At 42.8% G+C, this 477,948-nt stretch overlaps 4 protein-coding genes and 1 long non-coding RNA gene across 15 annotated transcripts; 2 read left to right on the top strand and 3 right to left on the bottom strand.

The window, feature by feature from the left end:
• Positions 1-44,571: 44,571 nt before the first annotated feature.
• NFYC (nuclear transcription factor Y subunit gamma) lies at positions 44,572-100,849 on the bottom strand. Of its 2 annotated transcripts, none has more exons than XM_034413357.3 (10): positions 100,649-100,849; positions 72,587-72,696; positions 65,230-65,301; positions 62,249-62,362; positions 59,210-59,305; positions 51,716-51,889; positions 50,132-50,290; positions 48,154-48,261; positions 46,318-46,377; positions 44,572-45,474 (listed from the first exon to the last, which is right to left on the bottom strand). In XM_034413357.3, exons 2-10 carry the CDS (start codon positions 72,686-72,688, stop codon positions 45,355-45,357), a joined length of 1,005 nt encoding a protein of 334 aa, XP_034269248.1. In that variant the 5' UTR covers positions 72,689-72,696; positions 100,649-100,849; the 3' UTR covers positions 44,572-45,354. The 2 variants fall into 2 exon arrangements, with proteins under 2 accessions (XP_034269248.1, XP_034269249.1); XM_034413358.3 differs by lacking the exon at positions 100,649-100,849 and adding an exon at positions 88,907-89,194.
• A 27,522-nt stretch (positions 100,850-128,371) lies between these two features.
• On the top strand, positions 128,372-226,707 carry RIMS3 (regulating synaptic membrane exocytosis 3). Of its 5 annotated transcripts, none has more exons than XM_060691417.2 (8): positions 154,923-155,138; positions 160,384-160,532; positions 171,811-172,075; positions 212,016-212,157; positions 212,450-212,562; positions 214,243-214,344; positions 216,363-216,502; positions 218,180-226,707. In XM_060691417.2, the coding sequence occupies exons 2-8, from the start codon at positions 160,398-160,400 to the stop codon at positions 218,390-218,392; spliced, it is 1,110 nt and encodes a 369-aa protein (XP_060547400.1). In that variant the 5' UTR covers positions 154,923-155,138; positions 160,384-160,397; the 3' UTR covers positions 218,393-226,707. The 5 variants fall into 5 exon arrangements, with proteins under 5 accessions (XP_034269251.1, XP_060547400.1, XP_060547401.1 ...); XM_060691418.2 differs by having other exon boundaries at positions 216,363-216,528; XM_034413360.3 differs by lacking the exons at positions 154,923-155,138; positions 160,384-160,532 and adding an exon at positions 128,372-128,468.
• A 3,933-nt stretch (positions 226,708-230,640) lies between these two features.
• On the bottom strand, positions 230,641-283,948 carry SMAP2 (small ArfGAP2). Of its 2 annotated transcripts, XM_087876802.1 has the most exons (11): positions 282,904-283,942; positions 282,596-282,710; positions 247,989-248,122; positions 246,716-246,801; positions 245,609-245,687; positions 244,703-244,783; positions 243,853-243,931; positions 240,982-241,076; positions 239,597-239,762; positions 235,181-235,491; positions 230,641-231,874 (listed from the first exon to the last, which is right to left on the bottom strand). In XM_087876802.1, exons 2-11 carry the CDS (start codon positions 282,696-282,698, stop codon positions 231,749-231,751), a joined length of 1,260 nt encoding a protein of 419 aa, XP_087732928.1. In that variant the 5' UTR covers positions 282,699-282,710; positions 282,904-283,942; the 3' UTR covers positions 230,641-231,748. The 2 variants fall into 2 exon arrangements, with proteins under 2 accessions (XP_087732928.1, XP_087732929.1); XM_087876803.1 differs by lacking the exon at positions 244,703-244,783 and having other exon boundaries at positions 282,596-283,948.
• Positions 283,949-290,499: 6,551 nt separating this feature from the next.
• On the top strand, positions 290,500-368,728 carry COL9A2 (collagen type IX alpha 2 chain). Of its 5 annotated transcripts, none has more exons than XM_034413367.2 (33): positions 294,040-294,316; positions 294,435-294,529; positions 300,103-300,177; positions 304,253-304,288; positions 308,111-308,173; positions 308,896-308,949; positions 311,638-311,673; positions 312,883-312,906; positions 320,002-320,055; positions 322,173-322,226; positions 322,821-322,868; positions 324,710-324,766; positions 328,211-328,264; positions 328,928-328,981; positions 329,647-329,700; positions 332,411-332,464; positions 333,497-333,550; positions 335,975-336,028; positions 336,150-336,203; positions 341,488-341,541; positions 343,457-343,501; positions 343,620-343,673; positions 347,702-347,755; positions 348,769-348,822; positions 351,516-351,587; positions 354,493-354,528; positions 356,398-356,442; positions 357,527-357,559; positions 358,377-358,523; positions 361,486-361,540; positions 362,878-363,066; positions 365,072-365,149; positions 367,297-368,728. In XM_034413367.2, the coding sequence occupies exons 2-33, from the start codon at positions 294,467-294,469 to the stop codon at positions 367,494-367,496; spliced, it is 2,058 nt and encodes a 685-aa protein (XP_034269258.1). In that variant the 5' UTR covers positions 294,040-294,316; positions 294,435-294,466; the 3' UTR covers positions 367,497-368,728. The 5 variants fall into 5 exon arrangements, with proteins under 5 accessions (XP_087732924.1, XP_034269258.1, XP_087732927.1 ...); XM_087876799.1 differs by having other exon boundaries at positions 294,206-294,316; positions 294,409-294,529; XM_087876800.1 differs by having other exon boundaries at positions 294,245-294,316; positions 294,419-294,529.
• Positions 368,729-403,915: 35,187 nt separating this feature from the next.
• Positions 403,916-410,216, bottom strand: LOC132711780 (uncharacterized). The gene is made up of 2 exons (XR_009622518.2): positions 409,515-410,216; positions 403,916-405,373 (listed from the first exon to the last, which is right to left on the bottom strand). It is a non-coding gene; the product is annotated as an uncharacterized LOC132711780 (long non-coding RNA).
• Between the last annotated feature and the right edge of the window lie 67,732 nt (positions 410,217-477,948).

Raw genomic sequence — 477,948 nt, 5'->3', positions numbered from 1 at the left:
TCTGATGCAGAGCCCTCCCCAGACTCCAGGACTGGCCCATGTTCCTCCCCAGCCTCCTCACTGTCCGACTCTGGAGGCTGCTGGTGGACCATAACACTTGGTAAAATGAGGACCCAGATTGTTTGGGGGCAATATGCTAACTCTGTAAATCACTTTACAGAGCGATTTACAGAGGGGGCTGTAAAAGCACTATGAAGCGGTATATAAGTCTAAGTATTATTGCTATTGCTGTGGATGGTTTTTGGGTGTAAAGCAAAATGTTTTCAAAGAAAAAAAAATTAAGAAGTCCAGTTGACTTTTGGAAAAAGCACTTTTGAGACAACCATGACCTGGATGACTGAGAATCTCCACAGACTTTTAACCAAACTCAGAATTAACAGTGAAGATAAGGAAGTGATGGAGAGCATCTGCCTCTTAGGATCAACTGTCAAGTGTAAGAGAAGAAGCAGTCAAGAAATATGTCACAGTTCAGCAATTGATTACACAGTTGCAAAGGAAAAGATATTCAAATGTTGGACATTTTTGTATTTATTTATTTATTTATTTAGTCATGTTTGTGTGGTGTATATTGGAGATGGTGACTCTTTGAGAAGTATGCAAAGAAATTTCATTTTAATGTATGCCAATTAGTGTAATTAGTGTATATTCAAAGTGACAATAAAGTTATTATTCTATTCTATTCTATTCTATTCTATTCTATTCTATTCTATTCTATTTTCTATTCTATTCTATTCTATTCTATTCTATTCTATTCTATTCATTGTGAATTAGATGCCACCTTGGGAGAGAGCCTTTTGAGTTCCATATGGAGACAGGAAGATACACACGAACTTAGCAGAAAACCTACCACTTTTCTCATTGGCTGTCAACAGGTGTATTGATATTAAAAGACAAAGTCATTTTTTTCCAGATCATTCAGTTTTACAGCATTGTATGTGCAAATCAGAGGCCCGATGGCTCAGCGGTTAAAAATGCTGAGCTTGTCAGCTAGAAAGCTGACTGCCTGGGTTTGAGACCTGAGCACTATATGACAGAGTGAGCTCCCGTTCCTTGCTCCAGCTCCTTTCCACCTGTTAGTCCGAAAGCATGCAAATGCCAGTAGATAAATAGGTTCCACTTCAGTGGTAATATTACAGCATGTCATGCGCCTCGGTGTATTGTCATTCTGGCCACATGACCACGGAAATGTCTTCAGACAACACAGCTAAGAAACTGAGATAAGCCCCACCCCCTAGAATCAGACACACCTGGATGGGGGAAACCTTTCCCTTTACCAGGCACAAATCAAATGGTTGCGAAAAGCAGAGGTTTGGGGTGATTTGCAAAGTTGGCAACTCTGCCCACATTGTGGTTTTGTGAAAGCTTTGCCAACGCTTTGAAGTACGACTGAGTGCTCAGTTTAATGGATCCTCTTAATAGAATCCTAACTACAAGATGATTAATTGGGAGGGGCCTTCTTTAATTGGACAGGAAAACAAATGGAAAATGGAATTGGTGGTGAATAGAGATGGCATCCAGTCTTGCTCTTCACATAGGAGTGGGAAAATAGTATTTGTCCCTTACTTCAAAATGATCCTCCACCAACCTTCAGTCACCCTGCTGGCAGGATGAGGAAGAGAGAAAGGGGTACCCTGCCTACTATTATCCCCACAAGGGCCCTGTGGGGTGAGATGAGTTCCCAATGGTGGGTTGCCCCCGGTTCGCACCGGTTCTATAGAACTGGTAGTAAAACTATCGGGAGGCTCCACCCACCAACCCTGACGTCATCAGAATGCTTCTGTGCATGCACAGAAGAGCGCACGCACACGTGCGCAGCCCCGTTGCGAACGGGTAGTAAAGGTAAGTAGAACCCACCCCTGATTCTTCCCCTGCCATGTCCCCCAAGCCACACCCACAGAACCAGTAGTAAACAAAATTGGATTCCACCACTGGTTTAAGGTCTCCAGCCAATGTCTTACTGATCTTCATTGAAAGTGTCCAATAAAAGGAAGGCCTCCATCAACACAGACAGGGCAAGCCATTGCAATCTAAACTGAGAGCAAACCCCACTCCTTACTAGCACTGATGATGTTACCTACTGTGGATAATGAAATGTCTGTACGAAAGCAACCAAACTCTGACAGCACCAAGAACCCCAATCTGTCCCTAACTTGGCTCTTCCAATGGTGCCCCCATCATCGCTATAACTGTGTCCATTCACCTTCCTGAGAGCTTCATTCTCTTCTTGTCCTCCCTTCCACCTTTCCCAGCATTAGAGCCTTCAGCAGAGAACTACTGGTAGGCCTTCACATAAAGCATCATATAAAATTATTTACCATGCTCCGTGCATTTCTTACTTTATTTCCCATGCTTTTTTTTTCCCCTCTAGGCAGACTGCAATGTTCTAAAAATGCAATTGAAAAATTTAAAAGAACTGCACCTTAAAAGAGCAGCTAAAATACACCAGGTATGGAGGCCAATAAATTGGCAGGAGGGGAAAAATGTACTTTAAAAAGCTCCATTGCAATGTACGTGTTAATTGCCCTTAAATGCCGCGATGTGCTCCAAGTGATGCGTCAGAAGAAGCATTTCCAAAAATTACAATAAACAGTAATAGAGGTTGGCTTTATGAACCCTCCCCAGTGGGCTTCTGCTCCTTTCATTTTGCCTCTCTTTCCAGAGTGCTGGAAACAGGAGATGTGTGTTCCTGTCACCTTTTCCCCCAAGGAGCCGATATAAAGATCCGGCAATTTAAGAATCAGCCTCTTGAGAGATACAGTGAGCTGTGCACAGAATGAACTGGGTTAGTTAGTTCATTAGATGCCAACCTCGTCTCGTGTGAGCTGCTGAACCCTTCCTGGCTGAGGGACCCTTTTCCAAAAACTGAGAATTTAAAACATAAATGGAAGGCAACTTCATCTAGACTCACACAATCATTTGGCTCCAGGCTAGGTTCCTCTCCTCGCCACATCTTGTGGCAGTGTGTTCCAGAAGGTAATTTTTTTAGATACTGTGGGAAATTGTAATTTAGTCATTCCTTGGAGCTGCTATTAATGTACAGAATTAGATAATTGAGAGACAAAAAAAAATCCTTCTCTGTTCAAGATCTGAGGCAATAGGCACGAAAATTACATATTGAAAGTATTCCCAAATCCCTCCCCCACAAGGACCCTGACTGAATGTCCAATCCCTAGCCCCCCAAGGCATCATGTGAGGTGCATTTTCAGATGGTCCCATCCCTCTGGTATGCCAGAACGGTTGACCTTGGCGGACTGTCAGCAACCCCGTTCAGCTGCGCCGAAGACGATGAGAAACTTCCCTGCTTTCATTCCCTTTTACGAGACATCTCCACCAGCTCACTTCCCCCTCCCAAATACCTATACATCCCCCCTCCCCCATTATTATGGCAGACAATAGCAAGCATAGAGGCTTGTAAGGATTGCCTCTCCTTCCAATTTAAGAAAGTAAGAACTCTTGAAACGTGGTTGTTCAAAAGGAACCTTTTATTAACCAGAAGTGATAGCCACCCAGTTAAAGCAAGATCTGAATACCCTTAGGCAAGACAAGTAGGATTAAAGCAGTAGAGACTCCTCCCTTTAAGTCAGAATGCAGATTTTAGCCAATACACAAATATGAAGATGCTTTCTTTCCCAGTTTCCTTGAGAACCCGAACAACCATGCATTCACACTGTTATCCTTTAAAGTGAAACAACCCACATGGCTGTCATAAACATTCCTCCACATAAAGAGGATCTCAGGGCTCTTTGGTGCCAGGATATAGGTTGTAAAATATCTGTTGACACAGGCAATGCTAGTAAATCGAATCCAAGTCTCCCCCTTCCTCCAATTGAATGGCAGTATCACTTTTAGGGATCTGACAGGCTGATAGTGCGCCATCCCTGCATGTGTGCGGCATCACAAAACATGGCAATTCGCTCTCTCGCGCCATCCACACGTGTGCAATGTCAAACAATATGGCAATTTGCTCATGCATGCCGTCTACACATGCATGCAGCATCAAAAACACAGCGATATAGGATGGGATTGCGCCCACCCGCAGGTCGCCACTACCGATTCGCCTGAACTGGTCTGAACCAGCTGAATACCACCTCTGATGCATACATCTATCCTCAATTGTGGTCATAAGTCAAGGACTATCTGTAATGATATATATTAACAGCTCTAGGCCCTAGAACAACTAAATAGACTAAACGTGAGGTGAAAAGATACAATCTCAAACCATGCAATATTATTATAAATCACTCCCCCACAAATTTTAGTCTTTGTGAGCTTGTCTCATCCTTCTACATCAGGGGCATCTAACTGGCGGCCTGCGGGCCAGATGCATCATGCGCTGGCCACGCCCACCCCAGCTCCGTGAAGGGGAAAAACATCACGAAATGTCATGTAATGGCAATGTGATGCTGCAAGTTTGACACCTGTTCAAAGAAGAGCAGCTAAGATGATCAAAGGCCTGGAGACTAAACCATATGAAGAATGGCTGCAGGTTTGGGGTTTGGCTAGTCTAGGGAAAAGAAGAATTAGGGGTGACATGATAGCAGTGTTCCAGTATTTCAGGGGCTGCCACAAAGAAGAGGGGGTCAAATTATTCTCCAAAGCACCCGAGGGGAGGACAAAAAACAATGGTTGGAAATTACTGTGTAATCAAAGAGAGAAGCAACCTAGAATTAAAGAGAAACTTCCTAACAGTAAGGATAGTTAACCAGTGGAACAGCTTGCCACCAGAAGTTGTGGACGCTCCATCACTGGAGACTTTTAAGAAGAGATTAGACAGTCACTTATCTGAAATTGTATAAGTTCTCCTGTTTGAGCAGGGGGCTGGACTAGAAGACCTCCAAGGTGTGTTCTGTTCTGCTCTGCTCTGTTCTATTTTCTGTTTTATTTCTATTTCTATTTCTATTATTTCTAATCCTCTCCTATCCTATTCCTTATTCTATTCTATTCCTTAATCCTTATTCCTTATTCCATTCCATTCCTTAAGGAATAGAATGGAATGGAATAAGGAATAAGGAATAGAATAGAATAAGGAATAGGATAGGATGGGATGCGATGGGATGGAATGGAATGGAATGGAATAAGGAATAAGGAATAAGGAATGAGGAATAAGGAATAAGGAATAAGGAATAAGGAATAGAACGGAACGGAATGGAATAAGGAATAGAATAGAATAAGGAATAGAATAGAATAAGGAATAGAATAGAATTCTATTCTATTCTATTCTATTCTATTCTATTCCCTCCTATATTTATTCTATTCTATTCTATTCTATTCTATTCTATTCTATTCTATTCTATTCTATTCTATCCTATCCTATCCTATCCTATCCTATTCTATGTCTGTCTCTATTCTCTCCTGTGCTACAATTCTTTTCACCTTCACTGTTGAAAACTACATATGGATTTCAAAAATGTATAGTAGCCGTATGATGGCAACCATTTTATTTCCAGCCATTTATAAGAATTGTGCACATGAAATTTGCACAGTTGTCTGGAAGTGGGCTGATGTTTTTACATCCAAAGATCTTGCTAGCTAAGAACTACAAGTTCCCACCCAAATAAATAAAGCTGTTTTACTGCTGTTGCAAGGCCCAAAGGCTGTGTCCTCACAACACCATTAATATTCAACTATTTTGCTGGTCTGTGACCGTAATAAAGATGGATTGATTAAATATTCAACAACCGTATGACGGCCATACATTTGGGCATGGGGCATAAGTCCAGAGGTGAAATCCAGCAGGTTCTGACAGGTTCTGGAGAACTGGCAGCAGAAATTTTGAGTAGTTCGGAGAACTGGCAAATACCACCTCTGGCTGGCCCCAGAGTGGGGTGGGAATGGAGATTTTGCAATATCCTTCCCCCTGAAGTGGGGAGGGAATGGGGATTTTGCAGTATCCTCCTGCCACGCCCACCAAGCCACCCCACGCCCACACAAACGGTAGTCTCTACCTCAGATAAACATTGCTTTTGTGTATCATCTAACTGGGGTAGGTTACCTTTATTTAAAGAGGCCTTTTCTATTTTGTATTCCGTACATTCTCTGGTTTGCTATATAGTTCTGAATAAAATTTTAAACAATCAACAATTTATATATTTCATCCCTTTCACTTCTATTGGCCTCTTTCCAAGTCGCTGTCATCTTTTTTTCATCTAAGATAGAACTCGTCGCATTTTGCAGAGGTTGTAAAAGTTCATCCTTAAAGCATTTATAATAAAAAGCTGATAATCCATCTGGTCCAGGCACCTTTGCTAGTTTAATCTTTTTTTTTTTAATATAGCTTCAGAAACTTCCCTCATGGTGATAGGCCCATTCATAATCTGTCCCTCTGTAATCGTCTGTAAATTTTGTTTCTTTGGATATTCATCAATTCTCTCTAAAGAGATGTCATTGCTTTATACAAATTGGAATAATATTGATAAAATGCTTTTGGTATGGCCAGATTGTCCATTAGTACACTATCTGCCCATTGTAATTCCAATATCATTTTCTTTTCTTTTTGTAATTTATGTCAACCATTGCCCTGGTTTGTTCGCTAATGCAAAGTTTTTTTTTTTTGCGCTTCATAGTTCATTTTTATTTCCCTTTCTCTTGTTGTTAACACACTAGGTAACTGTCATTGTAAAATTTTAATTTGCTGAGAAATACTTATTTACACATTTCTTTAATTCCTCTTTTTGCTTTTTTAAAGTCACCATTAGGTTGTACAAAACAAACTGTGATAAAAAGCTTTACTTTTGCATCCCAAGCCATTCTTAAACCAGTGTCTTTATTTAAATCATTTTCAAAGTAATTATGTTCTTTTCTTTTTACAATCCTCCACAGTTTCTTATTTTTCTAACAATATTTCATTTAGACTCCATCTAAAAGAATTGGATTTCATTTTATAAATCAAAACTCACAGGGTTATGATCTGGAAAAGTCTTTGGTAATATCTCTAGAGAAATCCTACTAGCCAAATTCTTTGAAATTTGTATCGTATCTATTCTTGAGAAGGATCTATGATTTTCAGAAAAGCAGATGTACTCTCTTGAATTGCCCTTTTTCTCTTTCCTTATGTCTATGAGCCCTAAATAGCACTTTGTAGTTACAGTCAAAATTATACTACCCTTATCTTTTGTTTTGTAAAATTCACCAAAGTCTGCACTCTTTAATAATAACAATAAACATTCTTACAAAGTTCCAGCTTGTTTGTCTATTCACCCCAAATTTTTTCCCCAAAAAAACCTCTGTCTCCTTTATCTATTTTAAACTTTCTTACACTCTCTTTGTTAAGTTTTTTGCCAAATTTTTTTCAAAATCCTTCTTTTCTTTTTAATCTATAAAGTTTCATTCTCTTATCCTACCACTCAAAAAATCTTTCTTTACTTGCAAATTAATCACATCCAAAACAATTTAAGAAAGTGAGGTTTCCATGAAACTTATGTTCATATAGGCAGCATCAAGACTGTAAGCTTGCTTGAAACCATTCAAAATCTCCATTTCTGCTGTCTACATATTTGGACCAGCAGTACAGAGTGCAGGTGGATAATCTCACAATCTTTCCTTTATCCAGAGAATCTGCGCCCGGCCAACCAGAATTCACCATCTGATTGCCAATCTCTACGGTCCCCGCTCCTTCAGGGATGTCTAGTTTGCCAATGATCTCCACCTGGAAGCCCCTCAAAGAGGGTTGTTTGGACAACTTTGCAAAATGCCAAGAATTGGGTATTTTTGCACAAAATTTCAAGGGCAAGGAGTTCCATACTATGGGGTTCAGAACTGATTTAGCAGTAATTTCTGCAATTGCCCCATCATCAAGCAGTCATCAAGCTCTGTTATTCTGGACCTGTTGCAGCTTCTGGATAATCCCCAAAGACTGCCCCATGTAGTGTTTGTTATTGTAATCCTTTTTTATTTTATTTGTAATCCTATTGTTATTGTAAGAGCCTTGGTGGTGCAGCGGACGAAGTGCTGTTATGTAGCACTTAGCTGCCAGCTGCCTGCAATTAGTGCGAGTTCAAATCTCACCAGGCTCAAGGTTGACTCAGCCTTCCATTCTTCCAAGATAGGTAAATTGAGAACCCGGACTGTGGGGGCAATAAGCTGACTTTGTAGAAACACCACTTGGGGGGGGGGACAAAAGCCCTAATAAGCAGGTATATACAAAAGAATGTAGGCTATTGCTATAAGTGCATTGTAAGCTGCCCTGAGACTTCGGAGGAGGGCGGCATATAAATTGAACTAATAAATAAATAAATAAATCCAGTTGAATGATGATCAGAGAAGAAATGATCATTGCCAATGAAACCTGGTGCAGGTAGGGTCTTCAATGCCATCTGAAACTGGGCAAGTGCCCTGTGACTAGTCTTGGTCTCTACCTGCTACTAATAGAGCAAGTCCAAGAGGATTTCCAGATCTCCTTCAAGTCCTACTCCAATCAGATCACTGCCAGACTGACGTTCTTAGATCTTTATTAGTAAAAAGCAGCTTGGTGGAATTTCCTATTGGATCTCTTTCCCTACACCAGGGGTCTGCAACCTTAAACACTCAAAGAGCCATTTGGACCCGTTTCCCACAGAAAAGAAAACACCGGGAGCCACAAAACCTGGGTGGGCGTGGCCAACTCAATGTCACTCACTTCCACCAGTCATATGACACCCCCCCTAGCCACGCCTACCTAGCCGGTCATTAGGGCAAAGAACCAGTTGTTAAAAAACACCAGGAACCACAAAACCCTTTTCACATATCTCTCCCTCCCCTCCCTCCCTCCCTCCCTCCCTCCCCCTCTCTTTCCCTCTCTCTCTGTATCTCTCTATGTCACTCTCTCTCCCCCTTTCTCTGTATCTCTCTGTCTCTGCCCTGACTGCTTCTCCATCCCCTGCCGTCACCCTTACCTTGTCAGGCCAGGCGAGTGATTGGGAGGGGAGGGCAAGGGACGGGGCCAGCCAGTGGTGGGATCACCTGACAGGGAGGCACAGCAGAGGACCCAAAAAGCCGCATATGGCTCCGGAGCCGCAGGTTGCTGACCCCTGCCCTACACTGTTCAGGGTTACCATAACATCTCTGGTTCATCCTGGATGGCAACAGCTGAGTGTCATCTCTACCAATGGCATTTCACTCCAAATAATGGATGATTTCAAAGATTTCATCTAGATGTTAAGACATGAATTGGAATATTGCTCAAACCCAGTTGGTTTGATTAATTTTAGGGGTCATGTTATCCCGCACGCCCAGATTGTTCATTTTATTGTGCAAACACAAAATCAAGATGCCTTGATTTTGAAACTCAAGTTAAGTCTGCTTGCTTGTATGCGGCCCCTAAATCATAATCAACTCTGGAGGCAGGATTTACAGTACACAGTAGACTACACTGGTTTGTATATTGCCTAAATATCATTTTGGCACCCTCTCGATGTATTGAAAATGCCCTGGGAATTGTTAGAGCTGCAATCCTAGCACACTGGGGGAGGGAGCACTACATTCCAACTAAATTAAGACAATAAATTGCAATTACATTGTGGTTTCTTGTCTTCCCGTTTTGGAGAGCTCTCCAGCTGGGCTTTTGGCATGCCAAATAACTTGACCATTTGCAGACTAATCTGACATTGGTTATCAGTTTAATGCAGCTCTCCCTGAGACTGAGAGAGAACTAGTTGGTTGGGCTGATGCAGGATTAAGGTGGCCGCATCCACATGAGATGCGATGGCTAAACAAATCAACCATGCGGATAATCCTCGGCAGTAGCTCTTCATGACAGTCATTCATTGAGCCACTATTTGAAGTTTACAACATACTGAAAAAAGTGATTTGCAACCAGTTCTCACATTTATGACGGTCGCAGCATCCCCATGGTCATGTGATCAAAATTTGGGTGCTTGGCAATTGGTGTGTATTTATAACAGTTGCAGAGTCCCAGGAGGTTCTCCATTTGCAACCTTTCCAGCTGTTTGTTTTTTTTTGACAAAGTCAATGGAGGAAGCAGGGTTCACTTAATGGCCACATGATTCATTTAACAACTCCAGTGATTCACTTTACAACTGTGGCAAAAAAGTCACAAATTTGGGCATGACACACTGAACAATCACATTTTTTAGCAACTGAAATTTGTCATCTAGCTATCATCTATCATCTATCTGTCAATCTTTTATCTATGTATCTATGCATCTTTGCATCTATGCATCTATCTATCTATCTATCTATCTATATTATATATCTGTCATCTATCTATATCTATCTATTATTTATCTATCATCTATCATCTATCTATCTATCTATTATCTATCTATCATCTATCTATTATCTATCTATTTATTTATTTATTTAATTTTTTATACCGCCCTTCTCCCGAAGGACTCAGGGCGGTGAACAGTCAAAATAACATATATATAAAAATGTGAAATAGAAGCAATTTAAAATAATTAAGCCAATTTGGCTCATCAGTTAAGTTAAGAATATCTATCTATCTATCATCTATCTATCTATCATCTATCTATCTATCTATCTATCTATCTATCTATCTATCTATCATCTATCTATCATCTATCTATCTATCTATCTATCTATCTATCTATCTATCTATCATCTATCTATCATCTATCTATTATCTATCTATCTATTATCTATCTATTATCTATCTATCTATTATCTATCTATCATCTATCTATCTATCTACCTATCATCTTTCTTATTGGCCACCCATCTTACCACAGGATAACTCTGTTCCCAACTGTGGTCATAAATTGAAGACTACCTATTTTTCGGTTTGATGCAATGTCCTGGTTCACACATTATGTTAAGGCAATGCCGGAGTTCATCTATGTATAACCAGGTGGGTCATATACCTAGTTTCTATATTTGCACAACACGATAGCCTTTAGTTTATTTGTGGCTTGCTATTTGGTGGCTGCAGCCCCTCTGGTTAATTTAGAATAAGGGTGTTGCAGAAGCACAGGAAGTAACCAACCCAGATTATTTCAGTAAACCGGGGTTGGTTGGTTGGATGGACGCAGCCAGGGGCTGAGTTCCCAGATCACATTGAACTATTCAGCATCCATGCACATCCCAGGTTTGCCCGACTGTGTTGCATAACCTCAGCCATTAAGTTGCCTTGGCACTGACAAATCCTGATTTGCTCTCTTCTGCTTCCATGAAAGAACCACTTTACTCAATGTGGACTGAACCCAAGGTAGGTGGGGCAGAAGAGGGGGAGTGAATCATCTCTGAGAATGGCTTAAGCTTCCTCCAACACACTCAAGGGAGTAGCTTTCTCCAAACCACAAGGAAAGAGCGTGAGAATTAAAGGCCCATGCGCTAGTGAATTATTCAGCAGGTGGTGGAGGACTCTGGCAGGGCACCCAGCCTACGAAGCACCATTGCACTCATTGTCAGAAACACCAGCCATAAAAGTGTCACTAAGTAATAGATCTACCACTTATTTTGACCTCCCTGCAAGCTACAGAGCTGGGGGCAAACATGGACAAGATCCAATCTCTCAGGAGTTGTGGGGGGGAATGCAGAATTCCAAGACACAATTTGCTTAACTGTTCCTGGGATGTCTGCAGGGTCTGGTCAAAAGAAGGCAAGGAAGCGGCCTTGACGGTACAATCAAAGCTCTACCTGTTTTCGTGTGCATCAGATCATACAACCATGGTTAAAATCTTTATGGCTTTGTCCATACACTGGATTTCACTGTCATTTCTGGGTCTTAGTCGATTTCAGTTGTCAGAGAATCCTGAATTTCCAGTTCATCTCCCATGCCAAGAAAGGTTAGCTTCATTTCAAGGGCTGCCTTCCTTTCCTGGATCCTTATAGATAGTTTGGAGCAGTGCTTCTCAACCTTCACAATTTTAAGATAGGTGACTTCAACTCCCCAGCCAGCCATGAGAATTCTGGTAGCTGAAGTTCATACATCTTAAAAGTAGCCAAGGTTAGAACATAAAACATAGAATCATAGAGCTGGAAGGAACCTCGGAGGTCTTCTAACCCAATCCCTTGCTCAAGGAAGGAGACCTAGTCTAGTCTTGAAACCTCTAGCAATGGAGAACCCACAACTCTGGGAGGCAAGCTGTTTCATTGATTGTTTTCACGGTCAGGAAATTTCTCCATAATTCTAGCTGAATCACTAACCAGTTTCCAACCATTATTTTTTGTGCTGCCCTTGGATACTTTGGAGAATAAATTGATCCCCTCAACTCTATGACACCTCTCAAGTCCAGACTATCATGCCTCTCTCAATTCTTCTTTTTCATAAGCTAGACATACCTATTTCCCTCAACTGTTCTTCCTATGATTTAGCTTCCAGCACCTTTGTTGCTCTTCTCGGCAGACTTTCTAGGATCTCAGTATCTTTTCAGTATCATGGTGATCAAAACTGAATGCAATATTTCAACTAGAAAGAGTGCAGAGAAGAGCAACAAAGATTATTAGGGGACTCAAGGATAAAACATATGAAGAACGGTTGCAGGAACTGGGTATGTCTAGTTTAATGAAAAGAAGAACTAGGGGAGACATGATAGCAATGTTTCAATATCTCAGGGGTTGCCACAAAGAAGAGGGAGTCAAACTATTCTCCAAAGCACCTGAGGGTAGAACAAGAAGCTATGGGTGGAAACTAATCAAGGAGAGAAGCAACTTAGAACTAAGGAGAAAATTCCTGACAGTTGGAACAATTAATAAGTGGAACTACTTGCCTGCAGAAGCTGTGAATGCTCCAACACTGGAAATTTTTAAGAAGAGGTTGGATAACCACTTGTCTGAAGTGGTGTAGGGTTTCCTGCCTAAGCAGGGGATTGGACTAGAAGACCTCCAAGGTCCCTTCCAACTCTGTTATTCTATTCTAAATGTGGCCTCACTAGAGCACTACAGATCTGCACTATCCCTTCTCGTGATCTTGATGCTATCCCTCTGTTGATGCAGCCTAGAACTGCACTGGCTTTTTTGGCAGCTGCGGCACATTGCTGACTCATACTTAAACAGTGATCCACCAGGACACCTAGATCCCTCTCACAGGCACTATTCTTAAGTCAGGTCTATCCTACAGCTGTGCATTTGGTTTTTCCTGCTCAAATGCAGAACCTTGCTTTTCTCATCACTGAACTGCATTTAGGGCCCAATGGTCAAATCTGTCAAGATCCTTTTGTATCTTAAATCTGTTTTCCAAAGTGTTAGCTTTGTTATGTTGAGAAGCACTGTTTTGGAGCATCAGAGTGGATGATCCCTTCAGCTGCATGTTGCCCCCCAATCTCATTTCATATGCCCACCAGACTGTGGCATCTAAACTGGCAGCAGCATCCCAGATCGCCCAGTGCAAAATAATCAAAATGTAACTTTTTTTGCTCTATCACTACCCCCAAACACCACAGGAAACAGACAAGAGAGTAAACCTCCTAACAGCATCTCCTTATCAAAAAAAATTCCCCCTACCTCCTTCAGAGGCCTGGTGTTTTTTAAAGCGCAATCCTAGCCAGATCTACCAAACTAACAGTTGGGATCTTGAAGCAATGAATGGGACCCAAGCTGAATGTGGGTGGGTAGACCTTTTCTTTCCTGGTTCCTTTTTCCTCAACTTTTTCTTTCTTTTTTTAAAAATAATTTTTATTGTAGTTTTTCTTTTCTAAAACTCTAATACATAGTCAAACAGACAGTGTCATTATTATATACTTTGGATTAACAGTTCATATAAAATCTACATTACATACATATATATATACATCCTCAACTTCCTTATGAATATTACCTATTTTTGTTGCTGTTGTCTATCCACCTATACCATTTTTCCCAAAATGCATGATATTCCGAATCATCTGTTTCTTTTAATTCTAAGATTAGTTCATTCATTTAGGCACATTCAAATATTTTTTGGATAAGCAATCCCTCTGGTGGTAAGTTATGTTCTTTCCAATATTGCGCGAACGCAATTCTTGCTGCTGTTAGTATATGTAGGATCAGATATCTGATTTTCCCCAACTTTTTCATCTCTCTCAAACTATAGTCTGCAGAGAAAGAACTGGAAGTTCTACCAGATGCCCAAGCAAATTTATTTGGTTTTGATAGCACGTTGAGTCCCACATTTAACCTTCAGGTTACCTACAGCCTGGGGGTTTCAAATTACCCTCCTCAGTCTACTCTCTGGGATCAGCAACTGAATCCAACCAGGTCTGCTGATGTCTACTGACCGACGTATCCTTGTTGTCAGCGAAAAGAATGAAATAAATAATGGGGATGGGGGAGGAACTAGGAGTTCTTCTGATGTACTTGCCAGCAGACGGTGTAAGAGAGAAGACTTGGCGCCTCTATTTCTGGGATTGGCCTTGTGCACTGCAACTTGCTGATGAGGGGGTCTCTTAGTGGAAACGGCGTAACCTGACTACTGAAAATAGGAAGTCTCCCAGATCGGATTCTGCAAGCAGTGACTTTTTTTGATAGCAAAGAGGATGGGAGTTGCAAAAAAAAAACCAAAAAAACAACCCCACATGCATTGACTAGATAGGCTGGTTTGGGGGGTTGTTTTCTTCTGGCATCCAGGGCGGTGGGCTGGGGAGAGACTATCAAAGGTCCAAAGCAGGGGTGAAATCCCAAAATTTTCCCTACCGGTTCTGTGGGCGTGGCTTGGTGGGCGTGGCAGGGGAAGGATATTGCAAAATCTCCATTCCCTCCTCACTCTTGGATTGGTATTTGCTGGTTCTCCGAACTACTCAAAATTTCCGCTACCAGTTCTCCAGAACCTGTTAGAACCTGCTGGATTTCACCCCTGGTCTCATCCATATGCTCTCCAGAAAGGCTGAAATGGAGATTGGAGCATGGAGATTGTGCCTGTGAGAGTGCAGATTCACTGGCGTTTTCTTGGGGCCAGACCGAGAAACCCCTTGGGCTAAAATCATTCCAAGCAGAGATTATTTATTTATTATTTTATTTATCGGTTCGATTTATATGCTGCCCTTCTCCGGAGACTCAGGGCGGCTTACAATGCGTTAAGCAATAGCCTTCATACTTTTGTATATACCTGCTTAGTAGGGCTTTTGGCCCCCCCATAAGTGGTGTTCTTTTTTTATACAAAGTCAGCTTATTGCCCCCACAATCCGGGTCCTCATTTTACCTACCTCGGAAGGATGGAAGGCTGGGTCAACCTTGAGCCTGGTGAGAATTGAACTCGCAGTAATTGCAGGCAGCTGGCAGCTAAGTGCTACTTAACGTTAGTCCGCTGCTCCACCAAGGCTCCTAAGGGCAACAGAACAAGTGAGATTTGGTCTGGGAAGATCTGGGAAGATCTGGTTATGCAGAGTGAACAGAGAGCTCTGCTTCTCCAATTGCCTGGTGGCCGAAGGCAGATTCATTTAGAAGTCACTGTAGACAATCCTCTCTTTAGGAGAGGGGTCTCCAACCTTGCAACTTTAAGACCATGCTGGCTGGGGAATTCTGGGAGTTGTAGTCCACAGGTCTTAAAGTTGCCAAGGTTGGTAATACTGTTTTAGAAGACCAGAAGCAGTGAAGGCATGTCTTTGGTGACAGATACTCCCCCCCACACACACACCCAAAAAAGTCACTGCCCCCTCATGAGCTGTGACAGCTGTTCTCTCTTGCCTCTTCCTTTTTGGCGGCTCTTTTGACCCTAGAAACCTCCTTGGATCAATTTCATAACCAAGAACGTCTTTGGTTCCTTTTTGCCTTGGTCCAAAGCCAAGGAGTCTGAATCAATATGGCAGCAACCAATCCATCAGATCTGACATGGGTTTTGGGAAACCAGCCTGCATGCTGTTTTTCTCCCCGGCAGTTGCTGTCACCATGATCTTGGTTAGCCGGGTGAAGCTCAGAGCTCTCCTCCTCCCGAGCCTTTAGAAAGGTTTTCCAAAGGTGGAACTCTTGATATTCTTTCAGCTTAGTTGTTTGCTTGCAGATGTTTTATTACGCAACTAAGTAACATAATCAGTAATGTTACCTGGTTGGGTAATGAAACATCTGCAAGCAGAATAAGAGAGTTTGAAGGAATCTTGGAGGAGACTAGAAGGAGTCTTCTAGTCCAACCCCCTGCTGTTGTGGCTTGCCAGTGGCCTCCGCGAATCGTGGCTGATCCTGATGAAGAGAAGGCTGGTGTGGTGTCGCGCCAGCAGCCTGCACAGCCAGCGCTCGCGTAGGACAGCAAGGAGGCCGAAGAGGATGTGGTGCCAGAGGCAGAGACTCAGCCAGGGCCTTCAGAACCTCCAGAGGCTCCTTCAAGTGGAGAGAGCGAAGTGGAGGAGCCTCTCCTCAATGCTCGAGCATGCAGGGCTGCCAAAAGGCAGGAGTGGCTATTCAGGAGAAGGAGGTCTACTCGAGAGTAGGGCTTGAGGATAATTGGCCACTCCCTTAGCCTATTTAAATCGCACGCAGCTAGTGCTTTCTTGCTGGAAACAACTCGTATTTATTATCAGAGTATTTTGGTGTTCCATATCTTGTTTTCTGGGCTGGTTGCCAACTTTTGCTGGTCTTGTTTATTCTTGCTACTTAATAAATTTGATAAGGACCATTGGTGTGTGTCAATATCCTTGGAAATCCGGAGCTGGGGCAGAACACCTGCTCAAGCAGGAGACCCTATACCAGTGATGGCTAATCTTTTTGCCATCGCGTGCCAAAAGAAGGGGAAGGGCAGGGGGTTGCATGTGCACATGCCCACACCCATAATTCAATGTGCCCCACCCCCATTTCCCGACTTCCGGTGAGACCGGAAGGCCGTTTTTCACCCTCCCCAAGCTTCAGAGACTGTCTTGGAGCCTAGGGAGGGCAAAAACAGCCTTCCCCCCCCACCCCGGAGGCCCTCCAGAGGCTGGAAAAGGCCCATTTCCTGACTTCCAGTGAGAACGGAAGGTGTTTTTTTACCCTCCCCAGGCTCCAGAGGCTTTCTAGGAGCCTGGGGAGGGCAAAAATGGCCTTCCCCCCTCCCCTCCCCCAGAGGCCGGAAATGGCCCATTTCCCAACTTCCAATGGTCCCAGAAGCCCGAAAATCAGTTGACCGGCACACGCATGCATGCTGGAGCTGAGCTAGGGCAACGCTCGCATGCCCACAGATATGGCTCCATGCGCCAACTGTGATACGTGTGCCATAGGTTCGCCATCACAGCCTTATACCCATTTCAGACAAATGGCTGTTCAATCTCTTCTTAAAAACCTCCAGTGATGGAGCACCTACAACTTCAAACAATCAGTGTCAGCAACAAGCAATCAATCAAGCTCAGAGAGCCACCAGGAACTCCACAGCTCAACCTTGAGCTACAGATATTCTCTTCTATTGGAGATTTTCCAAGATCTATGCTAATCAGAACAAGGAGTTCTGAGAGCTTGGAGCCCATAATCCTTCGGGGAATCAGGCTACAGTTCCTGGCAGGCACCTCAAGAGAAAATTGGAGTCTTCCTATAAGACTCAGGACACAAATCCAAATGGCCAATGAAGGATCGCCTTCTTCCACTGGAAACAAAGCAGATTCCGGTTCCTGGCACTGGAAAGACCTTGTAGCCCTACCGTCTTTGTGGTGCAACGAGAATGTAGTAGATTTCAGACAGATCTGAAATCTGCCTTGGAATTTTTTCAAAAAGGTTCTTCTCCTTCCAAAGTGGCTTGAGGTGTTGTCAGGATGCTCAAGAATCAGGACTGTTCATTTCTTTGAGGGCTGCTTTGCACCAACAACGGACTGGAGTGAAGCATCTCCTCCAAGCTGCTTTGGAAAACAACAACCTGGTCTACTTGTTCCTAAGAGCAAAGCAGCTACGTGGCTTGGCTGAATTTCACCTGCTTTCAGCCAGCTATTTGCAAGAGCCTTTCGGTCAAGGACGATGCTGAACTCATTGAGAAAATTCCAAGCAACCTTACAGTGACCTACTGATGATGGCTTTCACATTTCCATTGAATGGTGTTTCTGAGCTTCCTTTAGAGGTGAGAGAAAACAATGACCGTTGGGATGGCTTCGTTGTTTATGACTTATCTGTCAATATGTTTGAGGTTTCCCTGACTACAGAACCCCTATTTCTCAGTTTGCAGAGCCATGAAAGAGCATTTTTGCCCTCTGGTTAACAGAAGGAAAAGTGATGGTTTCAACTTTCAGCAGAGTCAAGAGCAACTAGTACTTCATGTCTTCTCTTGGGATTTGATTGGAAATCAGGAAGCCAGAGAAATGCTAAATCATTAGAGAGAACGCTATGTGATGAAAGTGTGTCTTCCTTCCTTCAGTTACAGAGTTGGAAGGGACCTTGGAGGTCATCTAGTCCAACCCCCTGATTACACAGGAGACCTGTACTAGGGATTCGAACCACTGAACTGCTGACCTTTCCAATCGACAAGCTCAGTGTCTTAGCCACTGAGCCGCCTTCCTTCTTTCCTTCCTTCCTTCCTTCCTTCCTTCCTTCCTTCCTTCCTTCCTTCCTTCCCTCCTTCCTTCCTTTTCCTTTCCTTTTCCTTTCCTTTCCTTTTTATGCACACTGAGAGTGTATGCACCAAGACAAATTCCTTGTATGTCCAATCACACTTCGTCAATAAAAAATTCTATTCTATTCTGTTCCGTTCCGTTCTGTTCCTTCTTTCCTTTCCTTTCCTTTCCTTTCCTTTCCTTTCCTTTCCTTTCCTTTCCTTTCCTTTCCTTTCCTTTCCTTTCCTTTCCTTTCCTTTCCTTTCCTTTTTATGTACTCTGAGACCATATGCAACAAGACAAATTCCTTGTGTGTCCAATCACATTTGGCCAATGAAAAATTCTATTCTATTCTATTCTATTCTATTCTATTCTATTCTATTCTATTCTATTCTATTCTATTCTATTCTATTCTATTCTATTCCATTCCATTCCATTCCATTCCATTCCATTCCATTCCTTTCCTTTCCTTTCCTTATCTCTCTCTCTCTCTCTCTCTCTCTCTCTCTCTCTCTCTCTCTCTCTCTCTCTCTCTCTCTCTCTCTCTCTCTCTCTCTCTCTCTCTCTCTCTCTCTCTCTCTCTCTCTCTCTCTCATACACACACACAAATCTTATTGGCTACATCTTCACTAAATAAGTATAAGTATGCCTAACTCCACCCATGGGAATATCTCTTGAATTTTTCTCCTCCCTTGAAATAAATGTTGAAATTTAGTTCTCTTTTCAGCAAACTGAATGTGACAAAAATGCAAGAGAAAATCTTTGCTCAGCATGCAGAAAATTGGATTTCAGTTTCTCAGGCTAATGCCAGGAATGACAACATCTGAATTTAAACCTGAAAGATTGGACTCTCCAACCAGAGTCTGGCTGAAGAGGTTGGACAGCAATTACAAGTTTTGCTAAGTTGGCTAGACAATGGGGCTCCTGAGATTTCTACTTGGACTGGCCATCCAAGAGTTCAGACAGCCACCATTAATTGCAAGAATTCCAAATACTTGCAAATCCATGGATGAGAGTCTACTTCAAATCTACAAACCGTTAAAAATTTGTAACTGCCCTTCTATCTTGGCATCCTCCAGGTGTGTAAGCCTGTAATTCTTCCTGGTAATTCAAGAGATTGTAGCTCAACACATCTGGAAGAGTCATTCATTCATTCATTCATTCATTCGCTCGCTCACTCACTCACTCACTCACTCACTTATTCAATTTCTATAGCCACCAAAGTCAACCAATTGACTCTGGGTGGTTTACAATTCTAAAGTTCTAAAACAATTCAAACAATTTAAAATAACATTAAAACAATAAAAACATCCACAAAATGAATAAGTACAAAGACAAGCCATGGTGATTAATCAACTAACAGTAAACCCACATAACAGGCCCCTTCACACATTCCTAGCCCCAGGCCCAGGTACATAGCCAAGTTTTTAAAGCTTTGCAAAAACCCAATAGGGTTAAGCCCATTCTAACCTCTAAGGGGAGAATAGTCCACAAGGCAAGGGCTACAGCAGAAAAAGCCCTTCTTCTAGTTGGCACTGTTTGACTGACGGGATCTGCAATATGCCCGATCTGTTGAATCTGATTGGATGGGTAGAAACTCTTGGGAAAAGATGGTCCCCTCAGGTAACCTGGACTAATATTACATCCCTGAGCAACTCTCCCCAACCTGGTGCCATCTAGAACAGTGGCCACCAACTGGTGGTCCATGGACCACTGTTGGTCCGCGAGAAAATTTTGGTGGTCCTCAGAAAAATTATTTGCATTTTTTATATTGCACTAAATCAGGGGTCCTCAAACTTCGGACAGATACGTGCAATGAACATTTGTGTTGCTGCAGAGAGTCTCCCCCTTCGGTGTCTTTTTGTGTGGGTTGGAGGGGGGCAGAAATTCCAACAGGGTCTGCTTCAGCCTCCTGGTGTGGGGCTTTGGGCGAAGGCTGGAGGGAATTGCTGCTGGTGGCGAAGAGACGGAGGGCCTTGTTCCAGTGGGACTGCATCATGGCCTGGAACTGGCTGACCATCTCAGCTCACTGAGCCTCCAGGTGCCGGTACCTGGCCTTGCACTCCTGCAGGTCTTCCCTCTGCTTGGAAAGCCTATGTTCCTAGTCTCAGTGACTCAGTGTGGTGCTTCTGCTGAGCCTCCTTCTCGGTCAGATCCAATTTGAACTGAGCCAGCTGTTTTGCCAACTGTTTCTTGTGGTGGCTGCTTAGCTCCAACAATTGCTTCTTGTTGAGGCCCCAAGGAGCCCGGGTGGGGAGGCGAGGAGTGCCTGGGAGGGGAGGGGCGAGTAGAGGCTGGCGAGGTGCCCCTTGATGTGAGTGACATCGAGCTGGCCACACCCACCCAGTCACATGACCACCTAGCCACGTCCACCCAGCTGGTCATTAGGCAGATCATATTAGTGGTCCATGGGATTTAAAATTATGAATTTAGTGGTTCCTGAGGTCTGAAAGGTTGGTGACCCCTGGACTAGACTGCAGGATAGCACATTGTGGTGCAATTCTTAACCAAGAGCAAGTAGAGAAGGGGAGCAGTAGGGGAAAAAAAGACTTGTTACTCCTTACTCAATTAAGCTGACTTTCTCTCCCCCGCTCTTCTCCTCTATCTTGGTGGACCCTGACCAGTGGTGGGTTGCCCCCGGTTCAGACCGGTTCACAGGAACCAGTAGTAAAACCGGCAGGAGGCTCCATCCACTGACCCAGACGTCATCATAGGTGATCTGCGCATCACGCGTGAGTGTGATGCGAACTGGTAGTAAAGGTAAGTAGAACCCACCTCTGACCCTGACATATTATGCATTTACACACAGCTCTACTTAGCTTTGATGTGGAAATACTGCATAGTGATATCCGTTCAGTGGCTTACCATCTCTAACAGCTGCCCCCTTGTAACAATTCATTCCATAAATTAATTTTGCATTGATAACCCAAGGAATGGGTTCCATTTGGTAACAGAGCCAAAGAGAACGGTTAAAGCAGTGATGGCGAACCTTGTCGGCACCGAGTGCCCAAACTGGAATGCGCATGCATGTGAGTGCGCCGGAGTGCCGGAAAGCTGAGCATCAGCTGGCCAGTGCACATGCCTGGTTTTTGGCCATTTTTGACCATTTTGAGGGCTGTTTTCAGGCTGGTTTTTGGGCCATTTTTGGCCTGAAAAACTACCTGAAAAGAGCCTGGAAAATGGCCTGAAAATGGCCTGGTTTTTGGCTGGTTTTTTTGGTCATTTTCCGGTGTTCCAGCGCCCACGAAGAGCAGCTGAGAAGAGCAGAAGAGCAGCTGGTGATAGCGCGTGTGCCCACAGAGCGGTCTCAGTGTGCCACCTCTGGCACGCGTGCCATAGGTTTGCCATCACAGGGTTAAAGGAACCAAGCATGTCTAGCCTAACAAAGAGAAGGATTAGAAGTGACATAATTGCTGTCTCCCAGTACTTGAGGGGCTGTCACAGAGATGAGTGGATTGGCTTACTCTCCTGAGTAAGCACTTGAGGGCAGGACCAGAAGCAATGGGTAGAAGCTTGTTAAAGAGGAATTGAACCTGGAAGTATGGAGAAATTTCTTGACAGTGAGAACAATTAATGAACAGCCCTTGGCTATGGCGCGGGAAGTCCACCATTTGAGTGATAGCATCACCTCCTGTGGTGGCCAGACTCTTGTCAGGGAAGTGCTTTGTCGTGTCTGTTGATACGATAGGAGGAACCACTGCAGAGCCCTGCTGTGGAGCCGAGCCCAAGGGGTGATGCTGATGCAAGACAACCATCTTTCCCAGGAGTTGAGAGAGGAGGCAGAGGGTAACAGACTCCTCTGTCCTAACAGGCCTTGCCAGATCCTTCAGACTGGCTTGACATTCCTGGGAAAGATAAACCTTGCACTCCAGCGTATCGATGACTGATCCCAAATGGGGCAGTCGAGTAGTTGGAATGAGATGGCTTTTGGCTCAATTGATGGAGAAGCCATGGTCTTGTAAGACCTGAATTGTGTTTTTTTTTTTTTTATTTGATTTATATGCCGCCCTTCTCCGAAGACTCAGGGCGGCTTACAATGTGCTCAGCAATAGCCTTCATCCTTTTGTATATTTATACAAAGTCAGCTTATTGCCCCCACAAACTGGGTCCTCATTTCACCTACCTTAGAAAGGATGGAAGGCTGAGTCAACCTTGAGCCTTGGCGAGATTCGAACCCTGCAGTAATTGCAGGCAGCTGGTCTTAATAACCAGCTTAATAACAGGGTGCCTTAAACCCCTGTACTACCAAGGCTCTTTGGTCCTTCTTTGGTATTCAGGTCCTTCCTCACCAGGGGTTCTCAGCCAGACTGAATAAGAATATCTTATTAATTTTCTATTCTATTCTATTCTATTCTATTCTATTCTATTCTATTCTATTCTATTCTATTCTATTCTATTCTATTCTATTCTATTCTATTCTAACAGAACAACTTTCCTCTCAAAGTTGTGGCTGCTCCACAGGGGTGGGTTCTAAAATTTTTTAGTACCAGTTCTGTGGGTGTGGCTTGTTCTGTGGGTGTGGCTTGTTTTGTGGGTGTGGTTTGTTTTGTGGGCGTGGCTTGATGGTCATGTGACAATTATTTAGGATTTAGCAGAGGTACTGGTCTACCAGGCTGTACCAATCTACCCATTTATTTTTACAGGCACTGATCTACTCATGTATTTTTGCAGGCACCGGTCTACCCATTTGTTTTCTTTTAACACTGATCAGCTGTAGGGCGGCCCTTTGAAGCCCCACGGCAAGAGTTTAAACAGTTTTTTTTCCCTCTAGCCATCAGCTGGGACTCAGGAGGCAGCAATAGATTGGGGGTGGGGCCAAATAAAAGGTAAGAATAATGCGGGGGGTGGGGGTGGGGGTGGATGATGGGAGGCGGGGGGGGCAGAACCGGTTCGGTGATGTCATATCGTCACTGCTACCAGCTCGGTGGAACCGGGCCGAACCGGGAGGAACCCACCACTGGTGCTCCATCACTGGGGGTTTTCAAGAAAAGATTAGACAGCCTTTTATCTAGGATTCCGTATAGTCTCCTGCCTTGAGCAGGATGTTGGAGTAGAAGGCCTCCAAGCTCGCTTTCAGCCCTTTGATGCTATGATTCACACCAGAACAAACTCACCAAATGACCAGGGATCACTTAATCCAGATGTGAGGACCATCTTTGCTTATAAACACTGCATAGAGGTGCCCAGAGAAACACAACCTTCCTCACCACAGCTCTCAAACACACAGAATCAGTCTGAGGGTGAGACGGGTGGCCTCTAAATAAGATAAATACATCTTAAATGTGAGGACCACAGCTTCCATCGGCTTGAGCGTCACACCAGGCCTTGCACAATATGTCACGGCCGTGTACTAAAAGCCAGTGGTGAAGAGCCAAGGTAGTCCTGGTTTTCTGAGGGGCAGTTAAAAGTGAGAGACGAGGGCCATAAAAAGCAAGGCTTAAGGTAAACATTTTTTCCCTTCTTGGCAAAAAAACTAGGCTGAATGTTTTGGGTACTGCCCATTCTGACATGATGGTAGAGAGTCACCCTCTGTTTCCTCTGCCTTAAACCATCCCTTAGTCAACAGCCGAACTTGCTGATGAGGGGATCTCTTAGTGGAAACGGCGTAACCTGACTACTGAAAATAGGAAGTCTCCCAGATCGGATTCTGCAAGCGGTTACTTTTTTTGATAGCAAAGAGGATGGGAGTTGCAAAAAAAACCCCCACATGCATTGACTAGACAGGCTGGTTTGGGGGGCTTGTTTCAGTGGTGAAATGTAAAATTTGTTACTACTGGTTCGGTGGGTGTGGCTTGGGGGGTTAATGTGACTGGGTGGGCGTGGCCAACTTTTTTTTTTTTTTACTTTTAAAAGCATTTTTTCTACAACCTTAAGAGGCTGCAGAAAAAAATGCTTTTAAAAGCCTCTGATGATCAGGCAACTCAGCTGGGATCGCCAGAGGCTTTTAAAGGCATTTTTTTTTTCTACAACCTCTTCAGCTGAAGAGGTTGCAGAAAAAAATGTTTTTAAAAGAAAAAAAGAAAAAGGCTCTGATGATCATGCGGCTCAGCTGGGCATGAGGGGAAGCAGGGATTTTTGCTACCGGTTCTCCAAACCACTTGCTGCCATCGCTACCGGATCGGGCGATCCGGTCCAAACTGGGAGCATTTCACTCCTGGATTGTTTATTTCTGGTATCCAGGGTGGTGGGATGGGGAGAGCCTATCAATGGTCCAAAGGTCTCATCCACATGCTCTCCAGAAAGGCTGAAATGGAGATTGGAGCATGGAGCTTGTGCCTGTGAGGGTGCAGATTCACTGGCATTTTCACGCCAGTTGCCAACCCTTGTGCTAAAATCATTTCAAGAAGAGATTATTTAAGGGCAACAACAGAAGTGAGATTTGATCTGGGAAGATCTGGGAAGATCTGGTTATGCAGAGCGAACAGAGAGCTCTGCTTCTCCAATTGTCTGGTGGCCGAAGGCAGATTCATTCAGAAGTCACTGTAGACAATCCTCTCTTTAGGAGAGGGGTCTCCAACCTTGCAACTTTAAGACCTTAAACCATCCCTTAGTCAACAGCCCAACCAAAAAATCCCTAAGACTACCCACACCCACATAGAAGACAGGCAAGACATCAGAATATAAACTGACAGCGAACAGCACTCCTTACTAGCACTGATGATGTTACTTAGGGTAATGAAACATCTGCAGGAAAACAAGCAAGCTCAGAGAGCACCAAGGACCCCGCATTTCAACCCTGAGTTACAAATCTTCTCCTTTATTAAACCATCCCTACTGGGGAACGGTGTAGGATAATTCCTACCTAAGAGAAAACACCAGGAAGTGCCTGAATTGCCAACCTCCATACAGTGGGCAAGGCTCTTGATTTGATGGCTGTCTTGATATATGAACAAGGCCTAGGTGAGCACAACAGGATTCCTGAGGGTCTTCTGAATTCTAAGGGGGCTTCCAGTCTCCATCCCTTATCTGGAGCCCAAATGCAGCTCCACAGGGAAGGCAGATCAAAAATCACACACTAAAAATGAAGATTCACCTTGGGCAGCTCTTTTAATGACCTCAGCAATAAAGTAGTAAGCAGGGGTTGTAGGACTAAAAAATTTTTAATTCACCTAGGGACATAGGGCATTGAGAGAATTATCCCCTGGCATTTCTCTTGACAGATTCCTGGCACAGGATCTTCAAGAATCCACTTTGAGCTTTCTATTAAGCAGTCTTTCCCAAGTTTATATTTATATTTTTTTCTCACCAGCAAATTCAGTTAATGGAATAATGATGCAACACATCTGTAGGACATTGATGTGAAATAAGCTGGTCTTGTAGGTACTATAGGGAGGGTTGTCTGCAAGCTGTACTAAAAGTCAAGACAGTGGCCGCCATGATGAAAGCTCTGCCTAATTTTATGTGCAAAGTGCATAAATTAAGACGGAGTTTCAATCATACCTTCATAGACATCGTCTTGACTTACTTGATCCTATTCTACAGACACCTGTAGTGTACAATAAAGAAAAATGTAGACTCCTTGAGTTTTCAGTTGCATAAAAAGAAGTCCAAAATCTAGTTGGAGAGGACTATGGGCCCCCAAAACTGACCTTTAATATTTAGACTTGGTGAGAATATGGAAATTGAGATGGATGAGTTTCCATTTGTTCTGTCTTTGTGCAGAGAAGTAGCCTTAAATTCAAGTTTTTGGTACTCTCTGAGCTTTCTTGCAGATATTTCACTTGTTGTGGTCCGCCATTATTCCATTGATCATCATAGGATTTAGGGGATGATGCTCATCTCTGTTTCTTTAAGCCATTGAGCCAGTGCTGTCTGAAGATATTTCCATAGTCATGTGGTCACCATCACATCACAGCATAAAGTGTTCAGGGAAACACAGAACACTGTTACCTTCCCACTGAAGTGGTACCTATTTATTTAATTGCATTTACATGCTTTCAAACTGCTAGATTGGCAGGAGCTGTGGCAAGTGATGGGAGTTTACTCCATCACATGGTAGTAGGACTCAAACCACCAGAGTATAGACTTTCTCTGGCATGCTTTAAGCCACTGAGCCTCTCTGAGCTACAAATATTCTCCTTTAAATTCAGGTTCCTCTTCTTTTTAAATCATTATTTAATAATTCACCTTTACTCCAATCAATTGGATGGGCATTCACCACTTGCCTTTTCTGGAGAACATACAATAACAGGGCCCCACCCCAGAGTATTTGGTGCTACTAATTCACAAAATTTGCTCAAGGTTGCCCTTGATTTCTGAATCTGCCCTCTGACCTGGTTACTTAAGCCACAGAGAAAGAAAGCAATGCCAAGAAAAACAGGGTCGATATAATAATATTTGCATTTGTTAACATCATATGTACCTAAATGCATGCTGAAAGCAAAAACATTAAGCCTTAATGACCAACTTCTGAATGATTAAGATGTTTCATCTCTCAGTGTTTTTAAGCTAAAGAATACTTTTAGTTTTTTATTTCTCTTCCCTCTCCAGTCTGCTCTTATATATCTCTGCCCTTGGATGCAAATGGCCTCTAGCATATTAATTGCTCCAGAAAGCAAAGTTCTGGGAGGAGAATCTTGCTTCAGGTTGATGAGCCACTCAAGTTCTCCCAAATTTATCTTAATTTACAAACAAAGAAATGGTTTCTCGAGGATCCTGATACCCGGCTTGGGCCTGCCTTAATTTCATTAGCTGGGAGGTTCTGCATTGATTCTCCAAGATCTGCCCTTGGAAACTTTATCCTAATTCAGAGCACTGAATGTTATTGAAGAGACCTTCGTGAATGCCTAGAGAATATGTTATGAAGCAGGAAAGAGAGGAAATCAGCCTTACATCCATGTGGCTTTCAGTCAGACGGGTGATCAGCAAACTCACATTTGTGAGGAAGGCTGCTGTATTGACGATAAGTCAACTTTTGCAGAGCAATGTCCATTTGTAGGAAACTGAAAACATCAACTTTGTAAGTACCAATGGAAAACAATGACCTCTCAGGGACTTGCCTATTCACAAAAAAACCCCACATCCATTCTTCAGAAGACAAACTGCTGAAGTTGCTCCCCATCCACACCTGAATCCAGAAGATGCTTTTGATCAACTTGCTACCGCCATTTTTCTTTGGTGTTGCTAGTCCAGAATGCTAGTCTACCTGGTTGTTTGAACCTTCGTCCTTTGAACTGATGGTACTTTAAAACAATAAGCGAACATAATGGCAAGAAAAACAGAGCTGATATTTTAATATTGGCATGTGTTTTCATCTTAAATGCACGTTTGCCAACATGCCTTTAACCAAAGCATCTATGGGTGATTCCAAAATCACCCAAAGCTGAAAGCCATGACTGTGACTGTGATCTTGACTATTCAAGCATCCCTTTATTCTCCCATGAATGCTCCTGATTACTCCATCCACTCTTTCTGCATTCAGTAACTGCCTATAGGCCCCTGATGGATCCTGAGATGTTCTTCCCAATATGCTGATACTTAACATTGCAACTGTTCTTTGCAGAAATCCACCTTCCTATTTCTTGATGGGACTACTCAGAACAACAGTCCTGGCCATTAGGAGTATGTTAGCTGTGCACAAGATGCACTGACCTCCAAAATAACCAATCACACTTTAGCTTAGCTTGTTGTGCAAATCCTGACTAAAAAGTTGAGAAATGGTACCAGGGGCCCTCCAGAAAATAGCACTGGGGTAGACATGGTTCTGTTAGCAGAATGTATCTTGAAAGCCCAGCTATTGCTTTCTCCTAAAATAAAATCAAGTAGCTGGAGTAGATAGGAGCTCCATCTTAAAGCACAAGACACCTTCAGACAATTTAGCTTAGCTACCAAATTAATGTATCTTCCATATTTGTCCAATATGTCAGATCATTAGAAGAAAATATTTGTAGCTCAGGGTTAAACTGTGGGGTCCTTGGTGCTGTCTGAGCTTGGTTGTTTTCTTGAAGATGTATCATTAACCAACTAGGTAATATCTTCAAGGACACTGATAATGTTACCTAGCTGGGTAAGGAACCATCTGCAAGAAAACAACCAAGCTCAGAGAGAGCATCGATAAGCCCACTTATCAAATCATCAAAAATCCTAAAACCTGATTCAACCCAACTTGTTATTGTGCCTTCAGGACTCTTGTAAACTTCTTGAACAAGTCCATGACAAGATTTTCAGAAGTGGCTTGATGTTGTATTCTTCCTAATGTTTTAGTTGGGAGAGAAGTATTGACCCAAAGCAGGGGTGAAATCCAGCAGGTTCTGACAGGTTCTGGAGAACCGGTAGTGAAAATTTTGAGCAGTTCAGAGAACCGGCAAATACCACCTCTGGCTGGCCCCAGAGTGGGATGGGAATGGAGATTTTGCAGTATCCTTACCCTGGCATGCCCATCAAGCCACTCCCACCAAGCCACACCACACCACGCTCACCACACCATGCCCACAGAACCGGTAGTAAAAAAATTTGGATTTCACCACTGACCACTGACCCAAAGTCAGCCAATCGGCTTCTGACTAAGCTGTAGGAGAACAACAGGTAGAGCTGGGGGATGGAGGGGGATGGAGTTAAGCTTGTCATCAGTTTAGAATCATTGCATTGCCACATATACTTCAAGTCCAACCTCTCCTGAATTCCATTGACCCTTATCTGGTGCCAATTTAATGTTGAACTTTAGTTGACTAGATTCTTGTGTGCTGTAACTTACAAATGGTCCCAATTCTTTGCACTTGACAAAGGCAGGACAAGTCTTCTTGCTTGTAGTTTAATCGTTTAATCATTAAAGGCAACACTCTAAAGCACAGAAAAGCAAACCAGAACTAAAATAGCCCCATTCCACATGTTTTGCAAATGCTCTGCTAGGTCATGCACTGACCTGGTTAACTATATTGTACAAACACAACCTCTACTTTATTGATTTACTAGATTATATTCTCTCTTCAGGAGCTCTCTATATAATCCTTTTCTAAAAACAGCATCATGAGATCAGAGTGGATTAGAACCATGGTCTCCTAGACCTCATTCAACTCCTTAGCCAGTAGGTCACACTGCCCCCCACCCTTAGTAGAACTTCTAACTCTCCTGCAGGGGGTAATATCCAAAATTTTTCCCTACCGGTTCTGTGGGCGTGGCTTGGTGGGTGTGGCAGGGGAAGGATATTGCAAAATATCCATTCCCACCTCATTCCAAAGGAAGGATACTGCAAAGTCTCCATTCCCTCCCCACTCTGGGGCCAGCCAGAGGTGGTATTTGCCGGTTCTCCGAACTGCTCAAAATTTCCGCTACCGGTTCTCCAGAACCTGTTAGAACCTGCTGGATTTCACCCCTGCTCTCCTGCCCCCTTGTGAGTTGTGGTGGATCAAAACAGGCCTTAGCAAATCAACCTGGTGTCTCAATTACAATAGATATTGGTGAGGTTAAATGAATGTTAGTGGGACCTTTATCAAGCTAGATTTACAGAACCTTGGAAAGCTCCAAAGTGCCATTTTATCCCAGGGTTTGTGGCATGACTGATTCCTTTATTCTTCTGCAAAGGGGTTTCATAGATCAGGAATTATTGGCCTTCTTGTGTCATGGGCTCTTTTGAAAACCTAGCCAAAGGCAATGAATCCTTCTCAGGAAAATGTACTTGTACATATGAAATAAAATACAGATGGACTGTATTACAAAGGAAACTTGTGTTATTTGAACATTTTAGTAACATGTGTAATATATGTGCTTTATTATTCCATTCAATCAACAGCAAAAAAATTGTCCTTGAAAAGACTGGTAAATTAAAATGATTATTTCCCCTCCTCCAAGTCCACAGACCATCTAAAATCTATCTACAGATAGGTTAGTGGGTTTCAAATTTTTTTACTATCGGTTCTGTGGGTGTGGCTTGGTGGCCGTGGCTTGGTGGCCATGGCAGGGAAGGATACTGTAAAATCTCCATTCCCACCCCAATCCAGGGGAAGGTTATTACAAAATCCCCATTTTCTCCCAATCAGCTGGGACTCGGGAGGCAGTGAATAGATGGGGGCAGGGCCAGTCAGAGGTGGCATTTACCGGTTCTCCGAACTACTCAAAATTTCTGCTACCGGTTCTCCAGAACTGGTCAGAACCTGCTGAAACCCATCTCTGGTTAGCACCCCAAATTAAATAGTTAGTTTCCATTGCTAGTTCCTCCACCTGCGTCAGAATCCGATCTAGCCACACAATTACATGCAGTATGTTCACCTCAATTTTTAGGCTGGGAATATCACTCAAATGTTAAGTGCCAACACTTAGCCCAGAATTTAACTTTAATAAGAAACCCCTTGTTAACCAAACTTCCTGTATTCTGAGCTCCTGCAGCCACTGAGAATTTGGTCAATTCAAGAAGCCTGAAGGCTCACCCCCAAGGAAGAGGTACAGGAGTCCGTGGTGTTCAAATATGAAATAAGCATATCTTGAATTCTCCAGAACTTGAAAGGTGCACTTATTCATATTCAATCATGGATATTTAGTTCTAGTCGAGCATCTGTTATCCTCTCCCTTTTTTTTCCTTCCAGAGGAGACAGTCAATGCACTATCCACTGTCTCAAAGAGCCTCCCAGGAACCAGTCAGAAAGCCCCAATCTAGTGAAAGGCAACAAAATCCCAGGGACACCTCTAAAAACAAACCCCCTAAACTCATGAGTGCCTTTTGGTTAACAACAAGCTAGGATTCAAGTACTGCATGCTCCATTCTTAAGGATTTATAAGATTCCTACCTAGGTCCCAGTTGCACATAATCCCAATCATCTGAAGACAGTTGGTCTTCAGAAGTAGGGCTCTACAACTGAGCAGCCCTTTATTCATGAAGAGGTCCATTCCTCCTTGGGACCTTATCTGCTGAGCTTGGAATTTCATTCATCGTGAATAGATTAAACAAGTCATATGCAACATGATGTTACTGACAGGTGATGTCATTTGTTCTCCAGGGATTCACATGCATTCACCTGTCCTCTTAAGATGGATATGTTTCCATTTTGGACTTGTTTCTCTCCACATTTCCCTTAGGTTTCCCTTCGCCTAGGAATTGGAAGCAGAATAGAAGCTTCAGAATGTCTAAGACAAGGGTGTCCAACTTTGACAACTTTAAGTCCTGTGGACTTCCAACTCCCAGAATTCCTCAGCCACACATGCTGACTGAGGGACTCTGGAAGTTGAAGTCCACAAGTCTTAAAGTTACCAAGGTTGGACCTAGGACCTCTCTAGCTCCAAATCTAAATACCTAAAAGTGGCCATCCTTCAGGACCATTTCAGTCCAAGAATTGGATTCCTTCTGTGATGAGGATTTCTCCAGAGGTATCTCAAACTATACAGTGAACAGGCTGGCTTTGTGGATATTGGTTGGGTAAGTCTAGCTTATGAATAGAAAATAGGGTCTTCGGTGAGGTACAGAAATCAGAGGCAAAGTCTGTAAGGGACTATGAGAGGAGGATATGGAAGATAAGACTTCTCCCTCTCATCCCTCATGCCTCCATGTTCAGCAACAAAGCAAGGAGAAGTTCCAAGGGCAAAAATGTTGAGTTTGTGAAGAGGCAGCTTGCCAACCTAATACCCAAATGGGAAAAGATGTGACCTTGATCCACCAAGCTAAATTCCACAGGGAGGTGGGGGAGATCAGTGCGCGATTCCTTTGGAAACAGGTCATTTAGTTAACAGAGTGGCAACGTCATCATGCAAAGAGTGCCCTCTGCTGAAAGAAAGGAGGAAGATCTCGGGATTCACCCAAAAGTGGGTGACCAAGAAGCCAGCTTTTCACCAGCTAGCTAATTCAATGGGCTTCTGGTAGAGAATCATATTCTAATAATTTTCTCATGATCTGAGAAGACAACATGTTTTAAAGGGGGCAATTAGGGACTTCACAATGGAAGACATGGCCAACTCTCTTTTTGGGCCTCTTCCTGGCCATGACTGCTGAAAATTTCCAGTCCAGCTTCTTATCACTTTGAGACATGATCTCTAATATTATGGTTTCACCACTGTTAAAGACAAAATTCAAAGTTTCTTCCCAAACCCAAGGGAAGAAATTTCACATTGCATCTTGCTCTCACCCAAAATGTTATGTACAGTTCATAGAATTATAGAATCAGAGAATTGGAAGAGGTTTTAAAGATCATCGAATCAAACTTCTGCTCAATCGATTAGACCATCTCAAAGAGATGAGTGTCCAGTCTCCATTTGAGGACCTCTAGATATAGAAATGTCATCGCTTTGCGTAACAGTCTATTCCACTGGCTGATAGCTTATAGAGTCAGGAAATTTCTCCAAATGTTTAGCCTGCATCTTTTTCATGAAACTGTAATGGATTGGTTCTAGTTCTCCCCTATGAGACAGCAGAGAACAAACCAACTTCTATTTGGCAACTCTTCAAATATTTGAAGATTGCTGTCATATCTCTCAAGCTAGACATACAGGTGAAACTCAAAAAATTAGAATATCATGCAAAAGTTCATTTATTTCAGTAATGCAATTTAATTTTTCATAAACTAATATATGAGATAGACTCATTACATGAGCGAGATAGTTCAAGCCTTGATTTGTCATAATTTTGATGATTATGGCTTACAGCTCATGAAAACCCCAAATTCACAATCTCAGAAAATTAGAATATTACATGAAATCAATAAAACAAGGATTGTACGTAGAACAATATCGGACCTCTGAAAAGTATAAGCATGCATATGTACTCAGTACTTAGTCTGGGCCCCTTTTGCATCAATTACTGCCTCAATGCATCATGGCATGGATGCTATCAGCCTGTGGCACTGCTGAGGTGTTATGGAAGACCAGGATGCTTCAATAGCGGCCTTCAGATCTTCTGCATTGTTCGGTCTCATGTCTCTCATCTTTCTCTTGGCAATGCCCCATAGATTCTCTATGGGGTTCAGGTCAGGCGAGTTTGCTGGCCAATCAAGCACAGTAATTCCATGGTCATTGAACCAGGTTTTGGTACTTTTGCCAGTGTGGGCAGGTGCCAAGTCCTGCTGGAAAATGAAGTCAGCATCCCCATAAAGCTTGTCTGCGGAAGGAAGCATGAAGTGATCCAAAATCTCCTGTAGACGGCTGCATTGTCAAGCACAGTGGACCAACACCAGCAGATGACATGGCTCCCCAAATCAACACGGACTGTGGAAACTTCACACTGGACTTCAAGCATCTTGCATTCTTCCTCCAGACTCTGGGTCCTTGGTTTCCAAATGAGATGCAAAAGTTGCTCTCATCAGAAAAGAGGACTTTGGACCACTGAGCAACAGATCAGTTCTTTTTTTCTTTAGTCCAGTAAGACGCTTCTGGTGTTGTTTGTTGTTCAGGAGCGGCTTGACAAGAGGAATACGACATTTGAAGCCTATGTCCAGGATCCGTTTCTGTGTGGTGGCTCTTGATGCACTGACTCCAGCCTCAGTCCACTCCTTGTGAAAGTCCCCAACACTTTTGAATGGCCTTTTCCTGACAATCCTCTCCAGGCTGCGGTCATCCCTGCTGCTTGTGCAACTTTTTCTTCCACACTTTTCCCTTCCACATAACTTTCTATTAATGTGCTTTGATACAGCACTTTGGGAACATCCAACTTCTTTTGCAATTACCTTTTGAGGCTTTCCCTCCTTATGGAGGGTGTCAATGATGGTTTTCTGCACAACTGTCAGGTCAGCAGTCTTTCCCATGATTGTGATTCCTACTGAACCAGACTGAGAGACCATTTAAAGGCTCAGGAACCCTTTGCAGGTGTTATGGCTTACTTGGCTGATTAGAGTGGGACACTTTGAGCCTAGAATATTGAACCTTTTCACAATATTCTAATTTTCTGAGATTGTGAATTTGGGGTTTTCATGAGCTGTAAGCCATAAACATCAAAATTATGACAAATCAAGGCTTGAACTATTTTGCTTTGCATGTAATGAGTCTATCTCATATATTAATTTCACCTTTTAAGTTGCATTACTGAAATAAATGAACTTTTGCATGATATTCTAATTTTTCGAGTTTCACCTGTATCCAGATGCTTTATCTGTTCTTATTGGGTCTTGATTTCTAGACACATCATCATCATCATCATCATCATCATCATCACGGCTATGTCCTCTGAACTTGCTCACCCTCCTTTTTGAATTGTGTTGTCCAGAACTGGACACAGGATTCCCAGTGAGGTCTGACCGGGGCAGAGTAGAAAAGGCATTTATTTCCTGTACTCTATTATCAGTCCTCTCACCCCACTTCAGAGGATAATTAGAACTGCAGAAAAAACAGTTGCTACCAACCTGCCTTCCATTGAGGACCTGTATACTGCACGAGTCAAAAAGAGGGCTGGGAAAATATTTACAGACCCCTCCCCATCCTGGACATAAACTGTTTCAACTCCTACCTTCAAAACGACGCTATAGAGCACTGCACACCAGAACAACTAGACACAAGGACAGTTTTTTCCCAAACACCATCACTCTGCTAAACAAATAATTCCCTCAACACTGTCAAACTATTTACTAAGTCTGCACTACTATTAATTTTCTCATCGTTCCCACCACCCATCTCCTTCCACTTATGACTGTATGGCTGTAACTTTGTTGCTTGCATCCTTACGATTTATATTGATATTGTTTCCTGATTGCTTATTTGTACCCTATGACTATCATTAAGTGTTGTATCTTATGATTCTTGACAAACGTATCTTTTCTTTTATGTACACTGAGAGCGTATGCACCAAAGACGAATTCCTTGTGTGTCCAATCACACTTGGCCAAAAAAATAAAATAAAAATTCTATTCTATTTGTTTTAATTTGTTCCAAGTCCAGTCTTCCTTCTTGCCAGCCGATTCCTGGCCAGTTTTGTACCTGGGTCTCTTACCCAAAGCACAGTCTGGCATTTTCTATTTTAGAAAGAGGAAAGGGGCCATTGAAGATCCAGAGACTTTAGGATCGGTTATCATGGTGTAAGTGTCAAGTTCTATTTATAGTTCTGGTTTCTTGGGGAGGGGGCTGCTCTTTTTAAATGCTAGGCCACGGAGAAGGGAGAATGATGATCACTCTGCCCAGCTTCAGGCCCACCTCAGGAGAAAGCATAATCACTTCATCGCTTGTCTTATTTGCTCCTCCTCTTAATTGTTCTCCTGACTTGGTGGCCATTCCCCTGTTCTGAAAAAAAAAAAAGTGAAAATGAAAGAATGAAGAATGTAGATAGAATCTTTCCTATCTACAAATTGTGTTGATAAGAGAATTAGCAACTGGGTCCCTGTGTAATCTTATTGAGCCCAACTACTCAGAGCTAGAGTGGAGAAAGTAGTCCACAGGAATTCTTGACAGGGAAATGGTCCATAAATGGAATTGTTCATATTCATGTGAAAGTCCACAGGTTGGCCCAGATGAACTCTCAAGTTCATGCAGCATTCTAAGCCAAAAAATATTTAATCCCATTTTGTTTTTTTAAATAAACCACACTTCTCTTGGTTTGCAGTGCAGAGTGCAGCTAAATTCATACATGGTAAGTTCTTCTTCCTCCTCCTCCTCCTCTTCTCCTTCTTCTTCTTCTTCTTCTTCTTCTTCTTCTTCTTCTTCTTCTTCTTCTTCTTCTTCTTCTTCCTCTTCTTCTTCTTCTTCTTCTTCTTCTTCTTCTTCTTCTCTGGGTTTTTACACCACTTTACATGACAAACTACAAGATGTGGATTCAGACAATTAGCAAAGCCAAACCAAACACAATGACTTGGTTGTTATGAGAAAACCTGCCACTTCAACGAGCCCAAAGGTAGGATTCCAGCCAGCAAACCCTTTGTATTAAGTCTACTGGCCAGTCTTGTCTCTGCTCAGAAGCCAAATAGAACCAGATCTGGCCAGGGCTCAGATGGGAGACGACCAGGAAATCTCCCAGCTGTGAAATCAAACCCGCATCCTAGAGGATGGCAGTGGCAACCCCCTTCTGTGACACTGCCAAAAAAAACCTGCCTTGATGCATGCATGAAGTCATCAGAAGTGGTTCTTCACTGGAAAAAAAAAGATGATTATTTCCATGGTGAGATTTCAAAATATTGTTGCTTTAAAAGTAGAAAATCTTCCCTGAAAACTTTGCATTGCTGTTCTCTGCTCCTGGTCTTTTGCTTCTTCCCTTCCAACTTACAATTCCTAGCATCCCTTAGGGAAAGGGAATGGCTGCCAAAGCTATTTAAAGCAGGCTGATATGTTGTCCAGAGCATGTGTTGCATTTCTCCTCTGGAAATGGGAAGGGGAATTGGCAAGTAATGAGGGGAAAAAACAGAGGAGACACAGAATATGGCTGCTGTTGTTGTTGTTTGCTCCAATTATAGGAAATGGATTTGGGTGAAGGAAAAGTAGGAATTTAGAGAAAGTTGATCCAGAGTTTGTTTTACCATGTTTTCCCAAAAATACGACCCTGTCTTATATTTTTTTTGAACCCTGAAATAAGCACTTGGTCTTATTTTCGGGGAGATCTTATTATTTTGGGGTGCGTGGAGCAAGACAGGGCTCCTCTTGCTGTCTTACCTGATTTCCAGCTCTACGTTTAAATATTTTCAGAGAGGGCTTATTTTCGGGGGGAGTGTTCTGCCCCAGCTACGGACCCCAAAGAACGCAGCACACACAAAGTCTGTACAAACCTTAGTTTACTAAATTAAACCAGTTTTTTTTTCAAACAAAGGCTGTTAATTAACTTTCTAAACAGCCTACAAGAATCCAAAGAATAAATAATCTTAATCTTACTATGGTTGGCAGAAAGCCCAGAAGCAATTTGCAGAGAACTAAGATCAAGGCACGAAGGAGAGTGAACGAAGTTGTTCCCTGCAAATTGCTTCAGTCGGCATTCCTCCTTAAATAGGCTAAGGGAGTGGCCAATTAGCCCCAAGCCTTACTCTCGAGGAGACCTCCTCCTGAGGAGCCACTCCTGCCTTTTGGCCGCTCCGCGCGTCTGTGCATTGAGAAGAGGCTCCTCCTCTTCGTCCTCTTCACTTAAGGGACCGTCTGGAGGTTCTGAAGGCCCTGGCTGAATCCCCGCCTCTGGCACCACATCTTCTCCAGCCTCATTGTCTGACTCAAGTGCCAGCTGCACAGGCTGCTGGCGCAGCACCACACCAGCCTCCTCGCTGTCCGAATCAGCCACCAGCCGCACAGGCTGCATATGGGCCACAACAGGGAGGCTTATTTTAGCACATGTGCTCAAAAACCCAGTTGGGATTATTATCATGTCTTGATATCTTATTTTCGGGGAAACAGGGTAGTATCAGCAGTATATCTGGGAGAGTATATCTCAAACCTACACCAATTGAGAAAATATATCCTCTCTCTGGCATTGTGCCACCTAAGAGCAGGAGAGAAATAACAGCAAATGTTGCAAGAACTAAGCAAGAGAAAGATGACATCTCTCAATGGACATGTGCCCCAAGCCCGCCAAATTCAGATCTAGGAACAACTTTATGGCAAGAACAAACATTCTTGTGGGTACCCAAGAACAAAATTGAGTTAAAAGGTGGAGGAAGAAGACCATCAAGCAAGGAATAACAACATTAAAGGAGGATATGGCTGAAGGATCTGACCTTCCTTATACTACCTGGAGGACTCTAAATAAGTTGAGAGCTGGAGTGCCTATGTGTAAAACCAATATGCTCAAGTGGAGGCTCTTAGTGGATTACAGCACGCTATGCAAATGAGAAGAGACACAGAGCCCTGCCCCAACTGCTGATATGTCAGCGACTACCAGAAACATGTATCGATAATGCGGTGGTGAAATCCTCTGATTGCCACCGGTTCACTGCCCACGCATGCACGCCAAAAGTACGCTGCGGAAGCAGGCACAGTGCATGCCAAATGCGCACTTCGCATGGAAAAATAAGACTTTGCTAGGTAAGTAGAACAGAGGGGGGGGGAAACAGCTGTGACGCACGATTTAGCTTCACTAGAAAGCAGGATTTCCTGCTTTCTGAAATACCAGTTCGGACAAACCGGTAGCATTTTACCCCTGCGATAATGACTTACCATATTTTTCGGAGTATAAGACGCACCGGAGTATAAAACACACCTTAGTTTTTGGGGAGGAAAATAAGAAAAAAGCTGATTGGCAGGTGGATTGGCCTCCCGGAATATCCCCAATCAGCTGTTCCCAGAGGTGAATTTTAGCAACAGGTTCCTTGGTTGTGAGCTCTGCACCTTGCTTTTTTTTTTTTTTTTGCTTTTTTTTTTCCTGCCTCTGAAACTTCTGAAACTCCATTTCAGACAAAACTTTTTTTCTTGCCTCTGAAAGGCTCCGAAACAAAGCTTCAGAAAAAAAGCTTCAGAGGCTTCAGAGTTCTTTTCTGAAGCTGTTTGGAGGCTTTTTTTCTGAAGCTCTGCTTGGGGCTTCTTTTCTGAAGCTTTGTTTCTGATGCTTTTTTCAGCCTCTGAAAAAAGCCTTCTCCGTTTGAGAAGCTGGGCGTGGCTACATTCGGAGTATAAGATGCACCCAGATTTTCACCCTCTTTTTTGGGGGGAAAGGTGCATCTTATACTCCAAAAAATAGGGTATTTGGGGCCAAGAACAAAGCCAATGTCAACCCTGAAGCCATTTTGGAGCATCTTCAGGGCTGCCATAGCAAGGCTGACTGGAGCTGTGGGAATGGGAGGGGGGAGTAGAGATAGCTGGGGACTTGTAGCCAAAATAGAAAATTTTCTCCTGGAAACCAAGAGTGTTCTCACCAGGTGCTGGGGAGGCATGGTTTGAAACCAACTGGAGTTGAGACCGTGACCTGGTTGGACCATGTGATGGACACGTGGACTGAGGGAAAGAACTTTGATTTTTAATTTGGGTGGGGAAAACCTCGGGACCTTCAGAGTCGGGTTTTCACCAGATGTGCCAATATGACATGCCTAATAAATTTGGACTTTGAGGAACACCTTGGCCTCGGAGTTTTGATTGCATTGGGCCTGTTTGGAACCCTGATAGCCAAGAAGGTGGCTTCCTTCTGGAAGTTTAAAGGTTGATCTAGACGTGGAAGAAGCATCTGAGAGAGCACCAGGTCTGACTCTTGGAGTGAGGTATCAAGGTCAGGTGGGCTTTGAAAGGCCAGCAGGTGAATTCAGTGGGAGAGGGGAAGGAATCAAGCCCAGGCTCTATGCTTTCACTGAAATCTTCCTTAAAATCAGACTGTTATTTTCTTAATAATACAGGTAGTCCTCAGCTGATGACCACAATTCCAGCTGGAATTTTGGTTGCTAAGTGATGTGGTGATTAAACGAATCATCACATGATTGGACCTGATTTTAGGTCAATTTTACTGTGGTTATTAAATGAATCACATGGTCATTAAGTGAATCTTCCAACTTTTCATGTTGGAAGCCAGATGGAAAGGTTGCGAACACGTGGCCACAAAACACTGCAACTGTTGTCAATGCAAAATGGTTGCCATGTGCCCAAATTGTGATCAGGTGACTAGAGAGGTGGTGTGATGGTCATAACTGGAGGACAGGTAGTAACTTGCTGTTGTTAAAAGAATGGTAGTCATTTGAAGACTGCCTGGGGCGGGGGGGGGAATCCTATCATTGTAATTTTGCTGGCTTGGTCAGGAAAGAGACTTTGGCTCGGTGGTGAAATGTAAAATTTGTTACTACTGGTTCTGTGGGCGTGGCTTGGTGGTGGGGGTAATGTGACTGGGTGGGCATGGCCAACTTTTTTTTTTTTTTTACTTTTAAAAGCATTTTTTCTACAACCTCTTTGGCCGATCGCGGATGATCGCATGGCTCAGCTGGGCATGTGGGGGGGGAGGGATTTTTGCTACCAGTTCTCCGAACCACCCACCATTGCTACCGGATTGGGTGATCCGGTCCGAACCGGGAGCATTTCACCCCTGCTTTTGCTGCTGGTATGCAGTCGATATTATTAGGCTTTTCGTGTTGCGTTCTTATTCTTAGCAATTCTTATTCATTCAGAAGAAGAGACTCTAATGGCATAGATGACGCTACTTTTTTGCAAAATATCTTCTTTTGCTACCATGTAGGCAGTGGCTGTATTCACCCATTGTACTGATGCATAATACAGACTTCTTGAAGAAATGTGAGGGTTCCAAAATCAGTTACAGATTTATTGAATACAATTATTATTTAGTGACTTACATTCACCCAGCATTTTAGTTGTTCTTATTAATTCCTTGTTCTCTCCTTTGTGGACTTCTTGGCACATCTGGTGGGCCACCGTGAGAGACAAGGATTGGCTAAAAACTAAAGGGCTATTCTGATATTCCCAGTTCAACCAAACAATTGTTTTGCCCCTGCCTCTTCTTGATTTTTAACTGATCTAATGTCAGCACAAGCAACCAGACCCTTAAGTGTAGAGTATAAGCTAGCTACTTTATTGCTCAATGCGTATTTCACAGCAATCTTCTCAAATCAGCAGTTTGCCCCTGGGAAAGACTAAATAAGGTTCAATGGCATTCAAAGGGAACTGAGCCTTGCTCTCTTGTGTCTCCATAAGGATTCCAGACTGATTTCCTGCTTGATCCCTCCTCCTGACTGGAACAATCTCTCTCCAACACCCGGCGGTTGAGTGAGGCATTGAGGGATTTGCTATTATCCCTGGGTCTGAATTCAATTTTTTTAAAAAAATTTCAGTGTGGTTTTAGTTGATAACACTCCAGAGAAAAAGTCAATTTAGCCAGAGTTCAAATGACCAGAGCTGCTGTGTTACCATTTTCACTACAGAAGTCAGGTTTATGCTTCTTGATCCAAAACCCACAAATGTCCATATTGCTGTGTTCCTTTCTTGCTTTCTACATTGCTTTTATTCTGCAACCAATCTTCAGGCAATCTTGATAATTTAGTCTACATTCATTAATGAAAAGAACACAGGAGACAAGTTCGAATGTTGCATTAATGTATGATGTGGATGGTTTGCTCTTGCTTCACCATAATTACAGTATGTGAATTTAACCACTGGTTTTTAAGCTACGTTTACAGTTGAGCCAAGGTACAAAACCCAGGACTGAAGTCCATATTCTCATGATAATTGTGACCATTTACTCTGCATCAGTTAACTTTCAACTCAAATTCAGGATTTGGTGTGGTGGCGCAGTGGCTGGAGTGCAGTACTGTTGGCTGACTGCAATTTGGCAGTTCGAATCTCACCAGACTCAAGGTTGACTCAGCCTTCCATCTTTCCGAGGTCAGTAAAATGAGGACCCAGATTGTTTGGGGGCAAGAGGCTGACTCTGTAAACCGCTTAGAGAGGGCTATAAAAGCACTGTGAAGTGGGATTGGTTAAACCTGGTGGTTGTGCCCTTTCCCTGCCACATAATAATAATAATAATAATAATAATAATAATAATAATAATAATAATTTTATTTCTATACCGCCCTTCTCCCGAAGGACTCAGGGCGGTGTACAGCCTATTTAAAAACACAAAAAACACAACAACAATTTAAAATTTAAAATCATTAAATAATTAGGCTCCAATTAAAATCCCAGAAATTTAAAATACCCCAATTTAAAACGTTGAATTATGAATTATTTCTCTGCATTTTGCTGGCTTCAGGCTACCTCTATGAATTTACAGAGTTGGAAGGGATCTTGGAGTATTTCTATTACTCCTATTCCTATTCCCTATTCCTGTGATGGCGAACCTAGGGCACACGTGCCACCTGGTGGGCACGCGAGCTCAGCTCCAGCGCGCACATCTGATTTTTCAGGCCTTCTGGGCCCTCCTGTTTCCTGACTCCGGAGGGCCTCGGGGGGTGGTAGGGAAGGCCGTTTTCACCCTCCCCAGACTCCTAGAAAGGCTCTGGAGGCTGGGGAGAGCAAAAAACAGTGCCATAGTGTGCCAGGAGCGGGGAAGTGTGTGTGGGGTCACATGTGCATGCGTGGGGGCAGGGCGCATAGAATTATGGGTGTGTGCATGCGCGCAACCCCCCTCTACTCCTGGCACGCAATGGCAAAAAGGTTAGCCATCACTGCCCTATTCCATTCCATTCCATTCCATTCTTTTAATTATTCTTAATAATTCTCTCCAGCACAGCTAGGAATATTAATAACGGGCCAGCTCCAACTTTCAGAATTAGCCAACCTAGTTTTTCTTACTTAGAAGTTCCTTTCAAGCCCATCAATTTCTACTTATGGACTTGTCTCATTAACTACAACAGAGTTGGGGGGGGGGGTTTACAACTACCAGAGAACCACTCTGGACCCTCCTACACATGTCTTTTGAACCTATGGGAAAGGCCATCCAGAGAGACTTTTTGCTAACCCTTGCATTTCAAGTACTGGTAAAAAAATAATAATAATAATAACAACAGCAAAATTTTTAAAATCCAATTTCCTGTGATCAGCAAGCAAAAAACATGGTTATTGAAAGAGCTGCTCATCCACCGCTGCTAACTTGTGTAGTGGTCTGACAAAAGTTTGACTGTTATACAAACCAGATGCAGATTAACACAATTTTAGACTTTACTAAGAAACAAACAAACAAACAAAAAAAAAAACAGATCCAGAATAGAGAACCTACTGCCCTCTGGTGGTACTCACAAGATTATTTCTGAAAGAATTTACTCCTCTGGCCCCATCCCGTAGCAAAACACAACTGGAGACCTGTCGGTTGATTCACCCAGGAGAATTGTGCTGAGATTATTTTGAAAACATAATTGTTTTGATTAGGTACAGCAAAGGCTTCTGGCAGACAAAGAGGATGTTAAAACTTTTATGGGGAAATGCTAAAGCAGATCTACCCAATCCAAAAAAAGAATCCAATTAAGTGCTCGTTGGTTTGGAGCTAATTCTCTTGGGTTTACGATGAGAATCACACATTGAGCTTAACCACAATTTATTTACAAGGGACAGTTAGCCGAGTCCACATGCTAAACCTGAACCAAAATCACGATGCGATGCCTGAAGCTAATCACAAAGTGCCTCCTTGTTTTGCCCCTCTTGATTTGTTGGGGTACAGAAAGCGCAAACAGCAGGCCGTATCTACTGATCCTTTGGGTAGCTTTCAAGATTATTCAAGTGCAGCAACTGACTACCAAACACATTTCCCGATACTGTTGAAGTAGCTCCCTCAAGACATACCGAATGCCTGCAAAAAAACCCATGTCAGTGTAGGAAATTCCTCTCCCTTTCTTCCTCTCTTAGGGTCCCCTCAAGTGAAGGCCACAGTAAAAAGTACCCAACCGCATTTAAAGCTACAACTGTCCAACCTCTACTAAAATAAGGAGATGTGCATTCAATGGCACCACTGCATCTCTGGGTTCATAACATCCTCTGCCAAGACACACACACACCCAATTTATTTTTTAAAAAAATAACTTTAATTAAATGGCTGGAGATGAAGTGAAAAACCAGACAGTTGCCATCATTAGTCCTTAAAAGGCATTGAGTTATTCTGAAGGATTCCCCCTTTTTATGCACCCCCCAAAAACGATTTCTATTGTTCTTTCCTAGTAGGGAACTTGTAATGCAAGCAAAGTATCAGCGGTGGTGGCCCAAAGTTAGGTAACAAAGGAATGGGAAATAAAAATGATATTGGAGGTTACCCATTGGCCATTGGATTGATCTAAGCTTCCTTAGGACCAACCTGTTGTGGTCCGCCAATGGCCTGCGGAGCTGGCAGCACAGTCGGACAGTGAGGAGGCTGAGGAGGAACATGGGCCAGTCCTGGAGCCTGGGGAAGGCTCAGACGAGGGCTCTGTGTTGGAGGCAGAGAAAGGGCCATCTGGGAGGTACGTGCTGCCTCCGGAGCCTCCAGAGTCGGACATCAGCGAGGCTGAGGAACAGGGGGAGCCGGTTCCCAGTGCGCGCATGTGCAGAGCTGCCAGCAGGCAAGAACAGCTAAAACAAAAGGGACTTGGGAGTAGGGTTTGGAGATGATTGGCCCCTCCCATAAGACTTAAAAGAGGAGCAGGAAGCAACGATTGTTCATTTGGTTCAGCTTAAAGCCTGAAGCTCTGTTGATTCTGGACTCCGGGTGGCTTTGCCAATTAGATCTTTGGCAGCGTGTCAAGGTGGATGATTATCCTGAAGGACTCTTTACAACAAATTGGGACTCATCTGTGAATGAACAGAATTCACAGCTGTTGCAATAAAAGGTTCTTGGGACTACTCGTGTGTTTTAATGACTCAGGAAGCCTAGGTCAGAACACAACCTAAAATATATCATTCCATAGGATTTGGGCAGGTTCTGAAACATTTTGGCAAGTCTAAACCTGGCAAAGTAGAATCTGTTCTGGATCAGGATCAGTTGATGAGCTGAGGTGAGAAGGACACAGAGTATAGAATATTATAGGAAAAAAAAGGTTTATTGCATTTCATGCATTTTTTAAAAAACATGCATCGACTGAATTTTATACCATTACCCAATACATTGTATTTGCGTGTCCAAATCCCCTTAAGTCATTCCAAAATAGTTTGAGGCCAAATTTAATGCCTTTAGAAAATAGGTTCATAAAGGAAAAGCTGGGTTTTCCCTGTTAATTTTCAAACTTGGGAACTGCAGTTAGCAGCACCTGGATTAAAAAAAAAAAAAAAGAGGAATCCCTCTGCCCATTCTCTCTTACACACACACACAGTATATACACATGTGCACACTAACACACTTTCAGATTTAATGATAATGCGATATGTGCAATCAGGGATGAAACAGGATAAAGATTTTTTTGATTTCAAATGTAATGGACGGGAGAACAGAAAGGACAAAGAAAAGATCCCAGACCACGAAGAAATGAGAAGGCCTTGCACTGCCTGCAGAGCCCTCTATAAAATGGTCAAAGTGGAACTACTGAGGAACACAGAATTCAAAATTTATATATATATATATATATATATATATAAAGAAATACATATATTGCATTGTAGTCAGTTCCTGTGGCATCCTCTCCTCCCAGCCAACGTAAGCAGTTGATGTAACGCTGATCACAACCTTTGACATCTTTCTATCAATGAAGACAACATGGTGGGGAGGGAATGGACTAGTTAAAAGGCTGTTTCTCGACTTGATCAGTGGGAACATCAATCAAGTCGCTATGAATTCCGCCACATCAGGAAAGCTTCCGGCTGGAGCTGATCAGTCTCCCGTGACCTGTGGCGCCTGTCCATCTGTCGTCTGATTGGTGGACTGGATGAACATAGGTTGGGTGATATCTTGACCGGCAGGCATAGTCACTTGTTGGATCTGGTAGAGTTGCTGGGAGGGAAGAAGCAAAGAGAAGCTTGTGAAACTGTTTCTGGTGGCTCCTTTCAAGGCATGGCGTGCACTGTACCCTCTTAGAGAGACAGCAGTTCAATTCATTAATACACTGCTAAGGATATCTACAAACGCCTTCTTCTGTAACAGTCCTCAACTGGGAAAAACTCACAACTTTAATCAGAGGTCCCCTGAACTGCCGGGGAGCATCCGAAGCATGAAACTCCAAGCTAGTTCTCTCCTTTTTTAAAATTAATTTATAATATAAAATACAAAAATACAAAAGAAAATAGTAGGAAAGATAAGAGTGGAAAGGGGAAGGAAAAATTTTTAGGAAAAAGGGGAAAAGAAAGAAAAGGCATTGGAAGTCAACTCCTTCTCTTTCTTTTCCCCTTTTTCCCTACAATTTTCCCTTCCCTTTTCCCTTTGGTGCAGTAGAATAAGATAATGATATCAAACCTCAACTTTTTACTTTTACATAAACCAGCCATTTCTATCACAACAAACCTATCTAATCAGTAAAACCCAAAATCAAAGTTTAATTTTTTTTTCCACCTCAAGCACGGAGTCTAAAAGCATTTTCCAAGAAGAAACAAAAGTAATTGTGTTTTTTTTTTTCTTTAATCGGTCAGTTTAGCGATCTCTACTCCAAGGTAGCTCTCAATGAGCAGAACAAATTAATAGGGTAAATATCATATAATCCACAGAACAATGTCTCTGGCTTCTTCCTGTTGGGTCAACAACCCTCCCAAGAAACTGGCTTCCTTCAGGAGGAACTGACCATGCCAAGCTGCTCCAGCAACCACCCCTTTGCCCAGCAGCCCCAGATGCAAAGGCATATACCTGTCCATCGGTAAACTGGCTGAACTGCTGCTGCCCCTGTTGAACGTCTGTCTGCGCAATCTGGAAAAGACATGCATGGATGACATTTGCAACTCTCTGATCAAGAAGGAATCAGTGTTTAAAATAAATGCAAAAGAGGAACTGCAAAACGTAAGAGACCCCTTGAACCTCTTGACCTGCTCTTTTTCCTGTGAACCCCTTGCAATTTGTGGTTTTCATTATTTATTTCCCAAACAAATTTGCCTACCAATGGAAATAAATATTCCTTCAAAGGAGGTTCAAGACTCTGTCAAAAGTAATATTCTCCACATAAGGTAAAGGTAAAGGTTCCCCTCGCACATACGTGCTAATCGTTCCTGAGTCTAGGGGCGGTGCTCATTTCCGTTTCAAAGCCAAAGAGCCAGTGCTGTCCGAAGACGTCTCTGTGGTCATGTGGCCGGCAGGACTCAACACCAAAAGCGCACGGAACACTGTTACCTTCCCACCAAAGGTGGTCCCTATTTTTCTACTTGCATTTTTTACCTGTTTTCGAACTGCTAGGCTGGCAGAAGCTGGGAAAAGTCACGGGAGCTCACCCCGTTACGCGGCACTAGGGATTCAAACCGCTGAACTGCCGACCATTCGATCGACAAGCTCAGCATCTCAGCCACTGAGCCACCGCGTCCCTTGTATTCCCCAATAGTTAAAAGTGTGTGTGTGTGTGTGTGTGTGTGTGTGTGTGTGTGTGTGTGTGTGACCACTAGTGTTCCTTTTGCTGGTGCAATTGGGCTGTTTAGACAGTCTGTTGAGCAAAAGGCCTATTTGCAGATATAGCTGTGAAATTTTCCAAATAAATGGCCTTCAATAAGCAAGGTCTGAAATTCTATGACTGTAGAAACTGGGCATCCGGGACACAGAGATAATTGAAGGCACACCCTATTGAGAAAAGAGATTGTAGGTATGTGTTAGGAAAGGCAAAGAGGAAAGGGAAGACAGACAGAGAAAAGCAATCCGATTTGATACTAATCAAGGCAGATCCCAGGTTGCAGACAATGAAGTATCCAGATCTGAAAGAGGTGAAGGCTACTCTTAGCCAGGACCTAAACAAAAGTACTGCTTTTAATGAATGCATTTAGCAGTGACTAAAAAAGGTTTTGCAAAGCTGGGGAAATTAGATACGGCGCCTGAACACAAAGAATGGCAACATGAAGGCTGGCAGGTGGCTCAAACAGAAAAGCTGACCGATTAACAAAGGTCTGGGAAGAGGGAAAAAAGAACAGAGCTTCACTAAATTTGCTGAAAGCTGGATAAAGTTTTGAAGTAGGAAAGAGATTTTTGGATTCCAGCCTCCAAACACCAGGCCTTTTAGCATACTACAGTATTATTTCATTTTTAACCTACACGAGGCGTTTATTGAGAACAGTGATGTCCAAGCGGAGGAAGGGTGTCAAAAAAAGTCAAGATGTAGCTGCATCCACCTTCTTTGACACCCCACAATAGATGCCCCTGAAACGGGGTGTTTACCAAACAAAGCATGATTTATATTTTTCACAGCTAAGCAAACATAAAAAAAAAAAACACCTTGTGTCTTGGCAGATTTATGACAATAGCTCTGAGCCATACATTTTGTCCTATTCCATATGCAAAGGAGCAGGGTTAATACAACTTCTCCAAATGGTTGAGGTTTCCTTTTTAAAAAGCGGGGCGAGGGGGCAGTAGTCAGCAGAAATTCAAGATCAGAACTCCTCCCACGACCCCTGGTTTCAGTGGTCGTATCTGGAGAAATCAATTTCTTTCTCAAAGGGTCAGGGGTATTTTAACAGCTCTTCTCAAGAAACCCCGGAGGTCAGCCAATACCTGCTGCGTGTTGGCTGCAAGCGTCTGGATCTGGCCCTGGACCACCTGAGTTCCAGACACAGGCTGGGCTAAGCGGATATACTGCAGCTGGCCGGCATTAAGTTGGACCTAGAAACAGCAGGAGGGAGAAAAGAGGACACAGAATTGGTCACCTGAAAACAGAGCTAGCCTCTCGTTTCCCAGAGATGCTTGGAGAGATTATACAGGAAGATGACATAATAAGACCAAAAGATGAAACCAAAAAACACATGTGCTTGGGGTAGAAAAATTGCTTCTCCCTGCTATCGTAACTTCCTATTCTCTTTTAGAGCAGCTATAAGCCAAAATTTAAATTCATCTTCTGCTCTACGATCACAACTTTTGTTTTTATTTCTATAGTCTTCTGTATATTTTTTCGGTTCATCAAAACCATAAATCACAAGTTCAACCATGTAAAGACTTTTGAGATGAAATTAAGTGGAAACTTGAAAGACGAACCACCTATGGTGCAGATATGCATACTTCTTCAAACCTGAAAGAACCCAACTTGATTCCTAATTTTCTGATTAATGCAAACCCTGCCCCATTGTGACACTTCCCCAGAATTGTGCCACCAAAATATGGTGTCTAATCATTGATTTTCAGCAGCATAATGACATTTAAAAAAAATATGAAACAATGGCATTTTAAAAAGTGAAGATGGACGCATTAAATCTGGCGTATGCTTAAGGCAATGATTTTGATGCCAGGAATCTCAATCTACCCCCTCTGGTGATGTCATGGCGTCACTGCTGGATTTCTCAGGTTCTTCCTTTTGTATTTTAAAAAGTGCAGCATCAAAAAAAAAATGCTCGCTCAGCTGTGTTTTAGAACCACCTAACTACATTTAGAAATAGTTAACCTCCTGCCCGCCCTGCTGTATTTGTACAAAACACAATTATATTGTGCTCAGGACAGCATCTTTTAATCAAGGAACAGGTGAAGGAGATCTTTAGACAATCTGTCATTGATGCTCCAAATCTCCTCGAACAGAAATTACAGCCCTTGGACCTTGTCCCTCCACTGACTTCTCTAACATCTGGGATTTTTTTCCCCCCAAATAACCAGTTTCTAAAGGCAAAGGGCAGCACCCCCTGTTACAAATGCATACTTTCTGCAAGAAAAGCTTCTTTACAGCTGTCTTTCTGAAGGCACTGAAATATGCCTGCAGGGAGAAAAGCTGTTTGCAAGCAGAGGCCCTGGTTAGATTTTAACTAGAATAACTAACTTAAAATGGACAACGCAGACATTAAGGGCTTCGACTTACTGCTCTGGTGCACACCACCATGGAGCTTCTGTCTGGGAAACCACTTGTTAAAAATAAAGAGTGGAAAAGCTGGCAGGGGCAGTTTGGAGAGAGACCTTCAAAACCGGCCTGATTATGAAAATAAGCATGGAATGTTTTGCAAATATCTGTGCGGCCCTAATGATTGTGTGACTTTTAAATGTTAACCTAGAATATAATGTAAAACTGTTTCACAAGATGAGAAGGAAGGAAGGGGAGAAAGAAAGTCAAGAAGCCGAACTGACAAATGTGGAGGGGAGAAGTGGCTTCAGCAAAGGTTTAAGCGAGCTGTTTTTTAGAATGGGCTTTTCTCTCTAGAAAGGAGGTGTCCAACCTTGGCAACTTTAAGATCTGTAGCCTTCAACTCTTCAGAATAGGTAGCTGGGGAATTCTGGGAACTGAAGTCCACAAGTCTTGAAGTTGTCAAGGCTAGACACTCCTGCTTTAGAACGTGGCAGTCAAGATGCAGATCCCACACATGCCGTGGAACCTGAACCCCATCCAGCCAGCAAAAAAGGACTAATGTTGGTCATCCAGAGGTTTCTGCAGGAGAGGATACCAACATAGCCACCATATTTTTGCCGTTCCCTTGGGACACCCCTGCAGTTATCCACAACTCCCTTCTCAAATCAAGCCCAGGGCTTCTGTAACTTTTAGATCAATTTTGACTCTGACCGGTATCTGCTGGATTTCGCCCGTGTTGGTGATGATTTGCTGCATGACCTGCATAGTTGGCCCGGTCCCACTTTGCGCCGGCTGGGTTTGCCCCTGTGGCTGGGCCTGAACGATCTGCACCTGTTGCCCTTCTCCCACCTGCATGGTCACAGGTGTGGTCTGAAAGAAGAGAAGCGCACAAGAGAAGATGGAGGACATCTCAGATACATTGATCAGCTACACTTGTGTCCTGCAACATGACCAGGACCAGACAACCAATCTCAGGACAGCAAGCAAGTGGAAATGCTCCCTCTGTTCAGTGTCACAATCTCTGAGACAGAAAAGACCCAAGATAGCAGAAAGGGCATTTATAAAAATCAGATGCTAATACTTCGAAAGCAAAAGATTGTCCATATTTCATTCTTTTAAAATTCAAATTATATCCTGTCCTTCCTTCAGTGTTTCAAGGTGGCATCCAGGACACTGCTCCAATTTTTCCCCCTGAGAACAACCTTGGCAAGCAATAATAGTGGCCAAACATCATCTACGGAGCTTCCACAGCCAAAGATGGGCTTGAATGAAATGAAAAGGAAGCTCCAGTCTGATCCTGTAAAACAGGAGCAGCCAGGATTGCCCGTTCCAAAATGACTGTCAGCAATAATGAAGAGAGTACTGGTTTCTCCTCACTGGTATACTATAGGTACAGCCTATGGATCTGCTCCAATAACTAAACTACAGGAGACATGGACAACATGTGGCCAGACAGATGTTGCTGCAACTCTAATTCCATGTAGTCCCAGCCCATATGACCGGGGAGGGAGAAGAGGGTCTGCAGCAAATGCCGTCTTCTTTCTTTGCTTCTCACTGAGGAAGGCAGTGAGAATCCTGATCATACTTCCATTCCATCCCCACCCGCATTGGGTAGTTCTTCCATCTGCAAGTCTAAGCAGTTGAGTCTTTAAGACTTGCAGTTTTGCCAACATCATGAGATTGGTACCTTATAATACACTAAGGGCTAGCCTAAAACAAGGCTGGGTATTTTGCAATTCAGCACATTGTAGGAATGCAACCACAGCATACTGGAAGAACCTGGTCTATATATTAAGCCATAATAGGGGTAGGGTAGGGCGTTCTCTGTGGGTGCTCCCACCCTCTGGAATGAATTACCTACTGAGCTCCGGACAGCTCCTGATCTGCGCTCCTTCCGTCTGGACTTGAAGACTTGGCTTTTCAAACAAATAGGCTGAGACTGATTCCGGGCTTTATTATTTACTACTAATTAATTATTTGGATTAAATTATGATTTTATTGTACTTGTTTCTTAACTTGTGTTCGCCGCCCTGCGTCCTTCGGGAGAATGGCGGCATATAAATACATGTAATAAAATAAATAAATAAATAAATAAATAATGCCTTGGGGAATTTTTTGTTTGTTTGAATGCCGCAAGATACCCCCCAATGTAGCATATTGCATTTTGTTAACTTTTAACATGCTGCCTTGATCTCAGCACAGGTCTCCTTTGCAAATCAGAGGGCGCCCGATGCCACTTTCCACCTGCTCTCCAAATCCAGCGTGCAAGAGCCATGAAAAGGCCTGCATACCAACCTGTCCTTGCTGAGGCTGGGCGATGATGATCTGCCCAGGCTGGATTGTGGTGGTGGATGTGGTTGTCTGCTGGCCCGTCTGTTGGCCCTGGACTTGGACAGCTGCTGGCTGCTGGGCCAGAGTGAAGTAGTACTGGACGGGTTCTGCTGGAGTCACAGCCTGGCGGACCTCCTCCTACGCCAATGGAGAAGAAGGTGGTCAGACACGGTAAACTAAGCCTGGAACATGGATTCCAGCAGAAATGGAAACAGGTATGGAAAAAATTAGTATGACTAGTGCTCTTCTCTGGACACTGCCCATCAACCTGTTCCGCTCTGTTCTGCCTGTTTTACTTTCTCCCATCTTGAGAGAATCTTCGGGTCTGATGGCTGAATTTCAATTTCTTCCTTGAAAGACAAGCAGCATCCAAGAATGAACAGGCCTTCTGCTTTTGGGGGAAAAGCTTTCCAGGCCAATGAAAGGAAAGAGGTATTATTAGCAGTGAGGCCAACAAGCTGATGAAGAATGCCATTTGCTTACTTAAGTGAGATTTGAAACTACAGGTAGTACTCTATTTACAACCATTCATTTAGTGACTGTTCCAAATTATAACGTTACTGGGGAAAAAAGGTGACTTCTGGATAGTCCTTGCATTTACAACTATTCCCCACAATCACATGATCAAAATTCGGGCCCTTGGCAACCGGCATTTATTTATGATGGTTGTAGCATCTCAGGGACATGCGATCACCATTTGTGGCCTTCCCAGCCAGTTCCTCATAAGCAAAGTCAATGGAGGAAGTTGATTTGCTTAATGACTATGTGATTCATTTAACAACTGCAGTGATTCACTTAACAGCCGTGACAAAAAAAAAGGCTGCAAGATCAGCTGTGATTCACTTAACAACTGCCTTGCTTTGCAATGGAGTCCCTGTATTTGGGGTTCTTGGGGCAGATTATGAAAGCAAACAATAAAATGTACTCATAGCACAGAAACAGGTAAGAATAAGACCTTAGTACATTGACTACTGCAGCACAACTGGAGCACTTTATATCTTAAGTGAATGCCAGGCATGTGGCTACCCAAACTCTCCCATCAAGACCTCTCCCCACCTACCTTTCCTGGGTCTCTGCTTCCCTCCAAACGATGAGCTGGGAAACAGAGTTGTGAGAGGATAAGCTTGGAGCCATGGGGCAGACACATTCTGAGTCCCACAGATCATAATGAGGAGTTACAATTTCCGAGAGGACCAGTCCATGCCAGGAGGCGTAAACAACCTTCTCCCAGCCACCACAAAGTCACAGCTGAGAGTGTAGGATGTTTACACACACTGTTACATGGCTAGGGTTAAATTGGCGAAACACACATAAGGGCTACTGGCCAGTTAACTTCCACCACCTTCTATGCAAAATGGCTGAGGCAAAAAAAAAAAAAAGGGGGGGGGTACCGAGGATGCTCGCCTCAACTGACTAAATTCAGTCTTAGTGGCTCATTGTTCAAAGGTGATGCTAAGATCTACTTAGAAAAATTAGTCTCATCTTCAAAGGTTTTAAATAGCAAATCCAATCGGCTTCTTGAACTTTTTCCAAAAGACAGGCATAATTTTTTAGCATGTCCCTAAACTCAAGTACAATTTTTAACAATTTTAAAATCATTTGGCACTTGGGATGACTCCTGAGTTTGAATGAATCAGAGCTTCAAAAGCACTACACAACTGTTGTCTGGCCCATTTGCCAGCAACGATGTCAGTGGGCATGGCCAAGAGATGCTGCTGCCAAGAATGAATTCCATCAATAACACATAAGGGCCTCTTGTGCAAAGTCACTGGCCTGCGTCAAAGCAGCTGACCCTGGACCTACAGGGTGGGAGAAAAATCTTTCTGGGAAAGAAAATCCCTGGCTGACTTCAGAAGAGTTGGAAGCCATTGTCCAGACAGAATGGAAGCTGATGAGAGTCGCTCCTCTTCCCTTTTATCTAAAACCAGATTCATGTCCCTACAAGACATGAGCACCGGACAAATTCCTGTTTGGTCAGTGAACTGGAAAAGAGGGAAGCCAACATAATTGGCTTCTTGCATTTTTCAGGGCACCCTTAGACATGGGGGTTAGGGCTCTGTTCACCCTGAAAGAGGCAACTATGATGAGAAAGATCCAGCAGGAAAACCATCAAGACTCTCTTAAGCGAGACTATGCTAGAAGGCTCAAGATTTTAAAGGTCACTGCATGCAAGTATGGATGATTGTGCTTGACAAATCGCTGCATTTAGCACAATATGGAAAAATGTAGCTTAACACCACCTGGAGGACACCAAGCTGCAGGAAGATCCTTTACATAATGACTGGAAGAGGGTTATTTTTTTAAAAAAAAACTACAGGAAGAGATTTCCCCAATCTTGACTGTTCCCTTCAATATATCAAGCAATCCAAGTGTTCTTTATATATTTCATCTCCCCATTTCTTCCTGCAATACTGCAAGATTGTTCTCAACATCTTGAAAACTCACAGATCCACGAGAAACTTTTAATTTTTCTTCCCCAAGATTCCAGTGTGGATACTTGATATGTTTTTGTACAATAAGGACTCAACTGGTATGTGGAAGCTCCTTATTTTAATTTTAAGCAGCTCTATTTTGTTTCCAAACTAAAACTTGACTAGCGGAGTGCCTATTAAGGGAATGACAGGCTGAAAAGAAGCAGCAGCAGAAGCAGTCTAGGGCTGCCAAAATGGGAATCCAAACGCAACTACTTGATTGCAGTATGATTGTCAACCAGAGTTCTGCAATGTATGACTCAGGAACATGGTAAAAACATGATAAGGCAGTGCCATAATGGGCCAACGTATTTGTAGAGCTCAGTGCAATAAAAAGAAAAACAAAAAAAGCAAGACATCCACAAGCATTCAAAGTTGGCTTCATTAAATCTGTTTCTTCAATCTAACCCATTGCAGAGATACAAAACACTTCATTACTCTCTTTATGTAGCTATAATTGTGATTGCTGGATTCTCCAAATGGCTACAAAGGATTATCTCGAAACACAAAATAGTCAGAAAACATTAACTTTAAAATGTTGCTATGGGCCAATTTAAAGTGGTCTGCGGTAGTTTCATAAGTTGTATAAATGTCCACAAAGAAAAAGAAACACTGATACATCCACTAAAGCTTCCTGGAAGATTTAGGAATAAGGATGTGTCTTTCTGTTCCTCTTATTCAAGGTCTCAAGTCAGTCCGTATGCAGACCTAAGGTTAATGGATGTCTACTCCTTTTTTCTTTCCTTTTTTCATTTTATACGTCTGTTATCTTTCTCCCTTTGTTTACTCAGTACGGATACCTTATTCAATACTGCTCCGTAAGGACTCAATATTTGTTGTATCAATAATGATGCATGTTCTTTTAAAAAAAAAAATAAGCCAAGAATGCCATCTATTCAAAGCCACAGAGATTACTTGAATCTGTTCGTGAAATCTGGAGTCCGGTAACCCTTGAAACTGCAGTCATTCCCACACGTGGCCTCAAGGGACAACAGGAGGAGGACAGATATAAAACAGTGCCTTGCTTGTTCTATATTTGTCGTCAAGGCTTCTCTGAAACCAAAGCAAACCTATCTTGGCATTTACCAAGGAGAGAAAGTGGAACAGACGTCAGAGCGCTGCTATCCACCCTGCTGCTGGGAACGTTCCTACAGTGCAAGTGTTGGAAGAAAATTTGCTCCCTCCCCCTTTTGTTGTGGCACACCTGGATTCTTTAGGAACCCTACATGACTGGCAAACTTGCAATGCTTTTGAAGTACAGGTAGTCCTCAACGTACGACCACAACGGAGCACAAAATTTATTGTCGTTAAGTGAGAAATTTGTTAAGCTAGTCCTGCCCCATTTTACGATTTTTTTTTATTGCCACATTCGTTAACTGAATCACTGCAGCTGTTAAAATTAGCGACACGGATGTTAAGTGAATCTGGTCTCCTAATTGACTTTGCTTTTCAGGTTGCAAGAAGACCCCGGGAGACTGCAAGCATCATAAATGTGAATCAGTTGTCAAGCATCCAAATCTAAATCATGTGACCATGGGGATACTGCAACGGTCATTAAGTGTGAAACATGGTCGTAAGTAACTTTTTTTCAGTGCCATTGTAACTTTGAATGGCCACTAAGTGAATTGTTGTAAGTCGAGGACTACCTGTATACTGTGGTCAATGTTCAGAAACGAGGGCTTGCAGTCAGCCCTTTTCATTAACAGGGTGCTTTGGAACATCAGTACGTCTCCCGATTTTTTTTTTGAGAGGAACAGTATAAAATAAAAAACACCATATAGCAAGGGTGGGAACCTTCCATGACCTCCTTCCCCTGCCATCCAAGCTGGGGAGGCTGAGAACAGCAGCTGAATAACATCTGGAAGATTGCAGGTTCTCCACTTCCAAAGTGAGGCCTCTTGAGGGACACTGCAAATGTATTTGTTATGTAGGTATTTCTGCAAAGCCACACATCCCTTCTCTTCTGATCCTCCAGCTGGAAAGGTCTGCCTTGTTCTTAAGGAGAGATTAAGGGGAGATTTAAAACCATGGAGAGCGAACACTATACTAGCTTCAGTGTCCTTTTTACATCCTCCCTACAAAAATTCCAGGCTTGTACTTGCTATACCAGCAGGAATAACATTTGGACAAGGCTTCTCTGTAGTCACTGAATGTCACAAGTGGACGCTGATGTACAGACATGGGACTGTATTTCGCTGGTTGTTCTAAGCTGTTCTCTCTGCAATCCTGAAAAGTCAACTTCCTCAACACAGGGGGCGAAGCTTCTCCATGGAATGTCTTAGATCAGGGATGTCAAACTCGCGGCCCGCAGGCCAGATGAGTCACGTGCTCGCCAAGCCCAGTTTAGCAAAGGGGGGGGGAAATGTCACGATATATCATGTGACGACACCGTGACGATGCACGTTTGACATCCCTGTCTTAGATAAAGGACAGGCCGCAAACTTCAGGCTTAAAAGATCTGCCTGGTTTTCTGTACAAACATCAAGACTCGGAATATAAAGCAGTGGCTGAAGAGCCAGACATGATTAGGATTCCAGAACTGGGTCTTTTCCGAGTACATTTAGAAGTTCAAGAATTTGTTTTCAGTACAACAGTAAAGCTCACAGGTTCCTTCCTCCCCCACCCCACCCCCAATCCTCCCACAACTACAACCCCACTCCTAGTTCCCCAATTTTCCCAGGCATTTTTGTACTTCAGCGACCTAATATAGGAGGAAGAAGCGTGTTTTTTATTTGTTGTTCTTGTGAGTCAGACGTCCTTGCTATCAGGCGAACTCCTCTCTGGAGGTCTTCCAAACATATCACCACTGCCATAAGAAAGCATGTTTTACGAAAGGGACCACATACATTATCTCGAGGTCTCTGGAGGTAGATTACAAGAACGCTAAATGCTATCACCATTATAGTTAAAAGAACATTTGCAGAGGTTTTAACCGCCCAATATTCTTCTGTATTCTAAGTCTGGTTTAGCAGAAAGCAGTGGCTGATTAGATTCCAAGCCTGGAAACTTTTCTAGCCAGGTTGTCAGCCAAGGGCAACTTTTCAATTCGAACCCATTCTGTTTCAGGAGGATTGTGGCAGCCTGCCGCTGTAAACATCCGACTGAAAGCCTCTTTGAGCCTGCACAGCTTCCAGTCAAGGATGTTTACAGGGGCAACAACTGCCCAGATAGATTCACAATGGGACTCTCCCAGGATGATGGATTCCTTGGTGCAAGAAAACCATGGTATTTGTACATGTTGGCTGATTCCATGTCAAATGTGCTGGAAGACGTTCTAAGGCAGGGGTCTCCAACCTTGGCAACTTTAAGCCTGGTGGACTTCAACTCCCAGAATGCCCCAGCCAGCCAGGCTTAAAGTTGCCAAGGTTGGAGACCCCTGTTCTAAGGAGTTCTAAGGAAGATGGTGGCTCCCCATCAGCATAATTCTCAGTTCAAGCAGGCACAGACTAAGTTACCTTTCTAATTCTCTGGCTACCATCTGTCCAGTCAACTGGACAAGGTTTTTTTTTGACCAGGAAATATACAAAAGCTCCAAATGGCCAATTGGAAAATGTGTCCTGTTTCTATGCACAAGGCAGAAACCTGTGACATCGTGCACAGGTTATTACTTATGTAACGGAAACCTGCTGGGTAGGCAATCAACGACCGACCCAGTTGTGAGTCCAAGTCAGGGAGGTCACACACTGCATGGCAAATTTATCCTCAAGCTGCTAAATGCTTTACACAATTCCTAAAACGTTCAATTATCTGAGTCAAAAGCAGCAGTAATACCACGTTACATCGAGATGAGAGCAAAATAAATAAATAAATGGAGGATTCTGGAGAAGAAACTATATTAAATTCAACTGGCAGACTAAACATAATCATGCTTGCTATATACACACATCTAAAAAGAGGACGACTGCCAAAGCTGGAGGAATAAGCTGTTCCATTCCCAAGACCGAATGTAAAGTTTGGCAGGCATTCAGGCCAGCTGAAGTTCAAACTGTATTCAACAAGCTGAAGTCCAACTGAATCCTGCAGATAAATCTGGGCACTGTACAATCCTGACTGACTAATGCTAGTAACGTATTTGGCAGCTCCACAGGTGACTAGCCAAGGGCATGGCTAAAAGTGCCCTCTGGACTACAAACCCACATGGGGAATTAAGACTTTCATATAACAATGAACTCTTCATATACCCAGAAGCCCACTTCACTAGTTTGCTGGAGCTGAACCCTAATCTAGTCTATCGAACTGCACAGCAACAGAGAAAGAATACAAGGCTGCCTTCAAACCTTCAGAGGAGCCCGGTTCAGTGGCTTTCAGAAGGAGGATAACTGAAGAAGAAGCAGGTTTACACCTCTGTGCAGCTGACGGACCCAAAATTTGGAGTTCTTCCTCTGTTTGAACTGCTTCCATTTCAGTTGGCCAGAAAAAAAATTGTCTCTGGCCATCAATGTTAGTTTCACTGTGAGGACCTTCTATTGGTATTTGCGTCTTTTATCTCTGATATGTTGTCTTTTTAGATTGCAAATGTAGGAGAAATCTAAGTTTTACTGGATCTGTGATTTGCTCCAGGGGGCTTTTGTCTGGGGAATAAGATATAAATCCACTTAATGTCCCATAATATGGTACAGAAATAAAATGGAACCCGAGTACTATCAAGACAGGAATTTAGCTTGGTTTACACAAAATATTTACACATCTTGGGAGGAGAAAGAACTTTCCGAGGCATAGAACAGTCCCCACGTTCTTTTCCATGGATAAAATTACATTTTGGTCTGTGCTGATCTGTTTTGCTCAAGTTTTAAGCAAGAAGAAAAGCCTTTTTGTCTCTCATTAATTTCCACTGACCACGATAACATCACAAAGTTACAGTTAATCTGATTTGGGCATGTTACTTCATCATGAAGGGCGAACAAAGAATGTTCCTTCTGGACTGATCAGGTCCAGGTTACAGACATATAAAGAGAACACACATGCACAGATTCTCTTTTGCCCTCACCTGTCGCTTTGGAGGTTTAAGTTCATCCCTTGGAACGATGTCAATGAGAAAGTCGAACTGATCAAACTTCGTGATGGCCATAGCAATATCATTTCTCTGTAACAAAAAAGAAAGCACAAGTAACATCTGGTTTCTGTAACTCTAGCTGAACGAACACTGTTGACACTGGCCTTAATCAGCTTAGCAGGAAAGGTAGAGAGAACAATAGGTGATGAAGATGGTGACATAAAATCTTAACAACCTAAAGATACACTAAAACATTTGACAGGAAAATTTTCCAGCTCTCTGATGTTTTTCATGTATTGCTCTGCAAGATCAATAAATGCAAACACTTTGCATTATGCAAAGTTACTTAATCCCAAAGATATGAAACATTTTCAATTGCATTCAGTACAAGTAGCCTCAACTTGCGACCGGTTGCTTAACCACTGAAGTCACGACAGACCTCCCGAAAGGTATTTCAAGCAGAGTTCTGAAGTTGTGAAGGCTGCTCCCCCATGCTCATGTGACCGCATTTTGGGAAACTGACTTGCATTTACAGCTGTTTAAAGGGCCCCACTGTCCCATGACTGCTTTTTATGATGTTCGTGCTGAAAACTGACATTTACTTGCAGTTTTTGGCAAAATCAGCCATAGAGAAAAATCGGTTTGCTTAACAACTGTAATATTCTCTTAACTATTGCAAAAAAGGTAAACAAAAAACAAAAAACCAGGTGGATCATGTGGATCATGTGGATGTTTTATGACCATCATAACGTACAACTGTAATGGGCAGGGTCCATTACTGTAAGTCGAGGACTACTTGTGTCACGTAGATGTTATTTGTTTGTTTGTAAAACTTATAGGCCGCCTACCTTACCTCAAAGTGACCCTGGGTAATTTAAAACCCCCGTCTCTTTTCCACAGCATGCTGGACCACTATGCTTGATCTAGAACTGGAGGTGTTCTAGGCTCTCCCATGGCAAAGGGGAGATCAACCTGCCCTCATGTCCATGGAGATTCTCGGTCATCCAGGCCACGGTTGTCCCAAAGGTGCTTTTTCAAGAGGCAACTGGGTTTTCTGGAAAAGTCCAGTTGCCTTTTGAAAAAGCACCTTTGGGACAACCTGCCTTCATCCACTAGCCAGAGCAGGAAATAACTGCAGAGAGTTGGCTTTATCCTTTCTAGTCAGAAAGAACAACTATTTCAAAATTAAACAAGCTGACTCCACGCAATGGCCAGAGAAGGCATTTCTGCTCCAATCCTGCCGTCTTCTTCCTGCTGCCTCTGTGTTGTGGCTGGTAGATTGTGAGACTACAGCAGAGACTGTGTTATCTTTTATAATCTGCATGACATTTATTAAGCAGTTAAGGGCTTAGCAATAACACCGCTAATAATTCCAATATGAATGAATGCTGTAAAATGCCCACTAAGAAAAATGGCCATTAAAGTTATTTCTCATCTACTTTTAATTAAAGTTCTGAATGCTTCGTTTTCCCCTGTATGAAACACAGAGCTCGAGGATCTCAGTTTTCATTTTTCCCTTTATACAAGGAATAGGTGATGTTAGGGTGGCCAGCTAATATTTTGCAAGACAGCATGGACTACTTCAAGCACTGGAATTCTTTGCTCTTAACTGTAATTAATTAATCTTCAAGCCTGTTAATACAATTTCTATGCAGTTTTCAAGCATGATAAACTGTGCTGTTAGTCTTCAACAAACAGGTTATTGTGTCACAAAAGGGGGGCTAAGATAGCCCACCCTTGTTCTATTCCAAAATACCAACACTTATAGTTACAAACACCTCTTGGGAAAGGCAAAATATGGAAACAAGAGACATTTGAAATACCCGCTGCCGATGCCCATGGTTATGATACAATATCAATCTTACCCACTTCAAAGGTAGGGGAAAGCAAGGTCTTCCTAAATTTGTGGCATGAAACAGACCAGTATTCTTTAAACTTTTAAGATGTGTGAACTTCAACTCCTAGAATTTCCCAACCAGCATGCTGGGGAATTCTGGGAGTTGAAGTTCACACAGCTTAAAGTTGCCAAGGTTGAAAACCACTGCATTGAACACCACCCATTCTGCAACATGTTTCACAATCTAGCTCAAGAGAAGCAAATTTGAGTATGCTGGTTAAAAGAAAAAAAAGGAGAGGATTGTCAACTTGCTGGCTTGCAAGATTTGCTGAGCTAAAATAGTCCACCAGGACTGCTGGAATGGTGACATATTGGAATGTGGGCTTTTTCCTCTTCTCCTGTAATTGTTTGCTGACTTGCAAAGTGCTAGAAGTTTTTGGGGCAGAGGAGTAAGTAGTAACCAGGTGCCTTCAGTGCTCTGCTATCAGTTAGATAAGACAAAAAAGAGGCACAGGCTAAGTGGTGAACATGTTTGGGAAGCACAAGGGGTCAGGAGAAAAAGTGGGAAGAGAGATATTCAGGAAGTGAGCAAGTGAATCAGCGTATAATGCAGCAAAATTTAAAGTGTATAAAAATCAGAAGGCAGGAGGATGGACAGGTTTTCTAGTAAAAACAAGGGGGGGAGGGAGGGAGGGAGGGAGGGAGGGAGGGAGGGAGGGAGGAAGGAAGGAAGGAAGGAAGGAAGGAAGGAAGGAAGGAAGGAAGGAAGGAAGGAAGGAAGGAAGGAAGGAGGGAAGGAATCCTCCTTCTAGTACAAAAATGACACCTACGCCTCTTCTAGACCAATTTGATGTTTCTTTCAAATATGCCCCTAAATGAATATTGAAGCCAATGCTCAAAAAAGACATAGCTGGTCGCCACTGCTCCATCCTTTCCCCTTGTGGGATGCTGAACATGTGTCTGCAGAGACCTAGAAATAGAAACTGAAAGAAGAGTTAAGCCCCTGTTAGATGCTTCTTACTGTCAACTGGCTTTGCAAGGGAGATGCTATCATCAGGCATTTACATACCAAGACTGACTAATAAAGATCTTGCTTCAATCTATTCTTGCTCTAATCTAGGCTCCCACCCCAAAAGCAGGAACAGGCAAAAAGTAAAGGGGACAGCATAAAGTCAGGATGATAAACAGTCCTTTACCTGCAAAGTCCTGCGTTTGTTGTCTTCTGTGTGTATCCAAGCTCGTAGTGTCAACTCCGTGATGAATATCTGAGCAGCCTTGGCGAACAGAACAGGAGCTTCTGCACTGATCATCTAGAGGAATGAAGGAGCATTTAACCTACTGACTGTATTAAAACAAGACAATTACAGGACCCTGCATTACCGCCATCCCTCCCCCAAAAAAACAAAGCTTTCTTTGAGATGAGTGAAAGCTATTACAACTTACTTATCTTGGAAAATAAAGTATAAACTACTTTATCTTCCAAGGAGATCGGAATGATGCATATGGAAGTTATCCCTGTGGTCCTCACAGCAACCCCAAAAGGTCGGATAGACAGAATTAGAGGTTACTTCGAGGCTACTTGCCGAGTGTTTTGGATTAATTGAAATTTTTACTTTGAAATTCCCCAGGTTTTTCCACCTTGTCAAAGGTTGCCTTCCAGATGTGTTAGGATTGAAACATGCCATTTTCCAGCCAGAGAATTCAAGATTTTGAACCTCAAGGGATACAAATATGAAAGGGTGTCACCTCTGGGGCCTCACCTTGAGCCCAAGAAAGTGACAGAGAAGACAAATGTGCATGTCTTGCTATTTAAGAACAAGCATACAGCATTATGCTATGCCTAAAAAGGAAGGAAGGAAGGAAGGAAGGAAGGAAGGAAGGAAGGAAGGAAGGAAGGAAGGAAGGAAGGAAGGAAGGAAGGAAGGAAGGCAGAGGTTTGTCCTTGACTCCCGGACAAATCTCTGCCCTTACAAACTAGATAATACCTTCAGTGGGATTTTGGCTGAAGTGTCTTCTTCGGTTATATAGGTCCTGGGGGGTTGGTTGGTCTTGTGATTGTCACCTAGTTTGGTAACTAAATGTCCAGGAGCCAAGCAGCAAGCTCGGAGGACAAACCTCTGCCTAAATCTATAACCCGAGCTACAAATATTCTCCACAATTTCCAAATAAGAACAAGCATGGCATATTCCAAGCCTTTGGCAAAGACTAGCCAGCTTTTTCCTCTCTCACACAGGAAATGTCTCTCTTAATTTTGATCACTGCTGGCCTCAGTGAACTTCCTGTTCTTCTCAGGCTACAATCCCGAGTACAGTCCAAATAATGCTGTCATATAAAAGCATCTTGATCCTGGAATTTTAATCAGTGAAATATACTTATGAAGTAATACCACCATTCTGCAGTATAAAGCATGGTGAACCTTGTTTTCAGATGCTTTTCAGAAGAAGCATTTTCTCTAATGAGTAAAGTTCCTTCAAAGGTTGTACTAAACATCTAAGATTTTTTATGTGTTCTCATTAAAAAAAAGTCTGTTGTCCATTATTTTTAAGTGGTCACAGAAGCTTTTATTTTTAATGAAATAATGGACTAAATGTTGATCCCTCAGGTTTTAAGATGGAAGTGAAAATGATTTCATCTGGTATTTTAAGAAACCTGTTTTCAGGAACCTCTTTGAAGAATTCTAGCTTTGCACTGAAGGGTAGACATTAAACATGTGCAGCCTTTGAAATCAACCCTGACTCAATCTGTAATTCCTTAGAAATAGGACAATATTTCACACACGGCTTACTTCCCAGTCAGCTACGTCTATATACAAAGCCTGGCCAATTCTCAAAAAGAAGAGGGCAAACAGCAGCCTTAGCCTGTTGAGGAAGAGAAGCTGCAGTTTCTACTGCAAGTCTGAACAATGGTCCGTGCAACCAGATTCAATGTCTACATAAAAGAGGATAAATTGTTCCAATGAACCATGAGGTCATCTGCAAAGAAAGTTAAGAGGGGCACAGAGACCAAGATTTTTTTTTTAAAAAAAAAAATCACTATCAAATGTGCCTGTCAGGTGAATCTGTTTTTATCAACTGGAACAATTTGAAAAGTGCCCTGCTCCAAACCAATGAGGATTTTCACCTTTGCAAGGTGTCAGTTTCAGTGACCCTATTCGCATTCTGTGAGAACTGCAGTCAGCCTGGAGGAACCTAATCCTGATACTAAGAACGGGAGGGAGAAGAGGAGAGAAAGGGAGAGAGAGCAAGAGAAGGAAGGGAAAGAGGACTAAGTTTGCTGTTACAGGTTAAAGCGTAAGATCAAGTAAAGTATGGCTTTTACAAGGTGTGTTGGACACTAGAAGGTTTTAAAGAAGTTTACACATATTCAGAAATGAATATCAAGGGCAATCTACAATTAGAAACTTGTTTACTATGGAATGTCAGTTGCTGGGAACAGCACCAACCAAAAAATGTCCTTATTGTAGACTTCTTAGGGGATCTCACCAGTACTGGCACTTGTATTATGGCACTGCTGCTCCATCCAGCAATTCCTCAGATGTGGAGGAAAGCTATGATTTAAACAATGCCCATAGTTCTAGTTTTAATAACATATAACAAGAGCATATCCACCTAGCGTGCCACATTGCTTTTCAGCTATATGAGTCGTGGTGGTGCAGTATTTAGAATGCAGTACTGCAGGCTACTTCTGCTGACTGCCGGCTGCCAGCAGTTCAGCAGTTCGACCGGCTCAAGGTTGACTCAGCCTTTCATCCCTCTGAGGTGGGTAAAATGAGGACCCAGATTGTTGGGAGCAATCTGTAAACCGCTTAGAGGGGACTGTAAAACACTGTGAAGCGGTATATAGGGTAAGCCTAAACGCTATTGCTATATTGCAAACACAGAACTTTCCCTTTGGCACATATATGCAGAGAGAGAGAAAATAAGGAGAAAGCAACTCCTCCCTTTCCAGAAAACAAGTGGAAAACCAAACTGGAAAAGTGGGCAAACAACTTTAAAATGGAAATTCACTCTCTTCAAACCAAAATATAATCTTTACTTGGTACCCCACCTATCTCCCTCCCCCCCTCTCCCCAGCTGCCATTGCCCACCCTCATTTGCCACAATGTCTCTCATGGCAGTATCAGCACAGCAGCCTGTGCTGCATCTTAAGTTTCCGTTCAAGCCAGTCTATGTTTTACCTTCACATCTTCATCTAGTTTCATGATCTTCTTAATGCGTGCCAATGGGAGCTCCTGAACTCTGAAGTCTTTCTGCAGAGAGTAACATAAGAGAAACCTGACATTATTCCCCAAAACCTACAATCAGTAAAGGATGAAACAGCTATCCAGCTGTTATGGTACAGGATATTGCACAAACCTTCCCTAGATATTATGAGGAGAACTTGTGCATTACTCTTTTTCGTTAGTGATCCATGGTTACAATTAGGCAAGTGGACCTCAGGACTGTAAAGAACAACAGCATGATTTGCTGCAACACAATCAAACTCTCCAGAGATGCTTGGGTAAATATACAACCAGATAGATTGGTAATGGTTTCCATGGATGCTCAACCCAAAGTCTGTTTTACATTAAAATCTATTAAAATATACAGTGGCTAAACAAACTTCTCTTGACAATTCCTTGTCATTCTTTCCCCAAATTAGATAAACTCCAAAACATTCAAGCCCCTGTACCAGCTCAGGAACCTTCATGTCTAACAGATAAATCTGTGCAATTAAAATTTCAATCTTTCCCTTTCCCCAGAATAAAAATATGTAGCATAACTCAAGGTCTGATACTAGAGAGTCAATCATGCTTGAACAAATAACATTCTGCCCATTTTCCCCCTAAACGTTAGAAGAAGAAGAAACATTCCAAAAGTCTGTGGGTAAATATTGGGTACACAGAAAAAGCAACTGCTTTTTTGCTGATAATTACCAAGGTAATTGGCATATGGCTAACATGTTCCCCCCGACTGTGGCAACTCAAAATGCAGAAACCTCACTTAAGTAGAATAAACAGACCAGTCAAAATACAATAAAGTTCAGTTCCCTCTTTAAACCACTCCCAGAATAACTAAAGTGAGGGTAGGATCAGAAGGGTATTTTACCCGTTTGAACTCAGCTTAGGTGTCTATTCCTTTTGCATACAGTATGTGTATTCTAGGAGGGGATTAAAAGCCAGTCTTCCCATCACCTTGTATTTGTAGCCATTCTTGGCCTTCGCATCTAGCGGTGAAAATATATACAAGAAGAGTGTCAGAAGGAAGAGCTTGGTTCTTATCATTTTTGTTTTTAACAAGGACCATTTCAGTAAAAATTAACAGGTAGGGAAGGTCATATTAGAGTGTTGGACATTTTAAAGAGACATAGAAAACATAAGCTATGAGGTAGGTTTTTTTTAAAAAAACCATTTAGAACCCTGATCCAGCCATAGAAATTAAAAGGGCTGTTTTAATAGTATCAGTTAGAGATATCTGCATTTCCTCATTCTTGAGAGCAACAAGAGTTTATACTTTCCAAAGCTTCCAATTCACTTTGGGGGGGGGGGGCATAAAGACTACAGTCTGCAGGACAAAGTGTGACAGAACCACCTGAGCTGAGCCTTCTCCATGGGCTCTGAAATCTGGGATGGGTGGGGAAGGCAGTTCTTTGCTCCACTAGCAAAAACAAACAAATGAACAAAAAACCCACGAGGCTACAAATAACACCATCTTGTGTCAGCAACTCCATCAAGCACCTGTTGTGAGAATTCTGGTTATTGCTAATCCAGTGTAGCCCATCAATATTTCCCCCAAGTAATCAAATCAAATCTGGTGGTTCCATGTTGTTGGGACATTTAGAACAGGGGCTGGGATTCTTCTGTTAATCATAGTTTCTCCCAAACGGGGAACTTCCCAGGCCCGTGGACCAACTTTTCAGCAACAGCTACGGTGGCAGAATATTTTGGGAGTGGAAGGCCACATGTCTGACAAATGCCTGAGCTGAAAATATTGAATTAGAACAATTACAAGATTTCCCCCTCCCCCTCAAAGATGATGTCTGCGACCTTCAGGATGCTCGTTTCTATGAGGTGACTACAAGGTGAGAGGAAGCAGGGAAAGTGCTACCTAGTCTCAGCCCCATAAAAGAAACCTCAGGAGCTTCTAGGGAAGACAAGTCAGTCTGCAAGAGAACACTAAAACAAGACAAAGTAGAAAACGATTGTTCTAAGAAATACAAGGTGTTCCCTTATTCTCAACGCAGCAGCATCCTGAGAGCACTTGCCAAGAATGCCTGTTTCACTCAGATCAAATATTCAACTAAGTGCACATCTCTTGTATGGATTACACACAGCTCAACAATGAACACTGAGGTCGCTGCAAATGAAAGGAAACCTGAACTTCTGTACTCTTGCTGATCACTTGGCACAGTTACAGCAGAAGACAGGATTATAACACACACACAATCTAAATTCAAGATGTAATTTCAGCAGTAGTTACAAGCAACATAGCAGCAGATAAAGAGCCTCCCCCCCTCTTTTGTGGTAAATATTTTTTTTCCATAACCCTAAGCAGAAAGGTTATGGGCTCAGTATTCAAGATTGTACTTAATTAAAGTATAATGCATTGTTTCATACATAAGAATGCCCAAAAATTTTAAAAAAACTGCCCTTCCCTGGAAGCTTGTAGAGTAAAACTCTTGACCATGCGTAGCTGAAATCTCAAAGCTTCCATGTGGTAAACCTCTGGGAACCAAGCGATCAGAGTAATTAATTCTACTTTTTATGTTCTCTTTTTGTTGTTGTTGTTAGTTGCGAAGTTGTGTCCGACCCATCATGACCCTATGGACAACGTTCCTCCAGGTTTTCCTGTCCTCTACCATCCTCTGGAGTCCATTTAAGATCATTATGTTCTCTTGGGAGTTGGGCGGCATAGAAATGCGACAAAATCAATAAATAACAAATAAATACTGGGCTCCAAGTGCCAAAGAGCCTTGGTAGTACAGGGGTTTAAGGCACCCTGTTATTAAGCTGGTTATTAAGACCAGCTGCCTGCAATTACTGCAGGGTTCGAATCTCGCCAAGGCTCAAGGTTGACTCAGCCTTCCATCCTTTCTAAGGTAGGTGAAATGAGGACCCAGTTTGTGGGGGCAATAAGCTGACTTTGTATAAATATACAAAAGGATGAAGGCTATTGCTGAGCACATTGTAAGCCGCCCTGAGTCTTCGGAGAAGGGCGGCATATAAATCTAATTTTAAAAAAAATGAAAATGCAAAAGCTTTTTTGTTAGCATGCTAGTTTTGTGCCTGGTTCTGAGATTTAATATTTCATTTTTTAAAAAATGAAAGCAGCTTTTTCCTGGGGGGGGGGGTGTTCAATTAAACTGGACTACAGTTAATGATATGGAGATGCAATTCTCTTACAAAGCCTTGTTAAGAGTCCCCACGTTGAAAAGTTCCAATTGTTTATTTTTAGCCTCACGCAAGCATTTTAAATAAAGCTTGACTAAGTCAGTAGTGCTTCGCGGAGGAGGATTTAATAGATATTATTTAGTTCTCTTCCTTGCAATTAGATGCTAGCCTGGCTTTTCTTGTCTTTTTTTCCTCTGAAGAGTTCGATATTCAAGCCGTGGGACGGAAACTGCAGAACTCTACAGAAAGTCCCATCCTACACAAATCTGTCAGCAGCAAAGAAGACAATGACCCAATCAACTTGGAACCGAGGTAGTAGTCCTTGATTTACGACAACAACTGGAACTGGAATCTCAGTTGTTGAATGGAGCGGTCATTAATGAGATGCCCATAATGACTGCTTCATTCAATGACTGCAATCTCAGCTCTCCTAGTTGTGGTTGTTAAACAACCACACAGGTCATTAGGGGAATGGAGCAGGACACTTGGTAACTTGCTGTAAGTGTAAATAGGTTGCCAAGCACCCAGATCATAATCATGTGACCGCAAGTGGGAGGACTTTTAATGGTGGTTGAAAGTAATTTCCAGATTGTAGAACATCCTTTCTGAGCCCAAACTATGGTTCCAGCCATCACAATAATCTAATGGTTGTTAAATGTCTGGCCATAAATTAGGGCTTACCTGTATAAAAGATCCCTTCTAAAATGCTAGCTACAAGGACTTACCTCATTTCCAATCCAGTTTTTAACAGAAGTCTTTAGAAAGGCCATATAGTTAGCTGTCTTTCCCCATCATTGTCCTTTAACATCTAACACTCAAAGCCAAGTGGAAATTTAGTTGTTCCAGTTGTCAGTACAGTCTGCTCCAAACTGGAACTCTAAATATGTGTGGGGACAGCAACTTTACAACTTTATAAAGAACATATAAAATATGTATGAGTACGAACATATACAATACCAGTTTTTTAAAAAATGGAAGAAATGTGTGGTTTAGTAAGTTTAATAAAAATATCTCAGGATGAATTGGGATTACATTTTTCAAAATGTGTTCCATTCTACAATGAATTAATTTCTAGTATTATTGGGCTTTGTAACAAATTGGAACAAGGAACCAATTTGCTTTTGCATTTCCAATATTTCACAGAAAGGACTTGCTTATTTCAGCAACCCTGATTGGAATAATGCGCCAGCAGTAAATATTTTATACTAATTCTAAGCTTAATATTTGAGGTAAATAAATTTTTTTGCACTACATGTATAGTCATAAAGATGGAACAATGAGAATTTAATCTCATTGTTCCATCTTTATGACTATACATGTAACTTTTAGTTAACAACTCATTCAGTAACCATTCAAACTTATGGTGATGCGAAACGAGTGACATTTATGACCAGTCCTCAAAGTTCCATTAGTCACAGTGCCCCTGGGATCACATGATCCTATTTCCAACTATCACGGTGTCCCATGGTCATGTGATTACGATTTGTGACCTTCCCTGCCTGCTTCTCACAATCAATTTCAATGGGGAAATTGGTAAGAAGTCAGAAGTCCTGATCATACAAAGGTCTTCTCATGTGATTCACTTAAGAACAGTAACCGGGGACTGTTGGAACTGTCATTGCTAGATTTCTAATATTCTGCCTTATTTTCATAACTGTTTTGTTGCTGTGCTATTTATTTGGCAGCATGAAATCAATTAAGTGTGGAAGAGCACTGAATAGCAAACACATGAAAGATGTTAATTTTCTCCTGTTAATAATATCTAACAAACTGAAGAAATTGCTCTCTTTTCATAAAAAATTAGGCATTCAGTAAGACAGCAAGAATGGAAAATTCTGGATGTAGTCTTTTCCTAGATTTGTCCTGATCTTTAATAAGTTTAAACATTCAGTATTATACAGTATATTGAAAACTTATTTTTCTGTGTGTATCAATTTAAATATATTTATGCAACCCCTCCAGAAGGAGTTCCCCTTCCACAGAAGTGATGCAACCATAAGGAAATATAATCCATTCTGAAATCCATGTTAGACTGCCAGCATGATAGCATAATCTGAAATTCAGAGCCACTTGGCTTCCTCATTCTTTTGAATCCTGCAAGTTCTTGAATTTAATTCTTGGCCTTTTATTACTCCATATATAATTCATTACTTGTGCAAGTGGTTTCATACCTTGCTCTCATTAGAAACTAGAATCATTTGAAATAGAAAATTTAGTCTTGGTGAAGTATTCATCTTAAATGCTGCAATTCTGCCTAACCAAGGTAAAAGTCTTCTATCTGGGAAATATCTGTTATTTGCTTCCAGTTTAGTAAACAATTTTGCAGTTTTATTTATTAAGAACAATTGTTCTTAAATAAATACTTTAAAAAAAAACCAAATACCATATTTTTCAGCGCATAAGATGCACTCCCCCCCTCCCCCAAGTGGGTGAAAATTTGGGTGTATCTCCGTCCACCCGCCGGCCCCCACTCTTTTGGAGCCTGCAAATGGAGAGCCTCTCAAGCAGAATTTTTTTTCTTATTTTCCTCCCTCAAAAATAAGGTGCATCTTATACTCCGGAGCGTCTTATACACCGAAAAGTACGGTAGATGGTTTTTTTAAAAAATATATTTAAGAACAATTGTTTACTAATCAGGAAGCAAATATCTTCTTATATTAAAATCTGTTAATCAATATATAAATTGCCTTTCATCCTTTGTCAACTTCCGTATCAACATCTGAGTTTCCTCTTTGATTCATTAGCCTGACACCAAATTATAATATTGCATATCAACACAGTTTAGAAAACCTCAGGTTAAGCAAGTGCTAGTACAACATTGTCAGCAAATAATTTCAATTTATACTTGTGAAGGTATTTTGACTCTTAGGATTCTATTTTCCTGACACATTTGGACTGCCAACAATTCCTATGCTAATAAAAATAAAGGACCTCCTGCTTCTCCCACTCATCTACACACCCTCTGAACTGACTTTCCTTTTTCTAGGCTAAGGATGGGTGGGGATGGGGGCATTAACCTGGGTGTCAATGAATGCCAATATCTTCTTGAAAAAGGTCAGAATGCAGCTAAACTAGCCAGCTGGGAGTGGTGTAATGCCAGTCAAACTTCTGAGTGTGGCCAACTAGTTAGCTGGGGTGCCAGTATGATGCCTATGCATGAATCTGTGCTGGTCAGTCTGCTATTCTCAATGCCAATGGCCCCATTATCCTTGTTATATAGAGAGCCAGTCTGGTTTAGTGGTTAAGGCACCAGGCTGAAAACCCAGAGTTCAAGTCCTGCCTTAGCCAGCTGGGTGTCCTTAGGCCAGTCACTCTCTCTCAGATTAACTCAGCTCACAGGATTGTTGTTGTGGAGAAAATAGGAGGTGAAATGTGTGTTTCATTGCCTTGAGTTACTTGCAGAAATAGTAAAGGTGGAATACAAATAGATAAATTTGAGGTAACAAATTTGAGGTAAAAAATTTTATTTTGTGATGCATTGTTTCACCTAGTTAGAGATTACAAACACGAGAGTTTTAATAGTATATCGCTGAAGTCGTTCCTAAAAGATGCAATGACAGGTTTTCAAGACCAAATGGCTCTGTAGTGGAGACCACTTAATGGATTATGTTTAACCAGAGAAAGCCATATATAGAAATGGATGCTTGTCCATGGCTGAAACAGTACACCGCTCAACATGGAACTATGGAACTTCTTCTGACTTGAAGGTAAGAGCAAAGTATTTTTAATATTTCTAAGCATGTGGATGATACCATATTTTAATGACACTGTTTCAGTGAAGAACTAAATGAAAAATGGCAGATGAAGATGCCAGCACTGACAGGAAGATTTTTATGGCGTTCAATTACTTTTTGATTGAAATACATCTACTAGTCCTTCTTAGGAGTATCTAGAGAATATATTTTATATAGAAAGAGGTAGCTGATAAACATTTTGTTGCAAAATCAGAAAAGGGTGATTTTCCCACTCTAGTTGCTCTAGTAACTAGCAACTCAAGGAGGAGATAAGGTTTTTTTAAAAATTTTAGAGTCATTAACATTGTAAAAAGTCTGAACTTTCTCTCCTTCAAAAGCACAACATGAAAAATCACTAAATGCTCATGGACATAACTAGCAAGAGGTCTATAAACAATTTCTCTGTGGGATGGTAACGAAAAAAATCTTACCACTGTTAGGTTTCGAATCTCATCCATGACTCGAGGCCAGAAAGATTGAAGACACTGCTGTGCATCACTGTTTCCTCCTGCAAAACCCCCATCCGTGGACATTATGGTAACTGGAAAGAAAGCAAGTAATATATTAAATGTAAAGATGGTGTGGATAAGGTATATTTTAAAAGATATATAGTATATGGTGAATTGTAAAGTAAAATAAAGATGTTCCATAAAGCTTCAAAGCAAGAACCTAGAGAGGTTCTTCCTCAAATCTCTTTCAACAACATAGATTTTATTCCATCAAACCTTGGAACAAAGCAATTTTGTTGGTCAAGGAGTTTTGTAAGGTCTGATTCTATTCCTATTCCCTATTCTGCTTGGTACACTTCAAGGCATATTTTTTATGTTTTATAGATATACTTCCTGATATTCCTTTTTCTTGCACAAGGCCATGAAGATCCTTCTCTATCAAGCATTTGTATTTACCATGATCTGTCAAGGAACTTCCTATCTTCTCTTCCACAGATTTAATTCAGATACCTTTATTAGTCTTAGACCAGGGGTGAGGAACGATGGCCCCTTTATGATTTGTAGACTTCAACTCCAAGAATTCCTGAGCCAGCATGGCTGGCTGACTCAGGAATTCTGGGAGTTGAAGTCCACAAGTCATAAAGGGGCCATCGTTCCTCATCCTTGGTCTAAGACAAGGACAAACCTATTTCAAATGAAGATGTTATGTTATCCTCACCTAAGCACAGCAGGACTCATTCAAATAGTATGTTTGCCTTAACTTCTAAGTTCACCTGTACTGACTTGTTGTACATGTATGTATGTGTGTGTGTGTGTGTGGTTACATCATCATGCATTTTGAATATTACTGTTTGAATAATGCTCTGACTCATCTGTTTCCAAGATTGTATGGCTCCTCCATAGAATGACAGTAGGCCCAAGCAGCCATGAAATCCTGGAAAAAGGCATGGCTTCTTAAAGGAGCATCCAAAGATGCTGTATTCAATCTCCCAGACAATTTCTGGGAGTCAAATCTAAAGCTCTTTCACAACCCTGCTAGGGAAACACGAGGAAATAGAAGTGAGGATCCTAAATCAGCTTTAAAAAAAAATCTCAATATTTTGCTTTGGTTTGCAGTCTTTATCTTATTACCAATAGACAGGAGAGACAAGTTGTCTTTCAAGGATTAATTTCTGAATAATCTAGAAGAAAACATAAATAATTAACTAAAGACTGTGGTTGGCCCAAAGGTATTCACTCATAAGAGACCACCCTCTGTGTCTTCCTATGATTCTTCTTTTTTCCCTGCTTTTCTTTTTCTTTCAGCTTTTTCTGACATGAATAATTTATTTATTTTTATTTATGTATTCAATTTATATCCCAAATTTCTACTTATAGCAGCAGGTGTTCCATTCTACATTTCTCAATATTTGGTGCAGCTTAAAGCTTAAATCCAATGCAGGGATATGTTGTGGCGATTGAACCTCAAGAGGATATAAATATATCCAGGTTTAGAAGATATTTGTAGCTTCTCTGTAAGGGTCTGGGCTTGACTTTTTCCATTCAGATGGAAAATCAAGATCAAATGGAAATTCATTCTAAATCCAACAAGTTAATTCCTTTGAGAGAATTATAAACATTCTTAGCACAGACTTTTTTAGGGGGGAAGGGAAAGGATAAACATTCATTTTTCTTTAGGAACCATATTAGGAGCAATCAGGGTAGAGGGATCCCCAAATAAAGTCAGTGTTCATTGTGGGAAACCCCTTCTGCCAAATGTAGCAACTTCAGAAGCAAGTATACATACAAAGAACTCCAGGTACACATTGTGTGAACTGTTGAAAGCAGTTTGTAGCAGCATACAAATCTAATAGATAAAGGATATGGACTGATGTTAAACGAGGAAGCATCCTGAAAGCTAAAGCACACATAGCTAACCCTTGAGGAGAAAGGGTCATCAGTTTACACTGATGATGTTATCTAGTTTGGTAATGAAATGTCTGCAAGAAAACCACAAAGTTCGGAGAGCAGCAAGGACACCAAATGTCATACTATTTTGGAGTGGTTTTATTTAATCCTCTCCACAACACAATGAACGCTCTAGCTGGATTCACAAAATATACTGTAACCCAAACTTGTTTAGCAAAACACAATCATGTAGTTGCATATGAAACATTATTTGTTACATTTATTGTTGTTTTTCTTCAGGAGCTTACTGCAATATATATAGTGGTCATTCTTCCCCGTTTCCCCCATAACAACCACCCTGTGAAATGAGTTCAGGTAGGTGAATGAGTGTGAACGACCCTAAATTGCCTAATAAACCTCTTTGGCTAAGACGTGGACTGCAGTCCAGCACTTAAACCAGTAAACTACAATATTTATTTATTTATTGAAGTGGTATAGCTGTCCAACTCACCACCAGTGACTCGGGGTGCAAATAAACAAATGGATAAAAGCCACAGATATATAAACAACAGATTAAAAAAAATATATGAGACCATAGCACATACTCACCTAAGGTGATTGCCTCACATTCATACCACATGTTAAAATAATGGTGGTGCTTCCATACTGAAAACCAAAAACTAGCAAACTATATTTTAGCATATTTTATAATTGCCGAGTAAATTTAATCTGATAAAGATTATATCCTTCCCTTATTAGCTCCAAATTGAACCATGAAAGGATACATATTAACATACAAGGTGAGGAGAACCCAAGAGTTGTTCACTCAATAAACATGTCAGACAGTGATGAAGTCCAATTTTTTTTTACTACTGGTTCTGTGGGCGTGGCTTGGTGGGCGTGGTGTGGCTTGGTGGGCGTGGCAGGGGAAGGATATTGCAAAATCTCCATTCCCACCCCACTCTGGGGCCAGCCAGAGGTGGCATTTGCCAGTTCTCCAAACTGCTCAAAATTTCCACTACCGGTTCTCCAGAACCTGTCAGAACCTGCTGGATTTCACCCCTGATGTCAGCTCATCATCTACCATATTACTGATCTGGATTTGAAAAAGAAACATGACAATATTACTTCCCAAAAATTGCACAATATTGACTTTCTTTTGTAACTGTACGGAAAATATTGTTGGGTTACTTTGTCCTCATGAATGATATTCTAGTTTGGATTAAATTGGGGGGGGGGCAGAGAACCCAACTACCTCAACTAAGTAATATTGGTGAGCAATATTTCCTTAAGAATGAGCTCTTCCAACTGTACCACAACTGCAGAGTCAAAAGACACAGCTGAAAGTGCAAGGAACAAATTTGAAATACATCATATTTGCAAGTAACCCTAGAGTTGTGGGTGTAAAGAGATATCCCAAAGGTGCTTTCTTTGTTTTCCCTTGAAGATGTTTCGCTTCTCATCCAAGATGTTTCATCAGTTCTGGCAGGATGGTGGGTGGGAGCAATGGAAGGATGATGGGGGGGGAAGGGGGATTGGAAGATGATCCTTCCATCCCCCCCGCCCCCCACTATCCTGTCCCAACCAATGAAGCTTCTTAGATGAGAAGCGAAACATCTTCAAGGAAAAACAAAGGAAGTCGAGTTGCCTTTTGAGAAAGCACCTTTGAGACAATCATGGCCTGGATGACAGAGAATCTCCATAGTTGTGTAAACAGATAACACCCTTTCTCTAACAAGCTAGGATGCTGGTTAGGGTTGCTATAAGGCTTATGATTAGAGCAACATGTTTTTAACAACAACTTCACTTTCTTTGGGAATTAGGTCCACATATGGAGTATGGCCTGGAAAAGGTGAAGAAAGCATCAAATTATTTAAAAAGAACATTTACAGAACTATTTAAGAGCAAAACTGAAAGTCTGCAGTCTGGATCAAAGTGATTATTTTCTTTTAAAATAAGATAAAAACAAGGTCCAACCAATGAAATTTAAATCTGCTAAATGTTCTCTTCAAAAATAATACCGAAGATACTTTTAGAAATGACTGTGTTAACTATATCATTCAAAGTTTGCATAGAAGAGTGAGAGAAATAAAAGATTGCTTTATTTAAAAGTTTGAATGCCTACAATCTTTTTATGCAGTGGCGTAATGGGAAATGGTTTAAGGCCAAGAACAATTCTAACATAAGTGGATATGATTCCCACTGACTTATGATCCATTGTGTGTGGTGGATTTTATTTTGGCCTTCTCTCCCGCCAAACACACCCACAGTATAAGTCTATTGTTTGGAACAAAATTGTCCAAAAACAATTACTACATGAATTTTCACTCATGCGGTGTAAAACAGCAAGTTCTTTTTTAAAGTAAAAACTACCTCTAAATCATCCTATGGGGAAATGAATAGCAGTTAAGTTGCTTAACTTAAGAACAATTATCCTCATACATAACTTTTTTAAAAATATATATATATTATCTACAATTAGTTAAATTTTCTAAGTGTCCAGGTTGAAGAAGTTTTGATGAATATTCTTTAATATGCAGAGCATCATAGCTTGCAGAAATAGGAATTCTGTTAAGGATATCTAGAGAACTGGCTAGCATAAGTACACAAAATGTAATCAGATCTTTCAAATGTACATTTAGTTGACAATCGTAACATATGAAACAAACAAAAATAATGTATACAGTATCTATATTTTTTACACTGTAGAAGGCATGAGAAAGAAGCAAACTCACAACAGAAAAAGCATCTGTAGTTTTTTTTTAAAAAAACTGCTAAAATTAATTAGGTCAAGATGCAGTGAAAAGACTTTGTAAATGCTCACAAGGGAGGACAGGTCAGGTTTTTTGGTTAATTGAAGGCACTTTAAAATATCTCCCTAGCTTCAGAATCTGCAGTAATGTGCTAGAGTTTCATAGCAATTGCACATGGATTCATCAGCATAAGCTAAATTGGAAATGATTCTAATGAAGCCAGAGGAAATCCACTAATTTAAAGATTCTTCTTCTGCACTCCACCATTAAATTCACGGAGGGATTTACATTTTTTTCATTAGAGCCTATTTGCAGTATTAACTTTTAGAATGTTTGAGAGCATCAGACTGAAATGAGCACTAATTTATTTCCTATGTCAAGATGTCCAATATGGATTTTATATAGCACGAACCTATCCATCAAATCTGCTTTGACCTGGCAGGAGTTGGTTATATAACTAAACTTCCTATATTAGTTATTAACATAGAATTTTCTCCTCCCAAGCAGCAAAGGAATTGCCTTAAAAGACAAAATTAGGCTACAATTGCTAACAGTAATTTTGTCCTTTGTCAAACCTATTTTGCCCCTTAATCTAGTTAATTCAAATACTATGCTGACATAGAAAGAATGGAAAAAAGAAAATTGTATTACTTAGACCTATACAGCCATCAATTCAGAAAGACTAAAGGTTGCTCCGTATCTCAATTGTCATTGCTTTTCCACAGGTTACATATCACATTAACATTGAAACTTATAAGATGGTGCTAACTATGAGAAAGGTCCTTCCTTCAACAAAATTCAATTTGGGTCTTTTACCCATTTTTTTTTCCTTTTCAATCTTTAAGCCCCGCAGTCCAACAGCCGCTTTTAATTTTGGGGTCTTATTTTCCAATAATTCCAAATAATTTGCCTGGGTTGGTGTCACTCACCCGGCTTCTTGATTTTTGCTCTTTCTTCATCTTCTTCCTCCAGCACAATCCTTGTTCCCGGCTGCCGCAGTTTCAGGGCAGCCAGCATGGCTACCGTCCCGCTGCCGCCGGCGTGAAGGAGAAGCCTCCGGCCCTGAGGAACCCGCCCGTTCCTCTCGGCCACCCAAGGCGTTCCTTCTTGTCCCCCTGTCCCTACAAGACAGGGGAGGTCCGCAGACCTATCGGCGGCAGCTTAGCAGAGGGGATTTGGCAGGGCTCAGCGGAGCTCGCCATTTCCCCATCTGTGTCCCTGCGGCACCAACCGGAAATTCTCTACCTTATATTATTCAGGGGTGAAATCCAGCAGGTTCTGACAAGTTCTGGAGAACCGGTAGTGGAAATTTTGAGCAGTTTGGAGAACCGGCAGCAGAAATTTTGAGTAGTTCGGAGAACCGGCAAATACCTGGACCCAGAGTAGGGTGGGAATGGGGATTTTGCAGTATCTTCCCCTGGAGTGGAGTGGAGTAGGAATGGAGGTTTTGCAGTATCCTTCCCCTGCCACGCCCACCAAGCCATGCCCACCAAGCCACGCCCATAGAACCGGCAGTAAAAAAAATCGGATTTTACTAATGATATTATTTATATAGGTGTGGTAGGGAAGGCATACTTGATTACCAAGTATGCTCCAGTAAGAGTTTCAGAAAGAGTTTGTTTCTGGTTTAGTCATTAGTCTTCTATCCAAGGAGTAGTGCAGCTAAAGGCTACACTTCTTAGTAGCATGCCTTAAAGCAAGTTCTTAAGTCATTAGAATCAGAAAAAAATATACAAGTAGTAGTTGACTTACGACCACAAGCGAGTCCAAATTTCCATTGCTAAACCAGACAGTTGTTAAGTGAGCTTTGCCTCATTTTACAACACGTCTTGCCACAGTTGTTAAGGGAATCACTGCATTTGTTAAGCTAGTAAGAAGGCTCTTAAATGAATCTGGCTTCTCCGTTAACTTTGCTTGTCAGAAGGTCGCGAAAGGTGATCACATGACCCCAGGACACTGCAACTGTCATTAATACATGTTGGCTGCAAAACATCTAAATTTTTGTAACGTGACCACGGGGATGCTGCAACAGTCATGTGAAATACGACTGTGAAATACGACTGTAAGTCACTTTTTTCCAGAGCCATTGTAACTTTGAATGTTCACTAAACAAATGGCTGAAGTCGAGGACAAACTGCACAGCCTTTTGAGCCCTTAAGAGTTTTGAAAGTCTCACTCATGCTCTGATTTTTCATTGATGTGGAATTGCATTGTAACTTCCTTGAATTTAACTACTTGATTCTGAAGCACTGTAATATTTTTCTCTGTACAATGTAAAAGAAATACCATCTACAGAACAAGAGTATCGAAATATGATATTGTTACTAAGAAAACCACTAGGATAAAAAGAGGAAAAAAATATGATAAATCACCCAAATTCATATAGCGTTGCCATAGCTATCTTCAGAGACAAACCTTGCCTAAAATGCTCAGGTGACAGCTCTACAAAATCAGACAATATTTGTAATCATGCAAAAAATCTTCCATTTTGTCTCTGACGCACCTCAAAGTTTAAACAGCAATACTTGATTTAAAATGTCCCCTTTTTCCAGATTTTTATTTCATAATGGCCACGTGTGCCTGAGTGGCTTAAATATCTTCAAATAAATACTACAGTATTTAAAGAACTGCAGATATAATGGGGAATATTTTAAGGTATCTGAATTTGAGAATCTTGTACCATAACATGAAACTTGGGAGCATTTGTTGGGCCTTATCTACAAACTATTGCTAAAATGTGACTCAAAAATAGAACACATTAAAGATTGTACAATTAAATAGATGCAGAATGTAGAAGTTTGATTTTAAATGTAAGAAGAGCATCAGATAGACTGGCACAACATATACAGAAAACTTACTTTCCAGGCTGAAATCCACTGTTCTATAGTTGTGTTGTATTGTGGACCTTCTAAGTAAAAACCATCCGATTATGGAATATTTTCTCAAAACGGAAGCTAGACTACTCCCTAATACCTTCTTTCATCAAAAAATTGAAATTTCTGTTCACTCAGGCATTCATGGAATAACTATAATTACCTGACCTCTGTTGGTTTGGGATGACTTTAATACTCCCCAATTGATCTTGTAAACTGTTTTGGGAGGTATAGAAATAAAGCAAAATAAAATATCTTCCAAAACAATATTGAAACAGAAGGCTATATATTTTCAGCAGAAGTTATTTCCAAAATGTTATTTTATGTCTGCTTTTCTTAGATCAGCTTCTGTCATTAATTCTCCAATTGATAAAAGGAAAAAAAGGAGGGATGAGGAATAATTCAAAATAATGTCTGAACATACATAAATCCCAAGGATTGGTTTTCTTCAAGGTTTATTCCATCATTCTAATGTCATCTTCCCTTTTTAAACCACTATTCATTAAGAAATAGAAATATAGAATTATTAACTGCTGTTAATCAATTACATGGCATGTGATCCTATAAAAGAGGATGTCAACAAACATTGTTGAAGAAACTAACATCAATGCCAGTGCTGCACATCATAACCATAAAAACAATCCATATCAGGGGGTTTTTTTTTCCTTATAAAAAACCTGAGAAAGAGACAAGAATTCTTCATCCAGAGAAGCACTACAATTGGTTACCTGAGGGTTGTTAACAAACTACCAGTAAATTACTATTAGTTTTTTTTTTATCCCATCATTTTTATATATATAAAACTCAAATTGGCAAACATACCTAATACTCATGTCTCCTATTTTCCCCACAGCAACAATCTTGTGAGGTGGGTTGGGTTGAGAGAGAGTGACTGGTTCAAAGTTACCCAGCTGGTTTTCATGTCTAAGGAAATATATTTATCTGCTTGTAAATCTGGTCATACACCTCTTCACTCTAACAAAAGTTTATATCCACACTATGGCACAAGACTGGCTATTGATATAGACATATGGCTTAGTCCTCGTTTACTACCCACAACTGGGATTGCCAATGCTACTAACTGAAACCATGACTATGCTTACTTCACCTTTCCTTTGCTTTACAAACCTACAAAGGATGTGAATCCAAGGAATGGTCATTATTTTTTCATTAGCATCATTCATTGTGAATCGTTTATGAAGCAGTTGCTAAATGAGGAATACCTGTCATTGAAAGATCATCCACAACCTTATCTGTCACTTTACTAATATAATCAGATGCTTTCCTCCACAAAAACTTTGTTTCTGGGCAACAAGAAGATTAAATTATCTCAGTTCTCATGGTTGCAGAGAAGCTGGAGAACCTGCTTGGGAAGAATCTATGTTAGGAACAAGCGCCAGAATAAGCTCTGATAGGCACAACCTATTAATGAAACAGTTCAAGAATGTGGGTACCTGTGAGGTCTACAAATCGACTTTATTCTCAGTACATCTATTCTTAATCTCAAAACCTTAACTACGTTTTAGCTGAAATAATACCCATTGTTGATTTACATTATCTCTGTCAAACCCTACCCACCTATGTTTGTGGTAAAATATATGATGGGTAAGTACCTTCCAGCATTTGACAAGAATTATCATTTTCCCGTTTTCAGCTCAGTATCAGAATTATTAAACAATATTGAATAAATACATCTGTGGCTTGTGAGAAAGTCTCTTTTTTGCCAGCTTATTCTCATTAAGTGTTCACAATCTATGTATTTTAATTAAGGCAGAATGAGCACAATGGATTTATATCATATCACACAAAATTAAACAGAACTTTACACTGCATAACTCGCTGCTGCAAAAAATTTAATATCAGACCACTACATAACACTTTCCCACTACAAAGTTTTTTTCAGGGTACGACTGAACAATAAAGCTGTACACCAGACAGGACCAGCAAGCAACCATGTTCCAGAAGAAAAGTGGTCAGCTGCATGCCAAAGAAGAAATGACCTTTCCTTCATGGCCCACCTCAATCGCCAGCCATTTGGAAAATGCTTCACTTGCTAGTTTTAAAAAGTAATGTATTAAGAGAGGAGTAAGACATATTGGCATTGCTATTTCCATCAATTATTGTGCTTGCCTTTAAACCAAGCAGTTCAAGGGCATATTTAAAAATGGTACTTTAAAAGTTAAACATTTACTTTGACTGGTTTTGTTAAAGCTGTCACTATGTTACATTAGATTTTCCTACTTTACAAGTTTTCCTTGGTGAGCAAGGCACTTTCCAAGTGCAGAATCAGTGCAGAAAAAGAAGTAAATGTTACCACTGTACTTCAGAGCCATTACATGTAGTCCTCGCCTTACGACCACAATTGAGCCCAAAATGTCTGTTGTTAAGTGAGACATTTGTTAACTGAATTTAACAAATTCACTTTGTTACATTTTACAACCTTTCTTGCCACAGTTGTTGAATCACTGCAGTTGATAAGTTAGTAACCCAATTGTTAATTGAATCTGGCTTTGCTTGTCAGAAGGTTGCAAAGGTGATCACATGACCTTGGGACATAGCAACGGTCATAAATATGAACCAGTTGCCAAGCATTTGAATTTTGATATGATCATAGGGATCCTGCAAAGGTTGTAACTGTGAAAAATGGCCATAAGTCACATTTTTAATTGCATTGTAATTTGAATGGTCACTAAACAAACTGTTGTAAGTCAAGGACAAGAAGACAGAGATAGTGTAACACAGATCACACTTTTTCAGAGTCTATTGTGAAGACTCTGACATTTTTTTATCCCACTTTTGTTGTTTTTATAAGTAACACAAGGAAACAAACAATGATCCATTATGAAACATTGCCAGTCTTTTGGGAAACACAGATAGGGGAATGTTCTAATTTTTCCCATAGTCTAAATTATAATTGTGAGGGATCCTGGGAGTGAGAAGGGCATTTTATGTTGTTAGTTGCGAAGTCGTGTCTGACCCATTGCAACCCCCTGGGCAACGTTCCTCCAGGCCTTCCTGTCTTCTACCATCCCCCGGAGACCATTTAAACTCACGCTGACTGCTTCAGTGACTCCATCCAGCCACCTCGTTCTGTCGTCCTTTTCTTCTTTTGCCCTCAATCTTTCCCAGCATTAGGCTCTTCTCCAGTGAGTCCTTCCTTCTCATTAGGTGGCCAAAGTATTTGAGTTTCATCTTCAAGATCTGGCCTTCTAAAGAGCAGGCAGGGTTGATCTCCTCTACGACTTACCGGTTTGATCGCCTTGCAGCCCAAGGGACTCACAGGAGTCTTCTCCAGCACCAGAGTTCAAAGGCCTCCATTCTTTGGCGCTCAGCTTATGGTCCAACTCAGCTTATGGTCTAACTTTCACAGCCATACATTGTAACTGGGAAAACCATAGCCTTGACTATGTGCACTTTTGTTGGCTGGGTGATGTCTCTGCTTTTTAGTATGCTGTCTTGATTTGCCATAGCTTTCCTCCCCAGGAGCAAGCGTCTTTTAATTTCTTGGCTACAGTCCCCATCTGCGGTGATCTTGGAGCCCAGGAAGATAAAATCTATCACTATCTCCATTTCTTCTACACTTTATAAACATAATTTCATAAGATTGTGACTGAAAAGAGGATAAAGACTCTTCATATCTACCTTCCCAAATTGAATGCCATGAAAATGCACTGCCAGGGTATCATAATTCTACATGCAGGTGAGAGAGAATGTTGCAGTGAATTTTGGAACAGGAAGATGTCCAGCACAATATATAAAAAAAACTTTTTTGCCCTTCCTCTTTCTCACACACTTCTGCACAAAATAATTTAGTCGATATACAAAACACAGCAAGCTTGTGAAATAAGATCATGGCTATAAAATGCTATTTTACCTTCATCACATTCTTGAGTTATTAACTAGGCAGTTAATTTATACTATTTCCAAGGGCAAAGTTACCATCCTTAAGCTCTTTCCTTATTTATTTATCGAGCAAATTTATATAGCTGTTTATCTCACCAAAAGTGACTCTAGGTGGCTTACAAATAATGCAGTTGTAATATGATACCGTACCTTTTTTTACTGTATGCCAGTCAAAGAGGAGACAGTTCACAGAACTATTAGGAAGCCACATTTTGTAACACCATCCTTGTTCTCTATCAAGAACCATATAAAGCAACATCATTACTTATTCTTATTCTTTATTCTTTATTGGCCAAGTGTGATTGGACACACAAGGAATTGTCTCCGGTGCATAAGGTCTCATTGTACATACAAACAGCAAAGTGATAGATCAAGTTCATAAATAATGATTTTTAAGTCACATTCAAAAAGCAGATTAGTTTATGAGAGAAGCTACAAAAAAGCACATGAAAAATCTGAACCAACAAGGAGCACTTTTTACCCATTTAAAGGCAAACAATTGTGGGTTCCTCAGAACTTTAAGGAACATCGGAAATAATTCATTTTCTCTGCTTAAAAGTTTGGGTTTTTGCAACAACTGTGGCACTGGACATACTCCAAGCACCACCCTCAACAAATGTGGATTTTCTCAGCTTTTAATATCTTGTTAATCATTATTTGTATTGTTATCTAATAAGCCATATTCTCTAAAGATAGTGGAAAATATGTATTTTATTTTATTAGTATAAACCAATTTAAAAGCCAAGGTTTGTTTCATTCAGGGTTAACTAAGCTACTATAGAAAAGTTGATATGTCTTATGGCATAAATTGTGTTATTCAAACAACTATACCTGGATTCACACATTATACTAAACAATGGCTTAACAGAACATACAGTTCCATACATATATGTGTGGGACAAATCTTTTTTTTAACCACCCCAGGTGTTATATGTTAACAATTTGACTCATAATACCGAAATTAGCAAATATGTTTGGTTAAAATCTTGCTCAAATAAGAGGATAAGAAAAACTCAAAGCACTGGTAGATTTGTCTATGGAGATTCTCAGTCATCCAGGTCATGGTTATCTTTTCAATAGTTCCAAGAAGGCTCCACACCAATTTGCACCACTCATGTGACCCTGATGACACAGATAAACCTTCAGGTGACCTTAATGACCCACTAAAAGAATGCAAATGACCAGCTGTCTGCAAGGAGTATAAATCCTCCCATTCCCCAACATCCAGTCAGAGCTGAAGAAGCTTCTTGGATGAGAAGTGAAATGTCTTCAAAGAAAAACCAGAAAGTCCAGTTGCCTCTTGAAAAAAGCACCTTTGGGACATTGGTAGATTTGTATATTCTGATCCTTATGTTATATATTATATAGTATGCAATAGTCTGCTTTCATTTCCAGATCATAAATATGAGCTAGCCATCTTCAGTGTTCATTTATTTGTAAAATAAATGTCCCATAAAAAGATAAAAAAACATTTAAGATGGAGGGAAAGAATCTGAGATTCTGAAGAACAGTCACTGGTTTTACACAGTACGCTAAACCATGGCTTTACTTATGTTTATTAAAACAAATTACAAGCAGCTGATTTACATAACACTAATCCATTAACCACAATTTTCTAAAAAAAGTGGTAGCTTGAGATCATGTATCAAAATGCCAAGAAAAAAAAAGAGCTTAACATAATTATGTCAAACCAATATCATGGTTGTGTTCACAGATTATACTAAATCATAACCATGGTTAACAAACCACAGCATTTGTTAGCTACTAATTGAGGGAACCAAATGAAAGCAATTCAACAGGCACAACCGTAATATATGAAAACAACCCAAAATTTACATACTGTTTACACAAGCCCTATGCAAATGTATCAACACGCGAGCACGCATGCAAATGTTATTTAGAATGCTGAACAGATTAAAAAAATGAAAGCAAAAATCATGGATCTTTGTTTGGAAAAATGGAAGACATAGTTAGGGCCTCTGTGGTTATCAAAAATTGTTGCTGGAGTGAGAGACAAAAAAATAATTCAGCAAAATTGTATTGCAAGCCAGCTTGTTTGCCATTAGTAATAACACCCATAATAAAATATCTAAAAGTTGCTAATGGAACCAAGCTATTTGACTGAAATGAGGATAGATACTTAGAAATAGCATAAGAGAAAATAAAGTAAAGAACCTGTAGTACAGTGGACTAAAGCATTGTGATTAACACCAGCTGCCTGCAATTACTACAAGTTCAAATCTCACCAGGCTCAAGGTTGACTCAGTCTTCCATCCTTTCTAAGATAGGTAAAATGAGGACCCAGATTGTGGGGGCAATAAGCTGACTTTGTATAAATATACAAAAGTATGAAGGCTATTGCTTAACGCATTGTAAGCAGCCCTGAGTCTCCGGAGAAGGGCGGCATATAAATTAAAGCAAAAAAAAAAAAAAAAAAAGTAAGCAATTTTTAAACTGGAATAAAGGGATGGAAGCAACCAGGCCTTATAAACTGTGGGCACTATCACATATTGCACTAGGGCATGATGGTTTGCACACATTACATTAGCACAATTTATGAAGCCAAGTACTATGGTTGCTAAAGTAGGGATCATACATTAGTGTACATTAAGTATTTTGTCTCTACATAACGTTAATATATTTTCTAATAAATCTGGTGGTTTACCTGCTTACATGAGGAAAAGTATACCTTTTGGGTCACAACGAGATTGTATGAATCCTATCAAAGCTGAAACTACTACTTGCAAAAGAAAAAAAATAAGCTTCTAGGTGTAATCAAACTACATGAGATGTAAAATCCAAGAGGAAACATGTGATACCTAGTGAAATAACAATGACTGCAGTTCCCATTAGTCCAAAGATGCACATGGAAAGCTTCAGCTGGCTGTGCACTACATTTTTTATATTATGAACAACAATGGGTAACTTTGTTTTCCAAAACTTCAATGGCAAATGGGAAACCTAAACATACTGTTAGAGCTCTCACGGTAGTTTATTGAAAGATGCTATTAGAAGTGCAGCATTTGTTTGTAAGATTGCTTCCAACAATAGAGTTATTTCCTGAAAATGCAAAGGAAAAAAGTAGAAGTGAATAGCAGTCTGACACAAAGCAGAACAGATGGAGGAAAGAAGATGGACCTGCTTCCTCCTCCCTTCAGCAAGCCAGGTGAGTGCTAAGGCCACTTCTGAAGGACTATGACGTGTAGATTCCTGATTCTTAACTGAAACCTTTATTTGGTAGTAAATTTGGTGAAATTTATTCCCAGGAGGCATTCCTAAATTGTGATGGTGCTTAATAAGTACAGAAAAGATTTTGCATTATTAAACCATCACACATGACATCTTTTAAGGAAAAAGAACAGATAACCTATCTGAACTTTCAAAATGTTGCTCAAGGCCAGTAAATGAAGGTTATGGATGAGAGAAAGGCATAAATGTGTCATATTTCTGGATTACTGAAGAGTTAAAATACTCCACCCTCTTGAAACCTTTGAGAATAAGGCTAATAGTGGGGCAGAGAAGACATAAGGGAATAAGTAGTTCAAAGCTCTTCATTAAAATGGCTTTAGTTTCAGATGCTCATGTTATTCATAGTGACTTTCTCAGGTACTAGTAACCCACCGTTTCTTCCTTCCAACTGATTCCTTTCACCAGCTCCAAACAGCATAAACAAACTTCGTCCTTCAACAGTTAAAACCCAGAGAAGCTGTGCTTCAAGGTCACTCTTGCTTGCACAGGCAGGCCTTGCTTCAGCAACTTTTACTGCAACGCTATTCCACTCAGATGAAAGGGAAGGGAAAAAATGTAAAGAACTCAGGTGTAACTCTTTACTTAAGACAAACAGGTAAGCCCTTTGCTATAAAAGCATTCCAGAGTACACTTATTCACCTTAATCCATTAAAGGATGAGATATCTCAATATCAGGAACATTCCAGTGACCTTCATCACTGACTTTAAAACAACCCAAAGTATTCTTATACTTATAAAAAGACACAGCAAGTTAGAAGAGAAGCAAGTTTTCAGCTATCCCACACAAACTTTTCTTCAGCTGTTGGTTAGGTTTCCTTTTTACTTAAAGTAGATCTAGATGAAACTAAGGGAACAGAGGAGCTCCTTTCCTTTCTACTTTCCAAACCCAACATAATGTAACAAAGGTCCAAAGACCATACTGGGAAATTAGCTTTATGAATTGATAGGTAACAAATTGTTATGACTCATGCTGCTTAAAACATGTCATTTTAAGAAAGAACCCTTTCAATCCTGCAGCCCCATCAGTCAAGGTACATAATATTGGGATGTGGGTGGAGACAAGGAAGAAAAAGGAATGACAGATGAAACAGATGTCAACATACAAGTACTGTTACAAATAGGTGGCATTTAATTCAGATATGCAAATATATCAGTCCAAATACTTTATATTGACACCTCGACCCCCTCCCAAGCTTGTTGCCAATGTCATCTTTCCTAAAATCAAAAGGGAAGCTGAAGAACACTCTGCTTACATTTTTTTTTGCCTTCCACAAAAGCTTCTGTGCATTTCAAAAAAGACAAATTACTGGAAAGTGGATGGGAGAAGAGTCCCAGCTTTTTTGACCCTGATTTTATGCAAAAACAAAAACCTATGCATCTCTGACCAAAACTGTCTTCGTTTTCACAGCTATTAAAATGGGGGAGAGAGAGAAAGAGAAAGAGAAAGAGAGACAGGCTGGGCTTAAGCCAAGGATAGCAAGGTAAGATAGGTGCTCCCTTAAGCTTGCCAAGCAAGGGGCCATTTTCTGAGACAGTTTCAACTTATCTGCACTTTGGGATTTCAGGACCACTCCGAGGATTGCTACATTAGGAAAGCAAAACAAAAGCAATGCACAAAAAAAACAAAACTAACTTACCGGGGATAGCGTTAATTTTACAGGCAGCTAATCATGCCTCCTCTGACAGAGCTAATTTAGCCATTTCTAGTCCTTCTCCACACACAAAAAGAAGAGGGGAAGAGAGACGTGGAGCAAAGAGGAAACAAAGGCAGCAGGAGATGCAGGCCAAGCTCTCTGGAGTGTCCACTGTGGTGCAAAACTGAGCAGCTGCCCTCCCAAACTATTCGCCATTTTTCTTTGTCTTTCAGCTGACCCCTGCCTCAGTGCAAAACTCCCAGGGACTCCAATGAGACACGGTGCAGCCTCCTTCCACTTTAACGGTGAAAGGCATTCAATCTAGCTTGCTACCCGATACCGAACCTCCCCTCGGCCGGCCCCTCGTTGGCTAAGCGCCTTCCTCGAGGAGTCCCCCGCAAGCGGATTGGCTGCTCCGCTCGTCACTTTAAACCCTCCTTTGTACACTTCCTGCTTTGCAAGTTACCTTGAGAAGGCAGAACAGGGGTCAGACGCGGAGACTTCAAGCCAGGAGCAACTTATGTAAAAGGCGGATCTCCGTGAAGTGGAGGCGCTCCAGGGTCACAATGGAGCAAAGCGGGGCGGGCAGGCGAGCGGGCGGGGAGGGGGGGAGGAGGTGCAAAGGGGAAAAGCAGATGAAATGGAGTCTATTGAATAGACCAGGGGTCTCCAACCTTGGCAACTTTAAGACTTTTGGACTTCAACTCCCAGAATTCCTCAGCCAGCTTTGCTGGCTGAGGAATTCTGGGAGTTGAAGTCCACAAGTCTTAAAGTTGCCAAGGTTGGAGACCCCTGGAATAGACGATCTTTGGCGTGGCTGACCCTGGAGGGGTTTTTTTGGGGGGGAAGGAGATTTTGGGGGGGGGGAGTTTCTTTCTTAAAAAATGATTAAGGTTCCATGTTTTGAAGGGTTTAAGGGGCATTGCGGTGGGATCCGGGGGCTGTTCCTTGAAAAAGGCAGCTTGGCTTTTTATAAGTGCCTTCAGAAATAGTGCTTTAAAATCGTGAGCCAGAAAAAAAACGAGGCAGGAATCCCCAAGGTTTGATTTTTAGAGCCTCGGTTTCGCCATCACCAATAATGGGGAATTCAGGCGGGGGGGAGGGGGGGATGTGTGCAAATGCTCAGTTTCTCTTCTCTTCCCCCCCCCCCTTTTAAAGTGGTCCTTAGGCGCTCCTGGGATCTCCCCCATCCCCATAAGCTCTCATCCTGGCTCAGCAGTTTACCAACCCAGCCGATTTCTTGGATGAGGGCAACTCTCTTTCTCAACCGCATCTGTGTTGTTTAAATGGCAAGCAGGGCAGTTGTGTTTCTGGTGGCGAGGCTGTGTTAAAACGAGGGATGGGTTGGGCTGGCCGTTGGAATGAAAGAAGAGGGGGAAAGGGGCAGGACCAGTGAAGAGAAACGGAAAGGATAAGAGGGAAGGCACAGCAAAGAGGTCTTGGCAACATCCCCAGAGGTGGCCTTAAGGTTTCCTTTCAAAGTTCTTCCCGAACACTCTTGAGTATTGATCGAAACTTAGGCTTTTCCTTTACAAAAAAAGGATTTAAAAAAAAAATGTATTGTGAAATGCAGAATTCCTTGCTTGGGGGCTAACCTCAAACTTGCAAAGTTATTCAAACCATTCAGAAAATAAAATAAATAAATAAACATAATGCATACATTTCATACACAAAATGCCCTGAGATTATACATATTTTAGGTAGAATCCTCAAGGGTGTAATTTAAAACCAAGATGGGGTGAGAGGGGGGAACACATCAAAAAACTCAGGCGATTTATATTAATCTTTGTTTTCAACTGCATTTGCATTTTTTTTAAAAAAGGTATCCTTAATATATCAGTTGGTATAATGTAGCAACTGCATTGGTACAGTCTCTGCATCAAGTTTTCTAACTTTGGAACTCCAGAAGTGTTGAACTACAACTCTTGAGTATCCCAGATCAGCAAGAGGTCAGGGAGGCTGTTCTAAATTTAAATCACTATATCTATTAGATTCCTCTTAAAAATAAAGTTCTAAGTTAGTGAAGAAATGGTACTATGCAACACCTCAAAGTATTTTGTAGTTTAGAAGTCAGCTAAATTATAACTAAACCTAAATAGAAGATTGAAAAGGCAGCTGAAATGTTCATAAAAAGGCAGCAAACAAATGTCATCTTAAATTATGGAAAAGGGCCATAACTAGGAACGGAGAGGCAGTCCAAGATGCACACAAGGAGAGCAAAACTACTTTCCTGCATTTCAGTAGCAAAAGGTTACTAGGAAACAGAGAATCCCAGGCTTCAAGGAAGAAGAACTGTGAATATATAAGAAAGCAGTTCAGAAAAGTGGGTGGTGATGATGAATATCTTATATTTTCATTTCTGTGAATAGTTGGGGGGGGGAATCTAATTCTTTCAGCATTTCTCAAACTTGGCAACTTCAGATGTGTGGACTTCAATTCCCAGAATTCCCCAGCCAGCTCTGGTGGTTGCTGGGGAATTCTAGGAGTTGAAATCCACACATCTGTAAGTTGCCAGGTTTGAAAAATACTGATTTGCTGGAGGGTTTACATCTAGTCCAGGGCTGTCAAACTCGCGGCCTGTAGGCCGGATGCGTCACGCTCTGGCCACACCCATGCCCGGTTTAGCGAAGGGGGGAAAAGCCGTGATACGTCACATGACATCACCGTGACGACAGCCCTGATCTAGTCCAAGCAACACTTCCAAATACGGTAAGTAGCTGAAGAGACTCTCTTGTCATATTATCAGTTGACCACATTTCTATAAGACGTTTTCTAAAACTCAAATCATTTCAAGTCAGGAGAAAGGTCATTTTTCCCCACCTTTGGATCAAAAGTTTATTGTGGAAATAAACAATACAAAGACACAATACAAACAGAACTAAGTGTGTCGCAGACTTGGAAGAGGTCTGGAAAATTCAAGACTTTCTCCAGCACTCCATGGTGACTTCAACATGATTTGGCTCAGTTGTATGTATGTGTGTTTGATAATTATTTAAAGAGAAGTGACAGCATATCAGCTACTGTAAAAAAGGTTGGGGTGCTGTTACATAGCCCTGACAGTAGCTATGAGAGACTTCAATCATCTAGCACTAGAAGATAAGTCACTTACACATGGCTCATGCCAAACTGACCGATGCAGATTGTACAAATACGTTCCTTGTCTTCCTGATGTTACAGCATCCCCACTTTTCCAGGCAAACAGGTCTACCTGATCTGCCATTATCTAGTCCCACTTTTAGACTTAGAATAACTGTATTGTCACTTTGAATGTACACTAATCAACATACATTAAAATGAAATTTCATTACATACAGCTCTCAAGGGCTCTCCACCTCCAATATACACTACATAAACATGACTAAATAAATAAATGCAAAATTATGCATATACCCACATATATATTTTCTGGTCCTTTGCTTGTGCCAGAATCAGCACTTAGCTGCAACCTTTGTTGGTGCTTAATCAAGTTCCGACATATGTTTTCTCTTGAAATTGCTCAAGCTTTTAAAATGAGCTTTGCACCTCCTACTTTTAAAGTCTTCAGATATTAAGTGATCAATTATATTTTATGTAAAGAGCATTTTAAATTCTCCAATAGCAGAGAGAAAAGAAAAAAGTTAAAATGAGTTTGACCTACAACAGCCAAACATTTGGAAAGTAGTAATATTTCAATAAACAGTCCAATTCAGCACTAATTCTCAGTGAACAATGGAATAAGTGAAGATATACTGAACAATTGCCTACATGATATCTATTTTTAAGTGAACTAGATTTTTAAAAACTTGCAAAAATTACTGATGTAAAACACTATCATTAACAGAAAAAAATCCTTTTGAAAATATTACTGTAGCCCATCACAGCTTATTCGGTAGCTTATTCAGATAACCATGGTGCTGACTTCAATACAGGCTTTAAGATAGGTGGAATTCAGCTCACAGAATTTCCCAGAAAGCTGTGGTATGCTAGCTGGAGAATTCTGGGAGTTGAAGTCCACCTATTTTAAAAATTGATGAGTCAGAAACCCTGCTTTAAAATTATGGGCAAAACTCATTATTGCTCTGGACCACAGTATAAAAATAAAGCTCTCCATGTACACAAAGCCTGCTGGATACATAAATGCCTCAAAAAAATGCTGCAGTGTCAGAAGACACTACAGTTTTCTCCATCCCAATAAATTGATCTGTTTTGATGCAAAACAAAAGATGGGTATCAAGCAAGCAATCTGGTCTACAGCCAAGATATAACCTTACCTCTAAAGAAGAGGAATGGAGAACTGGAAGAGATCAGGAGACGTGTTTATGGAAAGAGAGGCAGGAATGAAATGAAGGTGGGGGGACTAAAAGGAAGGAACCTACCTGGAGAAGACATACTCACATAAACATGAAAGCACAGAAGGGTAAAAAAAAAAGGCTTTTGAATTAGAATACAACTCAATGTATGTTTAATTGGAAATAAATCTTGTATAGGTTTAATTGTAATTAGTATACAGCTGTATTAAGAAGAAAGGGCAAAGAGGAAGTTATGTGTCACCACTACTACATGAGCTGAACTCGCTGCCAGGCAGAGTTGATATTTGATCAATGGCCCATTTTTTTTTTATTGTTTTTGCTTAGATTATTTTAGTCTGGGCTGCATGAGTCAATATTATTAGCTGTTTCTGTTTTCACTAGTTTTGTATGCTGCCCAGAGTCCACTGGAGTTGGGCGGCCAGTAAATTTCAATAAACATTTAATAAAAAAATTAAGCATAAGCTCTCATGAGATGCATCTATGTAACTGCCATGTCTTTCCCTCCATTCTTCTCTCTGTCACCTCCCCCAAATGAAATTAAATCCCACATCTGTCAAGCCATTCTATGTACCTGATGAAGTGAAGGTGGGAGCGTATCACTCTCCGAGACAAATGGATCCAGAAGAATTTTGGAACACCTTGAAAGTTCCCAACAAACTGAACTATGTGCATTATCAATTAGAAGCATTATTTTCTTCAGCACAGAATAGAAACTCTTGACTTAGGGTTATGAAATTCTTGAACTGATAACTAGATGACAGAAACCGGGCTGTGCAAATAAGACCACCTCTCCACAGAACCGGACAATTGGGGGCTGCTGCTTTACAGTATGCTAAGACCAAAGGGAGGTAAGAAATCAGAGCATTACCCAATTCTGTTTTAGGATAGCTATTCAAAAGTGGCCTTGGTAGATACATAAATTATATATTTAGAAGTGTTTAAAAGCTAGAATCGAGCTAAAATGTAACTTCTGCAAAGTTAGCTGACACACACTTAAGGTCATATATGAAGCAAATTCAAATTTGTTTCTGAATCCAATTCAAATTGCTTATTTTTTCTGTTAAAGACTTTTATTTTTAGATTCACATCTCACCTTTATTTTGTATAACTCAAGGCAGCTAATTAATACTTGTCTCTTATTTTCCCCACAACAGTACTGGGAAGTAGGTTGGCCTCAGTGCGTGTGACTGGCTCAAAACCTAACTTTTAAAAACTGACTTTCCTGTCTACAGGACAACTAAAACTCATGGTCTCGTAGTTTCTAGACCAGCACTGTAATAACTACACTAAACTGTTTTTCTCGCTTAAGACTTGGCTTTTCCTATGATGTTCAACGGAAATCCATTAAGAAAAGTTGTCTTCTTTCTTGTAAGAAACAGCATCTTTTGGACATTGTATCCTACTAGATATGCAACAAATCCAAAAATAGAAAGCAACTTTCCATTAGGAAGCAGGTTTGGATATTGTTTAAATGACACTTTTCTTCTATATAGGTTTGCTAAATAGTTGTCGTTTAGACAATAATTTAAACAAGCGACAACTGAGACAACAATGGAAGTGAACAGATAATAACACATAATCAAGGTAAACAGTTCAGAACAAGACAACAAAACCAATCAATTTCAACAAACATCATAATTAACTCAGCAGGAAAAGGACAAACTTTGGGGCTTCAGATTTTATAATTTTAATTCCTTGGAGGCGCAATTCTTTAAGGTAGAATTCATGGTTCTACAATAATTGCCAGTTACAATTGGCACTATTTTCTAAAATAATCATTGCTTTTCCGACAGGAAAAAACATGATATAAACTACTTCAATAATCAGAATGTAACCACAGAAACTGGAGCAACTAAACCACAGACGTTTACATATTTTTTCTTTTTTTTGCATTCTATATACCCTTCTTCTAATCCCAATTATAGCCATAGGAAGTAGGAGAAATGGAGGCTGTCAAGAGCCAGTGGTCCGTATGAGTTTTATTTTATTTATTAAATTTATATACCGCCCTATTCCTAAGGGACTCAGGGCGGTGAACAGCGAACTATAAAAATACATGTAATACAAACGTTAATAATAAAAAACCAATTAAAATATACTAAACATTCTGGTCCTAGATAATTCAAGACATCCCAGTTTAAAATAATATCAAAAAGCAATATAAAGGGAAAGTTAGGCCAGGCCGGCCTGCTGAAACAGGAATGTTTTGAGGGCACGGCGGAAAGTGCGCAGATCCGGAATCTTCTGTATCTCTGGGGGGAGCTCGTTCCAGATGGTGGGTGCCCCCACAGAAAAGGCTCTCCCCCTGGGGGCCGCCAGTCGACATTGTTTGGCTGACGGCACCCTGAGAAGCCCCTCTCTATGGGAGCGTACTGGGCGGTGAGAGGCTATTGGTGGCAGAAGGCGGTCTCGTAAGTACCCCGGTCCTAAGCCATGGAGTGCTCTAAAGGTGGTAACTAAGACCTTGAAGCGCACCCGGAAGACCACAGGGAGCCAGTGCAGCTCGCGCAGGAGGGGAGCCACATGGGAGCGCCATGCTGCTCCCATAACTACCCGCGCGGCCGCATTCTGGACCAGCTGGAGCCTCCGGGTGCTCTTCAAGGGGAGCCCCATGTAGAGAGCATTACAGTAGTCCAGGCGTGAAGTGACGAGGGCATGAGTGACCGTTTTTAACGAGTCCCGATCCAAAAAGGGACGCAACTGGCGAATCAGGCGAACCTGATAAAAAGACCTCCCGGCCACAGCTGTCAAGTGTTCTTCTAAAGACAGCCGTGAGTCCAAGAGGACGCCTAAGTTGCGAACTCTCTCCGTGGGGGGCAATGACTCATCCCCAATAGTCAGTGATGGCACCAATTGACTATATCGGGACGTCGGAAACCACAGCCACTCGGTCTTGGATGGGTTGAGCCTGAGTCTGTTCCTCCCCATCCAGATCCGTACAGCCTCCAGGCACTGGGACATCACTTTAAGGGCATCATTGGGGTGGTCCGGGGTGGAGATGTATAGCTGAGTATCATCAGCATACTGATGATACTTCACCCCAAAACCACGGATGATCTCACCCAGCGGCTTCACATAAATGTTGAACAGAAGGGGTGAGAGAACCGACCCCTGTGGCACCCCACATACAAGGGGCCTCGGGGTCGACCTCTGCCCCCCTGTCAACACAGACTGCGACCGATCAGATAGAAAGGAGGAGAACCACCGCAACACGGTGCCTCCCACCCCTAACTCTTCCAACCGGTGCAGCATGATACCATGGTCGATGGTATCAAAAGCTGCTGAGAGGTCTAATAGGACCAGGATAGAGGAGCAACCCCTGTCCCGGGCCCTCCAGAGATCATCTACCAATGCGACCAATGCCGTTTCCGTGCTGTATCCAGGCCTGAAGCCCGACTGGAACGGATCTAGATAAGCCGATTCATCCAAGTACTGAGGAAGCTGTCGCGCTACCACACTCTCAACAACCTTCGCAATGAAGCGAAGGTTGGAGACTGGACGGTAATTAGCCAACACTGCTGGGTCCAGAGAAGGCTTCTTGAGGAGAGGCCTCACCACCGCCTCCTTCAAGGCAGCAGGGAAGACACCCTCTCTCAAGGAAGCATTTATAATCCCCTGGAGCCAGCCTCGTGTAACCTCCCGAGAGGCCAGCACCAGCCAGGAGGGACACGGGTCCAATAAACATGTGGCCGCGCTTAGTCTGCCCAGTATCTTGTCCACGTTTTCCAGAGTCACAGAATCAAACTCTTCCCAGATAATATTCTCAAGACTTGCCTTCATCCTCCCTCCCGAATCTACCCAGTCAGAGTCCAAATTTTCCCGAATCTGAGCGATTTTGTCATACAAATATTGTACAAAGTCCTCGGCTCTACCCTCCAAGGGGTCCTTCCACCTTCCTGGTGGAGCAGGGAGCGGGTCACCCTAAACAGGGCGGCCGGGCGATTATCTGATGACGCAATAAGAGCGGAAAAATAGTTACACTTTGCCGCTTTTATTGCCACCAGGTAGGTCTTAATATGAGACCTTACCAGTGTTCGGTCAGATTCAGAACGGCTGGCCCTCCAACTGCTCTCCAGGCGTCTTTTCCGGCGTTTCATCTCCCTCAGCTCCTCGGTGAACCAGGGAGCCAGGTGAGATCGACGCCGGGTCAGAGGCCGCAAAGGCACGACCCGGTCCAAAGCTCCAGCGGCCGCCCTATCCCAGACAGCCACTAGGTCTTCAGTCGAGCCGTGTGCCAGAGCCTCAGGAAATGGCCCAAGCTCCGTCTGGAACCTATCCGGGTCCATCAGGCGCCTGGGGCGGAACCACCTCATCGGTTCCGCCTCCCTGCGGCGGGGTGTGGCGGTTCGAAGGTCAAAGCGAAGGAGGGAGTGATCTGACCATGACAAGGGCTCGATCGCTATATCCCCTATCTCGAGACCACTCAGCCACTGACCAGAGACAAAAACCAGGTCCAGCGTGTTTCCCCCCGTGTGAGTAGGGCCATGAACTAACTGGGTCAGGTCCATGGCCGTCATGGAAGCCATGAACTCCTGAGCCACCTCAGACGCCTCACCGACGGATGGCAGGTTGAAGTCCCCCATGACCATAAGTCTAGGGGTATCAATCGCCACCGCGGCTATAACGTAGAGTAGTTCAGGCAAGGCCGCTGCCACGTGGCAGGGAGCCAGGTAGATAGATCACCACATGGAACACAACATGCCAAAAATCACAGTTGCCGAAAACCGAAATGTACAATTTATTGACATCGCGGTACCAGGAGACGCCAGAGTCAAAGAAAAAGATCTGGAAAAAATCATGAAATATCACGACCTGGCCATCAAAACTACATGGCTATGGATGAAACATGTAACAGTGATACCCATTGTCATCGGGGCATTGGTACCATGTCCAAGAATTTTATAACATACATCAGCAAATTTCAGCTTCCTGCAATAACACCAGCGGAACTGCAAAAAACTGTGCTACTTGGAACATCGGACATCTTAAGAAGGTACTTGGTGGATACCTAGGACGCTGGCAGCAACCCGTATCAACCATTAGCACCAGCCAATGGTATTTGTGATGCATTTTTGAATGTTCAGTTGACTCAGTTTCATTTTTAATGAATAAAAGAATAAGAATATTAATCCTGTATCAACCATTAGCACCAGTCAATGGTATTTGTGATGCATTTTTGAATGTCCAGTTGACTGAGTTTCATATTTAATGAATAAAGATAATAATAATAATGTACTTGGTTGATACCTAGGACGTTGGCAGCAACCCGTATCAACCATTAGCACCAGTCAATGGTATCTGTGATGCATTTTTGAATGTTCAGTTGACTGAGTTTCATTTTTAATGAATAAAAGAATAAGAATAATCCCATATCAACCATTAGTACCAGTCAATGGTATTTGTGATGCGTTTTTGAATGTTCAATTGACTGAGTTTCATATTTAATGAAGAAGGAGGAAGAGGAGGAGGAGGAAGAGGAAGAAGAAGGTGGTACTTGGTTGATATCTAGGACGCTGGCAGCAACTCGTATCAACCATTAGTACCAGTCAATGGTATTTGTGATGCATTTTTGAATGTTCAGTTGGCTGAGTTTCATATTTAATGAAGAAGGAGGAGGAGGAGGAGGAGGAGGAAGAGGAAGAAGAAGGTGGTACTTGGTTGATACCTAGGACGCTGACAGCAACTTGTATCAACCATTAGCACCAGTCAATGGTATTTGTGATGCATTTTTGAATGTTCAGTTGGCTGAGTTTCATATTTAATGAAGAAGAAGGAGGAGGAGGAGGAGGAGGAGGAAGAGGAAGAGGAAGAAGAAGGTGGTACTTGGTTGATATCTAGGACGCTGACAGCAACTCGTATCAACCATTAGCACCAGTCAATGGTATTTGTGATGCATTTTTGAATGTTCAGTTGGCTGAGTTTCATATTTAATGAAGAAGAAGGAGGAGGAGGAGGAGGAAGAGGAAGAAGAAGGTGGTACTTGGTTGATACCTAGGACGCTGACAGCAACTCGTATCAACCATTAGCACCAGTCAATGGTATTTGTGATGCATTTTTGAATGTTCAGTTGGCTGAGTTTCATATTTAATGAAGGAGGAGGAGGAGGAGGAGGAGGAGGAGGAGGAAGAGGAAGAAGAAGGTGGTACTTGGTTGATATCTAGGACGCTGACAGCAACTCGTATCAACCATTAGCACCAGTCAATGGTATTTGTGATGCATTTTTGAATGTTCAGTTGGCTGAGTTTCATATTTAATGAAGAAGAAGGAGGAGGAGGAGGAGGAAGAGGAAGAGGAAGAAGAAGGTGGTACTTGGTTGATACCTAGGACGCTGACAGCAACTCGTATCAACCATTAGCACCAGTCAATGGTATTTGTGATGCATTTTTGAATGTTCAGTTGACTGAGTTTCATGTTTAATGAAGAAGGAGGAGGAGGAGGAGGAAGAGGAAGAAGAAGGTGGTACTTGGTTGATATCTAGGACGCTGACAGCAACTCGTATCAACCATTAGCACCAGTCAATGGTATTTGTGATGCATTTTTGAATGTTCAGTTGACTGAGTTTCATGTTTAATGAAGGAGGAGGAGGAGGAGGAGGAAGAGGAAGAAGAAGGTGGTACTTGGTTGATACCTAGGACGCTGGCAGCAACTTGTATCAACCATTAGTACCAGTCAATGGTATTTGTGATGCATTTTTGAATGTTCAGTTGGCTGAGTTTCATGTTTAATGAATAAAGATAATAAGAACTTTATTGTTATTATACGTGTATACACCCAAAGACCAGTTCCAACGCACATAACAATCCCCAAACACACCTCCATCCACCCACCTGAAATTCCCCACCCCTAAACCACCCAAACATCCACACAACAGACCAAGTAATTCTATCCAACAGCTCACTGATGGCGGCCCTTTAGTTCAATTTAGGTTACCATGATTAAATGAATCATGGTTCACTGAATGAACCACAGCACTAGGGGCTCATGCAATACCCACACAAGCACAAGATGAACGGCTCGGGGCAGCCTGTGAGACCAGCCAGAATCCTGACTTTTCTCAGCTGTTTAGAACCCAATTCAGGTTCCTTTCACTTAAGCCCCGCCTCCGACTCAGCCCTGCCTGTCTCTCTGCTCTCCTCTATGGAAAGTTATCCATGGTCACAAGCCCCGCCCTTTCCGATGTCCGCCTCGGGGCTTGGGATAGAGGGGCGGGGGGAAAAAAAGGCTCTTTCCGTTGCAGGCTGTTTTCTCCACGGTCCGCCCGCAATCTTTACCCAATGGCCTAGCGACAGCTCCGCCCATTCGTCTACCCCGCCGGCGGCCAATCAGGAAGGGCAGCGGGGGGCCGTTCCAGCCAATCAGAAGGACGGGCAGGGTGAATGGCGGCGAAGGGGGAAGGGAAAGATAAGTCCAACCGCCACTCCACCGAGGAGCTTCCTTCGCCCTACTTTTAACTCACCGTCCAGCTCCGAGTCCGTGGCTCCCGTTGCGCTTCGGCTGCAGCGGCCAATGCCAGTGGTTTAGCCGTAGCTCGGGCGCTTCCCACCGAAACGAGCGGGAGGGGGCGGGGATGTGAGGGAACGGAGCGAGCGCGAAGTGGCGGTGAAACAAGATGGCGGCGGGGCCGAGACTGAGGAGAACGGCAAACCCCGCCCCCTTCCCTCTGTTCGTGACTTTCAGCTGGTGCGCAGGCGCAACGTTCCAACTTCGTTTGCGTCTCCATTCTCTCGGAAGTGTAGGTTACCGCGAGAATTCACCAAAGGGCGAGATCTTTTTTTTTTTTCTTGCACCTGTGCAAGAGGGAGTTGGTTCCCCCCCCACTGAATTGTGGGAAGTGTAGTTTGGGCGGACTCGGATCCGCAGATGCAGTATTGTAGTTCAGAGCATAGCTGGCTGGAGAATTCTGGGAGTTGAAGTCCACAAGTCTTAAAGCTGCCAAGTTTGAAGACCCCTGCTGTAGTTGAATTCTGCCAACTGTGTAGGCAGAATTTTTATTCCATCAGGCGGGCCTGGCCTAATTTTTCCCTTTTTTCCCTTTTTAAAATGCAAATTTTAATTTGTTTTTAATTAGTGGGGTGTTTTAAATCTGTCTTCGGCCAAATTGTTTAATTCAGTTTTATTTTGCTTTTAAATTTTGTATTTATGTGTTTTATCTTGTGGCTGTTCACCGCCCTGAGTCCTACGGGAGTAGGGCAGTATATAAATCAAATAAAACTAAAAACTAAACTAAAACTAAAACTGTGTTGCTGTTGGGTTATCCTATCCAGAGGCTCCCCCAAAAGCCTGGGCTGGGAAGGAACAGCTGCACACCTCTGATCTCCTTCGCTCGCCAATCACACTTGGCCAATAAAAAAATTATACTCTACTCAGCTCAACTCAACTCAGCAAACCAGAAAACATACTGCCATACAATAACTCCAGGAATGGAATTCAGTAGTTTTCGACTTGGAACCAAAATTGGAATCAAAATTGAGGTGGTTTAGTGAAGCATGATCCATTTTATAACCCTTTTTTTTAACCATAGTTGGGGGGGGGTTGCATTTTTTTTAATTTTTATTTCTCATAAACATATTTAAGTGTACAGTCTTTTATCCATCATTAATCATTGATCATTCATCTTATCCTTTAACTTTCATTTTTATTTGTTTGGGGCTGCTCTTTTACCATTTCCTCTTCTTTGTTTTACCACCACCTTTCCTCTTTGTCCCTACTCTTTCTTCTTCTGTCCCTTTCTACTTTCTTCGTTCCTCCTCTCCTCTCCTTCTACTTCCCCTCCCGTTCCCCCACTCCTCTTCTTCCTCCCTTTCTATTCCTCTCTCCTTTTCTTCCTCTCCTTCTCCCTCTCTTCTATCCCTCTCTCTCCTTTCCTCTTTTCTCCCCTCCTTTTCTCTCTCTATTCCTTTCTTCTTTCCCACTCCTTTGTTGTATCCATTTTCAATTTAATCTAGAATGGTATTCGAGCAGCCCCAATTTTCTATTTACATATATCTTCATTTCAAATTCCTTTTGTTTAATAATTACATCTGTTTTATCATTCATGTACACTTTTATGGTAACTCTTTTTCTCTTTCCCCACCCCTTTTCCATTTACCTAGGCATTGCCTTAGTTGTTAAGTGGATCACTGCAGCTGTTAAACAAATAGATGGTCATTAAGTGAATCCAGCTTTCTCCATTGTCTTCCTTGTCAGAAGCTGTGGAAAGCCCCTTCCCCCCCTCCTAGAAGAATGAAATATTTTGGGGAATATTAAAAAGGCAGGATAGAATATTTTCCTCTAAAGGAGAATTGGGTGGGGGGGAACCTTAAGGGAGGCAGAAACCAGTCCCAGTTTCCCTGCCCCAAGGAGAAACTGAGGAGGCCAGCTTATAGAAATGCAGATTTGGTAATCCATTCAGAAAGACTGGGTCAGGCAGAAACTTCAGATAAGCCACACAATAAGCCACATAATCGAGCCAAAGGTAGGCAGCATAAGCTCAAACACCTAGGATTTACATTTTCCCTTTTGCCTATAGAGCCAGCCATGACCCCATAGGAATCCAGAAAAAACCCACCCACTATAAACTCCCATTTTGTCAGCTGTCCCAGAACTGCTTGCTGTGTGTGTATTGGTTCTGTTCACTAATAAACAGAATATTTCTTTCCAGTCAGCCTCCATTTTATTCCTGGTTTGGAACTGGTTCTCGATATTTCTTCCAACAAAGCCAACTGGGAAGGTCGCAAATAGTGTTCCCATGATCCAGGACACTGCAAAATATTAACTCAATACACATAATTGTCTTATAACAGGTGCCTAGTTAACACACTAGGACCCTGATGCCGAACCTATGGCATGTGTGCCCAAAATGGCAACGAAGCCATGTCTCCCAGCACGCGTGACCTTGCTAGTTTGTCTTCCGGGTTTCTGGCGTGCATACATGTGTGACAATCAGCTGTCCTTTGTGCGCACGGCAGTGCCAAAAACGATGTGCGCATGCGCGCTGGCCAGCTATTTGTCGGGTGCGCATGTGTGCCAGAACCTGGAAGTTCGGCTTTTCTGGAACGTGATCCCTTTGCACGCATGGCAGTGTTGAAGACCGGCCTGTGCATGCACACCAGCCAGCTGATCGTTGGGCATGCATGCCCGCTAGAACCCGGAAGTTCGGCTTTTCCAGAGCGCGACCCTGATGAGCGCATACATGTGTGCGCAATGTTTCCGTGCGACCTTTTTGGCACTTGGTGCCGAAAAGGTTCGCTATCACTGCACTAGGACATCATGGCTAATCATACTAACTAACCAAACAGGCTAGGTTTAGAAAATAGAAGCAATTAACCAAAGTGTTTTGTGTGAAGGCATCACTTGGCTAAGAATAATGTTATGACAGCCAAATGAGCAGTGAATAAATTTAATAACTGAATCAATGTTGAATGAACACAGTATGGTTTGTTTGGCTTTGGCTTATTTTATTTACATAAAATTTTATATGCCATCTGTTTCACAAGACTCAAGGCCATTTGCTATGATGCAAACAATTAATAAATAGAAACTGAGATGATTTCCCACATGAAAAATCTATTTGAAGGCAGTAGTAATCCCATTGGCACGCAAACACTTTGCAAAATAAGATGGTTTTTCAGTGTCCTCTTAAAAGCCAGAAAGTTAGGGGCACCATTTACCCCAGAAGCATAAGGGAGGTCCCTAATTTACTTGAGTGGAGAGCCAATAAGTATGTGAATAATATACAGTATTTTTCCAAAAATTGTTATAGATATCTCCAAAAATTGGCACAAGTTGACATCTATAATTCTGTAACCAATTTTTTTTTCTTGCGTACATGGCAGTGACACAGAATTTTGCCACTGCACGCGTGGTAGCCGGGTTTGAGTCCTGGAAGAGAAAGCCTACATAAAAGTCATCTGTCCTCCCTGACAATCTCTCTAGTAAGGGGAGAATATATACTGACCTATAAACTCTATATAACTCACAATACAATAAAACATGTGAGATATCTTCGACTTCTCCTTTACCACATATACATACCCATTCTGCTGTTGGTGTCCTCTTATACCTACCCTGGAGAAATGCTGAGGGGAGAATATTAAATCTAGCTCTGAAGAAAACTATTCTTTGTTTTGGGAAGATCAGATCATTTAGATACCTTGCTGGTTCCCACACAGCCTGCTTGATTCTGTCCCTACTGTGGAGAGGCAACCTATTAAATTCTTCTTGGAACTCCATGTCCTTCATTCTATCAATTACTACTTGCTTTGCTTTGTCAAAGCCGAGGGACATTAAGAATACCGGTGAGAGCCCATAAGAGCCCAGCTTGTGGTCTATTGCCTGTTTCCAGGGGGAAGGGAAGTTGTCAGTCAACACTAGCAGGGACAGTAATGTGATAATGTATTGTAAGAACCACTGAAAAGATTTACCTGGGTTAGAGACTCTCTGGATGAAACATCCTTTGGAAAAAGGGCCACTATGTTTAAGAATCAGAAGCCAGGGCAGGGGTGAAATCCAGCAAGTTCTGACAGATTCTGGAGAACCGGTAGTGGGAATTTTAAGCAGTTCGGAGAACCGGCAGCAGAAATTTTGAGTCGTTCAGAGAACTGGCAAATACCACCTCTGGCTGGCCCCAGAGTGGGGTGGGAATGGAGATTTTGCAGTATCCTTCCCCCAGGAGTGGGGAGGTAATGGGGATTTTGCAGTATCCTTCCCCTGGAGTGGGGTGGGAATGGAGATGTTGCAGTATCCTTCCCCTGCCATGCCCACCAAGCCACACCCACAAAGTAAACAAATTTGGATTTCACCACTGAGCCAGGGTAACAATAAAGGAAAGTTATTGCTCCATATCCTGTTAATGACATTTTCAAGAAGCAATTGGAAGATCAGAAAAAAATATGATTTTTTCTAACAAGGCACCACCTTGGCTCTTTTTCCACAACATGCTTAACTGGGTCAGTGAGGGATCAAATGTGGCTTACACACCAAAAGGGTTAATTGATCCAACTGACTAAATTTGGCAAGATTCAACTCAACCCAGAACAAACCCAGTCATATGTACAAGATTAAAATAACTTCACTCAGCTCACCATTCATGTCCTGGGAACACCTAAACTCAGTTGACCCTGTGATCATACCCCATCTGCCAAGAAAAAGAGCTGATCAACATTTGGAAAAGCAGCGGCACTGACCCTCAATCCGGTCAGATCTCCCTGAGGATTCCCCGGTTGCAAGAGAACTGCCCGCTTTGTGCTTTGTGCAGACTTGGTTTCTGCCAGCACTTACAAAACAGCAAAGACTCCAAATGAAGAGAAACTTTAGTGACGGTAACTTGTGACTCAGCTACCGAAAATCCAAAGATAAACAAAGAGGATTCAAAAAAGAGATTCTAGCTTCCCAAGAATGGCAACTTTTGGCCTTGCGTCTCTGGACCTTCTGCCAGCTGACTCCAGGATCCTCTAGAAAGATTGACCCATTCCAGTGGTGGGTTGCCCCCGGTTCGCACCGGTTCTATAGAACCGGTAATAAAACCGGTAGGAGGCTCCGCCCACCGACCCCAGAAGAGTGCGCGCACGCAGCCCCGCTGCAAACCGGTAGTAAAAGTAAGTAGAACCCACCCCTGATCCATTCCCTAATAACTAACCATGCTCTCAAGGGAATCTATTGGGTGAACCCATGGGGATAACCCGTCACCATCAAGATTGATGAAGTGCTAATGTTCTTTGAGTAACTACATAAACAGACTTTCTCCTGGGTTCATGCTGGCCTTTGAAGTAACTCAGTGGCATACTCAGCTGCTGCTACAATTAGGTCTACCCACTTTGCTCCTAGTCATCTTTCCTTTCCTTCTACATTTCACCCATTATGGACTTCTCAAGAGAACTAAATCTTTGCATACGATCATTTGTGCCTTGAGTTAAAATTCTGGTTCAGTTTGCTTTCTTTGATCCGTTTGCTTAACTAGCTGTCATTCGTGTTCTTCTGGGTCTTCTCCAAAAGTTCAAAAAGCATCAATATCCTTGTTATCCAGCTTCTTCAGAGTTCAACTTTGCTTCCATAGATTGTCAGAGGGGGGGAAAAAAATCAAAGATTCTAAAGTTTATAGAGATTCTCAAGTCATGGTTATCATGATTGTCCCAAAATTGCTTTTTCCAAAAGGCAACTGGACTTTCTTGATTTTTCCTTTGAAAATGTTTCACTTCTCACCCAAGAACTCAGAACTGAAAAAGCTTCCTGGACGAGAAGCAAAATGTTTTCAAAGAAAAAAAAAAACAAGAAAGTCCAGTTGCCTTTTGGAAAAAGTACCTCTGGGACAAAGATTCTAATATTTGGAGGCATCGGTATGTCACGACTTCTGAATATCTTTTCCAGGCCCTTCATTGCTAAATGTTGGATTGTGATGCATTTCTTGAGTGCTGGTTCCTTTGCTGGTGACAGTTGATCTTAAAAGGCAGAATCTGTTTCAATCAAACAACACCAAAATGATTGCCATAAATACCTCTCCCTCTATCCCAACTGGAGAAGCATGTAGCAGCCCCATCTAGTCCAAGTGTCAAGGAGCAGAAGCCAAACCCCAAATCCACGAAAAAGTGGCTATTGTCCACCATCCCCACTAACTGTGTACAGACAGTGAAAACAATTGAGAAGCTGTTTAAAATGTTGAATACACACAAAGAATTGGGGTCAAACCAAAAACTATGCCCTGGCTATCTTCCTGCTGTGGGGGAATGGACAGATGCTATTATGGGATACACATTTGGTTGCAGAAATCCAAAACTGATGGCAGGAGAAGCTCTGCTGACTAAGGAGACAGGAAGAAGGGCATTTTGGGATAGAAGAGGGCCTCGAGAAGAGGATGGAGAAGATGGGGATCACTTAACATCCATGATTCTAGATCTACCTGCTAATTGCCACCCAGGATCCATAGTTTTGGCTGAAGTGGAGAATATGGAAAATGAGGTGAGGTCTGCTGCTGGAATTGATATTCACAGGAGTGTGCTTGCCCCGGATGCTGTTGATGTTGGCATAGGAGAGGCAGAAAAATCACTCAAAACTATCCAAATGTCTAGAACGTTACAATTCAAGAGAAAGGACAATAAACTTCAGTAAAATATTGAAAACCATCACAAAGGAATAAGACTTGTGACATCCTTTTAGAATTAGAGGGCAAGGAAATTTAAAGGTGTGATAGAGGATTCATGTTTGGTGCACGTCCACAATACTTGTGCTCTTCCCGTTGTTGAGGAACACGGACGCACATTTACAACTTTTTCTGTGACTGCTGCCAAAAAAAGTCTATCAAGTCTGACTAGATAAGCTCATCCTCTCTTCCTGTCTTCCCTCTCTACTTTCCCTTTGTGGCAGGTTGAAAATGTTGTGGTCCGCCAGTGGCCTGCAGAGCTGGCAGCAGAGTCGGACAGTGAGGAGGCTGGGGAGGAACATGGACCAGTCCTGGAGTCTGGGGAAGGCTCGGACGAGGGCTCTGCATCAGAGGCAGAGATGGGGCCAGGGCCATCTGGGAGTGATGCGCGGCCTCCAGAGTCGGACATCAGAGAGGCAGAGGAACAGGAGGAACCTGTTCCTAGTGCACGCATGCGCAGAGCTACCAGAAGGCACAAATAGGTTAAAACTAAAGGGACAACTTGGGAGTAAGGCCTGGAGATGATTGGCCCCTCCCACAAGGCTTAAAAGAGGAGCAAAGCACGTGGGCCCTTTGAGGGAAAGCAATGTTATTAATTCTGTTCCCAGTCGGCATCTCTGTTTGATTCTGGACTCCATGTGGCTTTGCCAATTAGGTCTTTGGCAGCGTGTCAAAGGAGATAAAGGTGGGTGACTATCAGCCTTATCCCAAAGGACTCTTTACAACTATTTGGGACTCATCTGTGAATGAACAGAATTCACAGCTGTTGCAATAAAAGAGGTTTCTGGGACTACTTGTGTGTTTTACTAACTCAGGAAGCCTAGGTCGGAACAGAATATCATGGCAAGAGGAAAGTGGTTGGGTCTGTGCCAAAGTCATGTTGTTGGTATTTTTGTGGTAGGCAAGTGATTCAGCACAAGACCACAAGGCTATAGGCAAAAATAAGGTGATGTGTAGAGGTCCTGGGTATAGGTTATAAAAAGAAATAGGAAAATCAAAGAGAGGTGGCACTTTTTTATATATATTCTAGACGTTGCAGATCGTGTTGCTGAAGATGACTTCAGCTGGGAAACATGGAGTGAAGTGGAGCCCACAAATCCAGAGATTCTGGCCCTGAGATGAGGAGGAGGACCAGGAAGAAAGTCTGGGAGTGGGTGGTGAACACTCTATTTGGAGAGACGAGGAAAGGGGACTCTGTTTTGTTTAAGGAGTTTTAGATCCTGGGCAGGAGAACTGTGTAAGCTTTCCTTGACAATCAGAACTCACAGGCTTTCCCTTATCAGCCACTGAGATCAGGAAGCAGAAAGATAGGGAAGGACAAGCAAAAAGCTAGCTAGAGCTAGAGCAGTGATTGCTAACCTTTTTGCCGTCACGTGCCAAAATTGGGGGGAGGGCGAGGGGGTCACACGCGTGTATGCATACACCCATAATTCAATGCCGCCCCACACCCTGTCCTGCCCTTCCCACACATGTGCGTGTGTCCCCCACTTTTGGCACGTGACAGCAAGGTGGGCCTGGGAAGGCTGTTTTTCACCCTCCCCAGGCTCCAAAGGCTTTCTTGGAGCCTAAGGAGGGAGAAAACAGCATCCCCCCCCCAAGGCCCTCAAGAGGTCGGAAACAGCCCATTTCCCAACTTCCGGTGGAACTGGAAGGCCCGAAAATTAGTTGGACGGTGCACGCATGCGTGCTCGAGCTGAGCTAGGGCAATGCTCGTGTGCCCACAGATATGGCTCCATGTGCCACCTATGGCATGCGTGCCATAGGTTCGCCATCACAGAGCTAGAGTATTAAGATGATAAGGGAGAGAGAAAGAGAAAGAAAATGAGAGAATATAATGTACATACTAGCTTTTGTAAATTATATTTTCACTTGTCTATATTAGCTCCTGCTATTATATTTGTATCTCAGTGGTTAGAGTAAACTCTTTCATTTATTCAAGTGCTGTCGATGTGTGTGTGTCTGTATCAGCTCCATCGCTTCTCGGCCATTTGGCTAAGATCAAGTGCAGTATCAGCTTCTAGCATGACCCATCCTCAGGTACACCTCACAGTTCCTCAGTAGGTGTGTTACCACGGATAGGCACCCTGAACTACGTGCAGTTACTTAACATAGCATTCTTAAAGAAGTAAGTGTGTAACGGTGGGTTGCCCCCGGTTCGGACCGGTTCTATAGAACTGGTAGTAAAACCGGCGGAAGGCTCCGCCCACCGACCCTGACATCATCAGGAAGCTTCTGTGCATGCAGCCCCATTTCAAACCAGTAGTAAAGGTAAGTAGAACCCATGGGCTCTATCTTAATGGCATTGGTATTCTGCCCTGTTGAAGGGGGTCTACAGAGCCACAGGAGGGCCCATGCTTACCACCTGCTAGAAACAACTGGACTCCCAGAATTCTGGGAGTTGGAAGTCCACTTATCTTAACGTTGCCAAGATTGACAAATGTTGCAGAAGAGGAGCTCTTGCATTGTGTGATCAGAAGGAGGCACCTGCTATTACAAATGCTCAGGCATGTACATTTCCTATCTCATTAAGCATCCCTGATCTGAATAGCTATTGAATAGAGGTCTTGGTGTATCTCTAGAGCAGAGGTCTTCAAATTTGGCAGCTTTAAGACTTGTGGACTTCAACTCCCAGAATTCTCCAGACAGCATAGCTGAATAGCTGGCTGGAGAATTCTGGGAGTTGAAGTCTACAAGTCTTAAAGCTGCCAAGTTTGAAGACCTCTGCTCTAGAGCCTGCTTGTTGCCATTGCTAGGTCGAGGTGACCTTAGGGCTCTTCTACCCACCTCTTTTTCTTCTTTGCCCTCTCCCCCTCACTCTCCAGCTCAATCACTAATTGAATTCAGCTTCATTTTCTTCCCAGCAGCCTTCTCATTAAAAAAACAACACCCCTAAATGCTAAGAATGGCTATTTTACAGTAGAAAATATCCCTCCTCCTGTTTTCTTTTTTCTTTTTCCTCTCTCTTTGCAAATCAAGGAGTCTGCCTCGCCAAGGGAAGCAGAAGTGAAGTTTTCTGCATTTTGAGCATCTCTGAACAGAGTTGCAAAACTGCTGACCTCCTCCTTTATCAGGAGATGCTCCTTCATCAGCCACATATTGTGGGGGGGCAGTTGCTGAAATCTGGTGGTTTGAAATTTGCTTTTAAAAAAGATGCAAAGTTCAGCAGTTGGGAAACCACCCTGCTGAGCAGGCTTTTTGGCTGCTATCTTCTGCTCTTTGTAATTACTATAGTAAAGAAAAATGCAGTTCTAACGAAGTTGTGGAAAACTTTGGAAATGAATGTCTTGCTGGGAAGCTGCTGGTAGCTTTCCCTCTGCTTGTCTGACTATCAGGGAAAGTTTTTTTTAAAAGTCAAGTTGGTGGTACGCCACCCATTTTTTTCAAATTTATGTTGGAAACATGCACAGCATGAAGGGACATTTTACCACATTTGGTGGACCTGTAGAAAAACTAGAAGGTTGTGGATACAAAGATATGCACTAATTCAGAGGATCTGAAAGATTACCACACAGGTGAAACTGGAGAGTTTTCCTTGGGATTGATGCAGTGGTGAAATCCAAGTTTTCTTACTACCGGTTCTGTGGGCATGGCTTGGTGGGTGTGGTGTGACTTCGTGAGCGTGACAGGGGAAGGATACTGCAAAATCCCCATTCCCTCCCCACTCCAGGGGGAAGGATACTGCAAAATCTCCATTCCCAGCCCACTCCAGGGGGAAGGATATTGCAAAATCTCCATTCCCACTCCACTCCAGGGGAAGGATACTGCAAAATCCCCATTCCCAGCCCACTCCAGGGGGAAGGATATTGCAAAATCTCCATTCCCAGCCCACTCCAGGGGGAAGGATATTGCAAAATCTCCATTCCCACTCCACTCCAGGGGAAGGATATTGCAAAATCCCCATTCCCAGCCCACTCCAGGGGGAAGGATATTGCAAAATCTCCATTCCCATTCCACTCCAGGGGAAGGATACTGCAAAATCCCCATTCCCACCCCACTCCTGGGGGAAGGATATTGCAAAATCTCCATTCCCACCCCACTCCAGGGGGAAGGATATTGCAAAATCTCCATTCCCAGCCCACTGCAGGGGGAAGGATACTGCAAAATCCCCATTCCCTCCCCACTCCTGGGGGAAGGATATTGCAAAATCTCCATTCCCACCCCACTCTGGGGCCAGCCAGAGGTGGTATTTGCCGGTTCTCCGAACTACTCAAAATTTCCACTACCGGTTCTCCAGAACCTGTCAGAACCTGCTGGATTTCACCCCTGGTCCTGGGTCAGTCCCTTCCATCAGCTTTTGCTCATCTCTGCCTTGAAGAGATTCTGCAACGGAAGATGGAATTGGTTTTCAATATCTTCACACTTACTAATGCATTTCTGTTCAAGATGTTCTTTGGCCTCTTCTATTTTAAGGCAAATGGTCTCTGAATTGACAGTAAAGGTTTTTGTATAGGCTGATGTTTTGTTCTTGGAGCTGTAATTGCTTGCTGGTGTAATTCTTCAAGAAAAGTATCAGGAGTTGCTTGCATCTGGTGTTTGTCCATGTGCTTGGAATGGCAGGTGTGTATTTTATGCTATATTTCTCTAACTCTGGAGTTGTAACATTAGGCCTGATGAGAGGCGAACTGTACAATGAAATCTAAGTATAGGTCACATTTAAAATGCAAAGTCTGGTTGTTCGATTGACATAGCACCAAAGGAATACATTATGAACTTTACAAAAGACAAGGTGCCACTTGTTAAAATTCTTTAAAATGTGTAATTATGGTGCAGGGTGAATAGAATGCTAGATGGTTGGGAACAAGGAGAACTCAATTTTTTTCAGTATTAGGAAAGAGAAAAGGTATAACCGGATTATATAACCCAAATGCAAAAGTGGCTTCCTGGGGAATGTTTTGCAAAGTTCAAGTATAGGTCGTTCTCAAATTATGACCGTAATGGAACCTGCTGATGAAGGTCATAAGTTATAACAGTCGTAAAACAGGTCACCCACATGGGCTTGACAGATTTTATGATCTTTTTCATATGAGAATTTTCATATTTCAGATGAGAAGGAAGGACTCACTGGAGAAGAGCCTAATGCTGGGAACGATGGAGGGCAAAAGAAGAAAAGGACGACAGAACGAGGTGGCTGGATGGAGTCACTGAAGCAGTCGGCGTGAGCTTAAATGGTCTCCGGGGGATGGCAGAGGACAGGAAGGCCTGGAGGAAAGTTAACCATGGGGTCGCGATGGGTCGGACACAACTTCGCAACTAACAACAACAACAATGATCTTTTTGGAAGCAGTTGTTAACTGAACGCTGCAGTCATTAAGCACACCAATGGTTCGCCATTTATTTCTTTATTTGTAAAATTGATTGGCCGCCCATCTTACCTCAAGGTTAACTCGCCATGGGCCAATTTAGCTGAAAACCAGAAGTGAATGCTTGTTTTCGGGGAAAAAATGTTGTAAAATTCAGTCATGTGATGCTGAGACACTGTACATTGCTGGGAATGTGGGCTTGTTGCCAAGCAACTGACATGTCACCACATGACTGCAGTGGCCATTAGAACTTCAGAATCAGTAAATGTCTGTGGAGATTCTCAGTCACCCAGGTCATGGTTGTCCCAAAGGTGCTTTTTCAAACCCTCTCACAAGAGCCTTGGTGGCGCAGCAGACTAAAGCACTGTTAAGTAACACCAGCTGCCTGCAATTACTGCAAGTTCGAATCTCACCAGGCTCAAGGTTGACTCAGCCTTCCATCCTTCCGAGGTAGGTAAAATGAGGACCCGGATTGTGGGGACAATAAGCTGACTTTGTATAAAAAAAGAACACCGCTTAGGGGGGGCCGAAAGCCCTACTAAGCAGGTATATACAAAAAGTATGAAGGCTATTGCTTAACGCATTGTAAGCCGCCCTGAGTCTCCGGAGAAGGGCGGCATATAAATCGAACCAATAAATAAATAAATAAATAAATAAATAAATAAATAAATAAATAAATAAATAAATAAATAAATGGGGAGGGATACGACATCATCTATCTTCAGTCTACAACACAGTCCTTTCAACAGTTCCAAGAAAGCTCCACACCCATTTGCACCACTCAGGTGACCCTGAGGACACAGATAAACCTCCAGGTGGCCTCAAAGACTCTCTAAAAGGATGCAAATAACCAGCTGTCTGCAAGGAGTATCAATCCTTCCATTCACCACTATCCAGTCAGAGCTTAAGAAGCTTATTTATTTTATTTTATTATTTGTCAAGCATATATAAGATAACAGGTGAAAGTATAATTTGAACACATGAAAAGAGTAAGAGTAAAAAAGGAATGTTAGGACAGGGATGGAAGGCATGCTGGTGCACTTACGCACGCCCCTTACAGACCTCTTAGGAATGGGGTGAGGCCAACAGTAGACAGTCTAAGGTTTTGGGGGTTTGGGGGTTTGGGGAAGAAACCACAGAGTCAGGTAGTGCATTCCAGGCATTGACCATTCTGTTACTGAAGTCATATTTTCTGCAATTGAGTTTGGAGCGGTTTACCTTGAGTTTGTATCTATTATTTGCTTGTGTATTGTTGTGGTTGAAGCTGAATTGTTCATTGACAGGTAGGACATTGTGGCAGATAATTTTATGAGCTATGCTTAGGTCAGACCGAAGTCGGCGTAGTTCTAAGTTGTCTAAGCCCAAAATTTCAAGTCTGGTGGCAAAAGGTATTTTATTGTGGGTAGAGGAATGGAGGACACTTCTCGTAAAATATCTCTGGACTCTCTCAATTGTATTTATGTCCGATATGCAGTGCAGGTTCCAGACAGATGAGCTGTATTTGAGAATTGGTCTAGCAAATGTTTTGTATGCTTCTTGGAGGAGAAGTGAAACATCTTCAAAGCAAAACCAGGAAATCCAGTTGCTTCTTAAAAAGCACCTTTGGCTTCAGAAGCAGTAAATACCTTTGGGATGTTCATCATAACTTTCAACGGTTCCTAAGTGATCAGTCATAAGTCAAGGATTACCTTATTGGTTGGGAGCTGGTGATTTCATTTTGGAGCCCTGCTGCGTCAGACTAGAGACCATCTGAGTCCAATGTTTTATTTCTTATGTTGGCCAACCAGGAGATTGTGGGGTGCAGTATAAACACAACTATGTCATAATATCCTCATATGACTCAAACTATAATACTAAAAATAATGATCCTATTATTTTCGACATCCCTTGCTCTCCCCCCCCCCGCCCCCGTGCCTCACACAACAAATGCTCATCCTCACAAGCAGGAAGGGCAAATAATTCTGCTTGGCAGCTATTGACCCGCATGAATTTATCTCATCTGCTCAGGTTGTCCAAACTGGTGATCACAGATCTCATCATTTCAATCTGGACTGTGAGAAAATGCTTGTCTGCCTAATATATTAGTTTTAACAGATTAACAGATTAACAGAGTTGGAAGGGACCTTGTACGTAATCTAGTCCAACCCCCCCCCCCCAAAAAAGCAGGAAACCCTACACCATTTCTTTTAAAGTGCTCCATGGCATTGGACCTGGATACCTTCGAGACCGTCTTCTGCCACCAGTAGCCTCCCATCGGCCAGTTCGCTCCCACAGAGAGGGTCTCCTCAGGGTGCCATCGGCCAAATTATGTCGCCTGGCGACACCCAGGGGGAGGGCCTTCTCTGTGGGAGCCCCTGCCCTTTGGAATGAACTGCCCCCGGAAAGTCGTAAAATCTCTGATCTCCGTGTATTTCGCTGTGCCCTCAAAACCTTGTTGTTCCGCCAGGCTGGGCTATCAATGTAAAGATTTTAATTGGTTTTAAAATATGGGATTTTAAATTTGGGGGTTTTAAAATTGAGCCTATCATTTAATAATTTTAAATTTTGTTTGTCTTTGTGCTTTTGTGCTTTGTGCTTGTACACCGCCCTGAGTCCTTCGGGAGAAGGGCGGTATAGAAATAAAATTAATAAATTAATTAATAAATAAATTTCTGAGAGATGGCAGTCCAGTCTTTTCTTGAAAGCCTCCAGTGATGAGGCTCCCACAACTGTTGAAGGCAACTTCTGTTCCATGGGTTGATTGCTCTGTCAGAAAATTTCTCCTTATTTCCAGGTTGAATCTCTCCTTGTTCCTCTCAAATACTGGAACACTTCTCTCATGTCCCCCCTGGTCCTTCTCTTCACTAGACTAGCCATGCCCAGTTCCTGCAACCGTGCATTGTATGTTTTAGCCTCCAGTCTCCTTATCATCTTTGTTGCTCTCCTCTGCACTTTTTCTAGAGTCTCAACATCTTGCTTATAGTGTGGTGACCAAAACTGGATGCAGTACTCTAGATGTGATCTTACTAGGGCTTTATAGAGTGATATTAGGACCTCACTTGATCTTGATTGTATCCCTCTGTTAATGCAATTTAGGATTGCGTTGGCTTTTTTGGCTGCCGCCACACACTGTTGGCTCATATTTAATTGGTTGTCCACTATGGCTGCACATTTCGGTGGGGTGTATGTGTGAAAGCTTCCTATCCTAATGTGATCCCATCTTGTTTGCAAGTTGGGGTTTATGCACAAGGCCTATTTCAAATCTGAACATCCTGTAAGCCAAGTTAAACTGACATCGGGTGTTTAGCCCAATGGTGGGATTCATTTTTTTTAACAACCGGTTCTGTGGGCGTGGCTTAGTTGGGGGTGTGGCTTGGTGGTCATGTGACCAAGTGGGTGTGGCTTGGTGGTCATGTGACTGGGTGGGCATGGCTAGCTGGTCATGTGACCGGTGGGCGTGGCTATCTGCATAGGGACTACAGAGGGCTGAAAAAAGTCATTTCGTACTGGTCCTCGTACTTTTGACCGGTCCTCGCACGTATGACCATCCTCACGTAAAATATGAGGACAGTTGTAAGTTCGAGTACTGGTCAAAAGTGCGAGGACCAGTCAAAAATAACTTTTTCAGCCCTCTGAGTAGTCCATATGCACAAAAGGACTACCCAGAGGGCTGAAAAAAGTGATTTCTGACAGGTCCTCGCACTTTTGACTGGTCCTCACACTTATGACCATCCTCACATTTATGCCCGTGCAGCATTCTTAACAACCATGTCACTCATTTCACAACTGCTTCTCTTCAACATGGTGACAAGATAGGGCAAAAATGTAAAATATGAGGACAGTCGTAAGTTCGAGGACTGGTCAAAAGTGCGAGGACCAGTCAGAAATAATTTTTTCAGCCCTCTGAGTAGTCCATATGCATAAAAGGATACAGCAATAGAGAGGGATGAAGGAAGGGAAGGGAAATTAGAGTAGGAGGGAGGGTAAGAGAGGGAGGAAGAGAAGAGAAGGAGAAAGGAAGAGGAAGTAGGAAGGAGAAGAAGAGGGGGGAAGAGAAAGTAAGAAGGAAAGAAAAGAGAGAGGTGGTAGAAAGATTGCTGTACAATAAAAAAGATGAAAGGGAAGAAAGCCAACCCCAAACAAATATAAAGATATTAAGATAAAGAATGAATTGTTAAACTTTAAAGAATAAAAGAGAACAAATATGAATAAATAACAATAATTAGAAACACACATACAGACATACAATGTATTTTCTTTGAACAGAGTATTTGGCCGGTTCACAAATTTAAACAGTGTTTAGTCACTTCAATTAAATTTACAATTACTATATTTCCTTTTTGCCATATTTATTCCTCATCTATTTTCGTAAAAAACCAATATTACCCTTCATCTTCATCTCTAATCGTAATCAAATTCAATTTTTCCCTTCTATTCTATATTATACCGCTTCCCATTGTCATCTATTTTTATATCCATCCTCACATTGGTTAATTATGTAATATTAGTTGTTTAATATAAATTCAACATTTTAATATAAATCAATTAGTTAGATAACTACCTTTTTTGTATATTAATCAATATGAACATGAATATTCCAATTATTTCCATGCAATCCAATTTCTTACAAATCAATTAATTATACTTACCAATAATAATAAACCAAATAATTTTCCCCATATATTCCTCCAAACCACAACTTAACCATTTCTGCTTTCAACACAATATACAATTAATAGTATGTCAATTATTACAATTCCCTAGTTAAATAGAGCTTTTTTTCTTTTGTGTTTTAAAATCTTGAACTCTCCTCTTTTGCCCTAAATTTCCCATTGTTTGCACCTACCTTTTTTGGTGAGGAAAAAGAAAAGAAATCTGCCTGCCTAATTTTCCAACGTGCAAAGCCAACAGCCTGCTTTACTTTCTGTTTCGTTTTTCAGTATAGCTAGGGGGAAAAAAATCAGCACTCTTTGCAAGCAAGGAGCAGAGCCATGAGCAAAACAGCTGAGAGCAAATCAGCTGAGAGTCGGGAGCCGATCTAAGCAAGGGCTAATTAGCCTATGCTGAAGCTCTGCGGGCCAATAAAATTACAAAAAAACACTGAACCCTTTGTTAAATTGCTGGCTCGCCCGCCCCTTGCCCACCACTATTTATTGGCAATAAATAGTGGTGCGGAGGGGTGGGGCAAGGGGCGGGGCGAGCCAGCAATTTAACAAAGGGTTCGGCCAAACCCCCTAGAACCAGCAGAATCCCACCACTGGTTTAGCCCCATCCTACATAGTCAGTCTCACCCAGAACTGGAGATTTATACAGGTGATCCTCATGTAGAGACTATACTAACAACTCAGTTGTTAAGTGAAACAGTTATTAAGTGAAACCATGTCTGTGATTAGGATCGGCTTTCCTTTGCTTTACAGACTGCAAAGATCATAAATGTGAAGACTGGGTCACAAAGTTACTTTTTCATCACCTCGTACCATTGGTACCTTAGTGCTCAACTGCTTTAAAACTCATCAAATTTGGTACTCAACACATTTTTACACAAAAATTTTGTCCCCCTACCAGGGATGAAATCCAGCAGGTTCTGATAGGTTCTGGAGAACCGGTAGCAGAAATTTTGAGCAGTTCAGAGAACCGGCAAATGCCACCTCTAGCTGGCCCCAGAGTGGGAAGGGAATGGGGGATTTTGCAGTATCCTTCCCCCAGGAGTGGGGAGGGAATGGGGATTTTGCAGTATCCTTCCCCCAGGAGTGGGGTGGGAATGGAGATTTTGCAATATCCTTCCCCTGGAGTGGGGAGGGATGCCCAGTACTCATGGTTTGCTTGGTACTCAACGCACAAGCTAGAACTTGTCACACCTCTGAGAACCAATTAATGATGAGTACCACTGTAAATGCAAATGGTCACTAAACCAGGCAGTTGCTAAATGAGAAACTACTTGTATTTTATTTTCATGATCCCCTCTCTCAAATAGACTGTAAAGGCTGCCAACTCTCTTTGTGCCTCTAGGTGGAGGCAGAGAGCAAACATTGAGGCTGTTGCTGAAAAGAAAAGGGTGATGGTGATGCTCAAATCTGAGGAATCGCTACATCAGGGACCAGCAGCAGGAATCTTTACTCCCTAAACAGAGAAAATTCTGCTCTGCAGTCAAGAAGAACAGTTGGCTAGCAGAAGGCTACAGATGCCATCTGAGTTGGAAGGGACCTTGGAGGTCTTCTAGTCCAACCCCCTGCTCAAGCAGGAGATCTTATACCATTTCAGACAAATGGCTGTTCAAACTTCCACTGTTGGAGCATTTACAGCTTCTGGAGGCAAGTTGTTCCATTGATTAATTGTTCTGTCAGGAAATTTCTTCTGATTTCTAGCTTGGGTCTCTCCTTGATTACTTATCATCCATTGCTTGTTTTTCCGGCTTCCGGTGCTTTGGAGAATACCGTGTTTCCCCCAAAATAAGACCCTGTCTTATATATTTTTGAAGCCCAAAATAAGCGCTTGGCCTTATTTTCAGGGAGGTCTTATTATTTTGGGGCGCGTGGAACAAGATGGGGCTCCTCTTGCCATCTTACCTGATTTCCAGCTCTGCATTTAAATATTTTCAGTGAGGGCTTATTTTTGGGGGGAGGCTTATCTTAGCGCATGCGCTCAAAAGCCCGATTGGGTTTATTATCCGGGGGTGTCTTATTTTCGGGGAAACAGAGTAGGTCAACCCCCTTTTGTTTGTTGCATTCTCTTAGATATTGGAACACTGTTATGTCATTTCCCATTTCTCTCTCCCCCAGCGTTCCCTCTTTAGAACTGGGCCCACCTGGACCAACTGTCAGCCTGTGGGACTCATTGGTGCTATGCTCTATTACTATTCTGAACCCCCCCGACTCTGGAGAGGGCTATTTTCCACCTGAATGGGAGACTGGGGGTACATGGCTGCATCCCGTCGGCTGAGGGGGCTAGACATTGCCTGACCACCGTGAGAGGGTGGCCAGGTGTCAGAGCCCCTGGGTGCTAAACCGGGACGCTTTTTTACATATATGCACTTTACCAGCTTTCTACATATATGCACTTTACCAGCTTTCTACATATATGCACTTTACCAGCTTTCTACATATATGCACTTTACCAGCTTTCTACATATATGCACTTTACCAGCGAGGGGACTTTACCATCAGTCTTTACCACTGGACAAAACGCCGTGAGAGGGCGATTTTTGGACCTGACCCCCGGACGCTGTCTATATGCATCGGTTCATTGCTGCCACCCCACCACAAGATGGGGCTGTCCAGCTGACCTAACCACCATGAGAGGGTGGTTGGATCTATTTCCCCCTTGGAACTGTGGTCGTCCTGGCTTTGGACTATGTCCTCTGTTGTGAGGGGACAGGGGACTTGGTCCTGCAAATATGTCTCTGAGATTTCTCCCATCTTTTTGTCTTCTCCTCAGTCCTTTATATACACCCTCAGGATATGGTCGTGTCACCCATTATGATTAATGTACTCAGCAGCGGAGCTTCTTGGTCTGCGAGACTCCCCCCTCTCGCAGGCTTGGCCCTCCATTCTATCGAGGGCCTACCTCGATGACGGGCTCTGGAGTCCCGAGAGGTGGCATGCCGCAAAGAGGGGGCTGCGGGGTTTTTTAAAATTGTCCTTGTTTAAACTTTTAAGGGGTACTGGGAGGGGGGAGGGGGGTGGGATTGGAATTAGGGTTGTGGGTTTGGGGGATAACCCACTAGGGGGAGAATCGGGCTTGGCCAGGACGTTCGGCGAGGGTGGTGGGGGATCCGGAGGGGGTCGAGCTGGTCCAGACTGCGTTTCTACCATCGGTACTGTGTGTGGGAGAGGTAGATATGGCGGGAGCAGGGGGCCATATCATGTTAAGGGAGCACGCACCCGCTGTCTTCAAGCGGTAGAGTGCTCCGGCCCCCAAGGCTCCACCCGTTCTCCAGGTAGCTCAGACCTCCAGGGCCCGGGCCTTCGCTTGATGTTGTGCAACGCCAGGTCTGTAGTAAATAAAGCCCCCCCTCATTTGTGATCTTGTTTATGAGGGGGTAGCGGACCTGGCGGGTATTACGGAGACCTGGTTGGGCCCAGAGGGAGGGGTCCCTCTGGTAGAAATGTGCCCACCAGGTTTCCACGCATTCCATCAGCCAAGGTCGCAGGGGAGGGGCGGGGGAGTAGCGGTTATTATTAGAGAAGGCCTTAGGCCGAGGGAGACCACTGTACCTCAGACAGCCGGTTGTGAGTCCCTCCTTGTGAAGTGGGGCCATGGGGTTCAGATGGGCTTGCTGATCACGTACCTGGCTCCCTGCCACGTGGTGGCAGCCCTGCCCGAGCTACTCAACGTTATTGCCGCGGTGGCGGTTGATACTCCCAGACTTATGGTCATGGGGGATTTCAACCTGCCATCCGTGGGTGAGGCGTCTGAGGTGGCTCGGGAGTTCATGGCTTCCATGACGGCCATGGACCTGACCCAACTAATTCATGGCCCTACGCACACTGGGGGAAACACACTGGACTTGGTTTTTGTCTCTGGACAGTGGTTGAGTGATCTCAAGATAGGGGATATAGTCATTGAGCCCTTGTCATGGTCAGATCACTCGCTCCTTCGCCTTGACCTTCGAACCGCGGCACCCCGCTGCAGGGAGGCGGAACCGGTAAGATGGTACCGCCCCAGGCGCCTGATGGAACCTGATAGGTTCCAGATGGAACTTGGGCCAATCCCGGAGGTTCTGGCTCACGCCTCATCTGGGGACCTAGTGGCCGCCTGGGATAGGGCGGCTGCTGGAGCCCTGGATCGAGTCGTGCCTTTGCGGCCTCTGACCCGGCGCCAATCTCGCCTGGCTCCTTGGTTCATCGAGGAGCTGAGGGAGATGAAGCGCCGGAAAAGACGCCTAGAGAGCTGTTGGAGGGCTAGTCTTTCTGAATCTGACCGAACACTGGTAAGATCTCATATTAGGAATTACCTAGTGGCGATAAAAGCAGCAAAGTGTTCTCATTTTGCTGCTCTTATTGCGTCATCAGATAATCGCCCGGCCGCCCTGTTTAGGGTGACCCGCTCCTTGCTCCACCAGGAAGCGCGGGAGGACCCCTTGGAGGGAAGAGCCGAGGATTTTGTTCAGTATCTGTATGACAAAATCACTCAGATTCGGGCAGGTCTGGACTCTGACGCGATAGATCCAGAGAGGGTGATGGAGACAGGTCTTGAGACTGTTATCTGGGATGAGTTTGATCCTGTGACCCCAGATGACGTGGACAGGATTCTGGGTAGATTGAACGCGACCACATGTTTGTTGGACCCGTGTCCCTCCTGGTTAGTGCTGGCTTCCCGGGAGGTGACGCGAGGCTGGCTCCAGGGGATTATAAATGCTTCGTTGGGTGAGGGTGTCTTCCCCGCCGCCCTGAAAGAGGCGGTGGTAAGGCCTCTCCTCAAGAAGCCTTCCCTGGACCCGGCAGTATTGGCTAACTATCGTCCAGTCTCCAACCTTTGCTTCGTTGCGAAGGTTGTTGAGGGTGTGGTTGCGCGACAGCTACCCCAGTACCTGGATGAAGCGTCGTATCTAGATCCATTCCAGTCGGGCTTCAGACCTGGGTACAGCACGGAAACGGCATTGGTCGCGTTGGTTGATGATCTCTGGAGGGCTCGGGACAGGGGTTGTTCCTCTGTCCTGGTCCTGTTAGATCTCTCAGCGGCTTTTGATACCATCGACCATGGTATCATGCTGCACCGGCTGGAAGGGTTGGGGGTGGGAGGCACCGTTTTACGGTGGTTCTCCTCCTTTCTCTCTGACCGGTTGCAGTCTGTGTTGACAGGGGGGCAGAGATCGACCCCGAGGCCCCTTATATGTGGGGTGCCACAGGGATCGGTTCTCTCGCCCCTCCTGTTCAACATTTATGTAAAGCCGCTGGGCGAGATCATCCGTGGTTTCGGGGTGAAGTACCATCTGTACGCTGACGACACTCAGTGGTACATCTCCACCCCGGATCACCCCAACGATGCCCTTGAAGTGATGTCCCAGTGCCTGGAGGCCGTACGGATCTGGATGGGGAGAAACGGGCTCAGGCTCAACCCATCCAAGACCGAGTGGCTGTGGTTTCCGACGTCCCGATATAGTCAGCTGGCGCCATCGCTGGCTATTGGGAGCGAATCATTGGCCCCCACGGAAAGGGCTCGTAACTTGGGCGTCCTCCTGGATTCACGGCTGTCTTTAGAAGAGCACTTGACGGCCGTGACCGGGAGGATTTTTCATCAGGTTCGCCTGATTCGCCAGTTGCGTCCCTTTCTGGATCGGGACTCGTTACGCACAGTCACTCATGCCCTCGTCACCTCTCGTCTGGACTATTGTAATGCTCTCTACATGGGGCTCCCCTTGAGGTGCACCCGGAGGCTCCAACTGGCGCAGAGTGCGGCCGCGCGGGTGGTTATGGGAGCAACATGCAGCTCCCATGTAACACCTCTCCTGCGCGAGCTGCACTGGTTCCCGGTGGTCTTCCGGGTGCGCTTCAAGGTTCTGGTTACCACCTTTAAAGCACTCCATGGCTTAGGACCTGGTTATCTACGGGACCGCCTACTACCACCAACAGCCTCCCACCGACCAGTACGCTCCCACAGAGAGGGGCTCCTCCAGGTGCCGTCGGCCAAACAATGTCGGCTGTCGGCCCCTAGGGGGAGAGCCTTCTCTGTGGGGGCACCGACGATCTGGAATGAGCTCCCCCCAGAGATACGGAGGATCCCGGATCTGCGTACCTTCCGCCGCGAGTTGAAGACACTTTTATTTCATCAAGCGGGCCTCGCCTAAATCTTCTCCCTTTTAAATGTAAATTTTAAATTTTTAATGTATTTTAAAATTATGGGTATTTTAAATTATGGGTATTAATTCAGCCAAATTTATGTAATTCATTTTTATTCGATTTTAAATTTTGTATATTTATGTGTTTTATTTCATGGCTGTACACCGCCCTGAGTCCTTCGGGAGTAGGGCGGTATAGAAATTCGATAAATAAAATAAATAAATTTCTAATCCTTTTCATTAAACTAGACATACCCAATTTTTGCAATCATTCTTCGTATGTTTTAGCCTCCAGTACCTGGATTAGCACCAAAGCAGCACTTACTTAGTATCCAGGACCAGACAAAGCTCAGGTTTTTCCAGGTATCAGTGCTGCCAGTCAACCCTGGCTGAAGAGCACCCTAAAAGGAAGCAGAATGCAGTGGGGTCTTCGTTTTGGTTCTATTTTCTGAGCATGCACAGAGTTCTCTGGTGTGTTGCATTCACACCCACCTTGCAAATTAGGAGGAGCTGAGAGGCAGCTCTTACAAATCACCCTGTGAGCTCAATGCGCAAGTGGAAATTTGAACCCCAGTCCTGCTTGCTTCAAATGCGTTTTAAAAGTAAGAATCCCTCAAGCAAGGAAGAGGAGAATTTAAATGGCATTAAAAGCTCTTAGGTAGCATTTTGGAAAGTGGTAATTGCAACCTTTTGTGTTGCTATCCTTCTTAATGCCATTAACACCTCTGCTCAGTGTTAGTGGTATCCCTGTCTTAATCCAGCACTCAAAACACTGCACCACTATTCCGTGTTTTTCAAAATGAATTATTTGACAGATCAGCTTTTAAAAGTGAACCACTATTATTTTTCACCAAATATGACGGCCGATTAATGCTTTGTAAAATGAAACACACAAATCTGATTAGAAAGGGAAAAAAAAAAACCTTTTCTGCACAATTCTGGCAAAGGATACAGACTCGCAACTGAAGACTTAATGACATCCTGTCCAAACCCATCCAGAAGGGTAGAAAAACATCTGGCATGGGGAAATTTGTTTTCAAGGATAGAGGGGAAAAAAACTGATTGATAAATAGGTCCTAAGTGGATCAGAGCTCAAAGAAGAATGGAAGGACAGATTCCCAAAACAACGAGGGTGTATATCATTTTTTTTTTCTTCTGGGTTAAGGAATATACTTTTCAATGGCTTGCTGAGTAGACTCATGCCCAAACATAGTGCCATTGATATCAAGTAAACAGGCCATTTATATTCCAGTTTTGGGAATTTTGTGGAGAGTGGTGCTGCCCACAACTGTCCAGTTCTGTTTCAGAGGCCCTAATCTCTAAAACAAGATTGAGGAACGTGGGTGACCAGGAGCTACATTTAAAATGGGTAGAGATGAATAAAGGCCCATTGGTAAAATAATGTTATTTTTTAGGACCAAGGAAGTACTGTATGCTTTCCCTGTTGCAGCAGCTGCCCTGTGGAAACAGCATCCCCCAAGAGACGTGGCTGGCTCCCACCCTGATAATGCTCAGAACATACCGGCTGTCCTCTCAGCCCTTGAGGCAGAGTGTGGATGACCTCCCTGATGCCAGAGGCTGCTACACAGAGTTTACTTTCTAGGTGCTTACATTGTCATCCTCCTTGCAGTGTTTTTCTTTTAATGCGACCTGCCCAGAGTCCTCTGGAATTAGACAGCCTCTAACTTGGATATAAGTAAATAACTAGGAGGCAACTAACTTGATGAAAGTAGGGAGAGGCATTTTATTAAAGTGGATGGGGATTTCGTTTTCCAGATTTGGGGGGCTGACTTGGAAGGAAGGAAAGGAGTCCCTGTGATTTTACTCCACTGGTCGTTGCTGTGGGTGGTGCTCATCTCTGTTTTAAGGCCATTGAGCCTGCACTGTCCAAAGTCATGGTCATTGGCCAGCAGTTTCCTCTCCACTGAAGTGGTACCTATTTATCTATTCACATTTGCATGCTTTCAAGCTGCTAGATGGGCAGGAGCTAGGCAAAGACAGGTGCTCAACCTGTTGCATGATGCTTGAGTCTCGAAGTGGTTATGTATCATAACCACTGAGCCATCACACCGACTTGGAAACTTGTTTAAATAATAATAATAATAATAATAATAATAATAATAATAATAATAGCCATTGAAACGACGCGATTATGGATGAAACATGTCACAGTGATACCCATTGTCATCCGGGCACTTGGTACTATGTCCAAGAATTTTATAAGATACATCAGCAAATTGCAGCTTCCTGCAATTACACCAATGGAACTGCAAAAAACTGCGCTACTTGGAACATCGTACATCTTAAGAAGGTACTTGGTTGATACCTAGGACGTTGGCAGCAACCCATATCAACCATTAGCACCAGCCAATGGTATTTGTGATGCATTTTTGAATGTTCAGTTGACTGAGTTTCATATTTAATGAATAAAGGTAATAATAATAATAATAATAATAATAATAATAATAACAACAACAACAACAACAACAACAACAACAACAACAACAGCAGCAGCAGCCTTGGGTGCAGTCCCAAGACAACTGGAGCACCACTTGAATACCATTGGCATTGACAAATTTGCCATCAGTCAATTGCAGAAGGCGGCTTTACTTGGAACTGCTTCTATCCTGCGACGATATCTGTAACACCGTCAAACATCCAGATTTGCCTATCCCAGGGCCTTGGTAAGGACTCGATAGGTAGACAAAAATGCCAAACTCAGTCTGAACATCTGGCTGACTATGTGATGATCAATAATATAATAATAATAATAATAATAATAATAATAATAATAATAATAATAATAATAATAATAATAATAGAAGGAGGAGGAGAAGAAGAAAGAAGAAGAAGAAGAAGAAGAAGAAGGAGGAGGAGGAGGAGGAGGAGGAGGAGGAGGAGGAGGAGGAGGAGGAGGAGGAGGAAGAAAGAAGATTTCATTTTTGAAAGCACATCGCTTCTGTAATACCACATCTAAACAGAAAGGCATCCCTAAGGTGCTTTGTTTTTGTTGTGCAATTCGGAGCATCCTAAATGCTTCAGATAAGAGCCAGTTTGGTGTAGTGGTTAAGAGAGTGTTTCACAACCTTGGCACCTTGACGATGGCTGGCTGGGGAATTCTGGGAGTTGAAGTCCACACATCTTCAAGTTGCTAAGGCATCAGGCTAGAAACTGGGAGACTGTGAGTTCTAGTCTAGTCCCACCAAAGCCAGCTGGGTGACCTTGAGCTAGTCACTAGTCTCTCTCGGAGACAATAACAAACCAATTCTCAAAAACTTTTGTCAAGAAGATTTCAGGGAATTGTCCTGGTCATCTCTGAAAAATGGACATTATCTAACAGAAGCGGGGTGGAAATGCTTCAGACAGAGGATGCTTAACACCTCAGTCAAAAGGTTTTCCATGTTTTTCTTCTTAATGGATTTAGGTTTTTTTTTTTCTGCTAAGGAAAATAAAAATTGAAACACAGAGGGTTTCAAGTGGAAGATTGGCACCTTCCGGCACCTTCAGCAAAAAATACTGTGAATCAGCAGGGCAATGGCTTGATAAACATCTCTGGATTCCCAAATCCTGCTAAGTCATGGTCTTTTTAAGCTGGTGGGCGGTTGAACAAGGCACAAGTAGAGGGGCAAAATTTGCACGCCACCCTGAGCCCAAACTAACTTCTTCATGGTCAGTGGGATGAGCGAGGCTTCCTTTCTGACTTTCAAGCTGGGTTCAGACAACCATATCAGGCAGCCCAAGGAGTATTTTCCTCTGATAGGGCGATCTTTTCTTTTATGTACACTGAGAGCATATGCACCAAGACAAATTCCTTCCTATTCCTATTCCTATTCCTATTCTATTCCTATTCTATTCCTATTTCTATTCTAATTCCATTTCTATTCTATTCTATTCTATTCTATTCTATTCTATTCTATTCTATTCTATTCTATTCTATTCCACCCTACCCTACCCTACCCTACCCTACCCTATTCCACCCTATTCCACCCTACCCTACCCTACCCTACCCTACCCTACCCTACCCTACCCTACCCTACCCTACTCTATTCTATTCTATTCTATTCTATTCTATTCTATTCTATTCTATTCTATTCTATTCTATTCTAGTCCCTGTCCCCGTCCCTGTCCCTGTCCCATTCTATCCCTATCCCTATCCCGTTCTATTCTATTCTATTCTATTCTATTCTATTCTATTCTATTCTATTCTATTCTATTCTATTCTATCCCTATCCCATTCTATTCTATCACTATCCCTATCCCGTTCTATTCTATCCCATTCTATTCTATTCTATTCTATTCTATTCTATTCTATTCTATTCTATTCTATTCTATCCCTATCCCATTCTATCCCTATCCCTATCCCTATCCCATTCTATTCCATTCTATTCTATTCTATTCTATTCTATTCTATTCTATTCTATTCTATTCTATTCTATTCTATTCTATTCTATTCTATCCCTATCCCATTCTATTCCATTCTATTCTATTCTATTCTATTCTATTCTATTCTATTCTATTCTATTCTATTCTATTCTGCCCCCTGCAGCTAACCGCTTGCATCTCTGACCCCAGGCAGAACCCTACCTTCCCTACGCCAAGAAGCAAAGAAAAGGGGCGCTGGGTTGGCGTGCCAGGCTGAATCGGGGGTCCCCCCCCCCACTTCCCAGCCCGTCCGCTGCATTTCACCCAGCATCCTAAAAACGCAGCGCGAGGTGTCAAACCTCGGCTTCGCATCTGGTCCGAGGCGCGGCGCAGAGCCTTTCCCCGGGGCCGCTCCGCCAGCCCAGCTCCAGCCCAGCCCAGCCGCGGGAAGGCAGCCCAGGTGCGCGCGGGTACCAGAGCTGCAGCCGCCTCCGCCGCGGCCCCCCGCCCGGCGAAGCCCAGCCCTTCTCCAGCCCGACTTCTCTGGCCGCCGCCCCGGCTGCGGAGGCTGGGCCGCCTGCGGGAGAGGCCAGGGCCGGTCCCCACCCCGCGCGCTTAAAGCTGCCAGCCGAGCGCCTGGCAGCATCTTTCTCCGCGGCTGGCCAGGGCGCCGGGTGGGCGGATGCAGGAGGCCGCGGGGAGCAGCTCGGCGCCGCTGCCGCCGGCGGGAGCCCAGCGGCGGGAGGTGAGTCAGCGGCTCCGGCCGTTCTCGAGGAAGGCAGCCGCTCGGTCCGCAGCCCGGCCGTCTCGGGGCACCAGCTTGGCCGGGCACCGGGAAGAAGGAGCTCTTGGAAACCTTTCCTGATCCCCACCCCTGAAAGAGCTAGAGCCCTTCTCCAGCCCGGCGCCTTCTCGGGACCCCCGAGCCCATCGTCCGCAGCCAAAGCCCGGTTAAGGCTGGCGGAGTTTATCCTCCGTTGTGCTCCGTTCTCCCGTTTCCCCCGCTGGCTCGTGCGATCCGTGTCTCTCGGATTGCATTCGCGCTGGGCGCTGAACTAATCGGGGAGCCGCCAATCATACTTTAGTTCAGCGGGTTGTGCAAATGCTGCACATCTGGTCCATTTAGGGCCCTCTCCCTCGCGCCCACCCTAAACAAAAAAAAATTGCAATCGTTTAGGACCCGATTTAATTCAACCCTTGGCTGAATTAAAACTGGGTGTGCGCTTTGGACAATCGCACCCCGCTCGCTCTTTTTTTTTTTTTTTTTTTGACTGGGCTTTTACCACTTTCGCAGCAGAAAGAAACGAGTGCAATTGCAGCCTCACACGTAGTTAGCGGGACCGTCGTTTATTCTATTAGCCTGAATGGCTGGTTCTGCCTGAAGCGGGCTCTTCCATAAGTGAACGGCTCGCCTTGAATTTGCTTGGAATTTGCTAAAATGAAATAAGGTCGATGGGTTTATGCAAGATTTACCGAGCTCCTTACAAATCTTTTTATTGCCTTCATTTACTAAGTTGGGCTAACATTTACCTGGGTTGGATTTCGGGTGACTGTTGAGTGAACCCCGCTTGCTTGGATAGTTTATGGATCAATGTAATGCACAAGGTGGCTTCATTCAATAACCAAGTTAAAGCTGTTGTGTGAATGTTGTCTATGCACCCTATTTTTTCTGTGCCTGAAAAAGCTAGCATTTTGAGGGTGGGGGGTCCCTGGTGACTGTTGCAAGTATTGAATTGGACACAACTTAAATACAGTCCAATCCTAATTAGCTATTCTGGAGCTCTAAATCCCCTTTATTTTCCAAGATAAGAATAATCAATCATTGTACTTATTATTTACAACATTAAATATGGAATTGCATTTTCCTGTTTTAACAATAAACAACTTAATGTTCAGCGTAAAAGGCAGTGATTTCACAGAGCTAGGTGAGGGAGGATGGCTAAATTCAGTGGTGAGGTTTTAAGTTCATTGGTCAGTCTTAAATAAAGGCCTGGATTCCACCTGTTTCTTGTCCAAAACTCCAGCAATACCTTCCATTTAATTTTCTTGTCTTGACTGTTAAGAATTGTGATAGTTACATTTATGTAGCTCATTATTTTTGCTGGGAGCATGACTCTTAAGCACCGTTGAATGCTAATTGGTCTTAAAAGTAGTTGAAAAGTTTTTTTTTTAATGCCCCAGATTCTGTAAATTCAGTGTAATCTAGTTTTACATGTATCACTACTGTGTAACTGTTTATTTTATTTGACTTATGTCTGGGTACTCAGTCTGAAAAAAACCAAAACAAACATACAATAAAAAACAGAGCATTTTCCTGCTGTCATTACAAAATGCTTGTTCAGATTCTGATCAAGTTCTGAGCCTAGGGAGATATACTCTTTTAAAGAAGAGATCAGCATAATTTAAATAAATAAAACAATAAAGTAGTTGAAAGGGTTCAACCTGCTATTTATTGTAGCTTCTATTAAAGACTAAAGGAGAAGGCTGTTTATTTATTTTAATCCCATCTTTATTATTTTTTAAATAAATAACTCAAGTTGGCAAACATATCTAATCTTCCTTCCTCCTCTTATTTTTTCCACAACAACCCTGTGAGGTGGGTTGGGCTGAGAGAGAGAGAGGGGGGGGACTGGTCCAAAATCACCCAACCAGCTTTCACTGTAAGGCGGGACTAGAATTCACTGTCTCCTAGTAATTGGCCCAAAGTCTCCCAGTCAGCTTTCATGTCTAAGGCAGGATTGGAACTCTCGGTTTTCTGGTTTGCAGCATGGTGGTTTAATCATAAGACCAAACTGGCTGAATCATGGATTCAGTAGTGCTCTCCTACCTGGCACCCTCCAGATGAGCTGGGAAACAGTTATGAATTCCCAGCTCTGGGAACACAGGTGATCCTTGATTTACAACCATAATTGAGCCCAAAATTTCCATTGCTGAACAATTAATGGTTGTTAATTGGTTTTTCCCCCTTATTTTATGATCTTTCTTGCCCCGGTTGTTAAGTGAATTAACATTGCAGTTATCAAATTAGTAACACAGTTGTTAGGTGAATCTGGCTCCCCCATTGACTTTGCTTGTCAGCAGGTCGCAAAAGATGACTCAGGGACACTGTCATAAATATGAGTCAGTTGCCCAGCACCCAAATTTTGATCTGGTGGCCATAGTGATGCTGCAACACTTGTAATTGTGAAAAACGGTCACAAGAAGTCACTTTTTTCGGCACTGTTTTCACTTTGAACAGTCACTACAGAAATGGCTGTAAGCGGAGGACTACCTCTGTGGCATCACATCTGGAGAACTGGGAAACCTCTTTGCAGGATTCGAATCAGCACTGGAGAAAAATCCTTTCTCAAATCATATCTGGATTTGAATCCTCTATTATAGAACTGTCCAACTCACACACAGTGATTCTGGGTGACTTACATGTCTCCAACAGTGGTGAAATCCATTTTTTTTTTACTACTGGTTCTATGGGTGTGGCTTGATGGGCGTGGCAGGGGAAGGATACTGCAAAATCTCCATTCCCACCCCACTCCTGGGGGAAAGATATTGCAAAATCCCCATTCCCTCCCCACTCCTGGGGGAAGGATACTGCAAAATCCCCATTCCCTCCCCACTCCAGGGGAAGGATATTGCAAAATCCCCATTTCCTCCCCACTCCTGGGGGAAGGCTATTGCAAAATCCCCATTTCCTCCCCACTCCTGGGACCAGCCAGAGGTGGTATTTGCCGGTTCTCCGAACTGCTCAAAATTTCCGCTACTGGTTCTCCAGAACCTGTCAGAACCTGCTGGATTTCACCCTTGGTCTCCAACCTTTCTGGCCTGGCAGACTGCCGGCAGCAGCAGTGGGGGCGGGTGGGGGGGGGAGAGAAGGGATGGTTTTGTGCATGCGCATACTTACTCATCACTTCAATGGCCCAGTTCTGAACAGGCTGCAACCCGGCACTGGGCTGTGGCCCAGGGGTTGGGGACCTCTGGCTTACACGATTAGAATTTCACAATATTAAAAAACCCTACGTCCCCTCCACTGCCACCTCTGCGGTGGCAGCAAGCACAATCATACCATTCCCTTGATTGCCTTTCTGTCAACCTGGGGTCCTCAGCAGGCATGAAATCCAGCAGGTTCTGACAGGTTCTGGAGAACCAGTAGTGGAAATTTTGAGTAGTTCAGAGAACCGGCAAATACAACCTCTGGCTGGCCCCAGAGTGGAGTGGGAATGGGGATTTTGCAATATCCTTCACCCAGGAATGGGGAGGGAATGGGGATTTTGCAATATCCTTCACCCAGGAATGGGGAGGGAATGGGGATTTTGCAGTATCCTTCCCCTGCCACGCCCACCAAGCAACACTATGCCCACCAAGCCAAGCCCACAGAATGGGTAGTAAAAAAAAAATGAATTTCACTACTGGTTCTCAGGCTCATTGGCAGAACCATGTATTCAGGGCTTTCTGGAAAAATATCAAGGGAGGGGCCATTCTTATCTCTTGAATGGAAAATGATATTCCAGAGGAAGGGAGCCACCACAGAGAAGGCCGTTCTTCTTGTTCTCACTAGTTAGATGACACCTGTAACCTATCCTGACTTTCCTCTCTGGATTGGCCAGGTAGATGTAACTGGGGAAAGGGGTCTTTCAAACAACTTGGCTACAAGCCATGTAGTCCTTTAAAAGTAATAACCAGCACCTTGAATGGCACTCAAAAGCAAACCCATCATTGCAAATGAAGGCCTGGGCTTCAGAAGGGCAGTGTTCACTCAATGCACTCAACTCGATTCCTGAATTAATCCAATTTTTTTATGGCTTCACCCAATATGTGGAACCAGGCAGGGAGTGGGTTTACACAATGCATCCATCCCCACAACTAAATCGAATCAGAGGTCTTTTTGTGTAGCACATTTGGTGCACAAATGCAACTGCTAAGTTTCCAACTGACTTGGTTAAACATGTTGAGGGAGTGCAACCAGTGTGTTTTGCTGGAAAATGTGTTACCAGACTGAGGCCAGCTGCCTTTATCCAAGGGAGGGTGTGGCATGCAACAGGCCAGGATTGTCGGGGAAAAATGAAAAGTGAGGCTCTTTTGCAAAAGCTTGGCCAGCCAAGGGTTAACATGTTACCTTTAGACACCAGAAGTTCCCTTCCAATTAGCTGTAATAAGGCTGTAGCAGTCCCTTTGGGGATATGTGGCCAGGACTAACTGGTGGCAAGCTGAAACGGTTTGCCCTGTTGCTGGGATCTTAAAATCAAACTGGAAAGAAGGAGGGAAGAAGGAAGGAAAGAAAAGGTTGGAAGAAAGAGCTAAGAATGAACGCTGGAAGGTTTCTGGTGGCAGTGTGGAGAAATGCCTGCCTCGGAGTTTTTACTTGGAGTTGAGGACTTTCTGGAACGCTGACATCTGGGCTCTAACTGGCACCTTTTTTCTCTGGGTTTTCTAACTGGCAGGGCTTTTAAGGCCTGCAAACAGTTGCACAAATGGCAAGAATCCAACAGATTGAGCTGTCGCCTCTCCAGAGCTTGCTGGACTGTTGCACATCTTGCCTAAGAATGTGTCTTTCTAGGTTTAATTTCTCGAAAGAGACGTGCGGGAAACTTTAATCTCTCGGAGTGGTTGGTAGGGAAAGTAAAATGTTCCATATATTTTAGGGCTAGCGGAGAATAAGCACTCTGATATTCACCAGGGCACTGCTGGCTGAGCTTTACATTTCTAGCATGGGCGGTATAGGTCTGAATTTCGGGGTTCAGGATCTTCAGCCATGCAATCCTTTCAAGGGTGTTCCTCTTTAGGTACTTGACTCACTCAGCCAGAGCAGCTGTCACTTTCCTGTGGCGGCTCTAAACCAATGCAGACTCCGTGTTGCCTCTGACATTGAGTCAGAAGTGGGTTTCAGCAGGGTCTGACCAGTTCTGGAGAACCGGTAGCGGAAATTTTGAGTAGTTCAGAGAACCAGTAGTAAAAATTCTGACTGGCCACGCCCCCATCTCTTCTCTGCCTCCCAAGTCCCAGCTGATCGGGAGGAAATGGGGATTTTGCAGTAACCTTCCCCTGGAGTGGGGAGGGAATGGAGATTTTATAGTATCCTTCTCCTGGAGTGGGGAAGGAATGGGGATTTTATAGTATCCTTCTCCTGGGGTGGGGAAGGAATGGGGATTTTGCAGTATCCTCCTGGAGTGGGGAGGGAATGGAGATTTTACAGTATCCTTCCCCTGGAGTGGGGAGGGAATGGGGATTTTGCAGTATCCTTCCCCTGGAGTGGGGTAGGAATGGAGATTTTACAGCATCTTTCCCTTGCCGCATCCACCAAGCCACACCCACAGAACCAGTAGTAAAAAAAATTGGAACCCACCACTGCATTGAGTGAGTATTCAGGAAATTAATTGCAATTCTGATCAATAAATGTTGGGCAGGTTTGGTGAAAGCTGTGTCTTTTGCTAAAACGACAGGGGAGATTCTCTTGCTTTCAGCCTCCCTGCCTATGTTTTGAAATGTAACGAGACCCTTGGAAAACGGATTTTGCCAAAAGGGGTCCTCTTCAACGTGGGCCCTCCAAGGGGTTGGGCTTCGGGACTCCGCCATCTCCCCAGCTCCCCTTAATGCTGGCTGGGAAACGATGGGTGTCGGTCCCGAGGCATGTTGAGCAGGAGGAGAGATTCGCAGTGCTTCTTCCCAAGCTCTGCTAAACAAGCAATTAGCCCAGTGCTGGCTTACATCACCCGATGCCCTGGGAGAGCATCTTGTGAGTCCAGAGTGGCTGATTTCATTAGCACCAGAGCAAGGTTGTAGCATGACATCTCTCAGCTGTGCCGCCGCTGCTGCTTTCTTTTATTTCAAAGCTAACATATCCAGTTCAGCAGATACAAATGATCAGAACTACAGAAAAAAAGCCAGGATCTGGGTCACACAATGTCTGAAATTCTAATTTTACTTAACCGCAATTTGTCCGATGAGCCAGAAAGTACTACTTTCTGTACATTTCACAGACTAACAAACTATCGATTACAAACCAGTCTGGTTGGGTTTATACAATAAGCTAAACCAGAACTAATCAAGTGGAACCCAGTTCAGAAGAAAAAGCCAGAAACAGGAATAAATAATTTGTATTGAAGATCATAAAAGGTAAAGGTTCCTCTTGCACATATGTGCTAGTCGTTCCCAACTCTAGGGGGCGGTGCTCATCTCCGTTTCAAAGCCAAAGAGCCAGTGCTGTCCGAAGACGTCTCTGTGGTCATGTGGCCGGCATGACTCAACACCAAAGGCGCACGAAACGCTGTTCCCTTCCCACCAAGGTGGTCCCTATTTTTCTACTTGCGTTTTTTACGTGCTTTCAAACAGCTAGGTTGGCAGAAGCTGGGACAAGTAACGGGAGCTCACCCCGTTACATGGCACTAGAGATTCGAACCGCTGAACTGCCAATCTTTTGATCGACAAGCTCAGCATCTTAGCCACTGAGCCACCGTGTCCCTTGAAGATAATTAGAAACCTGTAAATAATTTCAGCAATCGCAGCCGCTCAAAAACTAGCACAATCCATAGAAACAGAGTTGAAAACTTGTATTTCATTGTCATTCCTGCCAAATGTATATAATAATAATAATAATAATAATAATAATAATAATAATAATAATAATAATAATAATAATAATACTCACACCCTTTTTGGAATAGCATGTGCCTCTCTGTTTCTGAAGCAGTCAGCTTTGCTCTAGCCTTGTTCATTCTGACGGTGTGAGATCTCTTTTGGGAAAGTCAGGATCTTCCCTAGAATAGTCAACTCTAGGTGGTCACCCATAGAACAGGTCAGGCGTCGGCAACCTTAAACACTCAAAGAGCCACAAGTGCCCTAACTGAAAGCCCCCCGTTCAATTCTGGAGCCAACCAGAAGTTTGGTTCCCCCCACCATAGTGTCTCCTCCTAGCGCGGCGTCCTTTTTCCTCTACCTATCCTAACTGAAAGCCCTATCAATTGTGGAGCTGATGGGCGACAGGGAGCCACAGCAAAGGGATGAAAGAGCCACATGCGGCTCCAGAGCCACAGGTTGCTGACCCCTGGGACAAGTGAACCACTACACAGGATCCTAATTTGCCCAAATCGCTGACATCAGTTGCTTTGGAAGTCTTCAGTAGATGGTTTACCTGAATCCCAGAGCAGATATGAACCTTTTTCTGCATTGTTGAGGCTGATGTTCTTCTCTTGGATTTGATTTTCTGTCACTATTTATTTATTTATTTATTGATTTATTTATTTATTTATTTTTAAAATTTTTATAAACATACAATATAAACATTAAAATACATTTAAAATAAAATTAAATCCCTAATGGGTTTCCCCAATTTAAAACCCCTTACCCATAAAATTCATCAATAAAATTTTTAAGCCACTAGGCCTCCACCTGCTGGGTACAAGCAAGTTCTTGCCCACTGCCCAGTGTCTTAGCTATTTTTTTTTTCCTTTTTTTTACTGAATTTCATGCCTTCTTGCAGGTGAAATCCAGCCTCATGTGGCCTTGTGCTAAGCCAAAATGGTTTGGGCTTCAAGCGTTTCATGAACCTACAGAGAGTCTTCAACGTACGACCACAGTTGAAGGCAGAATTTAACCCATGCAGTGGTTAAGTGTGCCTAATTTTAAGGACATTTTTTGCCATGGTTGGTAAGTGAATCACCTGGTTGTTAAGCAAATTTGGCTTTCCCCATGGACTTTGCTTGTTGGAAGCTGGCTGGGAAGGTTGCAAATGGTGGTCATGTGACCCCAGGATGCTGCCGGCTGCCAAGTGCTCAAATCGCAATCAAGTGACCATGAGGATGCTACAATGATCGTAAGTACAAGGACCAGTCACAAGTTACTTTTTTCAGTGCCACCTTACCTTTGAATGGTTACTAAATGAATGATCGTAAGTTGAGGACTACACGTAACCCATAGTGAATGATAGTATATGCAAAGGCAGCCATTTTTGGCGCCAGACTACTAGCGATATTTGGCAGTAAATCTCCTGTATTCTCCAAAAGAATGGAGGCCTTTGAACTCTGGTGCTGGAGAAGACTCCTGCGAGTCCCTTGGACTTCAAGGCGATCCAACCGGCCAGTCCTAGAGGAGATCAACCCTGATTGCTCTTTAGAAGGCCAGATCCTGAAGAGGAAACTCAAATACTTTGGCCACCTAATGAGAAGGAAGGACTCGCTGGAGAAGAGCCTAATGCTGGGAAAGATTGAAGAAGAAGAAGGGGACGGCAGAGAATGAGGTGGCTGGATGGAGTCACTGAAACAGTCAGTGTGAGCTTAAATGGACTCCAGAGCAGTGGTGAAATTCAATTTTTTTTACTACTGGTTCTGTGGGCGTGGCTTGGTGGGCGTGGTGTGGCTTGATGGGCATGGCAGGGGAAGGCTATTGCAAAATCTCCATTCCAACCCCACTCTGGGGCCAGCCAGAGGTGGTATTTGCCAGTTCTCCGAACTACTCAAAATTTCCGCTACCGGTTCTCCAGAACCTGTTGGATTTCACCCCTGCTCCAGAGGATGGTAGAGGACAGGAAGGCCTGGAGGAACGCTGTCCATGGGGTCGCGATGAGTCGGACACAACTTCACAACTAACAACAATTCTCCATCATTGATCTGGGCTAGTTGCAGTATCACATAACCAAAGGAAATCAGGATGAAAAGCAATTAGTGATACTAATTGCCTCTGGATTGTGGAGGGAGATGTCCCCTTCAGCTATTTCTTTTGAATGCTTTCATATGATCCTGATTACAAGAGTGTTTCCCGGCAGAGCTTTTGTTGCGTTGCCTCATTCAAAACATGTTAGAGGGGGAAACTCAGATGCTTCTCCTCATAGCCTACTGAATTTTCCCACAATCCCTTCCCCCATTTAGCAGAAGAAGATGAAAGAACCCTGTAATACCTGCTGATATGGAAACACCTTTCAACATCTAATCCATTAAACAGGCAGCCATCAATTAAGGCTGGAGAGAGCCATTCATTCCCCTGTACAAAAATACTTTTTTCTGTGCCAGTTCTAATGAATGCAAAGGAAACCTTGCATCCAAACATTTTTTTAAAAAAAAAATTATTATTATTTTTTTCTTTAAAAACAAAACAAAAAAAAGTTTCCATTTTACATCAGTTCCGTATCGGTATATATCCACAGTTTATATTCCTCCCTCCCCCACATATTCACATATTTATTTTTGTGGTTCCCTTATTCCTTATATATTATATATACTACTCCTTACTTATTATACATACTATTATATCTATATGTTACTTTACATACATTGTATATTTGATATCATTTTATAAATGCTTCCTAATTTTCTAGATCATCACTGTTATATATTTTCTTGCTTATTATTCCTGTCCTCTAACCACTTGTACCATTTATTCCATATTAAATAATATTCTGTTTCATCTTTCTTTTTCTTTTATTTCTTTCGTCAATTTATCCATTTCCGCAGAGTTCAACATTTTCCTTATCACCTCTTCGTCTTTTGGTATGATATTATTTTTCCAATTTTGTGCATAGGTTATCCTAGCTGCAGTTATAATATGTAGAATTAGATATTTCTTTATTGTAATTTCTTGTAGGTATGCCCAATAAAAGTAGTTGCAGTTTCCAGTCTATATGTTGTTCAGTTATCTATCTATCTATCTATCTATCTATCTATCTATCTATCTATCTATCTATCTATCTATCTATCTATCTATTTATTATTTAAATTTCTATACCACCCTTCTCCTTTCGGACTCAGGGCGGTGAACAGCCAAAAATAAAACATTTGTACACAAAAGTCAAGCCACTTTTTAATTTTGGTCCAGTACTTTTTTGCTGTCACACCTTTCACAAACATTCTTTCATGAGAGGGAGGTGAGGTTCTTTCAAGGAGATTGCAAAAATTTTCTGGTACTTATTTAGTAACCAAAGTGACCAAAAAGGTTATGAAAATCTTGTTTTACCTGGAAGAATTTGTTTTCCTGTCGTCTTCAGCCTCCTTGGATGTCCACGCTCAAAAGATTGGAGATTTTTTTTTCTTTTAGGAAAAAAAAAAGATTCCCACACATTTTAGAGAGAATTTTGAAAGGCTGTTTGTGGCTAGCTCTAGATAACTGGAACTGAATCAGAATAACGGAATAACTGAGTGGGAAGGGACCCTGGAGGCCTTATAATCCAACTTCCTGCTCAAGCAGGAGACATGGGTGAAATGCTCCCGGATCGGACTGAATGCCCGATCCGGTAGTGATCTTGGCCAGTGGTTCGGCGATCCGGTAGCGAGGGCGGAGCATAGCTCTGCCCACCTGGCCAGGTGTCATTACTTTCTGGTTGTAACCAGGAAGTAATGTGTTTTTTACCTTCTGCCCATGCGCAGAAGGTTTTGCGCATGTGCAGAAGGTCTGTGCATGCCTGTGATGCATGCGCTTCCGAACCAGCAAGGAAGGTAAATAGGTTTCACCCCGAGGAGACCCTATACCAGTAATGGCTAACCTTTTTGCCATCGCGTACCAAAAGCGGGGGAGCATGGGGGGGGGGTTGCACGTGCATGTGCCCACACCCATACTTATATGCGCCCTGTCCCCCACACATGCATGCATGCCCCCCCATGCTTCCCCTGCTTCTGGCATGCGATGGCACAGTGGGCCTGGTAGGCCTGTTTTTTGCTCTCCCCAGGCTCCAGAGCCTCTTTAGGAACCTGGGGAGGGCGAAAACAGCCTTCCCCACTTGCCTGGAGGCCCTCTGGAGGCTGGAAACAGGCTGTTTCCCTACTTCTGGTGGGCCCAGAAGGCCCGAAAATCAGCTGGCTGGCATGTGCATGCCTGCCGGAGTTGAGCTCAAGTGCCCACCGATATGGCTCCATGTGCCACCTGTGGCATGCATGCCATAGGTTTGCCATCATGGCCCTATACAATTCCGGACAAGTGGCTCTCCAGTCTCTTCTTAAAAGTCCCCATTGATGGAGCACCTACAACTTTCGAAGGCGACTTCTCTTCCACTGGTTAATTGTCCTCACTGTTAGCAAATTTCTCCTTTGTTCTAAGTTGGATCTCTCTTTGATTAGTTTCCATCCATTGCTTCTTGTTCTGCTTTCTGGTCCTTTGGAAAATAAGTTGACCCCGTCTTCTTTGTGGTCGCTATTCAAACATTAGAACCCAGTTATCATGTCACCCCTGGTCCTTCTTTTCCCTTGATTAGACATACCCAATTCCTGCAACTGTTCTTCATATGTTTTAGCCCTTAGGCCCCTAATCATCTTTGTTGCTCGTCACAACCCAGTGCACTGTGGTATTAAAATGAGGACCAAACCTATGCCATTGAAAGGTACTCTGCAACAGAAAAAATAAAGGGCACAGTTTTGCCAGGTGTAGGGCCTGCCAGAAGAATTTAATTATATCTTTCAGGGTTTCCACCTAGTAGAGCCATGGAGAATAAGGGAAATTATATGCTGGCAAATGTCCAGGAATGGAAGCTTCTGCAGAAGGTGGACTGGGTAAACTGGAACTTAATTTGAAAGCAGTATTTTCTGTAAAAATGTATTAAAAGAAAATGTCCCCTACCGCTTTGAAGAAGTACACTTAGTGCACTGTGCTTAGCCATGTATTGGTTTCTCTGATTTTGGGTTAGCGTGATATGTGAAACAATGGATATATTCTGAAGCATGATTGATTATATGACTGCTCCACTTTTCTTGACTTATGAAGTCACTGCTTCAGTTCATACAGTCCCTAAGCTGTATTGCGGCTGATTACATTGTGCTCTCCTGTGTGTTGTATGAATCCAGGCAATTAGGATACTAAGTCAAACTAGGAGTAAGCATGCTGCATGAACCAATTTATGTCTCTCTCACACACACAAACACACACACACCTTTCTATTGTTTGTAATACACACCGTCTCCTCTAGGGTTTTGCGCCAATCTCTTTAGAGGTCTCCCAAAGGAAAGATTAAATGCTCATTGGTGAGGTTGCATTGTCCTAATGAAACTTAGGGACGTTTCTTTTTTGAAGATCAGCCAAATGCTTTCAGAAGTAGGCATCTAAACAACAAAAATACTGATTGCAAATCTCTTGCAGGACTTAATCTGGCTTTCTGGGCTGCCCAGTAGGTCCTCGGTTCGATAGCTGAATAATGTTCTGCCCCAGCTCCGGATTCCCGAGGATATTGACACACACCAACAGTCCTTATCAAATTTATTAAGTAGCAAGAATAAACCAAAGTCCGGCAAAGGTTGGCAACCAGCCCAGAAAACAAGATATGATAAGACTTTTCTAAAAATGCTCTGATGATAATTGTTTAAGTTGTTTCTAGCAAGAAACTTACTAACGGCGTGTGACTTAAATAGGCTAAGGGAGTGGCCAATTATCCTCAAACCTTACTCTCGAGGAGACCTCCTCTACCTGAGTAGCCACTCCTGCCTTTTGGCAGCCCTGCGTGCTCGAGCATTGAGGAGAGGCTCCTCCGCTTCGCTCTCCCCACTTGAAGGAGCCTCTGGAGGTTCTGAAGGCCCTGGCTGAGTCTCTGCCTCTGGCACCACATCCTCTTCAGCCTCCTCGCTTTCCGACGCGAGTGCCGGCTGCTGGCGCGATAGCACACCAGCCTCCTTGTCATCGGGATCAGCCACGATCCGTGCAGGCCACTGGCGGGCCACAACAAATAAATGGATGTAAGGGCTTCTGCAGACCGGTGCTTTTCAGATGTGATGGATGCCAGCTGTATTGACCATATTGGGTGGGGATTGTGGAATTGCAGCATGCCTGAAGAACCTCAGGAAAGGGGAATTGATGTAGAGGGGAAGAATTGTTTCTTTATTTTCCCCACTCTCTCTAATACTAGAATTCTGAAATCAATGGGCAGGAGATTCTAAAGTAAAGGTCACACTTTTAACAAAGCTCACTTTTAACAAAGATTCACAACCTGTACGTCACATCTACCCAACCCACTAGAGTGAGGAGGCAAGGAATATTGCGGGTCCTGTCCCCTAAGGAGATACATCTGGCGGGACCCAGAAGAAGGGCCTTCTCTGTGGTGGCATCATTCCTCCGGAAATTAGACTGGCCTCAGTCTAACACACTTTTGGAAGGCCCTGAAGACATGGTTCTGCCAATGGGCCTGGGGAACCCAGAGTGGGATGGAGCCTGTCAAATGGCTGGTATGAATGGGTGTTGTCACCAGGGTGTGAGGGTTATTATTTTATTATTTGTATGTTTTACTATTTTTATTTCTCTTATCTTGTGCTTTTATGCTGCCTTGAGTCTCCATGTGCAAGTAGGCGGCAATATAAATTTTCTAAATGAATAATAAATAAATAAATTGTAAAGCTATAACTGATGGGTTTACACAACATGTCTTGTCCAAACAAATGAAGCCATATTGCAATTTAACCTAATGGCAAATTTACCTAATACGGTTAGATATTGGCTCAGTGGTGAAATCTAAAATTTGTTACTACTGGTTCTGTGGGCGTGGCTTGGTGGTGGTGGGGTAATGTGACTGGGTGGGCGTGGCCAATTTTTTTTTTACTCTTAAAACCATTTTTTCTACAACCTCTTTTTGTAGAAAAATGTAAAAAATTGTAAAAAAAAGTTGTAAAACAATGCTTTCAAAAGGCTCTGACGATCCCAGCTGAGTTGCCTGATCAGCAGAGGTTTTTTTAAAAAGCCTCTGCCAATCAGGCAACTCAGCCTGGATCGGCAGAGGCATTTAAAAGAAAAAAGGTTTTTTTCTTTTAAAAGCCTTTGACGATCCCAGCTGAGCCACGCGATCATCAGAGGCTTTTTTTTTTTTTTTACTTTTAAAAGCATTTTTTGGCCGAAGAGGTTGTAGAAAAAATGCTTTTAAAAGTAAAAAAAAAGCCTCTGATGATCGTGCGGCTCAGCTGGGCATGGGGGGGGGGCAGAGATTTTTGCTACCGGTTCTCCGAACCACCCGCCTCCATCGCTACCGGATCGGGCGATCTGGTCCGAACCAGGAGCATTTCACCCCTGTATTGGCTTGATTTTCCTTACATGCTAAAGTACAAATAACACTAACTCATTTTAGTCTTGTCTAGTATGTTGGGCAAATTTTGCCAATGGAGTCATATTAATTGTGTCAAGGTCAAAGGCCACATTGATGGTCTAATGTGGTGACCAGATTCTGGGAATGAAACTTTCAGAAGGATACTGCCAGGCGGGAAAGATCAGATTCACATGTGAAGGTTCAATTAAACTGATTTATTGCTAATCATGCCTATGCACAAAAATCTTCTCAACTAATGGTTAGCACCTGTTTGGAGTTAGAGAAGGGTCAATGGCATTCAAGGAAGGTTGGATTTAGTTCACTTGTGGCTATGTAGGGATTCTAGGCTGATCCCTCTTTTAACTCCACCCCCACTTTTGCCACTCCTTCTCCTACAGGTACTGGAAATATAGTATAAGGTTCCTTGCCTAAAGAAGCAACAGGCATATTCTGGGATGCCCTATCACTTCTGAAATCTGAGAGCCATAGAGCAGTGCTTCTCAACCTTGACAACTTCAAGATGTGTGGGCTTCAGTTCAGAGGTGGGCTTCAGCAGGTCCGTTCTGGAGAACCGGTAGTGGAAATTTTGAGCAGTTCGGAGAACCGGGAAATACCACTTCTGACTGGTCCCACCCTTATCTATTCTCTGTCTCCTGAGTCCCAGCTGATTGGGAGGAAATGGGGATTTTGCAGTATCCTTCCCCTGCCACACCCACCAAGCCACACCCACAGAACTGGTAGTAAAAAATTTTGAAACCCACCACAGCTTTAGTTCTAGAAATTCTGGGAGCTGGAGGCCACACATATTGAAGTTGGGTTGAGAAATGCTGCCCTAGAAGTACGTTTGCATAATATGCTGTCCTATAAAGGGGTTTGCTTGTTTGTGCCTAAATGTGTCGTGTGAGCTCTCTGGCAGTGGTTTATTCAGCAAATCTTGATTAAGAAAATACGTATGATGAAAACAGTTTGGGTTGAATTAGGAATTCTTAGAGTTGTACCCAACATCCCTGACAGATTCTGTTTTGGTGAAAATTGTTTATTCATGGATGAATCTCATCTTCCGCTAAATAGGGAGAGTGACAGCTTGGGGGAGTAGGTCTTGCCATCCGTGCCAAATAGGAAGTCAAATGTGACCATTTAGATACATACAAGGATGTGCACGCAAGTGGAAAACCGAGAAAATCCAAGTATGCTTTTTTGTGATCAGCCGATAGAACAGGATAGAAACAAAATCATATCCTCCAAGCACACTAAGATATTGATAGGCCTCGTTTTCTATGTCCCTCTCTCTCTCTCTCTCTCTCTCTCTTTTTTAATTTGATTTATATGCCGCCCTTCTCCGGAGACTCAGGGCGGCTTACAATGTGCTAAGCAATAGCCTTCATCCTTTTTGTATATTTATACAAAGTCAGCTTATTGCCCCCACAACTGGGTCCTCAATTTACCTACCTTAGAAAGGATGGAAGGCTGAGTCAACCTTGAGCCTGGCGAGATTCGAACCTGCAATAATTGCAGGCAGCTGGTCTTAATAACAGGGTGCTTTAGACCACTGTACTACCAAGGCCCTTTTCCTCCCCCTGAAAATAAATCCCGCAGAGGCCTGATATGCGATATTCTATATAGAGCTGAACTGACTGCAATGTGGAGTAAAGTCAATAAAAGATCTTATTCTTAGCTATGCATTTTAATGTTTTTTCCCTCTAATGAACTAAGTTAATAATAAAAAAAAAATCACAGCTGTAATTGCACAGATCTGAAAGTCTCCTTGGCTTTGAACCTGGAAAGTTAAGTCAGTAGAGATGGATGAATGTTTCATTGGTCACTGTCACATTTCTCATATATAGCATTTCTATAGGAAATGACCAGGCTGAGCCTGAGGGAAGGTCTATGACAATTTGCCACAGCCAGGGGTGGGTTCTACTTACCTTTACTACTGGTTCGCAGTGTGCGCGCACTCTTCTGCACATGCGCAAATCAACTTTGATGACGTCCAGGTCAGTGGGCGGAGCTTCCCACTGGTTTTACTACCAGTTCTTGCGAACCGGTCCAAACCGGGGGCAACCCACCACTGGCCATGGGCAACCCATCACGGTCAACTTCCTTTAGGACAACTTGCTGCAGGATAAGAGTTACACTAATATCAAAGAATCATTGGAATAGAATCATTGGAATAGAATCATTAAAGAAAGGATGGACAGAATGAAAAGTGAATGGCAAAAATGAAAATAATTAAATAGAATTGTGAAATGGTACCCCCAGCAAGTTGTCCCGTGGTGATTTGGCTATGGCAAGTTGGCTGCAATGAGTTGGCTGTGGCAAGTGGCCCCATTCTGCCTGTGGGAGGAGTCAAATGTGTCATCAGTCATGAGTCCTTTCACGCCCACAAGAGATCTAAGTCCAACCCACCCTGAATTCCTTCTACCTTTATCTACCGTCAATTTCATTTGGCCATTAATAGTTCAAATTTTGGTAGAGAGCTTAAGCTTGCAACAAATCTTTATATCCATTTGAACTGCCTGGATCTCCTGATTTCCCTGTCACTTGACCATTTCTTCCAATATTGCCTGGAGTTGACTTAGAAGCAATAGCACTCAGATTTATATTCACAGTGCTTCACAAATTGCTCTCTAAGCAATTTACAGAGTCAGCATATTTCAGCGAACCGGTAGTAAAGGTAGTAAAGCCGAGGTGGCGCAGTGGTTAGGGTGCAGTACTGCAGCTACTTCAGCTGACTACTAGTTCAGCAGAGCAGCGGATCAAATCTCACCGGCTCAAGGTTGACTCAGCCTTCCATCCTTCCGAGGTGGGTAAAATGAGGACCCAGATTGTTGGGGGCAATATGCTATTTGGTATACTGTCTTTGGTGTAAGCCGCCCAGAGTCCTCAGAGAGTGGGCGGCATAGAAATATGACTAATAAATAAATAAAGGTAAGTAGAACCCACCCCTGCCCACGAGGTACTTCTATCTGGCCCATGGGGCTACCCTGGAAACAGCAAAGGACCAGCCCGCGGTGCCTCTGCCAGCGAAAACGGAGCTTGGACAGCTGCGATGACGTCCTGCAACCCTCTGCCAGCAAAAATGGAGCTCAGGAGGGCCGCATGTGGCCAACCTCTCTTTTTGCTGGCAGAGCACTCAGACCACAGGCGCCCCCGACACAAGTGAAGTCGAGCTGGCCATGCCCACCCGGCCCCCAAAGTTAAACACAACCCTGATGCTGCCCTCAATGAAATTGAGTTTGACAGCCCTGCTCTAACTTATGAGCAGATAACAGATGCCTCAGGTCAGGTCAAACTTGGTTCTGGGAGACATCATCTGTATAATTTTCTAGAGTGTTATAAAATTGGCTAGTCAATGTGGTTTGGGGAGAAGTTTTTGAAAGTCAACTTCTCGAGAGTTTCTATGTGATCCAAGGTCTAACAAGAACCAACTCTTATCTTCCAAGGGAATCAAATTCAGCTCAGCGATGTCACATCCTGAAGCTATAAATAGATATATATAAATTTAAAAGCCTGGAGTTTTCCACCCCCTCTTTACACCTTGTAAAAATGTTTCCCTTTGAGACAGTAGAGAAGAACATCACATGGTTTGATGATCCAACATGGTCAGAACAACATGGCCACACACAAAGGCAGTGTATAGCAGGGGTGAAATCCAGCAGGTTCTGACAGGTTCTGGAGAACTGGCAAATACCACCTCTGGCTGGCCCCAGAGTGGGGTGGGAATGGGGCTTTTACAGTATTCTTCCCCTGGAATGGAGTGGGAATGGGGATTTTGCAGTATCCTTCCCCTGGAATAGGGTGGGAATGGGGATTTTGCAGTATCCTTCCCCTGGAATGGGGTGGGAATGGGGATTTTGCAGTATCCTTCTCCTGGAATGAGGTGGGAATAAAGATTTTGCAGTATCCTTCCCCTGGAATAGGGTGGGAATGGGGATTTTGCAGTATCCTTCCCCTGGAATAGGGTGGGAATGGGGATTTTGCAGTATCTTTCCTCTGGAGTGGAGTGGGAATGGGAATTTTGCAGTATCCTTCCCCTGCCACGCCCACCAAGCCACACCCACCAAGCCATGCCCTCAGAACCAGTAGTAAAAAAATAATTGAATTTCACCACTGGTGAATAGATAATTCACTGGTGTATAGATAATTCAGTTATCTGGAAGTTCCCACCTCTTGAGGATGGTTTAATTGCTCGAGCTGCACTTTGCACTGGGGTTCTGATAGACCCGTCCAATTCCAGCAATAAAACCAGCCAGTTCTACGAATTTGTGCTCAAAGGGAGACAAATCCTTGGGTCAACCTTCTCTTCTGTTGGTCGTTAGCCATCTGATTCATGAAGCACAGGTGCAGGATCGGGGCCAAGCCCCATAGCATGTTCCCTGAATGTCATTTGCACACTAGAGCAACCTGATACTTCCCTCCCTTCCCCTTTTCTCTTCCCCAAATATTATTGCAACAGTCTAAAATGCAGCCTCGTGAAAGTGCCATCATCTGGATGAAGGGAGGAATCACCTGATGTATGGGTGATACCCAAGGAAGCCGCTGCCTGCCTGTTGCCCTCCCTTCTTTCCCCTCCCACGGCCTTGAAATTTGGGGGGCATGCCTCCATTGCTTTCAAAACCTCCCTCATTTGCATGCTTCTCTGTGATTGGGCATCCAATGCTGCAGAATACGAGCGGATGGCAGTACGTTGTGAGAGCCGGTCAATTGCAGCGTCTATTCTGGTTGCCATGTCCAAATTTTCCCACCTTCTTTATGTACCTCCCAGTTGGAGTGTCCAGTCCTCTTTTGACCATGTACACTCTGCAGAAATTGCTCCTGGCTGCTGTTTCCGTTGTTAACTGGATTAGGAAAATTTAATCAGCCATTTCATCAAAGTCTCAGCCTTTTGTGCTCCTGGGATTAAGGAAACTACTGGCACTGGCAGAATTGATAATCCCTGCTCGGACATCATAACTGCTGTTTAAACTGCAGTTCTTCCTATCTCTTTTTTTAACTTTCCTTTCTGGCTTCTTTCAGGTGGGAACAATTTCATTTCTGGAGGAAGAAAGAGCCATGGGAGAAATTATATTGTTTTGTTGATAAAAGTGTGCTGTCTTGGTGGCAAGTGTGGGTGGGGGTGAGTGGTGGGTGGGAGAGACCTTCCCTTCACAAGAAGAAGATGTGATGATTTCATTTATCCTTTGATAAACCTGTGTAGATGCCAATTGCAACACAACCCTTTTGAGCACAGGGTAGCTCGCGGTTACCTTGGGAATATATTTGCCGGAAGGATGGGAAGCCATATTCAACAGATAGTTCCGGTGTGGAATTTAGTGTTTGAAGGTTGAGCTAAATGAAATTTCTGAGCAGTCTTCAAGGGTGGCCCTAATCGTATAACACGTTGCATGAATCTGAATTTTCAAGTTTCCACAGCACAGTCAGAGTTGCCATGTTATATAGAGGGACATTTTCCACAATCTTTGTTTGCAATAGATCTTGATTATCTTTTTTTCCCCTGAGAATACTGAGAATATCAGAAACCCCAAAAGAAACAATCTTTTTGGGCTTCACCCCGTGCTACTACTGGCCCTGGAATAACACAAGTCTTTTCTTTCCCAGTCTACAAAAAATGAGAGAAAAGACAGTTAATGGCGTCATCTCATCCACATTTTTCTTCAACTCAAGTTGTTGCTATGAGGGGGAGCTGCTAAGCTGAAAAGCTCCCATTCCTCTGTTTTGTTGAAAAGATGCTCTGCAACAAGGTCTGCGTGGTGGGATAAGTAAAAATTCTTGCAAATGAGACCACTCCCAGAACTCTGCAGAACTGTAACAGGCACAGAAAAATAAGACTTTTGGCGACAGTCAAGATGCATTACTTCTAGCCCAGAAAGCAGCTCCTGAACACAATCAGTGTTGCAAGATTAGACAGATCCAGAGCTGATTATAAGTTTATTATTTATATACATTTGTACACTGGCCAGGTTCCAAGATTTCAGCCTGTCGAATGTTAAATACCAGTGATTTTATCAATCCAATTAAAAATGGCAGCCCAATACAATGCAGTCAAACAAGAATACTAATCAGTCACTGAATACCTCTGAAACAGATCCATTTCATGGCTCTGCAGAAGACAGATAAGGAATTGAGGCCATGTAAAAGTATCCTTCATCTTGGTGGGCCTGCAGATAGCATAGATGTATTTGCCAGTTATATGTACTCCAAACCGGGGGTGAAATCCAGCAGGTTCTGACAGGTTCTGGAGAACTGGTAGGGACATTTTGAGTAGTTCGGAGAACCGGCAAATACCACCTCTGGCTGGTCCCAGAGTGGGGTGGGAATGGAGATTTTGCATATCCTTCCCCTGGAGTCGGGCGGGAATGGAGATTTTGCAGTATCTTTCCCCTGCCACACCCACCAAGCCACACCCATGTCCACCAAGCCACGCCCACAGAGCCAGTAGTAAAAAAATTTGGATTTTTTTACTACAGCTTGATTAGGCCGTCTTCCCCTGCCTCTACTGCAAACCCGATAGTTAGTGCTGGAGTACAAATCTGCAACCCTTAGCCAAATGTCATACAGTGCTCAATTTAATTTGACAAGATCTCTGCAGGAAATGATGGAGATCTTTATTAAGCCCAGTAGAACCTTCATGGCTGAAGAATTCTAGAAGTTGAAGTCCATTTATCCTAAAGTCGCCAAGGTCGAGAAACACTGGCCAAAGGAATATCCTGGATGACAACCTTTTCACCAGTAGTATCTCCAGTTAGTCTGGATGGAACTTCAGGATTTGGACCTTCATCTGGTCTGGTTTGTCAGAGTCTATAACCAAATAATGAAGATGTACATTCACGACTAGCTCCCAGGAACCAATGGAGAATAACTCTGAGGAGATCATAGAACCAATGACCATATCTGTGTGAGCCAATCCAACAATGGAAAGATGCTGCTGTTTTGAAAGGTCCTTGGTGCTCTCTAGAACTTGATTGTTTTCTTGCAGATTTTACTACATAAACTACCCAAACTACGTAACATCATGCTAGTTTCTTTGGTCCAGTAGAACTGGCTGTTCCTTCATAGTGGCCTGTTCTAAATTGGCTTGTGGAGGATTTGAATCAGCTATCAAGAGATGGAGGACAAAGGTAGTGGTAAATTTTCAAAAGGGGCCAATAAAAAGTCTTGCCTCCAAACTTAATCCAGAACCTGGAGTGTTTAATTACCAGGTCTTGTTTGTCCAATGAAGTTCACATCTAATGTCTCATTGATTTCCATCAGCTGGGCCTGATGGAATCATGGGATGAGTTGTTAGGGACTGCGCTGCAGAGCTAGCTGGAGTGTTCATGGATATTTTCAATCTATCCCTGTCGCAGTGCTCTATCCCTACCTGCCTGAAGACATCTGTTATAGTGACAGTCCCTAAGCAGACAGTAGTGGTATCCCTTAATGATTATAGACTGGAGGCTTTAACATCTGTTGTCATGAAATGTTTTGAGAGGCTGGTGTTGAACTATATTAAGGCTAGTCTTCCATCTACTTTGGACCCATACCAATTTGCATATAGGAGTAATAGATCAACGGACGATGCTATGTCTATCGTTGTCCATACTGTATTGAATCATTTGGGAACAACACGGAACATATGCGAGGCTGTTATTTGTGGATTATAACTCTGCCACTAACACCATTTTACCCAATAGGTTGTTTCTTAAAATGTCCAATTTGGGTATAAATCAGAGGATTTGTTTGTGGATAAAGGATTTTCTGACAGATAGGCCACAGTCAGTAAGGATGGGATCTCACCATTCCTCTATACTAAGCACAGGAGCCCCCCAGGGTTCTGTGCTAAGCCCTTTCCTTTATTTCTTGTATACACATGACTGCACCCCATTGTATAACACCAACGCAATTATTAAATTTGTAGATGACATGACAGTGGTGGAGCTCATTAATAAGAACAATGAGTCTGCTTATAGAAAGGAAGTACAAGGCTGACATTGTGGTATAAAGAAAATAATCTTAGACTTAACATCAAAAAAACTAAAGAACTTATAATTGACTTCAGGAGGAAGAGAGATGTACATTTACCATTGTACATAAATGGTGAGGAGGTGGAGAGGGTTGGTAGTTTTAAATTTCTGCGCATTTATATCTCGGAGGACCTCTCATGGACTATGAATGTTAACATGCTTGTGAAGAAGGCACAGAAGAGGCTGTACTTCCTGAGAATGCTCAGGAAGATAAATCTATCTCAGCATCTACTTCTGTCCTACTATCACAGCACCATTGAGAGTGTCCTGACATACGGCATTCTTGCATGGTATGGGAGCAACTCTGTATTATTATTATTATTATTATTATTATTATTATTATTATTATTATTATTATTTAATCTTTAGTGAGATTCACAGCCTTTGAGGCTGGTTAAAAGCTCAGCAGCTCGAGTCCTAACCAAGGACCTAGGAACTGTTAAGGTATCGTCGGAGGATGTAAGCTGTTCCGAGTAAGGTGGGTTTTTGTAGAGTCAAAATGTTCAAGTCCAGTAAATTTAGAATTTCTAAATAGCGGGGTAGCCCTTTGGGGATTGCTCCAAGGGCTCCAATTACAATCGGGACAACACACGATTTCTTTTTCCACAGTCGCTCAACTTCAATTTGCAAGTCCAGGTACTTTGTGATTTTTTCTTGCTGCTTATCTTCAATCCGTGCATCACCAGGTATTGCAATGTCAATGAACCATACTTTTTTCTTTTCAACTATTGTTATGTCAGGTGTGTTGTGGACCAAGTGCCTGTCAGTCTGAATCCTAAAGTCCCACAAGATCTTGAGTTTCTCATTCTCTAAAACTTTCTCAACCTGATGTTCCCAGTGGTTTTTGCTGTACTCAAATCCAAACTTCTGGCACAATTTCCAGTGAATGATCTTAGCAACACGGTCATGGAGTTGTAGGTAGTCAGTTTGTGAAATTTTGCTGCACCCACTGATCAGGTGGTCGACTGTCTCATCTTTCTCATTGCAGAGGCAGCATTTGCTGTTGGTGGTAACATGTTGAATTTTTGCCTTTATGCAGTTTGTGGCTAGGGCTTGTTCTTGAGCTGCCAAAATAAAGCTTTCTGTTTCTTTTTTCAGTACTCCTGATCTTAACCAGTTCCAAGTTAGTTTCTGGTCAGCTTTGCCTTCAATACTTTTCAAGTATTGGCCATGCAGAGCTTTGTGTTTCCAATTTTCAGCTCGCTGCTCAATTACTTCTTTCTTATATTCTGCTTTTGTTTTAGTTGTCTTTAAAAGGCCTCCTTTATTTACTTCCTTAATCATTGGTTTTTCACTTTTCTGGATGTAATCATTCAAGCTGCGTTTTTCTTCTTCCACAGTCTGCTTTACTAGTAGGAGTCCTCGACCACCCTCTGCTCTTGGTAAATATAATCAGTCAACATCACTTTTAGGGTGCAAGGCATGATTCATTGTCATAAGCTTCCTTGTTTTTCTGTCCAAATTGTCTAACTCCATCTGGGTCCAGTCAATTATTCCTGCAGAGAATCTAATCACAGGTATAGCCCAGGTATTTATGGCTTTTATGATGTTTCCTCCACTCAATTTGGACATTAATATCTTACGAATTCGCCGAATGTACTTGGCTGAAGTTAATTCCTTGACTTTATTATACATTAAGTCAGAGGCTTCTAAAATCCCCAAGTACTTGTAGTCTTCTTCTTCTTCCTCTTCCTCTTCTTCTTCTTCTTCTTCTTCTTCTTCTTCTTCTTCTTCTTCTTCTTCTTCTTCTTCTTCTTCTTCTTCTTCTTCTTCTTCTTCTTCTTCTTCTTAATATTATTATTATTATTATTATTATTATTATTATTATTATTATTATTATTATTATTATTATTATTGGTTTGGGGGGGTTGGTTGTTTTTGAGCTGCTGGCTGGCTGGCTGTTTGCCAAATCAGTTACAAATTTAATGCCTGCATTTACACAACAGAACTATTCACAGAGAGTTTCCTTGTGGCTTAATATGTTGCCTGAAATCAACCTGTTTGGTTAGTTTATTGTGCAAACTGAGAAAAATGGGTCAGATCAGGACATAAGCAGGAGCGAAGGCAATATCTTTCCACTTTACTGAATAAGCTCAAAAGACATTTTGCTAAGCTCTTTTTTGTGTGTGTGTGTTTTGTGTGAACTCAGCTTTGTAAACTACGGTTTAGATCTTAATGTTTTATGTAAGCCAAGAAACTTTAGTGGGTTCAGTAAATCATTGCTAAAAGAACCAAAAGTCTTAGCAATGTGAGAAATCAGCCATTTTGTGCATTGATTAAAACATTGTACTCTTGAGTGCAGATACAATGGATGATCATCGGTATTTTGTTGCAGGTTGTTGATTTCACTCACCCAGAGACAGAATGCAGAGTCTCATGCACCCCCAATGTCCCTGAAAACGTCCCATTGAAGGCTTTAAGCTTAAATTTAAGGAAAGACGAAAGGTGCGATGAAAACTAGCAGCAAACGGTGCCTTCAAAATGGACTTTTAGCAGTTGCTGGGGTCGAATGCCAAGAGCCTAAGAAAAGGGGGTACAGAAGGGACAAGGCACAGGAGAAGAGTGAGATAGCTCTGGTTTTTCATCTCCAGAGAACAAAGTGTGCTTGAGTTGCTGAGAGATTATGTTAGTCCAAAAACTCTGTCTCTGGCATTGAACCTGTCGTTCTTGGTTCATACCCAAGAAATCTGCCCGATGTTGTCATAGTTAAAAGATGCACATTTATGAATCAAAGCAATTTGTCCATTTGGCCCAGGCGTGGCTGACAAGGTGGCATCTCTCCAAGGTTTCAGGAGCCAAGATTTCCCTTCCTTCTAGGAGAGAACAGACTTTCCACAGGCATTTTCTTTACCCCAAATTCTAGGCATAACTCTGCACCAATAGTACTTAGTGCTGTAGATTCCTTGGTACTCTCTTGGTTGTTCCCTTGCTGAGACTTCATTACCCAACTAGGAAACATCACCAGTTACCTTGGTAACTTGAGCACTGATGATATTACCTAGCTGGGTAATGAAACATCCACAAGAAAACAAGTGTTGTGATCCAGGCCTAAGTAGGTAGTAGTTGACGTAAACAGTTCCAAAACAAACAGACTTTATTAGAACAGCCGAGAATTAACTTAACAACAATTTAGGTTAGGGAGCATGAAGGACTCCACAGTTCAAGCTACAAATATTCTCTTCTATTGGTAGTTAATGCTCTGTTTGGAAGCTGACTTGAAATATGCCTCTTCATGTTTGAAACATCTAGCCTGATGTGTGAGTTTCTTGATTCTTCCCCATCTCTGGCTTTTGGTTATCTTGCATGGCCAAGAATTCTGGAGAACTCAAGAAAAGTGCATGCTCTTTTATTTCTCTTTCATTAGTTCTAATCAAAGTTTCCCCTGACTATGTATTTGGGGGGTGGGAGGTGGAGGCTTCCCCTCTTAAGGATCAAGATTCCTATCATTACATTATTATTGCTGTAATTTAATCAAGAAATTGTTTCTAATACCAGAAGCCAGACTAAGCTGATCTTTCAGATATAATGGCGATGTTTACTATTTATTTATTTATTGGTTCGATTTATATGCAGCCCTTCTCCGGAGACTCAGGGCGGCTTACAATGCGTTAAGCAATAGCCTTCATACTTTTGTATATACCTGCTTATTAGAGCTTTCGCCTGTCCCCCCTAAGCGGTGTTCTTTTTTATACAAAGTCAGCTTATTGCCCCCACAATCCGGGTCCTCATTTTACCTACCTCGGAAGGATGGAAGGCTGAGTCAACCTTGAGCCTGGTGAGATTTGAACTTGCAGTAATTGCAAGCAGCTGGTGCTACTTAACAGCACTTCAGTCTGCTGCACTACCAAGGCTCTTATGTTGCATTAGGGTTGGAATTGCCCTCCAAATTAGTTGACCGAACCTCTTGTTATTCCCTCCAGTGGGGAACTAAAGACCAACACATTTGGAGGATACTAGACTGGACAAGATGGCTGTATATTCCTTCCCCCTCAATGCAGAAGAAGGGCCACTAGACACCATGGGACGAAAGCTTTGCTCTCTTGCTCCTGGATGCTGCTTCTCCCGTGCCCACTCTATTCTTCCTGTTTCTCTTATTTTCCGCCACTTCTGTGCCCCCCTCCCCAGCTCTCTGCTGTTGGGTGTGAGAAGAACTGGGTCAGGGAAGTAACCATGGCAATGCTTAAGCAAAGACAGTCTCCCATATCATCCACTCCCCCCACCCCCCGGCCGCTTGCTTTCTCTCCCTGTTCTCCCCCTGCTCTCGCCATCCAGAAGAAACCTTGATTGTTACAGATGGAACTAGATTCATCAGGCTGAAGACCTGAGTCCCAGTCCTGGGTGTAGGAGCAAAGCACTGCCTGCCTGCTTCAGCAGGGGAGGTGTGTCGGTGGCGGAGGGCTGGTGAATGAGTCGATTCCATGCCTCCTCGGCTGCGTGTCTCTTGGTAAGGAGAACCTTCCTTCTCTCGTAGCAGAGGTTGATCTTCTCCAGGGTTGGGGGTGAATGATGGAGGCGGGTGGGGAGAGGCAAAGGACCCATGCCCTGGGTTCTCATCTTTGCCAGAAACCTTCCTGGACTGATAGGATTAGGGAAAAATAAGAGATCTATCATGCAAGAATCAATTAAGTTGTTTCTTGTTGCTAAAGCCTTGCATTCCTGCCAGAGCATTACGTTCTTGTTGCTAGAGCATTGTTGTTTGTGTGCTGCATGTTGCTATTGCAATGAGGAGGGAGGAAAATTTCTGTGCACCCCCCCCCTTTATCTCCCTTTTTTTAGAGAAGAATATCCAAGTGACTCCCATCGATGTAAAGACAGGTTTAATATCATTATCATCATTAACCACTTCTTCATCACTGCAAAGGAAATAATAGCAGCAACCTGTATCAACCATTAGCACCAGTCAATGGTATTTGTGATACATTTTTGAATGTTCAGTTGACTTAAGTTTCATGTTTAGAATAGAATAGAAAGAATTCTTTATTGGCCAAGTGTGATTGGACACACAAGGAATTTGTCTTGGTGCATACGCCCTCGGTGTACATAAAAGAAAAGATACGTTCGTCAAGAATCATAAGGTACAACACTTAATGATAGTCATAGGGTACAAATAAGCAGTCAGGAAACAAAATCAATATAAATTGTTTAATGAATAAAGTAAATAATAATTTGATACCTAGGACGCTGGCAGCAACCCATATTAACCAGTAGCACCAGTCAATGGTATTTGTGATGCATTTTTGAATGTTCAGTTGACTGAGTTTCATGTTTAATTAATAAAGTAAATCATCATCATCATCATCATCATCATCATCATCATCATCATCATCATCATCTGCTGTTCTTTCCAGAGGGAGGTCTGGATAGAACAGATACCTGGATAGCTCTGCAGACAAGGCACTGTAATTTAACACCAGCTGTCTGCAATTAAAGTAAGTTCGAATCTTGCCAGGCTCAAGGTTGACTCAGCCTTCCATCCTTTCTAAGGTAGGTAAATTGAGGACTCAGTTTGTGGGGGGCAATAAGCTGACTTTGTATAAAATATACAAAAGTATGAAGGCTATTGCTTAATGCACTGTAAGCCGCCCTGAGTCTCCAGAGAAGGGCGGCATATAAATCAAATTAAATAAATAAATAAAAATAAATAAATAAATATCATTCACTTGTTTTCTGAATGGTGGTTTAAAGAGGGTTTCCGAAAGAATATCTGGCATTATGATCTTCAACCTTGTTTAGGTGTCCCATAGTCCCAGGAAGGTTACTCAATTGGGGATAATCTCAGGCATTTAGATAGGATGAGATTAGTGAGCTAGCCATTTGTGAACCCGCTTGTGAATCCATTCCTGAAATAAACTCTTAGCTGCTAGCAAGATGATGTCCTCCAGATGTGTTGGATTGCTACTCCCACCATGTCACAGCTTCAGCCATCCTGCCTGGGGCTGATGGGGGTTGTTATCAAGCACATCTAGTGAGGAACAAATAGGAAAAGGCACCACAGAAATGGACAGACGATATTACTTGGAGAAAGAACCAGACGAAGAACTGAGACGGTGCTGAATTTCCCAACTCTTGCCTTCTACCTGGAGCAATGCTTCTCAATCTTGTGAACTTTAACATGTGTGGACTTCAACTCCCAGAATTCCCCAGTCATGGAATATTGGGAATTGAAGTTCATACATCTTCAAGTGGCCAAGGTTGAGAACCACAGCACAGATCTATCACCGATGGATGGATTCTTACTTTGATGCACACACACTGCAAACTAGCTGATGCATATTCCCAATTTCTGACCTACAGTTTGACTGCATTCATCATTTAATATTATTAATTTTCCTCATAATTAAATTTAATTCACAATTAAATAATAATTTTATTCATAATTAAGCAGGCAGGGAAGTCTGGGAGTTGAAGTCCACATATCTTCAACTGGCCAAGGTTGAGAAATACTGCTCTAAAGACACCCTTCTAACGTTACTTTGTTCAAGACGGCTGCACAGTGCAAAAATTCTTTCACATTGGTGTGAGTGATTATCTTTAAGCATTTGAAGCTTATCTTAAGCTCACATCTAAAGTTGTGTGGCATGTCAAGCTCATTTCCCCTTAAAAACATTGAGGGGGTGGAAATCTACTTTTCTTCTGGAATATTGTTCACACATCCCTGTGGTTCTCTTGAAAACAGTATAGAGCAGGGGTATCCAACCTTGGAAACTTTTAAGACTTGTGAACTTCAATGTCCACAATTTCCCAGCCAGCTTGGGGAATTCTTGGTTGGCTGGGCAATTCTGGGAATGGAAATCGACAGGTCTTAAAGTTGCTAAGTTTGGACCAGTGGTGAAATCCAATATTTTTTACTACCAGGTTAGTGGGCGTGGCTTGGCAGGGGTGGCTTGGTGGGCATGGCAGGGAAAGGATACTGCAAAACCTCCACTCCTACCCCACTCCAGGAGAAGGATACTGCAAAATCCCCATTCCCTCCCCATTCCTTGGGGAAGGATATTGCAAAATCTCCATTCCCTCCCCACTCTGTGGCCAGCCAGAGGTGGTATTTGCCACTTCTCCGAACTGCTCAAAATTTTTGCTACCAGTTCTCCAGAACCTATCAGAACCTCCTGGATTTCACCCTGGTTTGGACACTCCTGATGCAGAGGGAAAATATCTTTATTGCTGCTTTCTGGATATATTCTTTAACTTCCCAGTACTGCCTACAACCCAGGGATTTTCTGATAGCCGCCTGTTCAAATTCTAACCAGATCTGTCCCTACTTAAGTTTTCAAGCTCAACCAAAAATTGATGCTAACTCCTCAAAATGATTCATAGCTTAACATTCCTTTGTGTATAAAAGCTGCTAAAAGGTTTGGACTTTTAAAATCCGCTCAAGAGCTTTTTCTCCCTAAGGAACTTCAGACACTATAGCTCTGAGATGGGATCAAGGACTTGCTAACAGAGAATTCTAATTTTTTTTTCTAAACTAAAATATCTACCTGTCTCTGCAATTACAGCAGGCAAAAGCACCGCAAAACCAATTGATGCATATGTGATGGAACAATGTATAAGGCAGTGCTGGCTGGAGAATTCTGGGAGTTGAAGTCCAGACAGTCACCAAGGTTGAGCAACACTGATATAAAGGGGTGACTAGTGGCTAAGACGCTGAGCTTGTCGATCGAAATGTCGGCAGTTCAGCGGTTTGAATCCCTAGTGCCGCGTAACAGGGTGAGCTCCCGTTACTTGTCCCAGCTTCTGCCAACCTAGAAGTTTGAAAGCCCATCAAATATGCAAGTAGAAAAATAGGGACCACCTTTGGTGGGAAGGTAACCGCGTTCCGTGCCCCTTTGGCGTTGAGTCATGCTGGCCACATGATCACAGAGACGTCTTCGGACAGCGCTGGCTCCTCGGCTTTGAAACGGAGATGAGCACCGCCCCCTAGAGTCGGGAACAACTAGCACGTATGTGCGAGGGGAACCTTTACCTTTACCTTTATAGCTAGAGGGTGCATGTAATGTTAAGTTGTTGAGCTTGGATCTAGGAAATTTAGGTTCAAATTCTCACTTGACCATAGAGTTCCATGGGTGATCTTGAGCCAGTCAGTCATTCATTCACTCTGTCCCACTTATGTTATAGGCTTTTGCTGTAGGGAAACCTGGTTATAAACAGAGGAAGTCATCCATGGATTGTTGCCACAGCATGAAAAGATATTTGGACTTTGTTGTTCCGTCACTAAGTCGTGTCTGACTCTTCACGACCCCTTAGATATAGCCCAGACAGGCCCCACTCTGTTCTCCACTGTCTCCTGGAGTCTGCCCAAATTCATGTTCATTGCGTCAGTGACACTATCTAATCATCTCTTCCTCAGCCGTCCCCTTCTCTTCAGTAGGCTTGGAACTAACTTCTTCCATTTTTTATTTATTTATAGACATTTTATATTGCCACGTACTTGCACATAGCAACTCAAGGTGGCTTACAAAGATATAAAAACAGCATATAAAAGAAATAAGATATAATAAAAAAGAAAAATAATGAAATAATAACCCTCCACACACACATCCCCACCAATGGTGGGATTCAAATTTTTTTACTACCGGTTCTGTGGGTGTGGCTTGGTGGGTGTGGCTTGGTGGGCGTGGTGTGGCTTGGTGGGTGTGGCTTGGTGGGCGTGGTGTGGCTTGGTGGGCATGGCTTGGTGGGCGTGGTGTGCCTTGGTGGGCGTGGCTTGGTGGGCATGGTGTGGCTTGGTGGGCATGGCTTGGTGGGCGTGGTGTGGCTTGGTGGGTGTGGCTTGGTGGGCGTGGCAGGGGAAGGATACTGCAAAATCCCCATTTCCTCCCCAATCCAGGGAAAGGATACTGCAAAATCCCCATTTCTTCCCGATCAGCTGGGACTCAGGAGGCAGAGAATAGATGGGGGAGGGGCCAGTCAGAATTTTTACTACTGGTTCTCTGGACTACTCAAAATTTCCGCTACTGGTCAGAACCTGCTGAAACCCACCTCTGCCTCCCACCCTGGCGACAACACACATTCATACTAACCATTTAATGGGCTTCATCCTGCTCTGGGTTCCCCAGGCCCACTGACAGAATCACAGCTTCAGGGCCTTCCAAAAGAGTGTTAGACTGGGGCCAGTCTAATCTTGGGGGGGTGGGGGGGTGGGGAATGATGTTCCAGAGAGAGGGAGCCACCACAGAGAAGGCCCTTCTTCTGATGTATCTCCTTAGGGAATGGGACCTGCAACATTCTTTTCCTCCTTAGTCTAGTGGGTTGTTGTTTTCGTTTAACATGTTACTTGTACTCAATCCTTCTATTTTATAAACCGTTGTTGCAGGGGTGAAATCCAGCAGATTCTGACAGGTTCTGGAGAACCAGTAGCGGAAATTTTGAGTAGTTTGGAGAACCGGCAAATACCACCTCTGGCTGGCCCCAGAGTGGGGTGGAAATGGGGATTTTGCAATATCCTTCCCCCAGGAGTGGAGAGGGAATGGGGATTTTGCATTATCCTTCCCCTGCCACGCCCACCAAGCCAAGCCCACAGAACCGGTACTTAAAAAATTTGGATTTCACTACTGCTTGATATTTTAGCATGGGAAGTTAATCTAGATAGTGATCAATTAATAAACAAACCATTGCTTACCAATAATATTCTAACGAGAAAACAATGATTTCTTCATTTTTTTTTAAAAAAAAACATGCCCTTGTTTCAGTGTTACCTTCTGGCATGGATAAGTGCCAGTGGTGGGTCGCTACCGGTTCACCCCGGATCAGGCGAACCAGTAGTAGTGGCAGTGGAAGGTTCCGCCCACCCGCCCGGACACCATCAAATACGCTCTGCGCGAGCAAACTGGTAGGAAAGGTAAGTGAAACCCACCACTGATAAGTCCCTGTAGTTTTCTTAGCAAGTTTTTTTGGGGGGGAAACGGGGAGTGGTTTGCATTGCCTCCTTCGTAAGGTTGCAAGAAAATGATTGGCCCAAGCTCATCTACCTGGTTTTGGGCTTTTTTTTTTAATAAAAGTTTTTTATTTTTATTTCTTATATATTGTAAAGGTACATTCTCTTATCCATAATTGATCATATATATATACATATTTTTTCCTAATGAAAGCATAAAAATAAGACCTTTTAATTACATTTGGGGTTGCTCTTCTACCCTCTCTTTTCCCTCTTTTCACAACAAACCTTCTTCTCCTTCTTCTTTCTTTCCTCTCCCTCTCTCCTTTCTTCTTCTCCTTTCTTCCTCCTCCTCTCCTCCCTTACTTCCCCTTCCTCTCCCCCACTCCTCCCCTCTTTCCCCCCTTTCTCATCTTCTCTCCTGCTCTTGTCCCCTATCCTTTCTTCCTCTCCTTCCTCTTCCTCTTCCATTCCTCTCTCTCCCTCTCCTCCTCTATCCCTCTATTCCTCTTTCCTTTCTTTCTCCTTTGTTGTGCAATATTTCCCTTATTTGGTATCCGAGCAAGTCCAATTTTCTAATAATATATACTTTCTTTTCAATTTCTTTCCCATTTTACCCAATCTATCATTTCATAATTGTACATTTATATTTATAATCTTCTTTCTCCCACCCATCCATCCCCCTTTTCCATCTACTCTGGTGTCATCCGAGTTTCTATTTCTTTTTTATCTTATCCCTCATTTAACTTTCTATTATTTATATCATTTATCTATCAACTTTTATTCATATTTCTTTTCTATCCATACGTAGAATCTTTCTCATGTCTTGAAAACACCAATTCCTCTTTATCTTTTATTCTTAATGTCAATCTGTTCATTTCCGCACAGTCTAAAATCTTTTTTATTACTTCTGACGGAATTTTCTCCATCTTCCAATTTTGTGCAAATACAATTCTTGCTGCTGTTATTTTATGCATAATTAAGTATACTTCTTTTTTGCTATATCTTTCTGGCAAAATACCCAATAGAAAAATCTCTGGTTTTAATTCTATAGGTTTATGTAACATTTCCTCTAACCATATCTTTATTCTAGACCAATAGTTTTTTGCTTCCATACATGACCACCTTATATGATAATATGATACCGGCAAATGCAAACATTTCCAGCATTTAGCTGATTTATCTTTAAACATTTTTGCTAGTTTTTCTGGTGGCATATGCCATCTATAAAACATTTTATATAATTTTTCTTCATATGCAGTTGCCATAGTCAATTTATAATTCCTTTCCTAATAGTTGTTGCCATTTCTCTAATTCTATTGCCTAACCAAAGTTTTTCGCCCATGTTAACATTGTCTCTTTTACTTCTTCATCTTCTAATCTAATCTGCAGTAGATAATTATGGCTTTGGGCTTAAGATGGGATAAAATCCATGGTCTCTTGCTTTCTAGCCTGGTGCCTTAAATACTACGCCAAACTGGCGATCGTTGAATAAGCTGTGGTTTAGCATGGAGTATGAACCCGATCCTATTATTGTTTTGTACAGAAGATGCCTTCACAATTTAACCACAGCCTTGTCGAGCTTGGCTGGTGACAACTGTGTGGACTACAACTCCCATCACGCCATGCAAGTTGTGGTTGTTGAGAACTGAAATTTAGTAATTGGGTTGTTCAGGCTGAGGAAACCCATTTCACACCTTCCTGTTTGTCTGTGCCTTTAAACCAGCTTTGCTGAATAGCTAAGCAGGCCAAAAGGATGAGATGGATGCCAAAAATCTGCCAATTACGTTTCAATGAAAACCAACATACTTCTTTCAACACAGAGCGGGCGGAAAAGTGAAGGGCCTTATTATTTGTGTTACTGCTTAATTTGTACCACTGTGCTAAGTATTGCTTTGACATTTGCCATTGGTATGGGGAAAGCAATCTCTGCCTTGTGGTTTTCCAGAGAAAAGTAACAGTGCTGGTTAACCCTCGGGAAATGCGGTGAAGTCTTTTGTTTAAAAGGCTGGCAGGAGAGGTCTGTTGGTACAGATTTCCTGGAGAACGGCTGATTTGCCAGCTTAATTGAGGCTGGGGTAGCATTGGCAAGAATGGCATTCCCACATAGGTTTTCCTAATCCTTTTAGGAAAAAGAAAACAAAAATTGTTAGCCAGTGGTGAAATCCACATTTATTTTACTACCGGTTCTGTGGGCGTGGCTTGGTGGACGTGGCAGGGGAAGGATACTGCAAAATCTCCATTCCCTCCCCACTCCAGGGGGAAGGATACTGAAAAATCCCCATTCCTACTACAAAACCCCCATTCCCTCCCCACTCCTGAGGGAAGGATACTGCAAAATCCTCATTCCTACTGCAAAATCCCCATTCCCTCCCCACTCCAGGGGGAAGGATATTGCAAAATCTCCATTCCCTCCCCACTTCTGAGGGAAGGATATTGCAAAATCCCCATTCCCACCCCACTCTAGGACCAGCCAGAGGTGGCATTTGCCGGTTCTCCAAACTACTCAAAATTTCCGCTACCGGTTCTCCAGAACCTGCTGGATTTCACTGCTGTTGTTAGCCCACAATCCAGGGGTGAAATTCAGCAGGTTCTGACAGGTTCTGAATAAAATAAAATAAAATAAAATTTTATTCAAGGCAAAGTTAAAATACAAATACAAAACTCTCCTCCCAAAAATCCAAAAAGAAACAAAAAATAAGAAAAACAAAAAACAATCAAAACATTAAAAAAGAAAAAGGTGTGTCAAAAAAAGGCCAACACACATAGTATACACATATTATCTCCCCTAGTTGAATATTGATTAATACATTATTACACACAGAACAATTAAAACTTGGACAATACGTTTTCTGAATAGTTTTTATCCCAGAGCTATAATTGCATTTAACAATGAACTAAAGGGCCACCATCAGTGAGCTGTTGGACAGCATTACTTGGTCCGTTGTGTGGATGTTTGGTTGTTTTATTGGTGGGGAATTTGTAGTGGTTGGGGAGGGGGTGTTTGGGGATTGTTATGTGTGTTGGACCTGGTCTTTGGGTGTTAAGATGAATTTCTTTGTATGGGTATACTGTGTATACATGTACAATGATAATAAAGTTATTTATTTATTTATTATTACATTAGTTCCCACCCTTGAGAAATAGGCCCTCTCAAAATTTTTAAACTACTAAATATATTTGAAAATTATTAACCTGTCTTCTAGATATTATACAGGTAGTCCTTGACTTACAACAGTTCATTTAGTTGAAACTTGCACTGAAAAAACTGATTTATGATCATTTTTTCACATTTATGACCATTGCAGCATCCCCATGATCAAGTGATTTACATTCAGATGCTTAACAACTGACTCACATTTATGACGGTTGCAGTATCCTGGGGTCACTTTTGTGACCTTCTGACAAGCAAAGTCAATGGGGAAGCCAGATTCACTTAACAACCCGTGCTACTAATTTAAGAACTGCAGTGATTTGCTTAACAAACGGGGCAAGAAAAGTCGTAAAATGGAGTAAACTCACTTAACCAATTTCTCACTCACTAACATAAATATTGGGCTCAATTGTGGTCATAAGTTGAGGACTACCATGTTTCCCCAAAAATAAGACCCTGTCTTATATTTTTTTGAACCCTAAAATAAGTGCTTGGCCTTATTGCCATGTGCTCAAAAGCCCGATTGGGCTTATTATCAGGGGATGCCTTATTTTGGGGGAAAACAGGGTACCTGTATTAGTGACAAAGTAGTTAATAGAAACATTATATTTTGATAAAATTAATAAAATTTGATATAAAAAAACCAGGAATAGTAATAATAATACTAAAACAAAAACGAAACAAAATGATTTTTTCTATTAAAAAAAAAAAGGGGAACAACGAAGAAGTGGATTGTGGAACAAATGCGTTTCTCGCATGATGCACGTAAGAAGTCCCACCTATGAAAAATTGGCTTCCATTTTAGAAATGGAGGGAGCTCTTCAAACCCTTGTGATTCACAATGGGCATCCTGAGACTTCAGCTGGGGGGAACAGCTGTGGTCTGATTTCTGCTGATGGCTCTCAATTGACCCATCTCTAACTTGGACACTTTGGCTTGGCTTGGCGAAATGAATTGATTTCCCCAGCCACTGCTTGGAGATCAAAATAACATCCGTTCCCTAGAAGAAAAACCACAGAAGTTGCAAGGGAAGAGAAGGAATAGTTGCTCCCTGTTTCATTCCGATCAACTGCAGTCTGGTTTTAGTTTGACAAGCTGATGGAAGGTGTGCGGTTTCCTGCTCAGCAGTCAAGAGTGGTGATTCTCTCTCCCTCTCCCTTTTCCTTTTTCCTCTCTTCTTCCTCCATCTCTTTTTTTCTCTCTCTTCCTTTTTCGTATCAGTGGTGTTCCGGGAAACATTTTCCCAAGTGTTGCCAATACCGTCTCCCTCTATTGTTGCAAAGTGGCTGGGAATGAATAATTTAGCTTCCTCAGGAAGAAGGAGGTGTCCATCGCCCTTGAGGACTAAATTATTCATAGCAAGGAAAAAAAAAACCCAAAGCTAGTAAGTAATCCAGCTGGGCATTTCACACCTTTTCTGGCAGTGCCCCAAATCAGATGTCGCTTCTGAAACACCAGGATCCTAGGCTGACCCAAAAGCAGAAATGGTCCAAGGAACGCTCTGATTTTGGAATCTGGAGGTGGGGGAGGAAGGGAGCGAGTCTCCTGAAGGTCTTGTACAACTTGTAGGATCTGCACTCTGCCACGTTACCAGATAGAGAAGGTGAAATCCAGGGAGCAAAGCAAGATGTAGGGATGATTAACATTCCTGTTCTCCACTCAAGTACAAATATTTGAAAAAGTGGCGTGCATTTTGTAATTATGTCTTTGTTTTTATTCTTGGCCTTAAATATATACCTAAATAATTACCACTCGATCATTGAAAAGGGGTACAAAAAAAGTTGTTGCATTAAGTTAAAGGGTAACTGTTGGGAAATGTTCCCAAAGATGGACTTTGTTTTTCCTTGAAGACGTTTTGCTTCTCATCCAAGAACTGAGAAGCGAAACGTCTTCAAGGAAAAACAAAGACAGTCCACTTACCTTTTGGAAAATCACTTTTGGGACAACCATGTCCTAGATGACTTGAGTATCTCCATAGACTTCCAAGAAATATGTATCTTTTTTAAAAAAAATCTCAACAACTGAATGAGGAATTCTGGGAGTTGAAATCCACCCAGCTGAAAGTTGCTGAGATTAAGAAACACTGGTTATAAGGTTTCATGAAAATTTGTTCTGGAAGTTTCATAGAACATCTACAGAATGCCAATTTTGCACTGTAAATAGAAATGTTTGTAACTCTCTCCGTTTTGCCATTTTCCAGTAAACATTTTAATAATATTGAGGCATCTTGGGAGAATGCTTGTAGCATGACGCTGGTGTTGTTTTGAAAAAAAAAAAGCAGCTTTGGCTTTACGATTAAGAAGTGAATAATGCAGGAAATATGATGTTTGAGTTTTCTGCTCTTCAGTTGCCTTTGATCACATACATATCTTGTCAAAAAATGACAGGCTGAGCTGCTTTTGTGATGTTTTCTCAATCAAGGTCTGGGTTTACCTAACATGCAGCTCTTTATTCAGCCAGTCTGCACAAGTTGAACTATGAATCTGGATTTACATAACATGCTAAAGACTAAAATAAAAAATGCAGGTTAACCTCAGCTGGGCTGAGGGTAATGTGAGAATGCAGCTAACAGATGTACAAATGACCTGATTTAAGTGTTCATGTGAATCAATCAGTATATACCAGGGGTGAAATGCTCCTGATTCGGATTGGATCGCCCGATCCGGTAGCGATGGAGGCGGGTGGTTCGGAGAACTGGTAGCAAAAAACTCTGCACCCCCCCCACCATGCCCAGCTGAGCCGCACAATCATCAGAGGCTTTTTTTTTACTTTTAAAAGCATTTTTTTCTACAACTTCTTCGGCTGAAAAAATGCTTTTAAAAGTAAAAAAAAAAGCCTCTGATGATCGCGTGGCTCAACTGGGATCGTCAAAGACTTTTAAAAGAAAAAAACCCTTTTTTTCTTTTAAATGCCTCTGAAGATCCTAGCTGAGTTGCCTGATCAGCAGAGGCTTTTTTTAAAAGCCTCTGCTGATCAGGCAACTCAGCTGGGATCATCAGAGCCTTTTGAAATCATTTTTTTACAACCTCTTCACCAAAGAGGTCGTAGAAAAAATGGTTTTAAAAGTACAAAAAAAAAATTGCCATGCCCACCCAGTCACATTACCCCCCCCCAAGCCACGCCCACAGAACCGGTAGTAACAAGTTTTAGATTTCACCACTGGTATATACATGCATTTCTTGAGTAGATTTTGCCCTTTGTGTGATCTCTAGTTGTGTTGGGGTACAAGACTTAGTATTTAACTGCAAATTGTTGTTCTAAGACATTTAGAGCAGTGTTTCGCAATCTTGGTAACTTGAAGATGTGTGGACTTCAACTTCCAGAATTCCCTTGCCAGCTATGCTGGCTGAAGAATTCTGGGAGTCTGAAGTCCATATATCTTGAAGCTGCCAAGATTGAGAAAGTCTGCACTAGAGAATGGAGGTATTAGTAAAGCATCAGTAATGAAGGAATATATGGACAAGATTGGAGAAGATAAATACTCACATTAAATGCTTTTCAAGGGAGGGTAGATGTTTCTTAGAAAAAAATGTAATCATTGGCCCCAAAATTGTGACAGAAGAATATACAGAAATAGGGGCATTTTTAACTAGCAAAAATCTAGCAAAGCTGCACCAAATGTATTTATGGCAATGTTACTGCTTGTTATCTTGGTAACTGAGTCATCTGGATATGCTAGCTCTGTTGGTTTTCAGTTTAAGGCTGCCTAGCTAATTTGGCATAATATTTGAAGTTCAAAGCTTTTAGCAAAATGAACCAAATTTATTGCTCCTGCTAGCATTCTCTACTCAGAGAATGAGATAGCCAGTACCTAAATTTAATAAATAATTAAAAAAAAACAATAAAACAACGTAAGTCTTTTTCAGCTAAAGCTTCAAGGGTTACCAGCTGTCAGGCCCCAAGTACCGAGAAAGACATGAAGAGTAACTTCTGAGCTTTTCCTTTATTGTTCCTCACCGATACACAAAATCGTGCCAAACTAAAGCAATCCTTGTTATCACCATAGATGTACTCTGCAAATCATTAGGGAGGAGCCTTCTTAACTGAGTTTCTCCTGACCAAATTAATTAAATTTTGCTGTCTCCTGGTCCTCTGGAATGCAGCCCCTCATTCCACCACATCAGTGAGCCTTTGGAAGTACCACCACCATCACAGCTATTTCCCCCACAGAGTACTGTGTTTCCCCGAAAATAAGACCCTGTCTTATATTTTTTTGAACCCCGAAATAAGCGTTTGGCCTTATTTTCGGGGAGGTCTTATTATTTTGGGGTGCATGGAATAGATGGGGTTCCTCTTGCCATCTTACCTGATTTCCAGCTCTGCTTTTAAATATTTTGGGGGAGAGCTTATTTTCGGGGGGAGGCTTATTTTAGTGCATGCACTCAAAAGCCCGATTGGCCTTATTATCAGGGGATGTCTTATTTTCGGGGAAACGGGGGTAGGACTAATGTTTTTTTTTAATATAATCAACTATGATAACAAGAGATTCTAATCTATACAGTGCAGCTAGATGTGGCTGCAGATACCATTATATTGATAAGGAAGGGGTCAACTCCACCTAGATGACACATGAAAATCATTCAGACATTCATGTAAGCCATGGTTTTAATCCTAGAACATACTTTAATTGTCCAAACATGCCTAGAAAATTGATTCAAACTCAATGTAATTCGTTCTAATCTTGATTGTAGGAAATATGACTTCTGCAATAGCGTAGTAAATGTCTGGAGCACTCTACCTGATCCTGTTGTTAGTCTCTCTAATCCCGATACCTTTTACCTTAAACTGTCTACCGTGCACCTTTCATGTTTCTTAAGAGGTCCGTAAAGGGGGCATCCATAAGCGCACCAGCGTGCCTACCGTCCCTGTCCTACTGCCCAAATTTATATGTACTCATTCGATATGTTTATGGCTATGTTTTGCTTATTTATATCCTTTTATTTGTGCCAATTTTTTTTCATGGGTCCATGTCTATGTTTATACTGTTACTTGTTTCCTTGTACTTGTTGACCAATAAATAATAAATAAATAAATAAATAAATAAATAAATAAATAAATAAATACAGAAAAGCAATTTTGAACAGGTGCAGAAAGCTCTTTCACACTAACAGCAGTTCTCTAGGGTTTTGGTGAGTGTTTCCCAGTCCTAGCAAGAGATACTATCTGGTGTCTTTGGTTTGAAAAGACATGGTCATAATTTGGCTGGTTTTAGTCATACTTGAATTTGTCTGAAGTGAGTGTGCTACATGAATGGAGTTTGGTGTCAAATCATGGGCCTCTCTAGCTGATGTTACCTGTAATTCACTGGGTTCATGGAAAGCTGGATTAAGTTATATATTTGGCTACCTTTTTCTCAGCTCTTGAGGTAGGTCAGGTTGGAAAACAACTCCACAAGACTTTCTAGAACTCTCTAGTAAGACTATTTTAAGGTTGAGACCATTTTTCCTCCCATCCTCTTAATGCCAAGAGAATTAATGAGGAGCCAATTTAAGTTTCTAAAATTCTCTTCCTGTCCCAGACTTAACTCAGGTAAGTAACTTCCAGGAAAGGAGTGCATTCCAAAGAAGCTAGAGACAACTCAGCTCAGATATCTTGAGTGAGAGAAAGAGGATGAAGATAGCTCCTCCCTAATAGTTTAGGAGGTTGGTAATTTGCTTTACTTTGGCAAGATTCTGTCTATAAGCGAGGAACAATAAAGAAATCTGCTTGGAAGAATCACAGTGTGTCTTTCTTGGTTTTGTGGAGGCTGATAACAAGCCTTCCGGGATTAGAGGAACTGATTCTGGAGTACATATTATGACTTCCAGGAAGGTATTCTGCCACCCACCCCTGAGAATCTTTGCATTTCAATTACTTCTTCCCGAAGCAGTGCAGAATATTTACTATTTCTACTCTTGCATCCTAGAAAACCTCTTTTGAACATTAAATATGGTTTAGCTCTCCAGCAGGGCAAGGATTGGCTCTCACTGTATCTGGTGGTGATATTGGTCATCCAATAGTACAAATAGAACACTCTGACATGAACTTTAACTTTAGCAGAGAGGGTTGGCATTTATAAACCATAATTATTTTTAATAAAACAAAAAACAAACAAAATAATTCACCAGCAAAGGCAACCAGGATGTATCTTCAGTAATGGGCATTTTGACCTTTTCTAAAATTCAGGCAATCTCATGTTCTATTTTATCCTTTTGGAACAGAACAGAAAGCAACAGACTTCTTCCTGCCAGACAGAGTCAACTTCTGGGGGAAATAATTGTATTATAAACATTGGGTACCATTTTATTGTGGCGTAATACCATTGTGAAAAAGGGACGCGGTGGCTCAGTGGCTAAGACGCTGAGCTTGTCGATCGAAAGGTCGGCAGTTCAGTGGTTCGAATCCCTACTACCCCGTAATGGGGTGACCTCCTGTTACTCGTCCCAGCTTCTGCCAACCTAGCAGTTTGAAAGCACGTAAAAAATGCAAGTAGAGAAATAGGGACCACCTTTGGTGGGAAGGTAACAGTGTTCCGTGCACCTTTGTCATTTAGTCATGCCGGCCACATGGCCACGGAGACGTCTTCGGACAGCGCTGACTCTTCAGCTTTGAAACGGAGATGAGCACCGCCCCCTAGAGTCTGGAATGACTAGCACATATGTGCGAGGGGAACCTTTACCTTTACCTACCATTGTGATGTGGTGGTACAGGTGTCGAACCAGGAATGGATAGACCAAGATGCAGATCCTCCCTCAACCATGGAAAGTCCCTGGAAAACTTGGCATTAGTCACATAATATTGGGTTGTTGTTGTAAGAGTAAAAAGATGGGAAATTTCCTTTGTTTCCTCCCCTCCCAACATATCTACAAAGCTTCCATGAGGAATAGTCTAGTCTTCTGCTAGATAAAGTCACTTGGATCTCACCTAAATTAGGCTCTGACTGGGCAGGTTCTGTTGAGTTGGTCTTTTCCTGTTGCCTGGAAAGAGTCTTACAAAAGTGGACAGAATCTTCACAACTGTTACTCTGTCTACCTGCTTATTAGATCCATGACCCCCCTGGTTGATTAAGGCTTCCCAGGTGATGATGTGTGGTGCATCCATGATGGCAAATTCATGCCCGAGAGATGAGATGATTCTTTCTACAGTACTCCAAAGGTGGTGGTGGACCCCCTTCCTCAAGAAAGCATTGTGGGGTCTAACAGTTCTGGAGAATTTTCAGTCAGTCTCTGTTCCCCCCTTTTTGGGTATGGTTGTCCAGGTATAGTTCCAGGGAGTTAGCTGGACCTGTGTTGATATGGTTTCAGGTCAGAGCAAAATACCGTATTTTTCGGAGTATAAGACACACTTTTTTCCCTCATAAAAGAGGCTGAAAATTTGGGTGCATCTTATACTCCGAATGTAGCTTTTTTGAAGCTTTTTTTCAGCCCTAATGAGACGCTGGCAATTGAAGTGATCTCCGCTTCCCTGCTTTGCCTGCTCCCTCCGACTCTCAGCTGTGAAGCTTTTTTTCAGCCCTAACCCTTCACTCACTAGCCCTAGCGCTAGTGAGTGAAGCGATCTCCGTGGTTTGCCTGCTTTTCTCATTGCTTCTCTCTCCAAAGATCAGTTGTGCTTTCAAAGCTTTTTTTCAGTCCTAATGAGGTGCTAACGAGGCACTAGTGAGTGAAGCAATCTCCTTGCTTTGCTCCAACTCTCAGCTGTTCTTTAGAAGCTTTTTTTCAGCCCTAACTAGATGCTTAGCTGAGTGAAGCGATCTCCCCGTGCTTTGCCTGCTTTTCTCATGGCTGCTTCCTCTCAGCTGTGCTTAGAAGCTTCCTCTCAGCTGTGCCTTTTATCCCCAAGCAGGAGATAAAAACAAGCAAACTAATGTGCTGAAGCTGACCAGGATGCTAGCCAGATGAATACCTGGTAGGCAGATTTTTTTTTTCCTATTTTCCTCCCCAAAAACTAAGCTGCATTTTATACTTCAGTGCATCTTATACTCCAAAAAATACGGTATATAAAGAGTACTGGTCACATTATTTTTCACCCCAAAACAGTTTGCCTGCCTCTGTTGTTAACAGAAGGACCAACTTCTCCTGCTTCATATCTCCTGGTCTTCTCTTGCAGCTTCACCCAGCTTGTCCGCAGCCAGTGAGGTCCCCTCAGGTGGCCATGCTGAATGGAGAGACGAGCAACTCTGCAGCCAGGAATGTGGTTCGCAGCTCCAGCATCAGTGGAGAAATGTACAACATAGAGAAGAGTAATGGTGGCAATTCCGATTCAGCAAGTCTTTCCTCCACTAAGAAGCGGCGATCCAGCCTGGGGGCCAAGATGGTGGCTATTGTGGGGCTATCACAGTGGAGCAGGAGTACTATGCAGCTCAATCATCCTGGTAAGACACTTCATGATATGACCGAGTCTCCTTTGTGCTGCTCTGCAACTGTCACTTGATCTCTCCGCAGGTCTTTAGGTTGGTTGACCCAAGAACTGGAATCACATGTAAACTCCAGCCATTATGATCTTGGCTTGGCTTTGGCTTTGGCTTTGGCACCAAGTTAATCTGGGATGTCAATTCTGGTACCTCTGAAGATACTGCCACATGAAATGTTCAACTATCGCGTGGTTCCTTTAAGCTTTGGCTTAGAATGTTAGAATAGAATAGAATTTTTTATTGGCCAAGTGTGATTGAACACACAAGGAATTTGTCTTGGTGGATATGCTCTCGGAGTACAGAAAAGAAAAGATATATTTGTCAAGAATCATAAGGTACAACACTTAATGATAGTCATAGTGTACAAATAAACAATCAGGAAACAATATCAATATAAATTGTAAGGATACAAGCAACAAAATTACAGTCATAATGTTGTGTGAGCAAAACCATTGGCATTTTATTATGAAAAGCTAGCAAACTGTGCTCTTCTCAGTAAACTAACATCAACCAAATTAGGACAAGAGGCTGCGTAGACTCATCTTGTGTAAGCTTTTTTCAACATTTCCGCTTTCTACTCATTCCAAATACAAGTTGAATGCACCCCAAGTTTAACAGAATTTTTATTTATTCATTTCTATATTGAACTTTTAAACTTAAATTAAAAAGTTTAAAAGTTCAATATAGAAATGAATAAATAAAAATCCTGTACTTTACCCTGTGATATAAAATAAGAAAGAAAGAAAGAAAAAAAAAAGATGAGCAAGAGAATGCTCGATTCACATCAAAAGGCAATCTCAGAAGGACTCAATAAAAGTAATGGGTTTTGAACACATCTCAATTGTTAATTGATAAGGTACTTATAATCTGTCTCATGTACATCCTGTATCTGTATAAACAATCTTTCTTCTCATCGTTTCCTCCCTTCCCCCCCCCCCGCTTTAAATCCTACATCAATTTAGCCACTTTATACATCTGATCAAATGAGCTGCAGCTCAAGATAGCTTTAACCCATTTAATGAAATTATTTAGCTGGAAAAGGGGCTACCAGACTCCCTGTGATTTATTTTTTTCCCCCGTAGACCAACAAAGTTCTCCTCCTACAAAGCAAACCTATAACCCTAAGCCTAACCCTGCATCATTTTAAAGGTGAATTATTTAAGGGAGAAAAGCTATCTTTCTTTGAAGTAACTCCTCTATTAGAAATGGATTCTACAGGTGAAATGCCAACAAGAGTCAGAAGATATTTGGTTATTAAACTCATTAAGTTCTTAATGGTCTCATCTGTTATTGCTTATGCCCAGTGACTGTATTGTTTGGTTTATGACAGTACAATTATTTTTGGTAATTGAGTCTTAATTACACTCGAGAGCAGACATTTAAATCTAGCTCCCAATACTGGCCATTAAAAATAGTGTCCCATTTGAAAGTGGAGCATGTAAGATAGGCTAACGCAGAATCAACTACAAAAGCCACCAGCAGCACATTGGAGGAGAGAAAAAGATGACTTGAATGGAAAGAGAAATATCTTTACATTTCCCAGGAAGATCACTCCAGAAGCAGGAATACCTTGGCTAGATCAGAGGTGGTATTCAGCCGGTTCTGACCGGTTCTGGCGAACCAGTAGCAGAAATTTTGAGTAGTTCAGAGAACCGGCAAATTCAACCTCTGGCTGGCCTCGCCCCCAATCTATTCACTGTCTCCCAAGTCCCAGCTGATCGAGTCCCAGCTGATTGGCTGGGTCTTCTTTTGTTGCCCAGCACAGGAGAACAGAGCTGGAAAGCAGGTTAGTGGGGTGGGGAGAGAATGGAGATTTTTCAGTATCCTTCCCTTGCCACGCCCACCAAGCCACACCCACCAAGCCATGCCCACAGAACCAGTAGTAAAAAATTTTGAATCCCACCACTGGCCTAGATGATGTAGGAGAGGAACAAGCTGAGCTGGAGACAGAGGTGGGTTTCAGCAGGTTCTGACCAGTTCTGGAGAACCGGTAGTGGAAATTTTGAGTAGTTCAGAGAACTGGTAGTAAAAATTCTGACTGGCCCTGCCCCCATCTATTCTCTGCCTCCCAAGTCCCAGCTGATCGGGAGGAAATGGGGATTTTGTAGTATTCTTCCTCTGGAATGGGGTGGGAATGGAGATTTTATAGTATCTTTCCCCTGCCACGCCCACCAAGCAATGCCACACCCACCAAGCCATACCCACAGAACCGGTAGTAAAAATTTTTGAAACCCACCACTGGCTGGAGGGCGGAATAAATGAATCAATAGTTTGGAGTCACTACTCTCCCACAAAAGACCCAAGTCCAGCCTCCCCATCCTGAATCCCATTGACCCTTATCTAGCACCAATTTGGCTTGACTGTTCGTAGATCCGATTCTTGTATATAGGTAATAAACTTTTAGGGCTTTGAGCTCAACTTCTGTTCCTGGTTCCTTGCGCCTGACAGATATTCTGCAAAACAGCAAACTGCTGATTAGAATGCCTGGATGATGTATTTAGCCTGGTTACCAATTTTACCCATTTTCTGAATTTGTGCAAAATCAACCATAAGCTAACCCAATGTCTGGATGCTTATCCAGCCTAACTTAAAAAAAATATTAATCAAGTTTAAAAGTAACCAGTATTCATTTTCTAAGTGTAGTACCATTGAAGACTCACAGTCATCCAGTGTCTGAAGGTGGAATTGTGGCAACTGGACAATTTTTTGTTGGCTTGAGACGTTTTGCTGCTCATTAAAACAGCTTCATCAATCAATGCAAGTCATTAGGCAGAGAGTCCTTGGAATGGACCAACTCTTGCCATGCCAACCTCAGAGGTTTCCTCCCCAAAATGCCTTGCAGAAGAAACTCCTAAGGTTGGTGTGGCAAGAGTTGGTCCATTCCAATGACTGATTTGCTCTGACTGATGAAGCTTCTTGACAACCTTTGCCTGTCATGATTCAACTTTCAGACAATTGCTAGTACCCATTATTTGCATTGGAGGGATGCCAAACCCATCACGCCAAATATAATAATAATAATAATAAAAAATCACACAATTATTGGAAGAAAGGAGGCAGCCAACATATACAAAGCCTTTGATCTTTAGGCTTGGAAATGAGATGAGACATACTGTATGTTAATGCGACATCGAACGATCTTAGAATTTGTTTGTGTTTGACAAAGTAGACTATAACCTATTACTAGATAAAGTAGAAAAATGTGGGTCAGACAGCATCATCACCAGATGGATTTGTAACTGGCTGACCAACTGCACTCAACGTGTAGTCCTGTGGTGGGTTGCTACCGGTTCGCACCGGTTCACAAGAACCGGTAGTAAAAATTTGTAGTAGTTTGGAGAACCGGTAATAACATTGGCTAGCCACCCCCACCCCCCAAACCAGTTCCCGGCCCGGTCGCCGCTCACTTACCCTGCCCACCTCATCAGAGGCTTTGTTTTTTTACTTTTACTTTTAAAAGCATTTTTTCTACAACCTCTTCGGCCAAAAAAATGCTTTTAAAAGTAAAAAAAAAAAGCCTCTGATGATTGCGCGGCTCAGCTGGGATCATCAGAGGCTTTTAAAAGCATTTTTTCTATAACCTCTTCAACCTCTTAAGGTTGTAGAAAAAATGCTTTTAAAAGTAAAAAAAAAAAATTGGTCATGGCCACCCAGTCACATTACCCCCTACCAAGCCACGCCCACAAAATAAGCCATGCCCACAGAACAGGTAGTAAAAAATTTTAGAACCCACCCCTGGTGTAGTCCTCAATGGAACTGCATCTACATGGAGGGAAGTATGCAGTGGAGTACCCCAAGGCTCTGTTTTAGGCCCAGTGCTCTTCAACATCTTCATCAATGACTTGGATGAGGGGATAGATGGGGAACTCATCAAATTTGCAGATGACACCAAGCTGGCAGGAATAGCCAACACTCCAGAAGATAGGCTCAAGATACAGAAGGATCTTGACAGACTTGAACATTGGGCGCTATCTAACAAAATGAAATGAAACTTTTTGCATGTGGAGTCAAATCCAAATCTTAGGAGCCATGGCTTGGTTGCAGAATCCGAAGGACCAACCTATCACATTCTGCTGCTCTACAACTTGTCTGTCCCTTTTTCAACTGTGTTTGCATGCAATGGTTCTCCTTGGGAAAAAAAAATCCATGCTGCTGTTTTCTATCCAGCAGACACTGAATGTGTTTTTGTCCTTGCTGAGTGGTGAACATCAGGATCAACTGACGCTAGTTGGCACCTTGCTTGGCAAGCCGTTGCTTTCTCCCAGGGCATTTGGAAGAGTCGGAAGGTTAATTGACAGCTCATGTTCCCTCTGCCACCTGCACTTCTCTTGCCAGGAGAGCGATCAAATTATGATCATCCAAGGAAGGGAATCCCATTCCTCTTGTAGCCACCAGAATTTGATAGTTAACCTCCAAGAACAATATTTCTATGGCTGCTTTTATGACTTTAACCGGTTGTAACCTGCCCAAAGTTTTTGTGGCTGGGCAGGCAAAAAACACAAATAAAGTGAATCTCAGAGCAGGAATATGGGTTGTGTGAGTACGCAACTATCCTGAATGATTTACTAGGAGAAACAGAAGGCCTCTTATGCATTACATGATATGATTTGAATGAAGAATTCTGCCATGTTGTTTTGGGTTTGCGGCAAGTTTCTATCGCATTCTTGGGGAGTCTTGGCAATTTGGAACTGGAGATCGTATCTTTGATTTGCTTGGGATGGTGGTTAAGCATCAGAGACATCTCATGAAAAAGATGCCTTGTTAGAAGGAATGGGATAAAAACTAAAGTCTTAATATAATGGTGACATTATGCTTTCTATCTGAGTTCTCTCTCTCTGCCAGCCAGGGATGGTGTTTGCTAACCAACTCTGCATTGGCTTTGAGGATGGATAAGAACGTTATGGTAGCAAACAGAAGTTGTAGCTATGAATTCTTGTGTAGGGAGTACAGATAGACCTCTACTTATGACCAGTTGCTTAGTAACCATTTGAAGTTACAGCCTACCTAAAAAAAGGGAACTGACAACCTGGAACTGAGAAGCCTGAGGGGGAGAAGGGGATAGAATAGGAGATGTTTCTGTGGGGCCAGCCTGAGGGAGAGAAGGGGATTGGAGAGGTTCTATGGGGCCAAGCCTGAGGGAGAGAAAGGAAGAGGAGAGGATCTATGGGGCCAAGCCTGAGGGAGAGAAAGGAAGAGGAGAGGATCTATGGGGCTAGCCTGAGGGAGAGAAGGGGAGAGGAGACAATCTATGGGGCCAGCCTGAGGGAGAGAAGGGGAGAGGAGAGGATCTATGGGACCAACCTGAGGGAGAGAAAGGGAGAGGAGAGGATCTATGCGGCAGCCTGAGGGAGAGAAGGGGAGAGGAGAGGATCTATGGGGCCAGCCTGAGGGAGAGAAGGGGAGAGGAAAGGATCTATGGGGCCAGCCTGAAGGAGAGAAGGGGAGAGGAGAGGATCTATGGGGCCAAGCCTGAGGGAGAGAAAGTGAGAGGAGAGGATCTATAGGGCAGCCTGAGGGAGAGAAGGGGAGAGGAGAGGCCGATGATAACTACTTATTAATTTTCAAACTTTAACTGTCAATTTATCAAGCCCCATCACATAGATTCATAGCGGAGCATGGTATCCAGCTAGTTGTGATCATAAATCGAGGACTACCTATACTTAGTATTATTAATCTACAAAAGAAATCTTTATACAGAACTTCTGAAGGGGTTTGGGAAATGCTTTTTTCAAAACTAAAAATGTTTGTCAGCTGTGGAAGCTTGAGGAAAAATTTATGTGCCCAAGGGGTGTGTGTGAAAACCCTCCTCAGTATGAAGAGACAATTATAATCTTGGTGACTCGCCTTGCATTATTTTGTTCTGGTTCTGGTAGGCATTTTATGGCTCAGCTGCTGTTTGAAAAGAAGTTTATTTGGAGGCCTATTAGCCTCGTGCGTTTGAGATGTTTCGAAAAGGTTGTAATTATGTTCAGAAAAGCTAAGAAAAGAAATAGGGAAAAATCATAAATAGAGAGGTGGGAAATAATAAGAATCCATGCTAATTCAGCTAGATAATAATACTGGAGAAGATTTTGGGATATTAACAAACAATTTTTTTAAAAAAAAAAACCTTTGAACCATTGTGACTGCATGGAAGAGAGAACAGAGAAGGCTGCTATTTTTTTCAGATATAGAGATTCTATTAAAAGTTTTAAAGGGAACATAAAATGTAACAAAAACTTACATAGAATAAAGAAAGAAAAAGAGAGAGAAAAGGAAAAAATACAGAGAGAAAAGATAAAAAGAAAGAGAAAAAAGCTTCCAGTTTCCTTTGTGGCAAATATAAGTATGATTGCAAAGGCATCTTACTGTGTGAATACAAAAAAGCTCACTTTTTCTATTAGGTTTTTTTTTTTTTTTCTAATCATCAAAATCACAAGTTTTGTTTCATCTTGAAAGTCTGGAATGGATATAAAGTAAGATTGGCTCCCAAAATTCCTTTATGTTTTCAGGCCGGAAAAGAATTTCTATAAAAAAAAAACCCAAGAGGCATTTTTAGAACAGAAATGATACCGACACAAACTTGGTCTTCTGATTTATTGACTTTCCCTGAAGGAAAACCTTAACATGGTTGTTAAGTTGCACAAATTCCTGTTGAAAATGAATATGGCGGAGGATATAGGAGATGATTAGGCTGAGCTGAAGGAGGGGTCAAGTATGCCATTAGTCTCGAATCTCTTTGTGCCCACAAGACATCTAAGTCCAGCCCACCTTGAATTCCGTTGACTCTTATCTACCGCCAATTCGCTTTGACTGTTAGTAATTCAGATTCTTGTAGAGAGCATTAGCGTGTAATAAACTTGGAGTCATTTGGGCTGCCTTGATTCCTGATTCGTTGCACCTGACAGATGAATTTGTTACAGATTGTAAGATCAAATGGGGTGGGGGGAATTTGGTTATAGCATAACGCTTGATCAATAGGAGCAGGGGTGGGTTCTAAAAATTTTTTATTACCGGTTCTGTGGGCATGGCTTTATGGTCATGTGACAATTATTTAGGATTTAGCAGAGGTACTGGTCTACCAGGCTTTTAACTGCTTGCAGAGCTGTACCGATCTACCCATTTATTTTTTCAGGCACTGATCTACTCACATATTTTTGCAGGCACCAATCTACTCATTTGTTTTCTTTTAACACTGATCAGCTGTAGGAGGGCCCTTTGAAACCCCGTGGCAAGAGTTTAAACAGTTTTTTTCCCTCTAGCCATCAGCTGGGACTCAGGAGGCAGCAATAGATTGGGGGTGGGGCCAAATAAAAGGTAAGAATAACGCGGGGGTGGGGGGGTGGGGGGTAAGGTGGGGCCAGAACCGGTTCGGTGATGTCATATCGTCACTGCTACCGGCTCAGCGGAACTGGGCGGAACCGGGAGGAACCCACCACTGAATAGGAGTATATGTTGGGTAAAGACTGAAATTTATATTGGAATTATAACTTAAAAGAGAATTTTGAAAAAATGATGCACCACTGGCATTTAGCTCCCAATAAATTGTCAGAGTTGTATGAGGATGTGTCAAATGTATGTTGGAAAGAAAAACAGTCTGAAGGGCGTTTTTATCTGGTGGACCAGGGCAGGGGTGAAATTCAGAAGGTTGGACAGGTTCTATAGAACCGATAGCGGAAATTTTGAGCAGTTCAGAGAACTGGCAAATACCACCTTTGGCTGGTCCCTGAGTGGGGTGGGAATGGAGATTTTGCAATATCCTTCCACCAGGAGTGGGGAGGGAATGGAGATTTTGCAGTATCCTACCCCTGCCACGCCCACCAAGCCACGTCCACCAAGCTACACCACGCCCACCAAGCCATTCTCACAGAACCGGTAGTAAAAAAATTTGAATTTCACCACTGTGGTGGACATATGAGAAAGCTAAGACTCATTGGAATCAGATGTGTATTTTAACTCAGAGAATTCTTAACTGGAATGTACAACTGAAGCAGAGGCTTTTCTTTTAGGTTTGATGAACAAACAGCTTGAAAAATATATAACTTTGTTTTTAATCATGACAAGAGCGTAAGCTGTATGACAGCTGGAAAGACTCACACATATCCACAATGCAAGAATGGATGGTGAAAATTAATGGAGTTTGGGTGGAGGTGGTGAAATTGACTCTTTTGATTAAAGAAAAGACTTTATCCAGCTTTGTTTCTTCTTGCAAACTTCTTTGGAATTGAAATAAATGAATTTTTCACCTTGGGTTTTAATAATTAGACTTGTTTACGATGATAGAAATGCTGTTTGTTATAGTTTATTCTAGTTCAAAGGATTGTTGATTTTTAGATTTCTGTCTGTTCTGCAGAAAGTCAGAAGTTATTTTTTTCTATAACTCCCCCCCCCTTTTTTTTGTTTGCATTCCTTGTTTTGGCTTTTTCCCTACTTCTTCCTTTTTTCCCATTTAATTTGTTTTTCTGTGCCTTTTTCTATTTTATTCTTTTTTAAAAAAACAAAACAAAACTGAAAGGGGTTTCTGGACAGCCATAAATGTGGATATTGTCTTTTCTTTATTCAAGAAAGTCAATTTAGCCATCTTGGCAAGTTCCCTCATCTTCACCAACCATTCCTGTATTGTGGGTTGTGTTGAACTTTTCCACTTTTGAACATATTGTAATCTTGTTGCGGTTGTCATATATAAATACAGAATTTTATTTGTCCATTAATCCCAAAAGAAAAATATCTGGTTTTGTTCATCCTCAAAAGGATTATAATTAGGACCTAATCATCCATCTGGTCCAGCCGCCTTTCCTGCTTATTCTTTTTAATAGCTTTTGAAATTTCTCATTATAGTTCATCATTTGTCTTTGTACCTCTGTAATCCTTGGTAGGTTTTGTTTTCTGAGATATTCCTCTCTTTTCCCACCCCCACCCCGCCACTGAAATATCATGCCCTCTGTATAAATTAGACTAATATTGATAAAATATTTTTGTATACCCACATTAGCTGTTAGTTTACTATTTCCCTCTGGTAATTTCAATAAGATTTTCTTTTTGTAATTTATAAGTTGACCATTGAAATGGTTTATTAGCAAATTCAAAACCAATTTGTTTCACATAATTCAATTTAGTTCTCATTTTTCTTTTTTTTTCAACATGGATAGCTGTTGCTGTAAAACCTTAGTTTATTGAGAATACTTGTGTTCCCTGAGAAGCCTTTAATTCTTCTTTTCTTTTACTCTCAGCCAAGAACTATCTGATGTATATTTTTCAGGTCTCTTTTCTGCAGCTAGTGCTTTTTACAACAGACATTTATTATTGTAGGGGGTGCCATAGCAAGTGGCACCCCCTACAATAACTGAAAAAGCTAGAGGAGACTGCTAAAGAAAACATCAGAAAATCCAGGACTTTACACTAGACTAGAGAGAAGAATTGGGGGAAAAAAAAGAGAGAAATGCAGAAGTACAATGGTAAACCAGTTCCATACTATAGAGGAACACTAGAACTGTTAGAGGAATTGTTAAGACATAATAAAAGTGAAATGAAAATTATAATAATACAAATTATATTAAAGTGATAAATATTTTTTAATTTTTATAATTAGAGATGTTAAGTATTGTAGTGCCAATAAGAGACAAGAAACATAGGTCATACATTGAATGACATAAACAAGTAGTTGGCACAGCGTACAGGATGTGGGCTAGAGAGTCTACTAAATCCAAATAGGAAATTGCACAGAAGGTTGTGGAAAATAGGTGGGCTAAGATCAGTGGTGGGATTCAGCCAGTTCGCACCACTTCGGGAGAATCCGAACTTTCTGAGCAGTTTGGTGAACTGGTTGTTGGAAGAAATCATTAGGGCAGAGAACTGGTTGTTAAATTATTTGAATCCCACCACTGGCTAAGATCCTAGACGGACAGGTGGGTACTAGCCAATCAACCAGACATCATAGTAGTAGATAAAGACCAGAAGACAGCAGTGGTAATAGCTGTAGCAGAGCCCATCAAAAGCAATATCAGGAAGAAGATGTATGAGAACCTGGAGAAGGACCAGGGCCTGAAGGAGGAACTGGAGCCGATGTGGAAGGTCAAGGCCAAAGTGGTCCTAGTGGTGGTAGGAGCATTTGAAGCTGTGACTCCTAAGCTATGGTAGGAGGGGGCCCCCACAGATCCCTGGAAGGACATCTGAGCTTTCTGTCCAGAAGAGTGCAGTGCTAGGAACAGCTAAGATACTGTGCAGAAGCCTCAAATTTCCAAGCCTCTAGTAGAGTAGAGATCCCCAACTCCCAATCCGTCGCATGCCAGAAACCAGGCCATGCAAACAAGTGGGATGCAGGCAGTATGTGAAATCATACCCTGTTTGGTCTGTGGAAAAACCTTTCTCCACAGAACCAGTCCCTGGTGCCCAAAAGTAGAGGACCTGAGATCAAGGAAGACACAGAATACCTATAAGGGTAAGAAAGATTTTTTTCCCCCTGAATGATCAAAACATTCTTCTTTTTTTATTTTATCTTGGTTGTATTTACAATAATCAGAGGTTCTGGCTGCTACAACAATTTCCAAGCTCCAGATAAAGGCTGAAGTAAAGATAACTCTCCCCAAAGTTCTTGAATGAGTTTGTAGCAGAAGTGACACTGAAATAGGTGTGTGTGTGTGTGTGTGTGTGTGTGTGTGTTTGGTTTTTTTTTTTTTTTTTGCTTTAATTTATATGCCGCCCTTCTCTGGAGACTCAGGGAGGCTTACAATGCGTTAAGCAATAGCCTTCATACTTTTGTATATTTTATACAAAGTCAGCTTATTGCCCCCACAATCTGGGTCCTCATTTCACCTACCTTTGAAAGGATGGAAGGCTGAGTCAACCTTGAGCCTGGTGAGATTTGAACTTGCAGTAATTGCAAGCAGCAGATGTTAAATACAGTGCTTTTGTCCACTGTACTACAGGCTCTTAAATTGTTGTATTATGCCTGACAAAATCCCAACCATCACCTGCTTAACATAGGATGAGGCAGTTAGGGAATCTTTCTCCCCCCTCCCAATTGGAGTGGAGGTAAAATTAAGGAGAAAATCCACAATGCCTTGAAGAGGCTGGGACGGAGGCCTGTTCATCTGGGTTTTCCAGCATAAAACTATAATGACTATCATTAAGTGTTGTACCTTATGATTCTTGACGAACGTACCTTTTATTTTATGTACACCGAGAGCTTATGCACCGAAGACAAATTCCTTGTGTGTCCAATCACACTTGGCCAATAAAATTCTATTCTGTTCTGTTCTGTTCTGTTCTGTTCTGTTCTGTTCTGTTCTGTTCTATATAAAAGTACAATGAGCTGCAGGGTAGTAGTAGTGAAAACACACATATCACAAATATGGAACATCTTGAGAGGTCTCATTTTGCAGAGTTTCTTTAGGATTTTGTCTTGGTCATGGAGGAATTTAGAGTGTTTTACTTTGCTTAAGTACTTTCAAATCAGTTTTGATTTTCGGACTTCCGGCGGCGATCCCAGCGCGTTAGGGACGAAAGGGGCGATGCTCCGCTCCTGAGTTCCTAACAATCCCGCATCTGGAGCCGAAACAGGCGTTATTGATCTCGTAGTGATCAATAGCTTAAAGGGGAACATCTTAGGACCTCAGAGGAGATCGCAACTTCTCTGAAGGTACAAGATTAAGCCCTTAATCCAGAGTGAGGAAAAACCAGCCTTACGGGACTGGCCAGAGGCGCTGATAACTGTATAAGAGGGAAGCGAAGATTGAAAACTATAAGAGGTCATCAACAGAAGACTATTATCTAGAAAAACCCAAAAAACTACCTGATAATAAGAAGCAGCGCTGGTGGAAGAGAAACCCGAAAAAAGAAAGAGGATAAGCGGCGACGGAAGATAGATCGGAATGGAGCCATTTTGAAAGCAAAGTGACAGCGCAAAAATCTGAACAGCTGAGTGTACAGTGAGAGCGGAAGAACGGAAGAAGGTAATTCCTATGAACACTGCAATGAGAATAGTGAATAATTTAAAAAGATTTTGATATTATTATTGGACTTTATGAGTGTGGACTGGATTGAGCGGAGAGAGTTGGACAAATAAGAACAGAACGTGCAGCACTGGAGCGAGCGGAGAGAGCGTGTGCAGTGTGGAGTGCCGGAGATCGGAGGAGAGGAGAGGAACCTGGACGGATTTCTACAAATTGTATTGGATTTAACTGATGTGGAGTGGCCAGAGTGGATTTATAAATTGATCGTATTGGATTTTACTGATGTGGAGTGGCCAGAGTGGATTGAATTAGATAATTCGAAGAAGAAAAAGTCTGTGGGAGAGTGCGGAGAGTTGGGACAAACCCCGGTAAAATTGATTGGAGTGGATTTATACAAACTATCTTTTAGTGATACTTCTTGCGAAGATTAGGATACAAAACTGATACAAAGTGTGAGGGACTTTGATTATTTGACTACTAGAGACTGAACTGTTTGGATTGAACAATTTAAATATTGACTAATACTTGGTGAACCAGATGATAAGGACTTAAATAGAGGATACAACATTATACTCTGGGGATCGGATGTGGATTCTAACAACAGGAATACAGAGGACTATAGATTAAATTGGATCGTGGAATAATTAAAGTGAATAGGGTGACTCAGACCTTTGGAACCGTATTTGGTTGGAAGAAAGATAAGTTTACATAACACCAAGAAAGATAAAAGATTATAATTAATGGACAATATATATATGCTTGGCTTGATTTAAGTTTATTCTACTATATAATATAAGATACTAGACCCGGAAAATAACCTTTAATAACTTATTAGTTTTTTTCTTAAGTAGTTTGTCTAATTTGTTTATTTGAAATTAATTAAACATTTATAGCATATTATCTTCAATTATATTTAATTAATTTATTCATATACAGTAAATGATTTTAAATAATTAGATAGAACTATAATAATTAAATTGATATTGATACTATTTTAGAACTATTAGAATAAAATACATTTTATTTTGTAAGTAATTGAAGAATAAGGTAACTAATGAATTGTTAGAAGCTTACTTTTTCCCCGTTGTTTCCCCCTTCTCTTGCTTCCCCCCCCGCCTTCCTTTTTGCTGTTTTCCCAATATCGTATTATTAACCAGAAATACTCTGAAAAAACCTTGTAAAAATAATCCTGCATCTAGGTTATAAACATTAGACCTGAGAATTTTATGAAATTGTGGGCAAAAATAATAAGCATAATAGATATGGCAACCTCAAACATACCAACTACTATTAAATCAACCAAGAAAATACCCCCAACCCAAACACTATTGGTGGCTTCCCCGGTCCAGCAGAAGACAGGGGAAACAACAGATAAAGAAAAGACCAACATAGGTATTCAAAACATCCAAGCTGCCCTTGCAATGATTCAGGAGGGAATGAAAAGGATGGAAGATAAGATGACCCTGAATCATGATGAAACCAAAAAGAACCATGAACAAATGCGATTGGATGTAGGGGAAATTAAAGATGAGATTAGAAATAGAGATGAAAAAATAGAGAAAATTCAACAAAATATAACCGAAAACGAACAGAGAATCCATAAAGTTGAGGAAAAGGTGGAAGTCACAGCTACCAGGTTGGAACAGATGGAGAACCAACAAGCAACAAGAAGTCGAGACACAGAAGATGCACTGACATTTCTCGAAATGGAAAAGGCATCTTTCTACTTAAGATTTCAAAATATAGAAGAACAGAGAGAGGAAGACTTGGGTGAAATTATGGTTGGAATTTTGGCAGAGGCGACACATAAGGATAAGGATGAAATAAGAGGTGGTATCGACGAAATTTACAGGGCCTTCACAAACTATGCCAGAAGAAACAAACTCCCTAAAGAAGTACACATCAGATTTACAAAAAAAACAATGAAAGAAGAAATATACCGAAAGATGAGAGAGGAGACAGTCATGTACAAAGGGAGGGAAGTTCTAACGCTAAAACAAGTACCGAGAAGGGCCAGGGATAGGAGAAGAGAATATAACTTCTTAACCCGACAGTTAAATAAACTCAAGATTAAATTTAGATGGCTTATACCAGAAGGAGTACTTATTTCTTGGGAAGGAAGAAAATTTCGAATCGACACCATAGAAAAAGCCCAGGACTTCGCAGACCAACATTTAGGATATGAAGGAGAACAGGAGAGCAGAGGAGGCAGAGAAGATTCAAACCCCAGTGACCAAGAAGAGCAACCAACAAATAAGGAGGACAAGGAACGGAAGAAGGGAAAGCTGGGGAAGGAGGAAATGACGGGGATCACACAAAGAGTCACAAGAAACACATCAAAACTCAAAACAACAGACAAATAAACAACACCAGGAATGGAAGAAGAATTAAAACTCATCTCTATAAATATAAATGGTCTAAATTCACCAAGCAAAAGACATCAGATATTCACTAAACTGCAAAAATTAGGAGCAGATATAATCACCCTACAAGAGGTACACATAAAAAAACAACAGAAAAAATTACTCGAAAATAAAAAATTAGGAGTAATGTACACATCCTTAGGCGACTGTAAAAAAAGGGGAGTGGTAATATATGTTAGAGACCATATAAGAACAAAGCCGATATATGTGGACAAAGAGGGTCGAGTCTTAATAATAGAAGTAAAACTGGAAACAAAAATAATACTGTTAGTAGCCATCTACGCCCCAAATGGAAACCAAATAGACTTTTATAAAAAATTACAAGATAAATTAAAAGAGCTGGATTATGAAAATATCTGCATTGTCGGAGATTTTAATGCAATTGTCAACACACGAGAAGACTACTATAGTAACAGGAAGAACAAAATCAAAAGGAAGACACTGCCACAAACATTCAAGAACTTGGTACAAGAAATGAGTCTACATGATACTTGGCGAGAGTTAAATACTACAACCAAACAGTATACATACTTTTCTGGCCCACATCAATCGTGGTCAAGATTGGATATGGCCTGGATGACACCCCAACTAAGTAGAGAAACACACGACGTAGAAATTATGCCTAACATGTGGGCTGACCACAACCCCATCAAAATAATTTGGAAAGGCTCCCGAAAACAAAAAAGATGGAAAATGGACACAAGCATTATAAAGGAAAAAGAATATCTACAAATGATGGAAAAAGAGATTAAGATATTTTTCCAAATTAACACAAAGGACCAAACGTCGTTACAAAATCTATGGGACACGACGAAAGCATATATTAGGGGCCTAACCATTGCATACGTGGCAAAGAGAAAAAAAGAGAAACAAAGAATCAGGAATGACTTATTGGAAGAAATCAAGATAGAAGAAACTAAATTACAACAGCACCCTAATAATAAGATAGCACAGCAAAAACTTAATTTGGCTAAACACAAATTGAATTTGACTACAAAAGCTGATTTGGCACAAAAAATAAAAATGGCAAAACAGACCAACTTTGAACACGCAAATAAAACTGGACGCTGGTTAGCCCATAAATTAAAAAAGCAAACAGACAAAAGAATTATACACCAACTCCAGGACGAATCAGGAACTTTATTCCATACACACGTAGATAAGAAAAACATAGCCAAAACATTCTTTCAGAATCTCTATCGGCAGGAAGATGTCCCGGAAGACCAAATTCGAAAATATCTTAGTAAAGTGAATATTACACAATTTGAAGAAGAACATAGAGAGACCCTGAACCGTCCCATAACAATGACTGAATTGACTGAAGCTCGTAAAAAACAAAAGAACAATAAAACTCCAGGACCAGATGGAATTCCTACTGAATTTTATAAACACTCCCAACAAGAAATAGACGAAATATTGCTACAAGTCTTCAACGCAGCATTATTGACAGCTGAAATCCCAAAATCATGGACAGAAACCATTATTACGTTAATACACAAAGAAGATTTAGACCGGACCCAAGTTAGGAATTACAGACCCATTTCATTACTCAATGTAGATTACAAACTATTCATGTCAATATTAGCGCAGAGACTTAAAACAATAATTCATAAATACATACATACAGACCAAAACGGCTTCATACCCAGGAGGCAGATTAAAAATAATTTGAGAACGATCATAGATATACTGGAATACTACGATAAGAAAATAGATAAGGAAATAGCTTTAATATCTCTCGACGCCCAGAAGGCCTTTGATAATTTAAATTGGTCCTTTCTTATATCACAACTTGAATTAATGAATTGCGGAGAGAAATTCCTTAAATTGATAAGAAAGATTTACTCCTGTCAAACAGCCAAAATTGCAATAAATGGTGACATGACACAAACTTTTGACATTCAGAAAGGCGTACGACAAGGTTGCCCCATGTCACCTCTATTATTTATAATCGCACTGGAAGTTTTACTAACGGAAATCAGGAAGGAAGAAGACGTAGAAGGCCTTAAGATTCGGGGAGAGGAGTATAAATTACTTGCCTTTGCAGACGATGTGATCTTCATATTGGAAAACCCAATACGATCTGGAACCAGGTTGATGACAATGATAGAGGAATACGGGGAAGTTGCGGGCCTCAAAATAAACAAGCAGAAGACGAAAGTATTGATGAAGAATATGACCCAAACACAACAGTTGAAATTAGAACAAGAATTAGGACTTCAAATAGTAAAGAAAATAAAATATCTAGGTATTTGGCTGACAGCAAAAGCAACTACAATTAAAGAAGATAATTATACCAAATTGTTAAAACAAATCAAAAAAGACTTAGAAATTTGGAGTAGATTACAACTCTCATTGATGGGCAGAATTGCCTCAATAAAAATGAATATATTACCAAGAGTACTATATTTATATCAAGTGATACCAATACACCCCGGAAGAGATTTCTTTAAAAACCTCAACAAAACAACAATGAACTACATATGGCAGGGAAAGAAGGCCAGAATTAAAATCAAAGCCCTACAGGATTTACGGGACAAAGGAGGTCTAGCAACACCAGATTGGGAACTCTACTATAAGGCATCAGGATTGACCTGGATTAAAGAATGGATGGAACTCGACAACAAAAGAACTTTATATTTAGAAGGCTTTGACTTAATAAGAGGATGGCACGCTTTCCTATGGGACGGATCGGATAAAAGACACATGTACTTCCAATGTCATATAATTCGAGCTTCATTATTCAAGATCTGGCAGGATATTAAGAGAACTCACTATACTAAAATACCAAAATGGTGGTCCCCGATGGAAGCATTGATATACCCGAACACTCTTGAAATAGGAAAAATGATGAGGTACCAAGACTTACTGAATCATGAAGGCGAACTCATTTCAAGACAGCAACTCCAAAACTCCGGCATAAATATCGATTGGTGGCCCTATACTCAAATACACTCAAGACACATAGCAGACAAAAAGCAATATGGAATCTCGAATAATTTGAATGAATTAGATAAGATTTTACAAGGCCCAGAACAAAAAATGATAACCAAATTATATAACTACTTACTTAGATATAAATTACTGGAAGAAACAGTAAAAGAAAATATGATAAGATGGGCCAGGGACATAGGGCACAACATCCAACTGGCAAACTGGGAGAAATTGTGGAAACAGAACATCAAAATGACAAGAGCCATACCCTACAAAGAAAACCTCATAAAAATGTTTTACAGATGGCACCTAACACCAGCCAGATTAGCCAAAATATATCCAAACACCTCCCCACGCTGTTGGAAGTGCAAAACAAAAAAGGGGACATACTACCATGCCTGGTGGAAATGCACAAAGGCCCAACAATACTGGAAGGACACAAAGGAAATTATTGAAGAAATAATAAACCAACAAGTAGAAAACACTCCAGAATTTTTTTTATTTGGAATGATAACAACACAACACAACAAAGAGACAAAATACCTCATCATACACATCTTGACAGCAGCACGGTTACTGTTTGCGCAAAATTGGAAATCAGATCAACTCCCAACCAAAGACAAACTAATCTCAAAGATAACAGAATGTGCCGAAATGGATAGACTGACACTAGAACTCCAAGATAAAGAAGAAAGTGAATTCTATCTTGTATGGCACCAGTGGTATCAATGGCTAGAAAAGAAAATCAGTACAAATATAGATGAAAGAAAATAGGGTAGAAAAAATAAAACCGGAAATAAATAAATTAAGAGGAGATGCAAGATTATTTCCAATCTAAAACATCCAAATTGACAAAGTATTACTTATATATTAACTTATAAAGCAATATATATTCTGATGATGATCAAAACATATATGTAAAGTTTGGTGTGGGTAGGTTGGTGGTGGGAACTTGTTTGTCTTTGTAATGTCTTTGTAGTTTTTGTATTGTCTTTATATCTCTGTTTAAAACTCAATAAAAAAAAACAAAAAAAAACAAATCAGTTTTGATTTTCAGCAACCACCTGGGCTGGTCCCTGCAGTTTTCTGGTGACAATATTTTCAGAAGTGGTTTGGTTTTGCTTTCTTCTTAAGGCTGAGAGAGCCCAAAGTCACCCAGCCGGCTTCATGTGTCAGGTGGGACTAGTTCCTGCATTTCTAGCCCAATGCCCCATTCTCAAATTAAGTATTAGTCAAGTATTTCCAATGACACCTCTGAATAGTTGAATCCTATACTATACAGGTAGTCCTCGACTTACATTGGTTCATTTAGTGATGGTCCAAAGTTACAGCAGCACTGAAAAAAAGTTACTCGTGACCATTTTTCACACTTCTGACTGTTGTAGCATCCCCATAGTCCCATGATCAAAATTCGGATGCCTGGCAACTAACTCATATTTATGACGGTTGCAGTGTCCCAGGGTCCTATGATCCCCTTTTTGCAACCTTCTTGCAAGCAAAGTCAATGAGGAGGCCAGTTTCATTTAACAACCATGTTACTAACTTAACAACTGCCGTGATTCAGTTAACAACAGTGGCACGAAAAGTCATAACATGGGGCAAAGCTCACTTAACAAATGTTTCCCTTAGCAACAAAAATTTTGGGCTCGTAAGTCAAGAACTATCTGTACTAAATATGCTTGGGACTCAATGGAACTCTTCTGATCCCTTAATTGTGTCAATTGATCCATTTTAATATTCTCATGACACGTCTCCACTTGAGTCAGTTAAGGATGTCTGGGGAAAGGGCCAGACTCTCTCAGAAACCTTGCCAAACAGGTAATGTTCATACAACACAGTCAACTTGGTGATTGATTGATTGAATGAATGAATGAGTAGATTGAATCAGTCCAATTTCTTGTTCATAATGAGCTGATAATCCAATATTAATAGTTGCCAAGTTTGGCATGCTAAAGTATTCTCAGTGTACAGCAGTCCTTGAGGTTACTCTACCTTAATACAGTATCAGGGTGAAGAATCCAAGGCCTTCGGCCTGGTAAGGCCCCCCAGACACTTCACTGCAGCCTCTATTCATTTTCCCATTATGTGCCTTTTAGCAAACGGCTAAACCTCAGCAGAATGCTTTCCCACCTTCTAATATCTCATTTTAATTTTCAGTTGAAGATGGATTAATTCACGGTTCCCTTATAGCTCTCCAGCTCCAATTTGGTGACTTCAGAGAAACCCCAAATCGCATTGCTAAAACTCAGTAGCCAAATTACCGATTTTCAGCTGCCCAGCTCAGCAATCTGTTTTGGGGAGAGGAGGCGTACAAGGTCCCAAATTAGTGGCAATAATATATTTTGTGGCAATGTCTGTTAGAATTCAGTTGGAAGAACGAGAATGGAGAAGGATTTGGGTTCAAGCAATATCGAAAAGAACTGTTGTAATGAATACAGAAGATCTTAATTAGCAATAGCACTTAGTTTTATATACCATCTCATAGCTCCTTACAGCACTCTCTGGGCAGTTTACAGTGTCAGCATATTGCCCCCAACAATCTGGGTCCTCATTTTACCAACCTGAGAAGGATGGAAGGCTGAGTCAACCTTGAGCCAATCAAGACAAACTCCAGGCTGTGGGCAGAGTTAGCTTGCAAAACTGCATTCCAACCACTGTGTCACCAGGGATCTTGGCAATTAATTTTCCAGCTCTATCCCAATCTTCTTGCCGCTCCATTTTGGAAGTTCAGCACCATGGACAGGGCAATAGACTGCCCAATTGAAAGTTGACTGGGGAGATAAGTAAATAATCTGATTTTTTCAAAAAAAATGCTTAAGATGATGGGAGTTCAAAACTGTTGTCTGGCTCCATCTCAAAGAGATTCCACCTCACCTTCACAGCCCATTTAATAGGCAGATTCAAAATATCTGCAGCTTATAGGCACAGCGGGAACTGAATGATATCATAGATCTTATCCAGAGGTTTTGTAACTGACGTAGTACATGAGAATAAAGATTGAATATACATGATACTAAGCATCCAGGGATTTTACTTCCAAACTGAGCTTTCAAATCTGTCTAAGCTATAGCCATTTTTTTTTCCATGACAGCAGAAGAATTATGCATTAAGAAATCTCCTTTGGCATTTATATATATCCTTGTTGCAGGCAGCACTTTTGCTGTTGAACAGCATAGTCCCATAAAAGGTAAAGGTAAAGATAAAGGTTCCCCTCGCACATATGTGCTAGTCATTCCTGACTCTAGGGAGCGGTGCTCATCTCCGTTTCAAAGCGGAAGAGCCAGCGCTGTCCGAAGATGTCTCCGTGGTCATGTGGCCAGCATGACTAAATGCCAAAGGCGCATGGAACGCTGTTCCCTTCCCACCAAAAGTGGTCCCTATTTTTCTACTTTCCTTTTTTTATGTGCTTTCGAACTGCTAGATTTGCAGAAGATGAGACAAGTCACAGAGCTCACCCCGTTACGCGGCACTAGAGATTCGAACTACTGAACTGCAGACCTTTCGATCGACAAGCTCAGCGTCTTAGTCACTGAGCCACCACATCCCTCCCCATAAACGATAGACGCCTCCAAATTATAGGTTTTGCAGACAGTTGCAAAGAATACCATGGCCTGCAAGAAGAACTAGCCACCAATCCAGGACCAAATGAAGGCTGATTTTCCTGCGAGGCAAAAAAAAAAAAAACCCTGCAAAGAAAGCCTTGTATACTTTAGGGCAAGTGGTTGATTAGAAGACACAATGATACTCGGCAAGGTTGAAGGAAGTAGAAGAAAAGCAAGGCAGGTGAATGGAGAGGATCAAAGAGATGAGGAGGAGAACTTTTGAAAGAACTGTGAGTTATTATCTAAGGAAGTTCAAGATGGTGAGCGTTGATCCTTGCAATCATTGGGTGTCAAGCAGGGGTGAAATCCAGCAGGTTCTGGAGAATCGGTAGTGGAAATTTTGAGTAGTTCAGAGAACCAGAAAACACCACCTCTGGCTGGCCCCAGAGTGGGGTAGGAATGGAAATTTTGCAATATCTGTCCCCTGGAGTGGGGTGGGAATGGAGATTTTGCAATATCCTTCCCCTGGAGTGGGGTGGGAATGGAGATTTTGCAATATCGTTCCCCTGCAGTGGGGTGAAAATGGCGGTTTTGCAGTATCCTTTCCCTGCCATGCCCACCAAGCCACGCCCACAGAACCGGTAGTAAATAATTTGGATTTCACCACTGGTGTCAAGTTCAATTCCATGGCATCGTATCCAAACAGATTGAGTTGGTTTGAATAGAATAGAATAAAATAAAATTTTATTGGCCAAGTGTGATTAGACACACAAGGAATTTGTCTTGGTGCATATGCTCTCAGTGTACATAAAAGAAAAGATACATTCATCAAGAATCATAAGGTACAACACTTAATGATAGTCATAGGGTACAAATAAGTAATCAGGAAACAATATCAATATAAATCGTAAGGATACCAGCAACAAAATTACAGTCATACAGTCATAAGTGGAAGGAGATGGGTGATGGGAACGATGAAAAGATTAATAGTAATGCAGACTTAGTAAATAGTTTGAGAGTGTTGAGGAAATTATTTGTTTAGCAGAGTGATGGTGTTTGGGAAAAAGCTGTCCTTGTGTCTAGTTGTTCTGGTGTGCAGTGCTCTATAGCGTCGTTTTGAGGGTAGGAGTTGAAACAGTTTATGTCTAGGATGTGAAGGGTCTGTAAATATTTTCCCAGCCCTCTTTTTGACTCGTGCAGTATACAGGTCCTCAATGGAAGGCAGGTTGGTAGCCATTGTTTCTTCTGCAGTTCGAATCATCCTCTGAAGTCTGTGTCTCTCTTGTTGGGTTGCAGAGCCAAACCAGACAGTTATGGAGGTGCAGATGACAGACTCAATAATTCCTCTGTAGAACTGGATCAGCAGCTCCCTGGGCAGTTTGAGCTTCCTGAGTTGGCGCAGAAAGAACGTTCTTTGTTGTGCTTTTTTGATGACGTTTTTGATGTTGGGTGTCCATTTTAGATCTTGCGATATGGTAGAACCTAGAAATTTGAAGGTCTCTACTGTTGATAGTGTTGCTGCCTTAGATAGAAATTCTGCTTTTATCTATTTTTAAAAATCTATTGAATAGAATAGAATAGAATAGAAATTTTTATTGGCCATGTGTGATTGGACACACAAGGAATTTGTCTTGGTGCATACGCTCTCAGTGTACATTAAAGAAATATTGTTTTAGAGAGCCAGTTTGATATAGTGGGTAAGGCTCCAGGCTAGAAGCCAAGAGACTCTGAGTTCTAGTCCTGCCTCAGGATTCAAAGTCACTGGGTGACTTTGGGCCAGTCCCTTTCTTTCAGCCCAATCTACCTCACAGGGTTGTTATTGAGGGGAAAATAGGATGAGAAAGGAGTATTAGTTACGTTCACCACCTTGAGTTATTTATAAAAATAATAAAAGGTGGGATTAAACATGAATGAATTTCTCTCCTAGAATGTCTCTCTCCCTGGCTGTAAAAATATTTTTTTAAAAATTATACAATATTGTTTGCTGTATTTCCATTATTTCCCAAACTGTCCCCTTATTTCTGTGAATCGACCCCAATAAATATCTAATTGGTTATTAGAAATTACTCAGTGAGTTATAATTTGCTGTTGTAAACTTCGTTATGTTTATAAAATTTAAAAAATGAACCTTGGGTGCAGACAGAGACGGAGTACAGGAGGAGAAGTTAAATCTGCTTATCAGAATTTTGCTTTGCTTCTGTGTATTTTGATGTAGGTTATATGGGTGCATTGGTCCAGAGATGGCTTCTGAATAATAATAATAATAATAATAATAATAATAATAATAATAATAATAATAATAATAATAATAATAATAATAAAAGTTCTGTGCCTATTTATTTATTTAGTTTTAGGCACTGCACAACTCCCAAACAACTCTGGCCAACTTGTATTATCAGTATTCTTGGCAGGCCTATCATTCCCAAAATAAACATTTCTGCAGGTTACCTATGTAGTATATAAATGAACTAACTAGTCCCTTAGCATTCCCTTAGTTGCAGCATGACTCACAGTGTGAAGGACACTATTGTTCAGTGTACGATCAAGGGAGATGAGTCACCATTCAGAAAGCTGGAGGAGATGCCATGTCAGATTAGTCTACCGGCCTCTCTTGTGGTCTTCCCAGAGACAGAGGTTCGCTTTAGGATCAACAAAACTGTTGTTGCTGTTCCACAGTGCTGTTTGCTTTAGTGCTATAAAAGGTAGTTTGAACCTGATCCATCACCAGCAGGTTCTTCTTCTTCTTCTTGACCTTCTTGACCTTCAAGCCCATTGAAAGTCTTACCTGCTGTGATGTTTTAGCTCAGTGATGGCTAACGTTTTTGCCGTCGCGTGCCAAAAGCAGAGGGAGTGTGGGAGGGTCATGCATGTGTGTGCCCACACCAGGGGTGAAATGTAAAATTTGTTACTACCGGTTCTGTGGGCATGGCTTGGTGGGGGAGGTAATGTGACTGGGTGGGCGTGGCCAACTTTTTTTAAAAAAAAAAATTTTCAAAGCATTTTTTCTAATGCTTTGAAAAGCCTCTGCCGATCAGGCAACTCAGCTGAGATCGTCAGAGAGGCTTTTTAAAAAAATGCCTCTCTGCTGATCAGGCAATTCAGCTGGGATCGTCAGAGACTTTTCAAAGCGTTCTTTTTACCACCTCTTCAGCCAAGAGGTTGCAGAAAAAAATGCTTTGAAAAGCCTCTGATGATCCCAGCTGAGCCACGCGATCATCAGAGGCTTTTTTTTTTTAACTTTTAAAAGCATTTTTTCATCGGAAGAGGTTGCATGTCCAGCATGCATGTGCGCCTCAGCCAGCTGATTTTCGGGCCTTCCAGGCCCACCGGAAGTCGGGAAATGGGCTGTTTCCGGCCTCTGGAGGGTGGGGTGTGTATGAGGAAGGCCGTTTTTGCCCTCCCCAGGCTCCTAGAAAGCCTCTGGAGCCTGGGGAGAGCGAAAAACAGGCCCACCATGCCATCGTGTGCCAAAAGTGGGGGGAGTGCAGGGGGAGCATGCGCACATGCGTGGGAGGGGGGGTGCAGGAGGGGGGGCATTGAATTATGGGTGTGGGCACGCATGCATGGGATATCCCTGTGCTCCCCCCACTTTTGGCACGCGATGGCAAAAAGGTTAGTCATCCCTGTTATAGGATATGATAAAAGAAACTTGAAAGCCCACTGGTGTTTTCTCAAACCCAGTACCCCTCTTATGCCAGACAAAGTCAAGCTGGGGCTATTTTGAGTTTCATCTCATGTTTTCCCAGAACTGAGTTATTGTTTTGTTTTTTTCCTCAATGGTTTATCTATTCTTTCTTCAAGGTTATCACCACATTCCCCTCCCAAAAAATATGGATGGACCATTTAATATGGGATGTTTTGGCCATCTTCTTGAGAATTAGCAGTGAGCTTGCCAAACCTTGGTCTGCCTTACCATGATTTATTGAAATGGCTGTTCAGAAACCATGGTTCGCAAATAAACAGTTTGGTCGGGACTGTCTCACGATGGTTTCATATGAACCTGGATCCTGAGAAGTTGAAACAGAAGGAGGACATTTTGTTGATGTTAAGAGTTATAATAGTTATCATTTTTAGATTAGAAAGCTGTTGAATTGGACAGATTTAAGTCAGCTTTAATCCCTCTATCTTGAGTTGTCAGCTGCCTCTTCTCTAGCTCCCATTCCTAATCTATGTAGGTTTATCTTCAAGTTTCATGATTTCTGTCCCTTTCAATAGATGAGTGTTTCTCAACTTTGGCAACTTTGAGTAGATACCAACATGCTGGCTGGGGAATTCTGGGATTGAAATCCGTTCATTTAAAAGTCCTTGCGATTGAGAAAAACTGCAGTAGGTAGATATTATAGGTCAGGGATCTGCAACCTTAAACACTCAAAGAGCCATTTGGACCCATTTCCCACAGAAAAGAAAAACACCGGGAGACACAAAACCTTTCCCGTGCCTGACTATTTCTTGAACGGCCACAAAACTGGCATTGAATTAAACCTTCTGTTTTCTTCTGAAACTTTTCATTTCTTGGATTTATCCATGGTTGGCCTACCGGGGGTTGAAAAGTTCAATAAATCATGTGCTGGAGGGTGTCGCACATTGGCAGTTGTGACGCATATTTTGAGTGACGGGGAGCCTCAGCAGAGGGGTGAAAGAGCCACATGCGGCTCCAGAGCTGCAGGTTGCTGACCCCTGTTATAGGTACTCCTCAATTTATGACTGGTTGATTAATGATTGTTTGAGGTTATGATGGACAACCCCAAAAGTACTGTACTTGCGACCTGGTTCCAAAGTTCCTCCCTGCAGTCACATGACTGTGTTTTGGCCACTTGGCTTGCATTTACGGACCCTCAGCAGTGTCCTGCAGTGACACTTTATGACACTTTATGGTATTTTTTGTTGAAAACCAGTGTTTTCTGTCAGGTTTTAGCAAAAGCACCGCACCCCATAGAGAAGAATGGGTTGACTTAACAACTGCAGCAGTTGTCTAATTACCATGGGTTCACTTTACAATCATGTTGATTTCTTAATGACCACCACAAAAAAGGTTGTAAAATCTGGGCAGTCATGTAATGATCTTTTTATGACCAATACAACTTCAATGGGCAGGGCTCCATTGTGTTTGTTAATTGAGGACTGTAAGGTACTATAAAGGTGGGAGGATTTTCTTGGGCTGTTTTTTTTATTCCTTTGAAATTACAGCCAGCAAGTGCTTCTGAACCTGCTCTTTTTCTCTTTCTTGGGAAAGTGGGGAAGGTTCACCATCTGCCTGCAAATTGGAGAACAGTGGTCCAAAGCTAAATTCATGTGGTGGAATGTAGCCTGGATTCCCAGGAGGGAGAGGCTGCTATCGAGAGAGCAAAGTGGTAGCAGAGCTTAGAAAGTTTGGTCAGCAGGAAGAAGATTAAAATATCTCCTCCCTAGCGGTTCCCAACTGCAGTTATGCAAACAGTTGCTTTAATCTGGCAAGATTCTGTCTATAGGTGAAGGACAATAAAGGAAACTATTCTTAAGTAACTCCATGTGTCATTCTTGGTCAGGAGTGAAATGTAAAATTTGTTACTACCGTTTCTGTGGGTGTGGCTTGGTGGGGGGTAATGTGACTGGGTGGGCATGGCTTTTTAAAAAAATGCTTTTAAAATTGCTCCCTAAAATTACAGGATAAGGAAGATTCAAAATACTTTAAAATATGGAACAGCTGGTACCAGTGGATAAGTCAGAGAGAGGGAATGCTTAGAGATGAAAGTTAGGAGAAATTAATGCAAATAAACAACTGCACTGTCAGAGAGATATAGAAGGAAATAAGTCACTGTGCGTATATATATATATATGTATATATAACATTAGAAAGTAGTTGATAGATGAAGTTGAGCACTATATATGTATAGTATTTGTACTTGTAATTTGTGTGTTTGATTAAGAAAAACTTGTTCAGTTTTTCTTATAATTGTTTTAAATGTCTTTTTTTTAAATACGAATAAAGTTTGTTTTAAAAAAAAATGCTTTTAAAAGGCTCTGACGATCCCAGCTGAGTTGCCTGATCGTCAGAGGCTTTTGTTTTCTTTTATAAGCACTTTCTTTCTTTCTTTCTTTCTTTCTTTCTTTCTTTCTTTCTTTCTTTCTTTCTTTCTTTCTTTCTTTCTTTCTTTCTTTTTTTTTGCTTTTAAAAGAAAAAGAAAGCCTCTGACGATCAGGCAACTCAGCTGGGATCATCAGAGCCTTTTAAAAGCATTTTTTAACAACCTCTTCGGCTGAAGAGGTTGTAGAAAAAATGCTTTGAAAAGCCTCTGACGATCCCAGCTGAGCCGCGGGATCATCAGAGGCTTTTTAAAAAAACTTTTAAAAGCATTTTTTTGGTCAAAGAAAAAATCCTTTTAAAAGTTAAAAAAAAAAGCCACTGATGATCACATGGCTCAGCTGGGCATGGGGGGAGGGCCCAGGGATTTTTGCTACCGGTTCTCCAAACCACCCACCGTCATCGCTATTGGATCAGGCGATCCGGTCTGAACCGGGAGCATTTCACCCCTGTTCTTGGTTCTTGGGGCCTGACAATCCAGGAGCGAAAGAATAAATAAAAGGGTTTCCTTCCAACAGAATGCCACATTTCGTTTCTCCTCACCCACTTTCTTGATTCTTAGAGTCAGATGAGATTTCATAAATTGAAGGTGTCCACATCTGTCCTTGATGTCTCTCTCTGGGTGGTATCTGGCCTTTCAAATCTGCAGCCCACGCCCTTTCTCTGGGCAGAAGAAGCTCTGCCAGATCTCTTTCCTGTCCCTGGGGACTGACCTGCTGGAGGATGCAGGCACACAAATTAGTATTAGTGATGGGCAGACAAAACGGGAGGCTGGTTTGGCAAAAAGGACGGAAAGAAGAAATGGGTTGGGAGAAGGGGGAGGGCAAGAGGAGGAAGAGTTGCCATGGTGACCTGTGAATGAGACACCATGGCGCATGTGAAGTGTTGATTAGGAAAGAAATTGAGTGCCGAAAGCAGCTAAAATGATATTACCAATTGCTTACTTGCTTTTTGTAAGGCTATACGGCTTGCCTTCTTCCACAGGTGTTCCTCATTGGACGGCCTGTGAGGGTTAGAGTTAGGGTGTCTTTGGAAATCAGCCAAAAACGTTCAACTTCACCTGCTAAATTCTTAACGAAGTAATGCTCAGGAATGAGTCTGTATCAGTGGTGAAATCCAATTTTTTTTACTACTGGTTCTGTGGGCGTGGCTTGGTAGGCATGGCTTGGTGGGCATGGCAGGGCAAGGATACTGCAAAATCTCCATTCCCACCCCACTCCTGGGGCAAGAATATTGCAAAATCTCCATTCCCACCCCATTCCTGGGGCAAGGATATTGTAAAATCTTCATTCCCTCCCCACTCCTGGGGCAAGGATATTGCAAAATCTCCATTCCCACCCCACTCCTGGGGCAAGGATATTGTAAAATCTTCATTCCCTCCCCACTCCTGGGGCAAGGATATTGCAAAATCTCCATTCCCACCTCACTCCTGGGGCAAGGATATTGCAAATCTCCATTCCCACCCTACTCCTGGGGCAAGGATATTGCAAAATCTCCATTCCCTCCCCACTCCTGGGGCAAGGATATTGCAAAATCTCCATTCCCACGCCACTCTGGGACCAGCCAGAGGTGGTATTTGCCAGTTCTCGGAACTACTCAAAATTTCCGCTACCAGTTCTCCAGAACCTGTCAGAACCTGCTGGATTTCACCTCTGGTCTGTATGGTGCAAAAGAAAGGCCATGGGGAATCAACCCAACTGGCCAGATCTCCCAGGAAATTGATTTTTAATTCTAACCCAGGTAGTGCGATGCATGCCAAATATGGAGTATAAAACTCAGAGTAGGTTTGTTAGTGTTAGAAAGGTGACAACTAGTGATGAAATCCAAATTTTTTTACTATCGGTTCTGTGGGCGTGGCTTGGTGGACGTGGTGTAGCTTGGTGGGCATGGCTTGGTGGACATTGCAAGGGAAGGATACTGCAAAATCTCTATTCCCACCCCACTCTGGGGCCAGCCAGAGGTGGTATTTGCTGGTTCAGAGAATTTCTGCTGCCAGTTCTCCAGAACTTGTCAGAACCTGCTGGATTTCACCCCTGATGCCAACAGTGAAGCAATGGATGATTTGATTGGTGGAAAATTTAGAAGATTGTGCCCTTGCAAACCGTAGGACCCACTGCTTGAGAGAATGCATTGCTTGGGAAGGAAGGGTAGCAATGCACAGTTGAGTTCTAGATAATTGATGGTTCTAATTTATCTATTTTTTAAATTGCTGTAATCTTAAAGTGGAAATTTGTATGCGCCTTCAAGTCAGTTTTTGACTCCTGATGGCTGTCTGGACATGTCTCTGCAGTTTTCTGGGCAAGATTCCAGAAGTGGTTTGCCATTGCCTCCTTCCCAGGGTTGAGAAAGAGGGACAAGATCACCCAGCTGGCTTTGTATCCAGGGTGGGATTACAAATCCCATCTCCTGGTTTCTAGCCTGATGTCTTAACCATTACACAAATTGGCTCTCGAAATACATTGTAGGATGAATTAAATATCTTTGGATAGATCATTATTTCTTAAAATATTGGACTTTAATGCAAGTTGAAGTCTCAGAAAGTGGACACACAAAATTGGCTCTCCAAGTTATCCCAGTAGAATCTTAGAAAGAGCAAACTTTTTTAAAAAATGGCAAAATCAGATTTAATTATCCAATTTATATGCTTCCCATTTCACCTAAGCAATTCTGGGCATTTTACAAACAATTATGTGTTTCTATTCCTTGTAGCATTAAAGTTTGAAGGCAGGATGTGGCAGATATGTCAGATATCTGGCTTTTTATTCATTTATGTATTTATTGGTTCGATTTATATGCCGCCCTTTTCCGGAGACTCAGGGGGGCTTACAATGCGTTAAGCAATAGCCTTCATACTTTTGTATATACCTGCTTAGTAGGGCTTTCGGCTCCCCCCAAGCGGTGTTCTTTTTTATACAAAGTCAGTTTATTGCCCCCACAAACCGGGTCCTCATTTTACCTACCTCGAAAGGATGGAAGGCTGAGTTAACCTTGAGCCTGGTGAGATTTGAACTTGCAGTAATTGCAAGCAGCTGGTGTTACTTAACAGTGCTTTAGTCTGCTATGCCACCAAGGCTCTTTCAAGGCTCTTTCTTTTCAACGTTGCATGCCTTTTGCAGCTGTAGATTCATGTTAGCAAATTGGCAAATGTAGACTTCCTTCTACGTTTATGAAGTCTTCTGTGTGCCTATTTAGCGCAATTGTTTGCATGAATTAGTCTCATTCGGAATTTGTTTGATATTGAACCCTGTGATTAATGGAATGATTCTTAGAGCCACCTAGTGAGCATCTGGCAAGATGTAATTTCATTTGGCAATTTTCTCCAGCCTAAAAATTAGCCGTTGTTTCTGCTGCTACAAAGGGTGGATTTGCTGACTTGGAAAAGGCCCCTTAGTTCGAGGCTCCCATTTTATGTAAATTATAACCTCAGGAGATGAATTAATACTTCAAAAATAAGTTCTGAATTGGATATACAGCTCATGTCATGTCATGTCTAGCATTGCACTTGTTCTAGAGGCCAATGGAAGTATGTTGTTGTTAGGGTTTGTTTATTTTTTAAAATGTAGTCTTTTTTGGAACATTGGTTCATCTCAGTGAATTTGGAGCAATGGGATGGCATGGGGACCAGAAATGCCTTTGGAACTGCTCTTTTATCAAATGCTGGTGCAGTGGTGAAATCCAGTTTTTTTTTACTACCGGTTCTGTAAGCGTGGTTTGGTGGGCGTGGCATGGCTTGGTGGGCGTGGCTTGGTGGGCATGGCAGGGGAAGGATACTGTAAAATCTCCATTCCTTCCCCACTCCAGAGGAAGGATACTGTAAAATCTCCATTTCCACCCACTCTAGGGGAAGGATACTGTAAAATCTCCATTCCCTCCCTACTCCAGAGGAAGGATACTGTAAAATCCACATTCTCTCCCCATTCCAGAGGAAGGATACTGTAAAATCCCCATTCCCACCCCACTCCAGAGAAAGGATACTGCAAAATCTCCATTCTCTCCTCACTCCAGGGGAAGGTTACTGCAAAATCCCCATTTCCTCTCAATCAGCTGGGACTTGGGAGGCAGAGAACAGATGGGAGGTGGGCCAGTCAGAATTTTTACTACCGGTTCTCCAAACTACTCAAAATTTCCGCTATCAGTTCTCCAGAGCTGGTCAGAACCTGCTGAAACCCACCTCTGTGCTGGTGGGTTCTTCTCCTAACCCTTGTCCTGCAGAGCAAAGTACATTTTGGGGGGATTGTCAGTCTTGCAAGATAGTCCAGGAGCAAAAGCACACCCAGAAGTACTAATCCTACCTTAATTGTAAGGTTACATCAGTATTTCTGTACCTTGATGACTTGAAGAAGTGTGGACTTCAAGTCCCAGAATTCCACAGCCAGCATGTTTTCTGCACTTCTTCAAGTCCGTAACTCTTCAAGGTGCCAAGGTTGAGATACTGGTTTCATTAACTGGTTTCATTAACAAAATCTTGCAAGTCTGAAAATATCTCTTTTGTTGTGACCTAGGCTCACTTAGTCAGTACAAGACACAATTAGTCTCAAACAAACCTATTTTATTATAACAGCTGAGAACCCCGCCGCAGGGAGGCGGAGCCGGTCAGATGGTTCCGCCCCAGGCGCCTGATGGAACCTGACAGATTCCAGACGGAGCTTGGGCCATTTCCTGAGGTTCTGGCACACGCCTCGACTGGAGACCTGGTGGCCGCCTGGGATAGGGCGGCTGCTGGTGCTCTGGATCGGGTCGTGCCTTCGCGGCCTCTGACCCGGCGCCGATCTCAATTGGCTCCTTGGTTTACCGAGGAGCTGAGGGAGTTGAAGCGCCGGAAAAGACGCCTAGAGAGTAGTTGGAGGGCCAGTCTTCTTGAATCTGACCGGACACTAGTAAGATCCCACATTAGGAATTACTTAGTGGCGATAAAAGCAGCGAAATGTAGTTATTTTGCTGCTCTTATTGCGTCATCAGATAATCGCCCGGCCGCCCTCTTTAGGGTGACCCGCTCCCTGCTCCACCAGGAAGCGCGGGAGGACCCCTTGGAGGGTAGAGCCGAGGATTTTGTTCAGTATCTGTATGACAAAATCACTCAGATTCGGGAAGATTTGGACTCCGACTGGGTAGTCTCAGGGGGAGAGACAGGGGCAGGTCTTGAGAATGTTATCTGGGATGAGTTTGATCCTGTGACCCCTGAGGACGTGGACAGGATTCTGGGTAGACTGAACGCGACCACTTGTTTATTGGACCCGTGTCCTTCCTGGTTAGTACTGGCTTCCCGGGAAGTGACACGAGGCTGGCTCCAGGGGATTATAAACGCTTCGCTGAGTGAGGGTGACTTTCCCGCCGCCTTGAAAGAGGCGGTGGTGAGGCCTCTCCTCAAGAAGCCTTCCCTGGACCCGGCAATGTTGGTAAATTATCGTCCGGTCTCCAATCTTCGCTTTGTTGCGAAGGTTGTTGAGAGTGTGGTCGCGCAACAGCTCCCCCAGCACCTGGATGAAACGACGTATCTGGATCCGTTCCAGTCGGGCTTCAGGCCCGGGTACAGCACGGAAACGGCATTGGTCGCGTTGGTTGATGATCTCTGGAGGGCTCGGGACAGGGGGTGCTCCTCTGTCCTGGTCCTGTTAGATCTCTCAGCGGCTTTTGATACCATCGACCATGGTATGCTGCACCGGTTGGAAGAGTTGGGGGTGGGAGGCACTGTGTTGCGGTGGTTCTCCTCCTTTCTCTCTGACCGGTCGCAGTCTGTGTTGACAGGGGGACAGAGGTCGACCCCGAGGCCCCTCATATGTGAGGTGCCGCAAGGGTCGGTCCTCTCGCCTCTCCTGTTCAACATTTATGTGAAGCCGCTGGGCGAGATCATCCGTGGTTTCGGGGTGGAGTACCATCAGTACGCTGACGACACCCAGCTGTACATCTCCACCCCGGATCACCCCAACGATGCCCTTGAAGTGATGTCCCGGTGCCTGGAGGCCGTACGGATCTGGATGGGGAGGAACAGGCTCAGGCTCAACCCATCCAAGACTGAGTGGCTGTGGTTTCCGACGTCCCGATATAGTCAGTTGACGCCATCACTGACTATTGGGGGCGAATCATTGGCCCCCACGGAGAGGGCTCGCAACTTGGGCGTCCTCCTGGACTCACGGCTGTCTTTAGAAGAGCACTTGACAGCCGTGACCGGGAGGATTTTTCATCAGGTTCGCCTGATTCGCCAGTTGCGTCCCTTTCTGGATCGGGACTCTTTACGCACGGTCACTCATGCCCTTGTCACCTCCCGCCTGGACTATTGCAACGCTCTCTACATGGGGCTCCCCTTGAGGAGCACCCGGAGGCTCCAACTGGCGCAGAGTGCGGCCGCGCGGGTGGTAATGGGAGCGACATGGCGTTCCCATGTAACACCTCTCCTGCGCGAGCTGCACTGGCTCCCGGTGGTCTTCCGGGTGCGCTTCAAGGTTTTGGTTACCACCTTTAAAGCGCTCCATGGCTTAGGACCCGGGTACTTGCGGGACCGCCTACTACCACCAATAGCCTCCCACCGGCCGGTACGCTCCCATAGAGAGGGGCTCCTCCGGGTGCCGTCAGCCAAACAATGCCGACTGGCGGCCCCCAGGGGGAGAGCCTTCTCTGTGGGGGCACCTACTATCTGGAACGAGCTCCCCCCAGAGATACGGAGGATCCCGGATCTGCGCACCTTCCGCCGCGCCTTAAAGACCTTACTATTTCACCAGGCCGGCCTGGCCTAATTTTCCCCCTCTTTTATAAAAGATTTTTAAAATTTTAAATATTTTTTAGTATTTATATATTCAATTTTAAATTGGTTTTAAAAGTTTGGGGTTTTAAATTTGTCGGGGCCAAAATTATTTAATTTGATTTTATTCTATTTTTTAAATTTTGTATTGTATGTGTTTTTATTGTTTGGCTGTGCACCGCCCTGAGTCCTTCGGGAGTAGGGCGGTATAGAAATCTAATAAATAATAATAATAATAATAATTACTTCATTCCCAGTTTAGTCCAAATTAATTGAAAACCAAGTTTTTCAGAATAAATCCTTCGGGCTTATCACAAACCTTTATCTACTTTCGCACCCTGCTAAAGGCCTTTCTTGGCAAAGCCCATGAAGTTCAGAAACAAGAGACGCCGAGTGGAAACAGATTTAGCAACGTTGCTTTCCTACAAAGATTCCAAGAGCCTTTGCTGTTCTTTTAAGCCTTATGGGAGGGGCCAATCATCTCCTGGCCTTACTCCTGAGTCATCCCTTTTGCTTTAGCTGCTCTTGACTTCTGGCAGCTCTGTGCATGCATGCACTAGGAACAGGCTCTTTCTGTTCCTCTGCCTCTCTGCTATCCGCCTCTGGAGGCTCCGGAGTCCACACATCACTCCCAGATAGCCCTGGCCCCATCTCTGCTTCAGACGCAGAACCCTCGTCTGGGCCTTCCCAAGACTCCAGGACTGGCCCATTGTCTTCTCCAGCCTCCTCACTGTCCAATTCCACTGCCAGTTCTGCAGGCTGCTGATGGACCACAACATCCCTCTCCCATCACCTTTACAGTCCAAGAAACTAGCGAGGGTCCCTCCTGAGGCATTTGCTCCACCCTCATTCCTTCTGTGGGCTCAGCTGCCTCTTATCTGATACTTAGCTTCAGCTCTTCCTCCTGTCTCCCAAGGCCATTCTCGTATACCATTAAGGGGATTGACCAACTAGGGTTCCTATCACCTTTGCCAGAGGAAAAGATCACGTCTAATGCTTGATATCTGAACAATAAAACTGAAGCACAGACGGGTCGTTTCCTTTCCTGTCTGATCAGGAGGATATTAGTTCCTGTGCAGCTCTGCAAATTAGACCCAGGAGCAGGAGAAAGCCTCAAACAGAGACAGATTTATTGCTCCGAATGCATTGTTGTGAATTCTGAAGTTGGCTCTTTTTATGGGAAGATCGAAGTTGTCTTTGGCATGTCGGACTACCCACCAGGCATGGCAAGATCAATCTTGGCTTTCCAGAAAATTAAACGTGCCTCAAGGCGCTAAATGCTGATAAATCAGTTGCTTTGGATGGGTCTCCCATATCAAGTAGGAATTAAGCTGTATACAAGCGGTGGCTGGGTGGATGCAAGCAGCAGGGTTCAAATCCTAACCCCTTTCTCCCACTCTTTATTCAGTAGACTTTTAGCTGTTGTTTTCTTGGCCTTGGGAGTCAGAGATACCTGTTTCGTTTTTTATATAATATTCTGTCTGGCTTGAGAATTGTGGCTTTGCCAATGTCAGCCTTTACAGCAGCACATCCTGTATTTTATAAAGCAACCTGACAACAGCAATCAGGAGCAGTCATATTGACCGTATTTTTTGGAGTATAAGACGCACCTTTTTCCCCCCAAAAAGAGGGTGAAAATCTGGGTGTGTCTTATACTCCGAATGTAGCCCCACCCAGCTTCTCAAACGGAGGTTTCAGAGGCTGAAAAAAGCATCAGAAATGAAGCTTCAGAAAAGAAGCCCCCAAACAGAGCTTCAGAGGCTTTTTTTCTGAAGCTCTGTTTCGGAGGCTTTCAGAGGCAGAAAAAAAAGTCTTTTCTGAAGTTCTGAACTTTTCAGAAGTTTCAGAGCAGAAAAAGAAGCAAAAGAAAGCAAGGCACAGAGCTCACAACCAAGGAACCTGTTGCTAAAATTCACCTCTGAGAACAGCTGATTGGGGGTATTCCGGGAGGCCGATCCACGTGCCAATCAGCTTTTTTCTTATTTTCCTCCCCAAAAACTAAGGTGTGTCTTATACTCCCAAAAATACATTATGTCAGAGCTCTGAAGTGGCTCTTTTTTCATTGGATGCATTTTAATTTGCTACTTATGCAAATCCTGGCAAATAGATGGGAAAGAAATGGAGGTAGTGACAGATTTTACTTTCCTGGGCTCCAAGATCACCACAGATGGGGCCCGCAGCCAAGAAATTAAAAGATGCTTGCTCCTTAAGAGGAAAGCTATGGCAAATCTAGACAGCATCCTAAAAAGGAGGGACATCATCCTCCCAACAAAAGTGTGTGTAGTCAAGGTGATGGTTTTCCCAGTTGCAACGTATGGCTGTGAAAGTTGGACCATAAGAAAGGCTGAGCGCCAAAGAATTGAGGCCTTTGAACTCTGGTGCTGGAGAAGACTCCTGCGAGTCCCTTGGACTGCAAGGCGATCAAACTGGTCAGTCTTAGAGGAGATCAACCCTGACTGCACTTTAGAAAGCCAGATCCTGAAGATGAAACTCAAATACTTTGGCCACCTAATGAGAAGGAAGGACTCCCTGGAGAAGAGCCTAATGCTGGGAACGATGAAGGGCAAAAGAAGAAAGGGACGACAGAGAACGAGGTGGCTGGATGGAGTCACTGAAGCAATTGGCATGATCTTAAATGGACTCCAGAGGATGGTAGAAGACAGGAAGGCCTGGAGGAACATTGTCCATGGGGTCGTGATGGGTTGGACACGACTTCGCAACTAACAACAACTTATGCAAACTGAGTAAGTTGTGCTTTACCTTACCTCAACCTGCAACATAGGATGATAATGATGATTGACTCCTATTGCTATTTTTATGGCAAAGTCTGTTCACTTTACAGTGTCATGAAGTTCTTTTTTCAAACATCTCTTATAAACGGATTGTAATATACAACCCACATTACCTGGTTCCTGGATTGATGACTTTCTGGGCTTAAAACGACAACTGGCTCATCTCTTATCTCTCTGTCATCATCACTCCTGATGGAAAGACACCTGTAAGGTCTTTCTCTTGGCTCTTCTCAGATGGTTAGATTTTATGTGGAAGAGATGGTCTCACAGATACCCAGATCCTATTCGTGTCATATAATAAGGCACTAAGGATGCATTTTGAATTGCATCTGGAAGCCAGCTGGCAAACTGTGCCACTCTCTCAGAAGTGAGTTATGAGGCAAAATCAGGATTGAATTATTACCGTGCAGACAGCTGTAGCTTCTGAATGGTCTTCACGATGAGCCCATGCAGAGTGATTTTCAGTAGCCTGGTTGTGAGGTGATAAGCACACGAATAAACATAAATAATGCCTCCTGTTTCAGGAAACACCTCAAACATTCGCCAAAGTCAGACTAAAGCTTTCCTGGCCCAGTGGTGAAATTCATTTTTTTTTACTATTGGTTCTGCGGGCGTGGCTTGGTGGGCGTGGTGTGGCTTAGTGGGCGTGGCTGGGGAAGGATACTGCAAAATCACCATTTCCACCCCACTCCAGGGGAAGGATACTGCAAAATCCCCATTCCCTCCCCACTCCTGGGGGAAGGATATTGCAAAATCCCCATTCCCATCCCACTCTGGGACCAGCCAGAGGTGGTATTTGCCGGTTCTCTGAACTACTCAAAATTTCTGCTATCAGAACCTGCTGGATTTCACCCCTATCCTGGCCATCTACCAAGAGATATACTGTACGTCCAGGAGATTACCAGATTCCAAATCTGGCCTCTATTTGGGGAGTGCATCTTCATGTAGTGACAAATTTGGAATGTTTCTAGAATCGGAGGACTTCAGAATCGACAGCACCTGTTATCTTGCTGTGATTAACACCAAGCCCAAATAGTAACCATTCAGCCAACATTCTAAACTACAAAAAAGCACTAACCCAGGTTAAAACTAATCAAACTTAGTATCTTGTCCAAATACAGCTGTTAGGGTTGTAAGTAACCTGGGCGAGCTTGTAGTGTGAATCACAATGCTGATCCTATGGCTTGCAGAAATACCATAGTCAGAAAGTAGTCATTTGACACTTTGTTCTAGAATGTAAGTCCTCCAATGTATTTGCAACCAGCTGATTGATTGACTAAATCTTGAGAAACTAATTGACTGACTAAATGTTGAGAAACTTTCTGTGCTAGAAAGCGTACAGGCCAGGAGTGTGTTCTACTTACCTTTACTATTGGTTCGCATCATGCCCGCGAGCGCACACTCTTCTGCGCATGCGCAGATCGCCAATGATGACATCCGGGTCATTGGGTAGAGCTTCCCGCCAGTTTTACTACTGGTTCTTGCGAACTGGTCCGAACCAGGGGCAACCCACCACTGGTACAGGCAAAAGCAACAAAGATCTATCATCTTTGTTGCTTTTGTTTGTACTCTTTCTAGCATCTCAATAGATCTGGAGGCTAAATCATATGATGAATGATAGAGGGAACTAGATATGTCTAGCCCAGGGGTCTGCAACCTTAAACACTCAGAGCCATTTGGACCCATTTCCCACAGAAAAGAAAACACCGGGAGTCACAAAACCTGGGTGGGCGTGGCCAACTCGACATCACTCACTTCCACCAGTCACATGACCCCCCCCCCAGCCACACCTACCCAGCCGGTCATTAGGGCAGAGAACCGATTGTTAAAAAACACCAGGAACCACAAAACCCTTTTGACATCTCTCTCTCTCTTTCCCTCCCTCCCTCCCTCTCTCTCCCCCCCTCTCTCTCTATCTCTCTATGTCTCTCTCTCTCTCCCCCTCTCACTGTATCTCTCTGTCTCTGACCTGGCCGCTTCTCCATCCCCCGCCGTTGCCCTTATCTTCTCAGGCTAGGCGAGGAATGACTGGGAGGCGAGGGGTGGGGCCAGCCAGTGGTGGGATCATCCAACGGAGCCACAGCAGAGGGCTCAAAGAGCCCATGCGGCTCCGGAGCCGCAGGTTGCAGACATCTGGGTTAGCCAGCCAGCAGAGCCAAGTTTTAAGGCCAGAAAGGTGAAGGCGGATCTCGCCTCCAGATGCAAGGTGTTCCAGAGGGCGAGGGCCACAGAATGCGGTCTCTCCTAGACCCCATTAGCTGAAATTTCTTGGCCATCGGGGTCTTTAGCAAGCCCTCCTGCCAAAGTGAGTGGGGCGGATCAATCCCATTGATGCACGTATGTATCTTTATTCTATATATCCTGGCTGACTGATACACCTATTGTCTTTATATTTCACTGAAGTGAAACCAAACACTAAATCAAACCATAAATCACAAACAAAAAACAACTTCATACAAATATTTCATCAGTTCAGGAGCAAAAACATTTTTAAAAAAGGTTATATGGAAGCCTGCAGAGACCATCAGCACTGGTCCCTGGGTTCGGGAAGCCCAGGGGTGAGATGTTTCTATGCGTCCTGCTCCCAGGGGCAGCCATTCCCCCAGCTTGCCACTGTTTCTGTCACAGTATTTGCTTTTCTCTCCTTCTGGGTCTAATCTGCTCAGCCTCCCAGAGGTAAAAACATGTAGTAGTAACTACTCATCCTTGCTTCATTGTTTGCTTGCAAACAGAAGACAGAAGACTTCTGGAGTTGCCCCCTACTGGGACACGGGCTTTGCAGATACCCAATAACGCTGTCTGTGCATGCTAATCCTAAAGCAGACGTAACTGCCCAGGGCAACTGTTCAGATTCAATCTCTGATGGCTTTCCAAAGAGAGAAGAAGGAGGGGAGGCAAATCAGTATTTCTGCTTCGCTCAAAAGGGCTTATTTTCATTGGAGAATGCAGAAGACAGGAGGCCTTTGCATCCATCCAAAGGCTAGAGGTAGGCAGGAAAGAAACAAACCAGCATCAGCATGGATCTCCCCAGTGGTGGGATTCAAATAATTTAACAACCGGTTCTCTGCCCTAATGATTTTCTTCCAACAACCAGTTCGCCAAACTGCTCAGAAAGTTAACAACCGGTTCTCCCGAAGTGGAGCAAACTGGATGAATCCCAGTAATATTTTTATTACTGGTTCTGTGGCCGTGGCTTGGTGGGTGTGGCAGGAGAAGGATACTGCAAAATCTCCATTCCTAGCCCACTTCAGGGGAAGGATACTGCAAAATCTCCATTCCCACCCCACTCTGGGGCCAGCCAGAGGTGGTATTTGCAGGTTCTCTGAACTACTCAAAATTTCCGCTACCAGTTCTCCAGAACCTGTCAGAACCTGCTGGATTTCACCCGATTGAAGGACAAGTCGTATCCTTCCCTGGCTGTGAGATGATGCTCCTGGACTGCCTCACCCACTATTTATGTGATTCCTCCCCCCCCCCCCCCAGATGGTGGCTTAAAGAAACTTCGAAGTAACATTCGTCGCAGCACTGAAACTGGGATTGCTGTGGAGATGAGAAACAGGGTCACCCGTCAAGGCAGTCGGGAGTCAACCGATGGAAGTACTAACAGCAACAGCTCCGATGGCACGTAAGTCCTAATTAATGTAATCATTGAATAAAGAGTAGACACTGCACAGAGAATATAAAAACAAGTGTTCCATTTTTTTTAAAAAAGGAAAATGTCCTGCTAATATTAACTGATAGATAAGGCCACCCCAAAACTGAAATGTCTTTCAGTTACTTTGTTGGCCCGTCTCATGTGAAGGCAAGACAAAATGCTCTGGGACCAAATGTAGATGGAGAAGGATCTCTTTTCTGAATGTTCTTTCATGCTATGTCTTCTTTTTCTCACACGCTGTCTTTCTCACCCTTTCCTTCAGATTTATTTTCCCCACAACCAAGCTGGGAGTTGAAAGCCAGTTCAGTGACTTCCTAGATGGTCTTGGACCAGCGCAAATTGTAGGGCGACAAACACTGGCTACTCCACCAATGGGTGAGTAAACCTTTGGGGACCATCTCAGCCCTTTTGAGGTTCAGGGTCACTTGATGGAGGAGGATCTCCTTTGGGATCTTTCTTAATTGACAGCCTCCCTGGGCTAATGTTTTGTGAGGGACTGTGTAGTATGCACATATATATACTGGGCCATAAATTGTGTTTTGCTCCTGTAGTTTAGAAATCATGGTTTATGGCTGAGTGTTTTTTGAACCTGTCTAATTGTGATTTACTTAGTAAAATCTTCTTTAGTGTAAGCATGATTCCTGATGTCAGCTGGCTGGGGAATTCTGGAAGTTGAAGTCCATACATCTTCAGCTGCCAAGTTTGAGAATCCTTTATTGGCCAAGTGTGATTGGACACACAAGGAATTTGTCTTGGTGCATACACTCTCAATGTACATAAAAGAAAAGATACATTCATCAAGAGTCCTAAGGTACAACACTTAATGATAGTCATAGGGTATAAATAAGCAATCAAATCATACTAGGAAACAGTCAATATAAATCTTAAGGATACCAGCAACAAGGTTACAGTCATACAGTCATAAGTGGAAGGAGATGGGTGATAGGAACAATGAGAAGATTAATAGTAGTGCAGACGTAGTTGACAGTGTTGAGGGAATTATTTGTTTAGCAGAGTAATGGCGTTCAGGAAAAAACTGTCCTTGTGTCTAGTTGTTCTAGAGTGCAGTGCTCTATAGCATCGTTTTGAGGGTAGGAGTTGAAACAGTTTACGTCCAGGATGCGAGGGGTCTGTAGATATTTTCCCAGCCCTCTTTTTGACTCGTGCAGTATACAGGTCCTCCATGGAAGGCAGGTTGGTAGCCATTGTTTTTTCCGCAGTTCTAATCATCCTCTGAAGTCTGTATCTGTCTTGTTGGGTTGCAGAGCCAAACCAGACAGTTATAGAGGTGCAGATGACAGACTCAATAATTCCTCTGTAGAACTGGATCAGCAGCTCCCTGAGCAGTTTGAACTTTCTGAATTGGCGCAGAAAGAACATTCTTTGTTGCGCTTTTTTGATGATGTTTTTGATGCTGGGTGTCCATTTTAGCTTATGAGATATGGTAGAACCTAGAAATTTGAAGGTCTCTACTGTTGATACTATGTTGTCTAGTATTGTAAGAGGTGGTAGTATGGGAGAGTTTCTCCTAAAGTCCACCACCATTTCTATGGTTTTGAGTGTGTTCAGTTCCAGATTGTTCTGGTCACATCACGAGGCTAGTAGTTTATTTATTTATTTCTATTCATGGATTAAATTTATAGGTTTTCCTGAAAGGTACGATTCAGCAATATTTGGAGAACCGTAACATCTCCATCAGAATTCCATGATTTCCATAACTTAAAAAGGTCTCCTAATATAGATCTACCACAAAACGTTAAGATGAGCCAAGACACCACAATCACACATGGAAATGGGGCAAGACATTGGTGTGAAGGGCAAAAGACTATTCTTTATTATATCAAAAAAATCCCACTGAATTTTGACAGACCCTTTTCTCAGGGGAATAATATTAATCAAGATGGATGCACCCCAAATGTTTTGGGACTTCTAAAAAAATAAAGGATACTTTTTTCTTTTATGCTGTTTTTTTCTCCCCTTTATTTTGCACAATCACATGTGGACAGCACAAAGCTCTTGAGTTGTGACCATGCTGACTTTACTGCTACTTCTTAGGTGACGTCCATGTTGCGATGATTGACCGGAACGGACAACTAGAAGTGGAAGTGATAGAAGCCCGAGACCTCACGCCCAAACTAACAGCCAAATCTTTTCCTTGTAAGTAATTCCTTCCCAGATAAGACTGAACAGAGATAAGATGAAAAGCTGCCTGGAACAATTCTTGGTATTTACGGAAAGTCGTTCGTCTAGTTTATGTCTTTAAAAAAAAAAAACCACAGATGTACGTTCACTCAGTTGACCTAGAACGGGTCTAAGCAAATGAACATGTTTTGAAGTAAATTCAAACTGTTTAAATACTTGGAAGCTAACCCAGTCAAAAGCAGGTGGCTTGGCTGCTTTTGATGGGGTGCTACCCAGAACAAGTAGTAGATTGAAAATTCCTTCCCTGCCAAAAGAGACTCACTTCTAATCCTTTACACAGAGCAGGCAGGAGAAAGTGGCAGAGTAATTTGAAGATTTGAAGATCGCAAGAGCAATAGCCCTTAGACTTATATACTGCTTCACAGTGCTTTACAGCCCCCTCTAAGCGGTTTACAGAGTCAGCCTATTGTCCCTTCCTTCCTTCCTTCCTTCCTTCCTTCCTTCCTTCCTTCCTTCCTTCCTTCCTTCCTTCCTTCCTTCCTTCCCACTTAGCACTTAGACTTATATACCGCTTCACAGTGCTTCACAGCCCCCTCTAAGCGGTTTACAGAGCCTCCAGTAATCTGGGTCTTCATTTTATCGACCTTGGAAGGCTGGAAGGCTGAGCCAACCTTGAGCCCCTCAGAATCGAATTCTTGGATATAAATGGAGTTCCCATTTTACTTCCCACAGAAGTAACTGAAATCCTTTCCTAATGATTTGCAGGCTTTTCTACAATAAATCAGAAATGTTTGTATCTTTGTGTACCCACTTAACTGCTGTATCCTGTTAACTGGGTTGAAGCCCCATATTGAATCTGGGTTAACTTGGCATTTAATATAATAGGTAACTGCATTACAATGTACTTAATCACATACTTTATTAATAAAATATCTGTGGCCTAGGACTGAGAACTTACTCTTAAATCCAATAAATTTTATTTGAGTTTCTTGGCACATGCAGGTAGTCCTTGAGATATGACCGTAATTGAATCTAGCAATTACAATTATAAATCAGGACAGTCATAAAACGGGTCACCATGTTACCGAGCTCAATTTTATGACCTTTTCTTGCAGTGGTCATTAAACAAGCCTATTGTTTATTACGGGGCATCTTTTTTGCCAGAAACCAGAAGACCAATTTCTGGTGAAATCATTGTAAATTACAGTCACGTGATCAAGGGGTGCTGCAAATGGCCAAGCACCCCAAGTGAGGTCACATGACTGCAAGGGAGGCCCAACATCAGAATTTTGAAACTGGGTCTGTGGTAACTTAGAATGATTGCTAAGGACCGTTATAAATTGAGGCATCCCTGTAGAGGGTTTTGCCAGCCAAAAATGTTATTGCAAGAATGAAAGCATTCCTTGAGGGGTCCTTGATGCTCTCTGAGTTTGGTTGTTTCCTTGTGGACATTTTATTACCCAAACTATATAACATCTTCAGTAACTACCATGTTTCCTGAAAAATAAGACCCTGTCTTATATTTTTTTGAGCCCCAAAATAAGCGCTTGGCCTTATTTTCCAGGAGGTCTTATTATTTTGGGGTGTATGGAGCAAGATGGGGCTCCTCTTGCCATCTTACCTGATTTCCAGCTCTGTGTTTAAATATTTTTGGGGAAGGCGTATTTTCGGGAGGAGGCTTATTTTAGCGCATGCGCTCAAAAGCCCGATTGGGCTTATTATCAGGGGAGGTCTTATTTTTGGGGAAACAGGGTAGCACTTATGACGTTAGCTAGTCAAATAATGAAACATCTGCAAGAAAACAACCAAGCTCAGAGAGCACCAACCTTGTAGCTCCCAGTTGAAATGAGACTCCTCATTTCAACCCTGAGCTACAAATATTCTCCTTTGTTGGAATCTTTGCCATTGCCCGCATAAATGCACAAATATACTTCTACAGATGCATCTGGTAGAACGTTGAAAGCATCCCAGCCTGGGGAGGAATAGCTGTTATTAAGCTCCCTGCTTCTATTTCCCTCTCTCTGCCAATACAGCCACGTACGTTAAAGTGTATCTGCTGGAAAATGGGGCTTGCTTGGCCAAGAAGAAAACAAAGACTGTCAAGAAGAATTTTGATCCACTCTACCAGCAGGCCCTTCTGTTTGATGAGGGCCCTCAGGGTAAAATGCTACAGGTGAATGCTTTCCTCCTCTTTGAAGGGTAAGAGGATCCTCCTTCTGCCCATATGCATTTTAGAGCCATAATTCAGCCACAGGCCTACTGAGATGCCCTCACAGCAGTCCCCTGGTGTCCCCATGGGAGAGAACCTCCTACTAGGTTTTAGACAGGCAACTTATATAGGTCCAGTAGAAATTCTAGTCAGTTTCTCTGTGGCCTTTATGGGAAAGTGATTCTGGTAGCTATTAAGTAGATAATCTGTATGGCTACAGTAGAGATTCCTGTTGGGTTGTCCTCTGAAAAGGGTCTCTGGTGTCCTCATCAGAATTAAGATCCTAGCAGCTTGCAGCTGGGGAACTTGTATAGTTCCCTGAGAGGTTCTGAAGGCCCCAGTAGGGAGGTTGAACGCTATGAAGATACTTGAAATTGAAGAAGAGGGTTATCATGAATTGCCTCAACTATTGACTTTAAAATCTAGTTTTCTGTGAAGTCCCAATTTAGATAAAAATGGAGCTGTTCAGCTTCAGAAAGATGCTGAGTTCAAAGTTCAATTCAGGAGTTAAAAAGTGAACAAATGGCCTTTCAGATATTGCTTAAGGAAATCTTCCAGAAAGTGCTAAACATGGAAAAACACAGGTTCCACAATACTGAAGAAGGAAATAGTAGTTTGATGGAGATTCAGGAAAATATTTCCCTGAAATCTTAATTGAGATCTTGGTGTAAGCAAGATTTTTATTTTGAGCAATGGGATTTCATAGGGTTGGTTGTATGGTGCCCAGAGTCACTTTATGTGAGATGAGTGGCTGTGCAAATTTGATTATTAAATAAATAAAAGAGAAAAGGCAAATTTCCACAAATGATGAGTTGTTAAAGGCATGGGAGTTAAAAATTATTGACTCATTTTTAGTTGAAAGAGCAATTTATGATATACTTCCTTTCCATCTCCTCCTTTTCAGGATCTTTATCACTCAGTTAGGGAAAGTCAAGAATTATAGATCTGATTCTAGATTTCAGAGGAGAGCAAAGGGCAGATTCCCAATAACTCCCACTGTTGGGTAGTTGTAAGATAATATTGAAAGGGTACCAGAACCAGAGTGCTTCTCAATTTACCAATTGAAAGGATCCTTCCGGTTTTGTACGCTGACTAAAAACTGATGCTAAGGGGGAAAATGTTACAACTAACTGTACTTTGTTGAGGTTATGTGGATGCATTGATACAAATCTTTAACTAAATGGAAGAAGCACGTCAGGGTATTTTCAAACCATTGGATATTTTTAAATAGCCCCTAGGACTACCAGTCAAAAGGCATTTTAATATCTCCTAATGTATAAACTGGGATCCACATCAGTTAACCAAGAGCATCTATTTTCCCATCTCCAGGATAGTAAATGATTGACAGAATGCAAAACTCACTTTTTAAAGGCTGCAACGTTTATGCTAATCAGTTTAAAGGAGTATCTTTGAGATGCAAAATAGAGCACTCCTATCTTATCTAAGAATAAGTTCTGGAACCCAAAGAAAGATTAATTTAGACTAGAGTCAACATAAGTAGGACTAGGCTGTTAATGATTTATAATAGTACGAAGAACCAGGATTAATTATGGGGTGTTGGTAAAGGCCTCCTGCTTTCTACCTGATTCTCCTTTCTTGGATTCTCTTGGTAATTCAGCTCGTCCTCCTTTTCCCCTTTAGGTGATTGTCTGGGGAGATTATGGCCGCATGGACCACAAGTGCTTCATGGGGATGGCTCAGATTGTCCTAGATGAGCTGGACCTGTCCAGTGTAGTGACAGGTTGGTATAAGCTCTTTCCCACTTCCTCATTGGCAGACTCCACCATTGGACCCCTTACTCGTCGCCTTTCTCAGTCGTCGCTAGAGAGCTCAATAAGCCCTTCTTGTCCTTAAAGAAGACAACACTCAACAACAGAGAATGCCTTGTACTACCACGGCTTCCGGTAGCATGGTTTGTAAATATTCCATGTCTTTTCCTTCCATCACCCTTCCTTCTCCTCCTCCTCCTCCTCCTCCTCCAAGAAGAGAAAACTGTTCCCGTGACTTTAAAACATGTCTGACCCTCCCTCTCTGGGTGGACAAAGTAGAAGAAATCCAGAAGGTGATGGAGGAGGAATTGAAAGGGAAAGAAAAGAAACACGTATTAAGGGGAAAAAACAACGATGACAACAACTCCCCAATAAAAAAACTGCCAGTTTCAAGACTGTTACATCACCCCAAAGAAAATGGCCTGTGAAAACGAGTAAACCGTTTCTCATGTTTTTGAATCATCTTAGACAGCATCTAAACCGTTTAAACCCACTTCAAGAGAGCATGTTAGGGTTTCTTTCTTTCTCAGTCCTGTTTTCTTTTGGTAACTCTGGAGGAGAAGTTTTGGCTTGTTCTCCTAGTGTTTCTTAAAAAGAACAAAACAAAAGAAGGGGGAAAAAGTGGAATGCGGCACTGCTAACATTTTTTTTTAAGGAATGTAGCATTTTCAGACCTTATGTAGCTTGCCACGTGCTTACGGATTCCTCTGCAATATTTGTACAGTATGGCCACCTTCCCACCTGGCAGGAGCCGTCAGCATTTCACTTCCTGCTTAAATCTTGGGTTTGGAATCCTGGAGAAGGCAATTTTGTTTGCATTGCATATCTGGAGAAGATTAGGAGGATCTGCCAAAGGTGCGGAAGAAGAGAGGTCTCCAAAGGGTGCATTTGACTGTTAAGTTCAAAGAATACTAAGACTCATGTTTTGCTTTGTCATGCTTAGAGAAATTTAATTGTGTCTCCTCCTTCAGACACTCCTGCTTTAGATACTGGATCTTTGATGCTACTTTAGCAAGGCATATGCAAAGGACACTCTTACTGAAATGGGCCCTTTTGTTCAGTTTTGTCCTCATTGTGTCTGGACCGATTTGCAGCCCGAAAGGCAAGATACCAAACCAACCAATGTTCAAACAGAAGATGAAACATAACAAGATGATATGTACTGGGCCAACATGGAAGCCCTTCAAAAGATCATAGGAGAGCACCTGGATTTCTCAAAAGGATGAGTACGGAGTCTCTCCATTTATTAACTGTTTTCAGTTTAATCCAATCTGGCTGCAATTGTAAACCAACTAATTTGTTAAAAAAAAAAAGCGAACATTTGATGGAATTTGCTTCTGTGTAAACCTGCATGGGCTGGATTGTTAGTTGTTTGAATATGTGTTTTATGTAGCAATCTGGTCTCTCTGTGATGACCGGTTCCCGTAGCAAAATTGAGAATTACAGAAGTTTTTCATGAAGGTGCCTACTAAAATTTGTTGCAAATACTCAGGGGAGATACTACTGAAAAATCACAATTTCTTTATTGTTCCTGCTATTTTTTAAAATTTTCCATGGACTATAGGGACAGTAAAAGCTGGCGGATTGAGTGTCGAAGCGGCAGCAGCCTTGAAAGCTACTTGTTAGTTTCTGAATACTAAGCCTTGGAAGTGGCTCTTAAATTGAAATGCTACGGTTGGCAAAGAACTCACTTTAGCGATCCACACTCGATTTTAACCGAAGGCCAAGAAACTGTTTTACTTCTTAGGCATATTACATAAGTAGAATAAGCATGGGTTCTTCTGTAACTACAGCTAGGATGAAACACAAGGGAAGTTCTCGAAAAGAAAATGAAGGGGAAATAAAACTGACAGCATTTAATTTTCTCCCTTACAACCTGGTTTCACTGCATCCTAAATCTGAGTTCGAATAAATGCAGTTCACAAAAGATTTTTTTTTTGTTTGTTTCAAAAAATGCAAAGCAGGACTAACTCAAAGTTTGCCTCTAAGGGCAAAAAATGTGGTCAATCGCTCGGTTGTCTGTTTTACAGAAAACCGAGGTCTGCTTCAAAGTAGAAAAATATGGATTACGAAAACCTTGTGATGGTTTGTCTCGTTGAGTCAGCACAATTTGCCCTCTCAGATACGATTTTGAGCGAATAGCAGGACTGTGCCTCCCTCAAATGATGGCTCTGAGATTTGAGGAGCTATGGTGACAGTTCTTCTAAAGGATACTGCTTAGCACAACAATGATTTAAAATATAAGCAAGGAAGGCAGTAAAGATTTTGTGCAACCGATGACAAGCTTCTCCTGAAGGGGCTCTCCTTTGAAAAACCGGCAGAAAATGAGTCCATGAAGTGCCTGAAGAAAGTACAACCGTCAGTAGAAGCTGGCCCTGGTCCAAGAAGTCCTGCCACAGAAAGAGCAGCTACTGTCAATGAACTGCATGAGTCCACTCTTCTTCCGGTTCCTAAAACCAAGAAGAGTCCTTCAAAGACCAACCACATTCTTGAGACTGAAGTTTTTGCTTATCCAAGGATCCTTGCACATTTCCCTAGATAGTTGGCAACTCTGCCAGTATAGATACCGTCTTCTCTAAAGCATAGAAGCATCATTTGAGCAATCCCCAGTGCTCCAGACAATTGCTCTACAGCCCCCAAGCTTGCCATGAACCCAGATTCTGGGGTCTCTGAACTTTCCTACCTTGACCTTAGACCACTCTGGATATCTGCTTGTATCATCTCTTTGGCTTGATCACCTGGACTTGTTTTGTCTTTTCCAGTGTCTTGATTGCTGACCCTCAAAACGGTCTGTGCTTGTAAGATCTTGAATTGTGTTTCATCTTAGCTAAGCAGCTCCTGGAAAATATTTCATTGCCAGCTTCAAGCTGTGGTCTACACTGAACAGTGCCCCGGCTTGCTTAGCAAGTAACACTAGTTATAGGAATACACCTGGCATCTTTTGGTGGCAGATAAGCAAGAGGATGCCTTATTTATCCATGGAAAGGTCTGTATAATAATGCCCATGGTGTAAAAGAACAAGGATCAGACACTGCCACAACTGGAGACATCTCACCTAGTTTAGAAAAGGCACCATCCGTCTGAAAGACTGGAACAAGATAGCAGGTAAATAGAAATCAAATTAATTCTGTTCCCATATAGTGAAGTTAAGGTACTAGAGATTTCTAAACAGCTTCAGTATTTTTATAATGGTTCAGACAAGAGTGATACGATGTGATCCTAAGAATAGCATGCTTGTTATTGCAGTCAGGCAGATATTGAAAGTACAATTGGACTGGCTAAGACATTTCATCTGCTTTTATAAATTCAGCACTGGAAGAAAAGAGGTATGAGATGTATGTCCCAACATAAGAACTACAAATCTCGATGCAATAGGGAATTAGTCCACTTCCATCTCAATAGAAAGTTTTGGATTTGTCGACCAGCCCATAATCAGTTTGATAAAAGTATTTTATTTTATTTAAAAACAAAAACAACAACAACAAACTATTATCACAGCCAGGAACTTACATTAGAAAGATGATGAGGCTTCAAATAGAGTTCCATGTCTAAAAACCGCTTCCAAAAACTAAAATGCATTTCATGGGAACCAAAAAAAAAAAAAAAAGCAACTAATTCCAGGCCATTAAAGGAGCTTTGGGTTTTTATTTCATAAGCATCCATCCTCTCTTTTGTGCCAGAGCTGATGGTATCTCTCACTCAGAGGATTTGATGAGAGCAAAAGTCCCAGTGAGGAATCAGAAATGCCTTGCAATGTGCTAAGAGTTCTCTGGATCTTGGTTTTTCTATTTGGGCTGTGATCTCCATTTTTTAAAAAAATGAATTCTCTGCACAAAATAAATAAATAAAAAACCCCAATGATAAAATGTAAAACATTTCCTGTTAAAATGTTAGCTTTTTTTTTTTTTCAAAAATAGGGGAAAAAATAATTATACCCCAAGATCATTATATTGGCTTCAAATTGGATATATCCAATTTGGACATTTATATTTCACAATCTGCATTTTGAAGTGGACCACTGACATTGCCCCATTTCCAGATGATGCTGTTTTTTGTCCTCTAATATTGCTTCCTTGTTTCCTGTTTTATCTGACAGGAATCACTGAAATCTTGTTTTATTTACCTGGCATATTTATATCCCATTTTTTGTCCCTCGTGGAATTCAAAATGGCATATGTAAATTTGCCAAGCCCCAACAAACCTTTCATTTTATCAAAGCGGCTGTTTCACATACATTATTGTCAAGAAAGGGCAGGAAAGTTTAGAAAACAGGTCTTGTTTCCATTAAAGGTTTGCCTTGGAGCACAATTTACCAGAATTATTGAATGGATGGAACCTGATCCAAATGAACAAAAATTTTGGTGAATTGTACACTTTGAATTTTAATCCACATTAATTCAGTGCAGAATAAGAGTTAACAATAATAAACTGCCAGCTAAAATGGAGAAATGAGCTAAGCAATATTGGGATCCATATAGAATTTGTTGAAAGATTAAAGAAACAGCTCAGCTTTACAGGAAAAAAAAATGCCTCTGGACTTTTTCCAGTACAAAAAACAATTTGATCCAATTTACAATGGAGATGCACGATAGATTCAATACTGCCATCTGCCGGTTGGAGAGATCCCACGAACATCTTCAGTAAAGACGAGACTGAAAAGGAGCAGCTCATATCCTTAAAGCAGCACCTCCCTCCAGGTAATCCGACTCTGCAGAAATCTTGACTCATGCAACCCGAGGCTTCACATTAAGCAGAGTTAAAGAATGAACTAATCGATCGTTTTTCTGCACAGTCCATGAACTGAAGTATATGAAGATGGGAACGATGGCTAAAATTCTTTTTACCAAACTATTTCTACTGGAATGGTAATTTAAGGGTGCAAGACAAGCTGCCCGAGTGAAGTGCAAATTGTTGGTTGTATACCTCATGATTTTATAACTAATATGTTGTGATTTGTTTTGTCTGTTAGTCTAGTTAGTAGAAGCAGCAAGAGATGGTAAGGGACAGGGATGGTAGGACTCTATTAGCACATCTCTTTTCTTTGTGCCTTCTCCTTCAGCGTGCAAAGGAATTATGCAGGAGAGCTTCTCCAGTATTGGGTATTTATTTTAATAATGCATATCTCACCTTAAAAACCAAAATCCAAAGTTGCTTCGAAAATTCAAAGCAGAAATAAAACAAAATCATAGCAAAAACAGCGTTAGACTCTTAAGGACACAGTATGAAGAGAATATAATAGCAGAACAGCTTATTGACTTCCAGATGTTCAAACAATTAAGTTGGATCGATTTTTATGAGAATCTTTCCCATTCTGTACAATCATGACTGGATGTTGCATTAATCTGGCTGTTCTGATGCCTTCCTACCAAAGTTACATTTCAAAGTGGAAGGGCTACAGAGCTTACACAACTCATGTGATTGCCCTTGCACCAGGATTCAGGAAAAGCATGCATAGTTACAAAAGGTATTTTGAGGACTACTGTTCTCAGGGGACACAATACTGTTGCACTCTTCAAAAATGTGGGATTAAAATGAGAATACAAGATGATTAAAATGCAATAGAGAAAGGGATCCTGGGCTGAGCTTTTGAATGTCCCTCACCTGAAATCAGTTGTTGTTAGTGGAAACTGGGACACCCCCCCCCCACTACAGGATCAGTTGCCTGTTCTGTAGCTTTTAAAGGGTAAAAAAAAAATAGTATATTTTAAATAAAAAAAAACCTTTGGAGATGATGACTGAGAAAAGAGATGTGTGTGGAGATGGTACTGATTTTATGTCACTACCCCGTTTCCCTCAAAATAAGGCATCCCCTGATAATAAGCCCAATCGGGCTTTTGAGTGCATGGCAATAAGGCCAAGCACTTATTTCAGGGTTCAAAATAATATAAGACAGGGTCTTATTTTTGGGGAAACACAGTAGTTAGGCGGAGAGAGTAGGATGTTTGTCTCACTGGACAACCTTGCCTCTGTTTGAGGTTCTTGGGATGTGCTGAGATTCTGTCAATCGTGCTGATTTGGAATTCCAGTCCTAAGACACCAATGGGATAAGATAAATTTGGGGAAGATTAGACTAACCATTCCAGTTACTGCTGGTATGAAGGATCTGTTATTTGTAATTGTGGTAAAGATGTTAAAGCAATGTTCTTCTGATGCCAGAGAACTTCTCACGTGGAGTGTGGGTGCAATAGGCAGCCTTGAGTTGGACGTATCTGGCTCACTGGAGAGCAAACCCCTCTGGATCGTAGCACTTTTGATGTTGGTGGCCTTGTTGGTGTTTTCCTTTTAAAATATAAGGGCTTATATGTTTTCATGTGAACGATGGATAGCTTTCTTCTCCCCACCAATTAGTTCTTCCAATGCCCTCCTTTCCCCGAAAAAGAATATTGAACTTATTGTTCACTGTGACATTGTGAAATTAATCCCCAGGAGACGGTCATTAGAAACTGGAGGCAATGCTACCTCTAAATTTTGTTTGGCCTGGAGCCATTCTGGAACGGAACTCTTAGTAGGAGCTTAAGATGTTATTTGTATTTATTTATTGGGGTCATTTATATCTAGCCCTTCTCCTAAAAACACGGTTGATAAGGCAGCAAGCTTTATCAAAAGCTTTATAGAATAAAATGAAAATATCAATATGCAGTAGAAGTAATTTAAACTTGACCTGGAAGCCTAAATTCATTGTCCTGTTTGAAAAAGGTCTACCTGACAGGAGGAATCGAAGACTTCAGCTATGATTCATTTACATATTGAAAATACATCTTTAGAGCAGCCGTTCAGAACAGAAAGCCTCAAACGATACAGAATACAAATTAGACCATACAGTAGTTTTGAAAATATCAGTTAAGTAACATCAATGAAAGGACAAGCTTGGGGGAAAAAATGGAATCCGTAGAACTCCTTGAAACCATTGTACAAATAGCTTCTAAAAGGATCGTGAAAAAGAAACCATGTATGTAGTATGGCAAGATTTAAGTTTAATACAAGATTTTAAAAAGTTATGGGGGCTTCTCTGGTTTTTGTTAGCAAGACTTAAAATCTGGCTGATCATCCCAAAGATGATCTGGATCAGGGGTCTCCAACCTTGGTAACTTTAAGACTTGTGGACTTCAAGTCCCAGCTTTGCTGGCTGAGGAATTCTGGGAGTTGAAGTCCACAAGTCTTAAAGTTGCCAAGGTTGGAGACCCCTGATCTGGATGATTGAGAATCTCCACAGACAGTCTTGGTGGTCAGTCATATAAAAGGAGATTTCCCCACATAGCAAAGACACTATTCATTATGGCTTCTTGGATTAAAACCAGCATTCTTGAGCTGAGTTTGAGAAAGTGGCAGGCAAGGTAGATGGCCCCATTCTAGATCCTTGAAGTAGCTTTACTTGCTAAGTTATCTTCAAGGCTTTTTCTAGTAATGGGGATGGGTGGGGGCCTAAGCATGTTACCCATCTGACCCAATTTTATTTAGAAGCAACTTGTAACTAAACTAATAATCTCTGTGTTCCTCTCTGTGAACAGAGTAACCAGGGATCTTGTCATGCTGAGGAATATCAACATATTTGTAGATCAAGGTTGAACTGTGGAGTCCTTGGTGAGTTTCTGAATTTAGTTGTTTTCTTGCAGATATTTAATTTATCTAACTAGGTAACATCTTCAGTGTTGTTCACTGAAGATGCTACCTAGTAAGATAATGGAACGTCTACAAGAAAGCAACCAAGTTCAGAGTCCACCAGGGCTCCACAGAAGAATATGGCAACGGGTGAAGTAATCCTAGAAATAAAGGAATCATTGCAAAACAGTAATTGGGTGCGTGGTAAACTTGATCAAAGCATAGCTAAGGTTTCTAAATTAGGGTTTTGTTTAAAGGATTAAATCAAGGTTATCCAAGCCAACCAATTATTTCATTAGACTGCTTTCTTACTTGGCTCCCAGGTTTATAGCATGACCTTGGTCTTAAATAGCAGATTTAAATATGAATGGGGATCAGAAAAAGAATTTCAAAACCTCCAGTCACATTGAGCACAAGGGGATGTCTTGCAATGGGCAGTGGAGAGAAGAGTTACTAATGGACCAACACACACACACACACACACACACACACACACACACAATTTTATACCCATGCTCTGTAATGTTTTCTATGTGATGTGGTCTTTCCTAAATGTAAAACTCTTGTATTTTTCTGTGGATTTATATATGCAGCAGGACTGACAGCTTTGAGGGTGCACGCTCAATTTTGTAAATTATTCTTGACAAGATTTTTTTCCCCTCTTTCCAAAGGAGACGAGATGGATTTTCAAAAAAAAAAAAAGAAAAAGAAAAAAGTTAATGTTACTCCATTTGGCTTGTTAACTGCATGTACAGTATTTGGACAGCAAGTAAAGATAATTAAAGCCAGTTTTGAAAACTGTTTTGATTGTTTTCAGATATGTGTTACTGTCACCGGTTTTTAACCAGTGGTGTTTCATGCACACATAAACAACATATAAGTGTACTATAGCTAAATTTCTGTTGTGTGTGTGTGTGTACTTGAATTTGATATGAGTGTATCTTGTTTGCATCATTCCTCTGAACACAGGGAGGAGAATGATTTATTATCCAGGACACTCAAGTTCCTCCTCTAACCACTAAAAGTATATTTAGCAGCTTGTTGAAGATCTTGTTGAATATCAAGAGATCTTGACTATGGATTTGCCGCAGCTGCAAGACTCAGAAATTTTAATTTAATTTTCAGCGATAGCTGTGTTTCTCACAAAGCTGCATTTGGCACAGGGAGCTGATTACTTTGGGTTACATTGGTGATTTTCAACCTGATCCACGTTAAAATGTGTGGACTTCAACTCTCAGCATTCCCCAGTCGCGCATGCTAGCTGGGGAAGACTGGGAGTTGAAGTCCACACATCTTAAGGTGGATCAGATTGAGAAACCCTGGGTTAGGTGAATAAGACTACTTTTAAAGTAGTCCTGTGGGACTATTGCTGTGGCTGGTATGTATGTGTGTGTATGTATGTATGTATGTATGTATGTATGTATGTATGTATGTATGTGTATGCTCACTTAATTTTCCTGTCCCTGCATGCCACCCACTCCCAGAGACTCTGGTTGCCTAACAGTGTCAACATACCCAAGACTCAAAATACATATTAAAAAATTGTTATAATAAAGAAGGATTAAACACCAACCATAGAAATTCCATGCACCATGAACCTCACCTTCAGTTCACCATTTCTCTCTATTTCAAGAAGGATGAAGCAGACCAAATGTCTCCTCTTGGTAAAGAGTTCCAAAAAGTAGAGGCATCTGCTTCTGAAAGCCTCATCAGTTGGCAATCTCAAAGAGACAGGGGATTGGTCCTAATTTGACCTGGTTGGGCAGATAAATACAAAAGGCAGGGCCTCAAGTAACCAGGCCTAGATGCATAAAAAGATAAAGGTTCCCCTCGCACATATGTGCAAGTCGTTCACGACTCTAGGGGGTGGTGCTAATCTCCGTTTCAAAGCCAAAGAGCCAGCGCTGTCTGAAGACGTCTCCGTGGTCATCTGGCTGGCATGACTAAACACCAAAGGTGCACGGAATGCTGTTCCCTTCCCACCAAAGGTGGTCCCTATTTTTCTACTTGCATTTTTAACGTGCTTTCGAACTGCTAGGTTGGCAGAAGCTGGGACAAGTCATGGGAGCTCACCCCGTTACGCGGCACTAGGGATTTGAACCTCTGAACTGCCAACCTTTCGATCGACAAGCTCAGCGTCTTAGCCACTGAGCCACTGCGTCCCCCTTAAAATTGACAATCAGCACCTTGAATCACCTCTAAAAGCCAACTGGCAACTTGAACAATGGAAGGGGAGAGGGTGTCACCTAAGTATATTGGGAAAAATGATCCTGAGAATATTGCTGTTGCATATATTCTTGGTATGTCCTCTTTGCTGATAAGATCAAAGGGAATGGAGGCAGGTTGGGTTATGTAGGCATGAGGGGAAACCAACTCGCTTAGAAGGAACTGCAAAATGAAATCCAGAAAGCACTGCAAGACCACTTCCTTTTTGCTAAGAAACCTGTATGGCTATGTCAAACATTTAAACTATTTGTGAAACCCCCAGTTCAAAAGGTACTCGTTACTATGGAAGAATATCACATACTTTGATAAGTAGAGCAGACTGGGATGACATGTCCAGCTTAAAGCTGCAGCAAAGTCTGATCGCTAATGGTGCCATTCCTGAGAAGTTCCTTGTTTTGCACTTGGAAGAGGGGTGTGAGAAGCATCAGTGGGGGGCAAAGCTGAAATTGACATGGTGGAAATGAAATGAACCCTGACACTGGGATCTCTTAGTGAATAAATGTACACGGTCACTTTGCCGTTTTTGAAAGAAATGGAGTGGCAATCATACTCAAAAAGGATATTACCCAGTATGTGCTCAACTGTAGCTAAATAAACAGGATTGTGTCTATTAAAAGGAGTGGATATCCAGGAAACATGCACAAGGTTATGCAATGGAAGATGACATAATAGAAGAATTTTCTATAAAATTGCAAAAGAAAGCATATAGTAGTATTGATCAGTATTTGGAACGCAAGCGTTCAAAGGAAAGGATGAACTTGGAATTGCAAAAAATAATAATAATTGTATTGAGTAAATACAATAATGCAGGAGATGGGTAAGTGGTGTTTTCAGGAGAAAAACGGTATTTAGGCATACCGGTCAGATATGAACTGGAAAATATATAATCAGAATGCAAGACTAATGTAAACATGTTTTTTCTAAACTTAGCTTACCTGAAATAAAACCTGGGAAACTATGAGAAGAGATAATGCATCAGGCATATAAATGATGAAGTAGCATTGCAAACCTTTATCATAGGAACAAATTCCTCTTTCTTTTACCATTTCAGTCTTGCAATTTTCAACAAGACAAATGCATGTGTTTAACCTGCCTCTATAATCTTTATAACTCATTCTGGGATTTTCTTATTTTTGTACAATTGTAGAGCGATGGGCGACATGCAAGTTCAATAAATTATTATCAGTTTAACCCAAGAGACACGATGGTCGTGGAAGATCATGCCAGTTTATTACTGAGAGACCTCATGTCTCTTCCTCATATGATGCTGCCCAGAGCTGAATGCCGTTTTTGCATAGCAACACAGGGATTTACTAGCATAGAGTAGTGGAAATAGATCACTTAGTACCAGGGTGGATAAAAATCAATGATTTTTTTAAAAAATCGAAAAAAAACAGATTTTTTTGATTTAAATTGGATTTTTTTGATTTAAATTGGATTTTTTTTAATTTTTATCGAATTTATTTTAATAAAAAACTTTTGGGGTAAAAATCTATCGTAAGATAGTTTTCTATTTAAGATACATAAATAATTTAGTTTATTCAGCATGAAATGGAGCTCAGTTATGTAGCATGAGGCTGTATATTCTGCAACACTGGGACTATCGGTGAGTCAACAGCGGGTCAAAGGAGTAGCAGAGATGACAGCTGCTCTTTAAAAATTATGATTTAAATCGAGTTGATTTAAATCAAGCCTTTTTACTAGTGATTTAAATCACGATTTAAATTGTGATTTAAATCAACTCGATTTAAATCAAATCCACCCTGCTTAGTACCATGTCTTTGAATCAGTGGTGAAATGTAAAATTTGTTAATATCGGTCCTGTGGGTGTGGCTTGGTGGGGGTTAATGTGACTGGGTGGGCGTGGCCAACTTTTTTTTAAAGCATTTTTTACAATTTATTTGGGCGAATAGGTTGTAAAAAAATGCTTTTAAAAGGTAAAAAAAGGCTCTGATGATCACGCGCCACAGTTGTGATCGTCAGAGCCTCTTTTTTAACTTTTTAAAAGCATTTAAAAGTTTTTAAAAGCATTTAAAAGTAAAAAAAATGCCTAAAAAGTAAAAAAAAAGTTCCAATGATCAGCTGAGCGACGCCCCATCATCGGAACTTTTTTTTTTTATTAACTTTTTAAAGCATTTTTAACTATCGATTCCGGAGAACTGGTAGTAAAAAAATGCTAAAAAAGTAAAAAAAAAAAAATTCCGACAATCGCGTGTCGCTCAGCTGATCGTCAGAACTCTTTTTTTAAACATTTTTTACTACCGGTTCGGTGAACCAGTAGCCTTTTTTTACTACCGTTCAGGCGAACCGGACTAAACCGGGAGCATTTCACCCCTGCTTTCAATCCTACAACTCCTAAATTTTATTCAGCAGGCAGAGACTAGATTAGTCCCGTGGCAATAAGTTAAAACCTAATGACATTCACTATGAGCCTTTCAATACATTTGAGGAAAAAAAGGTGGTATCTCCATTTGTTTTAACATGAGCATTTAAAAATGAGGACGAAGATTAAGAGTTTCACTGCAGCATTTTATTAACGAATTTACATATACACAAGATAAAGTAGGTGCCTGGGCTTTTATTTGTGCTACAAAATCTTTCAAAATTGTGGATTGGGCGATCACTGTCTTTGTGAAATGACTTGAGACGGGAGATTGGCCCCATCTCTGAAAGTTTTGTTTTTCTCCCTCCGATAAAAGTCATCATGCGGGCAAGTGGAGCGCTTGTGAGAGTTACACAGGGGGAAAACAAATCCAAACGAAAACTTGCCAGTGCTCTGGACCTTTTATCCGTTAATGCAGTGTTTCCGAACCTTCAAGATATGGGACTTCAACTCCTAGAATCCTCCAGCCAGCACTGGAATTCTGGGAGTCGAGTCACACATTTTAAAGCCGCCAAGATGGAGAAACGCTAGGCTTGACCTTTCAAAGGTTAAAATAGGGAGAAAGGGGGAAAAAAGCATTTAAATATGCCAGGACTAAATGAGCAGCAGCTGCTTTTAAGAGGGCATGTTTCCTCCCAACTTCACTTTCAGAAAAGAAGCATCATTTGTGCTTGAGGGCTGGTGGAGCTCCTCTCCAGGGAGAACGCGTTTCAAGCTCGTGAAGTAGTTTTGGAAAACACCACAGAAATCACAGAATGTGTTGGCGGAATAAAAAACGAAGAGTATTTGGTGGCAAAGTCCTAAAATACAAAGTGCCTTGAGGTGAAGCCACAACTAAAGATGCAAAGGTCATATCAGCCATCGTGACCATTCCTTTTGCAATCCCAGAACAGGCTTTTGAAATGATGGTTACATCTACCAGAACGTCCGTCTGCCATCTTTGGTCCACCTTCCTAAAAGAAAAGAAAACAAAAAATGCTCGCCTATGGAGAAGGTGAGCCAAGGCAGCAAAGACTCCATCGGTGTTTTGAACATGAGGTGGGGAATTGGCAGAGTAGATCTCCGTTCGCAAGAGGAATATCTGTCCGAGACTCATCAGCAAGGGAAGTGAAAACATTAACATCAGGGAGTAACTGATGCTTAATACAGAACCGGGAAAACAAAACCAAGGGAGCCGAAGCTAAAAATGAACGAGAAAATGGTCCACATCCAGGGGTGGGTGGGTGGGTGGTGCTATTTCCACACCTGGGAACTGAGGGCTTGATTGGTTTCTGGGGCACCCCCTCTGCCCATTGACTGTCCATAGCGCATCACTCCGTTGGGGCCACAGAAGTTCATCCCTGCCATTTGCTGCGTCACCTGAAGGAGAAGGCAAGGAGGAGTCAGGTCAGTTCTTACACCTCAAGTTTCCCTGCTGCAGAGGACATTTTCATTAGCTTTCTATACTCAGTGACACCTTTCGTGCCTTCACTGTATTGGGGTTGATCATCCACCTGGTGACCATTCATGGTCCTTTAGAACCTTGAAAGTACCTCAGCTTGTTTTTTTTTTTTTTTTAATCTACATAATGTTGAAAACTACCATGCCAACAAGAGGTGTAAAAGCAGTGCTGAAGAACATGGCTGGCTGTGATTAATGGGAGCTGAAACCAATTGGGTCTAGGATTTTTTGGCTCCTACCCTTGGCCACGCCTGCTTCTCCACCAGGGTTCCACCTCGGGGCATTCACCTCTAGCTTTTCTCCTCGGCTGACCCGCCCCCCTCCCACCCATTCGCCCTGGCCAATGGGCCACAACCTCTCCATCCCACGTGCCCATCTTAGGTATGGACATATGACATCGGTGAAGGCTGGCCATGATGGTCATAAGTCAAGAATTGCCGTCCACTGTTGGAGGATGGATTGAGTAAGATGAGTCGAAACTCACTTTAACAATGCTCTTGCTTAGCAATCAAAATTTTGGGCTCAATTGTTGTCGTAAGTCGAGGATTCCTCTGCATCCTCTGCATGGCAGCCTTGCCTAGTAAACTCCTTCCCCTTTCTGGGAATTTCTCCTCTGTGTTAGAGGCACCAAAATAACCAAGAGGATATAAGGTCTCCTGTTAGAGCAGGGAGTTGGACTCGATGACCTCCAAGGTCCCTTCCAGCCCTGGATTGCTGTGCTGTTTCAAAGCATCCTCTGAAGCTGTGTCTAGTGCCAGGGTTAGTGGTCCTTCCTTCCTCTCCTTTTTCTCTCCCTCCCTCCCTCTATCCATCCGTCCATCCACCCATATCTCATTCACTTTCCCTTTCCTTCCCTTCCCCCCCCCCCTTCCTCTTTCTTTTGTGGTCCTTTCTTCCTCTCCTTTTTCTCTCCCTCCCTCCCTCCCTCCCTCTATCCATCCATCCATCCATCCATATCTCACTCACTTTCCCTTCCCCCCTCCCCCCCTCCCTTCCTTCCTGTCTTTCTTTCTTCTTTTTTTCTCCTTCCTTCCTTCTTCCTTCCTTCCTTCCCTTCTTTTCTTGTCTACCTCTCTCTCTCTTTCTTTCTTTCTCTCTCTCTCCCCCTTCCCTCTGGATGAAGCTGGTGTACTTACTGCCCCCCCCTCTCTTCCCTTCCCGTTTGTTATCAGGGAGGCACGATCAGGTACAGGGGAGCTTCAACCGCCTCCCCTTCCTTCTCCTAACAAGCGCCCGAGACCGTTTGGCTGCAGCACCTTCCCACACCCCCACGATCAATCGCACCGTGGCTTCTGGCTGCCGGCACTGGCAGCTAGCCAATTGGTTGGCGGCTAACTGTCCCGGAGGGTGAAAAGCCCAGGACGAGCCCTGCTTTGACGAATGGGCCATGCCGAAGCGCGTGGGACGGAGGGGCCGTGGCCCATCGGCCAGGTCGAATGGATGGGGGGGGGGCGTGTCAGCCAAGGAGAAAAGCTAGCGGTGAATCCCCCGAGGTGGAACCCTGGCGGATAAGCAGGCATGGCCAAGGATAGGAGTCAAAAAGTCCCATTCCGAACCAATCACATCTACAAGGCATGAGGTGCTAGAAGGACTGAGAATCTGATTACTGTATTTTTCAGAGTATAAAACGCACCGTTTTCCCCCCAAAAAAGAGGGTGAAAATCTGGGTGTGTCTTATACTCCGAATGTAGCCCTGCCCAGCTTCTCAGATGGAGGTTTCAGAGGCTGAAAAAAGCAAACGAATCTTCAGAAAAGAAGCCTCCAAACAGAGCTTCAGAGGCTTTTTTTCTGAAGCTCTGTTTCGGAGCCTTTCAGAGGCAAGAAAAAAAGTTTTGTCTGAAATGGAGTTTCAGAAGTTTCAGAGGCAGAAAAAAAAAAGCAAGGCACAGAGCTCACAACCAAGGAACCTGTTGCTAAAATTCACCTCTGGGAACAGCTGATTGGGGATATTCCGGGAGGCCAATCCACCCACCAATCAGCTTTTTTCTTATTTTCTTCCCCAAAACCTACGGTGCGTCTTATACTCCAAAAAATATGGTATATCTATCACGATTCAAAAATGAAGATAACATCAAGGCTTATGTTGACAGATGTAGAAGTTTTCTTTAAAAAGGGTAAACTTGAAAGAAAGCCAGACATGTGCAGAAGAAACATTCTCCCTTCCCACAAAGAATTGAGGTGGAAAAAGATTTGAAAAAAATACATAATGAATCCTAATTAATCCGAATCATTCACATGTCCATTATAGGAAGCACTGACTTCATATGCTGCTTTGTAATATTCACATACCTTTCGATCGACAAGCTCAGCGTCTTAGCCACTGAGCCATTGCGTCCCTTTTTATTATTATATACAACAGTATTATTATATAATACTGTGTGAGTGACATTGTTTAATGAAATAAATCAGTGTAATGAACTTGAATCACTGTGTATTTAATTCAAATTTTGCTACAATAGGCTCTGTTCTTAATTGTAGGTCATCCTTAAATTGGGCTTCTCTTAACCCAGGAACTTGCTGTACTGTAGAAAACAATGGATTTCCCAGCTGATTAAATAATTCAGGTAGCTTAAGAAGCCATAACAGCAATGCAGGTTTTATGTGCTGTGGTTGCCACTAAAGAAAGTAGCTCTAAGGATGTGGAATTTAGAGGATATCAGAGAAGAGGACTATGGAAATACTGGTGCCTGTAGGCATCATGTTAAAATTAAGCCCATCTGCGTATTATCCTCTACGGGGAGATTTTGGAAATGGAAAAATACTATGTTTTTCTACTTCCATTATTTCAGTTAACTTATGGGCTACATCATGAAAAACTGCTGATACACAGGGAATATGAACATGATAGGAATTCAGAAAAGATTTTATCTTTTCATCAAATGAGTCTCAAAGTGGCTTATAAACATTTTTGGAAAGAGTTTTATGGTTGTTGCTGTTTATTCAGTATCTACCGTATTTATGACCTTCACTCATTGTGACTATCAGTTCAAGCTCTTTGAGAAAAAGGACGAGGTAGAAACTGGTACATTAGGACTAGCAACTTGATACCGCTGTTTTTTCAGTATATCGCTACTCCATATCCTCAAATTCATTGCCCAGCCAGGTGGAATTGGAAGGCTTGAGATTGTCTACCTGTAATCTGTAAATGCACGTTTTCCCTTGCCCCCAAGGTTTGAAAGGGACCTCACTCAGACACACACCTGAGTTCTCACCGTTGGCTCTTACCTGGGCAAGGTTCCATTGTAATTGGTGAGCTGGTTGCACAACGTACACTGGTGGTGGGACAGGTGCCATGCCGGGCATGTACCCAGCTTGCTGCGTTGCCATCATCCCATTGGGGACCCCAATTACTGCAGTCTGTATGCCGCCTACATAACCTGTTGGGATCGCCATATGTGCTGCCATGCCTGCTGCCCCTCCTGGCTGCGCCATCACCCCCACTGGTGGTGCCATCATGCCACTAGGTGGTGCTATGCCTGGGAAATTGGGATAGGCGGCCGGATAGCCCATTTGGGTAGGCGCTAGGAACACAGCTCCTGCAGGGATGTTAAGAAGGGAGAGATGCAAATGAAGGTGTCAACTTCTGCCATACAAGCTCTCTTTAAAATATATATATATATATATATATATATATATATATATATATATATATATATATATATATATATATATATATATATATATATATATATATATATGTTTTTCTTCTAGCCAGGTTTTCCCTACGTAGCCAAGGTTTTTTTTTTTTTTTTGTAGCTCCAGCTCAGTAGAATCACATCTACTCGGTTCTGGGCTTTATGGGTGTGGCCTACTGATGACAGCTAACGAGCTAGAAATGGATCTATTTAGGTCTCCCACCTAGCAGTTAGAGCTTGCTAGGTATTAGAAAGGAAAAAAGCCCAGAACCATATATATATATATATATATATATATATATATATATATATATATATATATATATATATATATAAAAAGCAAGAAAAACACACACACACACAAAACAAAAAATATAAACAACCAAAAACAAATATATCAAAATTTCAATACTAATAACTTTTCTGCACCGGTATCTCTAACCTATTTAACCTCTTTACACAAATTCTGCTTCTAAATATCTCTATCTTAAACTTATATCTTTATTTAAATTATCTTGATTTCTATTTACAATTCGATCTCATAACAAAAACATCCCTTAAGTTTTATGTTTACTCTCCAGCCAGGAATACCACTTATTCCATATTAAATAGTACTCGGTGTCCTCCCTCTCCTTCATTTCCATAGATAATCTGTCCATCTCTGCACATTCGTATATTTTTTTTATTATGATTTGATCAAGGGGAGTGTCTGATTGTTTCCAATTTTGTGCTATCACAATTCTACTTGCCATTAGTATGTGTAATATAATATATTATATACTTTTCTGCATTTTCCCTTCCAGAATACCCAGGAGAAACAATTCTGGCCTTCTTTCTATCTTCTGCCCTGCTATTTCATCTTGCCCCAAAATTTCCTAATCTTAGGACAGGTCCACCACATGTGGTAGAATGTCCCTTATTTGTGTCCACACCTCCATCCATACAAGCTCTCTTAATTGCAGGCAAACTCTGCCTACAGCCAGGCGTTCGAGCCTGACGGGTTCAAGGTTGACTCAGCCTTCCATCTTTCCAAGGTGGGTAAAATGAGGAGCCAGATTGTTGGGGGTAATAAGCTGACTCTGTAAACCACTTAGAGAGGGCTGTAATAAGCACTGTGAAGTGGTATGTAAGTCTTAAGTGCTATTGCTATTATATCAGCCTGTTTCTAACAGACCTCATTGGGTCCGAGAGCAAGAAAGGCAGTCTTCAGTCACTGCCCACCACCACTCCCAGCACTGGGACCACCGAGAGCTATTCCAGAATGCTAGCCACCTTCCCATCTGCGCTTAAGAGCTGAGGATATTTCTGCACTTTCCCTGATCCCTAAAAAGCCAATCTGGGATGTCTTCCTGCCAACTTGACAAGGATGAGAACAATAAGCAAAAATCTGCCCCACTCTGAGTTATTACAGATCTTGCAGTAACAACCTCATCTTATCTCCACTCATGCAAATTGAAAATTAAATATACTATATTTTTCGGAATATAAGAGGCACCTTTCCCCCCCTAAAAGAGGCTGAAAATTTGGGTGCGTCTTATAATCAGAATGTAGCTTTTTCAAAGCTTTTTTTCAGCCCTAACGAGGCGCTAGGAGTGAAGCGATCTCCAACTCTTAGCTGTTCTTTAGCAGCTTTTTTTCAGCCCTTTTCAGCTTTTTTTCAGCACTATCCGAGTGAAGCAATCCCCCCCCCTTTTGCCTGCTTTTCTCATTGCTGCTTCCTCTCAGCTGTGCCTTAGAAGCTGTTTTTTATCCCCAAGCAGGGGATAAAAACAAGCAAACTAATGTGCTGAAGCTGACCAGACTAAGGACGCTAGCCAGATTAATAGGTAGGCAGATTTTTTTCCTCCTATTTCCCTCCCCAAAAACTAATCTGCGTCTTATACTCCTGTGCGTCTTATATTCTGAAAAATACGGTAATACTTGAAAACTCCAGCCACCCCCTCATTTTTTTTAAAAAAACTCTCTGATGTTACACATTTTCCTGGGAGGAAGCCAATCCCTCCTAATCTCAACTCAAGTTTCAGATCCTTATTCACAGAGAAGTGCAAAGGGATCACACCTATTTTACCCTTGAAAGACGAGCCATGGAAGTGGACCTACTGGAGTCCACAATGTTTGCTTGCTTATTTTAAAAGCTTTACTGCAATTCCAGATACGTCCACGGTTAAATCAGTTCAGCTTTTAAGTATGAGATCACAGAAGTCTGGAGTGCTTTTGAACTAGAGTGGGGGTTGGCAACGTGCGGCTCTAGAGCTGCATGTGGCCCTTTGGGCCCTCTCCTGCGGCTCCCTGTCAGATGATCCCACCACTGGGTGGCCCTGCCCCTCCCCCTCCCTCTTCACCTGCCCTGAGAAGAGAAGGGCGACTGTGGTGGAGAGACTCGCTCCATATTCCAGAGCGGGAGCGAAGCGCCCCTCTACATTTCCTCTTTTTCCAGCCCTTGTTGGTGCTGTGCACACCTCGGCCACTGGGGGAGATGTGTGACTTTGCTCTGCGAGAGGGGAAAGATGAGAGAGGGAGAAAGAAAGAGAGGGAGAAAGAGAGAGGGAAGGAGAACGAGAGAGAAGGAGAAGAGAGAGAAGAGAAAGGGAGAGAGGAGAGAGAGGGGGAGAAAGAGATGAGAGAGGGAGGGAGAAAGATGAGAGAGACGAAGGGAGAAAGAAAGAGAGGGAGAAAGGGAGATGAGAAAGAGGGAGAGGGAGAGAGAGAGGGAGAAAGAGAGATGAGAATGAGAATGAGAGGGGAGAAAGAGATGAGACAGAGAGAGGGAGAAAGATGAGAGAGAGGGAGAAAAAGAGAGGGAGGGAGAAAGAAAGAGAGGGGAGAAAGAAAGAGAGAGAGGGAGAAAGAGAGATGAGATAGAGGGAGAGGGAGAAAGAGAGAGAGGGAGAAAGGGAGATGAGAAAGAGGGAAAGAGAGAGGGAGAAAGAAAGATGAGAATGAGAGAGGGGGAGAAAGAGAGAGGGGGGAGAAAGAGATGAGACAGAGAGAGGGAGAAAGATGAGAGAGAGGGAGAAAAAGAGAGGGAGGGAGAAAGAAAGAGAGAGGGGAGAAAGAAAGAGAGAGAGGGAGAAAGAGAGATGAGATAGAGGGAGAGGGAGAAAGAGAGAGAGGGAGAAAGGGAGATGAGAAAGAGGGAAAGAGAGAGGGAGAAAGATGAGAATGAGAGAGGGGGAGAAAGAGAGAGGGGGGAGAAAGAGATGAGACAGAGAGAGGGAGAAAGATGAGAGAGAGGGAGAAAAAGAGAGGGAGGGAGAAAGAAAGAGAGAGGGGAGAAAGAAAGAGAGAGAGGGAGAAAGAGAGATGAGATAGAGGGAGAGGGAGAAAGAGAGAGAGGGAGAAAGGGAGATGAGAAAGAGGGAAAGAGAGAGGGAGAAAGAGAGATGAGAATGAGAATGAGAGAGGGGGAGAGAGAGGGGGGAGAAAGAGATGAGACAGAGAGAGGGAGAAAGATGAGAGAGAGGGAGAAAGAAAGAGAGAGAGGGAGAAAGATGAGAGAGGGGGGAGAGAGAGACCTGTTTAAAAGAAAATATCTGGAGCTACAAAACCTGGGTAGGCGTGGCTGGGGGGGTGTCATGTGACTGGGTTGGAGTGAGTGATGTCGAGTTGGCCACGCCCACCCATGTTTTGTGGCTCCCAGTGTTTTGTTTTCTGTGGGAAACGGGCCCAAGTGACTCTTTAGAGTGTTTAAGATTGCAGACCCCTGAACTAGAGCAAAATTCTTGCATGGCAGCGTCCTACAGTAACCAGGTTATTTTTCTGATGTACTGCTAACATACTGGAAAAATCAAAGAGACTGTTTGTGAAAACTCCATGAACAGATCCACATATGCAAATCAGATCTCTGAATCTTCTATCCTGAAATGGCTACTCACCTACTGCTCCACATAATGCACCTTGATGTTGCCAACGTCTTAACTTATAAAGCAGTGAGCATATTATGAACCCAATCTTGAGCATTAAAAGCCCAACAGGTGTGTCTCCCGTGATAGGTGGGGGCGCATACCTTGTGCGGGGATCTGTGGGCTATGGGAGCCATATAAAGAGAGGATGGAATCCTTGGAGAGCTGCTTCTTCCCCGTCTCTTCAGCCTTGCTGTCAGGCTCAGGGAACAGGTTCAGCTTTTCAGGAACAGATCCAGCACTTCCAGCTGTGGGCATTGAGCCAACAACCTGGTGAGAGAATATACTGTACTTATTTCCAAAGGTGGAGGCCAGAGAACTGACGCAGCATTTTTCTTAAAGGTTCCAGTTCAGGTTTTCCATTTTTCAAAGTACTTGCATAACCTACCGTATTTTTTGGAGTATAAGACGCACCTTTTCCCCCCAAAAAAGAGGATGAAAATCTGGGTGCGTCTTATACTCTGAATGTAGCCCCGCCTAGCCTCGCAAACGGAGATTTCAGAGGCTGAAAGAAGCCTCTGAAAGAAGCTTCAGAAAAAAAGCCTCTGAAAGGCTTTTCTCTAAAATAATATGGCAAGCAACAAAAGAAGAATCAGTAAAGGTTCTAACCAAACTATGCTAACAAATCTGGAGAATGACACAATAAGCAACAGATTGGAAGAGGTTAATCTATATACCAATACCAAAGAAAGGAGACTGAACAGAGTACAGATAGTCCTTCAGAATAAAAGCCTCTGAAAGAAGCTTCAGAAAAAAAGCCTCCAAACAGAGCTTCAGAAAAAAAGCCTTTTTTTCTGAAGCTGTTTCAGAAGTTTCAGAGGCTGGAAAAAAAGCAAGGCACGGAGCTCACAACCAAGGAACCTGTTGCTAAAATTCACCTGTGGGAACAGCTGATTGGGGGTATTCCGGGAGTCCAATCCACCTGCCAATCAGCTTTTTTCTTATTTTCCTCCCCAAAAAACTAAGGTGCGCCTTATACTCTGAAAAATACGGTAATTTACCACCTTAGAAGGATTCCGCAAGATAGGCAGTATCTGTCTCCTGACCCTCAAATGGGAGATAAAGCCAAGTCAATATGAACCAACCCAGTCAGAGACCGATAAGCACAGGCTCAGGGAATCAAAAAGGAAAAATAGTCAAGATTTATCTGGGAAGTCTCTACAGTCTTGGCAAATAATGAATGGTTCACATCTTGCTAAATCAAAAATGAAGTATATCTTCTTCATACTATTTTACATAATTATCTGTTAACTCGGCTGTTGAATCTAATGTGTAATGAAGATCTCGACTGAAAGTTTAAGCATGACTTGCACATTACTGAACATTTCAATTAAAATTTAGAACTCTTTACTTTTTTTTTTTATCATGCCTGTGCTTACATCCAAGTGTAGTTTTAGACCTATTTTCCCCAGAATATTCCTGTGAGATAGGTTGGGATGAGAACGAAGTTCTAGCTCAAGGTCTCCCACCATTAATGTAACTTTCTCACCTTTCTCTCAGTGCCCAGGGATCCAAATAGGTCCAAGTCTTTCTCCAAACAACTGCTGGCCCTTCCATTGGGGAGGGCAGTTGAAACAGGAACATCTGGGAGAAAAGGGGGGAGGTAGTATCAGCTGGCTTCTTGAGATCACCCAAGGGATCGCCTTCCCCAAATTGCTTCCCTCCAATGAGTTGAATTTCCACACCCAGGGTCAAAGGCTAAATTTGATAAGCCCAAAGATGACACTGTGAGGTCCAATTCTTTATCTGCTTATACCTAATAGACGGAATCTTGCCAGATTAAAGCTGTAACCTTCAATCTAACCAAGTAGATAGACCCTGGGAGAATCTAGGCCCGTGATGGTGAACCTATGGCATGCGAGCATTAGCCTAGCTCAGCTCCAGTTTGTTTGCGCACTTGGCCAGCTGATTTTTGGGTCTTCTGGGCCCCCTGGAAGTCAGGAAACGGGCCGTTTCCAGCCTCCAGAGGGCCTCCGGGGGGTGGTGGGGAAGGCTGTTTTTGCCTTCTCCAGGCTCCTAGAAAGCCTCTGGAGCCTGGGGAGGGCGAAAAACAGGCCTACTGGGCCATTGCATGCCAAAAGTGGGGAGACTGCAGGGATGGGTCAAGCGGGCATGCGCGGGGTGCATTTAAGTATGGGTGTGGGCACACACACACATGACCCCCCCCCCACGCTCCCACTTTTGGCACGCGACGGCAAAAAGGTTAGCCACCACTGATCTAGGCTGTGGCTGCTCTGAACCTTTTTCTCTCCCCACCATCCAGTTTAGGAATATACAGTCTGTTGTCTTGGGCCTCTCTCTGGAATGCGCTGCCTTCTTCCTGAGAAGCTGTGGTGTGATTGCCAAGATTCCCTCCCCTAACCCCCCCCCCCAATCTTTTCTCCACTTGCACATTCCATCACAGGATGGATGTCTTGGCCTTCTATGTTGGATGGTCCCCAGATATTGTGGAAATCAACATGTAGCTGCTAGGGTAGATTCAGAGAGCAGAGAAAGATCCAACTTTTCAATTTTCAGTTCTGCCTTTCTCCCCAGCTCCCCCATTAGCGGGCTGTATGCATTCTATTGCTAATAGATCACATTGATTCTCTTCAAGCTGTATAAATTGCTATGCTATTCTCCTGCTTTACATTTCTTTGCTTGTGTTACTGGCATGGAGGACAAGAAGCTGTACCGAGTGGTGTCAAGTATCATTCTCCCCCTGAATTCTTATTCAGCCACAACTCCTGTTTTTGAGATTTCAGCATATCTTACAAGTGTGACTTAGCAGCCATCGCCACCATCACACCTGGCAAGCTGCTTTTGGTTTGGTGGGAAAGACAAGATTCCTGGAAAGCTACACCATTGCTAACATCACATGCCCATGGCTGTGTCCTGACGCTGGGGTGGAATTTGCTCATTTTCGTTTTTAAATGCGGAATTCAGCTCCTAAGCTATAACGGACAGATTATCCCTTGCCCTTGGCCTTTTCATACCAGCTGAGCTGTTACTTGGCCTTCAATGGCAATCATTCTGGTGGCCTATTTCCCCTTTTGAGCTTCAATTTTTCGCCGTATTTCCTTTGCACAGGAAATTCCGATTGGCTCAGCCCTCCAAACGCAACGGTTAATGAGCTGCCTCCCGATGAAAGAGGAACTGAAAAGCTTTCCAGCCTATGTGTAACTTCTGCCACGGGTACGTTATGCAACTTTAGGTTAGGAAATCCGGGACTGCTATTTGCAATGTTTTTTTGTTTTGGGAAATGTTACAGTACTGCATTTTCAGTGGGCCTGGTGGCAAAAAAGACATTATAAAAAGGATTCCGCGTCTGCTTCTGGAAATCTATCTGCCCTGTCATTTTAAGCTGCAACCTTGGATTAACCTGACCCACTAACTGAAGAAACCACTGGGCCGAAACTGTGGCATTCTAGCTTACTGCAAAGCATTCTGGGACGTTGGCAGGAGTACAGGTAGTCCTCACTTAACAACCAGTGACTCTGACCATTCAAAGTTACAACGGACCACCCAAAGGATACTTGCGACCCAATTTCAAAGTTACAATGGCCCCACCCCCTCTTGGTCACATAATTGCGTTTTGGACACTCTGCAGCTAGCTTGCGTTTATGACCACCTGCAGCGTCCATATGACTGTGTTTTTTAAAACTTTTTTGGGGGGGTCAATTTCTGGTGTTTACTTCTGGTTCTGGCAAAAATCTCTCACTGGATAAAACACCACGTTCACTTAATGACCATTGCAAAAAAGGTCGTGAACCTGGGCACCTGTTGTGACCTGTTTAAAGACCACAACAACTTACAACCGTTATTTCCAGGTTTAATTATGGTTGTTAAATTGAGGACTACTTGTAGTTCTGGGCCTCCTTGTCCTTCCAAAACAAAATTAGGCTCAACATTTCCCTGCATCATCTACCATAACTGAAAAAAGATCTTCCTACGCAACAAACCATTATTTGTTATTAATGATCTCCGTGATAAACCTCCATGTTCAAGAAGCACAAATAACTGATTTAGCACAGGGGTGAAATCTAGCAGGTTCTGGAGAACCGGTAGAGGAAATTTTGAGCAGTTTGGAGAACTGGCAGATACCACCTCTGGCTGGCCCCAGGAGTGGGGTGGGAATGGAGATTTCGCAGATTTTCCCCTGCCACGCCCACCAAGCCACGCCCACAGAACCAGTAGTAAAAAAAAAATCGGATTTCACTACTGATTTAACAGGAAATAGTGAAATCACAGCTAGTATTTTGGGCCTTCCACTCTTCACAGCTCTCCTCCCCCAGATGGAAAAAGGCCTGCTTACTATTTATTTCAGCAACAATGCAACAAATATTTAGAAAAGAAAGAAGCGTGCCAGCAGTAGTCTTACCAAGTCCCAGCAGGTCTATGACTGGTTCTGAGGGTCTGGAGAGGCTCTTCATAGTTTGTGGATCCTCTTTCTTCTGAGGCTGAAGGAAGCAGAAACCACCAAAATCCTTTGGTTCATATTCCATGAGAAAAACGAGCAGTTTTCTCATCTTTGTTTCTTCAGAAAATGTTCCAGAGATGCTCGTGGATTTCGAAACTTATTCTAAAGCCCATCCCAATGTTTCAGCCAGCCAACTAAGACAGGTGGGCTTTCTCTCTCGAAGATAAGCATTTCTCAACCTTGGCGATTTGAAGATAGATGGGCTTCATTTCCCAGAATTGCCCTGCCAGGGTATGTGGAACCAGGGAAATCTGGGAGTTGAAGTTCACCCATCTTCAAGCTGCCAAGGTTAAGAAACACCGTCCCAGGTTATTCTGTGGATGTTGGCAACTCACGCAGTTGACAACTGTTAGCACTGAGGGGGCGTAAAGTTTGTAGCATCTGCACAAACCCGCCCTGAAGCTTCCTGACATCTGGGTAAGAATTAGCCTCCTGATGCTCTCATTCACACAATGAATCGCCCAGTCTACTCTCTCTGCAAAAGTCAGCAGGTGGCCAATATGTGAGGTTCCACTGTGTAATTCACAAAATCAAATCTGCTAGATAAGTAGCTACCGAGTGCTGAGTGCCGGTAATAAGATTTATCTGAATTTCTTCCCACCTGCCAAATGAAACGGATGCAGGGGGGCGGGGTGCATCTCATCTCAGGTCAGTCGATAACTCAAGGGTGAATCTCTCACTGAATACCTCTAGCTCCCTTCCTCCCCACAAGACACCAGAAAGAAGCCAGAAATAACCATAGCCACTTTACCATTTTGACTTTCTCAAAGATAACTGGCTCCATTTTTTTCCCAGTGGCTGCTTCCTTCTTCCATTTTTCATCCTTTTCTCTCTATGAACAAAAACACTCAAAACGGTGAGAAGGCAAGCCAAATGAATTCATCAGAATAATTTTCTTTCTAGGTCAAAGGGAAACTTCCCCTGCTAAACTTCATGGCACTCTCAATGCAAAAAACACTTCCTTCCCAACAGTGCTGTTTGCACAATCCTTTTAATTTGGATTGACCCATTTTGGGGGTTCACATAGTACCTTCAACTGGCGTTTCTCAAACTTGGTAATTTTAAAATGCATGGACTTTATCTCCCAGAATTCTGGGAACTGAAGTCCACAGATCTTAAAAGTTGCTATGGTTGAGAAACACTGCCCTAAGGCCTAAATTAACCAAAAGGGCTGGTTTTTCACAATATGCTAAATTCTTCCTCCCACCAGTGATCAAAGTTAAAACCAGCCAAATCTCATGAAAAAGCATTGCCAGGCCTTTCATTAACCTGGTAGAACTGTCTGTCGACTAACTGTCCATCTAAAGAGCTCTTTTTTGACTACTTCAGTCTAATTTGTTTCTTCTCTGTACAGTAAGCAATTCATATCTTTTTTTTCCACATCATCCTTCTTCGAAGAAAGTGAAGATGATATCAGATTCAAAGAAGAGGATGATAAAACAGAGTGTCAGAGAGATATGGTTATTCTTTTTTTTACCTATTATGGGCTCTGCCCCATTCACTATTTCCTATATTCCCCTCCCACACGACCTTGAAATAATGGGATCCTTCACAGAATAAAATTGTTCATCCCACCTTACGAAGAAGCTCCTGCCAGTCAAAATACTGGCTTGGAAGCAAAAGAGCAAAAGCATTTATGCATTTAGAACCAACCAACCCGTAGCATGTTGATGTCGAGACTTCTGTCCATGTACTTCTTCTTTTCATATTTTTCTCTGATAAAGCTCTCCACTGCTCTGGGAGGAAGCTGGATAAGGATGAATAAACCAAGAGCAGATAGTTTTGCTACCAAATTAGATGCTGCAATAATTTTGGAGGCAACCATCAGGCTGTAGTTAAGCTAACTAGAACTGGCCAAGGGGGTGGGGTGGGGGGGAATGTAGTTGTTTCCGCTGTGATAAATATAAAATCTGGACTGCCATTAGACTGCGGCACAAGTTATAGAAAACTCTTAAGCATCTGCTGCCATCTACCGCTTTTTGTGGATTTGCAGCCCAGATAATGGTAAATCTGCAGTTGTGCTCCAATCCAGAGAATATGGTAGTTTTGCTTCTAATATACAAAGCATGACCCACAAATTATAGGATAGGAGATTAGTACTGTCAATATCAATCTGTGGCCATGGGCAGATAAATTGTTCCTGTCAGCATAGATATGCTGATTTTATGAGTTACCTGCCTCCATATAGAGCAGTGGCCAAATTTCACAACATTAAGATGTATGGATTTCAGCTCTCAGAAGTCCCAAACTTGGCAACTTTAAGATGTATGGACTTCAGCTCCCAGAATTCTCCAGCCAGCCACCCTGACTGGGGAATTCTGGGAGCCGAAGCCCACACACATCAAACTTGCCAAGTTTGAAAACGCTGATCTAGAGCCATCTTTTTGTTCCACACAAAACTGTTTTAAAAGTTATCTCCAGCAAATCCCAGTGTTGACTTAACTGTGGGGGGAAAAACCCCATCTTAGATAAAGGCAACAGCAGTTCCCATTCATATTGTTGCCAAAAAACAATATGCAATCTCCAGGAGGGCATAGACCAGTGGGAGAGCACTGCATGCTGCACCTCCTAAGGTTAATCTATGAGGTTTGATTTTCCAGAAGATGCTCACTAACAGGAAAACCTCATCAAAATTCCGGAAAAGGATGTAGACTCTAAAAGGGTTCATGCAGAAACTGATATAGAGGTATCCCCTTCCCACATTCCCTCGAGTGATGCTAAGGCCTCCATCTTCCTATGGGGACAACAGGCAGAGAAAGGATGCTGGTCTGTCTGGGGTCGTCTGAAGTTCTCTGGTAGGTAACCTTCGTAAAGGCGATTTGCTTTCCCGTTTCCCATTTCTTGCATGCACTGGAATACAAAATAGAAAGTCTCTGTAATGTTGTATAATTAATTAGGCTTTGCTTGCATTTGTTTCATTTGTTTGAATTAACTCCAGGAAGTAAGCTTTTTTTTTATTTTTGAACTCTAACAACCAAAGCATCAAAGGGAGGGGGGGGGAAAGGGAGATTAATATTATTGTTTGCCAGAATATTTACAGAATGGTGTTTGGACATCAACCTGCAGGTATCAAGGGTTATGATGACTTGGTAGTTAAATGCATTATCAGTTTCTATCAGATCAGCAGAAAACTGCATTTAGCTCTACTGGAAGGAGCAGTTATGTTCCCTCACCAATCATGGTGATTTTATTTGACAAAATGACAGATCTAATATAGCATTTTGAAGTGATTGTAGCTTACTCTAAATCAGCTTCTCTGAACTTAGAGGAATTGGTGAAGGAAAGGGTCTTTATGAGCCCCATGAATGTGTTTCCTTAGTCATTAGAAATGAGGGAAAATGAGATCAGAAATGGGGATGCCAAATATTTCAGGGTATGTGAGAGGGGTTAGGGAGGAGAATATAAAAACTTTTCCAAAAACTTACATTAAATCCCAGGGTTACTACTGGATATAAGACTACAATGCTATTTTTTTTTAAATATTTTAATGTAATAATGATTAAGGCATAGAAAATGGGAGATCCTGAATTCTAGTCCCATCTTAGATACAAAGCTAGCTGGGTGAGCCTGGGCTAGGCATTTTCTCTCAGCCTCAGGAACAGTCTTTCTCAACCTTTCTCAAGATATGTGGACTTCAACTCCACTGGCTAGGGAATTCTGGGAATTGACGTCCACACTTATTAAAACTGTCAAAGTTCAGAAACACTGATTAGGAAAGACACAACGACAAAACCATGTCTGAAAAATCTTGCAAGAAAACTGCATATACTGTCCGGGCAATCTCCGAACATCGGACACAATTTCTGAAGAACGCTAAATATGTATACAGATTACTCCAGATTGGTTTTATGGGGAACGAGGAGTCTCTGAAGGTAGAAAATGAGCATGTAACGTTAGTTGATAACTAGATTCTCTACAACTTGCATTGTCTGATGGCAGGATGTTTATTTGAGGACAGAAGAGCATTCCACTAATTTTAGAATTGCATCCACACCTCTAACTTTTTTCTTATGTTGCTGACAAAAATCTATACTGACCTGTATCTGTTCTTGTGTCCATTGGTCCAGATTGACAGATTTTACCCGGGAGATATGGACCCCCAGGTTCCGGTGTATTCCAGCACAGCGGATGCAAATGAAGACACCAATGTTCCACGAGGCCCATCTTGGACCTGCAAAAGTACAAGGGAAAGGGTCATGAGAGTGGCTGTGAGCTGCTGGGCATGATCTTTCTTCCAAGAAGCTGATACAGGTAGTCCTCGACACAACGATTCACTTAGCAAGAGGGTGGATAAAAATTGATGATTTAAAAAAAATAAAAATAAGAAAAACGGATTTTTAAAAGTTTAAATTGGATTTTTTTTTATTTTTGTCAAATTTATTTTAATAAAATGCTTTTGGAATAAAAATCTATCTAAAGATAGTTTTCTGTTTAAGACACATTAATAATTCAGCTTATTTAGCATGAAATGGAACTTAGTTATGTAACATGAGGCTGTATATTCTGCAATGTTTACATTTTTGGTAAACTCATTCAATGAATCCAAGCTCTGCAAGCTAAATAGGAACCCTTCATTTTGTTTCCAAATAATAATATTAAGGATTCTAACTGCCAGCAAGAATGAGTCCTTACATCTAAAGAGCACCTGTTATTTCAGATCCATCATGGCAGCGCCTGTTAGCAGGCATCCACTCACCTGCTGCCCGCCACGTCCCTTACCTTGTTGTGTCACTGCCACATCACCAGCTGTCCCATTAAACTGAATGGGACTGTCGGTGAGTCAACAGGGGGTCGAGTGGGTCAGAGTGGGTCAGAGGAGGAGCTGCTGCGGGACAGAGATGACAGTTGCTCTTTAAACATTATGATTTAAATCAAGTTGATTTAAATCAAGCCTTTTTACTAGTCAAATCCACCCTGCTTAGCAACATTAGAGGCTATGATGGACATTTGCAGGGGCACTAATGACTAGGATTTGAAGTTCTCATAGCTGCTTCCACCAGTCATATGATCTCATTTTTGGTGCTTGGCAACTGGCCTGAATTTATGGCTGTTTGCAGCATCTCATGGTTATGTGGCTGTAATTTATGATGTTTTTACCCGAAAACTGGCATTTACTTTTGGTTTCTGGAAAAAAAAAATGCCCATTGTGGACAATGGATTCAATCAACAACCAGTGATTCACTTAATGAGCTGTGGTGGCGCAGTGGTTAGAATGCAGTACTGCAGGCTAACTTCTGCTGGCTGCTGGCTGTCATCAGTTGGACAGTTTGAATCTCACCAGGCTCAGGGTTGACTCAGTCTTCCCTCCTTCCGAGGTCAGTAAAATGAGGATCCAGATTGTTGGTGGAAATATTCTGACTCTGTAAACCGCTTAGAGAGAGCTGTAAAGCACTGTGAAGTGGCATATAGGTCTAAGTGCTATTGCTAATGACCCCTGCAATAAAAGTTGCAAAATCGGGTGTGGTCATATGGTCACCTGCTTAATGACATACGGCTATCATTCTGGGTTCAATTTGGTCTTAAACTGAGGACTACCTGTACTGTATAAGTGGAAGAGGCTGGAGCTTTCTACTATGGTACAAACTGGCTTTTAAATATTCATACCAAGAAACAAGTTCATAATCTTGTTGAAAAAGGACAAAACAATCTACCCAGGATATTGTTCTAAAGCAGGAAGGCGGGTGGGGGGAATCAAGAACAGGAAAGCAGAGGGGGAAAAAAACCCACCTACAGTCCAGTGGTGAAATCTAAAATTTGTTACTACCGGTTCTGTGGGCGTGGCTTGGTGGTGGTGGAGGTAATGTGACTGGGTGGGCGTGGCCAGTTTTATTTTATTTTTACTTTTAAAACCATTTTTTCTACAACCTCTTCAGCGAAGAAAATGCTTTCAAAAGGCTCTGACAATCCCAGCTGAGTTGCCTGATCGGCAGAGATTTTTTTTAAAAGCCTCTGCCGATCAGGCAACTCAGTTTGGATTGTCAGAGGCATTTAAAAGAAAAAAAGGGTTTTATTCTTTTAAAAGCCTTTGACGATCCCAGCTGAGCTTCACGATCATCAGAGGCTTTTTTTTTTTTTTTACTTTTAAAAGCATTTTTTCGGCCAAAGAGGTTGTAGAAAAAATGCTTTTAAAAGTAAAAAAAAAGCCTCTGATGATTGTGCGGCTCAGCTGGGCATGGAGGGTGGGCAGGGATTTTTGCTACCGGTTCTCCGAACCACCCGCCTCCATCGCTACCGGATCGGGCGATCCAGTCCAAACCGGGAGCATTTCACCCCTGCCACAGTCGCTAATTGTCTTTTTCAATATTGGGTCCAAAATCTGCTTATGAATAGATCATCACTACGCATACCAATATTAATTAATCCGTTAATGAAGGCACGACCTTCAGAGCTTCCATTTAGTTTGAACAAGAAGAGGCATCATTCAACAAAGGCAAAATGAGAACTCTTATTGAAATGGCCGACTATTTTAAAAATGTCAAAAGGTGGGCACAGGATGACACCCAGAAGACTATTATCCTTTTCATTCTTAGGTGGAGTTTTCCCAGCTGGGTGAGAGGCTGAACAGAGTGTACCCATTGCAGACTGCAGGCAGATGAATGCTCTTTACTTATGCTCTCGCACACACTCTTGTAAATCTGGTTATTTCGGGGCAGAGAGAAAGGAAAATCGGCTTTGTTATTGGTGTCCTTCCTCGCACGCCAGAAGGAACAGCAGTGCCGATGGAAAGAAATAACTCCATGAAGCCACAAGGTGCCATCCCCTTGGCTTTGAATGCCCTTGGAACAGAACATTCCATTGTTTGGCTTGAATTTGGGCAGGAGCCCCAAGATGCAATGCAGCTCTCGCTGAGGCTTTTCTGGGCTGGCTGGCAAGTCCTTGAAGGCCCAGAATCAGTTCTTCAAGTCCACAGAGAATCACCATACTTGTAGGAGTGGGTGATTAAGATGCAGAGAATCCAGAATGTTCTGTGCCAATCTGGGTTGTAAATGTCATTGAAGTTCTTTGCTATCCTTCAGTTTGGAAAAAACCTACCTGTATTTTCTGGAGTATTAAACGCACCTACCTTTTTTGGTGAGGAAAACAAGAAAAAGAAATCTGCTTCTGCCTCCCAGCAATTTGGCCTCCTTGCAGCAAACAGCAAATAGCCTGCTTTACTTTCATTTTCGTTTTCAGCATAGCTTGCTTAGCACAAGAAAAAAAATCTGCTCCCAGCAATTTACCTCCTTGCAGCAAGCAGCAGAGGCCCGTGCAGCAATAGGCAGTGGCAATCCCTGCAGCCTGAAACAGCTGAGAGTCGGGGATAATCAACTTGTGCTAATTAGGGTGTGCTAAAGCTGAAATGGACTGTTTCTTCTTGCTGCTTGCTGCAAGGAGGTAAATTGCTGGGAGGCAGAGGCCAAAGGGTGGGGGCAAGTGGGTGGGAAGGGCTACATTGGGTGTATAAGATGCACCCAAATTTTCACCCCCTTTTAGGGGGAAAAAAGGTGTATTTTATACTCCGAAAAATATGGTCACTTAAAATTCTGGGATTTGGAGCCCACATACCCACAGAAAGCTCCAAGAAGAGGAAACTAGTTAAGAATATGACTCGTTCAAAGACAAGCCAGATTCAAATCAGAGACAAAAGATCTGACGGGATATTAGACTTCTTGAAAACCGCTACTTCGGTGCACTCTCCAGATGGACTAGAAACACATCTGAAGGTCGAAGGAGTTCAGTTTGGAGAAAGCTGCAATACCCAATGGCACCTAAAGGTGAATTACTGGAAGTGGCAAATTGTGAAATTTCCAGGCCTGACTTTGCTATATGAACGAGACTGGCAGGACCTGAGTAAGGATTACATCATCTATGAAGCACAATGAATGCAAATGTCAGAAGAGAAGACCTGCAGTGTAGGAGTGGTTCAGTCAACACAAGAGTCACTCCTGTGTTCGTAATCTTATCTCACAGGCCACCATTTCGGTTTCTGTCACTTTCAAAGAGCTGCTCTTTAGGGATCATCCGACAATGTCAATCCAAACTGCAGAGCGGCAGAGAGGAAGTGCCAAAAAGGAAAACCTCAAAGCAGATCCCATTCTCGTATCAGATCTCTGGCAGGTCAAAGAAACAAAGAGGAAAAGAGAAACTCAAAATTTTTCAAACACTGAAGTTGTACTTCTAGCTTCAACAGCCAGCCAGGAATCGTAAGGAAGATGGTATATTTCAGATGGACAATTTAAAGATTAGCAACAGAGATGAAACTGATGCGGGGACTCTTGCTAGCTCTTTTAAACTATGATACCAGCTTTTCCCCAAGCTTAAATATCCCCCCCCCCATATTTTAGCAGACTGGATTCATGACCCTTTTCAGTGAGGAATTTCAGGCTGGTTGCCTACATTTTTCTCCCCGCCTCTGATATGCACATATCTTGCAGCGTGAGTAAATCAGCCTCACGCTCCTGCATGCCGTTATGCGCTTATTCTCTAAGTGCCTCTGCCCAGTTCAAGCCCTCTGAGCACTCCACAAGGCCAGAACAAAATTCTTGAGGGACAGTCTTAAATGTGTATAGTATGCTTAAGACAGTCTTAATATGGTCCTACCAACCCATCTTCCATTTACCTTTTGTTTTGTTTTTTTGAGGGGGGTAGAGACAATCCAGCATAGTTCCCCAAAATAAAAAAAATAAAAAAAATCTGCATTGCAGCCACTCACTGCTTTTCTTTTCTACAAATGCCTGCGAGGTGTAGAGGTGACCCAGGGATATTGCTGCAGGGAAGTCAGGTTCTAGAGCAGTGTTTCTCATCCCTGACTGGGCTTAGCTTAAAGGACGTGTTGACCGCGACTCCCAGAATTCCCCAGCCAGCTTTGTTGACTGGGGAATTCTGGGAGTTGAAGTCCTCATCTCCACAAGTCCCCATGGCTCAGAAACACTGTTCAAGAGGCTCATGCTTTGTCGTGTAGCAGCCCTTCTGGCATGTTTTTTGCAGAATTTTATTTTAGTTTGCTGGTGAGTGCCTGGGCTTCCATCTTTGTTTAATTATTTTGTATTGTGTTATTGAAGTGTTTATCGTTTTCAGTATTCATGATATGCTAAATTGTAACCATACACATTAATCATGAGATCTCCAGAACTGTAAAGCCTACAAACTTGAAATTTGCCATGAATGTTCCTCTTGGCTTCTAGGTGCTCCCTAAGAAAGGATTTTTCGAAATGACCATCAGAGCATTAGTATTGCCTATATTATTATTAACACGCTCTGATTCTAAGGAGTTCTACCCGCCCTCCCCACCTGAAAAGAAATCTGTTCCACGCTCTGTTGCTAAGGAGTTCTACTCTCCCTCCACACCGCAAAAGAAATCTGTTCCAAATGCAAAACACAAGCAGAGGAGAGGAGTTTCACTTTCAGTTTTACTTTCACAGCAGCAAGCAGCTTTACTACAGAACAGTTGAGCTAAGCCACTACCAGCCTCCTTCCTGTCTCCTTCTTGCTCACACAGCAAATACTGTTTGAGTTTCCAAACACCCCTCAACTCTCTCACACACTGACATGATGCTAGCCGGATGAATACCAATGGATGCTACGGGCTGGGACATTCTACTCCCCCTTCCTCTCTGTTCCAACTGCCAGTTGCATTATATTAACTCACACTGATGCTACGAAGTTATACATTATATATTAAGTTTCAAGCTCTAAGTGTCAATTTATCAAACCCGAGCACATAGTTTCGCAGCAAAGCACAGGCGTCCAGCTAGTATCTACATATATGGGTGGTAAGAAACAAGAAAAGGTATGATGACATGAAAAGACAAGATGGATAAAAAAAATTAGGTATAATTTAAAAAAAATATTGGCATATTTTTTGGTAAATCTTATTGAGATTTACTGTCACTAAACTCAACTCAACCAGGGTTCATACACAATGTTAGACTTATCTTCTTCTCAGATTGATTTCTAGGGCTTTCCAACGACATCCAACTCATAATTACCGAGAAAAGTCCCTCTTGTCTGTAGATTTCTTTTTAGAACCACAAAGAAGTCTAGCTGCTTCTCTTGAAGAATTATTGGTTTGAATCTTGGTTTCCATTATGCAAATTTTCTATGCTTTAAGAAGTCAGGGAGACCAAATGCAAAACAAAAGGAGGAAATTCTTGATGTGCTTCTCTAAAAAGGAGAAAAACCGCTTGTTGTGTAACTTCACTAGAAAACATGATACACAGGGAGAAAGTTTCAATTCTGCTATAGCTGAAATGGGCCTATAAGAGATCTTCAGAGAGTATCTGGAATGGAAATTAGATTTGCTTAACGATCACATTATTTTCAACAACTGCTGCAAAAAATGTCAAAAAATCAGGTCCGGTTATGTGATGCACTGATTCCTGACAACTTATTACTTTAATTCCAGATCACGGTCATATGTCAAGGACCACCTGCATTTTAATACCAGAAGTTATGATGCTGGCTTGTGTATTTTTGAGTAGCCATTTTCTTTTTGCATTGCATTGTAATCGACATTAACTGGTCTATATGTTAATGTTTTAGGAAGAGAAGTTGTTCAATACACCTAATAATTATTTAAATTGAATATTTTGCAGCAGGAACAGAGACGTAGATTCTCCAGATCCCAGAGACTTGAGCATTTTACAGGTTAGCTGCTTTCAATAAAGCCAGCCAGACGTTACTGAACAGGAGAAGCATTTCATTATCTTGCATACTTGATTACAGATGTCACTAGAGTAAACGTTGGTCTGCAAAGTAGATGATTAAGAGCTGTACAAATGGAAAGAAATAGCCACTTCCATACACCGTGCTTATTAAAAAAAAAAGGCCTCCATGTTAGCATCGAAGGATTTTCTCAAGAAACTGTGCATCCTGAACAGGATGCCGAGAAGTACAGAGAGTCCTCAATTTATAACCATTTGTTTAGTGACTGTTTGAAGTTACAATATTGAACAAAGGGATTTATGGCTGGTCCTTGCGCTTATGATTATTGAAGCATCCCCACAGACACAAGATCAAAATGTGGGTGCTTGGCAATCAGCATAGATTTATGACTGTTGCAGTCACGTGATTGACATTTGAGGCCAACCCAGCCAGCTTCTGATAAGCAAAGTCAACGGGGAAAGTCGCATTCGCTTAACAACCATGTGATTCACTTAATAACTGGCAAACCAGTCATAAAATCGGGCACAACTCATTTAACAACCAACTTGCTTAGTTAATGGAAATTCTGGTTCTCCTCATGAGTCAAAGACTACTTGGATCCTAAAATGTACTTTTAAACTTCAGGCAAATTTGAACACAATTCTTATTTGGTATTCTTAAAATTAACTTAAAAGCAGTTTTGAAGAACAGTAAAGATCTGGGTTATTTTGTGTGTGTGTGTGTGTGGGACGCCTGGTGCTCTCTGAACTTGGTTGCTTTCTTGCAGATGTTATTATCCAACTTTCACATCTGAAAGAAAATAACAGAGTTCAGGGACCCCCACAGTTCAAACCTGAGCTACAAATATTCTCTTCTATTAGATCAATTTCTTGTTCATCCTCCTCCTCCTTTTGGGAAATGGACATTGACTTACCTGAATGTCCCTTTTCAGAACGCTGCGGATACACTCCAGCACTGGGAAAATCCTCATCTCTGACAGCAACTGAGAGGACTAATATTTAAATTAATCACCCACTCTGTGCTCCTACCACGCCCCCTTTTGCACTCAGATCCCCAGTCTTGAACGAAGGACCAGCAAACAAAATGTAACAAAACTTTATTAACAACAAGGAAACCAACAACAAAATAAGGGAGGGAAATGGAGTGTATCCGCAGCGTTCTGAAAAGGGACATTCAGGTAAGTCAATGTCCATTTTCCAGAACGCTGCTCCTACACTCCAGCACTGGGACATACCCAAGGCTAACCATCAGGGGCGGGCAAACAATCTCCACCCACAGAAGCCCTTGAAACAACACCCTGCAAAACTCTGCGCCCAAAGGACGCCTCAGCCGACGCATAAGCGTCAATACGATAATGTCTAATAAAAGGCGACAAGGAAGTCCAAGTGGCCGCCCTACATATGTCCAGCACAGAGGCCTGAGTCGCCCAGGCTGCCGAGGTCGCCGCACTCCGAGTCGAATGAGGCTGAATCCCCGCAGGAACAGTCCTAGACTGCTTCTCATATGCAGACGAAATGCAGGCCTTAATCCAACGACCAATCGTGGACGATGACACCTTCTGACCCATTGTAGCAGGATGAAACGACACAAAAAGAGCCTCCGACCTTCGAAACGAAGCAGTTCTGCGGATATAACGCCTCAAGGCCCGACGAACGTCCAGAGTGTGCCAAAGAACCTCCCGCTGATGACTGGGTGAAGGACAGAAATCTGGCAGAACCAGCTCTTGTGAACGATGAAACCAAGAATTCACTTTAGGCGTAAACGCCGGATCCAGACGAAGCACCACGGTGTTAGGACGAAAAATGCACAAGTCCTCCCTGACGGACAAAGCAGCCAACTCGGAAATCCGTCTGGCTGAAGTTATTGCCACAAGAAATGCAACTTTAAACGACAGAAACTTGAGGGGAATCGAACCAAGGGGCTCAAACGGAGCCATAGTAAGAGCTTGAAGAACCAGAGGCAAATCCCAAGAAGGATAACGATGAACAGTGGGAGGTCTCAGATTCGTGGCGCCATGCAGGAAATCCTTCACCCAAGGATGATGAGACAACGAAGTGTACGGAGGAAAGGAGAGGACCGTAGCTAACGCTGCCACCTGACGCCTCAGAGTGGCCGACGCCAGTCCTTTGTCCAAACCGGATTGGAGAAAGCCTAAGACATCCTGGATAGTTGCAGACGTCGGGTCAACATGGGCCCCCGCACACCAGCGACAAAATGCTCTCCAAGAGGCTTCATAGATCCTGGTCGTGGATGGCCTGCGGGCCGCCTGCATCGTGCCAATCACTGGATCCGGAAGTCGGCCCTTCTTTAAGATGACACGTTCAAATGCCAAACGGCCAACTGGAGCCACTGGGGCTCTGGATGACGAATGGCCCCTTGGCACAGAACCACTCGATGAGGAGGGATCACCCACGGGTCGGTTACGGAAAACTCCACCAGGTCCGCGAACCATGGTCTGCGTGGCCAACGGGGCGCCACAAGCAACACTTCCGCCCTCTCCGCAATCATCTTCCTGATCACCTGCTGGATCAACGTGATCGGCGGGAAGGCGTACAGAAGCCCGGCCGGCCACCGACACCTCAGTGCGTCGACGTCCTCTGCCAACGGAGACGGGTAGCGAGAGAAGAACCGGGGCAGCTGGGCGTTTGCGGGACTGGCGAACAGGTCCACCACCGGCTCCCCGAAACGAAGAGAGGCCTCCTGGAACAGCCTCGGAAGCAGCTGCCACTCGGCTTGATCGATCACCTCTCTGCTGAGCCAGTCCGCCCGCGTGTTGGCCGTGCCCGAAATGTGGTCCGCTCGAATCGACAACAGGTGACGCTCCGCCCAGTTGAACAGTCTCTCCGACTCGAGCATCAACCCCCGTGACTTCGTCCCCCCTTCTCGGTTCACGTGTGCCTTGGCAGACGTGTTGTCCGTGAGGACCAAGACGTGGCGACCCTGGACCAGGTGTCCGAAGTGGAGCAGGGCAAGACGGATCGCACGAAGCTCGAGCAGATTGATGCTGAGTATCCGTTCCTCTGGGGTCCACTGCCCCTGGGTCACCTGAGCACCCAGATGGGCCCCCCCAGCCGTGGAGACTGGCATCGGTAGTCACTATGATCCGGTTCGGCTCCAGAAAGCTGCAGCCCTTCAGGAGCGCAGATGTCTTCCACCAACGGAGTGACAGTCGGACTTGGGGGCTCACGAGCACCCTCCTCGTAGAGTTGGAACAGCCCTTCCGCTGGAAAGGAAGTAGAAGCCACTGCAACTGGCGAGAGTGTCTGCGAGCCCACGGTACCACTCGAAAACAGGAAACTAGCTTCCCCAGCAACTGTGACAGAGTCAGCAGAGACACCGACCTCCGGCTCAGGACCTGGTCCAGCAACCTCCGGATGCTGCTCACCCTCTCTGAAGACAGGAACACCTGCCCTTTCACGGAGTCTATCACGGTGCCAAGGTGCAGAATCGAAGTCGAAGGAACGAGTTGACTCTTTTCCAAATTTACAGTGAAGCCGTGCTCTCGGAAGGTGGAAAGCACGTGTTCTATGTCGTGCGCTGCACGCGCCTGGGACGACGAGAGGACGAGAACATCGTCCAGGTAACACAACACTCTCACCGGAACCGTACTGAGCGTTGCCGCCACCACTGCCACCAGCTTGGTGAACGTTCTGGGAGCCGAAGAAAGTCCGAACGGCATTGCACAGTACTGGTAATGCTTGCCCGCATATTCGAAGCGTAGAAATTGTCGATGAGAGGGAAGAACTGGAACATGGAGGTAGGCCTCCCGTAAATCCACCGACTGTAAAAAGTCCCCTTTGCGGACCGAAGCCAGAATCGAACGAAGGGAGTGCATCTTGAAACGACGATAGCGCACCGCTAGATTCAAGTGCTTGAGATTGAGAATCCCCCGGACGCCTCCCGAACTTTTCGGCACCAAAAACAGGATCGAGTAGAAGCCGGTCCCTTGTTGATTTAGCGGAACCGGTTCTATCGCCCTGATCTCGAGCAAGTGTGAAATCTCTGCCGCCATGAGACGCCGACGGTCGGCCGCCAATGGAACTGGACACCTGATGAAACGGCGAGGAGGGGATTCGGTAAATTCGATCGAGAGGCCCTCCGAGATCGTGCGCCGCACCCAATCGTCCTGCGTGGACATCTCCCACCGGCGATGAAATGCTTGAAGACGACCGCCCACAGGACCCGGGATCGGTGAGTCATTTGCCTCTACGGAAAGGCCTGGAGCTGGCCCCACGAAATGGCCGCTTCGACGAGGTCTGAGGTCTGCTGCGGTCTCGGAAACGTTGACGGTCCGTGAAGCGGTCAGCCGGCTGAAAGGATTGTCTGTAAGAAGAGGATCCACTCGACCCCGAATAAGGCCGAAAGGACTGGCGCTGAGCGTACGGCACGTAACGTCTGTCCTGCTTGCGAAAGGAAGAGGGCAGCACTTTCCTCTTATCTTTATCCTCCACCAACACCGGATCTAGGGCCTCACCAAACAAGTTAGGCGCTTTATACGGAGCTGCCGCCAGCTTCCATTTTGCCTTAACATCGGCTTTCCACGGACGTAGCCAGAAAAGGCGCCGTGACGTGATGGTAGCTGCCAGCGCCCTCGATGCAAATTTGACAGAATTCAGCGATGCATCAGCTGAATATTCGGTGGCTGCAATGATCTTGTTGACATCGTGGCGCAACCTAGTTTCTTCCGGAGGCAGGCGCTCCCGAAGCTGACGCAACCAGATTAACGAGGCGCGATTGAAGAAGGAAGTGGCTGTGGCAGTTTTGACAGTCCAGGCCCCTGCCTGGTGGGACCTCCGGAAGGCCATCTCTGTACGTCTGTCCTCAGACTTAAGACCCTCAAGCGGATCAGACGAAACCATTGATTGAGTAGTGAGGCTTGCCACTGGAGCATCTACTGTGGGTAAGTCCAACAACTTCTCCAATTCAGGAGCCGGACAGAACAGCTGTTTATCCAAATTACTGGGTGCAGTGGACGACCCAGGTTGTGCCCAAGGGGCCTGCAACACTTCAGTGAACAGTTGAGGGCACGGGATAAAGTCTTTTTCCTGCTTAACTGGCTTGAACAAGGCATCATGCGGACCTGTTTCCGACTGTACCTCTGGAGGCTGGGCTCCCACCGACCCCAGGTTCGTGGTCAATCTAGCCTTGTGTAGAAGAGATTTAAACAAGGCCGGACGAAACAGGCCCGTGAAGGCTGGTGAGTCGGGCAGTAATCCCTCGTCCTCAGAGAATTCCGGCTCATCAGCACAATCCTCGTCCTGCTCAGAGCTTTCCGACGTGTCGGACTCTCGAGGAGAAGTATGCCTGATCCGACGTGAAGACGAGGAAGACAGCACACCGGAAGAAGTTCCTGCCGCAGAAGACTGGGCCGTTGTCTGTGCACTCGCTGCCATGATTGAAGCCAGGGCCGTAGAGAGCATTGACTGGAAGTCCATCTGCGACAGAGGAGGGGAGGGCTCCACTGCCCGAAGCCCTGCAGCCGTGGGAGTGAATGTGGCTGATGGTTGTCGCCCGGAACGCGCTGCAGCGTCCAGCCCTACTAACGATACATCAGGCATCGACTGTGAAACACCCCTACGTAAAGTTGATGAAGTGGGTTGTGCCATTCGTGTCTCAGACCCTGCTGTGATAGGGGGCGACTGACGGCTTGCACCCGCCTCCCGGCTTGGAGACAAAGCTGCTGCCTGTTTGGCCTTCTCCCATTGCCTCTCCAAAGCATTGTGACGCCTAAGAGCGTCTTTATCCGCTGCAGACGAGCTCTTGGATGAGTGGGCCCCATGACCGCTCGAGCGAGGCTTTTTGCCCGACTTTTTCTTGCGGGACTTAGAAGGTCGTACCGGGCTGGCCTCCAGCTCAATATCAGAAGAAAACGAGGAATCGGCCATGGTTTTTTTTTTTTTTTTTTTAAACAAGGCCCACCCCTGCTGAGGTCAGTAACACTGTCCAAAAAGAACTCACACAATAATGGACTAGCGCTCTGCCTTGGGGTAGGCAGGAAGCGTTAAGGCCGACCAAGGGCTACACCAGAATTGGGGGGATATCAAATGGGGCCAGTGAGGTCTCTGGAAGGCCCCCCCCCTCTTTTTTTAAAATGTCCCGGCAGGAACACCCCACTGGGTAAATCCTCGCCTGATCCTGCGTCCAGATGGGCGGGATAAAGGCAGCGGCACAGATGCAGGCCCGACAAAATGGCGGCCGTCCAAACCGTCCAAAATGGCGGCCCCGTTGTAATGGCGCAGCAAACGAACGCGCCTCCCAGGTTCCAGGAAAACACTCGCCGCCCTGGCCTCTCCCGGCCGCCACACTCTTGAGCTCCTCGCGGAGGATTGGAGCTGCGCCCACCAGCTGCTCAGCGGGGAGACGGCGAGCCACCACGAGCCGCACCGCGCTCCTCCGATTGCCCCTCAATCGGCTTGCTCCAGGCCGCGGGAAAGCCTCAACACGCGGCGCCGCCCGTAGAAACTCACGGGACGGACGCCGGAACGGAGCCGAGCTGGAGACGCTCCTCACCTTTGGCTCTTGATCCGCTGCTGCCCCTCTCTATGTGAAGCCGCAATGGGGGAGCGACGGCTAACCGCCCTACCCCCGACTCTCCAGCGGCAAAGTTACAGCCGGCTCCGCCCCGCAGGGACAGAAGCCGGCGGCAGCGAGCGCTCCACGCGCTAGGGTCGGAACGGCCCAGCTCCCCGGGCACGAAGCCGACCAACAGCTGTTTGGGGCGGAATTGAGCAGCCAAAAGTAAAAGAGACAGAAAAACACCTTTAAAGGAACAGAAACCTCCGAAGGGAAAAAAAGGGGGCTAATCAAAAATAAATAAAAACCTCACGCAATCTAGGAGCACAGGAAAAATCCTCCCAGTCTGTCAGCAACTGAGAGAAAGACTGGGGATCTGAGTGCAAAAGGGGGCGTGGTAGGAGCACAGAGTGGGTGATTAATTTAAATATTAGTCCTCTCAGTTGCTGTCAGAGATGAGGATTTTCCCAGTGCTGGAGTGTAGGAGCAGCGTTCTGGAAAATTATTTTGGCATCTGCTATGATTTTACTTGAAGGAAGAAAGCTCAATGTAATTGCTTTACAGCCATATACAGGCAGTCCTCAACTTAACAATAGTTCATTTTTTACATTGGTTGCCACGATTTAAAAAAGATGTGGAGACTCTAGAAGGAGTGCAGAGAAGAGCAACAAAGATGATGAGGGGACTGGAGGCTAAAACATATGAAGAACGGTTGCAGGAACTGGATATGTCTAGTTTAATGAAAAGGGGAGACAGGATAGAAGTCTTCCAATATCTCAGGGGCTGCCCCAAGGAAGAGGGAGTCAAGCTATTCTCCAGAGCACCTGAGGGCAGGACAAGAAACAATGGGTGGAAACTAATCAAGGAGAGAAGCAACCTAGAACTAAGGAGAAAAATTCCTGACATTTAGAACAATTAATCAATAGAATGAATTGCCTCCAGAAGTTGCGAATGCTCCAACACTGGAAGTTTTTAAGAAGAGGATGGATAACCATTTGTCTGAAGTGGTGTAGGGTTTCCTGCCTGGGCAGGGGGTTGGACTAGAAGACCTCCAAGGTCCCTTCCAACTCTGTTATTCTATCCTATTCTATTTAGTGACCGTTCAAAGTTACAAGTGCAATGAAAAAAGTGACTTATGACATTTTTTTTCATAATTACCACCTTTGAAGCATCCTCATGATCGTGTGATGAAAATTCAGGTGCTTGGCAACTGGTTCATACTTATGACCATTGCATGTGGATCATGTGTTCACTTTTTGCAACCTTCTGACAAGCAAAGTCAATGGGGAAGCCAGATTCACTTAGCAACCAGATTACTAATTTATCAACTGCAGCGATTACCTTAACAACTGTGGTAAGAAATGTCATAAAATGAGGCAAAGCTCACTTAACAACCTAAATTTTGTTGGGCTCAATTGTGGTCATACGTCGAGGGCTACCCATACCAGTATTTGTGCTCTTGAGAATCTGGATACAGGATGCACGCCATCTCTGACACAGTAACAAAACAAAGTCAACATTGCCATGACTGCTGCTGGGGCTACCCAGAAGGAACAATAGATTAGAAACCGAATACAACTGCATTGCTACTTGATCCAGCAAGCCAGGAGTTGTGCCTCTTGTAAAGCAATTAAACAAAAAGCAGCAGCGTGCTCTGCAGTGACATCTAAAAGGCTGATTTTTAAAAATGTAGGAGGCTAGAGCTCAGAATTAGCAAATGGCTCAGAATCCATTTGCAATCACTAGAAATGTGAAAGGATCTTTGGGGCTAAAGCAATATAATAAAAAACAGAGAAATAGAGGTGGTGGTGGTGGGGAATTCAAGAAGATAAAAGAATGAGATAGATCTAAAGAATTTTTCACAAGAATAATTGGGTAACAACTGAAGAATAATTTAGTAACTGAACTAAAATTGGAAATTCACGTGTGCAAACAGTATATCTTGGATGTAAGCGGTAGAGCAGTGTTTCTCAACCTTGGCAACTTGAAGATGAGTGGACTTCAACTCCCAGAATTCCCCAGCCAGCTATGCTGGCTGGGGAATTCTGGGAGTTGAAGTCCACTCATCTTCAAGTTGCCAAGGTTGAGAAACACTGCAGTAGAGGAAAGAGTTTGGCTATTAACAGCATTATTCAAAGAAGAAAAAAGCCACTCATGTGATGTGTTAGTTTCACAAGGCCCAGAAACAATATCTACATCAAGATTGCTAGCATAACAAGGTAGAAAATTCAGAAAAGAGTTTTCTAGTGGCGTAATTCTACAATGAATAGTAGTACCGGCTACAGCATATAGGTTGTAGAGACAGATTTCAGAAATAATTTTGTTAGAACTCTGACCTTTCCCTTAATAGCTTTAATTCTACCGTTATCATTATTTACAATTAGAAAACCTTGCTGCCTGAATTTTAAATAACGGAGACAAGGCAGTCTGCTAACTGCTCACCTATGAGGTCTAATATTGATGTCTTAGCCCAAGCAGGGTACAAGATGTTCTCCACAGGACGTTTGTTGAAACTACTGGATCCAATCAATTTGTGCTAATTAGGCTGTGCTGAAGCCGAAAGGAGCTGTTTTTCTTGCTGTTTGCTTGCAAGGAGGTAACTGCTGCGAGGCAGAGGCCAAAGGGTGGGGGCCAGTGGGTGGGCAGGGCTACATATGGTGTATAAGACGCACCTAAATTTTCACCCCCTTTTGGGGGGGAAAAAGGTACATGTTATACTCCGAAAAATATGGTAATTTTCATTATTAATCACAATTTCTTGGCTGAACATGTGCCATTAGCACCCACCCACCCACTCATCTGAAGCACAAAAAAAATACCTGGAAGACTGCAGACCCTTGTATCAGAGGGGCTCAAAACTTGCCCATGCATGACTGGAGAATTAATAATTTCATGCCTTCCTGAGAAAGAACTCAGGACAAATGGCCCTGTGCTCAATCACTCATCCCCAAGTCATCTCCTGGTTGATTACTGCAATGTGCTCTACCATTGAAGGTATTTGGAAGTTACAGCTGGTAGAGAATGCTGTGGCACAGACAGTTCTGGAGGCCCTTAAGGTGGTGCACGTTACATTGCTGTGATGCAAGCTGCATTGGTTCCCAGTTGCCAGTGTTGGTTATCCAACACTGAAAAGCCCTTCATGGCATGGGACCAGGCTATCTGAAGAATTTTCTTGCATCAATGGGAATGATCTGCCCCACTCACTTTGGCAGGAGGGCTTGCTAAAGACCCCGATGGCCAAGAAATTTCAGCTAATGGGGTCTAGGAGAGACCGCATTCTGTGGCCCTCGCCCTCTGGAACACCTTGCATCTGGAGGCGAGATCCGCCTTCACCTTTCTGGCCTTAAAACTTGGCTCTGCTGGCTGGCTAACCCAGATGTCTGCAACCTGCGGCTCCGGAGCCGCATGGGCTCTTTGAGCCCTCTGCTGTGGCTCCGTTGGATGATCCCACCACTGGCTGGCCCCACCCCTCGCCTCCCAGTCATTCCTCGCCTAGCCTGAGAAGATAAGGGCAACGGCGGGGGATGGAGAAGCGGCCAGGTCAGAGACAGAGAGATACAGTGAGAGGGGGAGAGAGAGAGAGACATAGAGAGATAGAGGGGGGGGGGAGAGAGGGAGGGAGGGAGGGAGAGAGAGAGAGATGTCAAAAGGGTTTTATGGTTCCTGGTGTTTTTCAACAACCAATTCTCTGCCCTAATGACTGGCTGGGTAGGTGTGGTGGTGGGGGTCATGTGACTGGTGAAACTGAGTGACGTCAAGTTGGCCACGCCCACTGAGGTTTTGGGCTCCCAGTGTTTTCTTTTCTGTGGGAAACGGGTTCAAATGGCTCTTTGAGTGTTTAAGGTTGCAGCCCCCTGGGCTAACCCAATGGGTGTGTGTTGGAGAGGGCTGATCGAGAGAGACACAAAAGCACATGCCCATACCATTCGTGCTCTTGGTTTTTCACCACTTATTCAATTTTGTTAATTCTAATGTTTTAATGCTTTTATGTTTATGCTTTTAAGCTGCCCAAAGTCACTCTGCATAGTGAGACAGGCAGCATAAACAAACAAGCAAAAAAAAATAAAAATAAAGAAAGAAATGTCCTTTAAGTACATGTTACAAAACGCCAACATGGACCCAAAGCAACACAGCTTATTAAACATTTTTAGCTGTCTTCCTCAGCCTGCAAGAATCACCCTTCTTAGTCAAGATTTGGGGAATAATTCTAAGAATTGCAGTTTATTACATCTGAAGAAGACCAGTTTCTCAGGCTATCCTACTACTCTGAATTGCTGGGTTGATAAAGGATAATTGAGGGACAACATTAAATGCCACAATAGAGGAATAATTAATATAAAAAAGCCATCCAGAAATCCAAGGTCTTCCTTTGGCTGCAGTCAAATGGCACGGCGTTTTGCATTTATTTCACCATCTCTCATTATAAACGGGAGACCCTGACCTGTCAATGAGCCTGCTGAAAGCCAATTTATTTGTACCGTATTTATGAAAACCCAGCCTTGTTTCTGTCAGGAGTCCAGATTCTGTCAATTTAGTCTCTGCTAAAATCCCAGGCAGATTCTGTTCCAAGAGAAAATGGCATTCCCGCTTTAGATCGGCATGTGGGTTTCATGAAGGCGTTCTGACATCTCCCAAATGCATTTTACAAGTCAGTTACCATAGCAACCAGCAGTCGTCGCATTGTTTAAAAAAAATAAATTGAAAGTTCAGTTTTCTGTAGCAAAAAGCTGTCTTTCTTATACACAAACTGGCAAGCTCTGATTTTATAATTTAATATAGGTGCTTTGTGCCATGAACCCGGCATAAAAAAGTGCAAGAAATGCCACTGTCCATTTCTAGATAATTTACGTATGCTGGCCTCTAGGTGGTAAAAAAGTAAGTCTTGATTAAGACATCAAATGATTTCTCACCAATACAATATTTAAAACACATGGACATTCAGAATTAGTTGACTTCTACAATTGTTTGGAATTAGACTTCTACAATTGTTTCTAGAGTGCCAGTTTGGTCTAGTGGTTAAGCCATCAGGTTAGAAACTGGGAGACTGTGAGTTCTAGTCCTGCCTTGGCATGAAGCCAGTTGAGCAACCTTGGACCAGTCACTGCAGAAAAAACAATGGTTACCAACTTGCCTTCCATGGAGGACCTGTATATTGCACGAGTCAAAAAGAGGGCTGTGAAAATATTTATAGACCCTTCGCATCCTGGACATAAACTGTTTCAACTCTTACCCTCAAAACGACGCTATAGAGCACTGCACACCAGAACAACTAGACACAAGGACAGTTTTTCCACGAATGCCATCACTCTGCTAAACAAATAATTCCCTCAACACTGTCAAACTATTTACTAAGTCTGCACTACTATTAATCTTCTCATCCTTCCCATCACCCATCTCCTTCCACTTATGACTGTATGACTGTAACTTTGTTGCTGGTATCCTTATGATTTATATTGATATTGTTTCCTGATTGCTTATTTGTACCCTATGACTATCATTAAGTGTTTTACCTTCTGATTCTTGACGAACGTATCTTTTCTTTTATGTACACTGAGAGCTTATGCACCAAGACAAATTCCTTGTGTGTCCAATCCCACTTGGCCAATAAAGTATTCTATTCTATTCTATTCTATTCTATTCTATTCTATTCTATTCTATTCTATTCTATTCTATTCTATTCATTTCTCTCACCCCTAGGAAGGAGGCAATGGCAAACCGCTTCTGAAAAACCTTGCCAGGAAAATGGCAAGGATTTGTCCAGTTTTTGAGAATCGGACATGATTTAACAGAAGGGAAAAAAACTCTGTTTCTAGACACTCAGCAAATGTGGAGTTCTAGTTATTCTTACAAAATGCATTCTATTTCAGGGTGGCATTGACTGAAACTACACCTGCCATGGGGTTTGGATGCCTGAATGCAGGCAGTGTCCATTTGGAAGATGACATACCTGGGTGCTGTCCAGGACAAAATAAGTAGGAAGCCCACAATCCAGACAGCATAATAGCCTGTCTCTCTGTAGGAAGAACCCATAGGAAGATCTTAACATTTATACATTCAACGTCTTCCAGGTTTATTTCAGTTTGAGGCTTTATATAGTCTGCCTTTTAACTGAAATACTCAAGTTCTCAATATTTCTCAGTTACTACTGTTTGCTAAGGCTACTATCAAATTCAACACTGATCTACAAAAACCTTTATTTAGTCATGTCTTCCAAACTGCCATTTGAAAGTTGGAGAGGAACACAGCTTGCTGCAGAAATACGGAGCTAAAGTATTGCCAGGAAATAGCGTTGCAGCCTTGGCACCAAAATGTTCAGCTACTCTTTGAGATAGAAGCTAAATAAATTGACAAATAGGATTTAGAGAAGTTTGCTTATGTTCACTCCAAATATTTTGGAAAAACCCTTTGTCTGACATCACCTCAGCACTACTCAGTCTACAATATGGGATCTATTCCCGAATTCTTAAATTTCTGTTTTACAAACTATAGCTTTCTAAAAGAAAACAATACAGGAAGCTGGCTTGCTGTAAAGCAATGGTTTCTGCAGTCCCTTTTCTTGAAAAAAAAAAAACCCTTCTATGAATCGTACCATTTCTACCCCTGGCAAGGAGAAATGGCAAGTGGAAAAGAGGAGAAAGTAGAGAAAATTTTTGTTTGTTTTTTGGCTCTAAGTATGTTTATGTACTGGTAACTTCCTTTGTTGTTTTGTGTGTTTTTGTTCTGCTTGCATGGGTTTCATCTAATATTTAAGAGGAGCAGGGTGTATACCTTACGTCTGTCTGTATTAAGGAAGGCATTTTTCGGCACATGGATCTGTGAGTTTTTTGTTTTTAAATATCTTACTGTATGGTGGCTGTTTTATTAGAATACCCCATTGACACCTTTCAAAATGACAAACAGGGTCCCACCAATCCAAATGTTAATATTATCTTGTTTGGATGAATCCATAATTTCAAACGCATAGTAACAGATCCAATCTTAAGGGCAATATCTGTCCCAAAACAAATCTTACACAAACCAATGTAAAGGTTTCCATTTGTCATGTAATTCTCAGGGCACTTTCATATCCATCCATGACATCTCAGAAGGATCTGAGAAGGCTTTCTGAAATTAATAGATACCACCTAAGGAGGAATTACATTGTGATCGATTAAACTATGGAACAGCTTGCCTCCCAGAATTGTGGGTGCTCCATCGCTGGAGGTTTTCAATAAAAGATTGGACAACCATTTGTTCGGGATTGTATAAGGACTCCTGCCTTGGATACGGGTGTGGACTAGAAGACCTCAAAGGTCCCTTCCAGCCCCATGATTCTATATGCAATATCCAACCCTTTTTCTATAAAGCAATAGCATACGGTATATACACAACTCTGCAGACCTTAAAAAAAATGTTCATTTAAAACACCCTTTTAAAGAATCAGTCATGGGAGGAGACAAACTTGGAAAATTTCTGAATTGGATATTGTTCCAATCTTGGTTTGCTATGTCTGAACAAGAGAGCTAGTATGCTTTTCAGTATAGTGATTAAGGTGTCCCATTTGAACTGGGAAGGTTCAGGTTGAAATCCAACCTCAGCTACAGAAACTCACTAGGTATCCTGGGCTGTGAGGATAACCTTGAGGAAGAGTAATGTTTGTATTAATGATTTTGGTGCTCACATCTGGCATTCCTTGAAGGACTGACATCAGATACTTGGGTAAAGGTAAAAGTTCCCCTCACACATCTGTGCTAGTCGTTCCCGACTCTAGAGGGCAATGCTCATCTCTGTTTCAAAGCCAAAGAGCCAGCGCTGTCCGAAGACGTCTCTGTGGTCATGTGGCCAGCATGACTCAATGCCAAAGGTGCACGGAACGCTGTTCCCTTCCCACCAAAGGTGGTCCCTATTTTTCTACTTGCATTTTTTACATGCTTTTGAACTGCTAGGTTGGCAGAAGCTGGGACAAGTAACGGAAGATCACCCCGTTATGCAATACTTGTGTGACAGTTGTTATCTCAGTGTAATGTACCTCACAAAGTTGTTTTTAAGGGGAACAGCTGATAGGGAAAGAGATGCCCGTTGCCTTCAGCTTCTGGAGGAATGATGGGTTGTAACTCCAAGGAATTAATAAAGTTGTGCCCCTTGCTTAAGATGTCAAATCTCCTGTGCCCAACATAATAAAGAAAGAAAAAGAGACAATCACTTCCTAATCTTTCTGAAAACAAAGTTCCAGTTTCTAAAAAGCCAGTTTTGACTACTGTCTTTCACGATATTCCTAGAAGCTACTTCTATGTAACTGTCCCACATGAACTGAAACCAAAGCCTCGAAATGATTATGGAACTCTTCTTATTGTCCACAATGGAAACAAAGCCAAAACATTTCCCCTTCCAGCTGAGTCTGACCTGGAAACAAAATGTAAACATGTTACATTTTGAAAGCAGGGAAAACATAAAAGTGTACAAAACAAAATAAAAATAGAAATTTAAGGCGGCAGCCTAGACCAGGGGTGGGCAATTGTGGCTCTTTTACAACCTGTGGACTTGAACTCCCAGAATTCCTGAGACAGCTTGGCCAAGCTGTCTCAGGAATTCTGGGAGTTCAAGTCCACAGGTTGTAAAAGAGCCACAATTGCCCACCCCTGGCCTAGACCATCTGAAAACCCCTAATGTAGCTTCCATGGGCTAAAAGGGCCACTGGAATTCTAATGGACATTACTGCGCTCAACCACACTTTTATCCATACAACTGGAAACTGTTGTATCAATGTGCCACGGTGGGATGAAAACCACCAAGTATGGAGAAATCTGAAGCTGACATCCAGAGGTTTTGATGGCAGCTGGCAGTGGTGAAAGGCAAATTTTTTACTACAGGTTCTGTAGGCGTGGCTTGGTGGGCATGGTGTGGCTTGGTGGGCATGGCAGGGGAAGGATACTGCAAAATCTCCATTCCCATCCCACTCTGGGGCCAGCCAGAGATGGTATTTGCCGGTTCTCTGAATTACTCAAAATTTCTGCTACCGGTTCTCCAGAACCTGTCAGAACCTGCTAGATTTCACCCCTGGTGGCTGGGCATAGCAAAAACTTAAGAAACTTTTCTGGTTGGAGACAAGGTGTTTACACTTCAAACTCTCAATCTTACTCACAGGAAGTACTTGATATTACAAAGAGAAGTAAAATGTTCCAATTAAGTACTAAGAATAAAGATCATAAGGTTGGTTGGTTTGAAGCAAAAACTGCTAATGCAATCTATTTTTCTATCTGCTCCCAAAAGAGAACTCTTTCGTTTAAATTAAAAACTCAACAGATTCTCATTAAACTCCACTCAACCCCTTTTCCCTCACTTTCCCTGCCCAGCCCTGCTATTTAACTGCATCTATAGTAGTCCTACAATCTGAACCATTTCATTTTGTGTATCTCACTGCTGAATCTTAGGGGAAGCTGTATGAAATCATGTTTCCAGCTCTGTAAGAAAGTGATTTTTCACAAGCACATCTGGTCTTTTTCTAGATGCAAAAACTACCTTGATTCAGTTTTACCATGAGAACAAAATATATGTTATCCTTTTTCCAGGTCATCGCTGGACATTAATGCAACAGGATCTTTGGAATATAACAGTAAACAATGAGTACAGGTAGTCCTTGACTTATGGCCATAATTGAGCCTGGAATTACGATTGTAAGTCATGATGGTCATTAAGGCAGTTAGCATATAATCACACCTGATTTTACAACCTTTTTTGTAGTGACCATAAGAGAGCGCTTTGCTTGTTAAGTAAACCTGTTTCTTTTAATGGGTGTGTTTTGCTAGAAACCAGAAGTAAAGGCTGGAAACCTACAAAACGTGCCAAAAATCATGGTCATGTGAATGTGGGACACTGCAAATGGCTTTAAGTGTTAGCTGGTTGCCAAAGGCCCAAAATGTGATCACATGACCACAGGGTGTTTTTGTACAGCTTTCAGAATTCTGGACCAGGTCATAAGAAGTTCTAGGGAGGTCTGTCATAACTTTGAACAGTCACTAAGCAATCAGTCGTTAAACAAGGACTACCTGTAGGTGTGCTTGAAGTCAGCGAAATAGACTGTTTTTTTTTTAACCTAAGCCATCTTCTCTTCCCTGATATAGTCTGACGTTCATGAGTTCCCATTCAACACAACCAACAGCATAATTTAGTGTAACTGGAGTGCAATTGGAGAGAAAAGCTACCTTAATTCCCACTTCATACATATAGCTGCAAGTAACTGGGGAAAAAATTGTCTCGGTGAATTTACTTTGTTGTAGCACCGTGTCAAGTTTCTACCATATTAAACATGCTGTTGGTTGCTAGAGAATCATTTCCATGTTGCAATCAGCCCAAGTAGGTTCTCGCATAGAAGGGAGCAAACTGGCACAAGGGGCATTTCTTTTCTAAAAAAAGCTGCCATCTGCGGAGACATGCTGGAAAAGTTTAGGCCTGATTTAACCCTGATTTATGCATTCCTATAAGCAGGCTTGGAAGATGCCTGTTTTTGATTTCTGCCTGTGGGATGATGGAAATATATACAGCAGGACGGATAATCCTAGAACTACTCATTTTCCCAGCTTGGTTTTTCTCAGCCTAATTGGCAGCACCCTGCAAAATATATTCAAGTCTACCTTTCTCTTTCCTGCAGCCTGTTCCAGGGTGGGGAGTGTTGTGGTCTGCCAGCAGCCTGCGGAGCTGGCAGCGGAGTCGGACAGTGAGGAGGCTGAGGAAGAACATGGGCCAGTCCTGGAGGCTGGGGAAGCCCTGGATGAGAGCTCTGCGTCAGAGGCAGAGATGGGGCCAGGGCCATCTGGGGGTGATGTGCGGACTCCAGAGCCCCCAGAGTCAGACAGCAGAGAGGCAGAGGAACAGAAAGAGCCTGTTCCTAGTGCACGCATGAGAAGAGCTGCCAGAAGGCAAGAGCAGCTAAAGCAAACAGGATGACTTGGGAGTAAGGCCAAGAGATGATTGGCCCCTCCCATAAGGCTTAAAAGATCAGCAAGGGCTCTTGGGCTCTTTGTCAGAAAACAATGTTGATAAGATTTGTTTCTTGCCTTGCTGCATTTATTTCTTGTTGGCGTCTTCTGCTTCTGAACTTTTGCCAAGAGAAGCCTTTGGCAGTTTGCCTAATTAGACCAAGGTTGGTGATAAGGCTGAAGAATTGTGCTATGAAGAATTTGTTTTGAATTAGTTTGGACTACGCTGAGAATCAGTTAATTCTCAGCTGTTCTAATAAAGTCTGTTTGTTTCAAACTATTTGTGTCTGATAATACCTACTTGGGCCTGGGTCACAACAGGGATATCAGAAAGAGGAAGGGAGGGAGGGAGGCGATGAGTGCAGAGAGTAAGGAAGATGACCTTGACGGAAATATGCAAGAACCGTCAAAGAGGCTGTCAGGCCTTGAAACCAAGAGTGACACATGGTGATTCTTGCAAGTTGGGTTCTTTGTGGTGTAACACCTAGAGACAAATGCTTGCCAGAAAATCTATCACTCTAGTATCTGCATCTACAATATACAGGTAGTCCTCGAGTTACGATCACAATTGAGCCCAAAATGTTATGTTGCTAAGTGAAACATTCGTTAAGTGAGTTTACCCCATTTTATGACTTTTCTTGCCAGAGCTGTTAAGTGAATCATTTTGCATTTGTTAAGTTAATCACACGGTGGTTAAGTGAGTCTGGATTCCCCATTAATTTTGCTTCTCAGAAGGTTGCAAAAGCTGATCAGTGGGGAGACTGGGACATGGCAACGGTCATAAATATGAACCACTTGGCCAAGCATCTGAATTTTGATCACGTGACTAGGGGGATGCTGTAACGATTCTAAGTGTGAAAAAACGGTCATAAGTCACATTTTTCAGTGCCGTAATTTTGAACGATCACTAAATGAACTGCTGTATGTCGAGGACTACCTGTAGTCTGAGAACTATTGGGAACTATCCTTTTTCCCTGAAAATAAGACATCCCCTGATAATAAGCCCAATCGGGCTTTTGAGCGCATGCATTAAAATAAGCCTCCCCCCCGAAAATAAGCCCTCCCCGAAAATATTTAAACGCAGGTTAAGGTAAGGCGGCAAGAGGAGCCCCATCTTGCTCCACACGCCCCAAAATAATAAGACCTCCCGGAAAATAAGGCCAAGCTCTTACTTCGGGGTTCAAAAAAATATAAGACAGGGTCTTATTTTTGGGGAAACATGGTATTATTTCTCTCACACATAATATCTGAGTTGAGTTACCTCTTACTTGTCTGGAATCCTCCATCCTGGGAATCTACCTCCTCAAAACATTTCACCACATCAACCTTGTTTTTAAGTCTTGAGAAGTGAGCTAATATCAGGAAGTGACTCAGGCAGATGCCTTCCTGATTCACTGGGGAGCAAAAGGGGAAGGAGGGGCAGCCCAGTCAGGACTTGCGAGATTCTGTTTTAACAGCCAATCTAAATGAAGGATGTTTTAGCCTTCCGGTGAAATTTGTTTCCTGCTCAGGTCTATGGGAGTCCGGCAGGAGACAGAAAAAAGTGTGTGTCCCCAGTTTTTGCTATGCTCCCCTCCACTCACTCTTTGCATCTACCGCGTAGCCCAAACAGCACTACAAGTTGTCCTCAGTTTACAACCACAATTGAGACCAGAATTTCAACTGCAAGGCAGTGGTTAAGTGAGTTGTGCCCAATTCTGTGACTTTTTGTTTTTTGCTGGGGTTGTTAAGCAAATCACAGCAGTTGTTAAGTGAATCAACACAGTTTTCAAGCCAATCTGGCTTCCCACATTGACTCTGTTGGAAGCCAGCTGGGAAGGTGGCAATCGCAGGAATCCAGATGCTTAAACACTTAAACAGTTGACAAGTGCCCAAATTTTGTTCTCAATTTTGCCTGGGGTGGTGGTGATGGTGCAATGGTCTTAAGTGCGAGAACCAATTACAAGTCACTTTTTCCAGTGCCACTGTAACTTTGAACCTTCATTAAATGAATGGTTGTAAGTCGAGGACTATCTGTATCCAGACGTTTTCTATAGAGAAGGAAGTCTGCTTCTGATTACAGCATCCAGCTTCATGTGTCACTAAATAACCTATTACAACACAGCAAGTTAGGGCAGACAATTTTCTTTCACTCAGACTTGAGTATTGCAGCAGGGACCTCATTGCTCAATAGTAGACGAAACAATGCCAGAAAAACAGCAACTTTACACAACCACTCGCTTTGCAAATCAGTGTCTGTAGATGTAAGCTGATAATGTAAAAGACACTCTCCTTTAAATATCAGGATTGTTACCTACAGGTCCTCTAAACCAGAGGCCCCCAACCTCTGGGCCGTGGGTGTGGCCTATTTGGAATTGGGCTGCACGAGGGGCTGGCTGGAGCGTGCATATAGCTCAATTTACAGGAGCAGCGGGCCGGTGGGCAATTGTGTGCATGCGCACTGGCCTACCGCTCCTGCATGATGTAATTCCCATCCCCTGCAGCCGGGTCGCCATCCGCAACGGTTGGGGACTTGCTGCTCTAAACTAACCTTCTTCTTCTTCATCATCATCCCAATTCTGCAAGACACATTTGGCCTCACAAGGTTGTTGAGGCCCAATGCATTATCCCAGATAGATTATTCACTAACTTGGCACATTTTAAATGGAAAATGTAGCCCTTTCCCCAAATAAAGCAGGTCTCTTGATATACAAAAAAAGTCCTATTTTCTAAGCTAAAATGACATATGCTTGCCAGAGAGAGAATTAATTCTTCTTACAACAGCGAAAGAGTTGCTCAACTACAGAAGCAGAATATTACTTATCTAATCTCAATTTTCATAATCATCAGAGTTGATATAACTGGGAGTCTCTAGATGATACAGGCCTAGTGGAGAAGGGACATCATGTCTCTTAAGCTCAGCAAAGAAGCTTGTATTTTTTTAGCCAGAATATCTAGTAGTTTATAGTGATATATCTCAACGGGGAAAAATAAAATTATCCATTCATTTTTTTTTAAGGAGAAACATCTGACAGAATTGATGCATAGACTCTATGAGAACAAGCACTCAGCATCTAGCTAACTAACTAATGTCTAATATCTGAGATGTTTATATTTAGGATTTGAAGAAGCTTGTCTTCTCAGCCTTCCTCAAGAGATGCATTACGGAAGGATTGACTTGGACACAAGTTTATCCTCTGATCAACACAGAGACAAAACATACACACAGAATGTAGATGCAACACAAAGGGGAAAGATTTCGCAGGAAAAGATGAGTAACACAGTACAAATCTGTGGTCAAGTGAAAAAGTCTTTCCATATAAAAGTCTTTCCAGTCAACTATAAAATGGAAGAGAAATGGGTTTATAACAGCTGTTATTCTGAGAATCCATACATGGAACAACAGAAAAGAAAGCATTTACAGGAAAGACAATTAAAAGAGACAATTGGGTAAGTGTTAAAAAACCAAGAGGAATGTAAGAGTTTGCTCTGCATCCATGGGAAGAAAGAGAAGACAGCACCCAACCTCATGCACAGATCTCTGCCATCTTGAAGAAGTGGCAGGTGTATCAGCCATGCCTCTCTAGCAACTGAGCCTCCAGAGAACCAGGGAAAACAGAGGGCATCCCACTGAGTAAATACTCATTACCAATAACATGTCTTATATTTAACTCTCCCGCATGAACTGAAACCGAAATGGTTGACTGATACGAGGTGAAATGGTTACTGAAGTGTTATTGTCCACAACTGAGGAAAAAAAAAAAACCAAAATAATTTCCCTAACAGCTGAGCCTAAACTAAATAAGCAAAATGGCCTGTTTGTTCGCCATTCGTTTAGTGACAGTTCAAAGTTACAACCGGGCAGCCCTCATACTTACAATCATCTTCACATGATGATCACATGATCAAAATTTGGGGGCCTTGGCAACTGGCATATATTTAGGACGATTGCAGTGTCCTGGGCTCAGGTGATTGCCATTTGTGACTTTTCCAGCTGGCTTGCAACAAGCAAACCGCCGCAAAAGGGGTTGTAAAATTATGTGTCTCACTTAACAACTACTTCATTTAGCAATTTGGATGCTCCAAGTCCAGTTGTGGCTGTGAGCTGAAGACTACCTGTGTATTTATAACAGAGGTCTTCAAACTTGGCAGCTTTAAGATTTATGTTCTTCAACTCTGAGTTGAAGTCCACAAGTCTTAAAGCTGCCAAGTTTGAAGACCTCTGATTTATCAGAACAAACAAGCTTTTCAGATTCTGAAGTCTTATAAGAATCTACTCTACCAAAATTTCATGGAAGATGCAAAATAAACCTTAATATAAAGAATAAACTTTGAAACACTGAAGAGGAGTTTAAAAAGAAAGAGTACATTCAAATTAGATTAGGTAATCCTCGACTTGCAACCATTTGTTTAGTGACAAATGCACTGAAAAAAAGCGACTAATGACCGTTTTTCACCCTTATGACCATTGCTACATCCCCATGGTCACATGATCACAATCTGGACAGTTGGCAACTGGCAGGTATTTATGACAGTTGCAATATCTGGAGATCATGTGATCCCCTTTTGAGACCTTCTGCCAAGCAAAGCCAGATTCACTTAACAACCGGGTTTCTAACTCAACAACTACAGTGATTCACTTAACAACTGTCTTGCTTAGCAATGGAAATTTGGGGCTCAATTGTAGTCGTAAATCAAGGACTACCTGTAAAGCAAGGAAGAAAACCTTTGCTTAGTACAATGGAAAGCTTTTGTCTAATCTTATCTACCAGTAAGTGTGAGACATGACAAGGGAAGGTAAGTAACACTGAATCTCTACCAATGAAAAGGATATCTAAATCATGCCTGCTTCCAGGCATATCCTTCTCCAGCCCAATTATCAGACATGAAATCATTTCAATGTAAAAAAAAAAAAAAAGATTCTGGCAACTGTTTTATTGATGATTACAAGAAGCAAGGATAGTTTAGTCAAGATAGTGCCCAAATATTTTTTTCCCAACCCTATCTGTTTCCCAAAAAATTTTTTCCTCTTCCCTTCAATCATGTCTGATTCTCAGAGACTGCTTGGAAAGCCCCTGACATTTTCTTGGCAAGGTTTTTCAGAAGTGTTTTGCCATTGCCTCCTTCTTAGGGCTGAGAGAGTGACTGGCCCATGGTGGGACTAGAATTCACAATTCCTGGTTTCTAGCCTGATGCCTTCACCAGGTAAAATACCAAACTGGCTCTCAAAAACATAAACTCTGAACACTATTATTAGCAAAGGGCTATATTAATGTAGCATTAATGTAGCATTGGATTTCTGCAGCTTCCACTGTAAACTAATTGATGTGGAATGGAGGAAACATGTCATATTTTATATCGACATTATACAATTTTCCAATTGAAGTTTAATGATTAACTCTTTAACCCAGAAGTTTTCAAACCTCATGAAATGGGACTACAAGGCTATCCCGAACAATGCAACCGTTTACAGAGTATTTGAGATGACAAACTCTGCCTACCGGAGGTATTGGCTAAACTGTTCGGTTTCACTATTATTGTGCAATTTAGAAACAAACAAATCCACTTGATGGATCCCCGGAATGCTCAAAAAACTCATTGCAAAGAATCGCTGATAAACCAACCTAAGAAATCAAAACCTCAGTGATCTCCCCACCTCTCTGTCATTCTTGACTGGTCAGAACTAACTTTACTGGACTCAACCCTGTAGGTTATATTTAACTAATATTGTTCTGTTTATTATTTCCAATTTAATTTAATTTTAATGTGTTGTAAGACATCCAGCCGCATCTGAGATGGAGTGTCATATAAATTGTTTAAATAAATGAATAAAACATATCCAAAGAAACTGCCCTGTTCTAAAGGAATTACAAAAACAAAGCTTATAACACAAAACTCAAAACATTTATTGGAGCTTATTCTAAATTGTTAGTGAAATACTACTCAGAAATCATTTTATTTGATTAAATGAATGCAGAATTTAAACAAGACAATTCACGTGCCATAAAAGGACATAAAAAAAAACCTAGTACTTAAATGTACTGCAGATACTATTCCTAAGGAAAAATGGAATAAAATGTTTGACACTGGTATATTATTCCACTACTATTTGCTAAAACAAATACAGTAACTTAAAATACATAATAACCAAGTTGGAAGGGACTTTAGAGGTCTTCTAGTCCAACCTCCTGTCCCAGCAGGAGACCCTATCCCATTCTGGACAAATGGCTATCCAACATCTTCTTAAAAACCTGCAGTGATGGAGCATCCACAACTTCTGAAGGCAAGCTGGTCCATTGATTAATTGTTCTCAGTGTCAGGAAATTTCTCCTTAGTTCTATGTTGGAACTCTCTGATAAGTTTCCATCTGTTACTTCTAATCTTCCTCTTGGCGCTTTTTTTTTTTTTTTTTTTTTAAGAAAACTCGTTTTCTTAAACATCATTGTTTCATATTTGGTGGCAATGCTGTAGAGCTCAAAAATTCTGGAAGATGATTTATCATATTTTTCTTTAAGTTGAATTCTCTTTCCAACCAGCTATTTTTCTATTAAATATTGCCAAACCTTATATTCCCATGAAGGATAGTAAACTGGCTTTTTATATGATAACATTGACCCAGATGCTGTATGCTCACATTTACTCCCCTCTGCAGCAAAATAGCAAATGAAGTTCTAGGAATAGACACAATGTAAAAAAAGAGAAAAGGTACAATATTTGAATAGGAAATTTGATACAGAATTTAATTTAACTTGGACATTATTCATGAATAATAATTCTGCATTTCAGCTTGTACCACCTATGAATTTGGGTTTCTCTTAACGTGAAACTTAAATACCTATGTTTTTCTAAATAAGGGTAGAATTTTCAGCTTAGACTAAATTTTTATCTATGATTCACACCATGCATACTATGATGGCTATTTATTGCATATTTACTCAATTTTAATATTGTTCTATGTTTTAAATATAGGATATTTTAATATCCAGCACTATTTTAATAATGCTTTGAATTCTTTTTCCTCCAAATTCACCATTTAAACTATTTAAGAACATGGATAGGTAGGTGCCTGCATAGTTGACTGATTTACAATTTACCATATCTTTATTTTTATTCACTCTTCTCCTGCTGGTAAATCTCTTTTTTTAAAGTTTTTTTGTTTGTTTTCCAATGTTCCTTGATTATGCTCTTAAATATCTGCTGCAATAAAAAGTATAATTTGCACACTCCGGATAGATTGGATCTAAAATTATGATCTATTTTTATTTCTCATTTTAATAACATAGACAGTTTTACATTAATTAAAAGTGCAATTGCAGACCCACTATGGTTTTAAAATAAACTTCAGGGAACATTTAGAAAGCATTTCTAGCTAAGGGTCACAAAAGCAAGTCAAAGTTTGGCTTCTTAGGGAACCATCATACAAATCTAGTCTAAGGAAGAGACGGACCAGGGTTAACATGATAGCATTTTTCCAATATTTGAGGGGCTTTCAGAGACAAAAGGGGGTTGACCTATTCTCCAAAGCACCTAAGGACAGGACAAGAAATAAGGGCTGGAAGTTTATCAAGGAGCGATCCAACCTAGAATTAAGGAGAAATTTCCTGGCAGTTAGAACAATTAACCAGAGGAATGGCTTCCCTCCGGAAGTTAGGAGGGTTCATCACTGGAGGTTTTTAAGATGAGACCAGACAGCCATTTGTCCCAAATGCTATAGGGCCATGATGGCGAACCTATGGCACGCATGCCACAAGTGGCACACAGAGCCATATCTGTGGGCACGCGAGCATTGCCCTAGCTCAGGTCCAGCGCGCATGTTTGCGCCAGCCAGCTGATTTTTGGGCCTTCCGGTCCCATTGGAAGTCAGGAAATGGGCTGTTTCCGGCCTCTGCGGGGGAAGGCTGTTTAAGCCCTCTCCAGGCTCCTAGAAAGCCTCTGGAGCCTGGGGAGAGCGAATAACGGCCTTCCGGTCCCACCAGAAGTCAGGAAACAGGCTGTTTTCACCCTCCCCAGGCTCCAAGAAAGCCTCTGAAGCCTGGGGAGGGCAAACAATGGGCCTACCGGGCTATTGCATGCTAAAAGCAGTGGGAGTGCGGGGAGGGTCAGGTGCACATGTGCAGGGGGCAGGGCTCATTGAATTATGGGTGTGGGCACGCATGTGGACAACCCCGCCCCCATGCTCCCCCCACTTTTGGCACGCGACGGCAAAAAGGTTAGCCATCATGCTATAGGGTCTCCTGCTTGCACAGAACACTTCCAACTCTGCTGTTCTATATTCTGTAAATATCATCCAACCTTCCAGTAGAGAAAGGCTAGAAGAGTCAGCACCACAAATAGACAGGAAAACATGCAAATAAAGTCAAGAAACTTTTTTCGGAAATGGGACCCTTTGATAAAAGAACAGGAAGAGGAAGACGGAATGGCAAATGAGCCGTCAAAAAGCCAAAATGAAGCATTCCGCAATGCTGGCATTTACAGTCTCTCTAGTACTGTAGTGCTGACCTATCCATGAAGAAATCTGCCTTTTTTTATTTTTATTTTTTTTTACAATTCTTCCTTTAATGAGGAAATTTAAGCCTATCTCTACCAGAAACCAAAATCTGGTATCCATTGTACCTAATCCTGCAATTCAACTGCTAAAGCTATTTGCTCGACCATTTGCAACCTATTGTAGGAGGAAAGTCTATAGTAGCAAAAAACCAAAAGAAGTCTGGGACGGCATCTTTTCTAACAAATTTTATTCAATTATTAAAAGGTTTGGTGAGCCAAGGTTCATCTTATCAGATGGCTAGAGTATCTATGAGATATTCTATAATACACAGACACAAACACACTTACTGAATTTCTATGAACGCCTGTCTCAAGCAAGTGACTCTACATAAACCACAACCTGTGTCTACAATCCATTTATGCATCTCATGAAGTGAGCTGCAGCTGGAAAAAAAAAAGAAGAAGAAAAGCTTAGGTGGTTTAATAACATTTGCTAGTTGAAACAGGAGCTACCAGATTCTTTCTGATCATTTGAAACCCAGCAACTGATACACAAGCAAATGGCCCTGAAAAGAATAGGAAGTTTATTTTTTCAGTTCCGTTTCAGGACAAAAGATGAAAACAGCATTATATGGGGAGCCAAAGATATATATTGTGGAAGTTTAGTTAAAAATTGACTCAAGGTAAGATTTAAACCAATGATTTCCTGTGTACACAAGCAGGTATTGCTTTGTAAACTGAATTCATAGAGTTTACATAGCGTTTTTAATGTGCTTCTTGACTTCCAAGTAAGTTTGCTAGAATATACATTTAATTTTACAGGACTTTGAACTACTGTACGTCATCTATATTTTTCTTCATAGATGGAGGCAAAAGTCCCCGTATTTGGCCTTCTGGGTTACAAACCTGACCATGAGTATGCAGACAGAGTCACTAGCAAGGAGCAGGTGTGCCTCCAAACACTAAATGCAAAAGCAAGCCATTACCAGCGAACTAGAGCAAACAAGCCAATATATGCAAGAAACAAAATAAACCAACCAACCAACCAACAAACAACAACATTCCATTCTCCAAATGTTTCATTTTTTGACCCCCGGGATAGAGCAATTATATCATGACTAAACTCTTCTGACCTATCTTCTAAAAAATCGTTTAGGGTCAGTATCTTTAATCAGCCTTCCTGAGACTCTTTTCATATACATTTTGAAAATCACAATTAGTTTGAAAACAATAAAGCCAACCCTTTTTAGGTGTAAAGTTTCCCAACTTGCCTGCAACCATGTCAGCTAGAAAAGTATGGCGTTTATGGGTAGGAAGCTGTAAAAAAAAATTTTTTTAAAGCAAAGACCTGCTTGGGCAGACAGCTATAGGTGCAAAAAAAAAAAAAGTTTGAAACCCAAAGCTGATTTTTTTCTTTTGGATTGAATCCAATATTTGCTAAATTCAACCTACCCATTTCTTTTCTGATGCTTCTCTACATGTGAACCCAAGGTAAAGCCAAGTATTCAATGGCAATTTGCTTTTTCTGGGTAGAATACCTGTAACCACGACTGCTGCCAACTTTTGACGGCATTATGTAACAAACTGCAAGCAAGCATCCCTTAAATTACGAACGGGTTCCTTCCCTTCTAATGAAAGCCAGCAACCTTTCTATTTCTGCGCCCACTCCAATTCTCAACCCCAACCTGCCCAGCCACAGATCCTCCACAGCAAATATTTCCAAGAAAGGAACCTGCATTGCATACTATTGCAGTAGAGCGTTGGAACAGCCCTCTACTGGGTTCAGGGAAGACAACCTGAAATGCACAACGCTTGCGGCTAGAACCAACACTATGGTGCTGCTTACACAAAGCAGAAGCTTACCTGTGTGGGAGTTTGCGTTATTTCTTGCTACCGGCAAACGCTCACCTTTCAACACAAAAAAATATGCCGGCCAGTATACATGCTCAGTCACATCTATCTTCTACCCTTTCTATGGGGAAGACCAAATTCAAGGACCATTCTGGCCCCAAAGACAGACAGACAGACACACCACACTCACAACATTTACAAGCCACACAGGTTACCTTTCGCCTGACAGTCTGCACAGTATTTGTTCTCTTCTTGCAGCAGCAGGTTGGTAAGGACAGCCTGGTATCTGTCCACATCCCGCACGGATTTCCCTGTCATTGCAGATCAAAGCTGGCTCCGTAGAAGTGCAAAGAAATAAAGGGGGGGGAGTTTTAAAGGGAGGAAGACCCTTTTCCTTCCTCAGTGCTTCCAAGGAGCCTCTCTGGCCATGCAACTCAGAGGGAGAGAGAGAGCCAAGTGCAGCCACCCGGGGCTTCCCTACTCCCTTCTACATAACCAGTGGTGGCTGACTTGAGAAGATAACCTCCAGGCAGCAGGACTTCCTCTTTCGGATCTCAGCAGATACCCTGCTCCACCTCCTCCTCCTCCTCCTTCATCTTCTTCAAGGTTGTCCCACAGCTTTGAAAGTGGCCAGAACGTTTCTCCATTGCCTTGATGTCAATTGCCCGGACACACGCTGGTTGGCACAAGGCAGGCTGGCGAAGGTTACACCTGCAAAGCCCCTGAGGGCAGCCTCTTCCTGGATCCCAGATGGCACCGGCTTAATCCAGGCACCCTGAGGGCAACTCCAAGAGGCCAAGAGCAACCTTGGTGTTGGAGGACGGGGATGCCCTGTGTGTGTGTGTGTGTGTGTGTGTGTGTGTGTGTGTGTCTGCAGGCTCAGGATCTCCCACCCCTTTGGGCTTCTTTTCCAGAAAGACTAGACCACCCCCACCCCAACCTGGCAGACACAAGGCAGCAGCCCCCCCCCCTTGTTCCCTCCACCACCCAGGCCTCTGTGTGTGTGTGTGTGTGTGTGTGTTGTGTGTGTTTGTAACCCTGAGGAACCCCCAAATCAGTGGGGGCTTTCCAACAGCCCCCTCCCCTTAAGAGAAGCCCCCTTCTGAGGCTCCCCAAGTCCCAGCTTGGGACCACCGCAGCCTCTGGGAGAGACCTCACCCCAGCAGGACAAAAGGAGGAAATTGATCCCCCCCACCCAAGCAACGAAGGGGCTGTGGACGGGCTGCCTTCCCCCCTGCCCCAAATACTGACCCCCAAAGCCCCCCCTCCCTCAAATTGGCCTTTTCCAATCTCCTACAGCCCTTAAAACGACCCCCCTCCCCCAGCCCCGTTTGCCTCAGCCTTTTTTGGAAGGAGGCGGGTCTAAATAAATAGAGGAAGGGGCTTCAGAAAGGGAAAGCCACCCCCACCCCCTCACTCCTATGCGCGGAGGAAGGAAGGAAAGAGAGGAAGAAAGGAGGGAGGGGAAAGAGGGAGGGAGGAGCGTTACGCGCGCCCGCCCTCCTTCCTTCCTGGCTGCCTGCCCCCCCCGCGTCTCCAGGCAACGGCCGACGAGAGGCTCCTCCCCCTCTCGCCGCCTGGCACCGCCCACGGCCAGGCGCACGCGCCCTCTCTCTCTCTCTCTCTCTCTCTCTCTCTCTCTCTCGCGGTTGCGGAACACGGGCGTGGGCGGGGAAGGGGGAGGGCGTGACTGCCCGTTTAAGGCCCGCCTCCTTCCTGAGGAGAGAGAGAGAGAGAGAGAGAGAGAGCGCCCGCCCGCCCGCCAGGCAGGAAGAGCGAAGAGCCAATCGGAGGACCAGGAGGAAGGGCGAGGGGCGGAGCGAAATAGGCCCGGTGGGGGACAGGGCGTGAATGGAGGAAAGGATGAATGAAAGCAAGCGCGAAGCGAGCAAGGAGGGCGGGGGGGGGGGGAGCGGGAGCGGCGTAGCGAGTTAAAGTGCGGGTTTCGGGCGGGGGCGGGGCTAGAAGGGAAAAGAACTTTCCCCGAATAGGTAATGCTTGAGAAGCGGCTGGATTTTATTTATTTATTTATTTATTTATTTATTTATTTATTTATTTATTTATATTTGTATATTTATTTTTATTTATTTTTATTTATATATTTTTATTTATTTATATTTATTTATATATTTATAATTTTTATATATTTTATTTTTATTTATTTATATTTACATTTATTCATTTATATTTATATTTATTTGTCAAGAACATATTAGGTAATTTATATAATTATAAGCATGAATTGCATACATAAAATAGATACAAATAGAGGGAACATTAGGAGAGGGACGGTAGGCACGCTGGTGCTCTTATGCAGCCCCTTACAGACCTCTTAGGAATGGGGTGAGGTCAACAGTAGACAGTCTAAGGTTAAAGTTTTGGGGATTTGGGGAAGAAACCACAAAGTCAGGTAGTGCATTCCAGGTGTTGACAACTCTGTTGCTGAAGTATTTTCTGCAATGGAATTCGGAGCGGTTTACCTTGAGTTTGTATCTATTATTTGCTCGTGTATTGTTGTGGTTGGAGCTGAAGTAGTCATTGACAGGAAGGACATTGTGGCAGATAATTTTAATTTTAGGTCAGACCGAAGTCGGCATAGTTCTCAGTTGTCTAAGCCCAGAATTTCAAGTCTGGTGGCATAAGGTATTTTATTGCGGGTAGAGGAATGGAGGACTCTTTGAGCACCTGGCTTCTCCAGATACGGCTGGGGAAGCCCCTGCTGGACGGTGCCTCGCAGGGTGAATTGTAAGCGGCTTATTGCTTGCAGAACCCTGGAGGCAAATGAAAATCTTCATTTCTGGGAAATATGTATTGGCCCATGATGGGGAATCTATAACTCTCCGGAGCAGCATTTCTCAAACTGGATAGCTTCAGGATAGGGGGGGACACGATAGGAGGAGTGTTCTTCCAATATTTGAGGGGCTTCTACAAAGACAAAGAGGGTCAACCTATTTGCCAAAGCACCAAAAGGCAAGATGAGAAACAATGGATCAGGGTGAAATCCAGCAGGTTCTGACAGGTTCTGGAGAATCTGTAGTGGAAATATTGAGCAGTTTGGAGAACTGGTAGCAGAAATTCTGAGTAGTACGGAGAGCTGGCAAATACCACCTCTGGCTGGCCCCAGAGTGGGATGGGAATGGAGGTTTTGCAATATCCTTCCCCTGCCACGCCCACCAAGCCATGCCCACCAAAACACACCACACCTACCAAGCCACGCCCACAGAACTGGTAATAAAAAAAATTGGATTTCACCAGTGCAATGGATGGAAAGTAACCAAGGCGAGAAGCAATCTAGAACTAAGGAAAAACTTCCCAACGGTGGGAGCAATCTACCAATGGAACAACTTGCCTTCAAAGAGTTGTGGGTGTTCCATTACTGGAGGCTTTTAAGAAGATTGGACTGGACAGCCATTTCTCTGAATTAGTACAGGGTTCTCCTGCTCAAGCGGGGGGTTGGACTAGAAGACCTCCAAGGTCCCTTCCAACTCTTATTATTTTACATTCTATTAGGGATGGCCTGATTCCCACAATTCCCCCAGCCAACCAGCAGATTGCAACACTGATTTGGTGTTTCTTGCTGAGGGCAAGAAAAACCTTGCAAGCCTCAAGAATAAAATGTGCCCCTTTTAAACAGGAGAATCTTAAAATGGCCGTGGAGTTACGTTGGGCCACGCTTTCCTGATAAGAGAAACCTGTACTCCAAGATAAACCTGCAACTGCACTGCAAGATATTTATATACCTGCTCTATTGGGGTCCCATTAATTTGCCATTTATGTAACCTATTGTGTTGTGCAAACACTAGCACTTTCATTTTGTGGCTACAAATTGCTCTTTTCAGCAAAAGGACGTCAGTGTCCGCAGTGCTCTTCTCGTTCCCACCTGGGAGTCAAACCAAATTATTACATGATTTGCTGTGCTGTGCCTCATTATTTTTTTATTATTATTATTTATTATTTATTAAATTTTTATACCGCCCTTCTCCCGAAGGACTCATTGCCTAACATGCATTATTGTTGTTGTTGTTGTTATTATTATTATTATTATTGTATTTTCTTCTCTCTCGTCCCTTGCAGAAGGGAGAGATTCCTTGGACAAGCTACCTCTTCCTAAACTGCTTTACTTTCCCCCATTAGTTAATTAGCACTTTTGAAGGCTTGCCCTGCTGCTTGAAACTGGCATTTTGTTGTTGTTAGTTGCAAAGTCGTGTCCAACCCATTGCGACTCCATGGACAATGTTCCCCTAGGCCTTCTCTACCATCCTCTGGAGTCCATTTAAGATCACCCCAACTGCTTGAGTGACACCATCCAGTCATCTCGTGGCTGTCGTCCTTTTCTTCTTTTTTGCCCTCCATCGTTCCCCGCATTAGGCTCTTCTCCAGGGAGTCCTTCCTTCTCATTAGGTGGCCAAAGTATTTGAGTTTCATCTTCAGGATCTGGCCTTCTAAAGAGCAGTCAGGGTTGATCTCCTCTAGGACTGACCAGTTTGATGGTCTTGCAGTCCAAGGGACTCGCAGGAGTCTTCTCCAGCACCAGAGTTCAAAGGCCTCCATTTTTGGGCGCTCGGCCTTCCTTATGGTCCAACTTTCACATCCATACATTACAACTGGGAAAACCATAGCTTTGACTATACACACTTTTATTGGCAGGGTGATGTCTCTGCTTTTTAGTATGCTGTCTACATTTGCCTTAGCTTTCCTTCCCAGGAGCAAGCGTCTTTTAATTTCTTGGCTGTGTTCCCCATCTCCGGTGATCTTGGAGCCCAGGAAAATAAAATCTGTCACTACCTCCATTTCTTCCGCATCTATTTGCCAGGAATTGAGAGGGCCGGATGCCATGATCTTAGTTTTCTTAATATTGAGTTTCAAGCCAACTTTTGCACTCTCCTCCTTTACCTGCATCTTTAGGTTCTTTAGTTCCTCTTCACTTTCTGCCATTAGAGTGGTATCATCTGCATCTCTGAGGTTGTTGATATTTCTCCCAGCAATCTTAATTCCAACTTTTGAATCATCCAGCCCCGCCTTTCTCATGATGTGCTCTGCATATACATTAAATAGGCAATAGCCTTGCTGGACTCCTTTCCCAATTTTGAACCAATCAGTGGTTCAATAAACTGGCATGATCCTCATCCATTTTACGCCAAAGTCTTGAGCTCTTGCTTTTGACACTTCTGGTGCAAGAAACCAAGGATTCACTATAATGACTCTCCATAACTTGCAACTGATGAAAATGGTTCTGTGTTTTGGGTCATCTTCAATTGTTTGTGATTTGGAGGCAAGTTTTTCCACCAAAACAGTTGCTTATTTTGGAGAATTGGTGGAGTTTGGTTATTCTCTTTTTCTGGTAATTTAAAAAGATGTGCTGAAATTTATCTGCATTTTGATGTCTGTGGAGATTCTCAGTCATGGTTGTCCCAAAGATGCTTTTTCAAGAGGCAACTGGACTTTCTGGTTTTTCTTTGAAGACGTTTTGCTTCCCATCCAAAAAGTGTCTTCAGAGCTGAAGCGAAAGCAGAGAGAGTCCATTTTCCTCTTGAAAAAGTACCTTTGGGTTTTTACTCCAAAGGTTTCCTTTTGTATCCTAAACTGCGAGGCCAGGAGCAGGCTAAGCTTGCCGGTACTGACAGTTTTCCCTGTAAGTTTTCGCTTAATCTCTTGTAATTTCTTCCTTTCCAATGAAGGTAAATACAAGATTGATTTTTCTCTTGCTAATAAGCCCAGAACAGAGATGAGGATTACAAAGTGGGGAGGGGGAAAGGGCTATAAAATTTATCCCGTTTTTCCCAGCTTCCTCGTGAGTCAAGTTCTGGAACATGGACCTTCCCGCAATTAGGGCTCACCCGGCTGATTGGGGTTGTATCCTCCTGATGTAAGAATTTAGGGGCAATGTCTTAATGAACCTCTTTAAGCTGTAACAGGTAATCTTCGATTTACAGCAGTTCAATTTAGTGACGTTCGAAGTTACAACAGCACTGAAAAAAAGGGGAGTTCAGACCATTTTTCACACTTAACGGCCATTGCAGGTCATGTCATCCAAATTCAGATGCTTGGCAATTGGCAGGTATTTATGACAGATGGAGTATCCTGGGGTCATGTGATCACCTTTTGACAAGCAAAATCAATGGGGAGGCCAGATTCACTTAACAACCGTGTGGACTAACTTAACTGCAGTGATTCATTTAGCAACTGTCATAAAATGGGGCAAAATTCACTTAACCATCTTGCTTAGCAATGAAAATTTGGGGGTCAATTGTGGTTGTCAGTCAGCGACTACCTGTACTATATACTCAGATGGAGGCTGAATCCTCCTGCTAGCCACCTGTTCTTGACTGCAGGGCAGATGTTCCTCTGTTTAGGGCAGGGGTCAGCAGCCTGTGGCTCCAGAGCCGCATGCAGCTCTTTGGACCCTCTGCTGTGGCTCCCTGTTAGGTGATCCCACCACTGGCTGGCGCTGCCCCTCGCCCTCCCTTCCCAGTCACTCCTTGCCTGGCCTGAGAAGGTAAGGGCAACGGCGGGGGATGGAGAAGCAGCCAGGGCAAAGACAGAGATACAGAGAGAGGGGGAGAGAGGGAGACAGAGAGAGAGGGGGGAGAGAGGGAGGGAGGGGAGAGAGAGATATGTCAAAAGGATTTTGTGGTTCCCGATGTCTTTTAACAACTGGTTCTCTGCCCTAATGGGTAGAGAATGCTGGGTAGGCGTGGCTAGGGGGAGTGTCATGTGACTGGTGGAAGTGAGTGACATCAAGTTGGCCACACCCACCCAGGTTTTGTGGCTCCCGGTGTTTTCTTTTCTGTGGGACACAGGTCCAAATGCCTCTTTGAGTCTTTAAGGTTGCAGACCCCTGGTTTAGGGAATAAAGATTCCTGCTGCTGACACCCAGCAGCACAAAGAGAGTTGGCAGCATTTGCAACCTGTCTTGAGGCAGAGGATTAAGAATGTATAGGTAGTCCTCATGTAGCAACTCTCTTGTTTAGTGACTGCAGTCATAACAGTGATGAAAAGTAACCTAGCTCCCATTTCCAAATCCTCAGATTTATGATCTTCGCAGGTCTGTAAAACAAAGCAAAGCTGAAATAAGATCATAATCTCAGTTTCAGTTAATGACCACTTTGCTTAACAACCATGTTGCCCATCCCAATTATCGCTAAATGAGGACTAGGTGTAAACCCACAAATCTCCAGTTTTGGGTGGTACTATGTATTGTGGGGCTAAGCATCTAATGTCTGCTTAAGTTGTCTTATAGGATGTTCAGATTTGAAATAGGCGACGTGCATAACTCCCCCTGTGCAATGGGTGTTGCCCTGAAGTTCGTCAAGATAATGCTTATTAATCCTATTAGGAATTAAAGATGATGCAGCTTAAAATTGACTGCCGCTATTAGCTTATTTTTCAAAAGGGTGATGAGAGATTAATGATGTGTGAATACATTCATAACTAGATGTCTAATATTATCTGGTACTTCAGAGAATTTTTTCAGTGAAAAGCCTTACAGAGATGCCTGTCTATATGCACAGATCATGTAAATCCCAGTTTGCTGAATAAGACATAATAGCGAATTCAGAAATAATGGCTAGTCATAAATTTTGTTTTACAAACAACAGTGTCACTGACTGTACGCCAGTGGTGAAATACTACTGGTTCGCACCGGTTCAGGCAAACCGGTAGTGATACAAAATGTGATAAAAGTGATAAAAACTACCCGAACTGGTAGTAAAAAAAAGCTACCAGTTCATCTGAACTGGTATTTCCAATGATCAGCTGTGTTGCGTGATTTAAAATCGCTAGAAAGCAGGAAATCCTGCTTTCTAGTGAATCTAAATTGCACGGCACAGCTGATCCCCCCCCTCGTTGTTCTACTTACCTTCCCAAGCCTCCTTTTGGTGCGTAGTGCACATGCACGATGTGGCATGCAGCGCACATACACAGCCAGCGAACCAGTGGCAAACCGGTTCAGATTTCACCATTGGTGTACGCATAAAGCTAATATGTAAAGCATTTGCTGTGCTTGCTTAATGCACTTAGCTTGCTCAGTTATAAACCTAATAGTTGCATTCACACAATGCGCTATTGCGCTCATTTTGTTTTTCGATTGGTTCCTGTTTTGTATCTTGTGTGAATCCAGGCTGTTTTAGTGTCAATGTCTTATGAGTCTCACAATTTGCTTTCTGCCAGCTGTCTACCCCTTGCAGAAAGAGTCAGATCCATCACAGCTGGGAAAAAAAGTTTTGATCTCAGAAGGAAGGTATGTATGTATTTATTTGTATTCCACCTTTATTATTCTTGCAAACAACTCAAGGCAGCGATCATATCCAACACAGCTAATGTCAGCCGTCCCACTCACTCATCCAGCAATGAAAGGGTCCTGGCCATTTGGGTTTGCCAAGAAATTCAGTATTTTACTGAAGCTTAAATGGTTACAGAAGTAGCGTAAGCTGAATCTGAGGATTTCCCGCGCAAACAACACAAAGGAAAGTTCCCTCTCTCCCCGTTATCTGTAAATATCCAATTAGGTGGTTGTATTTTGTTTAGGAAACAGGTTCTTGGTTCCCAGCTCTGCATACTGATGGTTGACCTTGGCTGGCTGAGGCTTCTCACAAGGCTCAGCTGGGCTTCCATCCCCCACTTCTTCCTCCTTACATTTCAATCTTTCCCTCTCCCCACCTTGCTAATGTCAGGCTGTCAGCTCATGAAGCTTAGAGAGGAGAGATGCAGCCATGACACCTTCTTCCTATTTTCCCTACAACAAACCTGTGAGGTGAGAGGGGCTGAGAGAGAGGGGCTGGCCCATCGTCATCCAGCTGGGCTTCATGGCTAAAGCAGGACTAGAACCCAGGGTTTCCCGCTTTCTAGCCTGATGCCTTAACCACAAGACCAATATGGCTCAAATAGGAATAGTATTAATAGGAATAGTAATCTGTTACAGAGAAAACTGAATATGAATGGAATATGATAGCAATTGTATTGGCTGTAGCTATGCTCATTCAATGTATTAGCATTCCTTAACCACAGCTTGTTGAACAAGGTATCAGTGGCTAAGTCCATGCAGTACCATACATAAATGAACCACACTGAGGCTTAATTCCTTGTGTATCCAATCACACCTGGCCAATAAAGAATTCTATTCTATTCTATTCTATTCTATTCTATTCTATTCTATTCTAGTCTAGTCTAGTCTAGTCTAGTCTAGTCTAGTCTAGTCTAGTCTATCCTATCCTATCCTATCCTATCCTATCCTATCCTATCCTATCCTATCCTATCCTATCCTATCCTATCCTATCCTATTCTAATGCATTGTGTGAATTCATTCATAAAAAAACCCGTTTCCTTAAATAATAGTAAATGTATCTCCAGTTCTCTGCACAAGAACTGGAGGTCGTCCATGACTTTGTGTACCTCGGCTCAACTATCTCTGACACTCTCTCTTTAGATACTGAGCTGAATAAACGTATTGATAAAGCAGCCACCACATTTTCCAGACTTATAAAGAGAGTATGGCTTAATAAGAAGCTGACGGAACATACAAAGATCCAGGTCTATAGAGCCTGCGTCCTGAGCACACTCTTGTACTGCAGTGAGTCTTGGACCCTTTACGCACAGCAGGAGAGAAAGTTGAATACCTTTCATATGCGCTGTCTCCGATGTATTCTTGGCATCACCTGGCAAGGCAAAGTTCCAAATAGCGCAGTCTTGGAACGTGCTGGAATTTCCAGCATGCATACACTATTGAAACAGCGACGTTTATGCTGACTGGGGCATGTCGTGAGAATGGCTGATGGTCGGATTCCGAAAGGTCTCCTGTATGGAGAATTAGTGCAGGGAAAGCGCCTCAGAGGGAGACCACAGCTGCGATGTAAGGATATCTGCAAGAGGGACCTAAAGACCCTGGGAATGGACATTAACAACTGGGAAACCTTGACCTCCGATCGTTCAGCTTGGAGGCTAAAGACGCAGCTTGGCCTTCTCCAATTCGAAGAGACACTCGTTCGACAGGCAGAGGCAAAAAGGCAGTCCCGGAACCAGCGAAATCTGGGGTCTGGGCATGGGACGGAATGTATCTGCCCTCAGTGTGGAAGGGATTGCCACTCTCGAATTGGCCTCTTTAGTCACACCAGATGCCGTTTTAGGACCTCTTTCCAGAGCACGATACCATAGTCTCTTGAGACTGAAGGATGCCAATGTTGTAGTAAATGTATGATATTTGGCATTGCTTGTGTGATTATCCAATTGATGTAAATTACGTCCTTTGCACAGTGCAAACACTGCATACATGATGATGGTTGATGAAATGATGTAATGCATATCACATATGTGTCCTTATCCTAAAGAACTAATTTAAGCTATTTGATTTAACTGGATTTTCCAACCTTGGAACATCTGTCTGGCTTTAGAAAAACTGCTGTTTCTCAGCCTCAGTTTCACCTGCTAACCACGTCCCTAATAGGGATGGGATGGTTATAATGTTACTTTAAAGAGCCAGTTTGGTCTAGTGCAGTAGTCATCAACTGGTGGTCCATGAGCACTAGTGGTCCATGAGAAAAGTTTGGTGGTCCGCAGAAAAATAATTTGCATTTTTTATATTGCACTAAATCAGGGGTCCTCAAACTACGGCCCTTGGGACAGATACGTGCAATGAATGTTTGTGTTGCTGCAGAGAGTCTCCTCTTTGGGGTCTTTTTGTGTGGGTCGGAGGGGGGCAGAAATTCCAAATCGGGGTCTGCTTCAGCCTCCTGGTGTGGGGCTTTGGGCGAAGGCTGGAGGGAAGCACCAATGGTGGCGAAGAGCTGGAGAGCCTTGTTCCAGTGAGATTGTATCATGGCCTGGAACTGTCTGACCAACTCAGCCTGCTGTGCCAGTACCTGGCCTTGCACTCCCGCAAGGAGTGGCTTCCCTCTGCTTGGAAAGCCTATGCTTGTAGTCCTCAGTGAGGTGCTTCTGCTGAGCCTCCTTCTCGGTCAGATCCAATTTGAGCTGAGCCAGCTGTTTTGCCAATTTTCTCATGGTGACTGCTTAGCTCCAACAACTGCTTCCTGTTGGGGCCCTAAGGAACCCGGGCGGGCAGATGAGGAGTGGCTGGGAGGGGAGGGGCGTGTAGAGGCTGGCGAGGTGCCCATCGACATGAGTGACATCAAGTTGGCCATGCCCACCCAGTCACATGACCACCTATCCACGCCCACCCAGCCGGCCATTATGCCAATCATATTAGTGGTCCACGGGATTTAAAGTTATGAATTTAGTGGTCCCTGAGGTCCGAACAGTTGGTGACCCTTGGTCTAGTGGTTTAAGACATCAGGCTAGTAATGAGGGGACCCTAGTTCTATTCCTGGCCTTTGACTAGTGTTTCTCAACCTTGGAAGCTTGAAGATGGGTGGACTTCAACTTCCAGAATCCCCCAGCCGGCGCTGCCGGCTGGGGGATTCTGGGAGTTGAAGTCCACCCATCTTCAAGCTACCAAGGTTGAGAAACATTGCCTTAGACAGAAAGCCAGCTGGATGACATTGGGTGTTTCTCAAAACGCAAAGCGTGTGTGCGAAGCAAACCAGTTGTAACACCAGCTGAAAACCACCACTGTCCCCCAGCATTGAGGAAGCAGGCAATCTTAAAAAATCTTGCCAAGAAAACTGCAGGTTGAAGCCAGGCAGCTGCCAGGAGTCAACACTGACTTGAAGGCAGGGAAAGAAAGAATGTAGAAGTCATGTTAAATAGTACAGGGATGATTAACCTTTTTTTAAAAAAAAAACATCCCCATCTTCCAGCTTCAAATCTCTCTAGTGCCAATCGCTGTGACCAATTTGCCGTAACTGTGGAATTTGATAGCTGGCTGCTCCACACTTTTCCATCTAGTCCTCCCTTCCTCCTCTTGTTTCTAAATATTTGCCTGCTTCCAACTCCTGCCTGCAGTCTGTGAGAAGACCTGGGTGATAGAATAGCCTCAGTCAGTGGTAAGGAAAGGCGTTTTAGTTCCAACCTTTCCCTCCCCTTTTCCCCAAATGCTAAATATTAATGTTCCCACCTCTCTTCCTAACTTTCTCAGCTCCTCTTAGCTCTTCTCGTTCAAAGGCTGGCTGTGTCCTAGCTTGAAGCTTCTTGATATGGCTAGATTGCTGAATCTCTGCTTCCTTCTCCAAAGCTTTGTCTTCTCCTTAAGCCAGTTGGTAAGTTTTTCTTTTTTCCCCCCCATATTATTTCTGGAAATGTATTGGGAGAGATATAGAAGGTATTGCTGATGGCCTGAAAGGGAATATTTGGGTAAACAATAATCACTGTTGAAAATCCAGGGTAGACAAAACAATGGATCAGTGCAAATGTATACATGTCAACATCCTTTTCTACATGCCTTAGAATCAGTATTGTGTCATTGGAAAGCCCTGGGGATTTTCAGACTCTGTGTTTGATTGTTTTTAGTTTGTGTTGGTGTGTGTTTCAGGGGTCAGAGGAGAAAATTGTTCTTGTTTGACTTTGTATTCCTTCTGTAGATCTAGTCATTCTTGGAAGTTAGTTACTTCTAACTTAATGGGATTGGTTTCTTTAGGTTTCCTCTTTATATGTGTTTGAGGTGGTTTTTTTAGGCTGCAGTCTTTATGTGTGCTTGGTTGGGAATAAATCCCATTGAACTGTACCAAGTTTGCTTCTAAGCGGGTGTGTAAAATCACACTGCTATGGTGAGACTTTTGCTCAGTTGGGTGAATAAACTATTTCTCGCTTAGCCGATAAGAAGCCCCAACAAACTCTATGGAGCATTTTTTGAGTTCCTAAAATACCTACAGAATTCTGAGCAGAATGTAGGTAGGTAAAGACAGGTCTCCATCCAAAATCTGGGATATAGAACCAGACCCATCTAAGAGGCCGGAGGGGTGGTGGCAGTGGTGGGAGGTAGATTTAAGATGAACTTCATTTGGAAACCCATAAAAACATCACTTTTGGAACATGATATAAACTTCCTTACCTGTTCCCAAAAGGCAGAACAGGAGGTGAGAGAACACAGTTACAATGGAAGCCTACAGCATCCATTCCCCTGTCTGTCCCCAATATTTCCTGTGAATAATCTTCTGTTATTCAGCAAGAACAGAGAGGCTCTGTCCAGTGAAATAACTCTCTTCTGACTGCAGTTTAGAAGCAAGTTGGCTGTTGTCTTGATAGCAGCCAAGAGGTTGAACAGAGTCAAATTAAAATTGCATTTCATTTGAGTTCAAAACCAACCTTCTCCCTAAGCAGCAAGGATTATGAAAGTTTATTGCTTTTAAAAAGGAGAAAGTTGCTTTCAGGATATCTGTGCCCATTTATACGATGCCTTCAGTCCCTCTTCTAGAGTTGGGTGCTGCTTTCTAAAAAGAATAAAGTACTGTTCGGTAGCTTCAGAAGGACAAAAAGGCCCATTCACTCCTCAAATACCTGCTGGAAACCTTTTACTGCAAAGGTGGTGTTTTAAGTTCAGTAGCCCTCGCACACATTTTTCTTCTTTGAACTTGCAAACATTCCGGATGCAAAATATCACCCTTAAATATATTTATTCATTTGAAACGTTTATATAGCTGCCCATCTTCCAACCAACTCTGGGCAGTTCCCAATCAAAATGAAGCAAAAGTGGAAACATGAAGACCATGGCCTCAACTTTTTGATGCAACTAGGAATTAAGTGTTCCTTTTGAACTGGTGGGATTTTGATTCCCCTTGAAAGCAAATGCTCTGCGATGCATGGCATTAATTAATTAAGAGATTGAATGAAGATTCAATTCTAGCTGACGAATTCACAAAGTGAAACTTGGGAGAGAACCGTGTGCTTATATTTTATGACATCTTGGACTTCATTTAAGCAATTTTGTTGCTCTCCCTATCCATATATAATCATGCTTATCCTAGAAAGCCTGAAGTCAATTGCTTTACACTTCTTAAATTTGAATTCTCAGATTTAATTTAACTTAAATTCAGTTGGGGTCAGAGGTAGGCATTGGCAGTGCAGCCATATAGAGGACCACAGTAGTTCCTTGTTTGCAGCTCATTTCTGACTTAGTATCACATCTGTAGACCACATACACACAAGTATATTTTCAAGTCGAGAGTCAAGGAGAGACAATTGTACCCTGTTTTGAAATGTCCAAAAACAATTGAGACTCATAACATCTCCCCCCACCCTCTTATTCTGCAAACAAGTTAAACCTTCGAAACAGGCTTTCAGTTCAAATAGATTTGGCATTGTCATTTGTGAAGAAATAGATTTTGTCCACATATCTACAGAATCTCTAGAAGACTTAAAGCTGTTAATGATGGAGCAGACTAGGGGGTGGGAGTCTTATCTATTAGAGATCTTTCTACAGAGGCTGGAGCTCCTTTGCCAGAGATTTGTAAGAGCAAATCCAGCATTGAACACAGAAGGGTCCCCACAACCTTAAAATCTCTTTTTTAAAATCTCTGTGGAAGTAGATCCCACTGAGTCTAACGAGAGTAAGCGTGAAATGCCCAGAATGTAATAATAACTCTTTGAATCTTCTTTCACCCTTCCAATGGGATTTATGTGGCACCATTGATTTCTTTCTTTGTCTGCCTTTCAGAGTAGGCAAATTCAGGAAGCAGACAGTAAAGATTTCAGGATGCTACTTTTCTGATATGGGATCCAACTGCAGAATCTTAAAAGCCTATCAGAATATCAATCTACCTGCTCTTATGCCAAACAGAATCAAAGTGGAGTTATTTTGAGTTTCTTTCTCATGTCTTCTCCTTTCCCGAGATTGAGTTTTCATTTAGTTTTTCATAAATTTCTTGTATTACTTCACAGATGTTATCACCCTACACTCCCCCCACCTCTAAAGAGTCTCTTTAAAAAAAAATGAAGCTGTTCTTACCATTCAACTAGAAAATATTAAGTGGAAATTTACCTATCAAGAGGCCTGTTCGGTGCCCACAAACAAGGGGTTAAGGTTTAACAGTTAAATTAAAGTAAAAGTCCTGCTAACAGAAATCTGGCCCACTTCCATGTTTATTTTATTTATTTTATTTATTTATTAGATTTCTATACCGCCCTACTCCCGAAGGACTCAGGGCGGTGCACAGCCAAACAGCCAAACAATGTTGTGGTATTTGGAGCAGCATTTTTTCATTTGGGTGTCATCCTTCACCCCCAATATATTGGGATGCAACACTTAGAACTGCAAAATTAAGAAATAACTCTCTAAATGTAAAGAAGAAATATCTAATTGATTTGCAAAGACTTAAAAGCTGACTAGTTCCATACTTTAAGGGCTATCTATTTTACAAGCTGCTTTACGGCTTAAAAAAAGATAGGCCCCATGTTCACTTTAGCTCTTTAATTGAGTATAATATATATAATTATTCATAAGTACTAATCCTATTTTAGAAAGCTATAACTTCTGTGACATGCTTAAATTCCTGAATTACTTTTTTTCATCTTCTCGCCGGACCTTGTTATTAAAAATAATAAAAAATGACAGATCTGCATGAGAAATAGGTAACTCAAGCAAACAAGTCAAGCTGCATGCCACTGGGGGAAGCCCCTTGTTTTTAGAACTATAATTCAGAGAAAATGTTATGCCCATTTCACAATGAGTCCCAGGGCCCAAATTTTTTTAATGAAAAAAATGGGATTTTTTTCCTCCACTGAGTGAGATACAATTCCAACCTCTGGGTGCTAAAGGGGGAGTTGCAACACAAAGTAACAATTGAAATATTACTGTCAACTTCTCTCTTCTCTTTTGCTGTTGGAAGGATTGAGTGTTTCAAAACAAAAATGTATTTGAACCTTTCAATCAATTGGATAAAATTGCACTGCAGCATTTTTTTATTATTTTTATTTAGACTGAATGCTGGTCGGGCTTTTGAGTGGGTGGGCCTGGGGAATGCCCAAAAAGTCTGGTTGGGTCCCTGGAGTCATCATTGTCCCTTCCTGGCATCTCCCTCTGATTTTCAGTGTTAAGCAAGATTTCTCCAGCCTGTTCTCAGCCACGGTGGGTCTTGAGAGTTGGTGAACCTCAAGAGTCTCTCCTGTTTTTTTTTCAAACTGCTGCAGCATGATTCTCAAACATGGAAACAGTTCTTCCAAAGGTTGTGTTTTCCCACCCAATTCCTAGGGTGCTTCAGTTTGGATTGGTTGAAGACTTGTTTTAACGATCCAACCAGGCTCCGAAGAGCTTTCAGACCTGCAGTGCCCCATCAAATGTTAGGGTTAAAAAAAAAAATGTTGGGGTTATGCTGAGGTCTGAATTCAGCATATATTTGGCTTAACAGATGGTGGTGGGCACCCTCAGGTCTGCTTTGGTTTGCAGTTTGCCCTTCGGGTCCCGATCCTTGCATAGCCCTATAGATCAGGGCAGGGGTGAAATCCAGCAGGTTCTGACAGGTTCTGGAGAACCGGTAGCGGACATTTTGAGTAGTTCTGAGAACTGGCAAATGCCACCTCTGGCTGATCCCAGAGTGGGGTGGGAATGGAGATTTTGCAATATCTTTACCCCAGGAGTGGGGAGGGAATGGAGATTTTTGCAGTATCCTTGCCCTGGAGTGGGGAGGGAATGGGGATTTTGCAGTATTCTTGCCCTGGAGTGGGGAGGGAATGGAGATTTTTGCAGTATCCTTGCCCTGGAGTGGGGAGGGAATGGGGATTTTTGCAGTATCCTTGCCCTAGAGTGGGGAGGGAATGGAGATTTTGCAATATCCTTCCCCTGGAGTGGGCAGGGAATGGGGATTTTGCAGTATCCTTGCCCTAGAGTGGGGAGGGAATGGAGATTTTGCAATATCTTTACCCCAGGAGTGGGGAGGGAATGGGGATTTTGCAGTATCCTTGCCCTGGAGTGGGGAGGGAATGGGGATTTTGCAGTATCCTTGCCCTGGAGTAGGGAGGGAATGGGGATTTTGCAGTATTCTTGCCCTGGAGTGGGGAGGGAATGGAGATTTTACAGTATCCTTTCCCTGCAGTGGGGAGGGAATGGGGATTTTGCAATATCCTTCCCCTGGAGAGGGCAGGGAATGGGGATTTTGCAGTATTCTTGCCCTGGAGTGGAGTGGGAATGGAGATTTTATAGTATCCTTCCCCTGCCACACCCACCAAGCCACACCCACCGAACCGGTAGTAAAAAAAACTGGATTTCATCACTGGATCAGGGGTCTCCAACCTTGGCAACTTTAAGCCTGGTGGATTTCAACTCCCAGAATTCCCCAGCCAGCTGGATGGGGAATTCTGGTAGTTGAAATCGGCCAGGCTTAAAGTTACCAAGGTTGGAGACCCCTGCTATAGATTCCATCCTCTTCCAGGGAAAAAGGTCCCAGTGACTGTAATCCAAAGATCCTTTCCACCACCCACGTCTCTTTCTTTTCCTCTTGCCTTGCAATTGTATAGTATAAGTTTTATTGTCAAGCATATAGAAGATAACAGGTAAAAGTATAAACATAATTTGAATACATGAAAAGAGTAAGAGTAAAAAGGAATATTAGGACAGGGACGGAAGGCACGCTGGTGCGCTTATGCACGCCCCTTACAGACATCTTAGGAATGGGGTGAGTAGACAGTGTAAGGTTAATGTTTTGGGGGTTTGGGGAAGAAACTACAGAGTCAGGTAGTGCATTCCAGACATTGGCCACTCTGTTACTGAAGTCCTATTTTCTGCAATCTTAAAAGGAATTCTGCAATTGTAGAAGAAATGCAACCGGTTCAGCTCTTCTGTTTTCCTAGAGTTTTTTTCCTCCACTAAATAACACTTTTTTTTTTTGCTTTCTTTCCTTAGCAAGGTCCGCCAGGAGAACCTGGGCCACGGGGCCCCCCAGGTCCACCCGGCGTGCCAGGAGCAGACGGCATTGATGTGAGTCCACCGCTGAGCTCAGGAGCCCAAAGCGGGCAGGGAGAACACCTCTGCGCACAAAGACGAGCATTGTATCTAGAAGGAAACACGATGCTGCGTCCCTCCAATGTGGCCCAAGGTTGCAGCAGGGGAGGAGGAACTGCTGTTGGCTCACCCCCCCCCCCAAACAGGCTTCAACTGTACAATTCTCCCAGGCCAGCATTCCCTCCCCCATGTGGGGTTTTTGCAGGGAATTTTGCAGCCAATGTGAGAGTGGCAGAAGTTTGCAGTTGGCCTTCCGGCAGAGCCTTATTTCATTCACCGGTTTTCACCCCCAAGTAAAGGAAGAAAGGATTCTGTGACTAAGGGAAATGTTCCTGCTGGTTACTTTTGGAAGATGGGATGTGGGGGGAGGGAGAAATGGGGGTGGGGGGAATTCAGTTGAACCAGTTTTTTAACTTGGAGATGAAATCTGCGACCAGCAGCCACCCGTCTTAAAGCGGGTCAGAGCCTAATTTAACCCTTTTCTCTCTTTCCTTTCTTAGCGATGGAACGTTATTTGTAGAGGTTTTTTTATGTGTGTGTATAGGTAGTCCTCAAACTTAAAACAGTTCATTTAGTGACCGTTGGAAGTTAACACAGCACTGAAAAAAGCAACTTATGGCCATTTTTTATACTTAAAACCATTACAGCTTCCCCATGATCGCGTGATCAAAATTCTTTTATCATCATCATCATCATCATCATCATCATCATCATTATTATTATTATTATTATTATCATCTTTATTCATTAAATATGAAACTCAGTCAGCTGGACATTCAAAAATGCATCACAAATACCATTGACTGGTGCTAATGGTTGATACGAGTTGCTGCCAGCGTCCTAGGGATCAACTAAGTACCTTCTTAAGGTGTACGATGTTCCAAGTAGCGCAGCTTTTTGCAGTTCCACTGGTGTTATCGCAGGAAGCTGCAGTTTGTTGGTGTATCTTATAAAATTCTTGGACATGGTACCAAGTGCCCCGATGACAATGGGTATCACTGCTACATGTTTCATCCATAGCCGTGTAGTTTCGAGGCCAGGTCGCGATATTTCATGATTTTTTTCCAGTTCTTTTTCTTCGACTCTGGCATCTCCTGGTACCACGATGTCAATAAATTGTACATTGTGGTTTTCCACAACTGTGATATCTGGCGTGTTGTGTTTCAAGTGACGATCTGCCTGTATTCGAAAGTCCCACAAGATCTTCACCTTCTCATTTTCTATAACTTTTTCCACTTTATGTTCCCATTACTTTTTGGATATAGGAAAGTCGTATTTTTTTTTTTTAATTTGATTTATATGCCGCCCTTCTCTGGAGACTCAGGGCGGCTTACAATGCGTTAAGCAATAGCCTTCATACTTTTGTATATTTATACAAAGTCAGCTTATTGCCCCCACAAACTGGGTCCTCAATTTACCTACCTTAGAAAGGATGGAAGGCTGAGTCAACCTTGAGCCTGGTAAGCAGCTGGTGTTAATCACAATGCTATCAGTCTGCTGAGCCACCATAATTTTTTACATATTTTTATTAATTTATTATCTTTTATTCATTAAATATTTTATTCATTAAAAATGAAACTCAGTCAACTGGACATTTAAAAATATGTCACAAATACCATTGACTGGTGCTAATGTTTGATACGGGTTGCATATTATTATTATTATTATTATTATTATTATTATTATTATTATTATTATTATTATTTTATTATGCAATTTTCTTTGTTATATATGAAATTTCCGTATTCACAATAGCAGTGATGATGGAACCTAATTTGTTCTGTTTTGGAACAACCCAATACTTACAGCCACTCCTCTGTGTCCCAAAGGCCCTGGAAGGCCTGGTTGACCCACACTTCCCTATATGGCAAAAAAGAGAAGGAATAAGGAAATTAGGAAAGATGCAAAGAGAATGGCAAGTACAGGTAGTTCTCTATTTACAGGTGGTATTCAGCCGGTTCAGACCAGTTTGGGAAAACCAGTAGCGGAAATTTTAACTGGTTCGCCAAACCAGCAAATACTACCTATACCACTTTACAGCTGTCTCACTTAGCCAAAGAAATTTTGGGTCCCAGTGTGGTCATAAGTCAAGAACTACCTGTATGGGAATTGGTATCTGGACTGAATTAGAGAAATATGGACACTTTGAATTTCAATCATGGTGATTATGTTACCTATCTTGGGTAATGAAATGTCTGCAAGAAAACTACCAAGCTCAGACAGCATTAAGGATCCCTCATTTCTTTTAATACAAGTTTTATTTATTTTTTTCTTTCATCATACATATTTTATGAACAGAGTGTTGACCGGATCACATCTTATATATCTTGTACATAAACATAGTCATAGCTATAATGGATTTTAATCTTCCCATTTTTTTTCAATATTCATCTCTTTTATACAATCCTATATCACAAATCAGTCATTTTTCACCATATCTTATTATTTCAACTTCTGCCATGTTCTTCTCTTTCCATAAAATAAAATGATAATTTTCAATTTTACTTACAAATAAAATCATTTTACGCCTTGTATTTCTCCTCGGTTTCAACTATTCCAGTTGTTTACCATCTTTCTTCATTTCCGGAAGTATGTCTCTAATTCCTTTTTTCCCGATCATTAGCATTTGAATTATTCATCTTAATTTACATTGTTATCATAATTAATAATGTTGTTAAAGTACTTGTTTTCACATTTCCAACTGTTGAGGTTCATCGCGAACAAGTTCTATTCATTCTTCTTTACAATAATAACCGCTTACGTGATTTCAACATTGTTGTTCTCTTTACAATTGACATTTTAAATATTCATCTTAATTCACATTGCTATCAAAATTTATAATGTATTCAAATTGCTTGTTTTCGCATTCCTTTATCGTTTAAGGACCCCTCATTTCAACCCTGAGCTACACAAATGATCTCCTTCATTGGCAGGGTGTTTGAATTTGGACTTATTCAAGACCTGTTTTATTGCTATCTGCTTAGAAGTAGGGAGAGCCTAACCTTTGGTGTTAGTGTTTTCTCTGATGAGGTATCCTAAAGCTCAGGATAGCCTCCCTGGTCACTTAGCTTCCCAGTCTCAGAAGGGTCCAGAAGCGGACTTCCTTTGGGGTTGAGTGGAAGATTGAGAAGCCAGGGAAGTTGGAGACAAAATTGTGCTATGAAAAACAGGACTTTTGCCCTTCCAATCTTCACTAAGCCAGTACAAGAACATCTAACCCCCAGATAATTTCTCCTGAACTCTTTATTTCAAAAGGACATTTTGCAATCTTAGTATATCTCTGAGCTTTGAGAGTAAGATGGGAGGTGTATAAATTTGATAAATAAACAAAATATTTGTTGTGGTCTGCCAGCAGCCTGCGGAAGTGGTAGTGGAGTGAGGAGGCTGGGGAGGAACATGGGCCAATCCTGGAGTCTGGGGAAGGCTCGGCTGAGGGCTTTGTGTCGGAGGCAGAGATGGGGCCAGGGCCATCTGGGAGTTATGCACAGACTCCGGAGCCTCCAGAGTCAGACATCAGAGAGGCAGAGGAACAGGAGGAGCCTGTTCCTAGTGCGTGCATGCACAGAGCTGCCATAAGGAAAGAACAGTTAAAACTAAAGGGACGACTTGGGAGTAAGGCCTGGAGAAGATTGGCCCCTCCAATAAGGCTTAAAAGAGGAGCAAAGGCATGTGGGCCCTTTGCAGGAAAGCAACATTGTTAATTCTGTTCCCAGTCGGCATCTCTGTTTGATTCTGGACTCCGTGTGGCTTTGCCAAGTTGGTCTTTGGCAGAGTGTCAAGGGAGATAAAGGTTGGTGATTATCCCGAAGGACTTCTCCCGAAGGACTTTTTGCAACGAATTAGGACTCAGCTGTGAATGAAAGTAGTTCACAGCTGTTGCAATAAAATAGGTTTTTGGAACTACTCGTGTGTTTTAATGACTCAGGAAGCCTAGGTCACAACAATATTGCTGCTCTTACCAGACCCTTTGTATTTGCCTTGAAAGGATTCCTAAAAGAAGGCTGAAACTTATCAAACTGATCAATAATGACTATTTTTTTTTTCTCCATAGGGCGATAAAGGTCCACCCGGTGCAGCAGGTGTTCCTGTAAGTATGCTGACTTTGCAAGCCAGGATCTGCAGGTTTCTCATGCCTACACAAATATACAATGCTCAGGATCTGGGGCAGAACACCAGAGGGAGTCCTGCAGCTATTTTCAGGCGATAAGGCTTTGTTAGGTGTTGCAAAAATAGCATATTTGAAGGACGCTCTTTATGGATAACTACTGTGTAAGTAGTCCTTGACTCATGACCAGTTGCTTGGCAACCATTCAAAGTTATGACGCACCTACCTTGAGCTACTTATTCAGATATACCAATTCAGATGATCAGGATACTTCTACGGTCACGTAACCAAACTTCAGGGATTCGACAACACAGTTGAGTTTAGGGCAGGGTTGGGCAACTGTGGCCCTTTTACAACCTGTGGACTTCAACTCCCAGAATTCCCAGAATTGGTTTAAGGGCATTTCCAGCACCCCACAGTCATGTGACCATGTTTTACTTCCGGGTTTTGGCAAAACCACACCCATCATAAACCATGAGTTTGCTTTATTACTATACTGGGGTTTTTTTTATGACCGCTCTGGTCACGTAACAGCTGCTGCAAAAAGGGTTATAAAATCAGGCCAGTCACATGACTGATCCATTTTACGACTGTCCCAACTTACAACTCCCAACGAACAGGCTCCATTACCGTCCTATATCAAGGATTACCTGTACTATAGAGGTAGCCCTTGGCTTGCAACCATTCATTTAGGGACCGTTCAAAGTTACAACGGCATTGAAAAAAAGCGACACAACCAGTTTTCCTGCTTATAACTGTTACAGCATCCCCATGGTCACATGATCAAAATTTGAGCTCTGGGCAACTGACATGTACTTATGACAGTTGCAGTGACCTTGTTCTGCCCCAGCTACGGACCCCAAAGAACACAGCACACACAAAGTTTGTACAAAACTTAATTTACTAAAATAATTCAGTCTTTTTCAATACAAAGGCTGTTAATAAACTTTCTTAACAGCCTACAAGAAACCAAAGATAAAGTAATCACAATCTTACTAAGGTTGGCAGAAAGCCCAGAAGCAATTTGCAGAGAATCCAGACGCGAAGGAGAATGAACTAAAGTTGTTCCCTACAAATTGCTTCAGTCGGCGTTCCTCCTTAAATAGGCTAAAGGAGTGGCCAATTAGCCCCAAGCCTTACTTTTGAGGAGACCTCCTCCTGAGGAGCCACTCCTGCCTTTTGGCCGCTCTGCGCGCCCGTGCATCAAGAAGAGGCTCCTCCTCTTCGTCCTCTTCATTTAAAGGAGCTTCTGGAGGTGAAGGCCCTGGCTGAATCCCCGCCTCTGGCACCACATCTTCTCCAGCCTCCTCATTGTCTGACTCGAGTGCCAGCTGCACAGGCTGCTGGCGCAACACCACACCAGCCTCCTCGCTGTCAGAATCAGCTACAATCCTCACAGGCCACTGACGGGCCACAACAGACCTGGGGTAACGTGATCAACATTTGTAACCTTCCCAGCTGGCTTCCGACAAGCAAAGTCAACGGGGAAACCAGATTTGCTTAATAACTGCATGATTCACTTAGCAACTGTTATGATTTGCTTAACAACTGTGGCAAAAGAGGTCATTAAATGGGGCATAATTGAACTTTCTTACCTCGCAGTGGAAATGTTGGGCTCAGTTGTGGTCATACGTCAAGAACTGCTTGTGCTTTAATTTGAGGACTGTGGGGATTTTGAGCTTTGGACAGTCTAAGTTGCCCTTTCCAGATGGACATTCTCCAGATAAATTATTACTACTAATTCCATCATTCTCACCCAGCATGGCTAAATTCAGGATTGGATGTCCTGACATATCTGGAGCAGTGGTGAAATCCAAATTTTTTTACTACTGGTTCTGTGGGCGTGGCTTGGTGGGCGTGGTGTGGCTTGGTGGGCGTGGCTTGGTAGGTGTGGCTGGGGAAGGATATTTATTTATTTATTTATTTATTTATTTATTTATTTATTTATTTAATTAATTAATTAATTTCTATACCGCCCTTCTCCCGAAGGACTCGGGGCGGTGTACAGCCAATTAAAACATAATATATATACATCAATTTAAAAACCAATTAAAAGTAATAAATAATTTTGGCTCAGAATTAAAACCTAATTAAAACACCCAATTTAAAATCATTCACAAAGATAGCCCAGCCTGGCGGAACAGTAGGGTTTTAAGAGCGCAGCGAAATATACGGAGATCAGAAATCTTACGTATTTCCGGGGGCAGTTCGTTCCAAAGGGCAGGAGCACCCACAGAGAAGACCCTCCCCCTGGGTGTCGCCAGCCGACATAACTTGGCCAATGGCACCCTGAAGAGACCCTCTCTGTGGGAGCGAACTGGCCGGTGGTAGGCTACTGGCGGCAGAAGTCGGTCTCGGATGTACCCAGGCCCTTAGCCATGGAACGCTTTTATGGTGGTAACCAACACCTTGAATCGCACCCGGAAGACCACCGGGAGCCAGTGCAGCTCGCGCAGGAGAGGTGTTACATGGGCATAACGGGTCGCACCCATAACTACCCGCGCGGCCGCATTCTGGACCAGTTGGAGCCTCCGAGTGCTCTTCAAGGGGAGCCCCATGTAGAGAGCATTACAGTAGTCCAGCCGGGAGGTGACAAGGGCATGAGTGACCGTGCGCAAGGCGTCCCGATCCAGGAAGGGTCGCAACTGGCGTATCGGGCGAACCTGATAAAAAGCCCCCCTGGCAACGGCCGTCATATGTTCTTCTAAAGACAGCCGTGCATCCAGGAGGACGCCCAGATTGCGAGCCCTCTCTGTGGAGGGCAGAGATTCACCCCCAATAGTCAGCGATGGTGCCAGCTGACTATATCGGGGCGCCGGAAGCCACAGCCACTCGGTCTTGGAAGGGTTGAATCTGAGCCTATTTCTCCCCATCCAGACCCGCACGGCCTCCAGGCAGCGGGACATTACATCAAGGGCATCGTTGGGGTGGTCTAGGGTGGAGATGTACAGCTGAGTTCATCAGCGTACTATGGACTCTCACTGCAAAACCACGGATGATCTCACCCAGCGGCTTCACATAAATGTTGAACAGAAGGGTCGAGAGGACCAACCCTTGTGGCACCCCCCCAATCGAGGTGTCTCGAGGTCGACCTCTGCCCCCCTGCCAACACAAACTGAGAGCAGTTGCAGAGGAAGGAGGAGAACCACCGTAGCACGGTGCCTCCTATTCCCAACCCCCTCAACCGCTGCAGCATGATACCATGGTCGATGGTATCAAAAGCCGCTGAGAGATCTAATAGGACCAGGACAGAGGAGCAACCCCTGTCCTGAGCCCTCCAGAGGTCATCCACCAATGTGACCAATGCCGTTTCCGTGCTGTACCCCTGTTTGAAGCCCGACTGGTACGGGTCCAAATAAGTAGCTTCATCCAGGTACCGGGAAGTTGTTGTGCCACCACACTCTCAACAACCTTTGCCACAAAGCGAAGATTGGAGACCGGACGATAATTAGCTAAAATAGCCGGGTCCAGGGATGGCTTCTTGAGGAGGGGCCTCACCACCGCCTCTTCCAAGGCGGCAGGAAAGGCACCCTCACTCAAAGAATATTGCAAAATCCCCATTCCCACCCCACTCTGGGGCCAGCCAGAGGTGGTATTTGCTAGTTCTCCGAACTACTCAAAATTTCCACTACCAGTTCTCCAGAACCTGTTAGAACCTGCTGGATTTCACCCCTGATCTGGAGGGCGTTAAATTGAAAAACAATAGCTTAAATCTTTCCAGAAGGCCTAGGTATGAGGCACCTGCTTCTCCTTGAATTTTTTGAAGACTCTTTTTTTAATGTCCCCATCCTTCCTTTGCAATAGGGGGCCAAAGGAGCTCCAGGCCTGCCAGGACCAGATGGAGCCCCAGGAAAACCCGGAATAGATGTGAGTAGTTGCTCAGCCCAAAATCTGAACTGCACTTCAGCATATCTACAGGGCTTTGGGTTCTTATGTAGAATATTATTTTGCTTCATATACCCTGTTTTCCCGAAAGTAAGACATCCCCTGATAATAAGCCCAATCGGGCTTTTGAGCACGTGTTAAAATAAGCCCTCCCCCAAAAAATAACCCCCCTCAAATATTAAAACACAGAGCTGGAAATCAGGTAAGACAGCACGAGGAGCCCCATCTTACTCCATGCACCCCAAAACAATAAGACCTCCCCGAAAATAAGGCCAAGCTCTTATTTCGGGGTTCAAAAAATATAAGACAGGGTCTTATTTTGGGGAAAACATATATTATTATTATTATTATTAATTTAATTTGTATACCGCCCTTCTCCCAGAAGGGACTCAGGGCGGTGAACAGCCAAAATTAAAAAACATACAAATGCAAAAGTTAAGATAATTAAAAGAATTAAATCATTGGCTACCCAAATTTAAAACCCCAAATCCATAAAATTTAAAATATATGCAAACACTTGTTTCCTTTGGATTGTGTTTCATTCCCCATCAAACCTTAATTTGACCCTAGCCGATTCCTTGATCATTCCTGGCTTATCTTCAGGGCTTCAGCCAAGCTTCTGCTTCTCTATGCTAGCTGATACCCTCAAATTGATCCCTTCTTATCCTTTCTCTTACTTCTTCTTCTTCTTTTTTTTTTTGCAGGGCCTCACGGGAGCTAAAGGAGAGCCAGGCCGTGTTGGAAGACTAGGTCCCAAAGTGAGTAACTGTTTTTTTCTGCCTGGGGGAGAGATTTCAATGTATGGAATGGGTTGAAGTCACCAAAGCATCCTTCCTCAGCTTGTTATTTCCCATGTGTTGGGACTGCAACTTCAGATACCCCCCAACCAGCTGTGATCTCACATGGGGGGAGGGGGGCATAGTTTAGGGAAACATATCCCAGGATCCATGATTGACTTCAGTTTTTGATCCTGCTTTCTAATACCATGACTGTTATTACTACTGCTGAAGGATGAATGGGAAAGGTCCCTGTGTCTGTTAGGCATGGAAGAAGAGTTAGGTCATCACTACTACCTGGGACAGGTTGTATCTTCTTCTCCTTGCTGATAATGGCAGATGCAAAAAAAATAATAATAAATAAAATCCAGGCTTCTCAGGTGGTGGCAGATCAGGTTTGGGACCTTGAAGCTGAAGCCTGCATCTGTTCAAGAAATAAGTCTTTGTCCCAAAAGGCAACAGGACGTCCTTGTTTTTCTTAAAAGACATTTCGCTTCTCATTCCATTCTTCTTCAGCTCTGACTGGATGGTGGGGAATGGAAGGATTTATACTCCTTGCAGACAGCTGGTCATTTGAATTCTTTTAGCGAGTTGTTGAGGCCACTTGGAGGTTTATCTGTGTCCTCAGGGTCACCTGAGTGGTGCAAATGGGTGTGGAGCCTTCTTGGAACTGCTGAAAGGACTTGTTGTGGTCTGCCGGTGGCCTGCAGAGCTGGCAGCAGAGTCGGACAGTGAGGAGGCTGGGGAGGAACATAGGCCAGTCCTGGAGGCTGGGGAAGGCTGGGATGAGGTCTCTGCGTCGGAGGAAGAGATGGGGCCAGAGCCATCTGGGAGTTATGCATGGACTCCGGAGCCTCCAGAGTCGGACATCAGCGAGGCAGAGGAACAGGAGGAGTCTGTTCCTAATGCGCGCATGCGCAGAGCTGCCAGAAGGCAAGAACAGTTAAAAGAAAAGGGACGACTCGGGAGTAGGGCTTGGAGATGATTGGCCCCTCCCATAAGACATAAAGGAGGAGCAAAGGCACATGAGCCTTTGCAGAAATAAATGTTGTTCTGTCTGGCCAACTTAAATTCTGCAGCTCCGTTTTGACTCTGTGTTCCGTGTGGCCTTGCAAAGCTAATTGCCAATTAGGTCTTTGGCAGTGTGTCAAGGGAGATAAAGGTGGGTGCTTATCAGCCTTATCCCGAAGGACTGTGGCAAACTACTGTCGGACTCTTTACAACTATTTGGGACTCGTCTGTGAATGAACAGATTGAGAATGAACAGGCTGTGAATGAACATAATTCACAGCCGTTGAAATAAAAAGAGGGTTTTTGGGACTCATTGTGTGCTTTTTACTGTCTCAGGAAGCCTAGGTCAGAACAGTGTTGTAGACTGGAGATAGATGAAGTCATATCCCTGAGAGAGAGCTGTTTAATTTTGACATAGATGGCCTGTTTGATCCCTCTTTCAAAGCAGCGATCCTCTCTGTCCAAAATGTGGACTTTGCTGTCTTCAAAAGGGTGGCTTCTGTCTTTTAAATTTAGAGGGATTGCTGAATCTTGTCCTGATGGGTTTGTTCTCCTGTGTTGTGCCATGCATTTATGAAATGGTTGTTTTTTGGTCTATCTCATCTACAACACAGTCCTTTCAGCAGGTCCAAGAAAGCTCCATACCCATTTGCACGTCTTCAAAGAAAAGAAAAGAAAAACAAGAAAATCCAGTTGCCTCTTGAAAAAAAAAGAATCAACCATGACCTGGATGACCCAAGAATCTCCATAGACAAATAAGTCTTTGGGGAAACCTCTGAAATTGGAAGTTGAATCAAAGTCTTGTTTTGCAGCAGTCCTGCTGCATCAACATAGGGAAGAAAAACAAAAGGCACAGGTACCGTATATGTGGTACCTTGCTCAATAGTAGTAACTGTGAGAGGGATCTCGGAGTCCTAGTGGAAAACCATTTAGATATGAGCCAGCTGTGTGCAGCAGCTGCCAAAAAAGCCAACACAGTTCTGGGCTGCATCAACAGAGAATCATGTGAAATGTTAATACCACTTTATAATGCCTTGGAAAGGCCACACTTGGAATACTGCATCCAGTTTTGGTTGCCACCATGTAAAAAAGATGTTGAGACTCTAGAAAGAGTGTAGAAAAGAGCAACAAAGAGGATTATTGGACTGGAGGCCAAAACATACGAAGAACGGTTGCAGGAACTGGGTATGTCTAGTTTAATGAAGAGAAGGACTAGGGGAGACATGATAGCAGTGTTTCAATATCTCAGCTGCTGCCACAAAGAAGAGGGAGTCAGGCTATTCTCCAAAGCACCTGAGGGCAGGACAAGAAGCAATGGCTGGAAACTAATCAAGGAGAGAAGCATCTTAGAACTAAGGAGAAATTTCCTGATAGTTAGAACAATTAATCAGTGGAACAATTTGACTCCAGAAGTTGTGAATGCTCCAACACTGGAAATTTTTAAGAAGATGTTGGATAACCATTTGTCTGAAGTGGTGTAGGGTTTCCTGCCTGGGCAGAGGGATGGACTAGGAGACCTCCAAGTTCCTTTCCAACTCTGTTATTCTATTCTATTCTATTCTATTCTATTCTATTCTATTCTATTCTATTCTATTCTATTCTATTCTATTCTATTCTATTCTATTCTATTCTATTCTAACATTCTCACTTCTCTTACAGGGCCAGTCTGGACTTCCTGGACCACCGGGGCTTCCAGTAAGTGTCTGCTTTTCTTTGCACATGCTGGGTGAGAAAATACCTCCGTTGTACAGAGTAATGACATATAACTTAAATGCAACTGGGGGGAAATCATGGTTTTCCAAATGTGGCTTGAGTTTTGATCTAGCCAGGGCTTCTCTAGCATAAGCCAAAACCAAGCCTTTGTTTATGATCTTAGATTGTTAACAATGCATCACGCGAGAATGCAAATTTCTCTGAACCCGGAGACAATCAGAATTTTCGGATTGATTTGGCGGTGGAATCTCAGAATGGAGCACTAGAAATGGGCCCAGATTTTTTTTTCAAACACCTTTGGGCCTCAGAACGTTCCAATGGAGGAACCAGAATGGAACCCTAAATTTCTTCTTCTTCTTCTTGTGCCATATCCATCATCGGACTTTGGCGATCATGTTGTCAATCCTATTTTTGTCAACAGCCGCATGAAAAAGTGCTGCTGAGTTTTGTCCAAACCAGTCCCTTAGGTTTTGAAGCCATGATGTTCTTCTTCTGCCTGGACCTCATTTGCCTTCAATCTTTCCCTGGAGGATTAAGTGAAGGATGCCGTATTTTTCTGGGTGTCGCATCCCATGTCCAAAATATTCTAACTTTCTCTTTTTAATGGCTTTGATTATTTCTCTTTGCTTTCCCAGGCGGCTTGTCACCTCCTCATTTGTGATTTTGTTAACCCATCTTATACGTAACAGCCGCCTGTAAATCCACATTTCAAATGCTTCTAGTTTCTTCAAGTGGTTTTCTGTCAGATACCAACTCTCTACTCTGTAGAGCAGGATAGAAAAGATGTAACATCTGACAAGCCTGATTGTGATAAGCCTAAATATCTACTATATGATCCGTATTTAATGCAGAGCCACTGGGCCCAACTCAGATCCCACAGGTGGTCTTAAAAATAAATCATGGGTGGTTGCAGCCAGAAATTAAATTCTTCCCTGCCATAGGTTTTTTTTCCATGATTGGCCATGTCCTGCTGGATGATAGTTTTGAGAGGATTTCTCTAATATGTTCTCAAATTCTAAATGTGCACCATGGTTGAAAAAATTATAATCCCCCAATGCAGTGAATTCTGACTGGAGAAAATCAAGATGTTCTCTAACTCTTGGAAATGTTGGTGCCAGTGCTACAGTGCTTAATTTTTCAGCCGTTGACCTGCATTGAAAAATAACAACCTATTGTATCTGTCTGTTTCAGGGACCTGGATTTCCAGGACCTCCTGTAAGTATGACTTGTGACTTGTTTTTATATTTTTATTTATTTAGTTTGTCAAACATGTACGAGATAACAGGTATAAGTATAAACATGAATATGAACACAGGAAATGGATATGAATAAATGGGGACAGTAGGATAGGGACGGAAGGCACGCTGGTGCTCTTATGTACGCCCCTTACAGACCTCTTAGGAATGGGGTGAGGTCAACAGTAGACAGTCTAAGATTAAAGTTTTTGGGGTTTGGGGAAGAAACCACAGAGTCAGGTAATGCATTCTAGGCATTGACCACTCTGTTGCTGAAGTTGTATTTTCTGCAATCAAGTTTGGAGCGGTTCACCTTAAGTTTGTATCTATTGTGTGCTTGTGTTATTGCAGTTGAAGCTGAAGTAGTCATTGACAGGTAGGACATTGTAGCAGATAATTTTATGAGCTACGCTTAGGTTAGACCGAAGACGGTTTAGTTCTAAGTTGTCCAAGCCCAAAATTTCAAGCCTGGTGGCAGAAGGTATTCTATTGTGAGCAGAGGAGTGGAGGACTCTTCTCGTGAAAGACCTCTGGATTCGCTCAATTGTATTAATGTCCGATCTACAGTGCGGATCCAGGCAGACAAGCTGTATTCGAGAATTGGTCTAGCAAAGGTTTTGTATGCCCTAGTTTGTAGTACAATATTACCGGAGAAGAAGCTTCGCAAGATTAGGTTAACAACTCTTAATGCCTTTTTGGCAATGCTGTTACAATGAGCTCTGCTGGTTAGATCATTTGAGATGTTGGGTTACACTGGTGGTAGGTAGTGTGCTTGATGACAATAAAGAAGAAATTTGCTTGGTTCTCACTTAAATGCAAAATAATCGGATACTCCTGCTGTATCTGGAGTCCATTCATTTGATGACCATTTGAAATTACAACGAATGCTGGAAAATGTGGTTTATTATCAGTCCTTGACTGTTATGGTCATTTGATTAAATGAACCAGGCAGTTGGCAACTAGAATGCATTTATGACAGTTGCCGTATCCCAGAGTCACTTGATCACCATTTGTGATCTTCCCAGCCAGCTTCTGACAAGCAAAGCTAGTGCGGGAAGCTGGACTTGCTTAACGACCGCACAATTCACTTAACAACTGCAGTGATGCGCTTAACAATAGTGGCAAAAAAGGTGGTAAAATCAGGCACAACTCACTTAAAACTGCCTTGGTTGCAGGGGTGAAATGCTCCCAGTTCGGACCGGATCACCTGATCCGGTAGCGATGTCAGTGGGTGGTTCAGAGGACCAGTAGCAAAAATCCCTGCACCCCCCCCCCCACCATGCCCAGCTAAGCTGCGCGATCATCAGAGGCTGTTTTTTTTTACTTTTAAAAGTATTTTTTCTACAACCACTCCGGCCGAAAAAATGCTTTTAAAAGTAAAAAAGAAAAGCCTCTGATGACTGCGGGGCTCAGCCGGGATCATCAGAGGCTTTTAAAAGCATTTTTTTCTGCAACCACTTTGGCCGAAGAGGTTGTAGGAAAAAAAATGCTTTAAAAAGCCTCTGGCGATCCTGGCTGAGTTGCCTGATCGTCAGAGGCTTCTAAAAGCATTTTTTCGGCCGGAGTGGTTGTAGAAAAAATACTTTTAAAAGTTAAACAAAAAAAAAGTTGGCCACGCCCACCCAGTCACATTACCCACCACCACCAAGCCACACCCACAGAACCGGTAGTAACAAATTTTACATTTCATCACTGCTTGGTTGACAGTGGAAATTCTGAGCCCATTTGTAGCCATAAGTCAAGGACTATCAGTATTCAGAGCCAGAAATTGAATAAGAAGGAGATGTAATCCAATCAATGCAGCAAGTACAGATAGTCCTCAACTGAGCCCAAAATTTCTCTTGCTAAATGTGACATTTGCTAAGTGAGTTCCCCCCTCCCCATTTTATGACCTTTCTTGCCACATGTGTGGCAATTGTTAAGTTGGTAGCACGGTTGTTAAATGAATCTGGCTTCCCCCACTGACTTTGCTCATCAGAAGGTCACAAAAGATGATCACATGACCCCGGCCAGAGGTGGGCTGCTGGGGGTTCGCAGGGGTTCGAGAGAACCTCTAGCTAAGATTCTGTGCAGTTCAGAAAACCCCCAATCCCACTCCTGGCTGGCCCCGCCCACCCCACCCGGCCCCTCCCAGGAGTCCCCACACGGCCCGTTTTGGATGCAGGTAAGTGCAGGGCGCATGTGGAGGCTCGGAGGGCAAAAAAAGGGCCTACCGGAAGTTTAGGAAGGCTGGAAACGGGCCTGTTTCTGGCCTCAGAGGGCCTCCGGAGCGTGGGGAGGCCGTTTTCACCCTCCCAGAGGCTCAAGAAAAGACTGCAGCCTGGGGAGGGCAAAAACACCCTCCCTGCCGTGTTGCAGGAGGCCGAATAGCCACACCCACCATGGCCACTCTCACCCAGCAACTGGGCAGAGAACCCCTTGCTAAAATTTTTGAAGCCCACCCCTGACCCCGGTGCACTGCAACTGTCATAAATATGAGTCATTTGCCAAGCATCTAAATTTTGATTGTCTGACCGTGGGGGATGCTGCAATGATCCTAACTCTGAAAAACGGTCATAACTCATTCTTTTTTCAGTGCCATTGTAAATTCGAACGGTCACTAAGCGAAATGCTGTAAGTCAAGGACTACCTGTAGTCAAACTGATTTCATGCATGGAATCAATTTGGCGTCCTGCACGTGTGCAATCTTTCTCTTTTTTACAATTGGAATATGATGTTTTGAAATCAAAGCAAGGGAGATTTGCAAATCTGCGTGCCTTCTGGAGGAGTCAAACTATTCTCCAAAGCACCTGAGGGCAGGACAAGAAGCAATGGGTGGAAACTAATCAAGGAGAGGAACAACTTAGAACTAAGGAGAAATTTCCTGATACTTAGAACAATTAATCAGTGGAACAACTTGCCTGCAGAAGTTGTGAATGCTCCAACACTGGAAGTTTTTAAGAAGAGATTGGATAACCATTTGTCTGAAGTGGTGTAGGGTTTCCTGCCTAAGCAGGGGGTTGGACTAGAAAACCTCCAAGGTCCCTTCCAACTCTGTTATTCTAAATTCTTTTAACAAAGAATGGGAGGAAAAGTGCTTTCTTTTCTGCCTGAGATTTTAGGCAGCTTATTAGTCACGTCGACAATCTGATTCAGCATCAGAGGATTTGGTATATGCTGCTAACTGCCCAGAACTTTGCTGACCCAGGCAGAATCTGGTGCTCTTGGCTGATGATCAGAAGCTGAAGTAGCAAACCAGGTGATTGCCCCGCTCTTCCCTGTACAAAAGGAGCACACAGTGATTTTTTTAAAAAAGATACTTTCCAATTTTTAAAAGAAGTTAATAGGAGGTCAGCAAAACACACCCGCAGTCTCACAAAGTTTTTTCTTTCCAACCGTGCCTTTCGGCAGCACTGCAAGTATTCCTTAACTTACGACTGCAATGGGGCCTGCCCATTACGATCACGGTTGCGAAGTGTGACCGATTCAACTTCATGATCTTTTTTTTTTTTTTTGCAGCAGTCATTTGGTTGTTCAGTGAATCTGCAATCGTTAATTGAACGCCGCAATTATTTAGCAAAAACATTGTAAACTGCAGTCCTGTGACTGCTGGATGCTACAAATGGCCATAAATTTCAATTTCTACCCTCAAAATGATTCTATAGGGCACCGCACATCAGAACAACTAGACCAGTGGTCTGCAACCTTAAACACTCAAAGAGCCATTTGGACCCAGAGAAAAGAAAACATCGGGAGACACAAAACCCGTCCCGTGCCTGACTATTTCTTGAGCGGCCACAAAACTAGCCTACGTAGTTGAATTAAGCCTTCTGTTTTCTTCTGAAACTTTTCTTTTCTTGGATTTATCCATGGTTGGCCTACCGGGGGTTGAAAAGCTCAATAAATCGTATACCGGAGGGTGTCACACTTTGGCGGTTGTGATGCATATTTTGAGTGATAGGGAGCTGCAGCAGAGGGATGAAAGAGCCACATGCGGCTCCAGAGCCGCAGGTTGCTGACCCCTGAACTAGACCCAAGGACAGTTTTGTCCCCCAAGCCATCACTCTGCTAAACAACTAATTCCCACAACACTATCTAGAGAGGCAGTATTACCATCACTGTTGATCTGTCCCCATCCACACACACACACAAACACAGCCAGCCGAGGGTTAAGGAAACACTTTGGCACACACCCAGGTCTTTATCTCCAACTTGGCAGCGATTTACACACCGTCTGCCAAGTGCATTTATTTCCACAAAACAGAAAGATAAAATACTTAGCGTACAAAAGTCCAATCAGAATAATATTTCTCTCAGCAGTTTCCGGACGAGGCTTTAGTGACTATCCAAGGTTTACTTTTGTTCGTCACAGGGATTGCTGGCCACCATCCTCTATTATATAGTCTCTGGGGTGTGGTCCAGTGACTCAGTTCTAATCCCTAGCACGCCTCCTGAGCTGCTGCAATCGTTTATCACGCCTTTGGAGGCGTGCGTGCAGGAATGACGTCTCTCCCTCACTCTCATCCGAGCCACCTGTCTCCCTGCTAATCTCCTCTCCCTCGGCCGGCACCTGAGGCAGTGCCAGAGGGGAGGGGCCTGGAGAGGGAGGCCTGGCTGACTTCTCTTCCTCATGCTCGGAGCTTTCTTCCTCCGATGGGACAGGCTCAGAGGGCGGGGCCACAACAACTGTTCTCATATTCCCTATCTCCTTAATCTTTTTATGGCTATAACTTTGTTGCTTGTATCTTACGATTTATATTGTTTACTTAGTATCCTAGTATGATTTATGTTGATCGCTTATTTAGTATCCATGACTTATCACTAAGTGTTGTATCTAATGTTTTATGATGGATGTATTTTTACAATGACTGTGATAATGGTCCATCACTTATTGCTTGTATGTACACTGAGAGCTTATGCACCAGAGACAAATTCCTTGTGTGTCTAATCACACTTGGCCAATAAAGAATTCTATTCTATTCTATTCTAAATACGGGCTGGTTGCTAAGCACCCAAAAATGCAATCATGTGGGAGGGGGGAGCAGCCATCAGAAATTGAGAACCAGTCCGTAAGCACTGTCAGCATTCCAGAAAAACCCCAACTCCAATTAAAGACGCGGAAGCAAACATTTTCCAAAGTTCTCTCTCTCTCTCTTTTTTTTTTAATTTGATTTATATGTCGCCCTTCTCCGGAGACTCAGGGCGTCTTACAATGTGCTCAGCAATAGCCTTCATTCTTTTGTATATTTATATAAAGTCAGCTTATTGCCCCCATAAACTGGGTCCTCAATTTACCTACCTTAGAAAGGATGGAAGGCTGAGTCAACCTTGAGCCTTGGCGAGATTCGAACCTGTGGTAATTGCAGGCAGCTGGTCTTAATAACCAGCTTAATAACAGGATGCCTTAGACCACTGTACTACCAAGGCTCTTTACTAGAATAGGCAAACTGGCACATCTGGGAAAACCCAAATCTGAAAAGCCCGGGTTTTCCTTTAGTAAGTCAAAGCTCCCAAAATCATCCCTTTTTCCACCCAGTCAGTCACATTTTTTAAAAAATTTGATTTATATGCCGCTCTTCTCTGGAAACTCAGGACGGCTTACAATGCATTAAGCAATAGCCTTCATACTTTTGTATATATTTTATACAAAGTCAGTTTACTGCCCCCACAATCTGGGTCCTCATTTCACCTACCTTTGAAAGGATGGAAGGCTGAGTTAACCTTGAGCCTGGTGAGATTTGAACTTGCAGTAATTGCAGGCAGCTGATGTTAATAACAGTGCTTTAGTCTGCTGCGCTACCAGGGCTTCAATCAACATCCATTCCATCCCGATCCAGCTCCTGGACCACTCCTTCTCCAGATGCTGGATCGCCCTGATCTTGACCGACAGGAAGAATGCTATTATGTCTACTAACATCCCTCTCCTTAATCCCCCCTCCTACTTTCCCACATATGAGAAGGTGGCAGCATTGGAGTTTCCGGCCTAATATGGCTTCCAAAGCTGACAAGCACCTTTTGGCATCAAGTCAAGGACTATCTGTAGAATATATTTTTGGGATGGTAAATTGCTGTTTTATGACAGGCTGTAAATAAGCAAGTCTCCCATCAGAGGTGAAATGCTCCCGGTTTGGCCCAGTTCGGCCGAACCGGTAGCAATGGTGGCATGAGGCTCCACCCACCCACCCAGTTGTCATTACTTCCTGGTTTTAACCAGGAAGTAACCTGTTTTTTACCCTCTGCGCATGCACCGAAGGGTTTGTGCATGCGCAGAGGGTCCACGCACGCACGTGACACGCACAGGCGGTGTGTGCACTTCCGAACTGGTTGGGAAGGTAAGTAGATTTCACCCATGTCTCCCATGGATGGATGTCAGCAAGGGGGCAAGTGGCAAAGCTTATACCATGACACTGATTCTCCCTGTCCTTAGAATCATAGAGCTGGAAGAGACCTCAGGGGTATTCTAGTCCAACCTTCTGCTGAAAGCAGGAGCCTTACACACCATCCCAGTCAAGTGATTGTCCAGTCTACACCCTGCAATGATGTTAGGGCAGGATCAAGATTTGCATAATGAAACCACAACATGGCTTTTGCCATATTTCTCCCAGGGCAGCCATTGTGGGGATATATTTGCTACATACTTTGACGTGCTCCTGGCCCAAACGATTTCGTGTCCCTGTTATAGATATGCATTATCATAAGGCAAGGTTGGTTTTGAAGGATCATTGCTGAGCAACACAGAATCTGGCTAGCATGTAGAAATTTACAGCATCTGCTCCTGCCTCTCCAGGTAGGACCAAGAAAGATATCATACTGAAACTCTCAAGAATTATTAGGCTAAGTGATATGAAGCTCTGATATGATATAAGGCGGTTTTCAGTCTTCCTATCAGCCAGAAGAAGAGACATCTAGTCTTAGTTTTGAAGAGCTTCCAAAGCTTGGTTTTTTAACCAAGCAAATCTTTTCTGCAAAGGAGGAAGTCTAGCTCAGTCTGCATGGTGAAATAAATCCTCCTTAGTGTCCTTCATTCTCTTATTCTTTCATCTAGAATGCATATGGTGAAAATAAAAAACCCTCCCTTTCTCTTTTCATGTCTCAGGGCCCCCCAGGTCAAGTTGGACTTCCTGGAGAAATGGGACCTTTGGGACTTAAGGTAAGGGTTCAGTTGAGATGTATACCTATTTCTTGAGGTTACTGACTTGTCTAAAAGTGTTCTGGAATCAGTTCCTGGGTACACATTGCAGAACGGTGATATGACGAGGGTCCTTATAGGAAAAAAGAAAGATGAATATAGGGTGAATGGATGGATAGATGCAATATTGGAGGAATGGATGGATGGATGGATACAATATTGATGGATGGATGGACGAATACTGGATATTGGATGGATGGAGTGATGTATAGATCAGTGATGGCTAACCTTTTTGCTGTCGTGTGCCAAAAGCGGGGGGAGTGCGGGGGAGTCATGCACGCATGTGCCCACACCCATACTTAAATGCCCCCCATGCCCCACCCTCCCACGCATGTGTGCACAATCCCCCCGCGCTCCCCCCACTTTTGGCACACGACAGCAAAAAGGTTACTGGTGGGCCTGGTAGGCCCGTTTTTCGCTCTCCTCAGCCTCCAGAGGCTTTCTTGGAGCCTGGGGAGGGCGAAAACAGCCTTCCCCACCCCCGGAGGCCCTCTGGAGTCTGGAAACGGCCCATTTCCCAACTTCTGGTAGGCCCGGAAGGCCTGAAAATCAGTTGGCCGGTGCATGTATGCGCGCTGGAGCTGAGCTAGGGCAAGGCTCGCGTGCCCACAGATATGGCTCGGCCTGCCACCTGTGGCAGGCATGCCATAGGTTCACCATCACGGGTATAGATGGAGGAATTGAGGGATGAGTGGATATGATATTGGATGTATGGAGAGAGAGAGAGAGGGAAGATGGATACAATATTGATGGAAGGATGGACGGATACTGGATATTGGATGGATGGAGTGATGTATAGATGGAGGAATTGAGGGATGAGTGGTTATGATATTGAATGGATGGATGGTGGCCATTCAGAACTTCCCTGGAGCTCTTCATTGGACAGCATGTTCCAGGCAGAAAAGCAAAGTTTGCCAGAATGAGAGAACAAACAAAGAAGACCTCTCCTTCCAATTTCCCAAGTCTTTTTAGCCATGAAATTTAAAGTTGGTCTTAAGGTGGACATTATCAGCCTCAATGTCTTATTCCATGGTGGATTATTGCCCATGCCTGATTATGTTGAACAGAGGTAACAATAATGATGGCCAATGTACTTCGTTCCAGGTCTGGAAGTAGGTTTACTTGCTTTTTATCTGTAGACAAGATATATGCATCATGACACATGTATCACGATATTTGTAGAAATTGTCCAGGAAATACTGTAAATAAAAAATAAGCTGATACAAAAATGTAATCTGGAGGCAACATGTATATTGAACCTATATATAACCAGATTTTATATACTGTATAGTTACTGCCACCATTAGATTTTATATATAGTTACCGCCACCATATGGCTGAGGATACTTGCATCTTTGAGACTAACTCAACAAATAAGGAGAAAGGGAATGAAAGATTTGGCAAGAGATCCAAATTAGAAATTAAAAAATGAAAGCTGCCCAATTTCTCCCTTTCTTTTCCTAGGATCAGGACTATGCATGCTAAATGAGTCAAATTAAATTAGATAATGCAAATCTTGTGTTCAGAATGCGTTGGATCTGCATCCTACATAATTTACATCCTCAGTTTTAGTATCCTAAAAATAAATATTGCACAAGTTATTCTGTTGTATTTTAAAATAAACCAACCATTTGGCAAAACATTGCTCCATTTTGGGCAGAAGGAGGCAAAAATAAAGTAGAATTGAAGACTGGCCCCAGAAATCATTCTTTTCCCACTCCAAATTGCCTAATAATTCCATTTTTCCTTCCTTGTCTTTTTTATCTCTTCATTCTCTGCTTCCTTGACTATCTGCTTCACTGTATGGCTTACCTAACTCAGGTGGCAATAGGAGAGCCATACTAAGCAGTATGTCTCAACCTTGGCAACCTTAAGATGGTGGACTTCAACGCTCAACCTTCATCCTTGCCAAGGTTGAAAAATGATGATTTTAAGAATTGTGGATATCACTCCTGATGCCCATTCTTAAAGACTGTGGATGCTCACAATGGAAGTCTTGCTGGAGAAGTCGTGGATGGTAGACTGTCTTTTGGACTTTGCTGCTGGAATGGTTTTGTGATTCTTCTTGTGTTTTTTAGGGGGAACGTGGACCAGATGGACCACAAGGGCCTCCAGGACCTCCTGGAAAACCAGTAAGTTCTTGTCAAGCTCCAAAAACCAAGAAAGGCACAGTGAGGTCCTTCCAAGCAGATTACTTTATTGTTCCTCACCCATAGACAGAATCTTGATAAACTAAAGCATGCTAGCACCTCCTAAAAGCATATACCCTGGGAGCTATCAGGGAGAAGCCATCTTCACCCTCTTTCACACAAGCTATCTGAACTGAGTTGTCTCTTGCTCCTCTGGAATGCAGCCCCTCCCTCCTGGGAATCCAGACTACATTCCATCACAGCTCTGTTGCTACTGATTTTGGTGCTTTACACAGTAGTATGAGGGTGAGTCATTTATAGATTTGAGAGTAATATCTAGTGAACAACTCAAATATCAGCACCTGTGATATATACGAGAACTGAATTCAGTTTTAAGCAGGCATGCTCATTCTTATTTCTGTTTGGTCTGAAAATGGTTTATCAACATAAATGTGCATATCCTTCAGTTACTTCAGGGGAAGCTTTCACCATTAAACGACTGTGTCTCAGGTGTGGGAAAATGAAAAGTAACTCCCCCCCTTTTTTTTACAAGTGAGAGAATGTTTTACATTTTTATGCTTTTTCATGTTTTCCAAGGGCCCAATTGGTCGTATCCAAGGAGCCGAAGGCAGTGCTGATTTTGTGGTAAGAAGGACTGCGTTTAATTCCCATTTCAAAACAAAGACATTTCAAACAATGTCTTAGGCTAGTTGGAAAAAAGTAGGATGCAAAGAAACCCTTTCTTCTCTTCCCATGGTTGGTTTTTCTTGCACTTCATGATTGTTATTAAGACTTTCATTTTTCAAAGCATTACCATACTAGATGTTCAACAAACTTCGCTGACCTTTATTTGAGGCTAGCAAATATCCTGAAGAGGGATGTGGTGGCTCAGTGGCTAAGATGCTAAGCTTGTCGATTGAAAAGTCGGCAGTTCAGCGGTTCGAATCCCTAGTGCCAACGGGGGTGAGCTCCTTTTCCTTGTCCCAGCTTCTGCCAGCCTAGGAGTCCGAAAGCATGTAAAAAAAATACAAGTAGAAAAATAGGGATCACTTTTGGTGGGAAGGTAACAGCGTTCTGTGCACCTTTGGCATTGAGTCATGCTGGCCACATGACCACGGAGACATCTTCGGGCAGCGCTGGCTGTTCAGCTTTGAAATGGAGATGAGCATCGCCCCCTAGAGTTGGGAACAATTAGCACATATGTGCAAGGGGAACCTTTACCTTTACCTTTAATATCCTGAACCAGTCACAGGCTATAATATTTGGAACATAAATTGCATAATATACTTATGTAGCTTTCATCGGTTTGAGTTCACATTCACACTTTAATAGAAGGAAAATTAAGGTGGGGGAGGAAAAAAGAGAGCACAATCAGACTTGCAAGTCTGTGTTATTTTAGTCTTTCTCAATAAAAATAGTTTCAACCCTTACGTGGAGTTGATTTCCAGGATTGGTCTACCTGGTGAGGGCGAGATCAGTCTTGCTTGTTTGATTGTGCCATATCTCCTCCCCCTTGTTATATTTCTGTGAATTAGAGAAGTGCCTTTCTAAGCCTCTTTGGTATGTTATGTTTCCTGTTTATTGTGGACTTAAATATGCTTCACCCCTCCTTGCTTCAGTAACGGATCTTATATATTTCCTGTTGCCTTCCTTAGCTCTACAAAATAGGTTACTAGGTCAATTAAACTTGCAGTCTAATTCAGTGTCCTTTAGGTTCTTCTGGTCCAAGATTCTTTCCTTTTCAGTAACATAAAGCCAGTGAATTCCCCAATCACCCAGAATGATATCTATATAAGGTTCCAACATTTTCATCTTAGTTGAACATCTTAGGCAACCAAGCCATTGGTGTTTTGGAGGACTGGCTAGATTTTATTACCGGCTTCTTCCCTCCCCTCCCCTCCCCTTCTTTTCCCTCTCCCTCCTTCTCTTTCTTTCTTTTTCTTTCTTTCCCTCCCTCCCTCCCTCCCTCTCCTCCCTTCCTTCTTCCACTATTCCTTCCTCCATTCACCCAGACACTTTTCTTCCTCCCTCCTTTCACCTTCTTTCCCCCAAACCAGTGGTGAAATCCATTTTTTTCACTACCTGTTCTGTGGGCGTGGCTTGGTGGGTGTGGCAGGGGAAGGATACTGCAAAATCTCCATTCCCACCCCATTCCAGGGGAAAGATACTGAAAAATCCCCATTCCCACCCCACTCGGGGACTAGTCAGAGGTGGTATTTGCTGATTCTCTGAACTACTCAAAATTTTCACTACCGTTTTTTTGAACTGCTCAAATTTTCCGCTACCGGTTCTCCAGAATCTGTCAGAACCTGCTGGGTTTCACCCCTGCCCCAATCCCTTCTATTTTTTCTTATCCTTCCTTCCCTCCCTTCCTATTTCTATAGCCATCCAGCTCAACCAACTGACTCTTGCAGTTATTGCTATCCAAATTGCTACTTGGATTAAAGAGATTCTTCTTTTCCCCCCTTTTCCTTCATGACCTGCAGTGTCCAACCAACTGCCCACCTGGACTCAAGGGACCTCCGGGTTTACAGGGGTTGAAGGTAAGGATTACTCTGCTCCATGATCTGTGAAGATTGCTTTGTTAGCGATAATTGCCATACAACTTTAGAATCATGAATGAGTTTCTCTAGGTTAAGCACCCATGGATGTCACATTGGCTAATCTTAATTAGCTCCCACCCCTAATTCTGACTCTTGGAACAGCGGGAAATATTAATCGTCGTTATTGAAACTGCCAGTAATATAGATTAGCATTTCCTGCTGTTCCAAGAGTTAGCAGAAAAATCTGGCTATATGATGTTGGAAACAAGCAAGGGGCATTAGTTAATTTTATTAGTACTGTATTGTTTAGGTAGATAGATAAATAGATGGACAGACAGATAGATACTTTTTTATTGAAACTTTTAAACAAGATAAGAACTAATACAAACTAATATAACATAAGGAAGAAGAAAGAAAGAAAAGGCAAAACATGCAAGAAAACAAGAAAAAACAGAGATGGATAGGGAAAGAAGAAAAGGGAAAAATGGGGACAAAAAAAAAAACACATTAAAACGTGGCTTCCAATATTTTTCATAGCAGTTATAAGAAGAAATATATTTTAACCTCTCTCTCTAAGGTTACATCGTGACTCTCTTCTTTCCAAAATCTACCTTGTCTCATCTTCAAAACCATAAATCACAAGTTCATTTTTTTTCCACTTTTACGCAAAATGTCCATAAGAGGCTCCCAGTCACCAGTAAATGTAGAAAATGCCTTCTCTCTGATCAAAGAAATCAAGTTTAATTTTATTAGTATCGTATTGTGCAGGAGACGAAAACTGAATGACGGAACCTTTTCCTTGTCATATAACTCTTTCTATCCTCTTTCACTATTCCTCGCTAAAGGTCAGTTTCCATTCTGATTAAAGGGGCTCTGCCTAGCTTTATTTTTGTATTTTTATTTGTTTCTATATTTTTATTTCCTTATCTGTTTCTATATCACATTTAGAAACTGCCAGTCTCCCTCACAGAACAACTCTGGGCAGTGTGCAAGTAGGCATAAAAATGAAAGCTATATATCAGAGGTCTTCAAACTTGGCAGCTTTAATTCTGGGAGTTGAAGTCCACAAGTCTTAAAGCTGCCAAGTTTGAAGACCTCTGCTATATATAAATATTATACTAGACAGCAGTTAAAAGAAGTACAGGTAATCCTCAACGTACGACCACAACTGAGCCCAGAATTGATGTTGCTAAGTGAGAAATTTGTTGAGTGAGCTTTGTCCCACTTTACTTGCCACGTTTGCTAAGTCAATCACTGCAATTGTTCAATTAGTAACACAGTTGCTAAGTGAAACTGGTTTCCCCACTGACTTTGCAAAAAGGGATCACGTGACCCTGGGACATTGCAACCGTCATAAACGTGAGTCAGTGGTCAAGAGCCTGGATCAACAGACAGAAGCACTGTAATTTAACACCAGCTGTCTGCAATTACTGTAAGTTCGAATCTCGCCAGGCTTAAGGTTAACTCAGCCTTCCATCCTTTCTAAGGTAGGTAAAATGAGGACCCAGTTTGTGGGGACAATAAGCTGACTTTGTATAAAATATACAAAAGTATGAAGGCTATTGCTCAGCACATTGTAAACCGCCCTGAGTCTCCGGAGAAGGGTGGCATATAAAATCAAATTAAAAAAAAAAAAAAGTATCCGAATGTAAATCACGCGACCGTGGGGATGCTACAAGGGTCATAAGTGTGAAAAATGATCACTTTTTTCAGTGCTGTTGTAACTTTGAATGGCCACTAAACGAACTGTTGTAAGTCGAGGACTACCTGTCTAAAATAATTGTAAAAGTGGGGGAGGCCTGCAAGCAGCTCCAAGGAGGCCTTCTAGTCCAGGGGTCAGCAATCTGTGGCTCTGAAGCCGGATGTGGTTCTTTCAGCTCTGCTGCGGCTCCCTGTCACTCAAAATATGCATCACAACCGCCAATGTGCGACATACGCAGGCACACGATTTATTGAATTTTTCAACACCTGGTAGGCCAACCATGAATAAATCCAAGAAAAGAAAAGTTTCAGAAGAAAACAGAACATTTAAATCAACTACATATGCTAGTTTTGTGGCCGCTCAAGAAATAGTCAGGCACGGGACGGGTTTTGTGGCTCCCGGTGTTTTCTTTTCTGTAGGAAACGGGTCCAAATGGCTCTTAGTGTTTAAGGTTGCAGTCCCCTGTTCTAGTCCAATTCTCTACTCAAGCAGGAAACTTATACCATTTCAGACATATGGTTGTCCAATCTCTTCTTAAAAGATCTCCAGTGTTGAATCACCCACAACTTCTGGAGGCCAGAACTGATTCATGGTTCTAATTGAAAGGAAATGTCTCCTTAATTCTAGGTTGGTTCTCTCCTTGATTGGTTTCCATTTGTTGCTTTTTGTCCCGCCTTCAGGTGCTTTGGAGAATAGGTTGACCCCCCCCCCTCCACTTCTTTGTGGCAGTGCCTTAGATATTGCATCACTGCTATCATGTCTTCCCTTGTTGTGACCGAGGCCCACGTAGTGATTACCAAACACAATTCAGTCCTGAACAAACTTATTTTATTAAAACAGCTGAGAATTAATTCATTCTCAGCTTTAGTCCACAACAAATTCTTTAGCCTTATCACCAACCTTTGATGTCTTTGGCAACCTGCCAAAGGCTTTTCTTGGCAAAACCCCCACAAAGTTCAAGAGACGCTGACAAGAAGCATGGGAGTCAACGTTGCTTTTCTACAAAAAACCCAACGGCTCATTGCTGCTCTTTTAAGCCTTCTGGGAGGGGCCAATCATCTCCTGGCCTTACTCCCGAGTCGTCCTTTTTGCTTCAACTGCTCTTGCCTTCTGGCAGCTGTGTGCATGTGTGCACTAGGAACAGGCTCCTCCTATTCCTCTGCCTCTCTGCTGTCTGCCTCTGGAGGCTCCGGAGTCCGTGCATCGCTCCCAGGTGACCCTGGCCCCATCTCTGCCTCTGATGCAGAGCCCTCGTCCAGGCCTTCCCCAGACTCCAGGACTTGCCCATTGTCCTCCCCAGCCTCCTCACTGTCTGACTCCGCTGCCAGTTCCACAGGCTGCTGGCGGACCACAACACCCCTCATCCTTCTTTTCACTAGACTAGGCATACTCAATTCCTGCACAACTAACACAGCAGAAGGAAACCAGCACCCAGTGCAGCTTGAGCTGCAGAGGTGTTACGTGCACTTTTCCTTTTGTCCTTTTATGATGGTGATTGCTGACCCTGATGAATTGTACAAGTTCTGGATGTGTTTCTCTCCTCCTTTTATTTTCGTAAGAACTATAGGGAGGGTCTTGTTTGAGTCATTTTATAATTCTGGCCAGCACTCAATTTTTTTTTTTTGTCTGACTGTTGTCTTGGTTGTGTCTCTTCCTTCTGTTCCTCAAGGTTATTCCTTCTTCCCCTTACAAACGGTTGATTGACATTTGTTTTGAAAGTTTGATTCACTTTCCTTTTTTAGGGACACAGAGGTCGAGCAGGAGCCTCTGGAGAGCCTGGAAGACAAGGCCGGCTGGTGAGAATGGAGTTGCTTCATCCCTCCCTTCGTTTTTCTCTTTAACTGATTGAACGTTAGCTATGAAAGATTAAGGGGCTTTGTTCAAATCCTGTGCTGTTTCATCCCAAATGTTCTTGCCAACCAAGCCTGGTGGATGAGCATATAAGAAAGTCTCATCCAGGGCCACCAGGTTTGCCAGCTGAAAAACTCTCCATCATGTAGCCCAGTGGTCCTCAACTTTGCTTAGTTTAAGATGTGTGGACTTCAATTCCCAGAATTCCCCAGCCATCAATTCCGGGAACTGAAGTCCACACATCTTAAACTGACCAAAGTTGAGAAGCACTAATGTAGCCAACCCTGCCTGCCTGTTAAACTTTTGGGGTATGGGGTATGTTAGCTTTCCTTAAATTGGTGCCCTCTGGGTACTGAGCAGCTGGCACCCCCAAATTCGTTGCCAACAGAACCTCTGGCTCCATTTGACTGATAATTTAGAAGTGGCATAATTCTGACAATGTGTAGGGCACCAGGAAGATTTCCCAACCTGGAAACTTAACTTGGTGTGATTGGAGTTGACAGTTTAAACAAGCAGTCAGGCTGATTTCTAATTCTCTTGATTTAAAGCCCATCTCTAGATGTTTGTCCTTTCTACAGCTTTGATACTTGTCTCGTTTTATTTCCTAGGGTCCAAAGGGTGACGTGGGCCTGTCTGGAGAACAAGGCATTCAGGGTCCTCCTGTAATGTATTTAATTATTTCTACTTCTTAATCTCATTCCCTTTGCTCCAGAGATTTTATTACTCTTGTGTCATAGACCCTCCTATAGCCTTATTCTCTTTTTCCGGTCTCCCTCCAAGGCTTGAAAAGGAAAAACAAGAAATGGAACAAGTTGGAGATGTATTATTTTACTTTAGGAGCCTGGCAAGCAAGCATAATTATTCAACTTTCTGACAATTTCTAAGCTTCCATATCTGATCATCTAGACATGGTCATTACTTACAATAGAGGGCATCTCTCTACATTAGTAGGTACTGAGAGCTCATAAATCCATGTAATATATTTTTTATGATACCATATATCAGTGTTTCTCAAGATTGGTAACTTTAATGTGTGGATTTCGACTCCCAGAATTCCCCAGCCAGCCTGTTGATATTTTTTGATATTCCATCTCACAAGAGGACAAACGGGATCAAAGCAGGAGGGGCCACTGATGGGAAGAAGATTGGTGGAAGTCAGAATGATAGTCATGACCAATCCATCGGAGCCCTCTCCTTTTTTTACCCACATTGCACATTTTTAAATATCCCTTCAGTGACCGCTTCTGGGCCATGGATGATGATGATTTGTGTGACATGATCATCCCAGTTTGCAGATTACATAATCCAGTTTTGGTTTCTTTTTCAGGGCCCAGAAGGTCCCAGGGGGCATCCAGGAATGGCAGGACCAAAAGGAGAGATGGTAAGTGAATTAAACACTAGGGATTTGAGAGTTGATATTACAATAACCCCACACTGGTACCATGCGAGTTCTAGTCCTTCTTTAGGCCTGAAAGTCATGTGAGTGACTTTGGACTTGTTGTTCTCTCTCAACTCAACCTACCTCATACATTGTTGTTGTTGTTGTGGGGAAAGTAGGAGGAGGAAAGAATATTAGGTATGTGTCAGGGCTCAAAAAACCCAAGACACATGATTCTTCCAAGCAAATTTCTTAATTATTTCTTACCTATAGACAGAATCTTGCCAAACTAAAGCAAATTACTATTTCCGTAAGACATATATGCTGAGAGCTATTTGGAAGGAGCTATCTTCTCCCCTGATTTCAGTTGTACACATGTTTTAAGAATTCTCTGAATTAAAGTACATATTTGAACTCTTAGCTTTTTTACCTATACACCAAAGGTGATAGAAGTTGTCTTCACCTCTTCTGAATATCGTGTGTTGCCAGCTAATTTAGAATTTGTAGGATGGATACCAAAACTGGAGGATTTGAGGGGTTGTCACAGGAAAGAAGAGGTCGACTTATTCTCCAAAGCACCTGAAGGCAAGACAAGAAGCAATGGGTAGAAGCTTGTCAGAGGGAAAACCAACATCTAAGGAGAAACTTTCCGACAGCAAGAACTATTAATCAGTGGAACAGCTTGCCTTCCAGAGTTGTGGGTGCTCCATTGCTGGAGGTTTTCAAGAAAAGATTGGACAATCCTTTGTCCAGGATGGTATAAGGACTCCTGTCTTGTCCAGGCAGTTGGGTTAGAAGCCCTGCAAGGTCCCTCCCAGCAGTACGATTCTATGAGAATATTAAAAAGCCAAGACTGAAACAAATATCATCTTGTTTGTTTAAATTGTCAATAGAATAGAATAGAATAGAATAGAATAGAATAGAATAGAATAGAATAGAATAAAAATCTTTATTGGCCAAGTGTGATTGGACAGACAAGGAATTCGTCTTTGGTGCACACACTCTCAGTGTACATTCGTCAAGAATTCTAAGGTACAACACTTAATGATAGTCATAGGGTACAAATAAGCAATCAGGAAACAATATCAATATATATCATAAGAATACCAGCAACAAGGTTAAAGTCATACAGTCATAAATGGTAGGAGATGGGTGGTGGGAACGATGAGAAGATTAATAGTAGTGCAGACTTAGTAACTAGTTTGACAGTGTTGAGGGAATTATTTGTTTAGCAGAGTGATGGCATTCGGGAAAAAACTGTTCTTGTGTCTAGTTGTTCTGGTGTGCAGTGTTCTATAGCATCGTTTTGAGAGTAGGAGTTGAAACAGTTTATGTCCAGGATGCGAGGTGTCTGTCAATATTTCCACAGCCCTCTTTTTGACTCGTGCAGTATACAGGTCCTCAATGGAAGGCAGGTTGGTAGCCATTGTTTTTTCTGCAGTTCTAATCATCCTCTGAAGTCTGTGTCTGTCTTGTTGGGTTGCAGAACCAAACTAGACAGTTATAGAGGTGCAGATGACAGACTCAATAATTCGTCTCTAGAACTGGATCAGCAGCTCCTTGGGCAGTTTGAGCTTCCTGAGTTGGCACAGAAAAAACATTCTTTGTTGTTCTTTTTTGATGATGTTTTTGATGTTAGGTGTCCATTTTAGATCTTGTGATATGATGAAACCTAGAAACTTGAAGATCTCTACGGTTGATATTGTGTTGTCTAGTATTATAAGAGGTGGTAGTATGGGAGGGTTTCTCCTAAAGTCTACCACCATTTCTATGGCTTTGAGTGGGTTCAGTTCCAGATTGTTCCGGTCACACCACGATGCTAGTTGTTCAACCTCCCGTCTGTATGCGGATTCATCATTGTCTCGAATGAGACCAATCACTGTTGTGTCATCTGCGAACTTCAGTAGTTTAACAGATGGATCATTAAAAGATGCAGTTAAATTGTCCCTGTGAATTAGTTACAGCACCAGGGATCCCTCTTCCATTTAGAATTCAACTCACAAAGGGGTTGCTTTTATTGGGCATGTTTTATAGCCATTGCCACCTCTCTTCCCTCCTCCTCCCGCAGAGCTCCTCGGTTTAAGAATCAGTAAAGGAAGGTTGCAGATGAATGAGGATTAAATTTCTAGCAGACACTGGGTGCCTGCTATGACCAAAAAGGGAAATAATTATCTGATTGGGGTTAGAATTGGAAGTTTGTTATCTTACAGCTTACAAGAGGAAATATAAAGAGGCACTACCTTGTTTAAGCAGCTTCTCTTCCAAATCAATTAATTAAATGGCGTATAAGACACACCTTTTTACACCAAAAAAGAGGGTGAAAATATGGGTGCATCTTATACTCCGAATGTAGCCCCGCTCAGCCTCTCAAATGGAGGTTTCAGAGGCTGAAAAAAGCCTTAGAAACGAAGCGTCAAAAAAAAAAAAAGCCTCAGAAATGAAGCTTCAGAAAAAAAGCCTCCAAACAGAGCTTCAGGAAAAAAGCCTCAGAAACAGAGCTTCAGAGCCACCCATTGGGCTAGTCTTTGTTCCTTGAGCCTGACATTAACAAAAATGAAGACTAAGCAGTCTTAGATAAAATTCTGAGAAGTTTTTAGGGAAGATCCCTTCTGGATGGATGAGTTGCTGTGGAGTTGTCCATCCTCCCGGTTTGAAACTGATATTCAGCAAAGTGAGATTCCCCTTTCACTTTTTGTATGTTTTCTTTTTTTAGGGTCCTCAAGGTTACAAAGGCATGACTGGGAGCATTGGAGCTGTTGGTCCCCTGGTAATTTCTTTCTCTTTTATATTCATTTCTAATTTCTTCGTTAATCACCCAGCCTTATGGGGCTAGTAACGTTCAGGAATGAAAGCTCCCTCTCTGATTTTCCTGGGCAAAAGTCTTTGGATAAGGAGGAAAAAAAATAGCAAGATGTGACATTTCCAAAAGTGGTTCATCTACATTTTCCTATGTTCTGCCTGGCTTGACGTAAGGAGGTTGACTGCCAGGAAGAACTTCTTAGATGGATTCACAAGGGATGCTAAAGGTAGTTTTTGGTAATTTGTTCAAATTTGTGATCCTTGGAAGAGGAAAGGGAGGGGAAGGGAAGGGAAGGAATGAGGAAGAGTGGAAGAAGGAAGGAGAGGGAGGGAGGGAAGGAGGGAGGGGGGAAGGAAGGAAGGAAGGAACATGAATGGAAGAAAGGGGATGGGAGGGAAGGGAAGGGAAGGGAAAGGAAGGAAGGAAGGAATCCCTAATCCTTTCATGTTGGCATTTTGAATTTGGGGGTGATTCTGATCCCGAGAATTTCCATCCTAAAAACCCTTCTGTACCCACTTATAAAACCTGATGATCAACATTCCTTACATCCTGAAAATGTGATTCTTAAGAGAATATTGGATGCTTAAGCAATTTTAAGATTAAGGTAAAATTGGAGCAATGGATTTCTTGATCTGCAGCTCTCAAGGATACAGCACCTGAAATTAAGTGGCTGGGTCTCCAGTGCTACTCATGTCAGAATTTAAGAGTAATGGGGCTCTGGATTGCTCCCATTTTTCCTCACCTGGCAGCTTTTTCAAAGGCGCTGGGATTACTCTACTGAGGCCCCAGGAACCCCAGTTCCTGCATCATATGAAGCCCCAAAGAATCCACCTGTGCTTAACATTAGCCCAGACTGGTGTGTTATGCAAAGGTAGTCGCTGGTTTGCAATTAGCCCATTAATATGCATATTGAGTGGCTACAGCCAAGATGGATTTGCTCAGGCTAATCCTGTTGCATAAACACTTCTACTCATTACTTTCTCTGTAACCATGATTTAGGGTGAAGATGGTCCCAAGGGGCCCCCAGGACAAGTTGGAGAGAAGGGAGAAATTGTGAGTGATTTTATTTTTCTGAAGCATTGCATTAAATCTTTGAAAAGCGGAGTGCCATACCGAAAGCACCAATGGCACTGTACAGGGGGTCCTCGAATTGATCCAAAAAGGAATCTTATGACCCGGTTCTGAATTTCTGATGCTCCAACATTCACATAACCGAACTTCGGGTGCTCAGCAACATGGGCTCCTGTGAGATCGTTTACAATGTTGCACAGGCTGCATTTTAGGATCGTTTTAAGAAAAAACTGCCCCTTTTCAATTTTTGGCAAAACTGTGCCTATAGCAAACCATTGGTTTGCTTAATGACCACTGTGTTCACTTAACAACCACTGTGGCTGCTTTATGACTAATGCATTTGCTTAACCACCAACTGCAAAAACGGTCATAAAGTCAGGTTACTCATGTGATAACCCGTTACATTGTCATACGTTGTCTGTGAAGGACTACCTGTGTATATGTAATGCATTTGTTCCTTCTCCATTCCTGGGAGAGAAGAACTGAATAACTCCCACCACTCGGTGGATTAATCTATGTGGGTATTAGATGTGCCAATTCTACTTCCTCCTCCTTTCAAGGAACTTGCAGAAGAGTATTTCTGGAATATTCTTCTGCAAGTTCCTTGAAAGGAGGAGGAAGTAAAATTGGTGCATCTACCATGTTTTCCCGAAAATAAGACCCTTTTTAATATTTTTTTGAACCCTGAAATAAGCGCTTGGCGTTATTGCCATGCACTCAAAAGCCTAATTGGGCTTATTATCAGGGGAGGTCTTATTTTGGGGGAAACGGTAACACCCACACATATTAATCCACTGAATCCATCAGCTTTATTTACGTCAACAAGTTAACTCCAAAAATAAATAGAAAAGTTTTTCTTGCAGAAAAATATTTCTTGAATACTCTTCTGCAAGAAATAACTCTTCCCCATTTATTTTTGGAGTTACTTATTGAAGTAAATAAAGCTGAAAAATACGGTTGGAGTTTCAGAGCTGAGCCTTCTTCGACTTCCCAAGCTGCATCTACAGTCCTGGGATGTCTGAGTGGCCTCCCATCCAAGAATTAGCCCAGTCCAGACTTGCTTATATGTTCTGAAGCCTTGATTCATGAATCAACCTTTGGTTTTCTTAAAGCTCTGAACTTGGGAGATTAGTGTTCAGTTGATTTCCTGGACTTAGTACTTCTCACGTACTTGTTAGTACTTGTCAATGGTATAGTGCAGTGATGGCTAACCTTTTCCGGACTGAGTGCCCAAAGCGCATGCGTGCATTTACACATGTGTGCACCTGAACCTCTGTTAAGGATATTCTTGGCTCATAACCAATGTTGTAGGTTATTGAGCAGAGTACCCTTTGAGTAAACGCATGAAAAGCGACTGGGAGTGGTTGTGAACAATCACAGTCAACATACAAACACACTGAGTTGTTGTAGTCTTTTACTTTTAGAAAAAGTAAAGCAAAGTCCAAAAACAATCCAAGTCATACACAGATAAGATGAGAGTTAAAAGATCAATCCAGGGATATTTCAAGTACAAAGTCCTCTTACCAGTTGTAGTCATACACTATAAAACAGTTCTTCTTGAGTTTCAAAACAGGAACAAGTTCAATATCAAAATTCAATAAATAGTAGAAAACAACATGTAACTATGATCAAACAGTGATCATGCAGAGAGATCAGGTAGAGAGTTACAGCAAATAAACAGGGAAAATGGTGTAGTATTCACACAAGCCATAATCCTGACTTCCCTTAAGTACATTGGCTATAGAGCTTAGCCAATCAGGATACAGGATGATGCAATATAGTCTTAAAGCAATATAATATCTTTCTGACTGCAAACATACATTGTTGGTTTATATATTGCCTGACCAACTAGTTAGACAAATAACCATTTCCTAACACTCTCAAAATGCAATGTGCGTGTGGCCCCACAATTGTGCCCCGCCCCCACACATGTGTGCGCAGCCCCCTGCATGCCCCCTGTCCCTGCACATATACGCGCCCCCCCACATGCGCCCCACACGTGCCCAGTGCACATGCATGCACAGCCCCATGTATGTGCCCCGCCCCCCTGTGCATGTGCACATGTCCCCCTGCATGCGCCCATCCCACTGTGCATGCGCAGCAGAGACCCGAAGACAGCTGCCTGGTGAGAGGCACGCACACATATGTGGCAGAGCTCAACTGGGGCGATGGCTCATATGCCCACAGAGAGAGCGCTGCATGCCACCTCTGGCATGCGTGCCATAGGTTTGCCATCACGAGTATAGGGTTTCCTGCTTGAACAGGAGGTTGGAGGAGAAGACCGCCAAGGTTCCTTCCAATATGTTACTCTGTTATTCATGATAGTATATTGGTATGTTCTGTTATTTATAATGGTGTATTGGGTATGTATACCAATAACAGAGCCTTTCCTTTCCCCTTTTTGAGGGTCCCCGTGGTTTCAGTGGTGCTGAGGGCGAAATGGGCCCCAAAGGAACACGGGTGAGTACATTTTCTTTCCAGCCCAGCGAGATGTTGGGAATGATGACGGGAAGCTGGCTTACTTTTCCATTAGAGGTCAGAAATAATGCCCCACTCTTCTCCCCCCCACCACCACTTCTAGGGTCTTCCTGGGATTGATGGCAAAGATGGATTTCCTGGCGTTCCTGGGGTGAAGGTAAGAAGAGGCCCTCAAGAAGTGCAACATTTGGCTATTCATGATTGATCTCAAAAAGTGAGTGGAGTCCACAGCAGCACATCTGGATGGAGAGCCACCGTGACCATGTTGGTATGGGTGCTGTCTTGACTTTTTTGACCAACCCTTCCATCAGCCCACCATCACCTAGGGCAGTGATGGCTAACCTTTTTGTCGTCACATGCCGAAAGTGCCCGCCCTGCGCCCCGCACCCCCACACATGCGCACATAGCGCACCTCCCACCCCCCAGCCTGTTTTGGGCCTAGCAGGCCTCCCTGCAACCTCCTGGGACCAAAAACGGGCCATGGCCCGTTTTTGGTTCCAGGAGGTGCAGGGAGACCTGCTAGGCCCAAAACAAACTGGGGGAGGGGTGCGGTGACCCCCCATGGCCTGTTTTTTGTCCCAGGAGGCTGCAGAGAGGCCTGCTAGGCCCAAAACGGGCTGTGGGGGAGCGTGCCGCACCCCCTTGCACTCCCCCTGTCTCCCCCGCATGCACGTGTGGCCTGCCCCCCGCGCATGTGTGGCAGAGACCCCAAAATCATCTGGCCGGCGGGAGGCAAACGTGCATGCGAGGTGGAGCTGAGTTGGGGTGATGGCTCATGTGTCCGCAGAGAGGGCTCTGCATGCCACCTGTGGCACGCATGCCATAGGTTCGCCATCACGGACCTAAGGGAAAAATATCCAGAGATGAAATGAAGGAAGTCATTTTTTAGGGCCAGCAGAGCTGCAAGCTAAGAGTCTGGAGCAGATTTTGTTGTGTTCCTGTGATGGAGGGGGCCTCGATGGACCGTAACCTTATCTCTTTTACAATCTACTAGAACAAATGAACTTCACGAGCAGTTTACACTAAACTGTTTTTATTTACATAAAATAAAAGAAGGTCTATTCAAAAGGAATATTAGATGTCATTCTCTTTCTTAAGTGTCCTGTCAGCTCTCTGGTGCAATCGCTCTATGCGATTGGAGTTTGGGCTTTTCTTCCTCAGAAGGAAGAGGCTTTAGTGACTTCAGCTCTGCCTCTGATCCCGAAGCCCGACCTAACATGTCTGCTGTCAGACATCTCCTTTTATACTGTCACAGTGGCAGTTAGGGGAGGGCCTAGAAAAGCCCGGGAGATTCAAATCCAGGAGCTGCTCTCTGATTGGCTTATTTAATTGTCTAAGCCAAAGGCCATTAATAGGCACAGCAACTGTGAGGGAATTTTTCTCTCACAGTTCCCCTGAGCAGGGAGCCAGTCCCTGACCTGGGAAACACAGTTGTTCCCCCATAATATATCCCTGGAGAGGAAGAAGTCATTCTCTGGTCCAGTTTGATTCCTGATGACTTCAGGGAGTTGGTCACCTATGACGTTTTCTTGCAAATGATCCTGAAGTGGGTTGCCACACCATTCTCCTAAGATGCTTTACAACTTCCCATTATACTCCTGTAATCCTCCAGAAGTGTGACACTGCTAAGCTTTTTGAAATCAATCAGGAATAGCCAGATGTTGCCGTGACTGTGACATGTTTTAAATGTTTTAAGACTCATAAGGCAATGTAACTGCTAATTTAATGGAACTAATGTAACCATAACCTTATTAAAATTAATATTAACTGTAACTTGTTGCTTGTATCCTTATGATTTATATTGGTATTGATTAGTTCTTAGTATGATTTGATTGCTTATTTGTTCCCTATGACTATCTATCATTAAGTGTTGTACCTTATGATTCTTGATGAATGTATCTTTTCTTTTATGTACACTGAGAGCGTATGCACCAAGACAAATTCCTTGTGTGTCCAATCACACTTGGCCAATAAAATTCTATTCCTATTCCTATTCCTATTCCTATTCCTACTCTACTCTACTCTACTCTACTCTACTCTACTCTATATTTTTATGCTGAATACTGTAGGTGGCAAGAGAAGACGGGGGGGGGGGGCGGGGGTGTAATGGTGGAAGAAAGATAATTCTGGGCCAACATTTGTCTCGGGGTGCAGTTTGGCCTTTCTTTTTGCTTGGTCAATATTTCTATTAACACCTTGGTTGATGAGGTGGGTGGATAGTTTATTGATCTGCAGAGGAGATATGTTTGGTTGATTAGATTATACCTTAGACGCTAGAAATGGAATTTGATTCAAAACAGTGTTGATAGATGAAGGAAATGGGCTGTAAAGCACAGAATGAAGTCATGCACTTAGGAAACAGAAATCCAAATCCAATGGTGGGGGAAAAACTTGGAATTGTGGTTGATAATAAAACTGGGTTTGAGCCAGCAAGATGTGCTGTCCCACTCACTCACACATACATGTATGTATGGTTTAGAGGGTTTGTTGATGTTCCCCAGCAGTTCCCTTCACCCAGCCTCAGAACTGTCCCAAATAAATCCAGCCACAAGCAGGCCAAGGTTGGTCCACAAGGCAATGGCCAATAGTCCATAAAACAATGGAAAGTTGCTCCAACAAGTAAGTCCACAAACCAACTAAAATCCACCAGGCCAAACTGTGATACAGCCACAAGCGCTCACTTGGCAAAAGAAGTTCAGAGTCTCCAGGGCGCAAAGTCAAGCAGGAAGCACCAGAAACAAACACACACAGTCATAAATCAAACATCTTCCCAGTAATGCCTCCCACTGCCTGCCATGATAAATAGCTTTCTGGTGCAGCCCATCAAGACGGGCGGGCCTTCTCCCAAATAATCTGGCAGATCTCTGTTGCTCTTGTCTTTTCTCTGCCCTGCATGCTCTTGGATCCACCATGGAAGGCAACTCCTCCTCCTTTTCACTGACTGTCTGCCCCTGAAAGCTTTCCCCAGCCGAAGTCCCCCGTAAATCTCTTTCGGTTGGCTGTTCAGAGTCATTAATTAACCCAGTTCCTGATGTACCAGGAATGAGCTCATCCTCCCTTGAGCCGACCTCTGAGGAAGATTCTGAGGAGTCATCCAAGGGGGACATCACACAAGATGATGTGAGGGCAAAGAAGGGAAATGGAATTTTTAGCCTGCATCAACTGAGTATAATGTCCAAATAATGGAAGGAATCTATCCACATGACAGGTATTCTTCGACTTAAGACCACAACTGGGACTGGAACTTCTGTCACTAAGTGATGTGGTCCTTAAGTGAGTCACCACTTAACTGCACCCAATTTTTACAACCGTTAAAACGAACCTGGCTTCGCGCATTGTCTTTGCTTGTTAGAAGTCCCCTGGGAAGGTTTCAAATGGGGATCACATGACCCTGGAATGCTGCGATCAATGTAAATGCTTGCCGGTTTCCATGGGCCCAAAATGTTGATCATATGACTGTGACGATGCTGCAATGGTTGTAAGTGTGAGGACCAATTGTAAGTCATTTTTTTCAGCGCCACCATATCTTTGAACAGCCACTCAACAAATGGTTGTACACGGGGTGAATTCTACTTACCTTCCCAACCGGTTCAGAAGTGCGTGCGCGGACCCTCTGCACATGCACAGAGGGTAAAAAACAGGTTACTTCCTGGTTAAAACTTCCTGGTTAAAACCAGGAACTAACGATGACCGGGCAAGTGGGTGGAGCCTCACGCCACCATCGCTACCGGTTCTCCGCACCACCAGCCACTATCGCTACCAGTTCTCTGAACCACCGGCCACCATCGCTACCAGTTCTCCAAACCACCGGCCGCTATCGCTACCAGTTCTCTGAATCACCGGCCGCCATTGCTAGCAGTTCTCCAAACCCCCGGCCACCATCGCTACTGGTTCTCTGAATCACCGGCCGCCATCGCTAGCAGTTCTCCAAACCACCGGCCACTATCGCTACCAGTTCTCTGAATCACCGGCCACCATCGCTAGCAGTTCTCCAAACCACCGGCCACCATCGCTACCGGTTCTCCAAACCACCGGCCGCTATCGCTACCAGTTCTCTGAATCATCGACCACCATTGCTACTGGTTCTCCAAACCACCGGCCACCATCGCTACCGGTTCTCCAAACCACCGGCCGCTATTGCTACCAGTTCTCCAAACCACCGGCCACCATCGCTACCGGTTCTCCAAACCACCGGCCGCTATTGCTACCAGTTCTCTGAATCACCGGCCGCCATCGCTAGCAGTTCTCCAAACCACCGGCCACCATCGCTACCGGTTCTCCAAACCACCGGCCGCTATCGCTACCAGTTCTCTGAATCATCGGCCGCCATCGCTAGCAGTTCTCCAAACCACCGGCTGTCATTGCTACCAGTTCTCTGAATCACCGGCCACCATCGCTAGTAGTTCTCCAAACCACCGGCCACCATCGCTACCAGTTCTCCAAACCACCGGCCGCTATCGCTACCAGTTCTCTGAATAATCGGCTACCATCGCTACCGGTTCTCCAAACCACCGGCCGTCATCGCTACCAGTTCTCTGAATCACCGGCCGCCATCGCTAGCAGTTCTCCAAACCACCGGCCACCATCGCTACCAGTTCTCTGAATCATCGGCCGCCATCACTAGCAGTTCTCCAAACCACCGGCCACCATCGCTACCGGTTCTCCAAACCACCGGCCGCTATCGCTACCAGTTCTCTGAATCATCGGCCGCCATCGCTACCAGTTCTCTGAATCATCAGCCGCCATCGCTACCAGTTCTTCAAACCACCGGCCACCATCGCTACTGGTTCTCTGAACCACCGGCCGTCATCGCTACCGGTTTGGCTGAACCGGTGCGAACCGGGCGCATTTCACCCCTGGTTGTACATTAAGGACTACCTGCGTTCTGCTTTAGTCAGGCTGGGATATTCCGTTTCAAATTTAGTTTCATTAAGTTCTTTCTGTTTTAAAGGAAGGAAACAAAGCATCCCATCCATCTGGTAGCTAATACAGGGAGTCCTCGACTTACGCCCGCAACCAAGCCCCAAATTCTCACCACTCAGCAAGACGGTTGTTAAGTGAGTTTTGTCCCATTTTACAACCTTTCTTGCCACGGTGGTCGAGTGAATCACCACTGTTTTTAAGTTAGCACCATGATGGTTAAGTGAATCTAGCTGCCCCATTGATTTTTTACTTGTCAGAAGGTGACAAAAAGGGATGACGTAACCCCGGGGACATTGCAACCGTCACAAATACGAATCAGTGGCCAAGTGTCCGAATTTTGATCACGTGATGTGGGGATGCTGCACGGGTCTTAAGTGTGAAAAAGAAGTCACTTTTTACTGCCGTTGTAACTTTGAATGGTCACTAAATGAATGGTTGTAGATAGAGAACTACCTGTACTTGCCGTTCTCTTTGCATCTTTCCTAATTTCCTTATTCCTTCTCTTTTTTGCCATATAGGGAAGTGTGGGTCAACCAGGCCTTCCAGGGCCTTTGGGACACAGAGGAGTGGCTGTAAGTATTGGGTTGTTCCAAAACAGAACAAATTAGGTTCCATCATCACCCAAAACTAAACTTGCATTCTGCCAACGTTTCAAATCAAACACCTGCTGCTTGGTTTTCCTCCAAGCCCCCCCCACACACACACTCACAAAAACACCCCCAGCCCAAACTCCCAACAACCCTGGAAGCCGCCTTTGAAAGGAAATCACCAGATTTTGTTTTTGGTTTTTGTTAAAAACGGGCTGGTACTTGCCCAAATTGTAATTGCTGTAAATGGGAACTCTAATGGAAAATTATGTATTATGGACAGGTTCAGGAAACCTTTTCCCAAAAAGGACAGGAATTGCTACAGAAATGGGCTCCTTCCAATAGAACAAGAGAGTCACTCGTGTTCAGAGAAATAATTGTGTCTGTAATTATTGCCGAATTTCAAAAAGTGGCTTATTTTCCTAGGCTGGCAAGAGCTTCTAAAACGATGCCAGGGCATTGTGAGAGGACAGTTGGTGGAGTAATTAAAGACACTGGAATTAAAAAAAAAAAACCTTCTGTCTTAGACATGGAAACCACACAGATGACCTTCGGCCAGCTCCTCCCTCTCTCTCTCACCCCTGGAAGGGAAAAAGACTTTCTGAAAATGTTGCTAAGAAAACGACAGGACTTTGTTCTTGTAGACCAAGGGTGTCATACCTTGGCAACTTTAAGCCTTAGGGACTTCAATTTCCAGAATTCCCCAGGTAGCCAGGGGAAAATCTGGGACTTGAAGTCCATAAGTCTTAAAAGTTGCTATGGTTGGACACCCCAATGTAGACAGCAAAAGTCAAGATTGACTTGAAGGCAATGACAGCCAGTTTGACGTAGTGATGGTGATCCTGGACTAGAAATCAGGAGACCGTAAAGTCTTCTGCCTTAGGCCCAAAGCCAGTTGGGTGTCCTCAAGCCAATCACCCTCTCTCAGTCCCAGGAAGGAAATAATGGCAAACTGCTTTGAAAATCTTGCCAAGAAAACTTCAGGGACTTGTCCAGGTAGTTACCTGGAGTCAAGTCTGGCTTGAAGTGAGCTTCCCATCTGATGCCATTTTGCAACAGTGCCCCACTCTCAAAAGAAAATGATTCCGGAGCTTACAATTGGCTTCTCTGCAACCAGATCATTGAAGGAATCATCCTATAGGAAGACTTGTGTAGACCAGGAGTCTGCAACCTTAAACACTCAAAGAGCTATTTGGACCCGTTTCCCACAGAAAAGAAAACTTCGGGAGCCACAAAACCCTACCCATTCCTGACTATTTTTTGAGCGGCACAAAACTAGCATATGTAGTTGAATTAAATGTTCAGTTTTCTTCTGAAACTTTTCTTTTCTTTGATTTATCCATGGTTGGCCTACCGGGGTTGAAAAGCTGAATAAATCATGTGTCGGCAGGTATCGCACATTGGTGGTTGTGACGCATATTTTGAGTGACAGGGAGCCGCAGCAGAGGGGTGAAAGAGCCACATGCGGCTCCAGAGCCGCAGGTTGCTGACCTCCTGATGTAGACCAAATAAATTGGATTTTTCCAAATTATGGAAGGACATAATTAAGGGGGGGGGACATGATAGCAGTATTCCAGTATTTAAGAAGTTGCCACAAAGAGGAGGGGGTCAATTTATTATCCAAAGCACCAGAGGGCAAGACAAAGAAACAATGGTTGGAAACAAATCAAAGAGAGAAGCAACCTGGAATTAAGGAGAAACTTCCCAACAGTGAGGACAATTAACCAGTGGAGCAGCTTGTTGTGGGTGCTTCATCATTGGAGGTTTTTAAGAAGAGACTGGACAGTCCCTTGTCTGAAATGATACAGGGTGTCCTGTTTGAGCAGGGGGCTGGACTAGAAGACCTCCAAGGTCCCTTCCAGCTCTATTCGAATTCTGATATTTTCTTCTCTTCCCAAAGGGTTTGCCAGGCACTCCTGGGAGCAAAGGTGGTCCTGGAGAGAAGGTATGGATTTAGGCCTCTTCCTCTCCTTGTTACTTGAATTATTTTATTTTACCTCTTCCATGCACTCCTGATGAATGGGGAACGGATGATGTGCATTTTCTTCTTAATGTCTTCCTAGGGCGAACCAGGAACCCGCGGCCCGTCAGGTTTACCTGGGCCATCTGGAAAAATTGTAAGTAAAAGAGACTGTAAGGATTGCCTCTCCTTCCAACTTAAGAAAGTAAAAACTCTTGAAACGTAGTATTTCAAAAGGACCCTTTTATTAAGTAGAAGTGACAGCAATCGATTCAACGCAAGATCTGAATACCCTTAGGCAAGACAAGTAGGATTAAAGCAGTAGAGACCCCTCCCTTTAGCCAGAATGCAGATTTTAACCAATACACAAGTGTGAAGATGTTTTCTTTACCAGCTGCCCTGAGAACCCGGATATGTATGTATTCACATTGTTTCTCCTTTCTTCTTTAAAGAGAAACAGCCCACATGGCTATCATAAACATTCCTCCACGTTAAGGGGATCTCAGGGCTCTTTGGCGCCAGGATATAGATTGTAAAATATCTGTTGACACAGGCAATGTTAGTAAATCGAATCCAAGTCTCCCCCTTCTCCCAATTGAATGGCAGTATCACTTTTAGGGATCTGACAAGAGACTTTCCATCTCTTTCTTTCTTCTATCAACCGCGTTTCGAGAGCATTGGGAAAAAAACCTTTTCATCACCTTTCTTGTTTCTTACATCTTCCCCTCCTTTTTTTTTTTTTTTTTGCATTATTCATCTTTTTCTTTTTTTTTTTTTAACCAAGATGATTCCCAAAACAGTTCATTTCTATTTGGTTTGTCCCTCCATCTCACTGTTTCCAGGTTTCAGCTCAAGGTCATGGTTGTGTCTGTTGTGGTAGTTCAGAGGCCCCCGCAGAAGGAGAAGTGGGCCCCAAGCCGAAATCTCGAGCTTCCTGCCTTTTCAGAGGGCATCACCCATGTCTGCCATAAAACTTTGGGGAAGCCAGAGGGCTCTGGTGTTCTGAAGCTCTTGAACTGATCAAAATCATGTTCCCATAGGGAAATTGAAGCTTGCTGCTTACTTAGATGGATCTGCAAGGCAAAAGCATTCTGCTTTTTTTTTCCATATCTATATATATATAAAAGCGAAAACCACTCATGCGTTAATCACGAAATCTCCAGAACCGTAGAGCCTACAAACTTGAAATTTGTCACGTATGTTCCTCTTGGCTTCTAGGTGCTCACTAAGAAATGATTTTTTTGAAATGACCATCAGAGCATTACTATTCCCTATATTATTATTATTAACACGCTCTGAAGCTAAGGAGTTCTACTCCCCCTCCCTACCTCAAAAAAAATCTGTTCCAAATGCAAAACACAAGCAGAGGAGAGGAGTTTCATTTTCAGTTTTACTTTCACAGCAGCAAGCAGCTTTACTACAGAACAGTTGAGCTGAGCCATGCCTAGCTTCCTTCCTGTCTCCTTCTTGCTCACACAGCAAATACTGTTTGAGTTTTCAAACACCCCTCCACTCTCTCACACACTGACAGAATGCTAGCCGGATGAATACCGATGGATGCTGCGGGCTGGGACATTCTACTCCCCCTCCGTCTGTTCCAACTGCCAGTTGCATTATATTAACGCACTCTGATGCTATGGAGTTACACATTCTACATTATGTTTCAGGCTGCAAGTGTCAATTTATCAAGCCCGAGCACATAGTTTCGTAGCGAAGCATGGGCATCCAGCTAATTGCAAATTATTTTGTCTAAGTAGGAAAAAAGTAAAGTCAAAAAAAGGAAAAAAAAACACAGAAGTTCAGACAGGCTGGCTAAGAGGGTAGAAGGTCTCTTTAGTAATAAGTATAAGTGATCTGCCATTACTTTCATTCAGGCTTTTTTTAAAAAAATTCCTAATACAGGTAGTCCTTGATTTACACCCACAATTGAGCCCAAAATTTCTGTTGCTACAGTAAGTGAGACAGTTGTTAAATGAATTTTGCCCCGTTTTACGACCTTTCTTGCCACTGTTGTTAAGTGAATCACTGCCGTTGTTCAATCAGTTGTACCTGAATCCGGCTTCCCCATTGACTTTGTCAGAAGGTCACAAAAACTGATCACGTGACCTCAGGATGCAGCAACGCGTCATAAATAGGAACCAGTTGCCCAGCATCTGAATTTGGATCATGTGACTACAGGGATGTTGCAATGTTGTAAGTGTGAAAAACGGGTCATAAGTCACTTTTTTCATTGCCATTGTAGCTTCAAACAGTCACCAAATGAACTATTGTAAGTCAAAGGCTACATGTATATTATTTTATTATAATAATATAATACAATACAGTGTTATGATTGATAATAATATTATTATGATTGGTCACATAGCCAGATATTTAGACCAGGGGTGAAATCTAAAAATTTTCCCTACCGGTTCTGTGGGCGTGGCTTGGGGGGTACGGCAGGGGAAGGATACTGCAAAATCCCCATTCCCACCCCACTCCAGGGGAAGGATACTGAAAAAACCCCATTCCTTCCCCACTCCTGGGGGAAGGATATTGCAAAATCCCCATTACCTCCCCACTCCTGGGGGAAGGGTATTGCAAAATCTCCATTCCCACCATACTCCTGGGGGAAGGATACTGCAAAATCCCCATTCCCTCCCCACTCCTGGGGGAAGGATTCTGCAAAATCTCCATTCCCACCCCACTCTGGGGTCAGCCAGAGGTGGCATTTGACGGTTCTCCGAACTACTCAAAACTTCTGCTGCCAGTTCGCCAGAACCTGTCAGAACCTGCTGGATTTTACCCCTGGTTTAGACTGGATTTACCTTTTTTATCCACTGCTTAGAGAGGGCTGTAAAGCACCGTGAAGCGGTATATAAGTTGCAAAATAATTGCTATCATTGAGTCTTTCAGGAGGAGGAAGAGGAGGAGGGGGCAGGGGTAGGAGGAGGGGTAGAAGGATTTTTAACACAGCTTCTTTTTCTAGTGGATTCTACAACCTGGTGGTGTCTCCTTAAGAACTATAAGAGCAAGCCGCGTTATTTCAAGCGCATAACCTCTGCAGTGTGGAATTCCCCACCTTTCCAAAGGGGCAAATCTGTATCTTCTGCCTTCAAGAGGTTCTGATGCCTGTTCAGTCTAATGTGTGTCTGGTTATGTTTGTCAAAGGAGAAAATGAGTTGCTTTTTAATAGTGTTGTACACTCTTTCTTTTATCCATATTAATAAATATTATACATACATACATACATACATACACACATTGTGTATATATATGTGTGTGTGTGTGTGTGTGTGTGTGTGTTTTCTCAGGTTTTCGCGGGTGTTTGTATGTAGGTCTTTGGTTATTCGGGTCTTCTCCCACGTAAAATTGGAAGTGTCTTGGCAACGTTTCGACGAAGTCTCATTCGTCATCTTCAGGCTGGTGTTCTCGGCTTCATGCTTCCAATGCGATCTCACATTGCTCCTGTAAGCACGAAGCCGAGAACACCAGCCTGAAGATGACGAATGAGACTTTGTCAAAACGTCGCCAAGACACTTCCAATTTTACGTGGGAGAAGACCCGAATAACCAAAGTTTGCAGCCATAGCTCAGTGAAATCACATCCACTATCCTAGGCTTCTTCAAACAGCAAGCAAGCATAGGCAGCAAAATGCTTGCTTGCTGTCTGAAGAAGCCTAGGACAGTGGATGTGATTTCACTGAGCTATGGCTGCAAACTTGAACTAGCCAGATCATTTAGCCCAAGCCAGCTAAATGTTTACTTTCTGAAGACATCTTCGTGTCATCTTTCTTGTCTATAAACATAGATATAAAGGAATTCAAGAAAAGTTTATATAAAAAAATAAATAAAGGCATTCAAGAAATAATTATTGGAGTTTGGTCAATTCCCTGGCTGGGGAAGAAAGTGCCAGGCTCCCCCTGGCATTCGCTGGTTGTTTCAACCCCCCCCCCCAAAAAAAAGGATGGCTGTGATGCCTGCACTCCCAGTCGCTGCCAGAAGGGGGAAGCATTGCCCTATGAAATAATACAAGCCAGCCAGCAAAGACCGCCAGCTGTGCTGAGCTGAACAAATCCTATGTAAATAACTTTGAATTACTTTCATAGCATGCGTGTTTTTCTTTGATCCCGTATTTCTCTTGCCACAGGTTTTTGCAGCAAAAGGCTACATATTTTTTTCTTTTGTTCTTCATCGCCTCTTTTAGGGAGAGCCGGGTCCACCGGGAGCAGTGGGTCTTCGAGGCATTGCTGGTGTGAAAGTGAGTCTGCAAAGAATCGTAGGCTTACAGTACTTACAACTCTACCGTTCTAATATTCCAAAATTTCCCCTGCGAGGTGAAGACTTTCTTCCATCAAATATGTGGGTGATAGAGGGCGGATTTCAGTTGTCTGTTTAATTTTCCAGAAAAGTTTGATTTTTTTTCTAAGACTTTTGTGAGGGGTCCCATCCTCTCCTCTTAAGATACAGTGTTCTTCTTGGAAATCCTGATCTTCTATTCAGGCTAGAGTTACTGTGAGTTACAATGGTCCTTCAAGGACGGAATGGCAATTTTTGGCCTCTCTCATCTTGGCTCATGTTGGCTGGGGCTTCTGGAAGGTGTAGTTCCACCCTTAGATTCCTGAACCCCTGTTTTATGTGGAAAACTGAGATTGAATGGCGAATTGGACCTCCTGATTCAGTCTTTCAAGGTAGACTCAACTAGGAAGTCACGCCTGTTAATAACTAATTTTATTGCCAAGTTATAGAAAGAGAACCTTGCAAGCAGTGGTGAAATCCATTTTTTTTTACTACCGGTTCTGTGGGCGTGGCTTGGTGGGCGTGGTGTGTGGCTTGGTGGGCGTGGCAGGGGAAGGATACTGCAAAATCTCCATTCCTCCCCACTCCTCAGGGAAGGATATTGCAAAATCCCCATTCCCACCCCACTCCTGGGGAAAAGGACACTGCAAAATCTGCATTCCCACCCCACTTTGAGGCCAGCCAGAGGCAGTATTTGCCGGTTCTCCGAACTGCTCAAAATTTCCACTACCGGTTCTCCAGAACCTGTCAGAACCTGCTGGATTTCATCTCTGCTTGCAAGGCTGAATATGGTTCTCCCTCTGTCTTTGAGAGCAAAGGAGGGGGTTGTCTGAATCACTTACTCAGATTGCAGTTCTAGCCCATATTCAGATTTTTCCTTATCTGACTGTTGTCTTGGTTGCAGCTCTTCCTCTTATTCCTCAAGGTTATTCCTTCTGCCCATGACCACCTGACCTTCCATCTTCTCTTTTGCAGGGAGATCGGGGCGAGAGGGGGTCTACGGGACCTCCAGGTCCACAGGGAAAAGTGGTGAGTATATGAACCCTTGGATCCGAACAGGTCCCCTTTTCTTCCTGCCAAGAAGGAAACAGAGATCCTTGGAAAGCTCAACTCCTTAAGCAATCAGATGGACATTTTTTCTTTGACTTTTCTTTTTACCATGGATGAAATATTTTTTGTAAATAAGGTGGATACAGCGTATGTCAATCATCAGTGCCAAATTGCCTGATAGTAAGGTAAAGGGACGTGGTGGCTCAGTGGCTAAGACGCTGACTTGTCGATCAAAAGGTCGTCAGTTCATTGGTTTGAATCCCTAGTGCCGCGTAATGGAATGAGTTCCCATTACTTGTCCCAGCTTCTCCCAACCTAGCAGTTCGAAAGCACGTAAAAAATGCAAGTAGAAAAATAGGGACCACCTTTGATGGGAAGGTAATAGTGCTCTGTGCGCCTTCGGCATTGAGTTATGCCGGCCAGATGACCACGGAGACGTCTACAGACAGCACTGGCTCTTTGGCTTTGAAACGGAGATGAGCACCACCTCCTAGAGTTGGGAATGACTAGCACATATATGTGAGGGGAACCTTTACCTTTACCTAAGTTATAGGTAAAGATTCCCCCACACATGCATGCTAGTCATTTCCGACTCTAGGGGGCGATGCTCATCTCCGTTTCAAACCCAAGAGCCAGCGCTGTCCGAAGACGTCTCCGTGGTCATCTGGCCGGCATGACTCAATGCCAAAGGCGCACGGAACACTGTTCCCTTCCCACCAAAGGTGGTCCCTATTTTTCTACTTGCATTTTTTACGTGCTTTCGAACTGCTAGGTTGGCAGGAGCTGGGACAAGTAACGGGAGCTCACTCCGTTACGCGGCACACTAGGGATTCAAACTGCTGAACTGCCAACCTCCTGATCGACAGTATTGCCTGATAGTAGGGTCAGCTATATTTAAGGCAAGAACACTTAGCTTGCTAATTGTTTAGCTTTCTCTAACCCTATGAAAAGAGCCTGTTTTCTGTAGTGGTGAAGGCATCAGGTCAGAAACTGGGAGTCTGTGAGTTCTAGTTCCACCTTAGACACATACAGTACCTAGCTGGGTGACCTTGGGCACGCCACTCACTTTCTCTCAGCCTTAGGAGAAAGACAATGGCAAACCAATTCTGAAAGTCCTTGCCAAGTAAACTATGGAAACATGTCCAATCTCCCCAAAACTGGACACAACTGAATGGAACAAAAATTTAATCATCTTACTCTTGGAGGACACCCTTATATTTAGAAAAAATGAAACCAGCCATGACCAGTGGTTAATGCAAAGATTCATATTGAATTTAATGCATTTAATCTAATGAATTTAGATCCTTTACATCAAACAAGGGCCTGATGGCTCAGCAGACTGATAGCATTGTGATTAACACCAGCTGTCTGCAATTACTGTAAGTTCAAATCTCACCAGGCTCAAGGTTGACTCAGCCTTCCACCCTTTCTAAGGTAGGTAAATTGAGAACCCAGTTTGTGGGGGCAATAAGCTGACTTTGTATAAAATATACAAAAGAATGAAGGCTATTGCTTAACGCATTGTAAGCCGCCCTGAGTCCCCGAGAAGGGTGGCATATAAATCATTTTTTTTTTTTAAAAGAAAAAAATCAAGATGCAAAACAGAGGGGCTACTGGCCACGTCGGACTTCAGAGCTATCTCCCCCACCCTCAATTTATGGCTTTAACATGTATCCACCAGGCAGGGTAGAAGTTATTGCTGTTTAATTAACAACACTTTGCTTTTATGAATTGTATATCTTTCAGACAGCCAGTGAAAGTAGCTAAGCTATATCGCATAAAATCTTTGCCAGCTATTCTTTCGTGGCCCGCAGATACAGTAAAACTTTGATTTTATGGCCCAACTGGGAGGGAAGGATGCATTAAATCCAAATACACACAATCTACAGACATTATCTGGACTGATTCACCAAAATTTGTTCTTTGGCAAATTCAATTTATTTATTTATTTATTGGTTCGATTTATATGCCGCCCTTCTCCGGAGACTCAGGGCGGCTTACAATGCGTTAAGCAATAGTCTTCATACTTTTGTATATACCTGCTTAGTAGGGCTTTCGTCCCCTCCTAAGTGGTGTTCTTTTTTTATACAAAGTCAGCTTATTGCCCCCACAAACAGGGTCCTCATTTTACCTACCTTGGAAGGATGGAAGGCTGAGTCAACCTTGAGCCTGGTGAGATTTGAACTCGCAGTAATTGCAGGCAGCTGGCAGCTAAGTGCTACTTAACAGCACTTTAGTCCACTGCACCACCAAGGCTCTTGTTTTTGTCCCTTCCATCCTATTCCATCCCCTCAAAACCTATTGAGAGGGGTCCCTTGGCGCTCTCTGAGCTTAGTTATTTCCTTGCAGAAGTTTCATTACCCAAACTAGGTAAGATTATCAGTTCTAGAAGGGAGTGGGGTTTGCTCTCTATATACAAGTGCACTGATAATGTTACCTAGTTGGGTCATGAAATGCCTGCAAGAAAACAGGCAAGCTCAGAGTGCACCAAGGATTCCTCATTTCAACCCTGAACTATAAATATTCTCCTTTATTGATTAAAGCCCATTAAGTGAAAAATTCAGTCTTTATTGTAGGAGCAAGAGACTGCTTGGGTATCTGTATCTGTCTTTGTTCTTGTCTTCTTTTTTTTTGCCTCCATTTTCCTTTTCCTTTTTTCTCTTCCCTTTCAGGGCCCTAAAGGAGACCAGGGGACCCCTGGAATTCCAGGGCCACAGGGACTCCCAGGAGTTAAAGGCAGCAAGGTAATATTTTGATCTTCCTGACTTGAAGTCAAAATTCTGTGATCAGCAATGGTCAATTTAAAAGCTCTGATTAAAAAAAAAGAACACTCTGCAAGATTTTTGTCTTTGCAATCCCCATTTTAAGGATAGCCATAGGGTACAAATAAGCAATCAAATCATATTAGGAAACAGTCAATATAAATTGTAAGGATACAAGCAACAAAGTTACAGTCATACAGTCATAAGTGGGAGGAGATGGGTGATAGGAACGATGAGAAGATTAATAGTAATGCAGACTTAGTAAATAGTTTGACAGAGTTGAGGGATTTATTTGTTTAGCAGAGTGATGGCATTCGTGGAAAAACTGTTCTTGTGTCTAGTTGTTCTGGTGTGCAGTGCTCTATAGCGTCGTTTTGAGGGTAGGAGTTATGTCCAGGATGCGAGGGGTCTGTAAATATTTTCACAGCCCTCTTTTTGACTCGTGCAGTATACAGGTCCTCAATGGAAGGCAGCTTGGTAGCCATTGTTTTTTCTGCAGTTCTAATGATCCTCTGAAGTCTGTGCCTGTTTTGTTGGGTTGCAGAACCAGAGGGGAGGAGATGCTGCTTAGAGAACAGATTTGTTTTTCTTTTAACAACGCTGTAATCCCTTGCATCAGGATGGAGTCAGAGCAACTGAACGGAGCTCAAGAGTTTACTGGCCGGATGCCCTTCCTGGTGCCTAGGTGGAGTTTACAACACACAATTACTCATTGCACCCAAAGAGAGAAATATCTGCCGCTACCTAGGATCAAACTCATAGCCTCCTGATTGTGAGGCGAGAACTCCACCTCTAAGCCACCACACTGCTCTGCCTAGAGAACAGATAAGAGAGGGAATAACCCATGCTGCATAATGGGTGGAGAAAGAGGGTCAGAAAGAAGGCCCTTCCTAAGTTCTCGGGTTCAAAAGGTGATTTGTACTTGCAATATTCTGTTTACGCAGACTTACAGTAAAGTACAATTAATTGATCTGGTTGTGGTTGAGGGTTCATTCTCCAAGCTCCTGGTTTGGTTCCTGAACATTTCATTACCAGGCTAGGTAACATCTTCAGTGGAATTTAGGAGGTGTCAGTGTCATTTTACTTCTGTTTATAAGGGCTTCAGGTGTGGGTGTCTCAAGTGAGGGTCTTGTGGTGAGTCATCAGTGAGTCTTGTGATGGGGAGGTGTCATTGCGAGGTGAACTGGTAGTGGGGCAGTGGTAAAATCCATTTTTTTTTACTACCGGTTCTGTGGGCGTGGCTTGGTGGGCGTGGCAAGGGAAGGATACTGCAAAATCTCCATTCCCTCCCCAGTCCTGGGGGAAGGATATTGCAAAATCTCCATTCCCACCCCACTCTGGGGCCAGCGAGAGGTGGTATTTGCTGGTTCTCCAAACTTCTCAAAATTTCTGCTACCGGTTCTCCAGAATTTGTTAGAATCTGCTGGATTTCACCCCTGTGGTAGGGATTGTGTGGGTTGTTTGAGGGTCGGTGCTGTCTCTGGTTGGCTGTGTGGTTGATTTGGAATCTGAGGGGTTCATAGGCTGGTTGTAAATCAATGGGACCTGATGTAATCTCCTTATCAGAAGACACATCACAAAACCCATCACAAGATTCACTGATGACTCACAGCCGGCTCGTCACAAGACCCTCACTTGACATACCCACACCTGAAGCCCTTATAAACAGAAGAACACAGACACCCCCTAACCTCCATTGAAGATGTAACCTAGTCTGGTAACAAAACATTTGGAAACCAACCACAAGCTTGGAGAACCCATCCTCATCCTACCCCTGGGTTACAGATATTTGTCGTCTGGTTGTTTCTTCTTACCTGGTCTAACTGGGAAGGCTTACATCTTTCATTATGCCGCTGCGGATTATGTCCTCTCTTATCTGACCATTTCCTTGGCAGCATCTCTTACCTCCAAGGCAGTGGTGGGTTGCCCCCCGGTTCGGACTGGTTCACAAGAACCGGTAGTAAAACCAGTGGGAAGCTCCGTCCACTGACCCAGACGTCATCATAGGTGATCTGCGCATGCGCAGAAGAGTGTGCATGTGCGAGTATGTGGGCATGATGTGAACCGGTAGTAAAGGTAAATAGAACCCACCCCTGCTTCAAGGTCATTCTCATATAGCATTATATCACTTTGGGCTGTAGCTCTGCCTGCTCCTTTATTCAGCCCTACCACCATCGGCGTACAAGGCAGTTCTTAACACTCTTAGTCCTCATTGAGACCCTGAATGAGCCAAAAAGTGGCTTGTCCTGATCTGGATAACATTGAAGTTGATGGCCCAGAATAGGGACTTGGATTGTTAATTAGAATGCTGCTAGTAAGAACAATATAAGAACCTTGTGGGACAGAGGTGAAATGCTCCTGGTTCGGACCGGTTCGACCGAACCGGTAGTAACGGAGGCCGGTGGTTCAGAGAATTGGTAGCGATGGCGGCACGAGGCTCCACCCACCCGCCCAGTCGTCGTTACTTCCTAGTTTTAACCGGGAAGTAACCTGTTTTTTACCCTCTGTGCATGTGCAGAAGGGTTTGCGCATGCACAAAGAGTCCAAGTGCACACGTGATGTGCGCAAGCAAAGAAAGCATGTGCGCACGGTGTGTGCACTTCCAAATTGGTTGGGAAGGTAAGTAGATTTCACCCCTGTTGTGGGATCAGAATTATTTGGTTTTCTGTAGTAGCCAACCAGCTATCCATTGAAATCCCATAACTGGCATCAGTCTAGTCATTCCCACATGATAGTGGTCATGATTAGGTTATCTAGTTTTCCTGGATATTCAATTTGGGAATTGTGTAGTCCCAAACCATCTGGAATAAACCCATTGAAAACCTTCTCAGAGTACTTGATTCCACATCTTCTAAATTTCATATTTTCCCCCTTTTCTTGTCTGTAGGGCTTCCCGGGAAGAAGTGGATCCAAAGGCAGCATCGTAAGTACATCTGTTGCATTTTTTCCTCCCTTTTAATCATCGTTACTACACAGCTACCCTAGTGAAGCAACCAGCAATTTATTGCCTACTCTTTTGATCATAATTAATTTCTTTTAAGTTTTGTTCTGGCGGTGCCTTCAGCATAAAATATTCCCTAGGCAGCTAACAAAACATACAAAGAGTTATACAATTAATCCATAGAAATCAATGGAGAAACAGCAGCAGATGCAGCCTGGTCAATAACTATGAAATAAATAAGGGAAAACAGAAAGATTTCTGTTAGCTCAGAGAGTCTCGGCACATGCGGGCAAGTGGAAAGATTAAATGGCCTGGGATAACGGAGAAAAACGGGTATCGAATTCTCACAACTGCAGCCCATGTTCCTAGAAGCAAGATTCACATGGGCTTCCTTTAAGGAGCTTTAAGACCAACAATTCAGGGTTAGAATACAGAATCTCGAAGAAGTGAGATAAGAACCCTCCAGCTTTCTTTTATTAATGCATTTATTAAGGCAGGATTTCTCCGAAGCTTTTCAAGGTCTTTTTTTCCCCAAGCAATCTGCACGATGAGCTAAGAATCTGTTTTTGCAAAAAAATCAGCAACGTTTCCCCTCCGATTGGCTGATTATTTGAGTCAACTGCAGCTCAAATGGGCTTCTACGATATGGATTAGGTGGGCTTCCTGCAGCCCTCCCCCCAGAATGCCTTTGCTGCCTCTACACCCCCCCACCCCCCCAGGATCCTTGAAATTACACTGCTGGTATACAATAAAATGGCTGAATTTTGGAGGTTGCAGTTGACTCCTCTTCAAATGGGGAGGAAATGTAACAGGAGGGAGCACCCTTCTACCTAGCCAGCCCCAGCCCCCAAAAAGTGGGCTGACTGAGCTTGACCCTATCAATTCCACCAGCAGATCTAAAGACGGACATGTATAAAAGGGGCGCAGTCAATCATTGCCATGCCCACAATGTTATTTTCATTCTGTTGACTTGAAGCATCAGATCCTGTGGATGTCTCTGTCCAGAGGTCAAGCTATCTCCAAACTTAAAAGTTAAGAAGCATCTTCTCTCTGCTCCAGTAGCTAGAGGGCCTCTCTTCATCTAGGGCAGAGGTCTTCAAACTTGGCAGCTTTAAGACTTGTGGACTTCAACTCCCAGAATTCTCCAGCTGTCCATAAGTCTTTAAGCTGCCAAGTTTGAAGACCTCTGATCTTGGACCTTCCAGATCAGACCTGGGCATTTTATGGTCCCCGGGCCACATCTAGCCCTCTAGATGTCCATGTCTGGTCTGTGTGAGGTCAATTAGAAATAAAAAATAAATAAGTGAGCTGCAGGGGGTGGGAGAAGAAGCCAAGTGGGTCCAATTTTACATAGTCACAGTAGGCTCCTTCAGTTGGCTGGTGGTTGATAGAGGGTGAAGAGAGAAAGCACTTTTCTGTACCTGTGCAGCGCTGCGCCCCTTGCCTAGAGCAGCCTGATGAGGCAGTGGCAGTGGTCATTCCATGAAAGGATTGTGTTAGAGTTTGCAGCAATCCATCCAGCACACAAGTGAAGAATTCAGCAGGATTCACGTATAAAGAAACTTCTTTATATGTAGTAATATAAAGCATGATGCATGTATACAATACCCATGCAGCAGAAACCAGAACTCAGAATCCAGAAGCACAGAATCTATATAATCACAGAAGCAATAATGCAAGGACAAACCAACTCTTTTATACATAACAGTCAAGCTAAGCCACACCCAGTCTCCAAACTGTCTGAGTCACCAAACAGTCCCCATTGGCTGACCTGTTGCCATGTCTATTCCAATTCATGAACTCTTATACACTGACAGGCTGTTATTATGGCTTATTCTTCTTTTCTCATAGGGGAATCCTGGTGTTGAAGGCCTTTCTGGAGGAAAGGGGCAGAAGGTGAGAAGATCTACAGCAAAGTTTCTTAATCTCAGCTCTTTTAACAGGGATGGACTTCAATACCCAGAATTCTCCAGCCAGCAGGCGGAAGTTGAAGTCCATCCCTCTTAATTATTAACGAGCAATTTCCAGAAATGATTAAGTAAGGAAATAGATGACTCTAGTATCCTTTCAAAGGGGCTGACTGTTGTTTGAGTGAAAGAGGGCTATTCCCTTGGCTCCCAGAGCTCTGTACCTGCTGGAGACCATGTCTTACAGTCTCCTGATGGAGAGCTGCTGTCTGGAGTTAATGTGGGTGATCCTGTGTCCTCTCCGTGTCCAGAGAGGAATTCTTAGAAGCTGGTTAATTTGCCAGCTCCTTGATAGAATAACAGAGTTGGAAGATACCTTGGAGGTATTCTACTCCAACCTCCTCAAGCAGGAGGCCCTATATCCGTGATGGCGAACCTATGGCATATGTGCCACAGGTGGCACGCAGAGCCCTCTCCGTGGGCACGTGAGCCCAGCTCAGCTCCATCCTGCATGCACACATGCCTCCTGCCGGCCAGCTGATTTTTGGGTCTCTGCCACGCATGCGGAACGGGGGGGCACATACGGGAGATGTGTGCTCATGCTGAGGCCAAGGGGGTCGTGCACGCATGCGGGGGGAATGGGGGGTTCCCCGCGGCCCATTTTTGGTCCCAGGAGGCTGCAGGGAGGCCTGCTAGGCCCAAAACTGAATGGGGGGGGTTGCACATGCATGCGTGAGGGGGTGGGGGGGAGCACTGGGGGTCATGCGCATGGGGGCAGGGTGGGGTGTTGCGCATGCATGCGTGGTGGTCGTAGAGCGGGGGGTGTCGTGCATTGCATTATGGGTGCAGACACTTTCGACACGCGATGACAAAAAGGTTAGCCATCACTGCCCTATACCCTTTCAGACAAGTGGCTGTCCAGTCTCTTCTTAAAAGCCTCCAGTGATGGAGCACCCACTGCTTCTGAAGGCAACTTCTGTTCCACTGGTTAATTGTTCTTCCCCAGAAGTCTCAAAACCTCTTTACCTATTTGGAGCCTCACCTAAACATTTCTCTTTGTTCTTTATTTTTAGGGTGAATTGGGGGAACCTGGACCAAAGGGGCAGGTAATTATTTGCTATTGTATCTTATTTTGAACAGTGTGGTTTATCTTGGGTATCCACATATATATATAAATATGGAAAAATATATAACTTTTATGATTGGGGATGAGAAATAATTGTTCTTATGGGGAAAAAGAGGCTTGAATAATGGGTTACTTATGCTAAGAACAAAATGATAATTTTGGTGGATCTGCAACTTTATATAAAAATAGTTTTTATATCTCTGTAGCTTATCCCTTGCATGCACTATATAATTGCACTGTTTTACATTTTTAACACCTTCAAATAGCAAAGAATAAAAAATTGATAATAAATGTTAAGGCAAACATCAGGCAATTTTCTTTAACATAATACAAAGCCACGTTTGTTACTCGCTGGAAGATTTTTGCATCAATGATTTTTAAAATAGCTGGATCTTTTCTTTCTTTCTTTTTTTTCCCTTTCCTCTCAGGACGCCTTTCTCACTTTTAAAAATTATTGGAGGATCCCAAAAGAGTTTTTTGTTTATATGAGTTATACTTTTTGATATTTACCGCATTAAAAATTAAAATGGATGCATCTGTTTCTAGTTTTGCTTCTCACCGTTTGATGGGATTTTAATACAGGCGGTGCTCAGTTAATGACTGTAATTGGGCCCAGCAACTCACTTGCTAAGTGAAAAAATCCCATGACTATGTCAACTTACAATGACACTTCCAGCAGTTCCACTTCCGATTGTTAATTGAATCATGGGCACACCCGCTGGGGAATTCTGGGAGTTGAAGTCCACACATCTTAAAGTTGCTGAGATTAAGAACCACTGCTCTTGTCCTTTTCACAGCCAGGCATCCGTGGGGAGCCTGGTTTTCCTGGACCTCCTGGAGACATCGGAGCACCTGGAGTCAGAGGTTTCCCAGGACCTCCTGGCCCTCGAGGACCTAATGGGGAACGTGGTGTACCTGGAATGCCTGGGTTGCGAGGTGCCCCGGTAAGTAAATGTCATAAAAGTTCCATGTCGTGGTGGCATGCCACCACAGAGCTGGCCTATCGGCAGTTAGGTGGCTCAGTTGCTAAGACACTTGAGCTTGTCGATCAGAAAGGTCAGCAGTTCGGCAGTTCGAATCCCTAGTACAAGTCTCCTGCGTGAGCAGGGAGTTGGACTCGGGTGAAATCCAGCAGGTTCTGACAAGTTCTGGAGAACCGGTAGTGGAAATTTTGAGCAGTTCGGAGAACCGGTAGTGGAAATTTTGAGTAGTTCAGAGAACCGGCAAGTACCACCTCTGGCTAGCCCCAGAGTGGGGTGGGAATGGAGATTTTGCAATATCCTTTCCCCAGGAGTGGGGAGGGAATGGGGATTTTGCAGTATCCTTCCCCTGGAGTGGGGAGGGAATGGAGGTTTTGCAATATCCTTCCCCTGGAGTAGGGTGGGAATGAAGATTTTTCAGTATCCTTCCCCTTTCCTGCCCACCAAGCCACACCCACAGAACTGGTAGTAAAAAAAATTGGATTTCCCCACTGGTTGGACTAGATGACCTCCAAGATCCCTTCCAGCTCTTGTTACTGTTAACTATAAAATGTACAGACTTGAAGTTCAGAATTCTTTATCCTGTGTGGCCGTTGAGGAGAATTTTAGGGGTTCATTTCCACGCCCTCTGAAGGATGGTGTCAACCTGTTATATACCTCACTACAGAAGAGTAGATCTCTAAGATCTTTTTTTTCTTTTAAGATCTACTGAGGAGGTTTCATTATGGGCCTGTGCATGCAAGTTCTGTCTTCTAATTAAGTATCATCATCTTAGGCAGAATTTTTCTGGCATGGAATTGTGGCATGAAAAGGGGGAGTATCAGGGGTGAAATGCTCCCGGTTCGGACCGGATCGCCCGATCCGGTAGCGATGGAGGCAGGTGGTTCGGAGAACTGGTAGCAAAAATCCCTGCCCCCCCCATTGCCCAGCTGAGCTGCGCAATCAACAGAGGCTTTCTTTTAAATTTTAAAAAGCATTTTTTCTACAACCTCTTCAGTGGAAAAAATGCTTTTAGAAGTAAAAAAAAAAGCCTCTGATGATCGTGCGGCTCAACTGGAATCGTCAGAGGCATTTAAAAGAAAAAAACCCTTTTTTTTCTTTTAAATGCCTCTGACGATCCCAGCTGAGTTGCCTGATTGGCAGAGGCTTTTTAAAAAAGTCTCTGCCGGTCAGGCAACTCAGCTGGGATCGTCAGAGCCTTTTGAAAGCATTTTTTTACAACCTCTTCACCGAAGAGGTTGTAGAAAAAATGGTTTTAAAAGTAAAAAAAAAAACCATTGGCCACGCCCACCCAGTCACATTAACCCCCCCTTCCCACCAAGCCACGCCCACAGAACTGGTAGTAACAAATTTTAGATTTCACCACTGGGGAGTACTGACCTTACTTAGGATACTTGTCAAAGATTAGTGTGCTACTGCTCTGACCTGTCCTTCCAATTGCAGGGTGCCTCTTTCATTGGGTGACTCAACCCTTCCCCCTTCAGAGGTTCAGTCTTCGAGGGGGCTGCCCACTCCAACTTGGAACGAGTCCCCTGAAATGAGTCTGCTTTGGAAGGACTTTGATCCTTGACTTTTGAGAGCCATTTCATTACTGCGAAAAAAGCAGACTGTTTGGCAGGTCTCTTCTGAGGTGCCTCTGCACAAGTCCCTTCTCACAGAGATAATCTGCTAGATGCAGAGACGTTCCTCCAGACTGCCAGCATTTAAATGCAATTTCACTTTCATGAAAGATATTCTGGCGAAGCACCAGGACTACAAGCGGTGTAAGTGAAGGATCTTCAGGAGTAGGAAAATATGGTTCTTAGCATTCCTCTTGAAACCATGTAAGCTGAAGTCAAGGACCTTCTGCTTACGTGGTTGCAAGAGGAATGCTAAGCACCATAACTTCCTATTCCTGATTTTTTTGGAATGTTTTAATTAAACTATAGCAACATCTCTCTGTCTTTCTCTCTCCCTCTCCCCCTCTTTCTCTTTCTTTCTCTCTCTCTCCCTATCTCTGTCTCAGTCATCTCAATCATCTCTGTCTATACATACAGTATATACTGATACCAATGCATATACATATACATATAAATACCGTATTTTATGGAGTATAAGATGCACTCAACAATGAACTAAAGGGCCACCATCAGTGAGCTGTTGGACAGCATTACTTGGTCCGTTGTGTGGATGTTTGGGTGGTTTAGTGGTGGGGAATTGTGGTGGGTGGGGGTGTGTTTGGGGATTGTCATGTGAGTTGCGTCTGGTCTCTGGGTGTTAAGTGAATTTCGTTGTATGGGTATACTGTGCATGCACGTACAGTGACAATAAAGTTGTTGTTATTACCATGTTTCCCCGAAAATAAGACCCTGTCTTATATTTCTTTGAACCCTGAAATAAGCGCTTGGCCTTATTTTCATGGAGGTCTTATTATTTTGGGGTGCGTGGAGCAAGACGGGGCTCCTCTTGCCATCTTACCTGATTTCCAGCTCTGTGTTTAAATATTTTCAGGAAGGCTTATTTTCGGGGGGAGGGGGCTTATTTTAGTGCATGCTCTCAAAAGCCTTATTGGACTTATTATCAGGGGATGTCTTATTTTCGGGGAAACAGGGTATTATTATTATCATTATTATTATTATTATCATCATCATCATCATCATCATCTATCCAGCATATAAATTTCCACTAAAAAGCATCTGTGGCTGAAGATTTCTGGGTGTGGGGTGTGGGGGTGGGGAAAGGAATGACAGGATCGAGCCCAGATGCTGGTAGGCAATTGAAGACTTAAAGCAGACCAGTTTTTTTACAGACACCGCTTGAGTATAATAAACTTGAAGCCTCCCTGCGGGGATCTCAGGTCCTGACAAACTGATTTAAGAGTGTTGTGGTTGCTGGCGTGATGATGTAGGAGAAGATCACAATCCTCGGCTTCTCTTCCATTCTCCAGGGCAGGGACACCGGAGATCAGCATATTGTTGATGTCGTGATCAAGATGCTACAAGGTCAGTGTATCAAAAGGGCACCACTGGCCAAACCACACGCTAACCAGTGTGATGACCCAGGGCCAAATGGAAATTAAAGCTCATGAATCAAATACCACAAACTTGGCAGTGATTGATCCCTCTGGGCCTGGCACTCGTCTGGAGACGTATTTGGGGGTTGCAGCTGGGTTTCCTGATTGACGTTATGTGACATCCCTCGAAATGTGTGACTTTTTTAGCATGTTTCATTGCAATGGGCTTGTGTGAACCTCCATCCTCGTGCTTAAAAGCCATCCCCAATTCTCCCTAACTACAGCCTGAATTTTGCCCCATTGAAATTCTGCTGGCCAGTTTTTAGTACCATCTAAGTCAGGGTGGAGAACAAGGCCCCTTTATGTCTTGTGGACTTCAACTCCCAGAATTCCTGAGCCAGCCATTTTAATATGTAAGACTCAGGATCTAAGGCAGGAATGGGGAACGATGGCCCTTTTTATGATTTGTGGACTTGCAACTCCCAGGATTCCTGAGCCACCATGACTGGCTCAGGAATTCTGGGAGTTGAAGTCCACAAGTCATAAAAGGGCCATCGTACCCGACCCCTGATCTAAGCAGAGGCAATCCCTAGTCAATATTGCCCAGGCTCAGAAGCTAAGCAGGATCAATTCCTGAAGGAAGAACCATCAGGGAATACAAAAGCTATAGGCTAGATTGGGAGGTTGAAAAAAGAAACGTACTGTGTTTCCCCGAAAATAAGACCCTGTCTTATATTGTTTTGAACCTCAAAATAAGCGCTTGGCCTTATTTTCGGGGAGGTCTTATTATTTTGGGGCGCGTGGAGCAAGATGGGGCTCTTCTTGCCATATTACCTGATTTCCAGCTCTGCATTTAAATATTTTCGGGGAGGGCTTATTTCAGTACATGTGCTCAAAAGCCCGATTAGGCTTATTATCAGGGGATGTCTTATTTTCGGGGAAACAGGGTACAACTATTCCATATTCATATCTTCCAAGTTCCCAGGAATCAAGCAGCAGTTACAGAATACCTGGTTACCTGGTTATGATTTAATCCATTTTCTGAATGTCTACTTCAGTAACTTGAATCGTAAGCTAATAAACTAGCCAGGTTCGTATAAAACATTAATCTAGAAATCGTTGAACCGAATGAAAACTAATCCAGCTCATCATGTTGTGCAAATACAGCTGCTAGGATGGTAATTAACGCCGTTGTGTAAACACAGCTGTTGAGGAGCAAAGTACATTTGTGGAGAAACATGCCTTCACGGTCAACCTCTTGAATTTGGGAAGGATGGCGGAAGACACCTGGGAGATGAAGCTTCTCTTTTCATCTTTGCCTTCCAGAACAACTGGCCGAGTTAGCTGTGAGTGCGAAAAGAGAAACTTTGGGTGGAAGCGGCATGATGGGACCACCCGGCCCTCCAGGGCCTCCTGGACCACCTGGCTCCCAAGGCCCCCACGGACATCCTGGTTCCCGTGGTCTTCCAGGAATCCTAGGAGCTGTTGGACAGATAGGCAACACTGGACCCAAAGGTAGGTAGAGGTCTTGGCATGGGAACCTCATGTAAGGTTTTGTTATCTGATGAGGGCTTAGAAGACGTGAATAGACACCTGCAAATTTATTCCTGATCAACGTGAAGAACTTTATCCTTGAAGTTCCCAGAAAAACCGTTAGAAAGAAATTACAAAATAGCCCATCCAATTCTTTAGGAAACATGTGGGTTCTAAATAGGGAATTCTTCCTTTGCCAAACCTTTCAACAAATCTTGCTAAAGAAGACTTGATTCATACTGGGAGAAGAATTACTCTCACCAAGAGTCAAGTGCCCAAAAGCTAGATGCCTCATCTCTACTTATTGTTTATTAACAACATCTGGAATTAATTGCCTAGAGCAGGGGTTTCCAACCTTGTCAACTGTAAGACTTGTGGACTTCAGCTCCCAGAATTCCTCAGCCAGCTTTGCTGAGGAATTCTGGGAGTTGAAGTCCACAAGTCTTAAAGTTGACAAGGTTGGAGACCCCTGGCCTAGAGAATCTTGCCAGGAACATCTGTTCAATCCCTTAATATTTTGGATGGCACCTTTATCTTGGTGCCACTGAAAATTCATCCTGAACTGAATTCAGCCTCTACCACTTAGGATTCCACAGTGGATCCTCCTATTCTCCCGTTTTCAGTCTCACATGCTGTGAAAGTTTTGTTTTGTTTTTCCATTATAAATCATGTTATTGGGAGTTGTCATCCCAGTATAATTGCAGGATATCAAAAAAGGTTCCTGAAGTATTTTCTAAATAGAACCTGCATAATCCATCCAAGCACCAGAAACAGCTAAGGATTTCTATGGATTACATTTTATAGATCAGTTACTTAGAGATAAGGGCTAGTGTCAGGTCTTAGAGGTGGCTCTGATCAGACTCCATATTTTGGAATTATATGGATAAAGGCTATAATAACAGATTCTTAGAGATTCAGTTTGGTGTAATGGTTAAGGAACCAGTCTAGAAACAGAAGGTTGTGAGTTCTAGTTCTGCGTTAGGCACAATTCCAACTGGGTGATCTTGGGCCAGTCATTCTCTCTTAGCCCTAGGAAGGATGCAGTGGTAAACCACTTCTAAAATCATTGCCAAGAAAACTGTAGGAACTTGTCCAGGCAGTCATCAGGAGTCAGCATTTACCAGAAGCCACCAAACAAACCACAGAATTTTAAAAACCTGGTTATTTTTCTCCTTTTCCCCCTATTACACTCCAGTGAATTAGGGTGGAGCCAACCTGAGCTTCTTCCAAGTGTTTTCTCTCTGTCCTGGATTTATTTATTTATTTATTTTATTTATTTATTTTGTCAAGTACATATTAGATAATATATATAAGTATAAACATAATTTGAATACATGAAAAGAGTAAGTAAAAAGGAATATTAGGACAGGGACGGAAGGCACGCTGGTGCTCTTATGCACACCCCTTACAGACCTCTTGGGAATGGGGTGAGGTCAACAGTAGACAGTCTAAGGTTAAAGTTTTGGGGGTTTGGGGATGAAACCACAGAGTCAGGTAGTGCATTCCAGGCATTGACCACTCTATTACTGAAGTCGTATTTTCTGCAATCGAGTTTGGAACGGTTCACTTTAAGTGTGTATCTATTGTATGCTCATGTATTGTTGTGGTTGAAGCTGAAGTAGTCATTGACAGGTAGGATATTGTAGCAGATGATTTTATGAGCTATGCTTAGGTCATACCAAAGACGATGTAGTTCTAAGTTTTCTAAACCCAGAATTTCAAGTCTGGTGACATAAGGTATTTTGTTACGAGCAGAGGAGTGGAGGACTCTTCTTGTGAAATATTTCTGGACACGCTCAATTGTATTAATGTCTGATATGCAGTGTGGGTTCCATTTAAATGTTCCATTTAAAACATGTTTTTGTTTTTGAAATCCCTGTGGCTGTCTTTTAATTAGAAAGAACTGGAAAGGAGGTCCAGTCAAACAGTAGGTCTACAAAATGTGAATCTAATAAGAGTTAACGTTTGTGGTTTCCTTATCCCACAGGAAAGAGGGGTGAGAAAGGAGACCAGGGAGAACCTGGCCGTGGACATCAAGGGATGCCAGGGCCTCCAGGCATACCAGGTGAGAGGATCCTTTGAGTTACCTTGAGAGAAACAGGCCTGTAAGTTTGGGTTCCACCTCCAAGTGTGGAATAACTTCTAGAATTCCCAGTCATTCTAGCTAATCACTACACGGGATATCCTTGGAGGACATTCAGAGCCATTCAGGGTCACCTTTTAGGGGAGATGGGTGGCATAAAGATTAATAAATAAAATAAATAGTTGTGGAAAAGTTCCATCTCCAGACACTGCACAAAATAAACCACAGGTGGATCTTTTGCAGTTTTAGAGAAAGCGCTGATATGTTTACAGCTATGGATTTGAGGTCATAAAATCAGTGCAGTGTAACTCTCTTTATAGCATAGCAGTTTCCCTAGAGAAAGATTTTGTTGTCTCTTCAGTGGGAAAGAGGAAAGGAATTGTTCAATCATTTTTCATGGTGGGAGGGATGAAGGAGTTGCTGTCACAAAAAGGTCTGGAGGAGATGACTTTGGGGGATGTTATACATCTTCATTTAGTTATGGATACGATAGATTTTGTACTTACAAGAAAGGAGTGAAAGATCTATATCTGGAGAAGTAGAACAGTGGTAAGAAGAAACAATGGCAGAAGAGACCTTGGGCTATAGAGGCTCTTTGGTGATGTCTAGCTTCACCGTAATTCATTCATTCATTTCATTTATTAGATTTGTATACCGCCCTACTCCCGAAGGACTCAGGGCGGTGAACAGGCACAGAATAAAACACATAAATACAAAAGTTAAAAAACATAATTAAAACCAAATTAAATAATTTCGCCCGAGACAATTAAAATTCCCAATAATTTAAAAACAAATTAAAATTTCAGTTTAAAAAATTTAAAAGAAAGGGGAGAAAATTAGGCCAGGCTGGCCTGCTGGAATAGGAGGGTCTTAAGAGCACGGCAGAAAGTGCGCAGATCCGGGATCCTCCGTATCTCCAGGGGGAGCTCGTTCCAGATAGTAGGTGCCCCCACAGAGAAGGCCCTCCCCCTGGGGGCCGCCAGTCGACATTATTTGGCTGACGGCACCTGGAGGAGCCCCTCTCTATGAGAGCATACCGGCCGGTGGAAGGCTGTTTGTGGTAGTAGGCGGTCCTGTAAATAACCAGGTCCTAAGCCATGGAGCGCTCTAAAGGTGGTAACCAAAACCTTGAAGCGCACCCGGAAGACCACCAGGAGCCAGTGCAGCTCGCGCAGGAGAGGTGTCACACAGGAGCACCATGTTGCTCCCATAACCATCCGCGCGGCCGCACTCTGCGCCAGTTGGAGCCTCTGGGTGTTCCTCAAGGGTAGTAATGTCTTCTGCCCACCACTGCTTTCTAAACCAGGGATCTCCAACCGTGGCAACTTTAAGACTTGTGGACTTCAACTCCCAGAATTCCTCAGCCAGCTAGCTGTGGAATTCTGGGAGTTGAAGCAGGGGTGAAATCCAGCAGGTTCTGACAGGTTCTGGAGAACCAGTAGCGGAAATTTTGAGTAGTTCGGAGAACTGGCAAATACCACCTCTGGCTGGCCCCAGAGTGGGGTGGGAATGGGGATTTTGCAATATCCTTCCCCCAGGAGTGGGGAGGGAATGGGGATTTTGCAGTATCCTTCCCCCTAGAGTGGGGAGGGAATGGGGATTTTGCAGTATCCTTCCCCTGGAGTGGGGTGGGAATGGAGATTTTGCAGTAATCTGCCATGCCCACCAAGCCACGCCCACAGAACCGCTAGTAAAAAAAATTGGATTTCACCACTGAATTGAAGCCCACAAGTCTTAAAGTTGCCAAGATTGGAGACCTCTGTTCTAAACAATTGATATCAAGGGCTCTCAGGTCCAGGTAGAAACTGTTGGAGCTCTCAAGGGATGTCAGTCTGCATGTTCTTTCTTCACCAGACCTGAAGCATTGGCCATTAGGAGCTAGCTGGCCTCCAGTTTACATCATCTTGGGTGTTAGATTTTGTTTGTTGCATGTCCAGGTTCTGTTATTCAGGCCTTCTTTCCTGAAAGGTGATGGCAGTAAGTACATGGCTACTAGAATATGAATTCTGAGACTTCACCCAAGTCTTTTTAGGTGGTTATGGGGCCTTTAGAACTTTGAGAAGCAATAGTGGTTGTGGAAGAGGGTAAGGCACGCAATCATAAACTGTACATGGTTTCATTTTTTCCAGGTCCCCCTGGTCAACCTGGTCAAGCTCTCAATGGCAAACATGGAGAGCGAGGTGTTCCAGGTGCTCCAGGAGAAGCAGGACGTGCTGGTTTACCTGGGCCTTCTGGCCTCCCTGGGTTTTGCGAGGCAGTCGTCTGCCTTGGGGCCTCTGCCTCAGCTCAGCTAACTGAAGTCGGTTCTGTCAAAGGACCTTCGTACTGAATGCTGTCAAGGGAAAGGGCTCCAGGGTTGACATCGCTGATTCGTCAGAAGCTTCACTTCTCAGAAGCATTAAGCAACAAACACACCAGGACTGGGCCCAAAGAGATGTGAAAGCCACCAACCCAAAACCTCTTGACTGATGAGAAACCTTTGCTTGGATCTCAGCAGCCACGCATATGTAGTCGCCTTTGTTGGTGAGAAGACACTTGGACATTCTGAGTGGCGCCAAATAGAGATACATGCAAACATTGCTGGCATCTTAGATCAAGCTTGAGTTTCTCATTGAAGGGTTGCTTCTTTTTTATTGATAAGAAATCATACAATCCCTCCCCTAACCCCCCAAAAAATGTATATGCTATTTTGAGGAAATGAGGGAAAATTCTCATTTTGGGCCCCAATAATTTTTTTGAGGTAGAGTTCCACATGGTAGCTTTTTTTTTTTTTATGTTTATGGGGTCCTTGGTGCTCCCTGAGCTTGGTTGTTTTCTTGCAGACGTTTCATTACCCATCTAGGTAACACCATCAGTTCTAGAAGGGACTAGGGCAAACCCTACTCTCTTCTAGCACCAAAGATGTTACTAAGTTTGGTAATGAAACATCCTTAAGAAAACAACCAAGCCCAAAAAACACCAAGGAACCCGCAGTTCAGCCTTGAAATAGCCTCTTCTAAAGTTTTTAATCTGTTCAGATATTTATATGATCTATGGACTATGTGGGAGAAATTCAAAATTCAGACAGAAAAAAAAAATCCTTCAAAAATTGTATTATTCTTGTTATGTCCGTGAGTTTTTTTAAAAATCACTTGAGGTTTACTTCTTACAAACACATAGTAAAATATGTTACAAGATGTCTCCTTAAGCAAAATCTCATGAGTGAATTGAGATAATTCTTGATTTACTGCCTCCCCCTCCATACTCCCATCATTTCAGCTGCTTTTGTACCAAGTGTCTAATTTCTTAACGTTTTGGCCAATTATATATTATTATATCAAGTTGGTTGATGGGATTGATCTGTCCAAATTAATTGCATTTTTAATTACAACATTATCCTTTTTGATATCCCTTTTTATTATAGTTATTATTTAATGATATACAATACTCAGTCTGAGTCATCTTCCCAAAGTTGTAAATCTTTGTAAAATAAGGGTTTTTAAAGTAAATGCTAATTAAAAAATATTTTTTTCTCCACGAAAGAAAACAAACAACATGAAGAATGAATATCAATGAACCTAACAGTTGTGTCCGATTCTCTTGATTTAACAGGCTTGTAAAACAGTTATTCTTCACTAATTATTCTTGTAAGTTGATTAATCATCTTCATGAAAAAAAATTGGATCTTGATATTATTCTAGATGTCTGCTTGGATTACTCTGGAGGAACCTTTTAGTTTGGTCACTACACTATAAAATAAGTTCAGACTCTAGAAGGAGTGCAGAGAATCAAGATGATAAGGGGACTGGAGACTAAAACATATGAAGAACGGTTACAGGAACTGGGCATGGCTAGCCTAGTGAAGAGAAGGACCAGGGGAGACAGGATAGCAGTGTTCCAATATTTGAGGGGCTGCCACAGAGAGGAGGAAGGGGGTCAAGCTATTTTCCAAGGCACCTGAAGGCCAGACACGGAATAATGGATGGAAACTGATCAAGGAGAGATTCAACCTAGAAATAAGGAGGAACTTTCTGACAGTGAGAACAATCAACCAGTGGAACAGAAGTTGCCTTCAACAGTTGTGGGAGCTTCATCACTGGAGGCTTTCAAGAAGAGACTGGACTGCCATCTCTCAGAAATGGTGTAGGGCCTCCTGCTTGGGTGGGTGTTTGGACTAGATGACCTACAAGTCCCTTCCAACTTTGTTATTCTTAACTTAAATATATAAGTTCTGTGAAAGTTAAGTGATGAAGAGAAGTCACGATGCCTACGGTATATGGAGGAAAATAGGAACTTTTAGTCAAGACTTGAAATAACTGCTAATTTCCTAATTCCAATTTTATAACCCATTTGGGGAAAAAGTTGTGTTTCTCATCACTCAGTGCCACAACTGTGGCCCTCCATACATTGGAAAGCTCTGTGTTCACCCAACCCCTGTAATGTGCTAACAGGTCTGAATTAGACAAGTCCATGTCAGAGTTCCTTGCAAAAATCAAATCCAGAAGCACACACAGATAACTGTTTCAGCTGGATTCATTAACTTCTTTATATACATAACAACAGATGAAGTATTTACAATACCAATATAGATTATTCTTCAACGTAGTAGCAGTTACAACACAAGGCAGGAGAGAACAGTTAGTTTCATTTCAGCAGAGCAAACAGCATGCACAGACTGCTTAGTTTCAGTTCCAAAGCTGAGCACAGAGTTTAATACAAAGAGAGCCTCCTCTATACAGGGCAGTTAAGCTTCCGCACAAGCCACGCCCAGACTTCTAGCTTAAGTTTCTGTTTCTAAAGTATTCATTGGCTGATCTATTCCAGTCCATGAATATTCATACTCTGACAGTCCATCTCTGCACATCAGGGAACATAGGCGTCATTGTTAAGAGGTGGTTGTGTAGGTGTTGCATTTAATACATCTACAAATGTTCATTCTGGCTAGGGAGTGCTCAGACAGCAAAAAACAGAACAGGAAGCTGGATCAACCAATCAGAACACATATATACACTTGCGTACAACACAGAGTTGGGATTCAGGAAATGTTTGCATTGGCCCATCTTCAGCCCTCTGAAACCCCTGTTTACCCATCAACCCCTTTGCAACGTAGTTATGTGGCGATAATTATGGCAAGGTAACTCTAAATCGGCCTCTAGTTACCAAACTGACATAAGACTTCTAACATAGTTTAGCGCCGGCATGTAAATGTGACCTAAACTTGAAATTTGCTCACGAACTCTGGATGTCTGTTCTATTTTGATTTGCAAATGTAGTGTTTGCTTTACAAAATTGGGAACCATGACATAAAGAAAAAAAGGTAGAGATAAAGCTTCCCCTCGCACATATCTGCTAGTCGTTCCCAACTCTAGGGGGCGGTGCTTATCTCTGTTTTAAAGCCGAAGAGCCAGCGCTGTCCAAAGAAGTCTCCATGGTCATGTGGCTGGCATGACTCAACGCCAAAGGCGCATGGAATGCTGTTCCCTTCCCACCAAAGGTGGTCCCTATTTTTCTACTTGCATTTTTTTTTTTTTATAGATTTTTCCAAAACAAAAAAAAGAATATACAATCCATCTCTGCTATCGAAGGTACAGTGTAATTACAATATAATAAAACGGAAATTGGGAAAAATAAGGCTTCAATCTTAGCTAAACATGATACTATACAATATGACTATAGTAGATATGCCAGGTCAAAATTCTAAAGTCAAATTTTCATCTTATTTTTAAGCCAGTGGTACCAGATACCCCATACATCATAATATCTTAAGTTGTCCTCATTTTTTAACTCGCCTGACAGTTTCGCCATTTCTGCGCACTCTAAGATCTTATTTATTAGAGTTTCCTCTGAGGGTATAAGTTTGTTTTTCCACCATTTTGCGAAGGCTAATCTAGCCGCAGTTATAATCTGAATTATCAGTTGGGTTTTGTTGTTGTTTAAGCCCTCTTCAGTTATACCTAGGAGGAAAAGTTCCGGAGCTAGGGCTATCTCCTGTCCTGTTATTTCACAGAGCCAATGTTGGATTTTGGACCAGTACTTTTTAGTCTCAGGGCAGGTCCACCATAGGTGGTAAAAGGTGCCGACCGATTTTCCACATTTCCAACATATGGGAGAGAGATTTGGGAACATCTTAGCTAGCCTCGCTGGGGCTAGATACCACCTATGTAGCAATTTATAGTGATTTTCCCTAAACGTTGTGGATTTGGTTATTTTATAGTTTCTATTCCAAGCTATCTCCCAGTCATTGAAATTTAGTCCTAGATTTTTTTCCCAGATGTTCAGTTGTCTTTTTGCTATGGACTCTGCCTTATCTTCATCTAATAAAAAGTGGTAAATTTTGGTTAACATTTTTTTTCTGGTCCCCAGATAATTTTGTCAAAGTTTCCATGTTTCGCTGCTATTCCGAATTTATCTCTGTCTTTTTGGAATCTTGAGTTGATCCGAATATAATTCCACCAATCCACACTAAAGCCCTGATCCCTCAATAGCTCCAGCGATTTAAGTTTCCCTTCTTCGTCGAGGATGTCCTTATATGTACCCCATTTATAATCGTCGCTCCTGTTTGGAGACGCCAACGATTCCATAATAGACAGCCAAATGGGTACCTTAGAATAGATCTTCTGTCTAATTTCGTCCCACGTACGAATGAGGGTCTCCCTGATTTTGTGCTTATGGAAATAGGATTTTTTCTTATTCTTTATATCCCAGAGATGGGAGTGCCATCCTTCTAGGAGGTCATGTCCTTCCAAGATCAGGGTTCTCCTATCCTGTAACTTGATCCACTCCTTGATCCAAATTAATTTTGCGGCCTTTTGATATAGTTCCCAGTCAGGGAGCCCAAAGCCTCCCAAATTCCTTTTCCCTTGGAGTATCTTAAAAGAAATCCTCGATTTCTTACCCTCCCACAAAAAGTTCCTGATGTATTTGTTCAGATCCAAAAAGAATTTTTTGTCTAGTGATAGCGGAATGTTTTGAAAAAGAAAGAGAATTTTTGGTAAGATATTCATTTTGATCGCTGCAATTTTACCCATCAGAGACAATTTGAGCTTTTTCCATCTTTCTAGGTCTTGGTGTGTTTTCTGTAGAAGGGGGATATAATTATCCTCTTTTAGTGAGGAGAATCTCGCGGTAATCCATATTCCCAGGTATTTTATTTTCCTAACTGTCTGGAGGCCTAATGATTCTTCCAATTCTTCCTTTTGTAGATCTGTCATGTTTTTCACTATCATTTTAGTTTTGTTCTTATTAAGTTTTAGGCCCGCCACTTCTCCATACTCCTGGATTTCCTGCAATAATTTTACACCAGATTCTAGTGGGTCTTCCATTATGAGGGCTACGTCGTCCGCGAAAGCTTGGGTTTTAAAAGTTTCGTTCCTAATCTTTAATCCTTTGATCTCTTTGTTGGCTCTTATCTTTCTAAGTAGCACCTCTAATGCCAAGATATATAGTAAGGGAGATAAAGGGCATCCCTGTCTCACTCCTTTTTGAATCTGAAACCGCTGGGTTCTATCTCCATTCACTAGTATGTTTGCCCTCTGGTTTTTATATATGTTCTCAATCATCTTCCTAAAGTTGGTACCAAATCCCATTAGATCAATTTGATTTATCATGAAGGTCCAATTCAAGTTATCGAATGCCTTTTGGGCATCAACAAACATTAAAGCCAGCTGTTTTTCGGGATGTTGTTCGTAATATTCAAAGGTGTTTAAGACTATCCTCAAGTTGTCTCTGATCTGTCTCCCTGGGAGAAAACCATTTTGGTCTTTATGAATCCACAGATTTAGAATTTTTTTGAACCTCTCCGCAATTATATTCATGAACAGTTTATAATCTGCGTTCAGCAATGAGATAGGTCTGTAGTTGGATATCTGTTTCGGATCGGCACCTTCTTTCAGTATAAGCGTCAAATACGCTTCCCTCCACGAATCTGGGATTGTGATACCCGCCAGGGCCTCATTTAATATTTCTAACAGCTCTAATTTTAAGGTATCATCAAATTTTTGGTATATTTCCCCGGGGAGACCATCTGGGCCTGGAGTTTTATTCTTCTTTATTTTAGAAAGGGCCGTTTTTAGTTCCTCTAAAGTAATCTTTTCATTTAACCTTTCCTTTCCTTCTTCAGAAATTAACGGTAGTTTAGCTTCCCACAAATACTGTTCTACCTTGCTTGTCGCTATTCCTTCATTTCTGTATAAATCTTCGTAATACTTTCTTATACTCTCTAATTTATCTTCTTCCTTCGTCAGCAGGTTGCCCTGAGAGTCTTCTAATAGCAATATTTGGTTTTTTTCCTTCTCTTTTTTTAGTTTATACGCCAGCCATCTCCCCGATTTGTTAGCGTTTTCAAAACAATAGTGCTTGGATCTTTTTATTTTCTGTGCCATTTCCTCCTGGTCCAATAAGTTCAATCTATGTCTCGTCATCAACCACTGTTGTTTGGACGCCTCATCTCCCGGGCATTGCTGGAGTTTATCTTCTGCTTGCAATAACTTATTGGTGAGCACTTCTATGGTCTTTCTTTTTTCCTTGTTTTTGAAGGCAGTATATGATATGGCTACCCCTCTCACATAGGCCTTCATGGTATCCCACACAATTTCTTTGGCTGTCTCTCGATTTCCATTTTCTGAGAAGAAGCGTTTGACCTCTTCATTCAATTTCCGTATAAACTCTTCTTCGTATAACAGCTTAGTCCTTAGACTCCATCTCTGTTGTATTTTCTTTGCATCATGGTGCCAGCTAATTTCAAGAAACTTATGGTCTGCCCAAACATTGGTGCACATGTTAACCTTTTTAATTTCTAGGCCCAGTTTTCTGGTAGCCCAGACCATATCTATTCTGGACCAGGAGTTGTGTGGCATTGAATAGAAGGTAAATTGTCTATCATAGGGGTGTAAAGTGCGCCACATGTCAATTAGGTTAATCTCTTCCACTAAATCAAAAAAAGTCTTTGGTAAGGGAGATCTTTTATTCTTTTTAGTTATATCACATTTATGATCATATTTAGGGTCTATAATTCCATTAAAGTCCCCAACCATACAAATTTCATTGTTTGCCCATTTTGCCAGCTGTTCATGCAATTTCCGATAAAATTTCCCTTGTTTTTTATTCGGGGCATAAACCCCCACCACTAACACCTTAGAATTGCCTCTCGTTATCTCTACTATCAGTATTCTCCCTTTTTCGTCCTTATATTTACATTCTGCCTCTATTCCTTTCTTAACATAGATAGCCACCCCCCTTTTTCTTTTCTCAGCTAATGAGAAGAATACTTCACCAAATTTAGTAAAATTTAGATAGTTGGCTTCATCCTTTTTTATATGGACCTCTTGGATACAGATTATATCAGGATTTTGTTTCGTCAGTTTCGACAATATTATCCTCCTTTTTTTGTAATCATTTAAGCCGTTCACATTGAGCGATAGGATCTTGGTATTATTCATTTCTATAGCTATCCTCTAGTCTCTGGTTTTTATTTGCCTTTTAGTGTTACCGCTCTCACTGGTCTAGATTTTTTCCCTCTTTCTTCTGTGTCTTCCTTTTTCTTCTCCTCTTCTATATCTTCTCTTGTGATTTGTTCTTGCGATGTCTCTTCTTCCGTATTTAGTACTTCGTTTTCCTCCTTACTGGTTTGTTCCTCTTCACCTCCCCTTAATTGTTCTAGGAAGTCTTGGGCATCACTTACACAGTCGATTCTAATTTTCCTCCCTTGCCACGATATTAACATTCCTTCTGGGAGGAGCCACCTAAATATTATATTTCTCCTGTTTAATTGATTTGTCAAAAATCTATAGCTTTTCCTCCTCTCCCTCACTCTCCTTGGAATTTGTTTTAAGATGTTCACTTCTTTTCCCCCGTATGTAATTTTTTCCTCCCTAGCTATATTATACAAAATGTCTCTCACTTTTTTCCTAGCGAAGCGAATATGGACTTCTCTAGGGAGCCTGTTCCTTCTCACGTAGTTGGTTTGGACTCTGTAGACCTCGTCGATCTCTCGGATTATTTCTTGCTTATCCTGTTGGAGCGTCTCTGCAATCAACTCGGCCATCTTATCTCCTAGGTCCTCTTCTTTGTCTTCCGCAATGTTTTGGAATCGCAAGTAAAAAGAGGCCTTGTCCATCTCAAGTTGTATTATAGCGTCTTCTGTTTCTTTATTCTGCGCCCACAGGGTTTGATCGACCATGTCCAGTTTCTTCTCGTTTTTTTCTATTCTTTGTTCTGCTTTTTGTATTCTGTTCTCATTACTGGCGATCGAAACTTGGATCTCATTCATTTTAGCATCCAGTCCATGTATATCTAGTTTCAGTTCGGAATGGCTATTTAAAAGCTTTTCTTGCATCGCAAGCATAGTTTCTTGTATTGTTAATAGCGACGATTGTAATGTTTGCAACGTAGGGGTTGCAGGAGGTTTGTCTGTTTTCTGAAGACCTTCTACTGCTTTCTGGGTAGCTGGGGATGACATTGCTAAGGTGGGAATGGATGGCACTTTTTTATTAGTTTTAGCTATTGTGGATGTCAGACTTGCCATTTCTTTCAGAAGTGCTTTTTGATCTCTAATTATATTCTCAATCTTTCTCCATATAGTCATCCAATGAAGCTTGCCACTTTTTATTCCAAGACACTAACTTAAGTCCCTACCTCCTTGATTGTTTCCCACTAATCTCTTAATGGGATTCAGATAGAGCTTAGTTTATAAATTACTATAGTTTGAAAATTCTACGCAATATGTCCAAGTAAGGATCTTATAGAACTAAGTACAATCTTAATATAATTGTTAAATATGAATAGATTAATACGTTGCTAAATTGAGCAATTAATGGAATAAGTTAATCAATAAATTAATTAATCAATAAATTAATTAGTCAAAAATCAATAAGTTAATAGCTTAATAAATAGTTTTAAATATCTAGATCGAACCCTAACTACAGTATACAATACTACTATCACGTAAATAGATATATAGAAAGCTATTACCAACAAGAGTAGATATTTAAGATATTTAAGATTTAAGATATTTAATAATTAATATAATAATTAATTAAGGTTAAGTAAGTTCAAGGAGTAAGATAAATATACCTAAATAAATATATATATATAATGTATCAATTCTATGAATGCAAATCTAGAACCTTATATAAAGCTATATCCAATCACTATTTAATAAGACCTATACTTAGATAATCAAATTAAAGATTCAATATTTCCTAACATAAAGTAAGTCTAGTTGAGAATATAATGGATATATATATAAATATTTTTTTTTATTTTTTTATTTTATTTATTTATTATTATTTTTTTAACTTATCACAGGCAAAATCGCAGATACTCAAAAAAAATCAGGGGGGAAAAGGAAATATAAGCGAATCTATGAAGTGATATAGTGATCTCCCAGCTTTAGTTCTTCGCTTCTTAGCTCTACTAGATTCCGACGCTTCTCAGTGGTAAGGTTCACCGCTAGAGCGTCTCTTTATCAATCCTCTGCTGTTTCGATGTTGTGGCTCAATGGATGCACTTCCTGTTCCCCCAGAGCTCTCTAAGGCTTCCAAAGGCAGATCACAAATTTCTCCTTCTTCTTTTACGCTTCGTTCGTAAAACACGAACCAACCACCCCAATAGACTTTTTCAAATCTTTTTCCTTCTCACCACGCCATCTGGAGCTCTTTATAAAGGCTTGATCTTCCCTCCGTGGATCTCAACAGCTCGTCGGGTTGTCGGGGCTTCGTAGATGTAATCTTCCTATACCCTCACCGTCGCCGCCTGACTTCAGATTAAGCACTCCTCTCCCGACTCCGCCGACCTCCTCTTTCAGCGCAAATCGCTCCGAGGTATAAAAATGAGGCTTTCGATCTAGCACCGCACCTCCGATCTCCTTTTAAGCTTCCCGTCTCTTGCCGGCTATTACAGCTTCAGGCCCGCCATTAGCGGCCGGCTCACCGCGTTGGACTGACAGGGCTGCCGGGTCCAGCGAGAAGTGGTCGCACCCCACTGTCCCACTTGCCTGGCTTCCCCTCTTGTCCGCAGGACTCTCCGGGTCCTACGCCCCTTAAGGGATCCCCAAAACGCGATGAAAAGAGGTGTAGAGGAGCAGTGAGCGCTCACTCCACACCCTGTCACTGCAAGTCACCAGCCGGAAGTCTCTACTTGCATTTTTTACATGCTTTCGAACTGTTAGGTTGGCAGAAACTGGGACCAGTAACGTGAGCTCACCCCGTTACGCGGCACTAGGGATTCGAACCACTGAACTGCCGACCTTTCGATTGACAAACTCAGCATCTTAGCCACTGAGCCACCGTGTCCCTTATACATAAAGAAAACACTTTATTAAACTCGGGTCAGGAGCCAGTAATATAGAAATGCCTCTGTAGATCTTTACTTGCTAACTCTCCTTCCTTTGTGGCTATTCTATGGTGCCCATTGACTGTCATAGATCTATTAATTGGTCTCCAGAAAATAAAAAAACAACAACAATATGACCCCCCCTACCCCCACCCCTTTTTCAGGACAACAGTGTCCATTCTTCCTTATCTCACCTTTCTCTCCTCCCTATCTTGGCTGCAAAGGCAGGACTTAATTTCCAAATTTATATCAGTAAAATGAAATTTAATCAAGAAATTAAGCCACTTGAATACTAACAAATCTTGATGTATCTTGACAAATGGCAAATACGGAAAGAAAAAAAAAACCTCTCCTTTTTTCTTTCCCTCCTTCCTTTGCGTTGCTCCCCATCTTCATTAAGGACCTTCATAAATATTCATTGAATGAATAGAAAGATAGGATGCTATTAAAGCGACAGGGGAGAGAGATTGAGCAGGGAGCAATGCTGCAGGAATGAAAGGCCAGCCCATCTTCCCAACGTCTGCCTGAATAGCAATAAATCACTGGGACAAGCGAGCTGAGAAACAGCCCTGTCATAGCTGCGTCATCTCAGCCTTCAGGGGAAATCAAAATAAAATGCAATAAAAATCCTTCCTTCCTTCCTTCCTTCCTTCCTTCCTTCCTTCCTTCCTTCCTTCCTTCCTTCCTCCCTCCCTCCCTCCCTCCCTCCTTTTCCTCTTCCTTCCATCAACCCTCTTTCCCTCCCTCCTCTTCATCCCTCCCTCCCTTATTCAAGACAAGCAGGTAAGTAGTGACTGAGTTGTATGAAAAGAGTTAGGTGGGTGTCCAGAAATTGGCAACGGTTACGTCCCTTAATAATTGGAATAACTTAACTGGAAGTGCTGAAAATAGATTTTGTATCATTTTCCATGCATACCACGTGCCATGGCAGCAAGATGTTCCTCTCCACTCTGCTTAGGCCAGGGGGCTGCAATCTTAAACACTCAAAGAGCCATTTGGACCTGTTTCCCACAGAAAAGAAAACACCGGGAGCCACAAAACCCTTCCCGTGCCTGACTATTTCCTTAGCAGCCACAAAACTAGCATATGTAATTGAATTAAACATTCTGTTTTCTTCTGAAACTTTTCTTTTCTTGGATTTATCCATGGTTGGCCTACCGGGGGTTGAAAAGCTCAATAAATCATGTGCCGGCAAATATCACACATTGGCAGTTGTGATGCATATTTTGAGTGACAGGGAGCCGCAGCAGAGGGGTGAAAGAGCCACATGCAGCTCCAGAGCCTCAGGTTGCTGACCCCTGGCTTAGGCCTAGCCAATCTTGTAGGTCAGAAGGTAGGATTACAGTGACCACCTGGAGGTGGATTAAAGGCTGTCCAAACTGACCTCAACAGGATGAGGAATTAATGGAGGTGGAGACAGGAAGGATTAAAGAAATTGTTTTTCTTGACCCAGCCATACTTCATAGATAAAAGCCAACGACGACTGATTTGCCTTCTGCTCTTTTCCAAGTGCCTCATGGGAAACTGCTTTGGAGTTCTACTCCTGAACTGGAATCCCAACTAAATTAAAAAGCCTTCAAAAGTCAGTTGTCCAAGCTATTTACTCATCAAAAATATTTTCAAATCTTTATTCTGCTCACGAGGGCCTTTAACATGATGTGAGGTTTTTTTTTTTTAAAAAAAATCACAAACAGGATAAAGTTCAGATTCAGATTCAGGCAACAATCCGTCAAAAATCCAGTGGAACGATGCGGCTGTTATTGTTTGCGTAATCTTTTATTAGAACTGTAGAGCAGCTGCTGTCCGTCCCTGTTTTGCTGTGATTGATCTTCACCCACCAAAGTTCCTTGCTCTGCATGAAGTTCCTCTTCTCCTTAGAACGACCAAACAGCCATTGGTCGTTCTGTGAAACAATGACAATGAACACAGGTAATCCTAGACTTACGACCACAACGGAGCCCAGCGTTTCTGCTGATATGCGAGACAGTTGTTAAGTGAGTTTTGCCCTTTATTGCCACAGTTGTTAAGTGAATCATTGCAGCAGTTAAATTAGTAACACAGTTGTTAACGTGAATTTGGCTTCCCCGTTGACTTTGCTTGTCAGTAGGTCACAAAAGGGGATTGCATGGCCCCAAGATGCGGGAACCGTCATAAATATGAGTCAGTTGCCAAATATCTGAATTTTGATGATGTGACCGTGGGGATGCTGCAATGGTCAAAAGTGTGAAAAGGCCCATAAGTCGCTTTTTTCAGTGCCATTGCAACTGGTCACTAAATGAACTCCCTTAAGGAGTTCAAGGACTAACTCGTAGAGCCTTGGTAGTACAGTGGTCTAAAGCACCCTGTTATTAAGACCAGCTGCCTGCAATTACTGCAGGTTCGAATCTCGCCAAGGCTCAAGGTTGACTCAGCCTTCCATCCTTCTGAGGTAGGTAAAATGAGGACCTGGATTGTGGGGGCAATAAACTGACTTTGTATAAATATACAAAAGGATGAAGGCTATTGCTTAACGCATTGTAAGCCGCCCTGAGTCTTCGGAGAAGGGCGGCATATAAATCAAATTTTTAAAAAAAACAAAAACCTGTATTAGATCCCGCTGAGCTGGGCTTGATTTTGAGTGACTACTTGGACCTGTCAATACCTTGACCTCACTATAGGAATAATTTATAGGTAAAGGTAAAGGTCCCCCTCGCACATCTGTGCTAGTCGTTCCCGACTCTAGGGGGCGGTGCTCATCTCCGTTTCAAAGCTGAAGAGCCAGCGCTGTCTTAGGATGTCTCCATGGTCATGTGGCTGGCATGACTCAATGCCAAAGGTGCACGGAACACTGTTCCCTTCCCACCAAAGGTGGTCCCTATTTCTCTACTTGCATTTTTTACATGCTTTTGAACTGCTAGGTTGGCAGAAGCTGGGACAAGTCACGGGAGCTCACCCTGTTACGCAGCACTAGGGATTCGAACCGCTGAACTGCCGACCTTTCGCTCGACAAGCTCAGCGTCTTAGGCACTGAGCCACCACGTCCCTGGCAATTTATAATAATCTATAGTTGCTCTAATAAATCCTAGGTTACAATTTCAGCTTAAAAATTTAACTTCTTATTTATTCCTCTTCTTGAATGCTACAGCCTTGAAAGTCATTTTCCTGCAGCCAGAGGGCTTCCATGAAAAACGCCTGCCTTGACTTTCACATCATGGTACAAAACCATCGAAATGGCAATGAGCCTTTTTGCTGTTTCTCATGCTTCAGATCCAAAGGGTGCTTTCTTGTCTTCTACCACCAGGGGGCACTGTTTGCTTTCCAAAGACACTGCTTTAAGAAATTTCATAAATCGGAGAAGCCCTTCAGTTGGTATAGTGTCCAAAAAAAGACGCATCCGAATGAATTGGTAGACGGAGCAGATGTGAAATGGAGAATGAATTGGCATATGCTTGTGTGTACTGTACTCTCATGCATGTCTGCTATTTGTGTGTGTCCTGGGAAGGCTTTTCTTGATAGTCTCCATTTAAAAAAGATATAATTGCTCGTTTTAATTGTGGATTTTGCTCAAGAGTTTCAAAAGTTCTAATTTCTGGTTTCAATCTATAACTAGGAAATTAGGACCAAAATAACAGAATGCAAGTTAACAGAGATTCACATAATATCCTATATTTGTTTTTTTAAAATCCCTGAGCGGCATGGTGACTCAGTGGTTAAGAGTCTGGACATTGTCTGGAAAGCTGGAAGCCCAGGTTCGAGACCCGAGCACCACGTGAAGGGATGAGCACCCGTCCTTGCCCCAGCTTGTTTCAAACTAGCAGTCCGAAAGCATGCAAATGCGACTAGATCAGGGGTCAGCAACCTGTGGCTCTGGAGCCGCATGTGGCTCTTTCACCCCTCTGCTGCGGCTCTCTGTCACTCAAAATATGCATCACAACTGCCAATGTGCAATACCCGCCGGTACATGATTTATTGAGCTTTTCAACCCCTGGTAGGCCAACCATGGATAAATTCAAGAAAAGAAAAGTTTCAGAAGAAAACAGAATGTTTAATTCAACTACATATACTAGTTTTGTGCTGCTCAAAAAATAGCCAGGAACGGGAAGGGTTTTGTGATTCGCGGTGTTTTCTTTTCTGTGGGAAATGGGTACAAATGGCTCTTTGAGTGTTTAAGGTTGCCGACCCCTGGACTAGATAAATAGGTAGCATTTTTTGTGAGACTGTAGCAGCATTCTGTAATGTCACGGAAATGTCTTTGGACAGTGCTGGCTCAGTGGTCCCGAAATGGAGATGAGCATCGCCCCCTATAGTCAGCAACGAGTAGCGTTGTGCTAGAAGTTCCCCTCGCATACATGTGCTAGTCGTTCCCAACTCTAGGGGGCGGTGCTCATCTCTGTTTCAAAGCTGAAGAGCCAGCGCTGTCTGAAGACGTCTCCATGGTCATGTGGCCGGTATGACTAAACGCCGAAGGCGCAAGGAACATTATTACCTTTCCACCAAAGGTGGTCCCTGTTTTTCTACTTACATTTTTTACATGCTTTTGAACTGCTCGGTTGGCAGAAGCTGGGACAAAGTAACGGGAGCTCACCCCCTTACACAGCACTAGGGATTCGAACTGCTGAACTGCCGACCTTTCGATCGACAAGCTCAGCGTCTTAGCCACTGAGCCACCATGTCCCTCAAATTAGATTAGTAGATTAGTAGCATCTTTCTTGATGTTCTAGAAAGCCCTCAACACATCCCCATTCCCTCCCCACTCCTGGGGGAAGGATATTGCAAAATCTCCATTCCCACCCCACTCTGGGGCCAGCCAGGGGTGGTATTTGCTGGTTCTCTGAACTGCTCAAAATTTCCGCTACCGGTTCTCCAGAACCTGTCAGAACCTGGTTAAATCATCAGGTCTGGAGATCCCCAGGAACTTGAAGTATGCTTAGATGACTCTACTATTGAGGTGGTTTTATTCATTCTCCCTCTGCCCGGGGTTTGAATATATTTTAATTGACATTTAATTTTTAATGGTGTCTTTTTTTCTATTTTTTCTATTTCTAATGCTCATTTTTATATAGGCATTGTTCTTTAATTATAGCATGCCACCAGAATCCCTTCATGTGAGATGGGCAGCTATATAAATTTGATTAATGGATGAATAAATAAATAAATATAAAAAACAGAGACGAAGCAATTAAAAATAAACTACCTTTTCAAGGCAACGGCAGCTGAAGAGAATCGCAAGAGCAAATTGAGAATTGTTTTAAAATAGCTGTTCGGGTCGCAGTGTCTCTTTTCCTTTCTATGGATCAAACCACAACTTGAAGTTGTGAGATTTCGCTTGAACCCAAGGGGTGGTGGTGAGGGGGAATAACCTCCCATTCAATTTAGCTGCCTACTTCTTTGTAAATTCGAAAGGGCCTGATTTGTTTGTGAGGTCTACACTTTTATCCTTCCAGACAAGATTTCAAAGGCCTGCTCCTCATCAGTTGCCTCGACATATTAACACCAGAAAGAATGACTAATAAGGATAGTAAGAAAACACATTTAGTTCATATTTAAAAGTATACTTCTCAACTTTCATACGTTTTAACCAATATATAAAATCAAGACTTTAGAGTTTTTGGTGCTCTCTGAGCTTGGTTATTTTTTTTTTTTTTGCAGACCTTTCATGACCCAACTAAGTAACATCTTCAATGTAGGGTAATGAAATGTCTGAAGGAAAGCAACCAGTTCAGAGGGCACCAAGGACTCCACAGTTCAACCCTGAGCTACAAAATATTCTACTGGAATTCAAACTTGCTTGTTGAACTTGATGAACTTGTTCATCAATTAAAGTTCATTTGGGGAACGTCTTTGAAAAAACAAATATATTCATGGAAACAATTCATAAATGTATATTATATGACCAGAAATTGTTTGCATAACATGCATTTGATGAATTGCAAACAAAAATAATTTAAAAAAAAATGTGCATCAAAATGCAGACAATCCCAAAGGTGGTTTTTCAAGAGGCAACTGGACTTTCTTGTTTTTCTTCTTTGAAGACATTTCGCTTCTCAACCAAGAAGCTTCTTCAGCTCTGACTGGATGGTGGGGAATGGGAGGATTTATACTCCTCTCTCTCTCTCTCTCTCCCTCCCTCCCCCCTCCCTCCCTCCCTCCCTCCCTCCCCCCCCCCCCCCTCTCTCTCTCTCTCTCTCTCTCTCTCTCTCTCTCTCTCTCTATATATATATATATATATATATATATATATATATATATATATATATATATTCTTTTCGTAGGCTTTATGTGTATTTCTCTTTAGCCAGGATCTTCCTATGTAAACCAAGATTTTTATGCAGCCCTAGTTTATTGAAATCACAATCCACTAGTTTCTAGGCTTTTTTTCCTGGCAGCCAGCAAACACTCTGCTGCCCATTGGGAGACTAAGGCGACTAAGATAGATCTATTTTGGACTTATAAGTCCTCATCAGTTAGCCACACCCTCATCCCATATATCCTCCCTGTAAAGGTACAGTATTTGTTTTCTTTTCGTAGGCTTTATGTGTATTTCTCTTTAGCCAGGATCTTCCTACGTAAACCAAGATTTTTATGCAGCCCTAGTTTATTGAAATCACAATCCACTAGTTTCTAGGCTTTTTTTTCTGGCAGCCAGCAAACACTCTGGCTTATATACAATATATATACATATACATACATACATACATACATACATACATACATACATACATACATATAAAATAAAAGGAACACAAGCAGAAGAACGAACAAAGTATTTAATAAGGCTATTTCATTCATTCAGATCTCGGATGTCTTCTGCTTGTGTTCCCTGTATTTTTTTGAGCAATATATATATATATATATATATATATATATATATATATATATATATATATATATATATATATATACAGTATATATATATATGTATACATCCTTTCACTCCCTACCATCTAGTCAGAACTGAAGAAGCTTCCTGGATGAGAAGCAGAACATCTTCAAAGAAAAACCAGAAAGTCCAATTGCCTCTTGAAAAAGCATCTTTGGCACAACCATGACCTGGATGACTGAGAATCTCCATAGACATCAAAATGCTGATAAATTTCAGCACATCTTTTTAAAAAAAATTACCAGAAAATGGGAATAACCAAAATCCACCAATTCTCCAAAACGAGCAGCTGTTTTGGTGGAAAAACTTGCCTCCAAATCACAAACAATTGAAGATGACCCAAAACACAGAACTATTTTCATCAGTTGCAAGTTATGGTGAGTTATTACAGTAAATCCTTGGTTTCTTGCACCAGAAGTGTCAAAAGCAAGAGCTCAAGGTGACATAGATCCTAAAAAGAACATCGATCAAAGCAGTGGTGAAATCCATATTTTTTTACTACCAGTTCTGTGGGTGTGGCTTGGTGGGCGTGGCTTGGTGGGCATGGTAGGGGAAGGATACTGCAAAATCTCCATTCCAGGGGAAGGATATTGCAAAATCTCCATTCCCTCCCCACTCTGGGACCAGCCAGAGGTGGTATTTGCCAGTTCTCTGAACTGCTCAAAATTTCCGCTACTGGTTCTCCAGAACCTGTCAGAACCTGCTGGATTTCACCCCTGGATCAAAGACTATTTGAGCAATATAAACTCTAGCAGAAGGCACTCCAGTACAGAAATAATTGCTTTACACTTGATAATGACACCAGATAACTACCAAGGGAGATGATGGGAGAGCGAATTACAGGCATATTCCTAATAACATTTGAAGTGCGAATTGAGTCAAGAATTCCGACTGTTATTCCAATGGACTGACTGCATTTGCAGCAGGAGATAAAAGAATCATGGCAGCCTAACCTTGAAACATGCCACTTTCCTAAATTCTATAATCATCTAGACAGCCTGCGACCCTTTGGGTCATCATCATTTCAGTTATATTTCCTTACCTAAACAGAGGGCAAAAAAAAAAAAAAATAGTAGGAGTAAGAGCAACTTCTTGACTTCCTGCTGGTTTCTCCATTGACTTTCCTTGCAGGAAGCTGGCAGGGAGCATTGGAATTGACAAGCTCATGATTGAGGCTGGCTGTGGCAGCACAGCAGTGTAGCAGCACTTGAAGCAGCCACAAACTTCGGTAATTTCAATCCCACCGGAGTCCCAGATCTTGGAGGCATTCTATAAGTTAGGCCATTTGATTAAAAAAATTCTTGCCTTATGACGCACTGCTTTGCCCAACTGCAGACAGACAGAAGAGTTTTAGAAGGATATAGATTAAAAGGTAAAGGTTCTCCTTGCACCTATGTGCTAGTCGTTCCCGACTCAAAGCCGAAGAGCCAGCGCTATCCGAAGATGTCTCCATGGTCATGTGGCTGGCATGACTAAACACCAAAGGCGCACGAAGCACTGTTCCCTTCCCACCAAAGGTGGTCCTTATTTTTCTACTTGCATTTTTTATTTGCTTTCGAACTGCTAGGTTGGCAGAAGCTGGGACAAGTAACGGGAGTTTACCCCGTTACGTGGCACTAGGGATTTGAACCGCTGAACTGCCGACCTTTCGATCGACAAGCTCAGCATCTTAGCCACTGAGCCACCACGTCCAGTATTAATCCAGTGACTAATATGTAGTCACCAATTCTTAGGTTTTCATTCTTAGGTTTGCTACATGACAGATACAAGAAAGGATCCCCCTGGAAACATACACGAAATGCTATGCTTATAGCTACACCGTTGATTCAATTAAGTTCTTTTTCAGCTCTCCACACTGAAAAAGAAACAAATTGATATACAATCTTGTTTGCAAAAACAAGAAATTGAAAGCATCAAAACTCACACAAAATGAGAAAAGAAGGCAATCTGACATGGATAGTCTTGTTTCTTTCTAAATGCTAACTGTAAAGGTGTGTTACTCTCAGAGTTAAATCCAGAGCACCCATTCCTATTTTCTCCTTACAACCCCCCCCCCACTTCCATATTCATTCTTTCTCCCAACAGGTCTCCTTCCAGGTGTCAACTCTGAAGCTGACCTGACTGAGGCCATCTTGGAAGCTTCAAGTGTTGTCACAATGCTGCTGAGGGATAGGGAGGGGGGAATAGAGATAGTTGAGATTTTGTAGCCAAAACAAAATAAATTCTCCTGAGAACCAAGGACATTCCCACAGGTGGCTGAAGAGAGGAGGAGTGAAGTTTCCAAGCAACCGGACAGCAACTTGATTGGACCATGTGACTGATTGTTTGGGAAAGGAGGAAAACTTTTACTTTTAATTAGGTGAAAACTGTGGGAACCTTTAAAAGAGTCGGTTTTCACTAGTCCGTGCCAATATGATATATCCAATAAAACTGTTCTTTAAGGAATCTACCTGCCTCGGAGTTCTATTTGCTACGGGTATATTACTTGGAACCCTGACACCAGGTTTGTCCTCCCTTGCCACAAGTACAGCTAGTCCTTTGAGTTGCGACCACAATGGAGCCCAAAAATTATGTTGCTAAGTGAAACATTTGATAAGTGAGTTTGCCCCATTTTATGACTTTTCTTGCCACAGTTATTAAGTGAATCATTGCATTTGTTAAGTTAGCAATGTGGTGGTTAAGTGAATCTGGGTCCTCCACTGATTTTGCTTGTCAGAAGGTCGCCAAGCTGATCACGTATGACCTTGGGACACTGCAGCTGTCATAAATGTGAACCAGTTGCCAACCATCTGAATTGTGATCATGTGACATGGGGATACTGCAACGGTCCTAAATGTGAAAAACGGTCATAAGTCACTTTTTTCAGTGCCATCGTAACTTTGAATAGTCACTAAATGAACTGTTGTAAGTCGAGGACTACCTATAGTTAGTACAGAATATCTGTAGCTCATCGAACTTCTCAAGTCTTGGTGTTCTCTTGATTATTTTCCCGCAGACATTTCATTACCAGGCTAAATAACATCAGGGTGATGCGGTGGCTTAGTGGTTAAAACGCTGGGCTTGTTGGTTGGAAAAGCCAGCAGCCCAGGTTCAAGACCCAAGCACCACAAGACAGGGTGAGCTCCCATCCTTGCCTCAGCTCCTGCCAATCCAGCAGTTCAAAAGCATGCAAATGAAAGTAGATAAGTAGGTACCACTTTGGTGGGAAAGTAACGGCACTCTGTGACGCCATGCTGGTCACATCACTGCAAAAATGTCTATGGACAGCATTAGCTCAATGGCTTTGAAAAGGAGATGAGCATTGCCCCCTAAAGTTGGCGATGACTAGCAGAATAAAATCCACAGAGACTCCTTTTACTAGACAACATCGTCAATGAGCCATGTTTCTTAGCCTGTTAATGAAACATCGGTAGGAAAACAAATTCTGATTTAATTAGGCATTTTAACTTGCATTATGGATTGTGGTTTTTATTGTTGTGAGCCGCCCTGAGTCCGTTGGAGATAGGGCGGCATATAAGCCTAATAAAATAAATAAATAAAATAAATAAAACAACCCAACTGAAAAAAACACAGAGAATCCAATCAATGCTATGTCCCAAGTGATGCAAAGGGATAAAGGAAAGGTTTTATCTCTTTCATTCATAATTCCGTTTGCCATTCAATTGATGTCTGCCTATATAGGGTTTGTTTGCTGCCGTTCCAGCAGAGGCGAAGCTGTGATGGGGGCTGTGATTACAATGGCAACAAAGGGTTAGATTTTTCTGCTTCTGTTTGCGTCTGGATTGTTGCCTCCCGGATCTGATAGCTGTCATAATGCAATTGATTCCAGCAGAGTGCGTTTGCTTCTTAGCTAAGGTTAGAATACCATCTTCAGGTAGATCTAAGCATAGTTACATTCCCTTTGGACTTCTCTAAAACAAGCTGCACACTTCATAAGGTCATTGAAAGATGTAACAGGTTCTTTTGTAAAACACGCTAAGCTTAGTTACTGCTAATCCCGCTTAGGTTTGGCTTAGTCTGTTGCACGGACCCCGTCTATTGTTGTTAGTTGATGGCTCAATAACTTATACAAACACAGAACAAGAATTCATTGCATAGCTGGGTTGTGCAAATACAGCCTATATTGGATTGCCATTTGCTGGAAGATCTCGAAAACATCAGTCTGCCCTTAGTGCTGCTTTCAAACTATTGAAGAAGACTTGCTCAAGGGAAGGTGGCCCTCCTTTGATATAACTATTTTACAGCTGGAGGTCTGTTTCCAGGAACAAAGCTCTGTGCAGGATTTTTTTTGGGGGGGGGGGTTAAAAAAAATCATCTCTGTATCTTTACCATGAAAACAAAATAGATTTAAGTGCCTCTTAATCTTATCACTGTCAGAAACATGCCTGGTTGACAGGCACAATAGAACTTTCTCCGTGGTGTTTCCCACATTCTGGAATTCCCTACGCCAAAAGAGTATAGGAAACTGAAGATATTACCTAGTTGGGTAATAAAACGTAGGCAAGAAAATAGCCAGGCTCAGAGAGCACCAAAAATTCCTCTTTGTTGTTTGCTATCAGGAAGCAAAATCTGCTGAAGGTAGAGACGTGTAAATTCACACATATAGAATAGGATAGAATAACAGAGTTGGAAGGGACCTTGGAGGTCTTCTAGTCCAACCCCCTGCCCAGGCAGGAAACCCTACAACACTTCAGACAAATGGTTATCCAACATCTTCTTAAAAACTTCCAGTGTTGGAGCATTCACAACTTCTGGAGGCAATTCATTCTATTGATTAATTGTTCTAAATGTCAGGTAATTTCTCCTTAGTTCTAGGTTGCTTCTCTCCTTGATTAGTTTCCACCCATTGCTTCTTGTCCTGCCCTCAGGTGCTCTGGAGAATAGCTTGACTCCCTCTTCTTTGTGGCAACCGCTGAGATATTGGAAGACTGCTATCATGTCTCCCCTAGTCCTTCTTTTCATTAAACTAGACATACCCAGTTCCTGCAACCGTTCTTCATAGGTTTTAGCCTCTAGTCCCCTCATCATCTTTGTTGCTCTTCTCTGCACTCTTTCTAGAGTCTCAACATCTTTTTTACATCGTGGCGACCAAAATTGAATGGAATATTCCAAGTGTGGCCTTACCAAGGCATTATAAAGTGGTATTAACACTTCATGTGATCTTGATTCTAACCCTCTGTTTATGCAGCCCAGAACTGTGTTGGCTTTTTTGGCAGCTGCTGCACACGGCTGGCTCATATGTATGCATATGGACACACAATAACTTACATGAAAAATGCAGAATCAGCCTAGCTCTGAATGGCTTCCTTGGCATAAGATCATCAGTCCTGGGAATGTATCTAGCATTTAATTCCACTCCTAGGTCTTCATACCTACACAGTTATTGTCTATTAGAAGGTCATGATGTTATTGTGCAAACAACATGAATTGACACACATTATGTAATTCCTGCCATTGGTGTGATGATGCAGGCAATGTGCATTTGTTCCTTTGGGACACTTGCCCTTGCCTGCTGTGATTAGGGAGTGGGTAACAAAAGACCCATAATCCACAGCTGCCTTTTCATGGAATGCATGTTCCTTTTGACTGCAACTCCTGTATTTTGCCATTTTATTTATATCCTTGATTGTATCTTTACTTATTTGGTTGTCTTTATGCTGTGAGCTACCCAGAAGTCGGATGGTGCTAGAGATAAGAAAGAAAGAAAGAAAAAAAGAAAGAAAGAAAGAAAGAAAGAAGAAAGGAAGGAAGGAAGGAAGGAAAGAAAGAAAGAAGGAAGGAAGGAAAGAAAGAAGGAAAGAAGGAAAGTGGAAAGAAAGAAACAATGAAGAAAGGAAGGGAAGAAGAAAGGAAGGAAGGAAAGAAAGAAAGAAGAAAGAAGAAAGGAAGAAACAAGGAAGAAAAGAAGGAAAGGAAAGGAAGGAAGGAAGGAAAGAAAGAGGAAAGAAGAAAGAAAGAAACAAGGAAGGAAGGAAGGAAAGAAAGAAGGAAGGAAGGAAAGAAGAAGGAAAGAAGAAAGAAAGAAACAATGAAGAAAGGAAGGAAAGAAGAAAGGAAGGAACGAAGGAACAAAAGAACAAAAGAAGGAAGAAAGGAAGAAAGGAAGGAAGGAAAGAAAGAAAGAAAGAAAGAAAGAAGAAAGGAAGGAAGGAAAGAAAGAAAGAAGGAAGGAAGGAAAGAAAGAAGGAAAGAAGGAAAGAAGGAAAGAGGAAAGAAAGAAACAATGAAGAAAGGAAGGGAAGAAGAAAGGAAGGAAGGAAGGAAGGAAAGAGAAAGAAGAAAGAAGAAAGGAAGAAACAAGGAAGAAAAGAAGGAAAGAAGAAAGGAAGGAAGGAAAAAAAGAGGAAAGAAGAAAGAAAGAAACAAAGAAGGAAGGAAGGAAAGAAAGAAGGAAGGAAGGAAAGAAAGAAGGAAAGAAAGAAGGAAAGAAGAAAGAAAGAAACAATGAAGAAAGGAAGGAAAGAAGAAAGGAAGGAACGAAGGAACAAAAGAACAAAAGAAGGAAGGAAGGAAGGAAGGAAAGAAAGAAAGAAAGAAAGAAAGAAAAAGAAAGAAAGAAAGAAAGAAAGAAAGAAAGAAAGAAAGAAAGAAAGAAAGAAAAGTTTGAATGTGAAAGCAATCTAGGAAGGATACCTTCCTGCATTTGACTCAAAACTCCAGTGATACCTACAAGGAGATCTCAACTTACAACCATTCGTTTAGCAACCATTCAAAGTTACAGCGTCACTGAAAAAAAGAGACCCACAACGGCTCCTCACACTTACAACCATTGCACTAATCCCACGGTTCACTTTGTGTGCTGGGCAACCATATATATTTAGAATGGTTGCAACGTTGCGGGTCATGTCATCACCATTTGAGACCTTCCCAGCTGGCTTCTGACAAGCAAAGCCAGATTGGCTTAAGCAACCATATGATTCACTTAACAACCAGGGCAAAATAAGTAATAAAATCAGGCATGGCTCACTTAATTAGAGCTTGCTTAGCCATGGAAATTCAGGTCCCGGTTGTGATTGTAAATTGATAATTTGCCATAACCATAACCATTGGGCGATACTTTCAACTGAAAACTGCCCAGTTGAGGCTTCCATGCAGATCCAGGTGCGGTGAATCAACTCCATGCACAAAAATAGATCTGCAGTTTGAGACTGAACACATTTAAAAAAAGAAAAAAAACCTACAGTACTGAAATGCTTTATTTTGATTCTGGCCCATCCTTTCCATAATTTCCCTTTATTAAGCACCCGTGCGCTGCCCTTTTAAAATTTAAATGACCATTAGCCGAATTTATTGCTGATAGCGTGGGATTGCCTTCACATCATATTGCCTGTTCCATTCAATTTAGACTTGTCTTTTCTTTTCTCCCCCACCCCTCCTTTTCTGTAATGAGAAAAGTAACGAGGAGAGAGAGAGAGAGGAGACTGTCACGTTTTTTAAATGCTCTGCCCCCCCGTCCAATGACTGCCTCTTCCATTATTCTGATCAAATGGCCACCAGAGTTTACTTTTCAAACCAGAGGAGACGAGGGTCTCAGAGGCTCCACCTAGTGGTGGGTTTCAAATTTTTTTTACTACTGGTTCTGGGGGTGTGGCTTGGTGGGCGTGGCTTGGTGGCGTGGCAGGGGAAGGATACTGTAAAATCTCCATTCCCTCCCCAATCCAGGGAAAGGATACTGCAAAATCCCCATTTCCTCCCGATCAGCTGGGACTCGGGAGGCAGAGAATAGATGGAGGTGGGGCCAGTCAGAATTTTTACTACCGGCTCTCCGACCTACTCAAAATTTCTGCTACTGGTTCTCCGGAACTGGTCAGAACTTGCTGAAACCCACCTCTGGCTCCACCCCAAGCTATATAGTGCTTCAGCACTATATAGCTCAGCACCTGTGTATCATTCTGACTGTCCATCCCAAGGTAAATTTCATTTACCCCATCCAAGCAATTAGAGGATGTCTAATAAATGCACTGATGCCTCAGTGGCTAAGACACTGAGCTTGTCGATTGAAAAGTCGGCAGTTCAGCGGTTCAAATCCCTAGTGCCGTGTAATGGGGTGTGCTCCCGTGACTTGTCCCACCTTCTGCCAACCTAGCAGTTCGAAAGCACGTAAAAAAAATTGCAAGTAGAAAAATAGGGACCACCTTTGGTGGGAAAGTAACAGCATTCTGTGCACCTTTGGCATTTAGTCATGCCAGCCACATGACCACGGAGGCGTCTTTGGACAGCGCTGGCTCTTCGGCTTTGAAACGGAGATGAGCACCACCCCCCTAGAGTCAGGAATGACTAGCACATATGTGCGAACTAACCCTAACCCTACCAGTGGAAGACCTCCAAGGTCCCTCCCAGCCCTAACATTGTATGATCCCAAGTTCATGCTCTATTCAGCCCTTCATCTGCCAGTGGTCCCCCATTCCATCCAGCTAGATGAACATCCTCCCTCTGGTTTCCCAGTTCCTGCCTATAGGACCACAAAACTTCCCTAATCCCTTGTCTTCGTTTTTTTTTTTTTTTCAAAATGTGGGAACCTTGCTACTTTACTTCTGAGAAGCTCCATTCAGCCTTTCCTCTCTCAGCCCTTCACTGGCAGGGCAAGGTACTACATGTATATATAAACAGAAACAAACATCACATTCTCTAGCACTGATGATATGACTTAGTTGGGTAATGAAATGTCTCAACCAAACAGCCCAGCTCAGAGAGCACCAAGGACTCCACAAATACTCTTTAGCAGCCATTATCTAGATAAGCAGGAATTAAAACCAGACATCCAGTCAAGCAGGAAAGAGTACCCTAATCAAGGAAATACAAAGAAGAAAATCACACTCCACCAACACTGCGTGGCAAGCTATTGTATGTAAATAGGGAGCAAATCCCACTCCATTAGCACTGACAATGTTACTTAGTCAGATAATGAAAGGTTTGCAAGCAAGGATCCCACAGTACAGTCCTTTATTCTTTATTCTTCAAGAATTTATTCTCTTCTATTTTAGGAATAAATCACATTCTGCAGCCGTTCTTGCATTCAGTTTTATGTTGGCTATGCTGTTGGTGAAAAAGGATCTATTTTTGTGTTTATTAACTAATTAACCAACATTAATTGGGACAGTGGTTGTTTTTGTTTCAGAGGATGGCTTTACAACTTGATTTTTTTTTGTGGGGGAAAGGACATCAACTTCATAAGTCCAGTGGTTTTAAAAAAATCCCTATCCAATTTATCTTTTAGAATTTCATATTTCATAAGAGATTTTTGTTTTTCTCCCCCAAGTGCCCTTCTTAACTTTCTGTCTCGTGGTTATCTTATTTATGCTACCCTTTCTATTTTTTTAAAAAATAAAACATACTGTCATTTGCATATAATTATTTCTTTTTCCATTTATGGCTCCACATAAACACAGCAAACAATTTTTGAGACTGGAATAATGATTTTTTTTTTTTCAGATGGCTTCAAGTTAGGAATCGGTAAGTATGATTTATTCTTCAAGAAAATTGCTTCATTGCATTTCTGCTTCCGTCATTCTACAACATCCATTTCCAGAATTACCATTCCGGATTTCAAGTGTCTTCCATAGTAGCCTGGTTTTGTCATTCATAGAATTATACACTCATAGGGCTGGAAGGGACTTTGGAGATCTTCTAGTCCAGCGGTCTGCAACCTTAAACACTCAAAGAGCCATTTGGACCCGTTTCCCACAGAAAAGAAAACACCGGGAGCCACAAAACCCTCCCCGTGCCTGACTATTTCTTGAGCAGCCACAAAACTGGCATATGTAGTTGAATTAAACATTCTGTTTTCTTCTGAAACTTTTCTTTTCTTGGATTTATCCATGGTTGGCCTACCAGGGGTTGAAAAGCTCAATAAATCGTGTGCCAGCGGATGTCGCACATTGGCAGTTGTGATGCATATTTTGAGTGACAGGGAGCTACAGCAGACGGGTGAAAGAGCCACATGCAGCTCCAGAGCCCCAGGTTGTTGACCCCTGTTCTAGTCCAACCCTCTGCCCAAGGCAAGAGACTTTAAATCATCCTGGACAAATGACTGTCCAATCTTTTCTTGACAACCTTTAGTGAGTGAGGCAAACTCTTTCACTGATTGTTCTCACTGTCAGGAAATTCATCCACGTTGAAGCTTTTTCTGATGAGCTTCCATCCACTGCTTCTTATCTTGCCCTCAAGTCCTATGGAGAACAAACTGAGGTCCAGTGGTGGATTTCAACTGGTGTTTCGGTTCGATTCATGCACGTGCTTCGCATGCCAAACTTACGTTCCACGTAAGCACAGTGTATTAACGGAACAGCTAAGACGCGGCAATCTGCTCTGCCGTGCCTTTCAGCTGGGCTAAAAACGACCGAATATAAGGTATGTATAATGCAGGGGCGGGTGGGAGGGCCAAGCTAACCGTCAGAGAGAACCAGTTCACTCTCAGCTCACCATAGTTGCTATCGGCTTGCCCGAACCGGGCCAAACCAGTAGAAACCCACCACTACCAAGGTCCTCTTCCTTGTGACAGTCCTTCAAGTATTGGAAGACTGCTATCATGCCTCCCCTAAGCCTTCTCTTTGTTAAGCTAAACTTACCTGGTTCCTTTAGCCATTCTTCATAGCATTTATCTTCCAAAGCAGGGGTCTCCAACCTTAGTAGCTTTAAGCCTGGAGGACTTGAAGTCCTCCAGGCTTAAAGCTGCCAAGGTTGGAGACCCCTGTTCCAAAGTCTTATCATCTTTGTGGCTCTTCTCTGCACTATTTCTAGAGTCTCAACCAGTGGTGAAATCCAATTTTTTTTACTACCCGTTCTGTGGGCGTGGCTTGGTGGGCGTGGCGTGGCTTGGTGGGCATGGCAGGAGAAGGATACTGCAAAATCTCCATTCTCACCCCACTCCAGGGGAAGGATACTGCAAAATCCCCATTCCCTCCGTACTCCTGGGGGAAGGATATTGCAAAATCTCCATTCCCACCCCACTCTGGGGCCAGCCAGAGGTGGTATTTGCCGGTTCTCGGAACTGCTCAAAATTGCCACTACCGGTTCTCCAGAACCTGTCCATAACTGCTGGATTTCACCCTCTGGTCACAACATCTTCCTTGTATCATGGCGAGCAGAACTGAATGCAGTATTCTAAGTTTGGCCTTACTAATGTAGAATAAAACCCAGTCGGTTTTAGTTGTTAGTGTTTACTGGTCCAGCTTATGTTAAAGACCAGAAATAAAGGGAAATTTCAAGTGTGAAGTGTTTCCAAGAAATCTACAAAACAAATTCGGAGCCATGTCTACTTACAAGTTGGCAACGATAGGGACCTCTTTAGCCTATACATCTGCATGACAGAGTAGAAAAATGAAATGTTTATGAGCCATTATAAATTCACCATTTTCATATTTAATTTATGGATCATTTAGTAAGCTTGAACCGAGTTAATATGCATCCCCAAACAGCTCTCCAGCAGAGGTTTGTGTGACCAGATCTTTAAAATGTACCCATACTTCGGTAATGAGTTAAAATTCTTTTTCAGCACGTTTTTATCTTGCTGTCGTTTTTAAACTCCCAGCAGAATGCAATATGCTAGCAATTTTTCAGTGCCCGATGAACTTTTTGACCGCCAGTCTGGTCTAAAAAAAAAAAATGCCACATCCAAAATGTAGGATTATAGTTCAGAAAAAAAGAGCATATTATATCTGAGGCAAATGTCAATGCTACCTTATAATTCCCTAAAATGGGCTGTTAATCTCTTCCTCGGTCCCTAACATAACCTGACTATCTCTTTTTGCTGGATCAGTCTTGAAGCCCAGATCTGTTGTAGTCCGCCAGCGGCCCATGGAGCTAGCAGTGGAGTCGGACAGTGAGGAGTCTGGGGAGGAACATGGGCCAGTCCTGGAGTCTGGGGAAGGCCCAGACGAGGGCTCTACATCAGAGGCAGAGATGGAGCCAGGGCCATTTGGGAGCGATGCACTGACTCCAGATCCTCCAGAGTCATATATCAGAGAGGCAGTGGAACAGGAAGAGCCTGTTCCTAGTGCATGAATGCACAGAGCTGCCAGAAGGCAAGAGCAGCTAAAGTAAAAGGGACGACTCGGGAGTAAGGCCAGGAGATGATTGGCCCCTCCCATAAGGCTTAAAAGAGCAGCAAAGGCTCTTGGAATCTTTGTAGGAAAGCAACGTTGCTAAATCTGTTTCCAGTCGGCGTCTCTTGTTTCTGAACTTCGTGGGGCTTTGCCAAGGAAGGCCTTTGGCAGGGTGCCAAAGAAGATAAAGGTTTGTGATAAGCCTGAAGGAATTTTTGTGAAGGACTTGTTTTGGAATTAATTTGGACTAAGCTGGGAATGAAGTAATTCTCAGCTATTATAATATAATAGTTTTGTTTGAGACTAATTGTGTCCTGCAATGTCTAAGTGAGCCTAGGTCACAACAAGATCTAAACCTGCTGACAGAGTGATGGCCAACATTTATATCTAATGGAGACACTGTTTTCTACTGTGGCTTCCAATGCCTTATTCAAGTCCAGGATATGGAAGAAAAAGGATGAGAGAGAGAGAAATCAAAATTGTTTATGAAGAAAAACGGAGACCTTGGAAAACAAAGCAAGCTTAAGAACTTGGGCAGTTTCATTGGCCCTAAAGCTTCTGAATCAAAGTAGGCTTGTAAAGCATCCTTAGATGCATTGGCTTGGTGGGGGATTCAATGAGAGATAGTTGTCATCAGGGCCTGTCAGCCATTTCAGTATAAATATATGGCAGCCTGCAGATATCTATGGAGATTCTCAGCCATCCAGCTCATGGTTGTCCCAAAGGTGCTTTTTCAAGAGGCAACTGGACTTTCTGTCTTTTCTTTGAAGACGTTTTGCTTCTCACCCAAGAAGCTTCTTCTGCTCTGACTGGATGGTGAGTCCTAGCGTTGCCAGGTGTCCACTATTTGAGCGGACAGTCCGCTTTTTTCACATTATGTTCCCTATTTTTTTTCACAAAATAGTGGACATTTTTTTTATTCAAAAGCTTTATGATGAAATGGTACATAATCTAAAGCTGTACAGTCTAAGAGAATAAGGATAGGCGAATTGCGTTTTGTCTTTTTTTTCATAAGTTAGAATGAGACAAAGATCGAATATCCATTGAACTCGATTCTCCAAAAAAATTAATGATGAGATTAAAATAAAAATATATTATAAAATTATGTACAGTTCACATTTTTAAAATGTATTGTAGTTTCTGTCGACTGACCTAAAATGGCGTGTAAAAATGTTTGTAAGAAAATATATAATTTAATTGTAAAATTTTTTTATTTTTTTACTACTTAACAACCCCCCCCCCCGGTTTGTCCGCTATTTTTTGGAAGCAGACCTGGCAACCCTAAATTGGTGACTGAATCCTTCCATTCCCCACCATCCAGTCAGAGCGGAAGAAGCTTCTTGGATGAGAAGCAAAACACCTTCAAAGAAAAGACAGAAAGTCCAAGTGCTTCTTGAAAAAGCACCTTTAGGACAGTCTACAGATACTGCTAAAAATGGTTTCCAGCATTCTAAAATCTGATCAAAAAATTTAGAGGTGAATGTAATGGATTAGGAGCAGGAAGACCCAACTTCAGTTCCATCCTCAGCCATGCAAACTCCCTGGGTGATTATGGGTCCATCAGCCCAACCTACTTCACAGGACTGTTGTGCTGGTAAAAATGGAAGGAGAGAGCACTAGGTGTGCCGCTTGGAGTTCTTAAAAAAAAAAATCACAGGATATAAAACGAACAAATAATTAAATTACAAACCCCCAGTGATCATTTCAAAAGATGGTTTTCCTCCTTGTGAGAACATGTGGGTTGCATTGACGCAAATGCAGGATTAGGACAGAGAAGAACCAGGTTCAAGTCTCCTTCAGCTGGGAAATTTTCAGGATGAAATTGGAACAGAGGGAGGGAATGATGGAAAGAATGGAGGGAGAGAGGGAAGGAAGAAGGAGAGAGGGAGAGGAAGGGGAGCTGAGAAGGAGGGAGAGAGAGAAGGGGGAAAGAAGAAAGGGAGGAGGAGGGGGAGGGAGGAGGAAGAAAGGAAGGAAGGAAATCCTGCTGCATTTTCCGTGATTTGGATACTAAATGCAAAACTGTTTTACATTCATCATTATTCAACTTATCACTTTGAATCTTTGCAGCCTTCTTGATTAGGTTCGTTCTTTTTTTTTTCTTTTACAAAGTAAGTTGTTTCCACACAATCTCCCAATTCCCTTCTCCCATACAATTTGCCCCCTCCCCTTAAGAATCTTTTCACAAAAGCATGACTGTTTTTTACCATTTGAGAGGCTGCTGAGGGTTTAGGTAGAATCATCCTTAGCACTATGCGATATTTCCTACCATTTGGCCAGAAAACCTTCGAGAAAGTGCATCTTTTAGGGGGAAATTTAGCTTGAAGGGGTTCTTTTTCACAGAATGTGTGGAACCTTTCACAAAAAAACAAAAAAAAACAAAACCCAAGCAATTCAATATTACCTGCACATTTATTTCAATCCTGCCAAGAAATGAAACAATCAGCAGTTTCTCTTTATTATTATTTTTTTAAAAAAAAATCCAGCGTCAAAAGCTCCTTAGTACAAAGTTACCTGAACCCTTTGCCTGACATTTTCCATTCTCTATTCCCTTCTGGAGCACTAGCATTTTGACCCAAAAAAAAGAGTTACAGAAATGTCCTTCTTTGAACTAAAGAAGTCACTGCAGTAACAGTTGGACATTTCCAAATCATTAAATCCAAGTTCACAGCAAATCTTGTGCTTTTGCACTGTTTTAGTATTGATAAGAAATGCCCAAGCATCTTTCATTTATATTTACAGACAAGTCAAGAAACTTTATGGAGTCAATGACCGCTCCATAAAACACGTTGCATAGATGGAGCTAACGTTGGTTAGCCAATTAGGTAACTGATCAATCAAACCACTGTGCATCTAAGCCATGGCTTGACAAAACTGGGCCTAAGGAAGTTAGATGTAGATGTGATATGCCTACAGGAAGCTCATATTAAAAAAAAAAAAAAGCAAATTGTTGGAAAATGCAAAAATAGGGACTCTCGTGCAAAAAAAGAAAAGAGGAATTGCAACATATGTTAAAGAAAGAATAAAATCAAAAGTAATATATTCAGACGAAGAGGGCAGAATGTTAATGTTAGAATTAGAAGTTGAGCAAAAACAAATTTCATTTACAGTAATATACTCACCAAATAAAAACCAATATGAATTCTTTAAAAAGATACATAACAAAATAACGGAATTGGAATATGAAAATATTTGCATATTCGGGGATTTTAACGTGATGCCCAAAAAGATTATAAGAGTAATAAGAAGAAGAAAAAGAAGAAAAATATATTACCAAAATCATTTTTTGACATGGCATCAGAATTCAGTCTTCAGGATGTATGGAGAGAGGCACACAGGACAAATGTGTTAATATACATATTATTCACATCCGCATCTATCTTGGTTCAGGATTGACATGGCTTGGATGACATCAGAATTACGAAATGGGATAGATGAAATAGAAATAGAAGTTAACAATTGGGCAGATCATAATCCAATAAAAATAAAACAGAAAGGTCAGAAACAGACAAAATTGGGCCATACTTAAGAATATAGAACGATCTGAATTTAAAAGTAAAAGATTTAAATAAAACTAATCAGAGTAAAACCAGGATATTTAATTAAGTATGTTAGGTGTTTTGTGCAGCCATGGCAGTTTCTTAAAAGGCCACCAGATGGGAGCAAAGAAGCACCTTTGATCCCACTGGTGGGTCAAGGGGTTCCGGCCCCTGAAGCCCCATTGGGGAGAGTTAATGGCCCTCCAGCCCCCTCACACCCATTGGTAAGGGAGGGGCCTGGGGCCCCCATAAGACCTCCTGCACAGGGGCTGCTCTTCGGCTCTTGTTCTAGCTTCCTACGGGATTGATCCATGGGCTCAATCCAGGCATGGATGCCTTCATGCCAGGGAACTCATTTTCTCTACTTTATTCCTAAATAAAGATTCAACTTGATTGCATCCTTGCATACTGCCTTTTTCTTGGAAGCGCCTCAACGAACCATCAACCTTCGTGAGATCTCTCACAAAGTATGTGAGTTCAGAGATCAAGACAAGCTTTAGCTCAAAATGAACCCTTCGACTTTTATCTGTTTAGCAACCGTTTGAAGTTACGGAGGCATTGAAGAAAGTGACTTACAACCACTCCTCAAACATATGACTGTGGTCACTTGTGACCTGTTTCTGTGGTCACGTGATCAGCATTTAGGCAATCAGCAAATGGCATGTATTTGTGATGATTGCAGTGTCTCAAGGTCACAGATTCACCATTTGCAAACTTCCCAGCCGGCTTTAGATACGCAAAACCAATGAGGGAAGCAGGATTTGCTTAATTCAATTAACAACCATGGCAAAAAGGTCATGAGATTGGGTATGAGTCGGTTAACAACCAACTTGCTTAGCAACAGTAATTCTGAGGACTTCTTGTTGTTCATCCATCGTGTTCGAAGAGGACCTTGACATCTAACAGGTTGTGGGCTGGCCACAATGTGTCCGCAGGTCACTGGTAAGACCTATACGGGCACAAAATGTTTTGTCACATGTTGGGCAGACATGTGTGGGCACCGTTGCAGCATTTGAAGCTCTGGCTTTGCGGAGTGCTCACTTCTCTTGTGCTATGGGTGTTCTTCTGCCATCAGATATCTGGCAGCCTTGGGGGATCAGCGTGTGCCAGGTCGATCGGTCTTGTGCCAGGGTTTCCCAGGAGGTGGTGTCGATATCCAGGGACTTGAAGGAGGCTTTCAACGTGTCTTTGTATCACTTCCTTTGTCCCCTGTGCAATCGCTTTCCTTGAGACTGCTCACCATAGAGGAGCTATTTAGGGATGCGATGGTCTGGCATCCTTGCAACATGGCCTGCCCAGCTTGTCTGGGCTTTCATCAGAAGGGCATGAACTGATGGCAGGCCTGCTCTGGAGAGGACTTCTGTGTCTGGTACCTTGTCCTGCCACCGGATCCTCAGAATTCTACGGAGGCATGTCGTGTGGAAGTGGTTCAATTGCCTAGCGTGCCTCCTGTATACAGTCCAAGTCTCACTGGCATACATCAGGGTAGTTAGCACTACTGCTCGGTAGACTTTGAGCTTTGTAGCAAGGCTTATTCCATGGCGGTCAGTAGTCTGTCAAATGCAGAGCTTGCCTTGGTGATTCTGCAGTTGACCTCAATGTCAATTGTCACTGCACGGAAGAAGGTGCAAATACTGGAATACTGCTATCATGTCTCCCCAATTCTTCTTTTTTCTAGACTAGCCAGACCCAAAACCTGCAGCCGTTCTTCATATGGTTTAGTCTCCAGGCCTTTAATCATCTTAGTTGCTCTTCTTTGCACTTTTCCAAAGTCTCAACATCTTTTTTGTAATGTATTTATAAAAAAAACCTTTTGTAATTTCTAATGTATTTATTTAGTGTACAGGTAGTCCTTAATTAGTGACCATGATTGGGAGCGGCAACTCTGTCACTAAGCAAAACATCACATAACTATGATGGACTTATGGCATAACTTCCTATTCAGTCATTAAGCAAGACATCACAAAGCAGTCACTTAGTTCACCTCCACATTCTCTATTAACTCTGCTTCTCTCTTGCCAGTTGCAAATAGTATGATTGCCAAATGCTGCAACAGCCATAAATGTGAGAACTGGTTCCAAAGCTATTTTTTTTTTCATACAGTTCTAACTTTGGATGTTTCTTTAATTAGGCTGTCAGTAACTGAGAACTACCTGTATTCTCTTTCATCTTGTGACTATGAGGGTCTCTAAAGTTTAAATATATTTGCCTTAAATACATTATAACCTCCAGTCACCGCTGAAATGAACTTCTCAAATAAAAGAGCTACCCTGATAGCAGTTCTGACTTTAGGGCATCCCAAAAGAATTGAGAGAATTGATAATTCATAACTGAAACAATCTTAGATTCTGAGTTTCTATGTATAAAATATTTCATAGATTCTGTTTAAGTTAAAGCTAAGTTAAAGTAGTTGGAGGCAGCTTAAGAAAGATATATGAAAATGCCCACAAATATTTTCTGGAATAGACCAGCAGAGCTATTTCATTGAGAGCAATAGAATTTTTTTCCCCCACAGGGTCTTATTAAAAGCTTTTTTTCAGCAATAGAAGTAAACAATTAAAGCCACAGATGATGTCATCTTAAGCACCAACAAAGTCTGTTTGTTTCTGCCCAAAGACAAAACCCCTTGATTGGGATGGATTAGAACTAAAACCACCTGCTGAAGCTGGCCAATGTTTTCACATCAATATTAATGAGGTTGGATAATAATCATTATGAATGATTGGCTCCTTTCTAGATTTCTGAAATATCAAAAGAAAGGGCTTACCAAGAAGATTTGTTATGAAATTTCTGGAGTCTTAACTTCCTTGCCTTTTACTTCAAGAAGTAGGTGCACACCAACATCAAAATGTTTGAGATCTTATGCCATGGTAGATATGAAACTGTGGGCACAAAATTTCAGTAATGAATTGTTTAAGCAATATAAATGATCAACTCCCATTCATTCATTCATTCATTCATTCATTCATTCATTCATTCATTCATTCATTCATTCATTCATTCTGATATACCATCCCTCAGCCAGGGAGACGAGTCATTGGGATTTTTGGAGAAGACACCACATGTAGCAATTGGGTGACTTGAGTCAGAAGTCTTCGTTTTCCACATTCACCAACATTGCTTCTTCTCTGGTGGAATTTACTGTTAATCAGTTTCTCTTTGAATCCATGCTCTGTTTTCTAGTGAAATGCAATGTTCAGTAATTTCCACTTACTCACCTAAACTCCTTCCCATTTCTCACTGTCTTAGAATGATCGATCTTCTTTTGATGCAAATTGGTGTCTACCTTCCCATGGTCACAAATGGTATCTGGGGTCATTTGTTACAGACCTTGGCAGGATTTTCTGCATAGTCAATGCAGTGTAGCTTGACTAAATTCTACTGTATTCAGCTTAAGTCTGTCACATTACAGCATAACAAAAAAATAATCTTTACTGCATATTGCATATTAGGAAGAAGCCACTTGAGAGAAATAAGGATTATTCCTGTAAAAAGTATAACCTGAGCTATGCCATTTTAAGTGCCCTATTTTACCGTGTATAACCTGATTATATAATTTAGCTAAAAGAACATAATAAGACTTAAGAACATGGGAGAAGGAACTGTGCAATTCCTGTGTATGTTCTTAAATGCTGATGTATGTTCTTAAAATCTGCTTGTTTTGCAGGAAATCTTCTTCTGGGTCAACGTGCCCTCATTAATAAGGGGAAGTAGCATATAATGATATCACAAGCATAAGCAATATTTTTGTGGAGGGTATTTTTACTGGAAAGGTGGGGATTTTCCAGGGGGCAAAACCATGTGCTAAATATGTTGTATAAGATCTGAAACTGGACTCTAGGAACGTACTTACATCCTGTTGTATCAGACCTGTGTATTCTGAAAATTGTATATAAGATCTGTGAGAAGAAGGCTTAATTGCTTAATTCTTAGGCAGTGAAAGTGTGGTCGACAGGTAAATCCCATTATCGTTTTAAAGAGACAAAGACCGAAATAATCCTGGAACAAAGTTTATTCTTTGCAAAGGGCCTTTCTCTCTAAAGTAGAGAAAGACGAAAATAAAACAATTTACACAAGTTTTTATAGTCTTCAGGACATTCAGAATACACGTCAATAAAGTACCTTGGGAATCAGTTCCAGATCTTACATAACATCTTATATAACATATGCAGTACATAATTCCACCCTGGAAATTCCCCAATTCCCAACAGAAATACCCCTCAAAAACATCAATTGCGTACTTCCTTTAATTAATAAGGGCAAGTTAACCCAGGAACGTATTTCCTGCAAGACAAACATCTTCTCAAAAACAGGAATTACACATTTCCTTTCTCATGTTCTTAAATGTCAGCTAAATTATATAATCAGGTTATACAAGGTAAAACAAAACCTTAACATGATTTCAAAATGGCGTAACTCAGGTTATGCTTTTACAGGAATAATTCCTATTTTTCTCACAACCCCCAATTCTCCTCTTCATTATCTTTTATTTCTGTAAACTATGAATATCCTGTAACAGTATAGAAACTCCTCTCCATACAATAGGTAATTTGGTCAATGCCATGTTACCACATAAAAACATTAACTTGTAAGGAACTTGTATCCTTAGACATAGAAAATGTAACCCTTCCTCCAAAATCCAAAACTTCTTGTATGAAGGTATATAATTACCAAATAGCTCAGTGCATTGCTTATATAAAAATTCCATCCTATTTGTAAGGCCAATGTATTGAGGAACTATCTCATATGTACGTTTGCACTTGGCACACACCATCTTCAAAAGATGACTTAATACATATCTCAGCTTCCTCAGTGGTGTCTATTAGGGTTAGTGGTGTTTCTATAAAAGAATAATGGTGCTCGAATTCAGTATGGAAACATAGCTGCTACCATGTTATAGGGTAACTAGGCAATACAGCCAAAATCCCCATTCCTATCCACACCTGTAGAATAACAAACATTACCACAAAAAAACCCCATTATTCCTAGTGAACTAGCTCCCTAGTGAACATCAATCAATCAAGGAGAACTTACATCCACTGGATATCAAAACATAGATTTACACCAATCAATAATATCTTTCCTCAATACAATCAAAAACACAACAAGAATTATTACCACTCCTAGCCAAATACAAATCTCTTCATAAAACTCTTCTTCCATCCATTGGTCATCAATCGTCTAAGGTTTGTCATCAAAAAGTCAATTTAAGAGGGTTTGCAGGTTCCGTAGCAACTGTCCTTCCATAAGGCAAAGCCACCAGTCCCTTGACTCTGGAATAGCATACCCAAATTTGTTCCTTAGTCCTTACAGCCGATTCAGTAGTCAGCAAAACTTGGAACGGTCCCTTCCACACCAGCTGCAACTTCTTCTCAGTAATGGCTTTTATCGGACCCAGTCTCCACTTTTGTATTCATGTGCTTGGAAATCAAGAGGTAGATTCTGTCCTTTTTACCTTAAATGAGAAAAACACTGGGACAGTCTCTGTATATATATTTTTTCAGAAAAAACATCCTTCAATTCTATCCTAGGCATCTCAACTTTCCCCACATATACATAGATATCCCCAGATCTTTCCTAGGACTAGTTCCTATTCTTAATAGAGCTAAAGGCAAACACTTCATTCAAAGTAGTTGAAACTCTAACATTAATTTTTATAACATAGATTTACTTATCTGATTAGCACATTCACAACACCCTATAGAACTTTGCATAAACAATAAATGTAATTGCCAATCAATTCCTAATTGTTCCATAACCTTCATCACCTTGGACAATGAAATGTATACTCCTATCACTATATTTGGGTATTATTCGCTCTAATATGATTTATCAATGGTCACACCACCAGCATTTCAATGTAATCTACTTAGATTCATTGAAAAGGCCAAATGGTCAAATCTCTACATATTTTTTACATACACAATGTATTCATTTCCGTACCATTTGTATAACTATTGTATACATACCCCTAGACACATATATGCATATACATTTAATAAAATCAATAAGTGCTTGCGTTCCCCAATAGGTTCCCTCATGCACTCATTCAATCACATTCCACATCACTACTTTAGTAAAAATTTGCACTCCATTTTAGTAATCCATTTCCCATTCACTTACACACCCCTTCATCCACTATTTATATAATATCAAGTTTAGAAGGATCCTCAGCTGCCTTTAAAACAGCTGTGATAAGTTCCACCTATCGCAATTCCTTTTACTAAATATCAACCCCCTTTCAATCCAGATTATCCCAAAAGTATGTAGGATACCATAAGCATAGTTTAAATCAGCATAAATATTCCCTACCTCATTAATTAATATGTGCAATGCTTACAATAAAGCAAAAACCTCACATATCTGCACTGACCATTCAAACGGTAACTTTCCACCTTCCAATATCTCAATAGTGTCTCCATTCACAACTGCATCTCATCCAGTCTCATCCCATTCTCAATTCATTTATTCATAACCACACAATTTCATTCCACATCTTCCCATCTCTCTCTCCTATTGGTCAAGAGAACCAAACTCTCTTGAAACAATTTTAAAAAACCTAGCATTTGTGCACCACCTTTTAGTTCCCAGTCCACATGCGAACCAACATTCCTTTGGCTATACCATCTTCCATTACTACAGACAAGTGGAAATTTTTCCCCTTAACACTGGAGCAACACTATATTATTACTTTCTTCAACTCTTCAACCTTCAACCTTTCTTCCAAACAACTTAGTTTAAAATTAACTATCAATAAATCAATAGAGTCTCAATAAATACTCAACTCTCCCCACTTCAGAGGAATCACACCACACCTCTATCAAAAATTAGCTAAACTATTTCCACAAGCTTCAAAGAAATGCAAAGCTTAATCTAAATTCACAAGTCTATACAGACTAACTTACAAGTAACTTCCTAGCTAACCAGACCAAAAGTCATCTTTACCTTCTACCAGTAATTCTTCCCTCAAGGAAACATCCTTTACCTAGACAACACTAAGCTAAAATAACATAGTCAACTATTCCCCAGACTATCCAGTATCTAGTATCTAGAAATCTCCTTCTCAGCATTCAAAATCATTCAAAATACACAGACACAAAAACATAAAAGAGGGTAATAAAAAAATAGAGGTATTCCGGATCTCTACTCCCAAAAACTTTTCAAACTTTCAATGTCACTTCTCTAAAGCAGAACAGGAAATACATCTGCATAGCTGCCAATGCAGTCAGAAACAATGCAGGATCAAATCACCCATTCGCCCCTCCTTTCTCTCAGACAAACTCAACAAAGGAAAAAAAAATGTGTAAAAGGGAAAACAAACCGCACCTTCCCTCCCCCCTTTCTTACTTCTCTTATTCAGAACAAAAAGACGGGGGAAATATAGAGAAGAAAAATACTACTCCTGTCTCTAATTAACATCGCAAATACCTCTACCTAATCCTACTTCTCCATAGGATCTCTCTCATCTCTCACTTGCTCATTTAAACACTTGCTATTACAACATAACAACAACTACAACAACAAACTCTTGCCACTCACTATTTCAATATACAAAAGGAAATTTCTCAGGGGTTCAATGCACAGGCATTCACAAATATCAGGATCACCTTACCACCCCCATTTAAGGGCTTACCACATACACTCATATTTATTCTGCAATCAGACCTTTTAGTGTATTCCAACACACACATGCCTTTTCCCTGCCAATACAAATACTTCAGGGAGCTTTATTATCATTCTCATTATTATTTTTTTCTTCAAGACAATGAGCTCTATTGCCTAAACAACTCTCATTACACACGCATACCATTTAACAACATTTGCAAACCTGGAATAAAACCTGGAAAGGTTCCATCCCTTCAGATACCCATTTCAGTTTTATCCTTGACATCTTGTAGCCCATTCCCCAAGCAGTGGAAAACTTCAGGATGCGGTTTTTAATCAAAAACTTGATTTTGGGCCCTAACCACACCTGTCCTCCACAGCTCCAGACTTAAGCCAAGAAGGTCACTTAATTAGCCAGCACACACATATCACCATCACATCACATTAATCAAAGACAAAATATTCGCATTCAACCTCAGGTAAGAAGAACAATAAACCTTCCTTACCACATTCCTACAGAGTTTTTTGCCTCATCCAAGAACAATAAAGATCTGTATACCAAGCTTACACCCCAGAAGAGACAATGCATCTCTCCCAAGCAGATTAAGACCTACTTCTAGAACAAATATCACATCCAAACGTATAATACACTTTTCACAACTTAATTTCACATTCTTCACTTTTTGCTTTCCAATCCACCAACACTAGACTTTTTTCCACTGGTGTAATCCTCACCCAATTCCAGGACACTGTCGCCACATTGCAATCGAAGTTTCACAAAACCTTTTCCTCTTCTAGTCTTGGCCTCATCCCTATTCACATAGACCTTTTAAGCTTCTTTCAACAGAGCAGCAATATCAGTAGTAGCTTCTGTATGTCTGGCCATGATTTCGTCACAAATTTCATTTTCATTAAGGACTCATAAGCCGGCGTTCCAGGAGAAAGACCAGTGTGCTTATTCAAATTGTCCTTAATATTTTCCAGAAACACAAATGGTGTTTCTTCCCACAACTGTTCCACCTCAAAAACTTTTGTTTCTTCCTTGAGGTACAGCTGTCTTAACTCCCTCCATTTGTTCCCGATCAGCTAAATTATTATTATTCCAACCAGGATCAACTAATGGAGACTTAACATCTGCAGCAACGGGCTGAACAGCCCCCACTTGGGTTTAATCCCAAAAAAAAACCATAGCTGCCTTTCGAATTTGTGACCTCTCCTCAGGGGAGAACAAACAACCCAATATACACTGTAACTCTGCAAAAGTATACAGATTGGGTCTCAGGAATAAATCCAATGACTCAGACAACTTAATCAGATCCGCTTAGAAAGACGGCATATTTCTTTTATAATCTTCCAGATCAGAAGATGTCAAAGACTCATTCACAAAAGCCGCAATACCATTCAGCATTCCTCTTAAAGGAAACATTCCTTTAGTTTGTGAACATGTAACATGAGAAGTGGATGGATTCTGTTTCACAGTTACTAACAATTCACCCAACTCCTTTTCCAGCTGCCTATATTACTGCCCTGCTGAAGTCTCTTCCTTTCTCATACAAAACTCTAGAACTTCTCGGGGAAGAGGAGTTAAACTACTGAACATGGAACTGAGGTTCAACATATAACAATTGAACTTTCAACTTCTTTTTTTCACCAAAACTTTCTTCAAAGCATTGATCCAATATGGGTCTGACTCCCAAACTTACTCCACCTATAATTAGGCTGTATCAACACAAACGTCAGCCAAACCTCCTTACAATAATTAATCATAGTCACCTTATCTAATACCTTTGTACAAGCTTCCAACCAATCCTCTAACCACTAATGGAGATATGGGGGATGGAGGATATTTCAGTCTCAGCAGCACTTTTCCCTAGTAAAGTCCCCATACTTTCCCCAACCTGTATTACACTAATTATACACACAAATCATACAGGCCACACACACACAAACATACACAAATCCAAACCACCAAAAAGAAAACATATACTCACTCCTGGTGCACCGAAGTCTTCAGGAACGTTCCTCTCTGTCCAGGCATTCAGGTCTCTGCCTCAAGGTTCATAGAAAAGCAATTCCGGCTGGAAAGGAAATAACCCCATCTCACTGAAATCAGTGTTATGTGCGCACGCAGGGAAATCCCTTCCAGACAGAATGTTTTCAGTCCCTGTTCGGGCGCCAATTGTGGTCGACAGGTAAATCCCATTATCGTTTTAAAGAGACAAAGACCGAAATAATCCTGGAACAAAGTTTATTCTTTGCAAAGGGCCTTTCTCTCTAAAGTAGAGAAAGACGAAAATAAAACAATTTACACAAGTTTTTATAGTCTTCAGGACATTCAGAATACACGTCAATAAAGTACCTTGGGAATCAGTTCCAGATCTTACATAACATCTTATATAACATATGCAGTACATAATTCCACCCTGGAAATTCCCCAATTCCCAACAGAAATACCCCTCAAAAACATCAATTGCGTACTTCCTTTAATTAATAAGGGCAAGTTAACCCAGGAACGTATTTCCTGCAAGACAAACATCTTCTCAAAAACAGGAATTACACATTTCCTTTCTCATGTTCTTAAATGTCAGCTAAATTATATAATCAGGTTATACAAGGTAAAACAAAACCTTAACATGATTTCAAAATGGCGTAACTCAGGTTATGCTTTTACAGGAATAATTCCTATTTTTCTCACAGAAAGGGACAGCAATTGATCAAGTGCCAAGCTGGAAGCTAGTACTCCCTTCAGGTGCTCTGAATCATTTGTATATAATCCTGATTATTTTTTTTTAATGACACTGTAATTCCTTGCATCAGGGTGGAGTTGGGGGTAACAGAAGGGAGGTTGAGTGTTTACTAGCCAGATGCCCTTCCTGATGCCTATGTGGAGTTTGCAGCAGACATTTACTCATTGTGCCCAAAGAAAGAAATATCTGCCGCTACCTAGGATCGAACTCAGCAGCCTCCTGTTTGTGAGATGAGAGCTCCACCGCACCACTCTGTCCATAACCCTTGAATAAATGGAAGGAATAGCATATTTTACTCACTTCAATAGTGTAGTTTTGATATCTTAACGTTTTCAAAAATTAAAATGTTTCATTACTATTTGAGATAAGACAAATAAATAAAACCAGGTCTGATAAACAGAGAGAGACAGTTTGGTGCTTAAGACAGAAGTTTAGAAATCAGGAGTCAGTGAACTGTAGTCCCTCCTTAAACACGAAAGACAGCTGGATAACTTTGGGCCATCACTCTCTCACAGCCCAGCCTACTTCATAGGGATGCTGTTGTGAGGAAAATAGGAGGAGGAAGGAGCATTAGGTATGATCACTGCCTTCAGTTATTTATAAAAACAATACCGTATTCCAGGGGTGAAATCCAGAAGGTTCTGACAGGTTCTGGAGAATTGGTAGTGGAAATTTTGAGTAATTTGGAGAACTGGCAAATAACACCTCTGGCTGGCCCCAGAGTGGGGTGGGAATGGAGATTTTGCAATATCCTTCCCCCAGGAGTGGGGATGGAATGGGGATTTTGCAATATCCTTCCCCTGCCACGCCCACCAAGCCATATCCACAGAACCGGTAGTAAAAATAATTGAATTTCACCACTGCCGTATAGGTGGGATAAAAATAAATAAGAAGCAAGCAATACACTAGATTTCGCCTAATAATTTTCTACAGAGAAGGTAAGAGCAAAATCAGTTCAGTTTTAGCTCATGATTTCTGTTCATAAGAAGTATTGTGAGATCAACAGACATTTAGAGCTGTAAAACAGCTATTTGCCATTTGTTCAGTGACAGATAATTTGCAGTGTATCCATTCAACTGGATTTGAGGGCATTGAACCAAGTCAGAACTTAATATTCATTTGTTTTCTTTTACACTTACTATTAATTCACTTGCTTTAACAAAATAATTCATTTATTACATGCCTGAGGCTGCCCATCTCCATGATGACTCTGATCATTGTGCAATAATAAAATCATTACAGCTACTTATTAAAAAAAGAGATACAAATACAAACCTCCGAGATTCAGAAGGAGACAGACCATTCATTCGAAAAACAACACACAGCAACCACCAAAGGGTCTAACCCAGGGGTGAAATCCAGCAGGTTCTGACTGTAGAACCACTAGTGGAGATTTTGAGTAGTTCAGAGAACTGGCAAATACCACCTCTGGCTGGCCCCAGAGTGGGGTTGGAATGGAGATTTTGCAGTATCCTTCCCCTGGAGTGAGGTGGGAATGGAGATTTTGCAGTATCTTTCCCCTGGAGTGGGATGGGAATGGAGATTTTGCAATATCCTCCCCCCAGGAGTGGGGAGGGAATGGGACTTTTGCAATATCCTCCCTCCAGGAGTGGGGTGGGAATGGAGATTTTGCAGTATCCTTCCCCTGGAGTGGGATGGGAATGGAGATTTTGCAATATCTTACCCCCAGGAGTGGGAAGGGAATGGGAATTTTGCAATATCCTCCCCCCAGGAGTGGGGAGGGAATGGGACTTTTGCAATATCCTCCCTCCAGGAGTGGGGTGGGAATGGAGATTTTGCAGTATCCTTCCCCTGCCACGCCCACCAAGCCACACCCACAGAACTGGTAGTAGAAAAATTTGGATTTCACCACTGGGTTTAACCCAAATTTGGGAGAAGAGTCAAGTTTTCAGGGTTTTTCTAAACCCAGTCAGGTGGGACCAGGTAGACCCCCAGGAGAAATAGGGCTTAAAATGCCGGGATGTCAGCCTCAGCTTTGCCTGCTTCAGCTGCCATAAGAAACGGGGGAGGGATTAGTTAGGGGAGGCAAGGGGGGGGGAAGATGCAGGAGGTGGTTTTTTTTTCCATTGTAGGACGTGTCTTCCCAAGAAATGAAAGTGAATCTTCAAAGGGGATGGCTGACCAACTGCCCTACATTCCTGATGAATGACGCTGCCAGACGTGATGCCACCTGACCTTTGGGAGACCTTTGGATTGGCTGATGATCAATGGACACGGGGGGGGGAAGCTTAGTAGATGCTATTTCGCGCGTTTTGCTCACTTCCAGCTTTACCTGGGTTGCGATCATTTCATATTCAGTAAAAGTACTAATCTCTTCAAAATGTTTGAGTTTGGGTTTTCCTTTCCTGGATATTGAAGGAAGCATACCTGACACGGGCCTTGTAATACCGAAGGGACGTTTCCTAGATCCCATTTGATGATACTGCTTAATGGGTGGGACATGATGCCAGTTCTGAACAATTGTACAGTAGTGTTCTGGATCTCATAAGAAGTAAGAACAGCTCAATAAAGGAGTAGAAAATCTTTCTTTTTTCTTTTTTGTTAAAGGCTAAAGGCAGAATTCATCCAGGGAAAAATGTTTCAGAAGCAACAGAAAGGGCAGCGAGCAGACCCAGCACTTAGTCTCTGTCTGTATTTATTTCTTGTTATTTATGGATTCTCCTGACACTATCTGAAGAATAGAGATAACGGTTCTGCTCTTAATGTTTTGAAATGTGAGCCTCAGGTAGCATTTACATCCTCAGGTGCAAAGAAAAGCTGCAGTTCTGGGCACATCTTAGCAGTATTGATCTTAAAGTCTCGTTTTGATTTTAGCTGCATCAATTTTATTGGTACACTTAATACTTATTTTTCATTGTAAACGGTTTTATAGGTCGGTGTCAACAGAAAGGAACAAAATCAATCTATTAATAAGAAGCAGTCATATTTAAGAGAATACCAAACAGAATTTTAGCAGGAGCAAAAAAAAAAAAAAAAAACTGGAAAAATCCAACAATATAGATAAATGTAGACATGTGAACAGCTGCTGCTCTTGTCTGGGCCCTCAGAATAGTCCATCAGTCCACTACTACTTTCAGATCCAGTTCTCCTTCCCTTTCCAACCAGTTAGGCAGATTGTCTTGTGGGCTGATATAGAAGCAATGAGAAAGGCCATTGTTATCCCTGGGATTTTTTTTTTTAAATATATAATTTTTATTAAAGAATTAAAAAAAAAAAAGAAATTTTTACAATTTTCTTCTTTTCAACATTTTCGCATCAGTAAACATTTCTTTACATATCCATTTTTCTCCCTTACTTAATTACTTAATTTAATGACATACTTTGATTTCTCCTTCCTATGAAGAAAAGTCCAGAGGTTTAAGAGATCATTCTGAGCTAACCTGCTCAGAGGTGGGTTTCAGCAGATTCTGACCAGTTCTGGAGAACCGGTAGTGGAAATTTTGAGTAGTTCAGAGAACCGGTAGTAAAAATTCTGACTGGCCCTGCCCTCATCTATTCTCTGCTTCCCGAGTCCCAGCTGATTGGGAGGAAATGGGAATTTTGCAGTATCCTTCCCCCGGAGTGGGGAGGGAATGGAGATTTTACAGTATCCTTCTCTTGCCATGCCCACCAAGCCATGCCCACCAGGCCACACCCACAGAACTGGTAGTAAAAAAATTTGAACCCCACCACTGAACCTGCTTGATTTTGATTTACTCTTGTTTATGCATAATGGAGAAGATGTATGTGTGTTTGTGCCTTCATGTAGATTCAAAGCTTTTCCCCCTGTGAAAGTTTCAGCTGATTCATTCTCATTCCAGAGTCATGTGCTGGTCAGTCAAGGTCAGGTTTTGCATTCTTCTGCCCACAGCAAAGTCATAAAGTCCCGGTGCCAGTTTTCACAAAAATCTTGCGGTTGTGGTGTTTGTTTGGAGCAGTGGTGGGTTTCAAAATTTCAAAAAAAAAAAAAAAAGAGTTGAGATTCTAGAAAGAGTGCAGTGAAGAACAACAAAGAAGAAAAGAGGACTGGAGGCTAAACTGTACGATGAACAGTTGTGGGAACTGGGAATGTCTGGTCTAGTGAAGAGGAGAATTAGGGGTGATATGACAGCAGTCTTCCAATATTTGAGGGGCTGTCTCAGAGAAGAGGGGTGGGTGTCAAGCTATTCTCCAAAGCAATTGAGAGCAGGAGAAGAAGTAATAAGTGGAAAATCATTAAAGAGAAATCTAACCTAGAATTAAGGAGAAGGAGAAGACAATGAGAACAATTAATTGGTGGAACGACTTGCCTTTGAAAGTTGTGGGTGCTCCATCACTGGAGGTTTTCAAGGAGAGACCAGACAGCCATTTTGTCATGCCTGGAAGCCTGTGTGCCTTGAGGATCCAGGCCTGCCACAATGATACCATGGGAAGTTGGGAGGGGGGATTGCATGAGTGAAGTAGAGATAGCCATAACAAACTTCTCTGAGAGAAGTTCAAGGCCATGGTGTCCGGCAGCTGTGAAAAGAACTTGGAAGATGTCTTCTGTTCAGGGAAGAACTGATTGGAGCTGTGGTGGACATGTGGGAGATGTGGGCAAGGTCTTCAACTTTCTTGTGGGTGAGGAAAACCCAGAAGCTTTCAGATTCGGGTTTTCCCAGATATGCCAATATGACATCCCTAATAAAAGTTAGCTTTGAGGAACTTCAAGCCTCGGAGTTTGATTTCATTGGACCCCTGACACATTTGTCCAGAATGATACAAACTCTCCTGTCTTGAGCAGAAGGTTGAATTAGAAGACCTCCAAAGTCTCTTCCAACCCTATTATTCTATCTTCTATGTTCAAAATGGAACTGATCTGACTGGGGGCTGCTGAGAAAAATAACCCAAGAAAATAAACTCCCCAACAGGAGAGGCAATTGGGCAATAGCTCAGAAAGTTGCCAGCTCCTCCTTTCTAAGCTGCCTTCTGGTCTTGTGGCCCAGTGAAGCCCGTTCAGAATGCTTTGTGCTTCTCCAGTGCAACATCAGATTAGGAAGATGTTATGTGAGCTTCCCCCACCCACCCAGCCTCCTCTTAGCTCAAAAATCCCTTCCCTCGTGATTGCTTAGCTTTCCTTACCAACCTCTACATGCTGGTCTTTTATTTGTTTATAATTAATGCCTGCTTTGGAGACAGGGTGGCTTTTTCCTCCATTAGTGGAATTTAATAAGAATTTGTTTGTTCTAATTTGAGGGCATCCAAGACCTTGGGCATTTTACTGGTACAATGAACCCACAACGTATCGAAGCACAAAAAAAAAAAAAAAGAGAGACTAAAGTAGAAAATAAACAAGTGCAACGTCGGCATCTGATTAAGCAGAAGTTGAAAGAGAGAAAATGCTGGATGGCCTCCAACCTCTTCACTTCATTTACCTAACCTGGTTGGATGTGAGAGTGATCTTGCTGCGACATCTGTGTTCTGCCCCAGCTCCGGATTCCCGAGGATATTGACACACACCAACGATCCTTATCAAATTTATTAAGTAGCAAGAATAAACCAAAGTCCGGCAAAGGTTGGCAACCAGCCCAGAAAACAAGATATGATAAGACTTTTCCAAAAATGCTCTGATGATAATTACAAGTTGTTTCTAGCAAGAAACTTACTAACGGCGTGTGACTTAAATAGGCTAAGGGAGTGGCCAATTATCCTCAAGCCTTACTCTCAAGGAGACCTCCTCCTCCTGAGTAGCCACTCCTGCCTTTTGGCAGCCCTGCGTGCTCGAGCATTGAGGAGAGGCTCCTCCACTTCGCTCTCTCCACTTGAAGGAGCCTCTGGAGGTTCTGAAGGCCCTGGCTGAGTCTCTGCCTCTGGCACCACATCCTCTTCAGCCTCCTTGCTGTCCGATGCGAGTGCTGGCTGCAACGGCTGCTGGCGTGACACCACACCAGCCTCCTCGTCGTTGGGATCAGTCACGATCCGCACAGGCTACTGGCGGGCCACAACAATCTGTCACCCCATTGATTGCCAGGGTTGATTTGGCTTATCTGGCTGTCTAGGGGCGTGTCCCCTCCCTCCCTCACCGCTCCATGTGCACCCCTCCTGAAGCTATGCACTCAAGACGATCATCCCAGATAGAAGGAGTGTACCGATCTTTAGTCAAGGATATACGATAGCTGCGCTCCCCTGCTAGAACCTCCAAACAAACCTAACCTGGTTAAATATGTGATGCAAACACAGTTAAAGGTTAGTGTCGAGCGTCAAGCATCCCTCGACACATCACAGGACATGGTGGAAATGCCAGGAATAGCGCCGGCCAGAAAAAAAAACATAAAGGGCCACATCGCTGATGCTGATATCATCACGGGTGATGGTGATGGTGATGGTGGTGAGGTTGGGGTAGATGTGAGTAGGACAACAATGCACAGTGTTGGTGGTGGGATTAGCAGGGGCTTGGTAAGGCTAATTGTGGGCGGATGGGACACCGCGCAGCCAATGCCTCGGCGGCAACAAGAACACTCCTGAACCAAGCAGTGCGGACCAATGACATCATAAAACCATGACTGCAAGGATAGGCAGGCGATGAATTCAAACCGACCGCACAGCAGCTGAGCTCAATGAGGAGGACTCTGATGGCAGGGGATTGGGAGGACCTATAAAGCAGCGTTGAGCAGCTGATCGCTCAGCTCCGACTTTATTCCGTTCCAGCGGTCCGGTATTTACTACAAGCTGTCGCATAGCTATGATTAAACCAGTTTTGATGCATACGTGTCTTGTGTATGATTAACTCGCCCGGAACCAGCACAGGCAGTCAAGGAGTGCCGAGAGTTAGTTGCTACCACCTAATTTATTCCCCACCAAAGGTTTTCGCCCACTGACACAAGTTAGTCAATTGGGTTGCTTTGTTGGCTAACTTATTAGCAAGGAGATGGCAAGAATATTAGAAGGTTTTACATTATAGTAGCATACATGCTATTTTTTACTGTGACTGTTACTATATCTTATCAAATATCGTACCTTATAGCTTACCAAGGAGAGATCCAACCTAGAACTGAGGAGAAATTTTCTGACAGCGAGAGCAATTAATGGAATGACTTCCCTCCAGAAGCCATCAGTGCTCCAACATTGGAGGTTTTTAAGAAGGGACTGGACAACCATTTGTCTAGAATGGCATAGGGCAGTGATGGGGAACCTTTTTGGCACCAAGTGCCCAAACTGGAACGTGCATGCATGTGTGTACATGTGCACATGCCAGAGCACTGGAAACCCGACGACCAGCTGGCTGGCGTGCACATACCTGTTTTTTGGATGTTTTGGGCCATTTTTTGGGCCGTTTTCAGGCCGTTTTTCAGGCCATTTATAGGCCATTTTTTGGGCTGTTCTCAGGCCATTTTCCAGTGCTCCAGGGCCTGTGAAGACCATCTGGCTGGCATGCATGTGTGCACCGGAAACCAGACTAGCAGCTGGCAATGGCATGCGTGCCCACAAAGAGGGCTCTGTGTGCCACCTCTGGCACGCATGTCATAGGTTCCCAATCACAGGTATAGGGTCTTCTGCTTGAGCAGGGGGTTAGACTAGAAGACCTCCAAGGTCCCGTCCAACTCTGTTCTGAATACACACACACACACACATTGATTTTATTGTTTTCATGTAATCACAAAGGTTGTTAGTGTTGACTTGTTAATTTTGTAGGTCATTGGGCCATGTTCTGGTGGACTGTGATAACACTTTCTCTGCTTGTTTGTAATTTACTTCCTCCCTCCCTCAGAATGATCCAATATCTTTATCAATAATCACTTTCTATTTTCCTCCCAGGTTCCTTCAGAGTGGAATTCTGTATGAAGGGGAAATGGAGGCCTTCAGTGGCTGAGAGATGTTTGTAAGACCTAAATCGAGTCGTTTAGCATATCTTCTCATATCCTGAGGAGACTGAATATCCCAGGACTGCCAATAACAGGGTATCTTGCTTGGTTGCGAATGGAGAAACATTTATTACAGCCTTCATCAATTTGAAGACAGGCATATACCCATCCTGTGCGACCAGCATGGCTAACATGATGAAAAGTGGCTCTATTCAGATGCTTAACTAGGTTAAGTAAAAAATCATCCAGATGTGTCTGTACCACATATCAAGTTTAGCTTGTACAGGAGATGAATTGAGCTCTGGCTTTGAGGAAGAGTTGCTTAGAGGAGAAACAGTTGCTTAGCCCGAGGAAAGGAGAAAGTATAGGAAAGAGGTGCAGAACAGCCCAGCGGTGAAATAACCCCCCCCCCGGTTCTATCCGGCTTGCCGAACCAGTAGCGCCAGTGGCAGGAGGCTCCGCCCACTCACTGGGATGTCATTACATCACATTTTTAAACCATCTGCATATGCAGAAGGGTCTGCGGAGGCGCAGAAGAGGGGCGTGCATGATCCTGCGCGGGAGCACACCCAAACCACTAGCGAAGGAAAGTGGATTTCACAGCTGGGACAGCCCCACCTTAACTCTGATGTCCTTAAAAAATGGGGACTGAATGTTAGGATAGCTTTCAAGAGTCTGTTCATAAATACCCTCTCTCCAAACAATAACCCTCCAACACAGGGGTGAAATCCAGCAGGTTCTGACAGGTTCTGGAGAACCGGTAGCGGAAATTTTGAGTGGTTTGGAGAACCGGCAAATACCACATCTGGCTGGCCCCAGAGTGGGGTGGGAATGGAGATTTTGCAATATCCTTTCCCCAGGAGTGGGGAGGGAATGGGGATTTTGCAGTATCCTTCCCCTGGAGGGGGGTGGGAATGGGGATTTTGCGATATCCTTCCTCTGGAGGGGGGAGGGAATAAGGATTTTGCAATATCCTTCCCCCAGGAGTGGGGAGGGAATGGGGATTTTGCAGTATCCTTCCCGCAGGAATGGGGAGGGAATGGAGATTTTGCAATATCCTTCCCCTCCCATGCCCACCAAGCCACACCCACAGAATTGGTAGTAAAAAAATTTGGATTTCACCACTGCTCCAACAGCACCCCTGCAGTTTTTGAACTCGCCTATCTTGAACAGCTGTCAAGTATTAACCTTAATTAGGTCTGTTTGTGACCTAACATCCTGTGCAAATCCACCCTTGTAGTTAGTTAATGGTTCAATATATGATATGAGCAAAGACAATGGTTCAAATCATTCAGGTTATATGTGTTATGAGAAAGCAGTCAACACATCTGGAGAATACCTTTTTAGGCAAGGCTACCTTAAAATGAAATATGCATATGTGAATGTTTTTCACCTCAGTGCTTCTCTTTCAGTAGGAAAGCCAGCCTATGGGCTTTGATGTCTTCAAGGGACAGCTGCTGATAGACGTCCATCTTGATGGGAATTGACACCACTTGTTCTCGGGCCTTGAGTTAAACATGACAGCCAGTCAAGGTGCCATCCCTTAGAGGAACGGCAGTTATTTCTCCTTTAAGAGGGGATGTCACTTCTGTGGAATTGGCTGCAGAGAAGAAGGCAGAATCCTTCTTAGTTTATGATGGGACATCAGTGGAGGTCATGGCAAGGTTGCTCTGCTTACTTTTGGCTTGTGAAAAATGTCTTATCGCAGAAAGTGGATGCTTTCGGCTGGCTGCTAGATGGCTAAATTGATCTGATCTGAGCACCATTTTTCTGAATTTCTAAAAAACCCTCCTTAATCATACCGAAGGTCAGAAAGTGAAAACTATAAAAGGCAGAGGTTGGTAGTTATTTTAAGGCTGGGGAATACGGGCTGATTTTTTTTAAATTATGAAATGTCTATTCTGGGTTGACAGTGCTTTGTCTTCTCTCTCAGAATGGCGGGAAACTAAATTCTGTTTTTAGAAATGATGACTTAAGTGGGGTATGGAAGCAACCACGGGATTTCCTAGGTCAGGGGTGTCAAACTAGTGTCAATATGGCATTGTTACATGACGTATCATGACTTTTTTCCCCTTCGCTAAACTGGGCACGGGTGTGGCCAGCGTTTGACGCTTCCAGCCTGCAGGCCGCGAGTTTGACACCCTGCCTTAGATAGTGCTGGAGACACAGATTGTGCCCTATTCCAATCTATGCCTACATCATTTAATATCAATGTATCAGGGGTGAAATCCAGCAGGTTCTGACAGGTTCTGGAGAACCGGTAGCAGAAATTTTGAGTAGTTCAGAGAACTGGCAAATACCACCTCTGGCTGGCCCCAGAATGGGGTGGGAATGGAGATTTTGCAATATCCTTTCCCCACGAGTGGGGAGGGAATGGGGATTTTGCAGTATCCTTCCCCTGGAATGGGGTGGGAATGGAGATTTTGCAGTATCCTTCCCCTGGAGTGGGGAGGGAATGGGGATTTTGCAATATCCTTCCCTTGCCATGCCCACCAAGCCACACCCACCAAGCCACGCCCACAGAACCAGTAGTAAAAGAATTTGGATTCCACCACTGCAGTGTATGACATGTTTCTCTAAAGCATTCAAATGTGAATGGTACTTTCTAGAGAACTAACTGTTCTACTTCAGTTCCAAAGCAGGAATTCAAGCAGGAAAATTTCCCAATCAACTGTAGGTTTACTTTCAGCCCAACATTTAAATAAAGCCTTTAATCTGTGCTTGTTCAGTTTCTAGAGATGTTCCCTTGAGAAGGTTCTAAAGAACTTGAACCAGCAAACCTACCAACAAGAGGAAGAACCTAGCTTCCTGCCTCTATCTGGCAGTTGTCATTGTTATTCTCATAGGTGCTGTGTATCCTGTCCTAACAACCGAGCAATCCATCTGCCGGTTACTCCTTAAGCCCGGATGAAAAAGGCACAAATTTGGACTTTGGCAGGAGAAGGTATCAGGACCCGGGACAGCAACCTGTAAGATATGGACTCTCGGGGAGCTGTAATTCCAGAAGTTGCTGATCAAGGGAAGCTATAAAAGGGGCCACTTGGTTTTGTGTGTTACTGATCCTTAAACTGGGGGCCACATAATTCTTTAAGGAGATCTTGTCTGGGCTTTTAGAGTAGAATTGTTCGTTATAGTGTGGGTTTTGCTAGAAATTGGAAGTAAACGCGAAACACATCGTACATTGTGGCTACAAGACCGTGGGGTGCTGCAAATGGTCATAAATGGTTTCTGAGCATAGAAAATGCAGTTATATGACTGTGGAGAGTGGTGGTAGACATGAGAACTTCAAATGTGGGTCATAAATCCTGTTTTCAGGGTCCGTCTTAACCTTGAGCCATTGCTAAGCAACCAGTTATAAGTCACTGTTGTACCTGTGGTTCAGATTGTTTAATTTAACAAAATTTTAAAAAATTAACATCCCCATTTAGGTACCTATTTCCTACATTAGAAGCAGACATCCAAACTCAGATGGCTTTTTATTTCAACATAAGGAGACAATAGAAGATAAGTGGCATAAGCAGAACAAATATTCTTCAGTTCTATTGCACAGATTCAGATGTAATGATGACAATGACGACGATGATGATGATGATCATCATCATCATCTCAGATTACAGATCAATATATAATTGTACAGGACTGAGTCCAATTTTATTCATGTTTGGGTACCCCATTAAAATAAATAGGCTATAAATACTGGATTTAATAATGGGGGAGTAACTGACAGGATTGGCCTATATGGATTTTAACAGCTGTTTGGACCTTTGAGTGCCTAGCCTAAAAGCTCTCACACACTTAACAAGTTTATGCAGGGAACCAGGTGTAACACCTGCCTTCATTGTAATAAACAAGAATGGAAGGGAGGAGATAGTGTGTTCATTATTGACATAATGTGGCAGATCAAATAAAGGACAGAATAAGATATATCTCTATCTAGTTTGCTATCTCCCTAAGAGACAGCAGGTCTGGAAGATTAATTCCACTCGGCACCAAACTATGTACCCTGGCCACATTTTTTTAAAAAAATCCACAAGAGGATTTGATTGGGATTAAATGCTATTGTCCATGAAGCGGTTGTTCGTTAGCGAGAGACAGGCATCTTGATGGGGGCTTAGAAAGTTAGCTTTTGTGTAAACCTGTGAGAAAGTCAGCCACATGGAGTGCTCACTTCTTATTCGTTCAGTACTCACAATCTGATGCTGTATTGAGTGAAGGTTGTCATCTTTCAAAACTATTGGTGGCTCTTACTGTTATGTCTCCAAGAATAGCAGGATAATAATTTTGTAATTTTGTTACTTGTATCCTTAGGATTTATATTGATATTGTTTCCTGATTGCTAATTTGTTCCCTATGACTATCATTAAGTGTTGTACCTTATGATTCTTGACGAACATACCTTTTATTTTATGTACACCGAGAGCTTATGCACCGGAGACAAATTCCTTGTGTGTCCAATCACACTTGGCCAATAAAAAATTCTATTCTATTCTATTCTATTCTATTCTATTCTATTCTATTCTATTCTATTCTGTTCTGTTCTGTTCTGTTCTATTCTATTCTATTCTATTCTATTCTATTCTATTCTATTCTATTCTATTCTATTCTATTCTACTCTATTCTATTCTATTCTATTCTATTCTCTCTTCCCTTCCCATCTTTTCCCTTCCCATCCTTTCCCTTCCCCACTTCCCTTCTCTTCCGTTCCCTTCCCTTCCCTCCCCTCCCTTCCCCTCCTTTCCTCCCTCCCTCCCTCCCTTCCCAGGGGGAGATGTCTGAAATGGGCTCACACTCAGTGCTTTACAGGGACTCCTACAATGGATGCATGGAGAAATTTCTGCAAAATGGATTGTGTGACATCCTTGCCATGCTTTATTGACAAGGTGGCTAAGGAGTTGGATGTGAATATCATTCTATGGAAAAGGAAAAAAACCTCAAAGAGTAATTCTTGCCATGGGGGTTTCTTGAGACCAGGAAGGGTGGGCAGCCAGGAAGGCCACACAACACTGGACCACAGCTCCAACAATGATGTGAGCTCAGTAAGAATCCAAGAGATTCTTGAACTCTTGAAAAGAGATATTCAAGTGCTACAAAAGTGTAAGAAAAAAGACGGAGGCTTCTTTTGTAGGGGAAGAAAACAGTGGCAACTATATGTCTATGGAGCTTCTCATCCATCACGGTTGTTCCAAAGGTGCTTTTCCAATGCAGGTGTGGAACCTTCTTGGGACTGCTGAAAGGAGTGTGATGTAAACAGGATGTAGGTGGTCTCGCATCCATTCACACACTGATTCAGGTGACTCTGAGGATACAGATAAACCCCAAGTGGCCTCAATGACTCCCAGAGAGCTAACAACCAACGCTAAGAGTGCTAATGACCAGATGACTGCAAAGCAGGGGTGAAATGCTCCCGGTTTGGACCGGATCGCCTGATCCGGTAGCGATGGAGGCAGGTGGTTCGGAGAACCGGTAGCAAAAATCTTTGCCCCCCCCCCATGCCCAACTGAGCCGCACAATCACCAGAGGCTTTTTTTTTAACTTTTAAAAGCATTTTTTTCTACAACCTCTTCAGCCAAAAAAATGCTTTTAAAAATTTAAAAAAAAAGCTCTGATGATCACGCGGCTCAGCTGGGATCTTCAAAGGCTTTTAAAATAATTTTTTTTTCTTTTAAATGCCTCTGACGATCCCAGCTGAGTTGCCTGATTCAGGCAACTCAGCTGGGATCGTCAGAGCCTTTTGAAAGCATTTATTTTACAACCACTTCACTGAAGAGGTTGTAGAAAAAATGGTTTTAAAAGTTAAAAAAAAAAAAATTGGCCACGCCCACCCAGTCACATTACCCCCCCAAGCCACGCCCACTGAACCGGTAGTAACAAATTTTAGATTTCACCACTGCTGCAAAGAATATAAATTCTTCCATTCCCTGCCAATCAGGTGAAACTGAAGAAGCTTCTTGGATGAGACGTTTTCAAAGAAAAAAACAAAAGAATCCAGTTACCTTTCGAAACAGCACCTTTGGGATGAGTGTAATTATGATCATTAAATGGAGTCCTGCCAGTGTTTTCTTTTTGTAAAATTCTTTTTTTTTTAAACAAGCAAACAAACAATACATCATTAATGTATGTGTGTCATCTGAGTACATATTTTGTGTCCTCTACTTCCTCCTCCATTGTCTTACTATATTTCTATCATATCTTTATATTTTCATTTAATTTGTTACAACATTCTTTCCAAATTTCTTAACTCATTTTATGCCTCCTTTCTCCCCATTCTTCTTACTACATTTCTATCTTGCTTTTACATCTTCATTCAAATCATTACATTTCCCCCAAAATGTTTAATTATATTAATTTTCATATATATCTCTTCTCTAACCATTGATAAAATTGCCCGCATACCTTAAAATACTCCTATTCTTCTTTTTTCTTTAATTGCCAATGTTAATCTATTCATTTCTGCACATTCCAATATTTTCTTAATTACTTCTCCCTCTAGGGATTTTCTCTGCAAGGAGTCCTTCCAGTTTCTGTAAACTGAGTATAAGCTGTGCATTCCCATGAAGTTCACCTATGTCAGAGGTCTTCAAACTTGGCAGCTTTAAGACTTGTGGACTTCAACTCCCAGAATTCTCCAGCTATGCTGGCTGGAGAATTCTGGGAGTTGAAGTCCATAAAGCTGCCAAGTTTGAAGACTTCTGACCTAGGTGACGGGAAGGCTGAGAAGATGGATGTTGTAGTCTACCTGAAGCCTCCAGGTTTAAGAAAGCTGTCTTAAGGCCCAGGTGTCCTTGAACTTGGTTGCATTTTGTCACTGAAAAAAAGAATGTGAATGCATTTCACGAACAGGCAAATGTCTCTTTCCCTCTGGTGGTTTTATTCAGTTCAGTTCAGGTTTCCTCCATGGGCTGGGACAAGAGAGAAGTTTTTAAAAAAAGACAGAAAGAAAGGAAAAGGAAGGGCCGTCAATCTTCATTTTTGTAGCCACTTATCATTTTGATAGCTTCTCTAACACATTAAGTAAAAATGCCTTTTTCACTAAATGATCCCGAGAATGTAAGAGAGCAGAGCTGTTAGGAAGGGGGGAGAGAGTGAGGGGGGAGGGAGGGAGAGAGAGGGGGGGAGGGAGAGAAAGAGGGAGAGGGAGAGAGAGAGCTGAGGGTTATAGAAAGGGAGAAGAAGAAAATGGCTGAGGTGGACATTTATTTTGAGAGCCCTTTTATTTGATTTATTTGATTTATTTCTTGCCACATACTTAGTAATTTTAAAAAAAGAGAGAGAAAAACTCAAGGGAACTAGCCACAGCTAAAGGCCATAAAATTAATTTTCTTTGGGGTGGAGGAGAACAGTAAATCTTTCTTTCTTCCTTTGCCACCACCCATATACACATACACAAAAATGCACACCGCCATCTCCAAGACATGGGCAGAAGAGGCTCCCAGCTTTGGCTTTGCAAAAGACTGATGCTTTCGGACAGAGGTGCCCAAACTTGGCAACTTTTAAGACTTGTGGACTTCAACTCCCAGAAGTCCTCAGCCAGACAACTGAGACCTTGTGTCATGGTAGCCCTTTTGTAAGGTGCTAAAGACCAGGTTGTTATTTCAGGCCATGGGGACAAGCAGTGAGTCGTATTGATGGGTTGGCTACAGTGGTGAAATCCAATTTTTTTTACTACTGGTTCTGCGGGCGTGGCTTGGTGGGTGTGGCACTGCTTGGTGGGCATGGCAGGGAAGGATCCTGCAAAATCTCCATTCCCACCCCACTCTGGGGCCAGCCAGTTCTCCGCACTGCTCAAAATTTCCGCTACCGGTTCTCCAGAACCTGTCAGAACCTGCTGGATTTCACCCCTGGTTGACTATCAATTGAAAGATGGGAGGATTTATTTGGACTTTTGGCATATGATGTAGTGATTGTTGTTATAATTCTCTTTTAATTATTTTGGATTGTTGGCTCCTTTTCATCTTTTAATTTATTGTTTGTTACTCAGAGTCATGTTAGCTAGATGGGTGGGCAAATAAATGGTATGTATCAGAGGTGGGTTTCAGGAGGTTCTGACCAGTTCTAGAGAACTGGTAGCAGAAATTCTGAGTAGCTCGGCGAACCGGTAGTAAAAATTCTGATTGGTCCTGCTCCCATCTATTCTCTGCCTCCCGGGTCCCAGCTGATCGGGAAGAAATGTGAATTTTGCAGTAACTTTCCCCTGGAGTGGGGAGAGAATAGAGATTTTACAGTATCCTCTCCCTGCCACGCCCACCAAGCCACACCCACAGAACCAGTAGTAAAAAATTTTGAAACCCACCACTGGTATGTATGGATGTATGGATGTACGTATGAGTACATGGGCATGATGGCTCAGCAGTTAAAGACACTGAGTTTGTCAGCTGGAGAGCTGACAGCTCAGGTTCAAGACCTCAGCGCCATGCAATGGCAATGAGCTCCCGTTGCTGCCCCAGCTTCTGCCCACCCAGCAGTTCGAAAGCATGCAAATGCAAGCATATAAATAGGTACCACTTTGGTGGGGAGGTAACAGCATTCTTGTGCCTTTGGTGTATAGTCATGCTGGCCACATGACCACGGAAATTATCTTTGGTCAGTGCTGGCTCCCTCGGCCAAGAAACAGAGCAGAGCACTCTGTCCTACAATTGGACACCACTGACAGGGAAACCTTTATGTTTCTTTATGTATCAATCCATCCATTAATCAATGTATATACCAATCAATCAATCTTGCAACCTTCTATGAAACTATGATAAATCAGAAATAGGAATTATACAAAATACCAACACCTTGTACACACACACACAAAAAAAGGTCTCATACTTGTATATAAATAAAGTGTTATACAACAGTGTCAATAAAGGATAAACACTTTTCATTCATTCATCCATACATAACCTACCTACATCTGAAAGCTGCTGGTTTATAAGTCCCAAGGTTTAAAATTCACTCAGTAATTGAAGCTATGAATCTAGCACTCCAATGTCAATAGATAAGTCTGCTTGCAAAAAAGAAGGTTACGGAGAATCTATTTTTGTTGTCCAGTCATCAATTTCCATGTAAAGGTATATAGTTCAAAGGATTATGGACAATCCAAAATATAGAAAACTACAAAATCCTATTTACAGAAAGAAAAATTGGAGCTTGCTGGGAGGAGAAGGCACAAAGCAAGATTTTATTAGCATAGCCTCACAACATGAGTGCCCAGCCTTTTGGCTATCCTGGGAGGCACTGAGTGAAGATAAATGGTCTCTGTAAAATATATACAGTGTTTCCCCAAAAATAAGACATTCCCTGGTAATGACGGCCATGGACCTGACCCAGTTAGTTCATGGCCCTACTCACACGGGGGGAAACACGCTAGACCTGGTTTTTGTCTCTGGTCAGTGGTTGAGTGATCTTGAGATAGGGGATATAGTGATCGAGCCCTTGTCATGGTCAGATCACTCCCTCCTTCGCTTTGACCTTCGAACCGCCGCACCCCGCCGCAGGGAGGCGGAACCACTGAGGTGGTACCGCCCCAGGCGCCTGATGGATCCTGATAGGTTCCAGACGGAGCTTGGGCCATTTCCTGAGGCTCTGGCACACGGCTCGACTGAGGAGCTGGTGGCCGCCTGGGATAGGGCGGCCGCTGGAGCTTTGGATCGGGTCGTACCTTTGCGGCCTCTGACCCGGCGTCGATCTCGCCTGGCTCCTTGGTTCACTGAGGAGCTGAGGGAGATGAAGCGCCGGAAAAGACGCCTGGAGAGTGGTTGGAGGGCCAGCCATTCTGAATCTGACCGAACACTGGTAAGGTCTCATATTAGGACCTACCTGGTGGCGATAAAAGTGGCGAAGTATAACTATTTTGCCACTCTTATTGCGTCATCAGATAATTGCCCGGCTGCCCTGTTTAGGGTGACCCGCTCCCTGCTCCACCAGGAAGCGCGGGAGGACCCCTTGGAGGGTAGAGCCGAGGATTTTGTACAGTATCTGTATGACAAAATCGCTCAGATTCGGGAACATCTGGACTCTGACTGGGTAGATTCAGCGGGGAGGACAGAGGCAGGTCTTGTGAGTATTATCTGGGAAGAGTTTGATTCTGTGACGCCCGAAGACGTGGACAGGATACTGGGCAGACTGAGCGCAGCCACATGTTTACTGGACCCGTGTCCCTCCTGGTTGGTGCTGGCCTCTCGGGAGGTTACACGAGGCTGGCTCCAGGGGATTATAAATGCTTCCTTGAGTGAGGGTGTCTTCCCTGCCGCCTTGAAAGAGGCGGTGGTGAGGCCTCTCCTCAAGAAACCTTCCCTGGACCCGGCAGTGTTGGTAAATTATCGTCCAGTCTCCAACCTTCGCTTCATTGCGAAGGTTGTTGAGAGTGTGGTAGCGCGACAGCTCCCCCAGTACCTGGATGAATCGTCGTATCTGGATCCGTTCCAGTCGGGCTTCAGGCCTGGGTACAGCACGGAAACGGCATTGGTCGCGTTGGTTGATGATCTCTGGAGGGCTCGGGACAGGGGTTGTTCCTCTGTCCTGGTCCTATTAGACCTCTCAGCGGCTTTTGATACCATCGACCATGGTATCATGCTGCACCGGCTAGAGGAGTTAGGGGTGGGGGGCACCGTCCTACGGTGGTTCTCCTCCTTTCTCTCTGACCGGTCGCAGTCTGTGTTGACAGGGGGGCAGAGGTCGACCCCGAGGCCCCTTGTATGTGGGGTGCCACAAGGGTCGGTCCTCTCGCCCCTTCTGTTCAACATTTATGTGAAGCCGCTGGGTGAGTTCATCCGTGGTTTCGGGGTGAAGTACCACCAGTACGCTGACGATACTCAGCTGTACATCTCCACCCCGGACCACCCCAATGATGCCCTTGAAGTGATGTCCCGGTGCCTGGAGGCCGTGCGGACCTGGATGGGGAGAAACAGACTCAGGCTCAACCCATCCAAGACCGAGTGGCTGTGGTTTCCGACATCCCGATATAGTCGGTTGGCGCCATCACTGACTATTGGGGGCGAATCATTGCCCCCCACGGAGAGGGCTCGCAACTTGGGTGTCCTCCTGGACTCACGGCTGTCTTTAGAAGAGCATATGACGGCCGTGGCCAGGGGGACTTTTTATCAGGTCCGCCTGATTCGCCAGTTGCGTCCCTTTCTGGATCGGGACTTGTTAAATACGGTCACTCATGCTCTTGTCACTTCCCGCTTGGACTACTGCAATGCTCTCTACATGGGGCTCCCCTTGAGGAGCACCCGGAGGCTCCAGCTGGTCCAGAATGCGGCCGCGCGGGTGGTTATGGGAGCGACGTGGCGCTCCCATGTGACCCCCCTCCTGCGCGAGCTGCACTGGCTCCCGGTGGTCTTCCGGGTGCGCTTCAAGGTTTTGGTTACCACCTTTAGAGCACTCCATGGCATCGGACCGGGGTATCTACGAGACCGCCTTCTGCTACCAATAGCCTCTCACCGACCAGTACGCTCCCATAGAGAGGGGCTCCTCAGGGTGCCGTCGGCCAAACAGTGTCGACTGGCGGCCCCCAGGGGGAGAGCCTTCTCTGTGGGGGCACCTACCATCTGGAACGAGCTCCCCCCAGAGATACGGAAGATCCCGGACCTGCGCACGTTTCGCCGTGCTCTCAAAACTTTTCTATTTCAGCAAGCTGGCCTGGCCTAACTCCCCTCTTTTAAATTCTTAAATTTTAAATTTTTTAATTCGTGATTTTATAAATTGGGTGTTTTAATCTGTGTTTCGGCCGAAATATTTAATAATTTTAAGGGATTTTTAATATTTGTATTGTCTGTATTTTATCTTGGCTGTTCACCGCCCTGAGTCCTTCGGGAGTAGGGCGGTATAGAAATTTGATTAATAATAATAATAATAATAATAAGCCCAATTGGGTTTTTAAGCGCATGCACTAAAATACCCCCACCCCGAAAATAAGCTCTCCCCAAAAATATTTAACCACATGCATAGCTGGTCCCAGCCATTTTCTCTGGTTAGGGTTAGGGAGACAGAGCTGGAAATCAGATAAGACACGGATGTCAGTTCAATTAAACCATGGCAACATCTAATGTTTGTGTAGTATTATTTTAAGCAGACTGTGTTTTTCTATTGTTGTGACTTAGATGAAGTTCAGAGCACATTTTATGACCAATTCATGCAAAACTTCACGTAATCCCAAGGGGTTCACATACTTTTTCTTGCAACTGTAGTTTCATAGCAGAGCATGGATATTCAGCTAGTAAATAAATAAAAGAGGCAGCAGGATACCATTGTGGTCTGAAAAATGGACGTTACAATTGCTTTTCCAGTTGCAAAGACCAGAGGAAATCATAATCATAAGTTTATTTGTCAAGCATATATAAGATAACAGGTAAAAGTATAAACATAATTTGAATACTTGAAAAGAGTAAGTAAAAAGGAATATTAGGACAGGGACGGTAGGCACATGCTCTTATGCACGCCCCTTACAGACCTCTTAGGAATGGGGTGAGATCAACAGTAGACAGTTTAAGGTTAAAGTTTTGGGGGTTTGAGGAAGAAACTACAGAGTCAGGTAGTGCATTCCAGGGTTTGGCCTCTCTCTTCCTTTGTATCTTTCATTACAGTTCCGTTTATTTTTCTCTTTCCTTTCCTTCAAAATGCAGAGTATAACTTTTTCAGAGCAGAACCCATCTGTGGGTTTTTTTTTTTGGTTTGTTTGTCTTTCTTAACACTGAAAAGCACTCATAGCTGCATCTTTCCTGGAACAAAGGGCTCCCTAGAGCATTTTACCTTCAATGTTCAAAGCGTAATGTGTAACACAAAGGATATGATCCAAGAAATAAAAGCCCAGATTCACTCAATTTCCAGCGTAAATGCCACTGCGCCTGAAATCAACCCAGGACTACCCGTGCACAGGAGGAAGAGCTCCGTGAGTTTGAGAGAAAAGCAAGATTTTTCAGAAGGAGAAAAATCAAGGGGAGGAAAAACACCTTAGAGGATTCCCCCATTCCCCTGATTAATTCAACTCAGTGGCCATGAAATAGTTGACATTGTCTAATGGGGAAATTGCAACTTCAGCAAAGAACGATAATGGAATAGGGCAATGTTTCTCAACCTTGCAACTCGAAGATGTGTGAACTTCATCTCCCAGAATTCCCCAACCAGCAGAACTGGCTGGGAAATTCTGGGAGTTGGAATCCACTCATCTTCAAGTCACCAAGGTTGAGAAACGCTGGAACGGAGTACTCTTAGAGAGGCTGGCTAGCACGCTCCATATTGCAAGTTTGCAACACCCAAAGCTAGTTTTCACAGTCAGGGATGGACCTCTGCTGAAATATAAGCTGCAGCAAGTATTCAACAACAGAAAACCTTTCTTCTGTAGCAGAATGTGGTTGGCAGCCATTTACCCCAATTGTCCACTTCTTGAGGCTAAAGAAAGTTGGAAGGAGCAGAAGTTCTTTGGAAGATCTCAAGCGTGTGATGATGATTAAAGAGACTGGGGAAAAATAAGATGTGTTAGATTATCACTCACATCGTGCCCAGCTTGGGTGTTTGTGTGTCAAATGATATGTTGGCTAGAGATGATGGGGGTGGTATCTGTGAAGATTCTCCATCATCCAGGTCATGGTTGTCGCAAAGGTGCTTTTTTTCAAAAAATAACTGGACGCTGTTTTTCCATGAAGATGTATCGCTTCTCATCCAAGAAATGTCTTCATTTCTCACCATCTCTGGCCAAAGCACCTTTGGGACAGGAGACTGGTAGTCCATCTGACAGCCAGTGTAGTATAGTAATTAAGAGGTTGGACTTAAATCGAGAAAATGCAAATTAAAGACTTCACTCAACCATATGGATAAATTTAATCTGGTCTTTCTTTTTTTTGCCTTAATCTGACAGTTGTGAAAATTAAATTGGGAGGGCTCCTTTCTCCCAAATAAACCATCTTGAAACTCTCAGCGTAAAAGTCTCAGAAGCTAATTCCATTAGCCAGTAGGTCGGTTAACTACCGATGATGGAATGACGGATGAATAATTTTGCTGCACAGCTTCATGCATGAATACTGTAAGCAAATTGTCCTTTCAGCAATTTAGATTTTTTTAAAAGAACTTTTTTGTATTGAGCTTAAAGCTGTAGAACCCCCAGCTGAAACTTTCAAATTAAGATTGGATTAATGTTCTCTTAATAATTAGACAAATAACATTCTGCAATTTCTAGCTATTTGTCATCCTTTTTCTGGCTTTTGCTTGAAAGCGGGAGGTTTTGAAGTGAGCAGAGATTGTCTCAGTGCTCAGTCAGGAAAATTATGTTCACTTTCAATTGAATGTAACCTCTCCAACCCTCTGAAAGAATATGTGAAGCTTCAAAAGAAAACATGGTAGCATTGAACATGTGGCCTCATCCTCTACCCGCTTTCAAGTCTTTGCATGATCGCCTGAAGGCCCAAACTTAATTTTCCAACCAAACTGAAGCAGATGCAGGTTACTGTAATCCAATGTGAGTTTAACTCAAGCATTTGCTCATTTCTTATTTCTGTTTTATGGTCCAATGAGTAGAGATGGCAAGGAAATTCATCTGAAAAGTTTCTCTGTCTACTTTTTTCCATTCCACTTACCAAATCTAAATACCAAATGAACCAGAAATGTGCATGAAAAATCCTTCTTTTCAGAACTCTGTCATGTTAAAGGTAGCTTAAAAATGCACCCTAGAATACATTTATTAAAGTGAAATGTACATATAAACACGTTGATTCAATGTACAAAACATACAAAATATTATTTTAAAAGCAATGTTAAGAGTACGCCTTGATTCTTTCCTATCTAAAAGGAAGATTCCCTCTTCTTTCGTAGGAGAAGATTCTCAAACTTCCATAGTTTACATATAATACTTAGGGTGGGTGCATATTTTCTGAAAGGAAGAAATCTTTATTTTAATATTGATTTTTTAGGAATGCCAGCTTTGGATGAGCACCCTAAACTACAGATCTTAAAGCATACCATGATGAGCTGTATATTAAAGTTGTGCAGAGCATTAGAAGGCGGCATTTCATACTATGTATTAGTAAGAGAAAAACTCTTCTTCTCAAAGAGTAAACCAACTACATCCATCAGAAATAGTGTACTTTTCTGGTTTTCTGCAGAGCTACTTGCTTCAGATAATTCCAGAGCATGGAACCTTTCTCCACATGGAAACAGTCAGGGCAGCCTATTAAAATGAAAATTGATGAAATTACCAACTGGAAATTGTTGTAATGGCATAAAGATCATTCGGTGATATTATTTCTATAATACAGGTAGCCCCAAAGTTATGACCATTTTTTCAGTGACTGTTTGAAGTTGAGTTTGAGTTGCATCAAAAACCAGTGGTGGGTTTCAAAAATTTTTACTACCGGTTCTGTGGACGTGGCTTGGTGGGTGTGGCAGGGGAAGGATACTGTAAAATCTTCATTCCCTCCCCACTCCAGGGAAAGGTTTCTGCAAAATCCCCATTTCCTCCCGATCAGCTGGGATTTGGGAGGCAGAGAATAGATGGGGGCAGGGCCCGTCAAAATTTTTACTGCCGATTCTCCGAATTACTCAAAATTTCCACTACCAGTTCTCCAGAACTGGTCAGAACCTGCTGAAACCCACCTCTGATCAAAACGTGTGAAGGACCCTGATGGTAGAAACTTTGCTGTGTTCATGCCAGTGGGCTTTAAGAAATGGCTCCTTTGAATATATTGCACAGCCCCACTTACTAGATCACAGATACACCAGTCTATACTTCCAGATCACTTCCCACAATGGTTTGCAACAACAAACTTCACAGTATTTCTAGTGAAGAGTAAAGCAGACATGGGCAATGGGCTTCATCACAAGCATAATCCAACATGCAAAGATCAGGCATGTTCAACCCATGATCCCTGGCTGCATGCAACCATGGACAGTTAATAATGCGGCCCCACCAGTTTGTAAACATTTAAAATTATTATGTGATTTCTATACATTAACTAAATTATATATTTTATACATGGGCCAAGTAAGTTCCTCTTCACTCAATGTGGCCCTGGCAAGCCAAAAGGTTAGACCAAGGGTCAGCAACCTGCAGCTCTGGAGCCGCATGTGGCTCTTTCACCTCTCTGCTGCAGCTCCCTGTCACTCAAAATATGTATCACAACCACCAATGTGTGACACCCGCCGGTATGCAATTTATTGAGCTTTTCAACCAGCGGTGAAATTTAAAATTTGTTACTACCGGTTCTGTGGGCGTGGCTTGGTGGGGTGGGTAACGTGACTGGGTGGGCGTGGCTATTTTTTTTTTTACTTTTAAAACCATTTTTTACATGTAAAACCATGTTAAAAAAATGCTTTCAAAAGGCTCTGACGATCCCAGCTGAGTTGCCTGATCGGCAGGCAACTCAGCTGGGATCATCAGAGCTTGGATCGTCAGAGCCATTTAAAAGAAAAAAACTTTTTTTCTTTTAAATGGCTCTAACGATCCAAGCTGAGTTGCCTGATTAGCAGGCAACTCAGCTGGGATCGTCAGAGCTTGGCTGGTCAGAGCCATTTAAAAGAAAAAAAAAGGCTCTGATGATCACGCGGCTCAGCTGGGCATGGGGGGCGGGGGCAGGGATTTTTGCTACCGGTTCTCCGAAATGCCCGCCACCATCACTACCTACTCGCCCGAGCCGGTCTGAACCGGGAGCATTTCACCCCTGTTTTCAACCCCCGGTAGGCCAACCATGGATAAATCCAAGAAAAGAAAAAATTCAGAAGAAAACAGAAGGTTTAATTCAACTACATATGCTAGTTTTGTGGCCACTCAAGAAATAGTCAGGTATGGGAAGGGTTTTGTGGCTCCCAGTGTTTTTTTTTCTGTGGGAAATGGGTCCAAATGGCTCTTTGAGTGTTTAAGGTTGCAGACCCCTGGGTTAGACACCTGTGATTGAAATTTTCCTTTTAAAAAAACTTTTTGTCCCACTAGTAGGAAGGTGATGTATTAAGATGCTTCCATCATTTGGGATGGAATGTTGTCTGGATTCCCAAGAGGGAGGGGCTGTATTCCAGAGGGCAAAGTGACAGCAGAGCTTGGAAACTTTGGTTGGCAGGGAGAGAGTTAAAATGGCTCCTCTTTAACAGTTCCCAGAATATATCTGTAGTTATGTAAAGAATTGCTTTAGTCTGACAAGATTGTTGTCAGGCCCCAAGAACAGCACATGTTCTTAGAGGTGGTGGCACAGTGGTTAGACTGCAGTACTGCAGGCTGACTCGCTGCACACTCCAGGAGTTCGATTCTGCATGGCTTTCCATGACTCAACCTTCCGTCCTTTTGAGGTCGGTAAAATAAGGGCCCAGATTGTTGGGGGCAATAGGCTAACTCTGTAAACCACTTAGAGAGGGCTGTAAAGCACTGTGAAGTGGTATATAAGTCTAAGTGCTATTGCTATTTCTGAGTAGTTTCCTTTATTATTCTTCACCTATTGATAGAAATTTTGCTGGATTAAAGTCATTATTTGCACAGTTGAGCAAAGCTATGGAGGATCTGTGTTAACCCTGTTCTTACAACCAAACTTTCCAAGCTCTGCAGTCTCTTTGCCCTCTGGAATGAAGCTCCTCCCTCCTGAGAATCCAGACTACATTCTATCCCACCATTGGATGAAAAAGTCTGCTGAGACTACCCCACAATACTTTTCCTGGTGGATGAAAGACCTGCTAATATGTATTAAGGTGAGGAATGAAGCCAGAGTTTCATATCAACTGACACGGAGTGTCATGGCTACAGGGCATCTGGATAACAAAAGAGCTTGGAAACATCTGAGGATTTTTTTCTGAGGTGTTAATTTGCATTTAGCAGTTCCTTAAAGACCACCTATTTCCCTTCTTGTGTCTTCTTGCCCTTGGCTAGAAGTTGTACTTGGACAGCTCTCTCCCTCATTTAAATTAGTTCACTTTTGAAATTGGCCGTTGTATCATAATAACAAAAGAGATCGCAAGACCTGCCATGATAATGGAACTTGAATTTCTTCACTCTTTCAATGTCACACCATATTCTCTTCTCTTGGAGTAAATTTTCTCCTCTGGCATATTTTGTATTTAAGAGAAGGAAGCATCAATCTGAAATAAGATATTAAAACGAAAACTATCTTGATGCAGAAAAAAAGTCAGATACTGTATACCGAGTGTCTCAAGCCATTTCCTTTGATCTGCATTCTCTTTTTCTCTCTCCTGGGGGATGGGAGAGATCCAGACACTGGAAGCAGCTTTTGCACCCCGTCCCATTGAGGCAATCCTCTAAAAGCCAGAATTCCCAGGAGGGTTGCCCCAAAGGTTCTTTTTCAAGAGGCAACTGGACTTTCTTGTTTTTCTTTGAAGATGTTTCGCTTCTCATCCAAGAAGCTTCTTCAGTTCTGACTGGATGGTGGAGAATGGAAGGATTTATATTCCTTGCAGACAGCTGGTCATTTTCATTCTTTTAGAGAGTCATTGAGAGTCACCTGAGTAGTACAAATGGATATGGAGCAGGGGTGAAATCCAGCAGGTTCTGACAGGTTCTGGAGAACCGGTAGTAGAAATTTTGAGCAGTTCAGAGAACTGGCAAATACCACCTCTGGCTGGCCCCAGAGTGGGGTGGGAATGGAGATTTTGCAATATCTTTCCCCCAGGAGTGGGGAGGGAATGGGGATTTTGCAGTATCCTTCCCCTGGAGAGGGGTGGGAACGGAGATTTTGCAGTATCCTTCCCCTGGAATGGGGAGGGAATGGAGATTTTACAGTATCCTTCCCCTGCCACGTGCACCAAGCCACACCCACCAAGCCATGCCACGCCACGCCACACCCACCAAGCGATGCCCACAGAACCGGTAGTAAAAAAATTTGGATTTCACCACTGAATCTGATCTTCATGTCAGGAGATCAGGCCCATAAATGGTATGTGGGAATTGCCTGGACAATTGGCATGCAAAAGGTATCTCAGTCCACAGAAGGCAGGGACGCATGGGAAGTACTTCAGAAGTTACTCTTCAAAAGGGACCCTTCTTATTTTTCTGGAGAGTAAAAGGAAAGGAAGGGAGAAATACTTTCATTCTTGTAAGATTCTGTTAATGAATCTTACAATAAAGATAGAGCCACTGGTAGTAGTCCTTGGGTTTGGGGGTTTCTTGTCTGGACTACAGGTAGTCCTTGATTTATGACCGATCACTTAGCTTACATTCAAAATTATGATGGACTCAGTTCCAAAGTTTAATGGCTGCCCTCCCGGTCATGTGACTGCATTTCAGGTGCTTGGCAACCGGCCACTATTCATAACCATTTGCAGAGTCCTGTAGTCACATGACTACAATTTATGACAGTTTTGCTGAAAACCAGCATTTATTTTTGAGTTTTGGCAAAGATGCCCCATGATGAACAAACCACCACCACACACAAAAAAAAAAAAAAAAAAAAAAAAAAAAAGATAATAAAATAGGGTCAGTCATGTGGGTGGCCTGCTTTACAACTTACAGTCATGATGGGCAGCAGTGGTGGCTTGCTACCGGTTCGCACCGGATCAAGCTCCGCCCACCCACCCAGACACTTCTGCACATGCGCGCACCCATGAGCGAACCGGTAGCAACAGGTTTTGAAACCCTGCCCTGATGGGCGGGCTGTCAGCTTTGGAAGCCATATTAGTACTAGAAGCTTCCCAGCCGCCAACTTCTTGCGCCTGGGAAAGTAGGAGGGGGGATTTAGGAGAGTGAATGTAGTTGGACATAATAGCATTCTTCCCTTCCGTCAAGGTCATAGTGTTTACGCATCTAGAGGAGGAGTGGTTGCAGGGATGGCTCAAATATGGATGGGTGATGATTGGACCATGTGACAGACTGATGGGTGGTGGGTTGCCCCCAGTTCAGACCGGTTTGCAAGAACCAGTAGTAAAACTGGAGGGAAGCCCCGCCCACCACCCCGGATGTCATCATCAATGATCTGCGCATGTGTAGAAGCTTCTGTGCATGCGCAGAAGCAAGGCGCGTGCACGAGCGAAGCTGTTGTGAACTAGTAGTAAAAGTGAACCCACCCCGGTGCAAGGGTTGGATTTGGGGTTTTGATTTACTGAGAGAAAACCCAGAACTCTCAGATTCGGGTTTTCCCAGATGTGCCAGTATACCTACTCTAATAAATCAAACTTTGAGAAATGCCTGCCTTGGTGTCTTTACTTGGAGTTGGGGACTTTCTGGAACGCTGAGACGGGCTCTATTAGGGTCATAAGTTGAAAACCAACTCAAAACAGGCCTGGTCTCATTATTTAAATAGAAGAAAGCAGCCAATCCAACAGGCAGACTGGAACAGAGCTGGCCTCCCAAATCATCCCCTGGGGCACTGATCATCCCAGTGGGGGGTATTGGGTGTTTCTCAACTTTCCCAGTAGCAGGACTCTTTGAAATGATTCATAAAAAGAATGAATGCAGTGATCGATTTTGTTGGAGTAAGGGATGGGTGAAATAAATAACTCTTTGCTTTTAATAATTAATTTGTAATTTATATATGATGGAAGGGAGAGCAGTCAGACTTACAGAATCACAACTGCCAACTGGGACTTGTGCAGACAAAACAAGGAACACAGAATGGAGCAAGGCTGAATAGTGTTTTCACTAAAAAAGGAAAGAACGAAGGAAGGAAAGAAGAAAAGGAGGAAGGTTTTGAAAACAATAAAATTACAACCTCCATCTCTTTATGCTGCTCATGACTTCTAGGATACCATGTAGCAATATGAGAAATCTGGTTTACAGTGAATCATTATGGGATGTCTACATTGGCCATCTGAAGAGGCTACTGTCATGGCCAACTCACAATGCCCTTAGAGGGGAATCCTGAGGATTGCTAACCATCAACCATGTAGACTATATTAGTGGGGTGAGGGATGGCACCATACTCCTACCAAACACTCTCCAATTGAAGCCCTACCCTTTTAAAAAATGTGATTGTACGTGTGACACATGTAAGAAGAGTGTAGATTTCAAAACATGCAATCACACTCATCATCATGATTTTTTTGCCCCCTCCCCCAACCCGGCATCTACTTTAGTTGGCATTTCCATTTGCAAGAATTTCAGGGGGGAGGACTTGAAGTATCTCTTGCATCAGGCTTTGGAGAGCGATGTGAGGAGAAATAAAAATAGACCTAATCTAAAGAACCCTAAGAATTGTCTTCTGTTGAGAATCTGCCAGTCAGGCAAGGAGGTGGGATCAAGCAGGGAATTAGCCTCAAGTCATTGCCCAGCCACAAAAAAATCTAGCATTGCCTCCCTCTTAAGCTCATTTGGACCCTATCTGTTTGTTCCCAAGGCAAGGTGAGCAATTGGGGAGATTCTTGTACTATAGGCAGAACACAATAAAGTAGCCAACTTAGACTGATTGCTTGTGCCTGACAGCTTCCTTGTTTTGGGGAGTTTCTGCCAATTAAGAGCAGAACTTAATAATGATCAAGAAAAAAAAGATCTGGCAGCTGCTGGCCTCTCTGGTTTACATCAATGAACTGCAGGAGACCTTCATGCCGGCAAGTAGAGTCAAACACAACCTTCTGCTTTTGAGGATATTAGAAGTAGAATAAAAGGTTTTTTTTTTAAAAAAGACCTTCAGATGCCTGGAATCAAAATATTCATTTGAATTTATTGCCTATACACTCTTTCTTCCCAGTTGCATTACAGTCCATCTCCTGTTTCTTTTTTCCCCTTCATGTTCTTTTGTTCATGGATGTCAACAGCTCAGAAAATGGGAAGGTCTAGGAAAATCCCAAATATTTTAACAACGTTTGGAGTTTTAAAAGGTTCTGTTTTGACTGGAAAATACTTATTTCTCTGATCTCTTCCAATAGCAAACCTCATTTTGGTTGACCCAAACCCCCTTCTTCATACTGACAGCTCAAGGCAATTGCCCTTCTCTAAAAGAAGGCTGGGACTGAACTCTTCTATTGCCACGTAGAAAATTCTTTGTTCAATATCTAACACCTTCAGGCAGGGAAAACATTTGTTAGCGATTCTTAGGAGCAGAACCTTCAAAATACATGAACCGTACTAGCCTAACTTAGCGTGCTCTTTAGAATTTGATATTTGGGAGAATAGGGGATGTCAGAGAGATAATTAAGTGGGTTTCACCAACCCATTCTTCTATGAGGAATAATTCTCCAACTGCACTTAGTGCTTGCACAGCACTCTTGGCAACAGTTTTGAAGGATTTTTAATCAATAGCTGATTTATATTGTTTCTGTAGGGGAAAAGAAAGGCTTAGGCTGCAGCTGTGATCTCCCATGTACAAACAAAGCCCAGGACCGTCTCTGTGTCATCATCCCATTCATGGGAGAGGCCACGGACTGCTTTATTAAAAAAGAAAATAGTCGTAAAATGTTCCCAGCAAAGGTTTCGTTAACTAAAAGCCTTTTTACTTGGTTTTATTTGAAGAACTGGTTTCAGGTGTCTTTTCAAGATAATATCTTCATTTAGAACTGGAGAAGTTTCAAGAAAAGGAAACCAACATGATTACAGTAACAATGGTACTGTAAGTACCTGGAAATGGTAAGGGGCCAGCCAGTGTCGCTTTGGCCCAGCCGATGACAGCCTGGCATGCACAGGAGGCAGCGAGTGCACGCACGCACAGATCCACCCCATCCCAGCATGTGCTTACACACGCCTGCTGGGATAGCATGGGCCAGGCTTGTGTGCATATGTGCCCCCTGCCTGCTGTGCACATGCGCGCTTGCTGGGATGTGATGGGATGGGATGGGCTGAAGGGACACGGGCCAGGCCTTTACTGTTTCCAGGATGGTGGTGCGGGCCAGATCCAACCATGTTGCGGGCCGGGTTTGGCCCATGGGCCTTGAGTTTCACAGCCCTGCTCTACAGGATGTAAGGAGAACCTGAAAAATAGGGTCAAACTGAGCAAGTTAGAAAGAAATATATTTCAAATAGAACATCCTTGAATTTAGCTTAGGACAATTCTTCTGTTTCTTAAAATGTTTGTTCACTCTTTAGCCATCTGATCAATCTAGGGCTCTGATAATAACTTTATTGTCATTGTACGTGTACACACAGTATACCCATACAACGAAATTCACTTAACATCCAAAGACCAGGCCCAACACACATAACAATCCCCAAACACGCCCCACCCACCACAATTCCCCGCCCCTAAACCACCCAAATATCCACACAACAGACCAAGTAATGCTGTCCAACAGCTCACTGATGGTGGCCCTTTAGTTCATTGTTGAGTGCAATTATAGCTCTGGGATAAAAACTATTCAGAAAACGTGTGGTCCGAGTTTTAATTGTTCTGTATCTTCTGCCAGAAGGCAACAGTCCAAAAAGATTGTAAGCAGGATGGGAAGAGTCTTTGAGAATGTTAACAACAACAACAACAACAACAACAAAAGATTCTCTATTCCCAGAAAGTTTCCATCTAGCTGAAATATGTGAAAAACTCCAGTTACTCTCTTTTTTTGCCAACAGTTTCTATCTTAAAATTTACTAGTTTAAACTGACTTATGCAGATTATTCTAGCCACTTGAATATCAAACTTCCCCTTTTTAAAAGTATTTATTGACAAGCAAAGACCCTGACTGTACTTTTAAGCTTAAATAATATTATAGTGTAGTGATGAAGGGACCAGGCTAGAAACTGAGACACTGTGTGTTCTTGTCCCATATTAGGCACAAAGCCAACTGGGTGACCTTGGGCTAGTCTTTCTCTCTCAGCCCTGGAAAGGATGCAATGGCAAACCACTTCCGAAAAGCCTTGCCAAGAAAACTGCAGGGACTTGTCTAGGCGCTCTTTGGGAATTGGACATGGTTGAGTGGAAGGAAAAAAAAATATTATAGGTTTTATCTCTTTCTATTTATTCATGGGTATTATTCCAGAATTTTTTCTTTAGATAGCATCCAAAGCAGGCTGTTCATTAATTCTGGCATGAATTATCCCGAATTCTTTACAAAATTGCTTTGTCTCTTTGGTCAATTTCTCATGCATGATTTATAGCATCTTCTTACATCATCCAGCCATTGCTATGCCAATATTGAAGTCTGTCTCTATGACTGTTATCTTGGCATAATGAAGGTCGGATGTCAGTATCAAACAACATAAATCCCTAACACCAAAATGTCTTTTGTGTATCTTCCCTTTAATACCAACATAAACAATGGCTCTGTTTACTAATTTACAGTGCCAAATGCTTAAATATTTGCAGTTGTTCTTCATTTAGCATTTCATAATAAAAAAAAATCCTATATTGCTTTGGGCAAAGCAAATTACCAGTTTTGCAATAGTGTTTGTAGAATATTCAATGAAGCTAAAGCTTAGAATCTGTGGCAGTTTGTCACACATTCCAGGCCAACATTTATTCAGCTCTCTCTCTCTCAAAAAAAATCTATACCATAGAAGTGAGCAACTTTTTAAAGGTTAAAACACTTCCTTAAAAACATCTCTTCCAAAACTTTAAGAAGTGACATTGTAGGAAGTTAGCACTCACCCCTTTCCTAGAAGAATGAATTATTTTAGGAAATATTAAAAAAGGCAGAATATTATATTTCCCTGGATGAGAAATGGAAAAACATGTTTTAAAGACAAAGCAGCTTCCTGCCTCCCCCACTCTACACCTTTGTCAATGGGTCATTAAGGCCTCAGCCAAGCTCACTCGTTCCCCCCACCTTTGTCAGTGAGCCATCATCTGCAACACAATAGGACCAGTGGTGGGATTCAGCCAGTTCGTACCACTGTGGGAGAACCGGTTGTTAAGTTTCTGAGCAGTTTGGCAAAGTGGTTGTTGGAAGAAATCATTAGAGCAGAGAACCGGTTGTTAAATTACTTGAATCCCACAACTGAATAGGACCCATCTAGCAACAGAAACTCCCCACATGGCAAGACTCAAGCAAGCTTGAGAGACAACCTACAAAGTTAGCTAAGACCCCTAGACCACCTGGGAGTTTGACAACCAATCAGGATACATTGCTTAGACAGAAACAAGAAACTCAGAGGGCATAAAACCAAGGTACTCCCAGCATGTGGGGCTTCTTTCTTTGTTTTCTACTCAGGAACTCAAGCCATGGGATTCCTGTCCACCATTAAACCATCTTTCCAAGCAGGCTCCATGTTTCCAGTGTCTTTATCCCCACTTGGAATGGAACCCAGATGGACATATTTTCAAACAACATCAAGGGGTGTTTTTTTTTTTTAACAAGCATCTGTTTTGACAGTTGATTGTTTATAGGACTCACATGCTTATTTTGCTTAGTTAATTAAAAGACAAAAAAGGTATATATGCTAATGCAGTTAATGTAGTACAGTCAGGAAGGTATTAGATTTGAGGTGGAGAGTCTCTCCTCGGCCCCAGATGTTCAATGGGGCAATTTGGGGCCAGCTCAAATTGCCCCAAATTTATTTAAAAGAATAACAGAGTTAGAAGGGACCTTGGAGGTCTTCTAGTCCCACCCCCTACTTAGGCAGCAGACCCTATGCCCATGATGGCGAACCTATGGCACGTGTGCCACAGGTGGCACACATAGCCATATTGGTGTATGCACGCGCCAGCCATCTGATTTTCGGGCCTTCTGGGCCCGCCAGAAGTAGTGAAACGGGCTGTTTCCTGCCTCTGGAGGACCTTGGGGGGTGGTGGGGAAGGCTGTTTTTGCCCACCCCAGACTCCTAGAAAGGCTCTGGAGGCTGGGGACAGCAAAAAACGAGACTTCCAGTCCCATCGGAAGTTGGCAAACAGGCAGTTTTTGGCCTCTGGGAGGGGTGGGGAAGGCTGTTTTCACCCTCCCCAGACTTCTAGAAAGGCTCTGGAGGCTGGGGAGAGCAAAAAACGGGCCTACCATGCCATCACATGCCAGGAGTGGGGGGACTGGGGGGGGGGTTGCGTGCGCATGCTCGGGGGCAGGACGCACAACACCCCCGCTCCTGGCACGCGATGGCAAAAAGGTTAGCCATCACTGCCCTATGCCATTTTAGACAAATGGTTGTCCAATCTCTTCTTAAAAACCTCTTTTATTTTAATATCATTTATTGTTTTATCATAGAAAATAAAATACAAAACAATGAAACAAACTAACAAGATGAAACAAAACAAAAGCATACATTCAATCCTAACAACAACAGAAAAGGAAAAATATAGCGCACACAAAAAAAGGAAAAAGTGATCAATTAAAAGAACAGCTTTCTGTTTTGCACAAGGGTCAATCAATTATTCCCATGCCAAAGCACAGCATGACAGCTGTTGCCTTTGGAGAATACTTTCCAGAATACTTTCCTGGAGTTTGGCGAGAACATTTAGGAACATCCTTAAATCCGGTAACTGTACCATCAAACTGCACTTGCAAAAAAGGCCAGCTAGAAAATTGTCTAGGATGAAAGAGGTTTTAGAATCCATGTTGACTTCTATACCTCATATTACAGTTTGGACACCATGGAACGAATTCTTCTTTTCTTTGCAAACTGGACTGGCTTCATTCTGCATATGCTTTGGGTCAGAGGTGGGTTTCAGCAGGTTCTGACCAGTTCTGGAGAACCATAGCAGAAATTTTGAGTAGTTGAGAGAACCGGTAAATACCACCTCTGACTGGTCCTGCCCCCATCTATTCTCTGCCTCCCGAGTCCAAGCTGATTGGGAGGAAATGGGGATTTTGCAGTAACCTTTCCCTGGAGTGGGGTGGGAATGGAGATTTTACAGTATCCTTCCCCTGCCACGCCCACCAAGCCACACCCATAGAACCGGTAGTAAATAAAATTGAATCCCACCCCTGCTTTGGGTGTTTAATATCTTTGTTTTTAGTGTCCTTTGAATCCTTTCTGAAGACTCCATATTCCTTTACCAACAGTGATCAGCTAAGATGTCAGAGGAATCCAGCAGTGGGAGTTGCAAATAAAGAACCCTTCCCTCTGGTTGGTAAGTGTGTCCTTTACAGCACGGTGTGCCATCCGCTTCAAAACATATACCAGAATTTTTAAAACTGCATGCAGAAATACATATAGATGGGAAAGTTGCATACAAAAATGTTCAGGGGAAAAAAAAGGAACACGTTACAGACAAAATGCACATCGTATGGATAAATTGCATATCAAAAAGCAAAGAATTGCCTTTTAACCAAAAATGTTTTTTTGTTTTGGAACTTTGGTAAAACACACGAAGAAAAGAATGCATATTTTGCGGATAGGACATATTCTAGACAGCAAGCCAGTGGTGGGATTCAAATTTTTTTACTACCAGTTTTGTGGGTGTGGCTTGGTGGCGTGGCAGGGGAAGGATACAGTAAAATGTCCATTCCCACCCCACTCTAGGGGAAGGTTACTGCAAGAGCCTGTAGTACAGTGGACTAAAACACTGTTATTAACATCTGCTGCTTGCAATTACTGCAAGTTCAAATCTCACCAGGCTCAAGGTTGACTCAGCCTTCCATCCTTTCAAAGGTAGGTGAAATGAGGACCCAGATTGTGGGGGAAATAAGTTCACTTTGTATAAATATACAAAAGTATGAACGCTATTGCTTAATGCATTGTAAGCCGCCCTGAGTCTCCGGAGAAGGGCGGCAAATAAATTAAAGCAATATATATATATATATATATATCCCCATTTCCTCCTGATCAGCTGGGACTCGGGAGGCAGAGACTAGATGGGGGCGGGGCCAGTCAGAGCTGGTATTTACCAGTTCTCTGAATTACTCAAAATTTCCGCTACCGGTTCTCCAGAACTGGTCAGAACCTGCTGAAACCCATCTCTGCAGGAAGCTATATTGTTTTGAAATTACTGATATCAGAGGAGCTTGATTCTGAAATTCAAGAGATTGTAACAAGCATTTCTTTTTTTTTTTCATCTTTCCCCTATATTGCTGACTTTTGTTCTCCTTAAATCCCGGCACTCACTCCAAGGTCCGTAGTACCATACACATCCTTGCTGATACTATTTCCCCCCCATTTCTGATGCTTTACAGCACATCCAGTTATTTACATCCACTTAAACACTTTCTCTCTTCTCCTGCTAAACCCAGCAAAATATGATACAAGCCGTTTTCCAAGAAGTGGGATTATTTGTACAAATATGCATTCGGATGCAACTAATACTAATCCATATAATCTTGGCCCAGTGTTGTTGCTTCTCAAACGTCACTCTGTTCTCTTATAATTGGGATTTTTAAAAAGAAAAGAAAAGAAAGAAGGCTATTTTAAACATCAAATTAACATACAAATGTAAAAAAAAAAGGGGGGGGAAGAAGCACCTAATGTCTTTGCTAGAGTGACAAAAATACAGAGGGTGAGAAAAAAAATGGAATGGTGCATTAATGCTAATTGAAACAGCGAGTGCTTCATTTATGCCAACTGAATATGCATCAGGTGAAATAAGAATTAATAGAACCTTCCCTTTCATACAAATGCTGCTTTCTGCCCCCACCACCAGTACCGAGACAGCTTTTTTCCAGCCACTGGCAAAATGTTTAATTTAGGGAATAAGTGCCTGAGTTTGAAAATGAAAATTAACCTCTGAGTCACCCAATTGCATTATAATTAGCAGCTTCATATGTTCAGGCCACAATTGCGTACAGATGGACAAAAAAATGCCCAGTTCTTCACATCTCGTTTTCATAAAACTGCCCATTTTCTAAGCAAGCATTGTCTGGTGTGTTAGAATGGCAGGAGCTCAAAATAGGTTCAATCCAATTGCTGGGAGATTAATATTCTTTCGACTGGTGCCCTCCAGATGCGCGTGATTTCAACTCCAGTAATTTCTAGTTGGGAATCATGAAAATTGCAGTCAAGGGAAAAGTCTTGGCTCCTTTCATGGAAATATTGGAAGCATTTTGCTTTCCCTATGGATGTCAGAATTTAGGAGAAAAGCAGGCAGAGCTGGGAGGTGACGTTAAGCGTGTCATTGGCTTAGAGTCATTGCATTCCCAAAAGGGGTTCAAAGTCCAGCCCATCCTGAATTCCATTGACCCATTGAACAGTTGCAGGAGTTGGGTATCAATAAGTGAGAATATTTGTCGCTCAGGGTTGAAAGGAGGGGTCCTTGAGCATTGGCAGCCGAATTGGCTTTCATGCCTAAACTGGGACTAGAATTTACAGTCTTCTAGTTTCTAGCCTGGTGCCTTAATCACTAGACTAGTCTATCATGTGATCTTCCAGGGCAGGATGGTTAAACTTGAATTTTATAATGGAAGGTTTTTTTTTATTATTATTATTTCTTTTAAATAAAGCTAGTGAAAACTGAAAACAGTTCCACAGTTTCTAGATATAGACATTCTTTTTCATATATATATATATATATATATATATATATATATATATATATATATATATATATATATATATATATATATATATATATATATATATATATATATATGCATATTCTTTCTAGCCAGGGTTTACCTACGTAAACTAAGTTGTTGGGCTTTTTTTCTGTTGACAAACTGCAACTCTGTGTTGCTCTCTGGTTTTACGGCACCAGGAAAGACTTAAGGAGGACCGATCACTAAGACTGAATGGAGATCGGGGACAAATTTCCTCCTTTAGGCATGGAGAGTGGTCCAATGAAGGTGTGATAAACCCTGATAGAGGGCAAGAGCGTAGGTTAGGGAAACAGCAGAATGAGGGAGATAGGGGGGATAAGGAAGAACAACGCAGACCCATCACAAGATCATGGGCAAAACGAATGGGTTCAGAGGAGGCAACGTGTATGCCTAAAAGGGAAAGACATAACAATGAGGGAGAGAGAGCCAGGAGAAATACCTTCAAAGCAATGCCTGATAACCCTGCGTTACCCCCCAGGGAGAGAAAGAGGCAACACACAAGGGGGAAGGAGGCAGGGGGAAGTGCATCGTCATCTGTTAGCATGACTAAGGCAGAAAAAAAGTTAATTACAGAGGGAACGCAAGGGTGTGGGCCTGTTACACGCGCAATGACTAAATTGATCAGCATTACATAAAAGCAAGCAGCTCCTCAATGGGGATTTTATACTCTGACGAAGTCGGTAGGGGCCGACGAAAGCTTAGCACAAGTTTTAAAATAAAATTTTTTAAACTTTTAAACGTTCCGGAGATCGTGATGTCTATCGCCTTATCTATCTATCTATCTATCTATCTATCTATCTATCTATCTATCTATCTATCTATCTATCTATCTATCTATATCTTAGTTTTGCTAGAGAAAGAGACTTACATTCCATTCAGTGGTGTAGGCTTTGCTGAGTTCTTTTTTGGCAAATGTTCTAAATTTTTACACCCCTGTACTTAATTCAGCACACTTGTCTCCCTGATTTTTACTCTGATGGGAGCTGTAGCAAATGAACTGATTATAATTATCTTCCTGGTGCAAGAAATACACAATTTGAGGCATAGCAGAAACAACTGATGGGGAAAAAAATTGCCCAGTTGTGCAGTTTGGTTTCAGATTTGCTTTGCAACATTACAAACATATTTGTTGCATATCACCATATAATCCTTTATGTTATTTATATATCAAAGCTCTTAAGCACCCATCTCCCTCAGAGAGGAGCTCTGGGCCATGTACAATTTAATCAATATAATGAAACATTAAAAACTGAATAATTTATTCTGAATAAAAAACTGAATATTTTAAAAAATGTAAAACAACATTATAAAAGAGCAAAAGATGGAGAGCTCCAAGATGGGAAGACTAGGAGCTGTTAATAGAGCAGAGGTGGGTTTCAGCAGTTTCTGACCAGTTCTGGAGAACCAATAGTGGAAATTTTGAGTAGCTCTGAGAACCGGTAGTAAAAATTCTGACTAGCCCCGCCCCCATCTATTCTCTGCCTCCCAAGTCCCAGCTGATTGGGAGGAAATGGGGATTTTGCAGTAGCCTTTCCCTGGATTGGGGAGGGAATGGATATTTTACAGTATCCTTCCATAGGAGTGGGATGGGAATGGAGATTTTACAGTATCTTCCCCTGCCACACCCACCAAGCCACAACTACCAAGCCATGCCACACCTACCAAGCCACACCCAGAGAACCGGTAGTAAAAAATTTTGAAACCCACCACTGCTTAAGAGGTCTCTAAGGGGGCGTGCATAAGTGCACCAGCGTGCCTACCGTCCCTGTCCTACTGTCCCCATTTATATGTACTCATTTGATGTGTTTATGGCTATGTTTTGGTTATTTATTTCCTTTTATTTGTGCCAATTTTTTTCATTTGTCCATGTCTATGTCTGTACTGTTACTTTTTTCCTTGTTCTTGTTGACAAATAAATAAATAATAAATAAATAATATTCATGCCTGCACCTCTGTCTTCCAGAGGAAGAGAGCCTGCCACAGACAGAGCATGCCAACCTGTCACGTCGAAGTCAAGATCTTATTTTGCTTCCCTGGTATATTATAGTGTGCAATCTCCATTTTAAAGCCTGCAAAGCCTCAACGGGAGTATTATTTGTGGGATCATCGGGCTGCTCTTAAGTAGTCCTGAGCTTTGACCGTTCAATTAAAAAAAAAAAGGCCAAATAAATTGCCTTCCCGGCTAAAGGAAGCAAGAGTGTTGCATTTTAAAGCATCAGATGGCAGGGTTCAAATGGCCTCCTTAACAGTTGCTGAAACACTTGTCAGGTGTTGGAGTGCAGGTCATAAATAAGATTTAAGCACCTTTGTGGGGTAGGAGAACCTGATGTTTTGAATCATGAATGATGCAGGGAGAAGAAAAGTGGCAACAAAAAACTCTAATTAAATTAAAGGGTCAGTTGGAGCAACTTTAATCGTGATATATTTTCATGCCCAAAGGAACAACAATTTTTTTTTTGGCGTCTATATTCTTTTGCTTTGTAGTGACTGCCTTTTGAGCAATTCTAGTGAGATGTTTGATTTGCATTGGCCAATAATTCTTTAACTCTCATAAAACCAGAGTTTTAGCAAGCATCGGAGAAACGATGACAGATTTTTCTCTTAAAGATATCGCTCATATTTTTCTTCTTGAAACGTTGGCATTTTTGAACTACAGGTAGTCCTTGACTTAGGACCACAATGGAGACCAGAATTTCTATTGTAAAATAAGGTACCTGAATTTAAGACATTTTATTTTATATATTACATTTTATTTTGGACATGGCTTTGGGGCTGAACCTAGAAACACTTTTTTTTTTAATTAAAAAAATGGATCTACTGCAAAGAATGAACCCAGCAAATGAACAACATTGCTTGATTCACTTCGGTAATGTCCACTGCAATCCAGGTCTAAAGCAGAACTTGTTGGTCTATTAGAAACCCTTTCTAAAGTTTCCATCACTTGACTGATGATTAAGATCTGGCCAGTGGGAAAGAGATCACCACAGTGGGAAAGTTTCCCCTTCTTCCATTTCTGCAGCATTTGGTGATCGACATTCTGTATGGACCAAGTCTTGCATTTTAGAAATACACAGTATTGTCGGTACGGAGATGTTCCTCACAGAGAACCTGCATGTACAATAGACACAGGTTTTGGACTAGGAGCATGTCATGGAGCTGCCTGGAGGACTTTCACCTAGTCCCTTTTTCTCAGGCCAAAAGCCGGGTTGGTCCAGTGATGAAGATGTTGGACTGGAGATCCGGTCTATCTTCAGGCGTGGATTTTTGGTGGATGACTTTGGGCCAGTCCTTCTTTCTCAACTCAACTGACTCCATGAGATTGTAGTGGTGGAACAAATGAAGATGAGGGAACGCTACCTATTCTAGCTTTCCATTGAAAACAATGGCACACAATCCATCATTTCTGTTCTATTCCTCCTCTGACGGTTTCAACAAGTCCATTTATCTTCTGGATTAACTTGTAACATGTCTAAAATTAATTTTGAAAACAGCTCATTCTTGCTTCACTGGGGTTGTCAGTTTGCCGTTTCCCTGTTCAAAGGTTAATGATGTGAAATGCTACAAGAGTGGCTGGACAGGGAGGGTTGGAGAAAAGACCTAAATGTGATGACAGCTGGGTGTCAGGACAAACTGCTGTATATAAACAAGGAGTAAACCCCACACTCATTTGCACGGATGGCATTATCTAGTAGGGTAATGAAATGTCTGCAAGCAAAGAACCAAACACAGAGAGAGCACCACAAAAATGATTTTGCATGCAAAGAGACCAAGAGTCATAAAGCTGTATGAGTTAAGGCGTCATCTGTGTGGCTATCCACACTGACGTACAGACTTCTGGTGCTGGGGAAACGCCATAAGGATATGTTGCCAGGCTTACAAATTTCTGGGAGCAACTCATGTGTTACCAATATGTCCTGGGAACACCAGACTAGGAAACCTCGATCCAGAACTATTCATATAGTTGATTAACCAGATCTTTTTTTTTTTTACCAGTAATGAATATCTATTTACTAGCTGGATCCCCGTGCTTTGCTACAAAACTATGTGATTGGGCTTGATAAATCAACACTTACAGCCTGAATCCTCCCCTATCCTATCCCCTTCTCTCCCTCAGCCTTGCTCCACAGAAACATCTCCTATCCTATCCCCTTCTCTCCCTCAGCCTTTGCTCCATAGATCTTCTCCTATTCCCTTCTTTCCCTCAGCCTTGCCACATAGATCCTCTTCTATCCCCTTCTGTCTCTTAGGCTGGCCCCACAGAAGCCTCTCCTCTCCCCTTCTCTCTCCCTCAGCCTTGCCTCACAGAAACGCCTCCTATCTTATCCCCTTCTCTCCCTCAGGCTTTCTAGTCCCTTCTCTCCACGAGGCTTGCCCCACAGAATCCTCCCCTATCCTGTCCCCTTCTCTCCCTCAGCCTTGCTCCACAGAAACATCTCCTATCCTATCCCCTTCTCTCCCTCAGCCTTTGCCCCATAGATCTTCTCCTATTCCCTTCTTTCCCTCAGCCTTTGCCCCATAGATCTTCTCCTATTCCCTTCTTTCCCTCAGCCTTGCCATATAGATCCTCTTCTATCCCCTTCTGTCTCTTAGGCTGGCCCCACAGAAGCCTCTCCTCTCCCCTTCTCTCTCTCTCAGCCTTGCCCCACAGAATCCTCCCCTATCCTGTCCCCTTCTCTCCCTCAGCCTTGCCTCACAGAAACGCCTCCTATCTTATCCCCTTTTCTCCCTCAGGCTTTCTAGCCCCTTCTCTCCATGAGGCTTGCCCCACAGAAGCCTGTCCTATGCTATCCCATCCTCTCCAGAGTTATTTTCAAGGTGGGAAGAGGAGTAGAACGTCTAACTAATTAGCATCAGAGCATGTTAATAATAATATGGGAAATACTAATGCTGTGATGGTCATTTCGAAAAATCCTTTCTTAGTGAGCACCTAGAAGCCAAGAGGAACATACGTGGCAAATTTACGGTTCTGGAGATTTCGTGATTAATGCATGAGCGGTTTTTGCTTTTATATATATATATATATATATATATAATAAAGGTAGCTGTAGGTGGTGACAGAGCCTCCAAAATCCATGCATCTCGCTCATTTGGGCATTAACTATTCAGTTTCCTGTTCATCACCTCCCTTTTTCAGAAATAATATAGGTGGGGTGAGTCTGTTTTCATGCTTTTATTTGTTATACATTCGCTTACTAATATTTCCAAGCCAACATGCTATTTTTCTGTATGCATACATACCTGCCATGTGACTTGTGATGTATAATTCATCTCCATGTAGGTACTTTTCAATTTTCTCTCTGAAATGTTCAAATGGTCCCCCCCCCCACAATTGTCTAGCACTTCAATGGGAAGGTAAGAGTTTTCCATGCATCTTCAGCATATATTCATGCCGGCCTCGATTTACGACTGCAACTGAGCCCTTTTTTTTTTTTTTGCTTTAATTTATATGCCTCCCTTCTCCGGAGACTCAGGGCGGCTTACAATGCGTTAAGCAATAGCCTTCATACTTTTGTATATTTATACAAAGTCAGCTTATTGCCCCCACAATCTGGGTCCTCAGTTCACCTACCTTTGAAAGGATGGAAGGCTGAGTCAACCTTGAGCCTGGTGAGATTTGAACTTGCAGTAATTGCAAGCAGCAAATGTTAATCTGTTAATAACAGTGCTTTAGTCCACTGTACTACAGGCTCTTTGTTAAGCGAGACATTTGTTATGTGAGTTTTGCCCAGGGGTGAAATGTAAAATTTGTTATTACCGGTTCTGTGGGTGTGGCTTGGTGGTGGTGGGGTTAATGTGACTGGGTGGGCATGGCCAACTTTTTTAAAAAAAAAAAAACTTTTCAAAGCATTTTTTCTAATGCTTTAAAAAGCCTCTGCTGATCAGGCAACTCAGCTGGGATCGTCAGAGACTTTTCAAAGCATCTTTTTTACCACCTCTTCCACCAAGAGGTTGCAGAAAAAAATGCTTTGAAAAGCCTCTGAGGATCCCAGCTGAGCCGCGCGATCATCAGAGGCTTTTTTTTTTAACTTTTAAAAGCATTTTTTCATCGGAAGAGGTTGTAGAAAAAATGCTTTTACAAGTAAAAAAAAAGTCTCTGATGATCGTGCGGCTCAGCTGGGCATGTGGGGGGGCAGGGATTTTTGCTACCAGTTCTCCAAACCACCCACCACCATCACTATTGGATCAGGTGATCCGGTCCGAACCGGGAGCATTTCACCCCTGGTTTTGCCCCATTTTATGACCTTTCTTGCCAGAGTGGTTAAGTGAATCACTGCAGTTGATAAGTTAGCAACCCGGTTGTTAAGTGAATCTAGTTTTCCCATTGCCTTTGCTTGTCAGAAGGTCGCAAAAAGGGAACACATGACCCCGGGACACTGCGATGGTCATAAATGTGAACCAGTTGCCAACCGTCTGAATTTTGATCACATGATGCTGCAAAGGTCATAACAGTGCAAAGCATTCATAAGTCACATTTTTCAGTGCCGTTGTAAATTTAAACGGTCACTAAACACACTGTTGTAAGTCGAGAACTACCTGTACTGGCTCTTCGGCTGTGAATCAGGAATGAGCATCACCTCTTAGAGTCAAACACGACTGGCAGGGGAAACCCTGAGCTTTTTTCTTAGCAGAAGTCTAACCAAGAAAGGCAAGATGCAGATGGCTGTCACCTAATGCATTCTTTAGCCTAGGTGTAGCATAGCATAGCATAGCATAGCACTTAGACTTATATACCGCTTTACAGTGCTTTACTCCAGTAGTGAAATCCAATTTTTTTTACTACCGGTTCTGTGGGTGTGGCTTGATGGGCGTGGTGTGGCTTGGTGGGCGGGGTTTGGTAGGCGTGGCAGGAGAAGGATATAGCAAAATCTCCATTCACACCCCACTTCAGGGGAAGGATTTTGCAAAATCCACCCTGAGTCTCTGGAGAAGGGGGGCATATAAATCAATTTTTTTTAAAAAAAAATCTCCATTCCCTCCCCACTCCTGGGAGAAGGATATTGCAAAATCTCTTCCTACTCCACTCCAGGGGAAGGATACTGCAAAATTCCCATTCCCTCCCCACTCCTGGGGGAAGGATATTTATTTTATTTTTATTTTATTTATTTGTCGAGTACATATTAGGCAATATATATATATATATATAGGCATGAATTGAATACATAAAATAGATACGAATAGAGGTAACATTAGGACAGGGACGGTAGGCAGGCTGGTGCTCTTATGCACGCCTCTTACAGACCTCTTAGGAACGGGGTGAGGTTGAGAGTAGTCAGTCTAAGGTTAACAGTTTGGGGATTTTGGGATGAAACCACAGAGTCTGGTAGCGCATTCCAGGCATTGACTACTCTGTTGCTGAAGTTGTATTTTCTGCAATCAAGTTTGGAGTGGTTCACTTTAAGTTTGTATCTATAGTGTGCTTGTGTATTGTTGTGGTTGAAGCTGAAGTAGTCATTGACAGGTAGGACATTGTGGCAGATAATTTTATGTACTACGCTTAGGTCAGACCGAAGTTGGCGTAGTTCTAAATTTTCTAAGCCCAAAATTTCAAATCTGGTGGCATAAGGTATTTTGTTGTGAGAGGAGGAATGGAAGACTCTTCTTGTGAAATATTTCTGGACACGTTCAATTGCAAAATCCCCATACCCTCCCCACTCCTGGGGGAAGGATATTGCAAAATCCCCATTCCCTCCCTACTCTGGAGCCAGCCAGAGGTGGTATTTGCCGGTTCTCTGAACTACTCAAAATTTCCGCTACCCATTCTCCAGAACCTGTCAGAACCTGCTGGATTTCACCCCTGCTTTACTCTCTAAGCAGTTTACAGAGTCAGCCTCTTGCCCCCAACAATCTGGATCCTCATTTTACCCACTTCGGAAGGATGAATCAACCTTGAGCCTGTTGGGATTCGATCTGCCAAACTGCTGGCAGCCGGTGATGAGCAGAAATAGCCTGCAGTACTGCATTCTAACCACTGCGCCACCGCGGCTCTTAGCGTTCCCAGTAGTCAACCTGTTCAACCACTTCCATGAGAATCTTCTTAACTTTAAAACCAATGCATGTCTACTTTGTTTTTCCCTTCTCTGTCATCTTTTTGCCCATACGCTAAATAAATACATCTACATATGTACAATACATCCTGCCCGAATATGTTTGTTTTTTTTAAACTTCCTTTTATCCATTCCTTTCTTTCATGGCTCTAAACTGTCTCTTGCTATTCTGTTCTCTGTATCCAAGCTGTCATCTTCTCACCGATATGAGTCAGTTCTATAAGATTACCTTGGCCGATGACCATAATCGCTGTGAGCGATGGATGTAATTTCCAAGCATCAGAAGCAATTGAGGAAAGTGGGACAGTATTGAGCATCATGCTTACAATATGCCAGTTTGAACACTACAGGCAATCCTCAACTTACAGCCATTTGTTTAACAAAGGTTTGAAGTTATAAATAAGGTAAGATAACCTTATTGTCATTTTTTACTGTGGGCACACTGGCACACCTTAAAAATTAAATACTGTTGCCTGCTCTCAAAAGTGTACACGTGCCTAACACACATCATACATACATACATATGTAGATACTAACACCCCAGTGGTGAAATGTAAAATTTGTTACTACAGGTTCTGTGGGTGTGGTTTGGTGTGTGGGGGGGTAATATGACTGAGTGGCCGTGGCCAACTTTTTTTTTTCTTTTAAAACCATTTTTTCTACAACCTCTTTGGCTGAAAAAATGCTTTTAAAAGCCTCTGATGATCCCAGCTGAGCCGCGCGATCATCAGAGGCTTTTTTATTACTTTTAAAAGCATTTTTTCGGCCAAAGAGGTTGTAAAAAAATGCTTTTAAAAATTAAAAAAAACCTCTGATGATTGCGCGGCTCAGCTGGGCAATGGGGGGGGGGCAGGGATTTTTGCTACTGGTTCTCTGAACCACCCGCCTCCATCGCTACCGGATCGGGCGATCCGGTCCAAACTGGGAACATTTCACCCCTGTAACACCCTAACATATAAATACATATAAATGTTAAATCACTGTTCATCTTGAATACATAGGAGAAAGAGGAAGCTTGACAGGTTCACAAGGTGGAACAAAACTGTGACTGAATCTGGATGTTCTGCATAAATATGTATGCCTTGAATAATATTTGCATTAGAAAAGCATATATAGAATTGTAACTGTAATTGTGTTGTGTAACATATCACATTATGTTTTTTGGTTGTATTTTTTTCTCCACTTTTCTGTTATAGCACTTTTTATGTGTTCTTGTTTTCCTCTTTTTACAATGAATGTATCACTATCAAAACATAAGTGTCAGGCCTGCCTCCATTCAAATTTAAGAAAGGAAACCCCCAACTCAGGGGTGAAATCCAGCAAGTTCTGACAGGTTCTGGAGAACTGGTAGCGGAAATTTTGAGTTGTTTGGAGAACCGGCACATACCACCTCTGGCTGGCCCCAGAGTGGGATGGGAATGGAGATTTTGCAATATCCTTATTTATTTATTGGTTCGATTTATATGGCTCTCTGGAGACTCAAGGCGGCTTACAATGCGTTAAGCAATAGCCTTCATACTTTTGTGTATACCTGCTTAGTAGGGCTTTCGGCCCCCCCTAAGTGGTGTTCTTTTATATACAAAGTCAGCTTATTGCCCCCACAATCCGGGTCCTCATTTTACCTACCTCAGAAAGATGGAAGGCTGAGTCGACCTTGAGCCTGGTGAGATTTGAACTTGCAGTAATTGCAGGCAGCTGGCAGCTAAGTGCTACTTAACAGCACTTTAATCTGCTCTTCCCCTAGGAGTGAGGAGGGAATGGAGATTTTGCAGTATCTTTCCCCTGGAGTGGGGTGGGAATGGAGATTTTGCAATATTTTTTCCCCAGGAGTGGGGACAGAACGGAGATTTTGCAGTATCCTTCCCCTGCCACGTCCACCAAGCCACGCCCACCAAGCCACACCCACCAAGCCACACCCACCACACCCACCAAGCCATGCCCACAGAACCGGTAGTAAAAAAAATTGGATTTCACCACTGCCCCAACTCCACTGATTTAGAGAAGAGATTCTTTTACTAAGTTTGAATTGGTAACAGTGAAAGCAAGGCAAGATCTGAACCAAAGCGCAGGAAAGTTCCACATTGAAGGTCACCCCAAATCCCTCCCCACAGGGTCCAGCACGGAGGGACCAATCAATGTCCAGTATGATGTTATGGGAAAGCTCCTCTAAAGGTATTTCTTGCATATGGAGTCGCAGGACGGTTGGCCTTGAAGAAGTATAAACAACTCCACTCAGCAGCTCCAATTTCATGAGTGCAAACCTCCCTTCCAGTTCCCACGGGACTACTTCCCACCAGCTTACTTCCCCAACCCAAATGCCCATGCCTCCCTCCCCGTTTCTAAGGCAGCCGAGAGCAAGCAAGCTTCAGAAAACCAGGCTGGAGATCCGGCTGACAATAAGTATTTTATATGTTTTGCTCTTTTTTCTTTTGCATTCATTAACAAGAAATAAAAATTAAGACTGAAAAAAAGAATTTGAAATTTTGACAGTGCTGAAAAAAAGTGAAGACCACTCCTCGAAGTTATGATCAGCGGTGAAATGCACTTACCTTCACTACCGGTTCGGAAATGTGAGTGCACGTGCCTCTTCTGTGCATGCGCAGATGGTCAAAAACGGGACATAATGACGTCCCAGCAGGTGGGCGGAGCCTCCTGCTGCTGGCCCTACCAGTTCGTGCGAGCCAGATAGATCCAGCTGGATTTCACCACTGGCTATGACCATCCCTGCAGCCACATGATCGCCATATGGGTGCTTGGCCACTGGCTCGCATTTATGACATTTGCAGCATCCTGTGGTTACATGACTGGATTTTGACATCTTCCCAGCCAACTTCCGACAGGCAGAGAAAATAGGGAAGCCAGCAAGGAAGGTTGCAAATCAGGACTCATAATATCTTGCTTAAGAACCACAGCAAATAAAGGTTGTAGAATCAGGTGCGGTCACGAGGAATTTTGTGGTACCAGTTGTGATTGTAAGTCGAGGACCATTAGACTTCCTTAAAGGTAAAGGTAAAGGTTCCCCTCGCACATACGTGCTAGTCATTCCTGACTCTAGGGGGGTGGTGCTCATCTCCGTTTCAAAGCCGAAGAGCCAGCGCTGTCCGAAGACGTCTCCGTGGTCGTGTGGCTGGCGTGACTAAATGCCAAAGGTGCACGGAATGCTCTTACCTTCCCACCAAAGGTGGTCCTTATTTTTCTACTTGCATTTTTTACCTACTTTCGAACTGCTAGGTTGGCAGAAGCTGGGACAAGTCACGGGAGCTCACCCCGTTACGCGGCACTAGGGATTCGAACCGCTGAATTGCTGACCTTTCGATCGACAAGCTCAGTGTCTTAGCCACTGAGCCACCGCATCCCTTCTTAGACTTTCTTAGGAAGATTAAGTTATGGATGTGGTGATGTGTCCATTTTTCTTTCCTCTAATGCAACGATTGGTATAGGGCAGTTCCTCTCGTGCCTCCTGTCTTTTATTCTCTTGTTTCTATGAAACAGACACACTTTGCAAGGCAAATCCTTCTCTGCTCCTTCATCCCCATCCAGGGGCTGCAGAACCAGGGGCTTTTGAAAGAAGCAAGTGTGGAGAATTCAGGGCGGTGGGGTAGGAAACTAAGGAAAGAGACAAAGGAAACTCATTTAGAATAGTCTCTGCATTGCTAATGATGTTAATCCATTAGGGGTTAGCCTAAGCCGGGTTGGTGCTGCAGAATTTTAATCACATGACACGACAAAGATTTTTGATTTACTTTGCAAAGAGGGCAGCTCCCCTCCCTGAACCCGTGTGCGGAATAGGAAATAAAGGCGAGATTTATTCAACGAGAGGATAATTGAAATACACCCTGATAATGAGTCTCCTTCCAGGAACATCCCCTGGGGTCCATCTGAAAGGTCTGTCCGGTGACCCCTGCAACAATTTATCCAAGCCAGACAGAATATGTATCTGTATGAAAATTTGCAATTTTTTTTTTTGCTAGTAATCTTTCTATATGTGCAATTTTTATCAGAAGTTTTTCCTGAGTTTTAACACATTCTGGTGCATACTTTTTCCTCGTGCATGCAGTTTCCTAAATGCATTTGTTTAATATACAGTTCGGTCTAGTGGTTAAGGCACCAGGCTAAAAAATGAGAGAGCATGAGTTCAAGTCCCGCCTTAGCCATGAAAGCCAGCTGGGTGACTTTATGCCAATCACCTGAAAGCTATTTAGAATAGAATAGAGCTGGAAGGGACTTTAGAGGTCTTCTAGTCCAGCCCCTTATTCAAGCAAGAGAACCTTTACCATTTCAGACAAGTGATTGTCTAATCCAGGGGTGAAATCCAGCAGGTTCTGACAGGTTTTGGAGAACCAGTAGCAGAAATTTTGAGTAGTTCAGAGAATCAGCAAATGCCACCTCAGGCTGGCCCCAGAGTGGGGTGGGAATGGAGATTTTGCAGTATCCTTCCCCTGCTATGCCCACCAAGCCACGCCCACAGAACCGGTAGTAAAACAATTTGGATTTCACCAATGGTCTAGTCTCTTCTTAAAAACCTCCAGTGATGGAGGACCCATGATTTCTGATGGCAAGCTGGTTCCACTGGTTAATTGTCCTCACTGTTAGGAAGTTTCTCCTTAATTCCAGGTTGCTTCTCTCTTTGATTAGTTTCCAACCATTGTTTCTTGTCCTGCCCTCTGGTGCTTTGGAGAATAATTTGACCCCCTCTTCTTTGTGGCAGCCCCTCAAATACTGGAATACTGCTATCATGTCTCCCCTAGTCCTTCTTTTCTCTAGACTGGCTGTACCCAAATCCTGCCATTGTTCTTCATATGTTTTAATCTCCAGGCCTTTGATCATCTTAGTTGCTCTTATTTGAACTTTTTCCAAAGTTCAGAAGAGATCCTTGGCCCACAGTCAGAAGTTGAAATTTCTATCCAAGAAGTGCTGGGTTTTTTTTTTTTGCAATGATGTTTTTTTCCTTTTATATACACTGAGAGCATATGCACCAAGACAAATTCCTTTGTGTGTCCAATCACACTTGCCCAATAAAAAAATCTATTCTATTCTATTCTATTCTATTCTATTCTATTCTATTCTATTCTATTCTATTCTATTCTATTCTATTCTATTCCATTCCATTCCATTCCATTCCATTCCATTCCATTCCATTCCATTCCATTCCATTCTGTGTTATGTGTCTGAAGTGGCTCTTAGAGTGGTTACTGAAGAAAAAATAACTAATTCAGACAATTCAGTGTGTAGCCAAAACACTGAAGCAAGAGGATCATAACCAGGTAAGGAGTGGTAAAAGGCACTGCTATATCTTCTAATTCCATATCTGTTACGGAGGCTCAGATCCACAAGACCATGGGAATGTACCAGACACTGGAGCTGAAGAATTGGACATCTTGAATCCATTCTGCATCAGAACCTGGGCTGTAGAGGGGCCCTCTCAGCTCAGGCTGATAGATTGCAGTCTTGAGCAAACCAGAGCTCTAGAAGAGCTATATATATATAAAGAGCTGTGGTGGTACAGTGGTTAGAAGGCAGTCTTGCAGGATAACTCTGCACTCCATTGTCAGAAGTTTGATCCTAACCAGTTCCTGGTTGACTCAGCTTTTCATCCTTCCGTGGTTGATAAAATGAAGACCCAGATTATTGGGGGGCAATATGCTAACTCTGCAAACTGCTTACAGAGTGCTGTATATAAATGAACAAAGATATTGCTATTGCTATAGATTGAAGGTTGAGAAGTATTAACAAGGCACATACAGTATAGGTAGTTCCAGGGATGGGTTTCAACCAGTGTTACCACCGGTTTGCTTCATGTACACGCTTCACACACGCCTCGCTCCGTGCAAGCGCAGTGTATTACGGAACAGCTGAGATGCAGCAATCCGCTCTGTTGCGCCTTTCAGCTGGGCTAAAAACAACCGAATATAAGGTATGTATAATGCAGGGGCAGGTGGGAAGGCCAAGCTAACAGTCAGAGAGAACCGGTTCACTCTCAGCTCGCTATCACTGCTACCGGATTGCCCGAACCAGGCCAAACTGATAGAAAGTCACCACTGGGTAGTGTTGTGGCCCATACGCGGCCTGTGCAGCCAGTAGCTGATTCAGACAGTGAGGAGGCTGGTGTGGCACTGTGCCAGCAGCCTGTGCAGCTGGCACTCGAGTCGGACAATGAGGAGGCTGGAGAATATGTGGTGCCAGAGGCAGGGATTCAGTCAGGGCCTTCAGAACCTCCAGAAGCTCCCTTAAGTGAAGAGGAGGAGCCTCTTCTCGATGCACAGGCATGCAGAGCTGCCAAAAGGCAGGAGTGGCTCCTCAGGAGGAGGTCTCCTCGAGAGTAAGGCTTGGGGCTAATTGGCCACTCCCTTAGCCTATTTAAGGAGGAACGCCGACTGAAGCAATTTGCAAGGAACAACTTAGTTCACATACCTTCGTGTCTTGTCTTGCTTATTTTATCAGCTTCCTGCAAATTGCTTCTGGGTATTCTGCCAACCATAGTAAGCTTTCAGTTATTATTCTTTGAATTCTTGGTGGCTGTTAATGCAATTAATTAACAGCCATTGTTGTAAAAGACTGGTTTATTCAGTAAACTAAGGTTTGAACGGACTTTGTGTGTGCTGCGTTCTTTGGGGTCCGTAGCTGGGGCAGAACAGGTAGTTCTCAACTTATGATCAAAATCGGAACTGGAATTTCCATCATAAGTCAGTGCAGTCATAAAGTAAATGATCATGTGGCCAGACCTGATTTTATAGCTATTTTTTAACCATGGTCATTCAGTGAATCATGTGGTCATTAAATTAAATTAAATTGTGTGGTTGTTAAGCAAATCCCCCCCTCCCCACCAAATTAACTTTGCTTGTGGGAAGCTGGCTAGGATTGTTTCAAATTGTGATTATGTGATCGCAAGACACTGCAACTCTCATAAAGGTGAGCCTGTTGTGAAACACTCCCAACTGCAATCATGTGTACTGGGGGGGGGGTGTTGTATGATAAGTGAAGGACAGGTTGTAAATCACTTTTTCTGAGGCCTCATAACTTCAAACCATCATTAAACAAACTGTCTTAAATTGAGATCTACAAATCATACTTTGTTGAACACCTTTCAGATGCGCTGTCTCCGACGTATTCTTGGCATCACCTGGCAGGATAAAGTTCCAAATAGCGCAGTCTTGGAACCTGCTGGAATTTCTAGCATGTATACACTATTGAAACAGCGACATCTATGCTGGCTGGGGCATATCATGAGAATGGCTGATGGTCAGATTCCGAAAGATCTCCTGTATGGAGAACTAGTGCAGGGAAAGCGCCTCAGAGGGAGACCACAGCTGTGATATAAGGATATCTGCAAGAGGGACCTAAAGGCCCTGGGAATGGACATTACTGACTGGGAAACCATGACCTCCGATCGTTCAGCTTGGAGGCTAAAGACGCAGCATGGCCTTCTCCAATACGAAGAGACACTTGTTCGGCAGGCTGAGGCTAAGAGGTAGTCCCGGAACCAGCGAAATCTGGGGACTAGGCAGGGGACAGAATGTATCTGCCCTCAGTGTGGAAGGGATTGCCACTCTCGAATTGGCCTTTTTGACTCAGGACGGTGAACAGGCAGAATAAAACAGAACACACAAATTTTTTTAAAAGTTGGCCACGCCCACCCAGTCACATTACCACCACCCCCACACCAAGCCACGCCCCCAGAACCAGTAGTAACAAATTTTACATTTCACCACTGCATGGAGCCATCTAAGCTGTCCCTGAAATTGTATCTCTTAACAAGTCCTTCCAAAAAGGAACGCTACTCCTATTTGAATACTGGCATTTAGTAAGTGTGTGTGATAGAGATAGTCCCAAGTGAACTGTTGATTTGGTTTGGACTTAAGAGCTAATTTGATTTGGTGTGCATGGTACACATGGAAAAAAACAGCATTTACATATTAGCAAAAGTCATCAGAATCACTCATTGATTTGGAAGCATTAAATTCAATCTAACAAATTGAAGTGATTTGCTGAGTCAACTTGGGGGAGAAAAAAAAACATGTTTCAGTTTGGAAATTTGAATAACCTCTGAACTGAATCTCCAAACGGAATATTTGTACACCCTTGGTATTTAAAATCTGGCAGGGATAACTAGCATGCCTTGGCACACAGTACACCATTGCTTGTCAAATGGTTGCCAAAACAATTAAGCACCAAGTCCAAAAACACTTGAATTGGAAAACAAACAGCAGCATGTTCCCTCCATCCAGCCCTGAAACATCTCTTGGAGATAGAATCCAAAATGCCACACAGCCCTAAAATCATTATTTTTAAATAAAAAATTATTTATGGTCCAAGATGAAACACAGAAGGAAAATAAAAGACTTCAACCTAACAGGATGAATCTCTGCTTATCTGTCTTGGTTTATTTGGGGCAGGACATTCTTGCTCCCATAATTTGGTAGGGCAATGAGGCAGTGTTGTGTATAAATGCCCACCATTGCCCATCCACAGGCATGATAAGGGTTAACGCTACATCCACCTAGATCCTCCCCTGACCCCTCCTTACCTCAGCTCCGCTTCCCAGGTACTTAAGACATGGTCCAGGCATCCAGAGGTCACTTCCAGCCACATACCTGTAAATTGAACATTGATTAATAAAGAGAATTGATTCACTGCATCCTGTGTTTGGAGTTATTGGGTAAGATCCTAGAAATAAGTCACAGGCAGGGTCTTGACGACCTCCGAGAATGGGTAGTTTACCCCTTCAAAATTGCCAGATTGACAAATCTCTGCAAAGTTTGAGGTCTCCTCATCATATCCAATGACTAAGGAGCTGCCACTCACAGATAATTGTTTGCGCTTGAGTCGGACAGCGAGGAGGCTGGAGAAGATGTGGTGCCAGAGGCGGGGATTCAGCCAGGGCCTTCAGAACCTCCAGAGGCTCCTTTAAGTGAAGAGGATGATGAGGAGGAGCCTCTTCTCAATGCACGGGCATGCAGAGCTGCCAAAAGGCAGGAGTGGTTCCTCAGGAGGAGGTCTCTTCGAGAGTAAGGCTTGGGGCTAATTGGCCACTCCCTTAGCCTATTTAAGAAAGAACGCAGCTTGCAACAAGTTGCAGGAAACAACTTTAGTTCTCTAATCATCGCGTTGGGATGTCTCTGCAACCTTGTTTCTGGGCTTTCTGCCAACTCCAGTAAGACTCTGAATATCTTATCTGTGGAATTCTGGCAGGCTGTTAAGAATGCTTATTAACAGCCGGCATTTGCTAAAACTGGGTTATTTGAGTAAACTAAGTTTTGTTCAGAGTTTGTGTGTGTTGTGTTCTTTGGGATCCGTAGCTGGGGTAGAACACGAAGTGAGACATTTGTTAAGTGAGTTTTGCCCCATTTTACGACCTTTCTTGCCAGAGGTGTTAAGTGAATCGCTGCAGTTGTTAAATTAGTAACACTTGTTAAGTGAATCTGGTTTTCCCATTGATTTTACTTGTCAGGTTGCAAAAGCGGATCACATGACCCCAGGACACTACAATGGTCATAAATATGAGTTAGTTCCCAAGCATCTGAATTTTGATCACATGACCATGGGGATGCTGCAACGGTTGTAAGAGTGAAAAAAGTGTTGTGATTGAGGCCCACATAGTGATTACCAAACATAATTCAGTGCTGAACAAACTTAGTTTATTAAAACAGCTGAGAATTAATTCATTCTCATCTTAGCCCAAAACAAATTCTTCATAACCAGTCCTACGGCCTTATCACCAACCTTTGATGTTTTTGGCAACCTGCCAAAGGCTTTTCTTGGCAACCCCCCCCCCCAAAAAAAGTTCAAGAGACGCTGACAAGAAACACTGGAATCAATGTTGCTTTTCTACAAAGAACCCAACGGCTCCTTCCTGCTCTTTTAAGCCTTCTGGGAGGGGCCAACCATCTCTTGGCCCTACTTCCAAGTAGGGAGTAGATTTTTGCTTCAGCTGCTCTTGCCTTCTGGCAGCTCTTCGCATGCGTGCACTAGGAACAGGCTCCTCCTGTTCCTCTGCCTCTCTGCTGTCAGCCTCTGGAGGCTCCGGAGTCAAGGCATCGCTCCCAGATGGACCTGGCCCCATCTCTGCCTTTGATGCAGAGCCCTCGTCCAGGCCTTCCCCAGACTCCAGGACTGGCCCATGTTCCTCCCCAGCCTCCTCATTGTCTGACTCCGCTGCCAGGTCTGCAGGCTGCTGGTGGACCACAACAAAATGGTCATAAGTTGCTTTTTCAGTGCCATTGAAAAAACTGTCACTAAATGAGCTGTTGTAAATTGAGGACTACCTGTATTTTGTTAACTGAGGTTTAAGGTTCAATGTGTTCTATGCAGCTACTCCTTGCTTAACATTGATTCCATAACTGTTCAAAACTGTGACAGTATAGAATGAAGACACTTATGACTGACACCTTAAGTTATGCCTGGTGCCTTGGCCCCATCATCACGTGATTGTGTTCTGGGCTCTTGACAACATGTTCACAAGGTTGCAAACTCCTGCTACTTATCTGGTCCCTGTTTTGACCCAGCCTTAGCAGAAGCAAGAAACAGACTTCTTATCACCAAAAAAACCCCTCTCTTTATTTACCTCTTGTGAATTAATTGCATTCACCCACCGAAAAGTTTAGGCAATAGTCCTTCAAGGAGTTAACGGCAGTACAGACCTTATCAGTTCCTTGTGATAATTGCAAGGCAGTGAGCTGCAAATTAAGTTCCGGCAAGCAGTTTTTGTGGCACGAAACATAATGAGCAAAATCTTCAGAAATATGAAGTGCTGTCTCCTACAACAACCACTCCCCTTTCCTTCTATTTATTCCCCAGCCAGAAAGGGGCCATTCAGCATCCATATCAGTGGTGGAATTCATATTTTTTTACTACCGGTTCTGTGGGTGTGGCTTGGTGGGCATGGCAGGAGAAGGATGCTGTAAAATCTCCATTCTCTCCCCATTCCAGGGGAAGGTTACTGCAAAATCCCCATTTCCTCCCAATCAGCTGGGACTCGGGAGGCAGAGAATAGATGGGGCAGGGCCAGTCAGAGGTGGTATTTACCAGTTCTCCGAACTACTCAAAATTTCCACTACCAGTTCTCCAAAACTGGTCAGAACCTGCTGAATACCACCTCTGGTCCACGTGTGTTTTGCTTCCCAAGTCGACTCCTTGTCCTTCGTTGCTCACCTCTTCTAACTGCCCTGCACATACGTGCATCTGGAACAGGCCCCAGCTGTTCTTCCTCCTCACTCATCTCAACCTCCAAAGGCAGCTGCCTCTCTGGTGGCTGGGACATGTCGGACAGCCCTGGCTCTATCTCTGTGTCTGATGCAGAACATCCATCAGAGCCTTCCCCAGACTCCAACACTGGCCCAAGTTCCTCCCCAACCTCCTCACTGTCTGAGTCTGCTGCCAGTTCTGCTGGCGGGCCTGTTGGGATGGATCCTTTTTCAGGCAGCTCTTTGAGAGCAGAAGGGCTGCCTGTCAGATTGATTTTGCTCTGCATAGGGGCAGAGTCCTTCAGCCAAGCAGCCCTGTCACAAGCAGCCCTGTCACTCTAAAAGATGCTGGTTGGATAAAGCCTTTCTGTCCTTCAAAAACATCATCTTTGCTGATTTTCTGGACAGAAATCTAGTGAACATAATATTTCTGAAAGGTAGAAAGGGTTTAATAGGAGGTGATAAGCTGCCTGGGAAAGCCAAGGGAAATCATCAAAGCCATTAAAAAGCGAAAGTTAGAATATTTTGGACATGTGATGTGACACCCAGAAAAATACGGCATCCTTCACTTAATCCTCCAGGGAAAGATTGAAGGCAAATGAGGTCCAGGCAGAAGAAGAACATCATGGCTTCAAAACCTAAGGGACTGGTTTGGGCAAAACTCAGCGGCACTTTTTCATACAGCTGTTGACAAAAATAGGATTGCCAACATGTTCGCCAACGTCCGATGATGGATATGGCAGAAGAAGAAGAAGAAGAAGAAGAAGAAGAAGAAGAAGAAGAAGAAGAAGAAGAAGAAGAAGAAGAAGAAGAAGAAGAAGAGGAGGAGGAGGAGGAGGAGGAGGAGGAGGAGGAGGAGGAGGAGGAGGAGGAGGAGGAGGAGGAGGAGGAGGAGGAGGAGGAGGAAGGGTTTATCCAGCTTTTCTCTACTTCAGGAAGATTGCATTTGCTAGCTTTCCGATTGAAAGGGCCAGGATTGCAGTCGTTGAATCAGACAGTCACGGGGGGCAACTGACTTAACAACCACAATGACTTATGACTAAAATTCTAGGTCTAATTATAGTTGTAAATTGAGGACTACCTGTAATCTAAACTGCTCACTGTCACATCCTTTTTATTACACACACACACACACACACACACAAATGTTCAGTATAACATTCACATACATGCTCTTTATTCTTAAAGTGCAAGTTATCTAAAGTGGAATTACATAAGGCAGAGTGGAAGAATGCAGAATATTACTCTCTGCTTTAATTATATGGAAAATGATACCCTCACCCTTCCCAGTTTTGCAATAACACTCCAGGATTTTTTTTGGGGGGGGGGAATCCCTACATATCTCACAAGCCTGAAATCTTGGTTTCAAAGTGATTGAGATGGAACAACCATCTTAGAGCACAGAATGCATCTGAGCTCTGCATCCTTATTGAAAGAGAAGAAAGCTTCCAATAATAGGCTGCATAGAGAGCAGCACTTGGTAAGACATTGTCAGTGGTCCAAATAATTATAATAGGTCACTTTCCCCTATATACTACATGGCTGGCTTGGGAATTCTGAGAGTTGAAGTCCACAACATCTTCAGGTTGCCAAAACTGAGAAACACCAAATGTCAGAGTCACTGGTGAAATCCAAATTTTTTTTACTAGTGGTTCTGTAGGCTTGGCTTGGGGGGCGTGGTATGGCTTGGTGGGAGTGGCTTGGTGGGCATGGCAGGGGAAGGATACTGCAAAATCCCCATTCCTCCCCACTCCTGGGGGAAGGATATCGCAAAATCTCCATTCCCACCCCACTCCTGGGGGAAGGATATCGCAAAATCTCCATTCCCTCCCCACTTCTGGGGGAAGGATATTGCAAAACCTCCATTCCCACCCTACTCTGGGGCCAGCCAGAGATGGTATTTGCCAGTTCTCCGAATTACTCAAAATTTCCGCTACTGGTTCTCCAAACTGCTCAAAATTTCTGCTACAGGTTCTCCAGAACCTGTCGGAACCTGCTGGATTTCACCCCTGGTCAGAGTACTCCTCTCTGCTATGTTTGCAAGGGGATCAGGCCTGATGCTGTGTCAACACCAGACAGGCAATAACTGGATTATCATCCCCTTAAACGCATCCAGTGACTTGAGATGCAGCAATAAAAGTTTTATGGAGTGTCAAAGAGTGGGTAGTGAGGATTTTCCTCCCCGGGACACGTTTAGTTACGGATTCCCTTTAGGGCACAGACTTGAAGAGTGTGATTCTCCTGGGAAGCTGGACTTAGGGTTGCTCGATCATTTTATGCCAGTAAAATGCAGAGAGAGAGAGGGAGAGATTCACCATCCTCTGAGAAGGGTCATCAATACTGCAGGAGTAATATAACCTTCAATTTTCTCTAAGCCCCCAGTCAATCAGCTGTCAGAGGAACTCAAATAGGGTGCTCAATAGAGGAGCATTAAAAAGTTTTAGAAAGCCACTTATATCTTCCTAGGCACTCTTTGCTCTGGCTTTTTGCCCTTCCTCTTTCTCTTTGAGGATACTTTGGCTATATTATTTTCTTACTGCAGGTGGTCACCCCTGTGAGCCTTCAGTTCCTTTCCATCAGTGGAGAGTTTGCATTCCTCCAGGCAAAACCTTCCTTGACGGCAGTTTCTCTAAGGCAATTCCTCTTGATCTCTGAAGAGTCTGACCTTTGCCTGCTAGACCAGCCTTCACTAGGAGCTTTTGGAAAAAAGAGAAGGAGAAAAATGCAATTTCTATCTAGATCTCTTTGCGTCATATTGATCAGTGATGGCTAACAGTTTTGCCACCGTGTGCCAGAAGTGGGGGAGGGTCATGCGGGGATCACATGCGCATGCCCACACCCATAATTCAATCCCCCATGCCCCGTCCTCCCGCACATGCACGCATGACCTCCCCCCCCCTCCGGGCCCCATTTTGGGCCTAGCAGGCTTCCCTGAAGCCTCCGGAAGCTGGAAACAGCCCATTTCCCGACTTCTGTTGGAACCAGAAGGCCTGTTTTTCACCCTCCCCAGGCTCCAGAAGCTTTCTTGGAGCCTGCGGAGGGCGAAAATGGCCTCCTCCACCACCCCTGGGAGGCTCTCTGGAGGCCGAAAACACCTTCCCAGAGCCTCCACATGAGCCCTGTACTTACCTGGTGTCCAAAATGGGCCACCTGGAGACTCCTGGGAGGGGAGGAGCACCGAAAAATCAACTGGCTGGCATGCGCATGCACGCTGGAGCTGAACTAGGGCAACGGCTTCTGTGCCTGCAGATATGGCTCTGCCTGTCACCTGTGGCATGTGTTAGATTCGCCATCATGGATATTGACCATTTTTAAATTAGGAGTATTTCCAACTAGATACAATAAAGATAATTATGTCCGGAATACTGGCAGGGTTTTTGCATTTTGTCCCTTTGATCACATCTCCACTGTGCTGTGGCAAAGGTCCTGCCCAAGCTTCTTGGCTTGCTGAGTTGCAACTCAATTGCTCTTTGCTGTAAAGGACCAGGATTGCACAACCACAAAGTTTGAAAAGTTTGTCCAATATTGATGGTGCTGGGAGACTTCAGTCCACTTCCTCTGAGCCCAAAGTTGTACATGGCCCAGTAGTTTATGGCAAACATCATAGCCAGAGTCCTGATTCAGTTTTTTGATGGCCCAACATATTGACAATTGGGTCTTACATTGGACCTGCTCTTTGTCTTGGGGGAGTGGCAAAGTGTTCTGGGCTGTGGGACATTAATACCAGTTCCTTGCCATGGACAGATCACTCCCTCTTTAGTCTAGATTTCTCTGTAGATGATCCCACTGTGGGGATGTTTGGTCTTGTCAATCAATCCACACCAGTAGACTGATGGACCCAGTAGAGTTTCAGAGGGTTCTTGGGATTATTCCCAAGGCTCTGGTTTCACCTAGTCACAGCTTGGAACTAGCACATGATAAAGGGATTGGATCGTGCTGCACAGACTTTGATTATGGATCCCATAGGATTCCCTGGTTTACAGAGGTGATCAGGGAGATGAAATGACATAAGAGATGGGTGATGAAGGTAAACGCCAGCTGCACACAGTTAAGAGCCTGTTTAGAGGTAAGCATATTAAGACTTACCCCGGTGATAAGAATGGCAAAGTGTGCTTACTTCTCTGCTCTTAATGTGTCTGTAGATAGCCAGGCAGCCCTGGAGAAACCAGCTTACTCATTGACTTTGCTTGTTGGAAACTGGCTGGGAAGATCTTGTAAGGAAATAGACTGAAATAATAGAATTAGTAGAAACCTGTTATTTCTTTCCTGCAACATATATATGTATGATATATGATGTCTTTGTATACCTGCATGCTGTAAATATTTGTTTCCTAGAACACATACATCTATTATGCCTTTGAAGTTGTAACACAAATATGTCACATTGACTAATTTCCTGGAACAAACATATACTGTTATTGGGGTCTATAAAGTATCTGGCATTCAACTTTTGATCAGAGCCTTATCTCTCCCCCTCCTGCCTATCTTGAGTTCCCTCCACTCCAGGGCGTCCAAATAGCCAAGTGTGAACCCAAAGAAGATGATCTGGAAGAGATAAGGCTAACTGGGGAAGCCTTTTATCCTTTCCAAAATTGGAGGTTTCTACACAGTATATAAGGGATTCACATTCCTTCTCTTGTTTGTAGCTCTTGCCTGCATGTATCTTGTATGTGTTTGGAACAGCTTACCCAGGAGTCAGCAACCTGCGGCTCTGGAGCCACATGTGGCACTTTTGTCCCTGTGCTGCAGCTCCCTGTCACTCAAAATATGCGTCACAACCGCCAATGTGTGACACCTGCTGGCACACGATTTATTGAGCTTTTCAACTCCCAGTAGGCCAACCATGGATAAATCCAAGAAAAGAAAAGTTTCAGAAGAAAACAGAACGTTTAATTCAATTACATATGCCAGTTTTGTGGCCGCTCAAGAAATAGTCAGGCACGGGAAGGGTTTTGTGGCTCCCAGTGTTTTCTTTTCTGTGGGAAACGGGTCCAAATGGCTCTTTGAGCGTTTACCCCTGAGCTAACCATTTAAGCTTGATCAAGATTAAATGCTATGTTATTCAAGCCTGTGTTTCTTGTTTGGCATTATGAGCTTAAATATTATTATTATTATTGGACCTGTAGGAAGTTAGCACTCACCCCTCTCCTAGAAAAATGAAATATTTTAGGATATACTAAAAAGGCAGAATATTTTTCCTAAAAGAGAAGTAGAAACTCAGAGAAGCAGAAACTCAGCCCCCCACCTTTGTTAATGGGCCATTAAGGCCTGGGCCAGTCTATTCTACATAACAAAGATCTACCTCCTTCAGGCAGAGCCATTTAATTGCCCTTTATTGCACCACCCACCAAGTTTCAACCAAACTTGGCACACAGACAAACTAAAAGGCTAGCTAGGACCTCTGGCAGCAACCAATCAGGATATTCTTCCTGGGCCCCAGGAGGTTCAAAGCCAGAGAAGGCATAAAACCAAGGCACGCTCAGCATCTTTTCTGTTCAGAAACTCAAACCATATGATCCTGTCCACCATTAAACCATTTTTCCAAGCAGTCTCCATGTTTCCAGTGTCTGTTTCCCCACTTGGAGCTGAACCCAGAAGGATAATTCTTCTAACAGACCTTACAGTCTCTAATGTCTCGAATGGCAATCATGTGACCCAAGGATTCTGCCTCCAGTGTAAATACGGTACATGCTGCTTGCCAAATGCCCAGATCTTGATCATGTTGTTGGAAGAAATATCCTTCTGGGTTCTGCTCCAAGTGGGGAAACAGACACTGGAAACTTGGAGACTGCTTGGAAAGATGGTTTAATGGTGGACAGGATCACATGGCTTGAGTTCCTGAACAGAAAAGGGCAGATACAGTAAATCCTCGGGTTTTTACGCTCTCTCTGGCTCTGCATTTCTTGGGGCCCTGAAAGAGTATCCTGATTGGTTGTCAGACTCCCAGGGGGTGGGGGTTTTAGCTAGCCTTGCTGGCTGATGGTCACATGTGCTTCCCAGGTCACATGTGGTGAGTTTCTGCTGATATTGTGTAGAGGGCTAATCCTATCTTTGTTGGATCTTTGGCAATTCCTACTATGGCTCTGCCTGAAGGAGGCAGATCTTCGTTATGTAGAATAGACTGGCCCAGGCCTTAATGGCCCATTGACAAAGGGTGGGGGCAGGTAGATGGGAGCTGCTTCAAAACATGCTTATCCCAGGGAAATATAATATTCTGCCATTTTCATATTTCCTAAAATATTTCACTCTTCCAGGAAAGGGGTGGGTGCTAACTTCCTACAATGTGACCATGGGGATGCTGCAACAGTTGTAAGTGAGGATTGGCCATAAATAACTTTTTTCCAGTGTTGCAACTTTGGTTATAAACGAATGGCTGTAGTTCAAGGACAACTTGTAGTGTGAATTGCCAATGTAAATTGATTGGCAGATTTATTTATTTATTTATTCCTTTCGTTCAATCAATCATGTCTGATCGTCAGAGATTGCCTGGACAAATCCCTGCAGTTTTCTTGGCAAGGTTTTTCAGAAGTGCCTTGCCCTTGTCTCCTTCCCAGGGCTGAGAGAGAGTGACTGGTTTAAGGTCACCCAGCTGGCTTTGTGCCGAAGGCAGGACTAGAACTCACGGTCTCCCAATTTGTAGCTGATGTCCACTATACCAAACTGGCTCTTTTGATTTTTAAATTAATCAAGACCAATTGTTCAGCACTTTGCCCAGCTTTCTGCCTTCTAGTTATACTGGATCTTCGGTTCAAAGGTTCAAGTATTTTGCAATTTTTAATATACTGAGGACTTCAGTCCCCAGACTTCAAAAGCATATCATGTTGAGGAAAGCAGGACCAGATGGGCATTTAACAGGATAGAAACTTTCAGCTCTGTGCTAGGACTTCCTGCGTCTTCTGTCATTCTAGTTTTGTTGAAGCTCTGCAGTGACCCTACAGGTCAACCACATCCGGCCCCTGTACCCAGTTGCCAAATATTTCCATTGCAAGTCATCAATCCTTCCCACTTCTCCATTCTCCCCCACTCTTTAAAAAATCCCTTTGATATGTCAAGGTATTATAGCCTCCAAGCTATTTATAATAAACTGATCTGTAGGATTTTAAAGTTTTCATGAGGGATCAGGCAAGAAAAAAAAAAAAGAGTCATCCATCACTTGAATTGTCTCCCAGCCAAGCGGAGATCAAGGTAGGTCCTGTTTTTGTTGGATTAGCTGATTTGCATAGCCCTCTTTGGATGACGTGGCAGGAAGGTGGCTTTTCCGTGGCCCTTCTCACAAGTGGCTGAATGAGTGCTTGAGAGGCAGCCAATCTCCGCTTGTGCCAACTGCTATCTTTAGAAAGGAATGGTGGCTTTTCAGATACTTATTAAAATGAGCTCAGATTTTCATGGCTTTGGAATGCAATAAAGAACTGAAGTATGGAAACGCCTCATTAAAAAGCAAAAACCGAAGGCTTTGGATAGCTGGACTCTGAACTGAGACCAATTAGATATGCAAAAGGGCCCAGAGACCTAGGTATTCTTGGCTATCAAACAGCTGCAGGTCAAGAATGTATTGATTTTCTTCCTCCATTCCTCATTTTTTTTGAGGAAGGGAGGGAGGGAAGGAAGGGAGGGAGAGAGGGAGAGGGAGGGAGAGAGGGAGAGGGAGAGAAGCTGGAAATAAAAGCTAGCCAGTCCTCCAAAACATCAATGGTTTGGTTGCCTAAGGAGGAGAGAAATAGAGGGAGGGAAGGATTTCCATTTATGAAATAATTATCTTGGAAGGTAAATTTGGACTGGAACAGGAGTGAGCAACCTGAGGGCCCCCAGTCTGGATTCTATCCCATTGACACAATCTGCCTGGCCAAGAGATTTGGGGCACAGGAGATTTAAGGAGAGCACCAGGAAGTTGATAAGAAAACTGTCAAGTAGATTTAGCACAGAATATATTCTGGTAGGGAAGCCTGTTCAATATATGCACTGATTTTTTTTTAAAAGGTTGGCTTTTCTCTTTTGAGTAATATTAGGACTATTCCCTTAGTAAAGAAATAATTATAATGTAGCTTAAGAAATTCCTGTCTCAAGCCCCCCCACCCCACTCCTCCTGTGTTTCAAATTTACCCAGAACAAGGAATTAAGTTCTTCATCTGTAGCCTGCAATGCCACTTGCCAATTGCTTTTCCAATCTTAAACCAAAGCAGGCAGGGATAAGATACAGCAAAATCTTATCATCCACCTGCCCCATAGAACTTGCCTGTCAGCTGCCATAACTCATCTGGCTTTTGCAAAGAGGAGGATGTCAAACAGGGACAATTGATTTGTTGCTCTGGCAAGTCAGAGATAGTAGCGCGGAGAGAGGAGAGTTGGATGAAAGTTTTCTGATGAAGATTATTATTTTAAAGAAAAGGTTAGGAAAAAAGAATCCCATAAGTATCACCCCCGGGCAGTGGTGGGATTCAATATTTTTAACAACCGGTTCTGTGGGCGTGGCTTAGTTGGGGGGTGTGGCTTGGTGGTCATGTGACTGGGTGGGCATGGCTAGCTGGTCATGTGACTGGGTGGGCGTGGCTATGTGCATAGGGACTACTCAGAGGGCTGAAAAAAGTCATTTCTTTTTTTTTATTGAAAAAGTTTTTCAAATACAAATTTCCCCCCCCTTTCCCGCCCCCTCCCTAATCCCCCCTCCCCTTCCCCCATGGCTTCTCCAAGATGAAATCCAAATTAATATCACATTATATAATACTTTACCACCCTTATACACCACCCCCTATGTGCTATACATTTCTTCCTAACATTATTATTATATCCCCTGTATACTATACATTTAACAGCCTTCGGCTAAAAACTATATAATAGATCCTAATTTGGCATTTATTCTACTCATAATCTACCCATTTCCTCCACCTGGATACTTATATTTCTTTTAAATATATTAATATCTAAACATAACATCCCTTTTCCTAAACTAAGCAATCAGTAACCTAACCTATCCCCTTGTACCATATCAATTTTATATCACCCACTTTCCTACCGGTCTACCATACATAATATATTTAATATCTTTATTCTTCTGCCCATATCACTAAAAGATATTTCCATAAAACCCTCAAATGACTTTAAATTTGTTTTCCATATAGTATCTTCTGTAATGTCTTTCAACTAGATTGTTAATTCCATCGACCATGTTAGGGTAACATCAAATCCTGCTTCCAACAGTATATTCAGTATCTTCAATTACCATCTGCCCCCATCATTAATAAGTATTTCTGTATATAAAAAAACCCTCCGAGTGACTTTATATTTATATTCCATATAGTATCTTCTGTAATGTCTTTTGTCTAGATTATTAATTCCAACAACCACGTTAGGGTAACAGCCAGATCATCTGCATGCCCCAATTCCATAGTTCTCTTGCCTTATAGCTCAACATATATGTAATCCATTTTTCAGAGAGTCCAAAATAGAAAGTGCCAGTCCGCTCAATCACAGGCCATCTTCCACATCCCAAAAACACCAGCACTGCAAAGATCTGTTATTCTTCTCAAAATAGTATAAGTCTGTAATTTGCCTCAGTTATATTTTCATGTATCAGCCTTCTATAAATCCCACTTATTATATTTAATCGTCTCTTAAATAACTGGCATTAATCTGTTGGCTAAAAAAGAATTGTTTAGTTTAAAATTTTTTAGTTTTGTAGAACCTGCTTCTTCTTTTCTTAACTTGTTGTGGTTTAGATCTCCACCCTGATTGCCTTTCTAGGACTTGTATATCAGATGATTGAATTACATGCTGGTCTTTAACTTGATAAGACATCAAATTGAGATCTAAAGCTGCCTCTCTTATATTTATAGGTGATCCAGCTATAGCCTCTGAAGGAGAATCCAAAAGCGGCTCATCCAAAAAGCCCTCTATAACTTGTTGTTTTTCCATTACTTCCATCTCCATCTGCTTAGCCTGAGTTTCAATCTCTTGTTCATTTTGCTTTTCTTTATCCCCCTCCTGTATTCCTGACACTGATGACATACGTGGAGATGTTGGGCCCATTTTAAAAACCTTGTAGTAAAATTCTTCCGCTTTTTCAACAGTGTTTAATTGATATCTTTCTCCTTGATATCTCAATATTATACCAACTGGAGCATCCCACCTAAATGGGATGTTTTGTTTCTTTAGCTCAGTCACCAAAAATCCAAAGTCCTTTCTATCTTTTAACATCTTGGACGGCAGCTCTTTATATATCCAGATCTTCATTACATTCATTTCTAGAGTGGAGTTAAAAGACTTTTGCACAATATCATTTCTTATTCCTTTATCAGTAAAATAAATCACCACATCTCTAGGCAATTGTCTTTGCTTTGCCACCCAAGAATTTACTCTGTAGACCTTATCAATCTTACAGAATACCTCTTCAAAACTAACCTTTAAAATCACAGCCAGAACTTCAGCAGACATCTTTCTCAAGTCCTCTCTGTTATTTTCCTGTATTCCCCTCATTCTGATCGCAAATTCCATGGATCTGAATTGCATCATTGTAACTTCATTTTCAATCCTTTGCTTTATATTATCTACATTGTAAGTCTTGTGATCAGCTTCCTTCATTTTAGACTCTACTTCTGAGCTATTTTCTTGAATCATTGTCAAATCATTTTCAATTCTTTGTATTTTATTATCCAGATTATGAATCTTATAATCAGCTTCCTTCATTTTAGACTCTATTTCTAAATTGATATCTTTATCCATCTTTAGAATTACTTCTGAAAAGCTTTTCAAAGCTGTTACAATATAGCACTTCAGGTTATCATACTTTTGTTGAACCAACTCTTTAATTTCCTGTCTAAATTTTTCAAGATTCTGGTTCATAATCTCATCATGTCTTGCCAACTCCTCCACAACAAATTCCTTTAAGTCTTTAAAACCATTCTTCTGCATCTGCAAGCTCAAAAATTGCTCTTGTGATTTATAAATGGGGGAGCCCCCCCCCCTCCCAGCTTGGTTGTCTGGCTTTGTCAGTTTTAATGCCATCCTGCCATGCAAACAGACTCTTTTTAAAGAAAAAGTCTTCTCTCCACACAATATCAATATCAAGTCTCTAAGAAGGAAGAAGCATGAAACAGAAATTTTTCTCTTCTCTTCTAGCCAGCGCTATTGCTTCAAATACTTTGTAGCATATTAAACCATTCAAACGGAAAGACTTTCGCTTTCAGCTTTCTTCTCAAGCCTCAGCCAGCCACCATTTTAATTTTTTTTCCCCTTTCACTCTTTCTTCATTCTTAAAATCAATCATAGGGTTGTTACAAATACTTGCAATTTAGAGTCCCAAATCCGGATTTCATCCTGCTTATTCAAGCAATCTGTTAGTTTTCGCTGATTAGGTTGGTCACATCGTCTAGCTCTGCAAAGCGCAGAGTTCCCCTGAAGCCCGGAGCAGCGGTGA

This window comes from Pantherophis guttatus, chromosome 10, assembly GCF_059756535.1.
Source record: "Pantherophis guttatus breed Tessera chromosome 10, ASM5975653v1, whole genome shotgun sequence".
NCBI lineage: Eukaryota > Metazoa > Chordata > Lepidosauria > Squamata > Colubridae > Pantherophis > Pantherophis guttatus.
This window is presented reverse-complemented; position numbering and strand designations above follow the sequence as displayed.

Bases quoted from the DNA above. Each gene is read 5' to 3' on its own strand.
- NFYC (XM_034413357.3), bottom strand. From the start codon at position 72,688: ATGTCCACGGATGGGGGTTTTGCAGGAGGAAACAGTGATGCACAGCAG. The intron at 62,363-65,229 runs GTAAAACATAGA...TCATTCCTCTAG, and splicing joins AACTAGATGAAGATGTGAAG to ATGATCAGTGCAGAAGCTCC. The intron at 51,890-59,209 runs GTGAGGGCAAAA...CCATTGGCGTAG, and splicing joins TTAAACCTCCAAAGCGACAG to GAGGAGGTCCGCCAGGCTGT.
- RIMS3 (XM_060691417.2), top strand. From the start codon at position 160,398: ATGGATAAGTGCCAGTGGTGGGTCGCTACCGGTTCACCCCGGATCAGG. The intron at 172,076-212,015 runs GTAAGACACTTC...CCCCCCCCCCAG, and splicing joins TATGCAGCTCAATCATCCTG to ATGGTGGCTTAAAGAAACTT. The intron at 216,503-218,179 runs GTGAATGCTTTC...TTTCCCCTTTAG, and splicing joins CTCAGGGTAAAATGCTACAG to GTGATTGTCTGGGGAGATTA.
- SMAP2 (XM_087876802.1), bottom strand. From the start codon at position 282,698: ATGACAGGGAAATCCGTGCGGGATGTGGACAGATACCAGGCTGTCCTT. The intron at 246,802-247,988 runs GTCAGTATAGAT...TTTGTATTCCAG, and splicing joins GGACACAAGAACAGATACAG to TGCATGCAAGAAATGGGAAA. The intron at 239,763-240,981 runs GTGAGAAAGTTA...TTCTCTCACCAG, and splicing joins CCCTGGGCACTGAGAGAAAG to GTTGTTGGCTCAATGCCCAC.
- COL9A2 (XM_087876798.1), top strand. From the start codon at position 290,515: ATGTCTTATGAGTCTCACAATTTGCTTTCTGCCAGCTGTCTACCCCTT. The intron at 343,502-343,619 runs GTATGGATTTAG...ATGTCTTCCTAG, and splicing joins AAGGTGGTCCTGGAGAGAAG to GGCGAACCAGGAACCCGCGG. The intron at 348,823-351,515 runs GTGAGTATATGA...CTTCCCTTTCAG, and splicing joins CAGGTCCACAGGGAAAAGTG to GGCCCTAAAGGAGACCAGGG.